The sequence below is a fragment of the Homo sapiens genome, chromosome 4 (genome assembly GCF_000001405.40).
Source record: "Homo sapiens chromosome 4, GRCh38.p14 Primary Assembly".
In the NCBI taxonomy this organism is placed as follows: Eukaryota; Metazoa; Chordata; class Mammalia; order Primates; family Hominidae; genus Homo; species Homo sapiens.
In genome coordinates, this window is record NC_000004.12 from 37,216,350 (window position 1) to 37,793,065 (window position 576,716).

At 40.6% G+C, this 576,716-nt stretch overlaps 3 protein-coding genes, 3 long non-coding RNA genes and 1 other non-coding gene across 20 annotated transcripts, besides 28 other annotated features; 3 read left to right on the forward strand and 4 right to left on the reverse strand.

Moving 5' to 3' along the window:
- Window positions 1–25,560: 25,560 nt before the first annotated feature.
- On the reverse strand, window positions 25,561–25,642 carry MIR4801 (microRNA 4801). Its single transcript, NR_039965.1, has one exon. It is a non-coding gene; the product is annotated as a microRNA 4801 (primary transcript).
- A 2,751-nt stretch (window positions 25,643–28,393) lies between these two features.
- Window positions 28,394–233,114, forward strand: NWD2 (NACHT and WD repeat domain containing 2). The gene is made up of 7 exons (NM_001144990.2): window positions 28,394–28,869; window positions 109,587–109,675; window positions 140,017–140,133; window positions 214,223–214,426; window positions 217,527–217,671; window positions 222,452–223,041; window positions 226,936–233,114. Exons 1-7 carry the CDS (start codon window positions 28,719–28,721, stop codon window positions 230,866–230,868), a joined length of 5,229 nt encoding a protein of 1,742 aa, NP_001138462.1. The 5' UTR covers window positions 28,394–28,718; the 3' UTR covers window positions 230,869–233,114.
- Window positions 50,735–50,904: an enhancer, noted in NCBI's record as "experimental_78898 CRE fragment used in MPRA reporter constructs". NCBI's record gives its function as "activates a minimal promoter by MPRAs in K562 erythroleukemia cells, with activity observed for both the introgressed and non-introgressed 4:37268791 variant alleles {active_cell/tissue: K562}" and the evidence as "EXISTENCE:reporter gene assay evidence [ECO:0000049][PMID:34662402]".
- Window positions 53,880–54,049: an enhancer, noted in NCBI's record as "experimental_78906 CRE fragment used in MPRA reporter constructs". NCBI's record gives its function as "activates a minimal promoter by MPRAs in K562 erythroleukemia cells, with activity observed for both the introgressed and non-introgressed 4:37271936 variant alleles {active_cell/tissue: K562}" and the evidence as "EXISTENCE:reporter gene assay evidence [ECO:0000049][PMID:34662402]".
- Window positions 62,430–62,599: an enhancer, noted in NCBI's record as "experimental_78938 CRE fragment used in MPRA reporter constructs". NCBI's record gives its function as "activates a minimal promoter by MPRAs in K562 erythroleukemia cells, with activity observed for both the introgressed and non-introgressed 4:37280486 variant alleles {active_cell/tissue: K562}" and the evidence as "EXISTENCE:reporter gene assay evidence [ECO:0000049][PMID:34662402]".
- Window positions 83,241–83,410: an enhancer, noted in NCBI's record as "experimental_78969 CRE fragment used in MPRA reporter constructs". NCBI's record gives its function as "activates a minimal promoter by MPRAs in K562 erythroleukemia cells, with activity observed for both the introgressed and non-introgressed 4:37301297 or rs12650229 variant alleles {active_cell/tissue: K562}" and the evidence as "EXISTENCE:reporter gene assay evidence [ECO:0000049][PMID:34662402]".
- Window position 83,326: a transcriptional cis regulatory region, noted in NCBI's record as "Neanderthal adaptively introgressed variant 4:37301297 (GRCh37/hg19 assembly coordinates) or rs12650229 in the experimental_78969 CRE". NCBI's record gives its function as "modulates activity of the experimental_78969 enhancer by MPRAs in K562 erythroleukemia cells {active_cell/tissue: K562}" and the evidence as "EXISTENCE:reporter gene assay evidence [ECO:0000049][PMID:34662402]".
- Window positions 119,690–119,859: an enhancer, noted in NCBI's record as "experimental_79062 CRE fragment used in MPRA reporter constructs". NCBI's record gives its function as "activates a minimal promoter by MPRAs in K562 erythroleukemia cells, with activity observed for the non-introgressed 4:37337746 variant allele {active_cell/tissue: K562}" and the evidence as "EXISTENCE:reporter gene assay evidence [ECO:0000049][PMID:34662402]".
- Window positions 173,654–173,703: an enhancer, noted in NCBI's record as "active region_21413". NCBI's record gives its function as "activates an Ori minimal core promoter by ATAC-STARR-seq in GM12878 lymphoblastoid cells {active_cell/tissue: GM12878}" and the evidence as "EXISTENCE:reporter gene assay evidence [ECO:0000049][PMID:35858748]".
- Window positions 176,682–176,731: a silencer, noted in NCBI's record as "silent region_15347". NCBI's record gives its function as "represses an Ori minimal core promoter by ATAC-STARR-seq in GM12878 lymphoblastoid cells {active_cell/tissue: GM12878}" and the evidence as "EXISTENCE:reporter gene assay evidence [ECO:0000049][PMID:35858748]".
- Window positions 215,038–215,332: an enhancer, noted in NCBI's record as "tiled region #2247; HepG2 Activating DNase matched - State 5:Enh". NCBI's record gives its function as "activates a minimal TATA promoter and a strong SV40 promoter by Sharpr-MPRA in HepG2 cells {active_cell/tissue: HepG2}" and the evidence as "EXISTENCE:reporter gene assay evidence [ECO:0000049][PMID:27701403]".
- Window positions 224,824–226,023: an enhancer, noted in NCBI's record as "BRD4-independent group 4 enhancer chr4:37442795-37443994 (GRCh37/hg19 assembly coordinates)". NCBI's record gives its function as "activates an origin of replication core promoter dependent on BRD2, P300/CBP, MED14 and CDK7 cofactors, and independent of BRD4, by STARR-seq in HCT116 cells {active_cell/tissue: HCT116}" and the evidence as "EXISTENCE:reporter gene assay evidence [ECO:0000049][PMID:35650434]".
- Window positions 233,115–236,905: 3,791 nt separating the features above from the next.
- Window positions 236,906–377,161, forward strand: PGCKA1 (PDCD10 and GCKIII kinases associated 1). Of its 5 annotated transcripts, XM_011513712.3 has the most exons (5): window positions 237,576–237,691; window positions 271,052–271,110; window positions 341,678–341,727; window positions 372,497–372,550; window positions 373,739–377,161. In XM_011513712.3, exons 4-5 carry the CDS (start codon window positions 372,519–372,521, stop codon window positions 374,649–374,651), a joined length of 945 nt encoding a protein of 314 aa, XP_011512014.1. In that variant the 5' UTR covers window positions 237,576–237,691; window positions 271,052–271,110; window positions 341,678–341,727; window positions 372,497–372,518; the 3' UTR covers window positions 374,652–377,161. The 5 variants fall into 5 exon arrangements, with proteins under 5 accessions (XP_011512015.1, XP_011512014.1, NP_001098099.1 ...); XM_011513713.3 differs by lacking the exons at window positions 237,576–237,691; window positions 271,052–271,110 and adding an exon at window positions 236,906–237,481; NM_001104629.2 differs by lacking the exon at window positions 271,052–271,110.
- Window positions 237,968–259,501, reverse strand: LOC124900691 (uncharacterized). Of its 2 annotated transcripts, XR_007058098.1 has the most exons (3): window positions 240,287–259,501; window positions 239,131–239,241; window positions 237,968–238,745 (listed from the first exon to the last, which is right to left on the reverse strand). It is a non-coding gene; the product is annotated as an uncharacterized LOC124900691 (long non-coding RNA). The 2 variants fall into 2 exon arrangements; XR_007058097.1 differs by having other exon boundaries at window positions 239,131–259,501.
- Window positions 323,076–323,576: an enhancer, noted in NCBI's record as "H3K4me1 hESC enhancer chr4:37541047-37541547 (GRCh37/hg19 assembly coordinates)". NCBI's record gives its function as "activates a minimal SCP1, AML or CMV promoter by ChIP-STARR-seq in naive H9 embryonic stem cells {active_cell/tissue: H9 hESC(naive)}" and the evidence as "EXISTENCE:reporter gene assay evidence [ECO:0000049][PMID:30033119]".
- Window positions 344,300–344,801: an enhancer, noted in NCBI's record as "H3K27ac hESC enhancer chr4:37562271-37562772 (GRCh37/hg19 assembly coordinates)". NCBI's record gives its function as "activates a minimal SCP1, AML or CMV promoter by ChIP-STARR-seq in naive H9 embryonic stem cells {active_cell/tissue: H9 hESC(naive)}" and the evidence as "EXISTENCE:reporter gene assay evidence [ECO:0000049][PMID:30033119]".
- Window positions 369,955–470,027, reverse strand: RELL1 (RELT like 1). 9 transcript variants are annotated; one of them, XR_007057960.1, is made up of 9 exons: window positions 469,851–470,027; window positions 432,927–433,151; window positions 431,019–431,090; window positions 422,098–422,155; window positions 418,538–418,774; window positions 415,036–415,174; window positions 374,764–374,868; window positions 372,476–372,532; window positions 369,955–372,147 (listed from the first exon to the last, which is right to left on the reverse strand). XR_007057960.1 is itself a non-coding variant. In NM_001085399.2 (7 exons), exons 1-6 carry the CDS (start codon window positions 469,936–469,938, stop codon window positions 415,039–415,041), a joined length of 816 nt encoding a protein of 271 aa, NP_001078868.1. In that variant the 5' UTR covers window positions 469,939–470,027; the 3' UTR covers window positions 374,455–374,868; window positions 415,036–415,038. The 9 variants fall into 9 exon arrangements, 3 of the variants coding, with proteins under 3 accessions (NP_001078868.1, NP_001078869.1, XP_016864079.1); XR_007057958.1 differs by having other exon boundaries at window positions 369,955–372,220; XR_007057959.1 differs by having other exon boundaries at window positions 372,464–372,532.
- Window positions 373,487–373,987: an enhancer, noted in NCBI's record as "H3K4me1 hESC enhancer chr4:37591458-37591958 (GRCh37/hg19 assembly coordinates)". NCBI's record gives its function as "activates a minimal SCP1, AML or CMV promoter by ChIP-STARR-seq in primed H9 embryonic stem cells {active_cell/tissue: H9 hESC(primed)}" and the evidence as "EXISTENCE:reporter gene assay evidence [ECO:0000049][PMID:30033119]".
- Window positions 373,988–374,488: an enhancer, noted in NCBI's record as "H3K4me1 hESC enhancer chr4:37591959-37592459 (GRCh37/hg19 assembly coordinates)". NCBI's record gives its function as "activates a minimal SCP1, AML or CMV promoter by ChIP-STARR-seq in primed H9 embryonic stem cells {active_cell/tissue: H9 hESC(primed)}" and the evidence as "EXISTENCE:reporter gene assay evidence [ECO:0000049][PMID:30033119]".
- Window positions 390,532–391,171: an enhancer, noted in NCBI's record as "OCT4-NANOG hESC enhancer chr4:37608503-37609142 (GRCh37/hg19 assembly coordinates)". NCBI's record gives its function as "activates a minimal SCP1, AML or CMV promoter by ChIP-STARR-seq in naive H9 embryonic stem cells {active_cell/tissue: H9 hESC(naive)}" and the evidence as "EXISTENCE:reporter gene assay evidence [ECO:0000049][PMID:30033119]".
- Window positions 416,048–416,097: an enhancer, noted in NCBI's record as "active region_21414". NCBI's record gives its function as "activates an Ori minimal core promoter by ATAC-STARR-seq in GM12878 lymphoblastoid cells {active_cell/tissue: GM12878}" and the evidence as "EXISTENCE:reporter gene assay evidence [ECO:0000049][PMID:35858748]".
- Window positions 418,706–419,206: an enhancer, noted in NCBI's record as "H3K4me1 hESC enhancer chr4:37636677-37637177 (GRCh37/hg19 assembly coordinates)". NCBI's record gives its function as "activates a minimal SCP1, AML or CMV promoter by ChIP-STARR-seq in primed H9 embryonic stem cells {active_cell/tissue: H9 hESC(primed)}" and the evidence as "EXISTENCE:reporter gene assay evidence [ECO:0000049][PMID:30033119]".
- Window positions 431,924–432,068: an enhancer, noted in NCBI's record as "145 bp enhancer 255 fragment used in the MPRA reporter construct; PK_construct_1689". NCBI's record gives its function as "activates an SV40 promoter by MPRA in HepG2 cells {active_cell/tissue: HepG2}" and the evidence as "EXISTENCE:reporter gene assay evidence [ECO:0000049][PMID:23512712]".
- Window positions 431,990–432,003: a transcriptional cis regulatory region, noted in NCBI's record as "HNF4 motif; enhancer activity is reduced when this motif is scrambled". NCBI's record gives its function as "necessary for full MPRA enhancer 255 activity {active_cell/tissue: HepG2}" and the evidence as "EXISTENCE:site-directed mutagenesis evidence [ECO:0005528][PMID:23512712]".
- Window positions 437,214–437,867: an enhancer, noted in NCBI's record as "OCT4-NANOG hESC enhancer chr4:37655185-37655838 (GRCh37/hg19 assembly coordinates)". NCBI's record gives its function as "activates a minimal SCP1, AML or CMV promoter by ChIP-STARR-seq in naive H9 embryonic stem cells {active_cell/tissue: H9 hESC(naive)}" and the evidence as "EXISTENCE:reporter gene assay evidence [ECO:0000049][PMID:30033119]".
- Window positions 447,258–447,552: a silencer, noted in NCBI's record as "tiled region #2227; K562 Repressive DNase unmatched - State 9:DNaseU". NCBI's record gives its function as "represses a minimal TATA promoter and a strong SV40 promoter by Sharpr-MPRA in K562 cells {active_cell/tissue: K562}" and the evidence as "EXISTENCE:reporter gene assay evidence [ECO:0000049][PMID:27701403]".
- Window positions 449,720–450,919: an enhancer, noted in NCBI's record as "P300/CBP strongly-dependent group 1 enhancer chr4:37667691-37668890 (GRCh37/hg19 assembly coordinates)". NCBI's record gives its function as "activates an origin of replication core promoter dependent on BRD2, BRD4, P300/CBP, MED14 and CDK7 cofactors, with strong dependence on P300/CBP, by STARR-seq in HCT116 cells {active_cell/tissue: HCT116}" and the evidence as "EXISTENCE:reporter gene assay evidence [ECO:0000049][PMID:35650434]".
- Window positions 450,202–450,759: an enhancer, noted in NCBI's record as "H3K27ac-H3K4me1 hESC enhancer chr4:37668173-37668730 (GRCh37/hg19 assembly coordinates)". NCBI's record gives its function as "activates a minimal SCP1, AML or CMV promoter by ChIP-STARR-seq in naive H9 embryonic stem cells {active_cell/tissue: H9 hESC(naive)}" and the evidence as "EXISTENCE:reporter gene assay evidence [ECO:0000049][PMID:30033119]".
- Window positions 459,630–459,839: an enhancer, noted in NCBI's record as "active region_21415". NCBI's record gives its function as "activates an Ori minimal core promoter by ATAC-STARR-seq in GM12878 lymphoblastoid cells {active_cell/tissue: GM12878}" and the evidence as "EXISTENCE:reporter gene assay evidence [ECO:0000049][PMID:35858748]".
- Window positions 466,425–466,474: an enhancer, noted in NCBI's record as "active region_21416". NCBI's record gives its function as "activates an Ori minimal core promoter by ATAC-STARR-seq in GM12878 lymphoblastoid cells {active_cell/tissue: GM12878}" and the evidence as "EXISTENCE:reporter gene assay evidence [ECO:0000049][PMID:35858748]".
- Window positions 469,566–470,235: a silencer, noted in NCBI's record as "silent region_15348". NCBI's record gives its function as "represses an Ori minimal core promoter by ATAC-STARR-seq in GM12878 lymphoblastoid cells {active_cell/tissue: GM12878}" and the evidence as "EXISTENCE:reporter gene assay evidence [ECO:0000049][PMID:35858748]".
- Window positions 470,416–470,725: a silencer, noted in NCBI's record as "silent region_15349". NCBI's record gives its function as "represses an Ori minimal core promoter by ATAC-STARR-seq in GM12878 lymphoblastoid cells {active_cell/tissue: GM12878}" and the evidence as "EXISTENCE:reporter gene assay evidence [ECO:0000049][PMID:35858748]".
- Window positions 489,060–498,737, reverse strand: LOC105374404 (uncharacterized). The gene is made up of 4 exons (XR_925210.1): window positions 498,522–498,737; window positions 495,208–495,715; window positions 493,029–493,143; window positions 489,060–489,138 (listed from the first exon to the last, which is right to left on the reverse strand). It is a non-coding gene; the product is annotated as an uncharacterized LOC105374404 (long non-coding RNA).
- Window positions 498,738–544,697: 45,960 nt separating this feature from the next.
- On the forward strand, window positions 544,698–547,476 carry LOC105374406 (uncharacterized). The gene is made up of 3 exons (XR_001741505.2): window positions 544,698–544,922; window positions 546,055–546,177; window positions 546,419–547,476. It is a non-coding gene; the product is annotated as an uncharacterized LOC105374406 (long non-coding RNA).
- Window positions 570,994–571,493: an enhancer, noted in NCBI's record as "H3K4me1 hESC enhancer chr4:37788965-37789464 (GRCh37/hg19 assembly coordinates)". NCBI's record gives its function as "activates a minimal SCP1, AML or CMV promoter by ChIP-STARR-seq in naive H9 embryonic stem cells {active_cell/tissue: H9 hESC(naive)}" and the evidence as "EXISTENCE:reporter gene assay evidence [ECO:0000049][PMID:30033119]".

A 576,716-nucleotide genomic window follows, 5' to 3' on the forward strand; every position in this document is an offset into this window, starting at 1 on the left:
GTTACACTAGCAATAAGGAAGTTATTGCTAGTAAGTTACCCTAGCAATGAGGAATCTCAAACACAAATAAATTTTCCCAAAGTCCTACAACTATAAGTGATGGAGACAGACTTGGATACAGGTATATCCCTTTAAGAGCCTGCTTTGTTCACAACTACTTTAAGAGCAGAGAAGATACACAATTAGCTCGTAAGGCCTAAGGAAAAATAATTGCGAAAAGAGGTGTTGGGTTGACTTCAGGATATAATAGAACCCTAAGTTAAGTTCTAATGACAATATACAGAGCAATGTTGATCAAACTTGAGGGTTGACCTCTGAAGCTTATCACAAAAAGAACAGGAACTCAGGATTTGAGGAAAACCTTGACCTGGATATCCAGTTAAAGTTGAAGGAACCCAACTACAGAGAACAAATTATATGCTTGCTTTGTACCTTAACTACCAGTTTCCACCTTGAAGACTGTTTGCTTCAAATCAAAGGAGATTTTCTTGCTTCAGAATTTTATGGGTAGGTTAAAGTTAAATAGTCCTCAAACAGGAAAGGTAAAGCATGTTTCCAAAGTTCTGTCCTAGGAGGACATCTCTGATCCATTGGCTGGGCAGAGAGTTGCCCTCCATTTGGGGATATACTGGTTGACTTGGTCCTAGAGATGGACCACATAGTTTTAGATATATTAATTATGGTTTTCAGCTAGGTCTGCAACAAGTAACTAAAGTGAGAACACCTAAAAATATTTTGACTTGAAATATACTAGTAACAGACAAAAATGGGAGGTCATGGGCTAAATTAATTTTTTTCATTTAAATCTTACATTTATAAATATTAACTTCTGTGTATTTAAGCTGAATCAGGACTTTAAAATCTCCTTCTACATTGTACTGAGTGGTCTCTAGATAGCTTTGGCCAACCCAGTTTCTCCTCTTTCTTCATCTTGCCTCTAGTTCTCAGAACAACTGTAGAAGGTGCTGGAAATGAAATATCCTGAGATACAGAGGAGCTGCCTGCAACAGCCCAAGCCTTGTTCCTGTGCCTCCTGGAGAATGTAACATCTTGAGTTAGGGAGGAACAAACAGCCAGAAACAGCCCAAGCTTTGTTCCTTTCTTCCTTGGGAATGGTGTGTCCTGCAGAGTTTATCCATTGAGTCCTGTTGCCCCTGAGGCATGTAACCTGGGGCGGGCTGTCTTTTGGAGGCCCTCAGGTGTCCTACAGATGGGGCACATAAAGGCAAGATGCCATCCACCTCTGGCAGCTTTCGTGAAGCTTGAAAGACTGGCTTATAATGGACCCTAGGTTTCTTTTGTCCCTTGCTGCCTCTCTGTAAGTAATAAATCTGCTTCATGTAACTTGTTACATGTGAGTGTATTCTGTCTCACCAGACTAAGGCAATAGGTAAAACTGTAGCCAGGATGCAGTGGGTGGATGTGTTCAAACTCCTATTCCTGGTAGTTGGCATAGTGATGATCTTTGCTATCCTTTACACAGTGGGAGTCCTCCCTTGGGACTGGTTATTAGTATACCTGCTTCACACAATGGAACAAAAATAAAAGCAAGTTCTTTCCAAACCACTCAGTATGTGTAACATTTTACAAGCTGCTTCTTTTGTGTTGGTTTGAGTTTTTTAAAATATTGTAACACAGGATATAAAACATAAAGAAATAAACCTAAAATGTATTCCCTTCTCAAATACATTGATTCTTGCACCTTAAAATGAGTTCTAGGTTTTCAAACTGAAAAGCCAGACTCCTTGTTAATATTCTCAATCTTAAAGCAACTTTTTACATTTTGTTAACTCACTGAATTTATTTATTTTATGTTTTAATCTTCAGTGCAATTCAATGTTACATTCGAATTTGATTTTAATGAAATATTCTAGAATTATTAACCTCTTGCAAAGTTTCTATTTTTAGGTATCTATTATAAAGAGGGTGACTATTTTTCACTAAAATTGTTACACCCAGCATGTAAATTTTAGATTACAAAAATTACAAAATCCTCTAAATAATTCCTCCTTAAAAGATGGTATGAGACTGAGGGCTACTATTCAAAGATGTTTTTCCAAAGAAGCCACCATTATTTTGCTGATTTTTATGGTATCATACTCCCTTGATATTCAGCCAGTAATGTATTGTTGTGTCCTGGGTGGTGTTGGTTTTGCTTTACATAGTATCACTTGGTTTCATCTTTCTTTAATCCGGCACCAACCACTTTTACGTCCTCACAACATCTCCTTATGTTGTTGTTAATGTATGTATGTGTGTTAATGGGTACAAGTTATCTCTTTCATATGTCAAGTTACTGTTAAAGGCAAGGTTATTATCTACATGTCCAAGTAGGTGACAAGACCCAAAACCTGGAGACAGGACCACATTCAGGCTGTTGTAAGGCAGATCCTTCATCTCAAGTTGTCCAATGCCCATCTCCCAATTGTCAGATGTTATAACTCTGCCTCTCCCTCTCATGCTGCCTTTGCACAGATTAATTTTCCCCCTTTCCTTTTGAGGCTGTAGGTCAATCTGTTTTCAGTTTCATACAATTGCATAAATAGGCTCTGTTAAAGTGCTTTAGTCAGTTAGTGAAGTGCTTTTTTTTTTCTCAGATATGTCTTCTCCACTGCCCCAATTCCACTAACCACTCAATATATTCTTATCTGTTATAAAAAGAGGGAAAAAGGATGTGAATGAATCCCACATACACACAAAATATGGAACTATTCAATAGTTTTTATTGTGATTCAAGTGACTCTCCACTCCAGAGCCGATAAATGAGATAGAGTGTCCATCTGGGACGTGGTGGTAGTTGGTCTCCCATTAGGTAAAACCTCTATTGCAACTGTTATCCCAGAAGTTTTTAGGAATAAGGAGAATGTGCAATTCTTTCCAGCCTCCCTCTCTAACCTTTCTGGGAGCCCTGAGCTGTGATTGTGACTGGTAAGATTTGCTTACCAATTAGCAAAGCAAACCACACTCTGAAATGTGTAAACGATCCTTTAAATTGGGCAGAATGCCCAGAAATAAAGCTTCTCTGACTAGTTATAACTAATGTTATCACCGTTACCTCTTCCCTTCAATTATTTAGGCTTCCCCCACACATGGACTGGATTCCTACTGACAGGAATGTGGAACTCACTCATTAATCATTTTCTTGTCTCTGGCAGCGGAGGAAGGGAGGGATGCTCACTACCAAAAATAGAATGCCTTCTCTCTCTGATAAATAGGATAAAACTCTGTAATAAACATGTTGTCTTGTCATGGGCAATTTCTTTTGAAATTGTCTTGAGAAAAAGCATATAATATCAGTGCAGTTTATCTATACATCATAGGCATACAATAGTGAAGATGTAACTAGATACTAAACTAAAGTGCTTGTAAAAGATGCAATCAAACACAAATTCTCAGTTATGCTAATAACCTCAGGGTCATGGAGCACTAAATTATCCAAACAATAAATGTCTGGCAAACATTTTATGTGAAGACTAAAATTTGTGTTTTTATCACTTATATACATGAAAAAGGCTAAAAGGCAAATAAACCCATTCATGTGTGTGTATATATATATATAGGCACACAGGAAAAAATTTATCTCCCTGTATATGTTTCCAAAACCTATCATGTTAGATCACAGCTTTGTAGGGTTTCTAGGAGATTGCCATTGTACACAAATCCAGTGGAATGCTAATGCCATAAAGTCTAACTTTGAAAAGAAAAACTGGAATCACTGTTAAAGGCTATCTAGTCCCATGTCTTCATTACGTAAATGAGGAAGCTGAAGCTCAGAAAATTATTATCTAAGAAGCCAGAGGTTCTTTCTGACCCACATTCCCAGTGTGAGTTATTTCAATTTCTTATTCCTTTGTGCCAGTTCATCCACATTTCTATTTTGGCTTCATGTGAGGTCAGAGCAAAGATATGTAGCACTCTCTGATCATCCTTTCAAATCCTGATTTACTGTACTTAGTTTAATGAAAGAGTGTCACTCTCATTTTTCAGTTGTGGAAGCAAAATTAGAAGTTAAGTCGGTTATTCAGATCACCAAGCTAGTTAGAGGCAGAGCAGGGATCGGTGCCCAGGCTGCCTGACCTCTAACATCCCAAAGCGGGCAGTATATTGATACTAAGTGCCTCATATTTAGCTCCATATCTTTTCTTTCATTCAGAAAAAAAAAAGGTGGTTTTTTTTTTTTTTGGTGTATCTGTAAAAATGACTAGATTTGTTTTCACACAGGTATACAATAAATGCTAAAAGGGAACAGGAGACTCATAGGTCTGTACACACCACGTGGAATACTCTCCCAGACACCCTGCCAGCTATCTCATGGGAGGTCTCTGAGAGTCCTTCTGGGATCTATGCTTAATAGAAGGATAGTACTAGAACCACTTCAATTAACTTCTCATTTCACCGATCACCGTCTCTCATCTCTACAAAACAACACAATCAAAGCAAACAACACTGATGGTTTTCAATATATTGGCCTGTGGATGAAATGCATCAGCTTCTCTATTTAGTTGATCTATGTGAAGTGAGAATGGCTTGGGAGTGGTCGCTGTCACACTGTGACAAATGGGAGGGACTAGACAATCACTTCCTCTTTAAAAGGCACCATCTGTTTTGTAAGTTGTTCCCTTTCTTCCTTCTTTCATCCATCCTTCCTTCCATATTTTATCTTTCATGACTTTTCTTTTCCTGTACATAGTACTTTCACAAAGCAGAAAAACCAAAATCTATTTATAATGTAAATTAGCCTATCATGTTGCCTAAATGAATAACTTAACACTGATGAAACGAACTACAGGTTGACAAACACAGAGATACAGAATACATAGACCTGGGATTGAGTCCTAGTTGTGCCCAAAATAAGAATAAGCTGGGTCACCTCAGGTAAGGCACTTAACCTCTCTGAGCCTATTTCTTCACCTGTGCTGTGAAATTGATGTAATCAACCAGAGTAATTACAAAATACAAAGTAAAACTACATATAAAAGTTCTTAGTAAATTGGAAAGTTCCATATATATATATTATTATTTTTAACGACCTGATTTTTATCAGTTTCAATCTTGTTTCAAATGACAAGATAAAGTCGATGATCATGCCTCTATCTTGTAACTCTTAAGAATTGTATATTCAAATTTTGTGCACCAATTTAACTTGGGATAAGAAATTCTGACCAAAGTAGCTTGAGAAATGATTTTAGTATTTGACACCTGAACCAATGTTAATAACATAAATCCCTGCAATAGGTAACTCAGTCCACACCTATGCTGATCAGTTCCACACTGAGCTGCTGTTAGTTTGGAAAGATCTGCTTCTGGAATAGAAGTGAAGATTAGTGGGGAAATGGGTCCAAGAATAAATTGTGTTCGTGAAGTTTATCTGCCATCAAACCCTATCTAAATTTCAACTAAAATTTATAGCACTCTAGGTTATACCATGTGATCAGCACTCCAAGCCACATTGAGTATTCTTATCTTTGCATGTCTTATCTGATTGGCCGTAGAGCAGATAGTGAAATTATGTTCTACTTCCTGCTGTCCTATCTTTCTGAGCTAAAAGGGTCCAGATAAGTAAGCCAAGACATTTGTCAAAAACATTAGAGTATATTCACTGTGTAGAGGTAACCTGAAGAATTTCTCCTGAACTCATCTTCAAGGAGCTCGCCATCTTTTTCTTTTCTTTTATAATGTCAACGTGTATTTTAGATTCAGGGGGTACATGTGCAGGTTTGTTACATAAGTATATTGCATGATGCTGAGGTTGCATGCAAATGATCTTTTGATCAAGAATATCTTGGAATAGCAACATATCAACAAAAGTAAATGGCAGCACACAGTTCTAAGGGAATTATAGATGCAAAGCCAAACTTCACTAAAAGGCAGATTACAGATTCAGATGTAATGACAGTGTTTGAAAAGGTGGGGTAAGAAAGGTAGTGAAGGTGAAAATAGAGTTTGTAAAGAGGGAAAAAAATACCTAGAATATTGTCCATGTTAAATGAAGCACCAAAAATGTTTTTAATGTAACTTTCAATGACTCCTCCTTGTTCTCGCAACAAAGTCCAAACCCCTATGCAAAGCATGATTCATGGAATACCTAGTCTGTGGGAGGCCTTAGCGAACACATGGCAGCTGTGATTGGTCCCATCCACCTTTCCTACATCTTGCCGTATATCTAATACAAACCTCATACATCTAAAGTTCACAACAATCCACTGATGTTTCTACTTCCTTACCTTTGTTCATCCAAGAATGGCCATCTCCTTCCCTTGAAGTTTTTCTTGCCCTTCAAGGCTTTTCTCAAAGGCATTGCCTTTGCAAAGCCTTTACTAATCCATGAAGCAAGCCTCCAGAGCATTTTGACAGCCTCTCTAGAATCAATTAATTATCAATTAATAAATAAGTGAATCCATTGGGAAGAATATCATAAATGGAGAAAACGTACACTTTGAAAATATATGGAGGATCCAACATTGAGGTGTTCACATGCATACAAAGCATCTTCCTTCTCCTTGCCCTTTCCTCCTAGGAAGATGGTATCACAAGTTTGATCCTAGTGACAGTTGAGTCACCAAAGCCAGTGCCCACAGCACAGCACTGCGGATAACTGAGGTAGAAGAACTAGAAAAGTGAAGACAAAATGATGAGACTTCAGTCTTGTTCACAATATAATTATAGAGCCAGACATATAACTAAATACTTGTCAGCAATAAATAGACATCAATTTCTGAAAGACTTTAAGCAGGTCATTTTTACTACAGTATATACTACTTCTTAGAAATAGCACCAGAAAAAAACATTTTTTTTTTTTTTTTTGAGACGGAGTCTCGCTCTGTCGCCCAGGCCGGACTGCGGACTGCAGTGGCGCAATCTCGGCTCACTGCAAGCTCCGCTTCCCGGGTTCACGCCATTCTCCTTCCTCAGCCTCCCGAGTAGCTGGGACTACAGGCGCCCGCCACCGCGCCCGGCTAATTTTTTGTATTTTTAGTAGAGACGGGGTTTCACCTTGTTAGCCAGGATGGTCTCGATCTCCTGACCTCATGATCCACCCGCCTCGGCCTCCCAAAGTGCTGGGACTACAGGCGTGAGCCACCGCGCCCGGCCGAAAACAACATTTTTAATTAAAAAAAGACATAGCACCAGAGAGGAAGATTTTGGCTAATGGTGGTCAGTGAAATGCATTTCCTTTCTCTTTTTGTGGCCTGAGGGAATCTGTGTCCTGAGCCCTTAGCTCATCATCCAAGATGAAAACAACCCCCTAAAAACAGAGAACTGCATTTGAGATTCAGATTTATGGTACATTTTCAGTTTTAACTTGAGAGACATGTATTTTGGAAAAATGAACAATTAAAATTAACATTACAAGACATATTCTTAAATCCTGTTGAAAGTTTTTCTCAATTTTCTTCTCTCTTCCTTATAATTTATAAGTGGGCAGCTATTCTGAACCCTGGGAACTGGGAGCATGTGTCATATTTTAAATTCTTATTATTTGCAGGAAGTCCTCATAAGAGTTAGTTGGAAGGGTGTTTTTTTTCAGTCATTTTTGTGATTTCCAATTGTAGTGGGACAAGTGCCTACAAATATTGCTGATGAGTCAGAAACTTCACATTCTCTGGTAACATCAGTTAGAAGCCAAGTTCTGAGTGAACACAACCATTTGCAAAATAATTTCTGTGAAATGAATTCTTTCTGTGAAAGAAATTATTTTGCAAATGGTTGTGTTCACTCAGTACTTGGCTTCTGAATTCACTCGGTGCTTTGCAAACAATGGCTCTTGGGTTTCACTTTGCCTTATCCACCTGAAGAAAAATCACTTTTAGTAACAGGCAGGGTATGTCAGCCCCGTTGTAGCCCACTGACAAATTTCACGTTGCCTTTTCCTATAAGAAGCACATTAGGCATGTTAATAAGCTCTCAGGTTCTAGTTTATAATGAAAAGAAGGAAATTTTGTAGAACCTGCAGGCAAGCCTGGGCAAGGGAGAGTCTTCTGAAACCATAGCCTTTAAATTTACTTAGGATTCTCTCATCTCTGACTTCAACCCTGCAATTGCATTCCATCAGAAAATGGAGGTATCAGCCATGGTTCTGAAGAAGTCAACAAAAAGAACCAATCGGTTTAAGCAGAAAATAAATGTATTGAGGACACTAGATAGATTTTATCATCTCTGGAAGGATGGAGAACCAGGCTTGGAGGTTTTGTGGCCAAATACAATGTCCACTGTACCCAGGAACATGTCTCCAACAGAAGCCCCACACTGTATCTGGCATCGGCAATACCGAGCCCTGGACACACCTGCAAAGCCGCCTCCTCCACTGCTTCTGGAAGCCACATATCTCTATAGCTGTCCTTGCCGCAGTGGGTTTCTCTCTGCACTTGCTTCTTCCCATCATTCCCTTCTAAATCTATGAATTACTTGTTAGCATCTCTGGTTGAAAGTACCTAGATCACGTGCTTATGCTAATACTGCAAAAAGGCTATAAAAATTAGATTCTAACATCGTTCATTGGGATATACAGACATTTAAAATAGAGAACTCCCAAAGTAGGCATGTTCAAAGGTCCCAGACTGCTGAAAAAAATGGTAAATGTCTACTCCCTTGATTTCTCAGCAGGGCCGGAGTGCTGGAATACTGGCTGATTCAGAATATTGGCTGACAATCTAGGTCAGGGAGAATAACAGGGTCAAAAGGGAATAGTACATTTCTCTTTAACTCCTCTACTCTTACTGACCCTCTGCCACTTGTTCTTGATTTATTAGCTGACTATCTTTGAGCAAATTACTCAACAGCTCTAGTCTAAGCCATCAATCTGCCTGGAGTCTCTCTGATTCCACTATTGCCTGCCAACAGTTCATTGCCGCACACAAGCCGGACCCTGCTTTTCATAACATAAAGTTGATAACGCAGTTTCTGGGCCTAAATCTCTCTGATCACTGCCTAAACACCCTACCAGAGCCTGCAGGAAATTACAAGAATCGGTCCCTACCTTGATTCCCTTCAAGGCATCTAAGACCATCCTTTCCCCCATTAGTTGATTCTTAGTCCTACAGACCCTGCAACATGGGCAAGCTTGTCCCAAATTCAGGGCTCCTTCACTTGCTCTTTTCTCTGCCTGAAATATTCTTCCCTCAAATCACAGCATGACTGAACCCTTTTCACCATTGAGGTCTCAGCTCAACTGTCACTTTCTCAGAGAGACTTTCCTGACCACCCTCCCTAAATTGGACACTCTCCCCGCCAAAAAAGAGAAAAACTCCTTCTACCATCCCTCTTGTTAAAATTATAGTTCTTATTAATATCTAAATTATCTTAATCATCTATTTATTGAAGCTGTTTATTTTTTGTCTGCTTCACTAAAAACGTGAGGTTCATGTTCATCTCTGTATCTCCAGTGCCTAGAATTGTGCCTGGACAATTAACAAGCTTTTTATATCGTGTGCCAAACTCTTGAACTTCTGGCTCAATTCCTTCCACCCTCTGCCTAATTCCAGGCTTCCCTTTGCCCCACTTCCTCACGACCTAATTGAGTTCCCTGTCATGTGTTTGAGCAGATGGGACCTCCCACTTCCCCTGAAACAGATGACATCCTCCATGGCTAGTGTAGGCTGAGTATCAGTAGCCTGGGAGTTGAGCACGTGATCAGATTCTGCAGGGCTGTGGAGTTTGAAAGAAATAGAGAGGGAGAATGATAAGAAAGGTTGGGGATATCAGATAGGCCAGCAGTCAAGTGAGCAAAGGGGTGACAAAGGTGGCCATTGGTTGATAACAAAAGCTGGTGGACTTGCTGTCTGTCTAGGGCCTAACCTCAGCTGTCATTTCTTTCTGGATGAGTACAGCAGAGAAAAGCAGACAGGGCCAGGCATATGTCTCATCAAAGATCTATTTCTTAGAGACACAAAGACAGCAGGATTAACATCCATATGCTTGTTAATACTTCTTGTTAATACAGAGTCCCAAGAGCCAGGCTAATCCAAATGGAAGAGGGGCACATTTGGGCTTCAATTAACCCAGGGATGTCTGAGTTATCTTTGCTTCCTCAGCCACAGGTTTGAAAGAGGATGGCATCATTTTCCCCTCAAGTAAAATCCTATTTTAATTGACTTTCCTCTTGACATTTAGCTAAACTGACTCTACTTCAAGTATACCTTCCAGTGAGCATGTCCTCAAACAGAAAACAGGCATCCCCTGAGAATCTCTAATCATAGACCTTGACCTGAATGTTATGATAAGTGTGGTGTTAGTTGTCAGTCCTATCTACTTTCCATTTAATTATGTGAAATATCTAGATAATCACTTGCATTTCATTCTGCTAATGGACATAGAGTTTTGATATCTGTATTAATTATAAGCCTTTGCAGTTGTGTTAACAGTCATGGTGGATCCTCCGCTGCCCACTCATAGGGAAACTACCCCACTGGTCTTGTTTAGTTTGTGATGTGATGAGGAGCAAAATATCTCTTAATGCCCCTAACCCCATACAGAGGTCCAAATCTCCTACCATCTAATCAGAGGACTTACCAGGGCCAAGGACTATTGAATGGCAGGTAATGAATGAGTGTGCAGGGAGGTGCTCAACCTCTCAATCCTTCCACTCTGCAATCCCTGCTCTGTGACTGAAAGTTCTCCCCTTTGTCCTTCCAATCCATTCTTCCTCTCTTATGAGATTGTTAGATTTTTCTGCCTTTTCTCTCCCCTCCCCCAGGAGCAGCATTATCTAATCACTCCACTGTAGGGAAAGGAGAAATGGAACTTCAGGCATGCTTCTCATCTGTAAGTTAGGTACAAGACCTCTTTGAATTATTGTTTCTACTTGGTGTGACTGATGGACGGAAAAATCCCCTCCTGGATCAAGTAAGAGAGAAGAGAGGGAGATAAATACCCAGAAATAACAAAATGACTGCTTGGAGATATAATATTGACATGGTTACAAATAACAGAAACTATTTGAGGTACTTAGACAAATATGGGAGACTTCATTGCAGAGGAAAAGAGTTTCCCATGGAACGAAAAGGTTAGAACAGTTGACCTAGGGGTTTGAGCTCTCTCTGCATCCTTTTCTGCTGCAACTCTTTTGTGTCTGTCACATCTCTTTCCCTGTCTCACACTCATTCTTCTTTCCTGCCTTCTAGTTCTTTCTTTCCTTCTGCTGCATACTGTAGCTCTTAACCCCACTCTGACTCTTTGTCTAGACCAGCTTCCTCTACTTCTGTGGTCTACTTGTCAGAAACCACCACTGATGCCTCCTGGATTTATCTGTCACAGGTCCAGCCACCCAAATTCCCAGGGAAAGGACTTGGAAAAGTCCACTCGAACTATCAATGGGAGAGGTGGTGGATTAATATTCTATGAACATAGCAACTGAAGCCAGTCCTGCAACCATGAGAATGGAAGTCATGGAGAGGGAGAGCAGGGAATGAAAGGTGAACAACATATATACTCACGCTGCTGATAAAGACATACCCTAGACCGGGAAGAAAAGAGGTTTAATTGGACTTATAGTTCCACATGGCTGGGGAGGCCTCAGAATCATAGCAGAAGGTGAAAGGCACTTCTTTCATGGCAGCATCAAGAGAAAATGAGGAAGAAGAGAAAGCAGAAACTCCTGATAAACCCATCAGACCTTGTGAGACTTATTCACTGTCACGAAAACAGCATGTGAAAGACAGGCCCCCATGATTCAATTACCTCCCCCTGGGTCCCTCCCACAACATGTGGGAATTCTGGGAGATACAATTCAAGTTGAGATTTTGGTGGGGACACAGCCAAACCATATCATATACGTAGCTGATATCTATTGTATAATTTACTTACAATTCATGGCAAATTATCTCCCTAATTGGTGAGCATCATACAAGTTGCCTAGTGGGTTTCATCTCACTTGAGATCAGAAAATAGCACTAGATCCATAGAAATAGTTGCAAACCTATCTATCCATAAAACAGAGATCTTACAGAGATCTATATCAGCTATACTTAACTAATTATAGGATCCTGCTCTTATCATTTCAGTTTGAGACATTTCTTGGTACTCTGTGTGCTTGCCCACAGATTAAGTGTTTTATTCTACATTTTTAACAGATGGGGAGCTCACTTCACTTACTATAATTTTCATGTCATTGAGCCAGATGGGAGTAAGAGAATTAAAAAATAAGGATGTATGAAGTAAATATCAATGTTGCTCCTGATTTTTTTTAAGGACTAAAATTTTAATGTCATTTTTTTCCTCCCTCTGTTTTTCCTCAGTGTCCTACTTCAATATTCTTTATCCTGTGATGACATGTGCACTTCACAGTACAAAGAAGGTAGAAGATGCTCAAGGAATTCTTGCTGAAATAAACTGTATATCCAAAAGGTACAAAGTGTCACAGGGCTGATTTTGTCATTTCCCCTCTGACAGAACAAGTAAATAGGGAAAAGATCAATGTCTAAGCATACATCAATATGTATCGGAAGTCCTATATGGATATTTCTGGAGTATTATTCATTATTGTCTTTGCAACTTTAGGCTGTAAGCTATTTTCCTTTTTCAGAATTAGCAGTAGGTGTGGTTCCCTTAGGGAAGTACTAAAAATGTTCTGCTCCACATATGGCTTTCTTGGTGTTACTGCAGGTACATGTGTCATTGCTAGATGCAACAGCCTATCTGCTATTCTGAATGTATTTTGAGATCATTTGCCATAGTGTGGGCAACTCATTGGGGAAGCATTTATTAAGCACCTCCTCTGTGCCAAGTAGTGTGTAATTTCAGTAAATAAAAAGCTAACAAATGGTTATGGTAAGGAAATCGTCTTGTTTTTCACCCCTGGAAGACATTCTATATTTTTCCAAATACCGTAACTATTAAAATCGGAATATAAATTCTAATTTATGATTTGTTTGCTATTCCTGTTTCAAACTCATTTCTATTCCCTTATTCTTTCCATAATCATAAGAGTAGTTTTCAAAAATGAAATCTGCTCCCATAGCTCTTAGTTATTTTTTTCTCATTTTAAAATAGCTTAAACTAAGATTTACATGTACTAGTGGTAAGTGTTGTGTGTGTGTGTGTTTTTTCTTTCCTGACTTTTTAATTGAAATTCTTACTGTTCCCTTCTGGTGGGAGAAGGAAAGAAATACTTTTAACTGAGATTTTTTTTAAACTGAGGAATAAAAAAATAAGTAATACTTTTATTTGAATTGGTTAACCATTCTCTCCATGTTTACAGTTGTCTGCAAACCAGGTAGTGGAGATGTGGCCATTATCCAGTTAATTTGATCATTGTAACAACCAGAACTGATAATGGACACATAAAAAGCCTTCTTGAAAGAAAATATATTTTCTGAAAGAACTGAAATTAGTGGAGAGATGTCTAATAGCAAGATGAAGGAAACAGAGATTTTGATTTCTGCCAGCAGTAAACTTTTGCTTGAAATCCCATATACAATGAAAGAATTAGCCATAACTTTAAAGCACTCTCAACCCTCCTTTCAGTTTAACAACCTCTGCATAATTTAAAAATGACTCAAGGCCGGGCGCGGTGGCTCACGCCTGTAATCCCAGCACTTTGGGAGGCCGATGCTGGCGGATCACGAGGTCAGGAGATTGAGACCATCCTGGCTAACACGGTGAAACCCCGTCCCTACTAAAAATACAAAAAATTAGCCGGGTGTGGTGGCGGGCGCCTGTAGTCCCAGCTACTCGGGAGGCTGAGGAAGGAGAATGGCGTGAACCCAGGAGGCGGAGCTTGCAGTGAGCTGAGATCGTGCCACTGCACTCCAGCCTGGGCGACAGAGCGAGACTCCGTCTCAAAAAAAAAAAAAAAAAGACTCAAGTGTATGTATAACTCTACCGCCTGATAGATTGTTGGAAAGAAGGGGGTCTTCTTTGAAACATTCTGTGAAATCTCTGAATTCAGCAGAAACAGGATTTACCTCCAGACTGGCTATTAAATCTTTGATATATTCAGTAACTTCCTAACCATAAACTCCTGTTTTGCTCTCTAATGGATTCTGCCCACAATACTAATAGCATGTTTTATCACAGATCTTTAAGGTGTTATACAACTACACTTTACAACCTTGATTTGCAAACGAAGGTTCAGAAAAGTGAAGTGATTCCGGATCTTATTCTTTTCCGTCCTCATTAAGCTTGCTCTGCCCAAGTCATATCTGGGAAGAAAACAAACCATGACACAGATAACACCATCCATCTGGGTCACTGCAGCAGTTCTTAGTGATCCATCTGTACTGACACAAGAGGTATGGAGTGGGAACACTGATTACTCAGCCACTGCCACTCCAGCTCACCTTGGTCTCCTCTTTTCTGAACTCCTGCAATACTCACCCTTGATTCACACATTGGGCTCTCAGTCATTCACTACTGGGCACTGTTGTTTGACCATTTCTCTTGTTCATTTGTTTCACTTGCTGACAAGCATGAAACATTTACTGCAAGGAGAGCACTATTGTAGACTGACATGCATGTTTGTAATTTTTTTATTTTAAGTCTTACTCTTTTAAATACCTCCATCTTTTCAAAATGACAAAAAAAGGAAAATAAAAAAGAATGAAAGGAAACGTGGTTTTATGTTGCAGTGAGGAAATATGGAGTCATTGTTCTCAGGAATTAAAATATAGGAAATAAGATAGGACATTGTAGGGTTCATTAGGACTCTCTACAAATAATTCAGTTCTTTCCTTTCCCCAGGTATACAGTGGAATTGAAATTGTCTGCTCTCTCTGAAGTATGTCACCATGTGACTTATTTTGGCCAATGAAACGTGACTTGAAGTGATGTGTATGGCTTCTATGTCTAAGTCGTAACGGTCAGTAGGCAATTTGCCACATTCCTTTTGTTTTATCTTAGTGATCATAGAATTACATGATAAAGTAGACTTTCCATCAGCCATGGTCTTAAAGTGTCCACTATAAGCAAAGCCTCTCTCCCAACCTTCATTGAATACATATCATGAGTACAAAATAAATTTTTGCTTTATTGAATCACTGTGATTTTTATGAACATAAATTCTCAACAAAAAATACACTTTTCCTGTCTGAAGTGTACAGTTCAGTGGTTTCAGTATGTTACAAACTTCTATAGCCATCAGCAAAATCTAAGTTTAAAATATTTTCATCAGAGGAACATTATTTAGGAGGTTCCATCAACAAGAAATCTTGTATCCATCAGCGGCCGTTCCTCATTTCTCTCTCATCCTTCCAGTTGTGGGCAATCACTAATTTACTTTCCATCTCTATAAATTTACCTACTGTGGACATTTCACAAAAATTACCTTATTCAATATGTGGTCTTTGTGACTGTCTTCTATCATGAAATATAATGTTTTTGAGGTCACCCATGTTGTAGCATCTCTCAGTAATATATCATACTTTATTGCTAAATACTGTTACATTGCAGTATATGTCATTTTAGAAATCCATCTATCATTTGATGGATATTTGCATTATTTTCTCTTTTTGGCATTGGTTAATAATGCTGTTGTAAACATTTGTGTACACCTTTTGTGTGAATGTAAATTTTCATTTTTCTTAGAATTTCTCTATGAGTAGAATTTCTGGATCACATGGTAGCTGTGTTTAACAATTTGAGGAAACACCAAACTGTTTTCCAAAGTGACTGTACCATTTCACATTCCCAATGTATAAATGTCACAATGTATGAAATTTCCAATTTCTTCACATTATCAGCAACAAATTTTAACAATTGTTATTGTGCGACTTTTTTATTCTAGTCATTCAAGCAGGATGCAATGGCATCTTACTGTGGTTTTAATTTGCATTTCCCTAATGAGTAATCATGTTGAGCATCCTTTCATGTACTTATTCACAATTTGTAAATCTTTTTTGGAGAAATGTCTATTAAAATTCTTTGATCATTTTATAATTGGGTTATTTGTCTTCTTACTATTGAATTGAAATAGTTCGTTACATATTCAATAGTTCGTTACATATTCTAGATGCAAGTCCCTTGTCAAGACTTGGGTTTTTCATTTCACTTTCTTGATGACAAGTTGACAAGACAAAGGTTTCTAATTTTGGTGAACTCCAATGTTTCACTCTTGTTCTCCAATGTTTCATCACTTGTGCTTGGGATGTATAGCTAAGAAATCATTGCCTAACTCAATGTCACAAAGATTTACTCTTATGACTTCTTGTAATAGTTTTATAGTATTTGCTCTTACATTTAGATCTCTGACTCATTTCCAGTATGTGTTTATGTATGGTATGAGGTAGAGTCCAAATTCATTCTTTTGCATGCTGATATCAGTTGTCCCAGAACAATCTGTTGAAAAGATTATTCTTTCTTTCATTGAATTATCTTGGCAGCTTTGGTAAAAATCAATCGACCATAAACATAAGACTTTTACTTCTGGACTTTCAATTTTATTTTTTCAATTCTATCCTCCAGATGTCTGTCCCTATGCCCATACTACACTGTACTAATTATTGAAGATTTGTAATACATTTTGAAACCTGGTTGTGGAAGTTCTCCCAGCATTATCATTCTGTTTTCAGGATTGATTTGGCCATTCTAGATTTTTGCATTTCCATATGAATTATACAGTCTGATTGTTAATTTCTGGAAAAAAAAAAAAAAAGCCCAGCTGGAATTTCAATGGGGGTTGCATTAAATCTGTAAATCAATTTGGTGAGTATTGCCATGGTAACAACATATTGAGTCTTCCAACCCATGAACATAGGCTATTTTTTTCATTTATTTAAAGCTTTAATTTTTTTCCTACAATGTTTTGTAGATTTTGGTGTACAAGTCTTTCACTTCTTTTACCAAGATTATTCCTAAGTATTTTAATTTTTTGGATGGTATTGTAAATAAAATTTTATTTTGTGTACTCTTCATTGTTAGTATATAGAAATGCAATTAATTTTCATATATTGAGCATGTATCCTGCAACCTTGCTAAACTCATTTACTAGCTCTAGTAGTTTTTTAGTGGAGTCCTTTGAATTTTCTACATAAAAGGTCATGTTGACAATTTGGGAGGCCAAGGTGGGCATATCACTGGAGGTCAGGAGTTCGAGATCAGCCTGGCCAACATGGTGAAACCCCATCTCTACTAAAAAAAAATACAGGGAAATTAGCCAGGCGTGGTGGCGCATGCCTGTAATCCCAGCTATTCGGGAGGCACAGGCAGCATAATCGCTTGAACTCGGGAGGCAGAGGTTGCAGTGAGCCGAGATGGTACCATTGCACTCCAGCCTGGGAAACAAGAGTGAAACTCTGTCACAAAACAAAACAAAACAAACAAACAAAACAAAACAAAAAAACCTAAAGTATAATGCTGTAGAGATTTTGAAGTTAGATGTTATTGCAGCATAACCTTGCCTATGTATCAATAATGCCAATATTAGGAACAAAATAGAGATGGATTCCATTTCATTGGGAAAATCAGAGAAGGCTTTTGGAAAAGTGACCTGGAGAGGATAAGCCTTGAAGAATGGAAGATAAGTCATTCAGTATGGATATGAATTTCTATACCCTGACTTAGAGTAAACTCTTAAATAAAGAGTGGAAGAGAAGACAGGAAATACAAGTTAGGAACAGAATATTTGTAAAAGCTGTACTGGGGAAATTGAAAATGGAGATAGAGATAGGAGGTCTTGCAAAATCCTAGAGAGGAATAGCAGGTATGACAGCTAAAAAGTAGTTAATGCTTCCTATCCCCAGATCATTCCAGTGTTCACATTTAAAGCCTCAACAGTACCTACAACTTACCTATCCAGACTTCTCCAGGCTTTCACTTCAAGCCAGATAATACTGACAAGCTGTTGAGCACAAATCTAATGATGAGCCTTGCTCCTGGCTTCATTTTCACCTTGGAACCCAACATGAAGAACAATATGATTTTTCCACGTTCAAATTTTAAGATTGCCTTCCGGGGTCTGTGATCTTCTTTTCTTCTTTGCCAGAGTCCCAGGGACTCAATATGCTTCTCCTGCCTTGTTCATGTGGCTCTAGCTTATTTCTTACCTAGATTTTCACATCAATTATACCAACTATGGAGTAGAACCCAACGACCACAGCTTCTGCTGATAATCTTGCAATCCTTGCACACAACCACACAAAAACAAGACACAAGGCTCCAAAATTCCTCCGAAGAAGTTTCTTTGGATTGACTGGTCTGTTTGATTTTGTTTGTTATTAGACTTTAAGGATATAAACAAGATAACCACACTACGTAAAGTTTTAAAAATCTAACATAGTTTTGTTGCGAGCGTCCCCTATTGAATGAGTAACTGTGAATCTAGTTCCTTCTAACAGTAGTAACACTCGCTGGGTACTAGGCACTGTGCTAGGCACTTTGCTAATATGCTTACCATTCACCAGAGCAAAGTAGGCATCCTGGTGTCCATCTCACAGAGGAGGAAAATGAGACTAAGGGAAAGAGATTTACTAGGCTAAGGCCATAATTATTAAGTGTTGGAGCCAGTATAGAAACCACATTTATTGATTTTCTCCAAAACCCCCATCCTGCCATGAGTGAGTAAAGTTCACCAAACCCCTTTTATTCCCCAGTCCTTATAAGGTATGTCACAGTGACCTTATACTTCCATGCAGCCCTTTTTTCTAGAGTGTCAACTAATGACCTTTCTATTGTGTATTTATCTTGTTGGTATTACTTGTGTTTAAGAAGCCTCTAAATTGATTGATGGTCATTTTCGTAGTCTTGCCCCACATAAGCACTATCTTTTTGGAGTCCCATACTAGACTGGACCTCCTGGGAAATGGTTTTTTGCTGGGAACATAGAAGTGTTCAACTAATCTTTGATGAATAAATGAACAAATAAATAAAATTGAAGAATATATGAATAGACAAGTTTTCTAATAGGTCATTCCTGCAGTTGTCATTTGCACTGTTCCAAGGCAATGTATCCTGTAGCAGAATTTAAAGCATACACTCAGGCATGGAAGTAGAATCCCAGCCTCACTGCTTCCAAAGTCTGTGAGTATGGACACATTATTTAACCACTGTATACCTCAGGTTGTTCATATGTACAGTGAGTAATAATTTACTCTGGCATATGGAAGATCATATAAGATCATGAACGTGACTCAAATTGAATATTCATTGAATATCACTTTACATCTCTTTAAGACAAATGTTGCAACCTGAGTTTTCTTCTAGTTTCCTTGTCTTGAACTAGTTCTCCTTTGCCTGGGTAATTGTATTGGTATCCTACCTAGCATCTAGAGATGGAGTATATCCTAAAGGTTGAAACCCAGATTCTGGAAACAAAGTGCCTGCATTAAAGTCCAGGCCCCACCACATTGTAACTGTATGACCTCGGCAAAGTACCTTGATGGCACCTAGCCTCAGCCTCCTCCTCATCTGTAACATAGGGATAATTATAGTAGCTTCCTTCATGGGATGGAAGTTTATAATCAAATGACTTAATGTCTCTAAAGCACACAGAACCATATTTAGCCTCAGGAAAGGCACTCAGTGAATGTTTACTTTATTGTTACTACTGCTAGCACTACTACTACTGCCAGTACTACCACCAATACTACTTTAGGCACTTAAGCAAAATGCTTCTACAATGTTCTTCTTGGAGGTAGGACTCTACTTGAATCTGCCTACTGTTGGTTTCTACCTACTTAGTAGGTGTTTACTACTGGATAGCACAAGTGTCATTTGTCCATCTGTCTCAACTATCTGGGTTGTTTGCTGCAGAAAATTGCCCCCAAGTACTTGCAATATGCTGAAATTTACCTATCTCAACTTCAGGGTCTATTTATCCCTGATCTTTCCCATTTTGAGATTTATAGAGTAGCATCATTCCAATATTAAGTCATCTCTAGATCACTGAATGCGGTGTGTGTGCATGTGTGTGTGTGTGTGTGTGTGTGTGTGTGTGTGAATACATATCACTTCTGCTGTCATTTGCTTCCTCTTTGCCGTGAGCTATGATTTCTCATTTCCAGCAGTGTGTTTGTTCATAGCAGCCCTTCTTCTTCTGATGTGATGTCTGTAATCTGCTGTGGTTCTGCCAACTGGGAAAACCCAGTTTGTTTGAATTGTGTGTACAGTAAGTGTAAAGAGAGTCTGACAGAGAGCCTCTGGGAATCTCCCATGAGTCAAGACAGTGAGAGTCATCATGTGAACATTGTAACATAGAGTCTGGCTGCTTAGAAGATTCCTTTTAGCTCACTTTCTTGCTCTTGGTTGTTGTCCAGAAGAGGTAAGCTTTGCCAGGCATCTGAGTCTTGGAGTGGTCGGGCATTATTATTCTACTTTCATTACTAGGAATACAAAAGGCATTCAACTCAATTTTTGTTTATGGCATTGAAATGTTCTGAGCCATATATTAATAAGACCAGAGGAAGTGTACTATACATTTTCTGGATAAAGGTGTGTGAGGATTTTGACAATCTAAACTCCAAAACCCCTTCCAGTGTTCATACATTCTGCACAGTCTGAATCTTTGTCCAGGACAGATACTCACTCTCCCAGGTTCTCTGGCCCCAGAAGCCAGAGTGAAGAACTGTGTGGGGCAATAGGCATGGCAATGTCTAGGACTCAGTGGCAATAATGCCAGTGGTGGTACTGGTGGTAACGGGTGCAGTGCAGTGTTCAGGATTTGACAGCAGCAACAGCAAGGCTGCCCTAAATGTCTGTCTCTGTGATGCTTATTTTGACTGTGGATCCAATCTGCTGACCTCTTCCAGTCTCCTCTCATTTTCCAAGCCTGGTTCTCTAGCTTTCAACAGTACCATTACTATCTAATAATTTTCCAGTAAATTGCTTATACGCTTAAGTTAATCAGCACCAGTTCTGTTGTTTTCAGCTAAGAACCTTGTGTAGGACACATGGGTGATTCCTTATTTTTCTATCTAAATCGTATATATAAGAAGTACTTGATTTCAAAGGATGGTTGAGCCATACATTAGATTATGTTCAGTAAATTTTATTGTCATATCTTCATTAACACAATTATTCAGAGGAGACTGTGTATTAGTCTGTCCTTATACTGCTAATGAAGACATACTTGAGACTGGGTAATTTATAAGGAAAAAAAGGTTTAATGGACCCACAGTTCTAGGTAGTTGGGGAGACCTCACAATCATGGTGGAAGGCAAAGGAGGAACAAAGTCATGTCTTACATGGCAGCAGGCAAAAGGATGTGTGCAGGGGAACTCCCCCTTATAAAACCATCTGATCTCATGAGACTTATTCATTATCATAAGAACAGCACAGGAAAGACCCTCCCCGATGACTCAATTACCTTCTACCACGTCCCTCTCACCACATGTGGGAATTAAGGGAGCTACAATTCAAGATGAGATTTGGGTAGGGGACACAGCCAAACCATATCAGGTGGCAAAATTCTAATTTGACTCACTCCTTCCTACTTACTTTACTCCCCTGAGCATCTTACAACTGAGCAAGTAGTGTTTAAATCATTTTCCAAAAATCACTTATTTAAATAAAAAGAAAGAATTACAAAATTCTTTCCAGAGAAAGATTCGTTTGGAGGAACAAACCCAGTGATGTCCTTGCTAATATGAAGTACATAGTAATTATTTTTTGACAGCAGAGAAAAACAAAAGGTAAACTGTGAGTACAGTTTTACGTTAGTATTTGTGTTGGGGTATGCTAACTTCCTGGAAGAGTGGAAAGAGCCACAGGAAAGCATCAACTTAAAATGAACACAAATATGTTTACTCAATTACTTTGCTGTTCCCTAGTTCCTGAAAAGGATTTCAAAAAAGAATCAGTCTTTCCATGTGGCTCATGAGTATTAACTATCAAAGAAAGTTATGTGGGGGTATGTGTGTGTGCATGCCTGTGCTCACACAAGAGAAAAAGAGAGATGCAAGGGAAAGAGATGTTCTTGTTGCTTAGAAAGAACCAGAGATGAGATCTAGGATATCAGTAAAATAATGTCCATTTGTCCCAAGGACATTTCTTATTCCTGGTTCCAATTTGTCTTGAGACTCAATTCTTTTCTGGCCATGTGTTCTGCATAAACTCCTGTGTTCTGAAAAGAAACTTGTTGATTTTGGTTATTTGCCACTAAAAAATCTTGACTAATGCAGGAATAGATCAGGATCTATAGATCAAATAGGTTAGCATCTCTTAAAATGTTACATACAATTATATTTTATAATAAAAATATATGATAAAATATGCAAATAAAAAGATACATTAATATACATTTTTATAATAAAAAAGCTACACTATATTTATTTGGAGAGGAATAAAGCCAGTCCCCTAAATTTTAAGTTTGTTCTAAATCTTTCAAATGATAGCGGAATGATCTTCCCATACTTATCAAGAAGTGACAGGAGTTAGGAATTTAAAACCTGTTTTTGAATCATTTGATTTGTAAAATGTTTCTCAAGGCTTCAACACAATATAATTGGCTGCCTATCCTCTTCTTTGAACTGAATGTAAATGACCTGTCAATTTCTGCATATGGCTTTCTAAATTTAGGCGATAAGATAATTTACATTTACAAGGGGTAACCCAAGGAGATGCATAGTGCAACTCTATAACTAATTCAGGCTAAAGGATTGTGATGGAGACTCTTATTTGGTGAAGAAATAAATCTTATTAAATAATAAACATAAAGCATAACTATAAGAATGGTGAGAAAAGGAAGATGGCAAAGTCATAGTAGTTTTTCAGAAAGTAGAATCCAAATAAATATATTTAGAGAGACTGTTATAGAATCATCATCTATATTGAATTTTTGCAGAAAATATGCAAATTGCAAAAATATGCAAATAAAAACACTTTATCCCATTAAGGTATTTTGAAAAGAAAAGCAGATTCAAAATACATTCAAGCTTCATACTATTCTAGCTAAGTACAAGCACTTAAAAAATAAGAAAACAATGATTGACCTGGACAATATATTTAAGATATTTGGGCCATGTCAATATAGAGTACTGTAAAGGGAAGATTTCCTTCTTATTCATGTGGATTTAGTGTTACATGATGAAAAGACTCCATCTAGCATAAGGGTGAGATAAATCTGGTTCACATTCTAGCTTTGCCAACTTATTAGCTATCTGAATTTGGACAAGTCATTTAAAGTCTCAGCCTCTTGTACTTATCTACAAGACTGAGTTGTTAGCAGAATTAAAAGATGTGGAAGTTAGCTTCTGCTCAATAAAAATATGAGTCAATGTAAATAGGCAATGTAGCTAACATTGCCATCCAAGTAGAGTGTTTTATACACCATATTATTTGGTTTGCCTACCCACCAGTATAAATTTTATAGAGAAGTGCAAATGATGTTTAATCAATTTGGCTAAATGGATCTTGTTATACGTTGGCAGCCACGTGGTATATTATAAATGATCTATGGCTTCATGTTCGGAGATCTAGTTTTGACATTGGCTCTGCTATCCAGCAACTGAGTGAACCTAAACATGCCACTAAAATCACTCGAGCTTCACATTAAAAATTGGAGAGGAGAGGGAAATAATGTTAATGCAGAACCCATTTTAGAAGGTTAGACTAAAAGTAAATGAGCTAACATGTATGAAAGTGCTTTGTAAAAAGCAACTCTCCAAATAAGTATCAGATGATGAAACAAGCAAGAGGAGGGTTTTGTAAGGTACTGTATTTGAGATTGTCATGAAGGAGAAAAAAAGAAAAACAACCTTGGCAATTACAAAATGAAAATAAAATATTTAATTTAGAAATACAAAATAATCTACAAACTTTTACTTCAAACTTCTTTAACTTTCTTCTACTTTGTGTGGCATGCATAGTGCTCTCATAGCAATGTGTTTAGAAGGTTGTAAGAGGAAGGCTGCTCAAAAAATACATTACGCAGATTTGGAAGGGGGTGGAGGTAAAGTTAGAATTTCTGAGTCATGAAAACATCAGAGCGCTTTCTGAAAGGTGTAACTTTATTTAAAACTGTGCTGCTGTGAATTCTATCATGCCACAGACACCTCTGAATCAACAGTCTCTGTTGGCAAATTGTTATGCTGACAAATTCTCACAAAGACTGAAAATTTCCATTTTGTAAACAAATAAGTGGGTTCCTAATGATCTAGCTTACCACCTAGAACTTTGAAAAGTGGAACCCTGGCTTGAGTGACCCTGAATAATCTATTTCTCACATTAGCAAAGCAGATTCAATTATTTATCACCCAAATCATAGAGCCACTGTATGAATGTAATATTAAGTCTGATACTCTTCTTCAAGCTAGGGAAGCAAGAACAGCACATCACTGACTTCACTGGGTGGAGTCCCTAAAATAGTAAGAGTGGCATGATGTGCTAATGTGGTCTTCTTCATGACACTAGGGGCTCTATTTCACTTCTATCCATAACAGAACAAATTTATTTCATGGAAGAATGATCCACAGGTTTCCTGACCAGGATATTTGATGTACACACATGGGAATGCACCTGCAGGCAAATACAGGTTGGGTGATGGGCACTCTTTCTGCTGGGTCACAGTCAGTCACAGGGACTCTAGTTTTGTGCCTTTTGATCACTACCTCCAGCACCTACGAGGAATGAACTGGACATGTGACATAGCCACGAAGCTGGGGGAAAAATCATCAGCCATCACAGTGAAGGGAAGTAGGTGAGGTACATGTGCATACCATAGACTTCGGAGCAAGCAAAGTGCACATATGTTACAAAAGGTAATGAATGCACATAACAAAAGATATACAGGAACAGTAGTGTCCAAGAAGGGATGTCAGACTTGGAGATAGGAGGTGCTGGGCCCAGACCCTCGATGTAGTGCGATTAAATGAGATGCCTATTAAAAGCCTAACAGCAGGTCAAGAATATGGGAAATCCTCATATATCAGTATTATTAGGAAGTAATTTTCTTTCCACTCATTTAATAAAATTACAATTTGGGCATCACCTACATATTAAAGGGGGTTTCATTTCATGATCACAAGGCTCCTTCTAGCTCAGTGAGTAGAATGAAGCTAGTGGTAATTTTACCTTTGGGCACCCTTGTTTTATAAAGAGCTAGCTCCCATTGTTTTATAAGGATAAGGCACCTGTCTAGCCTACTAATTGGTGGTAGCGTGAGAGGATGGAGAGGGGAATGCTTGTTTTTGATCACAGTCTTGGTCCCAGGCTCATTTTTTCATGTACTTTCACCTTCCCATTTCTAGATGCTTTAAATTCTCCAGCCCATGTCTGGGATGGTACAGATTTACCTGTGGTCTCATGAAGAAAGAGCAGGACCCAAAAGAAACACAGAATCTGGAAGTGTTTGTCATCAGATCAACAACCTAGAAGTTGGAAGAGTCTAGTCCTGTGTGATCATGAAGACAATGATCTTCTTTCCTATCTAGAAAGCAGAAATGATATCCAGCCTTCCACACCTGTGAACACAGGCCTGAGCACCCACTGTCCAGGTTAACAAAGATGTCCTCAAGGGCCAGACCTGAGCAAAATTAGAAAATAGAGGTGGTATGTTGCAAGAAGCACTGGAACAGAAGCTGTGATACCTGGATCCTGGCTCTGCCATTAACTCATTATGTGACCTTGAACAAGTCATTTCACTTGTTTTGAGTCTTGGTTTTGAGTCATTTGACTTGGTTTGAGTCATTTCATTTTTTGAGCCTTGGTTTTCTTGTGTAAAGTGTTTTAAACATAAGAAATGTTATTACATTTTACACATAAGAAAACCAAGCCTCAAAAAAGTTAAATGACTTGTTCAAGGTCACATAACTCATTAATGGTAGAGCCAGGATCCAGGTATCACGGCTCCTGTCATGGTTCAAAAACTCCCAGTATTTATGGACAAGAAGAAAACGTTTAGAAAATATTTTAATCGGATATAAAAAAAACAAAGTTGTCTTGAAAATCAGGGTCAGCCTTCCACAATCATGCCCTCTCCCTCTCATTTGTCTCTCTCTCTCTAATTCTTTCTTTCTGGTTCCTCAGGTTAAGAAATAAATCTAAATAATTTATAATAAAGTGTTATCACCATAGGTGACACCTCCTTTATTGGTATTTGTGTGCTAAGAAATCAATATCTGGTGTTAGGATGTCAGATGCTTGCAAGCTGAAGAATGTGGAAGAAGATTGTTTTTGCATGTACATGCGTGTGTGTGTGTGTGTGTGTGTGTGTGTGTGTGTATGTGTGTGTGTTTTGAGGGAGGTGAGTAATTGGTATCCTTCTTAGGTAGAATACTCCAAAGACAGCAGCCTCTCTAGCTGAGGCAAAGCTGGCTGTGCAAAGAGCCTTTTACAGCGTGGCCCACAGACAATGTGAAATTCTCTCTCCTCTGCAGCCTTGGTCTGCAGTGACACTGGCAGATGCTAAACTTCGGCCTGTCTAGAACAGTTAATTAGGTTATAGAGGCTGCCAAAAATCCCAAAGTCATCCAAAGAAAATGCAACACTTTGAGATCTGAAGCAAAGGTCAGAAGACACAAACACTAATCCTATTTCTGAGAAGAGAGAAACAAACAAAGAAGTAAGAGAAAAAAGAAAGGCAGGAAGGCAGGTCCCTGACAATCTGGCAACTTCTAATCACTCTTTTATAAACAATATTGAGATCAGGCATAAAGTGATCCTAGCTCTTTTCTCCAGTAATAGATACTGTATATTCATACACGATGATATGCAATAAATACCGCATATTCATGACCTTTCCACAGCTCTCAGTCCATACCTCTTGAGACAATAGAGGATCTTTCAGGGACCCCCTTCCTGCTGAGAACATTTCCACCCGAGAATGACTCTGGAGTGAAGAAATTGAATCAATTAAATAACTGGGTATGTTCAAGCCTTCTTTACGGGTTGCATCAAATTATCACAAAGTAAGAACTGCTGCTGTCTGCCCCCTGGTTCTCAGGAGTGGAGAGGCAGCCTTACAAACCTAGAGACCCAATTCTTCCAAAGAGGTTACCCCAGAACGTGTGTGTTGGGGCTGGGGTGGGGTAAAAAAATGAACAGCAGTGCATAGGACTTCACTGCCACCAGCAGGCCCCAGAGGAAGTGCAGGCCCAGAGGAGGCCGGGCTGCTTAGGTTAGGACCATCCAGGCAAGAAGAGAACACTTGCGTCTGAACTGCCTCACCCTGTGCCCGCCCACCCCTTCCCCAATCTCAGAGATTTGGAAAAACTGTTCTTCTTCCCTAAAAGACAGGTGTTCCTGCCCAGAAGCCCAGAATAAGTGATTTATTGACTAAACTGCAATTAAGGCTACAAACACTCCCTTCTCCCTGCGCCGTTGGCCCCCAACACAATTACACTTTATTTTGCGAGGTCTTCGTTCCTGTCCTGGCTTATGCAGTATTTCCATGGGTGCAGTGGAGTGGAAGGGAGACGGCGATTTTACATCTGGGTCCCTCTGCGTCTCATGTCACCTAGGACGTGGACTGGACCCCTGCGCCGTCCACCTTGAGCCCGGAACCCGAGGACGGCCCCGCGTCCTCTGTGGCCGCCCTGGATCAACTTCAGGTGGAGCTGACCTACGCGTTGCACTGACTTTGAAGAGCGGCTGAAGCGCACACAAGAAGCTGCTGCCCACAGCCAGCTCCGATTTCTCGCACCCCGGTCCCAATCCACGGCCACCTGCACTTTGCGTAACGTTGCGCTGGGGGGCGCTCCAGAGAACCCACACCCTCCCGCCCGGCCCAGGTGCGCACCCGGCCGCGCGGGGCTCCAGCAACCTGGCGGCCGACGGGCCCGGGAGCTGTCAGGCGAGCAGAACAGCCGGTGAGTGCGCCTTGATGGGAGCAGAAAGGCCCCTAGGAACCTTGGAGGCCTCGGAGGAACTACCCGCGGAGATCCGCTCCCAGAAAGGTTCCGGGACCACGCGGCGAGGAGCACGTGAACGGCGCAGCTTGGCTATAAAAACCCCGCTCAAGCGCGCGTGGGGAGCAACCGGAGCGGCAGGACGCTGCCACCTGCGCCAGGAGAGATAGGGATGAAGCGATCGTCCCTCCAGGACGCCAGAGACAATCTGGAGACTTGATGCTTTAAACTCTCCGGGTCTGGCTTGGGGTTGTGTGCGTCGAACTTTGAGGCTGGATTCCCTGCACTTGGGCAGAGACGCACAGACGCCCGAGCGTGTGGATTCCCGAAAATTCTCAGGGCTTGTGTGACCTTTAGGAGAGTTGGAGGGGGCGTAGTAGAAATCTCAGGCTAATTGATTTCTTGTCCTCCACCACGGAGGCAGACAGGAGCCCTCGGCTGTCCACAGAGGAGTCCAGGAGGCTCCTGCGCACCCCCGAGGCCCCCGCGCCCAAGCCCCGGCCGTCCTCTAAGCCGCAAGTTATTTCTGCGCCCGAGAGAGGCGGGCTCGGATAAAGTCGGGACGCCTTCTGGTACATAAAGTTTCATCTGCTCTCCTCGCTCGCACGGTCCCTGCCGCCTGGCGGCCCCCTCCTCCCACGGCGGGCGCGGGCGGGGAGATGGCCGCCGGCGCTTCCCGGCGCAAACGGGCGCTGCGCGCGTAGCCGCCGCCACGCTGACCTCCCGCTCCAGCTGGCTGCTGCTCGGAGCCCTAGCAGCGGGCGAAGGCGGAGGCCCAGAAGGGCAGGAGACCGCCGCGACAGGAGCCCGAGGGTCCGTATGGCTTCTCCTCGCCGGCGGGTGCTGTGCGCCACGGAGCTCGCCAAAGGCGCTTCGGGCTCGGAGCGGCTCTGAGCCGCGCCGCCTGCTGAGATCGACCGCCTGCTGAGCCGTTCCGTGGAGCTGCGGGCAGGAACCCGAGGAGCAGGAGGTGGCGGCGGCGGCAGTGGCTGTTCCTCCCAGAGGGCGATGTGGCCGGCCGGCGCGGGCACCAAGCTGCCCTGTCCCCGAGACTCTGCGCTCCGGCGGGCGGCTTTCTCTGGGAACCTCACGGCCCTGCCCTCTCACCTCGTGCCCGCCGGCCGCAGCGTCCGGGTCTTCATCAGCGCCAACCCTGAAGGTACGTCCCTCGCTCGGGTTTGCCCGTCCGTCCTTCTGTCCGTCAGCGCTGCGGGAGCTGGAGAGTGTGTGTCCGCCCCACAGCCCGGTGCGCCCTGCGCTCCCTTCCTCCAGCTAAAGCCGTGGCCGCCCTGAGCGCGTGGGAATTTAATTTGAATCACTTTTTTTCTCCCCTCGCTGGCCGGTTTTGCCTGCACACTTCTATTAGGACACCCATTCTCCACCCCGGGTTATTCCCCTGGGTCAATCCAAGAAACATCCAAGGCATTAGCCGGCCCTTCTGGAAGCTCCATTCTGCCGCCGCCGCCACCACCACCTCCTGTCCCCCGCCCTTTTTTTTTTTTTTAAAGCGGTTTCTTCTCCGAGATGACCGCAAACACAAACAGTAGCTCTCCTCCCCGAGGCGGGTTCCTGAGTGCGGGGCTACCTCCTTGGCCACTTTTTCCAGCTGAGGCGAGGTGAGTTCCTTGAGACTCTCCTCCTGCAGGTGCGATGGTGCCCTTTGCAGAGGCCAAGCAGACTTTTGTGAACCGGAGGTCGAGGGGGACACCCTCTGTGGGTCCCGGAACAGGCTTCGCGGTGGGGCGCGCAGGATGGGCTCATCTCAGTTGGGTCACAGGGCTTGGTCTTCTGTATCTAAAACTTGGCCTACTCAGTCATGTTCCTGCTTAAGGCACCTGGTAGGCACTCCATGAAAACTTGTTGATTTCTTGTTGCATTCACAACCACAGAGGTTGAACGCTGGGCGGTCAAATCCTGGCTCATCACTACCTTCCAGTCCTTAGTCCTCAACGTTAGATTTCATTCCCAGTAATTGGGGAGTTGGGGAAGGAAAGATGTATTTGACTGGGGCAGGATAAAACTGCAGGAATTGCTCTTTTCTAGGAAAAAAAATGTTTGGCTATGAGTCCATGGGAGACTGACAGAGGTGAAAGATTTGAGAATTAACGTTTTCTGCACTCTAACAAGCCTTGAGTCGAAAAGAGTCGAGGAGAAAAGTCCACATTCAAACGATCATTGGATATAATTCTCATTTGAAAACCCAAGGTTCTGGTTTCTTGAAAAAGCTTTCGGAGAAGACCAACAAAAGTAACTTTCTAGAAAATTACCGTTTCGGAAAAAATAGCACTAGCAGAAGTCTGAGGTAAAGCTTACATTATGAGAAGGAGTTGGGGAGAGAATCAAAACGATAACATGCACTAATTAGTATTAGAAAGACGATATACTCTTGGGGGACGGCACGACTGTCCTTTTATCAGTTTACAGTTCACTTTCAAAGAACTTAAGGAGGCTTTTAGGATGATATGGTACACTCAAAAAATCATTGTATCTCAAAGATGTCGTCTAGGATTTGTACCTATATCTGGATTTAAAGAAAAAAAATGGAGATATTCAGCCTATTTAAGGCAATCTGCGACTTAAGGGTTGAGGGTTACTTCTTTAAAATATTGCTAGAACATTTTTAAGTGAGAGAATTATGTTAGAAAATGTTTAAATGTTAGACATTTTTAGTTCTGAGCTTTTAAAAAAGTCATGTGAAATGTGTTTCAATCTGCTGATGTGAAGCTAGCTAAATCACTCTTTTTCTTTAAACTTGTGGCTTCTAAAATACAATAAGAATTCTGCTAATATGTGTAATTTTTTTCTTGCTGTCTAGATTTGCAATTTCTAAGATAAAAACGATACTGAATTTATACTATCAGCTTAATATTGAGTTAGTACTCAAGGTTAATGTCATTTTTTTAAGCCTGTCCATATGATTCTTCAAATTTCCTAGTTTCTTCGAATAAAAGCTTTAGCACAGATTAACCCTAGGAAAGCAAACAGGAGGGAGGAGCCAGTCATGCCCCTTGGCTACGGTTTGAGCTGGACAGCTTCCACAAGGATCTTAACAAACAAAACAGAAATGTGAAGCTTACCTGGGAAGTTTCAATAGGGGCAGGATCTCAGATTTTATCCAAATTGGAGAGCGGATGGCATATTAAATAAAAAAGACAGATGGGCATTTTTAATGATCTGAACGTGAAGCCTTAAAATCTTGGTAAATGCTCTGTCAGAGGCAGCACTTGACCGTGGGATCTTTATGGATGCAATTTAGAAAGCAAATGCCTGTGTTTTGGTATGATCCAATATTAGATTCTTGGCCAATACTGAAGAGCCTCTCTACTGTCAAATTAAGACAAAGAACATTATCTCATGCTTTCCTTTACTAGCGGAAATCCAATTTATGTTCTAAATAAAAGCTGCTTTGTGTTGAACTCACAGCAATACTCAGAACCCAGCAAGGATTTTGCTTGGAGTATTGTTTTAATAGGTAGTGCTTTACAAGGCTTGCATGGAATTTCCCCATCGGTAACGAAGATAATAGAATGAAATAGATAATAGAATGAATAGAATTTTTTTTTTTTTGAGACAGAGTCTCGCTCTTGTCACCCAGGCTGGAGTGCAGTGGCGCAATCTCGGCTCACTGCAACCTCCACCTCCCGGCTCCAAGCTATTCTCCTGCCTCAGCCTCCAGAGTAGCTGGGATTACAGGTGCCCACCACTACGCCCGGCTAACTTTTGTACTTTTAGTAGCAACGGGGTTTCGTCATGTTAGCCAGGCTGGTCTCAAACTCCTGACCTCAGGTGATCCACCTGCCTCAGCCTCCCAAAGTGCTGGGATTACAGGTGTGAGCCACCGCACCTAACCGTAGAATTTCTTTAGAATGAAAAAATTACTTTCCCATATATTAGTTCATTCAATATTTTCATTTTGTTTTCTATCCTCAAACAACCCTCTGAGGGTAGTGGACCAGGGGTGTTCCATCTATTCTACGGATGAGATTACTGAGGCTGTATCAAATTATACCACTTGCCAGAATTCATATAGCAGAGTGAAAGAGTAGAGCCTATAGGACCCTGACAACACTTGATATTCTCTTGTCCAGCCTAGGCTCTTGACAGATCTCTGTGAAATATCTCACACCACGTGGGCAAGACAATACAGATAGGGGGATAAGCACTGTCCAGCATCTTCTGGCTGTCAGACTTAAAGAGTATGAACAGCTGGCAGGGAACATGGCTATGCTGACCCACTTTGCTCCCACCAAGAGGTAGTCCGAGGCATTCAAGGAAATTTCAAAATGTGCTGGACTCTAATTGACACATTCTTGTCCAGAAGTGTATCTGCCTCTGACTAGTCCCCACCTCATGGAAGATGCTGGAGAAGGACCCATGTGGGGGAGGTGATAGCATTATCCCAGATTTTTTTAAGTGGATGGGCCTTGGACTTCATCTAGTTCCACCTCCCACCCAACATAGAAATTCCATCTGTGACATCTTCATCAATCCTTGGAAGTTTTCTAGTCATTTAGCTACTGTACTTCTGCCAGAACAGCACTTATAGCTCCTTGGAAAGATGATTTTAAAACCCACATAAAATCCTTTACTGTGATTAGCCTAAATAGTCCATGCATATGGAGATGAAAGGAACCTGCGAGATTCTCTCCCTGTTATTAGAGTGTAAAGGCCCTCCTCTTCTCTGTCTTGATTCTTTATCAGTTTATAGGAAGGTACAGTCTTAACACAGAAGGAAGACCAAAATATCACTTTTATTACTGATGAAAACAGTGCAGGTCCACAATCCATTATCTGTGATCATCTGGGCCAGATGTGATTTTGGAATCTCTTTTTTCAGATTTTGAGGAAAAATACTTACGCTCTAATATGTGGGTTCTGGGGTAACAACCCATGTCGGATATGAATAGGTGTATAAGGAAACATGAGTTCACTCTAAGTCAGTGTTATACAGAACTTTCTGTGATGCTGGAAATGTCTATCTGATATGGTAACACTAGCCACATAGGGCTATTGAGCATTTGAAATGTGGCTAGTATGACTAAGAATATGAATTTTTAATTTTATACAATTTTAATGGATTTGAATTTAAATAGACACATGTGGCTGTTGTATCAGATAGCAAAGCTCCAAGAGGAGTGATACAGATTTTAAGTAGCTTCATGTCAGTCAAGGTCAGGTTTGGCCATCAAGGACTCAGGTTACTTCAAGTTTTGCTACCAGATGGATTGGGGAAAACCTTTTATGTTCAAAGCTTTGGAGATTTTTGGAATTGCAGGTAAAAGATACAGACTTTTGTTGGAGAATATGGTTTTAACTCTGGGCAAGGGAGTTTCCCAATATTGAACCCAAGAATTAGACAGGCTTTACTCCCAGTCATTGTCAGCAGTGGGCAGAGCACAGACCACTCTCCCTGGCTCGTGGACAGAGTAGATCCCTTTAAACCTTAACACATGGAGGAGTGGAGGAGAATGGCAATTTTACGAGAAAGAAAGCAGAGGCTGGGCTATTGTGGTCAGATTTTCCTTCCAACTGCAGCCATAAGATTAAGATACTTCTCCCCTAAGGAGTAACTGACAGCATCCTACACTAGTGCATTGCCCTCTGCATGCAAAAAGATATCTGAAGTGGAGAAAAATATATTTTAACACTTAATGCATTTTTCTGTCCACTCAGATTTCTGTGCTGGTCATTATTGAGAGTCATGAACTCTTGTCCACAGTGTTGATCAGGTGTTCATACCATTACTACTTGGTTTTCTTTTGTCTGCATGGCTTTGCATCTTCCCAGACTCTTCATGCCTTTGGGGTCTCCATAGGAAGGTTTGTTCTCCGTTACAGTGGAAGTAACAGCAAGAGACATGCTTTCCCTTTATATGTGTACATGGGTTCATTTGCTACAACTAGTGCTCAATTGCTTGAACTTGCTTCCCCACACAAAAGGCAGACATATCTGCATTAAGAAATTCACGTGAAACCTATCAGTATTCTTCATCATTATTCTTCTTACTTTTCCTACTATCCTGATTATTTCTGTGGCGCCCTTTTTATTGTCTTTATGAGTAGTGGAAAAAATACAGCAAAAAGCATATATGTGTGTGTATACACACACACACACACACACACACACAGCCATTTGGATACAAGAACATCTTTAAAACCTAAGTTGTCAGGGGGAATATACTGAGTTGCTATATTATGATAAATGCACATAGGACATTTAGAGTAAATGAGTTCTAAAATTTTAGTGGTTGTATCTTCTAAGTCCTGAAGCAGACGTTATTCAAGTGGAGAAATTATTAGATACAGATATTTATAGCTAGACTTGGGAGCCAGGTTTCCTGCATTTAAATCCTCAATCCACAATTTAATGCTGTGATTTCTTGAGCAAGTTGCTTAACTTGTTTTGAGTTTCCCAATTTGTAAAAGAAGTCAATGATATCACCTGTCTCACAGAGTTATTGAGTAGATTACATAAGCTAATAGATGTGAGGCACTTAGGACAGTGCTGGGCATGTAGTAAATATTAAATACATGTTTGCTATTTTTATCATTATTATCTTTATTACATTCTACCATGATCCAGACACTGTGCAGGCATGTTTAAGCAAATATAAATATATCCTGCCCTCAAGGAATGCAGTCTATAGAGGCATATAAATTAGAACTCACTACAGTCATGCATTGCTTAATGACAGGGATATGTTCTGGGAAATGTGTCCTTAGTCAATTTTGTCATTGTATGAACATCGTAGTGTACTCACACCAACCTAGATGATACCGTTTACTATACACGTAGGTCATATGGTAAAGCCTACTGCTCCTAGTCTACAAACCTGTATAGCATGTTATTGTACTGAATACTGAATAGGCAATTGTAACAGAAGGGTAAGTATTTGTGTATCTAGACATACCTAAACATAGTAAAGGTACCGTTGGCTGGATGCAGTGGCTCACGCCTATAATCCCAGCACTTTGGGATACCAAGGTGAGTGGGCGGATCACTTGAGGTCAGGAATTCGAGACCAGCCTGGCCAGCATGGTGAAACCCCGTCTCTACTAAAAATACAAAAATTAGCTGAGCATGGTGGTGGGCGCCTGTAATCCCAGCTACTTGGGAGGCTGAGGCAGGAGAAATGCTTGAGCCTGGGAGGCAGAGGCAGCAGTGAGCTGAGATCACACCACTGCACTCCAGCCTAGGTGACAGAGACTCCATCTCAATAAATAAACATCATAAAGGTACTGTAAAAATACACTATTATAATCTTATGGGACCACTGTTATATACGTGGTTTATTCTTAACTGGTATGTCATTATGTGGCACATGACTGTAGTAAAATACAAACTACCCCAGATCTTTCATGGAATTAGGTGCTTCCAAAAATCATTATAGAGGTTGGAGGAGCAAAAGTCAGGGGTACCACTGGGTGTTTAGTTCATATTGTCAAAGCTGCCACCCAGAGGGCAGAAAACTGTAGAAGCCATTGCCAGTATCACAGCTGCCCCTGAGTACTGGGTAGCTGCTCAGCCTCTGCAGAAACACATTTGTTGAAACCTGCATGTTAGCCACTATGACTCCTGGTGAAGGAACTTTGTTCTCCAGATCTTATGCAGGTGCATCCCTTTGGTAGAACCAGAATTGCATTTGGACCCTAGCAACAAGCAAGTCTAGGAACTTCAGGCTTTCAGCCCCTACAGTACTAAGGAGATAGATAATGGAGGGAAGAGATAATGAATAATCAACACCAAGAGATAGTATCTAGCCAGGGGGAAGCAGATGCATTCACTCACTCAAGCAGTAAATATTCACGAAGCAACTACTCTATATGGAGTGCTGTTCTGGTGCTTAGCATACAGAAAAGTGAACAAAACAGACTAGGTCTCTGCTCTTAGGGTATTTACATAAATAATACATATGTGACGAGCACTGTGCTAATGATATGAACGGAGCATTAAAGGAGCACCAAGGAGGGTTATGTAAACCAACTCGAGGTGTGGAGGGGGTCAGAATGAGGGGTTAGTTTGGCTTTCCCGATAATGAATAGAGCCAGGGTATGGAAACTATTCTGCATGATAATCAAATATGAGGCAGAGTGATGATGAGATCTCCACAGGGAATAGAAAGAAATAGTCTTTATCATTCAGCAGAAAGCTTTTATCATTTTGAATAGAAGTGGAACTGATGTCTTGAGGTGATATTATTGTTTGCTCTTGAAGGTGGCTCATTTAAAATGACATTTGGAAGAAAGGATGACTTGGACTATAAAGGTAAACTATATACATGACTTTGCAGTTTAAAAAAATCAGCTTATGGATCTTTTAAAATTCTTCTGTAAGCAGTGTATATCAGAGCAATGATACCATTTGCTATTTGAAAAGGTGTGTGAAGGTTTCTATTTTATTTCTCTTTCAGTTATCTATTGCTATGTATCTACTCATCCCAAACCTGAGTGGCTTAAAACAACAATGATTTCTTTCTCACAGTTCTGTGGTTGGTATTTTGGGCAAGGCTTGGCTGGGTGGCTCTTCTGTTCCATGGGGTATTGAATTGAGTTACTCATTCAGCTTCTTTCAGCTAAGCCTAGACTTGGCTGGGCTGGAAGGTCCCAGCAGGCTTCATTTACATGTCTGGCACCCAGTTCTCCTCCATGAGGGTATTCTCTCCATCTCCAGCTTTTCGCTCATCTTTCAGGAGTCCAGCCCAAGATTCCTTATAGGGGATTGGCTTCCTCAGAGAAAGGAAATGGAAGCTGCCCATCCTCTTAAGGCCTGGGCTTGGAAGTCCCAGAATGTTTATTTTGCTGCATTCTGTCATCAGTGCAAGTTATCAGTCTAGTCTAGATTCAAGGTGGGGAGAATTAGACCCCATTTATTAATGTGAGAAGAAGTATGTGCATACAGGGAAAGGAGGAATTAATAGTAGCTGACTTTAAAAATTACCACAACCCCCCCCCCTTATGTTTTGCAGTTTCTTTGACCTCCCTTTGTTATAATTAGATTATGTGAGATAACAAGAGCATAATCCAGGGGCACTGCAAGTATGATAGTAAGTCCTCAACAAGTGTTAATAATTATTGTCATCATTACTATGTGTTATTGAAAACTGAGAATAACTCAGTAAATAGCACCCTTCTTCCCCTCTCAAGTTCTGAACTAACTGAAAATCAGTTTCTGTTAAAAAGACTAAAGAGTTTGCAGATAGAAGATCAAAATATCACCATTTTTCCTGATAAAGATAATGGAGAATGCCTTCATGCATCCTAATACTAAATAGCAGAATTAGATATTCTTCTAGCCACTCACTGGAGGTGGTGGACCTCCAGAGACCCTCCATCCTGTGGCCTGCTCCAGAAACAAGGAGCCTGGAGGAGAGAATGAAGCCATGCTCCCCGGAACAGGTCATGTCCCAAGGGATAGAAGTGAGCAGATGGGCAGAGATTGTCTGGTTTCTTCTTCCTTTGCTTTCCAGTTCTGGGAAGGTTAAATGAGGTAAAGGGAGTCCAGGAGGTCCTCGTTACATCACAGCCCATTACCTCATATAAAGAAGACAATGAGGTACAAGCTACTAAAGATAATAGCAGGAATGATATACATGTATCTGTACACATGTTTCAGATATTCAGTATCAGAATACATCCGTAAGGTAAGTTCTTAGCACGGCCTTGGGAAAAGTCACATATTTCTCTATAAATAAGTTGTTTAAAGCCACTAAGTTTTGAAGTAGATTGATATGCAGCAATAGATAATGGGCAAATTAAAAAAGTAAAAACTCACAAGCACTTTTTAAAATGGCAAATGATGATTCTACAGAGTAACAGGAAGTAATTAGGTTTGATAAAGTAAGCCTAAGGTTCTTCTTTTTTTTATCCATCCTTAGCAAACTAACACAGTAACAGAAAACCAAATACCGCATGTTCTAACTTATAAATGGGAGCTAAATGATAAGAACAAGTGGACACATAGAGGGCAACAACACACACTGGGGCGTTTTGGAGGGTGGAGACTGGGAGGAGGAAGAGGATCAGGAAAAATAACTAATGGGTAGTATGCTTAATAGCTGGGTAATGAAATAATCTGTACAACCAACCGCCCATGACACATGTTTACCTGTGTAACAAACCTGCACTTGTATCCTGAACTTAAAAGTTTAAAAAAATCAGGCTGGGCATATCAACATTTGTTGAAATACTAAAAGTTCCATTTTGTTGAGAAATCCCTGGCAATATGTATTTCACTGATACAGTAGGAAAATGTCAAAAAGCAACCACCTTTGAGCTCTAAGCATTGATGAATTCCTATCCAAAACAGCTGCAGAAGATCTGTAATACCAGCATTCAGACATTAAAAATAATCTGTTTATAAACATAAAGCAACTATAATAAACCAGGCAGCTTAAAGTTCCACTCAATTTTTTTTAAGTTTTACTCATAATGGTCATGTTATTTAAATAAATGTAAAACTTGTAGCAGTGGCTTAAAAGCATATGTAGGTACTGAGATATGCAATCAGTGTAGAAGGAAATGTGATATTAACTTAAAGACACTCTTGCATCACTTCTTCAAAGCTTTAGCTTCCATTGCAATTTTTGTTGAAACCAAACAGGATTCATTCTGCACATTAAAGTGTGTTGGTTAATGTATAATTAGAAAAAAGAGTAATGTGATAGAAAGTTAATAAAAAAAGATGAAAAACTGCAGCTTGGATGCAATTCAAAGAGAATAATACCCCCCTTCTAATGAAATACTTCCTTGAAATCTCATTTTCAATCCAAAATATTTCAAAGACTGTGAAATGGCACACTCAAAACAAAGAGCAGAGCACAGATGTCAGGTGTATTATTCCTAGAGTATTACGGAATTTCACTCGGATGAAACCACAAAATTGAAAGCATATCCTTCATAATATTTAATCTGATCTATTACATGCAGTGTCATTCAAAGAGTTTCTTGCCGCAGAACGTCTCCTTCAGGTTTTATTCTTAGCATCAACTGCAGTATTTATTAGATACCCATTGTGCACTAGCAAACACCTAATTGGTTGGTGTGGAAAGTTAGAAAGGGAGTAAAAATGACAGTATGTGCTGCTGTCTTTATTCTTCAGACTCACACATCTAAGAGGCAGGACAAACAACTATAAAAACTACAGACACTGCCGTTGTGAAAGGGATGTTTACATTCAAAGGCTGATTGGAATAATTGGAATCAGCTTGTATCTGATATCCCGGTGTGGCATGAGCTGTTCAAATTTAGCCAAAAGGGAAAGACTGAGAAGGATCAGACCTAAAAATCACCCTTCTACTGTAGAGGGGTGGCCAGTGGGGAACTGCTCCTGCCATATGTAAGAAGAGTGAGTCCAGATCCAAGGGAGGGCACAGCTTTTGAAAGGGAAAGCATCTGATACCAAGGAGCCTGATAGAATCTGAAGGGTTACCCAGTGAGTGAGCAAAGCCTGGGCTGAAATGTGTTTAATTTATCTGAGTGTCAGAAGAGTAGGGTTTATTTAGATAAAAATTGAAGGAGTTTTGGCAGGTACAGAGTCTGAATATCTTGGGCACAAAGTTCCCTTTCTGAAGTGGGGACTTGTGAAGGAGAATAGGGTAGCAGAAAGTGTCTGGCAAAAACAATAGGATCCCAGCCCCTAATCATAAGGGAGGACTGAGGCCCTGGGACAATGTACAAATCTGCTCTTGGGATTAGAACCCAAGGCCAGAACTGCAGCCTGAGTGATATGACCCTGAGTCCCAGAGGGTTGGGACAGAAATAATACTAAACATTTCCTGGTTAAGGTTACTATTGAGCCCAGAGAGTGGGACCAGCCACCACTACAGGTGGCACGAGCTGTGGTTCCCAGTGTGTCAGAGGATGGATGCAGAAGCCAGGAAGGGTTATTCAGTTAGAACAAGGGATTTTGAAAAATATTTGAAAGATGAGAAATACTTAATTGTCATAGTTGGAAAAGAAATGTTCCCAAAAGAGTAGGACATATCCTGGAAGTCGGGTAAGTCTAATTTCTGAATCAGTAGCAGTGCTTTTGGAATACATTAGAGAGAAGGCTGTGGGGCCATATTCAGGCTCAGTGGAAAACAGCAGTGATTAGTAATGTCTGCTGTGGAATGAGGGCTGGTCTGTATCCTTATGTGTGCAGTATATATGTGACTGTGGACACTTGGGGTAGAGGAATGGAGCAGTGTAAACAACCAAGAGAAGGCTTTTGTTTTGTTTTATTTGGGCAAAGCAGAGAAGACAAGTCAGAGGAAAATAAGAAAATTTTTCCCAAGAAATAACTGGTGAGAAATTCCCTTGCCCAGATGACAGAACTGGTAAAATCACAGCTTTCTAAAGGGAGAAGAATGTGTTGAAACTGTTAAATAGACTGAAAAATCTACTTACATGAGGTGGAACCTGCATGTGAGTTTGTTGCTAAGCAAAGAGTAGCTTCAGAAGAGATCACACTCGATTGATGATATTCTAGAAGACTCTAATTAAAATGGAATTCAGAAACTACTGAAGGCACTGTGTGATAAGGAAAGTTAACCACAGTTATCAAATGCTTAAAAAAAGATAATCTGCTACCGACACTGAAAAGGAGACTTGAAAATAACAAATTCCTTTACGAGCCCATTTGTTTTAAAATTCAGAAGTCTAAATCTATTTACAGAAGCAATTTCAGTAACAATAAGAATATGTAGGGAAAAGAAAGATCCAAAGCTCTCTCTCTCCTCTAAGAAGCTACCATTTGGAGGTTTTACCCAAAAAAGGATAAGAGCATTCATAAATTGGGAGATTTCACAATTTAGTGAAATCACTGACATGCTGGAAATTTAGGGTTTTGCAATCTGGCCCTAGAAATTTGGGGCTCTCTTATTAAGAGGTGGGATCTATGACTTCTCCCCTTGAATCTGGGCTCTGATTTGGCCAATAGAATATAGGAGAAGTGTCACTGTACCAGATTTGGGGCCCAGGAACTCAGAGATTGGCCACTTCCACTTTCTGTCTTTTGAAACACTGATTTTTAGAACCTCACTGCCCCATGGACGGACCCTGTGGAAAGGAGGCCACAGCCAGCACCACCTGGCCAACAAGGAGAATGAGCCATCTTGGAGGTAGATCTTCACCCCCGTTGAGCTTCCCCAGCTGACTGTGGCCGTGTGGTGTGGAGACCAGCCTTCCCACCTAAACCTGCCCAAGGTGCAGGTGCAAGGGTTAAAAGGAATGACTGTTGTTTTAAGCCACTGATTTGGTTTTGTTATGCAGCAATACATAAATTAATAAAAGAAAACAAACATTATAATGTGTCCTAAGAATGAAGAAGTTGAAAGTTAGATTCAGGTTTGAATCCCAAGATTTTCCCAGACTTGGGTAAGATACTTAGTCTTCTTAGGCTCATTTCTCAACTGAAAAATTGGAGCAATAATACCTATCTCACAAGGCAGTGGTGAGAAAGAAATGAAATGCTACACCTAGGCATCTAAAACAATGCCTGAAAGATACTAAGGACTTAAAAATTATAGGTCAGAATTTGTTAAAAGCTCTAGAATATAGAGTTATAACAGTTTTATGGAAATGAGAATTCCTTGAATAACTTCCTTCTTAAAAAAACTATAGCACAAAATGGGTCATTATTCTCAAATCATGCCACCTATATGATCATATATGCTTTTAGCTAGAAGGGATCTGCTGTTTACCAGATTTTTAAAATGATGATTTAATTACATGAATTCAGCCCAAACTATAAAATATTAAGTTAATAAGTTACATCTCTAAATAATAGAGCAGAAACTAGCTGATTTTTCAAAAAGCTACCTACCAAAAAGGACAACTCTTTTGAAACCACAGGTAGCCAACAGAGTTCAATAAAATGACATTCAAAGAATAAAAAGTTTGCACTTTCACCATTTAATGTCAGATGTGCTAAATTCTTATAGTAAAAAATTATTTCTTTCACTCAAAGAATTCCTTTAATGTTGCTTTAAACCTACATAAAAGTTCATATATCATTTTTCTGATCCTGTTAATCTTTTAGACCGTAATGCATAGTTTGCTTAAGTTCAGATTTGCATAGTTTTGCTCATAGTTCCAAAGAGCCTGTGGTTCCCACATCTATGTGGGAAATACCACACTGGATAAAAATGAGCAGCCACTATTCTCTAGGAAGGATTTTGGTACAAATCTCTTGCATGATTAAAAGACTATTTAATTCCAAGTAGTTAACTATTATTGAATGACCCAACCAACTTTCACTGTAAGTTGATCATTCTTATTGTGTTCTTGTAATGGTTATTGAAAGCTCACATTATAGTGACTAAAGAGCATTTGTGCTCCTAGAGGTGCAGATGTTTGGAGTTGGAGGTGGTTGCAGGAGATGGGTCTTTTGAGTGAGTCAGTGAACGGGGCTGGGCATAGGTGGATGATGACTTGAATCTAGAAAGTGTTAATCATTTATTTGTTAATTCAAGCTTGCAGATCTCAGAGTAAAATGGAATGAGGGAGAAGGCCCAGACATCCAGGAGTTTTGAAACAGAAATGAGTTTTGTGATTAAGTTTGGAATTTGAAAAGGTCTAGAAACTGAGGCAGTCCAGCCTCTCCAGGACAGTGAGACAGTCTTGAGTGTCAGCAGGTGGAGGAAGGCAAGGAGCCTGGTTTCCTGAATGTAGCCAGTGTGCTTATCTGAAGAAGAGGAAATATGGGGCTCAGCTAAATGCTTTGGTTCTTTTGCTGAGATTTTTTTAAATATTTGAAACTCATTCTCTGTCCCTTGTGCTTACTATTTAATTGTTTTGTTTTCCCTTACCATTTTTCTTTTGGAAAATTAGTCTTAACTATGTCAAGGGAAAAGATGGATTTCACTTTTGCTGATATCACAAGTAGGATCAAGGCAGACCCATGCTGTGGAGACTGCTCCAGTGGGTGGGTAAGCACAGGGAGTCCCCTCTTAACACTCCACGGACCTCAAAATGGGTGTGTAAATTTTCTCTCTGCTAGCACCTGCACCTGCAAGGGGGATGGCAGTGCAGATTTCAAGGACATGAGTTTCATTTGATACCAGAGCATGTTAGAATCCTAGCACCATAATCTAGATTATGCACTGCCCAGTGTTTATGAGCTGTGTAACCTGGGGCAGGTTCTAGAACCCTGAGTCTCCGTTTTCTCATCTGTTGAAAAGAAATGCAACTCTATGTTTTATATCTTATGCAGTTATGTGGATTCAATTCTGCTGAAGTAAACATACAGTGAACCCTATATAAAAGCAAAGCATTGCTGTTTGCTTAAAACTTTTCCAAATATGTAAGACTTAAACTGCCTTATAAGCCAATATTGTGGTACAGTATTATTAGCATTTAATACACAAAATAGGTGCTCAGTAAATACTTGCTGAATTTTTAAATACCTAAGAAACAGTGAAGAGGAGGTCATGGCATGAAGTGTCTTCCTCGTGACCTGAGTCCTGGACATTCCTGCAGGGCCTGGGACAGCAGGGCCCACTTTAGGTTACACATCTCATCCCTCTCATGTCCCTGTCCCTGTTGCTGCCAGTAGATGTAACCATCTGTCAATATACCAACCACTTTATGCCTGAGGCTACCCTGTTACTTTACCCCAGCTTGACAGGGCCTCACCTAGAGGACAGCAGGATCCCCACGGGGATGGTTATAGAGATGCAGCCCTAGAGTTCCCACCCCTGGAGACCAGAGCTCCCAACCAGCCGCAATCCATGGATGTTGCTCCCCAAGTTCTACCGTAGTGCCAGGAGAAAAGGCAGAGAGTGGGAGGAGAAGGATGTCTTCCTCCCCTCCAGGGAAGGAGCCACTGAGGGAAGAAGAGAGATGAGATTTCCGTGAAACTAGAGAACAGCAGTGAAGTTTTAAATTCCCATGCCTTTCTGGCAGGAGCAATGAGAAATCGAATACTGTTTGTACTATGGTCTGGCTGCATTATGACTTTGGGGACAAGTTAGGAACCTTGCCACTCTCTATAACATTATTTTTATGGGCAGTTTCATTTTGTGTTCCATTTAAATCATGTACCATCAGGCTTGTGTCACAGCCATTTAGAAGGGAGCAATTGGAGCATTTTCACTAGAGAGCGTTCTTGTTTTCCAATAGTGTCATGTGTGCATGAGGTGTGACGTTCTTGTCCTTGAGATAACATGAGGGGAAGAGGGCATGAAATGGACTGAAACATCTTGGCTTCTACTTCTGGTTTATACAGTAGCTCTGTGACCATGGGCATTCTCTCTGGGACTCTCATTTTTCTCATCTGTAGAATGAGGTGGTTGACAAACAGGTTCTCTGGGGCCTCTTTGAGCTGCAGTATTGCATTATTCCATTTCTCTGAAACTCCCCAACAGTGTTATTTGGGCAGTTTATTTTATGGAGGGAAAATGTGGGCTCTAGCTCTTTCTTCCTAACTTTGTGAGTGCATCTACTCGATTGCCTGAAAAATAGTAAAAATACCACCTGTCCTTCCTGTAACAGAGTTTATCATGATAATGGAGGGGAAAGCAGCTTTGAAACTACAGTGTATTCATACATGTAAACTATTTATTATGTGGATAGTAGAACAAGGAATACAACAAAGTTTGTGAGGAATAGCTCCAGGATTTAGAAATACCTTCCCCACTGTTCCTTATTCAAACTGGAAGGTATGAGTAGGGTAAAATAGGCATAAAAGACATCTTCCTTAGGCCTACAGATGAGACTATTAGATTGATTTTTTTAAAAAACATCATTGAGTTTGGGATAAGGCAGACAGAGTGTGAACCCTTGGATAGAAGGGATCTGATCTTCATCCTGAATTGTGTAATAGAATCCATTATGTAGCCACATACAACACATGATACAGGGACTTCTGAATAGTAGAGGTTGAAAATTCAGACTGTAGAGTTGGAAGCAGTGGGTTTGAGACCTTGCTGTGTGCCATTTTCTGACTCAGTGACCTTAAACAAGTTACTTAATTTATCCAGTCATCAATTTCCTTATTTCTAAAATTGGAAATATCCTGGGATTCATCTGAGGGTCAAGCTTGTAGAGTGTTTAACACATGCTTGGCACAATGAGCTTTCATTAAACATTAACTAGGACTAATTACCATTATAATTAGTAGCTCCATTTTCTCCTTATCTAGGAGATGCTGAGGACTCAGCTAGTGAAGAAGGACACATCAGGCATGGCTCAACCAGCTGGCGTGCATTAAACAAAGGCTCATCTGCTGGCGGTATCTTTGTTGCCCACTCAATAGAAGAGGGAAGGACATGTAACATGATGATACAGTTAGGAAACATTTGTATTCTGTTTATGTTAAACCAGAATGTTTATTTCCAACTGTCTGTCAAGGTTGACATCTTAGGAGGCCGTATTTATCATAAACATTTTAAAAAGTGTTTTTCAAGGATTACTATCACAAGTAAGTTGTAAGCCATAAAAGTAGGCATGCCTTCTTACTTCACAGACACCCATTTTCCATGAAACTCGCAAGAATCATACAAGTATTTACTGAGGGACTTCTACATGCAAGACACTCTTCTAAGCCGTGAAGATGTAGAATTTAACTATGTTAAATAACTATGTTTACATAATTACATTATCAAATAAACATACACATAGCCCCTACTTTCATGGTGCTCACATTCTGATGGGGGGACCATAATGTAAATATACAAAATCAATTAAAATATTTGTAAAGTTTGTGGAAGGTGGTGATAACTACTGTGAAGAAAAACGAAGCAAGGTAAAGAGAAAGAATAATGGGCAGTTTCTGTCTCCCAGTTAACGGGTGGTCATAAAAGGTCTGTCTGATGAGATATTGTTTGAACAGAGATGCTAACAGTAAAGGGCAGAACCAACCAGATATATGGAGGACAAACATTTCCACCCAAAGAAACATCAAGTGCAAAGGCCCTGTGGCAGAGCATGACTGGGGTGTTCAAGGAAGAGCAAGGTCATTGTACTGGAAAGTAGATGGAGACAAAGGTGATTTTCAAAAAAATGTAATGCCCCTGTGTGGCAGACACCATCCAACCAGAATAAATGCCATCTACAAACATCCAGGAAGCTGTACCTGTGTGTGCCTATGGAGCATCAGCTATGATAAGAAATAAGATCAAGGAACTCGTGGAAGCTGGATCATGTGGAGCCAGCATGTTATCTCATTGTAATTCATAGAAGTCAACTTTACCCACAAAGCATAAGGATTTTCACTATTCATTTAAGGAGCATATTCACTCATTGATTCAATTCATTTTAGAAAATGATTCTAAGAGAAGATTCCATGGTGGCTGTGTCAATTTACATTCCCACCAACAGTATACAGCTTCTGTTTTCTCCACACCTTCATCAGCACTACCTTTTGTCTTTTTGATAATAGCCATCCTAAGAGTTGTGAGGTGATATCTCCTTGTAGTTTTGATTTGCATTTCCGTGATGATTGGCCGGTATTCTTGGGAAAAAAAGTAAGACAGCATTCACTGGGATGTACATTTTCTAGTAGCTGTGTTAAATCTGATCTGGGTTTCCCTACCCACTCCAGAAATTCAGCAATTCATTCAGTGTTCTGGGAGGATAGTGAAATGTGGAACCTAAGCTGATCTTCCCAACTACCCAGGTACCTCGGAACTAAAATGGAAATGGATGAGAGACATTGTATTGGATCTATAGAGGAGCACGTGGCAAAGTGGTCCAACCCTTGAGAATAAGATTCATAATAAGAGGGAAAGGTTTTCTGTTCATATGTGGCCTGGGAAGACAGAAAATCCTCTCTGAGGTTGCAGAGGGTAGAGTCCAGCTTGGTCTCTGGATGCTAGAACATGATGGCACAGGGTGCTTCTTGATATAGCCCCAGGTGGATTCACTGCCACATCCTCCTACCAAAGCTCCTAGAAAACCTGCTAAAAATTATTTGAGAGAGGAAATGAAGGCAACAACCATTTGGGAGCCCATCATGAAGTTCATGGAGCCGAGACCACCAGTGCTACTCTATCTGTCTCAAGGTAGCTATAGTCTCAGCAGAGTCCTAGGTGAATGTCACCTGTGGCATTTTGCAGCCGCTGTGATGTCACTCCCACCAGGGACAACAGGAGCTGCATGGTCCAGCTTTCACAGCTGCTGAGATCCCAGAGTATTTTATATTATTAGAACCTGTAATTGCAGCAGGAAAATGTAATGGCCCACAAGGAAGACACAAAAGCTTCATTTTCATAGCAGGTACCCAAGATGATCAAGAATCATACTGACTATTTTTTTTATTCATTCCAGGAACATTAATGCATGGACAGAACTGTCCATCACTTTCCCTTGCTCAGTCTGGCTTGGCAGCTGAGGGAACATGGGTTATACAAGCTTTCAGTATGTCAACAGTAGAGCAAAGATTGCTTGGGTCTTGGCTCTGGATCAGAAAGTGCTAGGTCCAGTATCAGGGCTCTGCCACTTTGTAGCAGGGTGACTTCTTCCTTAACCTCTTTAAGCCTTGGTTTCCTCATCTTTGAAATGGGGCTTATAATAGTGTTAGACTTCTAAGGTTTTATGAGGGCTAGTGAGATAATGTATTGAAGGCATTTAGCACTCTGCCTGGCACATAACAGATAGATTAATGCTAATTGTTGTTTTGATGATTTAGAGTAGAAGTAGAATTATTTAGTAAAGTGAGCATGTGCCAGAAAGAGAAGAGGGAGGGGAGGAGAAGAATATTCAGTCCTTATAAATTTTAACAGAAATTATTGAAATACAAGAGTTACTGATAGACTAGAACTGGCTGTGAGTTATTTTTTAAAAAAAGAAATGAAATGATTTTTTAGGAATAGAATTTTAGATGGTCATTGGAAGCAGTTGACTATTGCCTTTATTTCAGACCATTTATTCAATGCCTGTGAATAGTGAGATTAAATAATACTTTCTGGGCATCTCTTAAATAAGATGGTAATTAAAGAGAGCACTGGGATAGTATGTGATGCCTGTTAAGTTAGAGATTTCTGAGAGGGACAACAAGGTAGTTAGTAGCTGCTCCATTCATTTCAGATTGGACTGACCAACCCATTCAATCAGAGGAGAGTTTTGGACCCAGAATCCTTCAGTCTATCTATCCAATCCCAATTTGAACAGATAACTGTCAGCTTAATTTAGTGCCTGGCTGAATTCAGATGTAATGGTTTTCTTTTTAATCAGTCCTTTCTGACATAATAGAAGAATTTGAGTGGCTTTCTGAAGGTTAAATAGCTGGAATAAAACTCATATATCCCTAACATTTCAGAAGAGCTTACTTTCCATTTGGTGGATGTGTGATTTTGGTAATTTCTCTCCTGTAAGTAAAATGATGTTCCTCTACCTCCCTCCTGAAGTTGTTTTGCTTATCTTTTTAATTTTTTCATAACCAGCTGACCTTTTTCCTAAATAGGTCATTTTGTTGTGCAGCCAGTAAACTCGGTGTTCTGGAGATTTTTTGCCCAAGGAGGTTGAATATATTTATATCTGGATGTGCTCATATGTCCAACAGATATTTCAATCTGTATTTGAAAGCTGTTAAGGCAATAGCGCTATAAAATTCCCTGCTTCATAAAATCAAAGAAAAATAAATGCTCTTAACATATAACCAGACATTTTCAAAAGTTCAAAAGTAAAATGTAAAAATGAGTCTTTATTCTGTAAGAAAATCAGAAGCAAAACAGAATCTAGCCCTTTTTTATTAATGCAGTTATAGTTTATGTAAACATTTAATTTTCCATTTTAGTTGTAAAAAAACATTATATAAAGGATATGTGTTTTTTAAATATTTTCACAACATAATACCATTGTCTAATCAAAATGACATGTACAAGATAAAAAGTAAAATGTAGAGTCTGCTTCTGGCATAACTTTTCTTCCATAACATTTACACTATTAGCATATGCTAGAGGGTGCTTACTGCAGAATCTGTAGGGTAGAATGAGCCAGGAAACTAATCTCCCAGCCATGTAGTGTGTAAATTGACATAAATTGAAACAATATTAAAATCAGATCAAAAATGTATCTAAAGCTGAACTCCAGCCTGTACTGTGACTTGATTGTAAAAAACTCCCCAAAAAGCGCGGGAGGTGAAAGAAAATAAAGGAATACTTTGTGATATTAATGATAATACTGAATCATTCTTTAAGAAAAAAAGGAACTCAAGATCCAGATATAAAATGATATAGTTCTAATATTTACTGCAGTAAATTAGACAAGATTTAATGGATCTAACTGCACAGTCTCTGTGTAAAGACACACAGAAGTATGAGACATGGGATTGACATTCAGGAGCTTACCGTATAGTTACTAACATTGACATCTGAAAAGTTAAAAAGCAAATTAATGAACAAAACCATTCGTATTCGTTTTCTATTGCTTCTATAACAAGCTAGCACAAAGTTATTGTCTTGAGTTCTGGAGGTCAGAAGTCCGAATTCAGTTTCACTGGTCTGAAGTCAAAGTATTGACAAGTCTGCATTCTCTCTGGAGGTATTAGAAGAGAACCTGTCTCCTTGCCTTTTGCATCTTCTAGACTCTAGGTGCATTTCTTGGCTAATGGCCCCTTCCTCCATCTTCAGTGCCAGTAGCATGACATCCCTCCCATCTCTCTCTCTCTCTGTGACCTCTGCTTCCACTGCCACATTTCCTTCTCTGATTCTGCTTTTGTGGTTATATTTCCTCCTCTTATGCTGATCCTTATGCCTCCCTCTTATAAGGACCCTTGTGATTATATTGGATCCTCCCAGATAATCCAAAATAGTCTCCCCATTTCAAGATCCTTAGCTTAATCACATCTGCAGAGTCAGTCCCCTTTGCCATATAAGGTAACATTCGCAGCTTCCAGAGATGGGCTGTGCACATCTTTCAGGGGGCCATTATTTAGCTTACCACATTATTTAGCTTACCTTAAACAAAAAAGAAAAATATTTGCAGGCTAAATTTCAAGATTCTTTAAGAACACTACAGTCTTCCTCTTTAGTTTCATTCCCTACCAGATGTCTAAATTCATTCCTTCTGGCTACCGTCCTGCCCTTTCCCTCCCCTCTGTCTTCGTTGGTGAGTTCTTTTGTAACCTCTTCACTTTTCAGATTCTTATCCATCCTTCAAAGCCAATCTCAAATGCTGTGTTCTCCATTTAATATTTCTGATTTTCCCAAATTAGCCTAGACATTTTGGTTGCAGGTGACAGAAGCCCAACAAACACATTTAAGCAAGATCTGGAGCCACTGTTAACTCAAGTAATTGAATTGTTTAAACACAGACCAGGGGTGGATCTGGCCTTTGAAACAGCTATGATCAGGAACTTGAACATGATCTGGACTATTTTTACTTCTCCCTGCATACATACCAAGTTCTGTCAGATCAGCTCTTCTAACTTTGGCAGTAGTCGATGTAGCTACAGGTTACTTCAAGCTTACAGTTTTACAACTTTTAGCCAGAAAGAAAGAGACCGTCTCCTTCAGCTAGAGTTTGAAAGAAATTCTGAGAGAAGGACTCTGATTGGCTTGGCTGAGGTCACATGTCCAACCCTTAGACCAATCACTGTGGTGAGATGGTCATGTATTGAAGCTAGAGATAGGAAATGTGGAAAATAATCTTTTAACAGGAAGGAATTATTTACTGTCGCTACCAACTTAGTGTGACTTCTCAAACCCCATTATATTTTGTTTCTATTTTTCTTAACTTATATCATTAATTATACCGCCTTTATTTTGTCCTGTTTTTCTTGCTGACATACTGAGTTCTTAAAGCAAGTGATTATGTCTTTCTCATTTTCACCCTACCCCTCCCACTCAGCACCTTATTCTGTGCAATACTCATAGTAAAAGTACAGTAAAAGCGTTGAATTGGGGTGAAAATAATACTTTAACACAAAAGATATCTCGAGGCAGCTCAAATTTAATTAAAATAGGTGCTAAAAATTCAGAGAAATTAAGTGCACTATGGAGTTTAATGACGAGAAAATATTACAGCTTAAATTGGGATTTGAAAGATGAGTCGAATTTACGTAGAAAAAGGACATATAGCAAAGAGAATAGCATATTACAAAACTCATGTGGTCATAAAGGGAAGAAGGAGAAACAGAAAACTAGTCTAGGTACAAATGGTCTTTTGGTGCTGGAACCTCTTCTATGACTGTACGGCTAGAAATAATAAATATTTAATGTTCATGCTAATTAAAAATTATCATTGCAGAATAGCAGTTTTCCATATCTTGCAAAGATTCATTGTCATTTATTCATTTAATTACTTATTGGTGGTTTACTATGATTATTTATGCATATTAAGGCCTGTGACTCATAATAAGATGTTACTGCTTCAAAGAGGGAGGTAGCAAGATGAGAGAAGAGAGTGCTGAGGAGGAATTAGAGGAAAACAGGGCCAGCCCTGATCATAGCAACCCCATCAGAGCCCACGGTTTTTAAGAATTTCTAAGAACCCTAGTACCTATTGCGAAGGGATGCCTACATTTTAAAATGTGCCTCTTTAGCAAATGTAACATTTTTGATAACAAAGCTGTGGCCTTTGAATTGAGGACCTCACCCACGGATGCATCTAGTCACAATCTATGTAGATCTACTGAAAGTCGTGGGCTGTAAATTTGAAATAATAGAAATCCTTTGACCGGTGTTTTTGAAGTACCTCTTGGTCTTAATGTGTTCTTTAAGACAAAATAAAATGTGAGTACTTACTATATGCCAGGAATTAATATTATTACAACATAATTAAACAATAATTGATACAATTACAACAATTAATAATAAGTGGGCTCTGCCTCCAAGGACTTCATGTCTGTTGAGGGGGAAAAAACACAGAAATGGAACATTTAAGAGATATACGATTATAACTCTGAAAGCCATTTGACCCCAGTGTTATGAAACCATGGTGTTCTGCCTCCAGTACTGACTGATTCCTCATACATTACCCACTTTTCTCATGCTGGTATTACTCTTCCCTGCTCCTGTGGCTTGTCTTGCTTCCTATAGGAATCCTCTGTACAAAGAAAATAGATTTGTATTTGGAAGACAATTTTCATGCTTTCTTCTCAGCCCAGAAACATCAAACTACTCTCACCACCTGTGGGATAAAGTCTGAACTCAAGGGCCTGATTTGCCAGAAACCTACCTACAAATTTGGGGTCATCCTACTAGCCCATTGATTTCTTCCTTGTATCCTGTTTTTACACATTCCCCCAAATGAAGCCCGTATTATCTTCTCTCTCCTGGAGAGTTATTCTCTTTGTCCACAACTCATCAAAACCTGTGAACTTTTAAGGTTTTGGTTTAAAATCTACCTCCTACTGGAAGCCATTCTGAATGAACTTCTAGGGAAATTACTGCTTGACTATTAACCTTTAATCATAGATCTTTTACGTTATTCCTTCTCTGTGTCTAATGTCTTTATGTTGTTTCCCAAATTCATTGTTAACTAATAAAGAAAGAACCAGGACTCTGTTGTATTCATCTATGGGTTCTGAGCACCATGGACAGTGCCTTGCCAGGAAGCATCTAGTTAATATGCGGTTATCACAGTACCTACTTTGAATGTTGATAAGACAATTATAAATGTAAACTGAAATATAGTACTTTTATGTAGAAAGATCATTCATTGGCATTCGTGATGTATTTTGCAATTGCTAAGAGCCTTGAAAAAGCTATTTTGTGATAATTAGAGAAAAAAAGCAGGCTGTTGGCATGAGGAATCAGTGTTTTAAGAAAATTATTCTGGCAGCTGTATATATAATGAGTTGATAGGGTGGGACTGGAAGCAGGTGGACAAGCTACAAGGCAGATGTATTAAATCAAGCATAAGAGGCAAGTAAGTGGGCCAGGATTCTCCCAAACACTCTGCATAGCCCAGCGGCATCTGAAATTATTTAAATATTGCCAAAGGTTATTTGACACATGGAAATAAATTCCCAGGCTTTATTTCCAGTAATTGATCAAAGTCCATCTTTAGCCAAGTAAGGTCAGTTAGAGGGAACTTCAGATTTCCCACAGCAGTGATTTTTAAGCCTAGTTCTTGAGGAATCTCTTTGTCATTATGAGATTTATTTTTATTGCTATTGCTTATCTCACTGGTTTTGTAGGACTTAAATATGATAGCCTGTTTTGTTTACATTAAAGAACACATAATCATGCGATGATCACAAATAAGTGTTTTTAAAATAAAAATGGAACATATGGAAAATAACGCCGGTCACCATTTGGCTTGATTCAGGACATCCAGATGCTTGTCTCCTCTCATGCTGCTAAATGGTTGGTTGTACTTTTAATTAGGGAGCAATGCAAAACTGATGTCTAAAATATTAAAGTAAAAAAATGGAAGCTTAGTTTACAGTCTTATAATCTTTTTATGAGATAAGATTTATATACAATGAAATGCATCTTAAGTGTACAACTTGAGTTTTGACAATGTATTCATTTGTGTAACCACACCCTAATAAAGCCAGAGATCTACCCATGTGCTCTTCACCTGTCATTCTCCATCCTATAAAAGCACCACTCCTGATTTCTCTCACCGTTGATAGTTGTTTGCTTTAGAACTTCATTGAAATGGAATCATAGGTACCTTTTACATTGGGTCCTGCCACTCAGCATAAGGTTTTGAAGATTTATTATGGTGTGTATCAGTAGTTCATTCTTATCCATAATTTGTTTTGTTTTTATTGGTGAATACTGTGCTGTTCTGTTTTATGAACACACCACACATTGTTTACACGTTATCTTTTTGATGGACATTTAGGTTGTTTCCAGTATTTGCTCTCATGAATTAAGCTGTTATGAACATTTTTAGAGAGTCTCTATATTTTTTCACTTGTTAATTAAATACCTCTGAGTGGAATTTCTAGCTCCAAGGGTAGCTAGATGTTTAATTTTATAAACTGTCAATTTCTGAAACTGGTTGTACCATTTTGCCCTCCCATCAGCAATATATGTGAGATTCAGATATTTTATATTATTTGGTGTTGTTGGTCTTCTAGTGAGTATGAAGTGATGTTTCACTGAGGCTTTAATTTGCTTCTCTCTGAAGAGTACTGAAATTGGGCATCTTTTTGTTCTTATTTGCTGTTTATATATCTTCTTCTGAGGTATATGTTCAAATCTTTGACTCATTTTTAAAAAATAACCATTCTATGTTATAAAATAATAGAAGTTATTTTATACAACTTGAATAAGGTTAACCATGCTCATATCAGGAATAGTTATTAGCGTAATTCAAGATACACCAAATCAAATAGTATATCCAGGCACAGAGGTATTTAAAAATTAATTTTTGAATGAATAACTATATCCCATTTAAACTTCAAACAGTAATAATGTGTTTGCAAAGTGGTGAGGCTATTCTCTATTCGAAAAAAGCATTTATACTGTATCCCCAAAGGATAACAGTTCAGTCTGGTTAGCTTCCCTGTCCAGAGTCAAGTCAGTATCTTCTCATATCCGAAGATGGCCTACGACAAGCAGCTAGGGTGCATGGCTCCCACGGAGAGGAATGAGAGGAGCAAGTAAATACAGCACCTTCAACTGAAACATCCAGATATTCACGTTAGGAACAATCATGACTCATTTTTAATTGGGTCATTTGTCTTTTTTTATTGATTGGTAGGATTGTTTATATATTCTGGGTGTGAGTCATTTGTCATATATACATACTAATATTTTCTCACAGTCTGGTACATATCCCTTTTATTTCCTAAATGATGTCTTTTTTGAGAAGTGGTTTTTAATTTTGGTGACAAATTTATCATTTTTTTCAAAATGTAGTGGTTTTTAGCACAAAGAAATCTTTTCCTATTTCAAAGTAGCAATTATTTTCTTATGTTTTCTTCTAGAAACTATATAACTTTAGCTGTTAGGTTTAATCCAGTTTGAGTGGATTTTTGCATGTGGTAAAAGACAAAAAGTTGAGATTCATTTTCTATACATTTATCTGGTTGTCCTTGTGCCATCTGTTAAAAAGACTTTCTTTTCCCCCATTGAATTGCTTTGACAGCTTTGTTGAAAATCAGTTCACTGTATATGTGTGAAATCTGTTTCTAGACTCAGTCTTGTTCCATTGGTCAATTGGTCTATCCTTACTCCATTACCATACTGCCTTGATTACCGTAGCTTTATAGTAAATCTTGAGATTAGATAGTGTAAGTCCATCCACTCTATTTTTTCCCACCAGATTCTTCTGGCTATCCAAGATCTTCTAATTTTCCATGTAAATATTAAAATCTGTCAAGTTCTATAAAACAGCCTGCTGGGAGTTTGATTGGGATTCCATTAAATCTGAAGTTGAATTTAAGAATGGTTGATATCCAAATAATATTGAGCCTTTTAATACATGAATGTGGATATCTGAACAGTGTATTGTAGATTTCAGGAAAGAGATCTTGCACATCTTTTGTTAAATTATTTGCTAAGTATTTTAAATTTTTATGTTATTTCAAGTGGAATTATCTTGTATCAATCTTTACTTCTAGTATATAAAAATAGAGTTGATGTTTATATTGACCTTAAATGCCTTGTGATTTTCCTAAATTCACTTATGAGTTCAAATAATTCTTTTGTAAGTTTCTCAGTATTTCTAGAAACAAAACCATATCATCTAGAATGAGTTTCACTTTTGCCTTTTAGGTCTTCACACATTTTATTTCTGTTTCTTGCCTTATTACATCCACTTATTTTACTCCAAAATAAGTTGTTAAACAAAAGTGATGGGCAGACATTTTTTCCTGTTTCCAATCTCTGGTTGAGTTTATCATGCTATTCAGTTCACCCGATAGATTCAAGTCACTGACATGTCAGTTCCTTTTATCTTGAAGGACTCTCTATAGTGTTTGTTGTAAGGCAAGTCTACTAGTAGCAAATTACCCAGTTCAGTATTTTACTCTAAGAAATCATGTTAACTGTAGGTTTTTTGTAGTGCCCATTTATCAGATTGAGAATGTTCCCATATATTCCTGATTTTTTGAGGACTTTTATTATGAATCGGTTTGAATTGTATTGCAGGTCTTTTCTGTGTGATTGGAAATGATTATATGTTTTTTATTCCTTGATTCTGTCACTGCAGTGAAGTACATTTTTGATTTTCAAATGTTAAAGCAACCTGTTCTTCTTCAGATAACCTAACTTGGTCGTGATGTATTAATATTACCTTTTTATATATTGCTGTGTTTAATTTTCTAATATTTTAAGGATCTTTTTGTTTGTTTTCTCAGGAAGGATATTGTTCTGTAGTTTTCTCATAATATGTTTGTCTGCATTTGGTACCAGAGCCTCATACAATGAGTTGAGAAGTGTTCCTACCACCTCTATTTAAAAAAATAGTTTGTGTAAGGTGAATATTATTTCTTCATTAATAGTTGACAAAATATACCATCGAAGCCACCTGGGCTGCAGTTTTCTTTGAGAATTTATAATTCAGTTTCTTTGATATAGTACAAGTCAGATTTTCTGTTTTATCTTGCAACAGTTCTGTTATATTCATATTTTTAGGGAAATTGTCTATTTTATTGAAATTGTTGATATTGTTAGCATAAAATTGTGCATATTCGTTTTTTATTTTATTGGTATATATAGGATGCCTAGTGGCATGCCCTCTATTACTGATACAGGTACTGATTTTTCTCTCCTTTTGTCTTAATCGGTTTTCAAATGATATAAATATTATTTATTAATCTTATTTTAAAACAACCATTTTTTATTATATTTTCTGTATTATTTGCCTTTTATTTCATTGCTTTCTTTCTTGTTTCCTGCATTCTACTTGTGCTGGGTTTAATTTGCCCTTTTTCTGTTTCTTACAGCAAGAACTTAGATTATTGAGTGTAAACCACCTTTCTGATGTAAGCATTTATGGCAGAGCATATGTTATCTCCTGGAGAATGCTCCATGTTTGAAGAGAAGGTATATTCTCCACACATTAGGTGATGTGCTCTCTAAATGTCAGTTAGGTTGAGTTGGTTGCTCAGGTATTTCAGTTCACCCAATAGATTCAAGTTACTGTCATGTCAGTTCATTTTATCCTGAAGGCCTCTCTGTAGTGTTTGTTTTAAGGCTGGTCTACTAGCAGCAAATTCTCTCAGTATTTATCTGTAGAATTTTGCTGTTATTGTTTTGTGGGATACTTTTGCTGGATATAAATTTTTCTAGTTTAACAGATTTTTTTATTGCCCTCTGCATTTTCATTATGTCATTCCACAGCCTTCTAGCCCTCATTGCTTCTGATAAGAAGTGAGCCCTTCAGGGGTTGCAATCCTAGGCTCTGATAAAACAGATTTTAAACCAACAAAGATCAAAAGAGACAAACAAGGCCATTACATAATGGTAAAGGGATCAATTCAACAAGAAGAGCTAACTATCCTAAATATATGTGCACCCAATACAGGAGCACCCAGATTCATAAAGCAAGTCCTTAGAGACCTACAAAGAGATTTAGACTCCCACACAATAATAATGGGAGACTTTAACACCCCACTGTTAACATTAGACAGAGCAATGAGACAGAAAGTTAACAAGGATATCCAGGAATTAAACTCAGCTCTGCACCAAGCAGACCTAATAGACATCTACAGAACTCTCCATCCCAAATCAACAGAATATACATTCTTCTCAGCACCACATCGCACTTATTCCAAAATTGACCACATAGTTGGAAGTAAAGCACTCCTCAGCAAATGTAAAAGGACAGAAATTATTACAAACTGTTTCTTAGACCACAGTGCAATCAAACTAAACTCAGGATTAAGAAACTCACTCAAAACAGCTCAACTACATGGAAACTGAACAACCTGCTCCTGAATGACTACTGGGTACATAACGAAATGAAGGCAGAAATAAAGATGTTCTTTGAAACCAACGAGAAAAAAGACACAACATACCAGAATCTCTGGGACACATTTAAAGCAGTGTGTAGAGGGAAATTTATAGCACTAAATGCCCACAAGAGAAAGCAGGAAAGATCTAAAATTGACACCTTAACATCCCAATTAAAAGAACTAGAGAAGCAAGAGCAAACACATTCAAAAGCTAGCGGAAGGCAAGAAATAACTAAGATCAGAGCAGAACTGAAGGAGATAGAGACACAAAAAACCCTTCAAAAAATCAATGAATCCAGGAGCTGTTTTTTCTTAAAGATCAACAAAATTGATAGACCGCTAGCAAGACTAATAAAGAAGAAAAGAGAGAAGAATCAAATAGATGCAATAAAAAATGATAAAGGAGATATCACCACCGATCCCACAGAAATACAAACTACCATCAGAGAATACTATAAACACCTCTGCGCAAATAAACTAGAAGATTTAGAAGAAATGGATAAATTCCTCGACACATACACCCTCCCAAGACCAAACCAGGAAGAAGTTGAATCTCTGAATAGACCAATAACAGGCTCTGAAATTGAGGCAATAATTAATAGCTTACCAACCAAAAAAAGTCCAGGACCAGACAGATTGACAGCCGAATTCTACCAGCGGTACAAGAAGGAGCTGGTACCATTCCTTCTGAAACTATTCCAATCAATAGAAAAAGAGGGAATCCTCCCTAATTCACTTTATGAGGCCAGCATCATCCTGATACCAAAGCCTGGCAGAGACACAACAAAAAAAGAGAATTTTAGACCAATATCCCTGATGAACATCGATGCAAAAATCCTCAATAAAATACTGGCAAACCAAATCCAGCAGCACATCAAAAAGCTTATCCACCATGATCAAGTGGGCTTCATCCCTGGGATGCAAGGCTGGTTCAACATACGCAAATCAATAAACGTAATCCAACATATAAACAGAACCAAAGACAAAAACCACATGATTATCTCAATAGATGCAGAAAAGGCCTTTGACAAAATTCAACAACCCTTCATGCTAAAAACTCAATAAATTAGGTAATGATGGGACATATCTCAAAATAATAAGAGCTATCTATGACAAATGCACAGCCAATATCATACTGAATGGACAAAAACTGGAAGCATTCCCTTTGAAAACTGGCACAAGACAGGGATGCCCTCTCTCACCACTCCTATTCAACATAGTGTTGGAAGTTCTGGCCAGGGCAACCAGGCAGGAGAAGGAAATAAAGGGTATTCAATTAGGAAAAGAGGAAGTCAAATTGTCCCTGTTTGTAAATGGCATGATTGTATATCTAGAAAACCCCATCGTCTTAGCCCAAAATCTCCTTATGCTGATAAGCAACTTCAGCAAAGTCTCAGGATACAAAATCAATGTGCAAAAATCACAAGCATTCTTATACACCAATAACAGACAAACAGCCAAATCATGAGTGAACTCCCATTCACAATTGCTTCAAAGAGAATAAAATACCTAGGAATCCAACTTACAAGGGATGTGAAGGACCTCTTCAAGGAGAACTACAAACCACTGCTCAATGAAATAAAAGAGGATACAAAGAAATAGAAGAACACTCCATGCTCATGGGTAGGAAGAATCAATATCGTGAAAATGGCCATACTGCCCAAGGTAATTTATAGATTCAATGCCATCCCCATCAATCTACCAATGACTTTCTTCACAGAATTGGAAAAAACTACTTTAAAGTTCATATGGAATCAAAAAAGAGCCCACATCGCCAAGTCAATCCTAAGCCAAAAGAACAAAGCTGGAGGCATCACACTACCTGACTTCAAACTATACTACAAGGCTACAGTAACCAAAACAGCATGGTCCTGGTACCAAAACAGCATGGTACTGGTACCAAAACAGAGATATAGACCAATGGAACAGAACAGAGCCCTCAGAAGTAAGGCCACGTATCTACAACTATCTGATCTTTGACAAACCTGACAAAAACAAGCAATAGGGAAAGGATTCCCTATTTAATAAATGGTGCTGGTAAAACTGGCTAGCCATATGGAGAAAGCTGAAACTGGATCCCTTCGTTACACCTTATACAAAAATTAATTCAAGATGAATTAAAGACTTAAATGTTAGACCTAAAACCATAAAAACCCTAGAAGAAAACATAGGCAATACCATTCAGGACATAGGCATGGGCAAGGACTTCATGTCTAAAACACCAAAAGCAATGGCAACAAAAGCCAACATTGACAAATGGGATCTAATTAAACTAAAGAGCTTCTGCATAGCAAAAAAAACTACCATTGGAGTGAACAGGCAACCTACAGAATGGGAGAAAATTTTTGCAATCTACTCATCTGACAGAGGGCTAATATCCAGAATCTACAATGAACTCAAACAACTTTACAAGAAAAAAACAAACAACCCCATCAAAAAGTGGGCAAAGGATACACTTCTCAAAAGAAGACATTTATGCAGCCAACAGACACGTGAAAAAATGCTCATCATCACTGGCCATCAGAGAAATGCAAATGAAAACCACAATGAGATAACCTCTCACACCAGTTAGAATGGCGATCATTAAAAAGTCAGGAAACAACAGGTGCTGGAGAGGATGTGGAGAAATAGGAACACTTTTACACTGTTGGTGGGAACATAAACTAGTTCAACCATTGTGGAAGTCAGTGTGGTGATTCCTCAGAGATCTAGAACTAGAAATACCATTTGACCCAGCCATCCTATTACTGGATTATAAATCATGCTGCTATAAAGGATTATAAATCCTTTATATCCTTTATAACCAGAGGATTATAAATCATGCTGCTATAAAGACACATGCACACGTATGTTTATCGCGGCACTATTCACAATAGCAAAGACTTGGAACCAACCCAAATGTCCAACAATGATAGATTGGATTAAGAAAATGTGGCACATACACCATGGAATACTATGCAGCCATAGAAAATGATGAGTTCATGTCCTTTGTAGGGATATGGATGAAGCTGGAAACCATCATTCTCAGCAAACTATCTCAAGGACAAAAAACCAAACACCACATCTTCTCACTCATAGGTGGGAATTGAACAATGAGAACACATGGACACAGGAAGGGGAACATCACACACCGGGGCCTGTTGTGGGGTTGGGGGATGGGGGAGGGATAGTATTAGAAGATATACCTAGTGTTGAATGACGAGTTAATGGGTGCAGCACACCAACATGGCACATGTACATATGTAACAAACCTGCACATTGTGCACATGTACCCTAAAACTTAAAGTATAATTAAAAAAAAAAAAAGTCAGCCATTAATTGTACCGATCCTCTGCAGTATGAGATGTTTTGCTTTTCTTTGTGTTTAGAGTTTTCTGTCTTTGGCTTTCCAGAGTTTTACTATGACATGTCCCGGTGTGAATCTCTTTGTATTTGTGTCTCATTGAGCTTCTTTAATACACAAATTAATTTTTCATCAAATTTGGAACGTTTTAGCTGTTATTTCTTCAAAATATTTTCTATCCCTGCCTTTTTTTCTCTTCTTCTGGGACTCCCACATAGTTTGCTATGTTTGATGTCCCACAGGTCCCTGATGCTTGGGTTCATTTGTCTTTAATCTTGGCTCTTCAGATTGAATATTTTCTTTAATTTCACTGATTATTTTTATTCTGTCATCTCAAGTATGCTATTGTGATTTCTGGGGAATTTTTATTTCAGTTATTGTAATTTTCAACTCTAAATTTAAAAAAAAATTCAGCTGCCTCTTGATTATCTCTATTTATTGTTGACATACTTTGCCATTCTAAAAAATGGTTTCCTTTTTTTTACATTAATAACAACTTCTTTCAAGTCTTTAATATCAGGGATATTAGAGACAGTTTCTACTGACTACTTTTTTCCTTGAGTATATGTCACACTTTCCTGTTTCTTTGCATATCTCACAATTTTTTGTGAAAACTGGTCATTCTAGTTAACATATTGTAATAGTTCTGTATTTTTATATTTTTCCCTGAAGATTATTGTTTTTTTTCTGCTTTTGTTGTTTATTGTGTAGTAACTTGCCTAAGCTACTTCTTTGAAATCTGTCTGCCCTGCAGTATGATTCCACTGATATCTTTGCTCAGTTTATGTATAGACAGAGACAAAGATGTAAGTATTTTCTTTAATTTTTAGGTCAGTTTTCCTAGGGGTCATCTCATATGTCTGTGTAGTTTGGTGGTGAGAGGTCATATTCAACCACCTTGTGAGTAAGTCCTCTGTCAATGACTGTGTGTATGGGATGGGTAATGCATTTAAGGCTCAGACTGTTTTAAATCTTGCTCTAACTTTTATCTGTGCCCTTTAAGGTCCATTTACATAACCTTAGGTTTAGTTAGGAGTGTCTGAATAGCTTGAGTTGGTATTCTGGTGCTCTCTGCATGTGCTCTCAGCCATAATTATGATTTCTCCAACCATGACTACAACCTTGGGTGAGAAGAACAATTGGCACTTACTACTTGTCCACTGTTGAGATTATTATGTCCACGAAACATGTCACTGGGAATGGACATCATCCACCACTGCAAGTCAGGTGAGCCCCTTTATTTACGCAGATAAAATGCCAGCCTCGTGGCTTACCCTAACCTGGTGGAACCTTCATATCAACCATACTGGACAACAGCAATTGTGAGACACCATTAATTGTAAGTTTTCTTCACATTTTCTTCAAATGTGAGGAGATATGTAGCTAGAAATCAATGAAAAGTGGTATATCAGGAAAGCAGTACTTGAATCAATCTTGAAATGCATTGCTGCATTTGTGAGGGTTTTGATCAATCCACCAGCCCCTGAACCTTCATAGAAACCAGCACCATTTTCTTGGGCCATTTATCAGTGTGATGAACTGGACCAGGCCATAGCCAAAGAGAAATGGGCCATTTCCCAAAACGCATACACCTAAAAGGTAAATATTTAACCCGATTTCTGACTTTCCTACCAAAGATTCAACATATTTCACTCTTCACCCTTTTAAACCTCCTTCCTTAAAAGAGAAGGGTACACAGTTTTGCCAAGTGCAGCATACTCAACCCCCTGTAGAAGACAGTGCAAAACTGACTTAGTATTATATAAGCATTCACCTCTGTTATACTTGATTCTTTAGTACAACATCAAGAATAATGTCCACAGAAGGAAGACAGAATGCAAAGAAAGAATAAAATAAGATAGAGAAATACACAAGGTTGATTAAAAAAAACACATACTTTTAAATGGAAAAGACAATTTGCTGTGAAGTTTTTTGGTTTTAGGTCTATCTGTGGCAAGTTCCTTTATTTATTCACCTTGCTTTATAGATTTCTAGCTCCATATTTCAATTGTTTGCTTTTATTTTAAATGTTAGTCCATTTGGAAGCCAAAATAAACAGATAATGAAGGAATAGAGCCTTCAATGGAAAATCCTACTCACCAAATGGAAGGGTTGGTTTTGGAACAACAAAAAAGTATTACGTAACAGTAACACTAGATCTGTAGGAGAGTAAAAAGTTAACATAGTAATTTACTGTTCATTGCCATAATTCCATAGTGAAATCTCCAGAAATCATATGTAGAGACAGAAATTCATTGTAAGTGAATATCAGTTGATTTTTCCAAATGTGTTCTGAAATTACTATAACATCTAGAATGAATTGCAAGAAATATGCAGTGAAAAGTACTCAAAAGTAGAAGCATCTCCATTATATCTGCATTATCTTGAAAATAATATTTTACTTTATATATCTTGTTAGTGACATGTTTTTAAGTTTATTCTTCCCTGGCAAAAATCAGTTATGGTATTGCAGAGCAAAATTCCTTTTGAAAAAGATATCACTTTACATGCAGATTATATTATCACCTATAGCTAAGCCTAAACATTAACTCTAGAATATAATCAAATGAAATGCCTCTAAAAAGTATAAAACTAAACCAAAAATAAAAAATAAAAACAAGAAGTAGGAAATTATTCCTAAGTTATGGTAGAAATCTTTTCTCATAAGAGAATTCCCTAGAGGAGAAGAAGAATGAATAGAGAAGCCTTCCTTTATCATTTCATAATTCATAGAGAGATTGACAAGAGTGAGGGGAAAGCCTTTGATTCCCAACCTGGCATAAAAGAGAACAAGTGGTTGCTAAATGGCTGCAGAGCCAGAGAAAGCATGACACTTGTTTTTAGAGTTTTCCCTTTATATATCCAGAGTACAGAAAGTCCTCCCCTAATGTCATCAGTAGATTCGCAGAAACTGAAACTTCAGTGAGAGAACACATAATGAGACTGTTTTACCACAGGCGAATTGATATAAGTAAGAGTTAAGTTCCTATGACATATTTCTGGCCACAAAAACATCACCAAACTTCTAAATAAAAACCAAAACACTTCTAATATTAAACATTGAAATAAATGTGAGCTATACATATATTTAAGAAAGACTAATAAGATCATTATTTACTCTAGTTCAGGATCTTGGGTGGCCAGAACCTATCCTGGCAGCTCAGGTTACAAGGTGGGAACCAGCCCTGCACTGGAGGTCATCCCATGGCAGGATGACTCACGCCCACACTCATTCAGACTGGAACCACATGGACATGCCAGTTCACCTAATGGGCACAGCTTTGGGACACAGGATATCCGGGAGAAAAACCACACAGACATAGGGAGAACGTGCAGACTCCTGCTGGGAATCAATATTTTTTTTCTCATCAATGTTATAAGGAAGCGACATTGATTGAAACAACATTATTTAAGGACCTCTGTACTGTGTCAGTCAAGGTTCCTGCAGGAAGCAGATGGTACACTCAAGCTAGGTTAACTCTAGAGGGTTTAAGAAAGGGGACTGTCAGCAAAGCCCTGAGAGGAATAGAAAGAAATTGCAAGGGATAGTACAGCACCCCGGGGCTAACAATAGTAGAATTGTTACCGCCCCAGGTCCAAAGGACCCAGAAGAAAGTGCATTTACAGAATTAGAGAAAGCACCCTAAGGGGACATAGCATAGCAAATATGAGATGTCCCTACAGGTTAAGACCCTGGGGAATAAAGACCATAACCTCTCTCCTTTCTCCCTGTGGCCTGGTGCTGTGGCTCACAGGGTGCATACATCACAGCAAGCTGGAGGAGTAGGAAACCCATTGGTGTCCTTTGTACAGATTAGCCTCCTGGCTGTGGGAGAGAGTAGGTAGAGAGGGTGGGGAGTGGGTCTGGAGGGGCAAAGGGAAGAAAGCTAACCTTTGTTGCTAGTTTGGAATGCTGCTTCTGAGGGACAGTCCAAGGGGGGGACATGGTTAAAAACAACCACAACAAAATCAAATGTGATCACAAAAGAGGAAAGCATACATGTCAATTGCAGGACTCCAGTTCAGATTTTCCTAGGAAGGATCTCATCACCTCTCTGGTAAACTACCCAGTGGGTGTCCTCGTGTGACAGTTTGTGGTCCCCTCTCTTTTGAACCACGCAAAGTGTTCCTGGGGCCAGTTGGGGAGTTTAGTAGAATCTACATTTTTTTTTTGAAAAGCTGCTATGTATCAGATATTTTGTTAAAAATAGGTAATATAAAGGTAAGATAAAGACTCAATTCCAACCCTCATAGTCCTCATGGGATGAAAGGAAAGAGATCCTTAAGCCATGTCTCTATGAACCTATTAAGGAAAACTAGAGAAGACAGACAAGGGGGAGGAGGAGGAGAACTGGGACCCATCTCTCCGCTTAAGTACTATATATGTGTTAAATCGTTCTTTCTCTTACTAACCCTGTGAGATTCGTCCTGTTAGCGTCCCCATTTCATATATGAGAAAACCAAGTCCAGTAAATTTTAAGTAGCATGCTCAAGGTCACACCATAAGTAAGTCGTGGAGATGGTATTTGAGCTAGGTAGTGTGGAACTTAACGTTATTAAGATAATGGTGAGATCAATATAAAGAAATTTCATTTTCTTATATATTTTTATCTAACATTTCGATAATCATGGTTACAATCAAATTATTTTAAACAAATTTGTGGACATAACAGTTATAAATAATTTAATCTGTATTCAATACACAAACAATAACACTCTAGTATCTAAATTGAGAAAGTATGGCTAAACATAGCTTCATAAAGCCTTCATGATATTTATGATTCCCCGGGAAGAAACAGAAAGATCCATCTCTTCTGTACATACACAATCTTCAGGATTTCTCTTCTTTATAGTCAGTATAATTTTGCTTATATCAGCCAATATTTTAGAGCAATTATGCATAGACCTTTAGTGTTCAGTAATATAACTCAATGGCCTCTCAACTTTAAATCACTAGCATATTTCATGTAAAAAGCAACAGCTCTTTCTATGAAAGGCTATTAAAAATGAAAAACACTACAAAAATCAAACACCCCAAGACCTTAAGAATAGGGTGTGCATTCCACTATTTATATCGAAAAAGAAACTGCTGATAAATTGATAGCATTATAGCTATATTTTATTCTTGAGGTAGGAAAAAAAATGCAGAATAACAATGGGTTTTTTTCCCCTGAGCCTGCTTTACTTCCCAGCCTTGAAGTAATTTAAGTGCTTAGAAAAGCATGTTGAGACTATTAGTCTGCTCTGATACTATTTTTGCACAGTAAATAGAGTTTGTAGGTATAAAAATAGTAAACTGTCTCCCTGTTAAATAAACAGTAATTCAGTAAATCAGATCCATTGACCTTCCAGTCAGTCTGAATCCTTGCACAATTTGAGTTGTAAAAATAGTCAACCACAGTTCCATCACTCATATTCAGTATTTATTTGATGGGTATTTAGCTCCAGCTATTATGCTAGGCATGCTCCGAGAACCTACCTCTATCTTATGTTTTGGGGCATTAGTGTCTCTTTGCTGGGTTCTGGTTACACACATTTACCGAAGATAGTGAGTAAAGCTACACCATGAGTATCCTTGGAGAATTTATTTAACCTCTCAATGCTCCCATTTCCACAATCATCAAAGTTGTATTTAGTTTTTTTTATTTTTAGCATTGTTGTGTGAAACAAATCAACTGATAGATGGAAATAATGTAATTATAACAGGTACTGTTTATAACACCCAGGACCTTGCATGATTACTATGTAACTTACAGATTATTGGGAAAGTACAATTATTGTCTTACTGGGGACACTGAAGCTTAAACTTTAGTATGTCCTCAAGGTCATAAAGCTGGTGTGTTGTCGCACCAGGGACTCACACCCTGTCCCATCTGACATGAGGCTCTGAGCCATTAGCTGTGGCACATTGCTGTCATTTCTACTGAACTCACCATGATTTCTACTGAACTCACCTTAAATCCAGTCTTCTGTAACCAAAGAAAAGCCTTCTCCCAGTAAAAATGTGTAAATTATCAGAATTCATATTGGTAATATTTTAATACAAAGCAATCTGTTTTATCCAACTATGGAGGGATATAAGAATCAATATATTATGGCTTTAGGAAAAAATTACCCTGAGGACCATCCAGCTTTTTTGACAGACACAATAATTTCTGAAAGATAGCACTTACGTTCTCTTTAATGTTGTTTTAATTTTTTAAATTCAGTATGTCTGTATATGTTACCTAAGCCTTCTTAATGACACTGGGAGATTTTAGTTCTGTCTTATGATAATTATAGGGGTCAATGTTTCAATAAATTATAAATGTACACTTATTACTACAGTTTATTAAAATTCTGAACCTCCTGAACTTAGGAGTTTTACATCTTTCTAAAAGCCTTGTACCGTTAGTATCAGTGATTTAACTCTTAACAGGGTAAGACCCCACAGTGTGTAAGTCTTGTATTTCTGAAAAAAATGGGACTTACCTTTTATTAATGAGGATCACATAGAAATTTATATGTAGTAGTGGGAGCTCAGATAATTTGACCAAGATTTTTCTTGATATCTCAGTAGTATCTGAGGAGTATAAGATAATTAAGAAAACCAGTATCTCTGGGGAGTATATTTAGGGCCATTCTGTGTGCTGTAGTAGTATGTGCTCTTGAGTGAGGTCAGGAAATCTGGATTCTGAGGAATGCTTCCTAAGCTCTTGGGGCTTCAGTTTTCTCATCACTTAAGGAGGTGGCCCTTGATCTGTTTACTGTATACATTCTATGCAGTTGAAATACTGAAAACATTTTATGTAAATTCCTTTTTAAAAATATTTGACAATATCCTCTGGAAGGTCATTAGTACTGAATTGTTATAAATCAGTATAGACCATTTATCTTAGTCTGTTTGGACTGTTATAACAAAATACCATATATTGGGTGGCTCATAAGCTACAAAATTGTATTTCTCACAGTTGCCGAGACTGGGAAATCAAATATCAAGGTGCCAGCAGATTTGGGGTCTGGTGAGAGCTCGCTTTCTGGTTCGTAGGTGGCACATGGTAGTTGCATCCTCACATGGTAGGAGGAGCAACAGAACTCTCTCTTTTGTAAGGTCACTAATCCAATCCAGGATAACTCTACTTTCATGACTTAATTACTTCCCAAAAGCCTCTCCCTCTATTACCTTCAGGTGAGAGTAATTGAACATATGAATGATAGGATTTGAACATATGAATTTTGGAAGGGCACAAACATTCAGACCATAGAGCTATCCCATCCAGAGTCCAGAATATTCGATGAGCCCCAGGACCCCACAGCCCATCTTGAGGGACCCTCATTCCTTGGCTCCTCCAGTGCCTGTTGGAGTCCCCCACAGAGCCCTGGATCTCCAGTATCTCCTTCAGCCTAGGGTGACACCATGTATCTAATGGCTCTTCTATGGCCCATTTGCAGGAGACTTCCTTTTTAGCATGAATTGCTTAAAAGTAGGAAGTAAAAGGAAGACATTGTTCAATTTGGAAGAGTGGAACAGATGAGGTGCATGTAGTTCTCTCTGCCCAAACACAGTGAGTATCTAGTTCTCGGGATGCTGTGATAGCCCTTGTAGTTGACTTTCCTCCAGAACCAGGCTTCACATTTGTGCCTCTTCAGCTGTGCACTCTCCTTGTGTCCCTTCAATGGCTAGAGTCCTCTGGTGAGGGATGTCAAAGAAGGCTGATGGCAGAAATGATGGGATGCCTCCGTAGGGTACTTGGCCTACCTGCCTTCAGGGATGACACCCTCGGTATTTGTTTTACCCATGAATTGCTTCTTCCAGCCCCACTTCACAACTAGATATTTACTTCTATGTGTAAGTACAGGTAGGGATGAGTTTTTTTTTAATCTTGAAACTGTAAATGACCGTCAGTACCATACAATGTTAACACTCGTTTCTACACCCAGCCCCTTTCACTCCCCACATCCTCATTTTACCTGTGAGGAACTGAAGCCTACGTCAAGTCACAGTAATTATTGGCAGAACTCAAATTTAGTTCATATGACTCTTGTGAACGTTCCAACACACTATGTAACTTTTATAGGAATAGTCCTTTTCTTTCATTTTTTTCCTAAATTATCTCTAACATGTGTTCCCTGTAATTCAGTAACATTTGGTTATTTTTACATAGCTTTGGAATTGTTAGAGAAAACACTGCGGCTGCCAAAATATATTTGTAAATAATTATTCTGAAATTTTCTCCCGTATATTAAAGTTGGCTGATCTCTAAGGCCTTCTAATAATACACAATATAATAATATATTTATAGTAATATAGAAAAAGACAATAGGGCAGTCCTCGTTGATAATTTTTATAAGTACCTAGGAATCAACTGAAAAATGATTGGGGATTGTTCTCACAAATTTTATTTTATTAACTGCTGTCCAAATGAAGGATGCTATTCCTTAACATTTAATTAATTTCTTTGGAAAAGCATATACACTTTTTGGTTTCATTTGAGCTGGGTAATACTTTCTAAATTAGGTTTGGTTAATATATTTTTACTTTATTTAGGGTTCTAATACATGTCTATATATTTTAGCTTCCTTCCATTGAACATTTTATGCAAAAGTTTATAGTAACTTGATTTTTTAAATCAAAAGTATATATGTAGAAAATTCTGTGGTTCTCATTAAATAGGGAGTATCACTATTCCATTCAGATGATTGAATTTTTAAAAGTTACTTTAGTGTCACTTATACTGAAAAGAATTTCAGTCTGATTTTTGAAGACTCATCAGATATGTGTGAAAATTTTGAAGCAACTTGGTGTTAGAATCATGACACCAACTGACATTAGGCCATATGTGTGCACCTGAAGCATTTAAACGTCTTGCCAATGCAGATCCAAGGAGAACAATTTTCTGTGTTTAGTTGACTGAACAAGTAGGATGTAACATCACAGAGTATCACTTAAAGAGGCATAATGTTTATTTTCAAATAGACTTTTATTGCTACCTTTAAAAATAACTTCTAATATGATTGGGTAAGTTAATCATTTTCGGTGTTTTAACTAGGATCAGCTTTAGAGACTCATCCTTACTTTCTTAGCACTTCTGTTAACAGTAACAGTAATGATGCTGAAATTCCCAAAATATCCTAGAGTTGAAATATCATCCAAATTACACTTGTGCTTATTGGGTCAAGTTTTCCTTAATGCTTGAGTTAGCTTGGAGTAATATATTAACTCTTTCTTGCCATGCATGCTACATTCCAGGGAACAGGACCCTTGGAACCCTGAATTGGAAAGTATCTTCACAAGATACTCACTTATATGTTAATCAAATGGAGGTCCAATTTGCATTTAAATATGCATGTGCAAAGATGATTGCATGGGGAAGAGAAAGCAAAAAGTTAAAAATCAGTGTTGGGGTCAGTAGAAAGAACACAAGCCCTGTAGTGTGTAGCCTGGATTAAGCCATGAACTGACCAGTAGCCAACTTGTGTGCACTTGAGCAAGTTACTTAGCAACTGTGAGTTTCCTCATGTGTAAAATAGAGATCATGATACCTTCTTCACAGGGCTTTCATGAGGTTTGGTGAACCAGTGTGTGGGAAGGTACCTGGAGCAGTTCCTAAGGAGGGTCTTAATAAATGTTGAATATGAATTTTTACTGCTTGTATTCTCACAAATCTTAACTTAGTTTAATCACATTGAAAAAAAAAATCATGGGGTGCGGGGCCAAGATGGTCGACTAGAAACAGTGGCAATCAGAGGTTCCCATCTAAAAGAACCATAACTAGCGTGTGAATCCTTCACCGGTCATCAGGGTATCCAGGTTCTCTCATCAGAACTGACGAGGTGACTGACGTGATCCATGGAGAGGAAGGAAGAGCAATGTGGTACTGTGGCCCACCTGAGAGCCGCATGGGGCAGGGGAGCCCCAACCCCCAGCCAAGGGAGGCACAGAGTGAGTATGCTACCCAGCCAGGGAAACTGTGCTTTTTCCATGGAACTGTGCAACACGGATCCGAAGATCCCACTCAAACCCATGCTACCGGGGCCTAGGGTCCCAACCCTGGAGCTGCTCAGATTCTCAACAGCCTCTCAGCTGGAATCTGCCTAAGCCTGCAGAGCTCCCAGGGAAAGGGGCAACCAGCACCACAGCTGTAGCTGCCTGCTGCCTTAGCCTTTTGAGCTTTTTGCGACGGGGGGCAGCAGCCAGCACTGGGACTCATAACTGCCTAACATACTAAGCAACCTGGGTTGGGGAAGGGTGGCATCCATCTCTATAGCTCCAGGCTGCACTTTTACCCTGCTGGAGCCAGGGAGACTGGATGGCTTGGTCCCCAAGAAGTGTTCCCCACAGCCCAACACAGCTGTGGCATACGGTGGCCAGAGCACCTCTTCAGACCTGACCCTGACACATCCTTCCACACTGGGTAGGGCTTCCCTGCAAGAACTCCAACAACTCTAGCCAGAGACTCAGGGACAGAAACCAAATCTCCCTGGGCATGAGCCCCTAGGGGGAGGGGTGGCCGCAGTCTTTGCAGTCAAGCAGAGTTAGCCTTTCCTCCTGATGGTTCTGAGGAATCTGGGCAGCCCAGACAAGTGGATTTCCCCCTAGTGAAGCACACCCCTTCCACCAAAGGACAGTGAAAGTGCTTCATTAATGGGTCCTGTTCCCAAAGGAATATAAGTCATTCTATGAAGATACATGCACACATATGTTTATTGCAGCACTGTTTACAATAGCAAAGTCATGGAACCAACCCAAATGCCCATCAATGATAGACTGGATAAAGAAAATGCGGTACATATAGACCATGGAATATTACACAGCCATACAAAGGAATGAGATCATGTCCTTTTCAGGGACATGGATGAAGCTGGAAACCATCATCCTCAGCAAACTAGCACAGGAACAGAAAATGAAACACCACATGTTCTCACTCGTAAGTGAGAGTTGAACATTGAGAACACATGGACACAGGGAGGGAAACAACACACACCAGGGCCTCTTAGGGGTTGAAGGGAGGGAACTTAGAGGATGGGTCAATAGGTGCAGCAAACCACCATGGCACACATATACCTATGTAACAACCCTCCACGTTTTGCACGTGTATCTCAGAACTTAAAAGTAAAACTTAAAATCAGTACAAAGAAGATAGAGTATTTTCTAGTGCGAAATATTTTATGTGGATCCTTTATGTCAACAAAGATAAAGCCAAGGCAAGGAAAATTAATTTCACACTTTAGCCTTCTGCAAATGCCTCTTGTTCCAGGATTACTTTAGCCAGTATCACTTAACCCCAAGGTGAAAATGAATACAGCAAGAGGGAGAAACAGTTGTTAAATTTATTACAACAGCCAAGCTGTCAAATTGAACATGTTATTCATAGTGCTTCTAATTGTCAACCTAATTTATGTATTAATATCTCAGGACAGCATGTGCAGAAATTTAATCAGCAAACTATTGTTTCCATGGAAGTCTAGTGGTTACATTCTGGGAGAGAATTCAGGCTTCAGAATCTCTTCTGCCTCCTCTGTCAGGGTCCATATGCACAGTGGCAGAGTTTGTAGAAAAGTAGAAATTGTTGTTGTGAATTACCCATTTGCATATATTAAACAATGGTAAACAATAGATCTGAGTTTGGGGGTAGTTCATTGTTTTTTGGTTTTTGTTTTTTTAAAACCAGATCAACTGAACCCAAATCCTTTTAGGAACATAATGGAATGGACATGATTATACTGGATGAATCGGTTATTATTTAAATAAAACTGAGCTCTAGGGAAACAACAGTTATAAATTGCCTATAACTGACTATAAAATATACTAGTAATTGACTTTTAAAATATTTTTAATATTTACATTTAAATATTTTATTTACATTTCAAATATTATGTTTATATTAACTGCACATATGGTTTACATCTAGTGTTTTAGTTTTGTCTCAGTTTCTCTTTAATCCCTGAGATTGTCAGTGACTTCTCATAATGAATCTCCTAACCTCTAATTCAAGCTAGTGCCTAAATAGTGTTGGATTTTTTAATAAATACCACCAACATGGTTGTAGTATTCAAATTTTACTACCCCAAATGATAATCTAGTTTGGGATGATATAAATTGGAAATTTTCATATAATTTCTGACTTTTCATAGCTGAAGCACTCCCTTGGGACAAGTCAGTACTTAGCTTTTGGATACTAATGTGCCCACAACCACATGAGGCCAACCAACCATTTTTTGGCAACATTTTATGATAAAAACTTTCAAAATTACAGGAAAGTTGAAAGAATTGTACAGTAAACACTTATATACTTACCCCCAAGATTCTACAATTAACATTTTACATATTGCCATATCATGTGTTTATCTCTACATTCATATTTTATTTTTATTATATGTATTTCACAGTAAATGGCAATTATCAGTGTATTCTGCTCTTAACACTTTAGCATGCATATCATTAAATACACTTCAATATTTGTTTACGGTTCTCTTCATTTGTCTTTTGAGGTAAAATTTACACAGTGAAATGTACAAATCCTAAGTGTACTATGAGATGATTTTTGTCAGATGCCTATGTCAATATAACCCAAACCTTTAGCTAAATATGGAACATTTTTCTCATCCCCCAAATTTCCTTCATATCCCCTCCTAGTGAGTCCCACTCCTCACCCCTAGAGGCAACTACTCTTATGATTTTCTTCCAACAGATTAGTTTCAGGCAACCAGTTATCAGCAAAGGCTTTTTTTTTCCGGAGTTGTTGGTTAGATTTGACTGTATGCCTAGGTACCCTGCTGGAAGGTCGAATGAACAATCTATTTTTCATTTTCACATCCGTCTAACTTTCTGAGGCTATTTCGCTTCTCTTCTGGTGGCTTATTTGCCCTTTTGCCTAACAATCCAGCCATCTTCTAAGCCCTTTCTCATAGTTGAAAGTAAGCAAAAGGGAAAGGAGGGCCTCAAGGGTCTTTGCACAGCACTGTCCTTAAGAAATTAGATGTGCACACCATTTCAGAGATAAATTTAGCCAACATCTATTAAAGGGCTTACTCTGTACCAGGCTCTAGGATAAACATAGACAATACCAAGATAGATAAAACATGCAGAAGCACCAGTAAGGGAGACTGACACATAAACCAATAACTATTAACCATTAATTATATTTTAAAAAATGTATTGGGCCACTACTATGTAGATAGCCCTGTGCCAGGCAGTGGGGATATGGCCCTGAACAAGATAGACATGGTTCCTGCCCTCAAGAGCTTCAGTGTAGAGGTGAGGGCAATCCTTACTGATTGTAAGTGTGACGATATCACAGAAGTGCAGAGTGTTATGGGAGTGTATTTGAGCAGATATAACTTAGTCCTTCTGGGAAGTTATAGGCAGTCAGGAAAGGCTTCCAAGAGAAACTGCCTTTAAGCAAATTATAAAGGACAAGTAGGAGCACGCATTGGTTAAAGGCACATACAGTAGTTAGACCACAGATGTGTGGAAACCACCTAAGAAGAAAGATGGCATGTTGGAAAAATGGAAATGGAACGTAGATAACAAAGAGGGATGCAGTAAAAGGTGAAGTCTGCAGAAAGGAATGGGCTCAGTCAGATAGGTTCCTATGACATTTCTCATGAGAGGCTAAGGGCATTTGACAGGGTGAGCCATCATCATTTTTGCTCTTCACTCCGCAGATGAATTACTGACTTTTTAAATTAGTTTCTGAGTTTGACTGGAAGTTGGCTGTACAGTTGTTTCAGCAAGAAGCAGTTCTGAGAGGTGTAGAGTTAAGGAGTCCTAGAATTAAGGAATGATATGACAAGGTTTTGGTTTAATGGGACTTCTTAAAGTTTGCAGCTCTGTGTAGTCTTAAACCCCTGAGAGCAAACCTAAAAGGAATCATGGGAATCCTTTGACCAAAGGTCTGAAGTCAACCTTTTCCTTCAGAAGTCTAAAATCAGCCCGGGACATTCAGTGATAACCACACTCACTAACAGGTCATCTCTGAGTAGTTAGATCAACAGTTTAAAAATAAATGTAGCCAACTTCTTACCTTTGTACCTCTTTGATTTTCTTGCGTTATTTAATAGTTTGTAATAAAACGACTAAGTAGCCATAACAAAAATAATAGCCTAATCTAAGGATTGCTGTGGGACTTAACCTTTTTGTTCATCCGAGATAAGATTAAATAGGGAAAAAAATCTACGGTGATTCAGCTGCTGCATTGAATTGCATGCTATTGCTGATATAATCTCCATTACCTTTTTGTAAATTTAATTTTAATTACATCAGTCTAGTAGGTTCCATACAGATATTTACTTTTAGTATAATGGATTTTTAAGGGAAAATATTCCATGAAAGCATTGAGTATTGAATATTTTATTTGAAAGCAAATGCTAAAAGTATTTTTATAACATTCAATATTGATACTTTGGGAAAGAGTAAAGTGAAAATATATTTTAATGGATTAAAAGGAAACCTTCGTAGCCTTTACTGTCAGTAGTATTTAGAAGTTCACACTGATAATAATATTAATATATTATTTATAAATGCATTAGAGAGGATAGTGTTACTAAAATTTTTGTTTTGCTATATCTGTGTAAAACTGTATCAGTGTTTTTCATATGAGAGATAACTCACCTTTTCAATAAGACCAGTTATATACATCCACAAATATATGATAATCAAAATATTTAAACTTACCCCAAAACATTAAAATTAAGGCACCATGCATTATATACCCTTGGTATGGGCCATGCCTTAAACTCTTCTCTGCAATTTGTCATTTTTTTGAACATATAAGAAATATTGTCTGAATGTAAGCTGACTCAGATATGGAAGCTCCTGAAGTGAAGATCACTTTGAGAGGGTTAATTATCTGAACAGGGCCACACATCATTAAGTTTTTTTAGAAAGTTAATAAAACTGACTTAATGATCCTCACATATTTTCAAGGGCCTTGCCTCAGTACATTTCTCCCCTTGGCCCCACTTGTGAGGTGCATTCCCTTAGGCGATCCGTTGTCAGGGCAAATTCCTAGGCGCTCCAAAGATCCATGCAGGAAACTGGGACCAATGAGTTTGCTATGATCTGAATGCAACCTCCCAAAATTTATATGTTGAAAATGTGATAGTATTAAGAAGTGAGGCCTTGAGGGGATGATTAAGTCATGAGAACAGAGGCTTCATGAATGGGATTAGTGACCTTATGAAAAAAGGTTGAAGGGACTGCTCTAGCCCCTTGGGCCCCTTCATGTGAGGACGCAGCAGGAGGCACCATCTATGAAGCGGAGAGTGACCTCATCAGATACCAAATCTTCAGTGCCTTGATCTTGGACTTCCCCGTTTCCAGAACTGTGAGAAATAAGTTTCTATTACTTATAAATATCCCCACCATAAGATATTGTGTTATAGCGGCCTGAATGGGCTAAGAACTTTACCCAGCTCACCTCCTGCCCCAGGATCCCATTCAAACAGGTATCAAGATATTGTGGAATCCTGACATATGTGGAGATCAAAATTGCATTCTCTAAAGCATTGGTCCCCACTGGTTTCATGGACAACAACTTTTCCATGGATCAGGGAGTGGCAGGGGGTTGGATTTGGGATGGAACTGTTCCACCTCAGATCATCAGGCATTAGGTTCTCTTAAAGAGTGTGCATCCCGGATCCCGCACACGCCCAGTTCACCATAGGGTTCGCACTTCTTTGAGAATCTAATGCCACCACTGATTTGACAGGAGGTAGAGCTCAGGCTGTAATGCCTGCTTGCCCACCGCTCACCTCCTGCTGTGCAGCCTGGTTCCTAACAGGCCACGGACCAGTACCAGTTCGTGACCTGGGGGTTGGGGGCCTCTGCTCTAAAATGTCTATACCTATTAAACTGATTAAATCTATTTTCTGAAAATGTCATCCACTGGACAATGTCCAGTCAATTGTAAACGGGCTGGTACTGGGACTAATGTTACCACTTTCTTTTTCAACAAAATGTTTTATTTAAATAAGCCAATATTTGTTGTTTTTTCACCCTTAATTTCCACATGGAATCAATTAGTCAAAATCAATCTCAACCTCTTCAACTTTCTCTTTCTCCATTAAAAAAGACTTAACTTTTAGCATCACGTGCTCTCCTGATTTATAGGTATTTGTGTCATTGTCTATTTGCCAGTTAGATGTTAACCTGCCTAGCTGCAGGGGTGGGCAGATTACTCATATCCTCCATATCTCCTAGGACAGTACTTTGTACATGGCAAGTTGCAAACATATTTGCTAGTAATTTAATTCATTAGTGGTATAAAGCAAATCAAAACCATGCTTGTTTCCAAAAGCAGTTATTATGGAAATTATTTTATACCTATTTTGTGTCTTCACAATCCATTGATAAATATCAACTATAACATATTAATGTTTGCCACTTTGATATTTTATATGTTGCCAAAATAGTTTAATTAACTTTTTCCCTAGCCACATACAGTATATTAATTTTCCCTTAAAATTGGTTCGTACATTTTGGTTTTTATGAAACCAGATGGTGGATGGCATTTGTATTTAGAGGATTGTGTTGACAGTATAATGAAAGGAAGTTATACGAAGAAGGAATATATGTGTTTACTAATGACGTTAAGGATTTAAAGTGTTTTCTTAATAATGTGGAGTATGCCTTCAGCTATTGTTATTCCTACCAGCTATTGCAAGCTATGTAGTACTGGGTAGTACTTAACAAATGTTAAGCCCAGGGCACACTGCATTTAAAAAAAAAAAAAAAAGATTTGGACTTTAAAATTCAGAGGAGACCTATCACTGAACATTCTTCTCTATTCTAAACTAGTAAAAAGCATAATTAAAGCGTTATAGGTAAGGCTCACTATAGGCTATAGTAAGAAGACAGACAAGAGGTGTTCCACAAATCACAGGAAGTCCCCACCCCCCTACTCCTTTCTGGAAAGGAAGACTTTCTTTGTTGTCAGATGAGGGAATATAATGGGAGGGAACCACAGAGTTGATGCAATAAGACAAATGTGAGAGCTTCCAATCTTGTTGTAACAGCCTCTAATGTTCCCAGGCCTTCCCTACACCATTGAAACAGTACGTACACATCGTTTGAGAATTAGGGTTACTGTCTGGACATTTTTATCTTTAATGTGCCACTAATTGGCAGTTGACTGTAGGTTATTTCAGAGAAATCCTTAATACCAAAGGCCACAAGTTAGTGTGGAATTCTCAGGAATGTCTGCTTTTATATGCCCCACACCCTCAAGCCCCACCCATGTTCTCATTTCCCGCCCCTGTAGGACTACATGCTGACTTGCCAGAGGCCATAGGAGCAGCTAAGAAGGATACATTGCAGACCCCAAATGTCCATCTCACCTCCTGCTTATTAATAAGATAGCAGCAGCAAACTAAGGGAAAAGGTGGAAAACATTGACAAAGAAGATGTAGCTTCCGCCTTCTCTATGTTGTAGATATTCCAGTGAAATGGACTATGGTTTTGTCTGTAACAAAAATTTTTTGGAAAACAAAAAACCTTAATTCGATAGATTTGACTATTTTTAAGGATAAGGTCAGACTTGCTTCATGATTGATGAAATACACAGAAATCATTTATTAAGACATCAAAGAGTAAGCAAAAATTAGTCATAGAATATTAGAGTTTAAACCAAATGTATCTGAGACGAATCTCAATCAATTAGGAGTTTATTTTGCCAAAATAAAGATCACATCTGAAAGAAACACAGAACCACAGAAACAGTTTGTGGTCTGCACCCTTCTCCAAAGATGACTTCGATGTTTGAGGGCTTCAATATTTAAAGTGGAATAGTGGGCTAGAGGGAAAGGAGGGAGGGTATGGTCACATTACTGAATCCACATGTTACAGGAGAAAAGGAGCAGGCAGGGGAATCGTCGATTATGTATTCATCTGGTGCTGAGCATAAAATAAGGTGAACACAGAACAGCTACTTGTGGAGATAATTGACCTTTTCTCTATAGCTCTCTGCTTAAGAGGAAAAGGTAAGGCAGCTTCTTGCATGACTCAGCTTTCAGCTTAGTTTTTTTTTTGTCAGAGTGTGTTGGTGTCCCAAGTTTTTATTTTTATTTTTTCACAAGAATCAGAAAAGTTTTTGAAGATTATCCAATCAAAGTATTCCTTAGATGTTTCAATATCAGTAAATGATCGTGTACTTTGTGTTTGAACACCTCCAATAGTTGTGAATCTATCTCTTTAAAGGAGCTCATTCTGTGTGGAAATATCTTACAGAGTTAACTTTTCTTCATTTGTAGTTGAAATCATCTCATTGACACCTATCTCATGCTGCGCCTTAGCTCAGCGTGTGTGTATCTTAATAATCTTTGCCAAAATCAAAGCAAGTTTCACTCTGGCCCATTCTTGATTCATTAGCCTTGATTCTGTCTGTCTTCCCTATAAGTATTTAATCATCATTTGTCTTATAGGTTAGGCACAAAATCTGGCTATTCCTTTGTCCTTGTGGAATCATCTATCTACTAGGTTACCAGTGATTCCCATAACTTCGTCTCCTACCCTGACTTGGCCTTCATCAATTCCTGGGTTTCCAAATGTGTCTAAGGCATTTCTGTGACAAGCTTCCCAACCTATAATATCTTAAATAGCATTTTCCCTTTCAGGACAAGTCCCTTATCCAATGACTGTAATTCATTACTGTACCACCATTTTTCTAGTCTTCACGCTGAAAGTATATTTCCTTAATGTTTTATTTGGATGTACAGTCAATCCCCATTATTCACAGATTCAACATTTGTACGTTTGTCCACTTACTAAAATTTATTTGTAGCCAAAATCAATACTCATGGTGCCTTCAGGGTTGTTCACAGACATGCACTGAGCAATGTAAAATTTGAGTCCCCTGACATGCACACATTCCCAACTGAGTGGAACAAGGCAATGCTCTGCTTCTTGTTTCAGCTCTCATACCACAAACAGGTGCCCTTTCCTAAGTCTATTTCATGCCACATTGTTCTTCCTTTTCTGTTTTTTAAAATAGATTTCACCATTTCACGTGGCCCCCAAGCTTAGTGCTGAAGTGCTAGTGTTCCTAAGGCTGTGGGGTGCCTTCGGGAGAAAATACACGTGCTAGATAAGCTGCATTCAGGCATGAGTTATAGTGCCGTTGGCCAATGTTAATGAATCAACAATATGTATTAAATAAGGTGCCTTTAAACAGAAACACACATAAACAAGGTTATGTTATTGATTGCTCGATACAAATATTGTGATCATGTACATTGATGGCAGCACAGTTCACAATTGTGAAGATGTGGAACCAATCCAAGTGCCCATCAGCTGATGAGTGGATAAAGAAAACGTGGCATATATACACCACGGAATACCACTCAGCCATAGAAAATAACGAAATAATGTCTTTTGCAGCAACTTGGATGGAGCTGGAGGCCAGTATTCTAAGTGAAGTAACACAGGAGTAGAAACCCAAAGATCGTATGTTCCCACTTATAGGTGGGAACTAAGCTATGAGTACATAGACATACAGAGTGATATAATAGACCTTACAGACTCAGGAGCCAGAGTGGATGGGGACCTAGGGATAAAAAAGCCTACCTATTAGGTACAATGTATACTACTTGGGTGACTCATGCACCAAAAGTCTCAGAATTCATCAATATATAATTCACCCATGTAACAAAAAACCACTTGTACCCTAAAAGCTATTAAAATAAAAAATTAACAAAGAAAATGTGATCAAAGGCTCACAGGAACCTAGCCCTGTATTTCTCCCAGGAGTGATGGTTCAGTATTCACAATCCAGTGTTCACAGCAACTTCATAGAACTTAAGTTCTGCAAATAATGAAAATCAACTATAATTTGGGATTCACAGAAAAGTTTCCAGAACAGTAAAAAGAATTCCTGTACACTCTTAACCCAGGTTCCCATTTTACCACATTTGCTTTATCCCCCACTCCTCTGTGTGTGTGTATATCACACACAGTATCTATGAATACAGTTGTCCCTCTGTATCCATGGGGGATTGATTCCAGGATCCCTCACAGACACCAAAATTTGCACATGCTCAAGTCCCCCTTATATGAGATGGCATAATATTTGAATATAACCTACACATCTTCTTCCATATAATTTAAATCATCTCTAGGTTTCTTATACTACCTAATACAATGTAAATGCTGTGTAAATAGTTATACTGTATTATTTGTATTATTTTTATTGTATTTTTTCCCAAATATTTTCTATCTGTGATTGGTTGAATCTGTAAATAAGGAACCTGCCGATATGGAAGACTGACTATATGTAATTCTAACATATCTTCATATCCTTTGCAGCTAAATGCTTCAATGTATATTTTCTAAAAATAAGTATATGTTCTTACATAAGTAAAATACAAATATCAAAATCAGGAAGTGAACAGGAATTCAGTATTACCATCTATACATTTATTAGGAACTACCAGTTGTCCCAATAATACTGGATCATGTATTGCATTCAGCTGTCATGTTCCTCTAGCCATTGTAAATTTAATACAGTTCCTCAGTCTGTCTTTTTCTTTCTTGACATTGATGTTTTTAAGGACTATACATCAGTTATTTTGTAGAATGTCTTCAGTGTGCTTTGATGTTTGTTTATGATTAGATTTAGATTATGCTGTTTTTGGCAGGAACATTACAAGAGTGGTGCTGTGTTCTGAGTACATCATATCAGGAGGAACATGAAGTTGGTTTGTTCCATTTCTAGTAATGCTAACTGAACACTTAGCTGAGAGGGTTTTTTCCAAGATTCTCTACCACAAAATCATTGATGTTCCAGCTAGAGACCCCCAGGAACACCCCTAGGTTGAACAAAGATGTTTCTTGGCCACTGCAACACGCCACAGGGAACTGGTGGGCGTCTCAGTAAGAGATGCTCAGAAAGGAGGTACTTATTGTTGGGTTTAGACTTATGTGTGATTATTTGGGGGAAGTTTCAAGGAAGTGTGGTTTCATTCCAGATTGGGCGCTATCAGAAAACAGGGACAATTTCATGATTGGTTATATTAATAATTTTTATCTAAGAGGGTCAGAGGAATGGAGCAAAGCTGAGCCCATATCTGATAAGGCAGCAGCAATCACTCGTGCCATGAGAGGGCACATGCTTGATCCTTGTTTGTGATTTGGGCAGTATTCTAAGTCTTTGCCATGTCTGTTTGATTATGGAGTGGCCTTGCTTATATTTGATTTCATCAGTATCACAAAATGACTTTGTCTAATATTTGTTCTGGTATACAATTATTTATATTCAGCTAAACACGATCACCTAGGTGCGAGAGCCAGGCCAGCTTCCATTTGATAGCAGTCAGAGACTTCTTTTTGCTTATTAATTGCTAATTTTTCCTTTGTAATTAATGTAGGCATCTCTACTGAAGTTGGTAGATAGGTAGGTAGATGGGTAGGGTAGAGAGGTGAGTGGATGGGCAGATGGATAGGAGAAAAGAGAGCTCTTCATTATTTGCTAAGTGATAGATGTAAAAGAAACTATGGAAACAGAAAATCATTATTTGACAACCATAATAATTTATTCAGACAAGGATCATCAATGAAAGTTCGAGGAGCAACAGCCTATATAGCCTTAAACTATTTCCTCACAAAATACCTATTAGTTGCAAGGGAAACAGCTATTTTATAAATTAGAAAATGTTAATCACCCCGTTATGATGATGATGAGAGTGGTAGTACAGCCAAGCTTTACTGGAAAGTTATGGGTGAAGTACTTTATATTAATTTAATCTAGGTGATATAGATTGTATGGACATTGTCTGAGGTTTATAATGGCTTGTGAACTAGTCATAGGGCATACACTTTGTATTTAACCAAGACAATCTTCAGACTCAATTCCTATTACCAGCCATCTTACAGAGTCTCTTTCCTGTGTATCTAATTTATCACTCAATTTCTCTTCAAATCTCTCATTTGCATTCCTCCTTTTCCTACTGCAGTAAAGTTCTCCTCACCTCATATATGGATTACTGCAGCTAGTTCAAAGCAATCCCCCTATTCCAGTTTCTTCTTTTTCAAATCTGTAATACAAAACATTTCCCTCTGTGCCTTTCTGTAAGATCCCTTGTAGCATGGCATCACCCTGCCCCACCTCGGCAAATTCAGACTTCTCATTTTCAAGACCATCAGTAATTTGATCCCTTTACTTTTCTCTTTTCCAAGGAAGTTTCGCTCACTGTCCCCAACCCCCTTCTGTAATAAACTCCATGTCTTTTTCTGCATTGAGAAAGCTCTTCTGCTGTACTCTATATCTGAATTCTACTCATTTTCAAGTAATAACTTCCCTAAAATCTTCCCCAATTTGGATCTCAAAATCAGTCTTGTATCTAGAATGTACTCCATCCTGTCTAATATTGAATAATTTTCTGTTTTCTACAGGTATCTCAGTTTTGACCCTGTCGAAAATGCAAGTTCCTTTGCAATGGGGACCCAGCAATCTTTCCTTTGATTCTTTAACACCTAGCAGAGTGTTGGGTGCAGGGTGGAGCCTCTGTAAGTGAAGGACTTGCTGATTGGTGAATTACTCTAATGTGGGCAGGTGAACCAGGTACAAGTAATCCCCTCTCAATGAAAGGACAGCTGCATTTTGGACACTTGATGAAAGATGTTTTTCTTGTAAACTGAAATGTATGATGAATTGCTTTTGTTCTGTATGTTCTTCTGTATATATGCTTTCTTTTCCATTTGATTATGAGAAACAATTGCTGTTAAACCCCCAAATTTTCAGCACACAGAGAAACCTCAAAAGACTTGTGAAACTGATAGCCTAATTATAATTTAACCCCCATACACTATACTGTAACAAACTGTGCTACTTCCTCAAATACATCGTGTCCTTTTCAAGCCTTCCCGCTTTGTTCATGCTGCTATGTCTTCTAGAAGATATCTCCTCCTTCATACCTGGGAAAGTTTTATTTATATGTCAAGTTCCAGCTTAATTGTAGTCTTCTCTGAGAAACTCTTCCTGATCATCGGACAAAACTAATTGTTCCTCTCTCTGTGCTTCAGTAGCACTTTGCTTATACTCTGTTTCAGACCTTGCTATGCATTATTGGAAATAGTGCCATCTTGCCCGATTATATCATGAGACTGAGGGCAGGACTGTGCCTTGTGTCACTTTTGTTTTGGAAGCAACGCTGTAGCAATCAATAAATTTTAACGTGGCAAGCCCTTGTTAAGAACTGTGTAAGTGAACTCATGCTAGTGGAGTGTAAAGTTCCAATTATATATTATTCGAATTAGTAGATCTGAAAGGCCTCATATAGATCATACGGGGTTTTCTTTAAATAGACTTTAACATGAAAAAGAATTACAGATGAATTATGCTACTTTGAAGGGGCTTTTTTCTTCCCAAAATTAAAAAAGAAGCTGAAAACTCTGAAGTCACCAATTTTGCAGTAACTTTATTTACTTATATATTATTTTGTACAAAATATGACCTATTTCAGAAAGAGAAACATCTTGTTTTGTCATAATAAAGCACAAAAAGTATATAAGTTTCTTCAATAGCATGCATGGTTGTAACATTAATATCTAGTTGAATGACTACCCTAGAAATTTTAATAAGTACACCCAACAAAGAATAAAAATACTCAAAATATTATTTTCTGAAAAACATAAGGAATTTAGGAGGTTTTAATTCTCATCACTCCTGATTTACATGCTTAATTTAGAATTTTACTTCTGTCCTTTTTAACTCCACAAATTAGACATATTATTTAAGACATAAATTATTATTTTATGCAGCTAATACTTAGGCTTAGCTATGTATTTACCAGTTTGTTTGCACACTACCAGTTTTTGCATTTCACACATTGCATTTGAGATAATTTTTCTTCTACCTTCTAAAGGAAGAGTGCAGTAAACTCACTTTTTGTTTTTCTAAAAATGTCCTCTTTTGACCTTTTTTTGACACATAATTTTGTTGGTTATTCCAGACAGCGGATTTTTCTCTCAGCATTATGAAGATAATCTATAGTCTTTCTGGCTTCTAATGCTGTTGCAAAGTCAGCTGAAAATATAATTGTCATGTTGTAGGTAATCTGTATTTTTTCTCTGGCTGTTTCTAAGATCTGTTGTTTTTAGTATTCTTCATTTTCACTATGAAATGGAATTTCAGTATTTATATGGAGTGCTTTATATTCATTGTGCCTGGAATTTGTTGACTTCCCTGAATCTGAAGACTGGAATCTTTCAACAAATCTGGGAAATATTTAGCCATCATTTCTTCAAATACTGCCTCTACTTTATCTCTTTTGTCCATTTTTTTTCTGGAATTCAAAAGATGTATATTAGATTGTCTCCATATATTATGCCTATCTCATATACTCATATTTTTCATTTCTTTCTCTTGGTGTGATGAATTCTGTATAATTTATTCAAATCTGTCTTGCTCTTTACCCTTTTTTTCAGTGATTTAAGCATTCCATTCAATTTTAATTTTAATGTTTTTTTATTTCTAGAGGTTTTATTAATTTCTTTTTCAAATCTGCGTTATTGGCTTTTGTGGTTTCTTATTTGTATTCTTTTATTCAATGCTTACTTTTATTCCTTTAAACAGATTAAGTACTTATTTTATATTTAAGATAATTTTGTATTTCAGATAATTTTGTATGTGATTCAGCTGGTTCTTTTGTTTGAGCTGGATCTCACATATGTTGTCTTGATTTTTATGTGTGTGCGTATAGTTTAAGAACTTTGTTTGCTGGAATAGATCAAGGCATTGTTAGAAAGTACATTGTTAGAAAGTGTAATGACTGAATCAAGGTAATTAGCATATCCCAATACAATTCTTTGTTTTGGGAAATCCTCTCCTAACTTGCTTGAAAATACACAATAAATTATTGTTAACTATAGTCTCCCTAAAGTACTATAAAACGCTAGAAATTATCCTATCTAGCTGTAATTCCGTGTTTGTTAACCAGCCTCTCTTTATTCCCTTACCATCCACTCTTCCCAGAATCTAGTATCCACAATTCTACTCTCTATTTTTATGAGCTCAACTTTTGTAGCTCCCACATGTGAGTGTGAACATGCATTCTTTATCCTTCTGTGCCTGACCTATCTCACCTATTATAATGTCCTCCAGGCTCACTCATGTTGCCACGAATGACAGAATTTTATTCATTTTGATGGCCAAATAGTATTCTATTGAGTATATTTACCATAATTTCTTTATCCATTAATCTGTTGATGGACTCTTGAGTTGATTCCTTATCTTGAGTATTGTGAATAATGTTTCAGTGAACATGGAAGTGCAGATACCTCTCTGATATTCTGATTTCCTTTTCTTTGGATAAATCCCAGTAGTGGGATTGCTGGATTATATGTTAGTTCTATTTTCAGTTTTTTTGAGAAACCTCCACACCGTTTTCCATAATGATTACACTAATTTACATTCCATAAACAATGTACAAGAGTTCTTTTTCTCTGCATTCTCACCAGCATTTTTTTTATTTTTTGTATTTTTTGATAATAGCCATTTTAACTGGGGTGAGATAAATGTCTCACTGTGGTTTTGATTTGTATTTCCCTGATGATTAGTGATGTTAAACATCTTTTATATACCTGTTGACCATTTATATATCTTCTTTTGAGAAATGTCTATTCAGCTCATTTGCCCACTGTTTAATTGGATTATTTGTTGTTTTGGCTGTTGAGTTCCTTGTGTATTCTAAATATTAATCTCTTGTTGGATGAATAGTTTACAAACATTTTCACTGATTCTTCAGGTAGTCTCTTTACTCTGTTGATTTATTCTTGTGCTGTGAAGACACTTTATAGTTTGATATTAATCCATTTGTCATTTTTGCTTTGTTACCTGGGCTTTAGAAGTCATATCCACAAAGTCTTTGCTTAGATCAGTGTCCTTAAGTATTTCCCTTTTGTTTTCTTCTAGTAGTTTTATAGTTTCAGGTCTTACATTTTAATCTATCTTGAGTTGATTTTTGTATATAGTGAGAGATGTGGGTGTAATGTTTGGTCTTCTGCATATGGACATCCATTTTTCCCAATACCATTTATTTGAAGGAGGCTGTTCTTTCCCCATTGTATGTTCTGTTCACCTTTGTTGAGAAACAGTTGTCTGTAAATACATGGATTTATTTCTGGGAGCTGAAATTCTGTTACATCGGTGTATCTCTCTGTTTTTATACCAGTATCATGCTGTTTCGGTTACGACAGCTTCGTGGTATATAATTTGAATTCAGGTAGTGTGATGCGTCCAGCTTTCCTCTTTTTGTTCAGGGTTGCTTTGGCTATTTGAGATTTTTGTTACGGTTCCATATAAATTTTAGGGTTATTTCTTTTATTTCTGTGAAGAATGTCATTGATATTTTGATAGAGATTACATTGAATCTGTAGATTAGGTAGTATAGTAATTTTGACAGTCTTCCAATTCAAAAACGTGATTTTTTTTCATTTTTGTATGTCCTCTTCAATTTCTTTCATCATTGTTTTCTAGTTTTCATTGTAGAGATCTTGCACATTTTTGGTTAAATTCCTAGGTGTTCTATTATTTTTTGTTACAATTACAAATGCGATTGATTTCTTTTTCAGCTAGTTCGTTTTGGTGTATAGAAACACTACTGATTTTTATATGTTGATTTTGTATCCTACAATGTTACCAAATTGGTTTATCAATTTTAAGAGTTATTTAATAGAGTTTTTTGTCTTTTAGTTTTTCTATATATAAGACTATGTTATCTGCAAACAGGGACAGTTTCATTTCTTACTTTCCAATGTGCATGCCTTTTATTTTTTATCTTGTCTAATGCCTCTGACTAGGACTTTTAGTTCTGTGCTGAATAAGAGTTCTGAAAGTAGGCATCTGTATTAGTCTGTTCTTGCATTGCTGTAAAGAACTACCTGAGACTGGGTAATTTATAAAGGAAAAAGTTTTAAGTGGTTCACAGTTCTGTAGGCTGTACAGGAGGCATGGCTTGGAGGACTCAGAAAACTTACAGTCATGGTGGAAGGCAAAGGGAAAGCAGGCACTTCATACATGGCTGGAAAAGGAAGAAGAGAGAGAGAAGTGCTACACACTTTCAAACAACCAAATCTCATGAGAACAGCAAGGGGGAAGTTTGCCCCCATTATTCAATCACCTTCCACAAGGCCCCTCCTCCAATACTAGCAATTACAATTTGATATGAGATTTGGGTGGAGACACAGAGCCAAACCATATTATTCTACCCCGGTCCTTCCCAAATCTCATGTCCTTCTCACATTGCAAAATACAATCATACTTTCTCAGCAGTCCCCCAAGTCTTTATTCATTTCAGCATTAATTCAAATGTCTGAGTACAAACTCTGAGACAAGGCAAGTCTCTTCCACCTATAAGCCTGTAAAATAAAAAACAAGTTAGTCACTTCTGGGATACAGTGGGGGTACAGGCATTGGGTAAATGCTCCCATTCCAAAAGGGAGAAATTGGCCAAAACAAAGCGGCTACAGGCCTCATGCAAGTCTGAAACCCAGCAGGGCAGTCATTAAATCTTAAAGCCCCAAAATAATCTTTGACCCCAGGCCACACCGATGCAAGGGGTGGACTCCCAAGGCCTTGGGCAGTTGCACCGCTGTGGCTCTGCATGGCTGCTCTCAAGGGCTACTGTTGAGTGTCTGTGGCATTTCCAGGTGCCCAGTATAAGCTGTTGGTGGGTCTACAATTCTGGGGGCTGGAGGATGGTGGCTCTCTTCTCACAGCTCCACTAGGCAGTGCCCCGGCACGGACAGTGTGCGGGGGCTTCAATACCACACTTCCCTTCCTCACTGCCCTAGTAGAGGTTCTCCATGAGGGCCCCACTCCTGCAGCAAACTTCTTCCTGGACATCCAGGCATTTCCATACATCCTCTGAAATCTAGGTGGAGGTTCTCAAACCCCAGTTCTTGACTTCTGGGCACTCGCAGGCTCAACGCTACGTGGAAGTTGCCAATGCTTGGGGTTTGCACCCTGTGAAGCCACGGCCTGAGCTCTATGTTGGCCCCTTTCAGCCATGGCTGCAGTGGTTGGGACACATGGCGCCAAGTACCTAAGCTGCACACAGCACAGGGAACCTGTTTCAGGCCACGAAACTATTTTTCCCTTCTAGGTCTCCAGGCCTGTGATGGGAAGGGTTGCTGCCAAGGTCCCTGAAATTCCCTGGAGGCATTTTTGCCATTGTCTTGCTATTAACATTCAGCTCCTTTTTACTTATGCAGATTTCTGCAGCCTTGAATTCCTCTCCAGAAAATAGGTCTTTCTTTTCTACTACATGGTCGGGCTGCAAATTTTCCAAACTTTTATTCTCTGTTTCCCTTTTAAATATAACTTCCAGTTTCAGAAAATCTCTTCGTTGAAGTACGTTCTTTCTGTACCTAATTTATTGAGAGTTTTATCATAAAAGATGTTGAATTTTAGCAAATGTTTCTTTGGCCTGTGGTTTTAGTCTTTCATCTGTTGATGTAATGTATCACATTTATTGATATGCATGTGTTGAAACATCCTTGCATCCTTGGGATAAATCCTAGTTGACTGTGGTATAGAATCTTTTTGATGTGCTGTTTGATTTCGTTTGCTAGTATTTTGTTGGGGATTTTGCATCTGTGTTCATCAGGGTTATTGGTCTGTAGTTTTCTTTTTTGGCTGTCTTTGTGCTGTTTTGATATCAGAGTAATGCTACTCTTATAGAATTAATAGAATAATTAATTAATAGAATTAATGTGGAGGAATTTTTTTCTCTTCAGTTTTTTGGAAAAGTTTGAGAAGAATTGTTGTTAGTCCTTTAAAGGTTCAGTAGAATTCATCAGTGAAGCCATTTGGTTCCAGGATTTTCTTTGTTGAGAGACTTCTTATTCCTGATTCAACCTCATCATTTGTTAGTCAGTTCAGGTTTTCTGTTTATTTTTGGTTCAGTTTTGGTAAATTATATGTGTCTGGAAATTTATTCATTTTTTGTAGATTTTCCATTTTGTTTGTGTAGCATTATGCATAATAGTCTGTAAAGATCCTTTTTGTGTCTGTGGTATCAGTTGTAATGGTTCCTTTTTTGTTTCTGATTTTGAGTCTTCTCTTTTTATTCTTAGTACAGCTAATGGTTTCTCAGTATCGTTTATCTTTTCCAAAAACCAACTTTTTCTTTCACTGATCTTTAGTACTTTAAGTCTTTGTTTCATTTAGTTCTGATCTTTATTATTTCCTTTATTCTAATGTGGGGTTTTGTTTTTTCTTGCTTTTCTGATAGCTTGAGGCACAACATGAGGTTGTTTATTTGAAATATTTCTACTTTTTTGATGTAGGCATTTATTGCTATGAACTTCACTTAATACTGCCTTTGTCTATCCCATAGGTTAGGATATTTTTCATTTGTTTGAAGAAACTTTCTTATTTTTTTCCTAATTTCTTCCTTTACCCATTCAGGAGCATGTTGTTTAATTTCCATGTATTTGTACAATTTCCAGTTTCTCTTGTTGTTGATTTCTAGTTATATATTGTTGTAGTATGAAAAGATACTTGATATGATTTTAGTTTTTTAAAATTTGTTAAGACTTGTTTTGCAGCCTACCATGTGATCTATCCTAAAGAATGTTCTGGGCCGGGTGTGGTGGCTGATGCCTGTAATCCCAGCACATTTGGAGGCCAAAGCAGGCGGATCACACGGTCAGGAGAGTGAGACCATCCTAGCTCACATGGGGAAACCCTGTCTCTACTAAAAAAATACAAAAAATTAGCCAGGCGTGGTGGCACACGCCTGTATTCACAGCTACTCGGAAGGCTGAGGCAGGAGAATCACTTGAACCCGGGAGGTGGAGGTTGTAGTGAGCCGAGATTGCGCCACTGCACTCCAGCCTAGGCGACAGAGCGAGACTCCATCAAAAAAAAAAAAAAAAAGAATGTTCTATGTACTGATGAGAGGAATATGTATTCTGTAGCTTTAGGATGAAATGTTCTGTAAATGTCTGTTAGGTCCATTTGGTCTAGGGTATAGTTTAACTCCAATGTTGGCTGCAGTTTGGTAATTTTCTGTAGTGATAAAGTTTAATTATTTCTTTTTTATTTATGTATCTGCTCTACCAGTGTGTTTTATTCTCTCACATGTTTTTATGATGGTAGTTATCATTCTTTTGCTTCCAGATACAGGACTCTCATGTATTTCTTGTCGTGTAGGTCTAGTGGTAAATTCCCACAGTTTTGCTTGTCTGGGAGAGACATTGTTTCTCCTTGATTTCTGAAGGATAAGTTTGTTGGGTAATGTATCTTGGCTGCCAGGGTTTTTTTTCTTTCAGCACTTTAAATATATCATCCCATTCTCTCCATGCCTGTAAGGTTTTTGCTGAGAAATATGCTATTAGTCTGAAGGGGATTTCATTATATGTGACTTGATGCTTTTCTCTTGCGGTTTTTACAATTCTCATTTTCTCTTTGACTTTTGACTATAATGTTTCTCAGAGAGAATCTTTGAGGTTGAATCTATTTGGGGACTTTTTAGTTTCCTGTATCTGAATATCCATATTTCTTCCCAAAACTTGGAAGTTTTTAGCAATTACTTTATTAAATGGGTTTTCTATTCTTTTTCCCATCTCTTCCTCTTCTGGAAATTCCATAATACAAATATTTGTTTACTTAATTATATCCTGTAAGTCTCGTAGGCTTTCTTTATTCATTTTCTTTTTGTCTGACTGGATTTTGTCAAAAGACCTGTCTTCAAGTTCAGAAATTTTTTCTTCTTATGATCTAGTCTATTGTTGAAGCTCTTGATTTTTTAAAAAAATGGATTCATTGATTTTTTTAGTTTCCAATTTGGTCCTTTTTTGTGATATCTATGTATTAAATTTCTCATTCAGATTATGAATTGTTTTTCTGATTTTGATGAATCATCTGTCTGTATTCTCTTATATCTTTCTGAGTTCCCTAAGGTCATTATTTTAAATTCCTTTAAAAGTATTGCATCAATTTCCTTTGCCTTGGGATGTATTACTAATAAATTATTTGGATCCTTTTGAGGTGTTAATTTTCCTTGCTTTTTCATGTTTTTTACATCCCTATGTTAATATCTGCACATCTGGTAGAACAGTCACGTCTTCTAATTTTATGGCATAGCTTTCATGGGGAAAGACTTTTTCTGGCAGATGTGTTAATTGAATAGAGTGCTTTGACTTTGGTTCTGGGTGGGCACAGTAGTGTAGTGTCCATGTGTTTCTTCAGCTGTAATCAGTGTCAGTGGTACCTATGAGTGCTTTAGTAGCCTAGATTGTGAGTGTTTGTGGAGGCAGCTTTGCTGAGAGGCCTGGAGCTACCAGAGAGCCTGGTTTGGGAGCACTTGGAGGGGTATGCTGGTCAGGGCGGCAGTCATTAGTGGCAGCAGCCATTAGTGGCAGGAGCAGACCCCAGGTAAACCAGACCTTGGGTCCCTGGGGAGCATGCACAGGCACATAGCTCTATTTCCCAGCTGGAGAGTGTGGTTGCTGGCAGTGGCAGTCCCTGGGCAGCAGGGTAGTTCTTAGGCCCCTTGGGAGGGGACATGCAGTGGTTTCACTACTAGATTGGTAGGTCACCAGTGGCAGCAATTCTCAGGTGAGCCAGTCCTCAGGCCCCTGGTTGAGGGTACAGGCACTCAGTAGCCTTGACACTGGAGTAGGCAAAGTCAAAGGCAATGGAAGGCCCCAGCAAGCTGGTACTCAGGCTTCTAAGGGGAATGCAAGCACACTGTGGCTTCCCCACTAGACAGGTAGTTTCACTGATGGTATGGGCCCTAAATGTGCCAGTCCTTAGGCCCCTGATGGGGGCACATGGCAGCTCCACTTCTGTAGTGGGAAGGGCCATCAGTGGCAGCAGACATCAGATAAGACAGTCCTCAGGCCCTCAGATGGGGGATTGCATGAGAGAGCACAGGAGCTCTGCTGCTGAAGCGGGCAGAGTTGTCAGCATTGGCAGGCCCTTGGTGGGCCAGTCCTGGGCCCCCATCCTGGGGTAGCCAGTCCTTGAGTTCCTGATGGAGAAGGCCCTGCAGGCAATGCAGCAGCTCCACCACTACAGGAGTCAGCGTTGCCAGTGACACTGGCAGCAGGCCCCAGGCAGGCCAGTCCTAGGGCCTTTGGGGAGTGCACACGAGCATGTGGCAGTTCTGCTGGTCATTAGGCCGTCAGCTCTCAAATTCTGGGGAGCACATGCTTTGGCTCCCTCTGTCTTGAAGATGGCCTCCCTGATATACTAGATCACCTGTTCCCTTGGGTACAGGCCACTGCATTGCCTCAGGTGCTGAGTTCACAGCTACACCACGGGGTCCAACTGGAATCACAGCCCTGTAGCCTTCTGGATTGGATAATGATAAGGGCTCAGAAATGCAGAGAAGCAGGCCCTTTGGGGCTCCTGGACAGGGTACATTTTAGCAGTGGCTCTGTTCTCAAAATGGCACCATAATGCAGTAGTCTGGGTTCCAGAGAATGGCTGGGGGGAGGTGGGAACTCAGCATGAGTTCCCTCCCTACACTAGTCTCAAAGCCTGTGAATACTGTAGGGCTCCCTTGCAGCTAGAATTGCAGGTGTCTGTGGTGGGAATGTGGACTGCTAGGGATCTCCTGCCTTTTCTCACAGTGCAGAGTGCCTCTTGGCTTTGAGTCAATCCCAGGGCTCTTCCTTCTCTATGCTACCTTCCCAAGTTCCAATGCCTCAGGGATGCCTCTGTCACATATTCTCCCATGTATTCTGTTGTTCTCCCTAGGCATGCAATTCACCATGTAGTTATCTGCTTATCACTTTAGCCTTTTTGTGTGAAGGAAGCAGGCTCTTCTACTCAGCTATCTTGATAACATCTTTCAAGTTTTCTAGCTGGTGAAGATTTATTTCTAGTTCACTGCCACACTGAAGATACACCTCTTTGGAGTGATGACCTTTTGCATGTTTTTCCTGTTAGAAAAAAAATCCCATACCATTGTCACATTGAGTAGGGCCCTATACTTTGTCTCCAATCTACCATGTACCCACAAATGACAAAATGATACTTAAAAGTCACCAAGATTTAATAGAATATAATCTAAAGCTGTCCTCAGATCTCTTATTTTCCAAGATTTCTGCTTTCACTGTGCCTTTGGCCTGTCTGTGTGTTATTTAGTTTTATTCTAGCTATGCAACACATTTAAAAAGATAGATTTTTAAATATTTGATGCAAAATTTCCATTGTTTTTAGTGTGATGTTTGCAAATTTATTTACCTTGGTAGTACCAGAAACAGAAATCCACCATTATCTTTTCTAACTTACCCCTCTTTCCCTAAAATGTATTCAGGTGTAGAAATAACACAGTGAATTTTTACTGGAAACTTCTAAGATTTGGATAAATTGATAGAAAAAAAATAATTTGTTTTCTTTATTGCACTGACCAGAACCTCTTATAAAATATTGAATAGAAGTTTTGAGGAGGTGTTCTTAGTTGTAGGTGGAAAACATTTGCCTAATATCTTGAAGCATGGTGCTAGCTGTAGGGATTTTTTTTTTAATTATTATTATACTTTAAGTTTTAGGGTACAAGTGCACAATGTGCAGGTTAGTTACATATGTATACATGTGCCATGCTGGTGTGCTGCACCCATTAACTCGTCATTTAGCATTAGGTATATCTCCTAATGCTATCCCTCCCCCCTCCCCCCACCCCACAACAGTCCCCAGAGTGTGATGTTCCCCTTCCTGTGTCCATGTGTTCTCATTGTTCAATTCCCACCTATGAGTGAGAACCTGCAGTGTTTGGTTTTTTGTCCTTGCTATAGTTTACTGAGAATGATGATTTCCAATTTCATCCATGTCCCTACAAAGGACATGAACTCATCATTTTTTATGGCTGCATAGTATTCCATTGTGTATATGTGCCACATTTTCTTGATCCAGTCTATCGTTGTTGGACATTTGGGTTGGTTCCAAGTCTTTGCTATTGTGAATAGTGCCACAATAAACATACGTGTGCATGTGTCTTTATAGCAGCGTGATTTATAGTCCTTTGGGTATATACCCAGTAATGGGATGGCTGGGTCAAATGGTATTTCCAGTTCTAGATCCCTGAGGAATCGCCACACTGACTTCCATACTGGTTGAACTAGTTTACAGTCCCACCAACAGTGTAAAACTGTTCCTATTTCTCTACATCCTCTCCAGCACCTGTTGTTTCCTGACTTTTTAATGATTGCCATTCTAACTGGTGTGAGATGGTTTCTCATTGTGGTTTTGATTTGCATTTCTCTGATGGCCAGTGATGATGAGCATTTTTTCATGTGTCTGTTGGCTGCATAAATGTCTTCTTTTGAGAAGTGTCTGTTCATATCCTTTGCCCACTTTTTGATGGGGTTGTTTGTTTTTTTCTTGTAAATTTGTTTGAGTTCATTGTAGATTCTGGATATTAGCCCTTTGTCAGATGAGTAGGTTGCAAAAATTTTCTCCCATTTTGTAGGTTGCCTGTTCACTCTGATGGTAGTTTCTTTTGCTGTGCAGAAGCTCTTTAGTTTAATTAGATCCCATTTGTCAATTTTGGCTTTTGTTGCTTTTGGTGTTTTAAACATGAAGTCCTTGCCCATGCCTATGTCCGGAATGGTAATGCCTAGGTTTTCTTCTAGGGTTTTTATGGTTTTAGGTCTAACATTTAAGTCTTTAATCCATCTTGAATTAATTTTTGTATAAGGTATAAGGAAGGGATCCAGTTTCAGCATTCTACATATGGCTAGCCAGTTTTCCCAGCACCATTTATTAAATAGGGAATCCTTTCCCTATTGCTTGTTTTTGTCAGGTTTGTCAAAGATCAGATAGTTGTAGATATGCGGCGTTATTTCTGAGGGCTCTGCTCTGTTCCATTGATCTATATCTCTGTTTTGGTACCAGGACCATGCTGTTTTGGTTACTGTAGCCTTGTAGTATAGTTTGAAGTCAGGTAGCGTGATGCCTCCAGCTTTGTTCTTTTGGCTTAGGATTGACTTGGCGATGCGGGCTCTTTTTTGGTTCCATATGAACTTTAAAGTAGTTTTTTCCAATTCTGTGAAGAAAGTCATTGGTAGCTTGATGGGGATGGCATTGAATTTATAAATTACCTTGGGCAGTATGGCCATTTTCACGATATTGATTCTTCCTACCCATGAGCATGGAATGTTCTTCCATTTGTTTGCATCCTCTTTTATTTCCTTGAGCAGTGGTTTGTAGTTCTCCTTGAAGAGGTCCTTCACATCCTTTGTAAGTTGGATTCCTAGGTATTTTATTCTCTTTGAAGCAATTGTGAATGGGAGTTCACTCATGATTTGGCTCTCTGTTTGTCTGTTATTGGTGTATAGGAATGCTTGTGATTTTTATACATCGATTTTGTATCCTGAGACTTTGCTGAAGTTGCTTATCAGCTTAAGGAGATTTTGGGCTGAGACAGTGGGGTTCTCTAGATATACAATCATGTCATCTGCAAACAGGGACAATTTGACTTCCTCTTTTCCTAATTGAATACCCTTTATTTCCTTCTTCTGCCTAATTGCCCTGGCCAGAACTTCCAACACTATGTTGAATAGGAGTGGTGAGAGAGGGCATCCCTGTCTTGTGCCAGTTTTCAAAGGGAATGCTTCCAGTTTTTGCCCATTCAGTATGATATTGGCTATGGGTTTGTCATAGATAGCTCTTATTATTTTGAGATATGTTCCATCAATACCTAACTTATTGAGAGTTTTTAGCATGAAGGGTTGTTGAATTTTGTCAAAGACCTTTTCTGCATCTATTGAGATAATCGTGGTTTTTGTCTTTGGTTCTGTTTATATGCTGGATTACATTTATTAATTTGTGTATATTGAACCAGCCTTGCATCCCAGGGATGAAGCCCACTTGATCATGGTGGATAAGCTTTTTGATGTGCTGCTGGATTCGGTTTGCCAATATTTTATTGAGGATTTTTGCATCAATGTTCATCAAGGATATTGGTCTAAAATTCTCTTTTTTGGTTTTGTCTCTTCCTGGCTTTGGTATCAGGATGAGGCTGGCCTCATAAAATGAGTTAGGGAGGATTCCCTCTTTTTCTGTTGATTTGAATAGTTTCAGAAGGAATGGTACCAGTTCCTCCTTGTACCTCTGGTAGAATTCGGCTGTGAATCCATCTGGTCCTGGACTCTTTTTGGTTGGTGAGCTGTTGATTATTGCCACAATTTCAGATCCTGTTATTGGTCTATTCAGAGATTCAACTTCTTCCTGGTTTGGTCTTGGGAGGGTGTATGTGTTGAGGAATTTATCCATTTCTTCTAGATTTTCTAGTTTATTTGCGTAGAGTTATTGGTAGTATTCTCTGATGGTAGTTTGTATTTCTGTGGGATCGGTGGTGATATCCCCTTTATCATTTTTTATTGTGTCTAGTTGATTCTTCTGTCTTTTTTTCTTTATTAGTCTTGCTAGCGGTCTATCAATTTTGTTGATCCTTTCAAAAAACCAGCTCTTGGATTCATTAATTTTTTGAAGGATTTTTAGCTGTAGGGATTTTTGAAGATGCTATTTATCAAGTTGAGGAAGTTCGTTTCTATTCCTTGTTGATGAGTTTTTTGTTTGTTTGTTTGTTGTTTGTTTGTTTCTGAGATGGAGACTTACTCTGTCACCCAGGCTAGAGTGCAGTGATGCGATCTCAGCTCACTGCAACCTCTGCCTCCCGGGTTCAAGTGATTCTGCTGCCTCAGCCTCCTGAGTAGCTGGGATTACAGGCACCTGCCCACACGCCCTCCTAATTGTTGTATTTTAGTAGAGACAGGATTTCACCATGTTGGCCAGGCTGGTCTCGATCTCCTGACCTCATTATCTGCACACGTCGGCCTCCCAAAGTACTGAGATTACAGGCGTGAGCCACTGCGCCTGGCCATTGCTGAGTTTTTATCCTGAATATGTATTTGATTTTGTCAAATGCTTTTTCTGCGTCTATTGAGCAGTCATGTGGTTATGTTCTTTATTAATATGGTATATTCTATTAATTGATTTACAAACATTAAAGTAACATTGCATTTCTGCAATAAATCCCACTTGATTATAATGTGTATGCAGCTAGACTTAGTTTACTAATAGTTTGTTAAGGACTTTGCATCTATATTCATGATGGATATATTGGTCGGTAGTTTTTGTTTTGTGTTTTTTTCTTTTGATGTCTGTCTGGTTTTGGGTGTAGGATAATATAGACTTACAGAATGAGTTGAGTATTCCCTATTTTCTGAAAGATTTGCAAAGGATTAATTTTGTCTTTATATAATTTACCAGTTATATACTCTGGGCCTGAGATTTTATTTATGGAAAGATTTTAATAACTAAATGATTTTACTTGTTACAGATATATTCAGATTATCTTTCTTCCTGAGTCAGTTTTAGTAATATGTGTGTTCCTAGAAATTTGTTTATCTAATTTCTTTAATGTATTAGAAATAAAGTTGTTGTTCACTATAAGGTATAGTATACACTTAAATTTTTTAACTTCTGTAGCATCAGTAGTGATGGCTCCTGTTTCATTCCTGATTTTGGTGGTTTGTTTTCCTTCATTTCTGTCTTGGTCAACCTAGCTGACAGTTGATAATTGTACTGATCTTTCAAGGAACCAACTTTTTACTTTAGCAATTTTTCTCTCAGTTTTCTTTTATTGTTTCATTGATTTGTACTATAATCCTTATTTTCTTCCTTGAGTTTGTTTTGGGTTCAGTTTGTTTAAATTTTCTAGTTTCTTAAGGTGGAATTTTGATTCACTGATTTTAACCTTTACTTTTACAGGTGTTCAAAGATATAAATTTCATTCTAACCACTGCTTTAGCTCCATTTGATAGCTTTTAGCGTGTGCTTTTATTTTATCTATTTCAACACATTTTGTTTTCCTTTGTGAATTTTTGATGCATGAGTAATAATGTCAAATATTTAGAAATATATTAGAATATTAGTGTATTAGAAGTATCTTATTCAATTTCCAAAAATCTGGAAGCTTCCCAAAATGCAGGTTGTTGATTTCTAACTTAATTTTGTTGTAGTTGGAGATCATATATGTTATCATTACAATTAAACTTATGAGACTTGCTTCTAGTCTAGCATATGACCTATCATGGGAAATGTTCCATGAGCACCAGTAAAGAATTGCATTCTGCTCTCTTGGGGGTGGATTGTTCTATAAATGTCAGGTTAAACTGCTTGATAGTGGTGTTCAAGTCTTCTGCCTCCTTTTGATTTTCTATTTAGTTATTTCATCAATTATTGAGAATAAGATTGGAGTCACCAGCTCTTGGAATATCTATTTCTTCTTTTAATTTTGCCAGCTTCTCCGTTATATATTTTAGGGTACTGTTTATGAGTGTGTACACATTCATAATTGTTATAGTTTTTTTTCCTCTAGTAGTATTTCTTAAAACCTATTTTGTCTGATCTGATTTTGGTTTACTGCATATCTTCTATCCTTTTACTTTCAACATATTTGTGGTTTTGGATCTAAAGTGTGTCTTTTATATTTAGTTGGATATTGTTTTGTTATCTAGCCTGGCAATTCCTTCTTTCCATTTGAATATTTATTCCATTTTTATTTGAAGTATTTATTGATAGCTTGGATTTATTTCTGCCATTTTACTATTTTCTACATATCTCACGTTGGTTTTCTTCGTTTGTTCCCACTTGACTCTCTTCTTTGCTAAATAGATATTTTAGTATATCATTTTAATTATGTTTTCTTTATTTTTCAGGTTATATTCTTACTTGGTGCTCTGAGGATTACAAAATATTCTTAATTTATCACACTTTAGATGAATACTAACTTAATTTTGTTAAAGCAAAAATACTTTGCACTGGTACAGCTCTATTTTTCTTCTCTCTCCTTTGTTTTATTATTGTCATATATGTATTATGTGTATGTTAAAATCCAAAGGTACAGTCTTTTCTACTAAATGTAGAAAGAAGAAGATCTACTTATATAGTCTTTTATACATACTTACATATTTACCTTTTCCAGTATACTTTATGTCTAATGTCATTTCCTTTAAGCTTAGAATAATTTCTTTAGTATAGTCTATAATGCAGATCTGCTAGTATCAGCTTTTCTCAGCCTTTTCAAATTTGGTGATGTAAGTATTTTGCTTTTTTAAAAATAGTTTTGTTGAATATAGAATTATTGGTTGACTCATTTTTTCAGTACCTTTTTTCAGACTATGTTGTTCTATTGCCTTCTGGCTTCCACTCCTTCTGATGAGAAGTCAGCTATTAATTGTAATGCTGTTCCCTTATATGTGATAATTTTTTTTCTCTTGGTGTCAAGATTTTCTCTTTATCTTTTGTTTTAACAGTTTGACTATATGTGTCTAAATGCAGATCCTTTGTGTTTATCCTAGTTGGGTTCTTGAACTTCTTTGGATGTGTAGATTTATGTCTTCCTTTAAATTTGGGACATTTTCGTGATTATTTATTTAAATTTTCTTCCTTTCCCTTTATCTTCTCCTTCTGGGACTCACTTTACATAGATATTAGTTTGGATGATGGTTTTCCACAGGTGTCTTGGGGCTTGGTTCATTTTCCTTATTGTTTAAACATTGTTAACTTAATTTTCTTGATTATAATAGCTGATTTCAGGTTTTCATCAGCCAAATCTAAAATCTGAACCCACTCAGACAATTTCCGTTGACATTTTTTCTGTGTCACATTTTTCTGTTTATTTATCCCTCTCATAAGTATTTCTTAAACATTGGATATTTTAGGTAATATAACAATTCTAGATCCTGATTTTTCACCTCTGAGTGATGTTTTTTAGTTTGTTTCTTTGAATTATTTTTGTTTAGTAACTTACCTGGACTAAATCTGTGAAATCTATTCCCCACAATATGTGCTGTTGATGTCTCTTCACAGTTATTTAATTACTATAATTTTTCATTTCTGTTTTTAAGCCTGACTTCTTATGGGTCACCCATTTGTCTGTGTAGTTTAATATTTGTCAATGATTTTTCAGAATTTCTTCTCAAATACCTCAAACCAGTAAGGCTTTTATTCGACTGTGGATCTGTATTTGGGGAACACATTCAAAGTTTAGGCAGTATTTAAAGCTATTACAGCTTCTCCACCAGGCCTTTTCTTGTTTCTGCTGCCCATGTAAACAGCTTCAAAGTCAGCCAGGAATGTGTAAACAGCTTTCAATCTTTCTTAAGTTTGTGTGTAGCCTTCCCACCACAGGAATTTGTGGAGAGCTTATTCAGGCCCTCAATGACTGTTTATTTTCTTGATCTCCTTGTTACATTTCGATGAAGCCATATGCTAGCTGAGGCACTGAACTTACCCTTTTGTCTACCTCTGAGACCACTACTGCTACTAACAATACTGGTAGACATGGAGTTTTTACAAGTTCAGCTCCTAATCAAGTTAAACTTCTCTGGCGATGATGTTGATTGACTTTCTTTGAGCTGGGGTGTGAAGGTGTGAAGTCTCAGTTAAGTAGGGATAGGAGAAGGCAAGAATCCCCACAGACTCCTCTTACCCAAAGTTCAGTGATTATTCATGAATAATGACTTCTCAATTTGTTTCATGCCTTTGATCTTTGGCTGTTTGACAGATCTTTAAAATGGTTATTTTGACAATTTGGTCAAGTTTGATTATTGCTTATTGGGAAGAGAATCCACTAAGCACTTGACAATGCCATACTCCATCAAGTATTTTTTAACATCACCTCAAGACTCACATATGATAGTTAATGCTGTCAACATAGTCAACTATTACTTGAAAGTGACATTGGATTTTGATTCATGTTGGCTTTAGGAGGACATGTTAATTTTTTTACTTTGGTTTAGTTAATGTTTTCATTATGATACAAACTATTCGCTCATTCATTTATTGAGTACTAATTACGTTCTGGGAGCTGCTCTAATTTCTTTTTTCTTTTTTCTTTCTTTTTTTTTTTTTTTTTTGAGACGAAGTCTCGCTCTTGTCTGTCACCCAACCTGTAGTGCAGTGGCATGATCTTGGCTCACTGCAACCTCCACCTCCCAAGTTCAAGTGATTCTCCCGCCTCAGCCTCCAAATAGCTGGGATTACAGGCACCTGTCACCACACCTGGCTAATTTTTGTATTTTTTTAGTAGAGATGGGGTTTCACCATGTTGGCCAGGCTGGTCTTGAACTCCTGACTCAGGCGATCCACTGACCTTGGCCTCCCAAAGTGCTGGGATTACAGGCATGAGCCACTGCGCCTGGCCAATCTGCTCTAATTTCTAAGATGTAAGGATGTATGAGAAGGTCTTGCCTTCCATGAATTCATAGTCTACAGTGGATACAAACAAGGTATACAAAAAAGGTATTTTTTAAAATAATTTCAGCTTTCATTTTAGATTCAGGGGACACATGTGCAGGTTTGTTACCTGGGTATATTTCATGATGCTGAGGTTTGTGGTACTATTTATGCCATCACCCTAGTACTGATCACAGTGCCCAACAGTTAGTTTTGCAACCCTTACTACCCTCCCTACCTCCCCCACAGAAGTCCTCAATTTCTGTTGTTGCCATCTTTATATCCATTAGTAACCAGTGTTTAGCTCTCACTTATAAGTGAGAATATATGCTATTTGGTTTTTATTATGTAAAATTATAATAATATTATAATATTTTTATTATGTTCCTATGTTAATTCACTTAGAATGATGGCATCCAGCTGTATCCATGTTGCTGCAAAGGACATGATTTCATTATATTTTATAACTGCATAGTATTCCATGGTGTATATGTACCACATTTTCTCTATCCAACCCACCATTGATGGGCACCTAGGCTGATTCCATGTCTTTGCTATTGTGAATAGTGCAGTGATGAAAATGCAAATGCATCTGTATTTTTGGTAGAATGATTTATGTTCTTTTGGATATGTACCCAGTCATGGGATTGCTGGGTCAAATGGTAGCTCTGTTTTACATTTTTTGAGAAATCTCCAAACTGCTTTCCACAGTGAATAAACTAATTTACATTTGCACCAACAGTAGGTAAGCATTCTCTTTTCACTGCAGCTTTACCAGCATCTGTTGTTTTTTGACTTTTAAATAATAGCCACCGTGACTGGTATGAGATGGCATCTTTGTGGTTTTAATTTGCATTTCTTGGTGACCAGTGATGTGTGGAACATTTTTTCATGTTTGGCCATTTGTGTGTCTTCTTTTGAGAAGTACCTCTTCATGTCTTTTGCCCATTTTTTACTAGGTTCATTTGGTTTTTGCTTGTTGATTTGTTTAAGCTTCTTAGAGATTCTGGATATTAGACATTTGTCAGATGCATAGTTTGTGAATATTTTCTCCCATTCTGCAGGTTGTCTCTTTATTACTGCTGATAGTTTCTTTTGTTGTGCAGAAGCTTTTTTATTTAATTGGTCCCACTTGTCAATTTTTGTTTTTGTTGCAGTTGCTTTTGAGGACTTAAATAAATTCTTGCCCAATGCAAATGTTCAGAATGGTTTTTCTTAGGTTTTCTTTTGGGATTCTTACAGGTAAAGATCTTACATTTAAATCTTTAATCTATCATGAGTCAATTTTTATATATAGTGAAAGATAGGGGTACAGTTTCATTCTTCTGCATATGGCTAGATAGCTATCCCAGTACCATTTATTGAATAGGGGGTCCTTTCCCACATTGCTTATTTTTGTCAACTTTGTTGAAGATCAGATATCTGTAGTTGTGCAGCTTTATTTCTGCATTCTCTATTATGTTACGTTGGTCTATGTGCCTGTTTTTGTATCAGTACCGTGCTGTTTGGGTTACTGTAGCCTTATAGTATAGTTTGAAGTCAGGTAATGTGATCCCTCCAAATTTGTTGTTTTTTGCTTAGGATTGCTTTGGCCATTCAGTCCCTTTTCTGATTCTGTATGAATTTTAGAATAGTTTTTTATAGTTCTGTGACAAATGACATTGGTAGTTTGATAGGAATAGCATTGAATCTGTAGATTGCTTTAGGCAGCATGGTCATTTTAATGATATTGTGTCTTGTAATCCATGAGCATGGGATGTTTTTTCCATTTGTTTGTGTCATCTGTGATTTCCTTCAGCAGTGTTCTATAGTTCTTCTTGTAGAGATCTTTCATCTGATAGGACCTTCTGAGCATGGAAAGCAGTTTGTGTGAGGGCAAAGTTCAGGAGCAAGTAATGGCTGAAAACTCAGATTTTAGAGGATACATGGTGATCAGCAGTAGAAGATAGAACTTAGCTAGAAGATATATTTACACTTGCTAAGCATTCTAGCCTTTATCCTCTGGACCACCAGATGCCAGCAAGGTCTTTAATAATCAAATTAGTTTTTGTTTTCATTTTGTCTTGGCATTTATTGCTGGCGGCTCTGTGAGACAGGGACAGATAACAGGTCAAGCAAATAGACTTTTTGCTTCTTGGGTTGAGAGAAGGTGAGTGAAAATAGTGGCCAAATTTAAAAAGTGTTTATGACATAAAATTGAGAAGATTTGCTCACATTGATATAAGGAAGAGTGTGGGAGGCTAGATGAGTACAGAGGAATTATCTGAGGGCCATAGAGAGGAGACAGCCTCTTGGGGAGCTGCCAAACAAGAAATTAGCCTAAACACAACCCCAGAAGTCGAACAGGCTGTCCATATGAATCATTAACTAAGAGGCTAGGAAAAGAGAAAGAATCCAGGCAAGAGCAAATGTACAGAGACCTTGGAAACCATGCTAACAGGACAATTTTAGCAGAGGATCTATAGTGGATTCTAAGCAGATTTTCTGAGCTGCAAAGAACATGGGAAAAATGAGTTTAGGTTGGGTGCACTGGCTTACACCTGTAATCCCAGCACTTTGGGAGGCCAAGGTGGGCAGATCACATGAGGTCAGCAGTTCGAGACCAGCTGGCCAACGTGGTAAAACCCCGTCTGTACTAATAATATAAAAGTTAACCAGGTGTGGTGGCACACACCTGTAATCCCAGCTACTAGGGAGGCTGAGGCATGAAAATTGCTTGAACCTGGGAGGTAGAGGTTGCAGTGAGCCGAGATCATGCCACTGCACTTTCAGCCTGGGAAACAGTGAAACTGTGTCTCAAAAAAAAGAGAAAGAAAAAAATGACTAAAGTCCATGCCTTTAGTTTGTTGAAGATAGAGCTGTATGAAGCTCCAATCTAGCACGGTCCTTTCAGCACTCTTTTATCTTCAATAAAAAAATTGGAATTAATCTAAACCCTTGCTGAAGTGAAATCAAGATATTATAAGGATAATGGTATTGATTATTAATTCTCCCCCAACTAATGTACTTCCTGTAGGTGACTCAGACACTGTACAGAGACCTTCATTAACTCTGAAATCACAAAGGAATCATTCAGAAAGCAGCTCCTTAAATACCTAATAGTTAGTGCTGCCAAAGTGTTAATGCACCTTTTCAAAGCATTAAGGAACTGGGCAGATACAAATAGTTGCGATGACTATGTATAAAACATAAATTAAGACATACCTCATCTTTGATTTACACTGTTTAAAGAGGGCCCTTTTTAAGTGTGAGATTCTGTGAGCTAATATTTCCTGTCCATGACATTCTAATTTTTTAAATTGTGAACCATCCAGATTTGCCGTTGGTATGAATCAAGTTTTTTATTTAATTAAGCCAGCTTATCTGTCACTCATCATAATTAATCCATTCCTATCTTAATTACTTTTTCATTTTCAGAGCCAATCATATATTAATACAAATATGGGAAAATCTAAGTCAATTTTTAATATAAATAAGAGCACAGAAAACCCATTGGATATGTGTATATGCTTCCTTCACATATTTAGAAAGGCTCAAAATATCTGAGTTCATATTCTGCCACAAACACAGAAACCAGAGAAGAAATATTTCAGTTCATTCATTTACCTCATGACACCAACTATCTAAATACCACCGTTTCCCGAGATTTCAGAATCTTGCTTTTATTAAACCCATCGAATGATGAATTACAATAGAGGAGGCCTTTCTGTTTCTGGAGGCAATTGCAGGGAAACCATGCCTGTCAGTTCATTTTTGTCACTGGCGCATGTGTGGCTTTTTTCATTCACTCATTTATTAATTGAGCAAGACTCCAATCATTAGAGATGCAGCCATGAGTGAGACAAAAGAAGCTTTCAACTCCCTTTGAGCTTAAATTTTAGTGAGGGAGGCACACAATAAACAAATAAACAATGATGAGTAATCCTCAAGGAATTAAGGTAGTAGAAGGTGATTCAGTGACTTCTGTAGATGGAGTGCTCAGAGAAGGCCTCTCTGAGGAGGTGGCATTAAAGCTGCGAGTTGAATAACAAGAAGTGCCATGAGATGATCACAGGACTAAGCATTCCAGGACGACATCATAGCTAAAGCAAAGGTCTGCAAGTGGGAATATAATCTAAGAATCAAGTGAAAGCCAGTGCTTCTGGAGGGACATAAACAGGAAAGTGGTAAGAGATGAGCTTGGGGAGAGAGAGAACACTCATCGTAAGGAGTGTACATTTCATTTAAAGGTCCGTGAAGAGCTGGTAGGGGTTTTAAACAAAGTAGTGATGTGATCTGATTTACATTTTGGAAAAATCAGTCTGGTTGCTCCATGGAGAATGAACCAAGGGGCAAGTATGAAAACAGGGAGATGGAATCTGGATGAGAGGTGAGTATGGCTTGCATCTGGTAGCAGAAGGGACAGAAGTAGATTAACTCAGGATTTGTTTAGTGGTAGAATGAGAGAACTTATTGATGTGTTGGCTCTTGGAGGGTGTATTATAGAAAGAAAAGAATCCATCACAGATAATTCAATTTTTTTTATTTCATAAGCTTTAGGACTTTAACATCACTTAGTCATTTCATGCATTTATTCCATCGGTCATTGCAAAGGTTGATTCTTTTCACAGTTGTGTATTTCCTTGGTTAGAGCAAACTATGGTGTATGAGTTTCTGGATTCAATTCTGGGTTTTCTAATTTAGTGGCTGTATGCTCTTGAGCGAGTTTTCTAACCCCTCTGCCCTTTGGTTTCTTTGCCTAAAAAACATGGTAATAATGTTACCTATTTCATAGGGTTGTGGTCAGCAGTGACTAAGGAAATGCAAATAGAAGTACTTAGCACACTACTGGCCTGCAGGAAGCAGTCATTAAATGTTAGAAATTTGGTGCTATAGCAAAAGAATCTATTAACAGAGTAAACAGACAACCTACCGAATGGAAGAAAATATTCACAAACTATGCATCCTACAAGGATTTAATATCCAGAATCTATAAGAAACTTAAATCAAGCAAAAACCAAATAACCCCATTACAAACAGACAAAGACATGAGCAGATACTTCTTAAAAGAAGACATGCAAGTGGCCAAGAAACATGAAAAAATACTCATCATCACTAATCATCAGAGAAAAGCAAACCAAAACCACAATGAGATACATTCTCATACCAGTCAGAACGGCTACTACTAAAAAGTCCAAAAACAACAGGCGCTGGCAAGGCTGCAGAGAGTAGGGAATGCTTATACACTGTCGGTGGAATTGTAAATTAGCTCAGCCACTGTGGAAAAGTTCAGAGATTTCTCAAAGAACTTGAAATAGAGCTACCATTCGACCCAGCAATCCCATTGCTAGATGTATACCCAAAGAGAAATAGATCATTATACCAAAAAGACACATGCACTTGTATGCTCATTGCTGCACTGTTCACAATAGCAAAGATATGGAATCAACCTAGGTGCCCATCAGTGGTGAATTAAATAATGAAAATGTGGCACATATACACCATGGAATACTACACAGCCAAAAAAAAAAAAGAATGCAATGTCCTTTGCAGCAACATGGATGCAGCTAGAGGCCATAGGCCTAAACTAATTAATGCAGGAACAGAAAACCAAATACTGCATGTTCTCACTTGAAAATGGGAGCTAAACATTGAGCACACATGGACATAAACATGAGAACAATAGACACTGTGGACAGCTAGTGGCGAGAGGAAGGGAGAGGGATGTGAGTTTAAAAACCATCAAGTACTATGCTCACTACCTGGATGCAGTATACCCAGGTAACAAACCTGCACATGTACCCCCTGTGTCTAAAATAAGAGTTGAAATTAAAAAAAATTAGGTACTAAATTTCTCTTATCCTCCTTCCAATTGTGCATTCAAGTCTCAGCACCTAGAAATGAGTTAACATGTTTTTAAGAAACAATAAGTTTCTGTTTCTTATATTATTACATAATTATTTTATGTACGATTTAGATACCATTTTTTTCAGAATTTCTTAACCCTTTTGAATATATTTTTATCTTCTATATCTGCCAGTATTTGTTTCTTTTTAAAGTGGCTTTTTTGTTATTTGGGTTTTGAAAATCTAAGGGCTTTTAGAGAGATTTATTGAATATTATAGGCTTTATTGTGAAGTTAGCATTTTCAGCTCTTAAAATGGAGCAAGGGAGGATGGGCATTCTGATCTCAAGATTATAGAAATTATGTGAAAGCTTAATATAACTGCCTCCATCAGTGCCATAACACCGCATGGGCCCCGCTTTCATGTACAGCTCCTCCGATGGGTGTCCCGCTTTTTCTCTTTGGACTTAGAACTATATTGAATCTAAGGCTGGAAAATACCCTATTTGTTTAGACCACAGACAATCCAGAAGACCTTGTATTTCTCTGAATCTTTGATTTCTGTGTAAACACTGGTTCCTGTCACTCTGCCAGGCTGCAGCTGCATTTCAGGCTTTCATGATTGGTTATTTGCTTCTCAAAATAGGCTTGAGAACAGTAGGAAAATAGAGTAGGTCAACACGGCATATGGTTAAATTTTCATGGACAGATGTGTTTGAGAATAATAAGGAAATTCTTTTAAACGGTTATCTTTGTTATAAATGTGGTATGCAGATGTTTCATAGTTATGGCTGGGATAGAGGTACTTTTAGCAAATGGTACTTTTCATAAGATTACACATTAACCTAATTTTTGAAAACTATATTCATGTTTCACTGAAGGTAGCTGGGCAAGGAACAGCCTATTTGCTCTTAGAATCTTACAGTGCCATCATCAATGCAGAATTGTTCAGCACAGGTGACTTTGGAATCCCTTTCTGTGCAAAACATTCGACATTAAATGCATACATGTTTTGTGATTCTTCGAGCTTCAGGTTCTGTGTTTCTTCTTGTATTTTCTTAATGACAGGAGATAATAAAATATTTTTTTATTTCAGAAGGTTTACATGGTATGACATATGTAAAATAGTTTCTATCTCTGATATAATGTCCCTAAGCCCGGGGTGGGGAGGCATTACTTTATTAAACCACTGGCCAATTGAATCTACAGTGGGTGGATCTGCTATGATAGGTTTTCATGCTTGTTTCCATACTGTGCCAAATTTTGTAAAATGTCACAATATATCTGAATAGGTAGCAATGGTGTAGTCTGGGATGTTTTTGGAAATCAATAATTAAATTTATCAACGTGTGTGTATGTATGTGTGTTTTAAAACTTGTATTTTGTGGAGCTAAAACCCTGATAACCCAGTGTCCTTCTGCCTCTTCGAAAGACATTGTGGTCATAACTGTTTAAGAGCTTAGTGTGAAGGTCTATGTAGGCATCAAGAATCAACTGTAAATTCTCAGCCCTGCCAGCATACACAGAACCAAGAAGTGGTCCATCCTGTGGACTGCTCGTGAGTGCCTGATGGATGGATCTCTGTGGAATTAGGGGGCAGGTCTACACCAACAGCCAAATATCCTGTTATTTCACAATCCAGCACCTCAACTTGATTGTATTACTGTTAGTATTTATTTTTAGGTTTTCATTTTTTTGCCAGAAACATATGTGTGGACATACTCACTTCCTGTGTGTTTGTCTTTCTACTACAGATACGGGAGCAGAAAGACAGGCGCTAAGAGAAAATGTATATCCTAAACTGAGAGAATTCTGCAGAGAAAACTATGGATTGGAATTTCAGGTAATTCTAGTGTTAATTTCATTCACAGTTATGTCCAGTTAAATAACTAGTGTTTGTTTCTTGTCACAACTTGAGTGTTGTAAAAGACAAGTTTTAGGCCCTGAAAAAATTTATTTCTTCAAGCATGGGTAAAAAGAAACACTGACAAATGGAAATAAAGTATTTCATCATTTTTTATGTTTAGTTCTTTTATGCTGTGCTTCTTGGACCCTTCCTGGTATGGGCTCATCTTTTTCTTTGAACCATATTTATTTGCTTTTTTGACGGTCTCCACTATTATCAAAGAGATGAAAGTTGCTGAGCACCTGAGTTTAAGCTATGGTTTCTAGAAATATTTTGCACTTAAAAATGGGGACCAACTTTTTTCAAACTTATTTCCTTTCATCAGCCAGGCCTGGCCTTGCCTTCTGTCTTGCCTTTAACTTTTTATTCACATTGTAGAACATCGTTTTTCCTATTCATTTCAGAGCTACATCATTTACTCCCCCCAAAACATTATATCAGCCTTTCAAGAGACAGCGATGGCACACATCATTGCTAAAGTTCATGAACATCCTAACATTTTAATGCACCACTGAATGTGCCATCTAACGGTAAAGTGCTTGAAAACATTGCATGTATCTTGGGCATCCAAATGTTGAAAAAAATAAATGGCTCCTGCAACAGATAACATTATTTAGTCAGAATTTTTCAGCCTCATTGGCGATGGAAATCCTAACTCTCCAGTGCTATCTAAACTACACATTTACATTGTCAAGTGATGAATATGTAATAGAGGTCTGTGGTGCAGAAGTGCAAAATGCACCATTGTTAGTGGAAGAACATTTCACCCTTTGTTTCCTCCCAGATAAATATTTTATCTTGATATACTCCTGATGCCTTCTAATATGTTGTATAAAGTAACAGTCTCGAAATGGCTTCAATCTCAATGCATAATGTCTTTGCCACCAGACCATGATGACACACACATTGAATTGTCACTCATAAGTCACCATTTACTTGACAAATTGTGAACCTAAATTAAATTCCTTGTCATGAATTCAGCACTGCCTTCTCTGAGGAATCTGGTTTTACTGATAATAGGGTCCCAATTGTTACATAATTTCCAATCTGTCAAGAATCCCAAAGACTTAGACACTCCTTGGGGACTCAGTTACCATAGAGGAAGAAATGTGTCCAAGCATATAATCCCATCTTTAGGTTTGTTTTTGCATCATTTTTGTCAACAGGGGAAGTCAGTGAGCTATAGGACAGCTTCTATAAACCATGGTATTGACTAGGATTAGCTGAGGGAGAAAGAGAAAAAAAGTATACTTTCTGAACTAGAGGTAGGCACAGAAGATGGATACAGGCAAAGGAAAACTGTACTAGGCGAGGCCCATAGAATAAATTGACAGGATTATTCTAGGCAGGTGCACTGAATCAGCTGAGGAGATGTTGGACCACAGAGTACACCGCAGTGGGCAGGGAAGATGTAAAATTGACCCCCAGTTCTCTACGGGTACTGGGAGTGACTGAACCTGCCTATCCTTCAGTTCAGTGTCTAAAATAGGAATGGCAGCAGCTTACATGTCTGAGGTTGTGTTTAGAATAAAATTAAATATGCAAGGTTACATTTGCTTCCAAGCTCTAGGCTTAGCAGGAGTTCACATCCATAATATCTGAATCTTCTAAGAATATACCTTTTAAGTGTAGTCTTTTATAGTAGGTTAATTATATCACTCCCTAAGGATATATTTTTTAGAGAGGCAGTTCTCTTCTCTCAACTCAACAAAAGGTATGATGCCAGAAGCTTCATGAACAGCCAGTTTACCCCCACAGTATCCCCGACTCCATCTTTGGTTGTGCACTGAACCCAGAACATATGGTTTCCTAGAGTTACTCAAACATACCGGTCTACTTCATGCTTGCTTGCCTTTGCTCATGCCATTCTCTTCAACTACAATGCTTTTCAGTCTGGTTCTTCCCCTGCTTCACCTCCTGGATTCTACTCATTCTTAAGACTCTTCCTATCTAACCTCATGTTGTGCCCCCTTGCTCAATGGCCCACAGCCCTGTGGGCCTCTTTTGGATCCCTGAACACCTTAAGCCCATTCATACTTGAGAATTTTACTCTGGCTGTTCTGTCTTGCAGAATACTCACTGCCTTTATCTTCACACAGCTGCTTTCTTATTGTCCCTCAGGTCTCCACTGAAATGTCACCCCTAGAGATGCTTTTCTTTTTATTATTATTATTACACTTTAAGTTCTGGTATACGTGTGCAGAATATGCAGGTTTGTTACATAGGTATACATGTACCATGGTGGTTTGCTGCACCCATCAACCCATCATCTACATTAGCTATTTCTCCTAATGCTATCACTCCCCTAGCCCCCCACCCCCAGCAGGCCCCAGTGTGTGATGTTCCCCTCCCTGTGTCCATGTGTTCTCATTGTTCAATGCCCACTTATGAGTGAGAACATACGGTGTTTGGTTTTCTGTTCCTGTGTTAGTTTGCTGAGAATGATGGTTTCCAGCTTCATTCATGTCCCTGCAAAGGACATGAACTCCATCTTTTTTATGGCTGCATAGTATTCCATGGTGTAGATGTGCCACGTTTTCTTTATCCAGTCTGTCATTGATGGGCATTTGGGTTGGTTCCAAGTCTTTGCTATTGTGAATAGTGCTGCAACAAACATACATGTGCATGTGTCTTTATGGCTGAAAATTCCAGAAACCAGAACGCCTCTTCTCCTCTAGAGATGCTGTTCTTGTGACCCATCCTAAAGTAACCACCTCTCTTTTGCATCATACTGTTTTAGTTCTTTGCATAGTGTGTGCCAGTATCAGATATTTTTTCTTGTTTGTTTATGTATTGGCCTGCTTATTGTCTTTCTCCCACTAGATTATAAGTTCCATAAAAGCAGAGGCTTGTCTGTTTTTACGGAATTTCAAGACAGCTGCATTCCTTGTCCTATAGTCCCTGGCACATTGGAAAATGCTATGAGAATTTGTTGAATGAATGGTTACATGAAAAAAAAAAATGAATGAATGAAGACCCAGCCCAGATATAACTTGCAAAAGAAAGCCTTCTCTGATCCCTCCCACACCTCCCAAGATAGGCCATGTACCCTCCTCTTTGCTTCTCTGAAATTCAATGCATAACTCCCGATAATCCATCCAGTTCATTCAAGAAGTATTTGTTGAGTGCTGACCACATGGCAACCAACATTCTAAGTGCTGGAAATAAAGGAGCAAACCAACCAGACCCTCTTCTGAGGAGCTTCTAACATTGTTAGGAGAGGCAGACAGTGTAGATTCCAGGGATAATAAATGCATTTTATTGAATAAATGCTTCGGTTTTAAAAATCACAGAAAGTAGGGTTAGGGCATGCCAGGTAGTCAGAGAAAGACTCGGTGATAAGGCAATATTTGAGCAGAGATCTGCAGAAAGTGATGGAGCAAGTCATGCGGATGTCTGGAGTTGTGGGGAGGAATCCAGGCATAGGGAACAAGGAAAAGGGTCTGAGGTAGAAGTGTGTTTAGAATATTCTAGGAACAATCACACTACCACACTCCAGTCTGGACAACAGAGTGAGACCCTGTCTCAAAAAAAAAAATTAGAACAGTAAAGAAGCCAAGTGTGAGTGAAGGAAATAATTACAGATGGCATCAAAGTAAGATTATATGAGACCTCATGGGCCAAGATTAAGGACTTAGAATTTTATTGAGTTGGAAGGGAAAGAGTGAGGTGATATGACTTACCATTAAGAGGTTTGCTCAGGTTCTATGAGTAGAATACAATGCAAAGGAATGGTCAAAGCAGGAAAATAGTGCAAACAGGAAGAACTAAAGTAAGCAGTGTAGATAATGAAACGTCATCTGGTTAAGTAAACTTTTCATCACCTGCCTATAAGTGCCAAATGTTCTCAGGCCTGGAATTGCCTTATTTAACTTATCCCAATGGCCAGTCAAATAGCTGCACATAGTAATCCATTTAGTTCAGTCTTTATTCAATTAAATTAATAGAATATGAATAGAATAGAAATTAATAGAATATCAATTAAATTAATACGCATTTTAAGCAAGTCCATATACCTTTTATCTATGTGCCTGTTTGGCAGGCTATTTTGTAGTGTTTTCCTTATTTGTTTTTCATTTGAACTAAGATATTTGATGAAAATACACTAGACTCCGATTATGTAAACTTCAATTAATTCTATATGTGATGGGTACATATATAGGTTGATTACTCAGAGATGGAAACAGTTCACTGGAAAGAACATCAAGCCCACTCAGCAAAGAACACCCAGGGCATCAGGAAAAGACATGGTATTTAAATAATATGTTATTTGATTTGCAGGTATTTACTAAGGGCCTCCAGCTACAGAGAAGGGGATAGAAAATAAGAACAAGGAGAATCAATTGGAAAAAAGTAAAGACAGACTGGGGAGAAAGCCGGTGGTGCAAAACAGATAAAATAAATAAAGAGCTTGTGATTATACCCAGAGATACCATCCACTCTTGCTTTTGGAACTCTTCTCCATCCCCATTGCCGAGGTCCTGGTCTAACCCTCATTGCTTCAAAAATGGGATGAACAAAAGCATCCTAATTGATTTATTTTCCCGCTTACCCCTAGTAGATTGCAAGTCCTTGAGGAAGAGACTGGTTCTTGTTTGTTTTTAAGTCCCCAGGCCTGGAACAGAGCTTGGCATTTAGTGGGGTTTTAGTAAGTGTGTTCAGCAGAACTGCCTTACACCATCACCCTACTTGAGTATTTCTGTACAATACCACCAGAATCATCACCCTACTTGAGTATTTCTGTACAATACCACCAGAATCATCACCCTACTTGAGTATTTCTATACAATACCACCAGAATCATCACCCTACTTGAGTATTTCTATACAATACCACCAGAATCATCACCCTACTTGAGTATTTCTGTACAATACCACCAGAATCATCACCCTACTTGAGTATTTCTATACAATACCACCAGAATCATCACCCTACTTGAGTATTTCTGTACAATACCACCAGAATCATCACCCTACTTGAGTATTTCTGTACAATACCACCAGAATCATCACCCTACTTGAGTATTTCTATACAATACCACCAGAATCATCACCCTACTTGAGTATTTCTGTACAATACCACCAGAATCATCACCCTACTTGAGTATTTCTGTACAATACCACCAGAATCATCACCCTACTTGAGTATTTCTATACAATACCACCGGAATCATCACCCTACTTGAGTATTTCTATACAATACCACCAGAATCATCACCCTACTTGAGTATTTCTGTACAATACCACCAGAATCATCACCCTACTTGAGTATTTCTATACAATACCACCAGAATCATCACCCTACTTGAGTATTTCTGTACAATACCACCAGAATCATCACCCTACTTGAGTATTTCTGTACAATACCACCAGAATCATCACCCTACTTGAGTATTTCTATACAATACCACCAGAATCATCACCCTACTTGAGTATTTCTATACAATACCACCAGAATCATCACCCTACTTGAGTATTTCTGTACAATACCACCAGAATCATCCTGTGTAAATGTCATATTGTGTCAATGAGGGGACATAGAGCAAGATGACCAAATAGAAGCTTCCACTGATTGTCCTCCTGAAGGAACACCAAACTAAACAATTATCCACACAAAATAGCATGAGAACCAAAAATCAGGTGAGTGATCCCAGTACCTGGTTTTAACTTCATGTCACTGGAAAAGGCACTGAAGAGGGTAGGAAAGACAGTCTTGAATTTCCAGTGCCATCCCTCCCCCAACTCCCAGCAGCAGCCACATGGTGCAGAGAAAGAATCTGTGTGCTTGGTGAAGGGAGAGTACAGTGATTGTGGGAGTTTGCATTAGAATTTACTGCCCCTGTCACAGCAGAAAGCAACATTGGGCAGAAATGAGCCAGTGCCCACTGAGGCCCATTTAGACCAGGCCTAGTCAGAAGGGAATCGCCCCTTCCAGTGATCAGAAACTGAGTTTCAGCAAGCCGTGCCACCATGGGCTAAAGTGTTCTTGAGTTCTGAATGAACTTGAAAGGCAGTCTAGGCCACGAGGATTCCAACTACTAGGCAAGTCCTGGTGCTGGGCTGGGCTTGGCACCAGTGGACTTGGGGTGCATGTGAACTAGCAAGATACCAGCTGGGATGGCCAAGGGAGTGCTTGCACTACCCCTCCCCCAACCCCAGGCAGTGCAGCTCACGGCTCTGGGAGAGACACTCCTTCCTTCCACTTGAGTGATGGAAAGGACAGAGTAGAGAGGACTTTGGCAACTTGGACACCAGCTCAGCCACAGTAGGATAATGCACTGGGCAGAGTCCTGAGTTCCCCATTCCAGGCCCTAGCTCCCAGATGACATTTTTATACATATCTTAGGCCAGAAGGTAACCTGCTGCCTTGAAAAAAAAAAAAAAAAGGACCCAGTCCTAGCAGGACTCATCACTTGCTGACTAAAGAGCCATGATCTCCCCAAATGAGTTCAGTAAGGCACCAAGGACCAATCCTGGGCTCTGAATAATCAGCAGTAATACCCAGGCATTACTCGCCATGGGCCTTGGGTGACATTCAGAGAAGTGCTGGTTATGGGCATGACCCAGCACATTCCCAGCTGTGGTGGCTATAGGGAGAGATTCCTGCTTTAGAAAAGGAGAGGGAAGAATAAAGGGAAATTTATCTGGCAGTTTAGGTACCAGCTCGGCCACAGTAGGGTAGAGCACCAAGCGGGCTCTTGGGGTTCCCAGTTCCAGGCCTTGGCTCTCAGATGGTATTTCTGGACCTGCCCTGGGATAGCAGGGAGCCCATTGCCCTGAAGGGAGAGTCTCAGACCTGGCAGCATTCACTACAAGCTGACCGAGGAGCCCTTGGACCTCAAGTGAATGTTGGCAGTAGCCAGGCAGTACTTGCTGTGAGCTTGGGGTAGTGGTGGCCATGGGAAAAGATTCCTCTGCTCGTGAAAAAGGGAGGGAAGAGTGGGAAGGACTTTGTCATGTGGCTTAGGGATCAGCTCAGCCACAGTAGAATAGAAGATCAGGTAGAATTCTGAGGTTTCCAACTCCAGGCCCTGGCTCATGAAGGGCGTCTCTGAACCTGCCAGGGCTGAGGACAACTTGCTGCCCTAAAGGGAAGGACACAAACCTGGCTGGCATCACCACCTGCTGACTGTAAAGCCCTTGGTCCTTGAGTGAACGTAGGCAGTAGCTAGGCAGTGGTTATCAAGGGCCTTGATGGGACTCACTGCTGTGATGGCTTCCTGTCTAACCTAGCATAGTCCCAGTGGTGGTCATAAGGATGCTTGTGTCACCCCTCCCCCAGCTCCAGGAAGCTCAGCACAGAGAGAGGGACTCTGTTTGAGAGAAAGTAAGGGAAGATAACAAGATCTCTGCCTGGTAATCCAGAGAATTCTTCTAGATCTTATCCAAGACCACCAAGGCAGAAGAGCCACGTGTTACTGGGCTTGGAGTATTCCCTAATACAGTTACAGCTACAGTGACCAAAAACCTAGATCACAAACCCAAGTCCCTTTGAATACCTGAAAAAACCTTCCCAAGAATGACAGGTACTAACAAGCTCAGACTGTGAAGACTACGATAAATACCTAACTCTTAAATACCCAGACACCAACAAATATCAAGACCATCCAGGAAAACATGATCTCCCCAAATGAGTTCAGGAAGGCACCAAGGACCAATCCTGACAGGGATATTGTGAACTTTCAAACAGTGAATTAAAAATAGCCATTTTGGGGAAACTCAAAGAAGTTCAAGATAACACAGAGAAGGAATATGGGATCCTATCAGATAAACTTAACAAATAAATTGGTATAATTTGAAAAAAGCAGAAATTCTGGAGTTGAAAAGTGCAGTTGACATACTGAGGAATGTATCAGAGTCTCTTACCAGCAGAATTGATCAAGCAGAAGAAAGAATTAGTGAACTTGAAGACAGGCTATTTGAAAATACACAGAGGAGAAAAAAGAATAAAGAATGAAGCATGCCTACGAGAGCTAGAAAATAGCCTCAAAAGGGCCACTTTAAGAATTGTTGGCATTAAAGAGGAGATAGAGTGGGCTAGAAAGTGTATTCAAAGGGATAATAACAGAACTTCCCAAACCTATAGAAAGATCAGTATTCAAGTACAAGATTATAGAACACCAAACAGATTTAACCCAAATAAGACCACCTCAAGACATTCAATAAATGCCATATTATCAGTTTCTTTGCTTAAAAGTTTTTAATGGCTTTCTGCTGCCAATAGGATCTCTCTTTAATGTAGTTCCAGCTTCGTTTTCAACTCTTCCCCACGTAAATAATCCATGCCAGTCCATCCTCAGCCTGTGCTTGGAGCACATCTTCCTGATTGCTCATTCCTAACTCTCACATTCTAGTCACTATATCTATTTCAATGCTTGCTTCCTATCAGACATACCCTTTCTTCACCCCTAGCCACCCCACACCCTGTCCTTCACAATCTAGCTGAAGGCCTAGCTTTCCCAAGACATCTTTTCCGATTTCTAAATAATCTCCCCCTCTACTCTCTGAACTCATAAATCTGTCCCACATGGGCCGCTGGTACACTGAGCCAAGATTGAATCCAGTTAGGACAGGGACCTCTAAAGGGGGTGTTTAGCTAATCTCAATACTTAGGACACTTCCATTTCAAAAGAAATCTCCATCCGAGTCCAGCCCCTGAGCTTTACATCACTCTTTAAGAATACCTTCTCATAGCCAACTTCATTAGTGGGCACCTGGTATTTACATTGGTCTTAGTCACAAAGTTCATAAACCTCCTTTTTCTTTACCTCTGACATCCATTAAATCCCAAAGATCTGCCAACTCTACCTCCCTAAATACTTCTCCAATCTGTTCCTTTTGTTCGTATCTGTATTACCGTTACCTTGACTGTTGCCATGGGTACCCTGACTATTCCCATTTCCTTCATCTCTGCCTTTTCCTCCCTAATACCAAACTCTTAATCTACTTTACCCAGCTGGTTCATCCTCCACAATGTTGCTACGGTGGTATTTTTAAACACCAATCTGACCCTTGTCCACAAGATACAGTCTATGCTTCTTGGCACAATGTGCAAGTTCTTTTTTACCCCTGCCTACTCTCGAGGTCTTATCTGTGACTCTTTCCCACAGGCAGCCTGTTCTAGCCTTTGCGAACTACATTTGGTTCACCAGATGTGTTTCCTTTCCCACCCTGAATTTTCTCACCCACTGTGCCCTCTGACTGGGGGGTGGGCGGGGGGGGGGGGCTTAAATTGCCTCCCAGGCAAATGAGTAGAAAAATTCCTCCTAATTCATTAAAATGTAGTGAAGTCCTTCTATGAGATTCCAGAGTACTTTATTTCTAATCTTTACTAGCATGTCTTATTTGTTTTAATTAATTTTTAAATGTCCCTCCCCCACTAACTGGGAGCTCTTAGAAGTTAGCAATCACATTATTTATATCTTCATAGTACCAGAATCTGTTATAGCAGAGGTCCCCAACTCCTGGACCGTGGCCTGCTAGAAGCTGGGCCACATGGCAGGAGGTGAGCAGTGAGGCAGCATTACCGCCTGAGCTCCTTCTGTCAGATCAGCGGTGGCATTAGATTCTCATAGGAACATGAACCCTATCGTGAACTGTGCTTGCGAGGGATCTAGGTTGTGGACTCCTTATGAGAATCAAATGCCTGATGATCTGAGGTGAAAGTTTCATCCCCAAACCATGCCCCTACCTCTGTGGAAAAGTTGTCTTCCACAAAACTGGTCCCTGGTGCCAAAAAGTTTTGGGGACTGCTTTGATATAGTACGTGGCTCATACTAGATCCATAATAAATGGTGGTTGATCGATTTCAATTTATTGATTAAATGACTAAGACCCAGAAGCTGAGAGTCTATACCATCACTGTGTAAAGAAGTATAATGTGAGTCACAGATGCAAGCCACATAAGTAATATTAGATTTTCCAACTAGCCATGTTCTAAAAAGTAAAAGGAAACATAAAATAGCATAAAATTTGTTTGCCAAAAATGTTTTTATTTTTTTTCTGCTTATGCTCAAGTCTTTTTAGCTTTAAGAAGAGTATAGTCATCTTTTTTCAAATGAGCATATTTTGTGAAGGTCATTTCCAAATATTTCATATTTTCATTCTTTCTGGTTTTTCTTAGATATTCTTTGTTATTCTTTCTCTGACATGGTTTTTAAAATTTTAATATTTTAAGATAATATCTAAAACATCATTTTAATACATGGTCAATATGAAAATTATTAATGAGGCATTTTACATTCTTGTTTTTATCCTGAGTTTCTAAAATTCAGTGTATTTTACGCTCAGAGCACATTGCAATTTGGACTGGCCAATTTTCAGGTGCTTGACCAGCTGCATGTGGCCAGTAGCTCCCAGGCTGGACAGCAAAGCTCTAGATAGTAGTGGGGTCTGTCTGGGTGGGATCATCCTGATGGGATAATGGCCTGACTGCCTGGTGACAGAAGTCCAGCTGAGAGCCATGGGGGCCTTAACTAGAGGAGCCCCAGTGGGAATGGAAATTCACTTGTATGTGTAAAAATATATATAAAAATTAAAAATCCAGAAAATGATTATAAAGAAAATAAATTTGGCTGGGCGCCATGGCTCACGCCTGTAATCCTAACACTCTGGGAGGCCGAGGCGGGTGGATCACGAGGTCAGAAGTTCGAGACCAGCCTGGCCAACATGGTGAAACCCCGTCTCTACTAAAAATAAAAAAATTAGCCAGGCGTGCTGGTGGGCGCCTGTAATCCCAGCTACTCGGGAGGCTGAGGCAGGAGAATCGCTTGAAACTGGAAGGCGGAGGTTGCAGTGGGCCGAGATCAAGATCGCACCACTGCGCTCCAGCCTGGGCAAAAGAGTGAAACTCCATCTCAAAAAAAGAAAAAAAAAAAAAAAAAAACAAGAAATTGTCCACCTGTCAAATGAGTAACTTTTTCTTCTATCTGACTGCTTTTGGGCATTGTGTTAATAGGGGGTATATAACCTGAAATAAATACTTAATGCAACTTTCAAAACTGCTGTAGAACCAGGACTAAGTGACTGTTACACATGAGGCAACAGACTAAAACGTATGGTCAGTGATGCATTTGCCTGCTGTATTAATCTTGAAACTTAATTTGAAATCAAGAGAGGCACATGATGGAAACTCTAACCCCTTTTATTTCGGAATCTTAAATTAATAGTCCTCATCTTAGTGGGTGTCATATGTTACATTTTGTAAAGTGTAGCTTTCAAAAGAAATTGCCCAAACACGCCTTTGCAACTAAGCGTGACAACATGGTCTCAGAGTGGGAACTCCTCCATGTGCTGGTCCCAGCCCTTTTCCTTCCCTCTAAGAGGCAAGTGTCAGCTTCCTAGGTGTGTAAGGAAGTGAGAGAAACTCGCAGCTCACCCTAGCAGGAAGATCTTGCCCGCAACTACTTTCTGTCTCAGGATAACAATTGGATGCCACCTGAAGGCACCAAAGGGGTGCATGCTTATCCTGGGCAGAGGTGTCTCCTGCAGCCCCTTTGGTCTGGGGTTTGTCAGCTCTTCATTGCTGAGGTTCCATCTCTCCTTGTCTCCTTGGGCAGCACAGGCCCATGCCTGTCCACCTGGTTTTCTTCTTCCCTAAACCCCCAATGAGAGTATAACCTTCTCCTTAAGCTGCCTTCTGTACATGAGTAATCTTTGCATCAACATCTCCAGCTCTCTCTCCTCCATAGTTGTGTGAGGACAATTCTCTGACTTTTTTTTTTGAATGTTAATATGTTTAAAACAGAACTCATCCTCCTTTTCCCTTTCTGAATTCTCAAGTGCTACTACTTCCCTGTCTTCAAGACTTTCAACTCTTGGCTTAGTCCATTCTTTCATCCTTTAAAACTAGATCCAAGCTGCCACTGTTCTGGTTGACTCATCTGCCACAGTGTTTCTTCGAAGCTTGCCTTTTCTTTCCATTTTGAAAATCTCTGTCTTTGCACAAGCTTTTGTTTCTTAACAGCTGGATGTCTATGGAAATCTTTCTCTGATCTTTCCCTACCTGTGGTGTTTATGTGCTCTGGTCCAAACTGTACACAGCTGTTCACACAATATTCCTTGAACAGTATTTACCAGATTTCATTGAGTCTAAGATGCATGGATTTTCACATTTTTTAAATGTCAGAGTCAGGATTTTTACCTTACAAATAAATTGTGTGTGATCATGTAATTGGCAGTGCTCCAAACCCAGCCGTGACTGCCACTAGGCATCACTGGGGACTGGGCCCAAGAGCTCCATTTTTCCCCTTCAGGATATGAAATTGCTCAGATGTCTTCTTAGGGAAAAGAAGCAAAGCAATGAGGAAACCAAGTCTTTTTGAGAGGCTCGGCATCTTGATCCAAGAACAGATGAGCACAAAATAAAGTTCCTTGAAAACTAAAGTTCCTTGAAAACAACAGTTTGAACTCTGGTTTAAATGGAATAGAACTAAAAGTTCACTTTATCCTGCTAACCAGAGGACGAAGAATTGGGCACGAATCGCCAACTAGTTTTAGGCAAATAAAGAAACTAGAAATCTTTAACTTAACCAACACATCAAAATTGTATGTTAAATTTTGTGGGTCTTATATTAGCGTGGCCTTACTAATAATTTCTGAATTGGGCAATCACTTACTGTCACACTGCAAGTCTGTTGTCAGTTGTAACACCTTTCTTCCACCGTTTCTTCTCTCACCACAGCTCGACTATTCTGTTGAGCCCAATCTCCTTCTCTGGACATGTGTTTTTGTTTTTTTCTCCTCTGTCTCTTAACTGTCTTCCTGCCTGAGAATCTCAAAATGCATCTTGCTCCACAAGTTACCAAAATACGTAACTGGCTTTTATAGTTGACAGGATTTGTTGTGCTACCCTTGGTCTTTTCTCCACATTGTCAAGTAACTGATCATCCCTTTTCCATTTTCTATTAATCAAATGGATGCTGCTTTTGGCAGTGAAATAGTGAAATGCATGTCTCTTTGTTTAGTCACACATCATTTCACAGGGCCAGTGCTCCAACCTGTTTAGGTCTCTTCACATTTCAGTCATGTCCATCAAAGCCTGGACCAACCTTACCAAGTTGACATTCCCAGAAGTATTATAAGCATGTTACATCATCCTTCTCCCATCCATGTGAGTGAGGCAGCTTATAAAAAGGGGGAAGGGAGACAAAGAGGCAAAAGGGAAGGAAAGCATTATGTCATGACTGACTTTCATTGCTCCAGTTTAATTGTAAATATCAGCTCACCATTTCTGCTGCCTGGAATGGCTCTTCTGGAATTCTCATGCCAGACTTCTCAAGGCAGTATTATTGTTCTTCCTTTACTTTGTACTCATAGGCAATCTTCTACCTATTGCTTCTCCTAAATATACAGCAGTGACATTGTGGGAGGCTCTAGAATTTACTGGAGCAGCTAAACTTTGCTGAGCATGTATTTCTGCTACATGGTGGCTGTCTGATTATACCAACACTGAAAATTACCCAAGAGGATTGATCTTGCAATAAACAGAATTAAGAGAGGGTTGCCCATTTGCAGGGGACTACGTGTCCCCATTGAGTACAGTCACCATGAGGCCTTTCTCAAATTCTGAGCACGTGGCAGCTATTTCTTTTTCTTTCTTGGTATAAATAGGGGTACAAGTATGGTTTTAGTGCATGGATATATTGAATAGTTGTAAAAAGTCTGAGCTTTTAGCATAGCCATCACCCAAATAGTATATATTGTACCCATTAAGTAATTTCTCATTTCTCACTCCCTCTCACCCTCCCATCCTCCCACCATTCTGTCTCCAGTGTCTATTATTCCACAGTCCATATCCACGTGTACGTATTATTTAGTTCCCACTGGTAAGTTAGAACAAGCGGTATTTGAATTTCTGTTTCTGGTTGTTTTTTTTTTTTTTCACTGAAGATAATGGCCAATTTCTTTCCGTCCTCATATTTTATTATAGGAGAGAGGGAAACCTTTTGATAAGTCTTCATATAATAAAAAGAGCACTCATTTAAGAGGTCCCCTTTGTCAATAATTAGATATAGTCCCTTGAAAAAATTAACATACCTCAGTTTTCTTATCTATAAGTATTCCTTCTACCAGATCTTTAAGTTTTAAGTCTCCACATTTATGATACTGTGACCTTACCAATTCTACATGGGCAGACCATGTCACATTTCTGTCTTTGCAGAGCTGTTCTGTGTATCAACAGGCCCACCTAAACTCTCTGAAGGACAGTGTCCCGTGTACCTGTCCTTCAAGTCCAGATACATGTGTTACCTCCTCATTGGCATCTACCCCAGAGCCCCAGGGGCAGATTAAGGTAGTTTCTCCCCTGAGCCTCATTTATTATTCAGACATTTATTGAGCCTCTGCTCTGTACCAGGCAGAGTTGTGAGTGCAATGATACCATAATATTGAAAACAGAGTACCTGCCCTCATGGAGTTTACAGTCTCGCAGTTGTAAACAACAGTGACCAGGGTGGTGCTTGCAGCCCAGGAAATACAGGGTGCACTGGGCATGTGTAAAGGTTGGGGAGAAGCTCAGCCCATCTGGAGGCATCAAGAAGGCCTGTGGAGGAGTTGATGTCTAAGCTGAATCCTCAAGGTTAGGCAGTGGGAGATGGCTAGGTTAAAAGAATATTCTAGGCAGAGAGAACATACTTTCACAGGCAAATCTGAGAGAAAATTCTAACAGTATATAGAAATTACTACCTGCCAGGCACTTATTCTAAGTGCTGTGCATACATTAACTTGTTCAATCCTTGCCATGAGTCTAGGAGATCAATCTTACCTTCTTCATTTTATTAGGTAAGGAAACTTAGAAATACGGAAGTAAATTGCTTCTGACCCTGAAGCAAATAAGTGGCAGGATCAGAATTTGAACCAAGGTAGTTTGGCCTGAATGTCCATACTCCTACTCGCTATACCATACAGCCTCGTTTGTTCTCACATTGGTGGAAATTTATACACACAGTCCTCAACCAGACGATGGTTTGACTTACGATTTCTTGACTTTGTAATGGTTCAAAGTGATACACATTCAGTAGAAACTGCACTTCAAGTACCTGTACAACCATTCTGTTTTTCACTTTCAATACAGTATTCTTTGAATTACATGAGATACTCAACACTTTATTATAAAATTGGCTTTGTGTTAAATGCTTTTTCCCAGCTGTAGTCTAACATAAGTGTTCTGAGCACCTTTAAGGTAGACTAGGCTAAGCTATGATGTTCAGTAGGTTAAGTGTATTAAATGAATTTTCAACTTATCATACTTTCAACTGACAACAGGTTTATCAGGATATAACCTCACTGTAAGTAGAGAAGAATCTATATCTATATTTGCATAGAGATGTAAATATATGTGCATGTGTAAATATATAAGCTATATAATTATACATGTTGTACATGTACACGTGTGTGAGTGCATGTATGTATAGCCAGAGCACGAACAATGAAGGCAAACATGACATGAAATGAGATTGAAGTGTTAGGCGGGGACCTGATCACAGAGGAGCTCATAAATCAGGTCATGGATTCTAGACACTATCTTTGGGATGACAGGAAGCTTAAGCAGAGAAGGTGTAAAATAGCATTAAGAGCCCAGGTTCAAATTCCACCTCTACTACTTGTTTCCTGTGTGACTTTGGACAAGTTACTTAACTTCTCCGTTCCTCAGATTTTCATCCGTAAAACAGAATATTATTAATAGTTTTACCTATTTCATAAGTTTAAGAAGTAAATAAGTGGCTCTATGTAGCTTCTGACTATGTAACAGGAAATCTTAGCTATGGTAATCAGATTTGCATTTTTAAAAGGATCCATCTGCCTGCAGTGTGGCTAATGGGTGAGAGGGAGCAAGAATTTAAGCAGGGAGATACTTTAGGGAGCTGAAGTCATAATACAGGTACATGTCTACTCAGAGGACACTCAGATACAGTGATTGCCAAAATCCCAGTGACAGGAATAGAACCAACTCTGGGTTTTTCACTCAGGCACTGATACGGTTTGGATGTTTATCCCCTCCAAATCTCATGTTGAAATGTTATCCTCAACACTGGGGATGGGGCCTGGTGGGAGGTGTTTGGGTCACAGAGGCGAATCCTTCTTGAACGGCATTGATGCCCTCCCCATGGTAATGAGTGAGTTTTCATTCTATCAGTTACCAGGAGATCTGGCTATTTAAAGAGGCTGGCAGCTCCTCCTTTCTCTCTCTTGCTCCCTCTCTCATTATGTGACTCACTTGCTCCCTCTTGCCTTCCACCATGAGTAAAAGCTTCCTGATGCCCCACCAGAAGCCAAGCAGATGCTGGCGCTATGCTCATGCAGCCTTGTGGAATCATGAGCCAAATAAGCCTCTTTTCTTTATAAACTTCCCAGTCTCAGGTATTCCTTTATAGCAACACAGAACAGACTGACAAAGGCGTATGGTTTGTGGTCAGGTGTCCTGCCACTGAAGGAAGCTGGTCCCCACTGGCAGCCTGGTTCAAGTTCCTTTATGCAGTGAATTTTTCCAACTTATCACAGACACACAACAACTTCCATCTTGCCACTACTTCTCTGCCCCTCAAAACTCCTGGTCCCTTCTCTCTTTCTCCATGTTCATTAAGCCTTCATAGATAGAGGTCCTGCCTTGGTTCATGGTCAAGGGTTCAGTTCTTCCTTACTATCATGTTATATTAGGAATGTCCAGAGGCTAAATCTTTCAAGACACAGGGGCATCAGGTCTAGGCAGTTAGTTGTCTACAGAAGGCTTTCGATGAAGCATCATCCAACCTCATATTGTTGGTCTCCTTCTTTCTAGTGATCGTGTATGACACCAGGCCAGTCAGTCCTTTCTGGGCTTAACTGAGGACCTGTTTGTTGCCTGTTTTAATCATGCCCTCCTATATATCCGTCATATGTCTCATAATCAAGAGAATAATTGCAAGTGACCTGAACTCAGTATTCACAATAGTTCTAGTAAAATGTAGCCATTGAAGATGAGGACCTGGGATTTTCCTTGAGATATTTGCATCTGGGGCAAGTCGTTCTACCCAGAGGATGGCTTATACCACATGTATAAACCATAACTTACCATTGGTAAATAGTATCTGACAACGCTAATCTGAGTTTTAAGACTTCTCTGCTTACTACCTTCTGTGAGATAAGCATTCTAGAAATGGGACATAAATACTAAAACAAATTATAATGAGTGCTATCTTCACCACTGTATTGACCTTAGAAAGCTATGTCCTTAGTACAACAATCTTCTTGCTGTTCAAAGCTTTCTGAATCAGCTCTGTACACTTGAATATTTTTAGTGGTAGCAGATGTTAATCCTTTTATTAATAAGAAAAGATTTTACTTTCTTGAAAGAGCTACAGGTCTTTTAAAAGCTATGTGTTATATATGTAAAGGCCAGTAAGGCTGGAGAAATACCATTTTTAATCAAAACAAAATTCAAGTACAAAGCGACAAGATTATTTTGTGTACAATAATTGGAATAAATGTGTAGCCTTCCATTGTAATACCTTTGAAGAATAGCCTTCATTTCAGTGCTGAATTTGTTTTCAAAACTCAGTCATATTATCTCTATAGTTTTTTCCATTTTGCATTGAGATATTATTCTATGGTGTGGGAAAATTGGGAAAGAAAATATTTTGGAAGACATTTAAGTTATTATCTAAGCCTATCTGAAGAAATGATAGTGTGAGGCCATTATGAATTCAAATTTGACTCTCTCTTTTTAGAAAAAATTTAGGATTATTTGTTTTTTTACAGATTGCTTTATTGTTAGGTAATCTTGATATTTAAATAACAGTGTTTGATTTCAACGGGTAAGATTTGTTAGGGCATTATTTGCTGGTTTTTTGTTTTTAGACCAATTTAGCACATTATAAAAAGCATGATAAATTAGCTTCCCTAAGAAGTTTTTAAAACAACTGAGATGGTTTTAAGTAAAAAAGGTAATATCAAATTACTTTCCTAAGGTTTTATGCTTAAATGATGAAATAAGTAAAGACAAATAAAATGTGCTGTCAACAAGTTAGTATTCCAATAAATAGTAAATTAGATTCTAGACTCTGCAGTGCCTGGACATTAGGCTAAAAGCTAAACTTAATTTTTTAAAGTATGTAATAAATCTTGTCTTGTTGAGCACTTTATGTTCCAAGTGTTTTTTGCCAGTTATTGATCATGCGGATATATGGCATAGCTGTCTGCCCAAAATGGTGTTTTGTATTGCGTGAGTTGGCTGTTTCATTTATTTATTTCGTCAATGTCTTCCCTGTTGCTTGATTTTTATCTTTTTCATCATTTTTTTCCCATAAAGACATATGGGAAAGAACAATTTAAGGGAGAAAAGCTGGAGGCAGGAGAATATTTTTTAACAAAGTTACTGAAGTAAGAAGACATGGAGCTATGAAGGCCTGGATGAGGGCAATACTGGTAGCCAAACTATAAGGAAATAACAGATGCAAAACTATTACAAAAGACTTCCATCAGTGGCGAATAAATGATGTGATACTTTGGCTTTTGAAATAAAGGAAAATAAATAATGAAAGCGCTGTTACGACATTTTTTACCCTGATCATTTGGTTCACATGTAGTTAGTTCTTTGTATTTGCAATGCAAATAGGTGTGTATGGTATTATTTTTTAAATAGCTTTATTGAGATATAATTCACATGTAAAATTCACCCACTTGAAGTGTATGATTCAGTGGTTTTTAGTACATTCACAATTGTGTAATAGTTAGGAAAATCAATTTTAGAACATTTTCATAACTCCAAGAAGAAACCCTGTGCCCTTTAGCTATGACTCCCCAAGCACCCCATTCTCCTCCTCACTAGCCCTAAGCAACTGCTAATCTGCTTTTTGTCTCTATGGATTTGCCTATTCTGCACATTTCATGTAAATGGAATCATACAATATGTGGTCTTTTGTGACTGGATTCTTTTACTTAATGCTTTCAAGGTTCATCCATGTGGTAACATGCAATGTATTTCATTGCATTACTTATTATTCCTCAATAGTATGCCATTGTGTGGATTATGTCTTATTTATTTATCTGTTGATCACTTGATGGACATTTGCAATATTTCTGTATTTGGGCTGTTATGAATACTGCTGCTATGAACACTCGTGTACAAGTTTTTATGTGGACATATGTTTTCATTTCTGTTGAGTATATACCTAGTAGTAGAATTATCAGGTCATGTGGTAAGTCTCTGTTTAACCATTTGTGAAACTGCCAGACTGTTTCCAAAGTGGCTGAGCCATTTTGTATTCCCATCAGCAATGTATGAGGGTTCCAATGTCTCCACATTCTTGCCAACACTTGTAATTATCAGTCTTTTTTTATTATAGCCACCTTGTGAAGTGTTATTATACTTTTGATTTGTACTTACTGATAACTAATAATATTAAGCATCTTTTTATGTTGGAAATTTGTATATATTCTGTGAAGAAATGTCTACTCAGATCGTTTGCCCATTTTTAAGTGAGTTATTTGTCCTTTTATTACTGAGTTGTAGGAGTTCTTTATGTATTCTAGACAAAAAAATCCATACAAATATGATCTGCAAATGTTTTCTTGCATTTTGTGTTTACTATTTTAACCTTCTTGGTACTGTCATTTAAATCATAATTTTAAAAAAATTTTAAGTAGGTTCAATTTATTTTTTCTTTGGTTGCTTGTATTTTTAGCATAATATCCAATAAACTATTGTTGAATCCAAGCTCACAAAGATTTACTCCTGGCCTGGTGCAGTGGCTCATGCCTGTAATCGAGCACTTTGGGAAGCCGAGGCAGGTGGATCACCTGAGGTTAGGAGTTAGAGACCAGCATGGCCAACATGGCAAAATCCCGTCTCTACTAAAAATACAAAAATTAGCCAGGCATGGTGGCGGGCACCTGTAATCCTAGCTACTCAGGAGGCTGAGGCAGGGAGAATCGCTTGAACCTGGGAGGCAGAGGTTGTAGTGAGCTGAAATCATGCCACTGCACTCCAGCCTGGGCAGCAGAGGGATACTCTGTCTCAAAAAAAAAAAAAAAAAACCTACTACTCCTATGTTTTTCCCTTAGGAGTTTAATAGTTTTGACTCTCAAATTTATGCCTATGATCTCTGTTGAGTTAATTAATTTTACACGGTGTGAGGTAGGGGCTAAGCTTCATTCTTTTGCATGTGAATATTCCAGTTGCCCCAACACCATTTGTCAAAAAGGTTATGGATGTGACATTGAATTGTTTTAGTACCCTTATTGAAAATCAGTTGACCTTATGTGTGAAGATTTATTTCTGGATTCTCTATTTTATTCCATTGATTACTATGTCTATCCTTATGCCAGCACTATACTGTCTTAATTATTGTGGTTTTGTAGTAAGTTTGAAATCCAGAAGTGTGAGTTCTTCAACTTTATTCTTCTTTTGTAAGATTGTTTTGGTCATCTTGGGTTTTTTGAATTTCCATATGAACTTTAGGATTAGCTTGTCAATTTCTGCAAATAAACCAACTAGGGGATTTATAGTGATTGGATTGAATCTGTAGGTTAATTTGGGGAGTATTGCCATCCTAACAATATTAAGTCTCCCAATCTATGAACATGGAATGTCTTTCATTTATTTATATCTTCTTTAATTTCTTTCGACAATTTTTCTGTAGTTTTCAAAGTATAAATCTTGCATTTCTTTTGTTAAATTTATTCCTAAGTTTTCTTAGTGATCTTATGAATGAAAGTGTTTCTTTCTGGTGCTCTTTTAAATTGAATTGTTTCTTTCTGATGCTCTTTTAAATTGAATTGTTATTTAATTTCATCAGATTTTTTCATTGCTAGTGTATAGAAATAGGTTTTTGTATATTGATCTTGCACCCTACAACCTTACCCAATTCATTGATTAGTTCATTTATAGTTTATAGCTAGAAATTTTCCTCTCAGTACTACTTTAGCTGCATCCTATAAATTTTAGTATATTGTACCTTTATTTTCATTCATCTCAAAGTATCCCTTTCATTTCCCTTTTGACTTCTTTCTCATTGACTATTTAGGAGTATATTGGTTTCCACAAATTTGTAAATTTCCTAAATTTTTTTGTATGATTGATTTATAATTTTATTCCACCATATTCAGAGAACATACTTTGTATGATATGAATTTATTTAGATTTATTGAAGCTTGTTTTATGAACTAATATGTATTCCTCCTGGAGAAGGTCCTATGTGTGCCTGAGAAAAATAAATTCTGCTGTTTCTAGGTAGATTATTTCATAGACATATGTTCTAATTTGTTTATAGTATTGTCAAGTCTTCTAATTTTATATCTTCTTACCAGTTGTTCCTCCCTTTATTGAATGTAGGATATTTAAGTCTCCACACATCTACAACCATCTGATCTGTTTACAGTTTATACCAATTTAATTTATACCAATTAAATTATACAATTTATACCAATTTAATTTATTAAAATTATACAGTTTATACCAATTTAATAATGCCACACATCTACAACCATCTGATCTGTTTACAATTTATACCAATTTAATTCTAGTGAACTGTAGAAAGATTATTCCTATATTGCTCTATTTCCTTTTCCTCCCTTTTGTGCTATTATTGTTATCCCTGTTACAGCTAGGTATGTTACAAATTCAATGGCATACTGTTATAATTATTACTTTATATAATTGTATGACATTTAAAGAAGATCAGAGAAGAGCAAGTATATATTTATAGCTTTTCTTAAATTAACCTTCATATTTACCATTTTTTATTTGCTCTAAATAAGACCTTCCTCAACCACATCCAAATGGTGTCAGCCAAAAGAATCGAGACGAGATTATGTGTATAGTTCTTGGTTTGTGCATGGCACAACTAAAGGGTGCCATACACATTGCAGTGGATTTGTATATTTATTTTGATAAGTTATTGGCATATGGTCTTATAATGATTTAATGATTTCAGTATGTTGTAACAATTATGATTTCAGTATGTTATCACAATTTTCTGGTAGCTAGAAGTAAAGTGACTAGAGGAACAAGTGCTTTTTAAAATCATACAAAAATGGAGTATGATCCCTAGTGGCAGTCCCATAAGGATCTCGAACTAAGAAGCTGTGTGATGCTCTGGTCTCAACCCAGTCTGAAGAGAACCAGAAAATAAGAGTAAGTTGAATTCTAGTTGGCTAACTCTAAACAAGCCTAGTTCTTTAATATTCAACTGTTAACAAGTTCGTTAACATTCAACATTTAACAAGTTCTTTAACATACTAATGGCCTCAGCCATTTAGTTTTCCCACATAAATCACCTCCTCCACGGACAAGCCACACAAACATCACAGAGCAGAACCTGCCCTGATTCTTGCTCTCCTTCTGTCCCAGAGGCATGGATCAAAAAACTGGCAGAGAAGACATGAGGCCCTACCACCCTTGGGGACTGACCTTGACATGGTGACCACACCCATGGGTAAAGCCCAGTGAATTCCAGGCCATGACCAACCAGTGAAGCCATCCCTTCTCACACTTGCCAACTTTTCTTTTTCCTTTTTCTTTTTTTTTTTTTTTTTTTTTTGTTGAATTTTAAGATCCTTGCCTGTGGTTAATTCATATATATATATATATATATATATATATATATATATATACACACACACACACACACACACACACACTTTAAGTTCTGAGATACATGTGCAGAACATGCAGGTTTGTTACATAGGTATACACGTGCCATGGTGGTTTGCTGCACCCATCGACCCGTCATCTACATTAGGTATTTCTCCTAATGCTATCCCTCCCCTAGTACCCCACCCCACAACAGGCCCCTGTGTGTGATGTTCCCCTCCCTGTGTGCATGTGTTCTCATTGTTAAACTCCCACTTATGAGTGAGACATGTCGTGTTTGGTTTTCTGTTCCTGTGTAAGTTTGCTGAGAATGATGGTTTCCAGCTTCATCCATGTCCCTGCAGAGGACATGAACTCATCCTTTTTTATGGCTGAATAGTATTCCATGGTATATATGTGCCACATTTTCTTTATCCAGTCTATCACTGATGGGCATTCGGGTTGGTTCCAAGTCTTTGCTATTGTGAATACTACCACAATAAACATATGTGTGCATGTGTTTTTACAGTAGAATGATTTATAATCCTTTGGTTATATACCCAGTAATGGGATCACTGGGTCAAATGGTATTTCTGTTTCTAGATCCTTGAGGAATCGCCACACTGTCTTCCACAGTGGTCAAGCTAATTTACACTCCCACCAACAGCGTGAAAGCGTTCTGACTTTTCCACATCCTCTCCAGCATCTTTTGTTTCCTGAGTTTTTGATGATCACCATTCTAACTGGCATGAGATGGTATCTCATTGTGGTTCTGATTTGCACTTCTCTAATGACCAGTGATCATGAGCTGTTTTTTCATGTTTGTGGGCTGCATAAATGTCTTCTTTTTTGAAAAGTGTCTGTTCATATCCTTTGCCCACTTTTTGATTGGGTTGTTTGTTTTTTATCTTGTAAATTTGTTTAAGTTCCTTATGGATGCTGGATATTAGACCTTTGTCAGATGGATAGATTGCAAAAACTTTCTCCTATTCTGTAGGTTGCCTGTTCACTCTGATGATAGTTTCTTTTGCTGTGCAGAAGCTCTTCAGTTTAATTAGATCCTATTTGTCAATTTTGGCTTTTGTTGCCATTGCTTTTGGTGTTTTAGTCATGAAGTCTTTGCCCATGCCTATGACCTGAATGGTATTGGCTAGGTTTTATTCTAGAGTTCTTATGGTTTTAGGTCTTACATTTAAGTCTTTAATACATCTTGAGTTAATTTTTATATAAGTTATAAGGAAGGGATCCAGTTTCAGTTTTCTGCATATGGCTAGCCAGTTTTCCCAGCACCATTTATTAAATAGGGAATCCTTTCCCCATTGCTTGTTTTTGTCATGTTTGTCAAAGATCAGATGATTGTAGATATGTGGCATTATTTCTGAGGCCTCTTTCCTGTTCCATTGGTCTATATATCTGTTTTGGTACCAGTACCATGCTGTTTTCATTACCGTAGCCTTGTAGTATAGTTTGAAGTCAGGTAGTGCAATGCCTCCGGCTTTGTTCTTTTTACTTAGGATTGTCTTTATATGGGCTCTTCTTTTGGTTGCATATGAAATTTAAAGTAGTTTTTCCTAATTCTGTGAAGAAAGTCAATGATAGCTTGATGGGGATAGCATTGAATCTATAAATTACTTTGGACAGTATGGCTATTTTCACGATATTGATTCTTCCTATCCATGAGCATGGGATGTTTTCCATTTGTTTGTGTCCTCTCTTACTTCCTTGAGCAGTATTTTGTAGTTCTCCTTGAAGAGGTCTTTCACATCCCTTGTAAGTTGTATTTCTAGGTATTTTATTCTCTTAGTAGCTATTGTGAATGGGAATTCACTCATGATTTGGCTCTCTGTTTCTCTATTATTGATGTATAGGAATGCTTGTGATTTTTGCACATTGATTTTGTATCCTGAGACTTTGCTGAAGTTGCTTATCAGCTTAAGGAGTTTTTGGGCTGAGATGGTGGAGTTTTCTAAATATACAATTATGTCATCTGCAAACAGAGACAATTGGACCTCCTCTCTTCTTATCTGAATACCCTTTATTGCCTTCTTTTGCCTGATTGCCCTGGCCAGAACTTCAAATGCTATGTTGAATAGGAGTGATGAAAAAGAGCAACCTCGTCTTGTGCCAGTTTTCAAAGAGAATGTTTCCAGTTTTTGCCCATTGAGTATGATATTGAATGTGGGTTTGTCATAAATAGCTCTCATTATTTTGAGATACATTCCATCAATACCTAGTTTATTGAGTGTTTTTAGCATAAAGGGGTGTTGAATTTTATTGAAGGCCTTTTCTGCATGTATTGAGATAATCATGTGGTTTTTGACATTGGTTCTGTTTATGTGATAGATTAAATTGATTTGTGTATGTTGAACCAGCCTTGCATCCCAGGGATGAAGCTGACTTGATCTTGGTGGATAAGCTTTTTGATGTGCTGCTGGATTCAGTTTGCCAGTATTTTATTGAGGATTTTTGCATCAGTGTTTGTCAGGGATATTGGCATGAAATTTTCTTTTTTTGTTGTGTCTCTGCCAGGTTTTGGTATCAGAATGATGCTGGCCTTATAAAATAAGTTAGGGAGGATTCCCTCTTTTTCTATTGTTGGAATAGTTTCAGAAGGAATGGTGCCAGCTCCTCTTTGTACCCTCAGTAGAATCCAGCTGTGAATCCATCTGGTCCTGGACTTTTTTTGGCTCGTAGGCTATTAATTACTGCCTCAATTGCAGAACTTGTTATTGGTCTATTGAGGGATTCAACTTCTTCCTGGTTTAGACTTGGGAGGCTGTATGTGTCCAGGAATTTATCCATTTCTTCTAGATTTTCTAATTTATTTGCAAAGAGGTGTTTATAGTATTCTCTGATGGTAGTTTGTATTTCTGTGGGATCAATGTTGATATCGCCTTTATCATTTGTTATTGTGTCTATTTGGTTCTGTCTTTTCTTCTTTATTAATCTGGCTAGCAGTCTATCAATTTTGTTAATCTTTTCAAAAAAACAGCTCCTGGATTCATTGATTTTTTTAAGAGTTTTTCTTGTCTCTATCTCCTTCAGTTCTGCTCTGATCTTAGTTATTTCTTGTCTTCTGCTGGCTTTAGAATTCGTTTGCTCTTCCTTCTCTAGTTCTTTTACTTGTGATGTTAGGGTGTCGATTTTAGATCTTTCCTGCTTTCTCCTGTGGGCATTTTAGTGCTATAAATTTCCCTCTAAACACTGCTTTAGCTATGTCCCAGAGATTCTGGTATGTTGTGTCTTCATTCTCATTGGTTTCAAAGAACATCTTTATTTCTGCCTTCATTTCATTATTTACCTAGTAGTCATTCAGGAGCAGTTTGTTCAGTTTCCATATAGTTGTGCGGTTTTGAGTGAGTTTCATAATCCTGAGTTCTAATTTGATTGCACTGTGGTCTGAGAGACTATTTTGTTATGATTTCCATTCTTTTGCATTTGCTGAGGAGTGTTTCACTTCCAATTATGGGGTCAATTTTAGAATAAGTGTGATGATGTGCTGAGAAGAATGTATATTCTGTTGATTTGGGGTGGAGAGTTCTGTAGGTGTCTATTAAGTCCCCTGTTCCAGAGCTGAGTTCAAGTCCTGAATATCCTTGTTAATTTTCTGTCTTGTTCATCTGTCTAATATTGACAGAGGGATATTAAAGACTCCCGCTATTATTATATGGGAGTCTAAGTCTCTTTGTAGGCCTCTAAGAACTTGCTTTATGAATCTTGGTGCTCTTGAATTGGGTGCATATCCCCTGGTCCAGAGCTGAGTTCAAGTCCTGAATATTCTTGCTAATTTTCTGTCTCATTCATCTGTCTAATATTGACAGAGGGGTGTTGAAGTCTCCTGCTATTATTATGTGGGAGTCTGAGTCTCTTTGTAGGCCTCTAAGAACTTGCTTTATGAATCTGGGTGCTCCTGTATTGGGTGCATATATATTCAGGATAGTTAGCTCTCGTTGCATTGATCCCTTTACCATTATGTAATGCCCTTCTTTGTCTATTTTGATCTTTGTTGGTTTAAAGTCTGTTTTATCAGAGACTAGGATTGGTTTTACTTTTTGCTTTCCATTTGCTTGGTAAATATTCCTCCATCCCTTTATTTTGAGCCTATCTATATCTTTGCACATGAGATGGGTCTCCTGAATACAGCACACTGATGGGTCTTGACTCCTTATCCAATTTGCCAGCCTGTGTCTTTTAATTGGGGCATTTAGCCCATTTGTATTTAAGGTTAATATTGTTATGTGTGAATTTCATCCTATCATTATGATGCTAGCTGGTTATTTTGCCCATTAGTTGATGCAGTTTCTTCATAGTGTCAATCGTCTTTACAATTTGGTATGTTTTTACAGTGGCTTGTACTGGTTTTTCCTTTCCATATTTAATGCTTCCTACAGGGGCTCTTGTAAGGCAGGCCTGATGGTGACAAAATCTCTCAGCATTTGCTTGTTTGTAAAGGATTTTATTTCTCCTTTCTTATGAAGGTTAGTTTGGCTGGATATGAAATTCTGGGTTGAAAATTCTTTCTTTAAGAATGTTGAATATTGGCCGCCACTCTCTTCTGGCTTGTAGTGTTTCTACAGAGAGATTTACTGTTTGTCTAATGGGCTTCCCTTTCCCAACCTTTCTCTATGGCTGCCCCTAACATTTTTTCCTTCATTTCAACCTTGGTGAATCTGACGATTATGTGTCTTTGGGTTTCTCTTCTCAAGGAGTATCTGTGTGGTGTTCTCTGATTTCCTGAATTTGAATGTTGGCCTGTCTTACTAGGTTGGGGAAGTTCTCCTGGATAATATCCTAAAGGGTGTTTTCCAACTTGGTTCTATTCTCCCTGTCACTTTTCAGATACACCAATCAAACTTAGGTTTGGTCTTTTCACATAGTGCCATATTTCTTGGAAGCTTTGTTTGTTTCTTTTCATTTTTTTTCTCTAATCTTGTCTTCATGCTTTATTTCATTAAGTTGATCTTCAATCTCTGATATCCTTTCTTCTGCTTGATCGATTCAGCTATTGATACTTGTGTATGCTTCACGAAGTTCTCATGCTGTGTTTTTCAGCTCCATCAGGTCATTTATGTTCTTCTCTAAACTGGTTATTCTAGTTAGCAGTTCCTGTAACTTTTTATCAAGGTTCTTAGCTTTTTTGCATTGGGTTGGAACATGCTCCTTTAGCTTGGTGGAGTTTGTTATTACCCATCTTCCGAAGCCTACTTCTGTCAATTCATCAAACTCATTCTCCGCCCAGTTTTGTTCCCTTGCTGGCAAGAAGTTGTGATCCTTTGGAGGAGAAGAGGCGTTCAGTTTTTGGAATTTTCAGCCTTTTTGCGCTGGTTTTTTCTCATCTTTGTGGCTTTATCTACCTTTGTTCTTTGATGCTGGTGACCTTAGGGTGGGGTGTGTGGACATCCTTTTTGTTGATGTTGATGCTATTCCTTTCTGTTTGTTAGTTTTCCTTCCAACACTCAGGACCCTCTGCTGCAGGTATCCTGGAGTTTGCTGGAGATCCACTCCAGACTCTGTTTGCCTGGGTGTCACCAGCGGAGGCTGCAGAACAGCAAAGATTGCTGCCTGTTCCTTCCTCTGGAAGCTTCATCCCAGAGGGGCACCCACCAGATGACAGCCAGAGCTCTCCTGTATGAGATGTCTGTTGACCCATGCTGGGAGCTGTCTCCCAATCAGGAGGCATGGGGGGTCAGGGACCCACTTGAGGAGGCAGTCTGTCCCTTAGCAGAGCTTGAGAGCTGTGCTGGGAGATCCACTGCTCTCTTCAGAGCCGATAGGCAGGAATGTTTAAGTCTGCCGAAGCTGTGCCCACTGCCGCCCCTTCCCCCAGGCACTCTGTCCCAGGGAGGTGGGAGTTTTATCTATAAGCCCCTGACTGGGCTGCTGCCTGTCTTTCAGAGATGCCCTGCCCAGAGAGGAGGAACCTAGAGAGGCAGTCTACTTGCCAGCTTTTCTTAACTCATTGTTCAACCAAGGCTATTATTGTCCTTCTCAGGACAGGAGGCCAGAGTAGCATGTGAAGGGGATTCTGCTTCCACTGAGGGAGACACTTCCTCAGCATTTGCAGCAGCTCTGGGAACATCCTTCCCAAGGGTGGTGAGATGGAAAAGTTCATCTTTTGTATTCTAAGACATTAGAAACAAATCCTAGTGTGGCAGGATATTAATTTACCAAAAGGTACTCTGTGGCATGTAAAACACCTGGAAAGATTAACAACAGATAAGCCATAAATGTTTTCTTTACTTTTTCATTTTCTGGAAGCATGACCCTTTGCAAATTATGGCCTGTCCATTATTTAACAAATTAGACTATTTTATAGCCCTATTTATTCATTTATTACTAGATGATTTCTGTGCTCTTCTGAAGCTCAGTAATTTACAACTCTGATCAGTGGAACTTATTATGATGTGAAATACTCTGTATCTCCTTTGTCCAACATGAGAGCCAGTATGGGGCTACTGAGCACTTGAGGAACTGAATTTTTTAATTTTTACTAATTTATATTTACTTTTAAGTAGCCCCAGCTAGAGGCTCTCAAATTGGATAATGAAGTTACCTTCTTTGATGTCATCTTTCTTCGTATTGTGTGATTAAACTTTGTAAGATAGATTAAAGCATAGAGCCCCCAAAATCAAAATGCTGATATTTTCATATATGACAAAACCCATGGTATGGGCCATGAGAATATTTTTTAAAGAGCTGTCATTTATTTATCAGCCTTCTAAAACACTCAAATGCACTTAGACAAAGACCTGGAACAAGCCAGATCTGTGGGGGCCCATAGCCAAGAAATGGGAATCACACAAAGTCTCCAGAATCTGCTGGGGCCACAAGGGGAAACTCATACTGTGAGCTTCCATCTCACCAAATGCCGTGCAAGCAGGAGGAAAAGAGTAGGGAGGGTCTTGTTTCCACTTGTGGGAAGCAAGGAAAGGAAAAGAAGAAATTTTCAAAGCTACAACTGGGAACATTTACTTTATGCAGACAGCAGCTGAGTGAAGGTAATGAAATCCATGATGCTCTCCATAGCACTTTTCAAAGAGTGAACTTGTGAAAGTTTGTTATAGACTGCCAGAATCTTCCTTAGTAGTCTTTGAAGTAGGGAGATAGAGGATCCTATTATCCTCACTTTTCTGTAAGGCATACCTTTCATTTTTTTGCCCGTACATGTTTTTCAGATATATATTGATGAAAGCCAAACTGCTTACAGATAAAACAGACTTAAGCAAAATATCTCTCCTCATATGATAGAGTGTGATAATGACAGGGCTTTTTTTTTTTAAGAAATGTAGGTGTTTGACTTGAAATCAGTGTATAGTAATATTCATTATGGTTTCTTTTCTCAAATTAATACTTATGGTAACATTATATACATTTGGTGATTTAATTGTCTCAAGTACTATGGTAACATCATGCCAGCTGCTTCAAACCTTAAAATTCTGTTTCCATTTCAAGACAACAAAAGCCCGTGCTCCAAAACCTTCAACAGTTAGCATTTCATTTTCTCTGGGCCCATGTCAGCAGTATAATCAGAAACAAAAGAAGAAATTATAAGGTTCATTCCCAACCCATCATGGAATGAAAAATCTCTCTAAATGGATCTTAAAAATCACTTCCCCTCTGTAAGAGAAAACATGCTGCAAAGAGAAAAGTTAAAAGTCACATTAGCTTGACATTGTAAATAAAAACAAAGCCCACATGTAAACTAATGCTCTTCATCCATCTGTCCCCAGGTCATAGATCTGTACTGGGGAGTGGAAGAAGATGAGTGGGACAGCCCAGAGCTCCAGAAGACCCGCATGAAGCTGCTGGAGAATTGCTTGAAAACTTCTGCAGGTCCATGTTTTGTTGTGGGTATAAAAAAACTAATGCTTTATATTAACTTTTAGATGAATGTGAGAATTATTGCTGATTTGTGATTCATAAGGGGTTTTTTAAATGAGGGGGAAAAAGACTTTTTTATGTCTATTTAAACATTTTAAGCTGTCTCCTGGCTCTCAATGTATGAGAACAAAAAGCTTCAACTTTCCATAAGAAGTGCTGCCAATTAACGGTGAATAATTTGAACTGGTAATCAAAGGGATTGACTTGGGTTTGACAACAATTTCTACAACACCTTGTGATCAACAATAAGGATTACTCTTTCAGACCTACAATAATTATCCTAGGTTTTCTTATCTTATTGTATAATATATTCCATCATAGTGCTTCTAGTTCTTAACGCTAGAATTTCTGGCATTTTTTAACAAAATGGCTGAAACATTGTTAAAGTAAATCAAATATACTATGTCTCATCTGCCAGTAGCAAATGGTGCCCTGTGAAAATGTTTGTTTCTACAGTGATTTTCAGCTACATGTTCATTATAAGCTAAAGATCGACAGAGATATTCCAAGTGGAACATTATTATTAATTCATCGTTATTTTCTAAAGAATACTCACTCCTCTGTGTTAGCACGGTGGCAGTAAGATAAATAGGTCATTCTATGGCAGGTGGTTGTGCAAAAATCACTGCCTTAATTTAGCTTAAGAAAGACTTACCTTGAATTCAAACAGATCCTACCAATCGATAAGGGAAGTTGCCCCTTTGAACATAGGTTGCTCTAAGACTGACAGACGAGTGTTAAAATTACCAGTGAGTGCTATGAAAAAAAATCACACCGTACTGTTAAAAACTAGATTCAATATATCAGCAAAAGTGTTCTTAATATTTATTTGCATATCCGTCTATATTTGGCTCCGCATAGGATTAGGAAGACCTACAGAGATGATATCACAAATCTGACCAGCTGATGGTAAATTTCTTACCCAGGCTAGTAAAGTGTATAAAGGCTGTATCATATAGTATTTGTAGTATTCCATATATAGATAAGTTGATTACTCACTAACTGCCTGAGTGCTACCGTGTGCCAAGGGTTGCTCTTAGGTGCTGGGGGTGTGGTAGGTTGACCCATACGAAATTGTTATTTTGTGGGCCAGTTCCTTAGGATTCAACCTTAGAATTGAACTAAGAAGATAAAATTTTTTGCTTTCCCGGAGCTTACATTCTAATGTGGGTGGAAGGGGGAGAGGGCAGGCAAAACCCAAATAAGTAAGATAAACAGTAAGTCAGTTGGTGATAAGTGCTATGGAGAAAAATAGAGAAATGAAAGAAAAGAGAGAATACCAGCGAGGGGAGAGATTTGCTACTTAAGATAAAACAGTCAGAGGAGGCCTCACTGATAAGGTGACTCTGAAGGGGAGATGGAAAGAGGGGCAGGAAAGAACCAGGTGTGGATATTCCAAGTCAGGTATTCCAGGAAGAGGGGTTGGCATGTTCAGGAAACAGCAAGCAGGCCTCTGTGCCTAGAACAAGTATGAATAGGGAGGAGGGCATGGGATATGGGGAACGTATCATGGGGCCTTTTCATCTTTTATGATTAAGAGAATATTTTTATTTTTAAGACTAAGAAGACTATTGTTATGGCTCAGCATAATTGGGAACCATCGATTTTGGAAAGGTAATTTCAGTAAGACAATTCAATTCTGTAATCTTCAAGTTGACTTAAGGTTTTACCTCGAGTGACAGGAAAAACTGCAGAAGTGTTCTGAGCAGAGGAATGAAGTGATTTGACTTGTATTTTAAGCATGGCCTTGGCTGCTGGGTGAAGAATAGGGAACAGAGCAGGCAGACCTTTAGAGAGCTACTGCAATAAGCCAAATGAGAAAAATACGTGGTTTGGGGGGGTTGGGGGAACGAACACCGAAAAACAGTGTCCTGTGGCCTGAAAAGAATGCAAAAGAAGGCCTGAAAGTTGTGTTAAATATCTGAAGAGCAAGTAGCGGAAGAGATTCTTTTCCTTGGGTCATTGGAGGATAGAACTAGGAAGCAGATTTCAGCTTTGGGTGAAGAAGTTAAAGGATATATAGCTTCCTCTCAGGTTTTTGGATCCAGTATCCCTGGGTTCTGACCTGATATTTCATAGCTGTGTGGCACTGCAGGAGTTGCTCCACTATTCTAAGCCTCAGTTTTTTGTCTGTAAAATGGAAGTGATAATAACAGTTATCTACCTCATCGGGTCATTCTGAGAATCAAATGAAATTACAGGCAGTTTTATAGTATTTCACACATAGTAATCCATTAAAAAGTGTTCGTTGTTTCTTATTGTGTATTATTATCTATCACAGCTGCCTGAAGATGAAATCACCTGGCTCAAACTGTAATGATGCATCCCCAAAAAAGTTTTTATCAAAGTGAAGAACACAAACCACTGTGACAGGGGTGCTATAGAAGAGACTCAAATATTGGAAGACAGGTTAGGCCAGATTCCATTATGCTTAGAAAGCCAGATTTGGGAAGCATAACCCACTATGGGAGTGTCCTGGGAAACCTCAATTACTGTGATCTCCACAGCTTTACCGTAATCCAGCCTTGGAAATTCAGGAATGAGAGAGATGTTCTCCCCCTTTTATAACCCTGTTGAGTGCCATCCCTAAGCTAACTAAAATTAGACATGACTATGAATTCCAATAATTTGCTGGTAGGAGAATAAATAAAGACTTTGCAAGTTTATGCAGGTTATGAGAGCAAAGGTTAGCTGACAGAACAGCAGCAACATCTTTATTGAGCATAAACAAATCATTTATCCCTCCTTCTGCTCCCCTGTTACATGTTTAAACTCAGGGAAACCACGATAAAACCCTGCAGATAGAGCTAGGATTATTCACCCCAGCGATCCTAAATCACACAAGGCTTGTATCTCACAGCTTATAGAAAAAGAAAAAAAAAGTACTCCTCTTAGGGCCTTTCCTGTTGTAACTACGGTGACAACTGGCATGTGTGTGTTACTTTTAAGCTCCAGTTTCCTCGCCCAGTGCTCCCTTGTGGATATTTCTAGAAGTCATGATGACCCCTGTGGGATGCAGAGCTTAACATAATACTTCCCCTAATGCTGAAGTCTTTGGCAAGGAAATTCACCACTGCTGAATGAAAAAAAAAAAAGTTTTTATATCTTCAAAGGCTTCACAGTCTTTAGCCTTTATGTTAGGTCCAAATAAATTAAGGACCAGATGAAGCTTTCCTTTTAAACACCCAGGGAATTGAGTTCCAAAGGGAACTTTAGTCTTCAGTATAGTTCGTGCTTGGCCTTTTTCGACTTCATTTCCTATAAGTTGTCATTTAGATAATGGCCCAAGGTTCCACTGACATGCAAGCTGTGCTGTAATTCTGGACAGCTGTTTTACACACATGTTTTTGTCCATGAAGAGATGAAGGTGCTAGAGTGAGGGAGCCTGGACATGTGTCTGGTCCTGCTCTCAGAGGACTAGCTTGGGAAACATTGTAAAGCATACATCATCTTACTGAGAAGAACAACATTTGAATACATGTGTAGAGAGAGGCAAGTACAGTGGGAAGAGCCCAGAATTTTCATTTTACAATCAAGCGAGAGCCCTGGTTCTCAGGGAACAAGTCACTAACTTAATTGTACTTTAGTGATCACATCTATAAATATGGGAAAATAATAACAATAAACTAAAAGTAAATTTTGAATCAATTTCAAAGGATTGTTGTGGGGACCAAATGTGATAATATATGTATGAGTTCTTTGTAAACCCATAAAAGGCTAACAACCAGTAATTTTAGACCAAATAACTTAAAATGTAATTTATTTTCAAATAAGAATAAAAAGTTTTCATTTATATTAGGCATTTATGTGCTATTATAATTTTTCCCCTTAAAAATGCTGATAATCTAAATGTAAAAAGTATCAAGGCTTCATTCAGTCAAATGTTAAAGGATTTTAATTCATTCTTATGTGTATATTAATAAAATGTAATATTTGTAAAATGCATATGGTACATATATATTTTGTTTTTCTAGATATGAATTTGCTGACATTTACTGACTAAAAGCTTTACCTATCCCCAAGGAGGGATTCTGACCAAGGCAGCCCCTAGCAGGGAGACAAATCACAGCTGAGTAACAAAATCATCTTCATCACCTTTTAGGTGTAAAAAATTGCTGCAGGCTTTGCAAAGTGTGGAAAGGTCAACAAAATCTCCCCCACCTACTTGTCGCATTCCCTAGTCCATAGAAAATCCTTTTGTAGAGGGAGAGGAATACGGCCTTTTGGAGAGAGCAGAGGTCATATGATGCTAATTCTCTCATTATCTCATCCCCATCCTTCTCCATGCTGCATATTTATAGGGAAGAGGGGGTTTTCTTCTTGTCATCCCTCCAAATGTGGAGTACCCAAAAGAATTGCTTACAGAGTTTGAGCATTGATCCTGGACCCTGAATACAGGCCTGCCTCTTGGCAGAGTTGATAGAAGTAGGTGACTTCAATCAGAAACAACAAAGGTGACGTTATAACTGATCCCACAGAAATACAAAAGATCCTCAGGGACTATACAAAAGATCCTCAGGGACTATTATGAACACATCTATGCACACAAACTAGAAAATCTAGAGGAAATGGAAAAATTCCTGGAAACACAACCTCCCAATATTGAACAAGGAAGAAACTGAAACCCTAAGCAACCAGTATTGAGGTCCAAAACTGAATCAGTAATAAACCTACCAACCAAAAAAAGCCCGGAACCAGATACATTCACAGACAAATTCCACCAGATATGCAAAGCAGAGCTGATACCTATTATAGTGAAACTATTCCAAAAACTTAAGGGGAAGGGACTGCTCCCCAACTCATTCTTAAAAACCAGCATCACCCTGATACCTGGCAAAAGACAAAACCTGGCAAAAACACAATGAAAAAAGAAAACTACAGGCAAATATTCCTGGTGAACATAGATGCAAAAAAACCTCAACAAAATGCTAGCAAACCAGATCCAACAGCGCATCAAAAAGTTAAGTCACCATAATCAAGTAGATTTGATTTCTGGGATGCAAGGTTGGTTCAACATATGCAAACCAATAAATGTGACACACCCACATAAACAGAGTTAAAAACCATATGATCATCTCCATAGACATGGAAAAAGCTTTTGATAAACATTCCTTCTTGATAACCCTCAGTAAACAAGGCATCGAAGGAATATACCTCAAAATAATAAGAGCCATCTATGACAAACCCACAACCAACATCATGCTGAAGGGGCAAGAACTGGAAGCATTCCCCTTGAGGACTGGAAGAACATAAGAATACCCACTCTCACCACTCCTATTCAACACAGTACTGGAAGTGCTAGCTAGAGAAATCAGGCAAGAGAAAGAAATAAAAGGCATCCAAATAGGAAAAGAAGAAGTGAAACTGTCTCTCTCCATGTATGATGTGATTCTATACCTAGGAAATCATAAAGACTCTTCCAAAGGGCTCCCATAACTGATAAACAACTTCAGTTTCAGGATACAAAATCTATGTACAAAAATAAGTAACATTTCTATACACCCATAACGTTCAAGCTGAAAGCCAAATCAAGAAAGCAATTCTATTTACAATAGCCACAAAAAAATTAAAATACCTAGGACCACATCTAACCAAGGAAGTGAAAGATATCTACAAAGAGAACTACAAAACACTGCCAAAAGAAATCACAGATGACGCAAACAAATGGAAAAACATTCCATGCTCTGGATTGGAAGAATCAATTCATTAAAGTGTTCATTCTGCCCAAAGCAATCTATATATTTAATGCTATTTCTATCAAACTACCAACGTCATTTTTCACAGAACTAGAAAAAACTATTCTAAAACTTATATGGAACCAAAAAAGAGTGTGAATAGCCAAAACAAAGCTAACCAAAAAGAACAAAGCTGGAGGCATCACCACATTACCCAACTTCAAACTATGCTATAAGGCTACAGTAACCCAAACAGCATGGTGCTGGTACAAAAACGGACACATAGACAAATGGAACAAAATGGAGAACCCAGAAATAAAGCTGCACACCTACAGCCATCTGACCTTTGACAAAGTTGACACAAATAAGCAATGGGGAAAGATTTTCTGTTTAATAAATTATATTGGGATAGCTGTCTAGCCATATGGAGGAGAATGAAATTGGACCCCTATCCTTCACCATACACAAAAATTAAGATGGATTAAAGGTTTAAATGTAAGACCTCAAACTGTAGTAATCCCAGAAGAAAACCTAGGAAATATTCTGGACATCGGCCTTGGGAAATAATTTATTAGTAAGTCCTCAAAAACAACTGCAGCAAAAACAAAAATTGACAAGTGGTACCTAATAAAACTAAACAGCTTCTGCGAAGCAAAAGAAACTATCAGCAGAGTGAACAGACAATGTACAGAATGGGAGAAAATGTTCAAAAACTATGCATCTGACCAATGTCTAATATCTAGAATCTGTAAGGAACTTAAACAATGGAAGAAGCAAAAAAGACCATTAAAAATGGGCAAAAGATATAAACAGACACTTCTCAAAAGAAGACATACAAGTGTCCCACAAACGTATGAAAAAAATGCTTATCAACACTAATCATCAGAGGAATGCAAATCAAAACCACAATGAGATATCATCTCACACTAGTAGGGATGACTATTATTGAAAACTCAAAAAACAACAGATGCTGGTGAGGCTGTAGGGAAAAGGGAAAGATTATACATTGTCGGTGGAAATGTAAATTAGTTCAGCCACTGTGTCAAAAGCAGTTTGGAGATTTCTGAAAGAACTGAGAACTACCATTCAACTCAGCAATATCATGACTGGGTATATATCCAAAAGAAAATAAGTCTTTCTACCAAAAAGACACATGTACTCACATGTTCATCACAGCACAATAGCAAAGAATCTAGGTGTCCACGTCTAGTGGATTGGATAAAGAAAATATGGTACATAAACACCATGGAATACTACACAGCCATAGAAAAGCAAGAAATTATGTTCTTTGTAGCAACATGGATGAAGCTGGATGCTATTTTCCTAAGTGGATTAACTCAGGAACAGAAAACCAAATACCACATGTTCTCACTTACAAGTGGGAACCAAAAATTGGGTACTCATGGACATAAAGCTGGCAACAATAGAAACTGGGGACTACTCAGCCACACACACATGCTGCCATCAGTGGCACAGAGAATGAGGGAGGGGGCAAGGGTTGAAAACTATTGGGTACTATGCTGAGCACCTGGGTGATGGGATCAGTCGTATCCCAAACCTCAGCATCATGCAATACAGCCAGGTAACAAACCTGCGTATGTATGCCCTGAATCTAAAATAAAAGTTGAAATTATATATAAAAAAGCAGACGGCCGGGCGCAGTGGCTCAGGCCTGTAATCCCAGCACTTTGGGAGGCCAAGGCGGGTGGATCATGAGGTCAGGAGTTCAAGACCAGCCTGGCCAACGTGGTGAAACCCCCTTTTCTACTAAAAATACAAAAAAAAAAAAAATTAGCTGGGAATGGTGGTGCATGCCTGTAATCCCAGCTACTCGGGAGGCTGAGGCAGGAGAATTGCTTGAACCAGGATCCAGGAGGCGGAGGTTGCAGTGAGCCAAGATCACACCACTGCATTCCAGCCTGGGCTACAGAGCGAGACTCTGTCTCAAAAACAAACAAACAAAAGTAGACAACTTACACTCTGCTGTCTTGAGCAACTAGAGTTTGAAAAGCTTAGTTACAGTATTGGAGAATCCGTCCCCACTCCACCATGTGTGTGGCATCCCTGGAGGATGCTCATAGCATCTCACTACAGTTCCTCAATCCGTAGTGTGGATGAGGTGGAAATTTGCTGTGGGAGAAGCATTGGCAGGTGACCCTAGAAGAGCCAAGCCTGATACCACGCATGCGATGAGAGGAGCACCATTACCACCAATGGAGGCAGGTAAGAGGTTCTTCTGTGACTTCACATTTAGAGGGGTGTTCCCATACAGCAGGCAAGAGGAATCTTGCCTGCAGTAGTATGCCTTGTCAACTCCCTGAGCTCTCAGTGAACCAACACCCATGTAGCATCCTCATCGGGGCTGTGAGATTACACACATATATAAACAAACACAATCTGTCAGCATTGAGTAAAGAAGCAGCAGAGACCAAAAGAATGGGCATATCACCATTGTTGCTTGAGTATAAGCAGATGTCAGAGCAGACTTCTACCTCCACTTACACACACACACACACACACACACACACACACACTGCCATCAGTGGCACAGCTAGCAGGGAACAGAGAATGGGTCATGCTCATACCCACCACAGGCAGCTCCTGGCAGTGGACCCTAAGCCCAGTATGCACAAAGTAAGAAGAAAGAAGCCCAGAGAGCTACATTTTGAACGGGGCCATATTTTAAACCAAAAATATGACAACTTAAGGGATTGAACTGTGAAATCTGTTGTTATTCAGCAAGTTTGTTTTTTCACTAGGCAGAAGAGTAAAGACAAGACAAAGTGTGTAGCTGTAACTGACAAAGACTAACATTCTATTTTTGTATATCACTGAGTTACTCTCAAACTTATAGCATATAGGTCAGTTCCTTCTCACCTTCTCATCACTCTCCTTCAGGTTAAATTATGTCTCCTTACAGTTTAGTTTCTTTAAATAATTTTTAGTAAAAGAAAACTATATGATGAGATTTCTTAAATCATTTGAAATAATTACAGTATTTTTAAAATCACTTAGCTTTGGAAAATATTTCACATTTATCCATATTCCAGTATGTTTGCTTTATCATTTTAGGTATACAAAACAAAATACACACATGAAAAATTTAAATAAGTACTTAATTTTCATTCATATTTTAAAGTGCAGGGGGGTTTGTATCATTTAGTTCTAACCTTTATAAGTACAGTTCTACCAACCAAAATGTATTTTAAAATGAGAAAACAGTCATTGATTTGAACTGGAAAGTCATCTAAATTAAACAGTCTAGCTTAAAAAGATCTTTCTTACAAATTTTATTTAAATAAAAATCTAAAGCCTCAGATTTTCCAGGTATTTTGCTCATATAGTCCAGAGAAACAAATATTTCTTTACTTATAAAAATGTTTGTCCAGTTGAAATCAACTAGTTATCATAGCTCTGAAATAGGTTTCAATAATTAGTGACTTGATATCACCAAAAGAGCTTTAGAATGGACAAACATGGAAAATTAGCTTTCTTCTCAACAGTATTTAATTGTCTGGTGAAAGCCAAGAGGGCCGTTGAAATAATTATTGCTAATATATTAAGTATTTCCACAGTAAACTTTTACTAACATATAAGCTATTTCTATAGCTTAAGCTTAGTTGGTGTAAGAAAGCATTTTTTTATGATAAAAAGAATTATGGAGAAAAAGTGGACGGGAGAGTACTCAGTCTCTTTATAATTTAATTGGTAAAGAAAAATGTTCACTTTTATAGCTGTAGTCCAAAGGACTTCTAAGTAGGCCAGCAACAACTTTTTAAAAAGGTAAAATGTAAACATCATGTTTTTAAAAAGACAGTAGGGCTGTGGAGACAAATGTGATTAGACACACTCAATTTCCAGAAGGAAATGAGTCATTTCTTGGTAAGCTGGCTTTACAGATAGAGGAACCCCCAAATCACTGGGAGTTTTCTCCATGAATGCTCAATGCTGAACATTGAGCAACATGGGAGGTTAGGAAGCTGGGATGGAAAGGCAGAATAAAGTCTCCAATAATATCTTGGTGTACAGGAGACAAAGTCCACTAGAATGTAGCACAAACATCTAACTGGTGTTGCCTTTGAGGCATTTTAATTCAAAGTAAGCAGAATCTAAAACTGCAACCGAGCCGCGGCCCAGTTCAGTTACTAATGGGAATGTGATAAGCCTCCCATTGCCCTATCAGTCTAACATAGGAAAGGAACCCCTAAATAACCATTATTTTAAAAATGAAGTTCAGAATACCATGAAAATTACAAGACATGCAAGGAATCAAGAAACTATGACTAATTTTAAAAGGAAGACTAAAGAATAGATGAAACAAGCAGAAAGATAACACAACTATTTTATTCACTGTAAATAATCTAAATCTTCCTATTAAATACAGGTTCAACTGTATGCGGTTTTCAAGAGTTCTCTTTAAAGGAAAGGGCATAAATCGGCTGAGAGTAAAATGATAAAAGTATGTATATCTAGATATAGATATATATGCCATGGAAAGATTAACCAAAAGAAAATTACATCAATATCATATAGTAGGTTTTAAGTTAAGATAAAGTAGGATGTTTCATAATGATAAAAGGTTCAATTCAACAGAAAAATGTAATATTTCTATATTTCTATGCACCTAATAACATGGCTTCAAAATATAAAAATCTTGACTAAAAGGAGAAATAGACAAATCTACAGTCATAATTGGAGATATTTACAAACATCTTTCGGTATCTAAGAGAAGTAGAAAACAAATCCGTAAGTATGTAGATTTGAATAACATGATTTATAACATGACCTAATTAACATTTATAGAATGCCACATTCAATAACTGCAAAATATACCTTTTTTCAATTCACAGAACATTTGCTAAAGTGCAAAGGATGATCCATCCATATGATGGGTAACAACACAAGTCTCAACAAATTTCAAAGGGTTGAAATCATACTAAACTTGTGCTCTGACCTCGGTGGAATTAAAAACTGAAAAATAACTGAAAGATGACTAAACATGTCTAAATGTGTGAAAGTTAACACCGTTCTAAATAAACTATGGGTCAAAGTAGAAAAATCACAAGGGAAATCTAAAAATATTTTGAACTGCACTAACATGAAAACTGTGTCAAAACTTGTGGATTCAGCTAATGATACAAATTTCAAATTATGGATTTCTATTTTTTCAATGCTTAGAAAAAACAGAAATCCATTATTTGAAATTCATATAATTAGAAAAGATGAGAATTTGAAAATTAATGATTTAAGTGTCAATCTGTCAAGAGGATAGAAAAAAAAGGAGAATTAGACCCAAGGCAATTGGAAGAAAAGGGCAATATTCATCAGAGTATAACAGCTTTTAAAACGCTTCTACAAATTATCAGTGCTACTTGTTCCTCTAAGGATAAACGGATGATAGGATTTCAGAGCTGGAAAGAGCCTTAAGATAATCTAGTAACTAAATAGTTAAAAATCCTGATTACACACAGGTAAAATTGAAACCCAAAGAAGTGAAGGGAATTTTTATTTTCTGAATGTGTAAAATACAGTAGATATTGTGTTGAACACGTTTCCTCTTTTTCTCATACCAACCCATGGGGCTGTTATTTCTCCGTCTCTATCAGTGAGGATGCTGAGACTTAGGTGATTTCTGCAATTTGCCTGATGTCTAACTAGTAAGGGATAAGAGCCAGGATTTCAGTCTAAGTCTCTTTAATCCAAAGCCAACATTCTTCCTACCAGCAGACCCTAAATGGTTTAACTGGAAGCTATAATGAAGTCTAGAACCCAAGTCCTTTTCTCCCTGTCTGTTCTTTATCTACCGAAGTAGAGGGATTGAACTATAAGGTCCTGTTCCAGTTTTCTTGGTGGCATTTTCTCATATACAGTTGAATGACTCAGATAACATAATCGCTAGCCTAGTGTGTGATATACTTCTCTCTGGTAGGGAAGGAAGCTGTGTTGCCGCAGGCTTTAGTAAGATTGCTTCAGCCAAAACTTGGACTTTTTCATCTAATTTCCCTGGACTGAGAAACTCTAAGCTGCCAAAACCTGCACTTGAAAATGCCATAAGTGCAAATTGTAAAAACAAAGATTTCTTAATTTTTCTCCCCTTGCACTTACCTAGCATCTAATTACGATGCAAGGTCCAGATCTGCTATATCCAACGAACCTAAAGTCTCAAAATGCTTCTAGGAATGTGTATTTTCCATTGTTGTCCAATAAAACACAACAAGCAAGTTTCTATAGTGCCTATCATATGTAAAACTGTGCTAAGTTCTGTGAGCTAATGGTAAGTCATATACTACCCTTGACCTCTTAAGCACCCACTTAAACAGAAAGAGGTGTGCGTGCGGCTAAATATGATACTGTTTGATAAGTGAGATAATATAATATTAGTTAGCTGCTATGGAAGCAAAATGGGGAAACTGGTTTGTTCTGATTCTGTGTGTCACAAAAGGAATCACTAAGAGCTGGAAGGACTAAGAGCTTTCCATCTCTAAATCTAGGGCAGGAGAGGTGAGGGTACTTTGATTGTCCAGAGACCAGCAGTTCCTGGATGAAGGTAGAATATAGGGTTAGTGACAGGGCATTATGGAACATGAGGCAAAAAATGTAATTTGAGGCCAGACCTTCTAAGTTAAATTTCCGCTTAAGCTTGTTAGCAGTGAGGAGGACATCCTGTTGAGATTTGTAACTAAAGGCAGTGAGTTCAAGAGGCTAGAAACAAGAGACCTAACTAGCAACCTAGCTAATGTCATGATCCAGATGAAAGATACCCTGATGAGCTAAGGGGGTGAAATAGAAAGGTGGGCATAGATTAGAGATACTTCAGAGACAGAATTGGTAAGAAGTTGTTGACTGTTTGAGGGCTGAGGGAGAAGGATGAGTCTAAGTCACCTTAGTCACCTGCTGATGCCCAGATTATTAGCTCTTCCTTCCATCACACCATTATAGATACTTAAATATACACACTGAAACACATGTTATGGAGAAACTTATGATCCAAAATTTATGAAAGGTAATTATTTGGTGAAATAAAATATGTATTAATCAGACAGAATGAATAATATTTTCTGTTTCTTACAATCTGTTTGAGGTTTTTTTTAATGAATTTAAGGTATATAAGTGCAGTTTTGTTACATGGATATACTGCCTAATGGTGAAGTCTGGGATTTTAATGTGACCATCACCTGAATAGTGTACTCATTAAATAATTCCTCATCCCTCACCCTTCTCCCCCACTTCCCTGTCTCTATGTCCATGGATAAACATTATTTAGCTCTCATTTATAAGTGAGAACATGTGGTATTTGGCTTACATGAGGGTTTTGTATAATTCTTTTCCATCTTAGGTGGTATGAGAGGAGAGTAAAATTGGTAACCAAGAGTGAATAAAGAACAAGTTGAATCATAAAATCAGTGTGGACCATCAAAATTCGATGAACATTCCCTGTATTGGTTTTCACTCTCCTCCTTTAAACAATCAAGGAAGGAGTAATTTTCTAAATATGTGATGTAATAGGTCAAATGCAAAGAAAATGCAAAAGGTAGAGGGGGGGTCAAAGTAGGTATTTTCTTCCCAACTTGCAAATGCGCACAGGAAATACTGAAAGTGGAGGTCAAATATTCTCTTCCCTGCTTGGAAATATGCACAGAATGGCTGAACGTGGGCAGTCAAAGCAGGTCTTCTCTTCCCAGTTTGGAAATATGCACAGATATGGGATGGCTTTGTGGGACTTCTCCATTGTATGGCCCTTTCTGTATTCTCAGCTGTACATGGCAGCTCCCAAAGCACCAAGAGGTTCCTCACTCCTTTCTGTTCTGTTCTTTAGCATCTGTGCGGGATGTGCAGATGGAATTGTAGGATTATTACTGCTCCTCACTCCTTTCCAGTTTTGCCACAGTTGGGAAACTACCTGCACAACTATTCTGCAGATCTGAACCAAATAATTTGAGACAACTTAAATATATTATTTTTATCTTGTTTACGCATGATATCTCTGATTATGGAAGAAATAATAGTTTTAACTGTTTAATTTTGACTGGAGAATAGGGAATTTCTGCTTATTTCTGCTTAGTTCAGCATTTACACTTGCCTATTGTTATACAAAAATATGTATTTTTAGTAATGAGTATTTAAGGATTTCCAAACCTATAGTTAAGATTAATATTTCTGGACTAGAATATTTATATGCCACCAGCAATATTATATATAACTTAAAATTTATCCCTTTACACAAATGGATTGACCGCTGTACATTCCCTTAAGAGTAAAATTATTTTCTTGCCCCAAAATGGGAGCATGTTTGTGGATTTTTACTGAGCCTTGGAATAAGGAGCTGAGTAAGCATTTGGAAGAGGGTTTGAATGATGTTCCTGTGAAAATGGATGTTAATTGGTCTCCGGCTTGAATCAGTTATAAATATGGAGGTGACCCTGATTAACCAACAGCAGGGAAGCAATTGTATCTTTATTGCCTATAGCAGTCTCAGTGAAGTACTGGACTCAACTTTCTCCAAAATTTATCAGATGAGATACGCTTTTAAAGAATCTAGATTAGTTGTCATATCTATCTCTGTACCTCATTTCTTCAAGACAGGAGGAATGATGAGGCTAAAGGTTGATTATAAAATATTAATGCTAGCCTTAATTTTGCCTCATTTTGTTGCTTATCTGAAAAGAACAAGCCTACAGACTAAATTTGGTTGGTGTTGGCTTTTTAGTCTGTCTTTAATGTGGGAGCTTATACAGTATAAGCACATCTAGGGACTTGGTACCCCCACACAGACCGCCACACCTGCTTACATACACCCACACATTAAACCAATCTGGAGTAAACCAGGAGGTTAAACTTACAGAAGGCAAATTATTTGCCAAAGAAGTTCAATTTTTTTTTCTTTTTCTTTTTTTTTTTTTTTTTGAGACAGATTCTCAGTCTGTCGCCCAGGCTGGAGGGCAGTGGTGCAATCTCGGCTCACTGCCATCTCTGCCTCCTGTGTTCAAGCAATTCCCCTGCCTCCACCTCCCAAGTACCTGGGACTACAGGTGTGCACCACCACGCCCAGCTAATTTTGTATTTTTAGTAGAGACAGGGTTCACCATGTTGGCCAGGCTGGTCTCGAACTCCTGACCTCAGGTGATCTGCCCTCCTTGGCCTCCCAAAGTGCTGGGATTACAGGCATGAGCCACCACACCCAGCCAGAAGTTCAATATGTTAAGCAATAAGTACATCTTTCTTATTAATCATAACCAGTTTTCTAATTTGCTTTTACTAGATGGCTAAATCTATTAAACAGTTTCTTCAGTAAAGTTCAGAAAACAAAGCTGTGCCTGCTAATTTTTAGCAGTGATATGAAAATGACTTTGCTCTTATTTGAATTAAATATGTTGAAGTTTCTTAGGAAATTGAGGCAAGAGGCTTCCTTGTTCTTACTTCATCATGTGTAATCAATAATTATTGTTGACACAATTGGCTTTTATTTACCTGAGGGAACCAAGTGTTTCACCCAATTCTCTTTTTTGATATCACAGACCAATGGACTGAACTTAGTGTCTTCTACTTTTTTTATTTCCCTGGAGAAAATGTTAAAATATGTATTCAGGCTCTATCTAATTTTGCCCTGCAATGCAGAACGCTTTTCCCTAAAAGTTTTCTAATGCAAGAAATGAACTTTACAATGGCAAACTTTTTATATTTTAACATTTTTTTCTAGAGTGAAGCAGAGCTGTATTCATGGTATAAACACTCCTAAAGTGTGAAAAAGGGAATGCAAATAAATTTTAGGAGATCAAGAAGTCATTTCTGTTTCTTGAAATATGGTGTATTTAAATAAGGCAATTAGTATCATTTTTATATAGTATGTTGAAAATATGCTATGATGGAATCTTTAAATCATTGTTAGATAAAATCAATTTTTTGAATAATTATTGTACATTTAAGTACCTTTTTATTTGTATTTCATTTTACTTGTCTCTACCTCAACACTATATTAAAACTAAACACACTTATTTTTTGAATGGCTGACTTCTTACACTTGGTGAGTTAAGGATCTATATAAATATATAAAACATAAATGGAATAATTAAGCTGTATTCTGAGTACTTTATGTGGATTCATTCATTTATTCTTCCTAGTAATTTATGAGAAAGTTACTACTGTTATAACCATGGTACAAATGAGGTAATAACTGAAAAAGAATAAAAGATTTCTGATTCTTGCCAGGACACACAGCTAGTATAGTAAGGAGCGATGTAAGGCATGAACCCAGGTAGGCTGGGGCTAGAATTTACGTATTAATTACTCTATACTGTTGCTTTTCAATTTGTCTTCACTCAGCTTTTGTTTTCCCTGAATGCAGATATGTTCATGTCAAACTACAAGTTATCTGGACCAACGGGTCTCAAATTCCATTTGGAATATTGGCCGCTACTAGTAACTCAACGTTTTAATATGATTTGTTTTCATATATATCAAGGTCAAAGGATAGCATTCTTGACTTCCATCCTTCCCCCAGTTCCAATCCATGTTTGTCATTCTTTCCCTTTGGTTCCCAGATCTACTGCCGCGTATCTTAAGTCACACCTATGTGCCAGTGTGCTGTGCAGCATAGAAAGCTCTGTTCATTTGTAGGAATTATTAGTTCATTTTTCTTAGTCTCCTATAAAAGCTATTATCTCTCTAATCCTTGGGGAGAAAGTAAATTAAAGGATACAGACTTATATTTTGAATGCCCTCTGACTGTCCTATGCAGTATTGCTTCTCCCAGCTTCGTATTGAACTGTGAAGATACAACGCAAAGAAAATTCACAATGCTAAAATCAAGACTAAATCAAGGAGGAAATTCAGCTATTTTTAAGATATATGGAGTTAAAATAAGATTCACAAACTGTGGACAATAATAGCAAACATTTACTTTGCATTATGCATGTGCCAGGTGCTATTCTGCATTTTGCATATAGTAATTCATGTAACCTCACAACAGCACTAATAAGGTAGGTGCTAATATTAGTCCCATTTCGCAGATAAGGAAACAGGCACTCAACTAGGATTTCAAGCCAGGCACACTGACTGTGAGGTTCATGGTCATAACTACTCTCTTTCTAATATTTTCCTTGCCACTTGATAAGAGATGCTTCATTCTAACTTCATTACCATTACCCACCCTTTGCCTAAATATCCAGACCAGTATCAAGAAGGACACCAGGCAGCTGTTCATTGCTGTATATGTACAGCTTTCTAAAAGGGTTGTCAAAGCTCAATCAGTACAAATTCAAGGGCTGCGGATCACCATAAACAAGGAATGTAATAGAGGTTTGGTAGCTTATTGTAACTTGGCTTGGGTATTACTGATAACCCATTACTGGTTTGTAATACCTTAATAGCACTGCATTATGGGAATTCTAAATATTCATATGCCTCATCACTGGAAATGTTTAGAAAATTAGCAACAGTGATGAGTAGAAGACCCAATTCAATCTACTAAATATCTATTAGATGCTGCTTTCTGAATTAGGTGAAAGGACATCAATTTGTTCTCCAGCAACAGATGGAGAAGAAGAGCTGACCAACAACTAAATGGTCAGAGATCAGGACAAAAGGGCAAGCCAGACGTCCTGTATATTACAAACATCAAGTTTGGATTTTGAAAACTTTTAGAAAATGTTTTACAGATAAAGAAAGGTGCACTAAGAAGGTAATGTATCTGAAAATGGTTTGCCATCAGAAACAAAACACTTTAGAAAACATGTTGGTATCTCAGTAGCATGCAGAGGACTCGAGACTGAAAACCGTGCATAGAGAATAGACCAATATACAAAGACAGCTAGATGGTAGGGATGGGTGGTGATATAGTTTGGATGTTTGTCCCCTCTGAATCCTGTTGAAATGTGATCCCCAGTATTGGAGATGGGGCCCAGTGGGAAGTGTTTGGGTCAGGGGAGCAGATCCCTCATGAATGGCTTGGGGCTTTCCCCATAGTAATCAGTGAGTTCTTGCCCTATTAGTTCATGTGAGAGCTGATTTAAAGAGCCTGGCACCTCCTCCTCCTCTGTTGCTCCCTCTGTCTCCATGTGATGACACACCTGCTCCCCTTTTGTCTTCCACCATGAGTAAAAGCTTCCTGAGGTCCTGACCAGAAGCAGATGCTGATGCCATGCTTGTTGTACAGCCTGCAGAACAAGGAGCCAAAAAAAGCCCTCTTTACAAATTACTTAGCCTCGGGTATTCATTTATAGCAATGCAAAACAGACTAATACAGGTGGATTGCAGGGAAGACAAAGAATAGAACTAACACGATAAAAATCAGGTCAGTGATGCAGATAATACACAAATATACATGAGATGGTTTCTTGGTATGCAGAAAGATATGGAAAAAGGAATGAGACAACAGAGAATGGAAATCTAATCCTAGAATTACAGGTATTTTCAGGGAAGACAGGAAAACATCAAGGTCAAAAGCAAAAATAATTGGAAGAAAAGTCTGGACAAATGATTGTTACTAGCAAAAACAAAGTTTTGATGAATCTAATGGAAATATATACAAGCAAATTAGGAATAAGGTTATTTAGCCACAGATATAGAAATAATAACAGCAACAATACTAATACTTAGCACTGACTGCATGCATCTAAGCTACATATATAGTATTTTATAAACATTACAAGTAAGAAAACTTTTTAAATTATGAGAAAATACTCTGTAAAACTCTGTGCTGAGAGTTTCTCAACTGAATGATATGAATGCTTTTCTGAGATATGTTAATTACCAAAGTAGCTTCAAGAAAATCTGGATAAATTGGTAACAAAGTTGTAACCAAATTCATCAAACAAAATTGATCACAGCATAACTTCTGAAAATGAGCTTCCTTTTGCTTCCAAAACATGGGCAAGGTGGTTCTACCTGTGTAATCTTCTGTGCTTTCAAAGAATGTATTCCCATGGCCAAATAAATTGTTCCATTGTGAAGATAGGCAAAGGTGTAAAAGTTCTCTTACTCATTTTTTAAACTAGCATAACCCTGACTCCCAAACCGATATAACCAACTTTGTAATCTTTATAGTCATGCCTAGTGTCAAATTAATGTTTATTGAAAGGAATTTGGACGTGCAAGTGATTATAAAGAATATATAACAATTGCCTATAATCTCATCATTCAAAAATTATCACCATTAATATTTTAACTAATATTTTAAATATGCCAGACCCCGTGCTAAGTGCTTATCTATATGTTTTTATTTAATTTCATTAAGAATCTTCTGCCATAGGCATTATTGTTGTAACCTCTTTTTTCCTGATGAAGAGACTGACACATAGAAAGATTAACTTGCCCAAGGTTGCCAAGCAAGCAGTCACAGGTGAGGTATAAACTTAGGAGGTCTTATTCTGGAATTCACTTTTTTTTTTTTTTTTTTCCGAGACGGAGTCTGGCTCTGTCACCCAGGCTGGAGTGCAGTGGGGCGATCTCGGCTCACTGCAAGCTCCGCCTCCCGGGTTCACACCATTCTCCTGCCTCAGCCTCCCGAGTAGTTAGGACTACAGGTCCCTGCCACCATGCCTGGCTAATTTATGTATTTTTAGTAGAGACGGGGTTTCACCGTGTTAGCCAGGATGGTCTCGATCTCCTGACCTTGTGATCCACCCGCCTCGGCCTCCCAAAGTGCTGGGATTACAGGCGTGAGCCACCGCGCCTGGCCTCTGGAATTCACTTTTAAACCATTGCATTATACTGTGGCTTTAGAGAACTTGTTTCCAGTATTTTATCATAAAGTATTTTCCAATGATAATATGCTTTGAAATCGTGATTTTAATAAGTGTATGATATTCTAGCAAATGAATGAACTGTTATGTATTTAAACATTCCCTTTTTTTAGACATGAAGGTCATTATCAAGTGTTTATTACAAATATTGATGAATTTAACATTTTCATATAAATCAAACTGCCTAATATTTTCTGTGAAGGTAAACTCTAAGATGCAGAATTACTAGGTCAAAGTTATGAATACTTGTGAACCATCTTGATTCTCTACTTGTTTTCTGGAAGGATTTTGCAATATGTGTTTCTACTCAGAGAAAATGAGAATGTCCATCTCATAGCAACATTATCAGCTCTGAATAGTGTCACTACTTAAAACACTTGTAAATTAAATTAGATAGGTGAAAGAAGGGATATCATATTTATTTCACATTGTTTGGCTACCAATAACACTTAAAAATATTTTTATATATGTATCAGCCATTGGAATTTTTTATTAATTCCTGCCTCAGAGAAAGCAACAGAGCTAATGGTTAAGAACACAGACTCTCTTTTTTTGTCAGAGGCTCTAGAGCAAGATGAATGCTTCCAGCTTGTAGGAGGTGGAACATGGTTATATTAGACATATTGTTCTCAAAGGCTGACATGGAAAGTTTCAGCCATTCCTAGAAATCTCGGTTAATCCTGATCCTACAAACCTTAATCTCATTGAATCTCCATTTCCTCATCTTTATTGATAATACTACTTGATATTAATACTTCATGTTTATTGTCAGTATTAATATATGCAAAGTGTTTAGTGTACAAATAGCCTAAAACATGGTGACTTTTAAAAATATTGGTCCACGCTTTCATGTCAGTCACATGGACCTCTATTTATGCTTATATTAGAGTTTTGCATGACCTTATTATTCTCCCACAATATATTGTGAATTCTCAGGAGGAATTTTTATCTTTGTCCTTTGTCCCAAGTACCTAGCATAAAGCCTCATGTATCAGGAATACATATCTACTGTATTGGGCTGAGTGTAAAATTACTCAAATTCAAAGAACATTTTGTGATATGAGATGTCATGATTCCATCTAGCCTCTGAAACATTTTATCATTTTCCTATTGCAGAATTCTTAGAAATACTCAAATTTGGGTTCTCAAAGGCAGCTTTTAGAGATTAAACTGTTTGCTGACCACTTTCTTTAGGACAGACTCAATTATAGGCCAGTGACATATAGACCAAACTCAATGGCAGATGCAAGAGTAGGGACCACTCCAATCACCATGTGATTTGATGAGCAAAAATGTAGCAACCCCACAGCATTGCCTCAGCAAATTAAGTGCTCACTTCCTTCCTTCTCTTTCCAATGAAAGAGAAGATAATTTTTTTTGAAAATATAACTCAATGTTTAGCTTAGTAAAACAAAAAATTAAATTCACTCATAAGGTTTTATGAAGACCTGCAAATGTCCACGTAATTTTTTTCTTATTATTTTCACTGTCAGACCAAAGTTGTTATAAAAGTTCAGGAGACTGGGCGTGGTGGCTCACACCTGTAATCCCAGCACTTTGGGAGGCCAAGGTTGGTGGATCACCTGAGGTTGGGAGTTTGAGACCAGCCTGACCAACATGGAGAAACCCCGTCTCTACTAAAAATACAAAAAAATTAGACAGGCGTGGTGGCACATGCCTGTAATCCTAGCTACTCAGGAGGCTGAGGCAGAATCGCTTGAACCCAGGAGGCGGAGGTTGCGGTGAGCCGAGATCACGCCGTTGCACTCCAGCCTGGGCAACAAGAGTGAAACTCCATCTCAAAAAAAAGAAAAGTTCAGGAGGAAAGACATCTTCAAAATAAAATAATTTAAAATAGTTAATAATTTAAAATAAGTTTGAATAACTTAAAAGTATATGTTTAATTTAAATGTATTAGAAGTTTAATAAGTTTAAATAACTTAAAATAACTTTAAAACATTTTTTAAATGTTTCACCACAAAAAAAATAGTATGTGAAGTGATGGATTTTTTTAATTAGCCTCATTTAATCATTCTACATTGTAAACATAGCAAAACAGTACGTTGTACCCTGTAATTGTATACAATTATTATTTTTCAATTAAAAATTAATCATTAAACATTTTAGGTTAGAACTTCTTATAATTAAAAAATGGATTTCTAAGCCTAACTTTGATTATGATTAAGAAAATATTCTATGGTTCTCTATGCCCTTCATCCACCTATATCCCACCCTCCCGAACTTATGTTCCTGTGTCTGCTCCACGTCCCTGCCAACAACCACTTCACAAAATATTAACTGGCTTTGATTTGGAAAACATTATTCTGCTCTCCTATATTGATGTCTGAATTGAAATAAATATGACAGTCATCTTTATGGACGAGTTTAAGTTCAATTTTATTATCTAAGCTTCCTCGAAGAGAAAATGAAAAACAGTCCCCCCAAAATCATAGTATTAGAAACTTTTGGTTAAGAAAGTGAACATTGTGACAGGGTGTCAGTTGTTGTCCATTTTGGATGGTGGACCACAATTCCAAGAACGGAAGGAAGTCCATTTTCCCATGTAACAATGGCAAATGCCAGCCAAATTCTAACCTAATTTTGCCAGGATCTTAGGACAATTCCCCAACTTGTTACACAATCACCATTCTGCTGGCACTTGTGTTTTGCCTTGTTTCCCTGAATGGTTTGTTTTTTATTTTTTTTCTTAATTTGAGTGACCTTTGAGCCAGAAGAACTTGTCATTTGGTGACTCTTGTGAAAGTGTTTATTTTTATACACTCCATGTGTCCTTCTAAATGTAATTTTGTAAATCATAAAAATAAAAAATTAGGCTTTTTCTGTAATGCTGGGCTCAACAACAGATTTCTTTAAAAATGGAGAAGTTTAAAGAATTAGGCTTTTTGCTGAAATTCACAAGGATTTATTTGTTGTTTTAAAGCTGCTTTGGGAACAAACATTTGTTTTGATAGTTTTACAAGTAGAAACTATAAAACTAATGGAATTGCTCGTATTCATTTGTGTTAAGGTTATAAAGCTACTTACAATTGCAGTTCACATTTTGTAACTCAACTTTCAAGCTAATTGTGGAAAGGAAATCTGAAACTTGCCAAATCCTTGATAATCTGGACTCCTCACTTACCCCACTCAACTCCCCCAAAAATCTTTCATTCTAGTGGTCTGGTAATTCAGTGGAAAACCACATGACAGGGTTCATAAATTTATCCAGTGGTTTTTATACCTAAGGATAACACTTTCTGGTCTGTTTTGCAGGCTTTTCACAGGAAGAATTGTGATGGTCAGAGCCAATGTAGTCGGTCAAATCTAAGACTAAGAATAAATGTAGCAAACACATCCAACATAATTCTGTTGGAAGGACTTAAGCCATTTAGTCCGTCCAACAGAATGATGAGGATAGTACTGTTGTCTGCACTTCACAGAACAAACAGAGACACAGAGAGGTTGAGTAACTTTCCCAGAGCCACACAGTAAGTGGGGAGCCGGAATTCAAACCCTAATAGCCTAGTTTCAGGGTACATTCCCTTTTGTGTCATGCTTTTGTATTTCAAAAAGCACATGACATATGTTTTATTATTTAATCCTCTAAATACCTCCAGGAGGTATTCAGATTTTATAATGCTTTTTGTTGGTGTGGGTTCACTGAGACACGGAATTGTGGAGCAGAACTAACCCAGACCGTACATGAGTAGATGATGAAGTAGTCCCAACCCGAGGCCTCCTGACTGCAAGCCTGTGGCTCTCAGGGAGGTTTTGTTTTTGTTTTGCCAAGGAACACTTTCATTAAATAAAAACTGCATCAAACTCTGTTACAAATGAAGGTGTAACTGTTCTTAGTAGGGGACAGATGGGCACTTGGACTTCTCTCCTACCTGTACCTATTTCCATCCCACCCGCAGAGGCCCTAAATGGCTCCATAGAATACAACTGGAAGCCCACTGCTTTACCCCGTGTTATCTTTCAGATATATATATATTACATATATTAGCACTGGAAAGAGCAGAAATTACTGGAAACAACCGAAAAGTAAAGGCAAGAAGCATTTGAACTTGGCTCCGCCACTTGTTCTATGTTCATCTCTAAAATAAGAATAAGAATTAATGCATTTCATTGATTGCTTCTAGTGAGTCAAGCACTAAGCATTTTCTCACGTAATCCTTACAGCAACCCTGTGAGTTGCAGGTATTGTTATACCAATTTACAGATGAAAAATAAACGTTCAGATTAACTTCTCCAGGGCTACTAGGCTAGAAAATTGTAGTTGGAATTCAAAACCACATCTGTTTGACGATAAAGTCCGGACTCTTAACCTACCTAGGATTGGGGAAATTACATGAGACACAGCTCCTAATGTGTGCTGCAGTAGACAGTCAATAAATGGCAGATGTTATTTTGGGGGAGACTGTTTAAGAGTACGGACTCTGAAATCAGACCATCAGTATTTACATATCTGTTCTATCATATAATGTGTGACCTTGGACAAATGTTTTTCTCCCTCTAGGCTTTAATTCCTTCATTTATAAAGTTTGAATAATATTAAAACTTACTATACAATTTTTATGAAGATCAAATAGGATATTGTGTTTATGTTGCTTAGCACAGGGTCTTACCCATAGTATGCCTTAAATAAATGCTAGCTATGGTTATTATTAGGAACTATATGCTAAGGAATCACAAGCCAAAAAAAAAGTGGATTTCATGAATAGTCTACATTATCTCATTTTGTTTCACCAAAACTTCTGTGAAGTAAGTACTACATTATTTTCATATTACAAATGCTATTTTGAGAGGTGTTTTTAATTTCTTAAGTACTCACAGCTAGCAAGTGATGAAGCTAGAATGTGAGCAGGCAGGTGGAATTCGGAGGCTTCATCCACATTCTGTATTGATTCTGACAAACTATTTAAGATAAACGTTCCCCCCAGTCTTGATGGAGCCCAAGAGTTAGGGACTTAGCCAATCAGGAAATGCTCTTCTTTCTCCTGCTTAAATTCAGAACCAGTTGAAAGGTGGTTGCAGGAATCAGGTAGATGGAGATTAAAATCTCACCTTTTTTATGATAAAGCTATTGAAGGAAATGACTTAGATCCTAATGTCGAGCAAAATAATCTTTCAAGAGACAGAATGAACCACCCACTGGTGATCCTAACACGTCAAGCCTCCCCCCAAGCCCTAGCCCCACCCCAAGAAGCCTGAAATGTGCCCTGTGGAGGATTTGAGCTGAATTCCAGCACAGCTAGCATGGATTTGAGCAGACAGAGCCCAGAGTGAGGTAGAGAGGGCCGAGTCACTCATATCCCACTTCCTCTTCCCACGTCACCATCAGTGACTCCTGCTCTCCTGGGTGGAGTGAGTGAAGGTGGAGAAGAGCCCCGGGTGTTAATCTAATGGAGCTCCTCCAAATAGAAACACCTGGAGTGGGATATCGAATCCCATTTAACATCCCCAGGTTTGTCTTCTCTCAGCGTCACTGGGATCAGCCACTGAGACTCTGGGTTATCCCTCTGTATGGCTGCCACCTGGAGTGCGAGGAGATTAACATCTGTCAGGGCAGGACTACCTCCAACTCCATGAGGCCGCTCCCTCAGAGCCCACTACTGCTGCTTTGGGCATCCTCCCTTGGCTGTGTTTATTTTATCCTCTGAAAGCTCCAAACAGGACAGAAATACACAATTATGAAATTAATACCAAAGCTACTCTGCATCTAAAGTCAATCTGTATTCTATTTCCCATCCCCATTTACCTGTAACCACATTTCCAACTTCAGAGGTTCTGTACCAAGCTGAAATGACAGCCCATCTGTTGCAGAAGTGAAATGAAAATACTATAAACAGTTCTATATTTGAATATAAATCTCATTACAAAGGGAGAAATTAAAGTTTAAAAATCAATGTTCCAAAGAATTCAACTATGAAGTAGTTAAGTCACATTTCAAAAGAATTGATGTTGAAGAGAAAATTCTCTTGCTTTTGTGGGATAACATTTTTTTAAATTTCAAAATTGATCTGAATATTTTATCTGTTCAGTCTAATTCAGAGACATTCGTGACACTGTGGGCAAGCTTGGACTGTCCTCTCCTGGATGCGTGTCACTGCTCCAGCATCTCACAAATAAAATTTTACATTTCTCAAGAGAGAAGAAAACACAGCAAACACCCATGAAATGTAGAAAACAAGTTAGCCCAAGGCCCTAAAGAAGTTAGTCCAGGCATACTTGTATTTCGCAAATCCACACTTTGTGTTGCCAAAAACCACAGCAGAGATTTCAGGGGTAGCAAGTGAAAGACAGAGATCAGGAAAGTCCCGGTTTCCACCTTGCCAGGATGTCAGTGGGTCTGCGCCTGCACACCAGTGAACCTAGATTATTTAGGTTCACTACACCTGCACTCCAGTGAACCTAGATTTATTTAAGAGAATGCTGCCATCAAGAGATTGATTTTGGCCCTCTGTTTACCATATTAAGGAGGATGTTTTTCCCTAGGTGTACTGTCTTCCATCACAAGACATGACATTGACACATTCCTGCCTTGCAAATTTCGACATTTGGAATGGTGGCAACCTCAGCATCAAATTTTATTTGAGAGTTTCCTCAGTGGTAATGTTCCACACTTCTCTCTCCCCTTTTCCCCTGTGAGCCCGGGTTTCTAGCCTCCCAATGCTGCAGTGAGGAATGATTTTCACTGAATCAACAAATTTGTTCCAGCTGGAGAATTTCCTGAAATTTTATTTTTATTTTTTATATATTTATTTATTTATTTATTGAGGCAGGCTCTGGCTCTGTCACCCAGGCTGGAGTGCAATGGCGTGATCACGGCTCACTGCAGCCTCCACTCACCAGGTTCAAGCAATTCTTGTGCCTCAGCCTCCCGAGTAGCTGGGATTACAGGCGCACACCACCAGGCCTGGCTAATTTTTGGATTTTTTTTAGTGGAGATGGGGTTTCACCATGTTGCCAAGGCTGGTCTTGAACTCCTAAGCTCAGGCAATCCACCCACCTTGACCTCCCAAAGTGGTGGGGTTACTGATGTAAGCCACCGCACCCGGCCGCCTGAAAAAAACTCCTGAGCTGAAAGTGCTGTTGTTGTCTCAAGAGCCTGCTGACAACCATTTCTTCTGCTGTGTTCTCCTTAAAACACTTATCTTCCCTCAGACTTTGATTATTTGAAGCCTAAGGTGCATTTCTCTGTGTAATCTTTCTCTGCAGTAGCAGTCTTTTAGGAAGACCCGAGAATTTCTGACAATTTAACCTTAACTTGGTTTCTTCCCTTATCTAACACATATGGGACTAGCCCTGTTTACTAAATTTGAGGGCTTTCTCCCTCTCCCCCTTTGATTTACAGCCAAAACAATTTGATTTTCTAAGATATCTCTTTAGATTTCATCATGTGGGCTTTCCTGTGGTGAAAAATAATGAAATTATGTTCTTGATATGCCAGAGACGCCTACTTTTCAAATAAATTGTGCCTTTCTCTAGATTGGAGAATCCCACCTGGGTAATATTCTCCCATCAGATTAGCAGAGAACCTAAACCTGAACTGCTCTATTATTGGCCTGTCTGTTCACATAGAATATGTCTCATCTTGTCTGTGTCTTCTCTTTGAGTTCTGATCTCGTAGGTTTCTCAAGCAAGTCCCTCAGGGCATAGAAAACACCTGCATGCCCCCTACGCTGGCTCTATCACCTGAAAACTCACCTAGGAATTCTTTGAGTGTTATATGCTGCTTTCCGCAGCCTTTTCATATCACACCTGCCCACATAGGTAACTGCTTTGTACACTAACCCAGTCATCAGGATGAGAGTGCCCCATGGCTCTTACTTTGGACTCTGAACGTTTTTAGTAAGTTTGCAAAAGTTTTCTGGGTTTTTGCGCCCTCTAGAGGAGTAATTCCAAGTTGTTTTCTGAGATCCTGCCCTCTGTCTTTGGTTTTCACTGGGCCCAGGTCACCCTTTCTGATCTAGTAACAGATTAAAGATCTCTCCACTTTTCTTATTCACCCCTTTTTATTTTTTTATTTAATTTTTTTATAGTTAAATAAAAACCTGCAGGACGTGCCGGTCTGTTACATAGGTAAACATGTCTCATGGTGGTTTGCTGCATCTACCAACCCATCACCTAGGTATTAAGCCTCACATGCATTAGCTGTTTATCCTGATGCTCTCCCTCCCCACGTCTGATTCCCTTTTTAGGAGCAGACAGACTTAGGCACATCTTCTGGCTTTTAAACAGTTTATGTCTATCTAGCCTGTCTTCTAAGATGTCAGCCTTTCCCTCAGGGAAAATCTTTCTTTTCTTTAGCTTTTAATCAGTTTGCCTTCTTTATTTTGTTTCCAATCTTCCACTGCTCCTGATACCATTGTCAAACTGCAGCACATTCTTCAAAGCGTTTGCGTTCTTCCTTCATTCCCTGGTTCCTAGGGATAAGCCCTTGGGTTTGTAATAATTTTATTGAGTTGTTCTCTACCTCAACCCAAGAAGATGGCATATTCTGTTTATTTTGAATATATAATACTTTTTCTAGGTGACTCTTCAGAGCCTTTGGCAAGCCACATAATGACAAAAAGCCATATTCTCTCTTTTGTCCCTGAAGGTAGTTCATGGATTCTGAGACAGCCAAAATAATGCTGCCTCCTTGGGCCTGGTACTAGTCATTTAATGCTAGAACTGCTGGTGTTCACAGTGCACATGGAGCTCAGCTATGTCTTCTCTTGCAAGTTCTGGCCAACAGGCAGAGCTGAGAAACAGCAGCACAAAGTCATTCAGCCTCCAGATACATCTAAAAGACTTTTACCCCAAAGAACTTTCCATGTTTTGGCCTCCATTCTGACTGCTTTCCAAGGCTAGCAACTACAGCCCTACCTACATACCAATATCTTCTTGCCTGCATAAAAATAGCCATTCATCTGTGGACAGAGCCACCCTAAGTCAGGGTTGGAATCCTAAAGGGCCCACACTTGCTAAAGCCTGAAGTCTTCTGCTCAGCCACACCAGTTAGAAGCCAATGGTAATTAGCACACGTTGCTGATTACCCTGATTTGATCATTACACAATGTATATATGTATCAAGACATCATATTGTACCCCATAACCATGTACAATTATTATGTCAATTTAAAATAAAACTTAAAAAGCCAGTGGTAGAACCCAGCTTCATGGAGTGATGTAGACACCTGCCAGCTACCAAGATTAAAACACATGACCGATCCCAGCTGACCCTAGAGCCCCAACTGCCTTGACTGCAGGAAAAGCCTCTCTACTCTTGGTTTTCCAAATTCCCAATAACAGATATTGGGAATTTAGGGGATCAGTAAATATTACATCTTTCTTTCCCCTGCTTAAATTCTGAACCAACTGAGAAGCATAGGAGTTGGACAGGTGACAACTTAAAAAATCATCTTTTCTGTGAATCTAGCTGTTGGAAATCATCAGGCAAGTGGGTTTGCTAAAATTTCACCACCCTGACATACCCTCCTATAACTGGACTCCCACAAAGGGTCCTGATCCTGTGAAACTTGCTGCTCAAGAGGAACAGAGCAGCGTTCTCTCTGCCCACAGGTAAATACCAAAAAGAGATGCCTAATTTCATCTCCCAGAGCCTCCAAAGAATCATTCTGTGTGAGGACTGATTGAATAGGGGTGAAAAACCGGAAAGTGTTACTACAGTGAGGGTCCCCTCACATAGAAACATCAGGAGCACAACAAAAGTTCCACCTTAACACCAGGCTGAGGGGCCATGTCCACCAGGAAAGCATAAGCTACCTCATGAGAACAAGGATGAGAAACACAGAAACTGGTTGGACAAGATGTTATTAATGATATAAACATCCCTAATAGTATGATAGAAATTAACTGGGAGGAAGGATGGATTTGGGGTATTATTGATAATAATGTCTACCAAGTGCTCAGCACATGCCAGGAATTCTAAGTATATTCATTAGCTCAGATGTACCTGACCACAGAGTTTGAGCTCTTAACTATGTTACCATTCTTTGTTGTCTAAAACAGAGTACTATAAAGAAATACTTAATTTGGAGATTAAAGTTTTTTAAATCTCTGAAAATGTGTCCTTTCCTCAGCACATCACACTACCAAGGTGGTTGCCACAGAGCTGTTGTCATGTGAGGGCTCAAGAGGCTTTATTCCCTTGATTTTGGACATTTAGGGATTTTGTGAGATTTATCTGTGGTACTTGTTCATCATACTGAGTTTTGTTATTTCTCTATAAAGAAAGATTTCCAGGGATTTCTACAGCTAAACTCTGCTAATGTTGTCTAGAAGAATAAAAAAAGCAATCCTAAGTGTGTATTGAAATAAACTACAGTACACACACACACACACACATAAATTCCAAACAAAATTAAATTGACATGAAACCATCATGAATTTATAGGTCTTTTCCTAGCTTGAAAATTGAACATAGAAGTGTAGTGTGGTTTCTGAACTTTCTGGCATCCTTTTTCTACCCAAGCCCTAAATGTTGGAGTGTCCCAGGGTAGGTCCTGGGTGCTTACTGTACTCTCTGCAAATACAGGCTTTCCAGAAGATCTCCTGTATCCTAACTTAGCACTCAGGATCAACTGCACACCCTGAACATGCAGTCCCAGCTCTGACCTGTGCTCTGAGCTCTGGGCTCCCTATATCTGCTTGGATGTCTCACAAGCATCTCAAAGTCTGTATGTCCAGAGCAGAATTTTTTATATTATATTTGTTTGTAAACCTGCTTTTTCCCTACTTATACAGTTTGCATATTTGTCCCCTCCAAATCTCATGGTGAAATGTGATCACCAATATTGAAGGTGGGACCTAGTGGGAGGTGTTCATGGGGTGGGTCTCTCATGAATGAGTTGGTACCATTCCCACAGTAATGGATTCACGCAAGATCTGGTTGTGAAAGAGATTGGAACCTCCCTCCTCTCTCTCGGTCCCTCTCTTTCCGTGTGTCATGTCTGTTTCCTCTTCGTCTTTTGCTAGAATTGAAAGCTCCCTGAAGCCTCACCAGAAGCAGATGCTGGTGCCATGCTTCTTGTACAGCCTGCAGAATTATGAGCCAAGTAAACCTCTTTATAAATTACTCAGCTTCAGATATTCCTTGATAGCAATGCAGAATGGACCAACAAACCTAACCAATCAGTTCGGTAAATGAATCACTGTTAACTACATTATTCAAGCAATAAACCAGGACATTATCCTAGGTCATCATCATCCAGTGGAAATTAAGATGAGCCACATATATCATCCTGAAATATGACTACTAGAAAACTACTAGAAAAAATTAAAAACAAATGGAATTAATTTAATAATGTATTTAACCCAACATAGCCAAAATATTGCCATTTCTACACCAATTTTTTTTAATGATATATTTTAAGTCTTTTGCATGCAATGTCTTTGAAATCCAGAATTATTTTATACTCAACAGTATAATCTCATTTCTTAACCAGCCACATTTTAAATGCTTAGTAGCCATTCGGGGCTAATGACTACCATATTGGATGTGGCAATCTTAGATCTAAGCTTCCTGGTTCATTCCTGCAATCAACTCCATCAACATATCATGTTTTCACCCTCTCTTAAATATATATGAGCCATCTGCTTGTCTGTACGTCCTGTATCTTCACCATCTTTCACCCTCTACTGTAGCCTCCCCTAGAGATTCCTCATAGCTCCTCTCATCCCCGCAGCCTGCTCTCCACCCAGCAGCCAGAGTAACCACTTTGAAATATTCTTTTTTTTTTTTTTTTTTTTTTGAGACAGAGTCTCGCTCTGTCACCCAGGCTGGAGTGCAATGGCGCGATCTTGGCTCACTGCAACCTCTGTCTTCCAGGTTCAAGCGATTCTCCCGCCTCAGCCTACTGAGTAGGTGGGATTACAGGCACCCGCCATCATGCCTGGCTAATTTTTGTATTTTTGTACAGATAGGGTTTCACCATGTTGGCCAGGCTGGTCTTGAGCTCCTGACCTCAGGTGATCCACCTGCCTTGGCCTTGAAATATTTATTCTTATAACAACTATTTATTAAATGATTTGTGCCAGGTTCAAATCATACCTCTGGTACTTATGAGCTGAATGACCTTGGGCAACTTGCTGAACCAATCTGTGCTTTAGTTTCCTCATCTGTAAAATGGGAGCAATAATAGTATCTGATTGATATTATTAATAATTGTACCATATGGGCTTGCGATGAGGATTCACTTAGTTAATAGATGTAAAGTGCTTGCTACATAGTAAGGAGTCAGCATAGTGTTTTGTTTTGTTTTTTTAAGACAGAGTCTCTGTTGCCCAGACTGGAGTGCAATAGTGCAACCTCAGGTCCCTGCAACCTCCGCCTCCCAGGTTCAAGCTACCCTCCTGCCTCAGCCTCCCAAGTAGCCAGGACTACAGGCATAAGCCACCATGCCTGGCTAATTTTTGTACTTTTAGTAGAGATGGGGTTTCACCATGTTGGCCAGGCTGGTCTCAAACTCCTGACCTCAGATGATCTGCCCACCTCAGCATCCCAAAGTGCTGGGATTACAGGCGTGAGCCACCACGCCTAGCCGACAGCTGTAGTTTTTAAGTTGCTCTGCTGGTTTGAATTTTGGATACTGACTTCTTTAAGTGAGTTTTACTTCTATTGTGGAAAATATATATTTTTATATTGTGGGAAATATATATTTCTATTGTGGAAAATATATATTTATGTTATATATCATATATAAATATATATATCATATATATCATATATAAATATATATCGTATATATCATATATAAATATATGATATATAAATATATATATCATATATATATCATAAAATTTGCCATTTTTAACCATAGTACAAGTCAGTGGCATTAATTACATTCACAATGTTGCATAACCATCACCACAAAAACAGTTGTTCAAAAACGTTTCCATTACCCCAGACACTCTGTACATGTTAAGCAATAACTCTCCCACGTGCCCCTCCTCCAGCTCCTGATATGGGTTACTGACTTTTTAACCTCTATGATGGTGTCTACGCCTAGTTCCAGAAACATGGAGAGTTGATAAATAAAAAGGAATTTAACATAATGCCTGCTAATACTAAAAGGTGGTGAAAAAAATAAAACCATGAGAAGGGATGGAGGCTGGGGCTGCAATGACAGATGATCAAGAAACACCCCTCTGAGAAGACATTTGCCCAAAGGGAGGAATGAAGCAAAGGAGTTAGCAATGCAAAAGCCCTGCCATGTGCTATTCATGCTGGGAACCCTTTGAATAAAACCAAAGCTCATTCCTTGGCCCCAGGGGCCTCTCGTCAGAGCCCCTGCCTCAGGCCACTCTGTTTCTCCCCACAGTGCTGATAATTCTCCTTTCCTTTGAATGTACCCACTTTGAAGCCTGGATTCATGGGGAAAAAGAAAATCCAATCTTCTCCTCTTTTGTACAGGTTTAATGTGTATTAATATTTTTAAAAATCAGTGTATCAATATTACAAACTTTCAATATTTTACAGTTTATCATAGCGAGAAGCAAGAGCCCAACACCTTTGGACTTAAATTCTGCCTCTGCCTCTTTGTCACTTTTCGAATCCATCCTTCCCCTCTGCTGGCTCTACAGTGACAATGGCTGCAGTTGACTGAGAGCTTTTCATGTTAGTCGTTCTGGCGCTCAGTTTCCTCAGCTGGAAGAGAAATCTAATGCCTGCCTCACGGGTGGTAGTGGCGGTGGTGAAGGGGTCAGAGTGAATACCCAACGCAGATGGAGTCTCACCCTTCATCAGCATCAGCTGCTGTGAATATAACTTACATTTTTTCTAACAGCTATGCTCCTTTTCTTATAAAATAACTTTGGATGTAAAATTAATATCAAATCATACGCATTTTTTTTTTTACACAATGGAGTCTTGCCCTGTCACCCAGGCTGGAGTGCAGTGGCACAGTCTCGGCTCACTGCAACCTCTACCTCCCGGGTTCAAGAGATTCTCCTGCTTCAGCCTCGCGAGTAGCTGGGATTACAGTCCCCACCACCATGCCTGGCTAATTTTTGTATTTCTGGTAGAGATGGGGTTTCACCATGTTGGCCATCGTTGGCCAGGCTGGTCTCAAACTCTTGACCTCAGGTGATCCGCCCGCCTCAGCCTCCCAAGGTGCTGGGATTACAGGCGTCAGCCACCACACCCAGCCAAATCATAAGCATTTTGTTTTAGTTTTGCTCTGTAGAGTTCAGTCTGAAGTTGCACTTTCATTCTTTAAATGCAACAGTTCCATCTAGTGGCCAAATTGGCTAGGGCAGTGTTTTTATACTGAAATTTAAGTATATGTACATATACTTTAAGTATATGTACATACTTTAAGTATATGTACATATACATATGAATAAAATGCAGTAGAAAATATCAGAGTGCATATAAAATGTTTTATGAAATTTGACGGCTACATTTCATAAAATGATTTTACTGAAATATTAAACTATATTCACGTGTGTGCTTGGGCATAATCTGAAATTTTTTTTTTTGACAGTGAGTTATTTTTAAAATATTCAGAAAGTCACTGGTCTAAGAAATTTGGTTTATAGTAAATCAGGGATGAATACTGGAATTACCTGGGGAGCTTTGAAAATACGATTGCTTTGTCCCACCTCCAGAGGTTCTGATTTATTTGGTCTCTAGTGTCACCTGGGCATCATGATGTTTAAAACCTACTCAGGCGATTATCTGTGCAGCTGAGGTTGAGACTTACTGCCTTAAATCCATCAAAAATTAGAGCCAGGAAAGACCTTTGAGATGATCGACTCTCTTAGTTTTGTGCATGAGAGAACTGAGATCCAGAGAGTTTAAATGACTTGCCAAAAGTCATACTGTAATTAGCAGAGAAGCTTCATGAAGGACCTTGACAGATATTTTGGAGCCTGGAAGACGTTCGGTAAATATTTTATTTCATTTTTGGAAGACTTTTAGAAAGGGAAAGGGAGACAAAATGGAGAATATCTAATGTCTGTCTAGTCTGTTTACCAAATCAAGTTATAATTTGCTTTTATATTTCAATAAAGTTGCAGAATTTATCTGTTAAGTGTTCATTTAGAGTTCATTAAAATTAGATTCTGTGTCTCAACACAATCTACCTCACTGATTTTTTTGTTTTTCACCAACATCCAGTTTGGGTGCATTTACCACCTACATCTCAGAGTACAGTTCGATTATTTTACCTGTTTATTTTCCACTCAGAAAATGTGTTTGTGGGTTGGTGATTCCTTGTCTCTTGCTAATAACTAGGAAATCACTTGCGGCTGTTCATCAAAAACTCCACAGCTTGTAAAGGATGATGAATTAAATGACATATCATACTCAAGAACTCTATTACCTGCTGAGAAAGAAAACACATATAGATTTTTAGGATAGAAAGGACATGAACAGATCAGCCAGAATATAATCATATGTGTTACATGTAGACGTGCCTGCAGGCAGCTAGCTGGTCAGATAATGCTCATGCATGAACTGGAGGAAGGAGTGGGTGTATTTTGGTCAGCGGAAGCTTCCAAAAGATGCTTTTTGAGTGAGGAGAAAGGGAGGGATTTAGAGATAAGTAAAGGCTTGAAGGTATAAGGTTAATAATTGTCTTGTTTAAATTAGAATAAAAACCTTTTGTCATGGAAAATGAGAATCTTTGAGAAGATATGCTGGTATGTGGGGAAAGAGAGAAATATTTGGTCAAGATGTATGCATGGGTGAAATGGGTATGTGGGTTTCTCTTACTAGGAGTTTTTAGTGATACAATGTCAGAGTCCCAAAAGACCTTCCAGGTAAAGCCATCCTCATCGTCATCCAGATGAGGAAGCTGAGACATGGAGACCTCGCTGGGTGACCCCATCGGCCCCCACAAGTCCTGTGCCCTCCTGCCCCGCTGTCTTCCCCCAGCTATAAAAGGCTGTTACCAAATTTAAGAGATAATGAAGAATCACTATATTCTGCACATGTCTTCATCAGCTTAAGTATGTTCGTTTAATAAATTAAAACACGGGCTGGGCACGGTGGCTCATGCCTGTCATCCCAGCACTTTGGGAGGCGGAGGGTCGATTACTTGAGATCAGGAGTTTGAGACCAGCCTGGCCAACATGGTGAAACCCTGTCTCTACTAAAAATACAAAAAAATTAGCTGGGCGTGGTGGAGCACCTGTAATCCCAGCTACTTGGGAGGCTGAGGTGGGAGAATTGCTGGAACCTGGGAGGCAGAGGTTGCAGTAAGCCGAGATCGCACCACTGCACTCCAGCCTGGGCAACAGAATGAGACCCTATCTCAAAAAAACATAATTAATTAAAACATGAATAAAGGTAAAAGCAAACTCTTAAATCCGTACACCTGAGAGTGTAGTACAGAGGCTTGAGCCTGATACGCTCCCATCAAAACTGAAGACTAGAACGTGGATGATAAAACATGATCATTGAATAGCTTAAAGCAGACCATTTAGATCCGGGTTTCCCAGCCTCAGCTATACTGACACCTTAGGCCAGATAATTCTCTGCGGCGGGGGCTGCTGTGCACATTGTAGGATATTTAGCAGCATCTCATGGTGTCTACCCACTAGATGCCAATACTAACCCCTCTGCCCCCACCCCAGATTGTGACAGCCCAAAATGTCTCCTGGGGAGCAAAATTCTCCTCCAACCTCTATTGAGAATCACTGGTGTAGATGATGTAAGAATGTTTTGGAGTACAGTTAGCGAAACTAGGATCAAATGAGTGCGAGTGGGCAGGGAGTCACCAGCAGTGGACCTCACTGAACTGTGTTACTCATTTTGCTAGCTTGAGCTTGGCCCTTGCTAATTGCTCCTACAGAGCTCTGCACACTGCAGGGCACTCAATAAATGCCTCTGAGTGAAGACTGACTCAGCAGTTGGCAATTTATTCACCTTAACGTTGTCTCCACCAGTCCCAGTTTTCTGACCCTTCTAGAGTCATCTTAAAACTAGAGGAGCTGATCTCTCTTTTGGAGAATTTCCAAGGACCATGGCAGTCTCTCATTCACCCTAGGATGTCTGTGAATGTTGTGGACGCTTCAGAAATTCTCTTGACCCAAATCTCGGTCTGACATAAAATCATTTCCAGCCACACTCAAGTGAACAGCGCCTGGGAGCAGGCAGTCATTTGGTTCCCTTCTCTGAATGCATTGGCTCTGATCCACGGCGCCTCAGGAAGTGAAAGGGAGCAGGCAGTGAGGCCAAGCCATGAATGTTGGGCCCTTTTCTTAGAAAACAAAGGGTTCACTTTAGGCTAGGAGGAAACATCCGGGGGTTGGGGGGAGACTCTGACCTTGATCAGAATCAAATAAAAGATGGGATTCAGAGAAAACTGTCTTTCATGCTATGAATAATCATCATTTTGTTGGGCCTTTTATATATTTTCTCTGTCAGAAATTTTACAACAGAAATGATTGACCCTTAAGTTTTTGGAAGGGGTTCTCAAGAAATTTTAGTAGTTTTAATTTTCTTAATCAAGACCTTTTGTTATTTCCTAGGCTATGTGTTGTCATGAGAAGAAATGTCAAAACATGTGATAAAGAGTGGAGAAAATCCATAATTACTCAATATAAGTACAACTGGAAAGTTTCCAAAGAAGATGGTCCAGACATACTAGGAAATGCAAAATGGATGCAACTACTACCACAGACTCCTTAACGGGCCATTGCGTCTCTTAGTAGGGACCACTATTTTAATCTTTCTTTCCAAATACATTGAAAAGCTGAATTCTCTGCAGCAGCGAGCACTCTGTTGGCTTGAATTTGGGGTTACTGGCTTCCTAACTTCCCTTCTGCTATATATATTCTTCACAGCTCCTGATGTAACACGGACTTCTGCAGATTTCCTGTTAACTTAACATCCCTCTCTCCTCTCAGAACTTTCTGCTTCTTAAGGCTCAGCTCCATTGGGCCACTTGAATTGGTCTGATTCCTTTACTCCCTAGGCTGGGAGTACAAGGCTATCTTTGGAAGGGTAATTCTTGACTTTGGCATAGAGTTGTGAAAAGAACGGTTCCCCAATGGCAAAGATGGACCTGCAAACATGAGTGTTGTTTCTTTCAGACAGCCTCTAAGAAAGATGGAAAATTAATTGGGGAAGAGAAACCTGCAGTGGGAATGTGGAAATCTTTGTGGCTCTCATCTGCCTAATATTTTCCATCCCTTAAGATAACCACACTGAGCACTTAAGTAAATGTATAATCTCACCTCATTGTTATCTATCTAGCATCTGTTTAGATAACCACACTGAGCACTTAAGTAAATGTATAATCTCACCTCATTGTTATCTGTCTAGCATCTGTTTTCATCGTAAGATTCTTCTTTGCCATATTTTCTTTATATATTCATCTTTGTTGTTTTCACGTGATTAGTCTAGAAGTCTCCATAGAGTGAGACCAAGGTTTTGCAAGGGAGATAATGAAATTAGTTCATGCCAGGATGGCTCAGAGCAGATGCTAGACATAAATAACAGTTATTGATTAATACAAACTGAAAAATCAATTATATTGCTTTGTATAGTATCTAGCACAGTAAATGACAGTGATCCCCAGAAATAGGCATTTAAGTACTTACTGATAAGACTCAAAAATCATGATAATAAAGTGAGAGGAGTAGATTGCCCACTCCAACAGTTAATTAAAAGAAGGGCTATGTATAAGCCATGGCACTAGTGTTATATGTGCTCTGCAGCATCACTAATTTATTTTTTATTTATCTTACCTGAAAGCTAGTCTAACCCTAGAGGAACAGGAAACTTACTAACTAGTGTTTGCAGTAGAGACGTATCCACGTATATAGGAAATTTGTTTCTCCCTGACTGTCTCATTTACTCAGAATATAATACAAATTGGCCTATTTTCCTCTATAGTGAACCTTTATGGTTTTTTTTTTTTTTTTTTTTTTTTTTTTTGAGGCAGAGCCTCCCTCCACTGCCCAGGCTGGAGTGTGCAGTGGTGCAATCTTGGCTCACTGCAACCTCTGCCTCCTGGGTTCCAGTGATTCCTCTGCCTCAGCCTCCCGAGTAGCTGGGATTACAGGTGCACACCACCATGCCCAGCTAATTTTTTTTTTTCTAGTAGAGATGGGGTTTCACCATGTTGGCCAGACTGGTCTCAAACTCCTGACCTCAAGTGATCCACCCGCCCCCCAATCCTGGGCTTACAAGCGTGAGCCAGTGTGCCTGGCCCCTTTATGTTAATTCTTAACTGAGACCTCACCCTCCTCCTAGCCCTCAGTTGACAGACAGATAGTGCCCTGACATGTGGAGGGCCACACAGCCTTCCAAAGTGTATGATAAATCAGAACAATGGTGACACATGCTAAACTTCTTAAGGGCTAAGTCTTCTTAAATTTGTACAACCAGCATACTGAAGGGGCTGAGCTCAATTGAGGACACATAGGAGAAGGAACAGAGAACTTGGGGTTTGTTTTCCTTTTTGCATCGCTGCCTATAAATGTGCTTTGCTGAATTCCTTCCCACTGGGGAAGCAATACATCTCAGACAGGTGCTATCAAGACTCACTTTCAAGTAGTAAGTCCAAGCCAGTCCAAATCAAAATGTCAGTCCCACACCCAGTTTAAAGGGTCTGCCTCTCCCAGAGGTCGCAGTGAGCCGAGATCATGCCATTGCACTCCAGCCTGGGCAACAAGAGCGAAACTCTGTCTCAAAAAAAAAAAAAAAAAAAAAAAAAGAGTCTGCCTCTCCTTGGTTCAATTTCTCAGATCCATTATGGGGAAGGGGCCTTGTCAATTCTCAGATCAGCCCTCTTTGTTCTTCCTTCATCCCACTCCCAGCCTTCTGGACCTCAAAGTACTATTTCTCCGTTTTTCAGGTCAATATAAGGGAAGGGGAAATAGAAGACAAGGAGCAAAAACTCCAGCCTGTTGCCCAGGCTGGAGTGCAATGGCATGATCTCGGCTCACTGCGACCTCTGGGAGAGGCAGACCCTTTAAACTGGGTGTGGGACTGACATTTTGATTTGGACTGGCTTGGACTTACTACTTGAAAGTGAATCTTGATAGCACCTGTCTGAGATGTATTGCTTCCCCAGTGGGAAGGAATTCAGCAATGCACATTTATAGGCAGCGATGCAAAAAACAAAACAAACTCCAAGTTCTCTGTTCCTTCTCCTATGTGTCCTCAATTGAGCTCAGCCCCTTCAGTATGCTGGTTGTACAAATTTAAGCCAACCCTGCCTGCCGTCTTGCATGCCATCATGACTGGTGCACAAATACTGGGAGCTCTTTCATGGAGCTCATTTGTGAGGAGGCTTTTAGTGGAACTCTCCTTCCTGACACAAATGATATTATCCGATTGTCTTCTTAGGGCTACCACCCCAGTTCCACTCCTACCCCAGCAATCCACCTTATTTCTTCTTACTGGTGGAGTCCTCGCCCTGGCATGTGGCCCTGTTGGATGAAGTCCCTTTAAGATGGTTGGAGCCTGACTCTGTCATGCCTTCTAATTCAGGAAACTCACACCTCCTTACCCCTGACCATGCCCATCTCTGGAAGCACAGGCTACCTTATCCTGACTTCATGGGCAGCTCTCCATAGTTGGTTGCCGTCACTATTCTTTACAAGGGAAGCAGGAACCAGTCTCCATATTTTCAAATCCTCCAAAGCTCCTGGAGCCACATCTCAGGTTCTCTCAAGAAATCTCTAAGTGTGTTCCACCTGATGTGTTCACTGGAGAGGATTCTATAAGCTTCTTCAGCTCAACAGGTCTCAGTCAGGGAGTCAAATGTGATCTGCCCAGTCTCTACAGATGGAACTTCCCTCCCTTGATGAGAGAAGTGGAACTCAATCTGAGGAAAGTAAAAAGCAAAGCGAGGCTGGGCACGGTGGCTCACCCCTGTAATCCCAGCACTTTGGAAGGCCGAGGCGGGTGGATCAACTGAGGTCAGGAGTTCGAGACCAGCCTAGCCAACATGGTGAAACCCCATCTCTACTAAAAATACAAAAATTAGCCGGGTGTGGTGGTGGATGCCTGTAATCCCAGCTACTCGGGAGGCTGAAGTGGGAGAATTGCTTGAACCCAGGAGGCGGAGGTTGCAGTGAGCCAAGATCGTGCCATAGCACTCCAGCCTGGGTGACAAGAGTGAAACTCTGTTGCAAAAAAAAAAAGCGAAGCAACTCCTCTGGTTTCCTGGAATGAATCCCTCTCCAGTCTCCAGTCTTCAGTGAGATAGCCTGGGAGTTGGTGATAGGGATGAGCATCTCAGGAATAGGGTGGCCACTTTTTAGTCAGCCCAGCAGGTGTGTCTAGGAGCTTCTCATTACAGTGTTGCAATAGCCTATTGCCCTTCCTTCAGGTTTTAATGAAAATCCTGAGGTTTAGGGAAAGTCCTTGTGAGGGTTAGTTTTATGTGTCAAATTCACCGGGCCAGAGTACCCAGGTATTTGGTCAAATACCAGTCTGTATTTTTCTGTGAAAGTACTTTTTTAGATGAGATTAACATTTTAATCAGTAGACTTTGAGTAAAGCAGATTACCCTCCATCATGTGGATGGGCCTCATCCAATCAGTTGAAGAGGGCTTGAGAGATAAAGACTGAGGTCCCTCAGGAAGAAGGAATTCTGCCTGCATATTACCTTCAGGCTTGAGCTGCAACCCCAGCTCTCACCTTGGTTCTCCAGCCGCCAGCCTGCCCTGCAGAGTCGGACTTGCCAGCCCCCATAAAGTAGCTCGTTCTGGAGTGAAGGTGACTTCAGAGCCCTTATTACCAATTCCCCAGCGTTCTCAGGTTCATTGTAAGTACAGATCACTTTCATTAGACATTGTTGAAGGAAATTGCTTGACGAAGGAAATTTCTCGCCAGTACCCCTTGCCAAATGTTTGTCCCTAGCAACTTGTTACCCTGGGAACAGCCTCTCTCTCTCTCTCTCTCTCTCTTTCTCCCTCCCTCCTCTACTGCATCTTTCTGTTATTCTCTCTGTCCACTGCCTCTGGGTTCTGCATTGGCCATGCTATGGCTGTAGAAGGGTCTCATTGTGAGCACTCATTTGGTGGAAGCCTATCTTCCAAATCAACTCTAAATTGAAAACAGATCTGTCATTGTCCAGAAACATGCATTGAAGCAGCACCATTTAACTCCGCAACTGAGTGAGTTGCACAGTTTCATCACCACTACTTTGAATTAAAATAGATAACATTTACCAAATACTTACCATGGGCAGGCATTGTTCAAAGCACTCTATTCAAACATCAGTTAATCCTCACCAGATTCTTTGGAGGCTGGTACTTCAGTTAAGGCCATTTTACTAAGGCCCAAGGCCTAGAGGGGTTAAATAACTTATCCAGGGTCATAAACAAAATGTGGCACATATACACCATGGAATACTATGCAGCCATAAAAAAGAATGAGTTCATGTCCTTTTCACGGACATGGATGAAGCTGGAAACCATCATCCTCAGCAAAACAACACAGGAATAGAAAACCAAACACTGCATGTTCTCAGTCATAAGTGGGAGCTAAACAATGAGAGCACATGGACACAGGGAGGGGAACGTCACACACTGGGGCCTGTCGGAGGAGTGGGGAGAAAGGGGAGGGAGAGCATTAAGACAAATACCTAATGCATGCAGAGTTTAAAACCTACATGCCGGGTTCATAGGTGCAGCAAACCATGTCACCCAACCAATATGGCAGGGACAGGTTTCAAATCCCAGAAGTCTGCATTCAAAGCCTATGGTCTTTGCCACAACCTTTGGCCCCTAAAAAGGACATCCTGCTTTAGGGTCAGCCTTATCTTTATAAACAGACTCTTATGTGCTTTGCAAGTATTCGTGACTAAACAGGGTTATATTTTTTTAACTCACTATATATAATCATATCTATGCCAAAAAGAATTTAACAGAAACTTATATTAAAAGAAACAGTAAGTTTTTAGTTTTGCCTTTGCTTTTTTTTTCCACATTAAAAGAGACAAAAATGAATGCTGGCTAAGAAATAAGGAGCTAGGGAGAAACAACTATATCAGAAATGCCTTCAAGGGAAAACGCCAGATGTGAACAGAAGACAACATGGGATTTCTTGGCTGCCATGACAAAAAGTGGAACATAGTAAATTTCACATTTTTCATCATATGATAAAAACGAAGCATGACAGTTCATCAAGAAAGGTACACATTTTATAATACTGAATTTTGAAAGCAACATATTTAATGTTCTTTTTAAATGGCGGCTTGTGTCTTTAGTTGCACATTTAGAGACGTTGCAGATGAGGTCCACATATGAAGGTCAATGCTTATGGCTTTGTAATTTTCCCACCCAAGTCTCTCAAGAAATATCTAGATAAGGAGTTTGTCACACCAGCAGAGCCAATCACATTTTCATTTCATGGGTGGCTGAGGCAGTGGACCTCACTTTTTAAGCCTCTCTGGCCATCTTCTGGCTCCAAGAATATAGTAGGAACAGGCCTGGATTCAGCTTAACCCCAGTTTATATTATTTTTAATTCCAGACACCTTGGTTAAGATAAGTATTTTTAAAAGAATTTTTTGGCTTCTTTCCAATGCCCTTATTTTATTAGCTACATATCTTAAAGTTACTACTTTTGAATTAAAATGATGAAGGATTTCTCTTTGAGATCACTCAGTTGAAAAATCCCTCATTTAACCTGGTGGCCCAATATTTCCCTTATTCCTAGTTTTAAAATAGCTCTCTTTCCCACTTAAGACCTCTTTCTCCAATTCTGCCTATTGTTGATGTGAAGTGACCTCTGACTCAATCTTTTGGGGTGGTAACATGGTTTTCTTTTTTATCCTCTTTCTCCAGAACAAACTTAATTTCTGTAAGTTTCTTTAAGGCCTAAACTCTATGCTTTTACTTGGGATTGTAATTTTATGCTGCTTCTTCAGGTACAGTCCCATGCCAGTGGCATCTATATCACCTAGGAATTGCTTAGAAATGCAGATTGCCTGTCCTCATTCCAGAACTAAAGAATCAAAAATTCTAGGGAGAGGCCCGGTGTTTTAACAAGCTCACCAGATGCATGATTCTGATGCATGCTCAGGTTCGAGTATCACTAGACCAGGTTTTCCTTTCTGAAACTTTTAGACATTTCCTTTCTGTCTCACATATTTTCTAAATCAGTAAGTAGCAGGTAACTGGAGTTAAGATTGTAGACTCTGTATCCCCAACCATCTCAAAACTGGAAGCTTCAGCAACTTTGGAAATCAACAGAATCTAAACAGATACATATGGGTAAATTGCCCCTTTTAAAATCCCTTACCATTAGTTTGCCTTCCCACCCATTCTAATATTCCTAGTATTAGTCTCCAAGTGTGTTGCTATCTGTCCTATGTATCTTAAGTAATGAAGAAGCTCAGAGCTAACAGGTCAATTTCCCCAGCAATCCTTCCAGTGGGAAAATAAAGAGAAATTACCTTTGTGAGTTGTGTTTTAGGGCATCTGGCTCATTCAGCATGGATTTTTCCATTTGCCTGTGGCTGTTAACCAGCCTGCAGTGAAGAGGAATTGCCCATCTGTAGTCAGAAAATTGGAGTGGTGACATATATTTCCTCCCTTGAGTGACACAGAGAGTTCCCTCTCATCATCAATTCACTTAGAAGGACCATTTTCAATAGAAAAATGTACCTGATTCTTGCCCATGTTCAGAAAGCCAGCTAAGAATTCTCAAACATTTCATTTCAGTTCAGCTTTGTGACTAATTTCCCTATATGCCTGCTCTTGATGAGTAACTGACAAATAGCATTTTATGGAAGCTATGATGGAGTATTTTGCTTTTACTGTGACCATTAATGCATTACAAACAAAATGGAAAGTGTGTGGGTTTCATGTCAATCAATTTGCATTTCTTGAAATGAGAATTGGAAAAGCCAGATGGTCTTTCCTTAAAGAACAATAGTTATATTGTTTTGCTGTGGTTCTTACGTTATGCTTAAACGTCAACTGAAACAGACTTTACTTGATATCTTAATCCATGTGTGTTACAATAAAGGAATACCTTTCAACGCAAGACATGGCAGGGCCAAACAAACCATATCCAAACCATAGCACTTGGAAAGCAGGATTATTAAGCATTCTTCAGTGACCTGTGCTATTCATTGGAGTTGTATAGTCATTTTGTACAAGGCACAAACAGAACAAGTGATCATAACACTTGTGTTTAAAAAGCAGATATAGGTAATGTAAGTGTCAGTAAACTACTGATTAAATTAAGGGCCATGTCTCCTAGAACAGCTTGTAATGTCAATTTTGTATAGCCATTTTTCACTTATCCAGTCCCTAAACTTATCTGTGCTCTCTTTCCTCCTTGGCCAGAGATCTTATTTCCCTCTTATTGAGAAACAGAGGACAGCCTCCATGAGCCCCCTGGGTGTGCCTACCCATCTCCACCTGAGAAGATCTCCTACCTCCATTTGGCCCAGTTTGCCAACTGGCTTAACAAGAAAAACTGCTCTCCAGAGATACCACCTTGATCTTCACTGCCCCAGGATCTTCTCTGACAGTTAACTCTTTGTCTCTTGTACTTTTGATTCCTCCCTGTCCCTGTGTGGTTTACAGACTCACACATTGTCTTCCATCTGTGACTCTATTCCATTGCTTTGGGTACTTCCCAGGTTCAGAACCTCATCTTCTCTCACCTGGGCTCCTCATTGATCCCTCCAGCTGCAGCTGCTTTCTTCCCAGAATTTTATGCCAGAATTATTTCATTAAAATACACGTGTGATTATGTTAGTCCCCTACCCAAAAACTCAGAGATCTCCAAAAAGAATTAGAAAAAAAATTTAATATAAGCCTGAAGGTCTTCTACTATCCACCTTGAGGCCTTCTACTTTCTTTTCTAGAACAAGTATCTTCTGCACACCTTTCTGGTTCTTTGAACATCCATGCCCATCTTCAGACCTCTGAACTTCTGCCCTTGTTATTTTCCCATCTGCAGTGTCTTTTCTCCTCTTGTTGAAATCGTCCTCAGTGAAAAACCTTCCTCTGTGTTCCAGTGCAGATCAATGATACCCACTTCCGTGTACCTGCTATGGTTTGAGTGGACCCTCCCAAATTCATGCTGAAATTCAATTGTCATTGTGATGATATTAAGAGCTGGGACTTTTAAGAGGTGATTAATTCATTAATCATAAATTGATTAACACCATTACCTTAGGAGTGAATTCGTTATTTCAGGAGTAGATTCCCAATAAAAAGGATGACTTCAGCCTCAGTTTCTCTCTCTGTTCTGTATGCTAACTTACCCTTATGCCATGTTATGACACAGCAAGAAGGGCCACACCAGATGCTGAGGAGATGTTGCTGTCACGTCCTTGGACTTCTCAGCCTCCAGAACTGTGAGAAATAAATTTATTTTCTTTATAAATTTCTCAGTCTCAGATATTCTTTTATAGCAGCACAAAACCCACTAGAATAGCACCTATTTTATGCTTTCATTATAGCACTGCCTTCCATTGTAGTTAGTTCTATGTGTCTGAGATCAGGAATAGCGTCTTTTTCCTTTTCTTTTTATCTTTCCCAGCAACAAACATGGTGATTTATGAAAATTAGATGTTGAAGCACTGAATTACATTGTGTACTGTTAGCCAAATGGATAATCACAGAGGTATTATAGGGAAGAAGACAATGTGGATTCATTTTCATCAGACATTGTCTTCTGTAATATTATTTAAATGCAATGTACTTCCCCCATATCTAGAATTTTTATCTATTGGTGAATTGAATTATTATTTTGAAGTTCTCATATGAAGAAGGCATTTATGTGTGTAAAGTAGAAAGATCAGGCTGGGATTAGAAATGCTAATACGTTCTAGCCCTGGCTGTTCACAAACCCAGCTGCATGGGTTCTGTAATGTCATTTAAAACTTTGGGAAGACTCAATTTCCTCATCTCTGAAATGAGGAAACTACATTCTCCCTAAACTTTCTACCAAGTCTAAGATTTTGTTATTTTAACCATCACTATTGTCTTTTGTCAGCTTTTGTTATATAAAATGTACTAGTTTTTATGTTTGATGCGTTGTTTTTCATAGCATAGACAACTGTACTTTGAATGCTTCAAGGATTTCCTGATTACTAAGAGGTCCCAACCCTAATAATTAATTCCCTGAGAGAGAGAGAGAGTTAGGCAGCTCACTTCTTCCTAATCTTTTTGTGGAGTCACCAAGAACAAAGTCTACTAGAAGAAAAGGTGTGGAGAAGATTTCTAAGCCCACAGCATGCCACTCTCAGGAACTACCCTCTCTTTTCCAACAAATATTTATTGTGCCCTTATTATGTACCAGGCACTGTTCTAGGCATGAGAATGCAGTGATGAGCGAGACAGACAAGGACCCTTCATTCTGGTAGTTTATAGTGGAAAAGAAAAGAAACATGATAAACAAGAAAACAAATTTTAAAAAGGTCATTTTTACCTAGTGATATGGATCAAGGGAACAATAAGAGAGAGTGTTGTAATAGGTTTTTGAATACCTAGTTTAGCTCAGGTGAACATGAAGGGTCCAGAATAATTAAAGCAGCCACATGTGCAAAGATCTAGGGGCCCCAGGGAAACTACCCAACTATAAGAACATTCGTGCTCCTAGTACAGGGGGAAACAAACTCCTAGGAGTCAGATCCAGTTTCCCCAGTGGAGACGATTTCTGAGGAGTGGGTTCCTGACAAAAAGATGAGTTTTGCCTGCATTTTTCTTTCTCTCATTCTCACTTGCATGAAGCATCATTAGACCTGATTTAAAGCTCAAATCCTCTCTAGGACAAAGCTATAATGCATAGATCATCTTTGATAGCAGAAAAAAGCGACTCTACTTGTTTCTGCATTACATACACTGCAAACATGGGGTTCACATTTGTGAAACATTTCTGTAGGCAGACTTGGCTATTTTTATAGTCTATGGCATAAAAGAGATAGGCTTCAAGTCATGTGCAGTTTGTGGGAATTGAACCACTTTTAGGTCCAATTCAGGAATGTACATTAAAATGAAAGCTCATAAGAATGATACTGATAGTAGCCCTAATTAAATTTTCACTGACAAACTTTAGTACTTCCTTTTCAAAACAATTAGCATCTTGTAGTTCATCAAGATTATAGGAGTGAGAGACCTATAGAATTAGATCCACATTCCTCAGCCAGTCCCCACTTGAGCCACTCATCCCTTAAATACCATTACATACCATTACATGCTGGCTCTTAGGGTGAGCTTCATCCCAGTCATGCTATAGAGAATAATGGACAGGATTTTGAACTTCAAAGTTATGCAAACCTGAGTTTACATCTCCATTTTGCCATATACTTGCTGTGTGACCAATTAGACTTTCTCAACCTTGGGAATAACAGTATCTAACTTACAATGTCATAGGAAGTACTCAGTAAGTGATATGATTATTGATAAAAAATGAAAGCTCTGTTGTTATTATTGCCGGGCTTCTAATTGCCTCTGAAAAGCACTCCTCCCTGTTAATAACTATGAGCATTTGCCTAGCTGTATACCCCATCTAGAAGGTCCTTTCCCACCCTCATCCCAATATGCCCAGTGAAATCCTTTTTATCCAGTGGAGGCCAGTTCAAGTTTTGCTTTCTTCTCCATCCACAGTCAACCTTCTGATTAGTTCCATCTTCTCTGAAGTCTGTGAGCCCTTACAGACAATACCATGCTTTTTGTTCTTTCACCACTGCTTGCCTGCCCCATATCCCTCTTTCTGATCCAGCCTATAACCTCAGGAAGGGCAATGTATTAGTCAGTTCTCACACAGCTATAAAGAAGTACCTGAGACTGGATAATTTATGAAGAAAAGAGGTTAACTGGCTCGTGGTTCCACAGGCTGTACAGGAAGCATGGCGACATCCGCTCAGCTTCTGGAGAGGCCTCAGGGAACTTACAATTGTGGCAGAAGGCAAAGGAGGAGCAAGACGTCTTACAAGGTGGAACAGTAGCAATAGAGAGAGGGGAAGGTGCTACACACTTATAAACAACCAGATCTGGTGAGAACTCACTCACTATCATGACAGCAGCACCAAAGGGGATGGTGTAAAACCATTCATGAGAGAGCGCCTTTCTGATCCAATCACCTCCCACCAGGCCCCATCACCAATACTGGGGATTACAACTGAACATGAGATTTGTGTAGGGACACAGATCCAAACCATATCAGGCAATAATCTTGTCTTCTATTTATCGTACCTTCCTCTTCACTGAAATGATGAATCGATGAACAAATAAATGAATATCCTCAGTGTAAAGATTTTCCTGTAGTTCAAATCAATGTCACCCACCTCTGGGAACCCATTTTATATCTTTATGACAGCATCATCTTGACTTTGTAGGTAATTGTGTCTGAGATCAGGGGCACTTGCCTGCAGGGAGACAAATTATAAGAATGAAGCAATCTTGTGGAGAGCGACTCTAAAACCATGTAAGGGAAGAGGTTTTCTTGGGAGGATTATACATTTTTGAAATGTGGGTAGCAGTCTAATAGTAGATCAATAAATCATTCTGTCTAGTAGGTTGCCATCAGCAATTTTTTAGTTGAATGTAATAGAATAGAATAGAATAGAATAGAATAGAATAGAATAGAATAGAATAGAATAGAATAGAATAGAATAGAAAACATCAGGGCGAATTGCATGTAATAAAGTTAACAATTATTTGGTGAAAGAAATTACTGAATCCACTCCCAGAATTTCTGATTCTATAGGTCTGGGGTGACAACTGCGACTTTCCATTTCTAACATGAGTTTGCTTGAACAGAGTCTTAATATAAAATGTTTTCCTTGCTGTAGGTCTCAGTCAAAAAATGTTTGAGAAAAACATTGCTCTACTTCATAGATTAAAGAGTGAGGTCTAAGGGACGCATTTTTATAATTTCACCCAGAGTGCTCTGACATAGGTTATCTTGGAACATTTTAACATCTTTGCCAGGTAGGTAGGAATATGTGATATTACAGTCATTTTAGAGAAAGGGGGACCAGGGGATTTAGATATACTTAACAGATCTTTGTTGATCAGGCAATTTGGCTTAGCATAGCCACCCAGGTAGACAGCAATTGATTTAGAACCAGAACCCAGAATTGAAACTGTTAAATTGTAATTTCTTCACTAATTAAATAAGTGGTTTCTAAACTGTTCAGGGTTTATCATAAGGGTTATGAAAAAATTCTCTGAAGATTTTTTAAAATTTATAAACAAGAAGTCACGTTAAGTCATGCCACTTTTAACTCTGAACTTGGAGGTTGTCATAGTCCCAAAATAAGCAACAGCAGCAACTGCAAAACAAAACGGTAGAAAATGATTAATAAATGCAGAGTAAGTGATATTAGAAAATCATTGTCTTGCAATCCCAAAGGAAAGAATGGATCTAGACAGCCAGTGAAACAGACCGACACATCCCAAGCATTGGCCTGTCTCAGAATTTCTAACAGCGAGTCACAGAGATCTTTTGTGCTTCATAATTGATACAGTGGGAAGGACAGCACCATCTGTCAAGAATTCTTGCCTTAAAAAAAGGATCTAGAACCAGAAATGCCATTTGACCCAGGAATCCCATTACTAGGTATACACCCAAAGGATTATAAATCATTCTACTGTACTATAAAGACAGGCACATGTATGTTTATTGCAGCATTATTTACCATAGCAAAGACTTGAAACCAACCCAAATGCCCATGAATGATAGAATGGATAAAGAAAATGTGGCACATATACACTATGGAATACTATGCAGCCATAAAAAATGAGTGTGGTGGCTCACACCTGTAATCCCAGCACTTTGGGAGGCCGAGGTGAGTGGATTACCTGAGGTCACGAGTTTGAGACCCGCCTGACCAACATGGGAAAACCCGTCTCTACTAAAAATACAAAAGTAGCCAGGTGTGGTGGCGCATACCTATAATCCCAGCTACTTGGGAGGCTGAGGCAGGAGAATTGTTTGAACCCAGGAGGCAGGGGTTGCAGTGAGCCAGGATCATGCCATTGCACTCCAGCCTGAGCAACAAGAGCAAAACTCCATCTCAAAGAAAAAAAGAAAAAATGAGTTCATGTCCTTTGTAGGGACATGGATGAGGCTGGAAGCCATCATTCTCAGCAAATTAACACAGGAACAGAAAACCAAACACCGCATGTTCTCATTCATAAGTTGGAGTTGAACAATGAGAACACATGGACACAGGGAGGGGCCTGTCAGCAGGGTGGGGGGCTAGGGGAAGGAGGGCATTAGAACAAATACCTAATGCATGCAGGACTTAAAACCTAGATGACAGGTTGATAGGTGCAGCAAACCACCATGGCACATGTATACCTATGTAACCTGCACATTCTGCACATGTATCCCAGAACTTAAAGAAAAAAATGAACCTGAACATAACTAAGGCTCTAAATCTAACTACCAACTTATAGGGAAGCTAATTGAAGAAGGCAAATGACAACAGGAGGAGTGGCACCCAGCTAAATCTACACTGTGAGATATTCAACAACATTAGTACCCAAGGAGGAGATCTTGGAGGGCTTGTTAAACAGAAATGTCTTGGGCCCTACTCCCAAAGTTTGTGATTCTGTGGGACAATATTTGCATTTCTGGCAAGTTCCCAGGAGATACTAATGCCACTGATCCAGGGGCCACACTTTGAAAACCACTGGTCGATAGGATAAACAACCTGCTTATCCAACCAATCAGTGACGTGAGAGGGAGTGGGGATATTATAGAATAAAATGCCTTCTAACAGCCTACAAACTTAAGACAATGTATAGACTTCACCTGGATCTTAATTCAAGGCAGCTGCAAAAAGAAATGTTGAAGCAACTGGGAACTAAATGTAGACAAAGTGTGGAGTTAAATTAAGAAATTATCCTTGATAGGGCAACATGGTGGAATAGGATCAGCTCCGGTCTGCAGCTCCCAGTGAGATCGACAGAGAAGGCAGGTGATTTCTGCATTTCCAACTGAGGTACCTGGTTGATCTCATTGGGACTGGTTGGACAGTGGGTGCAGCCCATGGAGGGCGAGCAGAAGCAGGATGGGGTGTCGCCTCACCCGGGAAGTGCATGGGGTCAGGGAATTTTCTCCCCTACCCAAGGGAAGCCATGAGGAACTGAGCCTGAGGAACTCCAGCACAGATACTGCACTTGTCCCATGGTCTTCACAACCTGCAAACCAGGAGATTCCCTCCATTGTCTACTCCATCAGGGCCCTGGGTTTCAAGCACAAAACTGGGCAGCCATTTGGGCAGACACTGAACTAGCTGCAGGAGTTCTTTTTTTCCATACCCCAGTGGTGCCTGGAACCCCAGCAAGACAAAACCGATAACCTCCCTGGAAAAGGGTGCTGAAGCCAGGGAGCCAAGTGGTCTGGCTCGGCAGGTCCCACCCCCACGGAGCCCAGCAAACTAAGATCCACTGGCTTGAAATTCTCGCTGCCAGCACAGCAGCAGTCTGAGATTGACCTGGGGCACTCGAGCTTGCTTGGGGGAGGGGCCTCCACCATTGCTGAGGCTTGAGTAGGTGGTTTTATGCTCACAGTGTAAACAAAGCCGCTGGAAAGTTCAAACTGGGTGGAGCCCACTGCAGCTCAGCAAGGCTGCTATGGCCAGACTGCCAGATTTTTCTTCTCTGGGCAGGGCATCTCTGAAAAAAAGGCAGCAGACCCAGTCAGGGACTTGCAGATAAAACCCCCATCTCAATGGGACAGAGCATGAGGGGAAAGGCCTGGCTGTGGGCACAGCTTCAACAGACTTAAACGTCCCTAACTGATGGCTCTGAAGAGAGCAGCAGACCTCCCAGCACAGCGTTGGAGCTCTGCTAAGGGTCAGACTGCCTCCTCGAGTGGGTCCCTGACCCCTATGTATCCTGACTGGGAGACATCTCCCAGTAGAGGCTGACAGACACCTCCTACAGGAGAGCTCTGGCTGGCATCTGGCAGGTGCCCCTCTGGGACAAAGCTTCCAGAGGAAACAAGAGGCAGCAATCTTTGCTGTTCTGCAGCCTCCACTAGTGATACCCAGGCAAACGGGGTCAGGAGTGAACCTCCAGCAAACACCAGTATACTGGCAGCAGAGGGGGCTGACTGTCAGAAGGAAAACTAACAAACAGGAATAGCATGTCCACTCAAAGACCCCATCCAAAGGTCACCAACATCAAAGACCAAAGGTAGGTAAATCCACAAAGATGGGGAGAAACCAGGGCAGAAAGTCTGAAAATTCCAAAAACCAGAATGCCTCTTCTCCTCCAAAGGATCACAACTCCTTGCCAGCAAGGGAACAAAACTGGATGGAGAATGAGTTTGACAAGTTGACAGAAGTAGGATTCAGAAGGTGGGTAATAACAAACTCCACCAAGCTAAAGGAGCATGTTCTAACCCATCACAAGGAAGCTAAAAACCTTGAAAAAAGGTTAGAGGAATGGCTAACTAGAATAACCAGTTTAGAGAAGAACATAAATGACCTGATGGATCTGAAAAACACAGCACAAGAACTTCGTGAAGCATACACAAGTATCAATAGCTGAATCAATCAAGCAGAAGAAAGGATATCAGAGATTGAAGATCAACTTAATGAAATAAAGCGTGAAGACAAGATTATGGAAAAAAAATAAAAAGGAATGAACAAAGACTCCAAGAAATATGGGAGTATGTGGAAAGACCAAATCTACGTGTGATTGGTGTACCTGAAAGTGACGAGAAGGGAAGCAAGTTGGAAAACACTTTTCAGGATATTATCCAGGAGAACTTCCCCAAAGTAGCAAGGCAAGCCAACGTTCAAATTCAGGAAATACAGAGAACACCACTAAGATACTCCTCGAGAAGAGCAACCCCAAGACACATAATCATCAGATTCACCAAGGTTGAAATGAAGGAAAAAATGTTAAGGGCAGCCAGAGAGAAAGGTCGGGTTACCCACAAAGGGAAGCCCATCAGACTAACAGCAGATCTCTCTGCAGAAAGCCTACAAGCCAGAAAAGAGTAGGGGCCAATATTCAACATTCTTAAAGAAAAGAATTTTCAACCCAGAATTTCATATCCAGCCAAACTAAGCTTCATAAGAAAAGGAGAAATAAAATCCTTTACACACAAGCAAATGCTGAGAGATTTTGTCACCACCAGGCCTGCCTTACAAGAGCTCCTGAAGGAAGCACTAAACATGGAAAGGAACAACTGGTACCAGCCACTGCAAAAACATACCAAATTGTAAAGAACATCAACACTGTGAAGAAACTGCATCAACTAATGGGCAAAACAACCAGCTAGCTTCATAATGACGGGATCAAATTCACACATAATATTACCCTTAAAGGTAAACGAGCTAAATGCCCCAGTTAGAAGACACAGACTGGCAAATTGGATAAAGAGTCAAGACCCATCAGTGTGTTGTGTTCAGGAGACCCATCTCACATGCAAAGACACACATAGGCTCAAAATAAAGGGATGGAGGAATATTTACCAAGCAAATGGAAAGCAAAAAAAAGGCAGGAGTTGCAATCCTAATCTGTGATAAAACACACTTTAAACCAACAAAGAACGAAAGAGAAAAAGCCATTACATAATGGTAAAGGGATCAATGCAGCAAGGAGAGCTAACTATCCTAAATATATATGCACCCAACACAGGAGCACCAGATTCATAAAGCAAGTTCTTAGACACCTACAAAGAGACTTAGACTCCCACACAATAATAGTGGGAGATTTTGACAACCCACTGTCAGTATTAGATCAACAAGACAGAAAATTAACAAGGATATTCAGGACTTGAACTCAGCTCTGGACCAAGCGGAACTAATAGACATCTACTGAACTCTCCACCCCAAATCAACAGAATGTACATTCTTCTCAGCACGTATCACACTTATTCTAAAACTGACCAAATAATTGGAAGTAAAACACTCCTCAGCCAATGCAAAAGAACAGAAATCATAACAAACTGTCTCTCAGACCACAGTGTAATCAAATTAGAACTCAGGATTACAAAACTCACTCAAAACCACACAACTACATGGAAACTGAACAAACTGCTCCTGAATGACTACTGGGTAAATAATGAAAGAAGGCAGAAATAAAGGTGTTCTTTAAAATCAATGAGAATGAAGACACAACATACCAGAATCTCTGGGACATATTTAAAGCAGTGTGTAGAGGGAAATTTATAGCACTAAATGCCCACAAGAGAGTGTAGGAAAGATCTAAAACTGACACCCTAACATCAAAATTAAAAGAATTAGAGAAGCAACAGCAAACAAATTCAAAAGCTAGCAGAAGACAACAAATAACTAAGATCAGAGCAGAACTGAAGGAGACAGAGACATGAAAAAACTTTCAAAAAATTCCAGGAGCTGGCTTTTTGAAAAGATCAACAAAATAGACCACTAGCCAGACTAATAAAGCAGGAAAGAGAAAAGAATCAAATAGACACAATAAAAAGTGATACAGGGGATATCACCACTGATCCCACAGAAATACAAACTACTATCGGAGAATACTATAAACACCTCTATGCAAATAAACTAGAAAATCTAGAAGAAATGGATAAATTCCTGGACACATATACCCTCCCAAGTCTAAGCCAGGAAGAAGTCAAACCTCTGAATAAACCAATAACAAGTTCTGAAATTGAGGCAGTAATTAATAGCCTACCAACCAAAAAAAGTCCAGGACCAGACAGATACATAGCCAAATTCTACCAGAGATACAAAGAGGAGCTGGTACCATTCCTTCTGAAACTATTCCAAACAAAAGAAAAAGAGGGAATCCTCCCTAACTCATTTTATGAGGCCAGCATCACCCTTTTACCAAAACCTGGCAGAGACACAACAAAAAAAGAAAATTTAGGGCCAGTATCTCTGATGAACATCGATGCAAAAATCCTCAATAAAATACTGGCAAACCAAATCCAGCAGCACATCAAAAAGCTTATCCACCACAATCAAGTCAGCTTTATACCTGGGATGCAAGGCTGGTTCAACATATGTGAATCAATAAACATAATCTATCACATAAACAGAACAAATGACAAAAACCACATGATTATCTCAATAGATGCAAAAAAGGCCTTTGACAAAATTCAACACCCATTCATGCTAACAACTCTCAATAAACTAGGTATCAATGAAATGTATATCGAAATAATAAGAGCTATTTATGACAAACCCACAGCCAATATCATACTGAATGGGCAAAAACTGGAAGCATTCCCTTTGAAAATGGGCACAAGACAAGGATGCCCTCTCTCATCACTCCTATTCAACATAGTATTGGAAGTTCTGGCCAGGGCAATGAGGCAAGAGAAAGAAATAAAGGGAATTCGAATAGGAACAGAGGAAGTCAAATTGTCTCTGTTTGCAGATGGCATGATTGTATATTTAGAAAACCCCATCATCTCAGCCCAAAATCTCCTTAAACTGATAAGCAACTTCAGCAAAGTCTCAGGATATAAAATCAATGTGCAAAAATCACAAGCATTCCTATACACCAGTAACAGACAAACAGCCAAATCATGAGTGAACTCCCATTCACAATTGCTACTAAGATAATAAAATACCTAGGAATACAACTTACAAGGGATGTGAAGGACCTCTTCAAGAAGAACTACAAACCACTGCTCAAGGAAATAAGAGAGGACACAAACAAATGGAAAAACATTCCATGCTCATGAATAGGAAGAATCATTATCGTGAAAATGGCCATACTACCCAAAGTAATTTATAGATACAATGCTATCCCCATCAAGCTACCATGGACTTTCTTCACAGCATTGCAAAAAACTACTTTAAACTTCATGTGGAAACAAAAATAGCCCAAATAGCAACACAATCCTGGGCAAGAAAGAATAAAGCTGGAGGCATCATGCTACCTGACTTCAAAATATACTACAAGGCTACAGTAACCAAAACAGCATGTTACTGTTACCAAAACAGATATATAGACCAATAGAACAGAACACAGGCCTCAGAAATAACACCACACATCTACAACCATCTGATCTTTGACAATCCTGACACAAACAAGCAATGGGGAAAACATTCCCTATTTAATGAATGGTGTTGGGAAAACTGGCTAGCCATATGCAGAAAACTGAAACTGGACCCCTTCCTTACACCTTATACAAAAAATGGATCAAAGACTTAAACGTAAGACCTAGGACCATAAAAATTCTAGAAGAAAACCTGGGCAATACCATTCAGGACACAGGCATGGGCAAACACTTCATGTCTAAAACACAGAAAGCAATGGCAACAAAAGCCAAAATTGACAAATGGGATCTAATGAAACTAAAGAGCTTCTGCACAGCAAAAGAAACTATTATCAGAGTGAACAGGCAGCCTACGGAATGGGAGAAAATTTTTGCAATCTATCCATCTGACAAAGGGCTAATATCCAGAATCTACAAAGAACTTAAACAAATGTACAAGAAAAAAGCAAACAACCCCATCAAAAAGTGGCAAAGGATATGAACAGACATTTCTCAAAAGAAGACATTTATGCAGCCAACAGACATATGAAAAAATGCTCATCATCACTGGTCATTAGAGAAATGCAAATTAAAACCACAGTGAGATACCATCTCACACCAGTTAGAATGGTGATCATTAAAAAGTCAGAAAACAACAGATGCTGGAGAGGATGTGGAGAAATAGGAATGCTTTTACACTATTGGTGAGAGTGTAAATTAGTTCAATCATTGTGGAAGACAGTGTGGCGATTCCTCAAGGATCTAGAACTAGAAATACCATTTGACCCAGCAATCCCATTACTGGGTATATACCCAAAGGATTATAAATCATTCTACTATAAAGACACATGCACACATATGTTTATTGCGGTGTGGTTCACAATAGCAAAGACTTGGAATCAACCCAAATGTTCATCAATGATAGACTGGATAAAGAAAATGTGGTACATATACACCATGGAATACTATGCAGCCATAAAAAAGGATGAGTCCATGTCCTTTGCAGAGACATGGATGAAGCTGGAAACCATCATTCTCAGCAAACTATCACAAGAACAGAAAACCAAACACCGCATGTTCTCACTTATAAGTGGGAGTTGAACAATGAGAACACATGGACACAGAGAAGGGAACATCACACACCAGGGCCTGTCAGGGGGTGGGGGGCAAGGAGAGGGATAGCATTAGGAGAAATACCTAATGTAGGTGACGGGTTGATAGGTGCAGCAAACCACCATGGCATGTGTATACCTATGCAACAAAACTGCACGTTCTCCACATGTATCCTAGAACATAAAGTATAATAAAAAAAAGAAAAAAAAGAAATTATCCTTAATTCTACTGAATGTAATAGTATCGTTAGGATTACATTAAAACTTTTATTTTAAAAATTCATGATGAAGGAATTTTTGTGATCAAATGATAGGATTCTGAAATAGGATTATCAAAATGTTGATAGTTGGTAAAGCTGGTAATAGGTATCTGGGGGCTTGTTATGCTATTATCTGTACTTTTGAGCATGTATGAAAGTTTTCACAATAAGCTCTTTTTAAAAATCACTACTGCCTACACTAGACTTCTTCACCTTATAGAGAAGTACACCCTCTTCATCTAGAGATCAGCTTTAAGTGGCCTCAGCCAGCCCTGAAAAAAAAAAAAACCCAAAACCTAGAAATAAACAAAGATAAATTACCTTTATGCTCCAGAAGTCGCTGTAACAAGACTCTGCTAAAGCCATGAATCTTACCTTGTTTAATATCATTCAGACTTATTTAATGTACACTTCTATAAAAGCTGGCTTGCATAGTTTCTCATTCCAGATCTTATCTAGTAAAGGAAGACTGCTGGAAGTGGGTACAGTGACAGCAGGAAAAATCACATCTTATAGCCTGACATTTGGAGAACCAAAAAAGTATAAAAGAATTGGATCAACACATTATACAATGGTGGATTATTGATTAATTCATCAGTAATAACACTGTTAGCCTTTATAGAGCATTTATGTGTCAGTTACCCTTCCAATTTCTTTACTTATATTAATGCTGTTAATCCACAGGGAAATCCACGAATTGACATTGTTGGATTCTATATTTTACAGATAAGGGAGCACACTGGAGCACAGAGGGGTTAAGTAACTTGGCTGAGGTCACAGAGCAGAGAGCTTCTGCTCTGAACCACTGTCGGTGCATCCATATTAATAAAAGTTAAACTACATTCAATGTCCTTTATTTAAGACATATATTGGGATGAAATGAAAGTATAAAAGGCAATTTAGGCATTTGTTTTCTATTGAAATTTGTTTTAAAGAGTTTTTAAGATATCTAAAGGGATAAATGGGCTATTTGGAAATCTCCCTGAAGAACGCATGTATGGGAGAAATAGCATAGACTTTGAAGTTAGAGGAGACCTGGGGTCAGATTCCTCGGCAAGTTACTTGACCTCTCTCACTCTCAGATCTCTTGGCTTTAAAGTGGAGGTAGTGCATCACAATGTGGTTCTAAAGATCAAATGAGTGAATGGTCTAGAATTCGTTCATATTCCCCCTTCTCATGTGGAGAAGCTGGTGATGCCAAGTAGATAAATCATTACTTTAAAATAGGCAAAAGAGGCCAGGCACGGTGGCTTACGCCTGTAATCCCAGCAGTTTGGGAGGCCGAGGCAGGTGGATCACGAGGTCAGGAAATCAAGACCATCCTGGCTAACACGGTGACACCCTGCCTTTACTAAAAATACAAAAAATTAGCCGGGCGTGGTGGCAGGTGCCTGTAGTCCCAGCTCCTCGGGAGGCTGAGGCAGGAAAATGGCGTGAACCTGCGAGGTGGAGCTTGCAGTGAGCCGAGATCGCGCCACTGCACTCCAGCCTGGGCAACAGTGCAAGACTCCGTCTAAAAAAAAAAAAAAAAAATAGGCAAAAGATACTTAATATCCAGAACTTAAAAATGCGAAAGTCCAGTTAAGGATTAGGCACATACTGAAGAGAACACTTCATAAGCCCAGGCCTTCATAATGGATACCCATTAATGACGCTGATATCACCATTTAAACAACACTTACTGAGCCAGCTTTCCCTCCGTCAAGTTCTCAGGCCCATGATGCACAGGCCAACCTTCCTCCTAGGCCTGTCTGCTGATTCCTCAGTTAAAAAGAAGAAAATTCCCTTGGAACAGTGGATCAGCAGGATGTATGGGCAACTCAGCTGTTTTGTAAGGCATTCCAAGCATGGCTGAAAGGCCTCAGCAGGATCTGCACACACACAGGCAGCATTGAAAGAAACCTCAGACACACTGACTAGGGCTGGCCCCCCACAAGGCAGCAGGAGAAGTGAGAGCCTGTTGTGGGCCAGGCATTGTGCAATGTATCCAGGCCGGGGTAGGGACCGAGCCAACTGGACAGCAGCTGTGAGAACTAGGATCCACAGGCGCCAAAACAGGACTGGAGTCCAGGCTTTTAAGTATGGAGTGAGAAATCGGTCTGAGCATGGAACTTATATTTGTTATATTTTTTAAATAAATATATTTATATACCTTTATATATGTACATAAAATATATAAATATACATTGGTATCATTTCCACTGATATAAAGCCCTTAATATTTGCTGGCTTTAAGAATGGCCATAATCAAAAACTCAAAAAATAATAGATGTTGGTGTGGATGTGGTGAAAAGGGAACACTTTTACACTGCTGGTGGGAATGTAAACTTGTACAACCATTATGGAAAACAGTGTGGAGATTCCCTAAGGAACTAAAAGTAGATCCACCATTTGATCCAGCAATGCCACTCTTGGGTACCTACCTGAGGAAAAGAAGACATTATATGAAAAAGATACTTGCACACACATATTTATAGCAGCACAATTTGCAATTGCAAAAATATAGAACCAGACCAGATGTCCATCAATCAACAAGTGGATAAAAATGTGAGATGTACATATAATAGAATACTACTCAGCTATAAAAAGGAATGAAATAATGGTATTTGCAGCAACCCGGGTGGAATTGGAGACCATTATCATAAGTGAAGTAACTCAGAAATGGAAAACCAAACATCATATGTTCTCATAAGTGGGAGCTAAGTTATGAGGATGCAAAGGCATAAGAATGATACAATGGACTTTGGGAACTGGGGGGAAAGGGTGGGAGGGGGATGAAGGATAAAAGTCCACATGTTGGGTACAGTGTATACTGCTCAGGTGATGAGTTCAGGAATCTCAGAAATCACCACTGAAGAACTTATTCAATGCCAATACCAGAACTTAACCAATACCACCTGTTCCCCAAAAACCTATCGAATTAAAAAATAAATAAAATTTAGAATATATTTCTCTTAAAATTTTTTTAAAAAAGAAAATTACTGGCTTAATGATGGGATCATTAGTATGGTAATATTTATAAAAGCAAAAAAGACATTGGGAGAATCTAAATATTCATCAGGAAAGAAATTGATGGTGAAAATGTGGCACATTCTTGGGATGGAATATCACAGTTATACAAAAGAATAGATTGGATTTAAACTTACTGACATAGAGCCATTGCAAAAAAAATGAATTTTAAAAGTACAAAATATGTCTCATATAATGTATGTAAATTTTAAAATAAAAAACATATAGAGGTATATTTATATATATGGAATTTGCTAATAGACTAATGGGGTATATAACAAATGTATAAAAATAGTTGCATCTTTGGAAGGAGGAGGGGAATCAGCCTGGATTTGCAGGTCAAAAGGGAATTCAACTTTATGTTATGTTATATTTCCTTTACTTTAAAAAGATCTATTGGAAATAAGGGAGCCTGGAGGCCTGAAGCCAAAAGGAACTGTAAATAAATACAGTGCTTTTGTTGATTAAATCATTTCCCACAAGGAGGAGACTAACAATTCTCATACAGCTATACATGTATCCTGGAATTGAACAATTAAGTAATTGGCAGAGGGCAGGATTCAGGTTTCTCACAACTGGGGTTGAATGTACAGATCAGCAACAGGAGGAGGCTAGAATGATCCATGGTAATGAGTCAAAGTTGGAGATATTTGCTTATGGAGAACTCATGCTTAACTTAATATAGATTAAGATTAATAATTTAATATACAGTAGAGATAGAAATATTTATGGATATATGTATATACAGAGGTTAGTATATGCACATATAATTATTTGCTCCGTCAATAGAGGGGACCTAAAAGAAATGACAGCAAAGTAGCAACAACAACATCTAGCACCCAGATCTTGATTTCTAATAATATTCTCTAATAAAAGGAATAAGGGCTCCTTAGAGAAATGGATTATTCTGGGACTGGAGTATCTTGTAGTACCAGGAAGTAAGGAGTTCTTTTAAAAAAGGATGGAAGGGTGGTAAGTCAAAGGGCCCAGGAAGCCAACGAAAGAGCTCCCAATGGCCAAAGCTGGAAAAACTTGAGCAATAAAATAAAGTAGTATTGGATTATAACCCAAAATCTGAATAAATATCAATGAGTCCATACTAATATAAACTGTTTAATAAATTAATACATAGGGAAGAAGAGACAAGTCTTCTATGCAGAATAATTTCAAATTATATAGATTATGTAATGATGTAGATACTCTCCTCTAAAAGAGGGGGGCATAACTCTCACCCTTTAAATGTGGGCTACACATAATGATTTCCTTCTAACGAGTACAGTATGAAAATGAGGGGAGAGGAATAACTTGAAAGTGGAGAAAACCAACACTGTGTTAGCCAGGTGCTCAAGGTCAGTGTCAACACTCATAAACTATGTTGATGGTAAATATCCTTGCTATCATGAAAATGGCACTTAAATTCTGTGATCTTTCTCCCAAAAAAAAAAATATATATATATATTTATAACCCTTTGGGTTATAAATCCCATAATGGGATTGCTGGGTCAAATGGTATTTCTGGTTCTAGATCCTTGAGGAATTGCCACACTGTCTTCCATAATGGTTGAATTAATTTACATTCTCACCAACAGTGTAAAAGCGTTCCTATTTCTCCACATCCTCTCCAGCATCTGTTGTTTTCTGACTTTTTAATGATCACCATGATCACCATTCTAACTGGTGTAAGACGGTATCTCATTGTCGTTTTGATTTACATTTCTCTAATGACCAGTGATGATGAGCTTTTTTTTTTATTGGCTGCATAAGAACAAAGCTGGAGGCATCACGCTACCTGACTTCAAACTATACTACAAGGCTACAGTAATCAAAACAGCATGGTACTTGTACCAAAACAGATATATAGACCAATAGAACAGAACAGAGGCCTCAGAAATAACACCACACATCTACAACCATCTGATCTGTGACAAATCTGATAAAAACAAGCAGTGGATAAAATATTCCCTATTTAATAAATGGTGTTGGGAAAACTGGCTAGCCATATGCAGAAAACTGAAACTGGACCCCTTCCTTACACCTTATACAAAATTTAACTCAAGATGGATTAAAGACTTAAACGTAAGACCTAGGACCATAAAAGTCCTGGAATAAAACCTGGGCAATACCATTCAGGACATAGGCATGGGCAAAGACCTCATGTCTAAAGAACCAAGAGCAATGGCAACAAAAGCCAAAATTGACAAATGGAATCTAATTAAACTAAAGAGCTTCTGCACAGCAAAAGAAACTATCATCAAAGTAAACAGACAACCTACAGGATGGGAGAAAATTTTTGCAATCTATCCATCTGACACAGGGCTAATATCCAGAATCTACAAGGAACTTAAACAAATGTACAAGAAATAAACAACCCCATCAAAAAGTGGGCAAAGGATATAAACAGACACTTCTCAATAGTCTACTAATTTTTTAAAAACCACTTGAAAATATGACAAAATGTTGAGCTGTCAAACTGGGTTGTTTATTCTTTATTTCTCTGTTTTTTAGTTTCTCAGAATTAGAAAAATGAAAACTTAGAGCAGACTTACGTACCACACATTATGGGAATTCATCATCTTGGGAAATTTTACTCTCAGTTTTCTTGTTTATATTAACACTGGTAAATCAAACATCTCTTATAGAATAAGGCCAAGATATAAGCTAAAAATTGTTGAACTTCTTTGCACACAAATCTTTCTGCAAATTGGATGAATTTCTAAAAGTGAAATTTTATATCTACTGCCAAACTACATCTTCAAAATGTTATACTCATTTTTATTGGCACTCTGTCTGAGAGTGCCTGTTTCCTAGTTTCCTAGAAACCATAGGTATGCTCATTATTTTCCTCTATCAGTTTGATAAGCAAAAAGATCTTATCACATTTGTGCTTTCATTTGCAGTTCTACAATTGTTAATAGGGTGAGCGTTATTATTTTTCATACTTACATTTATCTTTTTGCATATATGAGTTACCTGTTCATGTCCTTTGTCCATTGTTCCATTGCTCTATAACAGCTCTGTATAAATGTCTTGAGTATTATTCTCTTCTCTGTTGACTTCAGTGACACTTTTCCATTCTTCCTCCCTCTGCTTCTGTAGCCTAGCTAAAGGTTGGTGATCCTCAACTCCACCCTCTTTCCACTCTGTAATTGCCCCTCAAACTATCTAATCCATGCAGGTATCTGACTGCTCTCCTAGGAGAAAGGCACAGGCCGGGCATGGTGGCTCACACCTATAATCTCAGCACTTTGGGAGGCTCAGGTGGGTGGATCACGAGGTCAAGAGATCAAGACCATCCTGGCCAACATGGTGAAACCCTGTCTCTACTAAAAATACAAAAATTAGCTGGTGTGGTGGTGTGCACCTGTAGTCCCAGCTACTCAGGAGGCTGAGACAGGAGAATCGCTTGAACCCAGAAGGTGGAGGTTGCAGTGAGCTGAGATCGCACCACTGCCAGTCCAGTCTGGCGATAGAATTAGACTCTGTCTCAAAAACAAAAGAATAAAAAGGAAGAAAAAAGGCACAAAAGGAGCAGGGACCATGACTGTCTTAGCATGACCAACTGTCCTGGCTTATTTGGGACTGGGGCAGGGGCGGTTCCTGGGACTTTGAGTGTTCAAACTAGGACAGTCCTGAGCACACAGAAAGAGTTGATCACCCTAAAAGGTTAAGTACTCAATAAGAATTTATTGAATGAATCCTTGATAACTGCCAGGACTACTATTCCAGCCAGCTTAATCTTTTGGCCCACAGATCCACATATCTAATTCTTCATGGACAGCACCACTTGAATAACACAGACATTTCACTTTTTTTCGGCTCACTGCAAGTTCTGCCTCCTGAGTCCACGCCATTCTCCTGCCTCAGCCTCTGGAGTAGCTGGAATTACAGGTGCCCGCCACCATGCCCGGCTAATTTGACATCTCACTTTTAATATGTCCAAAACTGTGTCTCCACTACCCCTCTGAAAACTCGGCTCCTTTTGTATTCATTTTCCCAATTAATTCTTTCTCTAGCATTTTAGAATTCCAGTAATCCTTACACATTTCACAGTTCTCAATTTTGTAAGGCAACTGCCAGGATTAGGGTTGTAATCTGTACTTTGGAGGTAATGTAAGCTAAGAGCAAACTCCGGAATGGCTCCATTTCATGTGACTCTGTTATGCAGCTCTTTCACCCTTATGGCTGTTCCCTTTGTTCTGATATTTCTAAAGAATAATGGTTGTGTTCAGTGTTTTCCAAGTAATGAAACTTCCTTACAGGCAAAAGCATCTTGCAATAAGTAAAAAGGAGAATTATTATTAATATAAGGAGTTCAGCAGTGAGTTTATGTGTGTAAATTTAATAACTATAATTAAACCACAAATGTCAGTTTCAAGAAAGGTAAAACTATAATATGATTTTGAGAAAGCTGAGAATTGTTAGCTCTCAAAGAAATGTGATTGAAGCATCAGTTTAGTTATTCTGCTATATGTTAGACGAAATTGGTAAATTACCTAATCTATGACTTGACCGCCTCATTTTACGATCACTGCCAAACACAGCAGACCTTATGTTGACAAAATCACATTCATTTTATTCATCTGTATGCTTGTATTAGTCAGTTCAGGCCACAAGGACAAATACTGTAGAGGTGTAGATTAAACAACAGAATTTTTTTTTCACAGTCTGGGAACTGGAAGTTTAAGATTAGGGTGCCAGCATGGTCAGGTTCCAGTGAGGGCTGTCTTTCAGACTAGAATAAGGACCATCTTCTCGCTGTGTCCTCACTAGACAGAGAGAGCTCTGGTGTCTCTCTTCCAATAAGGGCACCAGTTCTATTAGTTTAGGGCTCCATTCTTATGACTTTATTTAACCTTAATCACCTCCTTGAAAGCCCCATTTTCAATGCAGTCACATGGGTAGTTAGGGCTTCAACATAGGAATTTTGAGGAGACACAAGTTAGTCCATAGCAATACTGGCCTTTCTTTATAGAGAAACTGAATTTAAGTAACTCAATTCCTGCAAACATAGCTATGAACACACTGATTATAATACAAACAGCTTCATTTCTGAAACTTCTGTTTTACATGTGGGTTGCCGCCTGCCCTTAAAGTACTGCCTGTTCTCTATAAAGGTGACTCTGCACATCTGTTGCCGTGGTTCCAGCTAGCTAGTGCAGTTAACCCAGCATAATTATTTTAAAGCTCTTTTTCTCCACCCCTGGAACATTGATAAGTTTGTACTTATCTGACCACACATTTTTTTACCTTCATACCACCTGTAAGCAACTACTTCTGCATTTTTTCCTCCCTTCTAGCCTCTATTTGTCTTTCCAATCAAGAAATACTTCATTATTCTATCTGTCCAGCTGTGCCTCTCAGCATTTGTTTCTATTCTGTGTATATATGTATTAGTATGCCATATATATGTGTTTCTCTATAAACTATGTTTATATAGTGCTACTTTATGTATTGCCAAGTGCTTTACATTTCAGAGTGCTTTCACTCTCACCTGTTTGATTCTCATGATGCACCAGAGGAGATATGTGGCCAGATAAATATACAAGGGAACAGTTTTATCTCTGTTAACAAATATGAAAGCTGAAACTCAGAGAGACAAAACAATCTGCTTACATCACTCCTAATGCCTTGCCTTCTACTAACCTCGAAATATTCTTTCTTTATCTGCAGATTAGATTAAGTATTTGTACCCATGAATGTATCCCTTTGTCAATATATCCTATTTCAGAGACTCATATTCGTAATATGTGAAACACAGGCTCACTGTGTACACATTGTAGGAAATTGATTTTTTTTTTTTGCCCATAGAGAGATGCCAGTAAATATCAAATTATTATCAACCATCAGAACCATCATGGATATCTGGATAATTGAATGTTTTGGAATGAAAATACTTAATGTGCTAGATATATCTGCTAACATTCCTTCTTGGCAACCCTGCATACAAGCGTGTATCTGTAATAACTAAGAAATTAACAGTTTTCCAAAAATATTACCTTCATGTCTGTTGGTGCCAAAAATATGACCTTTCTTAAAGACCTTATCTAGATTATCTTTAATGTGGACATTATTTTAACAGGGAATGTTTTAGTCACTTGTCATTATTATTTTGCAATTTATTATCATTTTCCCATCTCCCCCTGTATTAGAGTTCTCCAGAGAAACAAAATTAATCAAATATATATAGATGACTTATTATAAGGCATTGGCTCGTGCAACTATGGAGTCTGACAAGCCCCATGATCTGCCATCTGCGGGCTGGAGGCCTAGAGAAGCTGGTGGTATAAATTCGAGTCCAAGTGCAAAGGCCAAAGAAACAGGAGTGCCAATGGAATAAGTCCCGGTCCAAGAGCGGAAGATCAATATCTCAGCTCAACAGTCAGGCAGAGAGAACAAATTCTCCTTTACTCTGTCTTTTTGTTCTCTTCAGGCCCTCAATGGATTGCATGGTGCATACCCAGTTGGGAAGGGCCATCTGCTTTACTCAGTCTACCAATTCAAGTGCTAATCTCATCCAGAAACAACATCACATACCTAACCAGAAATAATGTTAAGTCAAATATCTGGGCATCCTGTGGTCCAGTCATGTTGACACATAGAATTAACCATCACATCCCCATTTCTCCATTTCCCCTTTCTACTTGTGACATGAGAAGCTTAAAGTTTGAGTAATTGACTTGTAATTTACTTCTAAATAAAGTATCTTATGTTTGTATTACAAATTCAGATACATGTATAGGTGCTTCTTGACTTCCAAATCATTGAGAAAATAATGTTAAGTTGTGAATAAGGTGTTGCTGGCTCTTTGGCGGGGTTCAGGTGGTCTCACTCCACAGTAGAGTTCTTAATATTGGCCATGAGCTCCAGGGAATACATCACAACCACCATTGTCCTCCCACCCAAAAGAATAAATCAGGTAGAAAGAATACCAACACCCAAGGCTATAACATTGAACATGCCATAGTCCTTGTGAACAGTGCCCCATGGAGTTCTGCAGTACACAGGGTGCACATTCATACATGGTAGCCCTGCCAAGGGTACTGCCTACAAGAGCTATCACAATCAAATGAGCTACTCTAAGATACTCTCAGAAGAGGAAGTAGCACAATAACTTGATGAAGTAGAAAGAATGGGGTTATTAAATTTAAAGCCCCATATTCAGTTGCTGGTACTACCATGTCTTCTGGGAAACATGGCCTTGGGCAAGCCTGCTGAGGTCTGGGAGCCTTAGTGTCTCTCCCTACTTCACAGATTCTTGAGTGTCAAATGAATCATATATGAAGGAAAATTATGCATAAAATCATAGAATTTTATTTTAATAAATAGAAGCTTCTAGAAAGAGAAAAACAGACCCACCTGCCTTGCTTCAGTGATTAGGTTGGGAGAATAGGGCATTTAAAGAGTATATGCTTCAGCTTGTTACAGCACCAGTTTGTGGAGGAGGATGAGTGGAGATCTCTTTTCCTTTACAGCTCTCCCATGAGCAATGGCTCATAAACAGCAGTCCAGGGAGCAGCTGCCTCACGCCCAACAAAACATGGCATCCATAACCCCAAATACTCTATCCTCACCTGTCTTTCCTGACATCCCACCACAGAGTAAAGTCAAAGACACACTGAGCTCATCAACACCTTCAAGAATACTTATTCCTCTGTTCTGTTTGGTACAATACAAACTGCATGCCACAGACTCAGACCCCAAAGATTCTCAGTTGCAGCAGAGCTAACTGCACATGAAGAGCAGAGTGGAGAGAAATCAATATTTGCCCAATGGAAAAGAAAAAAAATCAATTGAGAGGAGGGAAAATGTTATCTCTAAGCCTTTGAAAGCAGTGGCTTAGATGTAGCTATATCAGCATATAAAGAAGGAAAATGAGATTTTAAAAAGTAGAGAGTCTTTTTACATTTAAGTTCCTAGTTCTAAAGAGCTCAATAGTTCAGAAAGTATTTTTTAATTGTGGTGAAATTCATACAACATAAAATTAACCATTTTAAAGTGAACAATTCAGTGACATTTACTACATTTACAGTGTTGTACAAACACCACCTCTATCCAGTTCCAAACCATTAGGAAGTGTTTATTATTCTAGAATTATACATGCAGAAACTACATAAAAGTCTGATAAATTTTTCTTAGATTTTTCAGCCTTTTGGACTTAACTCCCCAGATTATATTTGAGTGTTGTATTGTTGCTTTCTGCCTAGCTGATATTATGTGTCTTCAGTGTTTAAGAATAGGCCAATTTAAATGTGTTTCCACATTTGGTAAGGTGGATGGGAGAGAGGTGACTATAGATTTCTACAGACAGGCAAAATCCCATGTGTTTATTTTCACCTATGTATTGACAGAATGTTTAAACTATTCAATAAAAAGAAAATTCTTTCAGTCATATGCATTTCTTCTGTCTAGGGTCATAGGCAGATGGATCAACAGTGTAACTCATAAAAGTGGACTTCAATGCAAAATTCAATGTAGTCTCTCATCTCTGCACCAAGTGTTTCCCTACAAACTGGCAAAGTTGGTTTAACTAAGCAAAAAGCAAGCTTTTTGAGAATTGGGGTCAGAAGGATGTGGAAAATCTGTTTCTCTTTCAGTGGCTGGAATGAATACTCTATTGCCAGTGAACAGAGAAGGATGCCTTCTTGCTCATAGCTGCTGTGGCTGCCCTAAAGTCATTCATGGATACTCCCCATGGCTGCAGATCTAACGAATAGTCTAATTAGGAAACAAAACAGTGGAATCCATCTTGCTGCCTAGAGTTTAGCTGCTAGCCTCTTGAACTTGGTCTTCCATCTCCACCCCTGCTCTGGTCCATTGACCGTATGAGCTGGACTTTGCAACTGAGTTGGACTGCCCCCTTCTCTAAATTGACTCTGGTCCTGGTAAAATATTTGTGCATTGCCTTATTTGTAAATATTTGTGTGTTATCTTAGAACTGTAACTACACACACATACACAAACCAAAAATATCTTACTGAAAAATGTGGAAGCAAAATTCACTTTTGCTGTTTCTCAAATAGCAAGATAAGACTGAGGTAGAATCCTGTCTTAGACTCCTAAAAATTAACTGATTCATGATTTATGAGCATTCCACCTAAAGGAAGAATCAATAGAGAGAAGGAAAAGAGTAAGGGAGAACAATCCAATAAGTAACTTTAAGCCTGTAGCATATTATTACTTTTCTGAAGTTCTGTATTACCACTTTATATATAGTAGGCACTCAATATGTATTTGTTATTTGAATGGGATGAGGATATTTTTTCTTCTTTAGTAATCTTTAAGGAACATTCTGCCTTACTATATCGATTAAATAATTACAGTATTTGGTGCCAGGTGCTCAACTGAAAGAAATTATTATTTTTAAATAGCTCTTGATTTTTGAAATGATCCTCTGTGGTCCAGGCTCTGCCCCTTCAGTACTCGTTAACCATTCCTCATGAGACCATATATGCACTGCCCATAGCAATGGCTCTCAACTTCTGAATTCCTTTGGAACCTCATTTTAAAATGCAGTTTCCTTGGAATCTTCACTCACAATGTTCTTTCCATCTGAGAATGGACCTAGCAACCTACATTTTAGCAAGTACCCTGGGAGATCCAGGGAGCATATCATCCAGTAGATGATCTGTGGAGCATATTTTAGGAACCAATCCATAGATTTGACTGAATCCTAGTCTCTAAGACCAGCCTTGTTTAGAGCAGAAAGAAGTTGAAGAACGAACAGTACATTGCTGTGCAGTCATGATGGTGCTGTCCAGGGACAAGATCTTGTTTCTGTTCTCTCTCTTTTTTCCTCTTCCCTGCTTCATGCCCAAAACCCAGCTGGTCTTGCCTTGGATTGTAGTAGCTAGTCCATGATATTCCAAGACCTAATTGGCTACTAGATGGAGTGTTGTCAATTACTAAATCCCATATTTAATGTGCTGCCTGTCTACCTGGTCCTCCACCAATGACCAAACTCCATCTGTATACTTTCTTGAATTCTACCAATGCCTACTGCTTAGACATTCTCTTATTCCCTATTTTGCCCATGTGGGTCTGTTCGATGGCACATCCGAGCATTAAAACCTCATTCTTAGTGGCACACAACCCTGACAAAGAGTGCTGAGTGTCCAGAATTAGGCAAGATAATGGGATAATCACCAGGTTGGTTACCCTAAAAGAGATAATGTTCCTCTGTGTGTGTGATAAAATAAAAGGTCATGCCTATTTGCTTAGCAAAAGAGATTTTGGAAGAGGGAACCATTAGAAGTTGGGAAACAACTTGAGATACATCATTTGTGTTACATAAACCTGTTATCAAGATTGGCCCAATGTAGATTAAAATAGAAGTGCTCTTAATTGGGCTTCAGGCTAATACAGTGGGTTGGGATTAGCACACCCTCTGTAGAAGCCTCATATACCATGCTGAAATAATAGATACCAATAATGTGGCATCCCTCCATTCTAGCCCCTTCTAAAGGGACTTTTGCAGCCAAAAAGAACAGCTAGGTTAGATCTACTTCCTTTCTGGTCATTGAGGCCAGTACTGAGGAGGCTTGAGCTTTGAGGCAGTGAATTCAGTTACCCACAGTCACCTTCAGTAAACCAGTTATATGAGATGGCTTATGTGCTAAGGAGAGAGAGAGGACATGGTCCAACCAGGGATATGTTTATACAGTACCTGCTTAAGGAATATAGCTGAATTGAGTATTGCTCACAAAACTGGTACCTTCCCAAATTGTTACTCTACCTATTGAGAGCTGAACTATTTTATTTGACTACAGAAAGAAGCTTCAGAGAAGAGCAGAACAAACTTTAATGATTTCTTTCTCTGTCTTGGTTCATTCATTTAGTCAACAAATGTGTTTTAATCATTTCTATGAGCTAGGAATAAACAGCTCTGGCCTCTCCCTCAGAGAGCTTACCATTGTGTTGTAGAATTTAGGTCATGAATTTACGTGGACACAGATCTACCAAGGACTTCTCTTAATCTTTCAGCTGCCTGTATCAGATGAAAAGAACACTGTGAATACTGGATAGGCAATAGAAGTAGTCAGAAATGCCCCCTAGGGAAACCAGACCTGAAATTCACCTTCCAGTGGATAAACACAGCTTGATGTTTATGCTAAAATGCTAATCAACAAGAGGAAAGAAGAAAAATGCCCCCAGATTGAACAGAAAGTGTCTCATGGATACAATAAAGCAGACAAATTGCTTTGGTTACTGTAGGGTTATGTAAGAGGTCCTTTGTGTTCCCTCCTTATTTCTGCTAGATAAGATGAAGATTAATTGAAATACCAAGTGCTATATAAGCTAATAGTTTTATTAGCTTAAACCAGAAGTTCAGCCACCTGGAGGACTTGCTAAAACATAAATTGCTCAGCTCTGTAACCAGAGTTTAGTTTTTAGTAGCTCTGGGATGAGGCTTGAGAATTTACATGTTCCCAGGTGTTGCAGATGCTGCTGGTTCCAGGTCCACACTGTGAGAACTACTGGCGTAAGCAGACACTCTCAGCAACCTTGAAAGTGTTGCTCCACAAAGCAAATAGGCAGTACCACTAATTTTTTTTTAAGATGGAGTCTCACTATGTTGCCCAGGCTGGAGTGCAATGGCACGATCTTGGCTCACTGCAACTTCTGCCTTCCAGGTTAAAGCGATTCTCCTGCCTCAGCCTCCCCAGTACCTGGGATTACAGGCACACACCACCATGCCTGGCTAGTTTTTGTATTTTTAGTAGAGACAGGGTTTAACCATGTTGGCCAGGCTGATCTCAAACTCCTGACCTGAGGTGATCTGCTCGCCTTGGCCTCCCAAAGTGCTGGGATCACAAGTGTGAGCCACCAGGCCCGGCCTACACCACTAAATTTAAAATGTTTAAATACCTGCTGGTTTTCTCACTACAAAATAATATATATGTATACCAAAAAAAGGTTTTTAATAAAAAATAATAAACTTATTAAATGACCTATGTAAATTTAAAACCACCCAAAGATAGCCCTTAATAACCTTGCTTTGTATTTTTATAAAATGTTTCTTAGGTATGTTTGTGTATACATATATGCGTGCTATTCTCTCTAACATATGTACGTAATATTCTCTCTTTTCTCTATATATATAAATATCAAAATCACTGGAATCATCTTTTATTTTTTTGAGACAGAGTCTCATTCTGTTGACCAGGCTGGAGTGCAGTGGCGCAATCTTGGCTCACTGAAACCTCCCTCTTCTGGGTTCAAGCAATTCTTGTCCCTCAGCCTCCCAAGTACCTGAGATTACAGTCACATGCCACCATGCCTGGCTAATTTTTATACTTTTCAGTAGAGACGGGGTTTCATCATGTTGGACAGGCTGGTCTTGAGCTCCTGGCCTCAAGTGATCCACCCGCCTCAGCCTCCCAAAGTGCTGGGATTACAGGCAAGAGCCATCGCACTCAGCCTGGAATCATCTTATGTATACCATTTTATAACTTACCCTTTTCACTTAACATATACTTGTAAACATCTTTCTAAGTCAATATAGTTGTATGATACAATTTAGTACATCCTTTGAATGAACATTTAGGTTATTACACAATTCTTTCAAAGAAACTAATTCAGCATAAATATTCTTGTAAGTCCTGATTTGCATCCTTAATTATTTTCTAAAGACAAATTCCCAGAAGAAAAAAATGCCAAGTAAAAAGTTATATAGATTTTTAGGGCTCTGAATACATATTGCCTGATTAGGCTTCAAATGCTAGATCACTTTACATGCCCATCAGCACTCTATGGTTATTTTCTCACACCTTGACATAAAGGCTGAGTACATATTTGTTCATTGTTTTTCTGTGAGAGGTTTCTTTTGCCAATTTAATAGAGAGAAAATGCTCTCTTGTTTAATTTTGAATTTTTTTTTCAGTTGCCAGTGGGGTTACTAGTAGTATCACATTCAGTGATGTCATACTTCTTTTTATTGTAGCAGTGTGAATCTGAAGCTTAGAATTATGCTATCAGTTCTTGACAGAGCAGTTCTTTGGTTTGAGGCTTTACATGTTTGACATTTTTAAGGTCTAGCACATCATTTTTCTTTGATATGAACAAACAAATCTCAGAGTAGATCAGCTTTTGTTGTATTATGTAAACTTTGAGAAAGTAAATTGGCTGCAAAAACTATTTTGAATTCATCTGATGTGATATGCAGTCTCATTTCTCAGCCTATGAATAATTTGTTGTAATATAGTTGATCTAATTTTACTTAGGAAATCAACTATCCACTGTGACCAAAAGAGAAAACTGATGGAGCAATGTATCTTGTTATCTATTGATTAATATTTATTCAGTGACCATGTGATGTGAATACTAAAATGAACTTTCTTGGTGATACACTAAATTGAACTTTCTTGTTGATACACAGGGACTATTAGGTGAAAAATATGGGAATATCCGAATCCCTGGAGAAGTTGAAGCCTCAGAGTTTGAAATGATTTTGGATGCCGCCATAGAGGCAAAGCTGGAGACCAAGTTGCTGGAGGAGTGGTACTGTCGAGATGAGAACTCGGTGCCAGCAGCCTATTACCTCAGACCCAAGTCAGAAATGCTGAGAAGCAATAGAAATGCAGTAAGCTGCCTTTCCCTCAAGCCTATGGATCTGTCCATTACTACATTTGTTACCATTTATGTCATCCGGGGTGGTGCTGCACAGAAAAGGCAGAGTAGACAGAAAGTTACTCTGCCCTAGGCCCCAGGTTTTCCTTTTAACAACTAAATCCACACTGATCCTTAGGCAAACACAAATGAAACCACAATGCCATATCACTTTACACCTGTTAGGATGGCCATCAAAAAGTCAAAAGATAATAGGAGTTGGAGAGGATGCGAAGAAAAAGGAACCCTGTTACACTGTTGGTGGGACTGTACATTCGGGCAGCCTCTCTGGGAAACAGTATAGCAGTTCCTCAAAAAATTAAAAATAGAACTACCCACTTCTGGGTATATATCCAAAGGCAATAAAATCACTGTCTTGAAGAGATATCCACACTCCCAGGTTCATTGCAGAATTGTTCACAATAGCCAAGATATGGAAACAGTCTAAGTGTCTGTCAGCAAATGAAAAGATAAAGAAAATGTAGAAGGAAATTAAGGAACATTTATATACACACATACTGTGATATTATTCAGTCTTTTTAAAAGAAAGCAATCCTACCATTTACAGCAACATGGATGAACCTGGAGGACATTATGCTAAGTGAATTAAGCCAGGCCCAGAAAGACAAATACCATATGATCTCACTTACATATGGAATCTAAAAACGTTGAGTTCATGGTAACAGAGAGTAGAAGTGTATTTACAAAGGTCTGGGATTTAGAGGAAATAGAGAGATGTTGGTCAAAGGTCACAAACTTTCATGGTGTCTATAGTTAATTATAAACCTGAAATTGGCTGAGAGAGCAGATCTCAAGTGTTCTTACCACCCACCAAAACAAAGGAAATTATGTGAGGTAGTGGATTTGTTAGTTAGCTTGATTGTGGTCACCATTTCACAGTATATACATAGATCAAAACATCACATTGTGCACCTTTAAAATTTAATGAAAAAAACTAAATCCAAAGCTAAGAAACTATAAATTGTCACTCACCTTTCCATTTAGCATCTCTGACTTTCCTTCTAGGCTAATTTTCCTTCCTCCTGAAGTATACCTTTTATAAGTTCCATCAATGAAGGTTTACTAGTGATACTGATTTTTACTTATTAATATTGGTATTATTAAACAATAATTTAATGAAATAATTTATTATTAATTCTTAATATTAATTGGTTAAAGTTCCATTAATGAAGCTCCCTTTGCTTCTCTGAAAAATTATTGTTTTGCCCAGTTTTCTATAATGTGTCTATTTGTTCTGATTGGTATATGTCATGCTTACTGTATCTGTGAATTCATATAGTCTCTTAATTCTAGAAAATTCTCAGTCATCTTCTCATCAAACAATGCCTCTCTTCTGTTCCCTCTGTTCTTTCCTTGTGCTCCTTAATTACATTTGCCTTCAGCCATCTCAATCTGTCCTCTACAGCTTCTAATTCTCTTTCACATAATCAATGAAAATAGATCATTCCACATGATCAGTTAGGTTTACCCCAATATTCCCACCCAGAGAAACAATATTCATACAGATAATTACGTTGAATAATACATGTGAGGGTGAAGAAGAAAAAAAAAAAAAAAAAATCAAGAAAATTGATCACGTGAAACTGATCATAATCATATCATCATCATAATCATGATCAGTTTCACATGATCAATTCTCTTATCTCTGTGCTGCTTTCCAGAAGATAGCTTCAGATTATTTTTCCAGTTCACCAATTTTTTTCTTCAGCTGTGTTCATTCTGTCTATACATTGAGTTTTCAAGTTTGACAGTTATAGTTTTTATTTTGTGAAAGGTTCATGTGTGCATTTGTTTTCTGTGGGAGGAAGTCCTTTGTAAAATCTACCTAGCTATTATTTATAGTCTCTTTTTAAATTTTAACTTAATATTTTTTCTTTAACATCTTAAACAGTTCATTTATATTCATGCATCTTATAGAGAGTGATGGAATGAGACTGATTCATGCTTGAGCATCATGGAAACGTTATTATCTACTTTCCAACTTGGCTCCCAAGTTTATGATAGGTCCTTTAAAAGCAAATGAAAAAGGAAGAGGGGAAAGGTGGACCTGTTCATTGAGTAGAATATTTAGGGAGATTGCAAAGAAGGCATGGATATCCAACCCTCTGCCAAAGAGAATGTCCTTGATTCAGTCAGCACCCAGGCAGTTCCAAGAGCACAGCTGTGGGTTATCCGCAGTTCTCCACTTCGGGATCTGTGTATTTGTCATTCTGGTATCCAACATAACACATTTTCTCTGTGCAATGGGAAATCATATCAGAATCCTTGATTTTTCTTCTTCTCCCTCACATATATTATTCAAAGTAATTATCTATAACAATATTGCTTCTCTGGGTGAGAATATTGGGGTAAACCCAAACCATTTCCCAGTTAAAGATGCCAGGAGTAAATATAGATAGCAAAGAACCTGATACCCCAAGAAACCAGTTTCTACCATGATCTGGGGGATTTTCTCATATGTTACTATTTAATTTGCTTTAATTGTTTCTTCATTTATCTTTATGATCCACTAGGGAAATTGAGATTATTCCTAAAACCCCACATGATATTTCTGCATAAATTATTATTGAATAAATGAATGTGTGAATAAGATTATCAAGACTATATAAATGTTACTTTATTGGTAGGCAGTCCTCCCATTTTATCTCCCAGTGGACCATCAAAACAAATGAAGTTAAAACAAATAAAGACAACTAGATATAACATAAGAGCACCTCCCCTTTAACTTTCTCTCCGCTTTGGAGGACACCAGAGATTATTTTCTTATGGCATTTGTATCAAAACTCAAAAGGGAAAAGCATGGTATATAAGAAAGTCTGACAAACACACCGTATTTGGATCACACCCTTGTGTAACTTGGTCAAGTTCACATGCAACACAGAAATAATTTCTAACTTTCAGGGTTATTGAGATTAAATTAGACACTGTCTGTAAAGCACCTATCATAGTATTGGCACATAGTAGGCCTTCAAATAATAGAAATTTTCTTGTTCTTAAATATTATTTTTCTTTGATGATTGTAAGACTAATTTCTCCCTTTTACATTTCTATAGATGCAGCCTTCTACCAATGCTGAAAACGAGAAGACATGGCAAGAGATATCAGATGAGATCAAGAAGATATTTAAGGCTGCTGTAAAGCTGTTACACGAAAAGGGTAAAATGAAACACAGCCAGGCTAAGAGGTACCTGTTCTCAGGTAATTTTCCCATACCTTCAGTAAAATAAGAAATATATCATTAATAGGTACATCTACTGCTTCCCTTTAATGCCCTGCAAATTTAATCTCATTTACTGCCTGGTGAAATTTAATTTTTCTAAATGTTCCCATGTTCTGGAGAAGCAAATGTTCTTTTGTTTTAATTATAGAAAAGCCTTCCCTTAACTCTAAGGCTTCTCTAGAAAATGTGATTTTAAAAGAAGCCAGAGGTGGCCCCGGATATAATTGACCATATTCTGCCATGATTTCTCAGTTGAGCTGTTCATTCATCACTTACCCGCTTATCCAGCAAATATTAATGGATCTATTGAGTTCCTACGTGCCAAGCACTGGGGAGACAACACTGAGTAAAAACACAAGGTCTCAGGCCTCCTGCAACTTATTTTTTTAGAGGGAGGAAAAATATTCATAAAATATATATTCATAAATGATAGCCAAGTAATCAAATAAATGAACAAGATCGTATCAAAAGTGATTGATAAGTATTATGAGTAAAATAAAGCACAGTCATAGGATAATAGTGACTGATAAAGGATGTGGGGATCCAGATTTAGATGAGGTGGGCAAAAAGGAGAGGACTTTGGACCTGAATTACGGAAGAAAATCAGAACTGACAGTGCCATATGCATCTAAGGTAGAGAATTCCCAGCAGAGGGAGCAACAGATTTAAGATCTCTGAGACAGGAACGTGCTTAGCTAATTCCAGGAGCAGGAAAAATAAAAGATAGCTTTACTTTTTTTTTTTCTTTTTTTTTTTTAACTTTTACAGAGAGGGAGAGATGAGGATAGAAGTTGGGCACAGGCCATAATAGGAAGCTTGTGTTTTATTCTGGGCGAGATGGGAAGCCATCAGAGGGTGTGGCACAAGGGATTTGGTAGGATCTAATTTAGCATTAAAATAAAAACCTCTCCAGCTATTTGGTAGGCTCAAATTTAACATTAAAATAAAAACCCACCCAGTTATTCAGGTATACTTCAGTCTATACCATACCAAGCATTCTGCGTACAGAGGCTCACCTGTTGGCCTTTCTCAGCCATGGAAAGGAAGCTTTATCATTAGAAGTTGCTCAGGAAATTACAGAACTGAAGGAATATGTCAGTCATAGTTTCCAGGGAACAAACACAACTAGTAAAAGTAGTCAGATGTGTAGCATTTATTTTGAAAGTTGATAGTAAAAATTTATAAAGGGAAAAACTATAATAGCTGCGTTTTCAGATTGGTTTTGAAATGGTGCGGCAAAGCATTCGTGAAAACCTAAAAGGCACTTGGTAATCATTCTCACTGGATCCATGTGGGTGAAGCTCAGAGAAGTTACAAACCATTTTGACAAATTCCAGAAGGAAGCTGTTTTTAAAAATTAGGTCTTATTTAAAGTCTTCCTGAAAATACCACAATCGTCAGGAATAAGTACTGTATTTAAATATATAGATCAGGGTATATCCTTGTTCCTTTGGAACCTTTAGATCCACCTTTGAGGCTCAGGCTCTTCACCTTTATCAAAGACAGAACAACCCTGTTCCTTCAAGAGCTGTCTTAGAAAAAAGTACCTGGAGTGAAGCTTTCCTATTATTTATGTAAAAAACACCAGTCTGGGGAAGTCATCCTCTTATTTACAATCGCACAGCTCCAGTGTTTGGTTATTTCCCTGGCAAACACTTGTCCTAGCTTTCCCCACACAGTGAAGAACTGTGTCCACATAGATAGCCATGTGAAGATGAGAAATTTCATGTGAGCCACTACAAGTGGAGTGTTTTCTGCTTGGGGTTATATCTCCTGAAGATATACATGCTCATGACAATTTTACTTATTTTACGTTCAAACTCCTTTTAAGATCATGTCTGCACAATCAAAATTGCTGACGTGCCAACTCTTTCAAATGGATATAGTATATATTATATTTTTAGAAATCTTGAAATAAGAATACTGGATAGAACCTGTTAAAGGTGTATTGTTTATGTTTGAATGTAATTTTTCACACTTCTAGTTTCACCTTTTTAAACAACAGGAGAGGACGAGAAATAAATTAGACTCTAAAATGGTGCCCTTCTGAGAACATCAAAACTCAGTGGCCTTGGGAATCGTAAAGAAATTAATTTCTCATGGATAATAGTTACCAGGACTGGAAACCTATTTCCACCATTACCTTCAGTGGATGCTCTCACTGGTTAAATTTCAGGACATTAAGGAACATGCAAAAACAGAAAATAAATATAATATTCTAATAATGCCCTAAAATTCTAAAATTTATAATATTTATAGATAGGCATCAGAAACTGTGAATAAAATTCCCATAAAATCATAAGCATGCACTTCGCCTCTAAAAATAACTCTGTAGAGTTGCCTTTGTATCATAGCTCTCATTTATTTAGGTATATTTAAGTCTATACCATACCAGGCATTCTGTGTACAGCATTTATCCCCCCTGAGCCAAGCTTAGATGGGCTCTGCCAAATTAGTTTATCTGTATTTCTTTTTTTGCTCCATTTGTGATCAACACTTCTGCTTGATACATCCTTTTCATAAATGTGATAACAATGTCAAGTTATAGTTGAATTGCTTTCTGGGAGTCAAAGGTGGCAGAGCATATCTCTGATTATAATGCATTATATATAGATACTACAGTTTGACCGCTTCCTTTCTCTTCATGATGCTCTCAGAATGTAGCAAGCTGTTAATCCAACCTGCTAGCATTTTACACAGATGACTAGAAAAGAGATGGGTCCAAGGCTGCTTTCTGTAGTAGCTCATGATGTCCAGATTTCTGGCATCTTCCCTTATCTACATTATAACAAGTTCTTACTCTTCCTTAAAAAGAATAGTAGACATATGTTTATAAGCTCCTTTAACTGGCTTCCTTAACCAGCTTGCTCAATTAAAACCATTTGTAAAATGTACTGATGCTCATGACACAGCTTACTAGGCACTGGTAGCTATGAAAATATCTTTTTCATTTAGGTTGAAAATTTCCATTGAAAGGCTCTCATTACTGAAAAAATATTATCACAAGAGTTCCACCGAAAGGAACCATTTTTAAATAAAATTCTCACCCTTCTTAATAGTTACATTACAGAATATATGTATATATATTCTAGATTTTGCTTGACATTGGAGTTATGACCAGCATGTAATTTTTTTCAATTTATGGCCAGACCAGCCCTGTGTATTCAGAGCCTCCCTGACAGAAATTCACAATCTGAGATCAAAGCACCTGCAGATTCTGTGGCTGATGAGGGCCAACTTCCCGCTCACAGATGGCTGTCTTCTTGCTGTGTCCTCACAGGGCAGGAGGGCAAGGGAACTCTCTGAGATCTCTTTTATATGAACACGACTTTCATTCATAAAGGCTCTGCCCTCATGAACTAATTACCCAAACGCCCCACCTCCTAACACTATCACACTGAAACCTAATCAGGTTTCAACATATAAATTTCTGGGAGACACAAACATTCAGTTTATAGGGCTCCATAATGGATTATTTTTCTCAATGTTCTGTTTTCTCTCACCATTGTATCCTAAGCGGCTGTCATCGTGCCTGGAATATAAAAGGTGTTCAATGAAGAGCAATTACATGAAGGAAAGGGATGGTGAAGGAGGAAGAAAGGAAGAGCAGCCAATTTTAAGAATACTTGCTTTGTCATTCATTTCCATTAGCTTATTTTACATATTTTTAATTTTTCCCTGCACAATGATGTTTTCATTACTACTGACCCAGTTTAAAATTTTCTTATGGGGACACAAATTATTTATAATATATATGTACTTGTGTGCAAGCATATGTATTGTAAGCCATAATACGGTATATGTTAGAAGAAATGAAGTTATATACTAAGTCACTTTTTCTGTACTTGTTCTGATGGATATTATAACAGTGACATAGATCACCCAGATTGATCAGTCATCAGAATATAATTATATTTTGCCTTAAAATGTGCTTTTGGGCTGGGCGTGGTGGCTCACACCTGTAATCCCAGCACTTTGGGAGGCTGAGGCAGGTGGATCACAAGGTCAGGAGAAAGAGACCATCCTGGCTAACACGGTGAAACCCCATCTCTACTAAAAATACAAAAAATTAGCCGGGCATGGTGGCGGGTGCCTGTAGTCCCAGCTACTTGGGAGGCTGAGGCAGGAGAATGGTGTGAACCCAGGAGGCGGAGCTTGCAGTGAGCCGAGATTGCGCCACTGCACTCCAGCCTGGGCGACAGAGCGAGACTCCGTCTAAACAAAAAAAAAAAAAGAAAAAAAAATTTGCTTTTATATTGATATTTGATCATATCTGACTAGGACTCAATATACCTCAAACAAAATGGTGAGGTCACTTTGTTAAGGAAAGACTGACAAGAAACGGTTAACTAGTTACATCCTTCAGCCTCCTCCTCTTTCTTTCCTGGCCCAGATGGGTCCCTGCTGTTCCCTCTTAGAACCTCTGAAGTCTGAGAGGAAAACTGAGCAGCAATTAGAAATAGTAGATATTAGAAATATCCACTATAACTTTGATATGCTTTCTTTATTATGCTTATGTCCAACCTCTTCCTAAACTTGGGGAGAAAATTAGATAATTTTATGTAAAACCTGTTCTCCCGGGTTGCTGGCTGATTAGGAAAAGACAAATAGGAAATCAAGAAATTATTCTAAAGATTACTTCGCTACAAACCATAAGCAAAATAATTTACCACTAATGACTAAGTGTTGACTATTGAGAATGTGGGTGTGTTGCTCCTTTGTTCTAAGCAATAAACTCCTTCTTATATTTTCTTTCAGCTATAGAGGATGAGTTTGACTTTGCTCTGGGAAAACAAACTCCAGCATTTCTAAAGAAGTGTGTTTGCTACATTAGGAAAATTGCTAACATTGAGCGCTTTGTGAAAATCCCAGAGATGGGAAAATACATGGATATAACTGGAACAGAACCGAGGATTATTCGGGACCCAGAAGCCCAAGAGAAGCTGATAAAACTCAGGGATGAATTTATTCCTACTATTGTTGCATCATCTAATCTGAGAGTGTACACATCTGTTACTCATTGTGACATGAAACTAGGCTACTCCCAAGAAATAGAAAATCATTACATCGAAGGACTTGGTAAACAATTTTATGAGGACATGATTGATATAATTCAGGCAACGATACAACAGAATTTTGACACTGAAACTGATACACTCTATGATGAAATCCTTCAACATTCATCATTATGTAAAACATACGCCTCCTTCTATGAGTACAAATGTGAATCTCTAAACATAGTGCATAACTACATTCTTCCAAGCAAAGCTGGACACATCAACCCTCTTATTATATATGGTGGGCCATGCACTGGGAAGACCCTTCTGCTAGCTGAAGTAGCAAAGAAGGTAAAAGCCTATTCTTTCCCGTGTATATTTGTAAAAACTTGTACTTTTGGAAAATGGTAAATTAATCAAATTCATTTCTACTTTCTGAGTTTACTATGTGAATTATAGTTGGTCTTTTAGGAGTGAATACTGCAGTGCTTCTTTTTTGCTGGTATAACAGTTATATTGAGAGAGCAAAACTCATGGGGTACAACTGGAAAGCAAGTTTATTTTTTTCTTTCACTGTTCAGACTCATGTTGTGGGCTAGTTCCCATCCCTCACCCCATTTGGATGAAAACCCAGGCCAATCTCAATAACTGTTCTCATTCCTTTCAGACAAGGACAAGCCCTCTGGTCACTCCAGTCTGCTAAATCAGTCTCCGTTCAGTAATGAGTATGTCCAGGCTAAGGTAAAAATGAAAATATCAGTCTACACCTTTCTTCCCCATCTGGGGCCTCTCATAAACAAGGCACCTACAGTGGGAAATGGGGATCTTCTTTCTTTTTCCACGTGGCACTTCTTTCTCTCCTTTCCTAATCCCAATGACATTTATGATTCCTATAAAGTCACAGTTTAGGGGATATGGGAAAGGTAAGGTGGCCAGAAAGTTATTACGTAACCAGTGCTGTTCTGAACTGGACTGTGAACTCTCTGTTCTTAGCACATGTTTAAAGCTGCCTCCCATCTCTTTGGAGGCCTTTTCATGGCTTCCTGGAGGTCCTTCCCCTCCCGTACCTCTGCCCTATCTTCCCTGAGCATCTCTTACCTACAGTTGCCTAGACACAGGGGAATGCATCTTTTTTCTAGCTGGTTACTTCCTCAGCTCCTAGACATCCAGCAATGTGCTTCCAGTACCTTTCTGCTAAGATCCTGTCTACATCCCAGCACACTCCTTAGACAGGACCTGCGAAAAGCAAACAGAAACCCTTGTCAGCTCACTGTAGCCTGCCGTCCACATGTAGCACATGGGAAACACTCAGGTATTGTTTTGCCCTGAGGAACTCTAGACCTCTGGGCCAGTCCCAGCCCTGTAGCTCTGTCTCACTTCTCCATCACAGCAGCTAGGCAGCCTCAGTCACTCAGCCTTCATGGTTTCCAGATGTCACTAGGTACCAGATGCCTGTATCCCCAAGCTGTAGGGGGCATTCTATAGGTGGTCCACTAAAGTCCCTTCCTCTTGGCTGGAAGTCAAGGACAGGCATCTCTCTGACCTCCTTCTAGGGAGGGGGAGGTGAGAGAAACAACCCGCAGCACCCTGATCCCCACCATTTTTCCCTGCCTCTCCAGTCTTCTTTTTCAGACTAGCAGCGGGTAATCTGTTAACAGTAGCAAAACTGGTTTTCAGAACCTCCCTTTCAAGTCCTGCATGATGGTCTGGAACCTCACTTTGGAATGTGGTATCTGCTGAGTTGGCTCTTCAGCCTAAACAGGATGAAACTAGTTCCATTATTTTTAACCTCCTCTTCCCTTAGTGTCAAAGTGTGGTGGTTTATTTTATTATGGTGTTAATTCTGAAGCTCTGTGTTATTCTTCCCATGGTGACTCTCTTAAGAACAGGACTTTCTTTAAGTTCACGAATATTCTCATAACCTGTCATGTGCTACATAATCTCAAATTGGTCCTCTTGAAGACAAGAACAGAGACAGTTGCATTACACTGTATGTGAGGATTAGGTTCCAAAGTAAGCCCATAGGTGAAATCAGGTATATTCCATTTACCTTTGAAAAGTCCATAGGAAGTCTAATTTGCTTTTTCTTAATCTATCAAGCCCAGCTGGGTTTTCTGCTTATGTTAGAAGATATAGCTTTTTCTTTAATTAAGCACCAGATGAAGTAGCAGGCTTGTATTTAGGGTCCACATTGCATTGCATAAATTGTGTATGCATATGTTTATGTGCCTTTGAACAGGAATTTGTATGTGTATCTTCAAACTTTAGAATTATTCCAAGTAAGCAAGATAGTAACACCATGAGGGGCACCTGAGAACTGAAACCAAATGAGTAAACATTCACATATGCCATTTTGTAATCACCCTAGGGCCCTTTTCCTTGTGGAGGAAAGGAGCATACAGGCCGCTGGAGGAAACAAATATCGTTCAATTTGACTAAGTCAAAGGTTCATGTGATGCACCTCCACATGCTCTAGCACAAGAGGTCAAGACTTATGTGGGATGTGCTGATTCCCTGCACAGATAAGCAGTCCCAGTGAGGCAGAGTGTGGTAACTGTTCAGAGTTGGTCAGTTTAAGGAACAGCTTTCTGAGCTCTTGCTCTTCTAGATATTTTGTCCAATAGCCTGAGTCTGTCTATTGACTATCCAGGAGTCGGGTCCTCCAAGAAACTGTGCCTCTTTTTAGGTCCTCTGCCTGCGCTTCACTTACCTTTCTCCTGGGGAATGTCTGACTCACCGTCAACAACAACCTGTACCGTCCTGTGACCTCATGTCCCTTTGAGGATGCAGATAGATATCTCATTTTTATCTCATGTGTCACCCAGCATTTCCATGACCATGAGCTCGTGATGGTAGGGCTGCTCTCTACAGACATCACATGTTCAGCAACATGTGACTGGGAGGACGGAGGAGGATGCCTGTAGTTATCATAAGCAATCAATGTAGAAACAAACCGGTGTTTTCAGATTTACCACCAAAGGATAGTTGTTGAATGACAAGATTATCTTCCTTGAAATCAGCTTCAAAGGTTGAGGCTAAACAACAGCAACGAAATGTTTATTTTCCTTAACAGCTCCTTATAAAACTGACCTCCATAAATCTTTCTAATTTTATTCATGCCTTAACCTGAACTATCTCTCCTGAGGAAGCAAAGTTCACAAACTTACCTCCTAATGTGTAAAATCACTCTTCCTTATCTCAGGCATATCCTTGGTAAATTCCAAGGATAACTGAAAGACTTTATTTTCCTAAAAATACTCATTGGAGTATTTTATGCCTTGGGCATATTTCTTCTTATATTGACCTTTCAAAACAGAAAGACTAAACTTAGTGGGCTCCTCACATATTTTATCCTTTAACACCACAGAGTATTTAAGAAATGAAAGAATGAAAAGTCAGGTATGACTTCTACTCCAGCTTTGTCTCTTGGTGACCATTTAACTCTGAGCAGTCATTTATCCAGCTTGGGCCTCAGTTTCCTCTCCTATTAAATGACACTGTAATCTCATCTACCCTTCAGAGAGATAATGTGAGGACTGATGGCTACATGTATATAAAATCAACTATCTGTTACAAAGCACAACGTTTAACAAAGCTCTTTTAACCACCATTCTGTGGATTTTATAACAGATAAATAATAATCAAAATTATGACCCTATAACACCATAAAATTATCTCTAAATCATAAAAGATTATATTCAAAGTAATTTCAGTACTGAATATTTTTATTGCTTTCTAATTAATTGGAAATTTGGTCAGCCATATATGACATTATATGCTCTCAATTAATGCATATATTTAACTTAATATAATATGTAAATCATTACTTATCCATTCATTAAACACTTACAAAGGACCTACTGTGTGCCAACAACTGCACCAGGAAATGGGTATTCATTCAGTGATACAAAGCTGACCATACTAGATATTTGTATTTATAATTCATGAAACACCTTGTATCTTCTGGAATACAAGCTAAATATTGCCGAATGAGTGAAAAATACTATTATTGCTACTTTAGTACACTCAGTAGGGGTAATCCTGAGGGTCTCACCTGTAGATTTTGGTACACAAGCTTCATGGCAGTTCTTTGGCCTTCTCAGAGGGTTTTTCCAATTTTTGGTCCTAAGCTATTTCCTGCACAGCAGAGGAGACCAGAAATCTGAGCTCTGGAGAGAGGCAATGTTATCACATATGACCATGTGAATACATATTACCATTCTAAACTCCACTTTTGTGTTTCAGGCTTATGGCTGGCTACATGAGGACACAGGACCAGAATCTGACCCAGTAGTCATCGTGAGATTTCTAGGAACGACAGACATGAGCTCTGACCTTAGGACTCTCCTTCTAAGTGTTTGTGAACAATTGGCAGTTAACTACCGGTGTCTGGTTCAAAGCTACCCTAAGAAGATCCATGACCTCTGTGACTTATTTATAAATCTTTTGAATGAGTCTTCACTGCAGAGACCTCTAGTCATAATATTCGATGCACTAGAGCAGCTCTCAGAGAATGATGATGCCAGGAAGCTTTGGTGGCTCCCAGCTCACCTGCCCCGCTTTGTCCGGATAGTCCTTTCCACGCTGCCCAACAAACATGGGATCTTGCAGAAACTAAGGTGCCTTATCCATGAAGAAGACAACTACATCGAGCTGATTCCCCGAGACAGGAAGATGTGCAGCCAGGTCCTCAAACACCAGCTGCTGCGCGTCAAAAGGAAGGTCACATCAGGCCAGCAGATTTATGTGAACAATGCATTATCCAAGTGCACACTGCCAATGTTTGTGAACCTGACCTTCAGGGAGGTGAGGCACTGGAGATCTCACAAAGACGTCGATGAATCCTCCCTCTCTGTCACCGTTCATGAAAGTATAGAGCAGTTATTCTGGTCCTTGGAGAAGAAGTGTGGTCAGAAACTGGTCTCTAGGGCTCTTGGTTACATCACCATGGCCAAAATGGGTCTGAGTGAAATGGAACTGGAGGATGTGTTAGCCCTAGACAACAGTGTAATGAGTGAGCTCAAAGAAAACACCAGACCCAGCAATCCCCTGAGAGTACCTTACTTGTACATTGCAAGGCTCAAGGAGGGTCTCAGTGGATACCTAATAGAAAGACATGTGAAAAATGTCACACTCCTAGTCTGGGCCAACAGACACCTGCAGCTCATAGCCCAGAAGCTATATCTGCAGGATGACAATGACCTGCGTGAAATGCACACCATCTTAGCAGATTATTTTCTGGGGGTTTGGTCAGGGGGCAGGAGGAAAGCCTTCTGCCTTGAGGACCCCTACTTGAATGGCTGCCTTGACTTGGAGAACAGAAGTTTGCTGGAGGAAGAAAAGCACTTCATGGAACAGGCTTCCTTTGACAGGCAGGCTCCAGACCAGCCCTGGGTTTTCCAGTGTAATCCCCTGGAACCTGACATCTTTTTCGTTAATCATCGGAAAATGTCTGAGCTGTTGTACCACTTGACGAGGTGTGGAAAAACCGATGACCTGCTTTACGGCATCATCATGAACTTCAGCTGGCTTTATACCATGATCAAAATTGGCCAGTTTGACAAAGTGCTTTCAGACATTGAGCTGGCTTACAACTACTCGCAAGAGAAGGAGCTGAAGTTCCTGGCCAACACCCTCCGCAGCATCAAAAACAAGGTCACTGCATTTCCCGGCTCCCTTTCAGCAGAGCTTCAGCAAAGACTGCTGCCTGTTGTAAGCTCCCTGCCCAAACTTAGACATCTTCTTTTAGAGTGTGATAAAGATGGGCCCAAATATTGCTCCATTGTACCACTGCATTCATCCATGGATGTGACATACAGCCCAGAGCGTCTTCCCTTATCATCCAGTCACCTGCATGTCACAGAGATCCTGCCTACCTGTAACCCCAGCACTGTCCTCACAGCTTTAGAAAATGGTTCCATCAGCACCTGGGATGTAGAGACTCGACAGCTACTCAGGCAAATCACCACAGCCCAGTCTGTCATCCTGGGCATGAAACTCACCAGTGATGAAAAGTACCTTGTGGTGGCTACAACAAATAACACCTTGTTGATTTATGACAATGTCAATTCTTGCCTCCTGTCTGAAGTAGAAATCAAGGGGACCAAGCATGGAAGCAGCGCCACCTACATCAATGGATTTACACTGTCCGCCAACCACGCCCTTGCATGGCTCGAAGCCAGCAAAGATGTCACTGTCATCGATCTGCTGTACGGATGGCCGCTTTACCAGTTCCACTGCTGGTATGAAGTGACGTGCGTCCAGTGCTCCCTGGATGGTCTGTATGCTTTCTGTGGCCAATACCTGAACACAACCACCATATTTCATTTAGGGAGTGGAGAAAAGTTATGTACAGTGACATCAGAATTTTCAGGTGGATTTGTGAAGTTTCTTCTTATCTTGGACACAGCTCAGGAAATGGTCATGGTAGACAGTGAAGGAAGTCTTTCTGTTTGGAATACTGAGGACATTTCCAGCCCCCAGCTGACTGATGACTTTGATTGCCGAAGAGAAGACAGTGAGGTGGTCAGCATTGAGCTTTCAGAAGACCAAAGTGCAGTTCTGATCTGTAAAGCCCTCAGCATTGAGCTCTTAGATACTGGTCTGTGGAAGGTGGCTGAAAAGTTCAGAGCCAAGCACAACGAACGCTTTATATCTGCCGTGCTGTCTAAAAATGGAGATTGTATCATCGCCACCATGGAAAATACCTCAGCTGTGTTTTTTTGGAGGCGGGACACAGGACAGTGTATGGCAAGCTTGCAGGAAATCTCAGGTTCCATTGTTAAGTTAGTGAAATCCAGTCACCACAATATGCTACTGTCTTTATCAACCAGTGGTGTTCTTTCCATTTGGGACATAGATATAATCACAGCTATGTCCAACATAGATAAGACTGGAAAACCCATCCAAAGTCTGTTGTTGCCTGCTAGAGGGGAAATCATTTACTCCCTGGATGGATCCGATTGTGTTCATAAGTGGAACTTCAGCAGTGGCTTCATCGAAGCAGTATTCAAGCATGAAGGAATAGTTGAACACTGTGTGTTAACATCCACCGGAGATATAATGGTGACATCAGATGACAAAAGCAGCCAGTATGTCTGGCACACCAGCAGTGGTGAAAACCTTTTTCGAATTAACGGGCAGAGAATATCTCAGCTGCTGATTACACACAATGACCAGTTTGTGGTCTCGCTCTGTGAGGAAAATGCCTCCAGGGTTTGGAGGCTCGCCACAGGCCACAGGGTCTGCAACATTCTGACCACTTTGCAGAATGCCTTTATTACCTCCGCAAATACCTTCGTGGTGGGAATGACTAAAAGCAAAGTGTTGGCAGTCAGTCTTTGGACAGGAAGTATCACCAAGAAATTTTGCTGTGAAGATGGGACCACCATCGTGAATTTTAAATTAATCCCTGACTGTCCTGATATCATCGTGTTTATCACATCGGCCGAGACTGTGAACATCTGGAGTCTGACAGATGAAGTGATCTGTCGGCGCGTGCAACTTCCAAACAACTTCTTGAAAAATCTGGAGGACTTTGAAATTTCTCCCAATGGAAAGCTAGGCATTATAGCCAGGGGAGATGAAAACATCAATGTGCTAGATTTATACAGTGGTAAATTGCGGGTGGTTCACGCCTCTGGGATCATCTGGCGGCAGAGGTTGTCTCGGGATGGTCGCTACCTGGTATACATTTGTTTCCGAAATGGGGAGGAGGAGGATGAAAATGGTGCAATATTCAGTTTAATTGTAATGAGACTGGCAGATGGCAAAAATATCGGTGCTTGTTCCCTTTACAAAACACCAACTTTCCTTGCACTCTCCCAGAGGCACCTGAACATCATTGTGGGCTTTGATGATGGGAGTATAGGGATCTACACGGTAGTAGACCGTGTAGATGCTGCACTGAAAATCAAAATTGCCACTTCAAATAGCAGACAAATTTTCAACAATGCAACACACACCTCCAGGCCAAAGTGTAACAGTTATTGTTTTAAAATATCTGTGGATTGCTTATGGAGAGAGTCCACTGAGGTCTTTGCAAGAGACAGCCCCATCACAGTTAGTGACTCTACTGAGTCCAATGAAGCAACACCCTCCAAGAAACACAACTCTTGTTATGAGCGGGTATGCTCGGCCCTAGAAGCCAGGGGCCACAGCTATGCCCCTGATAACTGACAAAATGTTTTCCAGCTAAGCAGAAATATGTGATCCACGTACAGAAGGGAAAAAAATGTGCCCCAAATGATAAACTATTCATTTATTAAAAGGCAGGAGCGATGCTGGAATTCCAGTGTTTTATTAAGATGTTCATGAAATGGACAAATAGGTTAGTCTTGGGTGTGGTCTTTTTGTCAAAGTGTATCCAGAATGTCAGAATTTCTAGTAGTAATATTTAAATGGTTACTTCATCTGAAAGGCAGAGGCTAAAAGTTTTTAAATTAGCTGTGTGGTGAGGCAGCATAATACATCCCACTGGTTAAGATGAGAGAGGCTAGAGTTATATACAGATCATTTGGATGGGAATTAGTTCTACAAAAATCAGCTGAAATCATGAAGACAAAGAGCTGCTTGACTTCAAATGATTGTGTGATAAGTAAACACAGCCTTAATCTCTCTTTACATTTTACAGTCCTGACAACTGTGTACACCTAGTCTGCAGTGAACGGTCTAAAGGTGCAAAATATGTAACAAAAATACCCAAGTGTATTCCCAGTTTCCCGAGAGATATGACCTGAAACATGAGACTGTGGACTGGACTGGGACAAGAACTAACTACCACTATCATAGGGCTACTGAACATGGAGAGTCAGTCTTTATTAAAAGACAGTTGCAACAATTGCATGCGAGGGTTTCTGTATAACAGAATATATGATTTTTAAACTATTTCCTGGGTTGCAAAAGAACACATTTAGTAAGAAACAACAATCTTTTCGCATCTTTTTGAAATGCATATTTGTGCTGGGTGTAAAGAAGATTACAGGAAGGGCATTACAAATCTGGTCAAAACACCTGTCCATTTCCATCATTGTACTAACAGAAGTCTGTACTATTTGGTCAGTTTGTATGGAAGCATAAATATTCCCTAAATTCCTGCAGTTAGTCTTCATAGAAAGCAAGCTTTCTCAACATGCCATCTCTGAGATACTGATGACGTTTGCCTTACTCACATTCCTTCTCTTTCCTGTGTAAAATGCAGATAGATGACCAAATACTCTGGGATAAACTGAATATGCCTGTCTTTGTGCTAAAATATTCCATAAATCTTAAGGGTGTCCAAAAGTTCTTTATTGTCCTTGTTTGTAATCACTTTCTTACTTCTACACACCATCTGTATGCTTCTTTATCTGTTACTCTTCCTGATTGAGGACTCTTCTGAGCCTTTTATAGTCCTATCCATTTCAAAGCAGAAGCTGTGGAATGGTATTAAATATTTTTTAAAATTAATTCACCTGTTTAAAAGAAAACATTGCATCTCAAAAGGTGAAGATGATTGTTCTTTCTTCCATATCCTCCTTACGGCATGTCCTTGGATAACTTTTCAAAAGGTATCCACACTTTTGGTTGAGTTTAGTTTTCTTAGAAAGTAGAGAAGTAACACTTTACTAGAATAATGAACAAGGAATTGATTTGCTCTAGGCCCAGCTCTGCCATAAACTCATTGTGTATTCCTAGACAGGTCTTTAACTTCATCAGTGTGTTGTTTTTGTGAAGTGCAAAATAAAGATAGTGATAGTTTCTGCTGTAGCCCTCATAGGGACATTGGGAAGCAGTATAAGAAAAACTTCAGCAACATCATGATTATTGATGCTAATAGGAAAAATAAATTCATGTAACCCATAGAGAATCCAGGTCAATTGTATTTCCTCTTGGAAAGCAGTTTAACATGTAAGCGTTCAAAGATGTGATTCAGATAAAAATACCCAGGTCCATAGTGAAAGATGTTTTTCAGTATGTTACTTATGGTTTAGCTACTAGCCAGGGAGGTGGTAGCCCAGAGAAGGCAAACCACATACAGATCACCTGGAGTTGATTATATGAGTCTATGCTTTTGAGCTCTTTAGGCAACACATTCTCATTCCTGTCATTATCAGTTGAACCTCCATGCCACACATTTCTAAGAATTAAATGCCTAGATGGATTAAATGTAGTATGTGAATGTTCTATGTAAAAGCCAATAGAGTATACAAGTGACTTGAATGATTTTTCCTAACTTGTTTGCAACTGATAGCTCATATTGAATGTTTTTATGTAAACTTTGTATCGTTGGGAAGAATTACCCAATCAGAGATTTATATTTTCATAAATGTTACATTTAGTTAAATTTTGTTACAGAGTTGTTACACTAGAAAATTATTTCAGTCTTCAAACAATATACAGTCTTGTGTATGTATTATTTGTATGAATAAAAGATAAACTACTTAGATTGGCGTGCTGTTTTTCTCCCCCATTTTTGGCAGATGTGATTAGAGACCTTCAGTAATAATAATAACTGTTCATGCTTACTGCTTATGTTGCACCAGGCACTGTACTTGGAGCTTTGCATGTACTAAGCCATTTAAACTTCACAACAGCCCTGTGAAGTAGGTACTGTTAGCATTCCAAATGTATAGGTAAAGAAACCTAGAAACGGGTCCAGGGAGAATAGCTGAACAAGATTTCAGTGCACTCTCAGTGTCTTTTTCCTTAACTTTCTCAAAGTACATCAAAACAGAGCATTTAGTATCTAGTAGGCACTTAGAGATCAATAATGACCTGCAAGGTGTTTTCTAACTTGCAGGTGGGAGACTGGGCTAGCTCTGAAGATCACTGAAATTTGCTGCAAACTCTCACGTTTTTCAGGTATACAGAAATAGTTGATGAATTCATTAATAGAAGGATGGGGAGGAAGGAGAAGAAGGGTGATGACTGAGGAGTTGTCTCTCTCATAAATTCCCTTTGCGCGAACGAGCAGGACCAAGGGGAGCCTTCCCACATGCCCTTTCTTCCATCTCTTGCCTCTTGGATCTGAGAATCCACACACGCACCAAAAAATATTTTTAAAAAACAGAAACAGAGGAGTATTGGTGAGCTTAAGTGATGATACATAGGAAATAATCTGAAAGCTAGTATCTAGTTGTCATGAAATAATTGTTCTCAGAGAAACTTTAATGTGTTACGAAAATAAATTATTCTGGTTTATTGCCTGCATCACATGGCTGAGACTAACGTGTTCAAAATTTACCACCACTGAAAACAATTCCATTACTTACAAAGGGTAATATCTTTAGGTTGAAAAGGCTAAACCCCTCTCCTTTTAGTTCTCAAAGAAAATGTAGAGAAGTTAATAAATATTTGCAAAAAAGCATTTCAAATAAATAGAGTTTGTTTAAATATCTTCTTTCCTAGAGCCAAGAACACAACAGTCAACACTGTATGCTTGCTATGCCCAAGGCATTATGCTAGATCCTGGAATGATTTGAAAAGTCACGCATGACTCCTGCCATCCAGAACCCTACAGTCTAGAAGAGACACAGCTAAACCAGATGAGACTGATTTCAAAGTTAGTAAGAGTGAGAGCCAGGTGCTGAGGATACACTACAGAGGAGCAATTAACACTACCTGAATATCGAAAAGGTTGACCCAGAGGAGATAGAGCTGAGGCTAGAAGAATAATTAGGACTTAGCTGTCAATGTCAGAGAGACATTTCAGGTAAAGGAAGCTGCATGAGCAAAAATGGGCATTGAAGCATATTTCAGGCGACTTCAAATGCTGTTGGGATTTTAGACTTTATTCAGTAGTCAATAGTGTCACTGAAAGCCAGGGGCCCAGCCTAGGTCCTGTTGCTCACTACACAGAAAGCCAATCACTAAGGCAATGAGTATTGTCAGGGAAGAAGGCTTTATTATGGGTGATATCAGCCAGAGACAGGAGACAAGACTCAAATCTGAATCTCCCCTGGCTAAAGTTGGGGTTTATATGGGGGGAGAAAACAGGCAGGGCAAGGAAGAGGAGTTGCTCAATAGGCAGCAGGTGTCTAGCATCTCACTGTAACCTCCTATAGGAAAACAGGAATTAGGGAGGGTTAAGGAAGAGGAATTGGTCAACAGGCAGCAGGTGTAAGTTTCTCAAGCTTCAGTGCTATGGGCATTTGGCTTGTTGGAAAATTGCGCTGGTTTCAACAGGGAGCTGGGAAAAAAAGTTTTGGGGAAGGGCAGTTACTTTGTCAGATGGCTTTCAGATGGAAAAGATCAGAAGCTGGGAGACCAGTAAAGACCATGGCCATGATCTCAGTTAGAAAGTGTTAGAACCTGATCTTAGAACCTGCTTAGAGTAGGGGCAATTCAAGATTTATTTCAGGGCTTAATGGATAGAGGTGTTTGATGAAGGGGAGGGAAAACTCAAATAATTCCAGTTCCAATTGGAATTGAGTAGATAGAATTACAAATGTAAAGTGAACAGGGGATGAAAGTGGGGGAAAATCACAAAACAAACTTGGACCTAGAGAGTTTAAAAGTAAGACATCCATCTAGCCCATTAGAAATAGTCTATCTATCCCATGGAGAAAACTCAAATAAAAACCCACTCAGTTCTTTCTTTCTCAGTAAGGAGATTGCAATGGATTGCAAGGAGCCCTTACTGCAATGCCTAATATGGTGTGGGGAGTTTTTTGGGCTATAACATAAACGGATACCATAATGTTTTTAATGTTGTTTGTTTTTTAGAACTCTTTCACAAATTTGGAACCATGTTGATAAATCCACTCAAAAAAATTAGCTTTCCTATCTTTCATGACTCATTGGCTGGGAACAATTTACATGTCAGTGAAAACATGGGCACACCTAAAAAATGAAGTGAATCATGGTGTTTTCACCCTGGTGTGCATCAAGAAACCATAGGTTTTTCTTCCATATGTTTTACAAGGGCCCCTCAGATCTCAATTTGGCATTCCAAGAGATCTGCAAGAAGTACAGATTACACGTTGTATGGACACATGGAGGGTTCAGTTTCAGTGTATCAACATGACAGATTACATAAAACTGGTAATCTAGGGATACAAATAAAAGCAGCACCTCTAGCTTTATAGAATGCCAGCCCTTACTATTTAATAGATGAGGGGAACTTCGCCAGCTACCTGTGCATATTCAGAGCAACGGTTCGCAAACTGGAGTAGGTACCACTTGCTAAAACACAGATTTCTTCACCCTCCCTCCCCAACTATTTCTGAATCAATACGTCTGGGGTGGGTCCCAAGAATTTGCATTTTTACTACATTCTCTCAGATTATGCCGATGCTATTAGTCTAGGAACTGCACTTTAAAATCTAAGGCAGGCTGGGGCGCGCGGTGGCTCAGCTTGCAATCCCAGCACTTTGGGAGGCCGAGGCGAGCGGATTGCTTAACCTCAGGAGTTCAAGACCAGCCTGGGCAAGTTTAGGAGAGCCCACCCCCACCCTAGTCTCCACAAAAATAATAATAATAATAGTAATAATAATAATAATAATACAAAAATTAGCCGAGCATGGTAGCATGAGCCTGTAGCCCCAGGCACTCCAGAGGCTGAGGTGGGAGGATCCCTTGATCCCCAGAGGAGGAGGTTGCAGTAAGCTGAGATCGCATCACACTCCAGCCTGTGTGCAACAGCCAGACCCTGTCTCAAATAATAATAAATAAATAAATAAAATGAAACCCAATACAAATACCAACCCCTTTTTCGACAGATAACCTACTTGATAAATGTATCAATATCCTGTAGACAATTAAGTGTCGACTATAAGTTGGACATGAGTGCCGTTCATTGTGACAAAGGATGTAAAACCACATATAACTTCCTGCAAAAATCTAACACTTTACAGCGTGCAATCCCAGCACTGCAAAATTAGAAGGATTCAAAAAATGGAGTGTTCAAATTCTCAAAAGCCTGGCAAATATCATGTGAATGGGGCTGGCATCATTAAAGTAGATACATTGAAAACCCAAGGACACTATGTCCATCCTTAGATAATACTCTGTCCAGATGCCTCTCCAATATCCTATTTTATTCTCTTGCTGGATGAGTTGAAAAGAAGAGAGAAGAGGGTAAGCTAGGTGGCGCAGTTGCTTAACACTTTTTTTGGCAAGCTCAGCATTTGCTTTGGAGCACAGGTGAAAAGAATGTCCAGTCCTTAAGCAGAGTCAGTTCTCCACCCGCCTTAGGTATATGGATTGTAACAGCTACGAATGTGGAACTCAGTAGATTGGATGCAGTCTTGTGGCCAATGCCCTAAGACCTCAGGAAAAGAAAGGGATGGAGGGGGAGTGGGTGAGGAGGGGACGGGGAACCAGGAGTTCATTGAACTCCCCCTGGGGCCTTTAGGGTGCAGGCGAGTGTGTGCAACTTCCCTGGTTTTTATCGTGGTGGTGGCGCCCCCGCTGTTTCTAGGTCCATGTAGCTCATACAGGGCTGGCCATGGAACTCACAGCAGGTCTAGGCGGCGAATGCCAGAAATAAGGAGGAAACTGAAAAATGCCAAGTTCTCGGGGTTTGGGAGTACACAACTATTTGCCAGCGGGTGCATTTGTTTTGTGTATCCCCGTACTCCAGTCCCTTGATCATAGGAAGCTCCCTTCTCTCCAGCGCAACATTGGAGTAAGCACCCCGGAGTTTCCCGTGATGGCAGGCGGTTGGCGCGGTCGTTTGTGCTCAGAGGCCAACAAGCGCGTGGATTTTCTGCTTCAGTGCGCCCGGGACTGCCACCCCGGCCCCGGGGATGTCGGACATCGTACTCCAGGGTTTCGAGCCCTAGCCCCGCCGCATCCTCGGGGCGTGCAGGTAAAGGGTTACGCGTGTCGGGAAGGCTCACCCGCAGCCCGGGCCACGTGACGCGCGGGCCCAATGACAGCGCTGGGGCGGCCGCTGCGAGCTCGGCGGGCTCAGGGCAGCGCGGAGCCGCTAGCGTCTCCCGGCGCGGCTGCCCGAGGCCGGCGAAGCCATGGGCGCCGGGACCCCGCCGCCGCCGCCGCCGCCGCCGTCTGGCCCCAGGTAGGGACAATCCCCCGCCCCGCGCGCGCAAAGAGGGCTTTAGTCCTGCGGAACTTGGCTTTGGGGCGAGCTTTCCCCCACTTCTCTCCGAGTCGCCTACTTTTAAGTTTAATTTCTTGATTTGCTTTTGCCCTGAAAAAAAAAATTAGAGACGCAATTCAAAGTTTGATGACTTCGGGAAAAGTCACGTAATTCAACAAAGGGGCTCTAAAAGGGGCAAAACTCGGGTGGGGGGAGGCGGACTTTTACAGATTCCCAAAACCAAAGACCAAGGCGTTTGTAAAGCTTGGCGTTTAATTGGTTGTGTGAAACATTTTTGCTTTTAAATCCCTAACTAATGAACTTTCAACGGTGCATGCGAACTTGAAAAAACTGCAAGAGATTTTACCTTAGATCTGTGCCCTCCTCCCCCATTTTAAGTATGTTTTTTAATAAAAAGGAAATGGAATGTGACCTCTGCTGTTTCTTTGAAATGCCCTTGGGTCCCGGTATTTGCCCCCCAGGGGTGCTGGCGGCCTGGGCAGTGGGTAGGGGTGGGGGAAGAGGTCAGGGTGCCAGGAGGCCTCACGTAGTGAAAAGAGGGTGCCAGGTGCAAACAGTTAAATAGTCACAAACTGTTTGCTAAATATTTAATAATTAGGCAAGCATCTCCCAGCTTGGTTACTTAGGTTGCATTGACCTTGGCAGCCCTGATGAGGCGAGATTTTCACAAAGTACTGGTGAAGAATTTTTCCGGTGATAAAAGGCAAGGATCAATGCTTTTTACCCCAGCATGGCAATTGACCTTAAAAACAAAATTAAAACTCCCTGTGATGACTTAGTACATTTTATGTTACTTTCCATGGCAGCATAGATACCTGCCCCATGATGGATATTTGCCCTGTGAATTTAGAGAAAGTTTGTGCTCCAGAGGTGGTTCAAATCATTGAAGAATAGGGCGTTTATTTTCTTCCTGTCACTATTTATGGGAAAGAATTACGGATGGTCCTTCTTGCCCTGGTTTGTGGATGTCCTTGGTGGTTGCAATCAAGCAAGCTCTTATGAGGAATAATATCTGGAGAAAAGAAGAGAAGCATTTGAGAGTTGAATGAGAAAGAAATGGAAAGCGGTTACTGCTTTTAAACATAATAGAGTCTATATTTGTTGCCTACCCCTCCCCCTTCCCCATTTAATCCTTCAGTTGATACTATTTTAGGAAGGATAAGACAGATGTTAAAGATCATAGACCACCTTACTGGTCCCAGCTGTGAAACACTGTCAGGAGGCAGATAATTGAAACAAGGTACATAATTGAAACAATTTGAAGCTCAAAGGTAAAGTTAAGTTCTGGAGTTATTTGTATTTCCCTAAAGTGTGAAGAGTCAGCTAACAGCAAGCTGCCTGGGTCACTGAGCAGAAATGGAACAGATGCTGAGACAGGAAGGGAAGGTGTGGCTTACTTCTCTTCTTGGCCCATTCTGTGTCTATCCTCTGATCCTGCTCCGTGCATTTATTCAGCAAGTATGATCTTGGTCCTCAATGGCTCCGGAGATTTAGATAAATAATGATACCTAAAGAGAAATAGGGCCAATCTTTCCTGTGTTTCAAAGAGCTTTTTGGATATCTGGGATTGAAGACAAAACCTTGCATACCAACTCAACACGTTCCATTATCCTAAACATGGAATGATTCCCTTGACGTCCCACCCAGACCCTCTCTGAGCCGGAAATACAACCTGGCTAAGCTCCGGCCAGAATCCATTTGCAGCCCAAGGGCAGAGCACAGGTAGGGCCGGCCCCTTTCCTCCTAGAACAGCCCGCTCTTGGTGCCCGGAAGCCCATTCACGGTGCTTCTTGGAATAGACGCCAGTTTCCAAATAATTGAATACCAGCCTTCCAGTAGCTAGGTTTCCTCTCCCTAGACTGTGTTTCACATTCCCCTAGTTACACAATTTTTCTGGTAACCCTGAATCTTGGGATCTTTTACAGTCTTGGTTAAATAGTAACTAGTACCTATGTCCTGCTTTTCTTTCTTGGTCATTAGGCAGATTTTCTTTTTGGTCATTCTTTTTGGTCATTAGATTACATGCTTACAGAGAGACTTTGTAGGTGTGTAGAAAAGAGTTGAGTTAAAGGGGTCATCCTAGGGGAAGCCGACTTGGAGTCTTCACCTATGTGCAGGTCAGATGTAGTCTTTCTCGAGTGCCTGCTCTTAACCATTGAGCCATCCTGTGTCTCCAGTTGTAGCCTTTCTTACTCTGACTGCTATTTAAGAGAATAAACTGAAAATGAAATCGCTCATCTACTTGTACCCTTTTCACCCGAGAATATCATAGTCCCACAGAGGTTAGTTAAAATCTTCAGGACTGTAGATTATCAAATAATCCTTTCCTAAAACATACGTAAAACACCAAGCCAATGAATACGTGTCCTGAAACAGAAAATTAAAACTCTGACTCAGTGTTGTCAGGCATTGTAGAAAAGATGTTCCAGAGCTGCAATGAATATTAACAAATGACAAAAGGAATATTGTATCTCACTCAAACTTTATCAGAAGTGCTGAACTCTGTTCTGTTCAGTGTACAAGTGGTTCTACAAAATTTAATAAAACCCTGACCTGGCCTTGGAGACATCATGTGCGTAGACCCAGAGACACCAGAGAGTCGATGAGTTTCTGGGGACACAGTCCTTGTCTTCAGAGATCCCAATATCTTGGGAGAAACCATTGAAGGATCTTAAGCACAGCAGATCTCTATTTTAGAGAGTTCATGCAGGCTGCAATGAGAATGAAACAGGAAAGATACAACCAAGACCAAAGGCAGCTGCGGCAAAAATTTAAATTAGAGGAGAGAGAGAAGTGAACTGATTCGAAAGATAGTTAAAGAAGCACTGGTATTTAAGATTTTAACTGTAAGAACCCATTAATTGACTTGAATCTCTGACGTCAATTTACATGTCATTTCAAAATACATTTTCTCTAGGTAGATAAATGTAAGCCACATTTCATTGCAATGTTCATGTGGATTCTAGTTCCTCTAGAGCTCCTCATGGTTTTTAATCACAGAAAAAGGTTTCTGATAAATAGCCAATTATATTTCACATTTTCAACAACCTAGTGCTTCTTTCTACAGACTTAAATATCTACATCTGAAGGCAAAGCTGAAGTAAACTGTTGCCCTCATATTATATACACATTCTCTGATTTAGCTTAACTCCTTCTGGGAGTAAAAACACCCTGACATTTGATTGTTTAACACTAGTGGAAATGGACAGTAGAACAGCCTTTCTTTTTTATTGTTTTCAGTTGACCACAACATGGCCTGCTGTATGTCACAGAGAGGACTGTATTATATTTGTAAGAGTATTAGTGACGTGTGAGAGGCTATACATAATGCCTGTGAACAAACAAAAGTCACCTTGGTTATTGACTCATTGCCGCATGCATAGCTTTTTAATACAATGTGTATTTGGATGTATTTTAAATTTATTCACTTGATCACTAGTTGTGGAGTAGATGTCTACACACAGGAGTTTTGAAATTTGATTTTGGTGTTGTTTTCCCTCATTTGATAACTGAGTATCATATATCTTGGTTATTAACGTGCAATAAATACAAAGATTTGATTCTGTATAGCTGTGAAATAGTACTGCTTTTATTTGGTCAGATTGTCAACAACCTTAGTCCTCCAGAATATGTATTGTAACCTAGAAATGCATAAAAGAAGTCCACCTGCACCTTCAAATTGTTGTTAAGAGTCACATACTTAAGATTCCCACTAGAACTTATTTGGCATTATTTCATTTCTGATTCCTAATGAGCTTGGCTACCTGGGTTCCTGGTCCACAGCAAGATCTACTTTATAGTTTCAATGTACAGCTCTTGTGATAAGTATGAAATGTGGTTACAGCCAAATGCTAGGCAGCAAAGACAATACAGTGAAGGTGGTCTGTGATTAAACCCTAAGTCTACAAGAAAAACATTAAATTGTGTTCAAAACTATCTGTTAGAAAGGAAGAAGTACTGCCTTTTGGTAAAAAGGACCCTTGATCCTTTTTAGAGCTGGAAAAGAACCTTAAAAGTTACTTGGTCTAACCACCTTAATTTACAGGTGAGGAAACTGAGTCTCAAAGAGGTTAATTGATTTGTCCAAAGTCATACAGCTGCCCATTGGAAAAACTGCTGGGACTGGAATCTCAGAGTCCCAATTCCTGGTTTAGTCATGTTCCTACTTCTGACTAAAAAGCACAAATGTTAGTACTATGAAAAACTCATTCTATATTAAGTATAATATTGTCCAAAACATAGCCACTGTTTATTGAGAAATTACTTATATATTCAGTATCAGTTATCTATTGCTGTGTAACAAATCACCCCACACGTAATGGCTTAAAATAACCACCATTTATTGAGCTTGTGCTTCTGTAGATAAGCAGTTTGGGTGGGCTTGGGTGGGCAAATTACGTTCTTTTCCAGTTTCCTCCATGCATCTGTGGACACCAAGGCAGCTCTGCCTCTGAGTATTGGCGGACCATCGGCCATGTCACGTGGGGAGCAGCTGAGCCTCACGTCTTTCATGATTTAGCAGCCTAGCCTGGGTTCATCACATGTTGGCTCAACTTGGTTGCAAGAGAGAATGGAAGCAACGCCCCTTGAGGCCTAAATTCAAGCTGACACAACTCACTTCTACTCCAGTCTATTTCAAAAGCAACTCGAGAAGCCAGCTCAGATTCAAGGGGTGGAGAAATAGACCCCACTTTTTAATGGGAGGAACTGCAACGTTACATTAGAAAATGGCATGGATTCAGGGAGGGATGGAGAATCATGGCCTTTTTCACAATTTATAATATACACCTCGTACCTTATGTAACTTGTCTAACTTAATTCTCACAATAGCACTGAAGGTTAAGGCAAAATTCCTATTTTACAGGTGAAGAAACTGAGAACCAGACATGTTAGTCTGGATTAGGCAGGACAGATGGTGAGTGATGAATCCAACACTGGGACTTGGGTGTGTCTGACTCCAAAGCCTGTGCTCAGTACCACGACGGAGCTCTGCCTCCCTACATAATGCTGCAGTGAAGGGTGGTGGTATTACTAAGTATTATACGGCTCAGAGTTTTGCGTGAAAAAAAAATCAAACTTTAGTAAAACTTTTTCATGATTTATATGCTAAGAGAAATATCAAACATGATTATGCCCTCAAAGAACATATGGTCTCATTTATATATGGTTGCAGTGTGCACACATGTTATTTAAGCAATAAAATTCCAAGTAAAGAGAAGTAAGACTGGATAATCAGAGAAGCTTAATAGAGGATGAAGTGATGAGTTCAGGGGAGCCAAGAGAAAGCCCTATTTAGAATAGTATCTGTTAATATCTCAAAAGATCCTCACGTCATTTATATAAATTAAGTAATATTCCCATTATACAAGGGAAGTTATTTGCCCTTAGTCACACAGCTAAAACCTAATCAAGATGACATTTAAACCCATGTCCATGTATCTCAAAAAACTATTCCTTTTCCATTTTTTTCCAATAAGCCAGTAAGCTTTGGTCCTCGAAGTGAGGTCCATGGACCAGCAGCATCATAACCATCTGGGAGCTTGTTGGAAATGCAGAGTCCTGACTTCACCTCCAGTCTACTGAATCAGAACCTGCATTTTAACAGGATCTCCCAGATGATTGCATAACCACAGTAAATGCAGAGCCCTGCACTAAAGGGAGCTTGGAGAAATGACTTGTATTAAGATAGGTGAAGGAGGGTGGAAGAGCTTTCTTTCTTTTTTTTTTTTTTTTAGCTTGGTTTTTTTTTTTAATTTTATTTTATTTTAAGTTCCAGGATACATGTGCAGAACGTGCAGGTTTGTTACATAGGTAAACATGTGCCATGGTGGTTTGCTGCACCTGTCAACCCATCACCTAGATATTAAGCCCTGCATGCATTAGCTATTTATCCTGATACTCTCCTCCCCCTGCCCTCCCTACAGCCCCGGTGTGTGTTGTTCCCCTCCCTGTGTTCATGTGTTCTCATTGTTCAACTCCCACTTATGAGTGAGAACATGTGGTGTTTGGTTTTCTGCTCCTGTGTTAGTTTGCTGAGGATGATGGTTTCCAGCATTATCCATGTCCCTACAGAAGACATGATCATGCTTCTTTTTTATGGCTGTATAGTATTCTGTGGTGTATATGTGCCACATTTGCTTTATCCAGTCTGTCACTGATGGACATTTGGGTTGATTCCACGTCTTTGCTATTGTGAATAGTGCCGCAATAAATATACATGTGCATGTATCTTTATAATAGAATTATTTATATTCCTTTGGGTATATACCCAATAATGAGATTGCTGGGTTGAATGGTATTTCTGGTTCTAGATCCTTGAGGAATTGCCACACTGTCTTCCACAATGGTGGAACTAATTTACATTCCCACCACCAGTGTTAAAGTGTTCCTATTTCTCCACAGCCTTGCCAGCATCTACTGTTTCTTGACTTTTTAATAATCACCATTCTGACTGGTATGCTGTGGAATCTCATTGTGGTTTTGATTTGCATTTGTCTAATGATCAGTGATGAGCTTTTTTTATATGTTTGTTGGTCACATAAATCTCCTCTTTTGAGAAGTGTCTGTTCATGTCCTTTACCCACTTTTTGATGGAGTTGTTTGGTCTTTTTCTTGTAAATTTGTTTAAGTTCCTTATAAATTCTGGAAATTAGACCTTTGTCAGGTGGGTAGATTGCAAAAATTTTCCTCCATTCTATAGGTTGCCTGTTCACTCTGATGATAGTTTCTTTTGCTGTGCAGAAGCTCTTTAGTTTAATTAGATCCCATTTGTCAATTTTGGTTTTTGTTGCAATTATTTTTGACGATTTCATCATAAAATCTTTGCCCATGCCTATGTCCTGAGTGGTATTGCCTAGATTCTCTTCTGGGGTTTTTATGGTTTTGGGTTTTACATTTAAGTCTTTAATCCATCTTGAGTTAATTTTTCTATGTGGTTTAAGGAAGGGGTGCAGTTTCAGTTTTCTGCATATGGCTAGCCAGTTTTCCCAGCACCACATATTAAATAGGGAATTCTTTCCCCATTGCTTGTTTTTGTCAGGTTTATTGAAGATCAGATGGTTGTAGATGTGTGGTCTTATTTCTGAGGTCTCTATATCTGTGTTGGTACCAGTACCATGCTGTGTTGGTTACTGTAGCCTTGTAATATAATTTGAAGTCAGGTAGCGTGATGCCTCCACCTTTGTTCTTTCTGCTGAGGATTGTCTTGGCTGTATGGACTCTTTTTTGGTTCCATATTAATTTTAAATTAGCTTTTTTTCTAATTTTGTGAATAATGTCAATGGTGGTTTGATGGGAATAGCATTGAATCTATAAATTACTTTGGGCAATATGGCTATTTTCAAGATATTGATCCTTCCTATCCATGAGGATGGAATGTTTTTCTGTTTGTTTGTGTCCTCTCTTATTTCCTTAAGCAGTGGTTTCTAGTTCTTCTTGAAGAGGTCCTTTACATGAGGGTGGAGGAGCTTTCTAGGCAGGGAGAACAGTGAAAGCTTGGACGCTGGGCTGGAATCAATGCCACAGGTATGAAAGCAAGTGGAGGGATTGCTGGACTAGAGTAGGGGTGCGTTTTTGGCAGTAAAAGGAAGTTATGTGAGACTGATGGAATCGCTGTGGAGCCTGATGAAGTCTGCTTGTTAGAAAGGTTAATCGGGCAGTACTGAGGCTGGCCTGGCAGCAGTGACCCTGGTTGTTGCTTAGGCTTTGCTGTCCTTTAGCTGTCCTGTGAAGAGAACTCAGACCAAGGAAAAGATGGAGGAAATAGAGGAGAAGGATGCAATCTGGGAGGCATTTCAAAGCACCTTCCATGGGACTCGATGCCAGATCTTCTAAGGGAATAAAGAGAGAATGTGAACATGATTCTGGACTGTCAAGTTCTGAACTGTGCTTCCCAACCTTCAGGCTGGGATGTTATCTTTGCAATTCTTTGCTACTGTAAAAGAAGGATACTTTTTGGTGATTGTGGTTTTGTTGTTTGTTTAAAGGCAGCTTCCCCCATTCCTTTTCATTATAGCAGTTTTTCAGCTTTTGCTAAGAGGTAATTCAAACATTTAAATTCCAAATCTGTATGTCCATGTAAATAGTGGGGAAATTTTTTTGGCAGGCAATTATTTGTAATGAAATAGTTCTTTATGTAGTTCTGTTTATTAGGCCTTCCCAACAACCCTGTGATATCTATGTAGGTAGGATTATGATGATCATTTCATAGTTAAGGACACAGACTTGGAGATGTGATTCAGCCAAAACTTGAACCCAGGCCTGCTGGCTCCAAGCACAATTCTCTATCTGTCCAACTAAAGCACTTTGCAGGTTTTCTATTTGGTCTTTGGAGGAGATTATCAAACTGATCAGTCTTTGGTTTACTTTGGTTTGACTTTTTTCATATACACTGTGCCAAATTCAGAACGATGCTTCAAAGTTTATATTGGTGGTTTGAAGTAATTATTTCATGGAAAATTGAAAATGCCTCATTAAAAACTGATTTCCTCCCCTGCCTGATTTTCTTATTTTATTGAATCCATATGTTGATCCCAATGGCAACAAACCACACTTCAAATTTCAAATGATGTGAGCAATTTTGCCGTCCATTCCTTTGTTTCTTTGAATGATGAAAAGATTTTTATTTTTTTTCAATTCAATTTCTAAGCCTATTTCTTAAGCAACTAAGCTGAGGCTTTAAAAATGTCCATAGATGAGGTCAGGAGATCGAGGCCATCCTGGCTAACACAGTGAAACCCCATCTCTACTAAAAAAATACAAAAAATTAGCCGGGCTTGGTGGCAGGTGCCTGTAGTCCCAGCTACTCGGGAGGCTGAGGCAGGGGTATGGCATGAACCTGGACTGCACTCCAGCCTAGGTGACAGAGCGAGACTCAGTATCAAAAAAAAAAAAAAAAAAAAAAGTCCGTAGATGACAGAATCATGACCTGGAAGGGGTCTTCAGTGGTCCAAACCCCTCATTTTATGGATAAGAAAACTGAGGCCTAAAGAGAGAATGGGACCTCTTAAAGGATCTCCCATAAGTTGGAGGTTGTTGTAGGGCTGGGACCCATGTCTATAACCTTCCTGTCCTGTGCTTTTTCACTCAACCACTTCAGAGCTGTTCCTTTCCCTGTGGCAGCGTCTCCCAGCCACTGGTGAGCAGTGTAGGGAAGTTGAAAGAGTTCACATTTTAAAGCCGCCATTACCTGGGTTTGAATCCTGGTTTGCTGGCTACCTGGCATGTGACAAACGCATTTAATGCTATAGTCATTTCCAAAGAGAATAATAAAACAGAGTTAATTGGCTAGACCGTCAAGATTGCAGTTACAATTTATCTGCATTCTCTTTTAAACTTGACAAGACAAGTTTTATGATGCTCACCAGGATTTGGTTTTGGCAAAGGAAGCCAAGTGTTCTAGGGGTGGACATAGTAAAAATGGAAGAGATCCACTGCAGCCCAGGCAGAGGCCCCACCAAGCCTGATCCCCCTGCTGTAAAATGAGTTCAGGCACTACTGTTGATGCCATGCATTCTCTGTTGGAAGATAAAACACAAGTATTTCCTGGTGCTGCAGCACAGGGCTAAATTGTGGCGCTGGGGAGGTGAGCCTGAAAACAAAGGCAGATAGAGAAGTCACAGCTCACTGGTGAGGGAGCTAGAGAGTTGTTTTCTTAATACCCTCTGCCTTTGAATCTGCCTAGATTCAAAGATTTAATGGGGCAAAAGGAGTGTTACTTTTATATAACCAAAAAAAAAAAAAACTAAAATAGCTTTAGAGAATAAAATTACTGAAACTGCAACCCTTGACAGGCAATTGCCCTTTAAGAGTTAACTAGACAAACAAGCAAAACAAGCTAACAAATACAAACTCAAGAATCCACGGCTGGAGCACATCGCAGGTCCCCTAATGGCAGGTATGACTAGGCGAGGCACAAGTACACCCGCGCCCATAAGTCAGAAATTATGAGATTCATCCTCCCAAACACAGATGACAGCATCATATGCACATTTGTTTGCATTAAATCAGTACTCACCTCTGCAGGTGCTTACCCTCTATTCAGTTTAAGTGAGCCCTTTGGAAAGAAACTGGGTGTGGGGGTTGTATTTTCTTCCATCACTAAGCCATTTGTTCCACTGTACTTCTTGTGTAAGTCTCAAAAGAGGAGAAGCTATGGCCCACTTGGAGTCAGGCCTGGCTGCCCCAGAAGAGACGGTAATGAGGGCTGGACTCTCATCGGGTTTGAATTTTGGCTCTGCCATTTGTTGTGGGACCTCAGAAATACTTAAAATTCCTGGATTTCAGTTTCCTCATCTGTAAAACTGGGACGCTAACTACTCCTGGATTTCAGTTTTCTCATCTGTAAAACTGGGACGCTAACTACTTCCTCTAATGTGTGTCTACCTAGCACAGCCCGCCCTTAGTAAATGTTTAAATAATCTGAGTCTCAGCCTCTATGGCCTCCCATTTTCTCAAATGTAAAATACATCTGGACTAGAGCAGAATGGGAGGTACAGGATGGAAAGAAAGAATGAGGGAGGGGCTCAAACTACACACACCTTCTCCTGGCTCCCCTCGTCTTGACCTTATATAAAAGCCACACGAAATAGCAGGAAGCTTTCAAGCTTAAACTCTTGGGATTTCCCCTGAATTTCTAACTAGAGATGTAAATTTCCTCATTATGAAATTGTCTACTTAAATATCTGTCCAGGGATAGTTTCAAATGTTTCTAAATATACCCCAAGCATGTAAAGAACTTGTTAGGGTAAAACCTATAATCAATTCCATGTTTGTATTAGTGTGAGGCAGAGAGGATGCCAAGGACTGAATTTGAGGAAAGGAAGCAACAGTGGAGTTCACAGAGAAAGCAGAACTTATTTACATGCTGAAATGATCACAGTATAAGTAGGGAGACTAAAGAAAACTGTAAAATATGGAGAAATTAAAGCTCAAGAACGTGACCTTTTCTTGATTCTCAGTTCCATGAAGAGTTTTCAAAATAACAAAGGTGGCATTTATAACATTTAAAAGAGAGGGCCGTGGCCTCACTTTTCATATTTAGTATATTCTCCATTCTTCATTTTGTGAATTGGAGTTTTGAAAAAATATTACTGTAAAATGTTCTTATACTGGAGGGCCCATTCCAATTAGTGAACCTAGTGCCACAAAAAGCTTTTTTTTTTTCTATCAATGTGTAGAATAAAACCTAAATACCCTTTTATTGAACAAGCATCTGCGGAGGTCAAGCACCGTGCCAGGTGGTGAGGATACAAAGGTGAACAAAATGGACCTGGACACAATCTTGGTGGGAGACAGGTATTGATGCAATAACCATACTGGTGTGGATGGCTTCCCTGAGGAAGGGATGTCCAGCTGGGATCCACAGGATGAGTGGACTCTTACCCGGCAAAGGGAGCCCCAGAGAGGGGAGGGCGAAGGGCATGCTGATATGGCTTGGGGGGATGGTGTTCTGAGAAATGTCTTGAGCACGAGGAGTACCAAGAGAAGTAGACAGTAGCTTCATCCTGCAGGCCTTGCAGACCACATGCTAAAAACCAACCTCAGCTAACCTGGTCCTTCATATCTACCAGGTCCCTCTCAGTGGATGTTAAAAACTCCAGAATTTGGAGGTGGGTGAGGATAAAGAAACCATCCTCACAGCCTCAACACTTGGTCTCGGGTTCGATTCACCCTCACAATCCAAGTTTGATTAGTAAGCAGGAATAAAAACAATCATACATCCTGTCCTGTAAGCTTGGTGAGGCCCCTCCTTCTATTCTTTTGGTTTCTCCAACTGTATCTTCATGGAAAGTTCATGAAAGACAAATGTGACACTCTTCTAGAAGAAGAGTTGAGGTCACCTAAGAGCTTAATTTAAGCAGCAAGAATGCTTTGAACCGGCCACTGAATGAGCCATTTCTCAGAAACAAGCACTAGGAACATTGGGAAGGGTAAAAGATACTGGATTGCTGTAATCACATTGTTGATGCAAGAGTGGGAGTGCCTCTCACTACACTATTTCTAGCCAGTCCACACTCATACAAAACTGATTTCACCAAGGAAAAATAACTTCTAACATCCATTTTGCAAACTCATAAAGTCCTTTGTGTTGAGTGGAAATAATGAGGCTAGCATACCTGTACAAGCCATCTCTGCCTTCTGATTATATTTCGTTTCTGAAATATTATATTTATATTTTGAAATATATCTGAAATATTAATGAAATATAATATCTGAAATATATTTCATTTCTGAATATATATTCCTGTTGGGGCAACTCATTTAATCTACATCCTAAAGCACAGATTAAAAGCACACTCATAAATTCCAAACTGTCTACGCTGACATACCATAAATTAGCAAATTGCAGACAATACAACCTTATAGTTGGTGGTCTTTATTTTAAGAACAGTGAGAAGCTATTGAAGGTTTTAAACTGAGGAGTAATAAGATTTGCATCCCTGGCTGCTGTGTAGGAAGAAGGCAAGACTGGGAGAGAAGAGATCAATTAAGGGACTATTGCAGAAGAAGATGTTGATTCTCCTCTTGAATAAAGTAGAGGCAATTATAGAGTGAGAAGTGGATGGGTTCCTAGGATAGTCAATAAGATCACCAGTACCTGGTAATGGGATAGGAAATGGGAAGTGAGGGAAGAGGTGTCAAGATTGAATATTAGGACTTGGGTATACAAGTTTTCTTGCAGTATTGTTTGTGATGAAAAAAATCCATATATCATCAACATATACAATATGTAGGCCAAGCACGCTGGCTTATACCTGTAATCCCAGCACTTTGGGAGGCCAAGGTGGGCAGATCACCTGAGTTCAGAAGTTCAAGACAAGCCTGATCAACATGGTGAAACCCCATCTCTACTAAAAATACAAAAATTAGCTGGGCATGGTGGTGGGCACCTGTAATCCCAGCTACTTGGGAGGCCGAGGCAGGAGAATCGCTTCAACCCGGGAGGCAGAGGTTGCAGTGAGCCAAGATCATGCCATTGCACTCCAGCCTGGGTGACACAGTGAGACTCCATCTCAGAAAAAGAAGTACAGTATGTAGATACAGTGCAGTACTCTGCACTGATTTAAAAATGAGATGTATGTGTAATGACATGACAGAAATATTCAGGATATAGTCTTAAGTTTTTAAAAACTTGTTGAAGAAAAATGCACTTAGTGTTTCATTTTAATAAAATAGGAATGATTATAATTAGCTCTTAACAGAAAATAGCTGGAAGAATAAATTTTAAACAAATAACAGTGAAGATTATAGGGGCATTTACAAACTATATTTGACATTTCTGTACTCGAGTTTTTGCAACTCTCATGTTTACTTTTGTAGTCAGGGAAAGCAGACTTTGCAGAAGAGCAAACTGCCCTTCTTCTATCATAGAATCTTCTGATCCTCTGTCCTAAAATGATTGCTCCCTCTTCCGAATATCTTCTAGATTGTTAGAGCCAAAAAGGGCTTTAGAGATCATTTAGTTCTACGTCTTCATTTCACACATGAGGAAACTGAGGTCTAGAAGGACTAATGGGGTGGCCAAAGTCACATAACCCTAAATTAAGAGCAAGACCAAGACTAGAACCAAGGGATATACTGGCTTGTGGTCTAGAATTCTTTCTCCTACAAGCAAAGTCTCCTCTAGCACTCACTGTATCTGTGAATAATTTGGCTTTACTTGGAAGGCCTCATAAATAAATATGTCTTTCTCCTCCAGTAAATTTGTGCTTGAACTCAGAGTCAGTGTCCAGTATCACGTTCATGCATTGTGAAACATGCAGTACAACAATTGACAGGCTTCAGTTAGATTTCAGATCTGAGGCAACACTAAAATTTGGGGAAAAGAAAGACTCCCATTTGTGGTTTGTACTTACACAGCACTCTCAGGAGCTCGCTCATGTTCTCTCTCTGTCTTTCACACATACAGTAGGAATAAGTTAGTTGCCTAATTGGTTATGCTGGGGAAATGAACTTTGGGTTCAGGGCATGTCAGTAGGTACCTTCCCACTTGCAACAAAATACCAATATCCCGAACTTCCGGAAGGAAATGGCATGGCCGTTCAACTTTAATCTGTTGATAATGTCAGTAATTTCCCACAACTATATTCAACACTTTCTGGTCCTACAATTCTCATAGGTCCTTTTCACACAGTGTGTCTCAGGGACTGTTTCATATCTCACAGAGACACAGCCAACCCTGGCTTGACTATGGGCGTGGAGCAGTGTTTCACATTGTCAACCCCTCATGTTGTGGGGTTCAGCCAGATGGAGGCTTTTGAATCACTGTTCAGTGATATAAACCTCCTCCTTTGACCGAAATGAGAAATGATGGCTACTTTGTCCCTTGCCTTGTAGCTCCCCAGGGGCAATTAGGGAGTTGCCCCAGCCTGCAAAGGGCTGTGTTAGGATCTCACCTCTGGTGCCTCGTCCTTTTCTTCTCCTCCCCTGAAGCTAATCATGACACTTTTGTCTCTACTGAGCTCCACTTGGCATCTGGTGTTCATCGTCTAAATGAGCTGCTATCTCTAGGAAACTATTCTGCTCTCTGCCTCCCATTTTGCAAATTTGGTGTGTTTGTTTCCAGTGTTTTATTAATTTATTTCAACTGAACATTTTCCATATCCTAAACATTGACATTATTTACGTTACCATCTGCTTGATGTTTTAGACTCTGTATACCCCCCCACACACATATGTTTGTGTAAGATTCAGTTCTAAAGTCTTTCAAACCAGTTTTCTTTTCCAATAGTTAATTCTGTGCGGGTTCACAATGCCTTAAATATTTAAGTATCCATGTAATGCATTTATATTTTTTATCTTAAAATTCGGAAAAAACGTTAAGCCTCATAACTATGATATTCCTTTAAATTGTATTAAACTAGGATTTTGATATACAGTCATGTACCTCATAACAACGTTTGGGTCATATACCTCTTATACAATGTTGGTGCCTTAAGATTATAATACCGTATTTTTACTGTACATTTACTATGTTTAGATATGTTTACAATTGCCTACAGTATTCAGTAGTATAGTCACATGCGGTACAGATTTGTAGCCTAGGAGCAACAGGTTGTACCATCTAGCCTAGCTGTGTAGTAGGCTCTACCATCTAGGTTTGTATAAGTACACTCTGATGTTTGCACAAAAACAAAATCACCTAGCGACACCTTTCTTGGAACATATTCCCATTATTAAGCAATGAATGACTAAATGATATAGGGAGAAATTTAAAGCACTAATTATTTTCTCCTCAGTCAGCTGTAAGTCTGCCTTTCAGTAAGCTTACATTGTTCTTTTCGCAAATGCAGAAATTTATTTCTCAATAAGCTTCTTGAATACCAACTTCACATAGAGACTGTGTAGTAGTCAAGGAGAGAAAGCGTGGAAGAGCAGCCAGTAGACCCTCATTGCAAGTAGAACAGGAAGGAATGTGACTGAACCACACCCCAGTGGATCTTAGAATCAGAAAATTACAAGACAACACATAGAAAATTCCAAGATGACAAGATTGTTGTGCCCTGGAGGGTTATTAAAAGAGTTGGTATTATCTCTATATAACCCAGACCTGGACTGTATATGTGCACCCTCAGAAGTACCTGGAAAATTTTATGTTTCTCATTTCGTTCAGCTATGCCCAGACCAAGCAATAATCTATCGGACTTATATTATTCTTGGTATGACATATAGTTACTGAATTTTCTAGTGAAATGCAAAATATGTTGGATGGACAACAGGATGAGCTATTTGAGTCAGTCTGCTCTGAAACTCAAAGGTTGATGTTCTCCATAACTTGACCCTTCCATATCTGCACACAGACCCATTATCTGCTTTGCCACAAGAACGCTGATCATATTCTCTTCCAAATGGATAAGGCAAAGCATTTTTATGCCAATACTATGACACTTTGGGAGATACAGTTTGTATGCATAAACATTGGGACATTTTGATATTCACTGATTCAGTGATAAATTATTATTCACTCAACAAATATGTATTGAACATCTCCCAAATTAAAACTGCCATGAAAGAGTTAGAACATAGCATCTGTAGATATAATTAAGAGCTACTACCGGGGAACTTGTTTATGTTTCTTAATATCTACAACCAACAGATTAGTACTTTCTAGCCATTTGTTTTTTGATTCATAAAGTTTTGAGAGTAAAGAAATGTAAGAAAAAAATCAATTACCTCACAATCAACTGAGACTGTTTTCCTGCTAGAAATTCCCAGTTGGAACTGATTAAGAAATGTGTGTTTCTGATAAAGGTACAGGTGGAGCCAAAGGATAAAAGGGTGCTGTGTCTTTAAATTTAAAGATATTTTATAATTGTCCTTGAAGTTTCTATTTTCATTTGTTTGCTTTGGGTGGGACATGGAAAATATTTGCCTACTGTATGGTACTAATCTTCATGCATGTGTTTGCAAATTACCTTCCCTGTGAAAAGGGTGGAGGCATTTCATTGGTGATGGCTTTTCTTATTAAATACTTGCAAATGCATGAATTTTCTGCACCAAAAGTTGGTGAGTTCATTTTATATCTGAAAGTCGGGTTTAAGAGAAGATGGCTCAGAAGCTTCAAAAGTGTGAAACTTTAGGAATTAAACATTGGGTTCTCTAGTTATAAATTATCACCGGAGCTACCTTAGTTATATGCTTAGTATTTTCATTGTAAGCCAGTTATTTTCAAAGTTTTGGTGAACCCTAATATTTATTCTAAATTACATTGTTTGAAGAATCTTATTTTGCTTACCTAAGAAGTTTTTTTTGAGATGTAGAAAAGATCTTTAAATTATTTTGAGTGGCTATGTGTGGTTTTCTTCCATAAATTAAAACTTCGATAGTTCAGAAATTATTATTCACTCAACAAATATGTATTCAACATCTCCCATATACTAGGAAGAAAGTATGTCAGCCTTCCTGAAAGCCCACAGCATATTTTTCACAAACAGAGAACTTTAATTTGCAAATAAAATTATTGAATTCTATACTCCCACACCACGTACCTGATGTTTCTAAAAGAAAAACATTAACTAAATTTCGCAGTTTATTTGAGCAAAGAACCATTCATGAATTGGGTAGCACTCAGAACCAAAAGAGATTCCAAGTTCTGCTCCACAGTGAGCAGTGAGCTTACATTGGCTAAACTTGGAAGTAAAATACAGAAATAACTTGATTGGTTACAGCTAGGTATTTGCCATAGTTGAGTATGGTCTGGTCAGTTGGCTGCATCTGATTGGCTGAAACCCAGCTATTTGTTACAAAAAATATTCTCCTAAGTTTTCATTTGTTTATATACTAAATTAGCTTACAGTTTGTTATACAGGAATTCAAAGCACAGAGACAGCCTCAGTCTTTTGACCCCCTGCTTATTTTGCTTTAACAGTATGTAAATGTATTCTAGAATGAATATAATTTCATATATAAACGTAATTTTATTGAGCACTAACTACAAGCTAAGCATTATACTCTGGGATGGTCAGGATACAGAAGTGAACAGAATCCCTGTAATATCTACTGGGAAAGAGGAACATTAAATAATCCTTAAATAAAAATAGAATTTAAATTGTGGAACAACAAAGGAAAGATCAAAGAGGTATATAATATCCTTAAATGGGATCCTGTTTAAATGATTTAAATGGGAGAGGGGAGGGAAGGGAGAAGGCAAGGAAGGCTTTTCAGAGAAAGTGAAGTGCTAAAAGTAGAAGAATGAAGAAAAGTTGGCCAGGGGAAAAGGTGGAGAAAATTGGCTATATACAATTTTAAAAAATAAAGGGAGACTTCATTCTGGGGGCAAGAAACCTGGTTTCTAGCTTAAGAGATGCTAGCAACTGCCCTTGAGCCTGTCTTAACCTCTGGCCTCATTTTCTTTAAGTGAGAAATCTGAGTTGGATAGAAGGATCTAGGATTTCTTCTCTTATTTGATCTGTGATTAATATGTATGGCTACCTTATGGGGAAGCTCTCCAGTGGCTCCGTCTGGGCTGGTTCCTGGAGCTGTCATCATCTTAGTCCACATTCTTTCGGTTCTTGGAAATGGGGAAGCTGCATACTGCGTGTGCCCCTGGCAGGCATTGGCTAGGACTTGCGACAGTCATGCAGTTAGGCTTGAGCGACTTCAGCCTCCTGCCCTACCCATGTCCACAAATTTATCTACATCTGCATCAGTCCTTTCCTCATTCTCTTCATTCTCAGAGGATAAGGTGTTCCTTTTCCTGTTCAAGGCCAACTTTTTCATGTGGACTTAACTTTTATCTTCCATCCTCTGGGATATTGCTTCACCAATTAATTCTGTCTTTGTCCTGAATCTATCAACTCTAACCAAATAAAAGTGGGGGTAAGGGGTGTTGAAAAAATTTATTTCTTACAAGATAAATATGTCTTCCTTTGAGCCTGTTGGCTACTGCCCCATCTCTGTTTCCCTTATTTAAAAATAAAATAATATAAAATAAAATGTCCTAAAGAGTTCTTGAGTAATTGCTGCCTTTAACTGCAATTCCCATTCCAGTTCACTCAACATATTGCTATTTGGTTTTAGTCCACATCGTGACATGAAAACATCACTGATCAATTCTAATGGTCATATTTCACCCCTTTAATTTAAAAACCTCCTTGCTACATTTCAAGCTATTGATCTTGAGGATGTCTTCCTTTTTGAAATTCTCCCTTTCCTTTGATGCTTTTATGCTATTACATTTCTTATTCCTGATTCTTCTCCTACTTCTATGACCAGTCCCTATTTTTCTATCATCTATTATCAAGTTTGACCCTGAGGTTTTCATGATGCAGAATCCAGTTGTATGTTCTATACTATCTATGAGTTATGTCTGCAAGGAAGAGTGTGCAAAGAATTCTGAGTAGGATTAAATGGTAACCATATTCATTGATTCAGGTCAACTGGCAAGGTAATCTGTGGAAGGTTACAGAATCAAAGATGACTTGAGAATTAGATAACAAGTAATTTAAATCTTGGGGACTTAGATGAGAAGACTGAACCCTTCGTAAAGTATAGAGTGTCCGTTCAAGTATACATAGGGAAAATTAGATCCTAAATCCCAGGCTAACTTGCTAGTGAAAATGCGCTAAGAAGGTAACCCCAAATTTTGGGGGAAAGCAAAATTATTTCCTTATAATATAGTGTTCTAACCATGGGAAAACTTAAAATTTAAGTGTAAATATGATGGACTAAATAAAATAAAAATATTTATACTTTTAGATAAGTTTGGGGAAAAGTCTTTAATATTTTAGATATTCATTATGTTTAAGATAATGTGTTAATATGATTAGCCTTGTGATTTCTAATCTAAAATATGTCATTGGATGATTGATTTAGACTTTGTATTTTCAAGTTAAAAATGTTAAGATAATTTTGCTGTATTTAATGCTATATTGAAATGTTTAATGTCTACTACTTTAACCAAGTTAAAAGATCACTCTTCAGAAGATTGACAGAGTTTAGAGAATGTTAAATAGAATATAAGATTTATAGTTGATCTCAATTCAAGGAAAATACATTTTTGGATTTGTTATTTTAATATTAATTTTAAAAACCGAAGTACCTGCAGATAATGCTTTTGAGGGTTGTAGGGGACACCCAGAAAATCTCCTTGCTATCTCCCATTCCCAAGCAGTAGTGTGTCCCTGGTCTTTCTTCTCACCCCACAGTTCTTCCCAGTCTTCTAGGCTCCCTGACCAACCTCTGGCAGTGTCAGAATATATGCACCACTCATAGCTCAAACATACATGATACCCAAATGCCTTTCTCCAGCCCTGCCCCCCTACACAGCTACAGATCCATTAAAAACTACTTCCGGTAGGGCATATCTGCTTGCATATCCCCAGACCCCATCCAACTCAACTCACCTGAAATGCAGTCTATCGGTGCTCCACCTTCAAGCCCACTGATGTGCTCTCCTTTCTGCTATTGTCTCAGCTGATGACATCATCAAGTGCTCTTTCCTCTCTAGGGCAAAGACTGGCTTGGACATTGCTATGGTTTGAATGTGTCCCCCAAATTTCATGTGTTTGAAATTTAATCCTCAATGCAACAGTTTTGAGAGGTGGGATCCTAAAGAGGTGATTAGGTCACAAGTGCCCTGCCATCATGAATGGATTAATGCCATTACCTTGGGAGTGGGTTCCTGATAAAAGGAAGAGTTCTGGCCCTCTTCCCTTCTTTCTTTCTCACGGGTTTCTCTCTTGCCTTTCTACCTTCTGCCATGGGATGTTGCAGCAGGAAGGACCTCATATAAAATAAAAGTCCCCCTGACCTCGAACTTCCCAACCCTCAGGACTGTAATAAATCTCTGTTATTTATAAATTACTCAGTCTCAGGTTGCTATAGCAGCACAAAGCAGGCTAAGACACTTGTCAACGTTGCCTCTCTTTGACCCCCTCAGTGCCTACTACCTGGCAACTGTAGGTACGCAAAAACTCAGTTGATAAATATGAAGCCCAAATAAAAGAGGGAATGACATGAATACCTGCTTTAGGATGAGTGGAAAGGGAAGACTCCATTATCATTTTGGTACTAGCTAATGGTTTCTTTGTCAAAAGGGTAGGAATAGCTAACATTCATTGAGCACCTACTATGTACTAGGTACTTTAGGTGATTTGTGCACATTAACTGAAAGGGTTGGGCTCAGAGAAGTTAAGTCATTCAGGATGATGAAGCTAGTAAGTGACAGAGATGGTACTTAGCGAAGGTCTGTGTAACTCCAGAACCTCTTCAGTGTTCCCACCTCTCCTCAGAATAGCTATTTTCACATTAAATTAGATTTCCTCTGACTGATGTTTTTATGCAGTGGTATTACTGATATAATTATGAAGATCAAGTGGCATGTATGCAAAAACTCAGAATTTAGGGTGTTTATAAAAAATTAGTAGATTTTTTTCATTTCCTTATAAAAGACTTCACATTTTCAGTCAAAATACCAGGGCTTGATCATTTCAAAGATGAATACTGTCAGTTATGGAAGGTACATCAGCAGAATCAGCTCTGCTAACTTTCTTGCTTGACCTACTGATGGTTTAGGAAAAAGCCTTCTCGAGTTTTCCAGATACTGTTAGACCAAGAAGGATGCATTTTAATCAAACTGAACACAAAAGGTTGGGTTTGGAGGAAATGCAACCACAAGAGTGCCTTTTAAGAAATAAAATTGAGAAATCATCCTTCTAACATTTCCTCCTTCCCTCCCCTTTATACAGTTCATAGAAACAATGCTCCTTTTTTTTCCTGTGGAGCACTTCAACCCCAGCACAAAATTAATAAAAGTGGTAAAACTGGAACTGCTATCTTAGCTACATCCACCCCACCCCATCACCATGAAGAATAAACCCTTTAAATACAGGCTGCCAGGTACAAGCTAAAGATTGAGATAATGATCCTTTGCTTCAAAATAAACATTTTTTAAAAATGAGTATTCTAGTCTATATATCTCATTCATGAATTAACTCTGTCACACTTAAAACTACCCTGTTTCTTTTAAGATTTGTAATGTTACAGGAAATTTTGTCTAGTTTCTCTTCAGGAAATTATAAAATTATACCACTTTTAGCAACATTTATGAATTAGTTATTTAGAATATCAGTCCTCTTGAGCTATTTTGTTTAATTAGGTCACATATACAAATTTGAAAATTGGAAATATCCTAGATAAAGATGTAAGAATTATATATGCAGTATTACAGGATAGATTTCTAGAAAGGGGTTCTAGTGAGCAGTAGCTTTTGACTAATAATGTTTAACTAGGGCATAAGGAATTTGAATTCCCAGAACTGCTTTTTACTGTGGCCAAAATTCAAAATAATTTTTATTTTTGTGAAATAATTTTTCTTCAACTACAAGGAAGAGAAAGGAAAAAAACTAAAATATGTATTTTATTTTAAAATACATTATTTAAAATAATTATTTTATTTTACAATACATTATTTAAAATATATTATTTAAAATAATTATTATTTTATTTTAAAATGCATTATTTTAATCACAAAAACTAAAATAATGTATCTGGCTCTATTTTGATTTTGCTAAAATCACAAAAACTAAAATAATGTATCTAGCTGTATTAGGATAATATGATCAATCATTCAAGAGAAACTGGTCTCGTTCTTGCAAGTGTAAGGACCAAAAGGTAAATATATTTAGCACATGGTTTGGTTCTATTTATCATCACTAATGTTCTCATTTTCCAAATGGAAGGATAAAAATGATAACTTACCCAAAGCAGTGAAGCAGATGTGGGACTGTTTAATCTCAGCTCTTCCTTTAAATTGCTCTATAGTCACAGAAATCACTTCTCTGTTCTTTAGTCTATTAACAGATAACATCTTGCCTATTGCTGTAATCCAAAGCCATATCCCTTCAGCATCTTCATAATCATTACTAGATGCTTTAAATCCACATATTTCAAATACCTTCATTCTCCCATCTTATCTGCTCATGTTTATGCAGGCACCTAGTAGCTGTTGAAACAGGATAACACTGTGGCTAAAAGCATGTGCTTTTAGAACCCCTGGGTTCAAATCCCAGCCCTAGAACTTCTTAACCTCTGTGAGCCTCCATTTCTTTGTCTGTAAAACAGGAATAATCATTGTGCTAAAACATAGATGGGATCGTTGTTGGTTTAGAAGCTAGGAATCAAATCAGTATATACATGTGAAGAAATTTTGTATGTTAACCTCTATGAGTTCTGTATTAAAAATAATTTTTAATAAAACATGTTAAAAATAATGAATTTTTGAAAATTACCTTGCCTGCAGCAGGTACCACAGCAGGTGTACCACTTCATGACGGCCACCCACTGGGATAGCTGTAATCAGACAGATGGACAATAACAAGTGTTGGCAAGGAAGTGGAGAAACTGCAACCTTAATACACTGCTGGTGGGAATGTAATATGGTGCATCCATGTTGGGAAACAGTCTTGCAATTCCTTAAAAGTTTAAACACAGAATTACAGTATTCATCAATTCTCCTAGGTAAATATCCAAGGAAAAAAACATACGTTTATGTCACAGAAAGACTTGTACACAAATGTTTACAGCAGCATTATTCATAATATCCCAAAAGTAGAAACAACCTAAAGTTCACTGACTGATGAGTAGAAAATAATACGTGATACATCCATAGAGTAGACTATTGTTCAGCCGTAAAAAGGAACAGAGTACTGATAACATGCTACAACATGAATGAACCTTGGAAACATCATTCTAAGGGAAAGAAACCAGACACAAAAGGCTGCATATTGTATGATTCCATTTATATGCAAGGTCAAGATTAGTCATACAGAGATGGAAAGTAGATTGGTGATTGCCTAAGGCTGGGGAGAGCAAGGGGATTGGGCAAGATGGCTAAAGTTGATGGCTATGGGATATCTTTTGGCAGTGATAAAAATGTGCTAAAATTTATTGTGGTAACGGTGGCACAACTCTGAATATGCAAAAAAAATTGAAATACTTTATTTAAATGGGTGAATTATAAGGCACATGAATTGTATCTCAATATAGCTGTTAAAAATAATAATAAAGTGGCAGACTTCTAAGGAATTTCGGTAACCTTCTAAACTTAAAAGTTTTTAGACAAGAGATCAATAGACATCTGTTAATTACCCCATCACAGATATGCCAACCAATCCCTAGGCTTTGACTTCCCAGTAGCTTTTGTTTGGGAATTTACCTTGCCTACAGTAGCAGTCTTCCTGTGGGTAAAAACAAGAAACTTCAACCCTGGTCTTTGTTTAATAGTTAGGTTTTTTTCTAATTCTAAAATATGTACAGATTGGGAAAAACCCAGAAAAAATATGAGTTCAAAGCATAAATTAAAGACATAAATTATCCTGTGATCTGCGAGCAGTATCCCTCCCTGGCTCCTTTTCAGGTTGGAAAATCTGATTTTAGAACTTAGGTTTTAGAGAACCGAGTTCTTACACCAAGTACATACAAAAACTGCATCTTTACAAAATCGTCTCTAAATTGATCACTTGGACCTGAAGAGCTCATCTTTCCAAAGGCGATTTCCAGTCTTGTATGGATTGGAGAATGCCCAAATGTACTAATTTTTTTATTTTTATTTTAAAAACACCCCCCCCCACCGCCACTTACTTTGTGCTGCCATTAGTGATCTCCCCTACCCTGCCCCACAATTTACACAATGTTTTTCTTCCTATGTTACCTTTGGACCAGGTTATGGTCTTCTTTATTATTTATCTAGTTCCAATTTCCCTAGCCTAGACACAGCCCTCTGAAAATAATGGCTGATAAGGGAAATGGTGCCCGGATCTCTAGGCCCGGAGCCAGTTCACTGGGAATCATACTCTCCCAAGGCTCTTAATGTAGGTCTGACTTGATGTGACAAGTGAATATAGTAGCCTATTCTTTGTTAGAAAAAAAAATGGATTAATTATTTGGCTGAAGTCCGCCAAACAGAGGTTGGCCCTTAAAGGAACAAATACTTCCCGTTGTTTTAGATCGTCCTTCAAGCAAGGAACTAAAATAATGTAAATATAACTCAGATAAAGAGACTCTTTACGCTTCTGTTTGTTCACAGGGGAAATGCTTATTTACAATGTGCCTTTTAAAATTATTTTCCTGAGTTGGTCTTTTGGTCAAGGAAATTAAATTGATAACAAGACGTGCTGTTGTCCATAGGGAATCCATTTCTACAAAGACAAATAACTACAAGCAATCTCATCCCATTAACTCTGTGGCCACTTTCTGCCTCCCCCCTCTCAATATTTGTTACTTCTTTTATCAATGATTATTTTTTCATGGGAAGGTGTCTTCTTTTCTCAAATGGCTATAAATTTTTAAGTATGTCCCGTAAACATCTTGTCATCCCCCACAGTACCTTAAGTCAAGTCTTAAATATATCCTGATTAATTATTTGCCAATAGGCATAGGTAGCCTTTCTTCCTTCAGTATTGGCATTAGTAGTCTAATTACTTAGTCTTATGGCTTTCTCAAGTTAAAATCAGAATTACACTGTCTACAGCAAAGCAGAAAATGTCATATCTACAGAGCAGCATTTTCAGAGCACCATCAAAACATTAAACAGGCTGACTAATGGGATATGCCTGTTCATGGTACTAGTCTTTCAAGTCTTTTCTGGGTTTGAAAGTTTTCAAAATCAAAAGATTTTTAAGAAATTAAACATCTAATTTCATCTCCAGAACTTAGATGCAATATTAATATCTCTTCTATATTCAGCTTTTCAGATGGGTTCTTTATTTCAAAGGATGCTAATTTATAGCAAATAACTACATGTTCCTAAGGACCCAAAACCTTTTTTCTTTACTCTTGCTCATTTTATTTTTTTTTGTAAAATTTTTTCACATTGTGTTTCAGATAGGCCCTCCCCAAACTTTCATAAATTAATGAGTATTCCACAGACATGGAGTTTTTAGTCTAGAAGAGTTAGATTCAAGAATTAATGAAATAATCACACAAACGCAAATTTTCAGTAGGAACAAGTATAATATGAATCAATAGTAGAAAGATTTGATCCAATAAGGAAAGTAAAGGAAGATTTATCTGAGGGAGGCAGTGGGCGCTAACCAGGCAGGAGGCACAGCATGTGCAAAGGCTCGGTGGCAGGCAGCAGCAACACAGTGTGAGGTTGATTACAAGAAGACCTATGAATTTGGAGCCCAAAGAGGAAGATAGTTCAAGATGAGAGCTTGAAGGAATGGGTAGAAATTTTTTCTTCTCATCCTGGAAGCAAAGGGAATCTACTGAAAGATCTTTAAAAACAAGAAGCTGTTATAATCAGACCTAAACTTAGACAAGATTACTTCATTTGTGCTGTGGAGAACTCACTGGAAGGCATCCAATAGGCAGATCAGTCAGAAAGGTTTTGCAGTAGACTAAGCAAGAGACATAGGCAATTTGGTCATTTTGGTAGAAAGAAGTGAATTAATTCATGAAGTATTTATAAAATAAAAGTGTTAGGCAATGTTACAGTTCAAGTTTCAGTGGGGAATCAGATAGAATTGAATGATTCAAGGAATCTTTAAAAGAGAAAGTCATCAGAAATTGGCAGTGCATTAGAAATGAAAAGAGGAAAGGGAGGTCGTAAGAGTTAAAGAGGAAGGAAACACGAAACACAGCTGGCAATTAAAGACAGGTTTTCTTTAGTTAAAACCTGAGAGGAGGCCAGGTGCCGTGGCTCACGCCTGTAATCCCAGCACTTTGGGAGGCCAAGGCGGGTGGATCACTTAAGATCAGGAGTTCGAGACCAGCCTGACCAACATAGTGAAACCTCGTCTCTACTAAAAATGCAAAAATTAGCCGGGTATGCTGGCACGTGCCTGTGATCCCAGTTACCTGGGAGACTGAAGCAGGAGAATTGCTTGAACCCGGGAGGCGGAGATTGCAGTCAGCTGAGATCGCTCCGCTGCACTCCAGCCTGAGCAGAGAAGCGAGACTCCATTAAAAACAAAAAACAAACAAACAAAAAAAACTGAGAGGGGCTCCTAGCCAATGCGGTCAGGAGCACTTTCTCTTACAGACTAAGAGTATATATTTGTTTTAGGGTGAGGGGGCTTGTCACAAGCTTGGAATGTTTCTGTGTGTGGAGAAGTTCATGGCAGGGTTGGAATCTCTCTGGGTGGAGGATTATTTTGGGGCAGACATCTTTCCAGCCCAGAGGTGGGTTATCTTAGGCTAGCATCTTCCCGCCCCAAGGGGGCTTTATCTCGGGGCTAGAATGTCTCTGGGAAGGGAGGAGTTTGGAATGTTTCTGGTTGGAAATGTTATTTGTGGTTTACGGTCATGCTGACCTTAGCCATTAGGCTGATGCCTTTTGGATTTAGGCAGTTTTTTATTAAGGTGAACTTTAGAATAAGAGGCTTATCCAAGATGATGATGCTCCTGCTCTGTCAGAGGTGTCAAGGATGACACCGGGTCATATAAATCATGCTAATAATGTGCACGTCAGCACATTAAAGGCTCTGAGGAGTCCTACAGCAAAGTAACCTGGCTAGCTATCTAATCCAGCATTTCCCCAAATTATTTGAACCTAGATTACCCTTTTCTTTTTCTGGCAACAATTACTAACTTCCTCAAAATATACATGAGACAACTGAGTTAGCCTAAGATGGGCTTTTTTTATTTAAAACAATTTCAAATTTTTTCACATTTTTGTTTGAAACCCTGTGTTAGTCGGCTAGGGCCGGGTGGATCACGAGGTCAAGAGATCAAGACTATCCTGGCCAACATTGTGAAACCCTGTCTCTACTAAAAAAAAAATACAAACCTTAGCTGGACATGATGGCGTGCACCTGTAGTCCCAGCTACTTGGGAGGCTGACGCAGGAGAATCGCTTGAACCCAGGAGGTGGAGGCTGCAGTGAGCCAAGATCGCACCACTGCACTCCAGCCTAGGCAACAGAGCAAGACCTGTCTCCAAAAAAAAAAAAAAAAAAAAAAAAAAAAAAAAAAAAGAAGTCCAAGATCAAGGTATCAGCAGGTTTGGATTCTCCTGAGGCCTCTCTCCTTGGCTTGCAGATGGCCACCCTTTTGCCGACTCTTCACATGGTTATCCCTCATACTGTGTGTTGTCTGCATGTTCTAATCTCCTCTTTTTATAAAGACATCAGGTTGGTTTAAGACCTATCCTAATGGCTTTGTTTTACTTTCATTTCCTCTTTGAAGGCTCTATCCTCAAATACATTTACTTTCTAAGGAGCTGCAGATTAGGGCTGTGATATGGTTTGGCTGTGTCGCCACCCAAATGTCATCTTGAATTGTAGTTCCCATAATCCCCACGTGTCATGGAAAGGACCCGGTGGCAGGTAATTTAATCATGGGGGCAGTTTCCCTTATGCTATTCTCATAATAGTGAGTAAGTTCTCATGAGATCTGATGGTTTTATAAGGGGTTTCCCCCTTTGCTTGGCTCTCATTCGCCTTCCTTCTGCCATGTGAGGAAGGAAATGTTTACTTTCCTTTCTGCCATGATTGTAAGTTTCTGGAGGCTTCCCCAGCCAAGCTGAACTGTGAGTCCATTAAATCTCTTTCTCTTTGTAAATTACCCATCTTTGGTATGTCTTTATTAGCAGTGTTAGAATAAACTAATACAGCAAATTGATACGGGGTAGTGAGGTACTGCTGTAAAGATACTAAAAAATGTGGAAGCAACTTTGGAACTGGGTAACAGGCAGACGTTGGAACAGTTTGGAGGGCTCAGGAGAAGACAGAAAAATGTGGGAAAGTTGGGAACTTCCTAGAGATTTGTTGAATGGCTTTGGTCAAAATGCTGTTAATGATATGGATAATAAAGTCCAGGCCGAGGTGGTTTCCAATGGAGATGAAGAACTTGTTGGGAACTGGAGTAAAGGTCACTCTTGCTATGCAAAGAGACTGGTTGCATTTTGCCCCTGCCCTGGAGACCTGTGGAACTTTGAACTTGAAAGAGATAATTTAGAGTATCTGGCAGAAGAAAATTCTAAGCAGGAAAGCATTCAAGAGAAAGCAGAGCATAAAAGTTTGGAAAATTTGCAGCCTGGTGATGCAATAGAAAAGAAAACCCTTTTTCTGGGGAGAAAGTCAAGCCAGCTGCAGAAATTTGCATAAATAATAAGGAGCCAAATGTTAATCACCAAGACAATGAGGACAATGTCTGCAGGCCATGTCAGAGACCTTAATGGCAGCCCCTCCCATCATAGGCCTGAAGGTGTAGGAGGGAAAATTGTTTTCATGGGCTGGACCTGGGCCCAGGCTCACCTGCTCTGTGCAGCCTCAGGACATGGTGCCCTGTATCTCAGCTGCTTAGTTCCAGCCATGGCTAAAAGGGGCCAACATACAGCTTAGACTGTTGCTTCAGCTGGAATGAGTTAAGACTTTGAGGGACTATTGGAAAGGCATGATTGTGTTTTGAAATGTGAGGACATGAGATTTGGGAGGGGCCAGGGGAAGAATGATATGGTTTGGCTGTGTCCCCACCCAAATCTCATCCCGAATTGTAGTTCCCATAATCCCCATGTGTCATGGGAGGGGCCCAGTGGGAGATAATTGAATCATGGGGGCAGTTTCCCCATGCTATTCTTGTGATAGTGAGTAAGTTCTTATGAGATCTGTTGGTTTTATAAAGGGCTTCCCCCTTCACTTGGCTCTCATTCTTCTTCCTGACACCATGTGAAGAAGGACAAGTTTGCTTCCCCTTCTTTCATGATTGTAAGTTTCCCAAGGCCTTCCCAGACAGGCTGAACTGTGAGTCAATTAAACCTCTTTTCTTTATAAATTACCCAGTCTCGGATATGTCTTTATTAGCAGCGTGACAATGGACTAATAAAGGCTGCAACATATGAATTTTGTGGGGACATCATTTAGCCCATCACCACCCTAGAGGCATAAACCTCTTTTCTAGAGCCAGTGCCATCTTTGTTCCTCCACACCCTACACCACAGGCAAGGTCTGGTGGTCCAGTGTCATGAAGAGTCATCTTATGTCTCCATCCTCAGCACTCTTCATGGTGAGTCCCAATACATGCTACGGCAAGATTTCTATTACTTAGATTCGCTATTAGTAAACCTGTAACATACCAACAAGGATAAGGAAAAAGGAGCCAACAGTATTCCTGATCACCCCTATACGCAGATATCAAAGATGGAGGTGTTAGTGGAAGAGAGGCAGTGCTTCTGGATTTTTTTTCCTAATGATATGAAACCAGCATTTCACCTTGAAGCAGAAGAGCACCTAAGTCCAGGTGAACACCACTCTGCTCTGCTTCCCTGTGCCAGCAGTCCAGAAGTCCAGCATCCACAGAGCCAGGTCTCATCTATGTGGGCTGGGAGGTGAGCAGTTTGTGAGATGCATGGGAACTAAAGTTCAAATTCTTACACCACCCTCCACTCAGAATGTAAGTCATTTGACTTTTCTCTGTTTCTTTTCCTGGGAGGATGGCTGAGAGGATTATGTTCATGGATCATTCTGCTTTTAAAAACAAAACTGAAACACTCTTCCCACATAAAAGTAAGATCTTCACTCATCCCATTACCAGCTGACTAGTAAAGTAATGGTATGGTCTGAATGTCTGTGTCTGCCCGAAATTTATATGTTGAAATCCTAACCCACAAGATGATGGTATTGGGAGTGTATTAGTTCATTTACATGCTGCTGATAAAGATATACTTGAGACTGGGTAATTTATAAAGAAAAAGAGGTTTAATGGACTCACCGTTCCACATGGCTGTGGTTCCACAATCACGACAGAAGGTGAAAGGCACATCTTACATGGCAGCAAAGAGAGAGAATGAGAACCAAGCAAAAAGGGAAACCCCTTATAAAACCATCAGATCTCATGAGACTTATTCACTACCACGAGAACAGTATTGGGGAAACCATCCCCATGATTCAATTACCTCCCACGGGGTTCCTCCCACAACACATGGGAATTATGGGAGCTACAATTCAAGATGAGATTTGGGTGAGGACACAGCCAAACCATATCAAGGAGATAGGGCCTTTGTGGGGAGCATATCATGATATGCCAGCTCCCCTTTGCCTTCCCTTATGATTATCAGCTTCCTGAGGCCCTCCCCAGAAGCAGATGCTGGAACCATGCTTCTAACAGCCTGCGGAACTGTGAGCTAATTACATCTCTTTTCTGTATAAATTACCAAGACTCCAGTATTTCTTTATAGCAATGAAAAAATGGCCTCATAAAAGAGACCTCAGAGAGTTAGCTAGCCCCTTCCACCATGTGAGGACACAATGAGAAGGCACCATCTGTAAACCAGAGAGTAAGAGCTCACCAGACATCAGATCTGCTGATACTTTGATCTTGGACTTCCCAACCTCCATAACTGTGAGGAATAAATTTGTCTTGTTCATCAGCCACCCAGTTTATGGTATTTTGTTAAAGTAGCCTGAACAGATTAAGAAAAGTGGTTAGAGAGTCAAAACAGTATGGATGTGTTATATCCACAACTCATAAATTCAATCTAAGAAGTGAATATTTTATTTATTATGTTGCATGCTATTTTATATTCTGTATTCTCCACTAGCCCCAAAGTGATTGGAACTTTGACTTCAGGTTTCCTATGTTTCTAGTTTCAGCTAGTCTTTTAAATATCATCACATGATCTTTATTGGAGTTAAGTCCCAAATGAATAACAAACCAATGAAAACTTCCTGCTTGTTTTCTGATCAGGTATTGTTTATGTTAAGGAAGGTGCTATGGTTTGCATGTGTCCCCCAAAGTTCATGAGTTAGACACTTAATCCCCAGAGCCACAGTGTTGAGAGGTGGGGCCTTTAGGAAGTCATTAGGTCATGAAAGCTCTGCCCTCATGAATGAATTAATGCCATTATCTTGGGAGTGGGTTCGTTATCTTGGGATTTCTGATAAAGGGATGAGTTTGGCTCCCTTCCCTTCTCTGTCACAGGTGCTCTCTTGCCCTTCCACCTTCCCCCATGGAATGACACAGCAAGAAGGCCCTCATCAGATGGGGGCCCCTTGACCTTGACTTCCCAGCCTCCAGAACTTTAAGAAATAAATCTCTGGTCTTTATAAATGACCCAGTCTCAGGTATTCTGTTGTAGCAGCACAAACAAAGACAGGAAGAGCCAGAATTTTTTTTTTTCCTCTTAAATCCTATTAAGCCTCAGAATCTGCATACTGCTTTTTGGAACCTGAATACCACCAATTGAGTCATTTTATGAAATGTGTCCACTGTCTTATTCTAACATAATGGTCAAAAGATGTTTAGTTTGCATGTCAGTCAGCTACTTCCCAAGAAGATATTGTTTGACCTGGCTTTTCTACAAGCTCACTGTCCTGTCCTAATAGCAGGACAGGGATCCATGAAAATAGAAGGAACTGAGCAGATTTCCCTGAACTTGGTAGGCATGGGTTATTACAGCTAGTCTAGCTCTGGCAGGTTCCCCCTGTACATAGCCAGTAGTTAAGCACCGTATCATGAATCAGGTTTGAATTATCGCCTCTATTCATAGCACAGAATAAGTTAATTTGAGACGGATATGTCTTTGTTCAAGGTAGACTTATTGCCTTATTTTTTCCTAGTAGATATTTACTAAACTCATATGTTCTTTCTAGTGCTGCCACGTCTATACCATTGCTCCTGAAATCTTAGTTCAAATCCAACTTCTGCCACTTTAGCACCTTGTCATTTTATCCATCTAAGCTGAAATTCAAAGCCTCTAACTCCTACTCTTAGGTGAAGATTTTTTTTTCCCTGATCTCTTCTCACATGTGAGACTTTGTGGGTATCAGGAGCCATGGGGACTAGGCAGCCTGGTAATTACATTGTTTACTTCCTAGTTTCACACAAAACCAAGTCAATCCTGGGCCTGCCACCAAGCACCCTTTAGGGAAATATATTTCAAAAAGCTTCACTGAAACCACTTATTTATTGACATTCAGAGACAGTTAATCATTCTGCCGAGCAAGAAACACTTAGACCAAACAAGAAACAGCCCAACCTTTCAAGCACCGAGCCTTTGTCAAAGGTTTATTGAGAAAAGAAAGGCACAAAAGAACCAGCGTTGCCAAACTCGGGCAGCCATTGTCAACCCTTTGCCAAGTGATAGTATCATATGGCATCAGACATGAGCTTAAGAAAGAGAAAAAAGGAGGAAGGAATAAGCTTTCTTTCCATATATAAATCAGATTGAAGTTACTGTTCCTTTTTGGGACTTTCAGTGTTTATCCTCTTTCTGGAATATATTTTCCTTCTTCTTGCTTCAGCTCACCATCCCCAAAACATACACATGCACACACATGCACATTGTCCCATACCTTCATAATATATTTGAATGATACAGTCTGCTAAAATTACTGTCACAGACATTATCTTCATCTTGGACACCTGTTTGTTCTAGTTCCTGGCTGCCTGGAAGTTCTGAAAACGTGACTCAGCCTAGAGCTTTTTGTTAAACCATAAGGAAAGCTACTAATTTCTCTACACAGAGATAGCATGTATAAAGTAATCACCACTGTGATCCAGAAATGGTGATGTCTACACTGGGAGTGATTGATGGTGGTTATTACTGGGGTGGAGATGGTACGAGTGACATCTTAAGATACATTTATTAAAATGGGCCAAGAACCACATGAAATGCTTTGCTTGTTTTGAAGTAGGTTTCTTTGCCCAAAGGTTAAGGAAATATTTCAAAAAGGCAAAAAGAGATTGACCCCCACACACTCTCTTATTTTCTGTATGAACATTTTCAAGCTACAGAAAAGTTGAAAGAATTGTACATGAACTACACTCACCACCTGAAATCTACAACTAAAATTTTTCATATTTGCCTGATCACATATGTAACCATCTAACCATCCCTCTATCAAGTAATGTATCTTTTTATTTAACTGTATTTCAGAGCAAGTTGCAAACATCAGTTCATTTCACCCCAGCACTTCAATATGCATTGCATTAACTGTAAGTTTTTTTTATGGTTATCTTCTTTCCCTTCTTCATCCTACCCTGGTATAATTTACATACAGTGAAATATACAAATTTAAGTGTATTATTTGGGAGTTTTAACTGTATAACTCAAATTTCCATCAAGATATATAGAAAACATTATCATTACCCAGGAAAACCCTCTTGCTGTTTCCAATCAATCCTTGTCCCCAGCCCCATGGAGTCAATGACTGTTCTAATTTTTAAAAATCACCACAGATTAATTTAGCCTGTTCAAAACTTCATATTCATGAATCATACATTTATATCACACATTTGTATGATTACATATATACATATGTCCTCCTTTGTGTAAGGCTTCTTTTACTCAGCCTGGTTTTGTGTTTTGTTGATGTTGCATGTTTCTTTTTCTTTTTTATTGCTCAGTAGTATAATATTTTATTGCTCATTCTTTTTTATTGCTTAGTAGTATTTCATTGTATGACTACACCACAGTGTTTTTTACTATTGTTGGACATTTGGATTATTTCAGTTTGGGGCTATTATGAATAAAGCTAATATCAAGACTCCTGTACCAGTCTTTATGTGCACTTTTGTGTAAATATCTAGGAGTGGAAAATTGCTAGGTCATAGAGTTGTTCCATAGCCTTCACATCCAGGCCCTGTTGGGCTTAAATTTTCTTGGAAGAGCAATTTCCAAATCCTTTCAAGTCCAGAATATTTTTTTCACACAGCAATAGTAAAATAAGACAATAATAGTTAATTTTTAGGTCCAAAATGTATTTATTTTCCATATGCTTAAAGGCAGTGTATTTCCTAAAAGACTAGTTTCAAACCAGTGTATTAAGACACATTGGCATATGAATTAGTGGGAGAATCAAGATTTGGAACATTGTAGGCAACTCGAGCTTGTCACATGATAGCTGGTGGCCCCACAGTCATGCCATGTGATAAATCCATGTAGGCAACAACAACAAAAAAACCCAAACGGCCTGCATTCTGCCTCTTGACATCCACAAAGCACTTGGATATTGGAACACTGCTAACAAAAACCTGTGGGTCTACATAGGCTTGCCAACAGAAGCAGCAGAAGTAGCCAGAGTATAACCTCTGCCTTACTTCCTTCTACCTTTCTCTTCTTGCATTCTACTGTCTGAATCTAAGTCAGTGTGGGAACTCTCCTGCCAGAGCACCTGGGAAATCTGGATGAAGATACCAGCATCAGTCTACCTTATTCCTCACCTATCTCCCCTCCCATGCTCACAAATCCTGTTCCATCACCTCTGGCCTGCTGATAGACCTTCTTCAAGTGATTATCTCCCCGCTTTCCTCCGTCTTTAACCTCTACCTTTTCTTCCATCTCCTATCAACATAACCTAACAACTTGACTCTTCCAGTGTAAACCTCCCTTAGTCCTCCAGTTGACCCTTGAACAACACAGGTTCAAATGCATGGGTCCACTTATAAGTGGGTTTTTTTCAACCAAACCCATTTAAAAAACACAGTGTTACTAGGATGTGAAACCCACGTATATACCAAAGGCCAGCTTCTCCTAAGCGGTTTCCTAAGTGGTTCCTCAGGCCACCTGTGATAATTGAGTATGCATGGATTTTGGTATACGCAGAGGTCCTGGAAGATTGCCGGGGCTTAGGGGAAGAAGGAAATGGGGATTGCTGTTCAATGGGTATAAAGTTTCAATTATGCAAGATGAATAAGTTCTAGAAATCTGCTGTATAATATGATGTCTGTAGTTAACAATACTGTATTGTGCACTTAAAATTTAAGAATGTAGATCTCCTGTTAAGTGCTCTTACTACAAGGAAATAAAAGTCATGTATAAGAAATTCTATAATTTTTCATACACTAAATTCTTATGTATGCTATGGTCTCATTTTGGGGGAAGGAGAGAAAGATTTGCTCTATATCATTGTTATGTCTCTGTTTTTTTGCCCTAGCTTTTGGGGAGATTTTAGCCATAGATAGCTTACCACCCTAAAATAGCACATTCCTAGGATGATAGTCTTCTTAATTAATTTTTCAAATGTGAATTACACATACAATAATATAACATTCCACTTCATATAGTCATTTAATTATAAAAGTTTTAGCATAAACACAAAAATTAGAAAAATAAGGTTACATTTTTGGGTGAGAGAATTGTGGGTGACTCTGAGGTATGGTTCTGCAACTTATGTAAGGAGCACACCAATGTATTTTTCTGTCTTTAATGCAAAAAGTATTTATTGAGCACCTTCTCTGTGTGCCAGTTGTTGTTGAAGACCTGGGATGACAAAAAATAAATAAGTTTCCCTAAACCAATGATTAGACTCCTTGACTTGACACTAGCAGGGTTTTTCCAGCACAGATAAATCTGGCAAGCAAAGGAAAGCTTTAGTGTCAGATCCAAAATGTTAGTGCAAATGAATGTAACCTGAGATTGTCCTAAATGGGATTGCTGTAGCCAACGCATAATATGTTCTTTGACCTTCTGAGATTGACTGAACCAAATTTGTCATGAGAAATTGTCTCCTCTTAGATCTCCTATCATTCTTAACACTAGATTACATAACTTAAAAAAAAAGAAAAGAAAGAGGATAGAAAAAAAGAGTGTCATGAATCAATCTAAGATTCTTGTGAATCAAATTATATTCTTTGTATCTATTTTTAGAGAAGGTAATTGAAACTCAATTTTCAGCACTGTATACTCAGTTTTCATTGCTCTCCTGTATGTTAATGCATAATTCTCATAACAACCATATGGAATAGGTATTAATATCCCCCAATTTATGGGTGAGGAACCATAGGAATAGATTAACTGACTTACACAAAGTCGTAAAGTTAGTAACAGGAGGTTTGAACCCAGCAATCTTAATCAACCCGGCATTTTTCTCTTAAATGTAGAGACCCCTTCCCCTACTTTCATATTGGTATTTTTAAAAGACTAGACTCATGTTCTTCCTTTTCATGTACTAGAAACGTGTAGGAGTGACTTGGCCAATGCTACCAAGAAGAGCGTTGACTTTAATGCAAACGTCTACCCGCGTTTGTAGTAGTTTCCTTTCTTTGTCCCCTGCCAGGTTCTCAAGCAGAGCTTAACTCATGGAGACAGGTAAATATTAACTTTTAGGTCAGCATCACCATACGTCACACACAAGAGTCTAAACAGAAGGGTACTTTGGTCTCTCCCGGCTTCTCCTCTCACCTGGACAGAGGAAGATAGAAATGCAGCCTCCTTTGTTTCTCTAAAAATCAGAAGATGGCTTTGCCACCTTCATTTGATGGGATCAGATTGTGTTTTTGCATGTGTGTGTATAATACATACCAAATTTTAATGATCAAAATAATCAGGGGACTCTACTCCCAGTTACCAGATTTCTGTGTGTTTGTGTTCAAAAGTACAGACACATGTACAAAGAAATACAATAAACAAATGTAGAGTTCAAGGGACATTAGAAATTAGTACAATTCTATTTATCAAAAGGGAAAGGGAGTACCCCCAAAATTGTTTACCAAAATCACATAGATTCTATTTTGATAAAGTCTTTACTTTTTAGCTCTATTTATACTATTACACTTTAAATCATTTTTTAAATTTTATCAAAGTTATATACTAGAATATAAAGAGCCTGCAGATTTCATAAGGTTCCTTAAGGAAAAGAGCAGTCCTCAGCCAGCCAGCCTACTTCCAATCCACCTTCCTCAAACCACTTTCCACTCTTTGCCTGGTATTTACTTCCTGACACCTTAATGTCAAGTGTTCCTCCTGATTTTTTTACTTGGGATATTGTACATTGACTTTCCGCTATGGAAGATGATGGCTTAGCTCTTTATTCTCTCTGTCCACACCACAGGCAGTTAATTCCCATCCTCATGATATAATTATATCTCGATTTCAATTAGAAAAATATTCAATTTACATTATTCACATTATTATGACTATATGTGATATTCAGAAATGGGGCATATGCTCAACTATATTTTTGTGGGAACACAATATCCCTGGAGTTAGTTTTTTTACTTGTTTGTATGGTTTTATCTGTTTTTCTTGTGCATTTTTTTAACGTACTTAGCTTTCATTAATAATATTTGCCAATTGTTAATATTCTTTCAAGATGTTCAGTGAGTCCAGCAGTTTCCTACCAGGTACCTTATCAATTCTTATCAGGTATCTTATCCTATGTTGTAAAATTTCACAATGATATCCCTTGGTGTGAGTTTATTTCCATCTACTGGGCACTCAGTGGTCCTTTGAATCTAGAAAATCTACCCTCCAGTTTGGGGGAATTTTCTTGAATTATTTTCTTGATGTTTTCTTCTGTGGGTTTTTATTTTGTTTTATTTCACTTTCTAGATCTTCTAGAATTATTGGATTATCTGCCTTTATCTGTCCTCTTATCCATTTATTTGTTTTTTCACTCTAATTTCTTTATTTTAATTTACATTCCTTTGATGGAGGTTTTTATATAATGCTATCATGTTTTTCCTTTCTAAGAGGTCCTTTTTTATTCTCTGAATGGCCTTTTTGTAGAAGCATTATTTTCTTGCTTCATTAAGCAAATATGGACACAGGTCTATATTTTTATCTTTGTGAATTATTTTTTCTTTTTTTTTTCTTTAGGTGGAGTCTTGCTCTTTCTACCAGGCTGGAGTGCAGTGGCGTGATCTTGGTTCACTGCAACCTCCGCCTCCCAGGTTCAAGTGATTCTCCTACCTCAGCCTCCCAAGTAGCTGGGATTACAGGTGTGCGCCACCACTGAATTTTTTAACAATCATCTTTAAATTTTTCTTTTACCTCCATAGTTTCTGGTCCCTCCAGATTGTTTTTGGCTTTCCCCGGCTACCTGATAGTCATTGGCGTTCTGCTCATATATAAGAGCAAGGGACTAAAACTGAAATTCTGAACATCTTCTGAGACAGGAGCATGGCATCTGGTCTGAGGAGGTGCTCAGCCTCACTGATGGTGATTCTCACTGGAATGATCTGGCTGAGCCAGTTGTTAGGGAGCTTCCAATGTCAGTGTCTTCAGGTACTTCTGCATAGTTGGTTGGATCCTGTAACAAAGCTCTTCCAAACACTTGCCTGGAAGGTATGGACCTTGCTGCCAGGAGGTGAAGGATGAAGGTGAAAAGGAGACTTGGGTAATCTCCCTATGCTTCGGGCATATTTACTTAATCCTCCTATCTTACATAGTATCCCACGTTGGATATGCCTGGTACATCTCCCAATTCAGAAACCTTCTGGTTTGGCCCTCACCAAAGGATAAACTTCCAGACTTCTGCTGAGGTAGAGCAGGTGTACTTGCCCAGGTGACTGCAGTAAGGGAAGACTAAGCATGTCAGCTGCTTCTTAAACACAGTTCAGCCACTCCTCATTTTGGCCTCAGCCTCCTACTCTGCCTGAGGTACCTGCTGCTGCCACCGATCCTAGTGCCTTTTGAAGACCCTCTGCTGTAAATTGGTGCCACTGCCAGCCCTGGTTCAGCTTTCTCAGGTCCACTGAGTGACCACTCATCTGCCTACTTCCTAGCTTCCAAAATGCTGTTACTGTCATCTCTCCTAGTTATTGATATGTGTGTGTGTATGTGTGTATGTATGTATATGTGTATAGATATATATATGTATATGCGTCTATATATGTATATATGTATTTATGTGTATATATGTAGATGTATGTATGTATATACCTTAAATCTGTAATTATTCTGCTTTTAATAAGATTCAGGAAGAGGCCAAACTTGCTGAGTCTGTTCAATCCACTGTCTTTACCTGGTGTTTCACCAAGACACATTTAAATAGAGACAGTATTTACCAACATATCTACACAGAGGTCCAACAACATGTAATTATCTGTTCTAATTCATGGTGAATTACAGTATTTAATAATATTTTTTAAAATTATCATAAAAAGCTAATTCATTTGTGAACACAAATTTTTCTTAATTCCCACTTCATGACGTATTAGTTTTATGATCACGTTAGGCTTACTCCACAAACATTTATTGGTATCTGCTTTATCCATGGAGTCACAGCAGGTGATAGAGGATTTGTAACCCTCTCCCCTTTCCCTGCCACTCCACTGAGAAGCAGATATCATGGCATGAATGATTAAATAGGAGACTATATTTCATTTATAAAATGGCTTAGGAACTTTTACAGATGAAAGAAACTGTTCTTGAAACTGCCAATAATATCAGGAAAGTGAATACTAGGTCTTATTTGTTCTTTTTAATGATTTTTTCATACCCATTAACCATTCTCACCCCCACCTCCCCATCCTCCATGGCCCCACTACCCTTCTCAGCCTCTGGTAACCATCCTTCTACTCTCTGTGTCCATGAGTAGTTTAGATTTTTAGCTCCCACAAATAGGTGACGACATGTGAAGTTTGTCTTTCTGTGCGTGGCTTATTTCACTTAAAATAATGATCTCCAGTTCCATCCCTGTTGTTGCAAATGACAGGATCTCATTCTTTTATGGCTGAATAGTATTTTGTTATGTTTATGTACCACATTTTCTTTATCCATTCATCTGTTGATGGAAACTTAGGTCGCTTCCAAATCATAGCTGTTGTGAATAGTGCTGCAATAAACATGGGAAATTAGGTATCTCTTTGATATCCTAATTTCCTTTCTTTGGGGTATATAACTAGCAGTGGGATTGCTGGATTGCACGGTAGCTCTATTTTTAGGTTTGTTTGTTTAACTTTTATTTTAAGTACATGTAGAGGTTTGTTATATGCAGGTAAAGTGGTGTCATGGGGGTTTGTTGTACAGATTATTTTGTCACCCAGATATTAAGCCTGGTACCCATTAGTTATTTTTCCTGATCCTCCCTTCTACCCTGCACCCTCCAGTAGTCCTCCATGTCTGTTTTTGCTCTCTATGTATCCATGCATTCTCATCATTTAGCTCCCACTTATAAGTGATAACATGCAATATTTGGTTTTCTGTTCCTGTGTTAGTTTGCTAAGGGTGATGCCCTCCAGCTCCATGATCCTTCAAAGGACATGATATTGTTCCTTTTTACACTTGCATAATATTCCATAGTGTATATGTACCAATTTTCTTTATCCAGTCTGCCACTGATGGGCATTTAGGTTGATTCCATGTCTTTGCTATTATGAACAGTGCTGCAGTGAACATATGTGTGCATATGTCTTTATGATAGAACGATTTATATTCCTTTGGGTATATACCCAGTAATGGGACTCCTGGGTCGATTGGTAGTTCTGTTTTTAGGTCTTTGAGGAATTGCCACACTGTTTTCCACAATGGCTGAACTAATTTACACTCCTATCAACAGTGTATAAGCCTTCGCTTTTCTCCGCAACCTCACCAGCACCTGTCATTTTTTTGACTTTTAATAATAGCCATTCTGACTGGTGCAAGATGGTATCTCATTATGGTTTTGATTTGCATTTCTTTAATGATCAGTAATATTGGGCTTTTTTTCATATGTTTGTTGGGTGAACATATGTCTTCTTTGAAAAGTGTCTGTTCAGCAACCTACAGAATGGGAGAAAATTTTTGCAATCTATCGATCTGACAAAGGGCTAATATCCAGAATCTATAGAGAGCTTAAACAAATTTACAAGAAAAAAAAAACCCCATCAAAAAGTGGGCAAAGGATATGAACAGACACTTCTCAAAAGAGAACATTCATGCGGCCAACAAACATATGAAAAAAAGCTCATCGTCACTGGTCATTAGAGAAATGCAAATCAAAATCACAATGAGATACCATCTCACGCCAGTTAGAATGGCGATCATTCTTAAAAAGTCAGGAAATAACAGAAGCTGGAGAGGATGTGGAGAAATAGGAACACTTTTACACTGTTGGTGGGAGTGTAAATTAGTTCAGCCATTGTAGAAGACAGTATGGAGATTCCTCAAGGATCTAGAACCAGAAATAGCATTTGACCCAGCAATCCCATTACTGGGTATATACCCAAAGGATTATAAATCATTCTATAAATACACATGCACATATATGTTTATTGCACTGACTTGGAACCAACCCAAATGTCCATCAGTGATAGACTGGATAAAAAATATAGCACATATACACCATGGAATACTACGCAGCCCTAAAAAAGATGAGTTCATGTCCTTTGCAGGGACATGGATGAAGCTGGAAACCATCATTCTCAGCAAACTAACACAGAAACAGAAAACCAAACACCACATGTTCTCACTCATAAGTGGGAGTTCAACAGTTAGAACACACGGACACAGGGAGGGGAACATCACACACCGGGCCTATCGGGGTTGGGGGCAAGGGGAGGGATAGCATTAGGAGAAATATCTAAAGTAGATGATGGGTTGATGGGTGCAGCAAACCACCATGGCAAGTGTATACCTATGTAACAAACCTGCACATTCTGCACATGTATCCCAGAACTTAAAGTATAATTTAAGAAAAAAAAAAGTGTCTGTTCATGTCCTCTGCCAACTTTTTAATGGGGTTGTTTATTTTTCTTTTTTTCTTGTAGATTTAAGTTCCTTATAGATGCTGAATGTTAGACCTTTGTCAGATGCATTGTCAGATGCATAGTTGGCAAAAAAATTTTTTTTACCTGGTGTTCTATAGACAATCCATAACCTATAGACAACCATTCTATAGATTGTCTGCTTACTCTGCTGATAGTTTCTTTAGCTGTGCAGAAGCTCTTTTGTTTAATTAGACTTCATTTGTCAACCTTTGCTTTTGTTGCGATTACTTTTGGCATCTTCCTTATAAAATCTTTGCCTGTTCCTATGTCCAAAATGGTATTGCCTAGGTTGTCTTTAGGGTTTTTATAGTTTTGAGTTTTACATTTAAGTCTTCAATCCCATTTGAGTTGATTTTTGTATGTGGCATAAGGAATTTTCTGCATATGGCAAGCCAGTTTTCCCATCACCATTTATTGACTAGGGAATCCTTTCCCCATTGCATGTTTTTGTCAGCTTTATCAAAGATCATATGGTTGTAGGTGGATGGCCTTATTTCTGGGCTATGTATTCTGTTCCATTGGTCTGTGTGTCTGCTTTTGTACCAGTACCATGCTGTTTTGGTTATTGTAGCCCTTTAGTAGAGTTTGACTTTGGGTAGCGTGATTCCTCCAGGTTTGTTCTTTTTGCATAGGATTGCCTTGGCCATTTGGGCTCTTTTTGGGTTCCACATGAATTTTAAAATAGTTTTTTCTAGTTCTGTGAAGAATGTCATTGGTAGTTTGACAGGAATAGCATTGAATCTATAAATTGCTTTGGACAGTATGGCCATTTTATTGGTTCTTCCTATCCATGAGCATGGAATGTTTTTCCATTTGTTTGTGTAATCTCTGATTTCTCTGAGCAGTTTTTTATAGTTTTCATTGTAGAGATCTTTCACCTCCCTGATCATCTGTATTCCTAGGTATTTTATTCTTTTTGTGGCCGTTGTGAATGGGAGTTCATTTCTGATTTGGCTCTTGGTTTGATGGTTGTTGGTGTATAGGAATACTAGTGATTTTTTTTATTTTATTTTTCCATAAGTTATTGGGGTACAAGTGGTATTTGGTTACATGAGTAAGTTCTTTAGTGGTGATTTGTGAGATCCTGGTGCACCCATCACCTGAGCAGTATACTCTGCACCACAAATATTATCTTTTATCCCTCATTCTGTCCCACTCTTCCCTCCAAGTCCCCAAAGTCCATTGTATCATTCTTATGCCTTTGGGTCCTCATAGCTTAGCTCCCACATATCACTGAGAACATATGATGTTTGGTTTTACATTCCTGAGTTACTTCACTTAGAATACTAGTCTCCAGTCTCATCCAGGTCATCACAAATGCTGTTAATTTATTCCTTTTTATGGTTGGGTACTATTCCATCATATATATATATACCACAGTTTCCTTATCCACTCGTTGATTGATGGGCATTTGGGTTGGTTCCACGATTTTGCAATTGTGAATTGTGTTGCTATAAACATGCGTGTGCAAGTATCTTTTTCGAATAATGACTTCTTTTCTACTGGGTAGATACCCAGTAGTGGGATTGCTGGATCAAATAAACTAGTTTACATTCCCACCAGCAGTGTAGAGGTGTTCCCTGATCGCTGCATCCATGCCAACATCTACTGTTTTTTATTTTTTTGATTGTAGCCATTCTTGCAGGAGTAAGGTGGTATCGCATTGTGGCTTTGATTTGCATTTGCCTGATCATTGGTGATGTTGAGCATTTTTTCATGTGTTTGTTGGCCATTTGTATATCTTCTTTTGAGAATTGTCTATTCATGTCCTTAGCCCACTTTTTGATGGGATTGTTTGTTTTTTTCTTACTGATTTGTTTGAGTTCACTGTAGATTCTGGATGTTAGTCCTTTTCAGATATATAGATTGTGAAGATTTTCTCCCACTCTGTGGGTTGTCTGTTTACTCTGCTGACTGTTCCTTTTGCCATGCAAAAGCTGTTTAGTTTAATTAGGTCACAGCTATTTATCTTTGTTGTTATTGCATTAGCTTTTGGGTTTTTGGTCACGAAATCCTTGCCTAAGCCAATGTCTAGAAGGGTTTTTGTCTAGACATTGTCTAGACAATGTCTAGAATATTATGTTCTAGAATTTTTATAGTTTCAGGTCTTAGGTTTAAGTCCTTCATCATCCATCTTGAGTTGATTTTTGTATAAGGTTAGAGATGAAGATCCAGTGTCATCCTCCTACATGTGGCTAGCCAATTATCCAAGCACCATTTGTTGAAAGGGAGTCCTTTCCCCATTTTATGTTTTTGTTTGCCTTGTCAAAGATCAGTTGGCTATAAGTATTTGGGTTTATTTATGGGATCTCTATTCTGTTCCACTGGTCTATGTGCCTGTTTTTATACCAGTACCATGCTGTTTTGGTGACTATGGCCTTATAGTTTCAAATCAAGTAGTGTGATGCCTCCAGATTTGTTATTTTTGCTTAGTCTTGCTTTGGCTGTGTGGGATCTCTTTTGGTTCCATATGAATTTTAGAATTGTTTTTTCTAACTCTGTGAAGAATGATGATGGTATTTTGGTGGGGATTGCATTGAATTTGTAGATTGCTTTTGGCAGTATGGTCATTTCCATAATATTGATCCTATCCATCCATGAGCACGGGATATGTTTTCATTTGTTTGTGTTGTCTATGATTTCTTTCAGCAGTGTTTTGTAGTTTTCCTTACAAATGTCTTTTGACTCCTTTGTTAGGTATATTCCTAAATATTTTATTTTTTGCAGCTATCGTTTGTTGATTTTGTATCCTGACAGTTTGCTGAAGTTGTTTATCAGCTTAAGGAGCTTTTGGACTGAGACTGTGGGGTTTTCTAGATATAGAAGCATGCCATTTGCAAACAGGGATAGTTTGACCTTCTTCCTATTTGGATACTCTTTATTTCTCTCTTCCCTGATTGCTCTGGCCAGGATTTCCAATATTATGTTGAATATGAGTGGTGAGAGAAGACATCCTTGTCTTGTGCCAGTTTCCAAGGGGAATGCTTCCAGCTTTTGCCCATTTGGTACAATGTTGGTTGTGGATTTGTAATAGATGGCTCTTATTATTTTGAAGTATGTTCCTTCAATGCCTAGTTTATTGAGAGTTTTTAAAATGAAGGGGCGTTGAATTTTATCAAAAGCCATTTCAGCATCTATTGAGAGGATCATATTGTTTTTGTCTTTAGTTCTGTTTATGTGATGAATCACATTTATTGAATTGCATATGTTGAACCAACCTTGCATCCCAGGGATAAAGCCTACTTGGTCATGGTGCATAAGCTTTTTGCTATGCTGCTGGATTGGGTTTGCCAGTATTTTGTTGAGGATTTTTACACCAGTGTTTACCAAAGATATTGGCCTGAAGTTTTTTTTTGTTGAGCCTCTGCCAGCTTTTGGTAGCAGGATGATGCTGGCCTCATAGAATGAATTAGGGAGGAGTCCCTTTGGAATAGTTTCAGTAGGAATGCTACCAGCTCTTCTTTGTACATCTCATAAAATTCGTCTGTGAATCTGTCTGGTCCTGGGCTTTTTCTCATTGGTAGGCTATATATTTCTGATTCAATTTTGGAGCTCATTGGCCTTTTAAGGGATTCAATTTCTTCCTGGTTCAGTCTTGAGAGGCTGTGTCCAGGAATTTATCAATTTCTTTTAGATTTTCTAGTTCGTGTACATAGAGGTGTTCATAATATTCTCTGATGGTTATTTTATTTCTGTGTGGTCAGTGGTAATATCCCATTGTCTTTTCTATTTATGTATATTTGTGTCTTCTCTCTTTTTTCATTTTTAGTCTAGCTACTGGTCTGTGTATTTTATTATTTTTTTCAAAAAAACACACTTCTAGATTCATTGACATTTTGAATGGTTTTTCATCTCTCAATCTTCTTCAGTTCAGCTTTGATTTTGGTTATTTCTTGTCTTCTGCTACCTTTGAGGTTACTTTGCTCTTGATTTTCTGGTTCTTTCAGTTGTGATGTTAAGTTGTTAAACTGAGGTCTTCCTAACTTTTTTTTTTTTTTTTTTTTTTGAGATGGAGTCTCTCTCTGTCACCCAGACTTGAGTCCAGTGGCACGATCTCGGCTCACTGCAAGCTCCGCTTCCTGGGTTCATGCCATTCTCCTGCCTCAGCCTCCCGAGTAGCTGGGACTATAGGCGCCCGCCACCATGCCCGGCTAATTTTTTTTGCATTTTTAGTAGAGACAGGGTTTCACTGTGTTAGCCAGGATGGTCTTGATCTGCTGACCTCGTGATCTGTCCGCCTCAGCCTCCCAAAGTGCTGGGATTACAGGTGTGAGCCACCGTGCCCAGCCAAGTCTTTCTAACTTTTTGATGTAAGTGTTTAGTGCTGTAAATTTCCCTCTTAACACTGCCTTAGCAGTATGCCTGAGATTCTGGTACGTTGTATCTTTGTTCTCATCAGTTTCAAAGAGCTTCTTGATTTCTGCCTTAGTTTCATTACTTACCCAAAAGTCCTTCAGGAGCAGGTTATTCAGTTTCCATGTAATTATATGATTTTGAGTGAATTTCTCAGTCTTGATCTCTAATTTTATTGTGTTATGGTCTGAGAGAGTAGTTGTTATGATTTCAGTTATTTTGCACTTGCTGAAGGGTGTTTCATATCTGATTATGTGATTGATTTTAGAGTATGTGCCATGTGGCAATGAGAGGAATGTATATTCTGTTGTTTGGTGGTGGAGAGTTCTGTAGATATTTATCAGGCCCATTTGATCCAGTGCTGAGTTCAGGTCCCAAATTATCTTTGTTAATTTTCTGCCTTGATGGTCTGTCTGATACTGTCAGTGGGGTATTGAAGTCTCCCAGTATTATTGTGTGGGAATCTAAGTCTATTTGAATGTCCTTAAGAACTTGCTTTATGAATCTGGGTTCTCCGATGTTGTGTGTCCATATATTTAGGATAGTTTCTTGTTGAATTGAACCCTTTACCATTATGTAATGCCCTTCTTTGTCTTTTTAAATCTTTCTTGTTTTAAAATCTGTTTGGCCTGAAATTAGGACTGCAGCCCCTTATTTTTTTCTGTTTTCATTTGCTTGGTAGATTTTTCTCCATCCCTTTATTTTGAGCCTATGAGTGTCGTTACATGTCAGATGGGTCTCTTGAAGACAGTATACCACTGGGTCTTGCTTCCTTCTCCAGCTTGCCACTCTGTGCCTTTTAATTGGGGCATTTAGCCCATTTACATTCAAGATTAGTATTCATATGTGAGGATTTGATCCTGTCATCATGATGTCAGCCAGTTATTATGTGATTTGTTTGTGTGGTTGCTTTATAGCAGGGGTCCCCAACCCACAGGCCATGGATCAGTACTGGTCCATGGCCTGTTAGGAACCGGGCCACACAGCAGGAAGTGAGTGGTGGGCAGGTGAGCGAGCATTACCACCTGAGCTCCACCTCCTGTCAGACCAACAGGGGCATCAGATTCTCATAAGAGTGTGAACCTTATTGTGAACTACACATGCGAGGGATCTAGGTTGTGTGCTCCTTTTGAGAATCTAACTAATGCCTGATAACGTGAGGTGGAACAGTTTCATCCCAAAACCATCCCTCACCCCTGGTTGTGGAAAAATTGTCTTCCACAAAAACAGTCCTTTGTGCCAAAAAGGTTGGGGTTTTATAGTGTCACTGGTCTGTGTACTGAAGTGTGTTTCTGTAGTAGCTGGTAATGGTCTTTCCTTTACATATTTAGTATTTCCTTCAGGAACTCTTGTAAGGCAGGACTGGTGGTAACAAATTCCCTCAGCATTGCTTGTCTGAAAAAGGTTTCAATGTACTCCTGCATCTCAGTGATCTTCATTCCTATCCATATCCTGAATTCTATTTCTGTCATTTCAGCCATCTCAGCCCAGTTCAGAATCCTTGCTGGAGAGGTAATGTCATTTGGAGGATAGAAGGCACTCTGGTTTTTTGAGTTGTCAGAGTTCTTGCAGTGGTTCTTTCTCATCTTTGTGGGGTGGTGTTTCCTCAAGCTTTGAAGTTGCTGTTTTTGATGACCTTGAGGGTTTGACTGTGGTATAAGGTAGGTTTAGTCAATTGGTTTCATTTCTGGAAGGTTTTAGGAGGCCAACACTCAGCTCCCATCTCCTAGACTGCATGCCCTAAGGGATTCGTATCAGACCCCAACTTTGTTCTCTGGCTCCTCAACATTAGGAAACCACTGGGCTGAGGGAGACAAGGTGTGCTTGGACCACTAGGCACTACACTCTGATGGGTGGTGCCAGCCAAAGCCTTTCATAGGGTGATGGCAGCAGGCTCCATCCTCATTCACACATGCCAGCATCAGGGACGGCGGCAGTGCAACGGGGTGCATGACGCATGCCTGTCGCTATGGTAGGTGCAAGCGGGTGCCGGGGGCCTGCCTCCATGCAAGTGTTCACAGCAGTGGCAGAGGCAGCATGGCTCAGGAAGGTGGAGGCCCCCCAGTTGGCAACTGTGCACACAGTTGTGCTGGTGGTAGTGTTAGCACGTGGGTAGGGTGCTGGTGGATGCAGGTCTGTGTGTGCCCTCTGTGGCTACTCAGAGTTGGGAAGTCTCCAGTGTTTTCCACTACCACTCTGGTGGTAGTGTTGATGCAGGCACAGGGTGCTGGTGGGGGTGGCAGGCCCTGTGCTCACCAAGGCTCTAACTGAAATGGCAATACAGCAGGGGATGGGTGGCAGAGTGCACTTCTGCCAGCAACAGAGGCAGCACAGGGTGCGTGCGCACATGGGTGCTAGCAGGGCAAGAAAGGCAAAATCTACCCTCATATTCACGTACCGACACAGCAATGTAAGGGGGCTACGGGCCAGGGAGATGCTGCAGCTGCAGGAGGGAGTAGGCAGGCTGGTGTGTAGTCATGGGTGCTTCCTTGCTGGAGCTCTCTACCAGTCAGGCATGGTCCACCAACACAGGAGCTATGATGCGGCACCCTAGGGCACCCAGGGCTGTATTGCAAGCAGTTATGGCCAGGATGGGACCCCAAGAGAGGCCAGGAGACCAAGGATTGCTGAGGTCGGACTGGCCCTGTCTGATGGGCAAGACCACCCTAAAGAGTTCAGGTCCAACAGTTTCCCTAGGGCTAAAGTCTCCTATGGAAGCAAGTTGAGCCTGGGGAATGGGCGTCCCTGGCCATACTCCACTACAGATGCTCCCACACCAAACACTCTGGGCTCTGCATAGCTGGTATGCTGCCCCTACCACTTCTCTTAGCAGCTCTCCCTGCCAACTGTAGTGTCTGTGATGGCCAAGGGGTCTCCTCCTGCCAGGATTCCAGAGGCCCATTGTGAGAGCAGATTGCTCCTTGCCAGTTCAAGTCACTCATTCCCCCAGAGTCATTGGAAGCCAGGAAGGAGTCACAGTGAGGAGTTACCCTGGGCAGAACTCTCAGCTTCCTCCCACCTCAGCTTGGCTTCAGTGTCTTCCTTCCAGGCACCCTCAGTGCCTTCCCTCTGAAGCTCTGTTAGGAGTGTGCCCATCATCCCAGTCCCTCAGTGACAGCTGTTCCACCTGACTGCATCAAGTCAGCCATCTCACCCCAAGCCAGCACTGCTACCCCACCATCTGCCAGGGAATCCTCAGATTCTGGGAGCAACACACACCACCTATTTTTAGTTTGTTGGGGAACTTCCAAACTGTTCCTTATAGTGGTTGTACTAGTTTACATTCCTACCAACAGCATACTGATCTCCACATCCTCACCAGTATTTGTTATTGCCTCTTTTTGATGAAAGCCATTCTAACTGGGGTGAGATGATATCTCATTGTGTTTTTGATTTGCATTTCTCTGATGATCAATGATGTTGAGCACCTTTTCATGTACCTGTTTCTCATTTGTATGTCTTCTTTTGAGAAATGTTTGAGATCTTTTGCCGATTTTTTAATCGAATTCTTAGATTTATTTTTTTCCTATGGAGTTGTTTCAGCTTCTTATAGTTTCTGGTTATTAATCCCTTGCCAGATGGGGTAGTTTGCAAATATGTTATTCTATTCTGTGGGTTGTCTCTTCCCTTTGTTGATTATTTCCTTTGCTGTGCAAAAGCTTTTTAACTTAATGTGATCCCATTTGTCCATTTTTGCTTTGCTTGCCTGTGCTTCTGAGGTATTACTTTGTCCAGTCCAATGTCCTAGAGAGTTTCCCCAATGTTTTCTTATAGTAGTTTCACAGTTTGAGGTCTTAGATTTAAGGCTTTGATCCATTTTGATTTGATTTTTGTATATGGCAAGAGATAGGGGTCTTGTTTCATTCTTTTGCATATGGCTATCCGGTTTTCCAAGTACCATTCATTGCCAACGTACACTCTTGGCAACTTTATCAAAAATGAGTTCAATATAGGTGTATGGATTTATTTCTGGGTTCTCTATTCTGATCCACTGGTCTATGTGTCTCATTTTATGCCACTATCATGCTGTTTTGTACTATAGCTCTATAGCTTAATTTGAAGTTAGGGAATGTGATTCCTCCAGTTTTGTTCTTTTTTGCTCAGGATAGCCTTGGCTACTCTAGGTCTTTTGTGGTCCCATATAAATTAAAATTTTTTTTTTTCCATTTCTGTGAAGAATATCATAGGTATTTTGATAAGGATTGCATTGAATCTGTAGATTGCATTGGGTAGTATGGACATTTTATCAATATTGATTCAATCCATGAATATGGAATACCTTTCCATTTTGTGTGTGTGTCGTTTTCCATTTCTTTCACCAATGTTTTATAGTTTTCATTGTAGAGCTCTTTCACTTCTTTGGCTAATTCCTAGGTATTTTATTTTATGTGTAGCTGTTGTAAATAGGATTACTTTCTTAATTTCTTTTTAGATTGTTCACCGTTGGCACACAGAAATACTACTGATTTTTTATGTTGATTTTGTATCCTGTAACTTTACTGAATTTGTTTATCAGATCTAATAGTTTTTGGTGGAGTCTTTAAATTTTTCCAAATATAAGATCATATTATCTTCAAATAAGGATAATTTGACTTCTTCCTTTCAAATCTGGATGCCCTTTATTTCTTTATCTTGCCTAATTTCTCTGGTTAGAACTTGCAGTACTATGCTGAACAATAGTGGTGAAAGTGGGCATCCTTGTCATGTTCCAGATCTTAGAGGAAAGGCTTTCAGTTTTTCCCCATTCAGTATGATACCAGCTGTAGCTCTGTTGTATATGGATTTTATTATGCTGAAGTACATTCCCTCAATACCCAGTTTCTTAAGGGTTTTCATCATTAAGGGATGTTGAATTTTATCAAATGCTTTTTTGGCACCAATTGAAATGATTACATCTGTCCTTCGTTCTGTTGATATGATGTATCACATTGGTTAATTTGCACATTTTAAACCATCCTTGCATCCCTGGAATATATTACACTTGGTCATGAAGAATGATCTTTTTAATGTGTTGTTGAATTTGGTTTGCTAGTATTTCTTTGAGGATTTTTGCACCAATATTTATCAGTGATATGGGCCTGTCATTTTTTTTGTTTTTTGTTTTTGATGTGTCTTTGTCTGGTTTTGGTATCAGAGTAATACTGGCCTTGTAGAATGAATTTGGAAGTTGTATTAGTCCATTTTCATGCTGCTGATAAAGACATACCTGAGACTGGGCAATTTACAAAAGAAACAGGTTTAATCAGGCTTACAGTTCCACATGGCTGGGGAGGCCTCACAATCATGGTGGAAGGCAAGGAGGAGCAAGTCACGTCTTACATGGATGGTGGGAGGCAAAGAGAGAGCTTGCTCAGGGAAACTCCCCCTTATATTACCATCAGATCTCATGAGACTCATTCACTGTCATGAGAACAGCATGGGAAAGACCTGCCCCCATGATTCAGTTATCTCCCACTGGGTCCCTTCCACAACACATGGGAATTAAAGATGAGATTTGGGTGGGAACACAGCCAAACCATATCAGAAGTATTCCCTCCTCCACTATTTTTTGGAATAGTTTGAGTAGGATTGTTATTAGTTCTTCTTTAAATGTTTGGTACAATTACAGTAGTAAAGCCATCAAGTCCATGGCATTTCTGCCCTGGGATACTTTTTATTACAACTTTGATCTCATTAATCGTTATTGGTCTGTTCAGGTTTTGGATTTCTTCATGGCTTAATCTTAGTAGAGTGTATGAGTCTAGGAATTTATCCATATCTTCTAGATGTTTTAATTCATTGGCATATAGTTGCTAATAGTAGCCACTAATAATCCTTTGAATTTCTGCAGTAACAGTTGTAATGTCTCCTTTTTCATCTTTAATTTTATTTATTTGGGTCTTCTCCCTACTTTTCTTAGTCTGGCTAAAGGTTTGTCGATTTTGTTTAAATTTTCAAAAATCAACTTTTTGTTTTGTTTATCTTTTGTATTTTTTTCACTTCAACTTCATTTATTTCTGGTCTGATCTTTATTATTTCTTCTAATTTTGGGGTGGTTTGCTCTTGCTTTTCCAGTTCTTTAAGACATATTGTTAGCTTATTTATTTGATGTTTTTCTTTTTTGTTGATGTAGGTACTCATAGCTATAAACTTTCCTCAAAGTATTGCTTTCATTGTATCCTATAGCTTTTGGTCTGTTGTGTTTCCATTATCATTTGTTTCAAGAAGTTTTCAATTTTCTTCTGTGAATTACTTCATTGAAACACTGGTCATTCAGGAGTGTATTGTTGAATTTCCATGTGTTTGTATAGTTTCCAAAATTACTTTTTTTTTTTTTTACCTATTTCTAATTTTATTTAATTGTGGTTAGGGAAGATGCTTGATATTATTTCCATTATTTAGAATGTTTTAAGACCTGTTTTGTCACCTAACGTATGGTTTATCCTTGAGAATGATCCTTGTGCTAAGGAAAAGAATGTATATTCTGCAGCCATTCAGTGACATGTTCTGTAAATATCTATTGATTCCATTTGGTCTATAATGCAGATAAAGCCTGATGTTTCTTTATTGATTTTCTATGTGGAAGATCTGTCCAATGCTGAAAGTGGGTGGTTGAAGTCCCCAGTTATTATTGTATTGGAGTCTATCCCTCTCTTTAGCTCTAATAATATTTGCTTTATATATCTGGGTGCTTCAGTCCTAGGTGCATATATATTTATAATTACTGTATCCTCTTGCTGAGTCAACTCCTTTATTATTACATAATGACCTTTGTTGTCTCTTCTTATCATTTTTGTCTTGAGATCTATTTTGTCTGCTATGAGTATAGCTACTCTGGCTATTTTTTTGTTTCCATTAACATGAAATATCTTTTTCCATTCCTTTATTTTCAGTCTATTTGTGTCTTTATAAAAGAATTGTATTTCTTATAGGCAACAGATAATTGGATCTTGGTTTTTATCCATTCAGCCAATCAATGTCTTTTGATTGGAGAGTTTAGTTCATTGATATCCAATGTTATTATTGATAAGGACTTAGTTGTGCCATTTTGTTATTTCTTTTCTGGTTGTTTGATGGCCTGCTGTTTCTTCTTTTCTTCCTTCCTGTCTTCCATTTAGTGAAGCTGATTTTCTCAGGTGGCATTATTTCTTGATTTTTATTTTTTGTGTATCCATTGTATGTTTTTTGACTTTAGGTTACCATCTGGTTTGCAAATACTGTCTTATAACCCATTAGTCTAAGCTGATAACAACACTAGCATAAACAAACTAACAAAAAGAAAAGTAACCCTAACTCTATATTTTAACTTTGTTCCCCACTTTTTAACTTTTCATTTTTTCTACTTATATATTATTGTGCAGTCTGTGGCTTGAATAGTTGTTGTAGTTACTATTTTTGATTGGTTCATCTTTTAGTCTTTCTGTCTAAAAAAACATAGTTTGTACACCACAGTTACAGTTTTATAATATTCTGTATTTTTCTGTGTGCTTATGATTACCAATTAGTTTTATACCTTCAGATGATTTATTATTGCTCATTAGCATCCTTTTCTTTCTGATTGAAATACTCCCTTTAGCCTTTCTTGTTGAACAGGTCTGGTATTCATGGAATCCCTCAGCTTTTGTTTTTCTGGGAAAGTAATTTTATTTCTTCTTCATGTTTGAAGGATATTTTTGCTGGATATACTATTCCAGCATAAAAGTTTTATTCCTTGAGCACCTTAAACATGTCATGCCCTCTCTCCTAGCCTGTGAAGTTTCCTCTGAAAAGTCTACTGCTAGATGTATTGAAGCACCTTTGTATGTTATTTGTTTCTGTTTCTTTTCTCTTGCTGCTTTCAGGATCTGTTTTTTTATCCTTGACCTTTGGGAAGGATCTTCCCAAAGATCCTTTGAGAGTTTGGTTATTAAATGCCTTGAGGTAGTATTCTTTGGGGTAAGTCTTCTTGGCATTCTATAACCTTCTTACACTTGGATATTGATAAGTATCTCTAGGTTTAGGAAGTTATTATCCCTTTGAATAACTCTTCTCCCCTATCTCTTTCTCTACCTCCTCTTTAGGACCAATAACTTTTAGATTTGCCCTTTTGAGGCTATTTTCTAGATCTCGTAGGTATGCTTCATTCTTTATTCTTTTTTCTTTTGTCTCCTTTGACTGTGTATTTTCAAATAGCATGTCTTCAAGCTCACTAATTCTTTCATCTGTTTGACCAATTCTGCTATTAAAAGACCATGATGCATTCTTCAGTATGTTGGTTGCATTTTTTTATTCTTAAACTTTTTATTATGAAAAATGTCAAATAGTACAATAAACATCCACAGACATATAATTATCTAGATTTAACAATTGTGAATATTATTGTGTTTGCTTCATTCATCTCTTTCTCCTCACCCTCTTCTTTTTTTTTTTGCTGAATCTTTTTTTTAGTATTTATTGATCATTCTTGGGTGTTTCTTGCAGAGGGGGATTTGGCAGGGTCATAGGACAATAGTGGAGGGAAGGTCAGCAGATAAACAAGTGAACAAGGGTCTCTGGTTTTCCTAGGCAGAGGACCCTGCGGCCTTCCGCAGTGTTTGTGTCCCTGGGTACTTGAGATTAGGGAGTGGTGATGACTCTTAAGGAGCATGCTGCCTTCAAGCATCTGTTTAACAAAGCACATCTTGCACCGCCCTTAATCCATTTAACCCTGAGTGGACACAGCACATGTTTCAGAGAGCAGGGGGTTGGGGGTAAGGTTATAGATTAACAGCATCCCAAGGCAGAAGAATTTTTCTTAGTACAGAACAAAATGGAGTCTCCTATGTCTACTTCTTTCTACACAGACACAGCAACAATCTGATTTCTCTATCTCTTCCCCACATTTCCCCCTTTTCTATTAGACAAAACTGCCATCGTCATCATGGCCCATTCTCAATGAGCTGTTGGGTACACCTCCCAGACGGGGTGGCGGCCAGGCAGAGGGGCTCCTCACTTCCCAGAAGGGGTGGCCAGGCAGAGGCGCCCCCCACCTCCCAGACAGGGCGGCTGCTGGGCGGAGGGGCTCCTCACTTCTCAGACAGGGCGGCCGGGCAGAGACGCTGCTCACCTCCCACATGGGGTCACGGCAGGGCAGAGGCGTTCCTCACATCCCAGACGGGGCGGCAGGGCAGAGATGCTCCCCACATCTCAGACAATGGGCGGCTGGGCAGAGACGCTCCTCACTTCCTAGACGGGATGGCAGCCGGGAAGAGGCGCTCCTCACTTCCCAGATGATGGGTGGCCAGGCAGAGATGATCCTCACTTCCCAGACGGGGTGGCGGCCGGGCAGAGGCTGCAATCTCGGCACTTTGGGAGGCCAAAGCAGGCGGCTGGGAGGTGGAGGTTGTAGCGAGCCGAGATCACGCCACCGCACTCCAGCCTGGGCAACATTGAGCACTGAGTGAACGAGACTCCATCTGCAATCCCAGCACTTCGCGAGGCCGAGGCTGGCAGATCACTCGTGGTTAGGAGCTGAAGACCAGCCCGGCCAACACAGCGAAACCCCGTCTCCACCAAAAAAATACGAAAACCAGTCAGGCGTGGCGGCGCGCGCCTGCAATCCCAGGCACTCTGCAGGCTGAGGCAGCAGAATCAGGCAGGGAGGTTGCAGTGAGCCGAGATGGTGGCAGTACAGTCCAGCTTCGGCTGGGCATCAGAGGGAGACCGTGGAGAGAGAGGGAGCGGGAGACCGTGGGAGAGGGAGAGGGAGGGGGAGGGGGAGAGGGAGAGGGAGAGGGGTTGCATTTTTAAGCTACAGAATTTCCACTTGCTTCTTTTTAATTATTTTAATCTCTTTGTTAAATTTATCTGATAGAATTCTGAATTCCTTCTCTGCATTATCTTGAATTTCTTTGAGTTTCCTTAAAACAGCTATTTTTAATTCTCTGTGTGAATGGCCACATATCTCTATTTCTCCAGGATTGGTTCCTCGTTCCTTATCTAGTTTGGTGAGGTCATGTCTTCCTGGATGGTCTTGATATTTATGGAAGTTCATTGGTGTCTGGACATGGAAGGGTTAAGTATTTATTATAGTCTTTGCTATAGGGGCTTTTTTGTACCCATCCTCCTTGGGAAGGCTTTATAGGTATTCAGAAAGATTTGGATGCCGTGACCTAATCCATATCTGCATTAAGGGGCACTGCAAGCCCAGGATCACTGTGGTTCTTCCTAACTCGTACTGGTACCACCTTGGTGGCCCTGAATAAGATCCAGAAGAATTCTCCACATTTCCAAGCAGAGACTCTTGTTCTCTCCCCTACTTTCTCCCAAACAAATGGAGTCTTTTTCTCTCTCTGCTGAACCACCTGGAGCTGAAGATGGTGTGACACAGTGCCCCCTGTGACCACTACCACTAGGACTGCACTGGGTCAGACCTGAAGCCAGCACAGCCCTGGTTCTCACCCAAGGCCTGCTGTAACCACTACCAGGCTACTATATGCTCAAGGCCTTAGGGCTCTACAATCAACAGGTGATGAAACCAGTTGGGCTCATGTCCTTCTTTTCAGGTTGGCAAGTTCCCCTAGGCACAATGTGGGTCCAGAGTTACCATCTGGAAGCCTGGGACTGGAGTCAAAAACCTTAGAGATCTACCTGGTATTCTATTCTACTGTGGCTGGGCTGTCACTCAAACCAAGTCACACAGCCATTCCCCTTCTTCCCTCCCCTTTCACAAGCAGAAGAGCCTCACCCCATTGCCACCACCACCACAGACCCACAGGGAGTACTACCAGACTACCACCAATATTCAGTTAAGGCCAAAGGGCTCTTCAGTCAGCTTGTGGTGAGTGCTGCCAAGCCTGGGACTCACCCTTCAGGGCAGCGGACTTTTTCTATCCCAGGGCAGGTCCAAGAATGCCATTCAAGAGCCAAGGCCTGGAATCAGGGGCCCTAAGAGCCCACTTGATATTCCACCCCACTGTGACAGAGATGGTACCTAAGGTGACAAAGTCCACTTTTCTTTTCCCTCTGCTCTTCTCAAGTGGAAGGAGTCTCTCCCCAAAGCCACCACTGCTAGGAATGTGCTGCATTACACCTGATACCAGTATGTCTGAGTCTCACCCAAGGCCTGCAGCATACCACCTGGGTACCACTGCTGGTTCTTCAAGGCCTAAGAGCTCTTTAGTCAGTAGGTAATGGATCCTGCCTAAACTGGGTCCTTCCCTTCAAGGTAGTAGGTTCCTTTCTGGCCCAGAGTATGTCTAGAAATTTCATCCAAGGGCTAGGTCCCGGAATGGGAGCCTCACGACTATGACCAGTACGCTATCATACTGTGGCTGAGCTGCTATCCAAGATGCAAGACAGTTGTCCTTACTCTTCCCTCTCTTCTCCTCAAGCAGAAATCAAGGGTCTCTTTTGAAGATGCAAGCTATGCTGCCTGGGGTTGGTAGGAGGGCATGATGTAGGCACTCCCTTAGCCACCCTGGCTAGTGTCTAGTAGGCCACATGCCACCCAAGTCCACTGGCTCAGAGCCCAGCTCAGCACTAGTTGGGTAGGGTACTGGTCAGAGTCGTGAGGACCCCATTTCACTTGCAGTCGTTCTGGCCTACTGCTCCTAAAGAGAAGCAGTCTAGCGCCCAAGAGCACTCCCAGCCACAGTGGCAAGACTTGCTGGAACTCAAGTTCTGACCACTGGGATGCACAATTCCCCTCTGGCTAGGGCCAGTCCAAATATTCCCTCTGTAGCCGGGCATCAGCTGAGTACAGCCTGGTTTTGATTTCCACTCTGACAGGAGTGAGTTCAGTGCAAAGCCCCACAATCACTGTGCTCTCCCTCTTTCAAGTGCACAGATTCTTGGTACCATGTGGCCACTGCTGAAGGATGGGGGAATGGTGGTGTCAGCAATTCAAGACTGTCTTTCCTACCCTCTTCACTGCCTCTTTCAGAGACATGAAGTCAAAACCAGGCACAGGACTAATCTGGTATTTGGTTCCTATGATGGTGTTCCCTTTGTATAGATAGTGTCAAACTTGGTGTTCCTGTAGGGGATGACCAGGGGAACCCTCTGTTCATCCATCTTGCTCCAGCACTCCCCAAGCATTACAGTTTGATTAGCACATAAGCATTAAATGGCCTTAGTGTCCTGTCACTGAGACACTAAAAATCAAGTCCCCACATTTCCAAATGTTTCCTGTGAGGGAGTAGCTGCCTTACCCAGAAAGTGTTGATTTCTTTTTTTTTTTTTTTTTTGAGACAGAGTCTCACTCTGGTGTCGCCAGCCTGGAGTGCAGTAGCGTGATCTTGGTGCACTGCAACCTCCGCCTCCTGGGTTCAAGCAATTCTACCTCATCCTCCCGAATAGCTGGGACTACAGGCACGGGCCACTAGGCCTAGCTAATTTTTTTATATTTTTAGTAGAGACGGGGTTTCTCCATGTTGGCCAGGATGGTCTCAATCTCCTGACCTCATGATCCACCCGCCTCGGCCTTCCTAAGTGCTGGGATTACAGACGTGAGCCACCGCGTCTGGCCAAAGGTGCTGATTTCTAACACAGCACTTTGTATTACAAATAAATCTCATTTCCTGCTGGACGAGGTGGCTCACGCCTCTAATCCCAGCACCTTGGGAGGCCGAAGGGGGCAGATCACCTGAGGTCGGGAGTTCGAGACCAGCCTAACCAACATGGAAAAACCCCATCTCTGCTAAAAATACAAAATCAGCTGGGCGTAGTGGCACACGCCTGTAATCCCAGCTACTCAGGAGGCTGAGGTAGGAGAATCGCTTGAACCTGGGAGGCGGAGATTTCAGTGAGCCAAGGTCATGCCAATTGCACTCCAGCCTGGGCAAAAAGAGTGAAATGCCATCTCAAAAAAAAAAAAGAAAGAAAGAAAGAAAGAAAGAAATCCCATTTCCATTTTACAACAAAGATCACAGAGACTCTAAGAGATTAAACTCCTTATGCTTATTATTAGCCGGTCAGTGCTAGCACTGATTTCAAAATTAAGTCTAATTCCAAAGCCTGCTCTACTTAGCAGCTTCTAGGTGCTAAAAGAATTTAAGGAGGTTATGTAGTCAGCTAGGGCTGCCATCACAGAATACCACAGACTGAGTGGCTTAAACAATGGGAATAAATTTTCTTACTGTTCTGGAAGGTGAGAAGACCAAGACTCAGGTTCTGACATTGTTTAGTTTCTAGTGAGGATTCTCTTCCTGGCTTGTAGATGGCATATTCTACTATGTCTTCATGTGGTCTTTCCTTGCTGTGTGCATCTGATGTTTCTTCCTGCAAGGACACTAATCCTATCAGATTGGGGCCCCACCCTTATAACCTCATTTAACCTTAATTATCTCCATAAAATGCCCATCTCCAAATACAGCCATTTGGGTGTTAGGCCGTGGGTGTTAGGGCTGCAACATATGAACTTTGAAGGGACATAAACATTCAGTCTATAACAAAAGTTGAGGACAGACAACAAGTCATTAGATTTGGTGATTGAGATCACAGACTAACTCTGTACAAACAGTTTTGATATAATGGTAGGGTCAGAAATTGTGTGGAGACTAAATAAGGAGTGATATTTGAGGAAAATGTCCTGATAATTCATATCTGTAGGGAGTAAAGGATGGAGGGAGATGGGAGAGTCCGTTTAGCGATCATTCAGAGTTGAGAACCTCATAATCGAAAAATGGTATATTGAGCACTAAAGTCAACACATCCTAGTAAACAGAATGTTTCTGTCTTTATTTTGTGCTGCTGTAACAGAACACCCTGGGACTGCATAATTTATAATGAACAGAAATTCATTGGCTTATGGTTTAGGAGGCTGGAAAGTCAAAACTTATATTGAATTCTTTCAGCACCTGGGAGCAGCTAAGTAGAACAGGCTTTAGAATTAGACTTAATTTTGAAACCAGGTGCTAGCACTGACCAGCTAATGGTGAGCATAAGATGCCAATGTTATCTCTCAGAGTCTCTGTGACCTTTGTTGTAAAACAGAAATTAGATTTTATAACAGCACCAATCCTACCCATACGATGGAGCACTCCTGGCCTAATCACCTCTCAAAGGCCCACCTCTTAATACTGTTACAATGTCAGTTATATTTCAACATGAGTTTTGGTGAGGACAAATATTCAAACCATAGCAGTTTCTAACTAAAGATATCTACTTTAACTCAAGGTATTTATTTTAAGATGATATATCTTAAGATTTAAGATTATATCTAGTGGCAGAGTAGCATTCACTGGATCGGGATAAAAGAACAATTCTGAAATCCTCTCTTTCCATGATTTTCCCAATCCCATACTTTGACTGAGACCTACAAATTAAAAGAAATATATTTTATATCAACACTATGAGTACACACACATACACCCCCCACAGACTCCTGAAACAAAATTTTAAAATTATATGGTATGATTTCTATTGCTGCATACTAAGCCAGCCCAAAACTTGGTTGCTTGAAAACGAAACAAAAATTGCTCACAAATGTGGGATTCAGGCAGGACTTATAGGTGGTAGGGATAGTATATCTGATCTCTCCTACCCCACTTGGCATTAGCTGAGGCAGCTCAGCAGGGACTGGAGGATCCATCCTCAAGATAGCTGATCTACATTGCTGGCAGTTTAATGTTGGCTATCATTTGGTAGCTAAGCCAGGGCTGTGGGTCAAGGTCCTCTCCATGGACTTCTTGGTTTCAAAAGCAAACCTTCTAAGAAGAGAAGGTGGAAGTATGGGCATTTTTTATGATCCAACCTAAGAGAACACTTCGTGTCACTTTTGCCATTGTTATGGACTGAATGTTTATGTCTCTCCAAAATTTGTATGTGGAAATCCTAACCCTTAATGTGATGGTCTTAGGAGGCAGGGCCTTAGGGAGGTGATTAGGTCATGAGAGTAAAACCCTCATGAATGGTACTAGTGCTCTTATAAAAGGGATCCCAGAGAGCTTTCTCACTCTCTTCCTGCCATATAAAGATATAAGAAGACAGTGGTCTGAAACCTGGCCTTGGGTTTCAGAACCCAACCATACTGGCACCCTGATCTCAGACTTCCAACCTCCAGAATTGTGAGAAATGCATTTCTGTTGTTTATAAGCTACCCAATCTATGGTACTTTATTACAGCAGCCCATGTCAGCCATATTCTATTGGTTGAAGTAGTCACAAAGGTCCACCCAAGTTTTCAGGGAAGAGACAAAGACCCCCCACTCAATAGGTAGAGCATCAACATCACATTGCAAGAAGAATACATTGAATGGGAGAAACTATCTTGGGTATTCATAGAAAATATAATTTGCCACACTCTGCTTACCTTGTACCATACTACACTATACCACACTGGTACTATACTACGGGACAAGCAGTATATTCTGATATATTGTAGTCTACTGTTTTTTATGCTGATGATTACCACTGAACTGTGTTAACAATCTAGTGGCTCCCCATCCTCAGTTTGAAAAACACTGTCCTGTACAATTGTAAATTGAGACAATAGTAAAAAATTTCCCTTCTACACTGGCAGAATGCTTTAAGAAAATAAATACAGGGATTACTGAAATAGATCAGAAAGATTAAAGTAAAAATAACTGAGCAAAATGAAGTTTGCCACTTTTACTTTCTAATACCTGTTTATAAGAGCAATGTTTGGCAATCTCAGATGAGTTCATTTTATAACTGAGTCAAAATCTTAACATACATCATTGCTTAGGCCAAAATAAAACCTCTAATTATTATGGCAAACCATGATACCTCTATACTTTTTTTTATATATAAAATGCCTTTTTCAAGTCAATTGTAGAAAATGTGCATAACCAACTGATTGTAACACAATCCTTTAACTTGATTCATTCTTTACTTATTCATACAAACTATTTAGGTATGGAATTTAAGAGTTCCTTGAAGTCATCATCTTTGTGACAAGATCTCTAAGCAAGCAAGTGGCTGGCGCCGTAAAGGCTAAAGGAAGAGTGATCTAAATCTTGTTCCTCTGAATGGGTCCTGGGGACCAATAGTCTGGGTATCACCTGAGAGCTTGTAGAAAAGCTCCTGACAAGTCAGAATCTGCATTTTAACAAGATACCCCAGGAGATTCCTGAACCCATTCAGGTTTGAATAGTACTGACCGAAATCGATGTTTTCCGAAGTGTTTAGTTTGTGCAACCTATGAGTAAAATATGTGGCATGAGTATATGTCTATGTGTATCTTTGCATAATACACATACACTGCTATAATATTTTATAAACCATATGATGCATCAAATAGAAATTTTTAACAGATGAGGTAAACAGATATCAGTAGGAGTTCTAATCCTTCTCTCTCACTCCCTCACTGTTTCATCTTAATAAGTTCCAGAGGTACAAGCACCCTGTTTTGGAGCCCACTGGCCTAAATCACACCACGAGCTCAAATAGCTTTCTCTTGACTAAGTCACATTGCCCAGAAACACATGAATACTCTTGTGACACGCTGCAGTAAAATGAACAATTTATAAAGTTCCATGCATTTAAAATTCCTTCCCCTCTTTAAAAGCAAATATGTGTTGATATACTTAACAGATCATTAAATTTTGGCTTCTTAGAAATTAATCGCTTATTTTAAGGAACTCTGATCCCCAGTATTGCTTGCAGGAAATGAGTAAACATATGTTTGCATGTGAGATGATACACTGGCATAAACTTTTAATAGCACACTTTAAAAATGATGCAAGGTTTCTAAAAATTATAATCTAGCCATTAAAAATTATACAGTAGGCCAGGCGCTGTGGCTCACGCCTGTAATCCCTGCACTTTGGGAGGCAGGTGGATCACCTGAGGTCAGGAGTTCAAGACCAGCCTGCCAACATGAAGAAACCCTGTCTCTACTAAAAATACAAAAAATTAGCCAGGCATGGTGGCAGGCACCTGTAATCCCAGCTATTCAGGAGGCTGAGGCAGGAGAATCACTTGAACCCGGGAGGCGGAGGTTGCAGTGAGCCGAGATCATGCCACTGCACTTCAGCATGGGCAACAAGAGTGAAACTCCATCTCAAAAAATATATATATATAAATATATATATAAATATGTATAAATATAAATATATATAAATATATATATAGAGAGAGAGAGCACCTGTGTATATTTTTTTGACACAGAAAATACGGTATATTTTTAAGTGAAATCTAAATGCTAGTGGTAACCACAGATTATTGGGGACTGTGTTTCAATGGTTCTCATTATGTTTTTGTTTTATTTGTGTTTTCTAATTCTTCTGCAATTACCATGTTTTATTTGTGTAATGAATTAGTCACTAACGGTGACATCACTGGCATGCCCTGAGCCTGGGGTGCCTAATGGGTTGAATCAATTCTTCACGTAGTTACTGGAGTCTGCCAGTCAGTTTTCTTTTCTTTTTTAATTGTTTTTAATTTTTTGTGGGTACAGATATTTATGGGGTACATGAGATGTTGTGATACAGGCATGCAATGTGAAATAAGCACATCATGGAGAATGGGATATCCATCCCCTCGAGTATTTATCCTTTGAGTTACAAACAATCCAATTACATTTTTAAAAGTATTTGAAAATGTACAACTAAGTTATTATTGACTATAGTCACCCTCTTGTGCTATCAAATATTAGGTCTTATTCATACTTTCTAATTTTTTTGTACCCATTAACAATCCCCATCTCTCGCTCACATTCCATCCCCAACTACCCTTCCCAGCCCCTGATAACCATCCTTCTATGCTCTGTCTGTGAGTTCAATTGTTTTGATTTTTAGATCCCACAAATAAGTGAGAACATGTGATGTCTGTCTTTCTGTGCCTGGCTTATTTCACTTAACATAACGATCTCCAGTTCCATCTAAGTTGTTGCAAATTACTGCATCTCATTCTTTTATGGCTGAATAGTATTCCCTTGTGTATATGTACCACATTTTCATTATCCATTCATCTGTTGAAACTTAGATTGATGGCCACTTAGGTTGCTTCTAAATATTAGTTATTGTAAACAGTGCTGCAACAAACAGGGGTGCAGATATCTCTTTATATACTGATTTACTTTCTTTTGGGTATGTACCCAGCAGTGGGATTGCTAGATCGTATGGTAGCTCAATTTGTAGTTCATTGAGGAACCTCCAAACCATTGTCCATAGTCGTTGCACTAATTTACATTCCCACCAACAGTGTATGCAGGTTCCCTTTTCTCAACATCCACACCAGCATTTCTTATCGCCTGTCTTTTTTATACAAGCCATTTTAACTGGGGTGAGATAGTATCTCATTGTAATTTTGATTTGCATTTCTCTGATGATCAGCGATGTTAAGCACCTCTTCATATGCCTATTTGCCATTTGTATGTCTTCTTTTGAGAAATGTCTATTCAAATCTTTTGCCCGTTTTTGATCAGATTATTAGATTTTTTCCTATAGAGTTGTTTGAGGTCCTTATATATTCTGATTATGAATCCCTTGTCAAATGGGTAGTTTGCAAATATTTTCTCCCATTCTGTGGGTTGTGTCTTCACTTTGTTCGTTGTTTCCTTTGCTGTGCAGAGCATTTTAACTTGATGTGATCCAATTTGTCCATTTTTGTGTTGGTTGCCTGTGCTTAGGAGTATTGCTCAAAACATTTTTGTCCAGACCAATGTGCTGAAAATTTTCCCCAACGTTTTCCTGTAGTAGTTTCATAGTTTGAGGTCTTAGATTTAAGTCCTTAATCCATTTTGATTGATTTTTGTATATGGCAAGAGATAAGGATTTAGTTTCACTCTTCTGTATATGGATATCCAGTCTTCCCAGGACCATTTATTGAAGGGACTGTCTTTTCCCCAGTGTATGTTCTTGGCACCTTTGTCAAAAATGAGTTCACTGTAGGTGTGTGGATTTGTTTCTGGGTTCTTGATTCTGATCCATTGGTCTATCTGTTTGTTTTTATGCCAGTGTCATGTTTTGGTTACTATGGCTCTGTAGTATAACTTGAAGACAGGGAATATGATTTCTCCAGTTTTGTTCTTTTTGCTTAGGATAGCTCTCGCTATTCTGGGTCTTTTGTGGTTCCATATAAATTTTTAGGATTTTTTTTTTTCTGCTTCTGTGAAGAATGTCATTGGTATTTCGATACAGATTACATTGAATCTGTAGATTGCTTTGGGTAGTATGGACATTTTAATAATATTCTTCCAATCCACAAATATGGAATATCTTTCCTTTTTATATGTACTCTTCAATTTCTTTCACCAATGTTTTATAGTTTTCATTTGAGAGATCTTTCACTTCTTTGGTTAAGCTAATCCCTAGGTATTTACTTGTTTTTGTAGTTATTGTAAACAATATTACTTTTTGATTTCTTTCTCAGATTGTTCACTGTTGGCGTATGAAAATGCTACTAATTTTTGTATGCTGATTTTGTATCCTGCTGCAACTTTACTGAATTTATCAGTTCTGATAGTTTCCTTGTGGAGTCCTTAGGTTTTTCTAAATATAACATCACAACATCTGCAAACAAGGATAATTTGACTTCTTACATTCCAATTTGGATGCCCTTTATATCTTTCTCTTATTTAATGGCTCTAGCTAGGACTTCCAGTACTTTTTTGAGTAAGTGGTGAAAGTGGGCACCCTTGTTGTATTCCAGTTCTTAGAAGAAAGGCTTTCACTTTTCGCCATTCAATATGATACTAGCTGTGGGTCTGTCATATATGGCTTTTATTATGTTGAGGTATAATCCTTCTACCCCCAGTATTTTTAGGGATTTTCATCATTAAGTGATGTTGAATTTCATCAAATGCTTTTTCAGTATCAATTGACATGATCATATGGTTTTTATCCTTCATTCTGTTGATGTGATGTATCACATTGGTTGATTTGCATATGTTGAACCATCCTTGCATCCCAGGGATAAATGCCATGTGATCATGATGAATGATCTTTCTAAGGTATTGTTGAATTCAGTTTGCTAGTATTTTGTTGAGGATTTTTGCCTCAATATTTATCAGGGATATTGGCTTGTAGTTTTCTTTTTATTGATGTGTCTTTGGTTTTGGTATCAAGGTAATACTGGCCTCATAGGATGAGTTTGGAAGTATTCCCTTCTGTATTTTTTGGAATAGCTTGAGTAGCGTTGGTATTAGTTCTTCTTTAAACATTTGGTAGAATTACAGTAGTGAAGCCATCAGGTCCCTGGCTTTTCTTTGCTGGGAGACTTTTTATTACAACTTTGATCTCGTTACTTGTTATTGTTCTGTTCAGGTTTTGGATTTCTTCATGGTTCACTCTTGGTAGATTGTATATATTTGTCTAGGAATTTATCTGTTTCCTCCAAATTTTCCAATTGATTGACATATAGTTGCTCATAGTAGCCACTATTGAACCTTTGAATTTTTACAGTATCAGTTGTAACATTTATTTTTTTTTCATTTTTTTATTTTTTGAGACGGAGTCTCACTCTGTTGCCCAGGCTGGAGTGCAATGGCCTGATCTCGGCTCACTGCAAGCTCTGCATCCTGGCTTCCCGCCATTCTCCTGCTTCAGCCTCCCGAGTAGCTGGGACTACAGGCACCCACCACCATGCCTGGCTAAATTTTTGTATTTTTAGTAGAGACAGGATTTCAGCATATTAGCCAGGATGGTCTCAATCTCCTGACCTCGCAATCCGCCCGCCTCAGCCTCCCAAAGTGCTGGGATTACAGGCGTGAGCCACTGCGCCCAGCCCTTTTTTCTCTTTTATTTTATTTATTTGGGTATTCTCTTTTTTATAGTTAGTCTGGCTAAAGGTTTGCAAATTTTGTTTAACTTTTCAAAAACCCAACTTTTTGTTTTATTGATATTTTGTATTTTTTTATTTCAATTTCATTTTTTTCTCCTCTGATCTTCATTATTTATTTTCTTCTACTAATTTTGGATTTGGTTTGCTCTTGCTTTTCTAGCTTTTTAAGATGTATCATTAGATTATTTATTTGAAGTTTCTCCATTTTTTGCTGCAGGGACTTACAGCTATAAACGTCCCTCTTAGTATTGCTTTTGCTGGATCCCATAGGTTTTTGTCTCTTGTGGTCTAGGTGCCACCTCAGCCACAGTGCAGTAGAACACCAGGTAGACATCTAAGGCTTTTGATTCTAGTCCTTAACTCCCAGATGGCACCTTTGAACCCACCCAGGGCCTGGGAGACCTCACTGCCCTTCCATTATCATTTGTTTCAAGAAATTTTTCAATATTCTTCTGAATCACTTCATTGACCCACTAGTCATTCAGGAGCATATTGTTTAATTTCCATGTATCTGTATAGTTTCCAAAATTGCTCTTGTTATTCATTTCTATAGTTTTATTCTATTGTGGTCACAGAAGGCTTGATATTATTTCTATTTTTTTAAATGTTTTAAGACTCGTTTCATGACCTAACGTATGGTCTATCCTTAAGAATGATCCATGTGCTGGTGAAAATAATGTGTATTCTGAAGCTGTTGGATGAAATGTTCTGTAAATATCTGTTAGATCCATTTGGTCTAGAGTGCAGAATAAGTCTGATATTTCTTTATTGATTTTCTGTCTAAAAGATCTGTCCAATGCTGAAAGCGGGATGTTGAAGTCTCCAGCTATTATTGTATTGGGACCTATTCTTCTCTTTAGCGCTAATAATATTTGTTTTGTAGATCTGGATACCCCAGTGTTAGGTGCATATATATTTAAAATTGTTATATCCTGTTATCAAATTGACCCCTTTATCTTTATGTAGTGACCTTCTTTGTCTCTTCTTATAGTTTTTGTCTTAAACTCTGTTTTGTTTGTATGAGTATAGTGACTCCTGCTTTTCTTGGATTCCATTGGTATCTCATCCCAAGATTCCATTGGGTCTCACCCAAGGCCTATGGCCTTGGCTCCTGCATATGTTCACTCAAGGCCCTGGAGCTCTACAATCAGCTGGTGGCAAAGCCAGTCAGGCCAGTGTCCTTTTGTTCAGGGCAGCAAGGTCTTTCAGGCCCTGGGTGGGTTCAAAGGTGCCATCTGGAAGTTAAGGACTAGGGTCAAAAGCCTTAGATATCTACCTGGTGTTCTATTGTACTGTGGCTGAGGTGGCACCTAGACCACAAGATATGGTTCTTCCCACTCTTCCCTCACCTTTCCAAAGGCAGAGGAGCCTCACCCCATAGCCACCACCATCTCAGACCACAAAGAATACTGCCAGACTACCGCCCATGTTTCCTTAAGACCCAAGGGCTCTTAAGTCAGCTTGTGGTGAATGCTACCTGTCCTGGAACTCATCCTTCGGGAAAGTGGACTCTGGTATGGCCCCGCACAGGATCAGAAATGCCATCTAACAGTCAATTCCTGGAATCTGGGACCCCAAGAGCTTCCTGAGTACTCTACCCTCTATGGCCATGCTAGTACCTGAAGCGAGCAAATCTCAGAGGCTCACCCAAGGCCCTCAACATAGTATCTGGGTATCACTACTGATCATTCAGGGGCCAGGGGCTCTTCAGTTAGCAGGTGATGAATGCTGCCAAGACTGGGTGGGTCCTTTCCTTCAAGTCAGCAGTTTCCCTTCTGACCTGGGATGTCTCTAGAAATGTCATCTGGGAGCAAGGACCTGGAACAGGGGCCTCAGGACTCTGACAGCTGCCCTATCATACTGTGGCTGAGCTGGTATCCAAAATCCAAGACTAAGTCCTTTCAACCCTTCTCTCTCCTCTCCTCAAGCAGAAGGAAAGGGTCTGTTTTGGAGCCAGGAGCCATGCAGCCTGTAGTTAGGGGAAGGGTGATGCCAGCACTCCCTTAGTCACCCCAGCGGATGTCTCAGTATGTCAGGTGCCCCCCAAGTCCTCCATCTCTAATTCACCATTAGGACTTGCCTAAGAGTTTCAGTCCTTATGGCCTAGCCTGCCTTTCAAGTTTACTGGGAGACACAGAGCACTTTGGCCCTCAGTGGCAAGGTTTATGAGAACTCAAGTTCTGACCACAGGGGTCAGTAATTCCCCTCTGGCTAGGGCTGGTTTAAATGCTCCCTCTGTGGGTAAAAACTATCAGCTGAGTTTGGTCCTGTTTTCCTTTCTGCCCTAACAAAATGCACTGAGTTCAGTGACTCACAGTTGTTGTGTTCTCCTTCCCCAGATGCCCAGAGATGCTCTCTGCACCACGCTGCCATTGCTATGGGGAGTGAGAGAAGGGTGGTGTTGGTGATTCAGGACTTTTTTTTTTTTCCTGTTTCTTCATTGCCTCTTTCAGCAATGGAAGTTAAAACCAGGTACTATGAGGGCACACTGATTTTTGGTTCTTATGGTGTTTTTTCTGTGTAAATAGTTGTTAAATTGGTGTCCCTGTAGGGAGGGATGACTGTTGGAGCCTCCTATTCTGCCATCTTGCTCCACCTCCAGTTTGCCAGTCAGTTTTCATATAAACCAGAGGGAAGGTTATACGCTGTCTGTTTTTTCCTCTGTAAGTAATCAGAAATTACACCATCTGTATGTTATATACACATGTACATAACATTCCTGTCTTAGTTTGTTCAGTCGGCTATAGCAAGTTACCATAGACTAGGTGGCTTAGACCACAAATATTCATTTCTCACAGTTCTGGAGGCTGAAATCCAAGATCAGGGTGCGGGCCATCTTCCCAGTTATGTCCTCACATGGCCTTCCTTGGTGGTGCATACAAGCAGAGAGAGCAGAAATGATCTTGTGTCTCTTCTTCTTTCTATAAGGGCATTAATCCATCATGGGAACTTCACTGTCATGACCTAATCCTCTCCAGGGCTTCAGCTCCTAATACCATTACACTGGGGTTAGGGCTTCATCATATGAATTGGAGAGATACAAATCTGTCCATAGCATTTCTTTCACAGCTAAATTGGCATTTACATTTCAAGAAGAGAAAGTGTCCAAGAGTAACAATTGAAGTATAAAGTGGGTTCTTTCTTTTAAACACTTTGTATTATGTTATCTCCATCATGAAGCCGTTTAAGAAAAGGAACTGCATTCTCAGTGTATTAGTTATCTATTGCTGTATAATCTGTATAAGTTACCCCAAAACTCAGTGATTTAAAACAATAGTAAATATGTATCAGCATTGATAGTTTGTATGGATCAGGAATTTGGGAGTGCCCTGGTTGGGCCTTAGTGGCTTGGGGACTCTCACAAGGTTGCAGTCAGATTAGACTGTGGCCTTAGTCATGGAGGCTTGATTGGGGCTGAGGATATACTTCCAAGGTGACTCAAGTTGGATACTCCCCACCAGGGCCTCACCACAGGGCTCCTCATGCATCTCCACAGCATGGCAGCTGGCTTCCCCCAGGGGGAGCAACGGGAGAGACCCTTAACAGAACCTGCAATGCCTTTCCTAACCTGCCTTGAGAATATCACTCCATCTCTCTGCCATATTCTATTCGTCTCACCACAACCCTGATTCACTATGGGAAGGGGATTATACAGGGATCTGATACTAGAGGACAGGAATTATTGGGGCCCACTTGGGGTACTTAATAACCAAGAGTGGTTATTAGGTGATAATTTCTTATGTGATAGTTTCTTATGGTGTACTGCTTAGTAAAGACAGTGCTTTTAAAATGAAGTGTAGGTTAAATAGACACCCTCATCCCAAGTGCCTCTAAAGCAAATAACTGAGGTGATGTTGAGAAAGGCCAAAGCGGTAATCACTTACGGAGAGTTCAAGAAGTGTAATGCGCACAGTGGGTTCTGGGAGGACCCTGGGTACTAGAAAAGGGAAGGGAAGGGAAGGGAAAAACCAAAGGATTTCAGCTTCTCTGACGATTCAGGGTGTCCAGATTTAAGATGGAGTTATTTTAGGCACTGAATTGACAATTCCAAAATTTGTGCAGTCCGAAGAAACTAAAACTGAAAATTAGAGACAAAGCAGTTCTTTATTTCAACCCTGCAAACGTGTGTATGTTTCCTCTGGGATAGGAAAGGGACATCAATGGGTCAGTAATGCAGAGGAGGAGAACTGAAAATGAAGGAGTGGCTACCTGGGCTATGTACATAATTGTTTTTCATTTTTATAGCAACCTGGTAAGTAGGTATTGTTATCCTTATTTAGTGTGGAAAAATTGAACCTAAAGGATTTACAGTCAGCTACATAGCCAATGTGTGAGGGCCAAAATTGCACTTAACTTCAAAATAGGTCTTTACACCATTTAAAAATCAAACTAAATTGGATCAAGTGTAGATAACAGTAGCTACAGGGAAGCATGAGGTGGGTGAGAATTAGCCACTCTCCAACGTAGTCCCTGCCAGGATATAATGAAAGCAAGTTTCAGACTAAATTCTCCACACACATACTTTTAAACTGTATTAGCAAGGAGGCCCTAAGCAATTCATCAGTCCGTTCTGTAAACATTCATGAAGTCTCAAGTCTTTATTCTTTTAGGTTCTTCTACCACCACTCTGCAGAAAATATATTGCAGTCAGCTTAACTATATTCCCCAATAGGATTCTACTACCCTTAAATTCAGCATCAGGCACCAGAAATCATATAATCCACCAGCAGGATACAGGACCAATCCAGCCTCAGGCAGCACACCAAAGGCTTCACTCGATGACTATTCCCTGTTCATACAGGGTCAGGGAAGCCTATTTATACCTTGAATCTCATAAGTAGTGTCTGTTTTTAGAATTTATTTTTCTGATCAATAAGCCATTAATTTCATCAATGAAAACTCATTTCTGCCATTCATTAATTCATATCTTAATCAATGGACAGTGGAGTTGCATTTATTAACCAGTACTATGTCTGACCTTCCTGATTAGATACTAGCTGTTCACTCCTAAAGTGTATATTTCTGACTACCCCAAGGGTTTAATAAACAAAAATCTACATTTGTATCATACTGTTTATGATGTAGTAAATTATACATGTCAAAGCAAAGGACACAAGCAAATCCTTAGCCCAGACACTAGATGTAGCGGGAGCTCAGCTGAAGACTGAATTACTATCGCACTAGAATTCAGCACCATCTTGTTTTGTGCTTTAGTTATCTAATTGCTTCGTGTGTTGGATTTGGCTTCTTAATCAGATTATGAAATTCTTGGAAAGAGAGAGTTATATACTGTTTATTCTTCTACAATAGCTAGCACAGTGCTAGATACATATAGGTCTAGAATCAATCATTTTTAATTATTAAAATTCATAGTAATACCTTACAAACACTTGGCCCGTAGGATTCTATAGTTGCTTTGAGATTCTAAAGTACCTCAGTGGACTACAAACCTTAAGAAATTGCCTGACTGACTTGAGTGATGGAAATGGTATATTTTGTGTAGATTTTCTCATATCAATTCACAGCTTTGTTCTAACAATTATTAAACTTCATTGGGATAAGCATAAAGTATGAACCATAATAAACAATCATGCACCTCATAACGATGTTTTGGTCAGCTATGGACTGTATATGTGACAGGGATCTCATAAAATTATACTGGAGCTGAGAAATTACTACTGCCTAGTGACATCATAGCACACCACCTTACTCACGTGTTTGTGATGATGCTGTTGTAAACATACCTGCCGCACTTCTGGTCTTATAAGAGTATAGCACATACAATCATGTATAGTACATACTTGACAATGATCATAAATGTCTGTGTTACAAGTTTATGTATTTACTATGCTATACTTTTTATTATTTGAGAGAGTACATCTTCCACTTATTTAAAAAAAAAGTTGATTGTAAAACAGCCTCAGGCAGGTCCTTCAGGAGGTATTCCAGAAGAAGACATTGTTATCATACAAGATGATAGCTCCATGCATGTTATTGAACCTGAAAACCTTCCAATAGGACAAGATGTGGAGGTGGGACAGTGATACTGACAATCCTGGCCGTGCGTAGGCCTAAGCTAATGTGTGAGTTTATGTCTTACCTTTTAACAAAAAGGTTTTTTTAATTAAAAAAAATTAATTAAAAAAGGAAAAAGTATATATAATAAGACTATAAAGAAAGAAAATCATTTTATACAGCCACACAATGTATTTGTGTTTTAAGCTAAGTGTTACTACGAAAGAGTCAAAACGTTTTAGTAATTAAAAAGTTTATAAAGTAAAAAAGTTACAGTCAGCTAAGGTTAATTTGCTATCAAAGAAAGAAAAATATTTTAAAATAAATGTAGTCTAAGTGTGCAGTGTTTATGAAGTCTCCAGTAGTGTCCAGTAATAGCCTAGGCTTCATATTCACTCAAACTCACTCACTGACTCACCCAGAGCAACTTCAGTCCTGTAAGCTCCATTCATGGTAAGTGCCCTATCTAGGTGAACCATCTCTTAACTTTTATACCGCATTTTTACTGTACCTTTTCTCTATTTATGTTTAGATACATAAATACTTTTATGAGCCGGGCATTGTGGCTCACGCCTGTAATCCCAGCACTTTGGGAGGCCGAGGTGGGCAGATCATGAGGTCAGGAGATTGAGACCATCCTGGCTAACACAGTGAAACCCCGTCTCTACTAAAAAATACAAAAAAAAAAAAAAAATTAACTGGGCGTGGTGGCGGGCGCCTGTAGTCCCAGCTACTTGGGAGGCTGAGGCAGGAGAATGGCAGGAACCCAGGAGGCGGAGCTTGCAGTGAGCCGAGATCGCACCACTGCGCTCCAGCCTGGCGACAGAGCAAGACTCCGTCTCAAAAAAAAAAAAATACTTTTATGTTACAATTGCCTAAAGTATTCAGTACAGTAACGCACCATACAGATGTGTATCCTAGGGGCAATAGGCTATACCAGGCAGTCTAGGTGTGTGGTAGGCTACACCATCTAGATTTGGGTAGTACGCTCTGTGATGTTCACACGACAAAATCACCTAATGTTGCCTTTCTCAGAATGTGTCTTTGTAGTGTGACCGTACAAACATAAATACTGATATCTGGCTTCATTTCAAAATTTTTTAAATTGAGTTTGTCCATTTCCACTGAATTTAATTATTTCGAGCACCAACTCCAGGAGCAGGAAGTTAGCACTGGGCTTGTTTTTATTCTGAGTACTGCTTGAATACTAATAGTTGAAAAGTATTGTAATATTTGACCCTGAAGAGCTTTGACTCAGGGATTTTGTGTTGTCATTCACATCCTCGGCAAGGAAAGGTATCCAGCTCCTACTATTTAATATGTAATCACGACATCTAGTGCTCACTGTTTGGTTTTGTTAAGCAATAGCTGTGAGCCACAGAGCCAACCTGCAGCCGCATCTCACCCAAGAAGGCCCAGGGCTGTGTTTTCAGTTTTGCTTTTAATGATTGCATAACTGTGTGAAGTTCTAAGACACTGTTGGGATTTTAGCCTTGGGATGACAAGCCTTTGGGGCACCTCTTTGGGGTAAAGAAAGAAGAACTAACAGAAGAGCTTCAGTTTAAGTCTGATGAGGACAAACGCCTGGCACTAGGTGGGTTTTAAAAATCCTTGAAAATTTTTTAAAAACTAAAAAAAAAGCCAGCTCTTTTGCAATTGCCCAGAGAGAGGAGGACACCCATATTGATTGATGCATTGTTCTCCTAGGCAGGAATCGTCCCACTATAGTCTGCGGTAGCAAGAGTTCAAGGGTTAAAGTAGGAAGACTGATCCCATAAATGTAATTTGCATTCCTTCCAAATTCACATACAATTGTATAGCAGTGAGTATTTAAATTTAAAAACATTATAGTTTAAGGAACTTTTCTCATGAACAGTTCTCCTAGTGTACATTATGTAAATTCTACCACCAGAGAAAAATTCCTGCTTTGTTCCGGCTTAAGCTTGGTACATATATACAAACCCATACTATTACTTCAGAAAATTCAACTTAGGTAATCTGGCTCAATACTCATGGTTAGAGATTTTAACTTTAACAACTTAACAATATTTGGTTTATCATATTTGTGCTTTTATTTCAATTTAGAATGTTTTCCAGCCAGAAATCTAGCTTTAAGTTTTATAAAGCATGATGACACAGCAGCTAGAACTCAAATCTCTAAATGGAATTATGCTAAATTTAACAATATGTTACCTAAAGTCCTTATGCCTTAAAATGTTTCTAGGCTAAATTCTGCAATTTCCCTGGAAACATATTGAATTGTCTTCAATAATACATTGCATAAATATATTTATCCTACATCTAGGTACTTCAAATTATAAGCTAGTAAATCTTGTAATATTTCTAGCTTTAAGACTCGTATGTATTTCTTCCTTTGTATTTTCTCCCCAATCATATGATTATGTACTATTGATGCTATAAATATCTTATATTTTAAGGTTAGGCTAATTCCCAGTGGCTCTATTATCCCACCTGTGCTTGCAACTCAGTATGTGATGAAATTGCCTATGACTTATCAATTAACCCTTGGTGTCCCTAGAATCCAAAATAAAGAATAAATGTATGTAAAAGGATAATTGGAGACTTAGAATCTCTTCCTCAAGATTTTATCTGGTTAATGACTATCACAGGTGGGCTGTTCTTTTTATTCTTGGAAGAACATACTCTATTCCGGAGGGGAAAATATCAAATTAGTTCAGCCTGCTACCTGCTCCCATAGAAGATGGGGGAAGCTGGCTCTTTCATCGGTGTTTTCGTCTGTAGCCGCCCCCTTCCCCAACCTTGAGTTGATTTAAAAGGATGGAAGAAAGTACCGTGCTACCTCCAATGCTGTCATTCAGTGTTCACCCCAGGCAGTGTGCTAGACACATTCCTGGACTAAATCCTTTAGTTCCTTTAAGACAACAAACCTATAAGATAGGTATTATTATCTCGATTTTACATATTAAAAAATAATGTAAGCCTTTTTGTATTTGCATTGTTTTGCTTTGTTCTTTAAATGTCTGCTTTAAAAAAAGAAGTGGGGTAGGTAAAGGATCAAAAAAGGCCTGGAATCCCAAAAGTAATGATAAATGTTCTAAAAACTCTTTAAAACTTTTTATCTTCCATCTAAACAGGATGCATCTGTTACCCATGCTAATTACACAGAAGGCATCTGAGTCTTCCTAACTTCTAGCACGTAATAGACAACCTGTGATTCCTAACATTTACTGTTGGAATTTACCCATTGGATCTTTTCTATTATAAATTTATCTTCACTTTTTTGTTGTTGTTTTTCCAAGAAGAGGTGAAAATAGCAATGCCGGCTGGGCATGGTGGCTCACACCTGTAATCTCAGGACTTTGGGAGGCCAAGGCCGGTGAATCATTTGAGGTCAGGAGTTCGTGACCAGCCTGGCCAACATGGTGAAACCCTGTCTCTACCAAAAGAATATAAAAATGAGCCATGCATGGTGGCGCACGCCTGTAGTTCCAGGTACTTGTGAGGCTGAGGCACAAGAATCGCTTGAACCCAGAAGACAGAGGTTGCAGTGAGCTGAGATCATGCCCCTGCACTCCAGCCTGGATGACAAAGTGAAACTATGTCTCAAAAAAAAAAAAAAAAAAAAAAAAATGCTTGGGAGCCAGGTAATACTCAAAGAAGAATGATTGCCACTGGGCTTTTCTCAAACCCACTCATCTGTCAGTCACGTTTGAAAATTATTTCTCAGGTCAGATACGGTGGCTCACGCCTGTAAGCCCAGCACTTTGGGAGACCTAAGCGGGCGGTTCACTTGAGGTCAGGAGTTCAAAACCAGCCTGGCCAACGTGATGAAGCCCCCCGTCTCCACTAAAAATACAAAAAATTAGCCGGGTGTGGTGTGGTGGTGGGCACCTGTAATCTCAGCTACTTGGGAGGCCAAGGCAGGGGAATGGTTTGAACCCGGGAGGCAGAGGTTGCAGTGAGCCGAGAGAGTGCCACTGCACTCCAGCCTGGGCGACAGAACGAGACTCTGTCTCAAAAGCAAAGAAAAGGGAAAAAAAAACTGTTTCTCTGTTAAAGGAAAGGAAGTAGCTCACCTGACTGACATATATGTGTCCAGAAATGAAATCTTTACAGTGACCTGTTACTGTCTTAATGATAAACATTGAATTATTGACATCTACTTTATCTGAGGCGTTATCCTAGGAACTTTATATGCGTTGTCTGTAATCCTTATAGCATCCCTCAGAACCACATTCTTCCCCTTCTACATCCTTCCTTCTCAGGTAAGGAAACTGAGGATTGCCTCAAAGTCACATGACTATGGTAAAGACATTTTTTTCCCACATGCTTATGACTAAATGTTAGTACTCGCTGGAAACTTCATACCAGACATCCCATACCCTTTGGACTGATTAACTCATAGCAGGGGAACTTGGGCCTTAGAGTCACTGTTAATTGGAGGTTAGTGGTATGTGGCTGAGAGAAAATTGTCTGGGAAATGCATTTGCCCTTCAAGCTCAGAACCCAGAAAGCTTTTGTCAGAGCCAGCCAGGACTGGCTGCAGGATTTTGGAATTTCAGAAATTTTGTGAGATTTTTATAATATTAAAAATTAAAATATATTAAAGTATAATTAAATAAATCATATTAAGGATGAAGTAGGTCGGGCATGGTGGCTCACGCCTGTAATCCCAGCACTTTGGGAGGCCGAGGCGGGCGGATCACGAGGTCAGGAGATCGAGACCATCCTGGCTAACATGGTGAAACCCCATCTCTACTAAAAATACAAAAAATTAGCCGGGCGTGGTGGTGGGTGCCTGTAATCCCAGCTACTCGGGAGGCTGAGGCAGGAGAATGACGTGAACCCGGGAGGCAGAGCTTGCAGTGAGCCAAGATAGCGCCACTGCAGTCCAGCCTGGGCGAAAGAGCTAGAATCTGTCTCAAAAAAAAAAAAAAAAAAAAAGAATGAAGTAAAGAAATACTCAACACTCGTCACTTCCTAAATATTTTACTATTGTCCATGCTTTGGAGGTAATTGACATCTATTATATCTGTGTTGTGGAAATACTATGTAATGGGGTGCTACCATACATCCTTTCCAACTTTATGTTCAGTGACTTAACATTGCTAGCTTGAAATTAGCTATGGCAGGAGCATTTACACCATGGAAATCAGCAAATATGATAAATCAATGCTTGATTTATCATTTTGTTGCTTGTCTACAATTAAGAATGAAGAAATTATTAATGCAAATTAAACTTAAAAGTGTGTTAAGTCTACAGCTGCTACATGGGAAAAAGGAAATTTTTCTTCCAATATTCAAAAGCTATTATCTGATTCACCAAAGAATTTGCTCATGTCATTAACAAATGAGTGTAATTCCAACATATATGTTCTTTGTTTCACTTTCTTCTAAATTGTTAAACAAAAATGTGAACCAGCATTCATGTGGGAACTATACCTGCTCATCAGTTGAAACTATAGGTTAACTATGGATAGAAAAGGCTGGCAGAACTCATTGAAAGCATTCTGTGAAATCAGTCCTCTAAATGGAATTTATTATTTTTAAAAATACTATTATTTGTAAACTATGTGGTACACATCCTTTATTTACAGTAAGCATTTTTTTTCCATAGAACCAGTTGTAAAACATTTGCCAGACCACTAGCTGTAAGGTATAACTGGTCTGCAAACTTTGCACCTGCCAGAACCACAGAGTAAAATCATACCTTCCCCAAAACAAAGGCACCATTTTGAACACAGTTGGAATAGGAACATAGCTTTTAATCCTGTTGTTTAAAAAGAGAAGCTAAAAAGTATGCTGACTGCTTTTAATATTTTTCCCATTCGTCCACTAGCAGGAGTGAATACTGTCAAGAAGTCTTCAAACTACCCAAAAGCAAGTTGAAGATAAGCTTCTATGAAATGTCATGCATTTTTGTAGTGTGTGTATGTACTATGTTTTGCTAAAGAAGATTATAGAATCCATCTCCTGGACTTTGGGGACTTGGGGGGAACAGTGGGAGGGGGGCGAGGGATAAAAGACTACAAATGTGGTGCAGTGTGTACTGCTTTGATGATGGGTGCACCAAAAATCTCACAAATCATCTGGTATGTAACCAGATACCACCTGTACACCCAATAGCTTATGGAAAAATAGAAATTTAAAAATTAAAACATTAATAAAATATGTATAATTATTTAAAAAAATAGTATCTATTTCCAAGTATCTTTGGCTTAAGCAGTAGGATTTTTTTTCCCCAAAGAACAGTAAGTTAATGCACTTTACATGTTAATATTTCCAGCTAAGAAAACATTAAGGATTGAAAATTAGGAATTTAAGCTGGTCTCATATTTATTTAGTTGAGTGAATTAAAGGGGGGTTAAGAGTTTATCAGTTTCTGGTGTTCTTTTACTTCTACCCTGTACCACTCTCTAGAAATACACTTGTGATCTGTGAATTGTCACGCATATCGTTATATGATCATTTACTTAAGTCTACTTTAATTGGTTTTGGATCGTTTCCACAAACTATGTTTCTGCATTACATTCCACATTGCAGAAGGTGGGGCTGCTCTGTTGAGTTTCGCTTATAAATAAGCAAACATTCTTTGACCTGCAAAATTCCAAGAACAGCCCTCCTTCCTACCTGACCCTTATATATTTCTAACACTTGTTAATAGAAAAATTGAATGAAAAAAACAACAACTAAAGATCCTTCCAATATTTTCTGGAAAATTGATTTCCTTTTGTGGGAGTTGGAGTGTCTAACTGGAAGGGATAAAAATAATACCTGAGCAAGTTATATTTGACTCATATTTGAACAGTCATCTAATGGAAGACAAATCTATGTTCGCAAAGTCTTTGTTTCCCTTAGGGAAGTAAGTGGATTGCCAAATAATGGTGGGAAATGCTTACAGTGCATATTTTCTTTGTGATTATCAGGCAGAATTTTGTTCTGGTTTTGGGATTCAAAATATGCCAGGTTCTTTATTTTCTTAGGATGTCCATTTTACCTAGTTCATTGTAAATGACACTGAAAGGAAACCCCGATCAAAGTTTTTGGCTTCCTGGAATTTTGCTGTTGCTTGGGGGAAAAGCAATGCTTTTTTTTCTGTTTGGATTTTTCAGTGGCATTTAAGGAAGCAAGATGAAATAGGTAATCCATACAGAAATAATCATCTTGTTTTTCTTTTTGAAAATCACTGGTCCAAGAAAGATACAATTTAAATCCAAGGTCATTGGCATTGATCAGAATAGATAGCTGATACTTTTCCTGAAAGATGAACCATAATATTTTAGCATCATGAAGCCCAGGAATGTGAGCCACAAGAACCTGGGTCCAGGAAAGTCATGTAAATCCATTCTGGCTTGGCCACAGCTGGGGCCTTGACTAGAGTTACCGTTTTCTTAACCTTAAAGCCACGCCTTGGACTCTGCTTCCTTTAATCTGACCAGACTGTCTTGAATCTAATAGTATGAGGCCATGTATTTAGGGTCAGTTAGCTGATTATTGAGTACCCACTATGTGCTTGCTACTGGGTTAAACATGATAGCTTCCTTATGGAATTTACATTTGTCTTAGTCCTTTTGGGTTGCTATAACAAAATACCTTAGACTGGCCAATTTATAAATAATAGAAATTTATTTCACATAATTCTGGATGCTGGGATGTCCAAGATCAAGGCATCACAGATTTGGTGTCTGGCGAGGGCTTGCTGTCACCCATAAATGGTGCCTTGTGACTGTGTCCTTACAGGGCAGAAGGGGAGGGCAGCTCCCTTCAACCTCTTTTGTAAGGACACTAATCCCATTTGTGAAGTCAGAGCCCTTGTGATGTAATCAACTTCTAAGGGCCTCACCTCTTAACATTTCCACACTTGGGTTTATGTTTCAACATATGGATTTTGGAGGGACACTAGTGTTCAGGCCATAGCAACATTTAGCCTAGAACAGCCTAGAAATGGGTGAGAATTATTTCCTTTATTCAACTAGAATTGATTGAATGCCTATCATATACTAGGTGCTCTTCCGCATACTGAGGATTCAAATGCGACAAATTCCAACTCTTGTCTAAGAGGTGCAAGAGAGTGCCATGAGAGTTCAGAACTAGGACAACTAATCCAGCTAGAGGCATCCAGGGTACTTTCCGGAAGAGGCCAACACTGAGTGGGAAGTCAGAGTCAGCCAGATGCTATAAGGAGGGCTTTCCGGAGAGAAGGCTGTCCATGGACACGGCCAGTAAAAACTCCCAAAGTGTGACAGCGTGACGTGTTTTTGAAAGAATCGAGGGCTGGGCGTGGTGGCTCACACCTGTAATCCCAGTGCTTGGTCGGCCAAGGCGGGAGGATTGCTTTAAAGCAAGGAGTTCAGGGTTACAGTGAGCTATGGTCCCATCACTGCACTGCAAACTGGGTGACAGAGTGAGACCCTGTTTCAAAAAACAGAATATTTTTTCTCTATATCCACACCTTGTTGGATATGCCCACAATTTGGGGCCATTTACAGATGGAGTGGGGGGCCACAGTGATCCTAAGAGCCAGGGAGGGAGGAGCAGGAAGTGGGAAAGGGGTTTAAGTAGACAGCTTCCAGAGCCCCACTTCGCTCCACCTCTACCTGGATTTCTGTTCATTCAGGTCTCCCACAACCAAGAGGTGTCTGGTGAGAAGATCAGTAAATCACCTCATTTTGATTCCACATTCGTAAAGAACTGAAAATCGCTATTTCATGACCTGCGCTTTTCCTCGCAGTAACCCTGAGAGTTTGGAAAGGGGCATTACCACCACCACATTATGGATGAGGAAATTGACATCCTCAGTGTGAGCGATGTTGCTGGGTCCACAGTTCAACATGGCAGCGCTGGGACTGGAGCTGTGTTTCCTGGGCCTTTGGGCCCAGGCAGTAGAGTATAGGTTTAAATCTTGGCTCTACCAGTTGCTAGCTAGAGGATATAAAGCAAGTTCCTTAACCTGTTTAACCTTGCTTCCTCCTCTGTTAGATGAGCTTCAAAATAGTACCTCCTAAGTGGTTGTGAGGATTAAATGAGATCATGCACATAAAGTGCTTGGCACATAGTAAGCACTCAATAAATATTTATTCCATTAATAGGCACTGAATCAGATTCTGTGGTTGCAAAACTGGGTGTGACACGAGTACAAAACAGAGACAGACAACTACATAACTGGCCATATAGCCAGGGGATAGGCTCTGAGTAAGCACTTAGCACAGCACTTTGATGGTTCTATTTGGGATAGGGGCACAGCGGGCCAAAAGCTTTCACAGAGAAGATCCTATTAGGACTTTGACCCAGAAGGTAGAATTTCACTCCCCTTGAAAGGGCAAGTCCAACTAAAGAGATGCAATTCTATTAGTTACCTATTACTGTACAACAAATTACCCCAATATTTAGCAGCTTAAAACAACAAACTTTTTTTTTTATCTGACAGTTTCTGTAGGCCAGGAATCTGGGCGCAGGATAATGGGGTGCCTCTAGTTTAAGGTCTGTCAGTCAAGCTGTCAGTCAGGGCTGCAGTGATCTCCAGGCTGGACTGGGGCATGGAGAATCCGCTTTCAAGCTCACTCAGGTGTCTCTTGGCGGGTCTGAAAAGGTACACTTCCAAGCTCACTCGTGTGACTGCTAGCATGCCTAGGTTTCTCATCAGGTACTTTCTTTATCCTGTAGAGATGGAGTCAGCAAACTTTTTATGTAGAGAACCAGATAGTAAATATTTTGGACTTTGCCAGTTATGGTATCTATTGCAACTACTCAACTCTGCTGTGTAGCTCAAAAGCAGCCACAGACAATGCATAAATGAATGGGCCTAGTTGTGTTCCAATAGACATGTATTTGTTCTCTCTCTTGCTCTCTACTAAAACTGATAGCTTAACCAGGATATCAAAATACATTACAAACCTCATGTAGAATGGGAAAGATTTAGGGGACGACAACTTAACTGACAGTTCAGGTTCTTTTTGGTAATACATGTAGTCTTAGTCACTGGTGGCATGGCTGGCCAGCTTTGGGGCAGAGTGACGGACTCATGGCAGCAGGGCCCTTGCCTGCCATAAGAAAAGACAGGCCCGGAAGCTGAAGGGCCAGTGGCATCATAATTACATCTTTCCAGTAATTGATTGCTTGACCTGTGCCAATGTAACATATGTAACCCATAAGATTGTTCTTAAGGCTCATAAGATATAGATACTTAAGGACTCACAGAGAGTGCAGTGTCTACACAGGTATGTTCTGCCCTCCAGAATTTCCCTTAAATAATTGCACAGAAATCTGTCCCTAATATTTCCTTTTGCATTACATGTATGGTGTACCTAGAATCTGGCTTTTCTAAAACAACTAGAACATCAGCAAGGTGTCTCAGAGGTTGAAAAGAGGCCTGGATGATTCTTTGTGCTTGTGTTTGAGGCTGTCAATATGTTAAAGTAGTAAAATAATGACAAAGCAGCATTATAAACATTGAAGAATATTTTAAATGCTTACATGTACAAATTTGCAATATTATACACATGCATAAAAGTGGTAGAATTTTCCTAGTCTAGAAATAACATAAGGAACAGCAAGTGATTTGTTATAGAAAAAAAATGAGGCTGAGGTTTAAAGATACATGAAGAACATTACCTTTCTTCAGTCCTGTCAGTGCGGCTCTGGGCATGTATTTGGAGATAGTGTCAGGAGCCTACATTTGAGTTCTCTCTTTGACAGGAAGTCCAAGTTATTCAACTTCCTGTGTCTCACATTCCCTGCCTAGCTCTGCAGTGATAGGCTTTGTTGCATGCATCCACCATACTGAAGACTCCATGATATATAATAAATGAAGAAGCTTAAACTCTGAATTCTTTCTCCAAAATATATTAGTTGTGTAACCTTATGCAAGTTATTTAGGCTTGCTAAACCAATTTCCATTATCGTAAAATGAAGCTAGGACACTGGAATGCTTATTTCACACAGAGTTGCTGGGAAAAGAACAAGATAGTGAGTGTAAAGTATCAAACACATAGTGAATGCTCAAGTGTCAGATACCATCACCATCTTCACCGTCATCACCATCACCACCACTTCCACTGTCACCACCATCACCACCATCATCATTACCACCACAACCCTGTCACACACACACACACACACGCACACCCATGCATCAGAACCAGAGCCTCAAATCTTGGTTTGAAAATCTGTTGAGTGTAACAACTGGGACTGGATCCAGTGAAGAGTCTTATGGTTATAACCTCCCTGAGCCCTCCTGCATGTGTGAACTGTTAGCACCACAGCCGCAGTGACTTGGCCCTGGGTTCTGCTTCATTCCACCCTCACCTGTCCTTGGTAAATAAACATGTATGTGCAAGACAGTTTGTACATCTCAGACAAATCTCTTCTGCCACATGTGTGAGAAAATTGAGACAGAATAAGGACTTTATAACTAGAAAAGATAAAATCCAAAGGGCATTGGGGCATCTGCAGATTCACAGAATGACTGTCAGTCATCATTCTTGGGCCCCTGATGCTAAAAGAGACACACCTTGCCATCTCCACCTGGGAAGAGCTTGTGCTGCAAAGAGAGAGAACATGATGAACTTAACAGGAGTTAAGAATTTGGCTCTGATTCCCTGGAGTCTGTTAGGTGGGGTCTTTAGCTGTTTGGAAAAGAAGGGTTTCTGCCTGGGACAGGTAATAATTGCTGAACAGACTTTCCTTGCACTTTCCCTGGAGGTGTGAATTTGATAGCAGTGATGCCTTGCAGATTATCATTTCCTGGTTTATGATGGAGGAACTTAATCTCCTGTTTAGGTTTCTAACTGCCAGGTCCCATAGGTTACTTACTTCACAACAGAAAAATAGAAAAGAATGGAAAGATAAAATCAAATTCATCTCACACATTAAAATCATGGCCTGTTATAGTCAGCACTGTAGACACTGAACTTGGAAGCTGCAAGGAGGGTGATATTACCAAAAATGTTAAGTTCCAAAAATGTTAAACTCTAGAGAGAATGGTTAATTAACTGTCAGGGGTCACTGTAGGGTAGATGCATGTCGCAATGATAATCTATGCATACCCTAAGAATGACCCCCACATAGCACTCGCACCTGAATGTGTGTTTGGAGTTCCAAGCTAAGGAATCTGGGAGTGGCCAAGCCAGAGATTCACTCCTTATCTATGAGGAACATCTGAGCCCCCAGCCGACCCTGTGAAAAACAGACCATACATGGGATTAAGGCCCTTGGTTTTCAGTTAAATGAAGGTTAAGTAGAAGCTGTTAAAAGGAGGATGTTACGTGAAAAATGTTATATAAACGACATGCTTCTCTTGAGTGGCTGTGGTTATCGCGTTCTGCTGCCACTGGTCCTGTGGTTCTCCTGTTCAGCCTGCTGCCACTGGTCTGTCCTGATATGTAAGTTCCCCTCTAAACCCTGTGGCAGCCGGGCGCGGTGGCTCACACCTGTAATCCCAGCACTTTGGGAGGCCAAGGTGGGCAAATCACCTGAGGTCAGGAGTTTGAGACCAGCCTGGCCAACATGGCAAAACCCCGTCCCTACTAAAAATACAAAAATTAGCCAGATGTGGCGCACACCTGTAATCCCAGCTACTCCAGAGGCTGAGGCAGGAGAATGGCTTGAACCTGGGAGGCAGAGGTTGCATTGAGCTGAGATTATGCCACTGCACTCCAGCCTGGGCGACAGAGCAAGACTCCGTCTCAAAATAAGAATAAACATAAACCCTGTGTCGCATTCACTGGCTCCAGGTCTCTTCTTCAGCCTCTCGGACCTGCTGCCATCCTCACTGGAATTAATGGGGAATTGGCATGACAATCACTCTTGGAATAATTTGCAAGAATTTAAAACAATTATTATGAACATTGTGTATTTTCATGGAAAAGGCCAGAGACGTGATGCTAAGTGAAAAAAATGGGACATGTTGTAAAATGATCAAAACAGGGTATTTAGCATATGCAACAGCACGCATTTATCATTTCTTTATCATAAGAACATTCAAAAGCCTCTCTTCTAAATATTTTATAAGATACTACACCTTACTGTTACTAAATGTGAAAAAAATAAAAATTAAAAACCACACAAGAAAAAGAAGTGGGACACGAAGTTGTATGTGTATTGTATAGAATTTGTATGCAGATGGACATAAACCCTTGAAAAAATTTGCATACATAACACACGGTTCAGCTGCACTGATTATGGTTGACCTTTTTTCCTCTCTTTTTCCAAGTTTTGTGCACTTATATGTATTTGTGCATGCGTGCATAATTATATATGTTTTAATGTAGAGTGTATAAATCACATTATGTATATGCAAACATATATAACATTTTTAATGAACAAAGGTCTTTAAGCATTTGGAAAAGACCAGATCTGAGCAGAGCGAGTGCAAAAAGAAAGTTTTTGTACTTTAAAAACTACTTAGAATTTGGCATAAACTAAGGACTAAGCTTTAACGTTAATCGATAAATGAGTGAATCTTACATTCTATCCCGAATATGATTGTGCTTTAGTGAAGTAACTAGGATTTTTCTTTTTTCTGTGGAGATTCTAGATATAAATCACGGTTTTGTTTCTTTGGTTTAAATTACATTCCTCTTTGATCATTACTTCACACAATGAAAAGATATTTCCTTGTGCAAAGTAGTGGTTAACTTCTCATAACCTCTGACAACAAAGAGCCCCTGTGTGAGGACACAGGAATTCCTCTTGGGATACAGGGAAGGCCCCCAGCTGAATCGTATCCAAGGAAGATGTTGCAAAGCTTGCAAAGCTTGTTCAGAAAAAGGAGCCCAGCTTGAGCTCTTTGCTTTCTATTCAGATATTGGCCCCATGTAGAGGTGGGGGTGGGAGTTGGGGGGAACCCATCAAAGAGAAATGGGAAACAAACCTGACTGCATTTACAGATTACAAGGAAAAGTTAATTCTTGCAACCAGTGTTAGAGCCAACTCAGGCTTATTATATTTAGAATTTAACTCCACTTGGAAAAAAACCCCTTTTTTTTTTTTCCTTTCATGGAAGTTAAAGAAGGTAACACAAACAGCCCGTCCACTCTGTGGTGTAAACTCTGAAGTAAAAAACACCTGTCTGCAGAGAAGTCCCAGGCTGGCTGAGTTCACCTTGACTAGCTCTATTTTTCCCCACCAGTGAGTCCAGCATGTTCCCACCAGTTATTATTATGAACTGAAATCTCGCAGAGTCAGGCATTTGGCATGGTATTCACGGCCTCTCCCCACCTAACCCCAGCCCATCCTAGTGGATTTATCTCCCATCATGCTTCCTTTTCCACCACCCACAAACCTTCCCTTCCTCCCATGCTTTAACTCCCCACCCCCAACCTTGTTGGGAGGACTTATAGAACGATATAAAGCACCCACAAGTGGGTCTGGCATGTCCAGGCTTTCAGTAAATGCTGGTGCCCTTTTCCCTTCTTCTCTTTCCCTTTGCACAAAAAGTCTTCCTATTAGAGGTACTTAAGTCTTGGGACAATGATAGACCCTTTAACAGGGTGGTGATGAGCAGAAATGAGCGAGGAGGAGAGTCTGCCCTCTCCGCCCTCTACCAGCCCCTCTTAGGGGCCTCCCTCTACCAGCCTACTCATCAAATGCTGCACATTAATAACAATTAGCCACATGGCCGCTGCCATTTTTGTGCTTCTGCCACCAGCTTTTCCTGGTTCATGCATTATGTGTACACCTCATGTGAAGGAACGAAGGAACAGAGAGGTTTTGAGATTTTTCTTGAGGCCACACAGCTTATAAGTAGTGGAGCCGATTCAAATTCAGGAGTTTCTGGCTCTAGAGCTCACCCCTCTTTTCCACTTGTGCTGAACTCCTATTAACCTCAATAGGGAAGGCACCAAGTTCAAGAGGCCGAAAAAGACATCTAGAGCCAGGAAATGAGACATGGGGCTTATTTGGGGCCTACATACAGAGGAGAGAGTCCAGTGGCGGCAGGCTGGACAATATAACCACATTGCCCAGTGGTAGCGGACTAGGCAACTTGCAAACAGCATGCACTCTATACAGCATTTTCACTTACCCTCCCCTTAATAACCTCCACCTGGCAACCTTCATTTAACCCAAAACTCAGGTCTCAATCCCCTGTACAGCGCATCTTCCATTGGACAGGCCGGGTCTCAGATGTTTATCATAGATAAGGAAGGAATCTCTGAGGTGGTCACTCCTGGATTCCCTAGCTCAGAACACACATTCAGGTGCATCTGTCATTCAGGGTCATTCTAAGGGCATACTTAAATTATTACCACCAGGTGCATTTACCCTGCACCACTATGCAAAAGTGTCTTCCCAAAGACTCACCGACTTTTGGTCACCAGCAGCATTTGTCCCCAACACCTGTGGGTGCTCAAACCGTATCAGGAGAAGAAATACCCCCTCCTAGTTCAGGGGTGGCTCCACTTGAAAAATAACATTCTACAAAGTAAAAATTCCATTCCATGTACAGATAAATTGCACGGATAAATATCAAGCAAGAATCTATTTGCTAACAGACCACGGAATGTTGTCCTTCGGGTGTTTAATGTTGTACTTGAATATGCTGTAAAAAACGCCATTTAAGAACGTGTAGATCAGCACTATCCAATAGAACTTTCTGTAATGAGGAACATGTTCTATGTCCATACTGTACAATACAGTAGCCACTAGCCACATGTGGCTTTTGAGCACTTGAAGTATGGCTCATTAGTGTAACCAAGGAGCTGAAATTTTAATGTATTTAATTTTAAGTAATTTAGGTAGCCATATGTCGTTAGTATTTACCATTTTGACTGTGCAGCTCCAGAATATTCAGAAAGATTGGTTGTAGGACACCACCCCAACTCCATTTTCATAGTGTTTTGCCTATAATCTCTATTATATCATTGCATCTAATTGCTTAGGTGCACCCACCCCACTAAATTATAAGCTTGATGTCTTATTCATCTGGGCTGTGATCCCTACTAGCATATGGTCTGGCCCGCAGCACTAGATGTTTAATAATTAATGCAAGTTAAATAAATGGATGTGAACTGGCTCATTCAGAAGCCAGATTCCTACTGCTTGCTATCATCTAATTCACTCTTTCTCATGACTTTCTCTTATGACTAGACTGGTCCCCAAATCTCCAGGTCAAGCCCAGTCTGCTCACCTGTAAGCACATTTTTCTTTTCTCAAACGAAATCGCTCTTTTAAGTGATTGTTTTGGTATTTGCCTCTTTCTCTCTAAATGCATACTTCTATTACTATTTCTTTGGTGGGTTTTTTTCCATAATAGGCATCATCTTCCACAGTGGAAGAAGCTACCACCTCCAGCCCTACCATACATAAGGAATGCCACCATTCTCCACTGAACCCCCTGCCTTTAATTTGGGTTAGAGGAATTTTATAACTGTGTAAATACTTTTGAAAGCTAAACCAGGGAGTGGATTACCATTATATTTCCTTTTCTGTACAGTGTTTTTCTGCAGGTAGCAAAGGGCTTGTTTCTCATTTATTGAATGTTCTGTATACCTACCACTGATTCAACCTCAAATTATTTCCATGTTGTATAAATCTTTATCTTTGGGACACTTTAGTTATTCTGTTCATTTCATCTCTTGAAAGAAGGCTGCCTGGCTGGGCGCGGTGGCTCACACCTATAATCCCAGCACTTTGGGAGGCCGAGGCAGGCGGATCACGAGGTCAGGAGATTGAGACCACGGTGAAACCCATCTCTACTGAAAAAAAAAATACAAAAAATTAGCCGGGCGTGGTGGCGGGCGCCTGTAGTCCCAGCTACTCGGGAGGCTGAGGCAGGAGAATGGCGTGAACCCAGGAGGCAGAGCTTGCAGTGAGCCGAGATAGCGCCACTGCACTCCAGCCTGGGCGACAGAGCAAGACTCCGTCTCAAAAAAAAAAAAGAAGGCTGCTAGAGCCTTCTTAGCTTCTCCAATCTGAACAAGCTGTGCCCTCTCTTGTATACACTGGAGGCATTCTGGGATCTCCCATCACCATCATCCTTGGTAATACTTTTGCCTCTCTTCTGTGTTTAATGCCCTATTTTATCTATCCCTTGTCATTCCCTCTTGGTTTACTCCCTCACTTGTTTTTTACATCTTCTAGTAACTTCTGATAGCCTGAGAAAAGATATATGGATGATAAACGTTTTGAGACCTTTCATATCTGAAAATGTCTTTATCCTACCCTCTCACTTAATTGGTAGTTTGGCCAGATTTAGAATTATTTGTGTGTATATATGTTTAAGAAGTCCAAAATCATGCTGATGCCCAGCTCTTTGTATATCATTGAGTTTTTTTTGTTTTATGTTTCCCTGGGAGGCTACTGGATCTTTACTTTTATCCTACTTCTGAAATATCTCAGTGATGTATGTTGATTTTGATTCTATTTTTAACCATTTCACTGGGCAGTTGGTGAGTCCTTTCAATCCAGAAACTCATGTCCTTCAATTACGTAAAATTTTCTCAAATTATTTTGTGACGAATTCCTTCCCTTCTTTTGTTTATTCTCTCTTCCTGCAACTCCTATTATTTGGATACTGGATGTCCTGGATTGGTCTTCTAATTTTTTTTTATCTTTTTTATTCAATTTTAAATGACTTTATCTCTTTTGCTAATTTATGTGAGATTTCTTCACCTTTTTCTTCTAGATTCTCTGTTGAAATAGTTATTTTTGCTCTTTTGTTTTAATTTCAAGGAGCTGTTTTTTTTGTTCTCTGATTAAAAAAAAACATAGCTTTCAGTTTGGGGGAACAAGTAACATGATGAGGATGTTATTGTCAGTGGCTTGGGGTTTGGGTTGGGGGTTGGTTTTTTGTTTGTTTGTTGTTTTGGATTTTCTTTTTTCTATTCTTTGTTTCCTCCAAGTGCTTTTTGTTGGTTGCTTGGTTCTTTTTTGTTTTTTTTTCTGTTTTTTGTTTTTTTGTTTTTTTTGAGATGGAGTTTTGCTCTTGTTGCGCAGGCTGGAGTGCAATGGTATGATCTTGGGGGCACAACCTCTGCCCCCCGGGTTCAAGTGATTCTCCTGCCTCAGCCTCCCAAGTAGCTGGAATTACAGGCATGTACCACCACACCTGGCTAATTTTTGTATTTTCAGTAGAGATGGGGTTTCTCCATGTTGGTCTGGCTGGTCTCGAACTCCTGACCTCAAGTGATCCACGCACCTTGGCCTCCCCAAGTGCTGGGATTATAGGCCTGAGCCACCGCGCCTGGCCAGGTTGCTTGGTTTTAATCTCTATCTTTATGGTAGAGACTTTTGTTGGTAGAAGGTAGCTGCCAGGCATTCTCACAGAAACAAGGAGGGGAGCAGGCTGCAGTCCCCAACATTTCCTGTGCATGTGTTCACTTAATCCCCCTGTTTTTGGTATGAAACCCCTGCCCTCCACTGTGTGTCCTCTACTGTTGTTTCCAGTCCAGAAACCCTGTTTCACCCTTTCCTGACACTCAACCTGCATTCTTTGGCTGAGACGGAAAGTAGAAACCACTCTAAGGAGTGCAGGAAGAGATTTGGTAACCTGACTTCTTAAAAACCTTCCAAACTATTCTTATTTTAGTCCTCCATAATTCACTCTTACTTTCCTTGGGACTTTAAGGATTCTACCATCTAAATTGGGCTAATCCTTTGTTTTCCAGAGTGCTGATTTAAGAGGTCAGTGACTTTACTTTCTGTTTTTACCTCCTCTATTGCTCTCCCTTTGGGTTTCTGCCTTTGTTTCAATGGGAGGTAGTTGGACGTGTTTGTCCTGTCCATCACCTTTCTGTTGTCATCCCCCCATTCATTGTTTCAGCTCAGTAGGTTAACTGATAACTTCAGGATCTCTGAAACTCTGTATATTGTCCTCCTGCCAACTGTCTCATTTATGGAACCACTGTTCTTCCATTCTGTCAGCCTCCAAAAATAATAATTCTAATAATTCCTTCTTTTATCATACAAATTCCTTCTTCCATGGAAATCTGGAACTTTTTCCCTTAAAATATAGTACATATTTACAGAAGTCCTACTTTGTATTTCTTTTTGAAGAAATAAAGATAATGAGACCTGATCCTTAGATTCAAGGAACTTCCATTGTAGTGGCTGGGAGAAAAACTGCAAACTAATAGATGATGAGAAGGAGGATGGGGATGATGATGATAACAGTGATGAATCAAGCAACAGCCAACACTGTTGAAATTATACTTTGTACCGACTGTGCTCCATACCTTACTGTGTTCTTTCACTTAATCCTAACTACTGTCTGAAAAAGGTACTGAGGGAACAGAAAGACCCTCTCATATTGTTTTATATTGTTTTATACTCAGTACCTGTTTTAAGAAAAAAAACAAGGAAGTGAAATCAAAGACAGGCAGCCTGGCGCCAGGCCTAAAACCAGGACTGGGCCTGCCTGGCCTAAACCTGGTAGTTAAAAGTCAACTCATGACTTAGAACCCAATGTTACCCATAGATTTCAGGCATTGTATGGAAGAACATTGTGAAACTCCCTGCTCTGTTCTGTTTCACTCTGACTACCAGTGCATGAAACACCTGTCACATGTCCCCTAGATTGCTCAATCAATCACGACCCTTTCACGTACAATCTTTAGTGTTGCAAGCCCTTAAAAGGGATAGAAATTGTGCAGTCAGGGAGCTCGGATTTTAAGACAGTAGCTTGCTGATGCTCCCAGCTGAATAAAGCCCTTCCTTCTAAAACTTGGTGTCTGAGAGGTTTTCCCTGCGGCTCATCCTGCTACATTTCTTGGTTCCCTGACCGGGAAGCGAGGTGACTGACAGATGGCCGAGGCAGCCCCTTAGGTGGCCTAGGCCTGCCCTGTGGAGCATCCCTGCAGGGGACTCCAGCCAGCCTGAGTGACGCGATCCAAAGACCGCTCCCAGGTAGGCAATTGCCCCGGTGGAACGCCTCGCCACAGCAGCACGTAGCAGGCCCCTGCAGTGGCTGAGCACCAGGAAGGAACTGGCATTTAGAGTCTGGACATCTGAAACTAGGTAAGACCAGTCTTTGGAACTTGCCCACTCCATTTGAGTGGAAGTGTGGCCTGATCACCCACGGCATGCCTTAATCGGCACTTTGATGTTGATTTTGGGTTTGACTTGGTTTGAATTGCTTGACAGGACTGGTCTTGGGAACTTGCCCACTCCATTTGAGTGGTAGTGTGGCCTGATCACCCATGGCGTGCCTTTATCGGCACTTTGGTTTTGGTTTTGACTTGGTTTAAATTCCTTGACAAGACTGGTCTTGGGAACTTGCCTTCTCCATTCGAGTGGAAGCATGGCCTGATCACCCACGGTGTGCCTCTACCGGCACTTTGGTTTTTGTTTTTGACTTGACTTAGATTGCTTGATACTTTGGTTTTGGTTTTGACCTGGCTTGGATTTCTGGATACTCTGATTTTGGTTTGGTGTGAACTGCAAAAGTGTGTGTGTGCCCTTTTTAAGTGTTTTTTGTTTTGTGGTGTGCATGTGGTGTGAGTGTGGTATTTTGTCTCAAAGAAGCATAGGTCAGGCACAAATAAGCCCACCCCACTAGGAACTATGTTGAAAAATTTCAAGAAAGGATTTAAGGGAGATTATAGTGTTACATGACACCAGAAAAACTTAGAACTTTGTGTGAAATAGACTGGCCAGCATTAGAGGTAGGTTGGCCACCAGAAGGAAGCCTGGACAGGTCCCTTGTTTCAAAGGTATGACCCAAGGTAACCTGTAAGCCAAGGCACCCAGACCAGTTTCCACACATAGACAATTACACCTGGTTTTAGACCCCCTTCCCCACCCAACAGTAGTTAAGAGAACAGCAGCATAAGTGGCTGGCAGAGGCAAGGAAAGACCAGCAGGGAGAAAAAGAGGCCATCTATACCAATTCTAAGTTAATTTAGACTAAACAAGGTCTTATTAATAGCAAAGGATAATTGAAATCCCAAACTTACAAGGTTTTCAACAGAAGTGAAGTTTGCTAAAATTTAACAGCGTAACATGTATTATGGTAACTTCTAATCTTGTGGCCTTACACAGTCTAGTCCAAAGACACAAAGAAAGTTCTCTTTAAAAAAAAAAAAAATGGTTATCTTCAAAAAAAAAAGGAAAAAAAAAGGGGGGGAGGCAGAATTTATATCAAAAGAGTGTTATATGGTAAATTCTTGTCCTGAAATAAATTAACTGGTTGTTTAAAGAAAAAACTACTTGTAATAAGTCAGAAAGTTGAGACACGTTGAAAAATTGTCTGTGAAAGTCGTGAAAGAAAAAAAGTTATAAAAAAAAGTTATGCAAAAAATGTTGTATAATTTAAAAGTAATAAGGCCTCCTGAGTACTACTGAAGAAACAGTTTATGTGCAAGGTGTATAAAGTAAAATATATCTTTGGTAAAAATATTATAAGGAGGCATAAGAATGTGGATTTTTACCTACATTAAAAGGTTAAAAAAAAGTTATTGTTTTAAAAGTTTAAGCAAGTTTTAAAATGTTAATTGTAAAGAAAATTCTGTGTATAAACATATTAGCTAAAGTTAAAAAGGTATCATCCAGTTTTTCTGTGAACTGGATATTAAAGGAAAAATGCAACAGGTTTTTCTTAAAGCATCAACCTGCTCTTTAACAAAAATTATAAAAGGTTAAAAAAAAAGAGTCTATAAAATCTTACCTTATGGTCAAACATGAAAAATTGGATAAATATGTCTACAAGGTTTTATTAAAATTAAGTTTAACATTAATAACACACTAATATAAAGGTAAAATTTAGTTTATCTGGTATAAAAATCATACAAGAAACATTATTAAACATAAAATGGTGTTTAGCTTTCTTTGGTCTAAAAACTAATAAAAATAGGTGCTAAAAGAAACATTCATTTTACTAGAGGATCATAAAAGTTAAAGACTTAAACTTTGGCAATTAAAACAGCATACCAAGATGCAAATGTCTGGTTGAAATGGATCAAATATTCCATCTGCATGTTAAACAAAAGCAATTGTGATGCTTGTGCACATGGCAGAGGCCCTGTTTATCTCCCTTCCACTAAGGTGGTCCTCCAGTCGACCAGGCATGGGCTGCATGGTAGCTCTTTTCCAGGATTCTACAGCCTGGAGTAATAAGTCATGCCAAGCTCTCTCTGCTATATCCCGGAGTCCCTGCAGGTCAGACCCGAGGGCCATCCAGCCTCCATGCCCCAACACTAAGTTCACTTCGTGTCTCTCACCACAGGGAGGAAACTTAGCATTCCTTGGAGACCTGAAGTGATGCGATGAGCTTAAGAATTTTCAAGAGCTTATCAATTAGTCAGCCCTTGTTCATCCCCAAGCGGATGCGTGGTAGTATTGTGGTGGACCTTTACTGGGCACTCTGCCAAATAACTGGAGTGGAACTTATACTTTAGTCCAATTGCCTATCCCTTTCACCCTGGCATTTCATCAACCAGAAGAAAAAAAAAATGGCATTTGGAGTTTTAACCCAGACTGTAGGGCCCTGGCCAAGGCCAGTGGCCTATCTCTCAAAAACAACTAGCTGGGGTTTCCAAAGGCTGACCCCCATGTCTAAGGTCCCTGGCAGCAACGGCCCTGTTAGCACAAGAAGCAGATAAGCTAACTCTTAGGCAAAACCTAAACATAAAGTCCCCCCATGCTGTGGTGACTTTAATAAATACCAAAGGACATCATTAGCTAATAAATGCTAGACTAACTAGATACCAAAGCTTGCTCTGTGAAAATCCCCGCATAACCATTGAAGTTTGCAACACCCTAACCCCGCCACCTTACTCCTGGTATCAGAGAGCCCAGATAAACATAACTGTTTAGAGGTGTTGGACTCAGTTTATTCTAGTAGGCCCAACCTCCGAGACTACCCTTAAACATCAGTAGACTGGGGGCTGTACATGGATGGGAGCAGCTTCGCCAACCCCTGCAAAGTGACTCTGAAGAAGACAGCAAGCCCTGCTCCAGTCACACCCAGAAGCTGACTGGTCCACACAGGCCGAAGCATGAGGAAACTCATCGTGGGACTTATTTTCCTTAAAATTTAGACTTGTACAGTAAGGACTTCAACTGACCTTCCTCAGACTGAGGGCTGTTCCTAGTATATACATCAAGTCACTGAGGTAGGACAAAAGATTGCTACAGTCCTATTGTTTTACAGTTATTGTGAATGCCTAGGAACTCCAAAAGGAACCTGTTTGTATAATAACACTCAGTACCAAGTATGTAATCCAGGAAGTGACCAGCCCGATGTGTGCTATGACCCCTCTGAACCTCCCATGATCACAGTCTTTGAAGTAAGACTAAGGACTGGTCCTTTTCCTGGTGACACAAGTAAAGTAATAGCTAGAACAGAAGAAAGAGGGGTCCCCAAACATGTAACCTTAAAATTTGATGCTTGTGCTTCTATTAATAGTAATCAGCAAGGAATAGGGTGCAGTTCTCTAGACTGGAAAAAAAAGTTACACAGTAAAAAAAAAAATTAAGTATATCTGTCAAGAATCATATTTATGTGAGATGTGTCAATACTGGTCTTGTGTCATTTGGACTTACTTGGAAACAGGATTAAAAAGGTCCTGTTTGGCTCCAGAAAGGAAAAGCAGCCCCACTGTGGGAGCTGCAGCCCTTTAGAACTGGTAATCACAAACCCCTCACACCCAAAATGAAATAAAGGAAAATATGTATCATTGAGCATTGATGGAAAAGGACTAGATCCTAGTGTAAACATCTTAATAAAAGGAGAGGTTCAAAGACGCTCTCCAGAACCCGTATTTCAGACTTTCTATGATGAACTAAATGTGCCAGTACCTGAGATTCCAGGAAAGACTAAAAATTTGTTTTTGCAATTAGCCGAGCATGTAGCCCAGTCTCTAAAAGTCACTTCGTGTTATGTTTGTGGAGGAACTATAACAGGAGATCAATGGCCATGGGAATCCCGAGAATTAATTCCTACAGACCCAGTTCCTGATGAATTACCGGCCCAAAAGAACCACCCTGACAATTTTTAGGTTCTAAAGGCCTCAATTATTGGACAATATTGCATAGCTAGAAAAAGAAAAAATTCACTCATTCTGCAGGATGATTTAGTTGCCTAGGACAAAAACTGTAATAATAGTACCATAAAAAAAAAACAGTTACATGATAGAGTTCCAGTTACATAGACAGAGATCCATTCAGTAAATTTCCAAGGTTGCAGACTGTCTGGGCCCACCCAGAAGTCCACTGGGACTGGACTGCCCCCAGTGGGTTATACTGGATATGTGGACATAGAGCCTATGCTAAGCTGCCTGATCAGTGGACAGGTAGCTGTGTAATTGACACCATTAAACCATCTTTCTTTTTACTGCCCGTAAAAGCAGGCAAATTCCTGGGTTTCCCTGTCTATGCTTCCCACAAAAAACGAAGCGTAGCCATAGGTAATTAAAAAGATGATAAATGGCCCCCTAAAAAAATTATACAATACTATAGGCCTGCCAGCTAGACACAAGATGGCTCATGGGGATACTGGACCCCCAATTACATGCTCAACAGAATCATATGGTTGCAAGCTGTTTTAGAAATCATCACTAATAAAACCAGTCAAACCTTGACTATTCTGGCCCGGCAAAAAAACCCTCAGATAAGAAATGCTATCTATCAAAATAGATTGGCTCTCGACTACTTGCTAGCAGCTGAAAGAGAGGTCTATAAGAAATTTAACCTTACTAATTACTGTCTACACATAGATAATCAAAGGCAAGTACTCAAAGACATAGTTAGAAATATGACAAAACTGGCACATGTGCCCGTAAAAGTGTAGCACAGATTCAACCCTGAAGCCATGTTTAGAAGGTGGTTCCCAGCACTAGAAAAATTTAAAACTCTTATAATAGGAGTTATAATAGTAATAGAAACCTGCTTACTGCTCCCTTGTTTACTACCTGTACTTCTTCAAATGATAAAAAGCTTCATCGCTACCTTAGTTCACCAAAATGCTTCAGCACAAGTGTACTATATAAATCACTATCAATCTATTGCACAAAAAGACATAAGTAGCAAAAATAAGAGTGAGAACTCCCACTAATAAAAAGTGAGAGTCTCAAAGGGGGGAAATGAGGGAAGAGATAAACCCTCTCATATTGTTTTATATTGTTTTATACTCAGTACCTGTCTTAAGAAAAAAAACAAGGAAGTGAAATCAAAGACAGGCAGCCCGGGGCCAGGCCCAAAACCAGACCTGGGCCTGCCTGGCCTAAACCTAGTAGTTAAAAATCAACTCATGACTTAGAACCCAATGTTACCCATAGATTTCAGGCATTGTATGGAAGAACATTGTGAAACTGCCTGCTGTGTTGTGTTTCACTCTGACTACCAGTGCATGAAACCCCTATCATGTATCCCCTAGATTGCTCAATCAATCACGACCCTTTCATGTAAAATCTTTAGTGTTGTGAGCCCTTAAAAGGGACAGAAATTGTGCACTTGGGGAGCTCAGATTTTAAGACAGTAGCTTGCCGATGCTCCCAGCTGAATAAAACCCTTCCTTCTACAACTCAGTGTCTGAGAGGTTTTGCCTGTGGCTCATCCTGCTACAGTACTATTATCATTGTCATTTTATGCATAAGGAAGGAGCTAGTGAGGCTATGTAACTCTTGTACAATACTATGTGTAATAAACATATAAACCAATGTGCTAAGAGAAACCAGGGGCAGTAGAAATTAACTCAAAAATCCAAGAAGTCTTGAAATAAAATCACTTCCAAATTTGCTCCTTCCTCTGGATTCCCTTTGATGCCACCACACGCCAGGCTTTTTTTTATCTCATCATTAAATTGAAAGGGTAAACTCTTAGCAAGTCTTTCTGTACCCAACCCTTTTCATTTTCTCTGCTTACCACTGGTAGGTCATGCTTTGTAATATATTGCTTCCATCTTGTCATTCACCACTTCAGAACCTAATTTGTTTGCCTATCATGCCATATTTGGTCTTCTGGACCTACTTTCAGTAACCTGGCCATATAGGCCATATCCATCTTGTAACCCCAAAATCCAACATGGGTCTCTCCATTGTCTTTCACACAAGTCCTGTTCTTTTCTACCTTTTTGCTTTTACTAAAACTGTCCTCTCCGCCTAATTAATTTCTACCTATCTCTCATGGCCTCATTTTTCCATAAAGCCTTTCCTGGCAGCTTCGTTGCAGTGGGATTACATTTTCTCCCAAACTCCCATAACGCTTAGTGCTGACTGGCTGTACCAGGCATCAGGTCTTCCCCATGTACAAGCAATAGCTTGCCCAACAAATGAGTTATTTATACTTGTATCCCTGTATAGAAACACATATTTTCCAGGCACCAGCAGTATACCAAAAAATATTTATTTTTGAAAAGATTTATCACTTCAAAAAGTCATTCTGGGAAAAATTATAACTTCTTTGATGCATCTTATTTCATGGTTATTGTTATTTTGACACCTGATCTTTATAGTTCTTGGAGCTGATAAACTTCTTACTTTACCCCTGGATGTTGTTAGTTTCATCTTAGAAGGACTTCTTTGTATAACTGTGCACAACGTAGACACTTGTTTGATATAGGGTATTGTTTGTAAAATTTTTGCATAATATATTGCTGAAATAAACTATAATATGGGATTAATGCCACATTTCATTAAATATTAGATGCCATTGATTGTAACATGTACCATTATCTTACGTAACACAAAGATAGAAAATAATGCTGCCAATGTAACCATGATGTGCCAATGATTGCTAGATACATTCCAATTCCAGATATGTTAAAAGGTAAATGAATACACGTACATCTTAGAATCGATAAAATGTGAGCGTTGTTGTGTTATAATATTATGCATTGGTATTAGGCATCTTTAAATTGCCAATGATATTTTTAAGTCAAATTTTTTAAAACATGCAAGGTACCACCTATATGCAAGTCACTGTGCCAAGGGACACAATGTGCAGATAAACACTGATGAAACCATGGCTTTCTCTACTGAGGGTTTATAGTCTGATAGAGGGAACATTGTATAAATGAATTATGTACTATAATCCAAGACGGAAAGTGATCAGAGCTATCCACCTTGATACAGTGATATAGTTTGGCTGTGTCCCCACCCAAATCTCATCTTGAATTGTAGCTACCATAATCCCCACGTGTTGTGGGAGGTAATTGAATCATGGGGGTGGGTTTTTCCCGTGGTATTCTCATGATACTGAATAAATCTCATGAGATCTGATGGTTTTATAAAGGGCAGTTCCCCTGCACACGCTGCCTTGCCTCCTGACATGTAAGATGTGCCTTTGCATCTGCTTCACCATCCGCCATGATTGTGAGGCCTCCCCAGCCACGTGGAACTGTGAGTCCATTAAACCTCTTTTTCTTTATAAATTACCCAGTCTCAGGAATTTCTTCATAGCAGTATGAAAATGGACTAATACAAAGAGCTTAAAGATCCTTTAGAAATATTTATTTATTTATTTATTTAGAGGCAGAGTCTTGCTCTGTCACCCAAGCTGGAGTGCAGTGGTGCAATGAGCTCGCTGCACCCTCCGCCTCCAGGTTCAAGCAATTCTGCTCCTCAGCCTCCTGAGTAGCTGGGACTACAGGCATGTGCCACCACGCCTGGCTAATTTTTGTACTTTTAGTAGAGACAAGGTTTCACCATGTTGGTCAGGCTAGTCTCGAACTTCTGACCTCAGGTGATCCACCTGCCTCAGCCTCCCAAAGTGCTGGGATTACAGGTGTGAGCCACCACACCCGGCCTAGAAATATTTTAAATAGAGTAATTACCTTTATTTTGGAATTTTTCAAAGTCTTCCTGGAGAAAGTGGTGTGTGAAATGAGTTTTGAAGGATGAATAGAATTTTGCAAACTATTGATTGGTAAGGAGGTATGCCAATTGGGGAAAATAATATGTGCAAAGGTATAGAAGCATTGGCATTAAAGAATAATGAAAAGTCTAGTTTGGCTGGAAATAGAAAGTAGCTGGAGGAGTTCCCCAGATAAACTAGGAAGGCCATGGATGTCGTATTGTAGAAGGCCTTGAATGCATAGCTGAGGATATTTAAGATTTGGTAGGCAATACGGAACCACTTAAGGTCTTTTAACAGTGCAGTGGTTTAATGAGAGCTTTTCATTACATAGCTGGCTCCATCTCATCTTTTAGATCCCAGTTTAAATGCTACCCTCTCAGAGGGTCCAACCCTCACTCTAAGTGAATTCTCACCTATAACTCCAAATTGCCACATCCAGTTGGTTTCCTAGGAAGCACTTACCACTGGTTTTGATCTGTCTACCAACCACCTGGTAAGTTGCATGGTAGGGCAAGTAGGGCGTTCTGTTCCCCTTTCATACTCTCAGTGCTTAGCACTCTACATGGCACTTCTTAGGCACTCAGTAACAGCTTACTAAGTGTGCAGACATCTGAGAGTAGCTTCTAACAGACAGTTGGATACTTTGTTCAAAACAAAAACAAGAATTATGTGACGTTATCAATTCATAGAGGACACTCTGAGACAGGAGGCCAGGAAACAAGTCCTGGCTCCTCCCTACCGATTCCTTGCATGGCCCTGGATAAGTCACTAAGACTCATGCCCTCTGGTTTGTTTATCTTTCCGAAAATGGTTGTGGAGGAACTGACTGCTGAGGTCTTCTCTTCAGAAATGCTGCATCATCCACATGCAAAATATGGGTCTGGTGCTTAGGAGACAAAGGGTGTGGCTCGAGAGGTGGATTTTGGATTTGTTCTACAGGGAATACAGTATAATCAAAGTCAAGATAAGGATCCAGTTTTTAAAATGGTCTCGATCCTCTGCACAGCATTTGATGCTGTTGGACTGGTAGCTGTTCTCTTTATCTGAGGCACTGTAGAGCCCTGTACCTCAAACCTTTTCTACTGCTGCTTGTCTGTTTCTTTCACCCAGAACCCTTCACCCCACAGATGTAGATGTTCAAATCATATGGTTCTGCCTTCTTCCCTCTTCACATCTCACTCCCTAGGGTGACTCTTAACACTCCATGGAAATCCTTGTTCCCCCTGAGTCTCCTCCTTAAACATCAAGCAATCCAGAATATTTACTGCTCCCATCAGGCTGTTATTCTATAGGATGCACCACCTGGCATCCCACCCTATTCTTTCCACGTTTCATTAAATTTTCTAACAGTCTTTCACTACAGTTTTTGTTACCTAAAATCTGCAGTTTCCTGTGCATAGCATAGGGCTTGTCACACAGTAGGAATTCAGAATTCTTTGTTGACTAAATGATACTCCATTCTTTCTGCCTCATCTCTGTCACATTCCCCTTGCCTAAAACGCCCTCCCGACACACCTGGTCACTATTAGTTTTTCTTTTTTATTTTCTTTTTCTTTTTTTTGTTTTGTTTTGTTTTTTTGTTTTTTTGAGACAGAGTTTCGCTCTTGTTGCCCAGGCAGGAGTGCAGTGGCACCATCTCGGCTCACTGCAACCTCTGTCCCCGGGGTTCAAGCGATTCTCCTGCCTCCGCCTCCTGTGTAGCTGGGATTACAGGCACCTGCCACCACACCAGGTTAATTTTTTGTATTTTTAGTAGAGACGGGGTTTCACCATGTTGGCCAGGCTGGTCTCGAACTCCTGACCTCAGGTGATCCACCTGTCTCAGCCCCGCTGAGTGCTGGGATTACAAGCATGACCACGCCCAGCCCCTTTATTAGTTTTTCATCCGATATGATTCCTCTCTGTTTCAGTGCCTGGCTCAGGTACTGTCAGCTTCTGGAAGCCTCCCAGTTACACTCTCTTCCCTACCTGAACCACCTCAGGATTTTGTTGGTGTCCCCTTGATGGCATTGTTTGTACTCTGAATGATATTGTAGTTCATTGTAAGCTCTTCTCACCTCTTTGCTTTTCCCTGCTAGAGGGTTATCTCCCTGCAGGCATGGACTTGTGTTTCTCATGGCTTCCTTATCAAGTAATATTTAAATGAATTGTGAATACTATGATAAAAAATAAGAATAATAGAATAATCATGGGACAATGTTTGAGCAGTGTATCAGAGCTTAAGGAGTTACTGAACAATTTAAAGAAATAACCAAGTGAGAAGATTTCGCTGACGAGAATATAAAATTAAATCACTGAAAGGGTGTAAAACCATTCCAATATCATAAGACAGAGCTCATTATCTCGATATACAGTCTACTTGGGAGTGGAATAAGAGCCTTTCTTGAAAATGATGTGTCCATGTGTAGTAAATTATTCTAATAATCATGGAGAAGTGAATACAAATCTGAACACTTGTTTTACTTTCTTAAGTTCTATACATCATAAACAAAGATATTTTCTAAATCATGTATTTTATTGAAATACCACACATTTATTCATTCAATTTTGCTTGTTTTTGTTGTTGTTTTGTTTTTTTGTGGGATTTTTCGCTTAGTCAAAACTTTGTCCATCAGAGAAGAGGCACATTGTCATGTAATGTTTATCAATAGTAATAACAACTAGAATGTCTTAGTCCATTCAGACTGCTATAAGAAAATACCAGAAAGTGGGTGGTTTATAAACAACAGAAATTTCTCAGAGTTGTGGAGGCTGGAAAGTTCAAGATCAAGGTGCCAGCAGATTTGGCGTCTGGTGAGGACCTGCTTCATAGATAACCATCGTTCGCTATAACTTCATAAGGCAGATGGGGCGAGGCAGCTCTCTGGGATCTCTTTAATAATGGCACTGATTTTATCCCCAGAGGGTCCTGCCTCCTAATACCATCACACTGGGGATTGGTTTCAACATATGAATTTGCAGGGGGCACAGACATTCAGTCCATAGTAGATGGCTTTTGGTTATTGGACAACTCCAACATTTCCAGTGTGTGATCAACAGTTTATATGATGTTCCATTTAAATCTCACTATAATATTATTTTACAGACTGAAATTGTGGTTAACTGTGAGTTGATTGCTGAGTGTCAGGAGCTGGGCTGCAAACCCCAGCCTGATAAATGTGAAACCCCTTGCCTTCCTGGGCAAACTGTTCCAAGCCAGGAACTCCTTCCCCACATTACTGCCCAGTGCCCTTTAGGAAATGCTTCCTGCAGTCACACTCACGATAATACCTGACTGTGAAAAGAAGGCAACCCACAGATCTCAATGTTCAACTTTTTTGTTGTTGCAGGAAGAGAAGTTAAACTTCTAGAGAAACCTAACAGACAATATCCACAACAGGTAAGCTATTTTATCTTTCCATGCTTTGGTGAGAAAATCTATTCTCTTCACTTTCTGTTAAATTTTCTATCATTTGGTCTTCTGCTACAGTTTTTATTACCTAAAACCTTAAAGCCAGTAGACACAGAAGTCCCCAAAGTCTCCTTCTTTCTGACTCACTCAGGTTTGAGTAGAATTGCTGTTTCCTTTTTACGTTTGTTTTTTGGACATACAATTCTAAAACGAGTGTGATAATGCATGGTTCAACCAAGTCTCCACACTGAAAAGATTTCCAGTTAATCTATCCCCCCGTCCCCAGGCAATTTCAAGCTTCTCCCGTAATGTCCATGCCTCAGAACAGTGGCTCTCAGCGTGTGGTCCCGGGACCTACGGCATCAGCCTCACCTGGGTACTTGTTAGAAATTCAGTTTCTCCCTGGAAGAAAACCTAGGCATTACCATTCAGGACATAGGTATGGGCAAGGACTTCATGTCTAAAACACCAAAAGCAATGGCAACAAAAGATGAAATTGACAAATGGGATCTAATTAAACTAAAGAGCTTCTGCACAGCAAAAGAAACTACCATCAGAGTGAACAGGCAACCTACAAAATGGGAGAAAATTTTCGCAACCTACTCATCTGACAAAGGGCTAATATCCAGAATCTACAATGAACTCAACCAAATTTACAAGAAAAAAACAAACAACCCCATCAAAAAGTGGGCGAAGGACATGAACAGACACTTCTCAAAAGAAGACATTTATGCAGCCAAAAAACACATGAAAAAATGCTCACCATCACTGGCCATCAGAGAAATGCAAATCAAAATCACAATGAGATACCATCTCACACCAGTTAGAATGGCAATCATTAAAAAGTCAGGAAACAACAGGTGCTGGAGAGGATGTGGAGAAATAGGAACACTTTTACACTGTTGGTGGGACTGTAAACTAGTTCAACCATTGTGGAAGTCAGTGTGGCGATTCCTCAGGGATCTAGAACTAGAAATACCATTTGACCCAGCCATCCCATTACTGGGTATATACCCAAAGGACTATAAATCATGCTGCTATAAAGACACATGCACACGTATGTTTATTGCGGCACTATTCACAATAGCAAAGACTTGGAACCAACCCAAATGTCCAACAATGATAGACTGGATTAAGAAAATGTGGCACATATACACCATGGAATACTATGCAGCCATAAAAAAGATGAGTTCATGCCCTTTGTAGGGACATGGATGAAATTGGAAATCATCATTCTCAGTAAACTATCGCAAGAACAAAAAACCAAACACCGCATATTCTCACTCATAGATGGGAATTGAACAATGAGAACACATGGACACAGGAAGGGGAACATCACACTCTGGGGACTGTTGTGGGGTGGGGGGAGGGGGAAGGGATAGCATTAGGAGATATACCTAATGCTAAATGACAAGTTAATGGGTGCAGCACACCAGCATGGCACATGTATACATATGTAACTAACCTGCACATTGTGCACATGTACCCTAAAACTTAAAGTATAATAATAATAAGATAAAATAAAATAAATTCAGTTTCTCAGGCCCCATCCCAGACCCACTAAATCAGAGGGTCCAGGATAACGACTAGTCCTCGAGATGATTCCAGTATACTCTCCTGTTTAGGACCCAGGTACTGTGAATACAGACCTTCCTTCTCTTTATTTCTCTCTGAGTCTCCTTCCCAAGCCCTTTACCATTTCCATCTTTGTCCGAACTTGCATTATAATCTTCTATATATTTTTACTCCAGTGGAACCAGCCTGGTCCCCTCACTCTGTGTCTCCTGAAAGTGGTGCATGCATTATTCTTGTTCCCCTTTGCAAATTCTAGATGGTCAAGCTGCCTCCTATCTGCAAACCTTATCTTCCTTTAAGGTTCATGCCATTGGCCTATTCTGTCCTTTTCCCTACTTGTTGCCTTTATCTGGGGACTTCCCAGTGGCTCTAGATCATTCAATACCATAGGCCCAAAGCCTTTCTGACTTTCTGCACTCTAGTCATCCTCACTTCCACTACATTTCACTTTCCATGGCCACATCCTGGACCATGTCCTTCATTGTAGACACTAATATGCCAATGCCACCATCTCTTATGGCTCCAAATTCTCATGCTCAAGGATGCCAGGTCACTGGTCTTGCTTTTGTTCCCCCTAACCTCATTAGGATCCTCACCCTGCAGGACTCTTTCTTCTTCCTTAGCCAACCTCTTGGCCACACAGCCCTAACCTTTTAGTGCAGGCTCCAGGTCCATTGCTTCAGCCATGCTTGCCAGCACTCTCAAGACCCAAGCCCTGTTGCCTTATACCTCAACCTGGGACCAGGGTAGTAACCCACATTCTATAGGCCTTTACCTGGATTGCCGGGCACTGCTGGGAGAGGGAAAGAATGCCAGAACTACATGCATTGGCATCACTCAGATTTTTGGTGGCCAGCTGAGGCCAACCCTCAGCACTGCTCAGCTGCCTTTCAGTCGTTGCTCTTCCCCTCCACCACACACCATTCCAAACCTTGTCACTTTGAGCTTTCACATCTAGCCCTTTCAGCAGACACCTTGCCCCTACATCAAGAAACTCACAGCTTACAGTCTTCCAGCTTCCCTCCCTGCATCTAGAACTGTCTCCACTTAAAATCACCCTTGCCTCTTTCCCTCTAGGCTCCAAAGGAAAAGTGTATATCTGTACATCTTTCTAAGGTGTATTTCTTCATTAGTGATCTTGACTTGATCCTAGATTTTCCCCCATTGTTTCTACTATTCTCAGTTTCTTTCAACTATCTTTTTCCTCCTTGGCTTATAAAAGGTATTTATCTTTCACCTGCTACGAAACCATCCTATAATCCTATATCTTTGTTCACTGTGACTGTTCCCTTCATCTTTTCCATCTCAGCCAAGCTCCCTAAGAGTTCTCTCTCCTCCTTTTCATATGCCCCATGCATTCCTTAACCTGCTGCAGCCCAGCATGCACCTCCACTGCTCTACAACCTTCCTGCATTTCCCACCAACAACCTCCTTGATATGAAATTCAGGTGCACTGTTCCATCCTTTCCTTATCTCTGAGGCACCTGACACTCTTTGATGGAAGACTGTCTCCTCTCCTGCTTCTTGATAATAAAGCCCAATTCCCTCCTTCCTCTCTGAGCATTCTTCCCAATCCTCCTTATATGCTCATCCTCCTCTGCCTAAGAGCAAACAAGCAGAGTTAAGACTTGCAGGCAACTCGCAAGCCCCACCCTCATGAGTTGAATAGTTGAGAAGGCAGGAAAGACGTCAAAAAATGAATTAAATAAAACTGTAAGTTGTGCTAAGAATGTAAAGTGAAAGGTGATATGAGGTGGAATAACAGGGTTTAAAACTGGCTGGTTTAGATTGGGTGGGGTGAGAAGGCAAAGGAAATAGTCTATGACAAGGTCCTTGAGATCAGGAGCAAAACATAAATTTTAAAGACTTGAAAGAAGGCCAATGTGGCCAGGGAAAGAAAGGGGGGACAATACACCAGAAAGCTGTGTATGAGATAGAAAAGACTTCATCTATTATTGTATAAGTTTCTTATTAATTTTAAGTGAGTTACTGCAGTCGACAATCATAATTCACTGTAGTTATGTTCTATAAAGTCACTTCAAACAAGGAGTTAGTGAATACTGCACAATTGCTCTCAGGGGAAATATGGGGTTAGGTTCCTAGAAGCCTCTGGTCACAATATTTTCATCAACTGATCAATATATAACTTGTTTTATGTGTGTTTCAGTTGTTAAAGCACTTTATTTGCATATGTATTGTTAATTCATTAACATTGAGCTCAGGGCTAACAGCACTATGACTCATTTCTGAACAAAGCTTATCTAACACACACATTTTCTCTGTAAGGCACATCACAGCATTCTTGCACCTAGGACCACTAGACAACACGTCAGCACTATGCCTGGGGCTATTTTTAACAGTGACATCACCAACAAAAAGCACAAAATGCAAACAATGGGTCCATGAGAAGAAACCCATTTACAGTATGGCACAGTGCCATCTTGTTTGAGCTCAGCTAGAAACATAAGCATCTAATGACTCAAAATATTTTGCCCACTCTGCACATGTCCAGGAATGGCCACACAAGCACCATGAGTATTGATTTGGGGGTTACAAATTAACGTTAGTAAGTCAGTGAATTCACAAATACAGAATCCACAAATAATGAGAACCAAGTGTATATGTAAAGCATATCGATGAACACCAGGTACATAAGAAGGAATATGTACATTTGATATTTTAATCATCTTCATTATTGCATGCTACTAAATATCCTGACAGCATGAGATACCTCTGAAAAGTTTTAGGCAGGGGAAGTGATAATGATCCAGATTCATGGCCTAAAAAGATCGTGACTCCTTTGTGGCAAATATGTTAGCCAGAGACACTAGCAGGTATAGGTGATAGTAAGGCGATGTTGCAGTCAGTAATCCAGGTACAAAAGAGATGATGCTGTTTGAGGACAGGGCAGTGGGAGTGCACATAGTTCTCCTGGAATGTGCTCTGGAAATCTACCAGAACCACTGTCTGCCCACCTTTGCCCACAAGCCTTTTCTAATCTTCCTACGGTTACTCCGGAGCTCCTTGTCCTATATAGCATATTATATGACATATTTGAATCTAGTACTTATGACACTATATTAGTCATGTATCTATATACTTGTCTCCTTTCCTGGACAGTAAACTCTTTCTACATCCCTGGAATCAAGTTCGGTACTTGGCACATAATAGGTGCTCAGGAAATATCTGTTGCCTGAATGGTTGGTGAGTCATTTAACAAACAGCAGAGATCTTCTACCTCTTAGTGTCTTAGCAATTAGCAGAGTGTCTTACCCCTAGTAGGGGGGTGTTTAAGGCCTCTAAACCGTGCTCAGTCTTTCCAAGTGCAAAACCTATTTTTACTGTACTTTAAAGGAATATTGGGTTCCAACTCTGCACACGTAGGTTCATCTACAATTAGGGGACAAATTGTAGGTTTTTTCTTGTCTTCCGACCAGTTCTTGCTTCCAGTCTTGAGTCCGGAAAAACATTTATAAAATAAAATAGTTGGGTGGGATAACTTCTAAGATTCTTTCAAATCAGAGCCCTATATCACTCTGCTAAGGCTACCATAACAAAATACTCTAGACTGGGTGGCTTAAACAAAAGAAATTTATTTTCTCAGAGTCCTGGAGGCCGGGAGGTCCAAGATCAAGAAGTCGGCAAATTCGATTCCCGGGAGAGCTCTTTCCAGCTTGCAGATGCCGCCTTCTCACTGTGTCCTCACGTGCCCTCTCCTCAGTGTGCTCTGGACCCACCAGCACCATTCGCTTTCGCTCACAAGCCTTTTCTAATCTTCCCGAGGTTGCTCAGGAGGGAGTGCTCTCTCTCCTCTTAAGGCCACCAATCCTCTTATGTTAGGACCCCACCCTGATGACCTCATTTAACCTTAATTACCTCCAGAAAGCCCTATCTCTAATTACACTCACAATGAGTTAGGGTTTCAACATGTGAATTTGGGGGAAGACACAATTCAGTCCACAGCGGGTACTGTAAGACTCTGGGAATTACCCTGAACTAGTTTATTCCAAGCAGGTGGCCCTGAGCTGTGCTTCCTTTAAAATCTATTTGTAGCCTTACCAGACTATATTATATAAACTCCTCTCCACATGGCCACCTCTAAAACTTCCTCAGCATTTTTAGAACTTAATTTTGTCCAAATGCTTCAAGTTTCTTCCAGATGTCTGCCATCTCCCAGATACAGCTACTTAGCAAAATCAGAGACATTCCCTGTCATGGAGACACGGCCCAGTTCCCATGTGGTTCCAGGGAAGATTTGGTCAAAACATTGCCCATTTCTACACAGTGTCTAAATGGAACTAGCACCCAATGGTTAAAGAATATTCTCAGCCAGGGACAGTGGCTCACCTCTGTAATCCCAGCGTTTTGGGAGGCTGGGACGGGTGGATCACCGGAGATCAGGAGGTCGAGACCCGCCTGGCCAACATAGTGAAACCCTGTCTCTACTAAAAATACAAAAAATTAGCTGGGCGTGGTGGCAGGCACCTGTAATCCCAGCTATTCAGGAGGCTGAGGCAGGAGAATCACTTGGACCCGGGAGTCGGAGGTTGCAGTGAGCCAAGATGGCACCACTGCACTCCAGCCTGGGTGACAAGAGTGAGACTCTGTCTCAAAAAAAAAAAAAAAAGAAAGAAAAAAAACCGAATATTCTCGCAGACAATTGCCATGAACATGCAAACGGCCAACATTTCCTAAGCACCTACTATTTGCAAGACACATATTGCCAGCCCTGTCACATGCTTAAGTCATGTGATCCTCATAGGACCCTGACCAGTACTTCTGGTAATGCAGCCATAAAAATGAAAGTTACCATGCACTGATGCCAGGGGTGTCTGACTTTTTTATTTATTTATTTTTTTTGAGATGGAGTCTCACTCTTACTGCCCAGGCTGCAGTGCAGTGGCGCGATCTTGGCTCACTGTAACCTCCGCCTCTTGGATTCAAGTGATTCTCCTGCCTCAGCCTCCCAAGTAGCTGAGATTACAGGTGTCTGCCACCATGACCAGCTATTTTTTGTATTTTTAGTAGAGATGGGGTTTCACCAAGTTGGCCAGGCTGGTCTCGAACTCCTGACCTCAGGTGATCCACCTGCCTCGGCCTCCCAAAGTGCTGGGATTAAAGGTGCGAGCCACTGTGCCCAGCCCGGTGTCTGACATTTTTCAGCAGATCCTTTAGTAATGATTGATGCTGAGCTTGTTAGAAACACAGGCTGTCAGGCCCCACTCAGAGCCAGGTGGATTCCTCATGACCCAGTGCCCTGTGCTCCTATCTGTCTACAAGATTCCACCCCGTACACACACACACGTACACACACACACACAGACACACACACTAGTCTTTATTCATTAACAAACTACATCTTGTCTGCTCCAAACAGGAGCCTACTTCCAGGAATTTACAGTCCAGAGAATAGGGACATAGCTTCTCAAACTTTTCCCTTAAACTGTCCCCACGAGGGTACAGGAGGATCTGGGAGGCTGGGGAGTGTGGAGAGGATGACCACAAGCTACTGGCAGAACTTGACATCTCTGTGTGCCTTCCGTTTCATTCTAGTCATTCACACAAATGTTGCCTTTTCACCCATGATATTCTGAGTTAATTTTATATAACAAATAATGGGCTTCTCCCCCCAAAACCTTCGCATGGGGCCATATTTATTTTGTGGCTTACCTTTCCCTCCCAGCTCATGGCCATGTATCCTCATGTAGAAGGGGGGGCTCTGAGATTGGCTCACAACACGGGCAGCCTCTGGATCTGGGAGAAGTGCAAGGTCAGCCATGGAGGAGGAGCAGCACCGGGTCTAATCTGGGGGAAGGAACAGGACCCCCTTGACTCCACAGACACCTTCCTCCCCCAGGCTCTTCCACAGAGTTATTGTCCAAATGTACAGTGGGCAGAGACCAACCCAGATGGAGTTCTGATGTGCAGTGATTGTGTGAAGAGGCCTCTGTAGAATTTCAGGAGCCTTTTGACCCCACCATTGCTTGGCCAGACCAGAATAAACCCAATGTCTAGCCAGTGCTAGAGGAAGCCCTGGTCTCATCAGGCTTAAAGGTGACAGTAACTGTGATGGTTAATATTGAGTGTCAACTTGATGGGATTGAAGGATGCAAAGTGTTGGTCCTGGGTGTGTCTGTGAGGGTGCTGCCAAAGGAGATTAACATTTGAGTCAGTGGGCTGGGGAAGGCAGACCCACCCTTAATCTGGGTAGGCACCATTTAATCAGCTCCCAGCGAATATAAAGCAGGCAGAAAAACGTCAAAAGGTGAGACTAGCCTAGCCTCCCAGCCTACATCCTTCTCCCGTGCTGGACACTTCCTGCCTCAAACATCGGACTCCACGTTCTTCAGTTTTGGGACTCGGACTGGCTCTCCTTGCTCCTCAGCTTGCAGATGAGCTATTGTGGGACCTTGTGATTGTGTGAGTTAACACTTAATATTACCTCCCCTTTACATATATGTCTATCCTGTTAGTTCTGTCCCTCTGGAGAACCCTGACTAATACAGTAACCATCTAAAATACCACATCACCTACTTCATAACCTTGCCGCATAGCACAACACCTACACTACTTGGGCCATAATTTTTGTTTCTTTTTTTGTTCTTTTTTTTTTATTTTATTTTTTTTTGCTTTTTGAGACACAGTCTTACTCCATCACCCAGGCTGGAGTGCAGTGGCCTGATCTTGGCTCACTGCCACCTCCACCTCCCGGGTTCAAGTAATTCTCCCACCTCAGCTTCCTGAGTAGCTGCGATTACAGGCGCACATCACCACACCTGGCTAATTTTTGCATTTTCAGAAGAGATAAGGTTTCACCATGTTGGCCAGGCTGGTCTCGAACTCCCGACCTCAAGTGACCCACCCATATCGGCCTCCCAAAGTGCTGGGCTTATAGGCACCCAAAATTCTTGTTTCTGAGGCTTTTTATTTTATTTTTTGAGACAGAGCCTTGCTCCATTGGCCAGGCTGGAGTGCAATGGCACAATCTTGGCTCACTGCAACCTCTGCCTCCTGGGTTCAAGTGATTCTCCTGCCTCAGCCTCCCAAGTAGTTGGACTACAGGTGCACCACCACACCCAGCTAATATTTGTATTTTTAGTAGAGATAGGGTTCCACCATGTTGGGTCAGGCTGCTCTAGAACTCCTGACCTCAAGTGATCCGCCCACCTTGGCCTCCCAAAGTGCTGGGATTACAGGTGTGAGCCACCGCGCCTGGTCCTGAGGCCTTTCTTGTACCAAGTCCTTCTCTTGAGATGAGTAAAATAACCGCTATATCCTGCCATCTGCTGGTGAATTGATGCAACTGCACCTATAAAATTCAGCCCAAATCTAGAGAATCCAGTTCTCTCTTGCAAAAGCTATTGGAGCACAAACTGCTTCTTGCATAATCCAGCGGACAAAAAAAAATAAAATAAAATAAAATAAAATAAACTTACTAGGATGGATGCCAGAAATATTATAGTAATAAAAACAATAACAACATTAATAATACCTTCACTATCCTACTTTCAACTTTTACAACCTTGGGCAAGCAAGTTATATAACCTCCCATTTAGTTATCTATAAAATACTGGTTCCCACCTTAAAGGGTTGTTTTAAAGTTGAAATGAGTTAATACATGAAAGATGAAAGTCCCCAAAACAGTCCTTGGCACATAGAAAACACTCAGTGGCTAACTGCTTATTGTGATTAAGTACTGGCTGTATGCCAGACATTATAGCAAGCGCTATGCATACTTATCTTAGTGTTCAAAACAATCCTCATAAACTGTAACTATCATCATTCGCGTGTTGCAGATTAGGCCACTGAAACTCACGGAGGGGAAGAAACTTGGCTAGAAGTCACAAAGCTAGTAAGCAGTGGAGGTGGAATTGCTGACTACTCTGATCCTAAGTCACTCGCTTAACCACTCTGCTGAACTGCTGGTGTGGTGTGATCAATCTTCCTGAATGTTCGTCTAAATGCCATCCGGCTTCACCAGAATCAATCTCTCTCTCTCTCTTTCTCTCTCACACACACACACACGACTATACGCTCTCCCAGGGAGCACCCGGGTGCCATCATATCCCCAGAACCTAGCACAGTGCCTGGTGCATACCAAGACCCAGTGGAGCCATCGTGAAGTCAGCGATGTTGCACACAGCTGTGAGCATTCGTCACACACCTGTCTTAAGGATAGCAGGCTAATTACTAGATGGGGGGAAAAAATAGTATCAGATCTTGAATAAAGGGCCACATGAAATGTTTTTCAATCTATGAAAATGTCTGTGATATGCTATCGTAAAGACTACAGGAGGGACAAAAGGAGTGACATCATCACTATGTTGTAATAACAACAAAAAAAACCACATTGAATGTGTTTCCACATTCAACATGGATATCAAAGATCCTGTGAACCCAGCAGCAAGAAAGTCCTAGGACCAGGCCCTGGCCTGTTCCTCAGCATTCCTACAGTGGAAGCACCTCTCAGGTGCACAGGGCCGGCAAGGCCAGCCTTGGTAAAGGCTAGAGAGGCAGCCCTTCTAGTGGTATGATTCCAGAGGGTTCAGGGCCACCTGTCACTGAGAAACACCAATTTCAACCCAGACATTCTACCCTCAGAGGCTGATTTCTTTGGCTCCTGGGAACTTATTTTTTTACATAGTTTTCTTTAAAATGCAGGAACACCAGGAGGCCCAGGGTTGCCACCAGTGCTCTGAAAACCACTCTGCCCTCCTGCCTGGCAGCATGCACCTCTCAGCCCATTCCCAGTGGAGAAGGGGGGTCACTTTCTCCATCAGGAGTCTCCCTGGTCTGAGAGCCTCGTCCCTCTCAGGGACTTTGCTGTTACACACATTCTGTCCCAATCTCACAGTTCCTCCTGGCAGAGGCTGAAGAGGCATTTCCAAAAGAGCTGCAGAGTTCAGGGAATAAGACAGAGAACTTGGCCTTTTATCATTCAGTCAAGATCATGGCCTGGGGTGAGTGTGGACGTAGGACCCAGAGGGCAGTATTGCGAAGAGCTAGTTCACAAACCACTGGGCGTGGTGCCCCACGTGCAGCACGGAAGTACTGAAGCATGCCTTCAGCATAATTCTCAGGATTTGATGTGATAACAACAAGGAAATCAAGTCAATGAGTTGAAGTTCCCCTTTTTTCCCACTTTATCGTTTAGATTGTTAAATTTCAAAGAGAGCTTTGATTCACAAACTCGTTTTGCAGATAAAGAAACTGAGGACTCAAGAGATTACAGCCTGGGCAACAAGACAAAATCCCATCTCTACCAAAAAAATTAATAAATAAAAATAGCTGGACACGGTGGCGTGTGCATGTAGTTGCAGCTACTCAGGAGGCTGAGGTGGGAGGATTGCTTGAGCCTGGGAGGCAGAGGTTGCAGTGAGCCGAGATGATGCCACTGTGCTCCAGCCTGGGTGACAGAGTGAGACCCTGTCTCAAAAAAAAAGGGGGGGAGAGATTAAACAACTTCACCATGTCCATGCCATTGGTGATGGCGTTATGGCTAGGAGGTAAGAAGTGAATTTCTTTATTTTTATTTTATTTTATTTTATTTTGAGATGGAGTTTTGCTCTTGTTGCCCAGGCTGGAGTGCAATGGCAAGATCTCGGCTCACTGCAACCTCCGCCTCCCAGGTTCAAGCAATTCTCCTGCCTCAGCCTCTTGAGTAGCTGAGATTACAAGCACCTGCCACCACGCCCAGCTAATTTTTTGTATTTTCAGTAGAGATGGGGTTTCACCATGTTAGCCAGGCTGGTCTTGAACTCCTGACTTCAGGTGATCTGCCTGCTTCGGCCTCCCAAAGCGCTGGGGTTACAGGTGTGAGCCACCACGCCCGGCCCCGAGGAGGTGGATTTCTTATACCTGGGCACAGACTTTGCCTGGCTAAGTTCACCCAAACACCATATAGCTTAATTAGTTTGAGGAGTAAAACTCCAGTGATAATTAGGACTGTCATTTTGATAGCAGATTTTTCAGAAGTATTCTACAAAACATGAGATCTGTTGGTTGTTAATAAGTTTGTTATGAGAAAAAAAGTTCTGTAGCCCAATAATGTAGGGAAATAATCGGGTTAAACAGAGTGAAACAGTTCCTTCTCATAACCATGAATTTCTTCATCTTTAATTTCTGTTGTTCCCAAACCTGTTTTGACCAGGGAGCCTTTTCCAGGGAGAAAACCCATGAGCACTTCCCTGCACACAAATATCCCGTCAAAGCCAGCGCTAGACCATGCTAACACTTCTATCCCAGCACACTGGCTATTGAGAATGCATGAAATGGACTATTTGATGGTGCTGATAACAAAAGTCTGCATATAATCCTTTTTTTTTTTTTTTTTTGAGACGGAGTCTCGCTCTGTCGCCCCGGCTGGAGTACAGTGGCGCCATCTCGGCTCACTGCAAGCTCCGCCTCCCAGGTTCACGCCATTCTCCTGCCTCAGCCTCCCGAGTAGCTGGGACTACAGGCGCCCGCCACCACGCCTGGCTAATTTTTTTTTTTTTTTTTTTTTTTTTGTATTTTTAGTAGAGACAGAGTTTCACCGTGTTAGCCAGGATGGTCTCGATCTCCTGACCTTTTGAGCCGCCGACCTCGGCCTCCCAAAGTGCTGGGATTACAGGCATGAGCCACCGCGCCCGGCTGTCTGCATATAATCTTTCAAGTTCTCTAAAATAACAGAAGCTTAGCCTCTGTAGGAGAAAAGTAAACACATCAGAAAAATTTGTCCCGTGAGTTTTCAAAGACTGCCCAAAAGAGTAGGAAATGTTTCTGCCAAAAAAAAAAAAAAAAAAAGATTGAGCTGTCAAAGAGTTTATCTTCTAGTCCTTTTTCAACTATAGATTCATTACTGTCTATAATGTTGGGCAAGCAGTCTCTAGTTTCTTCTATAAAGGCAGCACAGCTCCTGGTAGTTATTTTTATTCATTCTTCTTGGGTCAGGACCTCAGTCCCTAGTAGCGGCTCACTAAATATTTGTCTACTTCGCCTTCTGGCCAGGTTATGTGAAATCTCAAGCTGTGTTTTCTAAACATTAGCAAATTGTTGGAAATTTACATGTTCCATTCTATTGTATCTCCTCCCTTCCAAATACTCCAACTTCTATAAACGCAAACCACCTCCCAGCAGCCACTTTAAAAGTTTGTTGAATAGAACCCTTGGAGCCGGACGTCCTTGACCCTTGGAATTGCATAATAGAGGTTTTGCTGTCTCCCAAGATGGGAAGGGGGAACAACAGTCTCTCCCATTTCTCCGAGCTCCTGCCTCCGGCTTGTAGTTTGGACCACTGGGTAGTATGAGATTTGATTGTGGAAAAGGGTATAGACCCTCTGTTAGAATAGTTTATCATATCTCATACCCATCATGCCTTCATTCCCACGTGTCATTCAGCGCCATTCCTTCATTTAAATAGTAAGAATGAAGTGCCCCATACAAGCTAGATGCTGGTTGGATTAGGCATTGCCTGTGGGGAGCTCATGTGTAGTAGGGAAGGCAGACAGCCAACAAGCACCAAAGTCCCCCTCTAAGATGCAACAACAGCCTGAAGACAGGAACCATACCCTTTATTTGCCTCTAGAGTTCTCATCCTGGGACTATATATGGTCTTCAGTATATACACAGGATGATGTGTAGGTTGGTAGACTTTTGATGAGCTGCCTTCCAAGATCTCTCTCCATGGTCTAATTTATAGAGACTATTATCCTTTTTTTTTTTTTTTTTTTTTTTTTTGAGACAGACCTCACTCTATCATCCAGGCTGGAGTGCAGTGGCACGATCTTGGCTCACTGCAACCTCCACCTCCCGGGTTCAAACGATTCTCCTGCCTCACCCTCCCGAGTGGCTGGGATTACAGGTGCCTGCCACCGTGCCCAGCTAATTTTTGTATTTTTATTTTTATTTTTTGAGACAGAGTCTCGCTCTGTCGCCCAGGCTGGAGTGCAATGGCGTGATCTCAGCTCACTGCAAGCTCCACCTCCCAGGTTCACACCATTCTCCTGCCTCAGCCTCCCAAGTAGCTGGGACTACAAATGCCCGCCACCACGCCTGGCTAATTTTTTGTATTTTTAGTAGAGACGGGGTTTCACCGTGTTAGCCAGGATGGTCTCGATCTCCTGACCTCGTGATCTGCCCGCCTCAGCCTCCCAAATTTTGTATTTTTAGTAGAAACAGGGTTTCACCATGTTGGCCAGACTGGTCTCGAACTTCTGACCTCAAGCGATCCTCCCACCTCGGCCTCCCAAAGTGCTGGGATTACTGACGTGAGCCGCCACACACAGCCATATAGGGAATATCTTAATAACATGGATTTCCTGGAGGTGTCAAGTCCCAGCCCAGGTTGTGACAGGCAGAGTAAGAACTGACCTTAGATTCACACGTTTGTTTTTAACTTCACACCTTTTTTTTTTTTTTCTTTTTTTTTTTTTTTTTGAGACGGAGTCTCGCTCTGTCGCCCAGGCTGGAGTGCAGTGGCGGGATCTCGGCTCACTGCAAGCTCCGCCTCCCGGGTTCACGCCATTCTCCTGCCTCAGCCTCCCAAGTAGCTGGGACTACAGGCGCCCGCCACTACGCCCGGCTAATTTTTTGTATTTTTTTTTAGTAGAGATGGGGTTTCACCGTTTTAGCCGGGATGGTCTCGATCTCCTGACCTCGTGATCCGCCCGCCTCGGCCTCCCAAAGTGCTGGGATTACAGGCGTGAGCCAACGTGCCCGGCCACACCTTTTTAGAACATTTTATTTTGACATTATTTCAGACTAACAGAAAAGTTGCAAGAAAAATGCAAAGAATCCCCATAAATCCTCTACCCAGAGTCCCTAAACATGAACATCTACCACATTTGCTTTGTTGTTCTCTCTGTCTTTATATACACACAATTTTTTTTCTGAATCATTTTAAGCAGTTATATAAACCATGGTCCTTTAGCTCTCAAATCAGTTTGATTATCCTCTATCCAAAATGCTTGAGAACAGAAATGTTTTAGAGTTTGGATTTTTTTAAAATTTTGGAATATTTGCATGTATATCATGAAATATCTTAGGAATGGGAACTGAGTCTAAATATGACATTCAAATGTTTCATATATACCTTTTACACATACCTGAAGATAATTTTATATTTTTAATAATTTGTGCATGAAACAAAATTTTTACTTCGTTTTCACTGTGGCCTGTCACATGAAGTCAAGTGTGGTATCATGTAGGTGCTCCAAAAGTTTCAGAAATGGGAGCATTTTGGATTTTGGATTTTTGGATTTCAGATGCTCAACTTTTACTTTACTGTGTATTTCCTAAAAACAAGGGCATTCTCTTTTTTTCTGCCTTCTTCCCAACATTGTATTGTATTTTCAAACATATAGCAAAGTTGAAAGAATTTTGTAGTAAATTTCTGTATACCCACCACCAATCCATCTTATATTTTGCTGCATTTCAAAGTAAGTTGTGGACCTCATGTATTTCCCTTCTCTGCTTTCACTTAAGCATGTATATCATTAATGAGAATTCTGTACGTGTTTGCATTTTTTGAAATGACTTTCATTACAAAAGTAATGTGTTCATTGTAGAAAATTGGTAATTGCAGATTTAAAAATCTACAAATCTATCAGTTAGTAGTCATTTGTACCAGATATTGTGCTATGTATTTTATCAACATCATCTCTAGTCATCCTTTCACAAACCCTAAGAAGAAGCATTATCCCCATTTTACAGACAAGGACTCTGTGAGCAAGTTGCTGCAGTTCCCACAGTGGCAGAATCAGGATATGCATCCAAGTCTGTCCCATCCCCTGACTCTCAGCTGCATGCCATCCTGCTAGCCTTGTGTCTACTCCACCCCACTCTGAGATAACCACTGTTAACCCTTCTCTCTCAATTCTTTTCCAGGTGTGTAGATTTCCACAAAACTGTGATTATATTATACAAGTCATTTTGTAACTGGCTTTTTTGCACATATGCAAACCTCTTTCTCCAGCACCTTGTTAATGGCTGCAGGGTATTCTGTTGAGTAAAGATACCATATTTAAGAGCTACCTTATTGTTATTTATTTTTCAAGTTTTCACTATTATGAAATCTTCTTGCATACTACTAATTTTATCCTTAGGGTCACAAGTAGAATTGCTGAGTCAGAGATTATGCATAGTTTCCACTGTTAATACAGATTCTCAAATTTGCTTTCAACATCTCCTACCAGTAGTAAATGACTAGCAGATTTCCCTACATCCTACACTGACATCAAGTATACATTTTAACAACTCATTTTTATCTGGGTGCAGTGGCTCATGCCTATAATTCCAGCACCTTGGGAGGCCAAGGTGGGTGGATCACGAGGTCAGGAGTTCAAGACCAGCCTGGCCAAGATGGTGAAACCCCATCTCTACTAAAAACACAAAAATTTGCTGGGTGTGGTGGCACGTGCCTGTAATCCCAGCTACTCAGGAGGCTGAGACAGGAGAATCGCTTGAACCTGGGAGGCGGAGGTAGCAGTGAGCCAAGATCATGCCACTATACTCCAGCCTGGGTGACAGAGCAAGACTCCATCTCAAAAAAAAAAAAGAAAAAACTCATTTCTAGTTAGATAAGCAAAAACATGTATGTTTTGTTTAGCATACCTTTGATTGTTAATCAAGTTGAACATATTTTCACATATAAGGCTTTCCCTTTCATATACTACTTGTTCAGGTCCACACGGTTCTTTTTTTAAGTTGGTCTCTTGAATAATTCCAACCCATTTCACATTAAAGCCAATGTTAAGAGTGAAATTTTTATTTTTCAAGCAGATTTTACTTCATTTATTTTTATTTTAAGTTTTTAAAATTATTTTTAATTTTTGTGGGTACATGGTATATATATTTATGGGGTATGTGAAATATTTTGATACAGGCTTGCAATGCATAATAATCATATCCAGGTAAATGGGATACACATTGCCTCAAGCATTTATCCTTTGTGTTATAAACAAACAAGTGATATTCTTTAATTATTTTTAAATGTACAATTAAATACTTATTGACTGTAGTCACCTGTTAAGCTATCAAATACCAGGCCTTATTCTTTCTTTGTAACTTTTGCTTTGCCCCCATTAGCCATCCCCACTTCTCTTTCACCCCCACCCCCAACTATCCTTAACAGCTTCTGGTAACCATCTATCTACTCTCTATCTCCTGAAGTTCAATTGTTTTAATTTTTGGCTCCCACAGATAAGTGAGAACATGAGAAATTTGTCTTTCTGTGCCTGGCTTATTTCACTTAACATAACAACCTCCTGTTCTATCCATGTTGTTGCAAAGTAAAGGAGCTCATTCTTTTTCATGGCTGAATAGTTCTCCATTGTGAGAACTCTATACCACATTTTCTTTATTCATTCTTCTGTTGCTTCCAAATCTTGGCTATTGTCAATAGTGCTGCAATAAACATGGGAGTGCAGGTATCTCTTCAATACAGTGATTTCCTTTCTCATGGATATATACTCAGCAATGGGATTGCTGGATCATATGGTAGCTCTGTTTTTAGTTTCTGAGAAACCTCAAAACTATTCTCCATAGTGGTTGTACTAATTTACATTCCCACCAACTGTGTATGAGAGTTCTCTTCTCCACATCCTCACCAGTATTTGTTGTTGCGCATCTTTTGGATAAAAGCCATTCTAACAGGGTTGAAATGATATCTCATTGTAGTTTTGATGTGCATTTCTCTGATGATCATTGATGTTGAGCACCTTTTCCTATACTGTTTGCCATTTGTATGTCTTCTTTTGAGAAATATCTATTCAGATATTTTGCCCATTTTTAATTGGATTCTTAGATTTTTTTTTTCCTGTAGAGTTGTTTAAGCTCCTTACATATTTTGGTTATTAATCTCTTGTCAGATGGATAGTTTGCAAATGTTCTCTCCCATTCTGTGGGTTGTCTCTTCACTCCGTTGATTGTTTTCTTTGCTGTGCAGAAGCTTTTTAACTTGATGTGATCTTTGTTGTCCATTGTTGCTTTGGGTGCCTTTGTTTCTTGGGTATTACTCAATAAATCTTTAATCAGTCCAATGTCCTGGAGACTTTCCCTTGTCTTCTTGTAGTAGTTTCATAGTGTGAGGTCTTAGATTTATGTCTTTAATCCATTTTGACTTGATTTTTATATACAGCAAGAGAGAGGGATCCAGTTTCATTCTTCTGCATATGAATATCTAGTTTTCCCAGCACCATTTACTGAGGAAACTGTCCTTTCCCCAGTGTATGTTCTTGGTTCCTTTGTTGAAAATGAGAACACTATAAGTGTATTGATTTGTTTCTGACTTCTGTCTTCTATTGGTCTATATGTCTATGTTTTTATGCCAAAACCATGCTGTACCGATTACTATATCTCTGTAGTGTAATTTAAAGTCAGGTAATGTGATTCTTCCATTTTGTTTTTTTCGCTCAGGATGGCTTTGGCTAGTCTGAGTCTTTTGTGGTTCCACATACATTTTAGAATTGTTTTTTCTATTTCTGTGAAGAAATGTTGATAGAGATTGCATGGGATCTACAGATTGCGTTGGGTAGTATGGACATTTTAACGATATTGATTCTTCCAATCCATAATCATGAAATATCTTTCTAATTTTTGTGTCCTTTTTAATTTCTTTCACCAACATTTTATAGTCTTCATAGTAGAGATCTTTCACTTTTTTGGTTAATTGCTAGGTATTTAATTTTATTTGTATCTATTAGAAATGTGATTTTTTTCTTGATTTCTTTTTTGGATTGTTCACTCTTGGCATATAGAAATGCTACAGGTTTTTGTATGTTGATTTTGTATCCTGTGACTTTACTTAATTTGCTTATCAGTTCTAATAGTTCTTTGGTGGAGTCTTTAGATTTCCCCAAATATAAGGTTGTCTCATCAGCAGACAAAGGTAATTTGACTTCTTCCTTTCCAATTTGCATGCCCCTTATTTCTTTATGTTGTCTGATTGCTCTAGCTAGGACTTCTAGTACTATGTTGGATAACTGTGATGAAAATGGGCATCCTTATCATGTTTTAGATTTAGAGAAAAGGCTTTCAGTTTTTCCCCATTCAGTATGATACTAGCTATGGATCTGTCATATATGGCTTTTATTATGTCGAGGTATGTTCCCTACTATACCCAGTGTTTTTAGGGTTTTTATGAAGGGATGTTGAACTTTATCAAATGCCTTTTCAGCATCAGTTGAAATGATCATATGGTTTTTGCTCTTCATTCTGTTGATATGATATATCACATTGATTTGCATATGTTGAACCATCCTTCCATCCCTGGGATAAATCCCACTTGGTCAACTTGGTCATAATGAATGATCTTTTTAATGTGTTGTTGAATTTGGTTTGCTAGTATTTTATTTAGGATTTTTGCATTGACACTCATCAGGGATATTGGCCTGTAGTTTTCTTTTTTTTGATGTGTCTTTGTCTGGTTTTGGTATCAGGGTAATACTAGCCTCATAGAATGAGTTTGAAAATATTCCCTCCTCCTCTATTTTTGAGAAGAGTTTGAGTAGGATTGGTATTAGTTCTTCTTTAAATATTTGGTAGAATTCAGCAGTGAAGCTGTCAGGTCCCAAGTTTTTCTTTGCTGGGAGACTTTATTACAACTTTGATCTTGTTATTGGTCAGTTCAAATTTTGGATTTCTTCATCTTCAATCTTGATAGGTGGTATGTGTCTAGTAATTTATCCCTGTTTTCTAGATTTTCCAGTTTATTGACATATAATTGTTCATAGTAGCCACTAATGATTTATTGAATTTCTGCAGTATCAGTCGTAATGTCTTCCTTTTCATCTGATTTTATTTATTTGGATCTTCTCTCTTTTTTCTTAGTCTGGCTAAAGGTTTGCCAGTTTTGTTATCTTTTCAAAAAAAACCAATCTTTTGTTGATCTTTTGTATTGTTTTCTTCATTTCAACTTCATTTCTGCTGTGATCTTTATTATTTCTTTTCTTCTGGGTTTGGTTTACTGTTGCTTCTCTAGTTCTTTAAAGTGCATTTTAGGTTATTTATTCCAAGTTTTTCTTTGTTTATGTAGGCCTGTATAGGGATAAACTTCCCTCTAAGTACTGCTTTTGCTGGATCCCATAGATTTTGGTCTCGTGTTTCCATGATCATGTGTTTCAAGAATTTTTTTCAGTTTCCTTCTGAATCTCTTCATTGACCCAGTGTTTATTTAAGAGCTTATTGTTGAATTTCCATATGTTCATATCATTTCCAAAATTCCTCTTGGTATTGATTTCTAGTTTTACTCCATTGTGGTCAGAGAAGATGTTTGATATCATTTCAATTTTTTTGAATGTTTTAAGACTTGTTTTGTGACCTAACATATGGTCTATCCTTGAGAATAGTCCATGTGCTGAGGAAAAGAATGTACATTCTACAGCAGTTGGATGAAATGTTGTGTAAATATCTATTAGGTCCGTTTGATCTACAGTACAGTTAAGTGCAATGTTTCTTTGCTGATATTCTGTGTGGAAGATCTGTCCAATGCTGAAAGTGGGGTGTTGAAGTCTCCAGCTATTGTTGTATTGGGGTCTATCCCTCTCTTTCGCTCCAGTAATATTTGCTTTATATATCTGAATGCTCCAGTGTTGGGCGCATATATATTTACAATTGTTATATCCTCTTGCTGAATTGAACCCTTCATCATTATGTAATGACCTTCTTTGTCTCATCTTAAAGGTTTTGTCTTGAAATCTATTTTGTCTGACATAAGTATAGTTATTCCTGCCCTTTTTTGGTTTCCATTGGCATGGAGCATCTTTTTCTATGTCTTTATTTTCAGTCTATGTGTGTCTTTATAGGTGAAATGTGTTTCTAATAGGCAACAGATCATTAGGTCTTTTGAAAAATCTATTCAGCCACTCTATGTCTTTTGAGTAGACAGCTTAGTCCGTTTACATTTGATGTTATGATTAATAAGTAAGGACTTACTCCTGCCATTTTATTTGTTTTCTGGTTGTTTTGTGGTCTTCCTTTCCTTCATTTCTTCTTTTCTGTCTTCCTTCTAATGTAGGTGATATTCTCTGGTGATATAATTTAATTTCTTGATTTTAATACTTTTCTGTATTCATTGTATGTTTTTTTAATTTGAAGTTGCCATGAGGCCTGCAAATACTATCCTAAAACCCATTATTCTGGCCTGGTGCGGTGGCCTGTAATCCTAGCTCTCTGGGAGACAGAGGCAGGTGGATCACCTGAAGTCAGGAGTTTGAGACCAGCCTGACCAACATGGTGAAACCCCATCTCTACTAAATACAAAAAAAATTAGCGAGGCATGGTGGTGCACACCTGTAATCCCAGCTATTCGGGAGGCTGAGGCAGGAGAATTGCTTGAACCTGGGAGGCGGAGGTTGCAGTGAGCCGAGATTGCGCCATTGCACTCCAGCCTGGGCAACAGAGCAAAACTCCGTCTCAAAACATAAATAAATAAATAACCATTATTTTAATTTGATAACAACTTAGCATTGCTTGCATAAACAAACCAACAAGAAAAAAAACCAAAAACAAAAAAACAAAGATTCTAACTTCATCCCCTCACTTTTTAACTTTTTGTTGTATCTATTTACATATTATCGTACAGTCTATGTCTTGAAAAATTTTTGTTATTATTTATGATTGGTTCATCTTTTAGTCTTTCTATTCAAGAGACATTTACATACCACAGTTACAATGTTATAATATTCTGTGTTTATCTGTTTGCTTATGATTACCAGTGAGTTTTGTACCTTTAGATTATTTCTCATTGCTCATTAACATCCCTTTCTTTCTGATTGAAGTACTCCCTTTAGCATTTCTTGTAAGATAGAACTGGTGTTGATGAAATCTCTCAGCTTCTGTTTGTCTAGGAAAGTTTACTTCTTCATGTTTGAAGACTATTTTTGCCACAAACACTATTCCAGTGTAAAAGTTATTTTCCTTCAGCACTTTAAATATGTTATGCCACTGACATGTCATATCTCTCCTGGACTGTAAGATTTCCACTGAAAAGTCTGCTGCCAGATGTATTGGAGCTTCATTGTATGTTATTTGTTTCTTTTCTCTGCTGCTTTCAGGATCCTTTCTTTATCCTTGACCTTTGGGAGTTTGATTACTAATTGCCTTGAGGTAGTCTTCTTTGGGTTAAATCTGCTTGGTGTTCTGTAACCTTCTTGTGCTTGGATATTGATATATTTCTCTAGGTTTGGGAAGTTCTCTGTTATTATCTCTTTGAATAAGCTTTCTACCCCTATTTTTCTACTTCTCCTTATGGCCAATAACTCTTAGATTTGCCCTTTTGAGGCTATTTTCTAGATCTTGTAGGTGTGCATCATTGTTTTTTATTCTTTTTTTCTTCTGTGTCCTCTGAATATATTTTTAAATAGCATGTCTTCAAGGTCACTAATTCTTTATTCTGTTTGATTAATTCTGCTGTTAAGAGACTCTGATGCATTCTTCAGTATGTCACTTGTATTTTTCAACTCCAGAATTTCTGCTTGATTATTTTGTTTCAATCTCTTTGTTAAATTTATCTGATAGAATTTTGAATTCCTTCTCTGTGGTATCTTGAATTTCTTTGAGTTTCCTCAATACAGCTATTTTAAGTTTTCTGTCAGAAAAGTCATATATCTCTGTTTCTCTAGGATTGGTCCCTGGAGCTTTAGTTAGTTCTTTCGGTGAGGTCATTTTTTTTTTTTTTTTGGATGGTCTTCATGTTTGTGGATGCTCACTGGTGTCTGGGCATTGAACAATTAGGTATTCCTCATAGTCTTTCCAGTTTGGGCTTGTTTGTACCTGTTCTTGGGAAGGCTTTTCAGGTATTCGAAGGGACTTGTGTGTTGTGATCTGAGCCATATCTACATTAGAGGCACCCCAAGCCCAGTAATGCTATGGTTCTTGCAGACTCATAGAGGTATCACCTTGGTGGTCTTGGATAAGATCTGAAAGAGTTCACTGGATTACCGGGCAGACTCTTGTTCCCCAAACAAAAGTTTCTCTCTCTGTACTGAGCCACCTGAAGCTGGGGATAGGGTGACACAAGCACCCTTGTGGCCATGATCACTAGGACTGTGCTGGGTCAGACCTGAAGCCAACACAGCACTGGATCTTACCCAGGGCCCTCTGTAACCACTAGCTAGCTAGCTCCAATGTTTGCTCAAGGCCCTAAGGCTCTACAATCAACAGGTGCAAAGCCAGCCAGGCTTGTGTCCTTCCCTTCAGGGTGACAAGATACCCCAGGCCCTAAGTGGGAGCTAGGGACTGAAGTCAAAATCCTTAGAGATCTACCTGGTGCTCTATTCTACTGGGGCTGAGCTGTCACTCAAACCATAAGACAAGGCCATTTCCATTCTTCCCTCCCCTTTTCCCAGGCAAAGGATCCTCTTCCTATCACCATTACTACCACAGGCCCACAGAGAGTATTGCCAGGCTACTGCCGATGTTCACTTAAGGCCCAAGGGCTCCTCAGACAGTTTATAGTAAGTTCTGCCAGGCCTAGGACACATCCTTCAGGGCAGTGGACTTGCCTGTGGTCAAGTGCAAATCCAGAAATGCCATCCAAGAGCCAAGGCCTTGAATTAGGGACTCCAAGAGCTCGCTTGGTGCTCTACCCCACTGTGGCTGAGCTGGTACCTAAAGTGCAAGACAAAGTCCACTTTACTTTTCCCTCTGCTTTTCTCAAGTAGAAGTAGTCTCTCCCCATAGCCACCACAGCTAGGAATGTGCTGGGTCTCACCTGAAACCAGCACATCTCAGAGTCTCACCCAAGGCCCATAGCGTACTACCTGGGTATTCCTGCTGGTTATTCAGGGCCCAAGGGCTCTCCACTCAGCAGGTGATGGGTCTTGCCAGGACTTGGTCCTTCCTTTCAAGGAAGTGCAGTCCCTTCTGGCCCAGGGTGTGTCTATAAATGTCATCTAGGAGCTGGGGCCTGGAATGGGGGCCTCATGACTCTGCCTGGTGCCCTATGCTAATGTGGCTGAGCTGGTATCCTATGGTGTAAGACAAAGTCCTCTTTACTCTTCCCTGTCTTTTCCTCAAGCACAAGGAAGGGGTCACTTTCATTGCTGTGAGCTGTGCTGCCTGGGTTTTGGGACACGTGACACAGGTTCTCCCTTAGCCACTCTGGTGTCTCAGTAGATCAGGTGCCCCCCCAGGTCCACTGGCTCTGGCCCCAGCACAGTACTGATATCTTGCCTAGGAACCACAGTTCTTGTGGCCTAGGCTACCCTTCAAGTGTATTAGGATTGCAGAGCACTTTAGTCCATGGTGGTGCGGCTTGCCAAAACTCAAGTTCCAACAACTGGAATATATAATTTCCCTCTGGCTAGATCTGGTCCAAATGCTCCCTCTGTGTGTGGGTAGGCTGGGGGGTCGTGGCTTAGCTGATTTCAGCCTGGTTTTGCTTTCTGCTCTGATAGGGCAGCACTGAGTTCAAACGCAAAGTCCCCAAATCACTGTACTCTCCCTCCCCCAAACACACAGATGCTCTCTCCACGACATGCAGCCACTGCCAAGGAATGGGCAGCGGCAGTTCAAGATTGTCTTTCCTACTACCCTCTTTAGTGCCTCTTTCAGCAATATGAAGTTAAAACCAGGTACACTGATTGTGTACCTGATTTTTGGTTCTTATAAAGGTGCTTGTTGGTGTAGATGATAGTTGTTAAATTTGGTGTTCCTGTGGGGCAATGAAGTGAACATCAGTGGAGGCTTCTATCTGGCCATCTTGTTCTGCCCTTCCCCAAGAGCATTCTCTTATATAACCCCAGTACAATGTTCAAAAGCAGGTAATTCACATCAATTTAATACGATTACCTAATCTACAGACCTTATTCAGATTTTACCAATTATGTCAATAACGACCTTTTAGCAAGAAGGACATGCAGTGCATCGGCTGTCATGTCTCTTAAATCTCCTTGAATTTGGAAGCATTCTTCTGTCTTTCTTTGCTTTTTCATAACATTACATTATTTTAAGAGTACAGGCCAGTTGCTTTGCAGACTATCCCTCGTTGTTTCAACTCAGAGTATGCTCTTTTGTCAGGAAATCACAGAAGTGAGGCTAAGTTCTCAGTGCATCCTATCAGGAGCCACATGCCATTGATTAGTCTCATTATGGCACTATTACCTTTGATTACTTGGTTAAGGCGCTGTATGCCGGGTTTCTCCAACGTAAGGATAATATTTTGTCCTTAATCATATGGGGGGGAGCTACTTTAAGACTAAATATCCTGTCCTCCTCAAAATTTCACCCACTAGTCCTACCATCCATTGATACTTCTTACTGACATCAATTATTATTATGATGGCTATCAAATGGTTTTTCTATTATTATGATGGCTATCAAATGATTTTTCTAGTTCCAGTATTTCTCGTATGTTTGTTAGCTGGTTTCCTACTTGTAAGGTAGAGTGTTCCCTTTCCCTTTATGTATCTTAGTGTGGACTCATAAGTCCTTGTTTTATTCAATTGGCTACAAATGCTGTAGATTAGTAATTATTTTAATATTCCAGTTGTTCCACATTTGGCCAGTAAAACTTCTACAAGTGGATTCCTGTGTCCTTTTAAAATGTCCCTGTCATTCTTCAAAGCTATCACTATTTAAAGGCAGCTTCCAGATGGGTTGAGTCTTTTCCTATATGCCCTTGACTTCCTAATGAATACTCAGTTAATTTCTCTGCCTGGCTGGAGAACTCCTGGGCTTCCCTGGACTTCGCCCTTCCCCTACCTCCATTGCTACCCTCCCAGCAAGGAGGCTTCACCAATGACTGACATGGCATTAGCATGGCCTTCTTTTTTTATTGTTTGTTTGTTTTTGTTTTTGTTTTTTTTTTTTTGAGACGGAATCTCGCTCTGTCGCCCAGGCTGGAGTGCAGTGGTGCGATCTCGGCTCACTGCAAGCTCCGCCTCCCAGGTTCACGCCATTCTCCTGCCTCAGCCTCCCGAGTAGCTGGGACTACAGGCGCCCACCACCACGCCCAGCTAATTTTTTTTTATTTTTAGTGGAGACGGGGTTTCACCGTATTAGCCAGGATGGTCTCGATCTCCTGACCTCGTGATAGCCTGGCCTTGTTTAAACACAAAACAGAGTCAGCCCCCAACACAGGGCTGCAGAAGCAGGCGGCAGCAGCATTGGGTGGACACAGCCATCCTAATGGTGTTTGTTTTTCCCCTGTGTAAACTAAGAAGTGGTTGTGAAGGATTTTCCCTTTGTTGCCTGTTGCTTTTTTATGCTCCAAAGAGGAAGCAAATTTTGATTTTGCTCAGTAATAAAGGGTACCCAACAACTGAATTCTTACCTTTAAGCTAGCTGTTGCCAAAAGGGAGGCAAGGAAGACAGCTGATAGACTGCTCATTTTGAACCCAATCTTACGTCAAAAGAGCATATTTTTTTCATTGCTGTGTGTCACATGCTAGACCCGGAGCATTTCCTTGTTGCCCCTGGGCTTAGGAGAAGTCCTTGCTAAATGCAAGATGTAGAAGTGGGAGTGACATATGAAAAAAGAAATGAATTAAATTTGATATGACACATCATATAAGGAAGAATAATTGTAGACACAGGCATGCAGGGGTTGGGTGTGAGTACATTAGTCCCCACCCTTTTCGTCAGCAGTCACACAACCTTGGACATTAGAGCCTGTCCGTCTGATCTAGAGAAGGAATGTTGCTGGGGAAGGAAAACTCAGGGCGAGGTGAGAGAGGACAGAACCTCTAACCAGGAAGAGGCTGTCCCCGCCAAGCTCCGGAGAGGCGCGGAAGCATGACCCTCAGGTATGGGACCAGGTCTATAGGAAACCCATGTGGTGTGCCCTAATGGGAGGCAAGCCGGGGAGGACCCAAACTGGAAACCTGATTCTGAAAGAGGAAAACCACCACAACATCCTTTGTAATTGTGCAGCTTGGAAGAACAGTATAGATCCTGTGGTTTTCCTGGGGAAGGAGGGGAGCCTAAAAGCCGCAAATGATGTATATTTCCTTCAGAAGCAGGGAAGGGGCAGTTTTCGAGTACGGCTGTTAAATCTCAGCACTCACTTCATTCGGTGCAGGCTGCTCCTGTGGTCTTGGCTATAGCAGCAGAAGGCGGGGATGGAGGGTGCCCCAGGGTCAATCTTGGTCAGCCTCCGAGGAGCTGGGAGTGCAAGGTGTCACTCTGGATGTGCCTGCCTGCTTTTCCTCGCCTTCTTGCCCTCCTTCGCCTTTCCTCCCTCTTTTCTTTCCTCCTTTCTTTCGCCTTCCCCTGTACACCTCTTGAATTCACCATCATAAAGTTGACCTGAGATGTTTCAATGAGTAATGTTTTATGATTGCTTCAGTTACATTATTACAATCCAGTCTGCCTTCCTTGTTTCTCAAACAGTTCTAAGCTCTTTTCTCCTTTTCTTTGACTTGTTTTTTTTTTTTTTTTTACTACCTATCCTCCTGACTAGTTGTTGTTGTTTGTTGGTTGGTTTGCTTTTAAAGAGTCCAGGATAAACAAAGTATTGCAGGCATGAAAAGGGTCAGGATTTCAGAGCGAATTGTGGAGGGGGAGGGTCAGGAGGGGAGGGGAGAGGAGGGGAGAGGAGAGGGGAGGGTGGAGGAGAGGTATTGAGGGAGGGGAGGGGAGAGGAGAGGTATTGAGGGAGGGGAGGGGAGAGGAGAGGTATTGAGGGAGGGGAGGGGAGAGGAGAGGTGTTGAGGGAGAGGAGGGGAGATCAGAGGTGTTGAGGGAGAGGAGGGGAGAGGAGAGGTGTTGAGGGAGGGGAGGGGAGAGGAGAGGTGTTGAGGGAGGGGAGGGGAGAGGAGAGGTGTTGAGGGAGGGGAGGGTAGAGGAGAGGTATTGAGGGAGGGGAGGGGAGAGGAGAGGTGTTGAGGGAGGGGAGGGTAGAGGAGAGGTATTGAGGGAGGGGAGGGGAGAGGAGAAATGTTGAGGGAGGGGAGGGGAGAGGAGAGGTGTTGAGGAAGGAGAGGGGAGAGGAGAGGTGTTGAGGGAGGGGAGGGGAGAGGAGAGGTGTTGAGGAAGGAGAGGGGTGAGGAGAGGTGTTGAGGGAGGGGAGGAGGTGCACGTGCTTCTTCTCGCCTGTCCTATTTATCCAGCTCATCTATGAATTATCAGCAGAAAAGGAAAGTAAAGGAGGAGTAGAGGCTGGGAATAAAATCCTGGGCTTTAGAAATGGGGTAGTTTAAGAGTATTCTGAAAGGTACAATGTTACACATGTGTACACAGTTCCATAGCAAAAGCGATTTTTCTGTCTACGGGACTGTTGTTGTACTTGGGGTTTTCTATCTTTCAATTGGTGTCACAGTTGATAGAAATATACCATGTAGCCCTTATTCCAGAAACAAGTCCTACTTGACATTGTTAATACTCTTGTTTGTATGCATAGGTTCTGGCAACTAGATTATATCTTTCTTGGATACTAGACCTCCATCTTTTTCTTTTTGGGGGGTGTGTTTTAATATGCTGTATCCAAATGGGGTGGTTAAGACACCCCTGGTCTATGTTTATTATGAATGTTTGCTCATATGACCCCCAGCAACACTATATAGTAGGAATATTATTATCCCCATCTACAGGCCAAGTGACTGAGGCCCAAAGTCCCACAGTAGCAGGGTTTTCTGTCTCCTGAGCCCACCCTCATAACACCTGGGCGACACGGCTGGCACAAACTGGAAATGTCTTGATTGGTTGCAGACACACAACAGGTTCACTGATAGTGCTCTCGTTTTTAATCCATAGCCATTAAATCATTCATTCATTCCACATTTATTGACTGCCTGCTCTGTACCAGGTGCTGTCCTAAGTGCTGAGAATTAGACTTGAAGAAGGGTGGAGCACGGTAAGGAAAGAGGGTGGCAAGAGATGCACGGCTGGTCCGAGGGACTCTTCTACATTCCATGAGTCCTCCCAGGAAGAGTTGGAAGGACAAGGGGTTTGGTCCTCAAGCATGAAGTGATTTGGGGATGTTACTAGTTTTCTGTGCTGCTGCAGCAAATTACTACGAACTTAGAGGTTTAAAAAAATGGAAGCAGCCGGGCATGGTGGCTCACGCCTGTAATCCCAGCACTTTCAGAGGCCAAGGTGGATGGATCACCTGAGGTCAGGAGTTCAAGACCAGCCTGGCCAGCATGGTGAAACCTCATCTCTACTAAAAATATAAAAGTTAGCTGGGCGTGTTGGCAGGCACCTGTAATCCCAGCTACTGGGGAGGCTGAGGCAGGAGAATCACTTGAACCAGGGAGGCAGAGGTTGCAGCGAGCCGAGATTGTGCCATTGCACTCCAGCCTGGGCAACAGAGTGAGGCTCTGTCTCAAAAAAACAAACAAAACAAAACAAAACAATGGAAGTTTATTCTCTCCCAGTTCTAGAGACCAGAAGTCTGAAATTGGTATCAGTGGGCTTGATCCAGGGGTGGGTATCAGGGATCAAGGTGTCACCGGGGCCACACTCTTTCCAGAGGCTCCAGGGGTGAATCTGTTCCTTCCCTCTTCCAGCTTGGGGGGCTGCCAGTACTCTTGGTTTGTGACCTCCTTGCTCCAATCTCTGCCTTTTTGGTCACATTGCCTCTTCCTCTTCTGTCTATAATCAAATGTCCCTCCACCTCCTTCTCATAAGCATTTATTTAATTGTATTTAGAGTCCACCCAGATAAACTAGGCAAATTGTACCATCTGAAAATCCTACACTTAATCACATCTGCAAATACCTTTAATTTGGGGGCTGGGGTGGCATATAAGGTATTATTTATAGGTTCCAGGGATTAGGATGTGGATATCTTTGGGGGCCATTTTTCAGCCTACCATAGGGAGTTATTTGTGGATTTTATTTTTTTAATGTAAATCTAGTCCCTTTTAACTAAGCAACCAATCTGTACTTCTTAAAAAGCACCAGTCATATTCACTGTGGACAAAAGCTTATGAAGCAGCATCCCTGGAAATTCACCTATGATTGAAAGAAGGAAGGAGGGACAACATGGGAGACAGAGACACAGCCAGCAATGAATGATGTCTCTTTCTGGTGCATGTGCTTCATGGAGACAGGGAGACTGGGGATGCAGATTCTGTTTTGGCTTGTCTTTTTAAAGGCTGTAGGCCCGTCACAGTGGCTCATGCCTGTAATCCCAGACCTTTGAGAGGCCAAGGCAGGCAGATCACTTGAGGTCAGGAGTTTGAGACCAGCATGGCCAACGTGGCAAAACCCTGTCTCTACTAAAAATACAAAGATTAGCCAGGCATGGTGGCACCCGCCTGTAAACCCAGCTACTTGGGAGGCTGAGGCAGGAGAATCGCTTGAACCTGGGAGGCAGAGGTTGCAGTGAGCCGAGATTGCGCCACTGCACTCCAGCCTGGGCGACAGAGTGAGACTGTGTCTCAAAAAAAAATAATAAATAAAAATAAAGGCTGTAGATATTAGAAATGAATAATATCTAAGAGATGCTTCCATACTCATTTTTAGGATGTTCTGAGGAAGGAAGAGGCCAACATGGTCAGTTTTATATGAAGAGAAGATTTTGTTCCAAAGGAAATGATGGGGAAAAGCCCAGCTTGGGGAGGGGTCAGGGAACAGTGGGCAAGTGGGAAATGAGTCCACCTTCTGCCAGGAAGCCCAAGGGGGCATGTCTTTGAGCTGCAAAAGAACAGGTCCACAAATCATAGCTGAGATTGGCCCAGCGGTAGGAAAAGCAACACAGAATCAATTTAGTGTGGTTGAAGCTTGTGCGATGACTCGGGCTATCACGCTCCTCAGGGCCTGAATCATGGGACACAATGGATCCGCCAGCTTATTCCGGCATCCTTTAACTCTTGAGGAGCAAATGCCCTGGCAAGGAATCCGTCAGAATCTCCTTCCCCTCCTGCTGCTGCGTGCAGTGGGCCGTGCCCTGGTGAGGTTCCTGTGTCCTCTGTAGAAGGTAACAGATTAGAAAAGCAGAAGTCCCTTCTCTGTCTAGCATCCTTCCACCTTCTTCTCCTCATCTGCAAAATGGGGATGAAACACATAACCCCAGGGTTGGGAGAAAGGTCTGACACAGAGGCAAGTGTCAGTGAACGTTTGAGAACTCTGAAGCGGTGATGGAAATGGGGTATTCCTGGTAACCAGCACCCTCTCTGACCCACGTGGTAGTTATCCTTTTGCCAAAATGTGTGACTCTCTTAATACATTTTGAGTCTCTAGGGAAAAAAAAAGGCAAACTTAATTCCTACTAATATATCACTCACTGTGTTCTCTACCTTTTACGCTTTCTTTTCCAGGTGGTAACAGAAAACAATCCAGATGGGGTGCAGGTGCTGTAAAATAATACAAAGGTAAAGCTGGAGAAATACTACTTCTAAATGGAGGAATTTGTGATGAGCGTGGGGTCACTTTTAAAGACCATGCGTGTATTCAGTGCATTTATCCAGCTTGGGGCATGATCAACATTGCCAACACATTAAGAGTTTGGAATTGTTATAATATCATTTAAAAGAACATGTGCCCTAGATTTTTTTAACTTTTTTTGCTCACTTCTCAAAGCATGTTGGGAACACCATCATTTTCTGAGGCTGAATTTGGTCTGGGTTTCTGAGGATGCCTGAAATGGCATCGCTGAAAATAAATCACCCCAATCACATATGTGCTTTTAATTTTGTCCACATTGCATTTCAGAAAATTGTGAGTAACGTGAACATAAACTTCTAACTAAGAAAAAGGGTAACTGATGATCTTGCTTTCTTAACAAATATACTGTCTTTTTAATCATAGTTCTATTCTAGACCTATATATAAATAAGCTGTATTCCACTGTAATCATACTGTGATGTTTGGCTTTATTCAAAAACTATGTATTGTAAGTATCATTCCTGTGACTACAGACTTCATATTTATCATTTTAGTGACTGCATAATATTCCACTGAGAGGATATACTCCTTATGGCCCTGTTAGTGGACATTTGTTTTATTTGTTTTTTATTTTAAAATTCTATGAACCACTTTGTATTTTACTTCACCCCTTACCCCTCCTTCCTCCTTTTGGCTCTCTTCTTAAGAGTATTTCAGGCAGAACCTTGTTTATCTTTTTCAAGACTGTCTCGCTCTGTCATCCAGGCTGGAGTGCAGGGGCGTGATCTCAGCTCACTGCAGCCTCCGCCTCCCAGGTTCAAGCGATTCTCCTATCTCAGCCTCCCGAGTAGCTGGGATTACAGGTGCCTACCACCTCACCCAGCTAATTTTTGTATTTTTAGTAAAGATGGGGTTTCACCATGTCGGTCAGGCTGGTCTCGAACTCCTGACCTCAAGTGATCCACCCGCCTTGGCCACCCAAATTGCTGAGATTACAGGCGTGAGCCACCAAACATTTTTATACCAACTATATCTATTTGATTTAGACATACTTATCTAGGTTGAAAAGTAATCACAGAAATTAAATTAGCAGGAATCGTAGAAAGAAGCAGGGCCTGTGGTAAAAAGCATTAATGATGGAGCAGACCTGACTGGTTTTCATTGTCTTTCCTGAAGCTATCTCTTTGATCCAGTTCAAGTGCCCTCTCCTGGCTATGTCAATGAAGTCAACAGCTGCAAGCTAGATGAAGACGACACTGATAAATTAAAAGGCAAATGGAGCAGTGAAGTCTTGGTGCAGAAAAATGACCCTCAGAGGCAGGGCTCAAAGAAGACTGAGAGCAGCAGCAGGACAGCTGATCCATGGGAGCCCTGCTGGCCTCACCAAGGGCCGCTCCCACAGGGGGACGCTGGAGGGGAACACCATGCCTGCGGTGTCAACGGCATCGGCCCTGCTGCCACTCCACAGCCCACTGGGAATTCCAGCCCCACCCAGGATGACAGGGGCTCCTGGGCCAGTACTGCAAATACTGTTCCCCCAACTCAACCCTTCCTGGAAGGAGGGGGCACCAGGAAACAGGACTGTGTGCTGCTGGCCTCAGAAGGGACCCAAGTCATGAGAAATGGAGACTCCAGAGCTCCTTCTGAGGCAGAAAGTTTTGCCTTGGAAGTACAAGACCATGTCTTCCAGATACCAGCCCCAGATTACCTTCAGCATTGGGGCCCAGCTGGAGACAACGTTGATCATAATGAAAAGGACTGTGTTTTCAAGAACCATACTGAGGATGAATCCCTAGAGGGAATTCAGCCCCCAGTGGGGGAGCATGGTTTGAATACGCCCTTCTCTGTGAGGAGAAGCTGGGATTCATTGAATGAGGATGTGGAAACAGAAGTTCTAAGCATCTGCTTTAATGAGAAGGGTCCTGTTCATGCCATGCCTGTGGTTGACTCAGGAAACAGGCAGGAGGATACCCATGGCTCCGATGGAGATGGGGATGGGGAGATTGTGGACGAGGATGCAGCGGTGGCGGAGGCCCTTGCAGCTTTAGAAGCTGCTACTGCAGGAGAAGATTTGGATGAGACTGATTAGGGGAGGGGATTTGCACAGGGAGGTAAGCTGGTGTCATGCTGAGCATGCAGATGCATTTGCTCCCTGGATGCATAGCAGGTGATTCTGCCAGCATGCACCAGTGCAGCCTTACCAGTTGTTTACATCCAGCATCTGTTCTGATTGTCAGCATCTGTCCCATGCTGCTTGTCACATATCTGGAGTTTCACTCTGTGTAGATGAGCTGTCATTCAGGACACTAGGAGAAAAATCTGAGTGGGTCATTGTGCCCATATCCACAGAAAATGCAGAAGTTGAACAGCTTGCTTGACAACCCTCAAACATCTTTGAGCACCTGGTACAGATGTTTATGAGAATACTCTAAGATCTCAACCCTTGATCCCAAAGGCACACAATCACAGAGCATTCCTTTTGACTGTAAACTGTTTACCTTGCTTTTGAGAGCCAAACATTGTACCCAACCTGGAAAAAGTAACTACCCCAATTAAAGTGCCTCATGTGTCCCCAGAGCATGGCTTAACTTCAGGGACAATCACCCAGGGAACTAATAACTAACCAGTTGTTCAACAGCGGGTTAAGCTCAGCAGTTTTCACAGTAGAGCAGAAGTCCCCAGGAAACAAAGGGTTAGTCATTAGCTGAGATGTTGATTTTAAAACACCTTGACCTTAACTTTTTTACATTATTACTTTTAAATCTCCTTTGGGATTGGGGAGGCTGGCCAAAATAAGTCTTAAAACTGCTTATGTCATATTTGGATTTTAAGTTCATGACATTCGGAACAGCAAAGCCATATATGCAATGTTTTTATGCCATTAAATGTCTGATTCCAATTAAAATATAACAACGTATGTGTCTTTCTAGAAGTCTTAACTCAAAGGTGGTTCTAATTTTCTCAGAATATCAGTGACCCTGGATGTTACTTTCAATGTAAAGAACTAATCTAGATGGCCGGGCGTGGTGGCTCATGCCTGTAATCCCAGCACTTTGGGAGGCCGAGGCGGGTGGATCACAAGGTCAGGAGTTCAAGATCAGCCTGGCCAACATAGTGAAACCCTGTCTCTACTAAAAATACAAAAAATTATCCGGGCACGGTGGCGGGCGCCTGTAATCCCAGCTACTTGGGAGGCTGAGGCAAGGAGAATCACTTGAACCTGGGAGGTGGAGGTTGCAGTGAGCTGAGATCGTGCCACTGCACTCCAGCCTGGGTGACAGTGCAAGACTCCATCTCAAAAAAAAAAAAAAAAAAAAGAGCTAAGCTAGGCACAGTGGCTCATGTCTGTAATCTGAGCACTTTGGAAGGCTGAGGTGAGAGGATTGCCAGGGCCAGGAATTCGAGACCAACCTGGGCAATTTAGCGAGACCCCATCTCTATGAAAAAAAAAAAAAAAAAAAGAGCTAGACTACAAAATTATACTCAAGGAAGGGACCGAGCTGGTTTGCAGAGCCATAGCTTTGGCTTTCTCTCTGTCAAACTTGATGCCATAACTAAATGTCCTGATCTTACCTCAAAGATGAACAAGCCCTCTCTGGATTTCAGCCTTCTAATTCACTGAAACAAGGACAACCATTCTAACGTAACTCAATGGAGAATTTAAAGGCATTAAGGATGCTCAAAACTATCTAGAAAAAAATAAACATGGAAGATGCTTTAGTTTGGTGTTTTGTAACACAGAATTGAAATCTGACTGAACTTCATTTGATTTCCAGCTTTGCCATGTGACCTTGGACAAGTTATGTATCCCTTTACCCATCTGTAAAGTGAGAAGAATAATTGTATGTGCTTGTAAAGGTTAAATGAGATGATGTAAGTGTTTAGCACAGTGCTTGGCACACTAGGCACTCAAAAATGATGTTTTACTAGTTGAAAACAATTCCTTTAACAAACATTTTTACATCCCCACAACTGAAAACTCTAAAACTGGGAAGTATGTATAATGTCATTATTTGACTTTGGCAATTATTTAGTATAAAACATGATTTCTGAGCCTTCCAGCACCTTTAAGGACGGCACCCTTACAAATGCTTAATGAGCCTATGGGTTTGTTTGGTACTGTAATGACAAGCCATCGCAAGTGACCTCTATATACAGGGTCACTCAGAGCCCTTAAAAAGATAAAGTCTTGGCATTGTTAATTGCATTAGAGGTATGTCTCCTTTTGTATTTAGTACACCAAATACTTAATATTTCAGAATGCTTATTCCTTCAATGATTTCCTAAGTGTATCAGTTGAGATTATGTTCAGTTGTATGGGACGAGTGTTTTATACAAATAGAGGCTTATTTACCTCTTATGTAAAAGAAGTCTGGAGTTAGTGATCCAGGGTGGTAGAGAATGTATCACTGGCCCGTGTATCAATGACCCACATATCAATGACCCACGTATCAATGACCCGCATATGAATGACCCATGCTGCTTCAATCATTTTGGTTTCCTTCTCAAGATCACTTTGTAGTCCATAATGGCTGCTGTGGCTTCAGTCATTACATTTGCATTCCATGTTGGAAAAAGAATAAAGGAATAAAAACCCCACTCACTCTCTATTAAGGACCCCACAGAAGTATAATTCATCCCTTCCACATTACTCTCTTTGGTCAAAATCTGGTCACTTGGCCACATCTAGCTGCAAGAGAGACTAGGAAATCGTCTTGCTAGTGGTGTGCGTGGCTTTGCCAAATAAACTCAGAATGCAGTTACTAAGAAGGGGAAATGGACAATGAGTTTCGAGGCGGTCAGTTTACAGTCTCTGCCACAGGAGGTCTCAAAACCCAAAAGCCTGGGATACAGCTGGTTTCAAAAGATTGGAAGATCGTGTGTACATTCAGTGTGACACCAAAGGGGCTTCCACCTTTGGTCCGGGGGAAGGAGGACTGGACAGCTACCGCTGCTCCAACTTCCCATTGATAACTCCAAACCGGACGAAAAGAAGAAATTCAGACAAAGAAGGGGTAGGGTAAGGTATCAGGGCAGACAAGTCTCTTTCTCTTACCCAGACACACACTTTCGCATTTATATATGTATATAATTTTACATCTTAGAACAGCTGCAGAGTTCACCATAACTGACAGCTCTGTAGTTTTAAAGATTCTCTTTTATGAATAACTGCTTTGAAAAGGTCGACAGATGGCCAATACTTTCAAGAGTTCTTTAAAAGTAATTCTGGCCCCTTTCATCTTTACTCCAGTATCCAGGATCCCCCAAAGGAAATGAAAGTAAAAAATCTTTAGGTTGAAAAGTAATTCCAGCTTTTAGCCTTATCTACCAGGTTGTCTAACAGTGAGCTGTCTGAGCACGCTTATGTGTGTAGTGTCTTCTTTCTGCAGCCTAGTGCCACCTCTTGTCAGAAAAGTGATGTTGAAAATAGCCAACCTTTTCAAACATTGTGGACAATATGAAAGCACAATGCACTCTGATTGGAAGGCACTAACTGTGATTAGGGGCAGACTTCACAGTTCCCCATGAACCTTAGGCAATTGCATCACGTGGATATTTACCATGTTAAATCCTGATTTTGAATTAAGATTATTTTATGTATATATTACATATAGGTTTCTTGAGCTAAGAAGTTAGATTTAACTTTTTACTGGGGGAAAATGAACTATCATATAAATATGAAATTAAATTTTTTCCCCTCATTGCCAAAGCAGATGTAGTGAATAGTTATAACTGGAAAAACCAGATACCCAAAAAAACGAAGAGAATTTTAGGTTTCTTACATAGCACATGCCCATCTGTCCATGCTCAGTAAGTGCTGGCCATTCGTCATTTTCCTCCCTCTGCCCCGCTCTGTCTCTCTGATTCTCTTCTCTTCCTACCTCTCCCATCCGTACCTCCAAGCAGGAGGCCTTAGAAAGAATGAATGAGACACCAGATGCAAGTGCAAGTGCAAAGATCTCCTGACTTCCCTGGTTTGGTCGTCTGTGTGCAACCATGCAGCAGATAGAGCACAGTCACTACTGCAGCACAGGATATAGCCTCCTTTCCTGGACTTGGACTTAACTCTTCATCAAGGGCACTGCTTTTCACACAACCAGGCTTTATGACGAAAACGTAGAAATTAATTGCTTTCTGGTCTTGTTTCATTTTTTTTCTCTAGATTAAACCTCATGCATTTTTAAATCCTCTATTTTGGAGTTGGTGACAAACACAGACAAGCTGACATCTGTTTTTCATGGTAAATCCTTTCCCTGTTAACTAATAGAACAATAAGTCATTCATTTATAGATTTACTAAATTTGTAAGTTTCTCATATGTATCAGGTTATACAAACCACACCTAAGTGGTCTGCTAACTTCTGAAGCACTCCCAGCCACTTTAAGAAACATTTTATGCAAGTCAATGTGTTGATCGTAGATGATGCTTACCTGCACATTTAGTCACTTGGAGTCAACTATTAGCAATTTTTTTCAACTGAAATATCTGTACTAAAAAAATGCGTTTGGCCTGAGATCTAAGTTAGTGTACGGCACAAGGGGGGAACTCAATACATATTTGTTGATTGAAAGAATACATAAAAGAAGTCTGGAGTTAGTGATCTTTTCCCGGTCTGGTTGGGGAGATATCATGCAGGTAGCCAGGATTGTGCTGGATTGTGACATGGTGTAATAAAGGTATACATGGTGTAATAAAGGATGTGGGAGCACAAATCCATAGGAATTTGAGAGTTTAGGAATTGTATTTATTATTCAGGCCCTTCACTCTCAGACTACCCTGCTCTATTTGAATAATGAGGCTTGTGGTGGTCTGTGGAAAAGTGGACAGAGTAGAATTTGGGCAGCTGCTGAAGGTTTGGTCTCTAGAATGAGTCCACGTTACCCTAAGGACGGTAATCCCAAATTGAGACAAAAACTTTAAGAAAACCAATGTTTGGGGCCAAGCAATGGGGAGCTTGGCCGACCTCGTTTTTTAGTGATTTTGAACTCAATCTTTAAAATCCTGGAAGAGAAGGAAAAAAAGGGTGTATATTCGTGTAATGACATCCAGATCTCACCGTTCTCTTGGCTCCTAGTGATGGGGGAAAAAAGGTGCGCCCAGGGTTGACCCTTCAGTAACACCTGCAGCCATGCGTCATGACCTCCAGGTGTTCAGAGGCCCTGCCCATGTGACACGTGCCTGGTACTTCCCATACATGTGCCTCTTTAATCCTAATAAACCTGGGGTGAAATCCGGCTGTGCCTCTTGCTCGCTGTGTGACCTTTTGACTTTAAGTTCCTTAACGTTTCTGAGCCTCACTTTTCTCATCTGTGAAATGGGGATCATTCCTATTTCTAAGAATTGAAAGCGCACATTCTCAAACTTCAGTGTGCCCCTGAGGCATGTGGTGTGCTTGTTTAAAAGGCAGATTTCTGGACCTACCTCTAGGAATTCAGACTTAGGAGGTCTTGAGTGGGGTCCTGGCATCTACATCGTTTTTGTAAGTAATTCTCCGCACTTGGAGAAACACATAAGACTCCAGCAGGGATTGCCACACCTTTTTTTTATCTTGCACCAGTTATCAGTAAAAAGTACTGCACACACCCTTAATATAAGCACTTTTACAACCATACTGTCTTCTAATATGTTATATGGTTTACAGTATTTAGCAATACTAAGATGAAGTAACAACATATCAGAGCATTAATATTTTTTTCACTCCCCTGGGGTATGTGAAACCTACTTTGGAAACCACTGGTTTAGAAGATCAAATGAACTAGTATATATAAAAGCTCTCTGTAAATAGACAAAACTGGGCATATATATATATATATATATATATATATTTTTTTTTTTTTTTTTTTTTTTTTTTTTGAGATGGAGATTCATTCTTGTTGCCCAGGCTGGAGTGCAATGGCACGATCTTGGCTCACTGCAACCTCTGCCTCCTGGGTTCAAGCGATTCTCCTGCCTCAGCCTCCCACGTAGCTGGAATTACAGGCACGCGCCACCACGCCCAGCTAATTCTGTATTTTTACTGGAGACAGGGTTTTGCCATGTTGGTCAGGCTGGTCTCGAACTCCCCACCTCAGGTGATCTGCCCACCTTGACCTCCCAAAGTGCTGGGATTACAGGCGTGAGTCACCGCGCCCAGCCCGGGCCAATATTTTTGAAAGCACATAGAGCATACACATGAGTGTGGACCACGCACTTATAATATAAGCCCACTTGCAAATCCAGTCAACACCACTGACCTGCAACTCTTCCTCCTCACCTGTGCTGCCCTCTGAGCCTTGTTCCTAGGAGACTTCTGTATTTACTGCCTTTAAGCATTTTGGAATAGTTAATACAGAACTAAGGGAAAATATGACCTAGAGACCAAAAGGCAGACAAAGAATTTTACTTATCTCCCTAATCAAAACTACACATTCCAAACTAAAATGAGTGAGGCCTTTGAGGAACAGGCTAATTAGAATACTTGTTTAGTCAGAATCTGGCTACTTTGAAAGCACAACAATGCAATTTCTCTTGACATAAGTTACCAACTTAAAATCCCACACAAAAAAATCCATTTCTAGGTCCAACTCATTCTTTTCCATTCTCCAAAATATTCCTAAAGCTATGGAGAAAGGTAAACCTCAGAATTTACATAAATCAGGAAGAGTTCACAGGCCACAGAAGGTCCATAGCCTCTACTCATCAGCCGACGTGCTGCTCTCTCTGTCTTAGATGTTGATGCTTAGAAAGGAAACAAAAGCTTTAAATTACCAATTTCTGAAGACACAAGATCTAAGGTCCAAGGTTTTCATGGCATCAGCCATAAGCCGGGTGACAAACCATCAAGGACTGTTGTGGTTTTTAAATTAAAATTTACAGGGGCTGGGTGCCGTGGCTCATGCCTGTAATCCCAGCACTTTGGGAGGCCGAGGCAGGCGGATCACTTGAGGTCAGGAGTTCAAGACCAGCCGGGCCAAAATGGCGAAACCCTGTCTCTACTAAAAATAAAAAAATTAGCCAGGGCTGGTGGTGCTCGCCTGTAATCCCAGCTACTTGGGAGGCTGAGGCAGGAGAATTGCTTGAACCCAGGAGGCAGAGGTTGCAGTGAGCTGAGATCGTGCTGGTGCACTCCAGCCTACATATATATATACACATATATATAAAATGATATGTAATATATATATATCATAATATATATATATATATAACTCCTCCTATAGCTACTTTTCTGCAAATAACTGCATTAGTCATGAGTTCTTTTTGTTGGTTTTGTTGGTTGGCTGCAAATGACAGAAACCCAAACTAGATAACAAAAGAATTTCCTTGAATGTTCTGTTCTGGGAAACAAAGTGCAACTCTGTCTCAAAAAAAAAAAAAAAAAAAAAAAAAAAAAAAAGTTTATAGGAAGAAAATATATAGAGAAAAAATCTGCAAAGACATTACTTCAAAATAATTTGCCAAATATTAACGTAGAAATTGTATTCAGTAATTAATTTCTGGGAGCCAACAAGTTATGGGTTTTGGTATTTTGTTGTTGTTTTTAGTATTTTTATAGGTATGACTATAGCTTAACATTTTCAGTACTGCTATGTGTTAAGCACCAAATGCAGTCAGCCTTGTTCTAAGTACTGCACGTGAATCATCTCACTGAAGTCTACCGTGACGCCATGAGCTATAGGTATGATTGTCCCCATTTCACACATGGGAAAATGGAGGCTCAAACAGCTAAATAACTCATCCAGAATCACACAACCAGACAGTGGCAGAATCTCAACTGAACCCAGACTGAACAACAAACCGGTGCTTTTTTTTTTGAGATGGAGTCTCGCTCTGTCACCCAGGCTGGAGTGCAGTGGTGTGATCTCAGCTCACTATAACCTCTGCCTCCCAGCTTCAAGCGATTCTCCTGTCTCAGCCTCCCGAGTAGCTGGGATTACAAGCGTGCACCACCATGCCCAGCTAGTTTTTTGTATTTTAGTAGAGACAAGGTTTCACCGTGTTGCCCAGGCTGGTCTCGAACTCCTGAGCTCAGGCAATCCACCCACCTCACCCTCCCAAAGTGCTAGGATTACAGGCGTGAGCCACCGCGCCTGGCCCAAACCTGTGCTTTTAAAGGTGACATAATATGCCTCTCTGTGGCAACATCCATGTTGCCATTAGACAAAGATAAGGGCTGAATCAAAATGTGAGACAACCCAATTTTGTATATGTAAAATTGTATGTATTGTCAATTGGGATTAAAAGGGGGTTTTGTTCTGGTTCTAAGGAAGATTGTAATAAAGAATAGAAAAGTTAGTCAAGGCCTTGTAACCATAATAGGTCTGCTGCCCAACGTGCCGCAAGTCAATAGCTGAGACACGGGGTTGCCGCAGAGCAAGAGGTTTAATGGGAGGGCCGCTGAACGAGGAGATGGAAGGAAACCTCAAATCTGTCTCCCTGAGGAGTTTGGGGCTAGGCATTTTAAAGGGTTTGGAGTAAGCCTAAGTGTGGTGATAGTTGATTGGTCGAAGAGTACAGGGTGAAGTCATGGGACAGGGTGATGAAGAAACTGTATTCTCATGCTGATCCCATTTGTCTGGGTGGGTTGGCTGTCAGCTGTTTCACTGGAATTTGGGGGAAAACACCTTAAGCAATTCTAACAAAAGCTTTATGATTCTAATGTCAGAAATCCTATCTATAGGAACAATGGGGATGCACATGGCCAGGATCTAGTGCTACTACAGGACTTTTGGTGACAAGGAAGTGGGCCAAAGTACAGCCTGATTAATGCTTAATCCAGAATTCTTGTTAACCCTGTGAGGACAGCTTCAGCTTTATCTGTAAAATCTCTGAGACTGTCTACTGTCAATGGTATTTTTGCGGCAATCGTAAGACCATGAATTTCCTTTCCCTACAAAGGTTGAGGCAGATCCAGGGGCCATATGTCCCCACCCATGAACCACCCCTACATAGCTTAAGATTCCTTTCCTCAGTTTCATCATCTGTATAGTGGAGGTGATGGCTAGGCCCCTCTCTCGGCCATAATGAGATTTAAATGAGATAAAAAGTGCTTAGCACGTACCCAGCACAAAGTAAACAATAAATGTTAGATGTAATTTTGTCCGAGTACAGTGGCTCACGCCTGTAAACCCAGCACTCCGGGAGGCCGAGGCAGGCGCATCACTTGATGTCAGGAATTCAAGACCAGCCTGGCCAACGTGGCAAAACCCTGTCTCTACTAAAAATATAAAAATTAGCCAGGCGTGGTGGTGCACACCTGTAATCCCAGCTACTCTGGAGGCTGAGGCAGGAGAATTGCTTTAATCCAGGGGGCGGAGGTTGCAGTGAGCCAAGATTGCGCCACTGCACTCCAGCCTGGGTGACAGAGCGAGACTCCATCTCAAAAAAAAAAAAAAAAAAAAAAGTTAGATGTACTTTTATTATCCAGCGAAGGTCACTGGCCCACTTCTATGAGTAACACTCAATGCTTTTTTAAATAACTAGATCTTTGTTGCTACCCACCAAAGCTGTATGAATCACTTCTAATAATACTAATTTCTAAACTGGGTAAGTTCTGTTCTACCTACATCATTAATAATCGTCTAAAGGCAAAAATGCATCTTGGGGGCACTTCAATTTTAGTGTATTTTTATTCTCATTATCTTCATCATTTAACAATTGTAGAACACACGGGAATTTATCCTTTGAACTTTAAGTCACATTGCATTTGAAGTGAATATTTATAGCATTAAAATTGACCTTTCTTTTATCTTTCCTCATGCCCCAAATAAGATTTTATAAAATAAAATGCATTTTTAATACAAAACAGAAACCATGGAAGATTTGGGAGGGTTGATTGGTTATTTTGGAGAGGTTGTGTCTGGCTTGGGTTTTATTTAGTATGGATTTGTGCGTGTGTGTGTGTGTGTGTGTGTGTGTAGTTTTTGTTTGATTTGGTCAACACTAATATTCATCTGTAATAAGTAAACCCATATATTTTTTCAATTTGGGTATAATGTTATGATTTCAAGAGTATTTTGTCTATGATTTCTCAGCTAGATTAACTTAGGAATGAAAATAAATTGAGTTACTTTTAAACTCACTGAGATGCCTATGCTACATGCACATCTTGTCATAAAAGGGTTAAGATAAAATTTCAGCCTGAACAAACAGAGGAAGAGACCATGCTCCTTAGCTGGTAGATCTGGGTTCATTCAACATCAGTCAAGGCAAGAAAGTCATTCTTTCCAATAAGGCAGTTGACCTGCCATCAGGAGAACCTCAGGCCCCATAGGCTTTGCAGTTACATCTTGTACCTGGTTCCGCCCCCAGCCCACCTTCGAATGTTATAAACAATATGGCTGTGGCAGAAACATCAAAAACTAACTCTCAAAAGGCAAAATCCCCATCATTTATTCCACTACAGAGGGTTGGAACTTGGCATCTCTGTGGCCAATAGATTGTTCTGTTTCATCTGAGAGACCACTGAGTGAGCACTGACTGTGCCTGGCCTGTACTAAGTGCATTACACATCTGAGCTCATATGATCCTCACAACCACCCTAAAAGGCACATATTATCTTCATTCTGTAGTTAGAAGACGGGGTCCAAAGAGTTTAAGGTCACAGACAGCAAAGGCATCTGAATGCCAAATCTGTGCTCTTATCGGGAGCTGTAAGAATGAGCCCTGTGCCAATCCAGGAAAGATGGTGAAAGGAAATTCTCCTGAAGCAATAAAAGGAAAAGGGTTTGCAAAAGCATTTCACAACAGAAACCGCACCATGGCCAGGCCTTCTGGCGATGGAGTGAAGGCAGCTCTAGGAAGTCTCAGCTGCAGGGCTGGATGCCAGAGCTTCACTTTCCATGTGGCTCTATAACTCCTCCTATAGCTACGTTTCTGCAAATAACTGCATTAGTCATGAGTTCTTTTTGTTGGTTTGGTTGGTTGGTTGCAAATGACAGAAACCCAAACTAGATAACAAAAGAATTTCCTTGAAATGTTCGTGAAGTTCAGAAGGGCAACTAGGCCTTGGGGACAACTGAATCTGGGGCTTGAAAGCAACCAGGCTGGGCACAGTGGCTCATGCCTGTAGTTCCAGCACTTTGGGAGGCTGAGGTGGGCAGATCGTTTGAGCTCAGGAGTTCGAGACCAGCCTGGGCAACGTGAAAAAAACCTGTCTCTTTGAAAAATACAAAATAAAGTAGCTGAGCATGATGGCCTGTGCCTGCAGTCCCAGCTACTTGGGAGGCTCAGGTGGGAGGATTGCTTGAGCCTGGGAGGTCGAGGCTCTGGTGAGCCATGATTGTGCCACTGCATTCAAGCCTAGGTGACAGAGTGAGACTCTGTCTCAAACCAAAAAAAAAAAAAAAAAAGCAACCAGCACTGCCTGTCTTCCCTCCGCACATTCCCTCCCTTTCATCACACCAGGAAAGAAGACTACACAGCAGGAAATATGGTCTTCACCAGCCCCTAGCCCACAGCTTTAGCCACCAGAGCAATAAACCATTTTTTCCAGCCCATTTGCTGGAGAAAATGGTTTATTGCTCTGGCGGCTAATGCTGTACCTTTAGCCATGGGAACCCTCATGGGCTTCCCCATGAGGCTATGGAACTCTGTGGCTCAGTTCCACAGCAAGCAACTGGCCGGCTCAACTCGACTCAGACAAAGTTGTGTGTGCTGGACCAGTCACAGCCACTCTGATCAGCCGTGGGGGATGGACGCATGTAGACCCTTCACCAAGTTACCAAACATGCCGCTTACAGCAGTCGCGCCCTCGGTAGGGGTGGATGAGAAGACAGAGGATTTGCAGGCATTTTTCTGATCCTTAAAACTCCTGTGAGACAGGTCATTTTACAGATGGCATTGAGGCTCAGAAAGATAAGATACCTTTCTCAATGTCACACAGTGGTGAGTGTGGGGCTCAAACGCAACAGCAAAGGTCGTGCCTACTTCTCTGAGACCACACCACTTCCATGACAGCATTCAGCGCGCGGGGTTCCCTCCAAAGCGGAACCGAATCATTCTCACCAGTATCCAGGTAACACCTGCAGTGACACAAGCTCCCAGGTGAGAAAATGGAGCGTCCGATGAGAAAAACAATAAAGACAAACTGGCAGTGCCAGAAAATCAGTTAGAAAAAAACTAGACTTGAACCTTTACTCTCACAAAATAGCTAATGGTAGTCTTTCGTTTTTAAAGGTGGGCTTTTGTTTATTTATTCATTCAGCAAAAAATCACGAGTACTTTCTGCAACACCAGGGCTTGAAGGAAGATACAGCACCAACCCCCCAACGGCCGTGCAGTTCTCCGATTCGGCCAGCAGAGGGAGCGAAGGGCCAGCTCTGTGGGAGGACCTGCAGAGCTGGACACCAGCTGAACCGCGTGGGCAGCCACACCACCCCCTGGCCACGCCACAAAATGCCCAAGACAAAGAAGTCCCAGCTGTCCTTTAGGTGTTTAGAGCTACAGTGAGGGTACCCTGGGGAGATCTGAGAACAGTCCTGCAGCATGGTTCTGGGAAGATGAGGAGAGGAGGGAATCCTTGGGTAGAACCAACATGCCCCACCCAGACTAAAGGGTCGGAGGATCTAAGAACTGGCAAGTCAAACCTCAGATACAAAACATAGTCCTCTTTGACCACACAACACGCCCTCAGTGATACTATGCACTAAATCGCGCGACGCCATTTCCAAGCCCCCAACTCTACTGTCCTCAGTGAGACAGAAGGAAGGGTTCCCCGCCTTTTGGGGTGGAGGAAGCCTGGATGTGAAGACAGATTTGAAAAAGAAGTGCAGGAGCATTCAAGACCATGGGCAGGCCCCCTGGCAAATTCACCCAGGGGGCTGGTGGAGACTATATTTCCTGCTGTGTAGTCTTCTTTCCTGGTGTGAGGAAAGGGAGGGAATGTGCAGAGGGAAAACAGGCAGTGCTGGTTGCTTTTTTTTGTTGTTGTTGTTTGTTTGTTTGTTTGAGACAGAGTCTCACTCTGTCACCTAGGCTTGAATGCAATGGCACAATTATGGCTCGCCAGAGCCTTGACCTCGCAGGCTTAAGCAATCCTCCCATCTGAGCCTCCCAAGTAGCTGGGACTGCAGGCACGGGCCATCATGCTCGGCTACTTTCTTTTGTATTTTTCAAAGAGTCAGGGTTTTTTCACGTTGCCCAGGCTGGTCTCAAACTCCTGAGCTCAAGCAATCTGCCCACCTTGGCCTCCCAAAGTGCTGGAACTGCCAGGGTGGGGAGCTTGCTGAACCAATTGTTCAGGGCCAGCGTTGTGAGGCTAGCGTCCGTCACCATGGGGAACAGAAGGGTCATATGTGCCACATTGCCAGCTGCCCACTACTCCCCTAATGAGCCAAGAAAGACATGAAAGCCAGTTAGTGACCAAACGTCCCCATTCTACATTACACATGTACTAGAGGGGATATCAAAAAGGCCAATTAACCAAAAACTAAGCCCGTCGTCCCCAAGTGACCCCTTTCAACTATAAATCGGGATTGGAGGAATTCTAACATCCATCCTAGTGCACACATTCTGAGTTTCTGGTTCTCATGTTGTGACTTGGTCACAAATGACCAAATCAACCTTTCCACTTCCTCAGCATAAGCTGTTATTGATCATCTTGTTTTCAAGGACATACACACGCGCACACACACACGCACACTCCAAATCAGAATCCTATGAGGTACCACACAGAGTGAAGTTTGCTGTCTATACATTTTAAAAATCTCAACCAGGATATGAAGGAGAGATGGAATGCAGATGGTGACAAATGACTCTGTGTTACAAATGAGTCACATTACCATGCAGAAGCGGGTGGGGAACAAAGGAGCTGACTTAAGAAACTTTGGCAAATACAGTTTTGACAGAATACTGTAAGGCTAAAAACAAGAACCACACACACACACAGACACACACAGACACACACACAGACACACACACAGACACACACACAGACACACACATACACACAGACACACACACAGACACACACACACAGACACACACACACATACACACAGACACACACACAGACACACACACACACACACAGACACACACACACAGACACACACATACACACACAGAGACACACACATACACACAGTACTTCAGTTGGAAAGTGTGTTTCTCACAGTAATATATTTTCAAACTACTTAATATGTATGCTAGTGTTGAATAAACATGTAAAAATATCATAGATAATAAGAGCCAGGTTTCCTCACTGTTGGAGAAGAAAGTTACAAATAAGGAAAGCAGGAAGCTTAGAACGAGTACTATGGAGCAAGCCTGGAGTCAGAAGTAGCAGTGTGGGCACATGCTTTTGTTTTACAGATAGATACAAAAAATACATAAAGATGTGTGTATCCGCATGGGTTGGTGTGTGTGTATGTATATATGTGTGTACAGGGGGCCTAGTAGCTGTGACATCCCAGCATCAATGAGGACACCTAGTCCTCTTTATTTCTAAACATCATTGTCCAATAAAAGGAACCAGGGCTCCTTGGGTTAGTGGTTGATTTCAGGGCTGGGGCAAGGAAAATACAAGACAAGATGAACCTGGAGAATCTTGTGGTGCCAGAAAGTAATAAAGGGCTTTCAAAAAAGAAAGGACCTGTAATCCTAGCACTTTGGAAGGCTGAGGTAGGTGGATCACTTGAGGCCAGGAGTTCAAAACCAGCCTGGCCAACATGGTGAAACCCTGTCTCTACTAAAAATACAAAATGTAGCCAGGTGTGGTGGCGTATGCTTGTAATCCCAGCTACTCAGGAGGCTGAGGCAGAAGAACCACTTGAGCCTGGGAGGCAAACGTTGCAGCGAGTCGAGATTGTACCACTGCACTCTGGCCTGGGCGACAGAGTGAGACTTTGTCAAGAAAGAAAGAAAAAGAATAAAGAAAGAGAGAGAGAGAGAGAGAGAAAGAAAGAGAAAGAAAGAAAGAAAGAAAGAAAGAAAGAAAGAAAGAAAGAAAGAAAGAAGGAAAAGAAAAGAAAAGAAAGAGAAAGGAAAGAAGGAAAGAAAGAGAAAGAAAGGAAGAAAGAGGAAGGAAGGGAGGGAGGGAGAGAGAGAAGGAGAGAAAGAGGAAGGGAAGGAGAGAGGGAGGGAGGAAGGAAGGGAAGAAGGAAGAGAGGGTAGAAGAAAGGAGGAAGAGAAAGAGAAGGAAGGAGAAAGAAAGAAAAAGAAGAAAGGGAAGGAAGGAAAAAGATGCAAGAAAGGGGAAGGATGGAAGGCAAGAAGAAGGAGGAGGAGGAGAAGGAGGAGGAGAAGGAAGGAAGGGAGAGAGAGAAAGAAAAGAAAGAAAAAAAGGAGAAAGAAGAAAGAAAGAGAAAGAAGAAAGAAAGAAGGAAAGAAAGAAAAAGGAAAGAAGACAAGAGAAAGAAAGAAAGAGTGTGTAATAGGTGGAGGAAGGAGAAAAGTAAAGGATGGAACCACATCAAGGGACATGGGCACCAACCTGAAAGGGCTCCTACCACAGACATAGCCACTGCAGCCAGGATCCACCAATGGTTGGTGTGGTGGGTTGAATGATATCCCCCACAAGACCTGTTGATGTTGAAGTCCTACCTTCTGAGACCTGTGGATATGACCTTATCAGGAAATGGGTTCTCTGCAAATGTAATCAAGTTAAGATAAAGTCATACTGGATTAGGGTGGACCCTAAACCCAATGCCTGGTGTCCTTGTAAGAGCAGAGGACTCCCTCACACAGGAAAGAAGACACAGAATGCCAGAATTGCCAGCAACCATCAGAAGCTGGGAGGGAGGCATGGGCCAGATTATACCCCAGAGATATCAGAAGGAATCAACCCTGCAGACACCTTGACTTCAGGGTCTGGCTTTTTAGACTGTGAAAGAATACACTTCTGTGTTCTGGGGCACCCAGGTTTTGGTAATTTGTTATGGTAGCCCTAGAAAACTCATACAGATGGTAAAATTAATGTGTGAAAGTTTAAGCAGAAATAAGATATTGGCCTAATCTCTAAGTATCTCCCATCTAATATTCATTAATTACAAAGGGAAAATAGTAACTTTACCAAAATGAAACCTGGCAGACACCACCTTGGGCAATGATGAAGATTGACATCACGGGTAATATGTACCATCACGTTCCTGACATGATTCAATGGGAAGGGCACATCACCTGTATGGTGTCCCTTCCCTTATGCAAAACCTCCGTCTAATCACAAGAATCAGCTGAAACACCTAGGTTGAGGGAGAGTCTACAAAAGAACTGATCAGTACATTCGAGTGTCAAGATCACGAAACACAAGAAAAGACTAAAGGGCAACCACAGATCAGAGGGGACAGGATCCAACAACTAAATGCAGTGGGTGATCCTGGAACAGCAGGGGGACATTAGTGAGACAATGGATGCAATCCAAAGAACGTTGTGGTTTAATGAATGGTACTGTACCACTGTTAGTTTTTTAGTTGTGATCACTTTTTTATAGTTAAGATGGTAACATACGGGGAAATGGAGGGAAGGGTTTACATGAACTCTGTACTGCTTTTGCAACTCTTCTACAAGTCCAAAATTATCTTCAAATTTAAAAAGCAGTAACAGGCATACCTCATTTTATTGCACTTTGCTGTAGTGTGCTTTGCAGATATTGTAGGGTTTTCTTGTTTGTTTTTGTTTTGTTTTTTAATGAACCGTACGTGTGTGGCAACCCTGCAAGTCGAGAAGGTCCATCAGCACTTTTCTTTCTTTTCTTTTTTTTTTTTTTTTTTGAGGTGGAGTCTTGCTCTGTCGCCCAGGCAGGAGTGCAGCGGCACAATCTCAGCTCACTGCAACCTCCTCTTCCCAGGTTCAAGCAATTCCCCTGCCTCAGCCTCCCAAGTAGCTGGGGATATAGACACGCACCACCACACCTGGCTAATTTTTTTCTTTTTTTTGTATGTTAGTAAAGACAAGGTTTCACCATGGTGGCCAGGATGGTCTCGGTCTCCTGACCTCGTGATCCGCCTGCCTCGGCCTCCCAAAGTGCAGGGATTACAGGCGTGAGCCACTGCGCCCAGCCATCAGCACCACTTTTCCAACAGCATGTGCTCACTCATGTCCCTGTGTCACATATGGGTAATTCTTGAAATATTTCAAACTTTTCAATTAATTATTATTATATCTATTATAGTGATCCGTGATCAGCGATTTCTGATGTTACTATTGTAATTGTTTTGGGATGACATGAACTGTGCCCACATAAAATGACAAACTTAATCTGTAAATGCTGTGCATGTGTGTTCCAACTGCCCGACCAACCAGCCGTTCCCGTCTCTCTCCCTCTCCTCAGGCCTCCCTATTCCCTGAGACAAAATATTAAAATTAGGCCAGTTAGTAACCCTACAATGGCTTCTCACTGCTCAAGTGAAAGGAAGGGTCACATGCATCTCACCTTAAATAAAAAGCTAGAAATGATTAAGGCGTGTCAAAAGCCGAGACAGGCAGAAAATTAGGCCTCCTGTACCAAATAGTTAAGTTGTGAATGCAAAGCAAAGCAAAAGTTTTGAAGAAAATTTAAAATGCTACTCTAGCAAATACACGAATGATAAGAAAGTGCAACAGCCTTATTGCTGATACGGAGACAGATTCAGTGGCCTGGATAAAAAAATCAAACCAGCCACAACATTCCCTTAAGCCCAAGCCTAATACAGAGCAAGGTCCTAACTCTTCAGTTCTATAATGACTGAAAGAAGTGAGGAAGCTGCAGAAAAAAGGTAGGAAGCTGCAGAAAAAAGGTTGGAAGCCAGCAGACGTTGGTTCATAAGATTTTTAAATTTAATTTTTTTTTTTTTTTTTGAGACAGAGTCTAGCTCTGTCACCCAGGCTGGTGTGCAGTGACTGCAATCTCTATCTCCCGGATTCAAGTGATCCTTCTACTGCAGCCTCCTGAGTAGCTGAGATTACAGGTGTGCACCATTATGCCCAGCTAGTTTTTGTATTTTTAGTGGAGACAGGGTTTCGCCGTGTTGGCCAGGTTGGTCTCAAACTCCTGACCTCAAGCAATCAGCCCGCCTCAGCCTCCCAAAGTGCTGGGATTACAGGCATGAGCCACTGCACCCAGCCAGTTCATAAGGATTAACTAAAGAAACCATTGCCATTATACAGAAGTACAAAGTGAAGCAGCAAGTGCTAATTTAGAAACTGCAGTAAATAATCCAGAAAATCTAGGTAAGATCATGGATGAAGGTGGCTAAATGAAAAAACAGATTTGGAAGGAGATGACATCTAGGATTTTCATAGTTGAGAAGTCAATGCCTGGCTTCAAAACCTCAAAAGCACAGGCTCTCATTTTAGGGGCTAACATAGCTGTCAACTTTAGGTTGAAGCCAATGCTCATTTACCATCTTGAAAATCATAAGGCCCTTAAGAATTATGCTAAATCGACTCTGCCTGTAAACAGCCTAGATAACAGCACATCTGTTGACAGCATGGTTTACTGAACATTTAAAGCCCACTGTTGAGACCTACTGCTCAGAAAAAAAGATTCCATTCAAAATAATAACTCATTGACAAGGACCTGGTCAGTTACCCAAGAGCTCTTATGGAGATGTACAAAGGGAGAAATGCTTTCATGCCTGCTAACACAACATCCATTCTGCAGCCCATAGATTAATTCCCACTTTCAAGTCTAATTATTTAAGAAAGGCATTTCATAAGGCTACAGCCGCCGTAGACAGTGATTCCTCTAGTGGACCTCAGTAAAGTCAATTGAAATCTTCTGGAAGGAATTCACCATTCTAGATGCCATTAAGAACATTTTTGATTCACAGGAGGTAAAAATAGAGACATTAACAGGAGTCTGGAAGTTGATTCCAACCCTCACAGATGACTTGGAGGGGTTCAAGACTTCAGTGGAGGAAGTCACTGCAGATGTGGTGGAAACAGCAGCAGAACTAGAATCAGAAGTGAGCATGAAGATTGAACTGAATTGCTGCCATCTCATGATAAAACTTGAATAGATGAGGAATTGCTTAACAGATGATGAAAGAAAGTGGTTTCCTGAGATGGCATCTACTCCTGGTGAAGATGCTGTGAACACTGTTGAAATGACAGCAAAGGATTTAGAATATAATAATACATAAACTTAGTTGATAAAGCAGCATCAGATTTTGAGATGATTGACTCCAATTTTGAAAGATGTTCTACTGTGATAAAATGCTATCAAACAGTACTGCATGCTATAGAGAAAACTTTCATGAAAGGTGAGGTCAATCAGTGCAGCAAACTTTATCACTGTGTTATTTTAAGAAATTGCCACAGCCACCCCAACCTTCAGTAACCACCACCCTGGTCAGTAGCCTTCAACATTGAGGCAAGATCCTGCAGCAGCAAAAAGATTATGACTTGCTGAAGGCTCAGATTATCGTATTTTTTTTTAGCAATAAAAAGTATTTTAAATTAAGGTATGTATGTTTTTTGACAGAATATTATTGCATATACTTAATAGACTATAGTATAGTATAAATATAACTTTTTTATATGCAGTGGGAAACCAAAAAGCTCATGTGGCTGGCTTGATTGCAATATTTGCTTTACTGCAGTAGGCCGGGGCTGAACCCACAGTATCTCCAAAGTATGCCTGTGTTAGGGGAAGGGGTACTGCAGGAGGGGAAATCTCATGAGGAAAGTCAGCCAAGTGATCACTTGATATTTCAAGACACAAGAAATTCAGCACTGTAAAAAATTAAGCTCAATAATTATACTGCCACGACTGTATTTCCAGTGTACAAGGCGCCAATAATTGGATCACCCACAAGACAACACACTGCGTTTAACATTTTTATTTTTAACTCCGCTTTGGTAGTACAAAAGTCATAAAAGTACAAACCAGACAGTTAAAAATACACTTGACACTCGAAATGGTGAAAATTTTCCTTACAAATTTTTACATCAAGGTAGTAGCCAACTCATTGATGACACCAAAAAGTTGTCCATCATTAGTGTTTTCTAGAGAAAGTCTGTTGTGGATTCCCTCATCCTTAGAAAGGAGGAGGAGTAACACAAGACCTGTAAACATCAGTTGCTTTGGGAACACAGGAATTCTCATCAGATAGTTCAGTATAAACCAGTAAAAAGCGTATGTGTTGAAAATACTGAACGCTTAATTTTGGCAAATTTGGAAGCCTGCCAGACAAAAACCGCTCAAGTATTTATTAGAAAATATTTAAAACATACTCTTGGTATCAATACAGTTTTAAATATTTTTGAGTATTCTCTTGCCTGTTGTATTGCTATTTAAAAAAAAGTGCTCTGACTTGAATAAGATGGAAAAATAATTAAAGCTAAAGAATATCTTACATTTTATCCCCCACCATTTTGAGGGCATATTTTTAAAGCAAAAAAGTATGCTTATTTGTTTTTAATTAAAATGATTAGCCTAGACTGCACATATATTATTTACACTAATACATACCCCTAAAAGTCCTATATTGCTACTTTCTGGATCTCAGTGAAATTTATTTCCATACTGACTTTCTCCAGTCCACAGTGTATATGAATATGTACACATACAGTGTTTATTAGTTGTCAGTAAAAATTCTCATGAAACTAAATTCCCCATTTATTTAAAAGGTTAGAAATGTTTAGTTTGATGCTGGAAATAAAATCATTGAAGTCTATGTACAGTAAATACTTTGAAGTATATTTTTATGGAAATCATCTTTTGGGAGACAAATGAAAGATGTGCATTTTCCTATATGAAATAAAAGAAGTGCTCAAGGCACCCCCCAACACTGACATGGAGGCGGGTCTTGGAGACCTTGTAACTGGCCTCCCCCACAGCTCACCCCAGAGCTACCATAAATCATGTAATACTATTTATGCCTCTGGGTCCTTTCAGGTGTTTTGTAAAATGTACAGTTATAAAAAAAAAAAAGAAAAAGAAAAGTTTGCCAGGCCTAAAGGGAAAAGTAACTGGAGTGTTTTAAATAATGAGCATTAGTTACAGGATGAAAAACAGGAAATACACAAAGAAAAACATGCCAGAGGTAGGTGCAGGCCCATCTTATATGAGAAGCAGGGTTCTAGGCCGGGCGCAGTGGCTCAAGCCTGTAATCCCAGAACTTTGGGAGGCCGAGGCGGGTGGATCACGAGGTCAGGAGATCGAGACCATCTTCGCTAATGCGGTGAAACCCCGTCTCTCCTAAAAATACAAAAAAAATAAGCCAAGCGTGGTGGTGGGCACCTGTAGTCCCAGCTACTCAGGAGGCTGAGGCAGGAGAATGGCGTGAACTCAGAAGGTGGAGCTTGCAGTGAGCTGAGATCGTGCCACTGCACTCCAGCCTGGGCGACAGAGCGAGACTCCGCCTCAAAAAAAAAAAAAAAAAAAAAAAAAGAGAGAAGCAGGGTTCTTTTGTTTTGGCCTTGGGTTGTCCAAACAAATTTGTGTGTGTGTGACTTTCAACCATTTTCTCCTTTATTCAATGGATTAACCAAGAATCGCTCAGCTAAAGGTTAAAAAAAAAAAAAAAACAAAAAAAAACAAAAAACCGGGTGCAGTGGCCCACGCCTATATTCCCAGCACTTTGGGAGGCCGAGGCGGGTAGATCGCCTGAGGTCAGGAGTTCAAGACCAGCCTGACCAATATAGTGATACCCCGTCTCTACTAAAAATACAAAAATTAGTCGAGCGTGGTGGTGCATGCCTGTAATCCCAGCTACTTGGGAGGCTGAGGCAGGAGAATCGCTTGAACCTGGGGAGGTGGAGATTGAGGTGAGTGGAGATTGTGCCACTGCACTCCAGCCTAGGGGACACAGCGAGACTCTGCCTCAAAAAAAAAAAAAAAAAAACCTTCTCAAAATGTGTAAGTGCTGTAGGAGTGACATGGTGGTGGCAGGAGTTAATGCTGAATTTGTGGTCAAGGAATCCAAAGTCTAGCATCTGGTCCCATCTGACTCCATGGTCCCTTGGGGAATCAACTCCTCAGGGCTAACTAGATTATTTCCACTGAGCTTTTACCACTGAAGATTCATCTTTTATCTTTTGTAACAGCTAACCTGTATGTATCAAGATCTTCTTACAACCAGTGTCAAAATAGGATGCAGGAACTGGAAAAAGAAACACACACTCACGTGCACACATGCATACACATATACACACACACCCCTGAGCATAAGCTCAGACTGTACATGAATAGTATCACTGCACATACTCATCATAATGGAAAAACTACAGTGTGTACACCAAGGCCTGGGATTAGGGGCTGGGAAGAGTAGAGGCTGGGAGTGGTTAAGAAGATAAAAACAGCTCTTTCCTTCCCTGGAAGTATAATAAAATTTTCAACAGACTCTTTCAACCAAAACTTGTTTCAAAGCAAACTGAATTCTGTATATGGCACAGCAATAATATTCCCTTTTAGGTTTTATCCACGTGCCTGCTGACTCCATGATAGAAACTGTATAAAATATATAAAAATATTCCCAAGGCAACTTCATATAAGTTTTCAGTCTCTTAGAGCTCTTCAAGTCAAGTCATTGCTGCAAGAGAAAACAAAAAATGTAGATCTTTAACCAAGGGTAAGCATCATATCACATATTAATCTGCCTGAATATTTAAAAACACAGAAGAATTATAATCTATTCTTACCCTGTCCCATCCCATCCCACCCCATTCCTTCTACCACTGTACATTTTTTTCTAGAATTCAGGCTAAAGAAATTTAAGTAAAATATAATTAATTCCAAGAGTTCTCTCGAGATCTGGCTGTTTAAATGTATGTGCCCCTCCCCCTTTCTCTCTCTTGCTCCTGCTTTTCCCATGTGATGTGCCTTCAATAGGTGTCTTTCTAAAGCCCCACCAAAGCCAGTTCACTGGAAGTCTCTACTGACCATCCAAGACAGCACGGTTGGGATTTCAAGTAAGAACACAATGATTAAATATTCCATCTTAGGTCTTTATTGTACCTTCAGGGTTCTGGATTGTATTTTTAAGTCATTCTAACAACTGGCCCTTGTCAATGTCTACGTTTACATCACAAACAAAGGCCCATACTTGTAAAATAGCTCCCTGCTTTTCAAATGACTTTCTATAACTATCTCATTTAATGAACAGCTCTGTGACTTTTTACTTTCCTGTTTTACAGACTGGCATAACCCAGGACAGGACTAAAATTATAGAGCTCCCCGTGTATGCTGAAATACACATACCATGCAGGTGAACCCACACAAGGTTAAGGAACGAAACGTTCTCCCACCTGCCAAAATCATGTGTACCCTATAAACACTAAACAAAACCAGAGATAGACCCAGCTTGCAGAAATATGAAGAAATAGCATGAAGTTGCTAGAAGTGTTTTGAAGAACATACTTTTTACTTATTTTACAGCTTGTCCTTCAAGATATGTACCTTATTATTATCTATGTTATCCTCTTCTGTCATTTGGTCATCCATAATATTCAATGGTATATTCAATATAATATTCATTTGGTCAACCATAATATTCAATATTATATTCAATATAATATTCAAAGAGAATAGAGACAGAGCACAAGAGGAAGAATGAGGGAGACAGACAGAAAGAAAGAGATTTATTTCCCAAATGAGATGATGAGTAAAGGACCTTTATCCCCTTAGCTAAAAAGGAAACACTGTCCAATAAAACAGCATGGATCAAGTTTTTAATTCTAATGAAATACGTAATACCCTGCACTGAATTGCCAAAACTGTACAAGAACTGCAGATTTTTACTGTAAAACTGAACAAAGTCAAGTCTGGAACTACTTTCAGGTAGGTGTCAATTCATATAAACATTCTAGCAGAGGGGGAAAAAAGGTAGAAAGGCCAGAGGTAGAGACATATAAAAATGGCCCTAAAAAAAAAAAAAGGAAAAAATGAGAGGGAATTTTCCAGGCAAAACCTTAAACTAGGCCATTATCTAGAAAACAGGTATGGTATTCCACTGTTTTTATGTCTCCTCTTTATGTGCTCCCTTAGAACTAGACATTTTTGCATCAAGGAAAATAACAACGTCAAAGGTGGGGGATGTCAGGCCTAGAAACTAATGTTTCATCACAGTAACAGTTTTCACTGCAACCTAGAAACACTCCTCATTTTGAGTGTTTTGCACAGATTTGACCGGCTTTAAGAACTGGGCATGCAAGAATACAGGCTAAGCTAAAAAGGAGGGGCCTGGATTCAAATCCAGACCCCTACTCCCAGCCGTGGAACCGTGGCTGTTTCTGTAGCATTCTCTCCTAGGGTTACTGGGGATTTGACATGAGATGATCCTATGCACAACGCTTAATACGAGGAAAAGCAATCAGTATGCTCCGAAAGGTTAACTATTCTGGTCATTACCATCATCCAATTCTCTGCTCTCAACAATCACATTAGCTTTCTTCAACAGCTGCCTTCTGCAGCTGATAAAAACTGCACTATCTGTAATATCTTTGAGAGAGGAAGTAAAAAATACAAATCACTGCTTAAAGTCCTCACTGCTAATACCAGAAACTAAGCAGAAAAGGGAAAGCTAATCTTATTAAAACCCTTGCAGTTCTGGTCTCTAATTACAAACACACATTTATTAGAAGGTAGCACATTACTGGCACAACACTATGACCTTCCAGGTATTTCTTTAACCCAGAACAATAATAAAAGTGTTACAAGGTGCCTTCCATATTGTCCTGCAGCAGTCAGAAATCATGTGTGGGTGGGCACAGAGACACCAGAAAGGCTAACAGGAGTGGGTGAGAGAGGAAACACCCACCCACTCACTGTTCCCAGTTGCCATCACATGGGACCACACCACACTGAGCAAGCCTGGCCTATCTCTCTTCGGGAGAAATTTTGTGATGACAGTTTACACAAGTGAGTACTCAAGCTGGAAAAAATTAAGCGAAGTTCCATTACATGGAAAACAGAATTCAGAAATCCCAAAGTGTAACCATTTTGCTTATAAAACAAGACTGATGGATAAAAATTAAGAACCGCCCAGAAGATTTATCTGGAACAAAGGAAGAGGTTGTCTTTTTCTTTAGAGTTTATTGCTTATGACATAATCTTATAAAGATAAAGCCATAATCCTCTCATTATACTATGGGTCCACGGAAGCTGCCATATGTCTCTGATTAGGATATACATACAAATATCTATGCCTTGTTAAAAAGGATTCTCTAGAAAAAAAAAAGAAATTGATCCCTTTAAAAATTAGAAACATGTTATAAGAAACTAGGAGCCTAAGCGGATTAATGAACAGTAAATGCTAAAATCTCTAAGTGTAGGATGTTAAGGAAGAAAAAGTCTATCTGATTAATAATAACAGCACTGGCATTTGCAGAGCACTTTCTCTGTGCCAGGTACTGTCATGCTAAGCACTCTAGGGTCATTAACTCAATCTTCCCGATGACTCCATAAGTCAATGATTCCTATTTTCATAGGAGGAAACTGAGGCTTCCAGGTTCAATAATTTACCAAAGGCCACACAATTAGTAACGGGAAAGTAGGAAATCCATCCCAGGCAGTAAGACCTGGAAGACCACAAAGCTACCTCCATGCTGCACTGCTATCCAGTCACCCCGGACACACCCACAGCATCACTGGAATCCTCTGGTACCCTCGCTTCTCTGCTCCCCACCTGTGTGGCAGGCAACAGAAAGGAAATGCAGAAACTAGAAATGCTGCCAGGGTCTCTCTCAGGGGAAATCACTGTGGTTGCATGAACAGTTAAATGATGCTAAAAACCTATACTTTAAAGGGGCCCAGTCCCTGGGAAGATCAAAAGTATACACCTACACAACACTGAATTCTGATCTCATTCTAAGACAAGGCTATGGAACCACACAGTCGGATTAATAATTCTCTTGACCACTTTTAAATAAAATAAATAGAGAACGTTGTTTATAGAGCTACATGACAGCAATATTAACACTGAAGTCCCGGAGCTACATTTAAGTGATCAATCACTAATAATCTGTGCTCCTTTAAGGCTCACACTTCTTAGTTAGAGATTTATCTTGTTCCAGGCTCTACTGACCATTCTGCAGTTACACGCTTGCAGGTTATGATGGCTGTGCATGTGACACCATGGTCCTGCAATGGTACTGCCTGCGTAGATCGGCATCTTGGCAGATATCGATTAATGGAATCACATCACAGAGTATTCAGTGCTTATAGTCCTTTAAATCTTGCTCTGGTCTAAATTGTGTGTTAAATTTTATAAATTAACACGGATACCTTCTTATTTTAATAAAGGCTCTTGTTTAACAAACCCAATAGATTCATGCTAATCTAGGCTAATCCATGCAATCTTTTAAAATCAGTGTTTCCCAGAATGATCAGCAGAACCTGCTTTAGAATCGGCTTAAATATTACCAAAAACTTCAGATTCCTTGGGCCTCTCCCTGAGACCTACTAAATCAGAGTCTACGGGGTTGCAGTCCAGGACTCTGCTTTCCTATAAGGTGCTTCATTGATTCTAATGCACGTATGAAGGTTTAAGCTTTTAGGTAAGACCCAGTACTAATGTTTTTCAACTGATTAAAAACAGCAAGAATTAAATCCGCTTCCAAAGGGTAAACCCTGCAAACACAACACTATAAAGTCAGCGGAGGTCAAAAAATACATCTCAGAAATGGGGGCGAAAACAAGTATGACAAAATCACTTAAAGACTGAAATATTAATTAAAAACTTCAGTAACTTGGCCAGGCATGGTAGCTCATGCCTATAATCCCAGCACTTTGGGAGGCCAAGGTGGGCAGATCACTTGAGGTCAGGAGTTCGAGACCAGCCTGGCCAACATGGTGAAACCACGTCTCTACTAAAAATACAAAAATTAGCTGGGCATGATGACGCATGCCTGTAGTCCCAGCTACTTGGGAGGCTGAGGCAATAGAATCGCTTGAACCTGGGAAGCAGAGGCTGCAGTGAGCCGAGATTGCACCACTGTACTCCAGCCTGTGTGACAGAGTGAGACTCCGTCTCAAAACAAAACAAAACAAAAAATCAGTAACTCAATTTTAAAATTACAGAATCTGTTTTTAAATGTATTTCAAAGTAGTTGGGAACTAGAATTCGACTAATTTGCAGAGGGCTCTTGTAATGATGAGATGAATGCCATATTATCACACCTGTTAAGGAATCACTGAGGGCCAACTATGTACAAGATGCCAAGATGCCACCTAAAGTCTCAGCAAAGGATGAGAAGACACCATCCAAAGGCACTGCCCAAGTCCTGAAGGAGCTTAGTGTATGCAGGGAGGAAGCTTAAACAATCAGCTTCGACGCAAGAAAAACTGAGCCATGCTGCATATCATTTTTAAACACAACTGGAATATTTTATAACTTGTTTTTTTCATCTAATAATATACAGTAGATGCTCTGTGTCTGTACATATAACTCTACATCAATCTTTTTTTCTTTTTTTTTAAGAGACAGGGTCTCACTCTGTTGCCCAGGCTGGAGTACAGTGGCACAATCATGGCTTGCTGGAACCTCGAACTCCTGGGCTTAAGTCATGGAGTTCAAGCTACCACTTTATCCTCCCATGTAGCTGGGACTACAGGTGCATGCCACCCTACTCAGCTAATTTTTTATTTTTTTTTATTTATTTATTTTTTTAAGTAGAGACAGGGTCACTATGTTGCCCAGGCTGATCTCAAACTTCTGGCTTCAAGCAGTCCTCCAGCCTCAGCCTCCCGAACTGCTGGGATTACAGGTATGAGCTATCACACCCAGCATCTACTTCAATCTTTGGCATTTGCAGGCCATTATGAAATGCATAAGGCACAATTCATTTACTTAATCTCCCATTGATAGATGTATTTAAAGATGCTTCCAGGTACTTGCTACTATGTAAATAATGCTAAAGTGAACAACTTTGGACATTATCTTTGCATTTATGCATGATATTTATTAATTGGAATAATTTGGTCAAAGAGTACATATTTAAGTTTTTACAGTTCCAGATTGCCACCACAAAGGTCTAGACCATTGTAGCCTCCTGCTTTGGTGTGGGATAATGTCCATCTCCCTGCACCCTCTTGATTTTTGTTTGGTTGGTTGGTCGTTTTTCTTTTCTTTTCTTTTCTTTTCTTTTGAGACGGAGTTTCGCTCTCGTTGCCCAGGCTGGAGTGCAATGGTGTGATCTCGTCTCACTGCAACCTCCGCCTCCCGGGTTCAAGTGATTCTCCTGCCTCAGCATCCCGAGTAGGTGGGATTACAGGCATGCGCCACCACCCCCAGCTATTTTTGTATTTTTAATAGAGATGGGGTTTCTCCATGTTAGTCAGGCTGGTCTTGAATTCCCAACCTCAGGTGATCTACCTGCCTCAGCCTCCCAAAGTGCTGGGATCACAGGCGTGAGCCACTGCACCCACCTCCCTGCACCACATTTTTTTTTTTAGAAGGAGCCTCGCTCTGTCACCCGGGCTGGAGTGCAGTGGCGCAATCTCGGCTCACTGCAACCTCCGCCTCCCAAGTTCGAGCGATTCTCCTGCCTTAGCCTCCCGAGTAGCTGGGACTACAGGCGTGCGGCATCACACCTGGCTAATTTTTGTATTTTTAGTAGAGTCGGGGTTTCACCATATTGGCCAGGGTGGTCTTGAACTCCTGACCTCGTGATCCACCTGCGTCAGCCTCCCAAAGTGCTGGGATTACAGGCGTGAGCCACCGCACCCAGCCCCTGCACCCTTTTAACCAAGGTGACCACATGAACCAGTTTGCCTGGGAGGTCTTGGTTTATATATGTTTACCCAGAATAATTATTCACAGTGTTCCCTTTTATTCTCTGCAGAGTCTCTCTCTGTCACCCAGGCTGGAATGCAGTGGCATGATCCTGACTCACTACAGCCTCCAACTACTGAGCTCAAGAAATCCTTCCACCTCAGCCTCCCAAGTAGCTGGGACTACAGGTGTATGCCACATGCCCAGCTAATTTTTTAATTTTTAATTTGCAGAGACAGGATCTCACTATGTTGCCCAGGCTGGTCTCAAACTCCTGGCCTCGAGCCATCCTCCCACCTCAGCCTCCCAAAGCACTGGGATTACAGGTGTGAGCTACCTCCTCATTTTGGATGTGAGTTATATGGTCATGCTAGTGTTAACATTCATCTTTGTCACCAGAGAAGCAAAAAGTGATCTCAGTTTGGATTTATTTCATTATTAGTAAAGTTGGGCATTTTTTATGTTTATTGACTACTACATCTTCCATGAGTTGCATATTATAACCCCCAATTTGAGAAGGGGGCTTAATAACTAAAACCTTAATTTTTTAATATCAATAGTGAGAAGCTTTCTATGTATGTGGGTCAATTCAGGAAAAATAATGTTTCTAGGTGTGTTTCTCCATTCAAAATAGAAATCACTTTTTTTAACTAGCATAGACAGAAATGTATATTCCTGCAAATTATATTATCTTCTTTGTTGAATAATACCAGTGAGAAATTTTGCATTCCTTACAGTTTTGAATCTTCTGACATTAGATTTAGATCTGAAGTCTGAAGGTTGTTCTTTACTGGGTTATATTCTCACAGCAATTTCAACATACTTATATATTTAGCAACAATGGGTTTCCCAAGTGACAGCAACTGAACACTTGTGATTTACCAGCCTTTGAGATGGTAGAATCAGAGCACCTTATTCCAAGTAAAATGTAACTGACATCAAAAGTTATTCTGTACCTGGAAAAACAAGGATTCAACTGGAAATTATTTAAATGCAATTCAGCAGTTCCCTACTAGTCTCAACACACTTCTGATTTAATGTCTACACTAAGCTACAGGCAGAATAACTTATTACTCTGAATAGTACCATCTCTTTCTAATAAGGAAAATGGAACAAGTTAGATATTGCCTCTCTACTGGCTTGTGAGCTAGACAGAGTTCAGCTAACTGGCCTTCAGTAAGCCTCCACTTGAATATCAAATGGACAATACTGCTATTACCTTATAGGTTATGTCTAACCTGGCCTCTATGAGCTTCAAGAGAATCAAGAAATATCAAAAACATTAATTTTAACACTTTTATTGGCTACATGTTTAAATAGGGCTGATCCGATATAGTAATTTAACACCTAACCTATTTTGTACTTACTTAGGGCAAAGGAACAGTATCCCTACGAAGTAGTAGTAGTATTATTATCCCCACTTAACAGATGGAGAAGCTGGGGCATCAGAGGCTAAGTAATTTGCCCAAAGCTAGATAGCTAAAAAGTGACAGCCAAGATCTTGAGCGCAAGAAGTCTGATTCCAGAACCTCTATGGTGGAACCACTACAGTATCCTATGTCCTGTTACTTACAGAAAATAGGTACTGTTTTAACTTAAGCTATTTAATGTTAGTAGAACTCAAGGTCTCAAGGCACAAATTAAGAAAAATCGGCCAGGCGCGGTGGCTTACGCCTGTAATCCCAGCACTTTCGGAGGCCGAGGCAGGCAGATCACAAGATCAGGAGATCAAGACCATCCTGGCTAGTATAGCAAAACCTCTTCTCTACTAAAAATACAAAAAATCAGCCAGGCGTGGTGGTGGGCACCTGCAGTCCTAGCTACTCGGGAGGCTGAGACAGGAGAATGGCGTGAACCTGGGAGGCAGAGCTTGCAGTGAGCCAAGATCGCGCCACTGCACTCCAGCCTGGGGGACAGAGCAAGACTCCATCTCAAAAAATAATAATAATAATAAAATAAGGAAAAAAATAAAGAAAAATAAAAATCCTGATTATAACCATTAATTCCATTTTCTTTCTAATTATAGGTAAAAATGTCTCCGAAAGCCTTTCATTTTCCGCTTCCCTCAAGCCCCCTTGGGTCTGTCTTTAGGCCCTCCAAAGTCTCTAGCCTCCAACACTGCTCAATTTCTGCAGTGAAAAGAGCAGATGTCAAACAGGTGATAGGGATAAAGAGGAAGAACAGATAAGCTCTCCTTCAGTGGGTCAACTCCTGGTCAACAATAGGAAGGGGCCCTGGGGCAGGCCCCTGCCCAGGGAGATATGTGTTAGGAGGAGATGGCTTGCTTTGGTGGCAACTCAAAGCAAAACAAATCAAAAATTCCTGGTCACCCATGTTGTCTAAACTCTGGGAATACTAATAAATATGTTTTAGTATCTCCTGTGCACAGAACAAGGCCATGGAAGAATAACTTAGAAAAAACATCATAGTTGATGACAGTAAAGCATGTTTTTAGGTCCACTCAAAAACTCCCAGATCATGGCCATAAATGTACTGGAGCCACTCCCAACAACTGAGGACAAATAGGGCATATAGCTTTTTAACTGTGTCTACCATTTTCACTCCTTATGGCTCAGTCAATGTGGGAGAGTAAAAGCTGGTTCTTCCTCAGTCATTTGTGAGTAAGACAAAATCTCAACAGTCAGGGAACCACAGAACCTAAAAATCACTAACTTCAATAAAAAACAAGGTATGAACAAGTGTAGTATCTATACTCTCATTTGTAGAAGGGCAAAAGGAGGGGCTTTATATACACAGATATATTGCATAAGCATGTATATGCACAGCATAATCCTGAAAGGACATAGTGAACACTGATCACACTGGTGTCCTCTTGAGAAAAGGTTTAAGAGGTGATACACGCAAAGGGATTAGCAGGATAAAAATGGAGCAAAGATTTATTTTTGGGATTTATTTTTCACCCTGCAGACTTTTAGGCTGTTTAAATATTTTATCCTATGCATTTCTTATATTTCAGTTCTTTTTTAAAAATTCCATTTCAAACACTTGTAATATCCAATACACTGGAGACAGTAAAGGAATGAGCTATAAGGAAGCCCAGGTCCTGGCTCCGTAATGAACTCTCGGCATGATCTTGAACAACACATGTAACAACACACACTAAACAAGGGGACTGGGAGGTGCAGGGGAGAAAAGTCTGGTATAAGCACTAGGATAGAAGCTCTGTAAGAGTATGGTCTTCATTGTCTGTCTGACACACTGCCACATCCCTAAACACAGCAAACTGCCTGGCACATAGTAGGGTCTCAAGTAATGCTTTTTTTTTTTTTTTTTTTTCTGAGACAGAGTCTTGCTGTTGTCACCCCGGCTGAAGTGCAGTGGCATGATCTCGGCTCACGGCAACCTCTGCCTCCCGGGTTCAACTGACTCTCCTGCCTCAGCCTCCCGAGTAGCTGGGACTACAGGTGCCCGCCACCATGCCTACCTAATTTTTGTATTTTTAGTAGAGATGGGGTTTCACCGTGTTGTCCAGGCTGGTCTCGAACTCCTGACCTCATGATCTGCCCACCTTGGCCTCCCAAAGTGCTGAGATTACAGGTGTGAGCCACCGCACCCGGCCAAGAAATACTTTTTAAAGATATAATTGTACCTCCATTGATCTGAACTAGCAATCACAGCTGCTCTGGAGTCTGCAAGTCTATGACCTTCATCTACCTGGAAGAAAACTGAATGGCTCACACACCTGGACCTGATCCAGACAGAGCCTTAAAATCCATCAGCTGCTCATCAGATGATCCCATCGGATGCCAAGGAGGCCATCCAAAGGCTGGAATGATCAGTTCTGTGAGCTATTGAGCTATGTGAAGAAACGGCGGTTGATTTGCTTTCTTGCCAAGAAAAGCAAAGCTCCCTCACACTCCACGGCCACTGAGCATGTAAGCTCCCAAGTATAAATTTCTTCCCATCCAAGCCCTCTCACTACCTAGCCCTGAGATATGGGGAACATTAATCCCTCTAAGCCTGGCTCTTCATCTGTAAAATAGGATATTATTACCTACAACTCCTAAAATTGCTTCTAAAGTCCCATCCTTCACTCAGCTTTTCTCTTCATCTGGCCGGTTCTACCTACCTAGGCTTCACAGAGCAGGGCCTGGGCAGATGCTCACCTCCCTCCACCTCCACATTTCAGATGGACTCAGTGGGCTCAGTCTCCCACACAGGAGTACGGCAGGCATCACGGCACTACTTTTACCTTTGAGAAATGTGTTTAGCAACTGAAAACCAAGCCAGGTGGCCTAATCCATGCCTACTTTAGGTGCAGTTTCTTTTTATATTCTGTTGCCCCGTAAGACCAGTGAATCAAGTTAAAGGGTTCCCATCAAATCTGAGATCCTTTTGCTTTTTAAAAAAGATGCATTTTTTCCTGAAAAAATTACAGCTAGAGAGAAAAAAATAAACTAACTAGTAGTACCTGCAGTTTCTCATCATTAACTGCTTCCTGGAGAGTTAATAAAAGAAAAGCAATTGAGAGGACTGCAAATCAAGCAGTACGACTTCCGAGGGGGTCCCCAAGGAGCTTCTACTATAATTCCTGCCACAGAGTCCAAAAAAAGGAGCCAAGGAGCCTTTCCTCACTGTTAGAGGAGAACATGAAGGCGGCCGAAGGTCAGAAGAGCCACCTTGTGACCAGCCACAGATGCTCAGGAGGGAGTTTGAGCCATGAAAGAGTCTTGACAAAGAGGAGACTTTTATTCCAAAGCAGAACACCGGCACAGCAGTCACGCTTAGGCCGAAAACGTCTCTGTCCAGCATTTCAATTTATCCCACCCTCTGATTTTTATAATAAAAAGAACTTGTCAGCAAAACTTTTCCATCTCCTTGTTAGTAATTTTAATTCCACCTCTTGGAAGAAGGAAATGGTTCTTTCTTTCTTTCTTTTTTTTTTTTTTTTTTTGAGGCAGAGTCTCCCTCTGTCGCCCAGGCTGGAGTGCAGTGCAGTGTGCAATCTCGGCTCACTGCAACCTCCACCTCCCAGGTTCACGCCATTCTCCTGCCTCAGCCTCCAGAGTAGCTGGGACTACAGGCACCCGCCACCACGCCCGGCTAATTTTTTTTTTTGTATTTTTTAGTAGAGACGGGGTTTCACTGTGTTAGCCAGGATGGTCTCGATCTCCTGACCTCGTGATCCGCCCACCTCGGCCTCCCACAGTGCTGGGATTACAGGCGTGAGCCACCGCGCCCAGCCGGGAATGGTTATTTCTAAGGCCTCCTTAATGCAAACAAGAAAATGGCCCAAATTCCTAAGGGACTTGACAAATACTATCTATTTCTGAGATGTCCTGAGAGTCCAAAGCTGTAATGTTCTTAAGATGTAAAAAGGAATTCACAGTACCAAAAGCTGATGCTTCAGAAATGACCTAATAAATAATTAAGACCACCAGCCATGACAATTGTTAACAGCAGTGAATGTTTAGCAGATACTCTGTGCCAAGGATTGACTTATGAACTACACATATATCGTATCATGTATGTCCAGCAACGATCTCATTTTAAAGATGAAATAACCGGGGCTTGAAAACATTAAGTAACTTGCCCAAAACCATTGGTAGTTAAGTGGCACAATTAAAAGTAAGGAGTTTAAAACCCAGCTTTTAATCACTGAAATAAATTACTAAAATAAAAATCAATACAATAGTCTGAATAAAACAAAAATAAAAACAGATGTCTAATATTATGAATTTTTGTTTTGATAAAAGAAATGCTACTGTAATACTGCAATACTACTAGAAAAACACATAGGAGGAAAGTTCCATGACACTGATCTGGACAATGATTTTTTGATAAGATCCCAAAAGCGCAGGCAACAAAAATGGACAAATGGGATTTCATCAAACTAAAAAGCTTCTGCAGAGCAAAGCAATCAACAGAGTGAAGAGATAACTTATAAAATGGGAGAAAATATTTGCAAACCATACATCTTATAAATGGTTACTATCCAAAATATATAAGAAACACAAACAACTCAAAAGCAAGAAAACAAATAACCCAATTTAAAAATGGGGCAAAATGGGAAGGGAGGGTTGGGGAGATGATGGTCAAAGGACATAAAATTTCAATTAGGAGGAATAGGCCATCAAATCCAAATTTGAGCAAAAACCTCTTTCAGGAAAAATTACAACTCTAAAGACTGTATCAGAAATCTATTGCACAATATGGTGGCTACAGTTAATAACAATGTATTGTATTCTTGAAAAATGCTAAGAGAGATTTTAAATATCCTCACCACAAAAAAATGATAAATATATGATGTAATACATATGTCAATCAGCTCAATTTAGCCATTCCATAATGTATGCATGTTTCAAAACAACATGTCGTACATAATAAATATAGATAATTTTTGTCAATAAAAATAAATAAAATGTTAAAAAAATTGTAATGGGCAAAGATTCTAAATAGAAATTTCTCAAAAGAAGACCTACAAATGGCCAACAAATATATGAAAAAAAGGCTCAACATTACTAATCATCATGGAAATATAAATTAAAACTATAATGAGATAATACCTCACACCTGTTAGAATGACAATTATAAAAAAAGTGCTGATGGGGATGTGGAGAAAAAGAAATTCTTGCATACTGTTAGTGGGAATATACATTATTACAGTCATCATGGAAAACAGTACGCAGGTCACTAACAAAAATTAAAAATAGACCGGGCACAGTGGCTTGCACCTGTAATCCAAGCACTTTGGGAGGCCGAGGCAGGTGGATCACTTGAGATCAGGAGTTCAAGATCAGCCTGGCCAACATGATGAAACCCTGTCTCTCCTAAAAATACAAAAGTTAGCCAGGTGTGGTGGCTTGCATCTGCAATCCCAGCTACTCAGGAGGCTGTGGCAGGAGAATCGTCTGAACCCGGGAGGCAGAGGCTGCAGTGAGCCGAGATTGTCCCACTGCATTGCAACCTGGGCGAGAGTGAGACTCTGTCTCAGAAAACAAACAAACAAATTAAAAATAGAACTACCATATGATCCAACAATCCCACTTCTCAGTACATATCCAGAGGTACTGAAATCAGTATGTCAAAGAGATATCTGTACTGCCATGTCCACTGCTGCATTATCCCAATAGCCAAGATATGGAATCTTCCTAAGAGTCCCTGAACATATGAATGAATAAAATGTAGTATAGATACATAATGAAACACTGTTCGGCCAGAAAAAAAGAAGGAAATCCTGTCATTGAAGATAAAATGGATAAACCTGGAGCACATTACATTGAGTGAAATAAGCCAGGCACAGAACGACAAATACCACGTCATCTCACTTACATGTGGAATCTAAAAAAAGTTGAACTCATAGAAGCAGAGAGAAGAAAGGTGGTTAGAGGTAGGGGCGGGGGAGGGGTTGGTCAAAAGACACAAAATTTTAGTTAGAGGGGATAAATAATTTCAAGAGATCTATTGTACAACATGGTGACTGCAGTTAATAACAATGTATCATATTCTTAAAAATTGCTAAGAGAGTAGATTTGGAGTGTTCTCACCACGCAAAAAAATTATAAGTATGTGTGGCAATGCATACGTTCATTAGCTCAATTTAGCCATCGCAGTGTACACACATTTGAAAACATTACATTGCACATGATAAATATATGCAACTTTCATGTGTCCATTAAAATCTGATTAATTTTCAATAAAAAATTTTAAAGTATGGTTATGTAAACTTACTAAATCAATGTTTCCAACAGGACACTATCAGCGAATGGAACAAAAGAGGGCAGACTTCAGAAACATGCGACACAGAATGCTTAGGACAGGATCATTTTTAAAAAGCCAAAGACCAGTGACAATGAAGACAAGGCAGTGGCATTTGGAGGCTGAAAGCAATTCAATTTATTTAACTTTGAAGAACAAAAGCTTATTCTTCTCAGGAGAAACCAAAACACATTTTCTGCAGAAAAAAGACCATTTTAACCGCATTGCCAAAATAAATCAGGCAGAGGGCAAGAGGGCAAGTTAGATGTAGCCACAAACAAGAACTCAGACCAACAAAGCAGGGTTAGACGAATGGGGAGGCCATGCCCAACATCAGATTTGGGGTTTTAAAGGGAGAAGGAACCAGAAGGGAGAGAGAGAAATCCTGCCACAGTCTTGATAACATTCTATTTAGAATATAAGTTTAGTTTCTGGTAACAAACACCTTAAACAAAAGAAATAAAAAAAGAAACCTAACCAATAAGTGGATATGCATTTGTATTTGAATATTTGAGTCTGTTCTACAATAAAACAAAACATTGCAGTAAAATTGTTTGGCTAAAAATCCAAATTTGAGCAAAAACCTCTTTCAGGAAAAAATACAACTCTAAAGACTGTATCAGATTGTAGAAGAGACACATAGCACTCCTCTCCTGCTTCACTAGCTGCATTCCAGTGCAGATCTTCTGGCTTCGTCTAGAACCAGAGAGTCTGGCCCAGAAGTAAAATTTTCAGAATTTTTCTAGTTGGAAAATCAAGTCATGTTAAATGTCCCAAACATACTTTTTTTGGGGGGATGAGATTTGAAAAGAAAAAAAACTGCAAGAAAAATTTTAATGAATACATAATTTTTAAAACACCAATGAATATTCCCTTCCTTCCTTTTTCAGGGCCTATACTTCATTGGGGTAATCAGATAGGGCCACCCAGCAGGTCTCAATCTGAGCAGGCTCTACTCATGGGACCTGCTCGTCTTGGACCCAGTTGAATGAAGTCTGTGACACCTGAAGCAAGGCTGCCCAGGTTCAAGTCTAACTCTATCACATTCTTGCTGGTATCTCTAAACAAGTTGTTTAAACTCTCTGTGCTTAAGACCTTCATCTGCAAAATGGGGTACTAGCACCTATAGACTGCCGTGGCGAGGATTACAGAAATTAGCTAATACACGGAATGTGCCTTTCAAAGCATGCCCAAGTACAGAATACCCAAAAAACTGTAGGTATTATAATTAATTTACTCCATGGATCATGGACATCCATGATACTATTCTACTTTTGAGTTTAAAATTTTTCATAACGAAGAATTAATTTTTAATTTGAAAATCAATTACAACAAGTTGGAGGCTCGGAAAACACGTCACCCTTTGAAGGCCACTCGTGCTCATTGTGATTTGAGCAGCACAACACAATATGACTACCTTCTACTGAGAACCAACTACATTCCAGACTTTCTCTTGGCTCTTGGATTAAAACAATGAATTTAATACCTTATTTCACGTTCAAGGAAACCAGGGGTAGGGCAGTTAAGTACAATGTCCAAATTGTGAAGCTCAGATTTGCACCCATGTCTTCTGATCAAATCCAATCCTCGTTTATATAATCCTGTTGAATAACAGTGTGCTGTGCAGAGAATATCTCATTGTAAATCAGTTAAATGTGGTCAGGACTTCAGATGCTTGGACCAAATTTCTATAATCAGAATCAGACAGATTCGGGCCAAAAAAACCAGCTGAGCAATCCTAATTCCTTCTAACCTTCCCAGATCTAGAGTACCGCTCTCTGGGCAGTGGTGGCCAAAATCAGCCATGGCACTAGTTAGCCAAGCTCTAATCAGAGGTGAGTCTGACAAGAGGATCATCTTGCAGTTCCTAATCGAGGGCAAGCCAGGTCTTCTGGTGCAATCGGCTCCATCTCTCAACTCACTGCCCAGTTGATGACTCATACTCAGCCTGTCCTTATGACCCATACTTTCTTTGCAGCTAAGCTGGCTGGGCCTTCCTCACCTAAGACTTGAATAGCCAGATGCTTCTCTTCCCAGATAGCCAAGTCCTTCACTGACCTTAATCAGAATGCTCCTCTTTCCAGCTATATGACCTTCAACATGTAACTCACCTTTCCCATTCATCAGTTTCCTCATCTGTAAAACTATGATCATAGTACTAACCCCATTTGGAGAGGTTTATAATGATGACATGTGAGAAACACATCAGTACCATGCCTAGAAGACTAGAATATTGAATTAACGTTAGCTGCTGTTATTACCCATCTTCATCATCCTCTTCTTAAATTCCTCTTGACTCCCTTCCCTAAGGTCACCAGTAACTGGCTGAGAAGCCAATGGTAGACTTTTCTGTACTGTTTCTCTCTTTAAGAAGGCTCCTATTCTGCTCCTAAACTCAGGAAGAGACGCCAGATCTCCCCACAGGCAAAACCGCGAGGGCTAACTAACACTAGAAAATGATCAGAGTCCCTATGTCTCAGAAAATTTAGGTGCACAGAGTTGTTCCAGATTGCTTCCAGAGCACCTTCAACCCTCTGAGCCCGGCAGATTATCAGAGAAGCTTCACCCAAAAGCCACATCTCTCCTCCACTCAGCCACACCGACCAAAAATGAATGAATCACATGGTAATAATCAGTAGCATGGACGGAGCATTTCCCACGTGCCAGGCCCTGCCTTCACACGTGCAACTTCATGGAAATCTCACTCCCGCCCCTGAGGCAAAGAGCACCACTTCCAATTTCCAGTGAGGCATAGAAAGCTCAAGTATCTTGCCCAGGTCCCAGGGTTAGTGAGTGGCACACTGGAGCTTGAACCTGGCAGTCTGACTCCAGGGTTCATGTCAGTTTTGCTGTGTCCCTGCCTGACCTCTCCCCCATTGCCCGCCCTCCCTTCCCTATGTAAGTGTAAACTCTTCTGCCTTCATGTTCAGGCTCTGATGGTTCCATGGAGCACTTAGGGCATGATCCCTCCCAAATCGTCACCGTTGCTCTTTTACAAGGGATAAGAAACATGGAAAGGATAAATACCACTCAAGCCGGAACAGAAATAAAGGAGTTAAGATGAAAGTTAAGCCACTATCAATTTATCACAGGGTTCTGGTGCGTGTGTGTGTGGTTTTTTTTTTTTTTTTTTTTTTTTTTGAGACCGAGTCTCGCTCTGTCGCCCAGGCTGGAGTGCAGTGGCGTGATCTCGGCTCACTGCAAGCTCCGCCTCCCGGGTTCACGCCATTCTCCTGCCTCAGCCTCCTGAGTAGCTGGGACTACAGGTGCCCACCACTACGCCCGGCTACTTTTTTGTATTTTTTAGTAGAGACAGGGTTTCACCATGTTAGCCAGGATTGTCTCGATCTCCTGACCTCATGATCCGCCTGCCTCGGCCTCCCAAAGTGCTGGGATTACATGGGATTACAGGCGTGAGCCACCGTGCCCAGCTGCGTGTTGTTTTTTTTTTAAGCAGTGTCTTGCAAAATTAAAATTGCCAAATCAAGAAATAAATCACTGTGGCTTTTCAATTGCCTCAAAATATTTGGTGGGAAGAGAAATATTCGTATTGAGGTTTCAGAACTGTGACACAAAGAAAACTGGTTTCCAACAGAATAAAAGGAAAAAGCATTGGTTTGTTTGCTCCAGACTTTTTCAAGTCACAGTTTACCTAAAAATGGTGACAAGATTACAAGTCATTTGGCCTGCATGGTTGTTTAAAAAAAAAAAAGTAAGCTGCCAATATCGAAAATCAGTGATTTTACATTTTAGAAGTCTGGATTTTGTCTTTTTTTGCGTAAGAAGATGCAGCAACACTAGGTGCTTTCTGCCTCGTGGTAATGCAAGCCCTATATGGTGGGTGATGTGAATTCTAGTTTGCCACAATCCCCACCATGCCACATTGCCTCACAAGTAATCCTCTATCCTCATTATCACACAGGCCAAGCCCCTGGAGGCACTAAGTTTGTGACTTCTTTACAAGAAGCTCTAGGCAGACAAGTAATCATGTTCAGTCCCCCTCAGTCTTCCTGGGTCAAGGAAAGCTCTCCCACTTCCCTGTCAAATACCATTCCTATGCTGCCACAGCACCTGGGAGGCTCCAAGTACCTTCTCCTCACCCTGCACCACTCTGCCCCCAATGTCACCAAAACCACGGCTCACCTGCTACTCTGTGCCACTGCGTTCTCTCTTCACAGGTGTTGCCGGCACCTCCCCATTGACGGTTTCAGCCCCACTAACAGACATCAGGCTTCTCCGTTCCTTCTGGTTTGACTTGTGCTCCACTTTTGTAACTCTAAATCTGAGGGGGGAATGGGGAGAGGTGATGGGGTTTGCTTTTCTAATAAACAAGAATTATGAATAAAGCAAAAATCATCCACCCAGAGGATCTCAAATGAACTCAGCCAAAAGTTAGGACACAAATGAAAAACAACATATTCGAACATGCATTCCTATCCAGTACATTCCCCTGGCCCCTGCCCAACCTTCCAGCTGATTTCTACTCAGCCACATCACAGACTAAGCCGGATATTTTACAGAGCATGCAAAAGGCATTTAAAAACTCAGGTATTGGCCAGGCATGGTGGCTTATACCTGCAATCCCAGCAGCACTTTGGAAGGCTGAGGTGGGTGGATTGCTTGAGCCTAGGAATTTGAGACCAGACTGGGTGTATGGCAAAACTCTGTCTCTACAGAAATTACAAAAATTAGCCAGGTGTGGTGGTGTGCACTTGTAGTCCCAGCTACTCGGGAGGCTGAAGCAGGAGAATCACTTGAGCCCAGGAGCTGGAGGTTGCAGTGAGCCGAGATCACGTCATGCACTCCAGCCTGGGCAACAGAGCTAGACCCTGTCTCAATAAGGAAAAAAAAAAAAAAAAAAAAAAAAACACCTCAGAGACTCGAATATTAAACAGCGTCAGAGTTGTCGTTTCTAACAATGATCAGTTTTTTTGTTTATTTGTTTTCGAGACAGAGTTTCCCTCTTGCTGCCCAGACTGGAGTGCAGTGGTACAATCTCGGCTCACTGCAACCTCCACCTCCTGGGTTTAAGCGACTCTCCTGCCTCAGCCTCTCAAGTAGCTGGGATTACAGCCATGTGCCACCATGCCTGGCTAATTTTGTATTTTTAGTAGAGATGGAGTTTCACCATGTTGGCCAGGCCAGTCTCAAACTCCAACCTCAGGTGATCCACCTGCCTCAGCCTCCCAAAGTTTTGGGATTATAGGCGTGAGCCACCATGTCTGGCCTACATCAGTTTTTTTAACCACAGAAACCTGGTTAAATGCTCAACTGGTTTACAAATTAGACTGACGTAACCAGAATGTTTACCAGAAGATGACGAACTTCCGAAAATATGCAACTGTCAGGCAGTCCTATCTCAACACACACACGCACACACATGCTCTCACACATATGCAGAAAATCTGAAGAGCCCTAGAAACACATTTTATCAGCATTAGGGTTTGAGAGTAAGCCTTTAAAAAAAATGGGTTAATTTTCATTATAGATTAAGGAAAAACTAAAGGAAGTTAAGGAAGAGATTTTCATTAAGAATTAAGAGTTAAATAAATGTATTCAGTTTAACTGTTTTTTCTAGTATATCATCACCAAATCCTAGAGTCTTTCATAACAGCTTCTTTCTAGTTCTGGTCTTAATTTCCCTTAAAAATTATCTGAAATAAATTCTCCTTCTGTGTCCAAAATAAGATCACCAACCCTGAAGAGAAGGCTCTGAAGAAGTGAAAGAAATAACAGGGAAACTGTAAACACAAATCTATTCTGTCAAACTGTAAGACTCTCTTAAGTAATACATGCTGAAAAACAGCCTGGAATCATTAAGCGCTCCTAGTATCCAATATCCAAGAAAGAGAGTTGGATTTGGGGCATTTTAAAAAGCCATGTTTGGCCAGGCACGGTGGCTTACACCTGTAATCCCAACACTTTGGGAGGCCAAGACAGGTGGATCACTTGAGGTCAGGAGTTCGAGACCAGCCTGGCCAACTTGGTGAAACCCCGTCTCTCCTAAAAATACAAAAATTAGCCAGGCATGGTGGCGGGCACCTGCAGTCCCAGCTACTCGGGAGGCTGAGGCACGACAATCGTTTGAGCCCAGGAGGCAGAGGCTGCAGTGAGCCGAGTTCACACCACTGCACTCCAGCTTGGGTGACAGAGTGAGACTCCACCTCAAAAAAAAAAAAAAAAAAAAAAAAAAAAAAAAAAAAAAGGCATGTTGAATCTGAGTTGAAAATTTCAGCAGATTTTTTTTTAAGGCCAACAAAACATGCTTTGTCCAAACAAGCTACAGGTTCTCACTGCTTTGCATTCATAAATTCCCATGACTCTGCTTCTTAATAAAACAGTGTGGTCATGAATTGTGCTGTTTTGCTGTAAGTGGCAAACAGCCCTGCAAGTCTTCTCCATGATGCTTGTGCAACACATGATGAAACTCAACTGAATTAAAATAAAAATAATACCAGCCAACATTTCTTGAGTGCGTAAGTACCCAAAGCTGGTTTAAGACCTTTATGTGAGTCACCTCACCTAGTCTACACACAGCAACTCTATGAGGTGAGTGTGACTGTCCTTCTCACTTTACAGAGGGGGAAACTGAGGCATGGAGCAACGTAACAGTTTGTAAGTAGTGGTGCCAGGACTTGAAGGAGGTAGAAGTGACGAGTTCAGGTTACTCTTCCCAGGGGGGTTGTCAGTATACTGAGAGAGAAGGATCATGTAAGCAGCACTGTTGACTTTCGCTCAGTGCTCACCCGGTCTCACTCCAGCATGTGTGTTCCTTACCAGTACTCCCCACTGTCTTTCCAAATGCAACATCGGCAATGCAGTTCCTGCATGGGACTCAGCATCTAACAGCAGAACTGCAAAAGCATCCCACTGCAAAGATGCTTCAGGTAAGGGCCAATGGATTCATCACTTGAACTGCAAGATCTCCACCTCACATATGGGTCACAAGTGAAAGGTACTAGGACCAAGAAAGCCAAGACACAGTGGAAAGCACCACCCACTAAAAGAAAGCAGTCAAAGCAATTCACATGGAACTTAACAGACAGACACTGGAGGGCTGTGGACCAGATCCACGTCTTCTCCCTTCCCTTGCACATGGCTTGATGCTATTTCTCAGTTCCCTGAAAGTTAGCTTGGCTGGGTGATCAAGTTCCAGCCAGTGGAGTGTGAGTCAAAATGATACGAGCCACTCTCAGGCCTAGCTCTTTCAAAACCCCTCGTGAACAACCTTCCACAGACCTGCTCCTTTGGCTGGCAAACCTGGCAGAGCCACAAACGAAGGGGGCCTGGAACCCTGGACAAGTACTTGAAGAGCCACCCATTGATATCTCAATACCTGCCCTGGATTCCATAAGTGAAATATAAATGTCTATTCTGTATACAGTTGAAAATCTGGGCTTTATCTGTTAGAGCAGGTAGGTATTTATCTTAATACATTTACCATCTGATCTAGCAACAGCCACCTTTTAGGATTCTTCTGTTGTTGGAAAAATCTAGGACTCACACCAGAAAACATCTAAAAAGCCCAGAGATATAACCTGAGACAGGCACAGAGAACATATTCTACATCTGACAGGTAAGCAGAAGTCCACACACCAGAGCACCCATGTCACACACAAACCAAAAGCATCTGAAGGGATCTTACCTGCCAACAGAAAGGACCGTGACCTCGCCTTGGCGCCGTGGTCTGCTCTCTCTGGACTTGTTAGTGGGCTTTATAAAGTGCCACCGCTTGTGCCTACACCGATGACACACATCCCTCTCGACAACACCGCCCACCGTATGCAGATGATGGCCACAGACGTGCTTCCCTGGCGTCCCCCCTGGTGACAAAGGCCCAGGACTCACTGGCGGGCTCCCTGGTGTGCTGGGGGTCACGGGGCTAATGTGGGGAGGAAAACAAAAAGAGCAACTGGTTAAAGGAAATATCAGCGAAGGTGATCTCTCTCCCTGTGATGACAGAAGCAGTTTAAATTGAAAGAAAAAAAAAAGCGTCTTCCAATTGTACAAATGGACTTTGTGAACAGACCTCAGACAGCAGGTACTCAGTTCTCATGACCATGCGATGACAGTTTATCTTAAGCAATAATAATATGATTCACGGTCAGGCACAACAGCTCATGCCTATAATCCCAGCATTTTGAGAGGCCAAAGTGGGAGGATTGCTTGTGGCCAGGAGTTTGAGACCAGCCTGAGCAACATAGAGAGACCTCGTCTCTGAAAAAAAATGAAAAAATTAGTCAGGCATGATGGTGCGTGCCTGTAGTCCCAGCTACTTGGGAGGCAGTGGTGGGAGGATCACTTGAGCCCAGGAGTTCAAGGTTGCAGTAGCTATGATTGTACCACCGAACTCCAGCCTGGATGACAGAGTGAGACCTGTCTCTAGAAGAAAAAAAAATGTGATTTATCACTTCTAGAATGGAATTTATTAGCTGGGAATAAACCACTGCTTCTAATAGTGATACACTGGCTTTAAAGTATTATGTTTCTTTCTAAAACACTGATCTCCTTTCTCATGCAATTATCCTAATTTCTCACATACCAGAGTGTCTGCCTATCACTCTAAGCAAAGAGATTCTCTAAGTATATATGCCCTGGAAAAGGGAAGAACCCAAATTCCATCAAATTATCAGATAACTTAGAGAAAACATTTGATCAAATCTCCATTATATCAAAGGAGGAAAGCCTTTAGGCAAAGATATCAAAAGTGATGTTCAAAACAGATGTTGATGGTGTTGATAACAGTCATAATTAAATAGCTAACAGTATTCTAAGCATCTTATATGTATATGTTAATGGAATTAATCCTTATAAAATCTTATGATGTAGGTATTATTAATTTCTTCCTTTTAACAATGAGGATATTGAGGCAGGGAGAAGTGAGGTAACTTGCCCAAGATCACACTGCAAATAAGTGCTGGATCTGAGATCCAAACCTAGAAAGTTTAATTCCAGAAACCATGCAATTAATCACCTTGCTATACAGTATAGTGCTTCAGAAACAGCAGAGACCACTTTGATAATCTGGAATATATTTGGCTAGACCATCCAAAATATAAAAAGCAGAAATATGGCCAGGCGTGGTGGCTCACACTTGTAATCCCAGCACTTTGGGAAGCCGAAGCGGGCAGATCACGAGGTCAGGAGATCGAGACCATCCTGGCTAACACAATGAAACCCCATCTCTACTAAAAATACAAAAAATTAGCCGGGGGTGGTGGCGGGCGCCTGTAGTCCCAGCTAATCGGGAGGCTGAGGCAGGAGAATGGTGTGAACCCGGAAGGCGGAGCTTGCAGTGAGCCTAGATCGCGCCACTGCACTCCAGCCTGGGTGACAAAGCAAGACTCTGTCTCAAAAAAAAAAAAAAAAAGCAGAAATACATAGTCGAGATAAGAGCTATTTTCAAAAAGCATGTGTGAAGGCTCTGGCCCAGCAGAAAAGGAGGAATTCTAACCTAACAGAGCCAAACTGAGCAGGAATCAGCCCTCTGGTGCAGGTGGGAGTACTGAGGGTGGCGTGGCACCCACAGCCTGACACCTGGACTGTGGCAAGAGCCCCAGAGACACACAGGAGGCTGTGATGGCAGAAACCAGCCTTTTCGGTGATGCAAACTGGCCACCTACACACTTAAAAAAGAAGTAGAGCCTACGGTTGAGGAGACCGCCTCAAACATGACTGAGCCAAAAGTCTTCTGGTGCTCTTTAGGGATGCCTTCCTACCTGTTAAAATAAAAACACAAAGCAGTACCTTCCTGGAGTAAAATAATGTTAAATTAGCACCACATATTAGAAAGCTGAATGCAAGAGTTTAACAACATTCATTCAACAAGCATTTCTCAAGTACCAGCTATGTACAAAACCCACTGACGGGCACTACAGGATGCCCAAAGATGACTGAGACAAAGACACCTTGAGCTAAGATGGTCAGAACACCAGCCGTCTGTGGCCAGGACTGGAATGTGGGAGAAATCAGAGCTCTTCTGTCTCTATGACTCTACGTCTCTCCTAAACTCAACTCCTTGCATTCTGAGTTACCTTTCTAAAACACACATCTAACGTAGCCAGTTTGACAAACACCTGTTAAACATCTAAGGTGTGCTGAGTGCACAACCCACATAGCAAGTGAAGAAAGATCCAGCCCCTTTGCCATGTCAGTTGGCCTGGCCACCCTGGACTGAACCCTTCACAGGTGAGTCCCAGGCTATCATGATGTGGTGACTTTTCTTCTGGCCCTTCTTCCTACAGCCAGCCCTGACTCTTGTCTCCACCTCCTGCACGCCTGGTTCAGATGGCACCTCTTCCATGAACCTTCCTGAATGCCCATTGGCCCCCCGGGGTCCCCCAGAGCCTTCAGTCTCCACCCATCCTACAGCATTCACAGGCTCTCCACCATGAGGCCTCACACACACATCTCCAATCCTGTGTTCCTCCATGGCAAGGGTCTGTGGATGTCCAGCTCCAGAGCAGCACCCAGCACACAGTAGGCATCCAATAAATGCTCCTTGTTGAAGAAATAATACTTTTATGGAAATACAGTTCTCTGTAATTAATTATGAAGGAATATGCTGCTCAACAACCATAACCTAAAATAGTAATACAAAAACAGAACATAGCAGGTAGCTCCAAACCAGCTTGTTCATTTAATCATCATTGTTCATGGAGGTCTTTCAATGCTTAAGGTACTCTGTATTCCTTATAACAACCCTATAAAGCTGGTACTGTGGTGATCTCCATTTTATAGATGATGGAACTCAGGGTGGTCAGTTAACTTCCTCAAGAACAGACAGTTAATATTGTGGTACAGGCAGGACTCAACCACATCTCCCAATTCCAAGGCTATGTTCTTGCCCTTAACCTCTATGCCTTCCTTCTTCCCATCACTATTCTCTAACACAGCAGTTCTCAACCAGGAGTGACTGTCCCCACTACGGGACATTGACAATGTGTGGAGACATTATGGGTTGTCACACCTTGGGAGGGTGGGGGCAGGGGATGCTCTGACACCTTGTGAGTGAAGGCCAGGGATGCTATCAAACATCCTCAATACACAGGACAGTTCCGCACAGCAAAGAACTACCTGGTCCCAAAATAACTATAGTGTTAAAGCTGGGAAACCTGCTCTAGCAGAAGAGCATTTCAGATGGCGCCATATCTGAGCAAGTAACTGAAAAGATGTCGCACTAAGAAAGAGGGGAGGAGCACTCACCTTTCAGGATCATACAGGCTGTTATCTGCTACCATCGCCTTTAAGACATCAGCATTCGCTAAGGAATAAAAATAAAATTAAAGAATTAAAATAGAATGAATAAGATGAGTAATCACATCAGAAAAGCTGTTGAAAACACATCTAATTCCATTCTTTCAGTTCATAGATGAAGTCCTGGGGGCCTAGAGAAAGGAGGGTCTCCCCCAACATAACTGCATAACATGGCACCATCTGTCAGTAACTTCCACCCCACAGGAACTTAGTAAGAATGACAAAGAATCTATGGCAAGGAGAGCAGATCTACTATAAGGCATTGCTTCTTACACATCAATAGCAATATAAAGTAGAAGAAACCACCCCCTCACCCCACACCAACTCCACCAAACTAAAGGACCATTTATATGCCGCTGCTCCCTTGCAGTTAACTAATTTTGATAAATATACTTTGAAAAATATGATAGTGAAATGTATTTCATAAGTGACCTATAGTCTAATAACTTGTATGTGCCAAAATAATTAGCCCTAAACTCTGAATCCTCCTGTAGCATCAATTCTATCCCATATCGATTCAGGGATGAGAGAAGGTTAATTTTCCAGATGAGCTTCAGGATCATATAAGCCCTTGACTGGCCAGATATCTTAAAATTTCAAGTATTGGCCAGGCGCTGTGGCTCACGCCTGTAATCCCAGCACTTTGGGAAGCCGAGGTGGACAGATCACAAGGTCAGGAGATCGAGACCATCCTGGCTAACACGGTGAAACCCCATCTGTACTAAAAATACAAAAAATTAGCTGGGCGTGGTGGCAGGCACCTGTAGTCCCAGCTACCTGGGAGGCTAAGGCAGAAAAATGGCATGAACCCAGGAGGCGAAGCTTACAGTGAGCAGACATCACGCCACTGCACTCCAGCCTGGGCGATGAAGCGAGACTCTGTCTCAAAAAAAAAAAAAAAAAAAAAAAAATTTCAAGTATTGATCACAACATATAAGTTATGTAATATACGCTAACTTTAAAAAATTAGACTTCTAAAAAATATCCAAATTTGTAGATGGGAAGCTAGGCTGTCAACAAAAGCAAAAAAAAAAACCTAATCTAAGATTCTTGAGTCCCCCAACCCACACCCACATCCACATCCACACGCCATGTGTTTTCTGCCTCCTTGTAGAGTGGTCACGCTCCCCAGGATGAAAGACTGAAGTGAATGTTCAAGTTTCCCTTGGCTATTTAATTGGCAAGGCCAAATGTTATTACTGGCTTGTAACCTTTTCAATTGATTTCTGAAGCACTGTTCTCATGACTAACCACAACAATTCTCTAGAGAGGAAAGAACAAATAAAAATCACTATTTACCATGTAAGCCAACACCAACATTTAATGTTTAACATTCAAATGACTTTTCTAGAGAAGGAATATTAATTCTAGTTCCAACTGCTGCTGTAAGTTTTAACAGTTAAGGGCTTACAATGTGGTGTTTCTCAACCTGGCTTTCATTATTGCCCCACCCAAGAGCCTTGTTCAACTATTTTACCCTAATGACTCTCCCATTAATGTACAATACGGCAGATATATTATATACTCAGTTATGTACTATACACATATCTGTGCTTTACATATAAGAGAGTGAGTTTTTTTTTGGCCCCGATCCAATTTTTATCTTCTTAGGGGACACATTGCCCCATTGCAACCCTTGAGAACATATGGGTTTTTGCTTTTTTCTTTGAAGAAATATTAATACAACACTTAATCTTTTGCCAAAAGAAATACTTTACCCTTCACAACTATCTGTGGATGTCCAAATGCATTTTCAAACACAAATTTTGATCTAAATAAGACCTCCTGTCATTACAAAAACATTATGAAAACGGATCCATAGTAATTTCTCCTGCACAATAAAGAAGACAGTTCCCTCTGTAAAACACATTTAAGTATAATCCAGTAATGTCAGTTAATTTCCCTTTTGGCTAATAAATGAGGATTCAGAAAAATAATGTCGTTTCAGATACTAGGTTTGGATATACAATCCCATATACAATTTTGTATTTTATTGTATACAAAATACAGTAGTCCTCAGTATCCATGCGGGGATGTTCCCCAGATCCGTGCAGACACCAAAATCCACAGATGCTCAGGTTCCTGATATGAAACACATCTCCCCCTCCCCCATACACTTTAAGTCATCTTTAGGTTACTTATAATACCTAATACAATGGAAATCCTATGTAAATAGTTGTTATGCTGTTTTATATGGGAAATAATGACAAGAAAAAAGTCTGCACATGTCCAGAAGGATGCAACCATCCATTTTTTTTTTCTAATTTTATTTTATCCTTGATTGGTTAAATCCATAGGTGCAGATCTGATGGATATGGATGGCTGATTATATAAAGTAATTTGCCACCCAAACTTACTCTGCCAACATTTACCATACTTCAAAACTATAAACATAAAAAAGAGGGAAAACAACACCAATAGGTATTAAAACAGGGACAGCACTATCAGCACATACAGGAGTGAGCTTTTTAAAATCAAACGTTTAAATCACTGCCTGAGAAAAATCAATCACCTGTAAAATGATGACCACCTATAAAATGAAAGGTCAAATTACAAAATAATTCCAGGAAGATAAGATATATTAAAATCATTATTAAAGCTTGCTTTTTGTAGATGTGTGTTTCTCGGTTATTCATGAATTCCTGTAACTCATCTTTATCTCTCAGGAATAATTAGTAAACATCCCCTTGGTTTGCTGAGTGAGTCTCTAGGACTCACCCTGTGGCATGTGGGACACACACACACACACCCACATGCATGCATGTACAGGTACATACCCACATGTACACACATGCGTCCCTGTCTCTGAGCTAATCTCCAGGGAGTCAACTTCAGTAATCTGTCTATTGGGAACATTTTTGGTTTCCAGTGACGAGAAGGTTTTCTAATATAACACCACCGTTAGGACTGAAACACATGCCTTAATTTGGTTGTGAAGTTACCATAAAAGAGCAATACTGTGAGTTCTGTTGAAGGTGTATCTCCTCCTTGCATATTACTCACAGCTACACTAAGCCTTAGGTGGTTTTCTCCACACTTGCCGGCATTTTGTCAACTACACTTCCTTTCCCCACCTTCCCCAAAATGGGAGGAGCTAGGCACAGGGCAAGGAAACTCCCTCAAGAAAAGGGAATATGTTCCAATGGGTGACATTTTCCAGAAAAGACCTCTTTTTCTCCCTGAATCCCTGCTTGATAATATGCATGAAACAGCCAAAATCAGGCAAGAAAAATGTCTTCTGTCTCTCCCATCACTATTCTCTTCAAAGTTTTCCTCACACCTAAGGCAAATTTCCCAAGCAAAAACTAACATTGCCATCACCAAAATGTAAGCGCCGGCACGTGCCAGTCACTGCCTGAAAGCTTTACCGATCTTACGTGTTGGACTTTTCTGATGACCTTAACAGTAGGTAGAATTATCACCCCCATTTTACAAGTATACAGACTAAGACCTAAAGATCGTAACTGACTGGCCGGAGTCACACAGCTAGAGAGTGACAGGCTTGGACACAAACCCTGGTCTGTCTGACTCCAGGGTGGGTGCTTTTAACCCTGACATCTTCCTTCCTACCCTTCAATGTCCAAGTCCCCGCCCAAAGGGACAGAGGTTGAATAATGGTTCATGGCATGTTGCATAATCAACAGAGAAAGTTTCAGAACCCACTCGGTACTCACAGTCATTTATAAAGGAATCTTTTCTGGCAAAATATAAACGAAGCCTGAAGGCAAAAACTTCACAAAGGCATCTCTTGCCTAGGGATCAGAAGTACTAATCACTAACCAGAAGCACTTGAGGACTATCTGTAGTACTCCCTGCAATTTTTACTAAGCAGCCAGTTCAAGGGCCTAGCAGAGGAACTCAGCTACAGACTCCCAGATACTTTCCAAACATCCATACAATGCAAGAAAACTCCAGCGACTACCCAGACACGATTCAGTTCGGCTCTATTTAGAAAGATGAATTAAAAGCTAGCACTGCCGTACATCCAACCCTTTGGATTAGGAAAATAGTCAGAGTGCAGGTGTGGCATAATATGCAACAGATTTGGTCATTGTCCTGGGTTCCTGTCACAGAGTTCCTAAAGGCCTTGGAATTTCCTGATAGGAGTGTCTTTTGTTATTCATAATGAGCACCTTTTGATCACACCTGGGTTTACACTAATGCGGTGACTTGGGGTGGAGCCCCTAAACAGTCTCAGGGTGGGGCCAGTCATCATTAAGACCAAGTGATTAGAGGGTTGGAACTTTCAGCCCTACCCAGGGACCTCAGGAAAGTCAGAGCAGGGGAGGACGGGGCAGGGTTCTGGGACTGGAAATTAAACTGGACAAAACAACTCTTGAACAACAAGATTTGATAGCTTCCAGGTGGCTGAACAGGTGCAGGTGCCGGGAGGGTGGCGCACCCAGAGAGGGCAGGAAAGCTCTGCGCCCCACCCCAATACTATGCATCTCTTCTATTTTGTTGTTCGTGAGTTGCATCCTCTATAACAAGCCAGTACATGTAATAAAGTGTTTCCCTGAGTCCTGTAACCCATTCTAGGATTGTGGATCCCTCCTCCCAGCCATTTAAGATTATAGGTCAGAAGTACCAGAGCCCTGGCTTCCAACTGGCATCCCAAGTAGGGGCAGTCTTTTGGGATCTGACGCTAACTCTAGGTAGACAGAGTCAGAACTGTATTAAATTGCAGGGTTCGGGGATTTGGAGAACTGCAAAGTATGGAAAAAACCCACATCTTTGTCAGAAGTGTTGTGTGAGGATGGAGACAACCAAACAAACAAAGTGTGTTTGCCCAGCAGGTCAGCTGATAATCCATCCTTCAAGAGATATTTATCTAAATTAAAATTGACTTCCAACATTAAAGACATAATGTGTTTAAACCATAAACAAGAATGTTACCATGAGTACAGTTCAAATATCACCCCATTTGCCAAACTTAAAATGCGAAGCAGAAACCATTCATATATCATGATTGCAAATGTTTACGGATGCATGAATCCAGGAAAAGAAAACCTAAACACACGTGGGAAAAGGGTAATAGAGAGATTGTGCTTAATTTTATTCCTTTTTTAACGTAAAGGAAAAGTCATGGTACACGTATCACTTTTAAAACTAGAAAGCAAAATTTATATTAATTCCAATTTATCAAAGACAGAAAATATCAACAGAGAAGTCCAAATTGGTACTAAGTTCAAGTTATGTTAATCATTGAGACAAAAATATTTTTAAAAATGCATTTAGTCCACAAAATAGAGGATTTCAGTCTCAAAGCCGAACTCAAACATGCTAGGTTATAAACTGGTAAGAGATCAAGGCTGCATCTTATCACCAGGCTGTGGTTTTGGTGCAGGCTGGAAGCTGAAGAGGCCACAGCTGGAAAGGGGTGTGCAGCAACATCAGGTATTACCTGAGGGCCCAGGAAGGGAACCAAGGGCTGCGCAAAGGATTGGAGTCACCAGCTGTCCTCACGGGCCCCTGGAGAAACCGCAGGTACACAGATGAAGGCATGGACAGGAGAAGAGGGGACCCGGGGTTGAGAATAAGATAGAAGGCAAAGAGAACTGGGGAGCAGAGGAGAGAGGAGAAAAATGGCACCTCCGGTATTGACTGCTCAGTGGTACCTACTGGTGCTAAGCACAGTAAAAACACAAAGGCTACTTTCCAAAAGGAAAACAACATCATTTAAAAAGAAAAAGAAAAAAAAACCAAAACAGCCCTATTCGCCCATGAGTGTGGGAAGTGAGGAAATTATATAATACGCCTCCTCCAAGGACCCCAAACACCCTCTCTGCTGTAATTAAGAGAAGTGCTTACTGCCAGCACCGTCCTGCCATACCTGCTTGTGTGACTTTGAACAAGTGTCTTATCCTCTGGGTCGCTGTTTCCTAATCTACAAAATAGGGTGGTAACAGGGCCTACGTCATCTGGTACTTTTATTTTTATTTTTATTTATTTATTTATTTATTTATTTATTTATTTATTTTTGAGACAGAGTCTCACTCTGTCGCCCAGGCTGGAGTGCAGTGACAGTGCAATCTTGGCTCACTGCAGCCTCTGCCTCCCGGGTTCAAGTGATTCTCCTGCCTCAGCCTCCCAAGTAGATTACAGACATGCACCACCACGCCCAGCTAATTTTTACATTTTTAGTAGAGACGGGGTTTCACCACGTTGGCCAGGCTGGTCTCGAACTCCTGACCTCAAGTGATCCTCCTACCTTAGCCTCCCAAAGTGCTGGGATTACAGGCATGAGCCAGCACGCCCGGCCGCTACTTTGAAGAATTTATTGAGTTAATGCTTAAGGATTTCTACAAACTACCCCAGCTATATACTGTCCCTCTTTGAAAGGAATAAGTTTTCCATCCCTCTTTCATGCCACCTGGACAGAGGTACTACAGTAAGTGGTTAAAATAACAGACTATGGAACCAGAACACCTGAGCTCCAATCCCAGCTCCGCCACTTTCCAGCGGTGCAACACTGGCAACTTAGTTAAGTACGGTGGGCTTCACTTTATAACATGGGAAGAAAATGTCGAGATCACAGCATCCCTGGAAAGCCCACAGAACAGGCCCAGCACATAGCAAACCCTCATGAGTGCTATGACGTCGATACGTGAGAACTTTAACCCCTGGCAAGGTTCTCACAGTTTACTTATTTCGACTGATTCAACTGCCAGTACCCATTTCATGCATCATCACAAATTTGGCAACTGCTCCAGCTTTTAGAAGCCCGGGTCCCAAAGGCCTGCAAGCTCCCCACAGCCACGAAAGGCAGTCTGGAATGTGAAAGGCACAGAGGCAGTGAGGCGGTCATCCATGCCTTACACTGCACACTTCCAGAATGGGTACATCTTCTAGGCCAAGGACATAGTCATGCATTGCTTGGGCAAATTCAAAAGCACTTTTTTTTCATATAAAAGAAACATCCATGATTGAGTACTCAAGAACAGTATCACCAACTACTGTGCCCTGAAGGAAGGTCTCTGGAAGACAGAGATCAAAATCCAAGTATTCTGGTCTTTTTTGTTATTTTAAACATCATCCGAGTAAGTTTGGTTGTCTGACTTTATAGACTGCAGAAATTGACAACTGCATATTAGAAGACAGGAGGGACAATATCGTGTGGTTGAAAAGGATGCTGAATTTGAAACCAGACAGACAGAGCTGGGCTGCTCACTAACCATGTGAATTTAATTACTTGGAACCTTCTTTCTTTATCTGTAAAATGGGTGTAACTGAACTAACTTTATAGGGATGTTTTGAAGATTAAATGAGATTACGTATATAAAGCACCCAGATCTATGCCAAAAGCATAAAGCACATTCTAAAAACAGCAATGAAAATTATGCTCAACCATACGAAACTGCTGTTTCTCTAAGTCAAAAACCGTTGAAGAGAGTCAAACTGACAAACAGGCTGGGCAGGCAGGTGCTCTTGTGGAGTAGTGAGGATCTGGGAGTGTGGGGTGCCCAGGGCAGGGCCTGAGGGCAGAGGAGCAGGTATTTACTGATGAGTGTGGTGTATTTCAACCTTTAGACAAATGGCTCAGCTCTATCAGGCTGAGCTCTATCAGTCCACGAGCCCATGCTGGCTAAAGCACAGACAAAGCCCAGGGGAAACATTTTCTTTTAAATTGTAATGAGAATTCACAGTGTGAGAATCCACAGCTATTGAGTAAGTGGGCAAGGAATCCCACACACCTCAAATATCACTGAGGGCATGGTGTGCTATGGAGGGAATAACCAGTGCTCAGAACAATAACCGTAAAGTTTCTTTACTCAAGATTAAATTAATCTTCCATTTAAGATGATAATTTAGAATACATTTCAGGGTGAAAAAATACTAAATTTCATAAAAGTTCAACTTTGTAAAAGTGTTAACACTGGAGAAAGGATGACATAGAGTAGACAAACAGAAGCACAGCAGCAGCTGCCAGTGGACGGGGGAGGAGGGAATGGGGAGTGGCTGCCTAAAGTGTCCAGAGCTTCAGCTTGGGAAGATGTAAAGTTCTGGAACTAGACAGTGGAAATGCATGTACAACACTGTGAATGTGCTTAATCCCACTGAAGGGTGCACTTTAAAATGGTAACAGTACTAAATTTTATGTGTATTTTACCACAATTTTTTTAAGCGCATGAAAAAGGAACAGACAATATTTGAGTACTTACCATACTGAGCACTCTATGTGTGCTATGTCCCAACAATGCTGTGAAGTAAATATTATTATTATTATTGTTTCTTATTATTTCTTTTTTTGACAGAGTCTCGCTCTGTTACCCATGCTGGAGTGCAGTGGTGTGATCACAGCTCACTGCAGCTTTGAAATCCTGAGCTCAAGTGATCCTCCCACGTCAGCCTCCCAAGTAGCTGGGAACATAGGAATGTGCCACCATGCCTGGCTATTTACTTTTTTTGAAGAGATGGGGTCTCACTATTTTGCCCAGGCTGGTCTTGAACTCCTGGCCTCAAGTAATCCTCCCACCTCAGCCTTCCAAAGTGCTGGGATTACAGATGTGAGCCACCGTGCCAGGCTGAGGTAAATATTATTATCCTCATTTTACAGGAAGAAACTCTACCTCATGAAACAAGGCAATATAGTTTCCCCAAATTGCACACAACCAGTAAGCAGTGAGGCCAGGATTTGAACACCAGCTGACAGCGCCTCCAGGGCTGGGTCTCTGCAACGCTTAGACCGACTCACGCTTAGAAAACTCACTCATGTGAAACTTGCGTAGCTGAATAATGCTGGAAGCTGAGGTGTTAGAAAGCTTAGGTGAAGTCAGTAAGAGAGTCTATATAAATCTTGACTCTTCGAAGCAGGTTTTTAATAAAGGATAGGAATACTGAATTGTTTTGGAACACTAAAATGTTCACACCTTCATTTTTCATGATGTAGTGGACGATTTGCCCAACAGTGTCACTGTTTTCATTCACACTGTCATTCAATTCTGAAAGAGAAAAGAGGAGGGGAGAACAGGTTACAATTGGTCACCAGCATCAAGTCAATCAATCTTAGAACCCAAGACCTCACTGAACAGTTTCCAGAAGCCTCAGGAGATCACCCATGGTGCTACAATTCTAGGCTTTCTCCCTCCAGCCCCAAACTTCCTAATGCATAACAAGCATAAAGAGAAAGTATCAAAGCTGTCCATCTATCTCTTCTGAAGTTCAAATACTCACTTTCCAAGACAATAATTTGAAAATGCATTTGTACCAGTCTTCATTATTATTTCTCTCTCATCATTTTCTTAAAGCCTTATGAGAAATGGGAAGAAAGCTCATTAAAAAAGAAAAAGATTCTCCTTGGATTTTATTTTAATTGCAGACTTACTATATCAATTTACAATATTAATTTCCTTTTTAAATTGGATCATAATTCTTCCATGTTCATCAGACTGCTGTATCCTCTGAAATACACTTTCAAATTACCTACATTCAGGGCTTGGTTATGTGTCCACAAACTCAGTTTACTTTGGGGACTCTGTACCAGGAGCATACATGACGGTCTTTGGGAAAAAAAGCAAACCACTCTGAAACCAATCTGCAAAATTTGTTTCAATAAGAACGAGGAAGGGTTGAAACGCTCCATCCTAGTTCACAGAGAATGCATCAAGGTGTGCAGTGTCCTACTCATTTACCTGGACAATGCCTTCTCCATCCAAAGGTCAGCTTTCCTCCACGTGAACATGCATGTTTGGTTAGACAGCTCAGAAGCTGGCTGCTAAGCCAACCTACAGAGCATCTGGGAAGGAGGAGAGGGGGAGGCTCCACTTTCTGTTGACAAACACTTGGCTTTGGTTTGCTCACAGGCTCATACATGACTCATCATGCAATCCTGTTCCTTCTCAGCCTCAAAGGTCAGTGGGGGTGGGAAAAACCAACAGTCCAGCAAGCTGGCAAGGAACGAGGAACCTCCCCTCAGCCAGCCCTGCTTTGCCTGAAGGGCGACCTACTCCAATGTCACCTTTCTGCAGAAACTGCCCTTAGCAGGGCTGAAAGGAATAGGGGGAGTCACCTACTACCTCTCAAGGCCCAAGTCAGGAAACATCCCTAAAGATGATGGGAAAGAAACATCAGTGGCGAAAACAGGATTTCGTCTCCCCGGTTTTTCTAAACACTACCTTATGACTCCACATTAGGAGAAACAGATGAGACAGCCTGAAGTTAGTACTAAGGCACCAGCTCTTGTCATACTTTTTTCTGCACTGTGCACACGATCGTTTACTTAATAAACATAAATTCCAATCACAAATATTTAAGATAGAACTCCCCCAGCAAAAGTAACACCACAAACATGGGGAGACCTATTTTAATTTTTCCTTCACTCTTATTCGAATCTGATTCCATAATAATAGTAAGGATTAATATTTAATGAGTAGTCATATATTCCAAATACCAAATGCATCTTTCCTCTAAATTTCACAGAAACCCCAAAAGGTAAGGATTATTTTCCTCATTGAAATTAAATTAAAATGTCAAATGAATAAGATTAAATTAATTAAAAATACATTTAAGTGAAATTATACATGGCAGAGATTCAGAGCACACAATAACTTGTCTAAGGCCACAGGGCAAGAAAGGGTGCCCTATCTGGCAGGTATTCAGTAATGAAAGCAAGTTTTCAAACTAGGTGTGATTACTGCACAATCTGCACTTACACTACACTGCACCACCTGCCACTAAAATGGATCATTCTGCCTCAGAGAGATGGAAAGCATATATCACTGGTTTCATATTTAAAAACTGTCTCCTCACCCCCAATAAAAAGAGCCCTGGTTATTTACCTATCTTTTCAACCTTTTCCTCTTCGATATCTTGCTCTGCTTCTGTTGTACAACGATAGCCTTTCTTCTTAAGCAGGTGGCAAATGAGGACGCCAAAGAGACCCATGATAAAGAACACAGGGACAAGCGCGTATGCAATATATTCTGGGTGTCCATTCCCAGTATCGTTGCTGGGCGACGGGGTCGTCTCTGTTCTGGAGTGCAATGTGCGGCTGCTCCCATTGTCTACAGAAAGAAACATGCATGCTGCATTAGATATCTGTCCAGGGCAAGAAAAACCTAATGACTCTCAGGTAATGTTCACAGTAAGTCAGGGTCTGCTCCCGAAACCACAGGCCATGCAGACTGGTGGGTCCAGCTGCACAGGCAAAAGATAGCCCAGGTTTGAGCTCAAACAGTCTGAGTTTAACTCTGCTACTCATGAACCAGGTCCCATGCTGGGTCATTTTTTAAAACATCCTTTGAAGACAGCTTCTTCTTCATTGTGGAATGAGTATACAGGGTTGTCGTGAAGTGTCCAGCACAGAGTAAACACATAAACATTACATGTAACATTACAAACACAGAATGAACACATAAACACTACATGTAACATTACAAATATTACATAAACACTACATTACATTATAGCACAGTTCTTAGTGATTAAGAGCATGGCCTCAGAACACTCAAGTTCAATTCCCAGCTCCACCATTTAGCAGCTGTGTGACAATGGACAAGAACTTAACATCTTGATGCCTTGGTTTCTTATGAAATGGGCATACAAATACTACCTACTCACCCTTCTAGGATTGTTATAAAGATGAAATAAATTATTACGTGTAAACTAGCAAGCAACATAGCAAATATTCACCCACATGCCAGGCACCATTCTAGGCACTTGTGATGCAGGTTCATCACACTGAGCAAAACAGGCGGAGATTTGTTGTCCTCATGCAGCTTACATTCTAGGAGGATTTAGTAAACTAGCAGATCTAGAGTATGAAGAAGAGGGAAAAGTCAGGGATAGCATCAAGATCTTGGCCTGGGGTGCAAACATAAAAATGGAAGTGAGTGCACTTGTTTATTTGTTCACTAATCCCAATAAACATTGAATGCATGCCAGTTATGTGACAAGCACCACACTGGGTGGGAACTGGATAGAGTGATGAACAACGTAACGTAGCCCCTGCCATCTTGAGGCTCGTATATGATGGCATCAGAAACAGCCATTAAACAAGTATACACGGGCAGATCGTGACAGATTGTGAGAAATGCTGTGGAAGGAAAACACGGGGCACTAGAAGAGAAAAGAACAGTGGGGATCTACTTTATGACTTCAAGAATAGGGAAGCTTTGAAGTGGGCATCTTTTGGAGAAAAGGGAAGTTTTTGCCTTTAGACATGTCAAAGTATCACATGAATATATATATGAGAGACAGTTTGATATCTTAGCCTGCAGGGGTGCCACAGGGACTCCAGAAAGCAGTGAGCCTGGAGCACACAATTATACAATGTGGCCAACTGAGATCGCAGGAAGAACATACTTTGGGAGGCTGAAGGGGGTGGGGGGAGGGGGCGAATCACTTGAGGTCAGGAGTTCAAGACCAGCCTGGGCAACATGGTGAAACCCCGTCTCCACTAAAAATACAAAAATTAGCTGGGCATTGTGGTACACAACTGTGGTGCCAGCTACTGGAGAGGCAGAGGTGAGAGGATTGCTTGAGCCTGCGAGGCAGAGGTTGCAGTGAGCCAAGAAGTGCACCACTGCACTTCAGCCTGGGTGACAGAGCAAGACTGTCTCAAAAAAAAAAAAAAAAAAATTAAATTAAATTAAAAAGTATTAAAAAGTTAGCCTTATATATGTTCCTGTCACACAGTAAGCACTATAAATGTGTTAGCTACCACTATTAATATTTAGGCTGGGCACAGTGGCACATGCCTATAATCCCAACACTTTGGGAGGCCAAGGCAGGCGGATCACTTGAGGCCAGGAGTTCAGGAAGAACATACCGTGTAGCAAAAGAATCAGCAGAGCACCATGCCATGGAAAAATGAGGAGAGAAATACAAAATGAAGAGGGGAGTCAGGTAGATGAGGACCAAAGAAAACTGTGGGGTTTGACTGAAACAAAGCTTCAGTATTTGGAATATCCTGACTCTGAAAGGATAAAGTGAGGTTTTCTACATCAAGGGAGGTTCACACACACTGCTCAAGAAACCCAGAAATTGGAAAGCTAGAGACATTTAAATATAAGCTTTCTCAAGAGAATTTTGGTGAGAAAAGAATCCGTATTGTAATTGAGAGTGGCAGGAGGCAGTCAAATGCCCAGGCAGACAGGGTTGGGTCCCTGGTGAAACCCCACCTCCATGCTGAAGAATTTTAAAGCTTGAAAGCCAAGCTACAAGTTAAATCCTCGGACCAGATGGAGGACTTGTCTTCCTGTTTGGTGCGCTTTCCTCACAAACCAATCAGCACTCACTCCCCATTCTGAGTCCATAAAAGGCCCCAGACCCAGCCACACAGGAGGAACTTCAAGTAGAACCATTCCCCCGAGCCCCACATTGCCTCTCTGCTGAAAGCCATTTTCATAGCTCAATAAAATTCTTCTCCGCCCTCCTCACCCTTCAGTGTGTCGTGTATCCTCATTCTTCTTGGGTGCGCTACAAGAGCTTGGGAACTGCTGAAAGTGGGTACAAGCTATACCACAGGGGAGCTGAAGCACGCCAGCGTGGCCAAGCAGGGCGTCGAGGCTGGGGCAGAGCGTCGCCAGCCAGGAGGTCCCCAGTTTACAAAGTGACCGAGAAGAAAACTCCTGCATCATAATGATTATAATGGGGACAATATGCCTGGTATGAAATGAGCACGGTTCATCACAGCAGCAAACAAACAATATCAAACAGAAGCTTTATTTGCAAACCAGAGGCCATAGAACAAAGACTACCTCTCTTTCGCATGGAAATATCCATTGTCTTTGAACATGAAAGGAAATAATTGGTTTCTTAGGTTTGTAAGAGGTTGCATTCATTACTTTATCAGACAACCTCCAGAATTTGAAATAGCCAGTGTTTTCTGATTTCTCCCTGAAGAATCAATATAATAAATACATCCCTAAATATATGCAATATACCGTCTAAGTTAGGGTTTAACCTCATGCCTTATTTTCAGGAAAAACCAGAAACATTTATTTAATCCCTTTTATGGTCCTAAAACAATGTTTTCTTTATTAATTCCTTTATATAACACATATTCCACGCAACAAGAATAGGTGAAGTAGGCAGCATGCTGAGATCAAGGAGCTTTACTCAGAATCACTGTCTGTTTCAATCTGGGGGTGAAAATAAATTCTTTTTTAGGGGGACAATGGGAAAGAGGGATGAAAGAGGGGCTCAGAATTGGAGTCAAACACCTCCCTCTGAATCAGGTGATTGAGAAGGTGTCTTCATCGTGAATTTGACATGTGGCAACCCCTAACAAACACTAAATATCTACAGAGCTCTGTGACTTACAAACATGTGTCATTCACTTAATTTCATAATTATCGTGCCATGAAAAAACTGAAGATATTAATCTACATTAGTGAAGCATATAAATTACAGGGAGAGGCAATATAGCACTCAGATTAAAAGCTCAGACCTGGCAGAAATAACAGACATGTTATTGGCCACATACTAGACATGTCACCTTAGGCGAGTAATTTTAACTGTTCTGTACTCTGTTTCCTCTCTGTTAAAAGGATCAAAATGAGTGTGACTAATCTGTGATAATTTTACAAGATGGCCCTGGGAAATAAAAATCTAATCTCAGACCCCAATTTACTATGCCAAAAGGAAAAAATTAAACTGAAAGCTGAGTCATTCAAGAAATTGCGTTTCCTTTTGTTCTTAGGCAGATAGCTACTGATAAAAGGTGAAGTATCTGCACAGGTAGCTACTCCATGCTCACCTTATCTTAGGTAAAGTGCTGACTGACTGACATAATTGACTATTACCCTGCCCGCTCCTTTTCCCTTGCAACAGGTAGATTCAGTAATGTGAACATCTGCTCCCTCTTTCCCCTTGTATTGAAACCTCAATACAAGTATTGAAACCTCAATACAAGTATTGAAACCTCAATATTCAATACAAGTATTGAAACCTCAATATTCAATACAAGTATTGAAACCTCAATATTCAATACAAGTATTGAATACTCAATACAAGTATTGAGTATTGAAACCCTCAAAATCTTCTTAGGAAAATGGCATGAACCACAGATTGTTCCTGTGGATTTGAGATCCTTTTCTCTGGACATGTCCTTAACCTTTGCAAAATAAACTTCTAAATTGACTGAGACCCGTCTCAGATACTTTTTGGTTTCCAGCTTCAAAATTATTTGATACTGCTTCTACTGAGAGGTGAGGTCTGTATCTCGTCCCCTTACATTTACACTCTACTCTCCCTGACCCACAGAATGTGTTGGGAATGATGCATTATCACTTTCCAGCCTCAGGCAATAAGAAACTGACAACTTCCACTTCCTGTTTCTTGGGGCACTTGCTCTTGGAACCCAGCCACCATGCTGTGAGGAAGCCTAAGCTTCCCTGTGGAGAGAAAATAGCAGGCATCAACTTATCAGCCAGTAATAGCCATAATAAAAGTAGATCCTATAGTCCCAACTGATGCTCCATGGGGCATCAGAGCTGTCTCTGATGAACCCTGCCCAAATTGTATAACAAATCCTTAAACAAAAGAAATGATTGTTGTTTTCACCCACTAAGCTTTGGGGTTATTTGTCATACAGCAATAGTAACTGGAAGCCTGCTGCATGGTGTCACTGTGAAGATTAAACAATATTAATATGTAAAGCATTCAGAAGAGTGTCTACAAAAAGGTGGGCACTGTATTTTAGTCATAATCATAAAAGACCTGCATTATTCAGTAAGATAGCCACTAGCCACATGTAGCTATTTAAATTCAAATTTAAGCCAAATGAATTTAAATAAAATTAAAAATTCAGTTCCTCAGTTGCATTAGCCACATCTCAAGTGCCCAGTGGCCATGTGTGGCTAACTGCTACCATACTGGACGGCCCAGATAATGAACATTTCCACCATCCCAGAAAGTTTTTTTGGACAGCCCTGTTGTGCATTATAAAGAATAGCTAACAAGAAAGATGCAGAGTGGAGAATATATTGTGATCTACCTTAACAATTCAATGAAAAATAGCTTTTAAATAACAAAGTAACTGTTCATACATAATGTCTAAAACATTTATAAACTTCAGTAGGTTTAGCTTTCCTTCAATTTACACTAATAATTTGCTGAGAAACACTGTATCCCTTCTTCTCCTTCACCCCTAGCTGAATCATGTCTGAATCACGAACAAGTTACTTAGTCCAAATAGCAAAGGTTGTTGCATTATTTATAAAAGTCAAAAAATAGCAACACCTGCATATTTGCAATGAGATAGTAAAAACATATCTAAATCATGGTTTCATTTGATGAAATAATATGCACTATTTAAAGATCTATGAAATTTTTTGTGAAGATACAGGAAAACACTATGATCCAATATTGAATTTCAAAAGCTGGATTCAAAACCTTACATGCAATATGATCCAACTAGTTTTTTTAAAAAATAAAAACGCATGAAGGTATAAAGCCAAAACCAAAATGCTAAGTGATTCTCGGTACTAAAATAATGAAATAAATTTAATTTTATCTTTATACTTTTCTATAACTTTCTAAAATTAGTATGTGGTACTTTTGTACCAAGATGGTAGACACTTTAAAAAGTATGTAGAGCAGAGGCTGTTAGTCATTTGAGAGTCACAAACCCCTTTGTGAGGTCTGATGGATGCTAGGATTCCTATTTCAAAATTTTGCCTCCCGGTTCTGTGACTTCTTGAACCCAAATTAATGTAAGGGCAAGTGATGTAATAAAAATGACGTCCAAGTTTCTGCTTGAGCAACATAGTGGACATTGGACCCATTCATTGTGATGGGAAATATATATATATATATATAAAAAGCAAGTTTGCTTGGTGTTATGGTTTGAATTTTGTCACCCCCTCCTAAATTTATATGTTGAGCTCCTAACCCCCAATACCTCAGAATGTATTTGGAGATAGGATCTTTACATAGGTCATCTAGTTAAAATGAAGTCATCAGGGTGGACCCCAGTCCCATATGATTGGTGTCCTTCTGAAAAGGGGAAATGTGAAGAAAAAGGCAGAGATCTGGATGATGCTTCTTCTACAAGCTAAGGGACACCAAAGATTGCCAGCAAATCACCAGAACCCAGGAGAGAGGCATGAAACAGATTCTCTCATAGCCCTCAGAAGGAGGAAACTTTGCTGACACATTCCTCTTGGACTTCTCTGTTGCTGAAACCACCCTGTCTGTGGTACTTTGTGAGGCAGCTCTAGCAAACGAATTCACTTGGCATCTTGAGGACAATGTCACAGTTCAGTTTTGAACACGCAGAAATAGAGGTAAGCAGGTGACATCCAGATGGAAATAGGCATTGAGCAACTGGATCTGCTCCACTCAGAAGCTGAGGAAGAACAGCCAGAGCTCCAGTCTAGGACAGAAAGGAATGAGTTTCCAGAAGAGGTAAGTGGTCAGCTGGGTCAGATGCTGTAAGAGAGCACAACTAAAATACGAAGGAACTGCAAAATGGTGCCGCTGCTATGCTGGATAGTATTAAGCCTTCTCGAAAGGTTAAAAATAGAACTACCATGTGATCTAGAAATCCCACTTCTGGGTACATATCCAAAAAAAGAATTGAAATCAGGATCTTGAGGAGATACCTGCACTCCCATGTTGTCTGCAGCATTAGTTACAACAGCCAAGATGTGGAAGCCACCAAAATTCCCATCGATAGACAAAGGGATAAAGAAATCGTGGCATATGAAAATGGAATATTATTCAGCTTTATAAAGAAGAAAATCCTGCCAAATGTGACAACATGGGTAAACCCTGAGGACATTAGGCTAAATGAAATAAGCCAGACACCAAAGGACAAATACTATACAATTCTGTTTATATATGGTATCTAAAATAGTCAAACTCATAGAAACCAGAGAGTAGAATGGTGTTTGCCAGGGGCTGGGAGGGCAGGGGAATAGGGATAGTTGATGATCAACAGGCACAAAATATAAATTTTCAGTTACACGAGATTAATAAGTTCTAGAGATCTCACAATACTGTATTGTGCACTTAAAAATTTGTTCAGAGAGTAGACCTCATGTTAAGTGTTTTTACCATAATTTTTAAAAACAGAGAGAAGGAAAGAAACAAACAACCTGCTATAGTTTGAATATGATCTGTCCCCTCCAAAACACACGTTGAAATTTGGTCCCCAATGTAACAGTGTTGAGCTGTAGTGGGACCTTTAAGAAGTGCTTGGGTCTTGGGGACTCCACGCTCATAAAGGAGTTAACGTTGTTCTCACAGAAGTGAGTTAGTTCTCATGGGAGGGGGTTAGTTATTGGGAGTTTGGATTGTTATAAAAGCGAGTTCAGCTTCCTCGGCACTTTCTTGCTTCCTCTCTCACCATGTGATTTCTTCCATTTTGTCACTGATGTCATGAAGCAGCAAGAGGCCCTTACCAGATATGGCTATCCAATCTTGGACTTCCCATCCTCCAGAACTGTGAGCAAAATAAACCTCTATTCTTTATAAATTACCCAGTCTTAGGTATTCTGTTATAGCAACAGAAAACAAATGAAGACACAACCCAAGAGAAATCTTTAGAAAGAGGCTTGAGAAGAACTCAGATAAATCAGGCCACACAGAAATTCCTAAGAACACATGGGAAACCTTCAGTTTCTAATTTAGGAGCAGCTTGGGATTTTTTAACCTTTCCCTTCTTGGATTTTGCTCCCTGTTTCTCTGTAGTTTCCTGAAGTAAACATTCTTTAAAAATTCTAAAGATAAAGTAAAATAAAAAAGGAAATAAACAGGCAAAAATAAAATAGAAAGAAAAACAATCCACAGAAGCTCTTTGGTGGCCTTGCTGGAGCAGTTTTCCAATGAAATGGACGGCAAGATGCAAGCTGGATTCCCTGGGTTCAGGAACAGAGACACTGAGCTCATTGTGCTCCTTCCAGAAGCTCCTTCTGAGCAAGCAAGGAGGGTAGGGTAGTTCACCCTCAGGGTGAAGGGAAGAAATTTTTGTTTGGGGTTTATTTTTTAAGTGGATGAAACCAAAGTATTTATATGTAGAAGGGAAGGAGCAAAAGGGAGAGACAGAGCGGGAGTATGAAGCAATGGCCTTGAGATGACTTCCATATGAAGGAGGGGAGTTAAATATCTGAATAGAAAAGGATACAGTTTTTCCTGAGGCCTTCCTTTATAGTGGGTGGAAGAAAGTTGCGGGAACAGGTGCTTCTGTTGCCTTTTAACATAAAAAGCAAGGCCTGGTGTGGTGGCTTACACCTGAAATCCCAAGATTTTGGGAGGGCAAGGTGAGATTACACATTTTGTGAAACCTCATCTCTACAAAAAAATCCCCAAAAAATAAGATAGCTAGGAGTGCTTGTGCACACCTGTAGTCCCAGCTACTTGGGTGGCTGAGATGGGAGGATCAAATGAGGCCAGGAGGTGGAGGCTGCAGTGGGCCATGATTGTGCCACTCTACTGGGAGGGTGGGTCAGCCTGGGGGACACAGCGAGACCCTGTCACACACACACATATACACACACACTAAACATAAAAAGCAATGGCAAACCAGTGTAAAATGTACCTGCAGTCCCAACTACTGGGGAAGCTTGGGTAGGAGGATTACTTGAGCCCAGGAGTTCAAAGCCAGCCTAAGGAACAGCCAGGGAGGAAGCAATGACATCTGTTGGTAACTAGGAGGGTGAGGACAGAAGAGGGGACTTCAGCAGACAGGAGGCTTAGCAGAGAGACTGAAGGCAGGTGTCAGTGAAAATAATGCACAATGGCATTCAGGACACAGCTGAGATGTGCACCCCAAATCTCTAACTGTATGAGACCACTCAGGGCATGCCATGCAGGCTGGAAACCAAGCAGAATAACAAATCAGGATCAGAATGGAAAGCAGACAGAGCTAGAGTACGAAAGAGAACAGTTTAGGGTGAGATGGCTCCAGAATCGATGATATCTGATTCACACTAGTTTATTACAGCACTATCAATACTAACAACAGCCACCACCACAACTATGGAGCATGTATGAGCCAACACTAAGCTAAGCATTGAATCTTCACAGTAAACCTATAAAATGGTTACCAGTGTTATCCTCACATTACAGATGGGGAAACAGAAGCATAGAAAGGTCAGGCAATATTCCCAACATCAAGGTCACGTGGCTACCAAGTGGCAGTGCCTGGATTCAAACCAGGCAGTGTGGATCCTGCATGCTCAAACACACTTTATGTTACTCTCAGTGTCTGCATACGTAAAACACGACTTGTAAGAGAGTGCTGTTCATCTACCAATGCCTAAAGTACATTTTCATTATTTTTCTTTCAACAATATTTCATCATTTAGCCACTTTTCTGTTAAAATGCTAAATGATGGCCTATTCTTTCCTATTTCACAACTTGGTTTAGAATAAAGCCTCCACAGACTTCAAAACCATGGATTCCAATTAGCACAGCAAGAAGTAGGATAAGTTTTGAAAATGTTCCCACCAGACTCCAAAGCAGTTTTACCAGATAAACAACAAAAAACTCTACTATTTGCCCTTATCACCAATCAATCTCCCTCCCAACTCCCAAATCACAGCTCGCCTTATGCAGGTCATAACCTGGGATCCCTACAGCCTTGCTGGCTCTTCAAAAACAAGCCCATCACTTCATTTTGAGAGTCTTTTGCACACAGCAAGAGCCACTGAAATAGGCAGAGCTTGGCTCTAGCTGGTAAGTGTGATTCTCTTCCACAGCACCACAAATAAAAAATGTCCAACACAAAGGCCAGTGTTTGTCAAAATTCTTTGGGTTTTTCCTGGGCCCAGTAAGCTTTGGTAAATTTGCTGTATTCTGAGGACCCACTAGGTATGTGTGTTTTGCCAAGATCCTGCTGAGATTACAAAAGAAAACGTGAGATGAAAAAGATCAAAGACAGCAGGGAACTGAGGAGGAGGCATGAAGCATGGCTGGAAGTCAACCTAAAAAGTCAAAAGCAATTTTCTAGCTTGTTTCCAAGTAATACTTGTATTTCCAACTGACCCCAATGGTCAGAGGAGCCGAGACAGAATGGCGGGGAAATGGCATTTCTCACACCCAGTGGGCATGGCTTGAGGGTTGCTAACATTTTTTGGTCTAGATTACCAAGATGGCTAAATGTCTAAATGTTCATTTCTCAAAAGGGGTTTTTCTTCATCCACCTTTGCCACCAGCTACCTCTGTGATACTGAACAAGTCACTTCACCTCCCTGGGCCTCAGTTTCCTCATCTGAAAAATTAGAAGCAGGAGCTGATGTCCTTCATGGTTCTCAGAATTCCACTATTCCCCAACCTTCTGCAGCCTCATTCACTCTGGGCTGACACTGCTGGAGATGAAGACACGAGCCCATCCTCCATGTCCACAAGGCCAAATCCAAACAGCTCTCAAATCCAACCACAGACTACAGACAAGGCAGCCGTCCTAATCTCTCCCAAGCACTTTGTGCTGACCAAGATCAAGATCAAGAATGGCTCTGATAGCAATTCTTCCTCTCCTTACCAGGAAAGGGTGCGCATTCTCAGAAGCTAGGGTTTCCTGGCAAACTGAACCAACAAACTCTTGATGGGAAAGGAACTTGGCTGATAAGTGGATAACCCACATCAAGGTTAGCTGGAAAATAGTTTTTAAGCACACACACACACCCATTTTTATTTATTTATTTATTTATTTTTAAGCTAACATTCAAATCACAGTATCTGAGAAGGGTCTATTTTTTGGTCTAGATTACCAAGATGGCTAAATGTCTAAATGTTCATTTCTCTAAAGGGGTTTTTCTTCATCCACCATTTCCACCAGCTACCTGTGTGATACTGAACAAATCACTTCACCTCCCTGGGCCTCAGTTTCCTCATCTAAAAAATTACAAGCAGGAGCTGATGTTCTTCATGATTCTCAAAATTCCACTATTCCCCAACCTTCTGCAGCCTCATCCACAATTCACTCTGGGCTGACACTGCTGGAGATGAAGACACAAGCCCATCTTCCATGTCCACAAGGCCAAATCCCAACAGCTCTCAAATCCAATTTTTTCATAACTCCTTTGACAGCAACATCAAATCTGACAAATTCATCTGGTAGCAAACCCTGCACTGACCTGATGTGTGGCTATTTACACACACTCTCCTAGTAAGGAGAGGAAGAATTGCTATCAGAGCCATTCTTAATCTTGATTTTGGTCAGCACAAAGCTCGGGGGAAGTCACATCATTTAGAGTTTAGACTACCAGTCCCAAGGGTTTCCGACTGTCACAACTCTAAGAGTAAGGAGATTGGTCAGGGTACTGCACTTGCTCAAGGTCACATGGTTAAAAACTGTTAAGAGGCCGGGCGCGGTGGCTCACGCCTGTAATCCCAGCACTTTGGGAGGCCAAGGCGGGCAGATCACAAGGTCAGGAGATCAAGACCATCCTGGCTAACACGGTGAAACCCCGTCTCTACTAAAAATATAACAGATTAGCCAGGCATGGTGGCGGGCGCCTGTTGTCCCAGCTACTCGGGAGGCTGAGGCAGGAGAACAGCGTGAACCCGGGAGGCGGAGCTTGCAGTGAGCCGAGACTGTGCCACTGCACTCCAGCCTGGGTGACAGAGTGAGACTCTGTCTCAAAAAAAAAAAACAAAAAACAAAAAACCACAAACAAACAAACAAAAACTGGTAAGAACCTGGGACAAAAATCTTGTTTCAGGACAGAATCTGTAACTAGTCCACCTAGTTATACCTACTAGGTGTACTAGTCCACCTAGTAGCCTCTCAGTCCTACTTTGGTAGAGCTAGGACCTATTATCTAGTCAGTAGCTAACAGCTTACTACTAGTGCAAAACAACCTGTTTTAAGTTAATTCTGTTTGTTTGTTTGTTTGTTTGTTTGTTTTTTGAGACAGAGTCACTCTGTCACCTACGCCAGAGTGCAGTAGCACAATCTCAGCTCACTGCAACCTCTGCCTCCCAGGTTGAAGCAATTCTCCTGCCTCAGCCTCCAGAGTATCTGGGATTACAGGCGCACGCTGCCACACCTGGCTAATTTTTTGTATTTTAGTAGAGACGGAGTTTCACCATGTTGCCCAGGCTGGTCTCAAATTCCTGAGCTCAGGCAATCCACCCACCTTGGCCTTTCAAAGTGCTAGGATTACAGGCGTGAGCCACCGCACCTAGCCAAGTTAATTCTTTAAATACAGTTTAAATCAATTGCCCACAATAATAAAAGAAGAGAAACCAAAGCAAATTCTACAAAATAAAATCATCCCCAAATTATTCCTATTTGGTTACAGAGATAACTAAAGTCACAGTCTCTAAGACCATCTACCCACAGTGGCAATCATAAAGACACAGCATTTGCCCAAGCTCAAGAATATGTTGTAGAGAGAACAAATGGGCTTAAACAGAATTGGAGAACACTGTAAGTCAGTATATAAATAAGTGCTGAACTCTGTAGTGAAACTTGAGGCAGCTACCAGCTTCCAGACAATTCCTAGACAAACAGCTGCTACAACCCCACCTTTCCCCGAAAAGGCAGCTATGACTGGGCAGGGAGGGGACACCCAGATGGCACCCACCTGCCAAAGTCCACCCACCCATGAAACAAAACCCCACCCAACGCCAGCTGCATACAGTCCCTCAATTACTTTTATTTTGTTAAAATTCCTGAAATGCTACCATGAGTCATGAGCCCTGGAGTCTGATTCTGGGTTGCAAAGACCACTCTGGGAACAGATGGAAGCTCAGACAACTTCCCCAATAAAACGTGCAGAAGTCAGCAAAGCCTAGCTATAAATCCTTATTTTCAGATGCATTTGGCTAATGGATGCCTTGAAAAATTATCATTACTAATGATAATTATCATTTTTAATGGGAAAATGCATTTCAACTTACAATCTACTTACTCAAAAGTAGTATTTGGGGCATAACCTATCCTTAAGCTGGGGCTTTCTTCTTAAATACCACATAGATTGAGAAGGGAAGTAACAAAGATGATCCAGAAAGAAAAAGGACTTTATGCTGAGCCTCAACAGAATAACTGAATTTGGCTGGACAAAAAGGGAACAGGACACTCTTGACAGGCAGGAGGCTGGGGCACTCAGAGCATTCCTGAACCCCGGGTTGCTACCAGAACAAAGGACTGAAACTTGAGTGATGTCAATATAAAGAAACATCTTAAAAAAAAAAAAAAAGATGAAATCTAAATATTACCATCCCTGGCTTCAATTTGAACTGAAGAGAGAAAAATAACTTTGCAGAGTCAGATAAAGTCCCTAGCCTACTCCACACTGTCTCGGGTTTACCATTTGAAGTTATTTCTTAAAGCCACAGAACTCCAACACAGATGACAGCTACAGCCACCCCCATCCCCCCATCTTCCCCCACCTCCCACCTCGCCCAAAGCTCCGTCTTGGGAGGAAATTAACTCTAGGATCCCGGTGTCTTGAGAGGCCAAGGACCTCAACTTCTGGACTCTTCCAGAGTATCTCAAACAATGGTTTGCATTCAGGATACAACAGAAGGCTCATCTGACCTGGCCTCACCCCAGACTGGAGCAAGGTCAGCTTGCCAGTTATTTGCTTTGGGATACAGGCCAGGAAGCCACCAACTGTGCCTCTAAGACAGAAGACTGAGGAGATTCCCACAGACCCTCACTGATGGCTGCACACATCAGTGGGGTCCTCAGAGAGGGGCGTGAGGAAAAGCAATACCCGTGGGGCTCAAGGACTGGGAGGGCTCCCTGCTGACTCTCTCCCCATCTTCTTTTCCTGTTCTCCAGCCCCTCCCTCCCTCTTTCGCTGCCCCTCCTCCTTTTGCTATTTTTGGTGCTGTCCATTTGGGGACTTTTCCAAAGTCTTTATTTACTGATAGCACCGTCTGTCTCCTGGGAAGGGGCTGGGTGGCTGCACAACAGGAATGGAGAGAGCCTCTGACTAATGGCTCTTGCGAACCTTTAAAATTACACATTATGTCCACTCAAGAAAGAAATGGAATTCTGAAGAAGTCATTTGTTTGAAGTGACCTTAAAGCAACAGGGCTTCAGAAATCTAATATTTGCTTCAGATTATTTCTGAAAGGTGGTACGTCATAAAGAATGAGTTGCTACTTTAATTGTCAATCGCAGCATTCACACGGGGTGTTAGTGGTGTCAGGCAGTGTTCTGGATGCTTCCTGGGCAATCTCATTCTTCCCTCGCAGCATCTGTAAGGAAGCATCTCTCATTACCCCCATTCGCAGATGAGGAAAATGAGGCACACGGGTTCAATAACAAGCCTCGGTGTGTAGGAGGACAGGATCCAACCCAGACAATGGAATCCCGGGGCCCACACTCTTAGCCATGTTGCTTAACAGTGTCTGTAAGTGGCGGTGGCCTTGGGTTTTATCTAGTGACACATGCATTTAGGTGGCTTTGTTAAACTGTCACCAATGAACCACACAGCTGGGCTGCATACAGGTCAACATTCACCCACCCAAGGCCCTTAAACACTAAGAAGCTGCCTCTCTCCAATGACCCTATGATATACGATTAACACTGGAACTTGCACATATCTTCTTCTGGTGTAAAAATCATCTTCATAAAAAAAAGACTGAAGTCAGCTGTAGGTGAATGAAATTTGTAGTGGCTTCATTTTTTAAAAACCTTCATAGCACAAAATTTCCCAATATTAATTTTAACTGCAAAAAACAAAAGATCGACCGGGCGCAGTGGCTCATGCCTGTAATCCCAGCACTTTGGGAGGCCGAGGCAGGTGGATCACAAGGTCAAGAGATCAAGACCATCCTGGCCAACATGGTGAAACCCCGTCTCTACTAAAAATACAAAAATTAGCTGGGCATGGTGGCACGTGCCTGTAGTCCCAGCTGCTTGGGAGGCTGGGGCAGGAGAATTGCTTGAACCCGGGTTGAACCTGGGAGGCAGGGCTTGCAGTGAGCTGAGATCCCATCACTGTGACAGAGTGAGACTCCATCTCAAAAAAAAAAAAAAATCACTCATGTATAACTACTTCATCTCCCTCTATAACTATCATAAAGGTAAAAGTAAAAGACCTTTCTCTAGCTATTGAAAAGCACCTTATTCACAGATGCATGTGTTCACATTATTGCTCAAAAACTGTTATTCAGTGGTTGCCACAAACATAATTTGTACTAGCAATGTTAATTACATGGCATCTAAAAATCTTTCAGAAAAAATATTTAAAAAGAAAGGAGAGGAATAAAGAAAATTTTCAATCATACACATGAGATAGGGACACACAGTACAAGATATAAAAGTTCCCACCCAAATAACACACTTTTCAATGCACTTTCACATTCATTCTTTTATTTGAAATCCCTAATCCCAAGAAGTTAGGTAATATCATCATTCTGTAAATAAATCAGTGGCCTACATGATATCACTGGGTCGAGGCAGAGAAATGAGCCAAGCAGAAGAACCAAAGCTTAGGAGGACATTTTCCCCACCCACCTCACTACAACAGCGCACCACTCAGACATACCACGGTCAAAGGCAGGAATCCCAGCAGGACACAGAACTCGCCGGAAAACCCTGACTGAAGTCAAACACCTCTTTCCCTAAGTGGAGGTGGGGAAGTGAAGGTTTGTACCTCTAATCCCTAACACAGTTCCTGCAACACAGTAGGAGTGCCTGAAACATCTGCTGCAGCAATGTTATATGTGAAAGCAAATTCTCTCATTGCAGAAGGGCTCCTGGGTAATCAATCAAGTCCCCAAGTTCACAGTAACTTTATAAGCAGTTTTGTTAAGATCCTATTTGGTAGAACAGAATATCCAGTGTACTTACACCCCATTTGCCAAATGCCAACAGTTTTTACAAACATAAATAAGTAGATTCTTTTCAGAGCTGGACAACTGATACACCCCACTGCTTCACCCCCTTGTTGGGTAAGTCCTTTCTGAAGGATGTAAATATACCAGCATGCTCCTGGGTTCATCGAAATCAACAGAAGTTTCCAGTTTGCAAAGATCCAAAAGAAAGGCTATAAATAGCAGCACATTCCTAAACCCAGCTTGGGGAACTAGCTCTCAACTGGATTTTCACAGGACTCCAATTCATCCCCAACTGCCAGATCCATAAGGGGACGCTAAATCCGAGCTTACACAACCTCACCAAAGGCTACTGCCCAATTTCCACGTGGCTGCGAGTCCTAACAGAACTGTTCATGTATATTCCTTGCAAGAGGCCAACCAAGAACTAGGTTAGAAATTATTTAAACTATGGGAGGAAGTCTAAGTAGCAAGGGCCAGAAAAAAACCATCAAATAGGAGGAAACACGCCATCTCAGCCTGTCTCCAGTAGCAACGGGAAGAAATGGGGTCAAAGGGGTGCTCCTTTAGGAAATCAGTGAATTCCCTGAAGCTTACAGAGAGCTGGTGCAGGAAACCAGTCCTTGGGGAGCTAGATCCCTGGTTTCTGGGCACAACTGGCACCTGTCAGGGTTAGAAGTCCAGCCAAGTCATTTCTACCCTGCAGAATAGGACATAAACTAATCACATGGGGAAAAAATGGGTGGTGCTGAGCTGGCTGGAGGGAAGCAAGGGCGTCAGAAAGGAAGACTGGCCCAGCACCCGACCAGGCAGAGGGAGAAAGAGAGATGGTGACTGATGCCCCTGTGGAGTGTTGGGGGTTTATGATTTCCAGATCCAGGGCCTCTAGGATGCTCAACTACTTTACCACCAACTGCTAACAGCCACTAACCTTTACTGGAATTTTTACTTACATTATCATTTCTTATCTCTACAACTCTGAGATAGGTGTTAATATTAAACCCATCTTAGAAATGGAGATGATCAAGAACAAAGTATTGAAGCTGAAGTCACTCATCTGGGAAATGGCTGGGCCAACATTTGAACCAAGGTCTGTTGCACGCAGGGCCAACTCTGAAGCAAGACTACTCCCTATGAAGCATGGAAGCAAAAGCAGAAACTGGCTTTTTTCTTGGCTGCACTGTGTTCAATTTGTTTCCTAGCTGTGAAGCCCCAGGCAAGGTCAATTAGCATCTCTGTGCCTCAGTTTCCTCATCCATAAAATAATAATAGTTTCTAAGCCTTATATGAGATTACTAGGGTTTATCCAAGTTAAGACTTGATAAATGCTAGCCATTATTGCTGTGATTATTATTATCTGTGGTAATAAGAGCAAAGCAGTTGCTATCCTCACCAAGCTCACAGCTCAGCTGGGGATATAAAATCAAACATCCAGAAAAGGACAAGGAATCACATGAGCTGGGCTGGAAGGGGCAGTGTTAAATGTGGGGTGCAGAAAAGATAAGCCCTGGGGGTGAGTGAGCAGCGACCACACAGCACTGCTCAGGTGGTACCACAAGGCCAGGCAGGCACCCACATCCCCACATGCAAGCCAGTGTTTCTCTTCCTTCCAGGAACAGGAAGCAGATAATGACTAAACAGAGAACTACAAAAGTCCTAAACGAAGGGTTTTCCAATTAGTCACAGGTTAGGTCGGGCAATGTTCCTGCAAGACAGGCACGTGGGCTGGCTTCTGAGAACATAGGAACTGGAAAAGGAAGGTGAGTAAATGTTGAGCTCCAAGGATCTGTCCCGGCTGAAGTCCCCTGGTGTGAAGTCCCCGCTACTGCTGTTAGAGAAAGGGCAAAGTAAAGGAGGGAGTAGGAAAGAAAATAAAGGTCACTTCAGAAAAGGCAAACGAAGGAAAGATTGAACAGAAGTAACCAGGAAAACCCTAGACGTAGGGAAGTCAATGTTAAAGAAGAGAAATGAATGTCACTAGCATGAAACCCAAACAAGAACTCTGAAAACCAGTAGCAACCAGTGAGACACACAGAAAAAAATACTATTAATAATAGTCACATATTGATGTATAATGTGTACAGTTACTATTTCAAGCATTTTTCAGATATTAACTCATTTCATCCTTACAATAACTCTATGGGGTAGCTTCTATTATTTCCAGCCCCATTTAAAGATGTAAAACTACAGAACAGAGAGGTTAAGTAACCTATGCCAGGTCACACAGGTAGCAAGTATCAAAGGTGACTTTAATCCAGGCAGCCTGGCTCCAGAACTCCACACTCTGCTCCATTACTGCTGAAATGTGAGGGCTCACAGTTTCAACATTCAGTAAAAGTCCATGGAATGGGATTCTCCATAGCTCATCTCTATTATAGATACTACAGGGTTCACGTAGTAGAGTTAGAGAAGGTAGAAAACCTACAGATAATCATTATCCCTGTAACACAGCAATAAATCTACAATGACAGAATGGCATTTCCTAGTGAGTCAGTTATTAGGAAGAGAAGGTACATTTAAAAGTTACGTTCTTTCCAAGTCAATTTATCTTTTTTTTTAACCAAGTGCTAATTGTTAAAAAGTAATTCTGCTGCCATTTGTAAGATACAAAATTAAAATGCTACCCTGATCTACATATAACACTGATGAAACAGTTGGTTACTTCTCAGAAATCCTAAACTTCCTTTGCACTCTTAAAACAATAGAAACACTTTGTATGAAGGGATCAGATTTGTCATCACCCACTTTGTCCAAAATGATCTCAATTGTGAATGAAAAATGTTAAGTGAAAAAAAAACACATACAAAGCAGTATTTAGAGCTTAAATGGTCCCAGTTTTTATAAGAAAAAAAAAGACATCAAAATGTTATCAAAGTGGTAAGATTATAAGTCATTTTTTTTCTTTAGTGTTTTGTGTCTTAGCATTCCCCACATTTCCTTTTATTTTAATTATTCACAGTAAAATCACAAAATGTTTTTCAAAAAAGGGAGGAGGTATGCACAGAAAAAAAGGAACCCCCTCCCCCTCCCCCTCCCCCTCTCCCTCTCCCCTCTTTCCACGGTCTCCCTCTGATACCGAGCCGAAGCTGGACTGTACTGCTGCCATGTCGGCTCACTGCAACCTCCCTGCCTGATTCTCCTGCCTCAGCCTGCCGAGTGCCTGCGATTGTAGGCCCGCGCCGCCACGCCTGACTGGTTTTCGTATTTTTTGGGTGGAGACGGGGTTTCGCTGTGTTGGCCAGGCTGGTCTCCAGCTCCTAACCGCGAGTGATCCGCCAGCCTCGGCCTCCCGAGGTGCCGGGATTGCAGACGGAGTCTCCTTCACTCAGTGCTCAATGGTGCCCAGGCTGGAGTGCAGTGGCGTGATCTCGGCTCGCTACAACATCCACCTCCCAGCAGCCTGCCTTGGCCTCCCAAAGTGGCGAGATTGCAGCCTCTGCCCGGCCGCCACCCCGTCTGGGAAGTGAGGAGCGTCTCTGCCTGGCCGCCCATCGTCTGGGATGTGAGGAGCCCCTCTGCCTGGCTGCCCAGTCTGGAAAGTGAGGAGCATCTCTGCCCGGCCGCCATCCCATCTAGGAAGTGAGGAGCGCCTCTTCCCGGCCGCCACCCCATCTAGGAAGTGAGGAGCGTCTCTCCCCGGCCGCCCATCGTCTGAGATGTGGGGAGCGCCTCTGCCCTGTCGCCTCGTCCGGGATGTGAGGAGCGTCTCTGCCCGGCCGCCCCGTCTGAGAAGTGAGGAGACCCTCTGCCTGGCAACCGCCCTGTCTGAGAGGTGAGGAGCCCCTCTGCCCGGCCAGCCGCCCCATCCAGGAGAGAGGTGGGGGGGTCAGCCCCCCGCCTGGCCAGCCGCCCCGTCCGGGAGGGAGGTGGGGGGGTCAGCCCCCCGCCTGGCCAGCCGCCCCGTCTGGGAGGTGAGGGGCGCCTCTGCCCGGCCGCCCCTACTGGGAAGTGAGGAGCCCCTCTGCCCGGCCAGCCGCCCCGTCCGGGAGGGAGGTGGGGGGGGGGGTCAGCCCCCTGCCTGGCCAGCCGCCCCGTCCGGGAGGGAGGTGGGGGTCAGCCCCCCGCCCGGCCAGCCGCCCCATCCGGGAGGTGAGGGGAGCCTCTGCCCGGCCGCCTCTACTGGGAAGTGAGGAGCCCCTCTGCCTGGCCAGCCGCTCCCTCCGGGAGGGAGGTGGGGGGGTCAGTCCCCGGCCCGGCCAGCCGCCCCGTCCGGGAGGGAGGTGGGGGGGTCAGCCCCCCACCCGGCCAGCCACCCCGTCCGGGAGGTGAGGGGCGCCTCTGCCCGGCCACCCCTACTGGGAAGTGAGGAGCCCCTCTGCCCGGCCACCACCCTGTCTGGGAGGTGTACCCAACAGCTCATTGAGAACGGGCCATGATGACAATGGCAGTTTTGTGGAATAGAAAGGGGGGAAAGGTGGGGAAAAGATGGAGAAATCGGATGGTTGCCGTGTCTGTGTAGAAAGAGGTAGACATGGGAGACTTTTCATTTTGTTCTGTACGAAGAAAAATTCTTCTACCTTGGGATCCTGTTGATCTGTGACCTTACCCCCAACCCAACCCTGTGCTCTCTGCAACATGTGCTGTGTCCACTCAGGGTTAAATGGATTAAGGGCGGTGCAAGATGTGCTTTGTTAAACAGACGCTTGAAGGCAGCATGCTCGTTAAGAGTCATCACCACTCCCTAATCTCAAGTACCCAGGGACACAAACAATGCGGAAGGCCGCAGGGTCCTCTGCCTAGGAAAACCAGAGACCTTTGTTCACTTGTTTATCTGCTGACCTTCCCTCCACTATTGTCCTGTGACCCTGCCAAATCCCCCTCTGCGAGAAACACCCAAGAATGATCAATAAAAAAATAAATAAATAAATATAAAAAAAAAAAAAAGAAAGAAAAAAAGGAACCTGTTAAAAAAAATACCTCCCAAGTATAATTAACATTTATGTTTTCTTGCTGGAACTCTGGGGCATTTTTTTCTCTTTTTCTACTTTTTGCAGTTTCTAAAATGTCCTGATCATAATCGATAGTTTTTTTTTTTAACTGTAAGTAACAGTCAATGAGGAGCCATCATTACTATAAGGTTGAACCATATGAAATTGTCACTGTAGTGTCAGAGTAATATTAATAGTGTAGACAGCGGTAAACCAGGATACTGGAAATCCCTTAGTAAAGAGACTACTAAACCTACAATCCATCATATTGACATTTTAGATGTTTCCATTGGTTGGAGGCAGAGACAGTGCTATGAAATCTTTGGTGAAAACCACAGGAAACAAGAGTCAAAGAAAACCATATAGTAGTATAACTTCTACTTTATTACACTATAAAACACAATGTAAACACATAAATAGTAAAGAACAGCCTGATAATTTTTTTTCTTTCCCACTAAATCTTTTTTTTTTTTTGAGATGGAGTCTCACTCTGTGGCCCAGGCTGGAGTGCAGTGGTGTGATCTCTGCTCACTGCAACCTCTGCCTTCCAGGTTCAAGTGATTCTCCTGTCTCAGCCTCCCAAGTAGCTGGGACTACAGGCACGTGCCACCATGCCCAGCTGATTTTTTGTATTTTTTTAGTAGAGACAGGGTTTCACCATGTTGGCCAAGATGATCTCTATCTCCTGACCTCGTGATCTGCCCGCCTTGACCTCCCAAAGTGCTGGGATAATAGGCATGAGCCACCGCACCCGGCCGCCCCACTAAATCTTTTAAAAACACTTTTGAGCCTTTATCTTCTAAATAGTAAACTATGCAATTTCAGAGAGATTATTCCAGCCCCAACGTTTTCATATTATGAGTTGGTTTTTCCCAATAGGAAAGACTTGTCTGTTCCATTTTTCCTAAACCCAGTTCTCCAACACCAACCGGGTGTCCCACAATTCAATTAAATTCTGATACCACCTAGCATTTAGTGCAGACTCCACAGGTTAAATACTCAATCCCACAAGACTGACCCCACTTCAGATGCCAGCCGCAAATGGGGTCCCCAGGCTAACTGCACTTCTGCCTAGGGACTACAAATTGGGGGCTTTCCATGACCCCCCTCAATAAGTTTGGCATTTTGCTAGAATTATCAGAGGCGTTTGAACCAGAATAACTCCATCTTGAATAATGGCTGGGTAAAATGAGGCTGAGACCTACTGAGTTGCATTCCAGGAGGTTAGGCATTCTAAGTCACAGGATGAGATAGGAGATCAGCATAAGATACAAGTCACAAAGACCTTGCTGATAAAAGGGTGTGGTAAAGAAGCCAGTGAAAGTCCACCAAAATCAAGACTCAATGAAAGTGACCTCTGGTTATCCTTACTGCTCATTATATGCTAACTATAATACATTGGCATGCTAAGAAACACTCCCACCAGCACCATGACAGTTTACAGATGCCATGGCAATGTTGGGAAGTTACCTATATGGTCTAAAAAAAGTAGGAAGCCTCAGTTCTGAGAATTGCTCACCCTCTTCCTGGAAAACTCACGAATAATCCACCCCTTGTTCGGCGTATAATCAAGAAGTAACCATAAAAATAGCCAACCAGCAGCCCCGAGGGCTGCTGTGGAATAGCCTGTGGAATAGCCATTCTTTATTCCTTTACTTTCCAATAACCTTGATTTCACTTTACTCTACGGATTTGCCCGGAAGTCTTCCTTGCACGAGGTCCAAGAACCCTCTTCTGGGGTCAAGATCGGGACTCTTTTGGGCAACAATGACTCACAGAATTCAGAAAATCCCTACACTTATGATTACAGTTTTATTATGAAGCATACAACTCAGATACAGCCAAATGGTAGAGATTCATAGGGCAAGGTATGGTTGGGGAGCAGGCACGAAAACAGAACTTCCAAGCCCCCTCCAGGCACACCATCCTCCCAACACATCCATATGTCACCAACCCAGAAGCTCCTAGCCTCCTTGCTGCAGTTTTAACCAAGTTTTTATCACACAGGTTTGACTGATAAAATCACTGGCTGTTGTTGAGTGAACCCAATCTCCAGCCCCTTTCCCTTCCCAGAGATCAGGGATTGCAGCTAAAAGTTCTAACCCTGTAATCACATGGTTGGTTCCTCCGGCAACTAGTCCCCATCCCGTAGCTACCTGGGGGCCCACCAAGAGTCCAAGGATCACATTAGCACAAACTCAGGTATGGTCTAAAGGAGCTCATTATGAGTAACAAAAAATGTTCCTATCACTCAAGAAATCCCAAGGGTTATTTTTAGGAGTCCCAGGAATCAGGGACAAGATCAAATATATCATTTGTATTACACCACATTGACTCAAAGTCAAGAGTCTTTACTCACTAATATATCAAGATGCAGCACTGAACCAGTGTAGAAAAGATCAACCTTCTCAATCACAGGTTTGTGGCGGCAACAGATCAACTACCATATGGTTCATGCAAAAGAATTCTCTTTCCCTCCTTCAAGTCTTCTCCATCCCTATCCCTCCCACCCACCCAGGAACTAAGATCCACCAGATCTACTTAGTTTGTGTAACTACTGTTTCCATAATATGTAGGCATTGGATGTATACTGAATTACTTTGAAGCTGGTTAGTTTTCCTTCCCCCAAATCTATTTCATCACATCATAAGAAATTAAGGGACTGAGAAAACTCACCAGAAGTGACAGAGATGGAGCCCTTAGCCAAGCAGGATTTACAAATCATCCCAATGCTGATATGCATGGTTTATTTAGAGATTGCCTTAACACTGACAGTCCTCCAGACTGGGAAGGAGAAGTAAACAAGGACAAGACCCACAGTAGGGCCAAAAAATGAAAATATACCAACATACTTCCAAAATATAAATGTTTAATGGTTGAGAATTCAATAGTCTGGACCATGTGTGGTGGCTCATGCCTGTAATCAAGAATTCAATAGACAAGCTGATTTGTATAATTTGAAGGTATTTACTCTAACTTAAGAAAAATACATAATTAGCGAGCTTTAACCATTAATGAACACTCCTTGGCTTTCACACCACCAAGCCATCAAGACTATATACTTTTTTTTTCTTTTTTTTTTTTTTTTTTTTTGAGACAGGGTTTCACTCTGTAGCCCAGGCTGGAGTGCAGTGGCACTATCACAGCTCACTGCAGCCTTGCACCTCTGGGCTTAAGTGATCCTCCTGCCTCAACCTCCTGAGTAGCTGGGATGAAAGGCACATGCCACCATGCCCAGCTAATTTTTGTCCTATTTTTGTAGAGACGGGGTCTTGCTATGGTTTTCGGGCTGGTCCTGAACTCCTGGCCTCAAGCGATCCTCCTGCCTCAGCATCCCAAAGTGCTGAGATTACAGGCGTGAGCCACCACACTAGGCCAAAACTATATACTTAGCACTTACTTCATGATTCTCATTTCTCAGCACTCCTTAAACTTTGAAAAATTGTTTCTATCTGCATATCATATGGATTGCATTAAATCTATTCTGCTGCATAGATCCTATTTGTGTTACTTACAAAGGACTGTATTATGTTTGATGGCTCACCCTCTGCCTCCCTACCACCTACACTTCTGCAGATAAGGAAATGGGAATGGCAATCTGAACTGCCCTGCTGACAGCACAGGGCCCTGTCTCCTTTCGGCTCAGCCTCTGGGGCTCTTCTATCACATGGAAATGCATGGGGGCCTCTTGTTGTCCCCTATCCTCCGCAACTACACAGTAAAGTGCAGTTTCAGGGGCTCTGTCGCCTAACCTCAGTCTCCCCTCTGCAGCCTCATCTCACATGACTTCCACTGAGGAGTCTCTGCCACACCCAGTCTGCATTAACTTCTCTATTCCCACCTCCATGCCTTTGCACACAGGCTGTTTCCTTTGCTCAGCACACCATTCCATACACTCCCTTTTAAGGTCCACTGAAAATGCCAAGTTTCAGGCTATGAATGAAGTCTTTTCCATCGCCCTTATCAGAAGGAAAGTCTCCCTCCCTTTGATCCCACACAGCACTTTGTCTGTAGTTCTCTGATTACACCAAACACATTCTCTACTATACTATAGTGATTTGTATTCATAGCTTATCTCCCCCTTCTCAATCACAAGTTTGTGGAGAACAAAAAAGAAGTTTGTTATTCATTTTACATACCTACATAGCACCTGACGATATCTCAAATAAGAGAAACCTCATTTTTAAATTAACTGCACACTGTAAAGAATGATCTACAAGTTTTACCTGCAATGACTATTAAAAAGGGCTGAGTTGACAATCACGACTGTGAAATGAGTTTCACCTTCAAAACCCAGCTTCTTGGCTCTATCACATAGCTTTAAACAATATCCAATGCTTCCCTTTTTCTTTTGGTGGTTGTTCTGTGTTTTGCCTTTAGAAGGAGGATGGAAAGAACTGAGGAAGCAGTAAAAGCATTCAGGCCGTACGAGCATATAGAAAAAACTTGCAAAGAAAAATGAAGAAACGCCTGCTCATTAGCCATCTGCCACTTCACCAATGCCAGGAAATTCCGGGCAGCTGTTTTTTATAAAGTGGATAATTCACATAATTGTGTTGGGGACTTCCAGCTATGAAGAACTGTTAGAACATTTGAAAATTAGTGTTCCCAAGTTGTACTGTGATACAAAAGCCCAGTGAATTCTTCAAACTTCCACCTCTTACAGGAATCTGAGAAAACCAGATAATGTTTACATCTACGCATGGGGAAGGAAGGCTTGGCAGATTATTGGTATCGAAAGGAATTCTTTTTAGTTAGTTTTTAACCCTACCTGTCTTGTGAATGTGCTATGTACAGGCTCTTTGTAAGTCTTCAACCATGCAGCAAAATCCATCTAGCCACTCAAAGATTGGTAATAGCATAATTGTCTAATGTGTGTCTTTTCAGGAAATTGAAATTGATATGTTGTATCTCCCTCATGCCAAAATTTTATAAAAATCATTTCTAAGCCTAATGACATGTAAACTGAATTACCCCCTCCAAATATTTACTCTAAAAGCAAGTGGACAATTTCTGTAGAATTCCTAAGATAATCATCTCCTGCTAAAAACAAAATCTACATTCAATTTATAAGATGCCTTTGTATTCTCTTTAAGAAGATGAACCTATAGTGAAAAAGCTCAAAAACAAATTAAATATAAAACTTTCCTTCTACTAGTGGTGCTGGGCACCGAATACCTGCAATTTCACATAATGCAAAGCACATTTGAGAACAATGAACACACACCTCACGTTGACTTCCCCTCCTCTGACTTGAGCAAGAAATTCCCCTTCTCTTCATCTTGGTTATTCCCTGTAAGTCTCAGTTTCCACATCTCCACAGAACAGAGAATAACATGCAACCTGCTCCACACAGTGGTTGCAAGAATTAAATTTGATCAGGCAATCAAATATTTTGTACACATTTCATATGCTCAGCTGCCTCAAGAAGCTCTAGTTAGACAAAACAAACATGGTGGAAACAATTGCATGTAACTGAGGGCTAAATAACATGGAAAAGATGCAACATGTATCCATAGACTTGTGGACAGTGTATTCACAGGAGGCAATAAAGGCAGTGAGAATACCTAGGAAATGTTTCCTGGAAATGCTATCCTTGATCTCAGCTTGAAGGATGGTCAGAGGACAGGATACATACAGCCCCAAGAAGAGGAGAGGGGATTCCATCTACTCTTATCTCTTTCACTCCCCTGCTCACAGTTGATACTTAGCCAGCATCACCTGGAAACATGAGAGTTGAAAAGCAAATCTCCAGACCCATCCCAGTCCTATGGACTCAGCACTCTCAGGTGGGGCTCAGAGATCTGTTTTAACCAGCCTTCCAGCTGGACTTCTGAACACTCAAGTTTGGGAACCACTGCTGTTGCTTTGCTTGATCTTACCTCCTCTCTTCGGTGACCACAAGTTCTTTCCACCTGACCAACTCCTGCAGTTTTTGCAGCTGTAAATTTCACTTTCATTTCCTCCAGAGAGCATGCCCAACCTGCACTGGAGTCTAGTTTGTCCATGCATGTCCCAACCCCAGCCCTAGGTTAGGTATTTTGGCCCTGTGTCATACTTTCCTTGACAAGGTACTCAGGGCATGTCATTTTGCTTGTTTAATTGCCTTCCTGATAACCTACTAGCTCCATAAAGGCAGGTACTGAGTCTATTTTGTTCACATCACTTCATTCTCAGAGCCTTGCACACTGTAAGGTACTTTGTTAATACCTGTTGGATAAATAAGTAAATCAAAGAAGCCACGAAACAATTGGTTTTGAATAGTATAAAGTACTATAAAATCAGGAATATGATACATATACAATTAACAGATGCATTTGAAGTACCGGTTGTAGAAACACAGCTGAGTTTAGTTTGTCTTTGAGAAGAGTTTCATGAAGAGATTTGGGTTTCGAAAATCTCTGCACTGAAAATGCTACCAATGTCACACCATATCACCTGATAAGGTAGTATTGATTGTTTGTTATTATCATTCTTGGCAGTATTGCTTGTTTGTCATTATCATTCATTTTTCCTCCATGACCAGATTTTTCTGCCTTTGGAGCAATTTGGCCCACAGAGGCTGGCAGACAAAACAGCCTCTCACCAGTGCAAGAGAAGGGCTGTGGGGAGGCTTACATCTAAGATTTGTGGGTGAATATTGGAAACAGTAACTCTTCACTTTATTATAAAGAAAAAGCTTTGGACCAAGAGTCCTAACACCTGAATTCTAACTCTGGCTTCCTTCCTTCCCTCATTTAAATATTTAAATATTTACTCTATTCCGGGCCCTGTGCTTGGATCTGAGCCTACAATGGCGAACAAGACATACACGTAGTCCCTCCCTCACCAAACCTAAAGGTCTGCTCATCTGCTATGGGCTACAGCCACTCCTGACTCCTACAGGACACCGAACCTTTCTGGGCTAGTTTCCCCATCTGCAAAGAGAGGGTGTTAATTACAAGATGACCATCAAAGTCCCTTCTGAATCTAAAATATGACTAAGAATAACACAATTACTCCCATGAGTCAGTTAGCCAAAGTTCTTCCTAGTCCTCCTCATCCTACATCCAAGGAGCTGAGAAACCAGGCCCTTGAGCATGAGGATCAAGGGCATATGTAGATCAAGGAAACCTGCCATAGGCAGCAAGGCTGGATCCACTTCCATAGACAGTCTAACAGAATGGGAAGAGTCCCAGAATGAGGAAAGACACTCACTTAAGTCCTGGCTGTGCCAGCTCAGTTTCTGCATCTGCTAAATAAAAGCTTGGAGGACACAGTCAAGGTCTCTTCCAGCCCTAATACTACAGGACTCTGCTTCCTCCTCCTAAGAGTCTCATTCATTGAAACACTCATCAAAGAGCCACGAGAAGATGAACAATAAGCACTCAGACCCTGGATAATCACAAAGCATGTCATCATCAAATCTACATCAAATACTAAAGAAAAACTGTCACAATTTTGTGACTACACCTATAGATCAGCTATCTAAGAATAAACCAATTGGTGAATCTTCCAAAGTTCTTCCAGAAGAAAATGTCATGCTCTACCCTACACATTAGGCCATTCTTGCACTGCTATAAAGAAATACCTGAGGCTGGGCACGGTGGCTCACGCCTGTAATCCCAACACTATGAGAGCCCAAGGCAGGTGGATCACCTGAGGTCAGGAGTTCCAGACCAGCCTAGCCAACATGGTGAAACCCAGTCTCTACTTAAAAATACAAAAATTAGCCGGGCATGGTGGCAGGTGCCTGTAATCCCAGCTACTCAGGAGGCTGAGGCAGAAGAATCACTTGAACCCAGGAGGCAGAGGTTGCAGTGAGCCGAGATCACACCATTGCACTCCAGCAGCCTGAGCAACAGAACAAGACCTTGTCCCCCCAAAAAAGAAATACCTGAGACTGAGTAATTTATTTTTTAAAAAAAGAGGTTTAATTGGCTCACAGTTCTGCAGGCTGTATAGGAAGCATAGTGGCATCTGCTTCTGGGGAGGCCTCAGAAGCTTCCAGTCATGGCAGAAGGCAACAGAGGAGCAGGCACATCACATGGCGGAAGCAGGAGCAAGAGAGAGTTGGGGGGGAGGTACCACACACTTTTAAACAAACAGATCTCTTGTGAACTCACTCACTATCGTGAGGGCAGCACTTCTCATGATGATGCTAAATCATTCATGAGAAATCTACCCCCATGATCCAATCACCTTCCACCAGGCCCCACCTCTAATACTGGGGATTACCATTCAACATGAAATTTGGGCAGGGACAAATATACAGACTATATCACCTTATAAAGGTAATGCTTTCCTTCCTTCTTTGCTTAGTTTTGGTGGCTAATGGCTCTGCCCCACAAATCCCCTGCCTCCCAAGAGAACTCTGCCAAGCCCATCAGACCCTACTCCTTCGGGCACTGCCCAACATCCCCTCCTCAAAGCCCCCTCTGCCCTTTACACAACCAGCACCCAGGGCTCAGGAGCAACAGGTGACAGGAAACCCCTCAAGTAATGGCAGAGGCCCAAAAAGGAAAATTCTGGAGTGGTTAGGAACTTTGTCTCATTCTTTAGCTGTGATAGGTTAGTATCTGGTTTAGCCTAGGCAATAATAATAATACACTTTTTCATCACTTACTGTGTGCCAAGCACTCACTAGTTTTATCTTACATAACTGACACAACAATGCTATGAGGCAGCTCAGCCATATTCTCTCTATAATACCGATAAGGAAAGTAATTTAAAGATTTTTTTTCTCTCTGTACAACAGGCACTTTTATTAGTGGCTGGAATGCAGTTATCCACAAGAGTGCACAAACAAAATGGGAGAGGAGGATCAGGTAGGGCTGGCAGCTGGCAAGGGAAATGGGAGATACCTGGCTGGCGGGTTCTCTCTGTTTGAGATCCTGGGACAGTGCTATCAAGTAAAGAGAAGAAGCCGGGGGCCTTGGGGTATTGCAGGTGGGAATGGAAAACCAGGTCCTCTGAGTTCAACAGGTTTGGCAAAAGGATCCCCAAGGTAAGATGTCCGGCCCCTCTACCCATCCATCCTCCAGAAAATCCCTTGGGTAGATTCAGTTTCTCTTACAAAGAGAACTGTGTTAGTAACTGGCAAAAGAAAGCAGAGGAGAAATTTGGCCCAAACTCTCCATCTAGCCGACAAGTTTCCATTCTAATTGGCACCCATTCATAAAGTCACTTGGAATAAACAAAATCTTAGTTTTTTGGGGGTACCCTTATTTTCTTAGATTTCACACTAGAGTACCAAAGTTGTACTTCTTTTTCTGAAGTGTCACTCATTTGAGGACTTATTTTCCCCATTGGAAATTTTGCTACTTTGAGCAGTTTTATATTTGCCTCCTAACAGACACAAATAAATGAGTCACAGAAGCGAAAATGCAGGACCATAATCCCTTATCTGAAAACCTGGAAGTCAGATGTGCTTCAAAGTTCAAACCTTGTGATTTTAGGAAGGTAATGCAATGCATTTAGCGCACAACCTGTAACACTCAAATCAAATTCATTAATATTATTCAGCAGAACATGCAAATAGTCAAGATAGAATAATATATACCATAGAACCACACATTAGGCTGGGTGTGGTGGTGCATCCCTATAATCCCAGCACTTTGGGAGGCCGAGGTGGGTGGATCACATGAGGTCAAGAGTTCCAGATCAGCCTGGCCAATATGGTGAAACCCCATCTCTACTAAAAATACAAAAATTAGCTGGGCGTGGTGCATGCCTGTAATCCCAGCTACTCGGGAGGCTGAGGCAGGAGAATCTCTTGAACCCGGGAGGCGGAGCTTGCAGTGACCCGAGATCACACCACTGCACTCCAGCCTGGGAGACAGAGAGAGACTCCATCTCAAAAAAAAAATTAAAAACCTCACATTAGTTCAAGTTAAGTTTTACAACCTACAGAGGGTATCAAAAGCCTACAAGAAAAACTTGTTTTCAGAGCTTTTTACATTTCAGAATTATCCATAAAGGATTACACACTTGCAAATGGCTCAAAAACTAGAAGAAAACAAAATCAACCTGATAGTTACCAACCATGTACAAATTAAAACAATCAAGGTACCAATTTTTGCCTAACAAATTAGCGAATATGTTTTTCAGAGAAAATAACAAGAATATGAAATTGAGTCTTTTTGGCTATTGCTGTGAGAATGTAACCTGGGATGACCTTCAGATCAACACTGATGTCATCAATTGCCTCAAAAATGTGAACATCTTTGACCCTCAAAGTGCCTTTTCAGGAACCCATTTTCTGTGGAAGTCCTCTGATATTTAGGCAAAGTTTCATGCACAGAGGCATTCATTGAAATGAGTTTTAAAACTCACTTAAAAATAATGAGCAACTGAAATCTCCCAAATAGATACATAGAAGTAAAATACAGTGAATCCATATAGTGGAACAGTAGGCAGCCCTTTTTTGGGTGTATAGGGAAATAGAGAAACATTTCTGTGTAACATAAACTGAAAAAGTCATGATACAAAGTTATATTGCATTATGAACCTATCCGAGTTAAAAATGCAATTAAAGAACCTATGCGAGTTAAGAACGCAATTACAGGCTCATGCCTGTAATCCCAGCACTTTGGGAGGCCGAGGCGGGCGGATCATGAGGTCAGAAGATCGAGACCATCCTGGCTAACACGGTGAAACACTGTCTCTACTAAAAATATAAAAACAAAATTAGCCAAGCATGGTGGTGGGCGCCTGTAGTCCCAGCTACTTGGGAGGCTGAGGCGGGAGAATGGCATGAACCCTGGAGGCGGAGCTTGCAGTGAGCTGAGATCGCGCCGCTGCACTCCAGCCTGGGTGACAGAGCAACACTCCATCTCAAAAAAAAAAAAAAAAAAAAAATGCAATTAGAGAAGACCAGAATGAAATATGCTAACAATGGCTAGTGCCTTGGAGTAATGGAATCAAGGGTGATTCTCGCTCCTTCCTCCCACAAACTTTAGATCTTTGGGGAAATTTTCCAAAAATACCTAGTGCACTGTATTTTAGCTAAAGGGAAATGAGAAAAGATGGCTTGGCTACTTAACTCCTATGCAACAGTAGCAAACTCTAATCTGAGGTGTCACTCTGGGCTTTTTAAAAATCCCTATCATTGCAAAGCTATCACCACCTCCAGAATAAAAACTGTTTAATATATGTGGTCCACATTTATTTGACAGTTTAAATGACGTAATATAAATCAAGCCTAATGCGCACTCTGGAGAAAAAATACTATATTTTTTAAAGATACACAGGATAAAAGATATATGCCACTTTGCCATTTACCCAGAACTTTCAGAGACAAGAGCTCAGTAAGACAGAGCAGCCAGTAGGACAGAGAGACAGGTGTTGGCACAATGCCCATTTTACAGGTGAGGAAATGGAGGTGGACAGAACCATATGCTGCAGGCATCAGGGTCTCCTTCTGTTTTTTTTTTTTTTTTTTTTTTTTTTTTGAGACGGAGTCTTGCTCTGTCACCCAGGCTGGAGTGCAGTGGCACGATCTCAGCTCACTGCAACCTCCGCTTCCCAGGTTCGAGTGATTCTCCTGCCTCAGCCTCCCCAGTAGCTGGGACTACAGGCATGTGCCACCACATCCAACTAATTTTTGTATTTCTAGTAGAGACGGGGTTTCACCATATTGGCCAGGCTGGTCTTGAACTCCTGACCTCGTGATCTGCCCGCCTTGGCCTCCCAAAGTGCTGCGATTACAGGCGTGAGCCACTGCACCCGGCTTCCTTCTGATTTTTGACTTCAAGTCCAAGGCCCTGACTTAAGGCTTGGTGCTCTTTCCACCATAGCATCCCATGACCTTGTTACTTACTGATTCTTTACAAATATGTTAGAATAAAAAGAATTTTCTTACTCAAAAAAATAGTTTAGTAATAATAAGCATGGACTTCAAAATCAAACAGATCTGACTCAATGGACTCCATGACAAAATCCAGCTTACACATGAGTGACTTTTTCAACTTCTCTGAGGCTCAATTTCCTCATCTACAAACACAGGAATAAAATTATGTATATAACTGACAGGAAATTAATTGTAAGAATGAAATGATCTAGGTATTTAGACTACCGCCTGCACACAAACCAGGTAATAATAAAAATTGAATTCCTTTTTCCTAAAAGAGTAAAGTGTCTACAGTGTACTAACACCAAATTCTGATTTTAGTTTTTATAAATCACACCAGAATTATTAATATACCCGCTTTCAGCAGCACACCAAATCTTTACAACCACTTAAGTGTCCGAAATTATTAGGAACCACTCAACCTAATAGTTTATACCAATGACAATTTAATTTATTCTTTTTGTCAGCTTTAAATCATTTCTCTATTGTTTCAATAAGTCATTAAACTTCAACATTAGGGCCAAAGAATCATTTTTAAAGAAACAATAAAATCTGTTGTTTGTTCACTTGGGGCTTTGGTCTCTCACATTCAAATTCAACTCTTCAAATTTCCAAATAGATTCATTTCATTTCCATTTTTAGAGGGGGTAGGGGCAGGGAATTGACAGAGACTTCTCACATTTTTCATTTCCTTTTAAAATTAAATGTAGATATGGACTCCCAAGCTCCAAGGTGTGCTTTTTCAAAACTTTCCAAACACTATATATTATGTGGATGTACAGCTTCGCAGCTACCTGGCTAAGAGAGACCCCAGAATTTAATAAAGCTTATCTTTAGTTTCTAAAAAGGAGTCAGAATGCTGGAGGGAAGCCTGCAGCCCAAGGACAATGCATTTTTCATCTCACCAGCCCCAGGACCTCTTCCACCCACTCCTTACTCGAGGGCTATGCCCACTGTCTGAGAGAGAAACTAATAAACCTGAAGGTTGAGTAACCAGAGAACTTAAGGACATTAATAAGCCAAGACGTGGAAAATCATCCCTTTGGGTGCTTGTGGTATATAGTTTCGAATGCTGCTGCTAAGAGACAAGTTTAATGAGATTCTTCTACTAGGAAGGAAGTGAAAAAGGCATTGCCACTACCCACCGTGAAGCTATCTGCCCTTCTTTTCTCTACTTGACAACTTCTGATAACCACATGCTTACAATTTTATGACGTTCTAAACTATCTTAGAATCTCAGCGAGATTGCAGAGGTTGACTCATATTCTATTTTTCCTCTGCAGAGCAGTGGGGTACAGTGGAAAGGGAATGAACTTTGGAATCAAGCAGGCTGGGTTATCCCAGATAAAGATACATATAAAGGTACACACATACACAGACACCTCCTAGTGGTTCTGCTTCTCTGAATGCTGACTGGCACAGTACCTATGTGATGTTCAGCCAGTTGTTTAACCTCTCTTGCCTCAGTTGCCTTACTGGAAGTAAGTATTTCACAGGGTTATGAGCAATGAGTTTAAAAATGCCTATGAAGGCTGGGCGCGGTGGCTCACACCTGTAATCCCTGCACTTTGGGAGGTCGAGAAGGGCGGATCACTTGAGGTCAGGAGTTACAAACCAGCATAGCCAACATGGGGAAGCCCCGATTCTACTAAAAAATACAAAAATTTGCCAGGCATGGTGGCGGGCGCCTATAATCCCAGCTACTAGGGAGGCTGAGGCAGGAGAATTGCTTGAGCCTGGGAGGTGGAGGTTGTAGTGAGCTGAGATCGCACCACTGCACCTCAGCCTGGGAGTCAGAGCAAGACTCTGTCTCAAAAAACAATAAAAATAAAAATAAATAAACAAATAAAAATGCGGCCGGGCGCGGTGGCTCACGCCTGTAATCCCAGCACTTTGGGAGGCCAAGGTGGGCGGATCACGAGGTCAGGAGATGGAGACCATCCTGGCTAACACGGTGAAACCCCGTCTCTACTAAAAATATAAAAAATTAGCCAGGCATGGTGGCGGGCGCCTGTAGTCCCAGCTACTCTGGAGGCTGAGGCAGGAGAATGGCGTGAACCCGGGAGGCGGAGCTTGCAGTGAGATCGCGCCACTGCACTCCAGCCTGGGCGACAGAGCAAGACTCCGTCTCAAAAAGAAAAAAATAAATAAAAATAAAAATGCATACAAAGTACTCAACCCAAAGCCTGGCACACAGCAGGCACTCAACAGTATTTCCCATTCCTTTCCCTCTACTTCCCTATGCTCAAGGTACAAACATTAACACCATCTTTGGTTGCAAGGGGATCAGATGTTGGCTGGTCAGAGCATCTTCTCTTTACACACGCCTCAAGATACTGGCAAATTTGTGCTCTGTATCCTTTCCTTTTTAGACACCTGTTTCTTCTTCCGCATTAATTTTCATCAAAAAAAAAAAAAGGCTGTCATGCAATTAGATGAGAGCTTTCATCAGTCACATTCTAGTCCTGAGACCTGGGTGTTGCTCAGAGGTCAAACCAAACACACACCCACTCTAGGGATGGATTTCTCCTGCTGATGATGGCTAATTACATGCATCATGTGCTGAATTTTTAATAATTTTACTCCCAGATTAAACTCTTCCCCAGATTCTGTTGCAACTGACTCTAACCCTCTAATGAATGTCTCCAACCTCACATCCAAGTGGAACCTGATTATGCACCTATGTGTCCCAGCAATCAAACGCAGGATGAAAATCAAAATGAACCAGCAGGGCATGGTGGCTCATGCCTGTAATACCAGCACTTTGGGAGGCCGAGGCAGGAGGATCACTTGAGGTCGGGAGTTCGAGACCAGCCTGGCCAATATGGCAAAACCCCATCTCTACTAAAAATACAAAAATTAGCCGGGCATGGTGGCACATGCCTGTAATCCCAGCTGCTCAGAAGGCTGAGGCAGGAGAATCACTTGAACCAGAGAGCTGGAGGTTGCAGTGAGCCGAGGTTGTGCCACTGCACTCCAGTCTGGGTGACAAAATGAGCCCCTGTATCAAAATAAGGAAAAGAAAAAAAAAATTGTCCCATCCAGTAAAACATGTCACTAGCTGCCATTTCCCCAGGTGGATGGCTAACGGAAATACGGGCCTGCTAAAAAGACTCAGGAGACAATATTATCCATCTCCTTCCCTTCCAACCTGCTCTGGTTTCTATGAAAAAGTGAAGGCCAAACTGCTAAGTCAGTGTAAAAGTTGTAAGCGACTGAAATGTTCTCAGGAGGAAGAGTTTATGGATGTTTATGGAGGAGACAGTCACTGTTGAAAGGCTTCCAGTTGCTTATTATTTGGGCCTGAGGAGGAACCACCGCTGAAATCAAGCTTGGAAGAGCTTGCTGACGTCAGATTCCCAGCTGTAGTAACCCCAAATGGCCAAGTAAGTATGTTTTTTTTTTAACTGCAGCTGTTAGGTGGCAATTAAGAGGGGAAGCGGTGGTAAGGAATCCCTAGTGTCTGTAATTATAAAAGCAAGGATGTGACATAGGACTTCCATAAAACTTACACCTCCTCTTAAGATTGATTTCAATTAAAAACTGCTTCATCGTTGGTGACACTTTAGCATCTCTGTTGGTGGCTTCCTGCCCTGACCACACAAGGTTCCTTTCGTGACGACAGGAATCAACAAAAAGAAGAAAAAAATGTAAGTTTACCAACGCGCCTTCCCTTTTTCCGAGCCTGATTTATACAGGATATATGGGAAGAAATGTGGACTCCTTGACCTGTTACAAGAATCCATCAACCACCCAAATAAATGGAAACGTGGAAAGAGATTCAAAGTCCTCCAGGTTTTAGGATATTTTAAGGTATTTAAAAGGGAGAAGGAGGCGCCGACAGCGCACCCGGTGCTCTGTGTCACGATCTTCCGCTCGCGGCGCCTTTGAGGACAAGGGCGGCGGGAAACGGGTCCGCGGGGTTCCGAGGCGAGCGGCCGTGGAGGAAGCGCCCCCGAAGAAGGCCTGGTCCCTACGCCCCGCACTGCCCAGCGCTGGGGAACACAGATCCTCGGAGGAGGCCCCAGGGAGGGAAGGCGGGAGCGGGGCCCGCGGGAGGGGAGGGACGGGAGCCGTTGCCACGCACCGCGCCCTGCCCGGACCGCCGCGGGACAGCCAGTTGTTCAGTGCCGGGATCCCGCGGCTGTGCCAGAAAGCAGGACGCCGCGGGGCTGCCGTCCCGACCCCTCGCTTCCTTCCGCGCTCCCGGGACCGGGCTCAGCACCCGGCGCCCCGGCTACGACCGGACACTCACCCGGAGCCACCAGCGGCGAACTCACGGCGCCTCCCACGAAGACAGCAGCGGCTAGGACGGCGGACCCCGGGAGTGCCCGCGGAGCCATCGCCGCGTCGCTTCGCCCTCCTCCCCCAGGGCGCCGCGTCCCGCGCTCGGGAAGGCAGAGCCGCTCCGGAGCCGGCGGGCTGATCGAGTGGCTGGGCTGGGCCCCAGGGAGCGGCGAACCCCGCCCCGCCATTGCCCCGCCCCACGCCACACCCACCTCGGCTCGGTCCCGCCTCTCCCCGCGCGCCCCGGGCTCCACCTAAGCCGGCACGAGGTCCACTCATGGCTCCGCCCCCGACTCCCCGCCCACCTCAGCCTGATCCCGCCTCTCCCTGCCATTCCCGCTTCCTTTCCAAACCCCGCAGCAGCCTCAGCGGCGTAGCTAGGCCATGGACACGCCCTCTTTCTCCACCCACCTCAGCTTGGCCCCGCCTCTCCCTACCGAGCCCCGGACTCCACCTAAGAAGGCACGTGGCCCATCCATGGCCCCGCCCTTTTCCCCACCCACAGCTCAGCCCGACCCCTCCTCTCCCGCTTCCTTTCCAAACCCAGCAGCAGCCTTGGCGGCGCAGTTAGGCTATAGCCCCGCCCTTGCGCCCTGCCCACCGTGGCCCGGCCGTGCCTCTACTTGCCAGGCCCGCTTCCTTTCCAAGCCGGGCCGGGATTACGCGGGAGCCCGGGGCGGGGGGAGGGTCGCCCGGGTGCAACCTCCCTCGGTCGCTGGGACTAGGCGGGCGTGGGAAGAGAAAGAGGGAGCGCGCCCCGAGAAGCACTGGACAGTCAGAAGCGGCCAGCACTGGAGTGAGCACAGGCTTTTTTCGCTGTTGGCATGTCTATCCACTAGCATTCCCCTCGGTTGCAGATCTAGGGAGTGATGCTGTGCTGGATGTCACGTTCTGTTGTTTGGAAATTAGCAGAAAAGATAACTTAAATTTCTTCCTCTGTTTGTTTGCATTTAAGCTGCTCCTATTGGGGAAAATACCTCTATGCATTTTCAGGAACAACTTGCCTTTTTTTTTTAATCGTGTGCTTGTATTGCACCTTGCGCATACTCCCGCAAAGTAGGTCTTTCAATGCCCAGACGCTTATTATCTCCTCACATCCTCACATCAGCTCTGCGAGGTGACTATTAGAGGCCAGGGAGTAAACCCACGATGTCTGGGCCACCATGATAAATTGTAATTATCTCATTGTCATTGTGTTTGCTCGCTGCTGTGCCCTCAGCGCCTGGATGGAGGACAGACAGCACACGCTAAGAGGTCAGAAGTGTTTTCTGAAGTTGAATCATCTTCACAAGCATTAATAGGACTCAGAGGCTCTCTCTGAATAGTTCCTTTTTACTGCCCTGTAGAGACTGTTGTTACTGGGCCATCAAGCATTTGCTTGAAGGAAATTAGGGCAGGACTTGAGCAAATACTCAACACCAGCAAGAAGAGGGGGTGCATGGAGGCTGTGGGTTTTCACAGGATGGGTCTCATCCTTGAGGTGACTGATAACCTCTAGTTTTCAGAGGACTATTTATTCTCTCACCGAGTCCTCCACGCAGTCTGCTGGACTATTATTACAAACATTGCATTGATGTGGGAATTGCCAGTGACAGAAGCTCAGGCCACTACAGTACAGATGGCTGAGGCTGAAGGATGGAGCCCCTGCCCTTTGAAGCCCAAGGAGGGCACTGCGCGTCCTGCGCTCAGTTGGCAGCGCATCCTACAGTCTGGCAGTCTTAGCAGGCAGCCTTTGCTAGTTTTATATCAACATAAACATTGAGAATGTGTGCGGAGGAAAGCGATCCATGTGGATTTCTAACTAAAACAGGAGAGAATCCCGGACCTAGAAATTAAACTATAAATTAGAAGTTGTAGCCAGAACCAGCTATAAAATTTGCAGGGCACAATGCAAAATGAAAAGGCAGGGCCTTCTGTTCAAAAATCGTTAAGAATTTCAAGATGGCAACAACACAACATTAAATCGATTGTGGAGCCCTCCTAAACACACAGTTGCACAGGTCACACACTTATAAAGCCAGCTCTGGTTTTGTAAGTTAGAATGTAACAAAATGCTTGAATCAAGAAATCTAATCAAAATGTAAAATGTCATTTCAAAATTGAATCATGTTTCACTCTTTTCCCACAGATTGGACTTAGTATTAAAAAGATGGGATCGTTTTTGGCTGGGCGCAGTAGCTCAAGCCTGTAATCCCAGCACTTTGGGAGGCCGAAGCAGGCAGATCACGAGGTCAGGAGATCGTAGACCATCCTGGCTAACACGGTGAAACCCCATCTGTACTAAAAATACAAAAAAGTAGCCAGGCGTGGTGGCGGGCGCCTGTAGTCCCAGCTACTCGGGAGGCTGAGGCAGGAGAATGGCGTGAACCCGGGAGGCGGAACTTGCAGTGAGCCGAGATTGTGCCACTGCACTGCAGCCTGGGCAACAGAGCGAGACTCCGTCTCAAAAGAAAAAAAGAAAAAAAAAAAAGAAAGACGGGATCATTTTTAACAACACATTTGAATTGTATATCTGTTATGGCTCTTCAAATATAAAAATCTAGTACTTAAGCCTTACCCATTATCTACCAGGCCCTTTGTTTTACAGATGAGAGATGGTTAAGTGATCTGCCTGACATATCTACTATGAGCCAGGGTTGAAACCCAGGGCTCTGAAATTTCTCTTCCTAAACTTTCCATAACACCTGCTTGACACACTCTCTATAAATGTCTTACTTTCACGTACCCCGTATACATGCATTTGTATGTCTTGTTAAAGGAATGAAGGAAGGGTAGGAGGAAGAGAGGGGGAGGGACGGAGGAAAGTGAAGAAGGGAAGGAGAGAGGAAAGAAAGAAAATCAAGCTTAAATTATTTTCCATATCCTTAACCCTACAGATTTATTCATACAATTTAAATAGCTTCTACATATGTATATCTAAAAATCCACTGTTTTATTTTAAAAGTAAGAACCCCAATGTAATGGAACTTCTATTCTCTATTATGAAGGGAATGTCATATTTCTTCTGAGGACATAAAATGGAAATCTTAAAACTAAGTTGTATTTCCATTTTTTCAGAAACAAAAGTAGAGTTTTAATAATTCTTAAGAATAACTGTCATTAATTAAAAACAATAATCCTCATTCTGCCCTTAGATTTAGCCCAATCCTATGGTGGGAACTCTTTTTGTATTCTTTCATCAATTCCTCACAATGATTTTATATTTAGGGAATCATTGTTAACACTCCTCACTTCAAAGCTGAGGGATTAGGGCATTTACCTGAGTCACATGGCCTCTCCCTGGCACCACCAGGATGCAAATCCAGGATCAGCTCCCTTGGGCCCACACTTGCAACCTCCTCTTGCACTATTCTGCCTCTGAAATGCAGAACTCCAGCCAACTAGCTCCTCTTTTGCAATCTAAAGTATTGTTCTCATATTCCTTCATTGCATGTTTAACCTAGCCTTTTTGAACTCTGTTTCAACAATTGCTTACATATTTTTCCTCAGTGAGAATAATTTATTGATTGATGGGAATGGATTAAAAATCAGAGTGTATAGGATCAAATTTACAAACATATACAATGTGATGTCCTTTCTGATTTTCATTGTTTTCAGTTTCTCTGTAAGGATTCAGTTAATCATTCCCCTTAGTAGAAACCTTTCCTGTTTTCCTCTGAACTGCTAAGCTGGTGATTTTCATCACCATCATTTAAATGCATAAGCCTCACTAGGCTGGTATTTACTCTAATTAATGTTGAACATGCTTCCGCAGAAGGCCTCTGTAGGATTTCTTTTGTGATTTAGATGTACTCATCTCTCTTTTTGAGAGGTTATATGCAGGAGATAAGCTTACATTTCTTTTTAAAAAATATGTCTGAAGGGGAATAAAATATTTTACACAATCTGGGGCTATTTTGATATGACAACAGATATGTGCTGTGTTCCTAGTACTGGGCTGAGCATGAGGGGTTGGAGGGGAGAGTCACTACAAGCTTAAGAAAAAGATTCTAACTTTGCTTTTAAAGTTTTAAGCCTACCTGGGAGAAAGGGAACTGTTGCATAAGTGAACAGAAATGGCTGGCCAGGCGCGGTGGCTCACGCCTGTAATCCCAGCACTTTGGGAGACTGAGGCAGGTGGATCACGAGGTCAGGAGATCGAGACCATCCTGGCTAACACGGTGAAACCCCGTCTCTACTAAAAATACAAAAAATTAGCCGGGCGTGGTGGCAGGCATCTGTAGTCCCAGCTACTTGGGAGGCTGAGGCAGGAGAATGGCGTGAACCCGGGAGGCGGAGCTTGCAGTGAGCCGAGATGGCGCCACTGCACTCCAGCCTGGGCAACAGAGCAAGACTCCAACTCAAAAAAAAAAAAAAAAGAAATGGCCAACAGCCCAGGGGTCAGGGGACACAGCCCTGCCAAAGATTCGCTCACTCTACTCTCTGCAGCTTCTTTTGGGTTGGTCTTCCAACCTATAAAATACAAGGATGATAGGATGATTTCTAAAGGTTCCCATCCAGCCCTAAGATTCTATACCATAATGAGTAATCAAATGATAGGGGTGCTAAGTCAGGCTAGACTGCAAGGTTTCTCAACACTGTGGACATTGTTGGTCCAGTAATTCTTTGTTGTGGGGGACTGTTGTGTGCACTGTAAGATGTCTAGCTACAATCCTTGACCTTTACTGACTACATGCCAGTAGCTCCCACCCCAGCTGTGACAACCAAACATATCTCCAGATATTACCAAATGACTCTAGGGAACAAAATCACACCCAGTTGATAACCACTGAGCTGGAGAAATCCCAAGAAGATCAAAAGAATTGTACTGGAAGCTCTTGAGCAAGGTTTCATGAAAGAGGTGCATCTTGAGCTGGGTCTTAAAGGACTGGGATTGATGGAGAGATGAGAAATGTGTATGAATGTATGTACAGTAAAAGAATTTGCATGGTACAGACTGCAGACTGCACAGTCATACATATGCATGAGGAAAAGAGGAGGATGGGTCAGCAATAACTGTGGGTCACAGCCAAGCATAACAGTCGACAAAAGGAGAATGGAGAGCTTCGATTGCCCAGGAATTTGTCATACTTTATAATAAATAATTTTATCGCCAAAATAGATTTTTTAAGGGATAATGAGAATAATTTCCATTGTTCAATTAAATGTATTCCATCATAAATTAGGAAGCCTCAGCTGGGTGCAGTGGCTCACTCCTGTAATCCCAGCACTTGGAAGTCCAAGGCAGGAGGATAGCTTAAGGCCAGGAGTCTGAAACCAACCTGGACAACATAGCAAGACCCTATCTAAAAAAAAAAAAGAAGCTTCAGAAAAGTAAAAATCAGAGGAATCTAATCGATAGCAATGGTGTTCCTAATCTCTGTCCAATTACCTGGATCACCACATTGAGTTATGTTTCATGGGCACATGGTCTCCCAAAAATTACAAATAAGTGATTCAGACCATTTGCGACCACAGCCTCAAAATCAGGTGCATATAACACTGATACAGTTGTTCTCAGTAAAGAGCAAGAGAGAATTACAGTAAGAAACTGTGTGGTTGGGACCAGTGAAACCCACAAATATACATTTCAGAGGATAAACTATTAAGTGCATAGTGTTTGTCTTAGACAAGCCTCCTTTTGATCACAACCAACAGAAACCTTAACAGTAAATGTAGTATAAGGATAAAGCACTCTCACAGATATAAAGAAGGCCAGGCCTGAAGCCCTCAAGCCAAGACCTCCCATGGCTGCCTCAACCCACACCCCACTCAGCATGACTTCCACAAACTGGCTATAGATCGGCTTCCCTCAACTCAGGAGAATATGGGGCTGCCCAGCCAGGGACTCTGAGTTTAACTGTTCACCCTAGACAAGGATGTCGGACATGGTCCTCTGCTGACTGATAGGTTCTATATAGGAAAGTATCATGGAAGCCAGTAGAATCTATCAAGAGTTTTCTGGGGAAAGAAGTGATCATCAATGTCAGATGTATTGAGGAGTTTAGTAAAATAAGGACCAAAAAGTTACCCAGCAAATCAGGCAATGTGGAGTTACCTGAAGACCCTTGTGGAAGAACATTAAGCTGCATGATAGAGATGGAGCCCACCTGAAAGGCCAAGGTGGGAGGATCACTTGAGCCCAGGAGTCTGAGACCAGCCTGGGAAACATGGTGAAACCCCAACTCTACAAAAAGTACAAAAATTAGCTGGGCATCGTGGTGTACACCTGTATTCCCAGCTACTCAGGAGGCTGAGGTGGGAGGATTGCCTGAGCCCAGGGAGGTCGGGGCTGCAGTGAGCCATGCTCATGCCACTGCACTCCAGCCTGGGTGATAGAGTGAGACCTTGTCTCAAAAAAAAAAAAAAAGAAAAAAAAGAAAAGAGAAAAGAGAATTCTCTTTCCAGAAACTTGGCTGAAAGAGAACAGAGAAAAAGTCATACGGAGGACCTTGGCAGTCAAGAGAAGGTTTTTATGGATTGAAGTCAATTTTATGGGACAATTGGAAAGCACATGGAGAGAAATATGTGAAGAAATCAGAACAAGGAGAATAACTAATGTAGCAAGATTGAGAGGAACTCAATGATAGGATCAAAAGCATAGGAGTTGTTGACTTCAGACAAAGACAAACATTTGATGCTCTGAAATGGAAGGGAGAGGCAAAAGAAGGGCACACAGGTATAGATTTGTAGGTGGGAAACAGAAAGTTGAGAAAGTTCACATTAATAGAGGCAAAATCATTGCTATGATTTGAATGTCCCAGCCAAAATTTATGTTAAAATTTAGTTGCCATTGTGATGGTATTAAGAAGTGGGACCTTTAAGAGGTGATCAGATTGTGAGGGCTCTGCCCTTAATAATAGATTAAGGCCTTTATCTCAGGAGTGGGTTAGTTATTGAGGGAGTGGGTTCCAGATAAAAAGGATGAATTCTGCCCAGTTTCCACTCTGTCTCCTGTGTTCACTTACCTTCTGCTTTCTGCCATGGGATAATGCAACATGAAGGCCCTCACCAGATGCTGGCGCCATGCTCTTGGACTTCCCAGTCTCCAGAACTGTGAGACAAATAAATTTCTATTGTTTAGAAATCAGCCACTCTATGGTATTCTGTTATAGAAGCTGAAAATGGACTAAGGCAGCCATCTGACAATGGAATAGACGGGAATGGTGCAGGGGTTTTGAGGTGACTATGTTAAGGCCCCCAGTAAAGGTGTCTGGGTTGTGTACTGCACAAGAGCGCCATATATTAACTTATCCCAGAATGTGAAGGCCAGAATCTCTGGTCACAGAAAAGCAGAAAATATACTCCTCCTGAATATAAGCCCACAGTATACATAAGGCCATGCGTATACTTGGAAAAAGTATGTGTCCTGTGTGAATCACGTTCCAAGCATCCCCTGAAGTTACTGCTCCCACACTCAGAGGTCTGACTCATGTCTACCAGACTCCAACCTTGCTTCTTTTTCCCTGTGGCAGGAGGGTACAGATAGCACAGTATATACAAGCTACTGACACTGTGGAAACCAAACGTTGGGGAGGGGGGCAGGTTGTTACAATGTGGGCACAGAATGTGTGTAAGAATGTGTGTGCAGCCAAGGAAGCTTCCCACAAGGACCCTGGAAATCCCCCCCAATTCCCCCTACCGCAAGGTCAGAGCTGTCTAGATTGAGCCACAATATCATAATAAACTAAATGGTGGAAGGGGCACTTTTTGCCAATCCTCAGGGCCCCTGAGAGTTGTAAGGATTTGAATGATCACTGAAGGGAATGGGAGAGCTGTCCAGCATGTGCACTGCTGTGCATCATGGAGGGTATAGCTGGGACTGCAGCCCATGAATTTTTCATGGGCCAATCTGCAGGATTGAGTGATGCTCTGTACGCATACCTGGAAACTCAGAGGTAGAAATGGAGAAGGCAGTTTAGGAAATAGATCCATGGTTAGGGTTTTTCCAGGAAGGAGCCTGATATTCTAGAGGCTTTTCAAGGAATTTCGTGGTTTTGAAGGATAAGGGGTTCAGGTGTTGAGCTTCAGGATAGGCTGGTTAGGCCACAAAATGACTGATTTACTGAGAGAATTTGGAGGGTCTGGTAGTCTGTGAGGTGTGAGATCGGGATAGTGGGAAGGAGGGTATGAGAGAGCTGAACCTTTCTCAACCTAGTCCTTGCTGCCAATGTCTTTGGAACTCTTGAGAATCTCATATGAGCCATTCTGTTGCCAAGGCGCAGGTTAATAACACAACTTCTCCTCTTCTTCCTTTCAGCATTGCCAACAAGTTAGTCTATTTGGATAGCTTCTTAGTTCCTGCTACTACAAAATCTGTCCCTTTATAGGGGACAATCTTCTCATTCCATCCTGGGTTTAGCATGGACCATCACATCCCCACAGTTCCCACCACTGTGACACCAGGAGGACAACATATGGGCCCTTTTATATTAAAGGATTTCCCGAAAACCAGAGAGAAAATAAGAAAAGAGGGAACATTCAGAAAACTACAGAAGCTTACAAAGTGTTTGTCTAGTCTAAGCCAGATTATAACTACAGGAGTTACATGAGTTAATGGCATGAGTTTTGTGTAGGTGAAATAACTATGTGTTATTTCTACAAATAGCAATATAATGCCAACCATGTAAGTGATTCCAAATTTTCTGGTGGCCACATTAAAAAATAAGAACAGGTGAAATTAGTTATAATAATAGATTTCATTTAATCCTATATATCCAAAATACCATTTCAATATGTGTATTAGTCCATTTGCATGCTGCTGATAAAAACATATCCAAGACTGGGCAATTTACAAAAGAAAAGGTTTTAATTGGACTTACAGTTCCATGTGGCTGGGAAATGTCTCACAACCATGGTGGAGGGCAAAAGGCACTTTTTACATGGCTGCAGCAAAAGAGAATGAAGAAGAAGCAAAAGTGGAAACCCCTGATAAACCCATCAGATCTCGTGAGACTTATTAAGTATCGTGAGAATAGCACAGGAAAGACCAGTCCCCATGATTCAATTACCTCCCCCTGGATCCCTCCCATGACACATGGGAATTCTGGGTGATATAATTCAAGCTGAGATTTGGGCGGGGGCACAGCCAAACCATGTCAACATGTAATCAAAATATTGAAATTACTAATGAGATATTTATCATTCTTTTTACCATACTATGTCTCTACCTGTGACTGTCCCTTCTTATCCCACAACCATGGCAGAATGCTCCTATGATCTTACTTATAGTAGGCACTCCTTTGCCACATCCTCCCTGGCCCCTAGCCCTTGGTTGCCTACAGGGTCACATTTATCTATTTAGCTAGAAGTAACCTCAGCGTCTAGCCTCTGGGTAGCTCCTGTCCATGCAGGATCCAGCTTCTCCCTTTCAGGCAACAGACACTTGCCTCTAACATATTTGGGTTGAAGAAGGTTGGTCTCTTGGCCACCATGACTCAGCCCACTCTGCCAGCTGTTTATTCATGGTCAACTGGCTGCTAACTGCTCTCTGGATGTAGTTCTGGGGTAGCCACTGTGGCCTCACATGGGTGGCTGCACTTCTCTTTGTTGCCCCTCCCCAGACAGGTACAGTTGCCCCCTTCTTCCCCTGCTACAACATACTGACAAAAAGGAGCTGTGTGTAACAGACTTTCCCTGATGATTTGGCCAATATCATCTATAGATCCCTGGTCTTAACTTATCTCTTTATTGTAGCCCTGCTTCTCTCTCTCTCTCTCTCTCTCTCTCTCTCTCTCCCCCTTCTTTCTCTTTCTCTCTCTCTTAGAATTCTAAGACCTTCAACATGCCTCACCATCAGCCCACCTTCCCCAAAAAAGACCCTGAAAATTTTTATTACTTTATTGTGATATAGAGGATCAGCTGAGCCTATTCCAGATTGCAAAAGTTTTAACCTGGAGTCCGTGGACTCCCAGGGAGTCTGCAAATTGAATTTAGGGGGGTTGTAGACTTGAGTAGAAAAAAAAATCACCTCTTTATTTTCAATAACTTCAACATGAAGTTTGGCATTTCCTTTAACTATGAATGTAGGCAACAACCTCAGTAACATTAGCAGTATCTATGACACTGACATATGTCTATGTAGCTAGGACTACAGGTGCGCACAACCACACCCAGCTATGTTTTCTTTTGTTTTTTTGTTTTTTTTTTAGAAACAGGGTCTCATTTTATTACCTAGGCTGGTCTTGAACTCCTGGGCTCAAGCAGTGTGCCCGCCTTAGCCTCCCAAAGTGCTGAGATTAGAGGCATGAGCCACTGCACTCAGCTGACATTATTTAAATATAATTGGTTTTCTTTGTAATACTATGTATTTTATTTTATGCATAGGAAAACATGATTCAGAGATGAGATTCCATAGGCTATACTGACTGCCAAAGGGATCCGAGGCACATGCATACACACACACACACACACACACACACACACACACACACACATTTAGAGCTACCTGTCTAGGCCTCTCTTTGCATAATCACACTCCTTGTGGAATTTTCCTATGCAAAGGTAACCTTCCCAGATGCTGCTTTCTCTGGAAACTGCTGCAAGTATAACCAAGGCTTGAGGAATGTAAGTAACTTTATCTAGCTAGCTATTTAATAGCACAGACCTATAAATTTATTCAGTGGGGATATTTCCTTCCTTGCTCATGGATGAAGTTTAGAGCAAGTCCCTTAATTTTCCTGGTAATAAATCTTTAAGGTAATAAAACTACTCCAGACACTAATTGAAACTCAAGTCCCCTGCAATACTTTAAAACTCTCTCTCTCTCTCTCTCTCTCCCCGCTGCTTGTGTCCCAGCACACAGTGTAGTGGATGCCATTGTGCACCGCCCACAGGGATGTCCCAGTCATCCCCCAGCTGCTGAGATTGGCCCTGATGGTTCTCAGTTGAGTGGCTCTCTGGAAATTGCCCTTAGTAAAAGAAAATGCCTCAGCCAAGGTCATACCTCTTCCCCAGGGACAGCCCTCATCCAATGGCTGGTTAATGGGCGTGAGGAAGTGTTGAGCACCCTCTTCCAAGGTCAGACAACTTAAGAAGGGCCACCCAGCTGCAGAACTGTCTCATAGGAAAGTCTGAGGCCTCTGTTACAGCTGCATTCCAGTTCACTGTCTCCTCTGCCCAATCCTACTCCCTCCGCCCCAACACACAGGTGTCAATCCACCAGGCACACCCTAACAAATCTATAAATCTTCTTCTCACCATCTTTATCCTGAAGAAATCGGCCTTTTTTTCTCCTTTTCTGCCAGGTTTTTCTTATCCTCATTCCCCACCTTGCCAACCAGTTTTGGTTTTGATGTTGTTTGTTTGACCTTCACAGGCTTGGGTTGTGGGGGAAAGAGAAAGAAAAAGAGACAGAAAGTTATACTTTGGTACCCTCATCAGAGATAAATGGTATTGGAATGTGTTAAAGGCAGAATTTTTTTTTTTGAGACAGAGTCTCATTCTGTCACCCAGGCTGGAGTGCAATGGTGCAATCTCAGCTCACTGCAGCCTCCATCTGCCGGGTTCAAGCGATTCTTATGCCTCAGCCCTCCAAGCAGCTGGGATTACGGGTGCCTGCCACAACACCTGGCTAATTTTTGTATTTTTTTTAGTAGAAATGGGTTTTCACCATATTGGCCATGCTGGTCTCTAACTCTTGACCTCAAGTGATCCTCCTACCTCAGCCTCCCAGCTTACAGGCATGAGCCATTGCACCAAGCCAAAAGCAGACTTTTTTCTCCTGAGAATTCTTATGGTTTTTTGGAGACATCTCTAGATCTTCCCTGCCCTCCCCCTGCCCACTGCCCCTTTATCCCTGGAAATCTACCTTCCTCTATTCTCTTTAAAGAGAAGGAACAGGCTGGGCATAGTGGCTTACGCCTGTAATCCCACACTTTGGGAGGCCGAGGTGGGTGGATCACAAGGTCAGGAGTTCGAGACCAGCCTGGCCAATATGGTGAAACCCCAGCTCTAATAAAAATACAAAAATTAGCTGGGCATGGCGGCATGCATCTGGTAGTCCCAGCTACTCGGGGGGCTGAGGCAGAAGAATCGCTTGAACCCAGGAGGCGGAGGTTGCAGTGAGCCGAGATAGTGCCACTTGCCTCCAGCCTGGGCGACAGAGTGAGACTCCGTCTCAAAACAAACGAGAGAAGGAACATCTGCTCTGCTGGCTCTTCACATCTTCTACAGACTGTGGACACCCAGTGCTACCTCCAGCTTCTTTCTCCTAAGGACTGCTTGCCCCTTCAGGCCGCCTCATAGATAAGCCCTTCCACGCTTGCACCACAGGAAACATTCTTTGCTCCAAAAATCTCTGGAATGGGCTTCAGAAAGGAGATGACCCTGAGGGAGGAAAGCATGTGGGTTGGCGTGGTAGGCAGCATAGTGGCCCCAAAGATGCCCATGTCCTAGTCTCTGGAACCTGTGAATATATCAGCCTGGGTGAAAGAGCGAGATTCTGTCTCAAAAAAAAAAAAAAAAAAAAAGAGGGAGGCAGAACAGTAAAGTCAGTCAAAGGAGCATGTGAATATGAAAGAAAGACACAGAGATGTGATGCTGCTGACTTCAAAGATGGAGGGAAGGGACCATGAGTCCAGGAAGATAGAAGGTCTCTGCAAACTGTAAGGACAAGAAATTGGATTTTCTCGGCCAGGTGCGGTGGCTCACGCCTATAATCCCAGCACTTTGGGAGGCTGAGGCGGGCGGATCACGAGGTCAGGAGATCGAGACCAGCCTGGCTAAGACGGTGAAACCCCGTCTCTACTAAAAGTACAAAAAAAGTAGCCGGGCGTGGTGGCAGGCGCCTGTAGTCCCAGCTACTCGGGAGGCTGAGGTAGGACAATGGCGTGAACCTAGGGGGTGGAGCTTGCAGTGAGCCGAGATCACGCCACTGCATTCTGGCCTGGGGCGACAGGGCGAGACTCCGTCTCAAAAAAAAAAAAAAAAAAAAAAAAAAGAAAAGAAAGAAAGAGAAAGAAAAAAAGAAAAAAGATTTTCTCCTAGAGCCTCCAGACAGGAGAGTACCCTGGCCATGCTTTGATTTTAGCTCAGGGAGACTCGTTTTAGGCTTCTATCCTACAGAACTGTAAGATCATACATTTGTGTTAAGATGCTACGTTGTGGTAATTTGTTACAGCAGCAATACAGAACCAGTGCAGCAGGGTAACTCAGCCTCCACACAATGGTTCTTGGAGGGTTAGTAAAAGAAAGCTAGTTCTCGAAGGGTTATTGAAGAGAGCATAAGACTGCAAACTTCTTGAACCCAGCCCCACGGGCCCTACATTAGAAGTAAAGTCTGGGCAAGTACACATGAATTCAGAGCTATATATTAATATAACCTTTGAGCAACTCCAATGTGATGCTTAGAGTCTAGACCAGCCAGGGATCTCAGGAGTCCTGGAAAAGCATCCCCAACTTTCAAAAGGTCCAGTCATCATCACTACTGCAGGGACCAAGATACAGAACAGGTGCACTGACCAGACCCTCTCTCCTCTCTTCTCTTTCTCCCAGGGGATAAAAAGTAGGATGGTCCCTGTATCGTGTCAGCCTATTGATTGGAGAAACATCATAAGCCTACAAATGTTGAAGCTGTTTATATCTGTCACTGTATTTCTGGTATTGAACACAGTGCTATGCACTCACTACGCACTCAGTTAATGTGTGGACTTTTTCTTTTTTCTTTCTTTTTTTTTTTTTTCTTGTAAGACTAGTTAAGTGCAGTAGTGAGAAGGAAGGAAAGAGTAGAACAAGGAGTGCAATCGTAACCAACTGTGACCAGCTGAGATAACTCGCTACCTTTAGACCAACCTCAGTAAATGTGTTGACATAGTGTCTTAGACTTCCCTTGTGATATGAATAAGTTCAACAGTCCTGCAATGAGCCATGTGAATTTAAATGGCAATCTAAGCCAAGATCATTATGGCAAGTCTCGGGGCAGTAAAGAACAAACAAATGGTGCCTCTTTCTCTAATGAGCCTTAACTTAATATCTCAGTTGGAAACATAATAGTAAGATAAGCTCCAATTTTCCCAGCAAAGCTGTGTATTCAAAATTGACATTGGCAAACTTAGTGCAGTTTGTTTTAACTCTTGCTCCTGTAGCTGAGGACTGTCAGAGGTGATAAGGAGTTTGGTCCTGGCCATGAAGGTACAAAATAGTAGATGAAAACGCCACTTGGGGAAATCTGTTCCTGGACCTTTCTTAAGCAGTTGGTATCTAAATTGTGGGAAAATGCAGAATATTGTGAAATGCATCAAACACTGTCTCCACCGGGAGATTCAAATGAAAACTTTAAGTTATTTGATCATCTAATGACCTGAAGGTGACTTGGCAGGCTCTCAATGGATGGTAAGGGCTCTTTGTCTGGTCTGTAGCACTTTCCATGCAGTCTAACAGATGCTCCAAGCCAAGATGATTTTTAGGATTGTGACAGGGGTTTGCATTCATCAGGGTGTTGGGCAACACTGCAACAGGGATAACATTTGCTTTTAGTGCTTTTTCATATTGTTTAACTCACTTTCTTCCAGTCCTTTCCCTGCCTACCCTCAAGAAGTGTCTCCATCCCTCACCCCTCCACACTTCTCCTTCACTGCATAAAATTGTGCCTTCTCCAGCTCTGCTGCCCAAAAGTCAACACTGCTGCTGTCAGCCAGATGAAATGTGCTTCACTGACTGACTGTCAGTCTTCCTCATAAGTATTCTAATTTTCACTAGGAATTTAACCTTTAAATCCACCTTTAATTAAAAATATTCTGAACTATCAGACCCAGTAGATAACTACAAAGCATCCATGTATATAATATAGTCATGGAAAAGAAGGTTAAGCAAAACTATGTAGTTTGATATATTACAATAAGCTAATATTTAAGCACTTATACATGAACATATTTAATTTGTCTTTATATAAACCCAGTTGTATATGTGTCTGTACATTAAAATATATCTAAAATGCAGAGTATGTGAGATTAGAGTTCATTTATAAAATTGCTGTAATTTCAATTTGGCCGATTCATCTGCACAATGATAGGTAAGTACTGTCTGAATGTTAAGAAAAGGCTTGAAAAAGTGAAAAATCAGATTGTCCAAAATCACCTGTAAAAAAGTTAAGATAGTGAATTTTAAAATAATCAAAATTAAGTACAGAAAATGACTTTTTAAATAACTTGCTGGTTTTTAATTCAACAAAGCTGTGAGGTTTTGAACTAGCTTGCTTTTTATGCCCTGACATTTTGATTTTTCTGTGTTTGAACCTAGTTCCTTACTGCAGTCTGCAGATGGCCTGGTATAGTGAGGTTGGCTTTAGTATCACATTCTTCAACAGCTCCAGTCCACAGACTTATTTTCTGAATCACACTTATTAGGTCCTTCATGGAAACTGCTAGCCAACCAAGTGCTTTTTTTTTTTTTTTTTTTTTTTTTGAGACGGAGTTTCACTCTTGTTGCCTAGGCTGGAGTGCAATGGCACACTATCTTGGCTCACTGCAACCTCCACCTCCCGGGTTCAAGCGATTCTCGTGCCTCAGCCTCCCAAGTAGCTGGGATTACAGCCGTGCGCCACCACACCTGGCTAATTTTTTGTGTTTAGTAAAGACAGGGTTTCACCATGTTGGTCAGGCTGGTCTGGAACCGCTGACCTCAGGTGATCCACCCGCCTTGGCCTCCCAGAGTGCTGGGATTACAGGAGTGCGCCACTGTGCCCAGCCCCATGTGCTTTTAATGCCACCAACCTTTTGGTTACCCATTAAAACAGAAAAGGAGGCCCCCCAGTGATCTGTTTTGTGCTTTGGATTTTACTTATCTATCTCCTCCAAACCTCAAACATCTACATTTTAAAAAATGTTTTTCCTCTGTTAACTAAATAATACAAGCTCTTTTAAAAATTATGGAAAAATAGAAAAATCACCACAAGTTAATTGCTAAAAAAGTACCATGTTGAGTATATTTTGGTATCCTATTGTGTCTGTGGGGTTTTTTTGAACTAATATTATAGCATTAGCACTTCCTCATGTCATTAAATGGTCTCCAAAAACATGATTTTAATGACTGTAAAACATGAACCGTTCTCTTAGAGCAGACATCAATATTAATTCTTATACTAATGCCAAGAGAAACAGCCTTGTTCATTAACTGCATACCTACATTTTAAAAGACATATTTCTAGAGGTAGTTTTAAATACTCTTAGTGCTCCCCTAGACAGAAATTGGAATAAAGGAAAACCCATTTCAATCAAAACTTAAGCCAGGGTGCACCGTAGCTCTTTCTACTAGCTGGACCTTTAAAGCAGTTCTGTGCTAAAGAACTTTTTGTGATAACAAAATGTTCCTTATCTGCACTAATATGTAGCCACCAGCCATGTGTGGCTATTGAACATTTGAAATGTGACTCATGAGAATGAGGAACTGAATGCTACATTTTATTTAGTTTTAATTAATTCAAATCTAAATGTAAATAACTACATGTGGCTAGTGGCTGCCACATGGGACAGCACAATGGAAAATAGCAGAATATATCTGAGGCTGGGCGCAGTGGGTCACGCCTGTAATCCCAACACTTTAGGAGGCCGAGGCAGGCAGTTCACTTGAGCCCAGGAGTTCGAGACCAACCTGGGCAACATGATGAAACCCTGTCTCTACTAAAAATACAAAAAGTTGGCCAGGTGTGTTGAGCACCTGTAGTCCCATCTACTCAGGAGGCTGAGGTGGGAGGATTGCTTGAGCCTGGTAAACTGAGGCTGCAGTAAGCCGAGATAGCACCACTGTACTCCAGACTGGGTGATGGATTGAGACCCTGTCCCCACCACCCCCGCCAAAAAAAAAGAATATATTTGGTTGTACCTGGGGTTTACCAAGTAATACTTTTAAAAGCATTTTTGATTTAAGTGCAAAATCTACACTCTCCCTAATAATGGCAATTGCAGTTTTAATTTTTTAATTTTTTTAATTTTTTAGCTATAGCGCCTACCCATTATTTAGCTTAATGATAGGCTTTGATGAATGGCAGTATACAAATAGTATCCAATAACCTAGATATCTTATACCTTTTCAGATATTGCAGTGATTTTAATTACCACAAAGAATCTGAAGACTCTTAAGAAATTATGTTTGACAAATACTAATTATGTTATTCAGATTTTGTGAAGTAGTTTCAGACATAATGGAAATATGGCACTCAGAACACCAGAGAGATTTGAAAGACATATTACTCCAGAGTATTCCTAAGTGTTCCACATTCTGGGCAGGAGGGGCGGGGTGGGGGGGAGTACAAAAGCAGCCTACTTTGTGGTTCTTAGTTCACATCTATAAAGAAGTTAAATGGGGTTTTGGTTCATGTTTGGGAAGAAACTCAGAAGTTGCACATTTTCAGGAAAAAACTGTCTCTGAGCTGTGATCTTACCTAACTCACATTTAGTTCAGATCTCCTCACCAACTCCTTCACTGCTGAGTCAGCCAACATCAGCAAAGGCCGCAGAAGCATCTTACATTCTCCCACTTGGAAGGCGCTCCCGGCCTCCTGCCTCCCTTGTCTTCAACAGGATGACATTTACCCATCTTCCAACTCCCTGAAGAAAGGTCACTTCCCCTGACTAATGCTCTCCTCTGTCACACAGACTGCTGCATTCCATACGTCTCACTTAATAACATTCATCACACTCCTCACCTCTTATTCAATATGTCTTCCAGAAATCCCTTGAGGTTGAGGACCATGGGCTGTGTTGTCTTCTTTGCTACATCTGCAGTGCCTGGTCTATACATAACAGGTGTTCTATAAATATTTAATAGATGCATAAATGAATTTAATCTTTGCAATCACCATAGGAGAAAAGAGTTTTCATTCTCATCGTGGGCGAGGAAAGTAAGGCAAGGAAAGTTTTCATCCTCATTGTGGGCGAGGAAAGTAATGATCAGAAACAGTATATCTGTTCAGGGTCTCACAGCTAAGAAGTTGGATGTGGGATATGAACCCAGTTCTTTTTTTTTTTTTTTTTTTTGAGATGTTAAGATGGAGTCTCAGTCTGTCACCCAGGTTGTAGTGCAGTGGCAAAATCTCGGCTCACTGCAACCTCCACCTCCTGGGTTCAATCGATTCTCCTGCCTCAGCCTCCCAAGTAGCTGGGATTACAGGCTCATGCCACCACACCCAGCTGATTTTTGTATTTTTAGTAAATACAGGGTTTTACCATGTTGGCCAGGCTGGTCTTGAACTCCTGACCTCAAGTGATTTACCCACTTTGGCTTCCCAAAGTGCTGGGATTACGGGCATGAGCCACCATACCTGGCCTGAACCCAGTTCTTTTGACTGCAAGTCCGGCACTCTTTTCATTACATGAGAGTTGCCCTCTTATTTTTCTTCTCTAGGTAGGCATTGAGCATTCATCTCTATATCCTTAGCCTAAGCTCTCCTCAGCTAAATTCATCCCTACACCTTCTGCTTTCCACCCAATAGCAGAACCAATTCAGATGCATTTTCTGCCATTTTAAAAGAAGGATCACCTTTACTCCAGTATCTAATAACATGTTCATTTCCTTCTAAGTTCTTACCAGAAGCATATTTAACATTCATATTTCTACCCACCATTTCTTCAAGGGGATCTACGTTTCCTTTGCATCAAGGATCTCAAAATTCTTGAGACCTCTACCAATTATCCAATTCTAAAGCTACTTCCACATTTTTATGTATTTGTTACAGAAGCACTCCACTTCCCAGTACCAAAATATCTTTTATTTTATTTTACTTTTATTTTTTGAGATGGAGTTTCACCCTTGCCCAAGCTAGAGTGCAATGGCGCAATCACGGCTCACTGCAACCTCCACCTCCCGGGTCCAAGTGATCCTTGTGCCTCAGCCTCCTGAGTAGCTGGGATTACAGGCACCCACCACCACATCCGGCTCATTTTTGTATTTTTTTATAGAGATGAGATTTCACCATGTTGGCCAGGCTGGTCTCGAACTCCTGACCTCAGGTAATCTGTCTGCCTCGGCCTCCCAAAGTGCTGGGATTACAGGCATGAGGCACCATGCCTGGCCCAAAATCGGTTTTAGTTTCTTAGAGTTGCTGTAACAAAATACCACAAACTGGGTAGCTTAAAACAAATTTATTATATCACAGTTTTGGAGAATAGAAGTCTAAAATCATGGTCTTGGCAGGGTCATGCTCCCTCTGAATCTTCTAGGAGAATCTTCCAAGCCTCTTCCAGGTTCTGGCAGCCCCAGGTGTTCCTTGGCTTGGGGTGGTGTAACTCCACTCTGCCTCCATCTTCATGTGACTGTACTCCTTGTGTGTCAGTGTCTCTTCTCTTTTTATAAAGATGACAGATCAAATTGAATTAAGGGTCCACCCTACTCCAGTGTGATCTAATCTTAATTAATTATATCTGCAATGATCTCGTTTCTAAAGAAGGTCACATTCTAAGGCACTAGGGGTTAGGACTTGAACATATCTTTTCGAGCAACACAGTTGAACCCGTGACAATATGTAAATCCAAAAATGCAGCCTATGTACACGGCTCAAACTCAAAATGAACACAGCCATATAACCAACACCTGGATCAAGAACTAGAACATGTCTAGCACTCCAAAGTCCTTTCCTTCTCTATTCCAGTCACTCAGCTCCACCGTCATAAATAACCACTATCTTATCTTTTAACTGAATATATTAGCTTTTTCTTTTAAGTATAATTCACAAACCATAAATCTTTAAAGTATACAATTCAGTGGTTTTCAGCATATTCACAAAACTGTGCAACCATCACTACTATCTGATTCCAGAACATTTTCATCACCCCAAAAAGAAAGTCTGCATTCATTAGCATTTATTCCCATCATCCCCCACCCCTCAGCACCTGGAAATCACTAATCGACTTTCTATTACTATCAGTTTTCCTATTCTGGACATTCACTTCATATAAATGGAATCAATTTGTGGCCTTTTGTATCTGGCTTCTTTCACTCAGCACAATGTTTTCAAGGTTCTTGCATGCTGTAGCATGTATCAGTACTTCATTTCTTTTTATGACTGAATGGACATACCATGTTTTCTGTGTCTATTCATCAGTTGATGGACATTTATGTTGTTTCCATATTTTAGCTATTATGAATAATGTTGCTGTGAACATTTGTGTACAAGTTTCTGTGTGGACATATGTTTTCAATTAGCTTGGGCATGTACTTAAATGCGCTTGTACCGTAATTATCCAGTAGAGTCCAAGGCTTAGGATAGATACCAATCAATAGATTGCAAGTTAAAAGCAACCTTAACCTCTGAAAAAGCTGGACTCCCCTACCTCAGGAAGTAACCTGGACACTTGGGAGAGTTGTACCTCTCCTGTGTGTGATACACATTGTCTCTTTACGTTCATCCTCCCAGCTAGTAAGTGATTACCCATTTTTCCACATCAGTGTCAGTACAGGAAACAGCACCCTACTCATGTGCTCAGAAAGCATCATACGGAGTCACAATAAAAGCTCATGTGCTTAAAATGATTTTAGACACTTGATTTTGAGGGAAAAAAACCACAGCAGGACAAAAGCACGCGCCTATGCTCGTTCTCTGGTGAGAATATCAAAGAAATAGAGAGTTAGCAAGATCCGCAGGAGTCTGCCCTATATACTTGACAGCAATGATGAGGACACAGCAATAGAGATATGCTTCCAACTCTCCCTTTCTTTTGCTTTCAAAAAAAATTTCAAAAGAATACATCCTCAGACAGATAAACAGATTCTTTGGTATGAATATATAGCATATAAAAGATAAAGAATAATAAAATTAATATATGTGTACCTACTAACCCAGCCGAAGAAGCAGAATATTTCCAAACCTTTTTTTTAAAAAAAATAGAGACAGGGTCTCACTATGTTGGCCAGGCTGGTCTCAAACTCCTGGCCTCAAGCACTCCTCCTGATTCAGCTTCCCAAAGTGCTGGGATTACAGGCATGAGACACTGCGTCCAGCCCACCAAAACTTTTGCAGTCTCTCTAACTTCTCCCAATGTATTCACCACACTGAATTTTGTGATAATATTTTTGTTATAATTTTACAACATTTGCATGTATTTTTAAATGCTATATTTAGTTTTGTACCTTTTGAACTTTATGTAGATAGCATCCTACTGCTTGTATTCTTCTGCCACTTGCTTTTTCACTCAACATTATGTTTGTAAGATTAACCCGCATTGAAACATTTTTCTTTAGTTTATTCACCTTCACTATTCCATTTTATGTAACTACTACAAATTATTTATCCTTCATGATATGAGACACATGGATTGTGTGCATTTTTTGCTTTTATAAACAGTGTTGTTATGAACAGTTGTATGGTAGGTACACCTGACAGCAATAACTTAAACATACCCTGTGTGGCAGATGCGCCTGACAGTGATAATTTAGCTGAAGAAGTCGGGGTTGCCACGTGGAGGTTGCTGGCGTGGAGGATGCTAAGACACTTTATAAACTGCATGCTTTTACAAGTGGTTGCAGTTCTGTCTAGCACAATGCCACTGGACCATCCCTATATGTAAGTTCCCCCTAATAAAACCCTATGTCTAGGTGCTTCATTAGCACTGTAGGCAGTTTGCCAGTCTCATAAAACTTTATGTCTTGTTCACTGGCTTCGCGTCTCTTCTTCAGCCTCTCAAAACTGGTGCCATCCCTACTGAAGTTAATAGGAGTCCAGCAGCACTGCATTCATATATATATATACACACACACATATATATGTACAGATACATACACACACATATGTACATATACATATACACACATATATGTACATATACATATACACATGTACACATACATATATACACACTTATATGTACACATACATATATACACACTTATATGTACACATACATACACACATATATGTACACATACATATACACACATATATGTACACATACATTTATACACACATATAGTACATATACATATATACACACATATGTGTACAGATACATATATACACACATATGTGTACAGATACATATATACACACATATGTGTACAGATACATATACACACATATGTGTACAGATACATATACACACATATGTGTACAGATACATATACACACATATGCACAGATACGTATATACACACATATATGTGCAGATACGTATATACACATATATGTGCAGATACATATATACACATATATGTACAGATACTTATATACGCATATATGTACAGATACGTATATACACACATATGTACAGATACGTGTATACACACATATGTACAGATACATACACATACATATGTACAGATACATACACCCATATATGTACAGATACGTATATACACCCATATATGTACAGATACGTATATACACCCATATATGTACAGATACGTATATACACCCATATATGTACAGATATGTATATGTACACCTATATATGTACAGATACGTATATGTACACCTATATATGTACAGATACGTATATGTACAGCTACATATATATGTACAGCTACATATATATGTACAGATACATATATAAGTGGAATATGCATTTATTTATTTATTTATTTTGAGATGGAGTCTCAGTCTATCGCCCAGGCTGGAGTGCAGTGGCGCAATATCGGCTCACTGCGAGCTTCGCCTCCTGGGTTCACGCCATTCTCCTGCCTCAGCCTCCCGAGTAGCTGGGACTACAGGTGCCCACACCATGCCCATCTAATTTTTTTGTATTTTTAGTGGAGATGGGGTTTGACCATGTTAGCCAGGATGGTCTCCATCTCCTGACCTCATGACCTGCCTGCCTCAGCCTCCCAAAGTGCTGGGATTACAGGTGTGAGCTACGGAATATGCATTTTTAAAGATACACATGTGCCCACACACACACAGAGGAATAAAACTGCTAGGCCATGAGGCGTTTTGATCTTATAAGGTAGTGAATGGTAAATTATTTTCCTAAGTGGTTGTGTCAGTTTGTACTACAAGTGCGTTAGGAGTTTCCACTGTTTTATGTCTTCACTGACTCTTGGTGTTGTCAGACTTCTTAATTTTGCCAGTCTAGTGGGTGTAAAATAGTATCTGTATCAGTTAGTCACTGTTACATATTAACTACTCCACAACTTAGTGGCTTAAACAACCATTTAATATTTCTCATTGGCCTGGGGTATGATGCACGGTTCTGCTCATCTGGGCCAGGCTCTGCTGATCTCACCTGAGCCGCTCATGACTTACAGAGAGTTGTCAGGTTAGCAATGGGCTGGCTGGTCTAGGATGGCCTCATGTTTGAGCTCTGTTCCATGGGTCTCTCATTCTCCAGTAGGACAGACAGTACAGACTTGTTCTCATTCTAAGGCAGAAGAGCAAAAGAAAGAGCAGAAACACATAAAGTGCTTGTACAAGATCTGCTTGCAATAAGTTTGCTATTATCATGTTGGATTTGGTCAAGTCTACAGTTAGTGAGGGAAGGAACTACCAGAGTTTAGGCACAGGGAGGTATGAAAAGTTGGGATCATTCGTACAGTCAGTTCACCAACGTGGTTTTAAATCGTATTTCCTTGGCTAGTATTGAGGTTGAGTATCTTTTCATATGTTTACTGGCCATATATATTTCTTCTTCTGAAATGCCTCTTCAAGTCTTTTGTCCATTTTATTTTATTCTATTTTATTTTATTTTATTTTATTTTATTATTTTATTGAGACAGAGTCTTACTCTGTCAGCCAGGCTGAATGCAGTGGTGTGATCTCGGCTCACTGAGACCTCCGCCTCCTGGGTTCAAGTGATTCTCCTGCCTCAGCCTCCCAAGTAGCTGGGATTACAGGCACATGCCACCATGCCCAGCTAATTTTTTTGTATTTTTTGTAGAAATGGGGTTTTGCCATGTTGGCCAGGCTGGTCTCGAACTGCTGGTCTCAGGTGATCTGCCCATCTCAGCCTCCCAAAGTGCTAGGATTACAGGCATGAGCCACCACACCCGGCCCTTTTGTCCATTTTATACGTAGATTTTGTCCTTTTTAGGTTTATTCAGAAGAGTTCATTGTTATTAATTTAAATGCTAATCCTTTGTCAGATACATTTGTGTTTCAAATATATTCTTTCAGTTTCTATCTTTCTTTTTACTTTTTGCTTCTTGGTATCTTGAAGAAAAATTTTATACTACAACCAATTCATGATTTTTTTCTTGTGTTTTTGAGGTGTGTTTTTTGTATCTTATTTACTAATCTTATTTTGTGTCTTATTTACATTTTTCCTATTCTAAATCATTAAGATACTTTCTTATATTCTCTTCTAATTTTTTTTAAGTTTTACTTTTCACAGTTTGGTCTCTAATGTATCAGGAACCGATTTTGTGTTTGTTATGAAAGAGATTCAATTTTCACTTTTTCCCACATGATAAAACAATTATCCCATTAAAAAACCAGTTGTACCATTGATGAAATACCCTTTTGCCCACTGATCTGTCTTCCTTGTTACAACAGCCACATATTGAGTTTCCATGTTTGTGTTGTCTGTACTCAAGCTTTCCGTTCTGTTCCACTGATCTCTTCTGTGCCAGCACCACATGCTTGTGTAACTGTAGCTTTATATGTTTTCATATCTATGATAGCAATTTTCCACACTTTTTGTTCTTCCAGAGTATCTTAACTATTCATGGAAATTTGTTCATTCATTTAAGTTTTAGGATAAGGTTATCAATGTTTGTAAAAAGCCTATAGGAATTTTGATTGGAATTGGAGTTTTATACAGATCAAATGTGGGGAAATCTGAAATCTTTACAGTATTATATGTTCCTTTCCACAAATATTATAAATCTCTCATTTACTTAGGTCTTCTTTTAGGTTTTTTGAATCAGTTTTTATAGTTTTTATCTCTAAGGGATTTGCTCAGCTTTGTTAGATTTATTCATAAGTTCCTTAATTTTCTTTCTGTGACTATTGTAAATTCTTTTTTAAAATGTATTTTAACCACCAGGTGGGGTGGCTCATACCTGTAATCCCAGCACTTCGGGAGGCCGAGGCAGGCAGATCACTTGAGGCCAGGAGTTCGAGACCAGCCTGGCCAACATGGTGAAACCCCATCTTTACTAAAAATAAAAAATTTTAAAAATGAGCCAGTCATGGTGGTGCATACCTGTAATTTCAGCTACTCCAGAGGCTGAGGCAGGAGAATTGCTTGAACTCAGGAGGCAGAGGTTGCAGTGAGCCAAGATCGCACCACTGCACTCCAGCCTGGGCAACAGAGTAAAACTCTGTCTCAAATTAAAAAAAAAAGTATTTTTACTATTTTTTAAACTGTCGCTGGAATAGAAATAGAATTTATTTTTATGTTGTCATTTGTATTTCTATAAAGTTAATCATGTTACTTGCAAATAATTATAGTTTTATTTTTTCTTTTCCAATCCTTATAGCTCACCTAATTTTGCTGTGTTGTTCTGGCTATGATCACTAGTACAATGTTGAGTAGATTAAAAGTAGTAACAGTGGCATCTTTATTTTGATTCTGATTTTAAGGAGAATGCTTCTCACATTTTACTCCCTTCTCTTTCTTCTTTTCTTCATTACACCACCGCTCCGATTAGTTGGCTCAGACTCCTGAAAAATGTACAGGAACCTAAACTGTATGATGTTTCTATTTAACAACTCGCTAATTTTCCAGTGTCTTCATAATTGAAAAGCACTCTTCTTTTTTTATCTGCATTGTTTTCATTCTGTTTAAGGTATGATTCTCTCCTCATTTAAGAGTGTAATGCTCTTTTCTCCTATGTTTTTGGCTCATTAATTATCTTACACTTCAAGGTTCAATTGTTTGCACAGCTTTTGTCTTTTCCAAACAACCAACTTTCGTAGTATTCTTACACTTCTTTTTATCTATTTGGTTAAGTAGTGTGACAATAGTGTCTTTCAAACATTTACATTTTTAACTAAGGAGATAAAAGGAAAAAGAAATGTAATATTTGTTACTTTCTATACATGCTTTACATACATTATTTCCATTTTAATCTACACAAGAATAACCTATTAAGGTAATTATTGTTCTATGTTTTATGGACTCTAAGATACACATTTGTTTATATTTTAACACTTCTGAATTAAGGATCTCTTACAATGCATGTGATAAGAAAGCATATTATCATAGTTTAATTAGCCACCTTTTCTTCTTCATGGTGCATAAAATAATGGTTTTTGTTATAAGTAATGGTGTACTTGATTTGATGAAATGTAGAATTGACCAATTTACAGATGAGAAATCTGGGACTCTGTTATGCCAGAAAATTTGCTCAAGATACACAGCTAGCAAACGGCACAGTTGAAATCTGAACCCATGTCTGTCTCACACCAAAACCTATGCTGTCTTTCAAAAGAGCACACATGATATGGCAATTAGCACATATTCATTAATTGTAGTTCCAACAATAGTAATTGCCGACTACCTGCTGATGAAGAGTGAACTCTGTAAAATATTTGAAGAGATTTATTCTGAGCCAAAGGTGAGGACCATGGCACAGCCCCAGGATGTGCAGAAAACATGTACCCAAGGTGGTCTGGCTACAGTGTGGTTTTATACATTTTTTAGGGAGACATAAAATTAATCGACACATATAAGATGTGCATTGGTTCAGGCCAGAAAGGTGGGACAGCTTGAATTGGTGGCAGATTAGGGGGTGGGGGAATCCAGGTCATAAGTGGATTCAAAGATTTTTCTGATTGGCATTTGGTTGAAAGAGTTATTATCTAAAGACCTGGACTCAATAGAAAGAAGTTTCTGGGTTAAGATAAGGAGTTGTGGAGACCAAGGTTTTATCATACAGATGAAGCCTCCAGGTAGCACGCTTCAGAGCTCTCATCAGACCTAAAAGCTGCCAGAATCCCCTTCCCTTTCCAGGTATTTTCCCTGATTCAGGAGAGAAGTAGTGTGAAATAGTATCTTTCAAACATTTAAATCTATAGATATAGATACAGTTATAGGGCCGGGAGTAGTGGCTCACCCCTGTAATCCCAGCACTTTGGGAAGCCGAGGCGGGGGGATCACCAGGTCAGGAGATCGAGACCAGCCTGGCTAACACGGTGAAACCCTGTCTCTACTAAAAATACAAAAAAATTAGCTGGGCATGGTGGCGGGCGCCTGTAGTCCCAGCTACTCGGGAGGCTGAGGCAGGAGAATGGCGTGAACCTGGGAGGCGGAGCTTGCAGTGAGCTGAGATCATGCCACTGCACTCCAGCCCAGGCGACAGAGCGAGACTCTGTCTCAAAAAAAAAAAAAAAAAAAAGATACAGTTATATATTTTCCCTATAAGAGACAGCTTTGCAGGACCATTTCAAAATATGTCAAATAAATATATTTTGGGGGAAAATATTTCTTTCAGAGCCTGCTATCTGTCATGCGATGCTCTACTAGAGTCAGGTTGGAATTTGGTGGCTTATTGCTACAAAGGTCTGTTTTGTAGTCTTAAGACCTCTGTTTCAACGTTAATTCTGGTGGTCAGTTGTGCTTGAATTCCAAAGGGAGGTGAGTATAATGGGGCATGTCTAACTCCCCTTCCTACCATGACCTCAACTCATTTTTCAGGTTTACTTTGGAATGCCCTTGGCCAAGAGAGGAGTCCATTAGTTGATTGGGGGGCTTAAAATTTTATATTTGGTTCTCATATCTTGCTAATAGCTTTCGTACATATTACCTAGTCTAATGACACACATTGTCTTTGATAAACATACATCTTTATCAGACTTCTTTATTAAGAAGCTCAGTTTAATAAATTACATCAAATGGGTTGCCAGTGTACCATTTAAAAATTACTCTTTTGTTAAAATTCATTCATTAATATATTTTAAATATGTGCTGGCCTTCTTTTCTGGTAACTGGGCTATCATAGCTATGAAGAAGATGAACGCGTTTCTTGCTGTCTTGGAGCTGACAGTCAAACTGATTAAATAATTCTGGCAACATTTCTTCATGATTGGGAAAAATTAAATTAAGTGCTATGAAACATTTGGTTAGCTGTGTAAGCTGAGGCAACCCAGACAGAACAGCCTGTATCAGAAGACACCAGCTTACCAACCTGACCTGTCCCAATGCCAAGCACAAGAATTGGTAGGACATTTGTTCAGTCCGTTCAGTTCAGGTATTAGCTGGCAGGAACAACACCTGGACTACCTAATTAGGACTAAACACATAATATGGAATAAGAATTACATATCGTTTACTAAGCCCTAATTTAAGTAGACACAGAGACAGCTGGCTTAATGGGGGAGGTTATCCCAAGAAATGCCAATAGGGGAGTAGGGAAGTGACATAGGAAACCAATAAATGACTATTTCCAAGCAAGTTGCCACTAGGTCTAACTAGAGATGAATCCTGCAGGGACCTATGGGGGACAGTGAAGAGCACATCTGAGTTTCCTGGTGAGAGGCAAGGGAGCTAGAATACATATCTGCCACCTCCTACCAGCCATTGGTTGGAGGCTACTGGACAATGGGTATGTGCTGTGTTAGAGAGGTGGTGGGGCAGTGATGGTTGCAGTGAATTCTCTAGCACCTTTGCATGTCCAAGAAAGCCCTAGGGCTTAGGCAAAAGGGTTGCAAATTCTGGCAGTTGCAAGTCTGGCAGGAAATAAGTGCTCAGAGGGGATATTAATGGAACTACCTATATATCCGCCATAACTACCGTTCTGTCCAGTTCTGATGTTCATTCCAAGTTTTCCATACTAATGAATGGAAAAAATCTTTCACCTGATGTGGTTGAAGGCTTATCTTCATGCCCCTTTAAACAAATGCTTTGGTGTATATCATTTGCTATTCCCTTTTCAGCTTCCATTGCCATTCAGGTTCCAGCTTGTTAGCCTTGCTGTGGTAACACCCTTGTATCCCGGCTTTTAATGTTATTGTGTAGAATTTCTCTCCATCTGAAGTATCTCAACATCTTCACTGACTGAATGCCTAAGGAGGATTGTTATCCTCCAATGAAAAACAATCCTTGTGAAATGCTTGCACAACTACCACTTTTCCCACAATCACTTTACTGGATTTGCTCTTGCAGTGTCAGCAGGAGGAAATTTATTACACCTACCCTGATTTGGGGCGGGGAAAGAGCATCTTTTGGATTGGAAGAAATTTGGAACTGGCTTTTCTCTCTTTGCAGAAGTGATTGGTTCTCCAACCCTTCCTCTCGGACACTAAGAACCATCCATCCTCCCCAGCTCTAGAACCTGAGGGTTTTTTTCCTATTTAACTCTTTCAGCCGTGAGTAAGCCATCTCTAGGCTTACTTTTTAATATCAGTTTTAGCATTTAATCCTATTTTAGCATTTAATCCTATATTTTCTGGAGAGATGGTATAACATAAGATTCCAACGGTAGGCTCTGGCATCCAATTCCACTGGTGGAAATTCTGGATCCCCACATCTCTGTGGCCTTCATTTTCCATATCCATGGAATATGGGAAATTATCATATCTAGCACATGGAGCTGCCATGAGAATTGAATGGGCTAATACTGTATAGCCCTTAGAAAAGTGCCTGGCACATAGCCCTCAATAACTATGAGCCACTTTTCAATTTGGCCTTGATTAGAACTGATACTTTCTTTTGATGTCAGGAACTTTTCAAGTTTGCCATTTAGCAACTAGAGAGTAAATACAATAATTGTATTGTCACTTTAAGTAAATCAAGAAGCCAGAATAACTTATTTGCCTCATTATATGTCATAAATAATTCAGGACTGAAATTTTTCTTAACTGCCAAAAGGCAGTCAAATTGTAAAACCCCATCCTACTTCTCACCTCTTATCTATATGAACAAAAAAAACTGTGAAATGAACCAGCACAGTCCTGAGTTGCGTCTTCCCTTTCCTAATGAGTCATTTAACTTAAATTACCTAGTTGTTCTTGTGAGGAAAGGAACAGCTGCAAAAAGTTGGCAGGTTTCCAAATGCCTGGCAATGCAATTTAGATAAAAATATAGGTGTTTATGGATGATGACATTATTTGGACCACAAAGTTTTCCTAATCTATGCCCTGGCTAGCAAATGGCTCTGTTCTCCACGCTGTCTGCTGACCTGACTCCTGGCGGGGCTGTGATGTTTTTAGCAAGGTGAAAGAAGCATTATTACAGTCATGCCCTTGGAGTTGACTTCTGCCCATTGACTCATTTTATCCTCACAACAACCTGGTGGAGTACTGGAACAGGTAGTTTTACAGTCACGCTAATGGTTATGCTTAAAACTGTGTAGCTATTTATACTCAATACTAAAAATGGAACCCACTTTTAGGGCCATTTAGACTATAACCATGAGTTCCCTTTTTCTTATCCTATGTTTCTGTGTGGAGACCAAAAAACAATAACAACAACAACGACAGCAACATTACAAAACAAAAACCCTTTGAGTTTGTACCTAGTTTAAGTCATCTGTATCTCAGAAGCTGCCTTCTCTTTTATGGCTTCTTACAAGGTCATCTAGAAACTTGAAAGAGTTTGTTTTTCATCAGGTATTTGTTCCAGAGGAGTGGAAAGAAAATATAGACAGACAAACAGGCTTTCAGAGGGAAACTCAGCTCTGAGATGGTCCCAGGGATGCCAGGCCTCACAGGAATAGGTCCAACAGGAATTGGGGTTCACTCTAAGGTTAAAAAACCAAGGGAGTCAGGGTGCAGTAAGAGGCAAAAACACAGACCTTGGAGTCAGGCCTTGATCAAGTGTTTAATTTCTCTGTGCTTCAATTTCCTCTTCTAGCAAAACTGAGACCTATAATACCAAGAGTACCTACCTTACAGGATGATGAGGATTAGGTATGATAATGTAACTTTAAGGTAGGCACAGCTTTCTTAAACAGCAAACACAAAGAACTAACTGCAAAAGAAAAGATTAATAATTTGAACTTCATTAAAATTAAGAACTTTATTAACTATAAAATGTAATTAGCTGTGTGAAAAGAAAGCCTGACGTATTATATTTTCCAAAGATGGTTGTGACAATATTTCCTATCCATGTACTCATTCAAAACCTTGCCACTGCCTGATTTGAAAAAGGTGCAGTTTGGCCGGGTGCTGTGGCTCACGCCTGAAATCCCAGCACTTTAGGAGGCCAAGGCGGGTGGATCACAAGGTCAGGAGATCGACACCATCCTGGCTAAGACAGTGAAACCCCGTCTCTACTAAAAATACAAAAAATTAGCCGGCTGTGGTGGCGGGCTTCTGTAGTCCCAGCTACTCAGGAGGCTGAGGCAGGAGAATGGCGGGAACCCGGGAGGCGGAGCTTGCAGTGAGCCAAGATGGTGCCACTGCACTCCAGCCTGGGCGACAGAGCGAGACTCCGTCTCAGAAAAAAAAAAAAAAAAAAAAGAAAAAGAGAAAAAAAGAAAGAAAGAAAAAGGTGCAGTTTATGTTCCTCCCTTGAACCTAGATGGATCTCTGTGACTATTTTGACTAATGAAGTGTGGCAGACAAGATTCTATGTGACTTCTGGGGCTAGATAATAAAAGATCATAGTTTTACCTCTCTTGGGACATTCACCCTGGAAACAAACCACAATAATGTGAGGAAATATAAGCCATATGGAGAAGCCCATGTGCATAGGAATGGCAACCTCCATCGCTCTACCCAGCTGACAGTGAGCTCCAACTTTCCAGCCATGTAAGCGAGTCATCTTGGAAGCAACTGTTTCTGCCCGTAGTTGAGTCACCCCTGCTGATGCCATATGGGAGAGAAAAAAGCCTTCTCTGTTAAGCCTTACTCAAAATGCATATAAGCAAAATATATGAATGTTATTATTCTAAACTACCACATGGGGAGGGGGATAGTGTGTTATTCAGCAATGAAGAACCAGGAAGTCTGGCACGTAGAAGCGGGGTGTGCCATAACAAGACCTAAAATATGTGACAGTGGCTTAGGGATGTGGAGTTAGGCGGAAGCTGAATGAGCCTAGGAACTGTTATAGAAGTCTAAAGGGTCTTGAGTATGCTGTTGGCAAAAGCTTGTAAGAAGTGAGGAAAATGTTTGGGACAGCTGGAGGACAGGAGTCTGTTATTATGCAGTGATGCAAAGTTTAGTAACACTCTCACCTGTGGTTCCACTGAAAATAGAAAATAATGAACTAGGTAATATAGCTAAGGGCATTTCCAGGCAGTGTTGTAGGTACTACGTGGCTTCTTCTCACTGTATATAGTAAAACAGGTGAGGAGAAAAGAAACTATATAAAGAAAAGGATAAACTCTTAAGTATAACGGAGCTGGGACTTGTTGGGCTCAAAAATAAAATCGCTCCTCATTTCCAGCCTCTCCAGATGGCAAACAGTGCTAAAATTAAGAAATGGCTTCAGGCAGAGATCAAATCCAGGGCATGATAATGAAAATAGTCTTAAGATGAAACTGAGGGTGGCCAGTAAAATCCTTTGTTAAGACCTCATAGTAGTTTTTCACAGTAGTCTTTGCCTTTCAAACTAAGAAATAGCCCTCTAAAGATCTTAAGACTGTGTTTCTTAGATCCTCTCTATTAAGAAATGAGGATTCTCAGAATCTTAGTTTCCCTATAAAGAGTTCAGTTTTATAGGGAGCCTAGGCATTATATCAGCCTTACAGGAAGCCCACAATAGAGGAGACCTTATCTCAAAATAATTGGAAGTTTTTGAGTTTTTTTTTTTTTTTTTTTTTGGCATAATGTAGTGGATTCTAAATTAACCTGTAAGAAATTCATAGTTTTTTAAAGGAATTGTAACAGCTTGGACTAAAACGGACCAATACACAGTGAAAAGAAGTTTAGGGACTTTCAAACATCTATGGACAGAAAGAAGGTTGAGAAAACTACTCAGCCTCAAACACTTGCTGCGTTAATTAGAATGATAATCCAGAAGAAGGAACAAAGAGCCCAGAGGACAGAACCCAAAGCCACAGAGAATCATTCCGGGGAATTAGAACTGAGCCCTACATGTGCTCAGCTAGATTTCAGACCAGTGACTACTGTGTATCTCCACCTTCCCCCCATTTTAAACAGGAGTTCTCACTGCAACCAGTCTATGACTGTTTCATACATTAGGAATGTGTGGGGCAGACAACTTTAGTTCACAGGTGCTCAGATGGAGGACAGTGGTATTCAAGGAGAGGTGCTGAGGAGCCTTATCCACATCTGGACCAGATTTAGATAATGAGATCTTGAGTTAGTCATAACAAGATGAGACATTGAGGGGGTCTTTGAGAAGGAGGTAAGCATATCTTGCATATGAGAGGAATGTAAATTGTTGTGCCCAGAGGGCATACTGTAGTATATCATATTTTCAAAAAATGGCCACAACAATATGTCTAGTCCCACATGGTCTTCCAAATAGTTTCCACTCCTACATCAAGAGGTAAAGTCTGTGTTTTTCTCTCTTAAAACTGGGAGGGCCTTTGTGACTGCCTTGACTAATATTGAATGGTGTAAGTGATGCTACGTGACTTCCAAGGCTAAATTATAAAAGTTTATTCAACCTGGATCACTCTCTTAGGATACATGCCTTTTGGAACCCTAAGACACCAGGAAAGAAGCCCAGCTTCCCTGATGCTCAGTGCTAGAGACACCACGAGGGCAAGACTGCACTGAGTTACAGAGAGACTCCTTAGGAGCACCAGCTCTTCTCGTCCCCAGCTGTTTGAGCCCAAGTATCAGACTTGGGAAAAATTGAGATGTCAAAAAACGTGGCCGGGCACGGTGGCTCCCACCTGTAATCCCAGCACTTTGGGAGACCGAGGCAGGCAGATCAAGAGGTCAGGAGATTAAGACCATCCTGGCTAACACCGTGAAACCCCGTCTCTACTAAAAAAAAAAAACAAAAAAAAAACAAAAAAAAAATTAGCCGGGCTTGGTGGTGAGCGGTTGTAGTCCCAGCTACCCTGGAGGCTGAGGCAGGAGAATGGCATGAACCCGGGAGGCGGAGCTTGCAGTGAGCCGAGATTGCGCCACTGCACTCCAGCCTGGGCGACAGAGCGAGACTCCATCTCAAAACCAAAAAAAAAAAAAAAAAAAAAGGAAATCCCAGTCACCATCTGACTGCAGTCTAATAAGAGACCCAAAGTGAGAACTACCCAGCTGAGCCCAATAAACCCTTGGACTCATGAGAGAGAATAAAATATGATTGTTGTTGTTTTCAGCTGCTCAATCTTGGGATGATTCATAATACATCAATAAATTATTGGCATTGCAGCCAGCATTCCTACAAATAAGAAAAAGACAACATTTTTAAAAACCTAAAACAGAGAACTTAAAACAGAATTACCATTTGACCCAGCAATCCCATTATAGAGTATATGCCCAAAGGAATACAAATCATTCTACCTTAAAGACACACACATGACTATGTTCATCGTAGCACTATTCACAATAGCAAATACATAGAATCAACCTAAATGCTCATCAATGGTAGGCTAAAGAAAATGTATATATACATCATGGAATGCTATGCAACCATAAAAAAGAATGAGATCATGTCCTTTGCAACAACATGAATGGAGCTGGAGGCCATTATCCTAAGCAAACTCACACAGAGAACCAAATATGACATGTTCTTACTTAAGTACACGTGGACACAAAAAAGGGAACAGCAGATATCAGGGCTTACTTGAGGCTGGAGAATGGGAGGAGGGTGAGGATCGAGAAACTACATATCAGGTACTATGTTTATAACCTGAAGGATGAAATAATCTATACGCTAAACCCCTGTGAGATGCAGTTTACCTGTACAACAAACCTGCACATGTACTCCTGAACCTAAAACAAAAGTTTAAAAAAGAAAAAAAGTAAGCAAAAAGGCTCTCTACAAAAAAGAATTTCCAAATGGCCAATAAGTATATTAAAAAGTGCTTAACATTATTAGTAACTGTGGAAATGAAAATTAAAACTACATGACACAACCACACATACCCCAGAATGACTAGAATTAAACATTGATAATATCAAGCATTGGTAATAATGTGGAACAACTGGAATTATCTTGGAAGCTGCTAGTAAATACTTAAACCGGTAAAACCACTTCGGAGAACTGCTTGGAAGTATCTACTATTGTACACTAAACCCACACCTATTCTGTGATATAATTCCATCCCTAGGTATCAGATTGGTACAAAAGTAATTGTAGTTTTTGCAAAAATTAGCCAGGCACGATGGCATAACCCTGTAGTCCCAGCAATTCAGGAGGCTGAGGCAAGGAAATCGCTTGAGCCCAGGAGGTCAAGACTGCAGTAAGCCATGATTGCGCCACTGCACTCCAGCCTAGGTGACAGAGTGAGACCCTGTCTCAAAAAAAAGAAAAAAAGTTTTTACTGTGGGGAGGTAAGGGTATTGTCTGGGAAATGAGAATAAGGGAGGCTTATTGGGTGTTGGAAATGTGCTATATCATGATCTGGGTGGAGTTTACCAAGGGCATACATATATAAAAATTTATTGAGATTTATAATGGACTATAAAGATTTATGTACCTTACTGCCTGTTATACCTCAATAAAATGTCTTCAGCCAGGTGTGGTGGCTCATGCCTGTAATCCCAGCACTTTGGGAGGCCAAGGTGGTTGAATCACAAGGTCAGGAGTTCAAGACCAGCCTGGCCAAGATGGTGAAACCCTGTCTCTACTAAAAATACAAAAATTAGCCAGGCGTGGTGGTGCATGCCTGTAATCCCAGCTACTTGGGAAGCTGAGGCAGAGAATTGCTTGAACCCAGGAGGCGGAGTTTGCAGTGAGCCAACATCACACCATTGCACTCCAGCCTGGGCAACAGAGCGAGACTCTGTTTCAAAAAAAAAAAAAGTTTTCAATGCATGTGTATCACTTAGCACAGTGCCTGGCATATAGTAAATGTGCAGTAAATGTTTGATATCATGAACTCAGCTGTTCATTAAAACTAAAGGGAGTCAATTGTGTCAAAGTGTAGCAAAGGACCCATCGCCCTTGCATTTCCTGAGAGTTTGAAAACCTCTATGAGCTGTTACATAGCTGGAGAAGGAGAAACATGGAAAAAGCAACCTGTCCACTTTGTCTTCTCAGGTCCAGGTTTGTTAGAGCTGCCAAGCAAGTCTGTCTTATTCCCAAGTGAACTATTAGCTAGAGGCCCCAGGAAGAGTAAACACGGAAGAGCTCTGTTTTATCCACCCCAGGGCTGGGATTGAGGTGATAAAAAAAAATAACAGGCCATAATAAATGTGGTATCTGTTAATCCGGTGCCTTCTCCGGGGTTACCCTTCCTCAGAAAATAAGCCAAACTACCTGAGATGGTGCATTTTACAGGAAATGCCTAGACAGATAATCTCCAAACAGAATTGACTAGAGAAAGCCACAAACACAGATAGACTGGTTTGATTAAGAGTTTCTTGATCACAGCTCAGAAGCAAAGCACCCCTTCACAACTAAAAGGAACTCATGGCCACATGGACCAGGGGAAGCTTACCAGTTTCTAGAGTGAGAATTGGATGAGGGTCATTGACATGTTGCCAACCACCAATTTCTGTAGGGACTGTTTATGTTTAACCTATATATTTATCCTTCCCTGTCAACCACCCTCACCAAAACACTGGTGTCCTCAACACGATGATCAGCAACTGCACCTGACTCTAGTCAATTCATTCTCCCCAGGAAATTTATCCTGTAAGTTTTCAAGACAAAAACAGTCTACCAAAAATTCTAGTGTCAAAGAGACCTGAAAAGATGAACACAAAATATTCATAGAGATAAGTTTGATCTCTCCAAATAGTCTTTCTTCATTCTTCCTTGAAAACTCAATTTGCCCATTTCTTATATTGAAACCATCCCTGAGTCCTAAATATGCCTGGCATCCACCCTTTTCTCTCTGAACCCTTCTTCATAGTCCAAGCTACCTTCATTTCTAACCTGGTTCACTGTAATGATCTGGTCTGACTGGTCTGATACTTACATCTTCTCCCTCACCTACCTCTACTCTACACTACCACCAGAGTGATCTGATTAAAAATGCAAATCTGATCACTTGACCACCCTCCCCATCCCCCAGTAGACTTTGATGATTTTCCATTGCTTTGCAGATAAATACCAATTCTTAGCATGGCTAAAAGGCCCTGCATGACTTGGCCCCTATCCACCTCTCCAGTGTCATTTTGAACCGTGGTCCCCACCAACCACATTCAGGTCATACCTGGCATTCTCCTACCACAGGGCCTTTGAACATGCAGTTGCCATTGTCTGTTACCCTTCTCTTCACCTGGCCAAATTCCATCCTTTCTTCAGGATTCATCTTAATTGTCACTTACCCAGAGAAGGCTCTTAGCATTTACCACAGTTAAATGTTTCCACTTATTTGTATAGTTATTTGATTAATGACCAACCTCACAGTCAGCAAGCTCTTTGAGGTCAGAGATGTAGGTTTTTGCTCATCATTGTATCACTGATGCCTGGCTTAGTGACTGGCACATGAAGATGCTCAATAAATACTTGTTGAATTAATAAATGCAGTCATTACCCAATCACATTTCAAGGTCACATAGTCAATCACGATTTTCCTTTTTTCACACTGTGAGCCAGATCTTAGCCTTCTCCAATGCTATGTTGGAGGTAAGGCTGAATTGAGGAAGATACACACCTCATGACTCATGACCCAAAATGCAGTGACCATGTCCATATTCTGAAAAGCCCACACCAAAACTCACGTTGGAGCAGTTCATCCAGTAAAGCAGTGCCCCGTGAGAAACAAGACTCTGCTAGAAAGCAAACAGTGCCATGCAGTTAAAATATCCACTAATGACACCGTGTGCTGTTCTGCATCCGGGCAAGCATGGCTTATCCTGGATGGACTTATGACCCGCCGCCATCTTCCTAACCTGGCAGTAAACATGGAAGAGTTGTTTTCCTAACCTTCCAGTAAACATGGACAACAAGCATGGTGGCATATGTCTGTAGTTGCAGCAATTTGGGAGGCTGAGGCAAGGGGATTGCTTGAGCCCAGGAAGTTGAGACTGCAGTGAGCCATGATCGCACCACTGCACTCCAGCCTGGGTGACAGAGAGAGATCCTGTCTCAAAAAAAAAAAAAAAGAAAAGAAAAGAAAAGAAAAAAGAAAAAAAGGTTTTATTGTGGGGAGGTAAGGGTATTGCCTGGGAATTAATAAATGCACTCATTACCGAATGACATTTTGTTGCAATGATCACAGAATCAGGATGCTCAATGAACATACACAATAAGCAGCCTTTAGTGTCTAAAACAGGAGAGTGGTCTACGGGAAAATAAAAGCCAAGAATCTATATCAGAGCTGATATCTGGGAATAGAAGAGAGAATCATCTTGATATAAAGTCAGAGAAGACTAAGCTAGTTATGTAAAGAAAGAATATTTTCCCACAGCCCTAGCATAGCATAGTTCAAGGGAAGTAGGGAGGGGTTGGTTATAATGGTTAAAATTACTTGAATATGGTCGTGGGTGTGTATAATCCCAGCTACCTGGGAGGCTGAGGCAGGAGAATCGCTTGAACCCTGGAGGCAGAGGTTGCAGTGAGCTGAGATCACGCCATTGCACTCCAGCCTGGGCAACAAGAGCAAAACTCCATCTCAAAAAATAAAAAAAAAGATTACTTGAATAGATTAAGATTATAATACATTGGGTACTCTGCCTTCAAAAATTGGCCTTTGCTGCCAGTTTCTGAGGTAGCAGGCGTCTTGTGTTTGAAGTGCATCTGAAATCGTGGTGATGTACTGGTAATAAGATTACTTGCATGACCTCCAGAGTGAAGGTGTCTCCAGCTCCCACGACAGATTGTTCTTGTTATTTCTGCTTGTCAACTCTGAAAAGTTAGAAGCCATTTCATTTCACTGAGAAATAAGTTTTATGTCTCAGAGAAAGGCTCATATTAAAGGTCAGAGATTTTTAGTATAGGTCACACCCCTTCTCGAGACTCAAAATTCTCAAGTCACCAACAATCTGAAACTCTAGTCATAAGAGAGCCTCAGTGTGTGGAATGTGGACTCGTATTATGAAGAATGGTTCTAATGCAAGAAGGGGTGCATTCCCACATCAATCTAAAGCTAATATTCAAAACATGTCATATTTGGGTAAGTGATAAGAATAGAAAGTGGCTATGCTAGATATTGTGCTCCCCCACTTTAGTGACAGAGCATAATTAGGATCATTGTTCAGCCCCACCATCCTTATATCAGGCCTGATTAGCAGTGTTGTTACTCTGCCTTTGGATCAGTGAAAGTTATTACAGGGTAGGTATGCTGAGTATGGCACAATGCCCACCAGGTGCCGATGCTTGTTTCACTCATATCCTATTCTCAGAATGCATGCTCCGTAGGCCAGGTGTGGTGGCTCACGCCTGTAATCCCAGCACTTTGGGAGGCCGAGGCGGGTGGATTACCTGAGGTCAGGAGTTCGAGACCAGCCTGGGCAATATGGCAAAACCCCATCTCTACTAAAAATACAAAAACTAGCCAGGTGTGTTGCCGGGCACCTGTAATCCCAGCTACTCAGGAGGCTGAGCCAGGAGAATTACTTGAACCCAAGAGGCAGAGGTTGCAGTGAGCCAAGATCACACTACTGCACTCCAGCCTGGGTGACAGAGCAAGACTCCATCTCAAAAAAACAAACAAACAAACAAAAAATCACACTCCTTAAAAATGTACTATTCAAATGTTACCAAGGAGACCTTTGGTGCCTCTGGAGGTGTAGTGGTTCCTGGTTCCAGTATCTGCAACTATACCATAAAATCGGTAGAATTTGATATGAAAGGCCTTTGGGAGCAAGGTCACACTAATAGAGAGAATGCCACTGAATATGAAGGGGAAATGCTGACCTACTGAAAGTACTCTATTTGAGTCAAAAAAGGACACGTGAGTCAAATTCGCGCTCGGGAATTCTCCACAACGCCTGGTTGTGGGCACTTTACAAGGTTACTAATAAGAATATGTTTATGTGCTCCAAAAATGTGCATTACTTCAGGTTAGGCACAAAACTAGGCCTCCGCAAAAATCTGTAAACACTATGATCACACCATACATTTCATATTGTAGAAATGCAGTGACTCATTTCTAAGCTTTACAAAATAAGGAAAATCACAATGTTAATGCTTATTGGAGACTCATTCAGAACCAGATGAATCTGTTTGAATATTATTATCTCAAACAGTATGTGGAAATTATTTTTACCCAATTATGCTCTAGTTTTCCATGGTAAATTCTAATATAAATTATTTAACTTGGTAAAACAAAGATTTCCTAGGGATTTGGAGAGTAACAACAAATATAATTATCATCGAACAAAAAATAGTATTGTCAAGAATTCGATGAATAATTCTTAGTTTTCTTGCTATATAATAAATGGAAATCTAGTTTCATCGATTTTTAACATGGCAAGATTATAAGGAATTTTAAAATATTAATACAAATGTCTTTGTTGGAGATACTTATTTATTAATACATTTCAACCTAGACACAATGAGAATCTTTGATTACACTGTCCTAACCTCAAATAAATTGATATCTTTTTCAATAAATAAATGTAGTCACGCACTAGAAGCCAGAAAAATATTTTTGAACCACTCCTTCCATTTGCATTTGTTTCAACCATTTCCCTGTGAAATTTCACACATTATACTGCACATGGGGTCTAGTATGTGTTGATTGGCCGTCTCTGAGTAATCGCTTTACACTGATGTGGACATTCTGCACACCATATCTAGACATCTGCTTATTGAACCAGAAGTTGGTGCTTCTTGGGCCTCATCCCAGTTTTTGTACTTTCTACTTAGCCCTGGATGATTCACTGCTGATCCCCAGAGCCACATTTTTCAGTCTATCAAATAGAATGAAAATCTGCCAGCCTTTCTGTCTTCTGTTCTATGTAACTCTTAGTGCTAGGCAAAAATATAGTCTCCAAGGATTCTTATGCGGTTTAAATCGATGATGTCTAAGCTTCTCATAAGAAAGATGCTGTATCAATAGATGTAAGTCACTTATGATGATGTAATTGAAGATCCTTATAAAATGTTGCAAACCAGATAGAATACGTAATTGCCTAGATAAAGGTTGAATATTCAGCACAGCCTCACTTTTATGATTGTGAAAATAATACCTGTTGGGTTTGGAAAAGACAAAAAAAGTAAAATAGAAATTCACGCCTACAATATCTCCACACAAAGATAGCTGAAAATTTAATAAACATTTAAGATTGTTTGCCCCTTTTCTCCCTGTGAGAATAATATTCAAAATAATACACTGGCTGTCAAACAGGCATCTTTGTTGAATTAAATGCATCAATATAAATATTCATGGTATTGTCTTAGCTGTATCTCTAAGAAATGCACCAAGTCCCCTGTAAGAATATTGCTTTAGTTACTGGTGTTGCTGTGCATACATGTATTGCACAGTCACACACACACGCACACACACACGCATACACACGTAAACCAAATTCCAGAGGCTTTACAAGTCTTAGATCCATCTAGAGTCCTTGATTTGCCATTTGGATCCCTACCTTTCTTTCACTTTTCTCCTATTATCACCTTGGCAAGCTGAAACACTTGTTTTGGGACGAATCCTCTTCTAGCTTCTAGTACTTTGTTCATGTTCTCTCCACCTGCAAGGATCTCTGCATCTCTGTATGCTTGAAGTCTGTGATGCCAAACCATAAAGTTATGGAGGCAAAGAGCATGGGCTTTGGAACCAGACAGGTTAGGATCAGATTCTAAACCTGCTGCTGGCTCTGTGACCTAAGCAAGTCATTGAACTTTTGCCTCTGTTCCATTTGCCTCTGTTTCCTCATACAGAAGATAAAGATAATAACAGTTCTTACCTCCTGAGTGTGTTATGATGATTAAATACATTAAAATGTGTAAAGAACTTCCACACCAGACTCACAGAATGTACTCTGGAAAAGTTATATTACACTATCCTATTTTACCAATTTTATCAACTGTGCATACATATTTATTTTTCACATTTGAGCCTCACCAAGATCAGAATGCTTTAAAACATCAGTGATGTCTTAAAATCATATCTAACTCAGATGACAGTTGTGTTGGGGTTGTGTGAGAGCCTCACAATGACACTTTCTAATAGAAATGCCCACATCAAAGAGTTTTAGTTTCCACAAAACAAGGACATCTACTTGTGTAAAATAGTTGAGGGCAAGGATTTTAAAATCACCTGCCTGGTTCTGCCACTTCCTGTGCCCTTGGGCAAGTTGCTTAACCTCTCAAAGTCTCTCTTTGTCCATCTGTAAATTAGTAGTAATAATGGTCTCTACCTCACAAAGTTGTGTCATCATTGAATTCCATAATGAATGGAAAGCATTTAGCCTGTTACATAGTAAATTCTAAATAATAATAACCATAAACATTTTTTAGCACTTACTAGGTACCAGTAACTACATGTAGTAATTGTGTCCTAAAGCCTTCACGTGACTAAATTTATTTAACACTTCCTCAAATCTTACAACAGGATGCTAGAATTGTCTGTATTTTATAGGTGACGAAACTGAGGCACAAAAGGGTGACAATTTGTCAAGGTCACACTGTTGTTAAAAGGTAGAGCCAAACTTCAGAATCCATGCTCTTCTCCTCTAGGCTCCACTGCTACTCCACTGGAAAGAACAACTTGAAAGGAACAACTTGAAAAACAACACTTGGATGCATGTGTTTTTTGAAACAGAGTTTTGCTCTTGTCGCCCAGGATGGAGCACAGTGGCACGATCTTGGCTCACTGCAACCTCCACCTCCTGGCTTCAAGCAATTCTCCTGCCTCAGCCTCCCAAGTAGCTGGGATTACAGGCACCTGCCACCACCCACCGCTAATTTTTGTATTTTTAGTAGAGACAGGGTTTCACCATCTTGGCCAAGCTGGTTTCGAACTCCTGACCTCAGATGATCCACCCACCTTGGCCTCCCAAAGTGCTGGGATTACAGGCGTGAGCCACCACACCTGGCCCAGATGCATGTCTTATGAGCCTTGAAGAGATACTGTGCTGGGGGAGGTGGGGAAGGGGCAGAGGCGGGGGAGGTGTCCGTCTGCTTCACTGTAACATCCACCAGCCTTACCTCTTCCTCTAAGGAAATGTTCAGCAAATGATTGAACAAAGTACCCATTATTTTAGTCCCACCTGGGCTGTCCTTTGTGGAGCTCAGCCAAATCCCCGCAAGGACCGGTAATTGCAGAGTTTTCAAAAACTGGACCCTGTGGACTGGGCTGCACACTGGGGTCTTTATCCATGAACAAACAATGCTGAAGAGAGAGCCCTCTTGCTCCAGGCAATGGAATGCTCACAGTGAAGAAATGTGAAACAGTTTCTCTTTGTGGTGAAACTCTAGCTACCCAGCCAGGCCCACAACCTACACTCTGCTGTCAGGAGGTCAAGAGGGAGAATGGGGTATGGAAATTTGCAGATAAAGAACTGGAAAGCCAGCTTGGGTTAATGGCCCTCAGCTGACTGCTGGCAAAAATCTTTGTTTCCCCTGAAGTAGGCTGAGTTTCTTTCTGTTCCTCTTCCCCGGTATCCCTTCAAGCAGCACTGGGAAAACAGCACAAGGGTGACTGTAAGATGTAAGGAGCGCTCTGAGGTTGAGATACTGATCTCAGGGGAGTTTTTCCTCTGGTTGGGTGGGATCTAGAGCTGACATGGATTGCTCTGGAACTGTACAAGTGTTCTGCACAGTAGTGGCTTGACTTCGGGGCAGGTGAGTTGTCATTAGAGCAGGAGATGGGAAGGGGATACAGGATAGCCTGGCAGGAGAGGTAGGCCAAGGCTAACTGTCAGGATGCTTCAAAGGCAGGGCTGAGCCTTACAGTGGCTGATGTATCTAGGTCAGTGCTTTTTAAATACAGATGTCAATCTTGAGTTCTTGTTCATATATAATTATCTCTATAAGACATTTCTTAACTTCTCTCATGGTCCTAAGCATAAAATAAGTCATAAAGCTTCAGGGAAATGTTGGGTATATTTTTAATTAGGTGAAAAAACAAAATACTTTTCTTGATCTTCTTCTCACTACTTATAAATTAAAGTGTTGGTTCTAAAATAACAAGAACCCTGGCTTTTTCTTCATTGTCTTCTTAGTACCTAGCACGTGGCAGGTATTTAATATAAAATTTTTTTGAGTCAATGAGGAATAAAATTACTATCCAAGAATAAGTGGGTTCAACTCTGGTTTTGCACACAAACACGATTACTACAGCAGTGATCCATCTATCCCTGAGCTTCCAGTGGCACTTACTGTGTCTCTCTCTATCCATCTTGAGGCCACATTTAGCATTTTGACACATCTCTCCTTGTACCTTCTGGCCAGATGTGTAACTTGAAAGGCAAAGCTATAGCTATGAAAAAAAGAGCAGTGGTTTCTAAGAGTTGGGAGTAGAGGGTTGAAGAAATGAAGCACAAGGTTTTCTAGGGCAGTGAAATTATTCTGTATAATACTGTTATGGTAGATACATGACCATATGCATTTGTCAAAACACATAGAACTTTACAGCACAAAGAGTAAACATTCTGCATGCAAATTTTTAAAGAATCATTTAAGAGGATGGGGGATCCTCAGTTGGAATGCAGATTGCAACAGAACCACCTAATTATATTACAAAAGTGTGAAACAATTTCACTGCAGGGGGTTGGGGAGAAAAGTCCTGACACAAGTAACTTTGGATGTGAGCAGAATCTGTAACACTAAGGGCAAAGGAAACTGTACATAAGCACTATAGTTGAAAAAGTTATTTTCCCATAGGTACAGGTTAACAGTGTAGATATATGTAACAATACACTACACATGTAAGCTGAAATTAAACAATTTAGGAAATGGATAATTTCTCATGGTTACAGTGGGAATTTACAGGTAATCAACTGGAGGAGGCTATAGTCATCCATGTGCTAATAGTTCAGAGTTCAAGAGATCAAGTATAAACTGTGTTTAACTTAATATAGATATAGATGGTGTCTTAGTTTGTTTCATGCTGCTATAACAGAATACCTAAGGCTGGAAAATTTATAATGCACAGACATTTATCGACTCACAGTTCTGGAGGCTAGGAAGTCCAATATCAAGGTGCTGGCATCTGGCAAGGGCCTTCTTGCTGCATCATCACACGGAGGAAGGTGAGAGGGCAAAGAATAAGGGCAAGAAAGGGTAGAATTCACCCTCTTATAATGGTACCAATCCCACTCATGATGGTGGAGCCCTCGTGGCCTAATCACCTCTTAAAGGTCTCACCTCTTAATACTGTTACAATGGCAATTAAATTTCAATGTGAGTTTTGGAGGGGACAAACATTCAAATTATAGCAGATGGTTATATATAGGAATATTTATATATGTGTGTGTATATACAGGTTAATATACATATATCCTTTATCTGTCATCTGAAAGGGCCTAGAAGTAATGACACCATAGTAGCCATGAGCACAGCTAGTAACCAGATTGTGGTTTCTAATATCATTCTCCAGCAAAGAACTCAGGGCTCCTTGGAAAAATGGCTGATTCCAGGACAGGGGCAGGAAATATACAGATTGATCCTGGAGCATCTTGTAGTGCCAGAGACTAAGAAAGTGTTAAACACACACACACAATTAGGGGGTGTTCACAGTCAAATGGACACAAGAGCCAAATGAAAGAGTGCCCAAGAGCCAAAGCTGGAGAAATTTGATCAATAATCATAATTTGGATTATAACCCAAAGTATGAAATAAATATCTGAGTTTATACTGACATAAATAAATGATTGAATAAATAAATAAATGATTGAATAAATAGAAAAATGGTGGAGAATAAATAAATCTCCTGCGTAAAATCAGAATAATTTATACAGGTACTCCACTCTCAAGTAGGTGGAACCTAGCTCCCCATTCCTAAGTGTGGACTGCACATCATGACTTTCTCTCAAAGAGGACAGTATGGAAAGGGGGTCTAACAATCACTTTACAGTGGAGAAACCTGTCAAACAAGCAATCAGGGTCAACTTCAACAGTAACGAGTCATGCTGACGTAGATACCTTTCATATAATGTGATGAGAATGTCACTTTATCTTTGTAATTTTCCTCACCCATACCCATAACTCCAGTCTAATCATGCAAAAACATCAGACAAATCCCACCTGAGGTACATTCCACAAGATACTTGATAGGTACTCCTAAAACTGTCAAGGTCATCAAAAAGAAGGTAAGTCATAGCCAAAAGGATCCCAAAGACACATGACAACTAAATGTAAAGTGGCATCCCAGGCTGGGCATGGTGACTCAGGCCTATAATCCCTGCACTTTGGGAGGCCAAGGCAGGTGGACAACTTAAGGCAGGAGCTCGAGACCAGCCTGGCCAACATGGTGAAACCCCGTCTCTACTTAAAAATACAAAAGTTAGCTAGGTGTGGTGGCATGCGCCTGTAATCCCAGCTACTCGGGAGGCTGAGGCACAAGAATCACTTGAACCTTGGAGGCGGAGGTTGCAGTGAGCCGAGATCGTGTCATTGCACTCCAGCCTGGGCAACAGAATGAGACTCCATCTCCAGATAAATAAATGTAAAGTGGTACCCTGGATTGGATTCTGAAGCAGAGAAAGGACACACACATACACACACACACACACACACATCCCTAAGAAATCTAAATGAACTATGGACTTTGGTTGATGACGATGTATTAATATTGGTGCATTAACTGTGGCTAATTGTAAGATGTTGCTAATAGGGGAAACAGGATGTGTATGGAAACTCTCTGTGCTGTGTTCACAGTTTTTCTTTAAGCCAAAAACTGCTCTGAAAAGAAAAGGTTATTTTGTTTACAAATTTACCTATAGATTTTATGGGTTTATGGGGAGGTTAAAGAGAAGGTAACCTCCCAGCTCCTCCAGCTAAGCTTACTCATACTCCTACTCCAACATTCATTCTGTACTCTCTCTGGTATCTCCCTTCTATGTCCTCCCATGCAGGTCTCTGTTCTCTATTTTGACTAGAGTCTCTCAATCCTCCATTTCTACTCCAACACATACAGCTTCTAAAAATCTCCAAGCAATTCAGTATTTGTCCTCAGCCTGCGTAGTCCACTCAACACAACAAATTCCTATACTTAGCTGAGAAGCAATCAACTTTGTTCTTCAAGTATGCCCACTAGGATGTATTAGCTCTCTTACCATAGCCAATTTAGGCAGATGTTCTCAAATGCCTTCATTCTCACTCAGTGCATGGTTTCCAGAGAAATTTCAAACAACTCCTAAAGTAAAAAATTTATGTGGAAGAAGCTCCTAGCAATCCAACCTTAAACAGAGAGATAATGTCCAGGAGTCCACAAGATTGAGGGAGTAGAATTTATGAAGCTCAATTATAACTGTCATAAAAATTACAAAGTATAAAAAAACAGGGCACAAAGGGCAGGTGCTTAACAAGCTGAAATTGATGCATGCCAAAAGAATATAAAAAAGCAAAACTAAGGGAAAAGGTTGCTACTGAACTCTAGGCTCCCGACAGCTGAATTAATCTCTCCAGCATGGTGCTAAGTTACGCAGGGGCTGAGTTCGTCCTCAAGTGTCATGATAATTTGCACAGACCTACTCTGTCTCCTGATTTCTTTGGGTAAACAACAAATAGTCACCTGAAAAAGAACCAGGAGCGGCAAGGGTGATCAGAGGCAGCAGTGTCAAACATCCGTGACCTTTATCCTCTACCCTCACTGAGTCCAGTAGGCCGACAGGGAAATACCTTAACCCTTTGGAGCTATGGGATCTTTTAATAAACCACAGCAGAAATACCCTAGCTAGCTAACTAGCTAGTGGTAAGAAAGAGATGTCTGCAAAAAAGAAGAAAAACAACAGGGTGAATGGCAGTCTCTTTTTCTTTCTTTATTTTTATTATTATTATTTTTTTAGAGATGGAGAATCCCTATGTTGCCCAGGCTGGTCTTGAACTCCTGGGCTCTAGCAATGCTCCCACCTTGGCCTCAGCCTCCCAAAGTGCTGGGATTACAGGCATGAGCCACGGCACCCAGCCTGATATTTCTTCTTAAAAGAACCATTATATATAAATATATGTGAGTGTGTACATGTAAAAGGATAGCACTCTACTTTTAGAGTCTTCAGTGTCTTCAAGATATTTTTAAGAAACAAATATACAACTTCTTTCTTTCTTTCTTTCTTTCTTTCTTTCTTTCTTTCTTTCTTTCTTTCTTTTTTGACAGAGTCTTGCTCTGTCACCCAGGCTGGAGTGCAGTGGCACCACCTCGGCTCACTGCAACCTCCGTCTCCCAGATTCAAGCCATTCTCCTGTCTCAGCCTCCCGAGTAGCTGGGACTACGGGCACATGCCACCACGCCCGGCTAATTTTTTGTATTTTTAGTAGAGACGGGGTCTCACCATGTTAGCCAGAGTTGTCTCTATCTCCTGACCTCATGATCCACCCTCCTTGGCCTCCCAAAGTGCTGGGATTACAGGTGTGCGCCACCGCACCCCGCCACCTCCACTGAAATCTTATTACCACAATGTTTTCCTAGGATATTCCAGCCATAACTTGGCAGGATGCTGAGGGTTACTCTTCTCACTTCCAGTTTAAAATCTGGTTGCTTCAATTTAATAATTCATCTATTAGTAATAACAAGCATGTCTATTCCTGATTTAGGAAATTCAAACAAAATTTAGAATTTGAATTCTCAATCTGTCAACAACTACTTGCGTGACTTTGATAATTCATTATTTTCTCTTGGCCCCCATTTTTCTGAGGTTCTCTTAAATTTGAAAATATTTCTAATTTTAAGTACAAACTCAATATATGCTTATCTTCTTGCAATAAACTAAATATTTGTGTCTCCCCAATATTCATATGTTGAAATTCTAATCCTGATGTGATGGTATTTGGAGGTGGGAGATTTAAGCGGTAACTGGGTCATGAAGGGAGAGCTCTCAGGAATGGGATTAATGCCCTTGTAAGAAGAGGCCAGAGAGCTAACTGGATCTCTTTCTGCCCTGTGAGGACACAATTGTAAGATGGCAATCTACAATCCGGAAGAGGGCCTTCACCAGAACCCAGCCATGCTGGCCCCCTGATCTTGCATTTCTGGCTGCCAGAACTGTGAGAAATCAATTCCTGTTGTTGACAAGCCACCCAGTCTATGGTACTTTGTTACAGCACTCCAAGCTGACTAAGACACCTCTTTTGAATTCCCATTAGAAATTTATAGGCTTCTGGTTGGGCATGGTGGCTCATGCCTGTAATCTCAACATTTAGCTGAGTCCCTAAGTCTCCGTACTAGGAGGCTTCTATTTGGGTCCTAGGAGGAATTTTTCTCGAATACAAGTTCACCTGCATTTGAGGATATTGAGTCACCCAAGCATTACATAAAACCAATATGTTGACTTCATTTGGGCCTTGATAATCCTCTATATTCGAGGGGAAAAGGGATGATTTTTAGGCAGTAATTCTCCAATAGTTGGGAGCAGGGCAACCTCTACCTCTGGTGAATAACTAAGGTACCAAGATATTGGACAAACTCTATCTGAAGGTCTAGTAGATCTAGGGTCCTCCCCTTGCACCCAGTTGCAATAACTGAACTTATTTAAACATACAGGTAAATTTTTTAAAGGGCTTGGTTTTGTATTGACACAGCCATTAGCTCATTGAAACTGTAAGAATTTAAAATACACAATGTTCCCGTAACGCATGGCAAAGTCAGCGTATTGCCACCAGGGAAAAAGGGAAGTGGCCTCCCAAGAGGATGACAGCTACCACGCTGGTGCCTTCACCATAGCCTGGAGAGTGGATCTCAATCGTGCAGGCTCAAAACCCTGATAAGTAACAATCAGAGAAGCAGATTCATGATTCTAGCAGGCCCAGAATGCATGAAGTAAAGTGCCAGTGCATCAATTTACAAGGAGAAATGACTATCCTAGGCATCTGAGTGTTCAGTATTTACTATGGTGTATTTGTTTCCCTCCAAAATTCATATGTTGAGACCTAATCCCCAATGTGATGATACCAACAGGTGGAGCTTTTGGGAGATGTTTAGGTCATGATTAGGTCATGAAGGCAGAGCCCTCATGAATATGATTAATGCCCATGTAAAAGAAGCCCAGTGGGGCTTGATCCTCTCTTCCACCCATGAGGACACCGCCAGAAGGTGCCACCTGTGAACCAGGAAATGAGCCCTCACCAGGCACCAAATCTGCCGATGCCTTGATCTTGGACTTCCAGCTTCCAGAACTATGAGGATCAAATTCTCTTGTTCATAAGCTAAGCAGTCTGTAGCATTCTGTTGTAGCTGTGCAGTTAGCAGAGCCCCACGGGAAGTTAAGTCAGCACCAGACAGTGGTGCTAAGCATGAAATCAGAACATGAGCCGAATCTTCAAAGCATGGAGCAAGACCCTCTGATATTAGTCAGGATTTTCTGGGGCCTGTCATTGTAAGCCCCCTTTCCCCGCCCAGTACTTACACACAAGGCACAAGGGACCTCACGGCCAACAAATGGCACTCTTCCCTTCTCTCCACTTCCCAGAAACAACTACCGCACCTGGAGGGTGAACAAGTTCCTTTTTAGAGTCTATTTGTCTTTTCCATCTCGCTTCCTGGCCTAGGCCCATTCCTTCTCCTTGGATCTGCATTACTGCCTGGTGGCTTGGTCTATCTCAGTGCTTCTGAAACTATCTGTGATAAGGGACTATTTCTTTTTCTTGTTTGGTTTCCCATCAATCTCAAACTGATATTTTCATAAAGTACAAAAAAAATTTGTTGACAAATAAATTAAAACAATAATGTATTTATAAATTAAAATATAAAATTAAATATATAAATATATAAAATGTAAAAATTAAAATAAATAATGCAAGCCCCAATTCTTATGAGTCAACAGACCTAAAACTTATTAGCTAAATTGCTATAAAAACTTAACAATGCTTACTTTTAATTTCAGTGCTTTGCATACTACAGACCAGTAATGAACAGCTCGCTGAACATTTTGGTTGTAGATTATCACCAGGAATTTGCAGATAAAACCACAGTGAGATACTATTACACCCCTACCAGCATGGCTAATATTAGAAAGACTGTCAATATCAAATATTTGAAAGGCAGTGGAGCACCTAGACTCTCACATATATTGCTGTTAAAACTGGAAATTGGTACATTGTTTTGAAAAACTCCTTGGCAGTGTCTATTAAACAGAAGTTTAATAGATACAGAAGTATCCAATGACCCAGGGATCTCACTCCTGGGAATACACCCATAAGAAATGAATGCTATGTCAACCAAAAAATATATACAAGAATGCTTATGGTAGCACTATTTTTAATAACCCCCACAAAAGAAATAACCCAGATATTCATCAATAGTAGAGTGGATAAATAAATCACAGTATAGTCACATGATGGAGTACTAAACAGTAATGAAAAAGAATAAACTACTGCTGTGCACACAACTGGGTGAACCTCACAACCACAATGCTCAGTGAAAGAAGCTGGATCCTCCAAAAAGAAACTGTGCAGTTCCATTCATACGAAGATCAGAAACAAGCAGAAGTGATCTATACTCACAGAAGAAATATTTCTAAATCTCAAGTTTGAGGAATCACTCTTCTATAGTTTCTAAGTACTGACTCATTAACTACAAAAGTATTTTTGGGGCCAAGTACAGTGACTCACTCCTATAATCCCAGCACTTTGGAAGGTCAATGCAGGCAGATCGCTTGAGTCCAGGAGTTCCAGACCAGGCTGTGCAACATAGCGAAACCCTGTCTCTACTAAAAATACAAAACATTAGCCAGGTGTGGTGGCTCACGCCTATAATCCCAGCTACTCTGGAGGCTGAGGTGGGAGGATCACCTGAGCCTGGGAGGTCAAGCCTGCAGTGAGCTGTGATTGTACCATTGCACTCCAGCCTAGCCGCTGGAGTGAGATTCTGGTCTAAATACATATATGTGTATATATATATACACATATATATGTGTATATATATATACACATATATATGTGTATATATATATACACATATATATGTGTATATATATTTTTTTTAATTGTCACTTTTCAAATAAATAGTATTTATTTACTCTGGAAGCCTCTGGACTTGGTTCAAAAATGAAAAACAAAGCTTTTGGTCAATCAGCTAACAAATAGGGTATGTTTCATTAAATTTCAAACAACACATAGAGTGCCCACTAAGTCAGTGCTTCTCAAAAAATATGTGGTGTAGAACAAACGTTTTGTTCGTTTGCTTGGTTTGTTTTCAATTTGTCACAGATACTTTTAGAAATTCAATAAAAATAAAGTATGAGATAAAATTTAAAGTGGCCTACAAAATAAAAATCCTATATATTATTATTAGAGGTAGCAGAAAAATTATAGTTTAATAACATAGCTAGAAGAAACATAGTATGAGAAAAAGAAAATTATAAAAATTGTGCACATTGTTGATTGGAAGTATGCATGCAGCCATTTAATATGGAAAATTGCTATTCAATTATAATTTTTGTTCTGCAGTCATAACTAAAAAGTTATAAAGAAAATAATCATTTCTCATGTTATACATCTATATGCAGATGAACAAACATTTTCAGCAAACACCTCTATGCATATCAATATTAAAACGTGTGTGTGTGTATGTGTGTGTGTGTGTGTGTGTGTGTGTGTGTTTAGACAGAGTCTCACTCTGTCGCTAGGCTGGAGTGCAGTGGTGTGATCTCGGCTCACTGCAATCTCCACCTCCCAGGTTCAAGAGATTCTCCTGCCTCAGCCTCCCAAGTAACTGGGATTACAGGCACACACCACCACACTCAGCTAATTTTTGTATTTTTAGTAGAGATGAGGTTTCACCATGTTGGCCGGGATGGTTTCGATCTCCTGACCTCATGATCCACCCACCTTGGCCTCCCAAAATGCTGAGATTACAGGCATGAGACACCGCCCCCAGCCCCCCCTTTTTTTTGAAATGCTATATTGCCCAGGCTGGGGTGCAGTGGCATGCTCTCAGCTCACTACAGCTTCCGCCTCCCGGGTTCAAGCGATTCTCCTGCTTCAGCCTCCCAAGTAGCTGGAACTGCAGGCAGGCACCACCACGCTGGGCTAATTTTTGTATTTTTTAGTAGAGACAGGGTTTCACTATGTTGGCCAGGCTGGTCTCGAACTCCTGACCTCAAGCGATCTGCCCACCTCAGCCTCCCAAAGTGCTGGGATTACAGGCGTGAGCCACTGCACCCGGCCTAAATATTAAAATAGGTAATGTGAAAAATGAGCTTACTTCTTTCTCGTTAATTTAGCTAATATGGGTTGGATTGGTGACAGCAATACTTACAGAGGATAATTCTAAACTGCTTCTATATAAAACTTGTTAGTAAAACCATTTTACTAACATTCATAGCTGAGAAGAGTGTCACAGAGGTGTATTGACAGAAATAGAAAAGAGATGTTAAATAGTAATTTTAGCAAGCTCAGGATATTCATTAACAATTATCCAAGACAATTTATCTTCAATCCTTCATTAGTGATCGGTTTTAACAATTGTTTTGTATTTAATAATTTTTTTGCTAAACTTCCACGAAAGAAATATATTCTAGGTTGTGTGAGGTGGCCCATGCCTATAATCCCAGCACTTTGGGAGGCTGAGGCTGATGGACTGCTTGAGCCCAGGAGTTTGAGACCAGCATTGGCAATGTGGCAAAACCTCATCTCCGCAAAACATACAAAAAAATAGCGAGGCATGGTGACGTGTGCCTGTGGTCCCAGCTACTCAGGAGGCTGAGTTGAAAAGATCACTTGAACCCAGGAGTTGGAGACTGCAGTGGGCTCTGAGTGCACCACCACACTCCAGCCTGGGTGACAGAGCAAGACCCTGTCTCTGATTAACGAAAAAAAGAAAGAAAATTGAAGAAGAAGAAATAGATTCTAGATCCAAAACTTTCTTATACTGTATGTGGAAAAATCAAATTTGAAATGCACTATCACATTCATAAATTGTCTGGTGATAACTTTCCACAGGCGTGAAATATCTGTTTATCACCTACTTCATTGGTCGTGTTACTTTAATATCATAACGATTTATAGAAACAGTGTCATTCCAAGTTTCTAACTTCTATTTTTGCCCTTTCCTATGTTTCTGTCATTAAAAGACAATGTTGCTTCCCTTCCTTGCATCGAGTATTACTTTTATTGAAAATGTGAAGATATCAGACAACAACAAAATCTGGATTTATACCTTTTAAAAGTTGGGAAACTGGTTTTTTATCTTGCAGAAATACCAAAAGTTCATTTTACAGTTTAAACATCCTCAACAGAATTTTCCCCTCAGTAACAATCACATCTCAGTATGCATTCAGGGTTGTTTGTGATCAGCCTTTATATTATAAAACAATAAAGAAAATCCCTTTGAATTTAACACATTAGCCTCTACATCATTCACAATATTTCTTACCTCACTAAGCATACTGTTTAGTCCAGCTGACACATTTTCTTCATGCAAGACTTTCTTGATGAAGGAAATAGAGTGTGCTCTTAATTAGAGCAACTACTGCAAAATGGTGTCCTGTCATTGTCATCAGGACATTCTTGTATACAAAATTTAAACCAAAAGCCACACCTGTTAACATTGATTACGTGCTTGGATTCCATTCTAAAAGTTTCTGCTTGCTTCCTCTTGATTTCTGTCCCAGCAGATAGGTAACAGATAGTTCACAGATCAGCACTGTGCAGACAACGATGTGAGCAGCTCCCCTCCAAGCAGTTAACCGAACTCAGATAATCTGCAAGGGAAAGTGTGCGTTAACAAGTTAATTTCAATGATTGCCACCACTCCCTGCAGTTAATGAAATCTGAAGTGACAACATGGAACAGCATTTGGCACAGTGTGCCACACAGAAATACACCGAGAATTTGCTGGTCTCTGAAAATGTTTCTTTGTGCTGTAGTTATTGATAAGGTCTTGGCTTGTTAGATCATCTAGCTGTTGTATAAATAACATAATAGTAGATTCTAAACTATGATGCAGCAGGCAAGAAACTGTCTTTAAAATGACAACATGACTCTTTCTTACCAAGTAATGGCGTCTGCAGTATTCTCCAGAATTAATGTATTTTTGAAAAATAAAGTAGCTTCTCAACTATCAGCTGTTATGTATCTACTTTCCTGCTTTCCCTTACTCGCTTAGTTTTAGCCACGTTGGCTCCCTTTTTATTTCTTTTGTTTGTATGTCTTTTATATTAAGAGATGGGGTCTTGCTATGTTGTCCAGGCTGACCTCAAACTTCTGAACTCAAGCCATCCTCCCACCTCAGCCTCCCAAGTTGCTGGGACTATAGGCATACGCCACCATGTGCCGCCTCCCCGTTCCATTTCTCGAGCTCTTCAGGCTCACTGGCATCCGAGGTCTATGCACTTGCTGTTCTCTCCATCTGGAACTCTCTGCCTCCAATTCTCGAAGAAGTTGCTTCCTTCTCATCCTCAGACTCCATTTAAATGTCCTTCAAGGAGGGACTTTATTCAACATCCAGTTCAAAGGAGTCACTCAGTCCCTCTCAAATCTTTCTTTAAGTCTCCGCAAAGCATTTCTCATTATGTGTGTTTTCAGTGTTCATCTTCATCCACTAGAGTGCGGCTACATCGAAAAGTGGCTTGGTTTTCTTGTCCACTGCTATATTCCCCCATACCTAGGATAGGTCCTGTCCCAGGGTTGGTATTTGATAGTTACTGAGTGAAGGAAAGGCTGAAGGTCACAACATGAGTCCAGGGTTCATTCCTTATGCACAAGTTGGGCTCCTACACTCAGTGCCGTGGGAGACACAGATGTGTGACATGGTCCCTACTCACTGGTTGACAGTCTATATTGCAGGAATGATACATATACATATGACTATGGATCAAATCAAATCATTGTAAGGTTGGAGCCACAAGAGAGTTATAAATTATTCTCATGGTTCAGAGAAGAAAGAAGTAACTTTAGGCTTAATAGAGAGGGTGATGTTGTGATATTTACACGGGCTGTGGTTGATGAGCACATTTTGGATGAGGGAATATTTTTAAGGGCAAGGCAAGAATGCCAATACATCCCTAACATTTGCCTACAAATCCTATGGGGAGCCCAGCTCAGGGTCTCACATAACGCAGGAACTTAGATGTCTGTAGAATAAAGCAGCAACCTGAACTCTCAGTTTCAATTTGTCTGAGACTGTTTTAGAACTATGTATATGTGCATCAGAACTATATGAAGATAAATAATGAAAATACAGTTGCTCAGCTAATTTCTGAGCAGTCATTCCTGGCCATGACTAATGTAAATAGTGTGTGGAATGTGGAGTTTCAGTCACTCAGACAGCCTGTGCCCAAAGGCCAGCCCTATTACCTACCAGCAGGTGTCCTTGGGCAATTTATATCATTTTTCTAAAGCCTATTTCCTTTGTTATAAAATGGGAATAATACCTTCTTTAAAGTATTTTAAATACTTTAAAATAAGGATTAAAAGAGTTAATTCAAATAAAATATCTGGCAAAAACTAAGCTCTCAACTAAAACAAATACATAGATATACTCTCAATTTGGGCATTCGTAGCATTTCTGATTGTTTTTTTTTTTTTCTTTTATCTTTCTTTTTTTTTCTGTGAGACAGGGTCTCACTCTGTCTCCCATGCTGGAGTGCAGTGATGCAATCATGACTCACTGCACCCTCAACCTCCCAGGCTCAAGTGATCCTCCTGCCTCAGCCTCCCAAGTAGCTGAGACTACAGGTGCACACCACCACACCCAGCTATTTTTTTTTTGTAGAGATGGTGTCTCACTCTGTTGCCCAGGTTGATCTCGAAGTCCTGGGCTCAAGCAATTCTCTCACTTCAGCCTCTGAAAATGTTGGGATTATAGGTGTAAGCCAGAGTACCTGGCCTATGATTGTTCTTCAAAGTCTAATAACATCCAAATAGACATGAACTTATTAATACTAGATAAAATGTCAGCTATACAAAAATGTTTGTCCAAGTGTTTTAAATAATAAAGGGTTTATTTAACAAATATTTATTGAGTATCTATTATGTGCCAGGCACTATTCTAGGAACTGGGGATAGAGCTGTGAATGAAAAAGACAAAAATTCCTGCCTTTGTGGATATAGTGGGTGAAGTAGATAATAAAAATATAAATCTGTAAAACATATAGTAGATGAGATGATGGTATGTGTTAAGGAGAAAAGTAAAGCAGTAGAGTGGTGGGGAGGTGAAGGAAGGGAGGGCAAAAGGTATGTAGATATCCAGGGAAAAGCATCCCAGGAAAATGCATTGGATAAAAAGCCCTGAGATGAGATTATTCCGGGCTTGCCCCTGGAGCTGCAAGAAGACCAGTGTGGCTGACTTGGAATGAGCCAGGAAATGGGATGGGTGATGGAGATTGGAGGATGGGGGTGGTGCCCCAGAGGCCAGGCAGAGTTAGGGTTTAAGAAGCAGAGAGTAACAATCATCAAGTGCTGATGACAGGTTATGTTAGGATAGGACTGGGAATTGCCCATCAGATTTGGCCACAAGTGGAAGTCACTGCTGCCTAGACAGGAGCAGATTTGATGGCATGGTGGGATGAAGCCTGATTTCAGTGGGTTTAAGAGTCAGCAGCTGGACATCTTCAATACTAAACTTGCTTTAAAGGAAAGGAGAGTTGCCAAGCATGGTGGCTTGTGCCTGGAATCCCAGCTACTGAGTAGGCTGAAGCAGCAGGATTGCTTGAGCACAAAAGTTCAAGACCTGCCTAGGCCACATGGCAAGACCTTTCTCTAACATAATTAAAAATTAGCTAGGAATGGTATCACATGCCTGTGGTTCCAGCTACTTGGGAGACTGAGGAAGGAGGATTGCTTGAGCCCAGGAATTTGAGGCTTCAGTGAGCCGTGATCATGTCACTGAACTCCAGCCTGGGCAATAGAGTGAGACCCCATCTCTAAAGATAAAATTTAATTTAATTTAATTTAATTTAACAAAAAACAAAGAGAAGGAGAAAAATAGGTTAGTACCTGAAGAGGGAGTGGGGTCAAAAAAGATTGGGTTCTTTTTCATATTTAAGATGAGAAATAATAGTATGTTTATATAGCAGGGGCTCAATGGATTTGGGGAGAACTTTTGCCAATCCAGGAGAGAAAAAGAATTCCTAGAACAAAGTTCTTAAGTAGAAGAGAAGGGATGGGGAATAGCAGACAAGTGACAGGTTGGCCTTGGTGAGAAACACAGGTGTTCCTTGCTGCAACAGGAGAGCAGGTGGAGTGAATGGGCAGGGACAGGTGTGCTGACACACAGCAAGTTCTCTTCGGGTGGCTTCTAATTTCTTAGTGATTTAGAAAGCCAGTTCCAGAGATTGAGCCTAGAGTGAGGAGCTGTTGGAAGAGACAGCAGGTACAAATAGTCATCTGGAGGGGCAGAGGCACACTAACGGGTTCCGTTACAGTCAATTGTCATCATTTACAGTGAGACCAATCAACAGGGTGATATGTGTTTCCCTTCCCTGTTCAGCTGCACTAAAGGGTACTTATAAGAAAGAGGTGTCGGGCCAGGCATAGTGTCTTATGCCTGTAATCCTGGCACTTCAGGAGGCCATGGCGGGTGGATCACCTGAGGTCAGGAGTTGAAGACCAGCCTGACCAACATTGTGAAACCCCGTCTCTGCTAAAAATACAAAAAATTAGCCAAGTGTGGTGGTGGGCACCTGTAAATCCCAGCTACTCTGGAGGCTGAGGCAGGAGAATCACTTGGACCCAGGAGGCAGAGGTTGCAGTAAACTGAGATGGCGCCATTGAAAAAAGAGTAGATACTTGAATTTGATGTAAAAAAGAAATGACAAGGTTCTCAAGAAAAACAATTGGTTTTGAGAGAGATGCTTTCTAATATTAATGGGCTATCATAATCAGCAAGAACTGGAGGTGAAAGATGAGATATTCATAGTTTGGATGTTTTATTAAAAATTCAGTGGGAGAAACTTTCCTCTGATTAAGTAACAAATGTTAATTATTCATATCACCTGCTAATAGAAAAATTTTAATTAAAGTTTTAGATGTATGAACTCCACTTAAATAATTTAAATACTTTCATTAATCACTAACATATGTTTGATGGATTTCTTTTTTCAAAATAATACACATGCAAACCTCACCCAGAAATTGAGAAGTACTTTTCCTACATCATTTGATGTGTAAAATAACCCCATATGGGAGGTAGCTAAATCAGAAATTATCTTACGTTGACAGAAATAAATACAAAATCCTTTAGCAACCAAGTTACCAGTAGAGGGTCACAGGGCTATTTAGTCTCAGGTCTGGAATTTGAAACTGATTCAAAAGAGTCATCTCTCAGTCTCCTATAGAAGCAGCTATTGTGAGGGAAATGAACATTAGAATACAGAAGTCATAGAACACTTAGACACCACAAAATTAGAAAATTTGCATCTGGCAACCCCTGAATCTCCTACCAGTTGCCCACCAGCCCCACTGACTTTTCCCTGCTGTATTAGTCTATTCTCGCATTGCTGGGTAATTTATAAAGAAAAGAGGTTTAATGGCTCATAATGCCACACGTCGTACAGGAAGCATAATGCTGGCATTTACTTGGTTTCTGGGGAGGTCTCAGGAAACTTACCATCATGGCAGAAGGTGAAGGGGATGCAGTCCACCTTACATGGCCGGAGCAGGAGGGAGAGAGAGAGGAGGCAGGTGCTACACACTTTCAAACAACCAGATCTCACGATTATTCACTCACTCACTATTGCCACAACAGCAAGGGGAATGGTGTTAAACCATGAGAAACTGCCCTCATGATCCAATCACCTCCCACCAGGCCTCACCTTCAACATTGGGGATTATAATTCAGCATGAGATTTGGGTGGGGACACCGATTCAAACCATATCATCTGCTGTGCCAGTCCTAATGGTGCTTCAACATCAGGCAGTGGCTGGACCCACTGTAACCAGAGGCCCAGGCCAAGGGAAATAAGCTTCAAACCTCAGGATCCCATCTGGGCCTGCATTTGCTGGCTGCCTACCTCAGTATTCACTCTCCTTTATTCCTTACTACTTGAAATGCTGCCTTGTATTTTGGCATGTGGCTTCCTGGAGAATAAGAAACACATTTCTACACCTCCTTGCATCCAGCTGAGTCAATATTACTAAGTGCTGGCCAATGAGATATAAGCAGAGAGGCATGGAAACTTTCAGGAAGCCTCCTCAAAAGTCAGCTGCATCTCCCTTGGCCCTTTCTCAATTCTGCTTGGGAAGATACTGTGACTGGTGGTGCTATTGTTATCATCTTGGACCCTGAGGCAGAGGGGCCACACACTGGGGATGATAGGATGATGAACTGAAAGTTTTGGCAGGTCCTCAGCAACTTTGTGGAGCCACCATCCCAGCCCTGGATTATTTATCTCTGGACCTTGTTTTCAAGTAAGAGAAATAAACTTCAACTTTGTATAAGCCACTGCTTTTTTTTTCTTTTTCACAGATAAAAGGCAACTAACAAATATGCCAACTCTTAAATAAGAGCTGGAATTAGAGTCACTGGTGGCAAGCACAGAAAATCTGGGAAGAGGGAGAACACACCTATTGTACCATTGTTGTACGTTCCTTGATCTTGTCATCTCACTGGTTTCCCACTTCCTCACAGTCTGTGAATACCACCTTAATAAACTATTGCAGGCCTATTTTGGAGGTCTAAAATTATAATTAATTAATTAATTAATTAATTTTCTATCTTCCCTACTGAGCCCTAAGTTAGTATTCTCAAAGTCTGGTCCATTAACTACCTGCAGGAGAATCTCCTGGGGAAGTTATTAAATCTCTGCAGCCTCATGCTCAATCCCAGACCTATCACAGTAGAATGCCTCCAGTAAGTGTCAGGAATCTGTATGTTTAACATGACCTCCACCTGATTCTTATGTCCACTTAAGTTGAAGGCTACTCCTGCAGTCTCCCTTTGTGTGTCACTTATTGGTTTGCCTTTAAAAATAAGTTGCCTTGGCCAGGCACGGTGGCGCATGCCTGTAATCCCAGCAAATTTGGAGGCCAATGCAGGTGAATCACCTGAGGTCAGGAGTTCGAAACCAGCCTGGCTAACATGGTGAAACCCCATCTCTACTAAAAATACAAAATTAGCCAGGTGTGGTGGCGCATGCCTGCAATCCCAGCTACTTGAGAGGCTGAGGCAGGAGAATTGCTTGAACCTGTGAGGCAGAAATTGCAATGAGCCGAGATCATGCCATTGCACTCCAACCTGGGCAACAAGAGCAAAACTCCATCTCAAAAATAAACAAATAAATAAGTTGCCTTTGTTTATCATGTCTATATTCCCCAGTGCTTTGCCCTGGTGGGCCATAAATGTGCAGATGAATAAACAAATTCTATATTTGTATTTGTGAGTTTTCATTTGTAAATTTTTGTCATGTACACTATCTCAGTCAATTCTTATATCAATTCTTTGGCATAGCAGGGAAAGGGTTATTGTTGTTGTTTCACAGAGACCAAAATAGAGCTGAGATAGTAAGTGGTCTTTTTTACTATTTTAGGGTTTAAAAAACTAGGATTCAGACTGAGATCTCACTCAGAGGTCAAGCCTCTTTACTCCACACCAGCTGATCCTGGGTGATATAGAATACGCATTTATCTAAAGATCTAAAAATGCTTTATTCTGAATATCTCATTCATCCTCATAATATAACTATGTATTTGATATACATTCATAATCAACCATCTATATATGTATCAGTCTGTTCTTACACTGCTATACAGACATACCTGAGACTGGGTAATTTATAATGGAAAAAGGTTTAATTGGCTCATGTTTCTGTGGGCTGTACAGGCTTCTGCTTCTGGGAGGCCTCAGGAAACTTACAATCATGGCAGAAGGCAAAGGGGAAGGAAGCAGGCACATTTTCACATGGCTGGCAGGAGAGAGAGAGAAAAGGGGGAAATGCTACACATTTTTAAACAATCAAACCTCATGAGAACTCACTCGCTATCACAAGAACAGCAAGGGGGAAGTCCGCCCCCATGATCCAGTCACCTCCCACCAGGCCCCTCCTTCAACACTAGGAATTACAATTCAACATGAGATTTGGGTGGGGGCACAGAGCCAAACTATATCAACATGTAACAAGCAATTCACCGTCTTTGCAGCCAGTGTCACATTGCGTGAAAATCTGGTTACTGATATTGCACGGAGATATGACCATTGCAAGTTTCTAACCTTGCAAGGTACGATTCAACATTTCAATTCAAGTCAACACAAATTAATTGAACTTCTACAAAGTGCTAGATGTTGTATTAGATAGTGAGACACAAAAACAAAATGAACAAATATAGCTTCTACTGTTAAGGATGGAAAATTCTGGATGTTGAGAACAGAAGACTACTTTAGGCACAATGCCAAGGTTTTGACCAAAGTGTCAGAGTCCTCAAAGTGGGAGATTTTAAAGATTTGCTTGTGGAGGGATTTGCAGTATTGGCAGTGCTAGTATCTAGCTGTTACCCTGGTGACGGACTACATTATACTCTTGTAACTTCAACTGTGGACTCATAGGGATCATTATTAATGTGCTTCAAATGCGTAAGCCTTGAAAATATACATCTAACTTCAGAGGCAGATGTTGTTTAGAACTGGGTTTTCAAAACTTGCTGTATAGAATCATTTATGATAGATGAATCCCCCACTGCCAAAAAACCACACAGGAAGTCACAGACAGATGGCAATAACAGAAGCTCTAGGGAGCACATAATGATGTTCCATATGGCATATTGTGTGTGGCTCATAAAAGTGGCTCTAACATCCAGAAATGAATTAACCAGAAATCACATAGGAAATAAATCTTTTTGTGACCTTCATTACAGTCCAGGAGTCCATTGCAAATCAGCACACATTGCAGCAAGAATAAGTATGACAGAGGTAGGGAAAAAAACCCACAAATTTAAACGAAAATGAAATGCAAATTAAACAATCAGCAACAATTTATATATACTTGTAAAGCTTTAGTAGGCTAGTAGAGCTAGATTATAGTTCTAACTATTGGTTGGAGGGATGTCAAGATTTTACACAAATAGAATTTTAACATGGGAGCAATATTCTAAGGGGTGAGCACACTGTATCCCATAAGCCAAATAGGGTCTGCTGCCTGTTTTTGTACAGCCTGTAAGCTAAGAATGGATTTGACATTTCTAAAGGGTTGGGAAAAAGCAAAAGAAAAATAATGTTTCATGACACATAAAAATTATATGAGGCTGGGCATAGTAGCTTACACCTGTAATCACAATGCTTTGAAAGGCTGAGGAAGGAGGATCACTTGAGCACAGGAGTTTGAGCCCAGACTGGGCAGCACAGTGAGACTCCATCTCTACAAAAATTTTTTTAAAAATTAGCCAGGCATGGAGACACACACCTGCAGTCCCAACTATTTAAGAGGCTGAGATGGGAGGATTGCTCATGCCCAGGAGGTAGGGGCTGCAGTGAGCCGTCATTGTGCCACTGTGCTCCAGCCTGGGCAACAGAGTGAGACCATGTCTTTAAAAAGTTTATATCAAATTCAAGTTTCTATTGGGGCTCCCAATAGACTTCCAAAACTTCCAATAAAGTTTTATTGAAAAACAACCAGGCTCATTTGTTTATGTGTTGACTACAGCTGCTTTTGTGCTGCAACAACAGAGTTGAGTCTGACAGAGACAGTCATAATATGCAAAGCTAAACTAAAATATTCACTGTCTGACTTTTACAGAAAAAATTTGCTGGTTCCTGTTCTAGTTCAACAATTTAAAAATGAGGAACTGAGGCCTGCTATGTTGCTATTTTGCTACAAAAATAACTTCTTCTACACTAAAGACTATGGACTTATAGCAAAGATTTGTTGTCTTGACTGGGTTAGAATTCCATAGCACATGTGGTTACCTTAACACTTGTCTAATGGTCTGTCTTCATGATTGAATTGTAAACACTCTCAGGGCAGGAGCTGGGTCTGCCATATTTCCTTCAGTATCCACTCTAATATCCTCATGCTTTTATATATATGTGCGTGTGTGTGTATATGGGCATATACGTATACACACATATATACGTATACATACACACGTATATACATAAACACATGTATGTATATATACATGTATACCCATATAGATACACACGTATACACGTCTACACGTATATATACACCTGTGTGTATATACACACATATATACATATATACATATACATATGTACACATACACACATATATACGTATATACGTATACACACATGTATATATGCACACAAATATGTATATACGTATATACATATTACACATACACACACACATACACACACACACACACACACACACACACAAGTTGAGTTCCAGGTTCTCTGTCAAATTCTTCTTTACTACTGCCAGTAAATTACTCCCAACATTAAAAATTTGTTTCTCAGTATACTGTGATCTGAATGCCTCCCAAAGTTCATGTGCTAAAATTTGATCATTAATGCGATAGTATTAAGAGGTGGGGCTTTTAGTAGATGATTAGGTCATGAGGGGAGAGCCCTCATGGATTTATAAGGGATTAGGACCTTTATAAAAGGGCTTGAGGGGGTGGATCTGCTCCCTTCCATCCCTTCCACCATGTGAGGACACAGTGTTTGTTCCAATCAGAAGATGCAGCAACAGGAGCCATCCTGGAAACAGAGCAGCCCTCATCAGACACCAAACCTGCCAGTGCCTTGATCTTGGACTTCTCATCCTCCAGAGCTGTAAGAAATAAATTTCCATTCTTTATAAATTACCCAGTCTGTGGCATTTTGTTATGGCAGCACAAATGGACTAAGACACAGTCTAATGTAATTTTTTGCACTAACAGATAATGGCTTGACATGGTACCAAGTTAGAAATGTACAAAAAGGTCTATGGTAGAAAGGGAGCCTCCTTACCCAATCCCTCAACCATACAATTCCTTCTTCCAAAGACAAATACGGCTACTAAGTTCTTGTGTCTTCTTCCATAGGTATTCCATGAAGAAATAAGCATACATCAATTCTTTATTTTATCCAACATTAGAATATCATATATACTATTCTGTACCTTGTTTTATCACAGAGTACATTTTGGAGCTTATTTTATACCAAAATATTGGGTCGCAGTTAAATCTAAGAACATTTGGAATATGTTTTTTAAAAGACAGCTTACTGACATATAATACATGATGAAATAATATGTTTCCAGACCCTACAGCCAGGTAGTATACGCATGGGGATAAAAATCTTTGATGTCATTTAAATTTCCCTCAATAGCCTCCTTTTTTCTCTATTATTCAGTCCTCCTCCAGCACCTGTGCCTCTCTGCTTCTGGTCCTGAATGAAACACCACACACCACGGGTATAGGTCCCAGCTTCCCATGTGCTTCTAAGGGGCATAACTGGAAAGTGTGAATCTTGACCAGTTGGGAACAGGATGCAGCGGGAGCCGCTCCTTTCTCTCTCACATGGACAACTCTGAGATGCATCAGAGATACTTGTAACTCTTTGGCTGAGTGCAATGCTGCTGTCTCTTTATAATCCGTTGACCTACTCTGCATGGTAATTCACTGCATTGCACCTTCTCTTAGCTCAATTCCCGTTTGCCTCACCCTCACTACCCTAGGCTTGTACCTTCCAAATACTGTTAGTTTTGTTTGCTAGAGAACCTGATCTTGGCCACTATAGATCTGCCTCATTCTTTTAAAATAGCTGCCTATTTTTTTTTATTTATGGATGTACAAAATGTATTTAACCAGTCCTCTACTGGTAAATATTTAGGTGATCATCAATTTTTTTTTTTGCAGGCATAATATTTAAAATATTAATTGATTTGGGGCTCTACCCTTTTATATCATCTCTTATTTGACGATATCACATTGCTAAAGAATTATTATTTTTATCCTAAAAAATAAAAGCTAAACACTTTAACGAAGATCTGGCACATGCTTTTCTATAGAGATTCATTTTCTACCTCTTGTTTTTAAATCTTGCAAGCTGGCAATTCTGAACTACTTGTAATTCCCAGAGCTGTCTTGAACCTCCCTGCCTTTGCACAGACTGTCCCCTCTGCCTGGAATGTTCCCCTACAGACTATCTGCCAGGCAAACTTCTATTACTCCTTAAGCCACTGTCTATGTGAATCTTTGCATGAATCCTTCCGCAGTATTCTTCTGGGTAGGGACTTCTTTTTTCATGGTTTAACTCTACTCTGAACCTGTGACCATTGCAGCAGTTACGTCAGAAATTAATCATTGGTTTGCATTTTTGTTTCTTCGCTGGTCCATAAGTTATCTGTGGACAGGAATAATATTTTTTACTTTGTAACTGCAAAACTGTAAAAAATGAACAACAGTTATCCACAAAAGCTGCACCACACTTGCCTCTAGGGACATCAACTATGACCCAGCTAAAGTGGATTTGGTGCCCTTTTTAATGAACAGGTAAAGCTTCTGTCAGAGGCATTCAAACCAGAGCGACTCTATCTTGAATAGCAGCTGGGTAAAATAAGGCTGAGAGCTACTGGGCTGCATTCCCAGGAGGCTAGGCATTCTTTTTTTTTTTTTAAGACCAAGTCTTGCTGTCACCTAGGCTGGAGTGCAATGGGGAGATGTCACTTCACTGCAACCTCCAACTCCCGGGTTCAGGCGATTCTCCTGCCTCAGCCTCCCGTTTAGCTAGGACTATAGGCATGCGCCACGATGGCTGGTTAATTTTTGTATTGTTAGTAGAGATGGGATTTCACCATGTTGGCCAGGCTGGTCTCAAACTCCTTACCTCAGTGGATTTGCTCGCCTCGGCCTCCCAAAGTGCTGGGATTACAGGCGTGAGCCACTGCGCTCAGCCTGGTTGGCATTCTTAGTCACAGGATGAGGTAGGAGGTCAGGTCAAGATACAGGTCACCAAGACCCTGCTGATAAAAGAGAATGTGGTAAAAGAAGTGGGCCAAAACCCACCAAAACCAAGATGGCTACAAAAGTGACCTCTGGTCATCCTCGTGGCTCATTTTGTGCTATTATAATGCATTAATGCTAACAGACACTCCCACCAGTGCCACGGCAGTTTACAATTGCCATGGCAACGTCCGGGAGTTATCCTATATAGTCTAAAATGTGGAGGAACCCTCAGTTCTGGGGAAATCCCCACCCCTTTTCCAGAAAACTCATGAATAATTTACCCCTTGTTTAGCATATAATCAAGAAATAACTATACGTATACTCAGTCAAGCAGCCCATACCACTGCTCTGCCTATGGAGCAGCCATTCTTTTGTTTCTCTACTTGTCTAATAAACTTGCTTTCAGGATCCTTTGTGGACTCGCCCTGAATTCTTTCTTGCATGAGGTTCAAGAACCCTCTCTTTGGGTCTGGATAGGGACCCCTTTCTGGTAACACTTCTACCCATATACCAAATATTTTGCCCCATAAATCTGTCCAAAAAAAGAAAGAGCATGTATTCTTAAGGAAGATATGGCTCAGTTAAGTGAGTTAGCTGCGGCTAACTAACTTGTTATCTTGTGTAAGTCACTCCCATTTTGTAAGCTTCAATTTCCTCACGGGTCAAGTGGCTGTAATAATACTTACTTTGTGGGGTTGGCTATGAGGATTAAATGTAACAACATATGCATGTATATTTTCTTTCCTGCACCTGGAATAAGGAGGATGCTCAAAAAGCGTTAGCATTTCTCTCCATTGCTTTCTCTTTAGGATTATATTTTTGTGTAAATTGTGCAGTCTCTTTATTTTAAAAATATTTTGAGACCTATAACAACAACACAATCACACATGTGATTAATATATAGGGCTCACTATGGGTCAAGCAGTATTTTATTTATTTTACTTACGTTGGCTTAGTTACCAAAATTGATTAGAGCTTTGTGTTGGGAGTGTTACCCTTTGATGGTCTGGATTAACTCTCCAAGCGTTGAAATAATAAACTATTTTTAAAAATATTACCTTCAGTTCCAGCGATCACATGAGAAGCCAGAGATCCCCCATGAATGGATGGATGAGCAGTGTTGTTTTACACAACATAGAGACTAAACATATACTTTAGGGCATCGGAAAAGCCTCAATCACCAAGAAAAAAAAGTTTTTTGAAAATTGATACTACTTAAAAGAAATCATTGTCGAAGTGGGTAATAGTCACGGGGGAATCTTGGATAGCTATTGGTTGGACTTTGTTTTTATTTGCAAATACTTGGGGCAGGGCGGGAGAGAGAAAGAGCGACACCAAAATCTGTTCAGTGCTTTAAAGTTCTCGTGGTGTTAACTGGCCCTGCCCGTTGCCACCCACAGGAATTTCTCAAACAGAATTTGAAGATGAAGAGCTGAGAGTGAATCTCAGGCGAGGCCTTCCACCCAGAACCTGGAAGATTCCTTAAGGATGTTATAGGAAAAATGTATTTCTGATGTGGTACCAGCAGCCTCACCCAGAGCTGTTGTGATAGGCATAGCTAGAGCTCCTTTCTTGCAAAACCAAGAAGCTTGTGGTTTCCTAAATCCTGTTCTCCCCTTCTTCCTCCTTGCAGCCATTTCGTTGCTTGCTTGCTGCAGACAGTTCGTTGGCTGCCCAACAACCAGCCATCCCACTTCTTCCCTGCTAACAGAACGTCCATCAGTAGAAATCCATTCGCCTCAGGGAGGGAGGCATCCACTCCTGTAGCAGGAGTGTTTGCTCTAAATCTTCATGTTGTTCCATCTCTTTTGACAGTGCTGTGTTAGAGATCAGCACGTGAGCCTGTTCTGGCTAAAGAGATATAGGAAGAAGTTGGCTGGGGAAATCCCCTTCTCAGATAAATGACAGAAACTCAGAGGGATAAAGTCCTTATGTAGTACTCCTGCTTCTTCATTTTACCTTGGAAAGCTGATATGAAGGCAAAATACCTAAGGCTACAGCAGCCATCTTTAGACCATGAGGCAATGAGAACAAGAATAGAAGCCACTAGCTGAGCATGTCCTCCTTCGGACAAGGCAGGGATCCTTGGTGACACTGTGGAGCCTCAGAACAAACCCCAGAGCCACCTCCTGGCTTCTTGTTCAGCAAAATTAAATGCTCTTTGAGTTTAGCTGCCACTAACTGGTTTTGCTGCTAACTTAGCCAAAAACCTTTCTAACCAATGCATTTTCTTCCCTATAGAACTTCCCATGTTGTTATTTGTAAAAAATGGAAGGTCGGGAACATTAGGATGATGAGATTTTAAAGATTTTTTTCATTTTTCCCCCTTCATTTGCCCTGTTACATGGATAAGAAAAAGCTGTGATGTGCCGGGTGTGGTGGCTCATGCCTGTAATCCCAACACTTTGAGAGGCCGAGGCGGATCGATCATTTGAGGTCAGAAGTTTGAAACCAGCCTTACCAACATGGTGAAACCCCGTGTCTACTAAAAATTCAAAAATTAGCTGGGCGGTAGTGGCGTGGGTGTGTAATCCCAGCTACTTGGGAGGCTGAGGCAGGAGAATCATTTGAGCCCAGGAGGCAGAGGCTGCAGTGAGCCGAGATCGCACCACTATACTCTAGCCTGAGCGACAGACCGAGACTCAGTCTCAAAAAAAATCAGAAAACAAAAAAGCTGTGATGACTTTATAAAAACCTTTAGAACTCATAATTTAGCTCTCTAACTCTCTTTGCTGTCACAAGTTTTAGTTTTCAATAACTCATTCTAAACATTTTTTCCAAAAGACAGCCAAGGCTATGGGAACAGGAATTTTCTTAAAAGAAAAAGAAAAAAACGGAAGCACCTTTCTTTTGGAGGCTAAAATGTCTCACATCTCAGCTTCTCTCAGTTCTCCAGAAATCTTCTTCCTCTGTGCTCTGGTGGTTCTTGCTCCTTTCAGATTCTGACTTGTATATGGCATTGAATTACCATGTTGCCAATTCCAGCTCTAATTCTTTTTTTTTTTTTTTTTTTTTTTGAGTTAGAGTCTTGCTCTGTCACCCAGGCTGGAGTGCAGTGGCGTGATCTCAGCTCACTGCAACCTCCACCTCCCGGGGTCAAGTGTTTCTCCTGCCTCAGTCCCCAGAGTAGCTGGGACTACAAGTGTATGCCACTCACACCCGGCTAATTTTTTTATTTTTAGTGGAGACAGGGTTTCGCCATGTTGGCCAGGCTGATCTCGAACTCCTGAACTCAAATGATACGCCCGCTTTGGCCTTTCAAGTGCTGGAATTACAGGTGTGAGCCACCACGCCCAGCCTCCAGTTCTAATTCTTAGATTGGTGCAAAAGTAATTGCGGTTTTTGCCATTAAAGGTTTTTGCAGCAAAACCAGTTAGGTAAGAGGTATGGATAATTGTAGTTAGTTATTGCTGCACTCTAGAGCCAATCTTTACCTCAAGTTCTTAAGAAAAATTCTAAAGAAGTGCTCACAAGCCAGTTCATGGTCTCGCCAGGGGTCAGGGGCTACCCGTGGTCCAGTTGACTGTGACTATTCAGAAGATCAAGTCACATACAAGGGTGCCTAAGCCTGTCACTTCAACAGACAGCAGGGAAGGAATCTGTTAGACAAATAATAAAAGAAATACCAATAATAAAAGAAATAAAAGCAATAGGTATCATTTAGCTGTTTTCACGCTAATAAAACGTTAATAAGATTCTCATGTATTTGTAAGATATCAATTGACATAAACCTGCAATTACATTTTGTGTCCTGATCAGAGGGAAAAGGTATGAGGGTGTGAGAGGCAAAATAATGGCCTCCCAAAGATGGCCACCTCTCAATGTCCAGAACCTGTGAATATGTCACCTTACATGGTGATATGGTTTGGTTATGTGTTCCCACCCAAATCTCATCTCGAATTGTAATCCCTGTAATCCCCAAGTGTCTAGGGAGATACGTGGTGGGAGGTGATTGGATCATGGGGGCGGTTTTTGACTGCTGTTCTTGGGATAGTGAGTGAGTTCTCACGAGATCTGAGGGTTCCATAAGGCAGTTTTCCCTACTCTTGCTTGCTTTCTCTCTCACCTGCCACCATGTAAAATGTGCCTCCCTTCCCTTCTGCCATGATTATGAGTTTCCTGAGGCCTCCCCAGCCATGTGGAACTGTGAGTCAATTAAACCTATTTTCTTTATAAATTACCCAGTCTCGGGTATGTCTTTATAGCAACGTGAGAATGAACTAATACACATGGCAAAGGGGAATGAAGGTTGCAAATCAGCTATTTTACAACAGGAAGTTTCTCTTGGATCGTCTGGAGGGGCCCAGTATAATCCCAAGGGTCCTTCAGTGTGAAAAAGGGAGGCTCAGAGGCGATGTGATGGAATGTGAGATAGGCTACAGGCCATGGTGACTTTGAAGATGGGAGGGGGCCCTAAACCACAGAATGCGGCTGGCCTCCAGAAGCTGGAAAAGGCAGGAACTCAGACCTTCCCCTAGAGCCTCCAGAGAGGGAGGCAGTCCTGCCCACACCTGGATTTTAGCCCAGTGAGACCCATTTTGAATTTTTTTGCCTCCAGAATCGTAAGATAATAAACCTGTGTTGTTTTAAGCCACTAACTTTGCCGTAATTTGTTATGGCAGCAATAGAAAAATAATACAAGGGATAAGATAGGTACAATTATGTGCTGTAAATATATTCTCCTTCAGCCCAGACAACACAACCATAAGTTAGCATTATTATCTCTCTCTTTCTAATAAGGAAATATAGGCTAAAAGATCATATAGGTAGTAAGCAGCAGAACTGTTTGGTTCTTGAATTCTTTCAAGCAAATTGTAAGTGCCTTTTCAGAAGACAGTCTTTGGAGCAGTGGTTCCAAAATGTAGCTGTACATTTAAATCATTTGGCATCTTTAAAATATTCTGATGCCGGGTTTGCATGCCCAGGCATTGCCATTTCATTGGCAGGCGATGCAACCAGGCCATCAGGAATTCAGAAGCTCCCCAAGTGATTCTAATGTGCGGCAAAGTTGAGCAACCAATATTCTGGAGGAAGGTATATAGTGCCTTGATGTTAAACGGAGACATTACAGTTACTTTCCCTGCCTGAAGTGGCTTCTTTTTCTGTGGTTCCCACCTGGGCTGCCCAATTCAATCATCTTGAGGCTTCTAGAACATACTTATACTGGCTTCTCCCTTATAGATTCTGATCCAATGATCTAAATTTGGACCAGGATATAGTTTTAAAGCTCCCCAGATGATTCTAAAATTTAATCAGAGTTGAAACCCCCTATATAAGGAGGACACAATGGAATCCTACCTGTTTTGTAAGTTATTTTGAAAACTCTAGGTATTGGTGGAAAGGAAAGGAGGTTTGCATAGCAAAGCTGAGTGTTTCCAGCTGCCCCTGACAGGAAGTGTTGACACATATTTGCAGAACTTCTCCATCAGCATTGAGCAAGTTTGTGCTGTTTTTGAAGAACAGCCAAATAGCCAAATGAACACTTGTAACCTAGGATTCATAAGAAATACAAAAAACAAAGTGTGTTGAAGGTATTTTAGCAATAGTGATATGAAGCTGTCTTGAGTTGCCCTTGAGCATGCAAGACGGATAAGGTTGTTGTCCTTAAGGACTCAGCCATTCAGTGAAAAATTGCTGCAGACAAGGATATGTGGATGGTGCAACATTATCTCCCCCACAGGTTTCTAATTGCAAAGGGAAAAAAAATACCATTTCTGCAAAGAGGGAAAAAATTAAATTTCAATGGAAAGTTTTGTTCTGGCAGTTACCAGCCACATCAATGGACGATTTCAGTCTCAATCTCAACATTATGTTTCTCGAGTTATTTCGGTGGCTTTCCTCAGGGTCATCTGAGGAAATGGGTCACCCTCTGGACACCAGCTAGAGTTACCTTACCCCCTATTGCAAGTGGCTGATACCTTACTTTTGTCAGAAACACAGGTAAAAGACAAAGTAATATGTGTGAACATAGCGTGATCTGATTGAGATTTTAATTGCATACTGTAATTTATGTATCCAAATGTTGTCTTCAAAAGCCTTGGACAACACAGGTTTGGAAGTCTGCCTTTTAGGCTCACCTGGAGAGTCTAATTTACATTCTTCTTTGTAAATTACATTTCTATGTAATTTACATTCCTTTGTGTTTGAAGGGCATATTTGATTTGTGTGAACAGCTAAATATCACTGAGGGTCACATGTGCTAAATAAAGTAATTAAGCAAACACAGGAATGCCCCTTCTGGCCAAACACAAAGTATGATTGTGCATGGCAATATTTATTTTCTAAAATAAACTAGTTCTGATAAAATTACATTTAAAATTCAATTCAAAATGTTTTAGACATGCTAATGATACTTGAAAGACATTATAAGGCCAGTGCTTTGGATGGTCCATTGCTCCCTTGGATGCCTAAGTTTGAATACTAGGCTGGGCACAGTGGCTCATGCCTGTAATCCTAGCATTTTGGGAGGCTGAGACAGATGGATCCCTTGAACCGAGGAGTTCAAGACCAGCCTGGGCAACATGGCAAAACCTCCTCTCTACAAAAGATACAAAAATTAGCCAGGTGTAGTGGTGTGTGTCTGTAGTCCCAGCTACTTGGGGGGCTGGGGTAGGAGGATCACATGAACCCGGGAGGTCGAGGTTGCAGTCAACCGAAATTGCACCACTGCACTCCAGCACGGGTAACAGAGTGAGACCCTGTCTCAAAAAAATAATAATAATAATAAATAAATAAATAATATGTTTGAATCCTGACTGTAATCATTAGCCAAGAAATCTTTATGAAACTCAGTTTTCTAATCTGTAAAATAGGAGTAACATGCCTACCTAAAACAGTTACAAAGTCTAAATAAGTTAATACATGCAAAGCACTTAGAAGAGTGCCTAGCATCTAGTAAGCCTCAATAAATGTTATCCAATCTTGTAAGTATTATTACTACTATTCATCAGACATTCCCTTGAGTAAGATGGTCCTTTCCACTGCCAATGAAAGAAGGCTAATTTGAAATAACTTTACTCAAAAGTGGAAATAAGAGGATCATCTGGCTGGGAAGTCCAAGTGCAGGGACAGCTTCAGGTATGGCTAGATCTAGGATTAAAACAATGGCATTAAGGCCCTCTCTTCTCCATTGCTCAGCTCTGCTTTTTCTCCAGTGGTGGGTAACGCAGCCTCTCTCCACAAGGTGGGCAAATTGTCCACTGGCAGTTAGGTGACACCCTGAGCCTCAAGCACTATTATCCACAATTTCAGAGAAAGAGGCCCTGTCTTCTCCAGCAGACATGCATCATTATTCAAGGGTGACTCCAAGGGGTCTTCTTGGGTCCTTGCCCACGCCTGAGCAAATTGCTGTGCTCAGAGATGGAGTACTAAGATCAGCTAGTGTGGGGCCCAAGGTTACTCCTGAGGCAGAGGTGTAAGAGTTACTCCAGGAGCTCATGGAGTGGGGGAGGAGAACAGTTACCAAAAGGAGTCATGTGGACAAAGACATGTCTGCTCTCTCAGGACTGAACATCCTGCTTCAGTTTGTTCCACATCCATTTATGTATCATTTGTATTTGATCATATGTATCACCTGATAGTTACCATTTTTTGATCAGTTACTGTATGTCAGGAACTACTCTAGGAGCTGTACATAAAAGCTAAATGTAATAATAGCTAAACCTGAATGAATATTTGATACATGCCAGATTCTAAAATATGTATTCTAAACGTATTCTTATTTAATCTCCCCAATAACACCATGAGGTAAACACTATTATCATCCCCAGTTGAGAACACTGAGGTTCAGAGGACTTAGGAACGTGCCCAAAGCCATACCTCTGAGTGACAGAGCCAGAATTTGGACCTAAGGGAATCTGACCACAGGGCCGTTGTTCTTCATGTTCTGACCATTTTACTCTCATAAAAATCCCATGAGGTAATGTCTTATTAAAACCACTGTATTACAGGCAATGAGATAAGACTCAAAGAGGTTAAGCAAATTACTCAAGGTCATGTTCAGGCACTATGCTATGCAATTGTGAGCCAGAGATGGAGACATAGCCCCTGACAAGGCTGTTGTGTGTGGTTGCCCAGCTTGAGCACTGCACAAAATTGCCTCATCCATTGCAGAGGGCAAAGGAGGATGAGGCTTGAAATTTAGCCCAAGTTCTGCTCATAAACCTTGGCCCTGACCCTGGCTACATTGCACAAATTCTACAAGCCAAGATGTGTCTATGAAGCTGACGCTAACCAGAGGCGGAAGAGCATTACAAATTGAGTGAAGCTCCTAGTTGGGTTAACGGCAGCCCTGGCCCCAGGATCTCAAAAGCAGCCTGAAAAGCAGATGATGACAATGGAACATGGTAAGTACTGAGCAAGAGACTTCCCCAGAGAGCTAAGTGACCCAGGACAGGGGCATGTGGCTGCTCACCCTGCCACATCCAGACTTAAACAGGTCCAGTGGGCCACCTAGTCTGGTCACACGACACTCAGGGCTGCCAAACAGAAGGCTCCCCACATGAATGGGAGTACTGGGCCCATTCAGAGCCTGCTCTCTGAATTCACCCTGAGCAGAGCAAACCTAAGTGGACATTCTAGCAGCCTTAGCCTTCTAGACAGGACAATTGCAATCCCAAGACAATTGTAAAATGTAAGATACATGTTCAAGAGTGTGGGGACAGATAGCTACTCATTAATTTTTGTTTTGTTTGTGAGACAGATTCTCACTCTGTCACCCAGGCTGGAGTGCAGTGGCGCTATCTCAGCTCACTGCAACCTCCACCTTCTGCGTTAAAGCAATTCTCCTGCCTCAGCCTCTCAAGTAGCTGGAATTACAGGTGCGGGCCTGGCTAATTTTTGCATTTCTAGTAGAGACAGGGTTTTGCCATGTTGCCAGGCTGGAACTCCTGATCTCAGGTGATCCGCCCTCCTTGGCCTCCCAAAGTGTTGGGATTACAGGTGTGAGCCACTGCGCCCAGCCATTCATTTGGATATAGAAAGATAGAGTTTGCTAAAAACACTGGAGGGAACTGCTAGGTGCCTATCCCATAATCATTCCCCTTATTCCTTGCTATCAGAGCCCTAATGTTCTGTAATATTGGGCACCCACATGTTACACAGATTTCTTCCTGGCTCTAGGAAGTGGAAGTGGGGAGTAAATCTTGATTAATCTAAGCTGACTATCATAATTTGGGTTCCTTCTCAAGTAAAGTCAAATACAAAGAGTTGCTTCAAGTAGTTTATTTGGGAGGTGATCCCAGGAAACTGCCTGAAAACACAGCTTCAGAGATGAAAGAAAATGTCCATAAAGCATCAAGCACAAAGCCCTGATCACAGCAGGGAAGGATGTATGTCTAATTATTACCTTGAGATAGTTCCCTCCTGGTTTGGCATAGAGGTGTCTGGGGCTGGGTAGGATTTGTCACATGTGTGGCAGAATTAATGGTATCCTGATGTCTAATCACGTGATGGTGGGTTCATTTTCAACATTTGTAGGATATGCAGCCCCTGGGGCGAACCTGAGTGTTTGAAATGCATGGCAACAATGTTTAATTCATGGCAACAATGAATCAGTGCTCTAAGGAAGAAAGAAGTGAATGGCAAGATTGCACTTGCCCTGTAAGTGATGGGGCAATCCTCTCTTTCAGGGAGCGAGGGTTGGGGAGTGGGGGAAAGGCATGAGATTCTACTCTGTTGAGTTGTCTCACTGTGCTTAATGAAACTTTTAAAATATAATACATCTCTGGAAAAGGGTGGGAGAAAATGAGAATGAACTCCTGTGGAGCACTGAAAATCCACCTCATAGTGAGGAATTACTCTACCACAATCTTTTCTTACTTTCTCTCATGTTTCACTTAAGCACAGGACTGCCAGCCAGAAACTACATTTCCCAGCATCCCTTGCAGCTTGGTATGGCCATGTGACCACATTCTCATTAATACAGGGTGAGTGTGCCACATCCAACTCTTTTGTTCAAAAGAAATTGCTTTTCCACTTTCTGGAAGCTTTTGATGTAGTTTTGAGCATACAGAAGAGGGCTGGTTTATTCTAAGTATTGGGAACCCCTTCCTAAGGTCAAACTCTGAGGTTTAGGATGTCAAAGCATAGGCTTATCAAAAAAGCTTCTGATCACACACACACACACACACCGTTAATGCAACATTGACTTCCTCTAACAAGGCAAGTAGGGAGAGAGACGATAGCGGGAGAGATCTGGCTGGTCAGTCTTTCTCTGCCTCCTTTGCTGCTGACCCCAGGCAGTGTGTCTATGACCTCAGCTAGCAAGATTATTTTCTCTTGTCCATAGAAGGAGGTTGGACTCTCCCCCATACTGCATGTCAAAAACTGTAAAAGCCAGGTCAGCATTCTTCAAAAAGATTTATGAGATCAATGCTCCGTGCTCAGTAACAGTAGAGCAGAGCAGTCTGGACTTCTATGCAAAACCTTTCCTTAGAGAACTGGGGGTTACAGCAGCAAGCAGAACTGGGGGTTACAGTATTAGCTTAGATACACATTGGTGCCTCCACAGGCTTTCTTTCCAATGCAGACAACTTGTTTACACTGCTTGCTTTTTGAGTATAAACATTAAAAAAACTTTTCTTTGTTTCTTTTTTTTTTTTTTTGAGACAGGATCACAGGATCTCAGGATCTCACTCTGTCACCCAGGTTGGAGTGCACTGATGTGATCTCAGCTCACTGCAACCTCTGCCTCCCAGGCTCAAGTGATCCTCCTACCTCAGCCTCCAGAGTAGGTGGGACTACAGGTGCATGCCACCCTGCCTGGCTAATTTTTGTATTTTTTGTAGAGACAGGGTTTTGCCATGTTGCCCAGGCTGGTCTCGAACTCCTGAGCTCAGGTGATCCACCCACCTTGGTCTCCCAAAGTGCTAGGATTACAGTCATGAGCCACTGCACCCAGCCTAAAAACTTTTCTAAAAGACAACATATTCAAAAATAAATTTCATGGGAACATTTTAATGACATTTCTTAAGTTAACATGTTTCTGATTTGTCAAAGTGAAGTGTAAACACTGTCCAAATGTAAACACTTTCGAAGTGTAAACACTCTCAAAGTGTGTTGGAGAATACAGATCCTCTTATGTGGAAAGGAGTAGTGAGGCGGCCTTTAAACACTTACACAAAACACAAGCATTGCAAAGACATACTCTATGCGATAGAGAGGCAACAGGATCCTGAATGAACAGGTGTAGCCAAGGTGCTCTGCCAACGTGGACTTCCTGGACTGTGATTGGAAAGAGCAAAGGCTTCTTTCTTTCTTAAGCCACTGCATTTTTAAATTTCTTTCTTATAGCTGTCTAACCTTTATCCTGACAAATACACTGAGTAAAACAGAGCGAGTAGACAATCAACATTTGCTGAATAAATGAATAAATGTATAAGCAATGTGTTAGTGAATACAAATTTCCTCATACATCTAGGACAATGTAGCATCCTATATTGTTTTATTTGTTTCTGGGACAGTGTCTCCAAAGATAGCTCCAACCTGAACAGGGTCACACTGAGTCACATTGTGCCTGGGTAGGAGTGCCAGCTGCAGAGGGGGGTGATGGGTCCACCTCTGTGTCATGCAACTGCTAGTGTGACACTGAGAAATTAGGGTAGGAACTCTGGCCTCCAGGTGTTCTAAGAAATACAGACAGCAGCATCACCTACTACCCCCATCACAAATGTTTATGTGTCAGAGGTTTTTAAGAGAAAAATTAAGCAGATGGTAAAATAAAGACTTGATTAAATGTGATTTCTGGCCGGGCGCGGTGGCTCACGCCTGTAGTCCCAGCACTTTGGGAGGCCGAGGCGGGTGGATCATGAGGTCAGGAGATCGAGACCATCCTGGCTAACAGGGTGAAACCCCGTCTCTACTAAAAATACAAAAAATTAGCCGGGCGCGGTGGCGGGCGCCTGTAGTCCCAGCTACTCGGGAGGCTGAGGCAGGAGAATGGCGTGAACCCGGGAAGCGGAGCTTGCAGTGAGCCGAGATTGCGCCACTGCAGTCTGCAGTCCGACCTGGGCGACAGAGCGAGACTCCGTCTCAAAAAAAAAAAAAAAAAAAAAAAAAAAAATTGTGATTTCTATGCTTTGTCTTGTATGCACATTACACTTTTTGTGTGCAATCAACATGTATGCCATTTCTTATGGATAATGAGCTCATTTTGCCAGATCCATTTACAGCTAATAACAATCAGCAGTTACAATTATTGACATTCTCTTAGTTGGCAACTTCTACCACAATGAACATTTATTGTCAACTCTAATAGATAGAGAAAACTGTTGCAGAGAGCTACTGAATTAAGTCTTAAGGTAAAAATAGTCTTTTTTTGACTGTAGACATTTTGATCCAACCACTACAAGAAAAACATTGGAGTGGATTTCTCAGAAGAATACGGTGTTTACTAGGATGAAGGGGGAAAGTGAGCCGGGAACCAGTAGGATATGTGGGATGCAGGATATAATGGAACTGTTCACATGTTTTAAGATGTATTACAGCCCAGGTTGTGTCTAAATATTATCTTAAGTTTAAGGCCAGGCGTGGTGGCTCACGCCTGTAATCCCAGCACTTTGTGAGGCCAAGGCAGGTGGATCATTTTAAGTCAGGAGTTCAAGACCAGTTTGGCCAACATGGTGATACCCCGTCTCTACTAAAAATACAAAAATTAGCTGGATGTGGTGGCATACACCTGTAATCCCAGCTATTAGGGAGGCTGAGGCAGGAGAATCATTTGAACCCAGGTGGCGGAGGTTGCAGTGAGCCAAGATCACACCACTGTACTCCAACCTGAGTAACAGAGCGAGACTCCATCTCAAGAAAATAAAATAAAATAAAATGAAGTTTAGAGATCATGTAAATGAGTCCCATTTTCTGTGCATGGCTAAATAACTGGCATGTGACTACTTTAACTAGGGGATGTACAGGTTACCTTATTGGAAAGACAGTCTGAGGGTGGAAATTCTGACTCATCTGACCCAAAACAGTTACTGGTGGTCATAAATTGTAAGTGTCTACCTTCTTGAAACCACTACAGTTTTAGATTTCTTTGTTTCAACAGCTTAGCTTTTCTCTGAACAAATACACTCAGCAATACAAATTAAGCTCTTAAGCAAATATGTGTTGAAGCATGCATCAGTGCAAGCTTAGTTCCCAGGTGACTTTGCTGCTATCACGAGGGGATCAGTGAGGATGAGGTACCACAGGGTACATTTCTAAACTCACAGAGGACATGTAGGGTAAAAAAGGCCTGGGGCCTGGGACTGGAAGAAGAGAGAGAACTGAGGATTCTATTCCCTCCCAGTAATTGAATTTGCAGCTCTAGTAAGCATAAAATTAACTCACCTCCATGTGGTACCTGCTACGACTAGGAACCATTCTGTCTTGCATATGGGTTAAATTGTTGCTTCCTCCATCACAAGAACCTTTGATTTTTGTTGTTGTTTGTTTGTTTGTTTTTGTTTCTTCTATGAGATAGAATCTCGCCCTGTTGCCCAGGCTGGAATACAGTGGCACTATCTTGGCTCACTGCAACCTCCACCTCCTGGGTCCAGGTGATTCTCCAGCCTCAGCCTCCCAAGGAGCTGGGATTACAGGCACCTGCCACCATGCCAGGCTAATTTTTTTTTTCTAGTAGAGATGGGGTTTCACCATGTTGGCCAGGCTGGTCTCCAACTCCTGACCTCAAGTGATCTGCCCACCTCGGCCTCCCAAAGTGCTGAGATTATGGGCATGAGCCACCGCACCTGGCCCTGACAAGAACCTTTGAGTTAGGTATAATGGTTCACCCCAATTTATAGATAATGAACCCAAGTCACAGGGGAAGTGAAGTCAGTTGCCTAAGGTCAGACAGCAGTAAATGGTTCTCTGACCCTAACTCCACTGCCTCCCTCTCATAAAAACACTGGGTGGTTACAGTGGGCCCACCTGGAGAAGTCAAGCTATTCTCTCCATCTCAAGAACATTAATTTAATCATCCTTTTTACCATATAAGATAACATCTTCACAGGTTCTGAGGATGAGAATGTTGACATCTTTGGGTGGTCGTTATTCAGCCTATCACAGGTATCCAGGGAAGAAAAAAGGAATTTCCAAAAAGAGAAAATACGAACATTGGGAAGGCTAATTACAGATGGTGACTACTGAAGGGTTAGTCAGAAGCATAATGGAGGCAGTGATGAGATGACAGCACAGATGCATGACTCTAGTCCCAGCAACTCCTAAAAGGTAAAGAAATGTATCCTGCCACCCTCAGCTTCTTTGGGGTGTCCTCATAAAAGAGAGGCAGTAAAGCAGAATCAGAGTCAGATAGAGAGGTTGTAAGAAGAGAAGCAGAGGTGAGTAAGCTGTGTTTCAAACCCAGAGTCAAGGCTCTTGCCCCTCTGCGGTGCTGCCGAAGCCCAGGGTGGGTGGGGACTGACATGCAACTCAGGTACTGTGTGGCAGACTTTGTGCCTTGGCATGAAACTATGCCTGCCCACAGGAAGGGGCACCATTTTCTCATTAGCTCAAAGAGACTTCTGCTGGCCAATTCCTGTCTTCTCAATACTGCAGCTCTCCAGAGACAACACTGTTCTCTATTCTCCTGTAAGTGAGGCAGAGCCTGGCAGTACCCTCTATGCCACCTCTCACTAGTACAGGTTAGCACTCAGGGTGGCCCACTGGTGTGTGTCTCAGCTGCTGGTGTGCGTGCTGGTGCAGGTACAAACCGTCGTGATACATTTTACTCCCACTCCTACTAATTACAGCTTGTGTGTCCTTCAGTCATTCACTTCCCTTCACATGACCAGCCCAGCAGAAATGAACTACCAGGAACATGAGCTCAGAGCGATGGGCTGGCCACCTGCCAAGCACCTCTGAATGGAAAGAGCAGAATTTTGCATTGCCTGCCATGCCACGTGGAGCAGGCCCTGGGTGGCTCTTTAGGGGATGGGTGTGGACTCCCACAACAAAACCAAGGGCCATATTCAAAGTTAAAAGCTCTGCCATAGATGGTATTTGTTGAGGCTGTGTGTGGTAGCTCATGCATGTATGCCCAACACTTTAGGAGGCTGAGGTGGGAAGATCACTTGAGGCTGGGAGTTCAAGTCTAGCCTAGGCAAGATAGTGAGATCCCTTCTCTAAAAAAGATAAAATATTAACTGGGCATCATGGACGTGCCTGTAGCCCCAGCTACTGGGGAGGCTGAGGCAGGAGGATGGCTTGAGTCCAGGAGTTTGAGACTGCAGTGAGCTGTGATTGCACCATTGCTCCCTAGCCCGGGTGACAGAACAAGACTTTTATTTCTTTAAAAAAAAAAAAAAAAAAGAAGGTGTTTACTGCAGTTGCTTTATTAAAAAAAAAGTAAATGAATGTTCTGACTGTTCTACTTTTGAAAATAAGTGGCAAGGAATTAGAACTGTATCTTTCAGCAACAAAATGTACACTGTGGTTCCATGTCACAGCCAGGAATGGAGTCAGATGTCTCAGACCAGAATCACAGCTCTGCCACCTCCTGTGACATGGACTTGCTAAGCTACCTTGACTCTCTGGAGCTCACTATGCCCATCAATAACAAGAAATAAATAAATCCGTCCTGTAAGGTTGTCAGGAGAAACAAATGAGGCACTATATGTGGAAGTTCCTGGAATAGTGACCAGCACAGAGGACGTCTCAAAGAAAGATTTGCTGAACCCCAAAAGACAGGAGGACTGGAGGAACAACAAAGAGACAGGAAAGCTAGCATTGATTGGAGCCAAGTATTTTCTCAAAGAGTTATCTCACATTATATCTTGCAAAAGCCCTTCAGGAAATTGGCATTATGCCTATTCTAATAAATAAGGTATTTCAAGTGCAGAGAGGTTAAGTGATTGGACCAAGGTCGTGAAGTGTGGGAGTGACTGAGCCAAAATTTTAAAATCAGGTCCTCAAGACAAAGTCTCATAAATCAGGTCTCATGATAGCTTCTTGACACAGAGGGGAACAGGGGAAAAGGGATAGAAGGACAGACACAAAGAGAGGTGAGAGTAGCAATTGAGAGATGCCCTAAAGAAGGTGAGGGTGGCCGGCGGCAGTCAGCCAAATAAATCCACTCCTTTACCTATCAGGAGTCACTGGGACTGCACTGGGTCATGCATCTGTGCTGTCATCTCATCACTGCCTTCATTATATTTCTAATTATTCAATAGTCACCATTTGCAATTAGCCTTCCCAATTTTCAAGTTTTTCCTTCTTGGAAATTTCCTTTTTCCTTCCCTGGGTACCTGTGATAGGCTGAATAATGGCCACCCAAAGATGTCGACATCTTAATCCTCAGACCTTGTAAAGATGTTACCTTATATAGCAAAAAGGACTTTGCAGAGATGGTTAAGGTTCTTGAGATGGAGAAAATATCCTGAATTCTGCAGGCGAGCCTGTTGCAATCACACGCATCCTTATAAGAGGAGGCAGTAGAGTTCGGGGCAGAAAGAGAAGTTGTAAGGACAAAGCCAAGGTCACAAAGGAGAGAAGATGCTCTGATGTTGGCTTTGAAGATGGATGGGGGAGGTAGTGAACCAAGGAATGGAGTCGGACTCTAGAAGCAGGAAAAGGCCAGGGAGCAGATTCTACCCTAGAGCCTCCAGAAGAGGCCGAGCCTGAGACACCTTATCTTTAGCCCACTGAAATGGGTTTCATATCTCTGACCTCCAGAACTGTAGGAACATATGTCTGTGTTCTTTGTGGTAAATGGTACAGCAGCATTGGGGAAATAATACAGTACCTCACCTTCACCCCCTGGGTATTTTTGCCTCTACAGCTTGGTACTGTTAGACATTGGCCTAACAAAAATAATAACAGCCACTTGCATAGAGCTTCAAGATGTGCCAAGAGAATCTTAACACCTGAGAGCTTACCAGGTGCCAGGCATTGTGCAAATACTGTATGCGTTGACTACTGGTTCCCACAAATATCCTATTACTTGCCCGTGGTCACATTGAGCCAAGATTCAAACCCAAGTGTCTAACTTCACAACCCCTATTCTCAATTGCCTTTCATTTTATATTATATATTTGATATCTCATTTGATTCTTATGTCAAGTCTTACAAGATCATTTATTTTTTAAAAAGTCTTTCATTTATAGATGAGAAAGCTCAAGCTCAGAGAGTTTAAGCGATTTTGCCAAGACCATTCATCCAGTAAGAGTCAAAGCCAGCCCTCAAACAAATCAAACGTTTTATTCTCTTTGACCCATTCATAAGAAATAATTATTTCTCCCTTGAATTCTTCCAGGTCTTTGTAAATGCCTGTATTACCACAATGCATTTCAATTATGCATGTATGTAATACAAGCTGTTAGAATGCCAAACCCTTGTGGCTCAGTCTTGATATGATGTCATGATTAAAGAGGCATAGGCAGCCAAAACCATTCAAAAAGGAAACTTTATTCTTTGTCTTTTTAAAAAAGGAGGGAAGACCCAAGTCTCTAGCCACACATTTCTATCCCCTTTCCCTTTTCCAGTCTTCTCTGCTGCACTCCACAGCCTCATGTTCACCACCCACCCTCCAGATCCTCTCTCCTCCCTTCTCCCCTGGCCCTAAGCGACATTGTTCCTCTCTCTTTCTCACTTTCTCGCTCTCTAAATCCTTATTAGATCTCCTTAGCTTCCCCTCTACATCTTTTATCTCCTCTCATCAGCTTTTTAAAATTCTGCACCACAATTTTTTGCCTCACTTCAGAGAGTGTTTCACACCAGAGGCAGTCCACTGGTGAGCCGGGTAAGGAAGGGTCTCTTCATCTCCAGCAGTGGAAGATGGGGGAAAGGGGCAGCCTGGAGAGAGTTATCATCAGCCATCTTTCACCCTGTCACACGAGTGATGACAGCAAACCTTTGTATGAATACCACTTTTGTTTCTGATGCTGCTCCGGTCTGCTTATCTATGCTATTTCTTTCTCTTTTTTAGGGACAAGGTTTCCCTGTGTTGCCCAGGCTGGAGTGCAGTGGCATGATCATGGTTCACTGCAGCCTTGACCTCCCAGGTTCAAGCAAACTTCCCACCCCAGGCTCTTGAGTAGCTGGGATGCACCAACAGGGATGCACCACCACGTCCAGCTAATTTTTTTATTTAATTTTTTATTTTTGTAGAGATGGGGGTCTTGCTATGTTTCCTAGGCTGGTCTCGCACTCCTGGGCTCAAGTGATCCTCACACCTCCGCCTCCCAAAGTGCTGATCTATGCCATTTCTAATCTTCCCCATAACCCTGAGAATTAGGTACTTAAAGAAATCAATGTAGAGTTATGTGGTTCCACAGGCCTTCCCCTCACACCCTCTTCCTTTCCTCATCCCACACTACCTCTCACCATATCTTCTAGCTAAACTATGAGCTCCTCAATGCCAGGTGCCATGTCTTACTCATCATTTTACTCCTAGAGCCTAATCACAGAACTGGGTACATAAAAAGTATTTGAACAAAAAGCAATGCTTTCAGCTGGGTGTGGTGGCTCACACCTGTAATCCCAGCACTTTGGGAGGCCGAGGCAGGCGGATCACGAGGTCAGGAGATCAAGACCAGCCTGGCCAACATGGTGAAACCCCCATCTCTACAAAAAATACAAAAATTAGCCAGGCCTGGTGCCGGGCCCCTGTAATCTCAGCTACTTGGGAGGTGGAGGCAGGAGAATCGCTTGAAACCGGAAGGCAGAGGTAGCAGTGAGCCAAGATTGCAGCATTGCACTCCAGCCTGGGCAACAAGAGTGAAACTCCATCTCAAAAAAGAGAGCAATGCTCTCATCACACCTTCAGCACAACTCCAAAGGAAGTCATCACTGGCACCACCCCACCCCACCTGTGACAGTCATGATCTTTCTCGCCCTCCATTACTGAAGCCACGACATTCATACCTATCTGGGTTCTTAGAATTCTCATGCAGAGAGCTGGGTGGGCTGTTGTACACATCTAGTCTAAACCCTTACTTCATTCATGAGGAAATAGAGCCTAGAGAGGTCAGCCACCTGGCCAATGACCTTGTCCAGTGCTTTGTTCATTATATTCTATGGCTTCTCCTTGCTAAAGAAGAGTTGCAAATACAAAGCAGGAAGTTGGCACTGACATTCTTCAGGTGTTTTTTTTAGGTGCCAGCCTGGACCTAGTACCAGCAAGCCATATGGCTTACAGATTATCTTTTTACATAATTTTCCAGTAAGTTTTATGCCTTATCACTGAACTCAGAATGGATTGAGCCAAAATTCTTCTTCAATTCAGGGACGGCCATTTGACCTCCAAACGCTTTTCTTTACTCATTAAAAAAAGGAAAGAGCACTGACCCTGGGAATAAAGAAGGAGATTTGGGTTCTGGTTCTGACTCTGATATTTGTTCTTGGGCAATTTCCCAAACATCTGACAGCCAGCTTTGAGTCAAGGGCTCCCTGATGGTCTTCCCTAGACTGCATCGTGAATTTGTCTACCCAGCCTTCCCTTTCTCCCCTTTGCTCATGGGCTGATGACTCCCCAGCTCTTGCCTGGATCCCCAGCCCCGCCTTGTCTCAGATGCTTCCCTTAATAAAACCCTTGCATATTTAATCCCATCTTGTCATCTGCTTCTCGGAGGACCCAAATTAACAACCTACTTTTCCAAACATATTTATTCATTATTCAAATTTGTCTCATTAGAGTCCCTCAATCATGCAGCCACATCCCTTCGGGCCCAGAATTCATTTTCATCCAACCCATATTTACCAGTCTGCCCATCTTGTGCCAGGCACTGTGCTAGGTGCTAATGGTCACAGTGGTGAACAAGCCAGACATGGTTTCCTGGAATCTACATTCTGGTGCAATGTTCCTCTGCCTTTCTCCCTTCTTATCAGTCTCATTTCTTCTTCAAGAGCCCCCCTGAGTTCTTCCCACCTCTACTCAAATCATCCCAGCCCAGAGTCACATGGTACCTGCAGAACTTCCCTAGCTCTCATTGTTTGTATTGCTCTTTTGGTACTTACAATTCTTTATGTTACATTTTGTGTTTATGTATTACCTATGCAGCTTGACTTTTAAATGTTTGAGGATAGAAGCAGCCTTTTATATTTTTGTGTGGTAAAGCAAATTGGCATGCAATAAAAATGATATTTATCATGTATTGAGTGCTTATTATTTTCCAGGGAAAGAAATTTTCAAAACTATGGGAGTAGGTAAGTGTATTAATCTTGTCTTGTATTTGCTATATTTGGATGCTTTGACATCTCGGGTTTTGCTGACCCTGGAGGAACTTCTCCCAGTGTTAACCAATCCCTAGAGGTAGTAAACAACTTGCTCTCTAGTGTGTTCTTCAAATGCAAACCAAAACAGAGCCCGCACCCCAACCATTTCCTTAATGGGGCTGTCATACTCCATTATCTATTAATCACCACAGGAGCAGGTATCGGGTAACTACAGACAGTCCCTATGCCTCAGAGCCTGCTGAAGTTATTCAAATTATCCAATCCTAAGACTGCCCCCACCACCTCGCCCTTGCATTGCCCACAGTTATTCCCTTTCCCTCTGCCTCCTGACCAAGACTGAGGCTTCCCTGTTTGCCCCACCCCTACCCCCATGCTATGGTGTGCCCCCTTTCCTGGGAACCTTGAGAAACAAACTATCTCTTCAATGGCAGTCACCTCCTGATCTGTCCATCTTAACTGTACGTCGAGTTTTCTATGAATACTCTGTAGTTTAAAGCAGTCAGGAAGTTATCAGATTTTTTTAAGGAGGAAGTTGCATGGGAAAACTTAAATAATATTGTTTTATATTTGGGAAAAAAAGTCAATTGTTCTGGAACATCAAATAAAGTAAAATCTGACTTCCTTTTCCTGGTAGGTGGAATATCTGATTCTGCCATGATTCTCTCCCCGGGTCAGCAGTGGAGGAAATACATGATGAGGAAGGAAAGAGACGTTTGTGTTGGTCTAAAGGGAGCCATATTAGGATAGGACAAGGATGTTGTAACAAAGGCATCTTAGTCCATTCTTGCATTGCTTTAAAGAAATACCTGAGGCTGGGTAATTTCTAAAGAAAAGAGGTTTAATTGGCTCACAGTTCTGTAGGCTGTACAGGAAGCATGGTGCTGGCATCTGCTTCTGGTAAAGGCCTTAGGAAGCTTTCAAGCACGGCAGAAGGCAATTGTGAGCCAGAACATCACATGGCCAGAGAGGGAGCAAGAGGGGAGGTAGGGGGAGGGCCACACTCTTAAACAACTAGATCTCATGTGAACTGAATGGGAATTCACTCATCACTAAGGGAATGCCACTAAGTCATTAATTGGGGATCCGCCCCCATGACCCCAACACCTCCCACCAGGCCCAACCTCCAGTACTGAGGGATTATATTTCAACATGAGATTTAGAGGGACAAACCTCCAAACTATATCAAAAGGGGTACAACAATTAACCTAGAACTTAAAAAAGCTAGAAGTTTATTGCTGTGGGAGGTGAGTAGTCAAGGTTGTTAAGAGCTCTGTTCCATACAATCATTGAGGCCCTTGGGGCCTTCATCTCATCTGCATGATCGAGTCTGGGTGCCATTGGTTCTAGTCAGGCAAGGTGAAACAGCATAGAGGAGGCACATCCAGTGTCATAGGCAGTAGCTCAAAATGGCCTACATGGTGTTCACTCACATTCTATTGGAGAGAACTTAGTCCCAGGGCCACATACAACTGCAAGGCGGCTACCATTCAGTTACCATGGAAGGAGAGAAAACTGACTTGGGGGAGAGTGACACTCTCTTACAGCACCATAGGTGGCAAAAGCCTGAGAAATACAGCCTTGCATGCATCTTACGGGTTTTATTATTTTCATTTGACAGCTGGGGACACTTAAGCTCAGAATGATAAAGTAATTAATTAATCCAAGGTCATACCTGTAGTTGAAAGTGGAACTGGAATCTGAAGTCAAGACTACAGGATTTTAAAGCATCTTTTCCTTGCATTTTCTTAAACACTTGGTACTCTACATTCCTTTCTGTTCTTACTAATAGTCTTCAGTTTAAACATTTATCTCTTTTAGTTTGAGTCAAGTGTTTATTTTGCTCTTTTTCCTTCTAAAGCCTATAATTTACAAAATATGCCCATCTATATTGATTGTGTTTTCTTTCAGCTCACATCTCCCTTTATTTAACTTCCCTCATGTTCATTTTTCTTGCATTTGGTCACTCTTCTTTCACATCTGAATTATCATAATTCAAACATTGTTTTTCTGATCTATTCAGTGTTTATATCATTGTTTGTTTTTCTTTCCTCACCTTTTTAATAACTATTCCTGTGGAAATATGAATACTTTTGGTCTGAGTTAGCCTATCTTGATGTCAATCAATTAATAAAGTCCAGGAAATAATAAAGTTACTTTAAGTTTCCAAAACATGTTTGCACGTGAAATGCCAAGCCATTTTATTAAATACACTTGAAGTATTGTATTAACTCTTTTTAAATTCAGTGTACAAAACAAGCTGTCATATAGTAAGGTTGCTGATAATCACAAAGTAAGTACCTAGAAACATCTAAATTCTAAGCCATGACATCATTGTTCCCAAGTAATAAGGTAAGAAAGGTAACTTGAAAGTGCAGGAGCCAACATGATAAACAGTAACATTATTTCCTGGTTTTTACTATGTAAATTTCCATGTACTTGGGCTTTAGCCTGGAAAACATTTATATAAATTAATTATATCAGATTAACAAAGGGAAAATCAACTGGATTTTGAACTTACTAATTTCAAGAGAACATTCCAAATAATAAGAGAAATTAAAAATTAATTTTTCTCTTACAAGTAGATCTATGCAGCTACTGTCCTAAAACTTCAAAAGTTTGTGTAGTCAAAAGAAAGAAATTAAATACTATTTAATGCCCCTAATAGAGTAAATATTTTCTTGCATCTTTTGTCTATAGTTCTAGTAGTCATGGAAAATGGAAGATGCATTTTGTTTTTTAAAAAAAGTCATAAAAAAATGGATTAATGATACTCATCAAAGCATCAATTAGGAAGCAAATGTGGATGAGCTCCATAGCTAGAGAGAGGGTGAAATCCAGCTGCGTTCTTCAGAGGAGGCTAACCGCTGTGACAATCAGCCCCAGCACTCCAGTGTTCATTTTTCATTTGTGAAATAACACAATGTGAGTGTTCCTGGACAGGTGGCCCTGCTGTATGGCTCTTTCCAAGCAATGACTCGGGACCCAGGCTCCTTCAATCTTGTATCTCCGCCATCACCTAGGGCATCAGAGTCCTCTGACTTCCAGCTTCGCAGATAACAAGAAAACAAGAGTGGAGGATTTGGGAGGAAGATAGTCAACAGACCACATACCCAGGAGCAAGACTGGGAAATTGAGTCTGGTTCTACATCCTGGAAGAAAAGGAAACAGGATAGTAATTACTGCCATGCCAGCATCTCTCTCCCAACACAATACAAAGCAACTAATTTTCAAAGTAACTCCATTTATATCCATTTCTGTAGGAAAGTGCAATGGTTAATTTTGCATCAACTTGACTGAGATAAGGGATGCCCAGATAACTGGTGAAACATTATTTCTGTGTGTATCTGGAAGAGATTAGCATTTGAATTGGTAACTGAGAAAAGAAGATCACCCTCACCAAAGTGGGTAGGTGTCATCTAATCCACTGAGGGCCTGAATAGAACAAAAAGGGAGAAGAAGAGGGAATTTGCTCTCTCTGTTTGAGCTGAGACATCCATCTTCTCCTGCCTTCAGTCATGGAAGCTCCTGGTTCTCAGGCTTTAGGACTCAGACTGTGACTTGTACCATCAGCACCCCTGGCTCTAAGGCTTTCAGATTCAGAGTAAATTACACCTCCAGCTTCTCTGGTTCTCACGGCGCTTCTTGGCCTCCATAACGGCACTAGCCTATTCTTTTATATACATATAAAATGAGAATTGTTACTCCAAAGGAAGATTATCTTGTGTGGGCCTAATCAGGTGAGCCCATTAAAAGAGGGCCTAAGAGTCAGAGACAGAACACAGAGAGATTTGAAGCAGCAGAAGACACTCTCTGTTGTCCTTGAAGAAGCAGTTCCATGTTGTTTTGAAGAATTCAAATCCCTTCATAAATGTACATAATGTCTATGCCATTTATAAACAAAATGTAGCTTTCCAATTTATTTTGTGCGATGGAAGGATCAACAAGAAATTCAATGCTGCACAGGTAGCCACATTTCATAATCTGTATATTTGGAGATGTGTCCAGGTGGCAGCTTGGCAGCTCCACTGTCCCCTGTAGCTTCTTCTTCTTGTTCTTCTACTTCTTCTTCTTCATTTTTTTTTTTTTTTTTTTTTTGAGAGGGAGTCTCATGCTATCACCTACACTGGAGCTCACTGCAGCCTCCACCTCTTGAGTCCAAGTAGTTCTAGTGCCTCAGCCTCCTGAATAGCTGGGTCTAAAGGTGTGCACCACCACACCCGGCTAATTTTTGTATTCTTAATAGAGACAGGGTTGCACCATGTTGGCTAGGCTGATCTCAAACTCCTGACCTCAAGTGATCCATCTGCCTCAACTTCCCAAAGTGCTAGGATTACAGGCGTGAGCCACCACATCCACTCCCCACCCTCCCCGTAGCTCTTCCAAGGGTTTTCACACCAGCATGGCTACCTAGCAATAAAGTCTCACCATTAGGATTCTGTGGTTTGCAGCACAGATACCATTCCTTCCACACAGTATTCTAAAACATGCAGAACCATTTAACATGGAATCTTTTGAAATCCCAAAGCCACAGTGATCTTTTAAATTCACAAATCTGATCACATCACTTACCTGCTTAAAATTACCCAATGACCACCATTGTCTACACTGTGAAGTTCAATCAATGCCCTGACAATCTAGACCCTGCGTCCCTGTCTAGCTTCATCTCTGGCCCCTCTCCATACACAGGCTCTCGAATCTACTTGTTGTGAACACATGTTGTTATTTCCTACCTGAATGTCTCAGCTGCTCTGGCCTTCTCCTTCTTTGAACTAACATCTATTTGTCCTTGAGAACTTTACTTCAACTGCCATCTCTTTTTGCGTTCATTATTTGTTCCAATTATTTGACCCTTATACGAGTATCACTCCTTTCCAAATTATTCAGTTTCTGAGATTGAATGGTGAAGGTTTAGTAGTGAGTTTGGGTAGCAAGGGATACTTATATTATTTAAATATATTTGGTTCCCAGTTTCAAAGAGCAAGTATTAAGTGTATGGATAGTGAGGGCCCTAAGCAGTATGTTAATATAAATAAATACACACACACACACACACACACACACACACACACATCTAATCAGTTCCTGATATTGGATAGCAAGGCTACCTGATTATAGTTTTATTTCACAACTTACTTTTCATGTACATACATGATGTACAAAGGCAGCATAGTCTGTAGGGTTAATGGTATAGGGTCTTCAGCATGACTGCCCAGGTTGAAACCCCAGCTCTACTGTTTACCAGCCTACCTCTCTTCCTCATTTTCCATAGTTGTAAAATGGAAAAATAATAGGGCCAATCCCATTAAATTGAGAGGATTAAATGAGTTAATACATATAAAGTATTTACAATTGAACATGGCTCATGGAAAACACTCCATAAGTATTAGCTGTTAGCAGTAGTCATAGTAATTGTTTTGTTATTTATGCCTTGGTTTGTTCCAAAAAGAATGTAAGGTAGTGTGTGTAAATGTGTGTGTGTGCGTGTGTGTGTGTGTGTGCATTTTACTCCTCAATTAGCTTGCATGCTTCCTAGGGGCAGCAGCTGTGGCCTGTAATTTCTTTGTGTATTTTTAAAATGGCTAGCACAGTGCCAAGTATATGGTGAGTGCACAATAAGTATTAATTCCTCCTCCCCTTTTCTCCTTAAAATACACACCATGTTAGTCTCTGTTTTCTCCCACTACGCTGAGCACCATGCTTGGCTCAATGGTATATGTGTGTTGCTCGGTTGGACTGTTGTTGATTGCCACAGCTTGTTGAGCCCTACAGAAGTGCCTCAGCCTTGGACGGATATTCACTGACCCATTCAACAATCTTGTCCACCATTTTGTCTGCAGATTGAGTGTGCAGTGTTAATGAGCTTTGACAAGACAGAAGAGAACACGTTCACAATAACAATTGAAAATAACCCTTTTGATATGGCTGGGATATTTGTTCACTCCAAATCTCATGTTGAAATGTGATTCCCCAGTGTTGGTGATGGGGCCTAGTGGGAGGTGCTGGGCCATGGGGATGGATCCTTCATGAATGGCTTGGTGCTTTCCTCAAGGTAATGAGTGGTAGTAAGTTCAGCTGAGATCTTGTTGTATAAAAGAGTGTGGCATCTCCCCACTCTCTCTCTCTCTCTCGCACCCTCTCTCTTCATGTGACACACTTGCTTTCCCTTCACCTTCTTCCATGAGTAAAAGCTTCCTGAGGCCTCCCCTGAAGCAAAGCAGATGCTGATGCCATGCTTCTACAGCCTGCAGAGCCATGAGACAAATAAACTTCTTTTTTAAAAACAAATTACCCAGTCTCTGGTATTCCTTTATAGAAACACAAAATGGACTAACACACTCTCTATTCTTAATGGGGAGAAAAGCTAGAATTGCAGTGAAATGAAATGTTTGTGAAGAAAATCATGACTGACTTCCATTTAAAAATGTTTTTTACATTTAAAAATATGTGAAGTTCAGCTGGGCACGGTGGCTCATGCCTGTAATCCTAGCACTTTGGGAGGCCAAGGCAGGTGTATTACCTGAGGTCAAGAGTTCAAGTCCAGCCTGACCAACATGGCGACACCCCCTCTCTATTAAAAATACAAAAATTAGCCAGGCATGATGGCGTGCGACTGTAATCTCAGCTACTCAAGAGGCTGAGGCAGGAGAATTTCTTGAACCCAGGAAGCAGAGGCTGCAGTGAGCCAAGATCATGCCACTGCACTCCAGCCTGTGTGACAGAACAAGGCTCTGTCTCAAAAAACTAAAAAATAAAAAAAAATGTGAAATTCAATGTGCCTGATGATGCTGCCAGAAAAGAGAAAGCTAGCCTGAGTAGACCTTCATTCAGTTCTACCCTTTCTTAAAGTATGTCCTGTGGAAGCTTAATGCTGAATTAAAGTCTCCTAGAAACCTTATTAGGGGATTTGGGTCAGGGACAATAGTTGTTCTTCATGACCTTCTTTTGTAACCTCCTAAAGAATGCTGTCTATCATCTCACTAGGTTCACAAGGCTTGTTTTGTCCTTTGTAGTATCTCCCATGGCCCATCCAAGGGAAAAGGAAGTTCTTGCTCAAAGAAAGTTTGTGCACTATGCAAATGCAGTGATATCATTTTTCATCAGGCTGAACTAAACAGCACACAACAAAACCAAGAACCTACACCACTGCTTGTGCACTTACATGCTAACATAAACTGTACAGATTTATAGTCCCTGATGTGTACAACATCCCTTATGTATTAGTCTGTTCTCATGCTGCTAATAAAGATATACCTGAGACTGGGTAATTTATAAAGGAAAGAGGTTTAATGGACTCACGTTCCTTAGGGCTGGGGAGGCCTCAGGAAACTTACAGTCATGGCAGAAGGAGAAGCAAACACGTCCTTCTTCACATGGCGGCAGCCAGGAGAAATACAGAGTAAAGGGGGGAAAAACCCCTTGTAAAACCATCAGATCTTGTGAGAACTCACTTACTATCATGTGAACAGCATGAAGATAACCACCCCCATGGTTCAATTACCACCCACTGAGTCCATCCCACAACACAGGGGGATTATGGGATCTACAGTTCAAGATGAGATTTCGGTGGGGACACAGCCAAACCATATTACCTTACATATGTGAATTATCTTGTTTGCTTCTGAACAGAACAGTGGTAACTACAATTGCTCTACATTTTACATTTAGGTGGATCTTAAGGTGACAAGATTTTACTCCTTTTCACAATTTTTGTGATGGGACAATAAGCAGGAGAGGAGAAAAAGGCAAAGGAGCATGTAAAAATAAATGACCTGTTTTTTACTATGTCCCCTTTCTCAGTAGAATATGAAAACTTCCTGTGTGGGTCCTTTTATGGCTGCTTCTAGATTTTCAAAGCTGTCCCAGCTGAGACGCAGGCAAAGAGAAGAAAGAGGCTGGGCTGAAAACCACTGCAATTTCCTGGGGAGAGAGTGCCCCCGGATGGGCCATTGATCTTCATTGTTCCTGCTAGACAAATAGACTTCTCAACATCAAATAAAACTTTACTTGATGAAGATTTGTTTGGAAGGATGCTTTGTTTATATTTCTTTACCCTTTTAGATATTACCTACAATTTCTGAGCACATGTGCCAAGATAAAAGAACTTAACAAGCAAAGAAAAAGGGCGTTTTTTTCTATAGGGAGAGGTTCTGAAAAATCCAAGAACATAAGACGGGTTTGTATACTGGCTGAACAACATGGGGTGGCTAAACTGGTTGTGTTTCTAAATTCTTTCAAACAGGCAGAGTTACTAATTTGTCTTATCAGATGCTCAGCATGATAAATCTAAACCAAATTATCCTATCACATGAAGTACTCTTCCCTTAAGAATCAATTAAGCATTGGAAAAATGAGAATTCTTACTTCTATGCAGAAATGATACTGTGTGGTTAGCTAAAACTAGGACTGTGTTAGCAAAACACAGACTGTATTAGGACTATGATTTGTGTACAAATCACAAAACTGATCATTCCAAAGAGAATGATAGAACAAGGGTAGCCTGGGAGTTTCTGAACTAGCATTGTAACACAATGAGTCAGTTGGTGTATCCCTCAATTCGGCTGGATTAATTTTTTTTTTTTTTTCTTTTGAGACGGAGTCTCGCTCTGTCTCCCAGGCTGGAGTGCAGTGGCGCGATCTCGGCTCACTGCAAGCTCCGCCTCCTGGGTTCACACCATTCTCTTGCCTCAGCCTCACAAGCAGCTGGGACTACAGGCGCCCGCCACCACGCCTGGCTAATTTTTTGTATTTTTAGTAGAGACGGGTTTTCACTGTGTTAGCCAGGATGGTCTCGATCTCCTGACCTTGTGATCTGCCCGCCTCAGCCTCCCAAAGTGCTGGGATTACAGGTGTGAGCCACTGCGCCCGGCCTCAGCTGGATTACTTTATCCCCAATACTGTCACCCTACTAGTTCCTGTCTTGCAGTGAAAAATAGCAGATCTGTGAGTCCAGGAGCTGGCTCAGGTTGGGGTTCACTGCTAGAATCACCCAGGTTGCTTTTGATAATGAACTCTATCTTCAGTCTGCAAAGTAGGTCGTGGGAGAACAAGTGAATTGAATATTGTTCATGAACTTTTATCATTTAATAGGGCTTCACTATAGAAAAAGTAAAAAATACAGGTAAGAATAAAGTAAAAGTTTTTTTACTTTTAAAAACTTTCCATTACCAAGAAGAAATCCTCTCCACTTTTTAGTGTGCGTTATATCCATCTGGATTTTTCTTTATAGTGTAAGTATGGTGAAAGCATGTGACTCAAGCTTTGATTCCAAAGTCAGCTAATGTGTTAGTCCATTTTCATGCTGCTGATAAACACATACCCAAGACTGGGTAATTTATAAAGAAAAAGAGGTTTGGCCAGACACGGTGGCTCACACCTGTAATCCCAGTAATTTGGGAGACTGAGGCAGGTGGATCACCTGAGTTCGGGAGTTCAAGACCAGCCTGACCAACATGGAGAAACTCCATCTCTACCAAAAATACAAAATTAGCTGGACGTGGTGGTGCATGCCTGTAATCCTACCTACTCAGGAGGCTGAGGCAGGAGAATTGCTTGAACCCAGGAGGTGGAGGTTGTGGTGAGCCAAGATCGCACCATCGCACTCCAGCCTGAGCAACAAGAGCAAAACTCCATCTCAAAAAAAAAGAAAAAGGTTTAATGAACTCACAGTTTCACGTGGCTGGGGAGGTTTTACAATCATGGCAGAAAGAGAAAGGCATGTTTTACATGGCAGCAAGCAAGAGAGAATGAGAGCCAAGCAAAAGGGGTTTCCCCTTATAAAATCATCAGATCTCATGAGACTTATTCACTATGATGAGGACAGTATGGGGGAAACTACCCCCATGATTCAATTATCTCCCACCAGGTCCCTCCCACAACACATGGGAATTATAGGTGCTACAAATCAAGAGGGGATTTGGGTGGGAACACAGCCAAACCATATCAGCTAATAAGGAGGGGAAACTTACAAATTATCACTGAACTGTCCTTAAATCACTCATAAGATTCAGTATACACAGTTTTGTGTTTATAACCCTGGAGAGTGCTTCTTATATATAAGAAGTTTTGGGAATTGCTCAACTAGAATAAAAGAAGAAACAAAAGTAATATCTTAAAATAACCTGGGAGACAGGGAAAATTCCAAGTAGTTCTGCTTCCTGGCAGTATTTAATCTGTTATGTTTTAATATTAAGCAGCTATAGCCTTAATACCTATTAACAGATGTATTTAATGGATGGATTAAACAAGATAATGGAGTCACACCTTACTGGAATTAAATTCTAAAGTTGGTGCCTAAGAAACACCTAGGGTGAAATTCCTCTCTCATTCTCTTCTTTCTCTGCGTGTGTGTGTGTGTGCATGCGTGTGCACGTGCATGCACACACACACACATACATGTGTAAAACTCAAATCATACATGCTGTTTTGGAGCCCACTTTTTCCACTTAACAAGATATTTAACCATCTTTCCACAACAATGAAATATTCTAAAACACGTTTTCTATGTATGGTTACTATTCAAAAATGTTTTCACATAATTACATTTTTGTTGCTTGTTTTGGAGAATGTGACTTATCTATATGAACTTTACAAATAATGTGCACCATAAGTTACTGGATGGGCCCTCTTTGGTATCTGAAAATCCAAAGAAACTACATGCCAAGGACCTGAAGCTGAAGGGCCTGTGTTTCTGTAGTGAGCTCTCAGAAGCAAAGGAGGGGACATCACAACCCAAGCATTAAAATGACTAATTCTTTTAACTTTTAAGTTCAAGGGTACATGTGCAGAATGTGCAGGTTTATTACACAGGTAAATGTGTGTCATGAAGTCGGGGGGCAGTTTGTTGTACAGATTATTTCATCACCCAGGTGTTAAGCCTAGTACCCCTTAGTTATTTTTCTTCATCCTCTCCCTCCTCCCACCTTCCACCTTCCAATAGGCCCCAGTGTGTGTTGTTCCCCTCTATGTGTCCTTATCATTTAGCTCCCACTTATAAGTGAGAACATGCGGTATTTGGTTTTCTGTTCCTGCATTACTTTGCTAAGGATAATGACCTCCAGCTCTATCCATGATGATGACTAATTCTGTTGTTAATTTCTCACCATGGTCCAAGACATTTTGTTTTCCAGCCATTTATTAGTTATACTCTTTCCCCATGAAAGTGATTTTGCAGCCTTTAAAGTACAGGGCAATTGCTAGACAAAAACAAGCGAAATGAGGATGGACTAGAAGGAGAAAAACTGAAGGCAGACAGACAAGACATCTATGGAAATTTCAGGAATGGCAAGGGAGACATTAGTGATAGGGACGGGGGCAGAGAAATTCTAGGCAAACAGGCAGGTCCCCAGTGAAACCCCATCCTCAAGCCAAAAAGTCTGCAACTGTGGCCCAAAATGAGAATTTTTATCCCTGTTTTATCCCTGTTTTCCCACTCAAATGTTGCCTTTTTCTAAACTACCCATGGCCCCACCCCACCCCATCCTGTGCCTATAAAAGTTCCAGCCAGTAGGCAGGAACTATGGCTAGATGTTGGAGAGAAGTGGCTTGTCTTCAGAGAGACAACTTGTTGGTGTAACTTCAGAGAAGAATCTGGCCAGAGACAGCTGGACCTCAGGGGAAGATTACCTTCCCTCACTATCCTCTTTTCAGCCCTCCTTCCTGCTAAGAGTCACTTTCATTGGCAATAAAATCCCCCTGCATTTACCATCCTTCAATTCGTTCATGCAACTTCATTTTTCCCGGATGCCAGATAAGAGCTTGGGAGACACAAGCGTGGATTCAAAAGGCTGTCACACTGTCCCTTTGCTTTCACAGGTGGAGGGCAGCTGCCTCACATGAAAAGGCAAAGGGCCTGAGCTGTTAACTGAGCTGTTAACACTTAAGCCATCCAAAGATGGCAGAGCTAAAAGAGCTCTGTAACACTCCCTCTGGGGCTTTGGGGGTTGCAGACACCCCTGCCTGGATGCTGCTGTGGGGCCTGCATGGAGTTTGCTCCTGCTGGCGCTAAAGCATCCAGCCAGTTCCTGCACCTTCTCACCTGTCTGCTCCCTCCTACAAGGGCTGGAATGCAGCAGGTCTGAGTGAGTGGAGTGTGATCCCACCAGTGCCAAAGGAGCTGATTCCAGCACTCATCTACTCCAGTTGCCACACTCGTTTGATCATGTGCTCCCTCTCATGAAGAGTTGAGAGTGGTAGGCTGAGTAAATGAAGCACACCTGTCACAAGTCCCTCGAAGGGGTCAGGGAAATATCCTGCTTCACTAGTAGTGATGTTAAAGAAAGGACTGCGTGAAAGTGTCAAATTTGAAGACTGTAGGAGAGGAAGAATTAGCAGGGGTTGGTGATTAACTAAAGATCAGTAGAAGCTGGACATCAACCATGAAATCTCAGTGTTGTGACACATCCCATCCTTCCAATCTGCAGTCTGTGGAAGCCAAAAGCTCTCACCTGGATTCTGTCCATTCTCAAGGGCTGCATTTCCCTGGATTCTTCTCCTCTGTGACCTCTTTCTTTCTCAAGAGCTGCATCTGTTCACACCAGACAAACTCCCAGTGGAAAACTCATCACTCTCTTTGATTTCCCAAACTAGCTCCTACACAGCCCACATTTATGAATTCCATAAATATGGCAGATATTATAGGCTTGGTTGATCCAGCACCATGCCTTCTCCCTTGCCTGCATCTATTATAGAAGATATAAAAGCTAAATTATTTCCTTTCATCCCTTATATTCAGGGAGGCCACGTGATGCAAGTAGAAACTTGGTGAGGATATTTCTGGGAAAGAACTAACTATCTTTAAGTTAGTTAATTCTTAAAGAAGAACATGGCCATTGTTGGTACCTTTTTCCTCATTTTCCTTCTCCCTGCCTTGAAATATAAACGTAATGTGTGAGCCCATAGCAACTACCCTAAGACCATAATGTGGCAAGCATGAGCACAAAAGCCAACAGAACAAGGATGGTAAAGTGGAAATATAGACAGTGTCTGGGTCCCTGATGGCATCGTTGAACAGCTGAATCCATGCCAACTGCTACATAGCTCTGATTTTAAATAAACTCCCATTGATGTAAGCGACCATGAGTCTAGTATTCTATTATTTGCAGCCTAATATGTTCCTAACAAACAAAGAACTCTTTGTTGTGATATTTTGGAGGTCCCAGGGAAGGTGAAAATTATGCAACTTTTCACCATCTTGCTTATCCCCTACTAATATGGTTTGGCTGTGTCCCCACCCAAATCTTATCTTGAATTCCCACATGTTGTGAGAGGATCCCGGTGGGAGGCAATTGAATCATGGGGGCAAATCTTTCCCATGATGTTCTCATGACCGTGAATAAGTCTCATGAGATCTGATGGTTTCAAAAAGGGAAATTCCCTTTCACAAGCTCCTCTCTTTGCCTGCTGCCATCCTTGTAAGATGTGACTTGCTCCTCCTTGCCTTCCACCATGATTGTGAGGCTTCCTTAGCCACATGGAACTGTAAGTCCAATAAACCTCTTTCTTTTGTAAATTGCCCAGTCTCAGGTATGTCTTTATCAGCAGCATGAAAATGGACTAATACAGTAAATTGGTACCAATAGACTGGGGCACTGCTGAAAAGATACCCAAAAATGTGAAAGTGACTTTGGAACTGGGTAACAGGCAGAGGTTGGAACAGTTTGGAGGGCTCAGAAGAAGATAGGAAAATGTGGGAAAGTTTGGAACTTCATTGAGACTTGTTGAATGGCTTTAACCAAAAGCCTGATAGCGGCATGGACAATAAGGTCCAGGCTGAGTTGGTCTCACATAGAGATGAGGGACTTGTTAAGAAATGGAGCAAAGGCGACTCTTGTTATGTTTTAGCAGAGACTGGGCATTTTGCCCTTGCCCTAGAGATTTCTGGAACTTTGAAATTGAGAGAGATGATTTAGGGTATCTGGTGGAAGAAATTTCTAAGCAGCAAAGCATTCAAGATATGACTTGGGTGTTGTTAAAGGCATTGAGTTTTAAAAGGGAAACAGAGCATAAAAGTTCAGAAATTTGCAGCCTGACAATGCAACAGAAAATAAAATCCCATTTTCTGAGAGGAAATTCAAGCCTGCTGCAAAAATTTGCATAAGTAATGAGGAGCTGAATGTTAATCCATAAGACAATGGGGAAAATGTCTCCAGGGCATGTCAGAGGTCTTCATGGCAGCCCCTCCCATCATAGGCCCAGAAGCCTAGGAGGAAAAAGTGGTTTTGTGGGCCAGGTGCAGGGTCCGCCTGCTGTGTGCAGCCTAGGGACTTGGTGCCCTGCGTCCCAGCCGCTCCAGCCATGGCTGAAAGGGGCCACCATAGAGCTTGGGCCATGGCTTCAGAGGCTTACACCCTCTGAAGCTTCCACATGGCAGTTTGGCAGCTTCCACATGGTGTTCAGCCTGCGAGTGCACAGAAGTCAAGAACTGGGGTTTGGGAACCTCTGCCTAGATTTCAGAGGATGTATGGAAACCCCTGGGTGTCCAGGCAGTAGTTTGCTGCTGGGTCAGGGCTGTCATGGAGAACCTCTGCTTAGGGCAGTGCAGAAGGGAAAAGTGGGGTTGGAGTCCCCACACAGAGTCCTTTCTGGGGCACCACCTCGTGGAGCTGTGAGAAGAGGACCAACATCCTCCAGAATGATAGGTCCACTGACAGCTTGCACCATGCACCTGGAAAAGCCACAGACAATGCCAGCCTGTGAAGGCAGCTGGGAGGGAGGCTGTACCCTGCGAAGCCACAGGGGTGGAACTGCCCAAGACCATGGGAACCCCGCTCTTGTATCAGCATGACATGGATGTGAGACATGGAGTCAAAGGAGATCATTTTGGATCTTTAAGATTTAACTGCCCTGCTGGATTTCGGACTTGCATGGGGCCTGTAGCCCCTTTGTTTTGGCCAAATTGTCCCATTTGGAATGGCTGTATTTACCCAATGCCTGTACCCACATTGTATCTAGGAAGCAACTAACCTACTTTTGATTTTACAGGCTTATAGGAGGAAGTGACTTGCCTTGTCTCAAATGAGTCTTTGGACTGTGGACTTTTGAGTTAATGTTGAAATGAGTTAAGACTTTGGGGGACTGTTGGGAAGGCATGATTTGTTTTGAAATGTGAGGATGTGAGATTTGGGAGGGGCCAGGGGCTGAAACCCAAATTCAGGGTTTGGCTGTGTGCCCACACAAATCTCATCTTGAATTCCCACATGTTATGGGAGGGACCTGGTGGGAGGTGACTGAATCATGAGGGAAAGTGTTTCCCATGCTGTTCTTGTGACAGTGAATAAGTTTCATGAAATCTGATGGCTTTAAAAAGAGCTTGTCGCCTGCACAAGCTTTTCTCTTTGCCTGCCATCATCCACGTAAGATGTGACTTGCTTCTCCTTGCTGTCCGCCATGAATGTGAGGCTTCCCCAGCCACGTGGAACTATAAGTCCAATTTTACCTCTTTCTTTTGTAAATTGTCCAGTCTCGGGTATGTCTTTATCAGTCACGTGAAAATGGACTAATACACCTACTCTCTCTATGCTCTCTTCATTTTTCTCTCTTTCATTTCCCCATCTCCTCCGAAGAGCGAAGCGGAATTATCTCCTTGTTTTCTACAGAGCATTTGTGATCATGATGGATCTTTTTTAACTTAAATGTAACTTAGACATCTCTTCCTCCATTTCAAATATTTACCTTTTTTTTCCCCCAATGAAGTCAGCTCTCTCCCTAAAGAGAATTCTGATGCCAGGTGGTTCAGATAAAAATATCTTCTACTTTCCAACATAAAATATAAAGCATTTCTAAAAAGGATACCAGTGCTTAAAGTCCTAGAGATTGAAAACAGGACAACACTGCCACTATTGATAAGTTAATTCTGCATAGCAGTGAGAATCGATGACAGTGTTGACTCTGTTGGAGTGCAGCATGCTGTCTATTAAAGGCTGAAATATTGGACTTCTCTCTCCAGCCAAGGAAGGTCGTTACTGTGGGGCTTATTCTGTAACTGCCCAATGGGTTCACCTTGCCAGCTGCCTAGGCAGAGCTGATTTATCAAGACAGGGAAACTGCAATGAAGAAAGAGTAATTCACACAGAGCCGGCTGTGCGGGAGACCAGAGGAGTTTTATTATTACTCAAATTAGTCTCCCTGAGCATTTGGGGATCAGAGTTTTTAAAGATAAATTGGTGGGTAGGGGCTCAGGAAGTAGGGAGTGCTGATTGGTCAGGTTAGAGATGAAATTATAGGGGGGTTCAAAATGAGGTTTTCTTGCTGTCTTCTGTTCGTGGGTGGGATCACAGAATTGGTTGACCCAGATTACGGGTCTGGGTGATGTCAGATGATCCATCGAGTGCAAGGTCTGCAAAATATCTCAAACACTGATCTTAGGTTTTACAATAGTGATGTTATCCCCGGGAGCAATTTGGGGAGGTTCAGACTCTTGCAGCCAGAGGCTGCATGACCCCTAAACTGTAATTTCTAATCTTGCAGCTAATTTGTTAGTCCTGCAAAGGCAGACTGGTCCCCAGGCAAGAAAGGGGTCTTTATGGGAAAGGGCTATTATCAACTTTGTTTCAGAGTCAAACCATAAACTAAATTATTACCCAAGGTTAGTTCAGCCTATGCCCAGGAATGAACAAGGACAGCTTAAAGATTAGAAGCAAGATGGAATTGGTTAGGTCTGATCTCTATCACTGTCATTTCCTCAGTTATAATTTTTGCAAAGGTGGTTTCAATTCAACTGAGCATGCTCCCAGTATCTTGCACCTCCACTTTGAGATGATACTTAAACCCCAGAGAAAAGCCATCTGCCTCAACCAGCTGCACCTAAGACCCTGCCCTGAGCTTGATCAGCCATGAAGTGCTCACCAGATGTCATGCCAGGCCCCTATTGACTCCGATAGGGATGGCACCATACCCTAGAGGGCAAATAAGAGACCTGGAGACAATGAATGAGACATAGGGTTTATCAGGGAAACTCCATACAGGAATGGCCCAGTGGTGGCAAGCTGGACAGTAGCACCATTACTGTTTATAAAAAGCATGCAGTTTATACAGCATTTTCACTTAGGACCCTCCTCTCAGCAACCTCCATTTAACCCAAAACAAAGGGCCTCAATCCCTTCAATCTCTGGGTTGGCCACTCCTGGATTCCTTAGCTTGGAACTCCAAACACACATGCTTCTTAGACCCTAAAATCATTCTCAGGGTATGTTTAAATTATTGTTGTAAGGTGCATCTGCCATATACCAGGTAAAAACATGAGAATCTGTACCACACTGGGCTCAGAAAGTTCGTGTGTTCAGCCAGCAGAGGTCGGCTGACAAGACCATCTCAACCTTGGCTTGGAAAAGCTCAAGACAGTTAGTGGCTTCCTCAGAAATATGAATCTGTGTGTTCTCTACCAAGCAATAATTGAGATTACTAGGAATAATTGAGAATGTACTTCCTGATGAATGAGGGAGTACAGGGAACTTCACCTTAAAATTTGGCTCCTTGGTGTAAGGAATGAATTAAAGTCCCTTAGAGCTCAGCAAAAGCTGGAAGAGACTTTTTCTCTAGCTACATAAAGACAGGACAGACCCACCAAGGAGAATAATGGTTTTTCCTTTCCTTCCCTGTTATCTCATTATCTTTTGCAGAAAAGAAGATCACAAATGTAACCGCACCTGAACAGACTCTTTCACAAGATAATAACTGTCTCTCAGGCTCATTCTGTTTTCAAAGAGAACCATTTACAAGTTAATCTCCACTCCCATCCATTCATTCTCCCTAGTAATCATGTACTGCCCCTAAACAGAATTACCTATATTCCCCATCTCTCCCCCAGCCTCTGAAATAAGGCTATATAAGTATCTGGGCCCCACTGGGATTTGGGGGTGATATGGTTTGTGTGTTTCCCCACCCAAATCTCATCTTGAATTGTAATTCCCACAATTCCTATGTGTTGTGGGAGGGACCTGGTGGGAGATTATTGAATCATGGGGGCGGGTCCTTCCAGTGCTGTTCTCATAATAGTGAATAAGTCTCATGAGATCTGATGATACTAAAAAAGGGAGTTTCCCTACACAAGCTCTCTCTTCTCTTGTCTGCCACCATGTGAGATGTGCCTTTCACGTTCTGCCATGATTGTGGGGCCTCCCTAGGCAAGTGGAACTGTAAGTCCAATAAACCTCTTTCTTTTGTAAATTACCCAGTCTCGTGTAGGTCTTTATCAGCAGCTTCAAAATAGACCAATACAGCAAATTGGTACCAGCAGAGTGGGGCACTGCTAAAAAGATATCCAAAAATGTGGAAGCAACTTTGGAACTGGGTAACAGACAGAGGTTGGAACAGTTTGGAGGGATGAGAAGAAGATGGGAAAATGTGGGAAAGTTTGGAACTTCCTAGAGACTTGTTGAATGGTTGAATGGCTTTGACCAAAATGCTGATAATGATATGGACAATGAATTCCAGGCTGAGGTGGTCTCAGCTGGAATAAGGAACTTGTTAGGAACTGGAGCAAAGGTGACTCTTGTTATGTTTTAGCAAAGAGACTGGTGGCATTTTGCCCCTGCCCTAGCAATTTGTGGAACTTTGAACTTGAGAGAGATGATTTAGGGTATCTGATAGAAGAAATTTCTAGCAGCAAAGCATTCAAGAGGTGACTTGGGTGCTGTGAACAGCATTCGGTTTTGAAAGGGAAACAGAGCATAAAAGTTCAGAAAATTTGCAGCCTGATAATGTGATAGAAAAGAAAATCCCATGTTCTGAGGAGAAATTCAAGCCTGCTGCAGAAATTTGCGTAAGTAACGAGGAGCTGAAGATTAATCCCCAAGACAATGAGGAAAATGTCTCCAGGGCATGTCAGAGGTCTTCATGGCAGCCAAGAAGGAGGCCCAGAGGGCTATGAGGAAAAAGTGGTTTCGTGGCTGGACCCAGGGTCCCCTTGCTGTGTGCAGCCTAGGGACTTGGTGCCCTGCGTCCCAGCCACTCCAGCCATGGATGAAATGTGCCAATGTAGAGCTCAGGCCATGGCTTCAGAAGGTGCAAGCCTTCAACCTTGCCAGCTTCCATGTGGTGTTGAGCCTACCCGTGCACAGAAGTCAATAACTGGGTTTGGGAACCTCCACCTAGATTTCAGAGGATGTATGGAAATGCCTGGATGCCCAAGCAGAAGGTTGCTGCAGGGTCAGCATCTCATGGTGAATGCAGTGCAGAAGGGAAATATGGTGTCAGAACCCCCACACAGAGTCCTTACTGGTGCACCACCTAGTGAGGCTGTGAGAAGAGGGCCACCATCCTCCAGACCCCAGAATGATAGATCCACTTACAGTTTGCACCATGTGCTTGGAAAAGCCACAGACACTCAACACCAGCCCGTGAATGCAGCTGGGAGGGAGGCTGTACCCTGCAAAGCCACAGGCATGGAGCTGCCCAATATGATGGGAACCCACCTCTTGTGTCAGCATGACATGGATGTCAGACATGGAGTCAAAGGATATCATTTTGGAGCTTTAAGATTTGACTGCCTTGCTGGATTTTGGACTTGCATGGGGCCTGTAGGCCCTTGGTTTTGGCCAGTTTTTCCCATTTGGAATGGCTGTATTTACCCAATGCCTATACTCCATTGTATCTAGAAAGTCACTAACCTGCTTTTGATTTTACAGGCTCATAGGCAGAAAGGACTTGCCTTGTCTCAGATGAGACTTTGGATTGTGGACTTTTTAGTTAATGCCGAAATGAGTTAAGACTTCGGGGGACTGTTGGGAAGGCCTGACTGATTTTGAAATGTGAGGACATGAGATTTTGGAGGGGCCAGGGGTGGAATGATATGGTTTGGCTGTGTCCGCACCTAAATCTCATCTTGAATTGTAACTCCCACAATTCCCATGTAGTATGGGAGGGACCCAGTGGGAGTTAATCGAATTATGGGGGTGGATATTTCCCATGCTGTTCTCATGATAATGAAAAGTCTCACGAGATCTGTTGGTTTTACAAATGGGAGTTTCCCTGCACAAGTTCTCTCTCTC

Coding starts and splice junctions, on each gene's coding strand:
- NWD2 (NM_001144990.2), top strand. CDS start 28,719: ATGTGGCCGGCCGGCGCGGGCACCAAGCTGCCCTGTCCCCGAGACTCT. Junction 109,676..140,016: donor ACTATGGATTGGAATTTCAG/GTAATTCTAGTG, acceptor ATCTGTCCCCAG/GTCATAGATCTGTACTGGGG. Junction 140,134..214,222: donor CTGCAGGTCCATGTTTTGTT/GTGGGTATAAAA, acceptor GTTGATACACAG/GGACTATTAGGTGAAAAATA.
- PGCKA1 (XM_011513713.3), top strand. CDS start 372,519: ATGGGGTGCAGGTGCTGTAAAATAATACAAAG. Junction 372,551..373,738: donor TGCTGTAAAATAATACAAAG/GTAAAGCTGGAG, acceptor TCTTTCCTGAAG/CTATCTCTTTGATCCAGTTC.
- RELL1 (NM_001085399.2), bottom strand. CDS start 469,938: ATGGCTCCGCGGGCACTCCCGGGGTCCGCCGTCCTAGCCGCTGCTGTC. Junction 431,091..432,926: donor GGAAAAGGTTGAAAAGATAG/GTAAATAACCAG, acceptor TTTCTCTTTCAG/AATTGAATGACAGTGTGAAT. Junction 415,175..418,537: donor ACGGTCCTTTCTGTTGGCAG/GTAAGATCCCTT, acceptor TTCCCCCCTCAG/ATTTAGAGTTACAAAAGTGG.